The following is a 576,716-nucleotide window of genomic DNA, read 5'->3' on the forward strand; positions in this document are numbered from 1 at the left end:
TCAAAGTCATTGCCTCTCAAAATGTCAATTTCACTTCTATAGATTACCTTTTAGGTACTCTATTAGACTAGAACAGTAAGCTCCCTCCCTATTCTGCCATCTTTATCACCCAAGATTGATTTATTTATTTGAAATGCAGAGTTACAGAGAGGCAGAGGCAGAGGCAGATACAGAGAGAGAGGGGTCTTCCATCTGCTGGTTCACTCTCCAAATGGCTGCAGTGGCCAGAACTGGGTTGATCCAAAGCTAGGAGCAAGGAGCCAGGAGCTCCTTCTGAGTCTCCCATGTGAGTGGAGGGGCCTAAGAACTTGGACCATCTTCCACTGCTTTCTCAGGCCATCACAGAGAGCTGGATCGGAAGTGGAGCAGCCAGGGCTTGAACGGGCACCCATATGGGATGCCGGCACTGTAGGAGGTGGCTTTACCCACTATGCCACAGTGCTGGCTCTGTAATTAACCCATATGTGTTATCTACCAACCGTCACTAAGTTTACTTCAACTGTTGTTAGTCTTCAGTTTTAGTTCTACTTTATGTATTTTCTGTAGTGTGTTTTCTTAAAAAATAATCTGTATAGATTTTAATATTTTAAAATTATGCAAATAATACAAGAAAATATTGTCACTGCAAAGAAATGGGATAGGGCCTGAAGCATGAAGCATGAAATAAGCTTTTGTATCTTAATCTGCACGGATTCCCACTCCCTTCCCAAGGGAAACATCACTGTCAGGAGTCTGGAGTGGGGGCCGGTGCTGTGGCATAGCAGGTAAAGCTGCCGCCTGCAGTGCCAGCATCCCATATGGGTGCCTGTTTGAGAGCCGGCTGCTCCACTTCCGATCCAGCTCTCTGCTGTGGCCTGGGAAGGCAGTAGAGGATGGCCCAAGTCCTTGGGCCCCTGCACCCACATGGGAGACCTGGAAGAAGCTCCTGGCTCCTGCCTTTGGATTGGTGCAACTCTGGCTGTTGCAGCCAATTGGGGAGTGAGCCAGTGGATGAAAGACCTCTCTCTCTCTCTCTGCCTCTCCTTCTCTCTCTGTGTAACTCTGACTTTCAAATAATAAATAAATCTTTTAAAAAAGTCTGGAATGTATTTCTTCTCCTCTTTTCTACACATTTTTAATATGTTTCTATATGTAGCTGTGCCTACATATATAAAATCTTTAACAAATAGATGATGTATTCTATATACTCTTATGTGATACTCTTTTTTTTTTTTTAAAGAAAAGATTTATTTATTTGAAAGGCCGAGTTACAGAGAGGCAAAGGCAGAGGCAGAGAGGAGAGAGGTCTTCTATCTGCTGGTTCATTCCCCAAATGGTCACCATAGCCAAAACTGTGCCGATCTGAAACCAGGAGCCAGGAGCTTCCTCCAGGTCTCCCATGCAGGTGCAGGGACCCAGAGACTTGAACCATCTTCTACTGCTTTCTCAGGCTATAACAGAGAGCTGGATCAGAAGTGGAGAGTCAGGACTCAAACTGACACCCATATGAGACGCAGGCACTGCAGGTGGCGGCTTTACCTGCTACGCCACAGCGCCGGCCCTCTATGATACTCTTAAAAATACTTAAAATGATATGTTGCATATAGCTCATTCTCATTAGAAGATGTGCAGTGTTTCATAATAGACATGTTCAAAAATTCATTTTGCTTGGAAGGGAAGAAGATTAAGGAATTGGTTGAATTCAGGCACTGCCTACTGGAATAGCTTAAGAGAAAATTTTTCTGTGTGTTTATTAGGTCTCAATGAAATGTCTTTAATATTATCCTGAACCATGTCATGTGCTGAGAACCTCAGATTCCTGGAAATGAGCTAATTGCCAGGGTGTTGAGTACTTAGAATATGCCAGCTATAGTACTAAAAACCTGGACATAGTCTCAATATCTCTGTGAGGTCGGTATTATCATTATTCTGATTTGAGAGATGAGAAGAGGGAGGGCCTTGCAGAGGGTGCCATGGTACTCAGTAGCAGGCCAGGGTCCAACCCTGAAGTCTGACACCAGATCTACACTCTGCTGCACTGACAGGCCTTGATAAAGCAACAGGAACCAAACACTCTTTGAAAACAATGCATGACCTCAACATTGGCACAAAAGCATGGAGCTCTATTTATTATTCCCCTGGATGCTGGCAGTTCCTTCTATGTAGTTCTTGGAAGCCTTTTAAAATAACAACTTAATAATTTGTGTTCATTCCACACACTGAACAATACTCCCTGCAGTCCCTGAAATGGTCCCTTTCTGCACCAGTGTTGTTGGGAATCTTGTTCTGACACTCAAAATACACAGTCCCTTGGCTGTGGTGTGTAACTGTTGCAGGTGACAGGGTCACCTCTGTGGTTTTCAAGCCACATGTGGGTGAGTTTTTGAATGGGATGCTCTCGTCGGGGGATGATTCTTCTTTATCATCATCTTCTAAAAATTTATTTATTTATTGAAAGAGTTGCAGACAGAGACACACACACACACACACACACACACACACAGAGAGAGAGGTTAATATGTTGATTACTCACAGAGAGGAGTGCCAGTGGAGGCGGCAAGCAGTAACTGACAGTAATTGGTCAGGTTTCTTCTGGTAGACATTTTGGTTTCTATTTCTCATCTCATTGTCGATGCCCAACGCCATTGTTCAGGCCTCCAGCTATATTCCCTCTTCGTTCTGCCTGTTTGGACCTGTCCTCACTGCACAGCGTCTCTACTGTGCTCAACCCTTGCACCTGGTTTACTCTCCATTTTGCGCTGCCCCACTTATCAGCCCTTTGGTCTCCTTTGATAAATGGGAGAGGATGTTTGACAATGAGAACCAAGTAGTTGCTGTGAAAATGTGTGGAAGAAGTGAATAAACGGACAGAAGAGGGGGTGATTTTTCTTGGGCAATAGCCTTGATCCATGGTTCTTGTCCGGGGGACATACAGGAGTCACCTCTGGATGTTTTCAAGTAATTTTCCAATTCAGGACTCTGCCCCGGACCAGCTGATTCAGGAACCACCGTAAGACTAGGACCTCTGTAATACTCCAACATTTCCCGGGCGACTCACATGTTCATCTCTGGTGGGTAACAACTGCCCTAGATCAGTGATTCTCCAAACATGATACTGCATTAGAATCACTTGGAAAATATACTGAACCGCAGATACGTGGGCCCCACCACCAGGGTTTTGATTCGTGGTCCAGGGTGGGGCCCAGGGTTTTGACCAATTCCCAGGGGTTGCTGATGCGCTGGGCTGGGGCCCATGCTGTGAGAACTGTTGTCTAAGACTTGTCTGTTGCTATGATAATAAGCTCTGAATTAGTGGTACTCAGTGGTTAGCTGCACACTGAAATCATGGTGGGAGCTTTGAAAAAATACTTTTGGTTTGGTCTTAACTGTGGTTAATGACAACTCTATGGGAGAAGCCCAGGCCTTTTGCTTGTGAGATATTTACCAGTGATTCTTCAGCACAGTGAGATTTGAGAAATATTGCTCTAGGTCTTTGCTACTCAAAGTGCGGACCTTGGACGGGCAGCGCTGGCATCACCGTTACTTGGGGTGTTGGAAATGCCGAGTTCCAGGCCTCACCCTGGATCTACTAAGTCTGCATTTTAACCAGAGTCACGTTAGGCACATGAAGGCTTGGGAAGCATTGCTCTAGAGCACTCCTATTTATACTCATTTGTTTCTTATCTGTAATACGAGAGGATAAATTCCTGAAGGGTGCACTTCTTGGTTAGTTAGTCCTCAAATCCAGCGCATCTAGCGTAGCATCGTGTTTTTCATATGTAGGCACTTGATTAATATTTTTGAATAAGTGGATTTTCCAGTGGGTGTTACCTTGGAGGTGCCTGCCTGCTTTTCCTATTCCCACCTCATGCAGTACCTCCTTCTACCTCCCAGGCAACAGAGACCTCGCTTTGCCTTCTCAACTCTGATTACCTCCCAACTCCATTTCATTACAAAGTATCCCGTGGGTAGGAATCATTTCAGACGTTTCTGGTGTTTCACGGAAAAGCAATCTGGACACTTCAGGCTCCATTCTTCAGAACATGTTGCTACCCAGAGGTCTGCTGTGCGGGCCAAGGCTTTGGTTCATAAAAGAAGTTCACAGTCTTCTCGAAATTTCCATCACCATGGTTACTGGTGCTGAAAGGCTTCCTTTAGAATCTCAAGTGCATTCCTTTAATTATTTTTTTGTGTAGTGTGTAGAAATTAGAACAAAGATTACAGATGCACAAATCACTTGGCATCAGTTAGTCTCTTCACTAAGGTAGAAGAATTTGAACATTTCTGTGCATGGTCAAGCTCAACAACCTTGAGAGTGAACACAGCTCAGGAAGCTTCTAGAAGTAGAATGTGGTTGGCAGAATAATGCCTCTCCCCTCTCAAGTCCCAGTCAGTCCTAACTATTCTATATCTGGCTCATCCCCTCCTCCCAACATGTGAATATGTAGTCTTGTCTGGCAGAGGGTCTCTGCAGATGTGGGCAGGGTTAAGGACCTTGAGATGGGGGTTATCCTGTGTGATCCCAGTAGGCTGTTGAAAGCAGAGAAGTTTCCCTGGCTCCAGAGAAGCAGAGAGATGGCAACATGAGGAGAACTTGACCTGCCAGGAATAGGGGAAGGGGGCTGGGAGCCAGGACCTGTGCATGGTCTCTAGAAGCAGGAAATGGCCAGGAAACAGACGCTGCCCCGGAGCCCTCCCGAGAGGCACCAGTGCTGCTGCCACTTAGATTTGACCCTGATGAGACCTGTGTTGGACTTTTGACCTGCAGAACCGCAAGACAACAAATTTGTATTGCTCAAGCCGCCAAATTCGTGTCAAGTTATTACAGCAATAGGAAACGAACACAGAGAGCCAGATAGTCTTGTTTCTAGGTAGTGCTGGAGGTCAACACCAGGTTGCAAACATCAAGGAAGGCGTCTGTTCTGTTGCATGCTTTTGCATTGTGTAAATCCTCCCAGTTATCAAATAACACTTTCGTTTTTGGCATAAACCCTGCATCTAAAATTTGCTTCCTTCCCAGCTCCTGATGTGAATGCACTCAGAGTATTCAGCGTCTGGATGGAAGGATCATGATGGCCATGGCGCAGCGTTTTGGGGGTTTGAAGAGTTACAGACACCATCTCACCATCTTCTGCCCCAAATAGCTACTCTACCCATTGTCTGAAATTCCAGTGATTTGTGTCTTCTTCAGTTGCCATAAGTTTCCTCTTATCACCAGCACTTACACCTCCAGAGAGGCAGCGACTATAGGCCCCTCTCAGAGAATTTGATTACCTCACCCCTGCAGGTGGCGCAGACATCTACAGGGTAGAGTATGTGGGAAAAGTGAGGGGAGGAGCAACCTGTTGTCTTCGTATTTTCCAGACTTATTTACCTAAAAATAATCAAGAATATTTGATAAGATGCCAAAGGGACAGTTTTCTTGGTGTTTATTTAGTGCCTACTCTGTGCCAGCTGCTTTATGTAGGCTGCCTCATTTGATATTTCAGTAACTCTGTGAAGTGTCAGGTACGGGATTTTATTTGACCCTACTCGTAAGCTAATAAGTTAAACTGTTGATGTTTGCAATGGATTTTCCAGTGAGTATTTGTGTCTTATTTCTGATGCTGGCAGGAGACAGGAGACTCTTTAGCCAGAGGTAAAAGACTTTACTACTCAGTGTCTCAAGTTTTCGCATTAGCATCACTTCACTTCATTGCCATGAGTCAGCACGGGTGACCCAGGTCCGGATGGATACCAGGTTACAGTGGGTTTGTGTTGTAGCAGGGCACCTGTGAGCTTGGGGAGTCTGCCACTTTCCGAGCAAGTAGTATGCTGTTCCTTATTCAAGAGTGAGGAGACACGTCTTCATTCCTGAAGGTTGCTCACTGCAAGAGTAAATAGCCAGGGCTTTGCACTCTTGGCAAAAAACCCACAGCACATATGTGTTCAGGAGATCCACGGGAAGAATGGTTCCTCCCAATACAAAATAGTACTACTACTGCCTTATCACAAGAAAATTGAGACAGAAGAATGTTAAAAAACTTGTCCAAGGGCACAAGAGGTAATGAAGCCAGGACTGGAATCCATATCTATATTCTGAAGCCCAGGATCTTTCCATCATATGCTGTTGTCCACTGGGAGAGTGTTGGAAAAATAATTATACCACATTGGTCTTCTATTATAAATCAGTAAGGTAATAAATGAAAACTTAATATTGAAAAAATTACTCATGGCTTCCATTAAAGCATCTGAGAACATTCCCATCCTCTGAGCTGTAGCTGGAGAGGATGCTAGAATCAGTGGCTGGTATTGAAAGCGCAAGTTGACCAATTTGGTATTGGGTGATTGCCCAGTCATCTCTGGGAACACCTGTCCATCGGGTCCTGGATGCATTCCGCTGCTAGAAGGCTATAGAGAATGCTTACGTCATGGGGAAATCTCTGCCCTCTAAGCTCCCATCCCAGTGCAAAGCCCTCACTCAATGTTTCCGTTGACGTCTGTATTCCACTGTACTTGAGATGTTTCTTTTGAGATGTCACCAGGGGGAGTTGCTCCACCTGTACTCACTTCTAGTTGGCATTGGAATTTCTGTTGGGTGTACAAAAAAAATTTTTCCCCCAATTCTTCTAGATATTATTATTATTTTTTTGACAGGCAGAGTGGACAGTGAGAGAGACAGAGAGAAAGGTCTTCCTTTGCCATTGGTTCACCCTCCAATGGCCGCCGCAGCCGGCGCATCACGCTGATCCGAAGGCAGGAGCCAGGTGCTTCTGGTCTCCCATGGGGTGCAGGGCCCAAGCACTTGGGCCATCCTCCACTGCACTCCCTGGCCACAGCAGAGAGCTGGCCTGGAAGAGGGGCAACCGGGACAGAATCTGGCGCCCCGACCGGGACTAGAACCCGGTGTGCTGGTGCTGCAAGGCGGAGGATTAGCCTATTGAGCCACGGCGCCGGCCCCTTCTAGATATTGTTAAAAGTCTTCTGTGTGTATGGCTCTGGGGTGGGCGTGGATGGAAAACACAGAGAGGCGGAGAAGATTGGAGAATCTGCTGGTACGTGGAAAGTCTCAGTGCCACTTAGCACACGGTGTTTTCCACATGTTCGAACTCATGACGAGAGAGTCTGGCACTTTGACATTCAGAAAGGTTGCAGTCACATCAGTCTCTTCTGTGGCTTCTCTGGGTTTTGGTTTCGTTGATGTGTAGCCTGGGCAGCTTTGGTGGATTTTATCAATGCATTAAGGAAGAGGATACATTTTGTCTCAGAAAAAACTCAAACTCTGTTTTTAAGGTCCAACTGCTAAAAGACACTTGGAATAATTTTAATGTGATTCATTAGAAGAATTCTTACAGTTTGAACACTCTGCTCGTATGAAAGGGCAAACTCATTTTGTTCTCAAAAGTCTCCAAGGAAAATGATGGTAATTGAGAGCTAAATTGGGGGCACTTCCACGTTTCCGATAAAAGCTGAGAATGAAGAGAAATTTTGGACCCCTTTGGCCTGACTTATCTAAACACATTGCTATCAGAAACAGTTAGGTTTGTAGACCAGGGGACAGAGAAATCCTCCACACCAAGAAAGCCCAGGGGAAAATAGTGTTTCAGTGTAATCTCTTTGACTTGTCCCATTCCCAGTTCTTCAATCCAGCTAGTCATGTGATTTTAATATCCCTTTGGATTAACCCCCAGAGGTCTTTGTCAGGAATCAAGTCCACATTAAAATTTGAAAATATGATTAACAGGCTTATGTTCTATTCATGTAAAAATGTCTGGAAGGATGTTTATCTGCCCAAATGTTAACTGTGCTTGTCTGTGGTCAAGAGATCAGACACAGGTCTCCTACATTCTCACCTAGGGGTGGAGAAGAAATTCCCTCCTTGCCCTTGGCTTTCCAAGTTGCAGTGGCCTCACCCTTGGGTTGTTGTCTGCAATTTTTTTTAATATTGCAACCAGCACATGCATTTTTAAAAAAGATTTATTTATTCACTTGAGAGACATAGTTACAGACACAGAGAGGGAGAGACACAGAGAGGTCATTTGCTTGTTCACTTCCCAAATGGCTACAATAGTTTAGCATGGCCGATCCAAATCCAGGAGCCAGGAGTTTATTTTGGGTCTCCCACATGGGTGCAGGGGCCCGAGGACTTGGGCCATCTTCTACTGCTTTCCCAGGCCACAGCAGAGAGCTGGATGGGAAATAGAGCAGTCGGGACTCGAACTGGCACCCATAAAGGATGCAGGCACTGCAGGTGGATGCTTAACCTACTGTGCCACAGTGCTAGCCCCACTGTGGTGCTTCTCTAATGCTGGTGGGTGGATGGATGTCAGATGGTGAGTGAGGAATAGGAAGGGTGTGTGTAAAAGCAATGGGGGGGTGCAATGGGGGGGTCATATAATTTTCCCTTGCATTCTTTTGGGTGATTGTAGGATTACAGTTGTTGGTTTCTTTGGCTTGCTGGGCCCTTTTTCTGTTAATTCATTTGACAGCTATTTACTGAGTGATGTTGGATGTCAGGTTCTTCCTGAGAACCCAGGATGGAGTAGTAACAAAGCAAATTTCAGGATAGGCGTTTGGCATAGCAGGCTAAGTACTACTTGGGGTATCTGCTTGTGTGTGGGCTTGAGTCCCAGCTGTGCCTGTTCCCACCTTCCTGCTAACGTGCACCTTGGGAGGCAGCAAGTGCTAGCTCAAGTGCTTGGTTCCCTGATACCCATATGGGAGCCCAAATTGAGTTCCAGGCACTTGGGTTCAACCTATCCTAGCCCTGACTGTTGTGGGCATTTGGAAAGTGAACCAGAAGTTGGGAGAGAATTCTTTGTCTCTCTGCCTGCCTTTCAAATAGAATAAATACAAAATTAAAAAAATTTTCTGCATTTATGGAGTTTATATTCTATTAGGCAGTTAAGGAACAAAACTGAATTATGACAGATTGGCATGAAGCACGTGAGTGGAATGGAGGAAGAGGGGAAGGAGCTGCTTTCTATCTGTAAGGCAGGAGTTCCTCTCTGATCAGGTGACACGTGGGCAGAGACCCCAGCAAAGAGAGGGGAAGAGCTGCTATTCCAGGCAGAGGGAACAGCACACAAGGTGCTGAGAGGGCCTGAGAAGGGAGTGGACTTGGACTTGCACTCCTCAAGGAATAACAGGTAGGTCAGGAGAGCCAGGGCAGAGGGAGTGAGCTGGGAGTGTGGGAGAAGACAGAGGGGCAGCTGGGCCCCAGGCCATGAGTGGCTGTAGATTTTCCCAGCCTAAGCTGAGATGCTCCTGGGGAATTTTGAGCAGATATGTGGCTTGATAGGATGTAGTGTAGACGAATTGTTGTTATCCTATCTGATTTATTTAAGGCACTGTACAATTGATGGTAGGATTCAGCACACAATGAACTGTTTTCATTAGTGTTAAAGAAACATAGCAGTAATTATTACTGGGGGTATGTAAGAGTCCCTTTCCACATTGCACTGGAGTAGGAGTGATGCTTTCTGGAAGTGAAAATAACCAAGTAGAGATTTAGGAAGCCATTTACCCATATCTCCAGGGTGAGTACAACCTTTGTCCTCATGCGCAGGTGTATGTAAAGAGTAAATCCTTGTTTTCCCATGCATGTACTCCCAGCTGAGCGCCATCCAGCTGGCTGTTCCATTTTATATTAGGGTTTCACACAGGCCAGAGGGTTAGGATGCAGCAAAACAGTGAATCTCCAGGAGTGGTCCCCGTGTTAGAAATGCGGTGTAGATATGCACAGTGTTAAGCTGCCACTTACGGCGCTGGCATCCATACTGGAGGGCTGGTTCGAGTCTTCATTGTTCCACTTCTGATGCAGCTCCACAGGGTGGCCCAAGTACGTGGAAGACTAGTATGGCGTTGTAGGCTCCTGGTTCTGGCCTACCCAGCACTGGCTGCTGTAGGCATTTGGGGAGGGAACCAGTGGATGGAAGATCTCTCAGTCTCTCTCCTTCCATCTTTACAAAATATAGAAATCTTTACATAAGTTGAATGCAGACTTTCAATCCCCACCCCGGGCCTCCTGAGGCAGCAGGACTCAGGGAGCTGTGAAAGCGAGCTCTCGCGGTCATTCTGATGCACATGAAATGGTGTCAAGTTCTGGGTGGGCACTGGCTTGTGCTGTTGTCAGCCTGTGACACCCAGAGGCAGCAGCTGAGACCTCTCGACTTTGTTGGTCCACGTAGGGCCCGGCTTCGTCCCTCATTCCTGACCACATGCTCTTTCCAGTCGACTTCTCTCCCTCGGCTAAGTGCCTTTCTTGGGCCACCACACAGATTCTACCGCTCCCATGTCCCCTTGAGCTAGAGGAAATTTTGTGCATTTGCTAACCTCAGACCAGGCTGGAGTTCTCTCAGCCTCATAGGATCCTGCTACTGTTTCTTGTTACTTTGAGGCCTGGGGAACTTGTATCTCCTGTGTCCATTTCTCTCATGGGGTTTTCCTGTCTTAGCCTCAGCCTAAGAATGGGAGCCCAAGTCCTCCCTTTTCTCAGATTGCCCTAAATTTAAAACCGCTTAATATTAAGATTTATTTATGTATTTGAAAGGTGGAATTACAGAGAGAGGGGGAGAGACAGGCTCAGAGAGAGATTTTGCAGCTGCTGCTTTCACTCCCTAAATGGCTGCCATGTTCAAGGCTGGGCCAGGCTGAAGTCAGGAGCTGGGAGCTTCATCCAGGTCTCCCATCATCCACTGCTTTCCCAGGTGCATTAGCAGGGAGCTGGATCAGAAGTGGAGCATCAGGGACACCAACCGTAGCTCATAAGGGATGCCGGCATTGCAGGTGGCGTCTTAGCCCTCTGTGCCACAATGCCAGCCCCAGAGAGCCCTGAATTTACCTGCAGTTTTATTCCCACATTGGACTCCTGGGTGGGGCAGATTGAATACAGTTTTCTCTCTCTCTCTTTTTTAAAGATGTATTTCTTTATTTGAAAGTCAGAGTTACACAGAGACAGGAGAGGCAAAGAGAAAGAGAGAGAGGTCTTCCATCCACTGGTTCACTCCCTAGTTGGCTGCAATGGCCAGAGCTGCGCTGATCCAAAGCCAAGAGCCAGGAGCTTCTTCCAGGTCTCCCACATGGGTGCAGGGGTCCAAGGACTTGGGCCATCTCCTACTGCTTTCCCAGGCCATAGCAGAGAGCTGGATCAGAAGTGGAGCAGCCAGGTCTTGAACTGGTGTCCATATGGGATGCTGGCACTGCAGGCGGCAGCTTTACCCACCACACCACAGTTCTGGCCCCGAAGACAGTTTTCTCAGGACTCACGAGAGCCAGAGCTCATTTTACTTTCCCTCAACAGCTAAGGGGATGTTTCCTGGTCTCAGGCAAGAAGATTTGCCTTTTTCTGGAAGACCCTAGCCTACAGCACAAGATAGGCAGCAGGCGGGGGAGATGAAGACACTATGGGGAAAGATTGCAAATGATACCTGGTATCCTGGCACTGACAAAACTACTGTGCTGTTTTAAATTATTAATAGAAAATATTGTTATGGCTGTAGTACACCTTTTAAGGGATGTACAGTTTGGGACATCCTGAGCTATATTCTCAACTGGAACAAGGCAGGCTGCCTGGCGCTTTGTTTCATTGACGACCGCAAAGCATCTCCTGGGCCCAGAAAGCCAGACACCATGGGTTTGGGTGTGACCTGCCTTATTTACGTATTAACGCCGATTTTTTTTTTTTTTTGGTATTTGTTAATAGTGGTAATTAAAAGGTACTATCAGACATGAAAGACATTATAAACACAAATGCAAATGAATGACTGAAATTCTGTCTTTGGTCTTGAGGATGATCCGGATGACTGAAGCGTACTTTATGGCAAATTTTAAAAGATATGTAGCGGCTGGCGCCATGGCTCACTAGGCTAATCCTCTGCCTTGCGGCGCCGGCACACCAGGTTCTAGTCCCGGTCGGGGCGCCGGACTCTGTCCCGGTTGCCCCTCTTCCAGGCCAGCTCTCTGCTGTGGCCAGCGAGTGCAGTGGAGGATGGCCCAAGTGCTTGGGCCCTGCACCCCATGGGAGACCAGGAGAAGCACCTGGCTCCTGCCATCGGATCAGCGCAGTGCACCGGCTGTGGCAGCCATTGGAGGGTGAACCAATGGCAAAAGGAAGACCTTTCTCTGTCTCTCTCTCCTCTCTCTCTCTCTCACTGTCCACTCTGCCTGGAAAAAAAAAAAAAAAAGCTATGTAGCACCTTTGACATGAAACCAGATATTGAAAAAAAAAATGAATAAAAACTTTGTTGAGAAAAAGTGTCCTCAGAACCCCAGGGATATATTTGGGTTCAAGTCAATAATCTACTTTTTTTTGAATCTCAGAGGTCAGTAGTTTTGTTTTGTGCGCCACAGACTTTGCTTTGCAGCATTGTGGTGGTCCCTGCCATCTCTGCCTCAGTTTCCCTGTGTGAATGCCAAGTATTTGCTTTTTTTTTTTTTTTCCAGGGAGAGCACAGGGTCTCATTTTGGGAGAAAAAGAAGCCTGCATGTGGGTGTGAAATGAAGGGGTTCCTGGAGATGATGAGATCGATTGCACTTGCGATGTTTTTGTAACTAGCTGGATGGCATCACCCCTCGTAAACAGGTGACACGTAATCACTGTTTTGGAGGAAAACGTTGCGCCAGCACATTTTTAGTCTCGCTTGTAATCCACTCTAATTCAGAGTGGTCAGGATCCAATCATGCCTGCCTTTGAAAGACATTCAAAATAAGCCATCTCCTTGGCTCTGAGGCCTCCCGAGCGCCCGCGCAGAAGCAGCTGAACTCTTAGAGCAGAACGTCAAAATGCGAACACCCTGTCCCATTTCAAGGCAGCCGCCTGTCCCTGGTGCCCTCCTAACTCCCCTGTTAGCTTTCTGTAGTGAACGACCATGGCACTGAATAACCGTGCTCTGAAACAGGGGAGAAGGATTAATTCCTTGCAGAACATTTGGGAAAAAAAAAAAAAAAAAAAAAAAAAAGCTCTGTTCTCTAACCCATCAGTTGTTGGAGAAGCTCCTCAAGCAGCCCGCTGGCTGTGTTTTTTGGCTACATCATTTCTCAGTCGAGCTGATTAAGACTCATTTTGGACAAAATAAATTCGTGCCTGGGCAAACAACCAACGTGCAGAGTCTCAACCAGCGGTAATGAAATCAAGATTCACTGAATGCTGCGGACTCTTGACAACCGTGGTGTCCAGCGTCACTCTCATGAACCAGTGGCACCAGTGCGTCCCCAGTGTGGCAGATTATCCTGGAATTTAGTTGCGGTATTTTTTCCTCACTTTAGAGTTGCTCTTTGATTCTGGCACATGATTCTCTCTGGTAATGGTTTTAAATCAGCCTGGCTGATTTATGGCCGCACAGAGAAATTTTCTCAGGAGTCAGTAGGATGATTGTTAAAAAATAACACAGAGGGACAGATGGTAGACTTTATTTTACTGGCTCCACTGCTGTTGTAGGGGATGATTACGCATTCAAAGCAAGTGGTACCAGAAGTCCAATCTGAGATCCTTCTCACGTGTTTCCTTGTAGACAACCGAAGATGCAGCTTCAGGGACAGCCCTGAACCCAAGCACGTGTTGGGAGCAGAACTTGGGACCCGGTCATGATGTGACCCGGGACACGGTCATGATGTGACCCTGGACCTGGTCATGATGTGACCTGGGACACGGTCATGATGTGACCCCAGACCTGGTCATGATGTGACCCGGGACACGGTCATGATGTGACCTGGGACACGGTCATGATGTGACCCGGGACACGGCCATGATGTGACCGGGACACGGTCATGATGTGACCCTGGACCTGGTCATGATGTGACCTGGGACACGGTCATGATGTGACCCCAGACCTGGTCATGATGTGACCCGGGACATGGTCATGATGTGACCCGGGACCCGGTCATGATGTGACCCGGGACACGGCCATGATGTGACCCGGGACACGGTCATGATGTGACCCTGGACATGGTCATGATGTGACCCTGGACATGGTCATGATGTGACCCGGGACATGGTCATGATATGACCCGGGACATGTTGTGACCCGGGATCCGGCCATGATGTGACCCGGGACCCGGTCATGATGTGATCCCGGACCCGGTCATGATGTGACCCAGGACATGGTCATGATGTGACCCCAGACCTGGTCATGATGTGACCCGGGACCCGGTCATGATGTGACCCGGGACACGGTCATGATGTGACCCCGGACCTGGTCATGATGTGACCCTGGACCTGGTCATGATGTGACCCCGGACCTGGTCATGATGTGACCCGGGACATGGTCATGATGTGACCCCGGACCTGGTCATGATGTGACCCGGGACGCGGTCATGATGTGACCCGGGGCTGAAGCAGGTTGGAGAGCTTCTTGAGCTCCTTAGCTCTCCCACCTTCCTATCCCTTCTCCAGCAGGGAGCAGCGGAGTCTTCTGGACGCCCTGAGATGGGGGAACGCTCTCCTTGCATTGCAGCTGGCAGACAGCTCACGTGGACATAGTTCTTGCTTTTTTTGAGCTCATGTTTTGACCTCTGAGACTTCCATTTCTTTTCTGTCTTACGTATTAGACTTTCACAGGTGATGTTGTTGGTTGGGAAATGGGTCCTGCAGCTGGAAGACCATTTACCAACTGGGACTGTCACCCCTTTCTTTTTGTTGTTCCCATAGTCAACGCCAGGTCACCCTTGACTTCATCTCTCTGGTTCTGAGGCTGTAGATTGTGTGCTCCGACACAGTTCTGTTATCCAGACATCTGATGCCCAACATCACGCAGCAAATGCTGTAACTTGTGTGATTCGGGAAAGAGAAAGCAGAGAGACAGTTAAAATTGTACATGTTGTTTATTTTTTCTTTCTTTCTTTTCTTTTTTGTTTTTTGAGGAGCGGGGGAGGGGAAGCCGCAGGTGCAAGGACTTGAGATAATCATGTTTCTCTTTGCAGAGTTGCTAAAATCGTCAGCCTATCAAGGACCTTCTGTTTTATTTCATTTCTCTTCCTCTCTTTTATGTAGACACCCGGTCTAAGATTCTTGATTATATATAGTTCTTTGTAAAATGTGTTTGTATTTTTCACAAAGAAAATTGTTTTCTAGATCTTGATTTGTTTCTTCCATGTCTCTCTTTTTAAAAGAAAGATTTGTTTATTTGATTATTCTGAAAGTCAGAGTTACAGAGGGAGAGGGAGAGACAGAGAGAGGTCTCCTGTCCACAGGTGCATTCCCCAGATTGCTGCAATGGCCAGCACTGAGCCAGACTGAAGCCAGAAGCCAGGAGCTTCTTCTGGGTCTCCCACATGGATTGCAGGGGCCCAGGTACTTGGGCCATCTTCTACTGCTTTTCTCAGGCCATTAGCAGGGAGCTAGATTGGAAGTAGAACAGCCAGGACATGAACCGGTGCTCCTATGGGATGCTGGTGTTGCAGTTGGCGGCTTAAGCCGCTGTGGCACAATATGGCCCCATTTCTTTCGTGTTTCTGTATATAGATTTATTTCTCTGTTTGGATGCTGCAGTGATGTCCATGGGAGTAGCCCTCCAGCCAGTATTTGTCTCCTCTTCCCTAGCCTGAACTCAATGCCATGCTGTTGTATAGGTTGTGAGGCTCATGGGCTAGGCTTGTGGATCTGGGTGAGGATGTGGGGTGTGTTCCCCCAGTGTGAATCCTGGTTGCAGGGTCATTGGCCATAGGAAATATGGGCTGAAGCAGTTCACACTCGTTGTGGTAAGAGATGGGGGCTCCATCCTAGGTTCCTGTTATCATCACTTGGTATTTTCTGTCTGCGTAAATTGTGGGTGTAAAGTGGTGTCAGTTCTGTATTTCTGATTACTCATGAGGTAAAGAATCTCTTCAAGAAGCCATTTGGGCTTCTTGTTCTATGAATATTTCATTTTATTATGGCATTTTAGGTCTTTCACATGTTGAGTTGCAAGACTTATCTATATCCTGGTATCAGTCACATAACATTTCAGATATTGCATATAACTAATCATAGACTTTTGGTTTGGCTTGTTAATATTTTGTTAAAGACTTTAGTTATCTTCCATTAACTGCAAGTGAGAGTGAAGGTTGGGTAAGGGAGGCCTTTACTATCACCTGTGGAAAATTCCACAGGACATTTAACTTACTAATTTATCCCTGGGTCTATGTGTAGTCTGCAGGAAACGTGTCTACCAGTGTCAGCTAGGGCCCTCCCTCCAGAGCTGGGTTAGGCTGCTTTGTAAAATTTGTCTTCAAATTCTTTGAAATGAGGTGGTCTTAGAGTCGTGTGAATTCTGGGATCATTATATGATCAAGATCCCATAGGCCGGCGCCGTGGCTCAATAGGCTAATCCTCCACCTAGCGGCGCCGGCACCCCAGGTTCTAGTCCCGGTCGGGGCGCTGGATTCTGTTCCGGTTGCCCCTCTTCCAGGCCAGCCCTCTGCTGTGGCCAGGGAGTGCAGTGGAGGATGGCCCAGGTGCTTGGGCCCTGCATCCCAGGGGAGACCAGAAGAAGCACCAGGCTCCTGGCTTCAGATTAGCATGGTGCGGCGGCAGCGGCAGCCATTGGAGGGTGAACCAACAGCAAAGGAAGACCTTTCTCTCTGTCTCTCTCTCTCACTGTCCACTCTGCCTGTCAAAAAAAAATCCCATTGCTTCAGGGTGCTCCTGTGGCAGATCACCCCCCTACCTCAATGCCCCTTCTCAGTTGTTTCCACGAGGAATTGGTCAGCTCCACACATTTGCCAATAAGCTGATCATCTGAAGTTTGAGCAAGTTATAGCATGGTGCCACACCCTGCAAGTGCTTCTGCTGTCTGATTTGCTTGTTCTCCCCTTTCCTGCCTACTCCTCACATGGGTGCAAATTCCTCTCCTTCCATGGTGCAGAGCAATGTGGCTCTCTCTAGACATGATAGCTCAGGCCCCCCAGTGCTTGGCAAAACGAACAGGTCCCCTTTCGGACTGACATCTCCAGAAGCCAGCTGGGTTACCAGCAGGTCCTGCCCAGAGAACTTACTCTTCATGTGCAGCCTCCACAGGTGGTTTTGCGATGGACACAACCTAAGGAGAGGCGAGGCAGCCTTTCTTCAGGATGTAGTGTGTTTTGCATCAGGGTAGGTGAGCCTTCTAGGAAGGGGAGTGGCAAGCATTTCCAGGGCAAAATTGTCTTTTGCATTAGGGGCCGAGACTTTCCCTTGGTCTTCTTTGTGCAGGTTGTAAAAAAGAAAAATACAGATCTTGGAACCTCATGGACTCGGACACTTGGCAGCTGTGTGGTATTGGATAAGTTGTTTGTTCCAACTGAGAATCCACAGACCTATTGTCAAATGACAAAAACTAACACCTTCAGTTGTATTCGGAGGGTTAGAGATAACATTCCTGGCATAGTTTAGCTGAACAGGACATGGTGGCCATTATTCCATACCCCAGCATGAGAGTGGAGGGCTTGGGAGGCAGCACAAACCCACGTACGTCCTGTTGGGTAGGGGGTGCTGCTGAGTCTCTCTGGTGGTAAGCAGCTGATGAGTGGTGTTTTTGTCAAAGTGCTGAGGAAAATGGAGGTGGATTTTCTGAAATATTCAACCAGATTCTTAGAAGGAATTCATCTACCAATGGATGATTCTTGGTGATCTCAAGCTCTTCCTCTTTGGATACAGTTTATTTTTTTTCAAAGACTCTACCTGATTTTGAGTTGAGTAAATGGAAAGAAATCCTAAAAGATCTCTTTAGGAAGAGGAGCTGTTCTGCTCCAAACATAGAGAAAAGATAACGAAATGGAAAGGCGTCTTCCTGGTATGACTGGTTGTCTTGTGTAGATGTGCTAAGATATTGCCTTCTACCCCATCACGTATTAAAAGTTAATCAAAACGAAAATAAAAAAGGACGGAGTCTTATAAGACGATTAAAGATGATTACAGTCTCTTGAGGGCTAAAAACATTCATTGAAAAAAATCATAAATCCCTTAGTGCACGAATGCATCTGCAAACAGGATTGTTTCTCGTAACTCTGTATCTACTGGGATTTGTGGGCACCAGAATTTTCTAATGGGTTAGCCTGAAGGTGGTTAACTCCATATGCATCTGCCTGCATCGCAGTGAGTGTTGCCTGCACAGAAGTTAAAAGGAAATAAGGGCCGGCGCCGCGGCTCACTAGGCTAATCCTCCGCCTAGCGGCGCCGGCACACCGGGTTCTAGTCCCGGTCGGGGCGCCGGATTCTGTCCCGGTTGCCCCTCTTCCAGGCCAGCCCTCTGCTGTGGCCCGGGAGTGCAGTGGAGGATGGCCCAGGTGCTTGGGCCCTGCACCCCATGGGAGACCAGGAAAAGCACCTGGCTCCTGGCTCCTGCCATCGGATCAGCGCGGTGCGCCGGCCGCAGCGCGCTGGCCGCGGCGGCCATTGGAGGGTGAACCAACAGCAAAAGGAAGACCTTTCTCTCTGTCTCTCTCTCTCACTGTCCACTCTGCCTGTCAAAAAAAAAAAAAAAAAAAAAAAAAAAAAGGAAATAAGGAAGATGTTCTCCATCTGCCCTGAGAGGAGTGCTCATCGCCATTCCATCTGACTTCATTTTCATAGGCATTGTTTCCAAAAGGGTATTTTTTTAAAAGATATATTTATTTATTTGGAAGGCAGAATTACAGAGAGAGAGGGGGTGACAGACAGAAAGGGATCTTCCCTCTACTGGTTCACTTCCCAAATGGCTGCACCAGCTTCACCCAGGACTTCCACATGGGTGGCAGGGGCCCAAGGACTTGGGCCATGCTCTGCTGCTTTCCCAGGTGCACTAGCAGGGAGCTGGACCAGCAGTGGAGCAACCAACACTCAGACTGGCACCCATTTGGGATGCCAACATTGCAGGCATCAGTTTAACCCACTATGCCATAGTGCTAGTCCTTCAAACCCTTTCTTTCTTTTTTTTTTTCCAAAAGAGTTTTAACCAAAGGAAGTTTGGTATGGAAAAAAATTTCCCATGTACTTCTACAGAATTTTCAGTACATATCTACACAGAAAATTTCCCTTTGAAAGAAACCATCCATAACAAAAACTAATGTGGCATAATTCACTGATTTGCTTATGTGTATTTAATTTTTCAGCCAGTACAGGGAAGTCAATTTTCATGACCTGTTTGTGTTCAAAGCCCCTGGGGTGGGCATTTGGTACAGCAGTTAAGACTCTGTTTTGGTTGCCCACAGCCTGTATCTGAGTGCTTGGCTCTGCCCCTGATTCCAGCTTCCTACTAGTGTGCACGCTGGGAGGCAGCACATGATGGTTCAGGTGTTGGGGTCTCTGCTACCCACATGGTAGACCTGGATTGAGTTCCTGGTCCTGGCTTCACCCTGGCCCAGTCCTGGATATTGTTGGCATTTGGGCAGTGAACCAGAGGATGGGAGATCACTTTCTGTCTGTCTGTTTGTCTGTCTGTCGGGGAACTTGCCCTGGGGCCAGGAGTGTACACCCCAGTTTTGATCATGGGAGATGAGAGCCACTAGATAACTCGCTCCCAGGTGAACCTCACAGAGACGTGCCAGTTCACGTGGCTCCTTATGAGATGATTGTCTTGCACACTTGAATGTTCAGTTGTGCTTGATACTAAGTGTGGCCAACTCAGCAACGCACCCTGGTGTTCACTCTTTTCTTCCATGTCTTGTTCCGTGAGGCCTCGATTCCTGTTTCCTTGGGGCTACCAAGCGTAACCCAACTGTGGCATGTGAGCTCAGCTTTTTGGGGAGCTCAGGACAACTTTCTTCTCATTTGAATATAAACCCCAGGTGATCCCTTCTGATGGCCCAGTCTGTACACGGTGTAAGTGGATTCTGTCTTCAAAGAGTAGAGCATGGTATATTTTCAACAAGTAGCCCATGGGTTCTCCTGAGACACATGCTCAAAGAGTGCCTGCGAACACTCCTCTACATCTCAGGAGTTCCACCAAGTTCTGCTTTGGTTTGAAAAACAGTGTTGTGTTTTTTTTTTTTTTTTTAAGAAAAGCATGATTTATTCAATTTGGAAACCTCCTGCCGAAGCGGCAAGGAGGAGGGTTCCACGAGGAAGACCCAAAGGGCTGGTCATAGGAGGGTTTTTAAGCACAATCTCAGGGAAGAAACTGTCAATCAACCTCAGGTGGGGACAAACCCACCAGAAGACCTGATTTATATTAGATTTATTTTACCCTGTCCAGCTGAACAACACTTAATGTGTCAGAATTTATGTACCTGAACTTATTGGCAGTTCTACTTATTTACAAAACTGAAGTGCTCTGAGTAGCTAAATGTGAAACGAGGTAGAACTGTCATCTTGAGGGTGAGGCTGAAAACCAACTTCATTCTCTGATTCCTTTTAACTTCCTTCCCCAACCCCCGCCTTTGTTTGAGAGGTAGATAGACATACACACACACACATACACACACACACACACACAGAGAGAGAGAGGGAGAGAGAGAGGCAGGCAGAGAGGCAGATTCTACTGGTTCACTCCTGAAAGGCTGGGGCTGGGCCAAGGCCAGAGCAGGAAATAGAAACTCAATCCAGGTTTCCCCACATGGATGGCAGGGGCCCAGTTCAAGGAGCCATCGCCACCTGCTGCCTCCCAGGGTCTGCATCAGCGGGAAGCTGAGGTCAGGAACTGGAGCTGGCATGGCAACCAGGCATTCTAATGTGGGACACAGGCCAGATGCCCATCCTTCCCCTCCACCTTAGACAACTAGAACTGTCCAGGGTTGTCACATGACCTTGGCTCCATGACCTAAACTAGGTCACTAGATATTACATAGGTTTGGGATTGGCTTTGTTGGTACAAAGAGGTTAAGCAGTTTATGTAATTGGAACGTATATGTGAAAAACTCTCCAGAACAAAATGAAAAAATGTTATTTCTTGGGGTAGGGAAATATGTCCAGTAGGATGGAGTTGGGAAGCACATATAATATACTAAAGGCAGAAATAGAAAATTGCATTCAGTTCTTTGAAAACAGAATAGAACTGAGACACTAGTGCTCTGAACTGATGTAGCCCAGGGGAGCTGTAAATTCTTGTTCCACCTTAGCTGGACTGGCCTCTTCCAGAAGCCAGGGAAGATGTGACCAAAACTGTTGTTTTGTTGGTTCAAGTCCTGGCCTAATTGGTCAGAGTCTCCTGTGTATACAAGAGGGCCAGTTGCTTTCAGAGTAAAGTTTGCCGTGAGCACGTGTGGCTTTGACTTGCCCAGCATTCTCCCCCACTTCCTAGGGAAACAGGACTTAGACTTTTCTTTGAGGAATCACCCCTCCCCCAACTCTCAGCCCCGAGTGTAGGTGTGACTGATTGTCCCTCTTTCCTCTCCCAGTTCTGGGATTTCAGAAGATCCGGCTCATTAGCATATCTTGCCTCCTCACTACAGTGATTGGCTTGGGAATGGACACATGGCTGAATCTGAACCAATGAGAATTAGACCCATAATTTTCACTGACATTGTTAGAGAAAAGAAACTCTCTTTTCACTATACTTGGAGCTGCAGGGCTAAATTCTGGGGCTATGGGGGGCCTCTGTAAGATGGAAAGTTACGTGAATATGAAATCTACACGCAGAGAGGAGCTTCCCTGACAATTCAGGGGGCATCCAGATCTAGCCATGCCTGAAGCTGTCGTACCCACATACCTTCCAGACATTAAAATCAGTAACTTCCATTATGCTCATCTTAGTCATGTCATCTTAGCGTCTCGCCACTAGTCACAGAAAGATTCTTAACAGTTCAGGGCGGTGAGGATTGTGAGTGGCGGTTAGCGTTTGAATATACGTCCCCTCAAACCCAAATGTTTGTTCCCCAGACTCTTGTGTAATTGGCACCCAGAGGGCGGAACCGCGATCCAGTTTTGGTGTGCAGGGGTGAGGGCTTGAGGAGGCGCCCGGATTAGATCGGGTTGTTTGGGTGGAGCTCCGACGACTGAATCCTGGTGGCTTTGTAAGCAACCATACAGACGGACAGACGGACGGACGGACATGAGCGTGCCCTGCCTCTCGCCCTGTGGTGCTCTGCACAGCCTCAGCACTCTGCCAGCAGGATGCCATCACAAGAGGCCAGACCAGTGGACCCACCAGATCGTGGGAGAGTGGACCACGACGCCAAATAAACCCATTTCCTTTAAAGGTTAGGGTGCCTCCGGCATCTCATTGCAGTGATGAAAAGCTGACTAATACGGTAGCAGATGTGTCATCCTAGTGAAAATTCTAGAACATTCTGATAGGAAGATGAATGAGTCCAGGCGCTGCAAAAACTCTGCCCCTTTTCCCCTTCCTCCTCTGTGGCCTCTTCCAAAGTGGTTGACCCCCCATCGACATTTCTCTTTCTCTGCTCTCCATTCTCCCTACCCACCCGACTACATGTTTATTCCAGTGGGTGTTGAGGAAGTAAATGCGCTCCATCCCATGGCCCGCCCACTGGCAGCAGCTGAAGGGAGAGGGCCTGCAGCTCCACACCTATTAAGAAGATTAAGATATTTCAAGAAAGAGACAGGAAAGTACATTCATTATAAGCTTTTTCTTTTTTTTCCTTTTTTAGAATTTAAGCTTATGAGTTTGTCTACGCCCACTATATTCATAATTACAATTTAATATCTGCATACAAAAGCTATGTAAAAATCCATTTTTCCCAAATATACAAATTTTCTTTTTTGGATAGTTTAAAACATTTTGATCACAGATGTCAACAGAGTTTTAGGCTGAAAAAAAATATTACCAATCTAGCAATATCACTTAACACTGTTTGCAAACCAGAAGTCTTCTGATGACTGTAGATCTTTTTCTAGTCTGTAGCATTTTTCTGATTCTCAGGGCATAAACACATTACGGAAAAAACAATGTTTTCTCAGAAGGAAGGATGGAGAACTGATTTGGCTCTAGGATCACACTAAAAATGCCAAATGAAAGGAAAACCGAAAGAAAGCAATGACATACCGTCAGTCAGCTCCTCTATGCCCTGACAGTTTCTGCTCAACAATACATGTGTCAAGTGTCTTCTTTTGTCTTACATTGTGCTCCAAAAATTACATGAGTAGTATCTGCACCCTGCGCAGGGCAGATTCATATTTGATTGTCTTGTGCATACGGTGGGTCAGCTTTAACTGTGCAACGGAAAGCCACAAATAGCATTTTACCTGCACGATATTGCTCTTGAAGGCGGCATTAATTAATGTGGAAACACACTAGAAATGCACTTTTTGCATTTGCAAACATTTATACAACACAGTAAAAATTCTGTCATAAGGCCAAACCTTTTTTTTTTCTCCCTATCTTTTTATTTTATTGTTGTGTGTGTGTGTGTGTGTGTGTGTGTGTTTAAAGATTAAATTGTTTTCAATTGTAAAAAATACACACCGGGCAAATCCTTACCTGGATAATAAATATCTACATCACAGTACAATAAAATTTCTTCTCTATAAAATTTAAATATGGATTATAATCTATCACTATCAAAAGAAACACTATGCTACTATTTCCATATTATTAAAATAACAGGAAAAATTACGAGCTTATTTTAGAACCCGATGCCATCACCATTGGAAAGGGTGATGAGATCCAAATGTCTGTCATCATTCCCCTTGGGAAGAGGGACTGCGGCTGGGTTATTCTTCAACTCAGTTCATGAAAAAGGTTTAGCCTTACAAACGCTGGCTACATTTCAAAAACCATAAGACTGATTTCCTAATTGATGACTCATGCAGCAGGGTTGGTGTGACACCCACAGGTGACAGTTCCGGAGAGTAGAGCTGGGTTACTGACAACGACATGCTCTGAGGGTGCTCAGCGGTGCACGGAAGGGGAGTCTGGGGGCTTAGTGTTGTGGAGGGGCCAAGGCTTGTGCACCTGTTCACAGAGAAGCAACGCCAGGGCTGGCAGTCCACCCCGGCGGCTGCACCGCAGATGGAGGAGGTGTCACTTGGGGCACGAGTGAGGGGCATCGCTGGGCTGAGGCATCAACACGCCAAGCGCGCCATTGAGGACGGAGGCTCCTTTGACTAGAAAAAGCTCTGAGGTGGCACGTGGTGTTAGGAACAGCATCGTAAAGAAGGAAAGATCTTACTTGTTTGCATTATTTCAGGAAATACTGCACATTTAGATCGGAGAGCAAAGTACACTTGTGGGTTACAAACACATGCGCACACGCACACACACACACACAGCCCCACACCACACACCCATAAAAGTGATTTCTAAGTAAGAATCCCAGCAGGACTGTGTTCTCCTCTACTGGAATGTCTCCCCAGTTGGAGTTGGGGGGAGAGGGGCAGGACAGGTGCCAAGGTTGCTGCAATGTCAGGTCCACATCTGGTTTGAAAGCCCCAGCAAAGTCAGAAAATTTTTTTTTTTTTTTAAATTCAGAGCAAATCCCACACAATCAGGTTTTATGGGATGGGGACTTGAGATGCACTCGGGGCCTCAGTCTGTTCAGGAGGAACGAGGTCATTTTCACCATCAGAGTCGTGATTCTTTCAGTCCTTATAGCTTTTCCTTTCAACCTGAGGTACTCTAAGGCCCGTCCTACTCAGCATAAAGTGGCCAACCTTCGACAATACTTCCAGATCAGCAGTTTGCCTGTTGAAGGCATTCCAGGAGCTGAGATCCACCTGGGGCTGGCTGGATGACTGTCGCTTTAGGGCACCCTCTTAGCAGTTCCAGTCCTGGTGAGTCCCACAGCATTCTAATTCAGCGAGAGATCAGCTCCGAGCCGACGCTGGAGTCCAGGTCTGATGTACTGGGCCATCTCGGTCAGACAGGATGAGGAACCTTGCCTCAGAAAGCCTGTTGCCTCAGGAGTGGCTGAACCTGTCCAGGATGCCACCTGCTGTCCTTCCTCTCGTTCCCCAGGGAAGGAAGCTTTGCCCCACCCAGTGTTACCCCAGGCCTAGAGGCAGCTGGGTGTTTATCTCTGCAAGAGAGTTTGTTCTCCAAGTAGAGTCAACAGATGGAACTGAGATGGTAACAAAGCAAGGACTTGGGGGGACTGGCTAGAGGCTGCCTAGAAAAAACAAAACCCCCAAAGCTTGTCTTGTAGCTAAGGTCAAAGCAGGTCATCTGCCCATGAACTTCATGCTTGGAATTTTAATCTCTTCACTTATTTCCTTCCTCTGACGTGCAAGCTCCATAGCAATGTTCGGGTTTCCTTTTTCCCAGAAGCCAGTATCATTGTCTGCAGGCCGTAAACATGTCCGTCCCCTCCAGGTTACCTGCAACCGTACTTGGGATTCTTAATGGTGCTCCTCACCTTCCCCCAAGAGCATCTGCTTCCCTCCACATGGGGGAGCAGTTTTGTGTCAAGTTCGTGTTTTGAATCAATGCCAAATATATGTTCTTTAACTGTGAAGTGGGTCATACTTTTTTTCCTAATGAAGCTAGAAATTTGAATGTAAAAGAAATCATTAAAAGAGTCAGATTTCTCCCCCCCACCCCAAAATCCATACAATATTAACGGCAGGAAGGACTTCAGGACTCATGACTTAGTCCTTATTCCCCAGGTGAGAAAACCAAGATTTAAGGTCACAAATCTCCCATTTGGCAGGGCATGAACTAGAACCCTGATTTCTGGGCCAGTTATGCTCCACCAAACCTAGAAAAAGTCCACTTGGCTTTCCCAGTGACTTTCATTCCTTTGTTTTTAGGTCAATCACACCCATATGGCTTATTTTCCCCAATATTTCCAGGATAAGGCAGTAAAAGGCAGGCAGAGGAACCGTTTATCTCTACTGTGCCGGTGAAGAATGAGATACATTCAGTTGCATGGGTACATTTTTTGCCCTTTTTCTGACATTGAAGCAACGGTGTCACCACTCGGGGTCTGGGCACAAGCCACTCCAGCGTCAGTCACTGGGGAGGCAGGTGGGGCAGGGAAGGGGAGTGTGGGCGCGCCAGGTGTTCTCTGCAGGTGTTTCCTGTTGAATATCTGTCAGGGTGAGGCTGTGAGAGGGACGAGGGGAGGGGTCTGCAGCAGGACCGTCCTTGTTTAGAATTAGCTAGTCAGTGCCTCAGAATGGAGGGAAGAGGGGACTAGAAAACATTGATAAATAAGCAAAGAGCACGAGGATCTAAGGCCAGAAGGCAGCATCCTCAAGCTGTCGGGACCGGCAGGGGCTCTCGGAACACTGTTTTTCCACGGACTCAATGTAACAGCGCTAAGCTCTCCTCAGAATTCCTCCAGCTTGAAACTCAAACGGCAGCTTGCAACGTTCCTTGATTTGATCCATAAGGAAGTCCGTGGTCAGCTCAGCAAGGATGCAGGCAGGATAGACAGCTCTGGAGCTCGGGAGACAACAGATCGGATGCCACTGGAGTGGTGACCCCGGAGAATAGACTGGATTTCTGTGGACATGTTCTCTGATCCTAACCTGTGACTAAGCCTTCCTCCTGGGAGGCAGTGCTACGTGCATTTTGGGGGACCGTTGAGTCATGGATGTTGGTGAAGATTTCTAATTTCTTTGGGCTCGCTGAAGACAAATGTCTTCCCTGTTGGCCTCAATCAGTCAAATAAATGAAATCCTAAGTTATAAAAATGATACTAAAAAGGCAGCTGATTTCCTGTACATTCCAAGTGATGCTTCCAGAGGAGAACAAAAGAGTGCTGGAAACAGGCATGCTCTCGGATGGATGGAGATCGGTTGTTTGAGTCTTTCCCTAGGAAGCTGAAAGCCACCCCTAACCAAAGGTGATCTGTGCTCGGCTAACTTAAGCCTTGCAAAATTCAGGATCGGATCACCACTGCCGTTCTCCTGGCTTTAAGGCTTCTGTAGTCTTTTGCAGTGCCATTTCGCTTGCCGGAGTCTCCGGCCAGGGACAGGTGGGAGCTGGTGATGGCTTGGTGCTGGTGAATTAATGATGGTCCCCACCCCACCTCCACAACTGTAATACCTTCAAAGCATTCACATCAAAGCACTGGAGAACAAAATGCCAATAGTTACAAGTACCCGCATTCAAGGGGCAATTTCATCCATGTCTATGCCAAGGACTACCTCCCTTTACCCCCCCAAATCCTTCCCAACACAAAGAAACAAAGAAACAAACAGAAAAGAGCTAGGCATTGGAATGAAATGACACCCAGTAGTGCTGTGGGAATTATGAGAATAAATCCAGTCCTTAATCCTCGAACACTTCCAAGAACAAAGGGGGGAAGAGCTCCGTGGGGCATTCCACCTTCATGTGCAGGAAGCGGCTGGCATGGCAGGCGCCAATCATCCGCAGGTCTGTCACCTTCATCAGGAGTTTTGGCCAAAAGTGTGTCACATGGTGCTTTCGGTAATTGATATAGTGTTCAAAGGCCAACAGGAAGCTATCTTGGTATTTTTCTATTCTCTCAACACAGGCGAGCCCTGGGCGATCTGGGGGAAGAAAGAAGATGGATATTCATTCAGAGTGAAAGGAGGAGGCTTGCTTTGTCCAGTTCACGTCCTGTGGTGGCAGGTGGGCAGCTCTGGGACTCGTCAACTTCCAGGACGGGTGCGGATGGCAGTACGTGTGGACTTTGGGGTGCCAGGGTAGAGGGAATTATTTCTATGAAGGGTGTCAGTGCTCTGCTCAGCTAAATGTCTCTGGTTTAGAGCAATGGCCCCCTTGGGTGCAGAGGAGGTGGCTGCCATTGCTGCCCAGAAGACAGCAGAGGCCAAGGACAAGCATGCAGAGAAAGGGGGATGTGGGAAGCGACTGGGTCTCTGTTGGGGCTGGGGGCAAAGGAGTGACACTGGACTATGAGACACTCCCTGGAAGGCCAAGGAGCACAATAACCAACTGTGGGGAGCAACTCAGACTAGACTAAGTTACTGGAATTAAGACTTATTCTATGCATCTGCTCTCCCACAATATGGGCTGGGAGAGGAGGAAACAGCTTCTACACAGCTGCCTCCAGTTCAACCAATAAACAGCAGGACCTGCTCCTGATTGGAGGAGAGCAGCGTACTCGGCATGTGGGTAGCAGAGTTGGGATTGGTGGAAGAGGACTATAAAGGAGGAGAGAGACAACATGCACCAGGAACATCTAAGGGGAACATCTATCTGAAGGAACACCTGTGCAGCCCCCGAGAGAGCCAGCCGGCGGTGTGCCATTCCCCCGCGGAAGTGGGGAAAGTGGCTAGGGGGAACCGCCCTTCCACAGAGGTGGAAGGGATGGTAGCCAACCCGAGAAGAACCAGCAGCAAACCCGGGGAGGGCCGAGCAGACGAAAGAACAACTCAGGGTCCTGTGTCGTTCCTCCATGAAGAGGGGGAGCGACAACCAACGGTGAGTTGTTTGCCAGGCCCCAGGGGTCCCTCCCTCCCTTCCTCTTGTGCTCGCAGTAAATTCTGCCCGCAGTGGCCATGTGTTGTTGGGGAATTAAAAGGAAAAAAAAAAAAAGGGACATGAGCTGTGTTTGAGGCACCCTGTATAGAGAAGGAGGGGCTGCCATGGGAAGACCACACAACACTGCAGAATCCTCCCAAGTGGCGGGAGGACCGCTGGCTTCCCACAATATGTGGGGAGGAACACAAGTAATTAAAAAAAAAAAAGATAAGTAAAGGGATGGCAGAAAAAGGCTGGATGCGTTCTCTTTGGTTTTTGCTCTTCGCAGCTCACATCAATGAGTGCACTGTTCGTGGGTGCTGTTGTTGGGAAGCTAAATGGGGCTCTTCTTCAACTCCAAGGGCAAAGCAAACTATGTGAGTTTCGGGAACACTCTCTAGGGCTCAAATGGTAACTTGTGTTTTCTTTCCTATTTGATGCTGCGACTCTGTGGATCTCCTCACCCCCCTTCCCTCTCTCCTCTCTCCCTTTGGGTGTGTGAGAAGAGTTCTCCCCAGGATTCTTTCACTCTCCACCCATGTAGGAAGTCAACATAATAATGCATTGCCTGTATTCCTTCAATGGGATCGTAACAGCCGGGGATTTGCGCATCAGAACTCTGTCCTTTGATGAGAGATAAAGACAAGATGGTCACATAGATGACACAGAAAGAACTGACATTGTGATGAAGCTTACAACATGCTAAGCAGGTCTATGAAGACAGTCACATTTTAAAGACCAAAGACTGCTTTTAACTCCTTAAGACAAATTTCATCAAAGAAATGACTTTCAGGTCATTTCCACCTTCACTCTCTGCTCACCCCTTTAGGACTTAGCAGTAGTAGTGCTTGAAAAAGGCTTTGTAGGGAAGGATGATGCTATCGTGTCATTAAAGATGCCAAGTAAAGCATGGGGCTTAGAGGACGAGGCTGAGGAGGAACGAGGGACTCGGGTCTCTGAGCCTCAGTATCATTTGCCAAGCGAACACTACCTCGTAAGTGCACTCTGGTTCTGGCTGCATTAATGAAAAGGGTCTACATTACCTGGCTGGAAAAGATTTTAGAGTTGTTAAGCACGCCACATGGCTTTCAGGCAGTGGCAACCTTGTATAAGTTCCCAGAGAACTGGGAAGAATGGTTCAGCTGGGTGTTTGGCACTGCATTCACAATCCCACCATCTCCACATGCTTGCTTAGCTACCTGACTTAGAGTATTTATTTAATAATCTGTTAAATGGACTCACGACAGAGGAGATGGCATTTTGTTCAGTTATAAAAATCCATTAGCCATAACCAAAGAGGACTACACAAATGGATACATGGGAAACCTTAATTCAATTTCTGTTAAAGCTGCTTGCTGAAAATTCTATGCTTGAGACTGCTGTTTGTTCAACAGGGAGGTTAGCAGGTGTTAAAGACAGACTAGAACCATGCTGAATCTCTCCCACTGCCTTATTTAGGAGAAACCACTAGAAGGGAAATTGTAAAAGAAATGGCTTTCTCACTATGTCACTCAACCTTATTTAAATTTGTCTTTGAACCATTAAAATCTCAGCAGAAAAGTTACTTTGAGTCACCCAGGAATACAATTCCCATGGATGGAGCTCAATTTATTTTAAAGGTCACTGAAGCCCAAGGCAGTTGGGTCACACAGGGAGTCCTTGGACAAGCTGCAAGCTGTTTCTACAGAAGCCTGAGGCCTGGGCTTCTTGCTGGCTGTGGGACCAGCCTTGGGCTCGGGAGGCCTCTGCTGCGTCCCATCCTGTGAACTTTCCTAACACTACTGCCTCCCTCATGAAGCCAGAGGAAGTCTGGTGGCAGGAGGGACTCTTACATTGTTGTATGGAATCACAGGGCAACATTGACTTTGCAGTATTCTAGATGTGAGAAGAAAACCACAGTTTCTATGCACAAGGAAGAAAAGGGATTACAGGAGCTACCCTAGAGTCTATAAGCCAGTGTACAGGGTGTTCATGATACTGTTCAATCAACTTGCATTTGAATTTCTCCATAGGTGCTGGCATTGTGGCATAGCAGGTAAAGCTGCCACCTGTAATGCTGGCATCCCATATAGGCACTGGTTCATGTCCCTGCTGATCCATTTCTGATCCAGCTCCCTGCTAACGGCCTGAGAAAAGCAGAAGATGGCCGAAGTGTAAGGGCCCCTGCCACCCATGTGAGAGACCCGGATGAAACTCCTGGCTTCGGCCTAGTCCAGCCCTCGCTGTTGTAGCCATCTGCAGAGTGAGCCAGTAGAGAGAAGCTCTCTCTCCATGTCTCGCCTCCTCTCTCTGCAACTCTGACTTTCAAATAAATAAATGTCTTTACAAAAAAGAGAAATTTTCCATAATAAAAAGAACATTTTCTGTTAAAAGGTCTATCATATCTAAATTTTCTGTTGCAAATAAATTTGCAAATTATGCTTAATTAGTAACAATAATTATATAAATTATTTAGTTTCTTAAACAAAATTTGTCTAACTAGGAAGCATTGATTCTATAAAGGATTCTCAATGTACTTGACTGATATTTTGCTTAGCTATTCAGCCATTTATTCAATAAACATTTCTTGAATTCTAAACACTGGCCAGGTGCTAGGGGTACAATCAGACACACCCGTGTCCTCCAACTGCTGGGAGGGAGGTCTAAATAAGTGAAGCAGATAGCTACACTGCAGGTGACAAGTGCTACAGGACAGCTAGCTACACTCGGGTTGCTCTGCAAACTCAAAGTGATTCTGAAACTACCGTCTGGTTAAAGACCGGCATCCCTCGCGCGATGCAATGTTTTATGTTTTGTTTGTTATGATGTAACCCCTGAGGAAAAATACGCCAGCAACACTGTCTGCCTTTCACAGGTGGGAGCTAGAGAGTGTGACCGTGAGTGAGCTGGGTTACAGATGGCAGCCGGTCTTGCTGATTCTTCCCACCTCCAGGTGGACAGTCGAACGTGGGCCACACTAGGACTGCAGAATGTGGCTGAAGTTACGCTGTGTGCCTGGGCAACTCCTACTTTGCTCTGCTCAGAGACCTTCTTCTTGGCATCCGGCAGCCACAGCAGAAGTCTCCCTACCTTGCAGAAGGAAAAGTTGCATCGAGATGGCCTGATGCAGTGTTGGATGTACCAGCCCCAACTCCAGAGTCCTGATGTTTTAAGCTACTGTGTTTGTGGTTGGTGTGCCATACAGCCACAGATAATGAATCTGAAGTTGTAGCTGAGCCATGGGCAATTCTGGCTGCCACGTGTGGTTTCCACACACGGAACTTAACACCAAAAGGTGTGGTCATGCACATCTGTGTAGTCACAAAATGCTAACAGACGTGGAGGCCCACATACTACGGGGCAGCTTCAGTGGCATCTCAGGGAGAGGGGTCATTTTAGGATCTTTAGAGTGGCTCCTCCAGTTTCCGTCTACTATCCTAGGGTGCAGCGAAAGGCATCGGACACCCGCCACGCCCCTCCATTTCTCAGTCCTCTGGGAATGCCCCAGTTTCTGGAAACCTGGATGAAATGAATCAGCACCAGACAAGCCAAAGCTCCGATGCCCTGGCGTGGCACACGCGTGGGCACACTCACCTGAGGACATCAGCAGGACGGCTTGCAGGAGGGCTACTTCCGTGTCATCCAGGTTGAACGAAGACAGAGACATGCCCAGGTCAAAGATGGCGTCCGACACCACCCCGAGACCCCCGTTTTTCAGCTGGCCCCGCGTCACCGCCATTTCCCCGTTCAAGGTTAGAGTCTCGCTGTCCGGGTCGTAGCGCACAGCCGCGCGGAGGGACATGATCTCCATGCAGCAGCCCTTCAGGAGGATGATCTGGTCTTCGCATGGCAGCTGAAAAAAGCGGCGCGGTTAGCAGGAGCAGGAGCGGGCAGGTGCCCCGCGCAGCCCCGTCCGGGCGGTCACTCCCGCGAGCAGCACTGATCTCTGTTCTCGGAGCCTGCCATTTTCCCTCCCCTACATGGCTGCAGACCGCTTTTCATGTCCAAGAGGGTTGTAATCGTCACAGATCCTAATCTCAGTGGTTTGCATGTCTCTGTGCCAAATATAGACTCCAGCTTGCATTACAGGCATGTGGGAAACTGTGCTAATCACCCCTCGTCTGGAGGTTTGTGGTGCGACTCCCTGCGTGTTTTTGGTCTTGCAGCTCCAGGAGTTACCAGCTGACTCTACTGTTTTGCTGGCAACTGTGCATCTCTGATTTTGGAAGCTCCTTAAGTCAAAGAGCGCAGAACTAAAAGGTTGCTTACAGACGCACGCTACCTGGGAGGCCCAGAGACACAAGCTCTGCCCGAGGTCTCCCAGGGAGGGAAGGGCAGAGCTGGGATCAAATTCAGACCTTGGGCTCCTAAGGTTAGATTCTTCTCAGTACTTCAGACGCCAGACTACTCACACGCTGGAGTATGGCAATCTCAATATAAGCTTATTTGGTTATGCTGCCAATTAGTATTTGTGATAATCTGATAACATTAATCATGTACTTAAAAAAAAAACTTTGCTAAGTAAAATAATAAAAAATAGAAGTCTACTTTCTTGAAGGGAAGAGTGATTAAATGCCACTATCTGACTCATTTGAAAGGCTATTAGTGTGTGAGTATTTTTGATGAACTGGCGCCGTGCCAAAGTTTGCAGGCAATGCCTTGTTCAATCCTCACAAAGCAGCAAGATGGACATTCTAATTCCAATTTTATTTATAGATCTGAAGACCCAAATACTGAGGGGTGAATAACATCTGAGGGTCACAGGAATGCTTTGTGAATAAGGCTAGGATTTGAAACTAGAACTGTCAGAATCCAATACACGGAGAAGAAAAGAAACACTCTTTTGAAGTATCTCACATATCATTGTACCCATGAATAATGAACATATAAATTAGACCAAATATTTATCACCGCATTAAAGGAGTTACAGATTCTTTTTGGGAAATGCTCTTGATAACACCAAACTAGTTCAATTTATATTATTATGTAAAAGTACTACTACTGAAGTACATTAACATTATCCATCTATCTTATTTATTTAAAAGGCACAGAGAGGGAGAGAGGGAGATGGTTCCCATCTGCTAGTTCACTCCCCAAATGCTCACTACGGCTGGGATGGACCAGGAGCTCAGTCCAAGTCTCTCATGTGGGTGGCAGGGACCCAAGTATTTGAGCCATAACTGCTGACCTCTAGGGTCTGCATTAGCAGGAAGTTGGAATCAGAATCAGATCCGGGACTCGAACCCAGGCATTCGATATGGAACATGGGCGTGCAAAGCAGGGTCTTAACCACGGTGCAAATGCTCACCCCCGAATGGATGGCATTTCAAACACTGAGTGTTTCATATTTTTCACTAGCTCAGCGTCGTCACCTTACCATTTAATTTCAAACTGCTTAGCTTTTTCTACAGAGTACGAGTCATTTCATATTTGGTTCTAGAATCCATGCATATGAATGCTCTCCTTCCACCCATTTAAAAAGAAATCAGGGTGATTTGCTTTCCTTTAGGTTGATTCACATCCTCAATTACATCCTTGGATTCCTGGCCCAAGAGCATGATAGGAAAGAGCCAAGTCAAGCAGGGATAGTCTACAGGGAAAGTGGGGAACTGGCTGGAGAGGCCAAAGGCCAGCCCCCAGCCGAGGCCAGTGGTTCTGCATTTCAGTCCCACTTGGCTCACCGAGGGCTTGTCCGACAGCCTGCTGGCCTCTCCCTGGAGGTTCTGCACTTCTCCCAGTTCCCAGCAGCTCCTGCTACTGGTTTGTGGGCCCCATCTGACAACTACTGGCATAGAACAACAATGAGAGATAACTTACTGGATCAAATCTTTAAAAAAAATCTGTTACAGGGTAACAAGGCCTTAGGCCTAGTGGTTAAGACACTGCTTGGTTACCTGAATCCACTTCAGAGTGGCTCCAATCACTGCTCCTGACTCCAGTTTCCTGCTAATGCTCGCTGGGAGGCAGCAGTCATGGCTTAAGCAGTTGGGTGCCTGCCACCCACGTGCGAGACCTGTGTTGAGCCCCTGGCTTCCTGCTTTAGCCTGGTCCAGTCTAGGTTGTTGTGGGCATTTGGGGAAGTGAACTGGCAGGTGGGAGAGCTCTCTCTCTCTCTTTTTCTCTCTCTCTTTCTCTCTCTGTTTCTCAAATAAATAAACTAATTTTAAAAATCTGTCACAAATTATGGAAACCTGGGCAGGCCCCACTTTTGAAATCAAGTCTGGTTAGAGATAAAACAAAAGTTTTCTTCTTAAAACTGCTGATGATTAATTCAAATTTAAATAAAAGCTGAGTAAGTATTTGAAAAAAATCACCCAGGCTTTAAAAACTGGGCCAGAAGCCATTTCCTGTAAGTATGTAGGTTCCTGATGAGATCCGTTTCAACATGTGGGCAAGTCCCCTCTTAGGCATCTGCCCAAACGCTGTCACCGGGAGAACACGCCCGCAAAGGCCCGGCAGGCGGACGTGGGATCCTCCTACAGATAATCCCAGCGCCTTAGGAGAACATCACTCAAGCTGGTTGGCAAAGGTAACAGTACACCCCAGGAGCGGCTGTTGTGGGCTGTTTTGGCTGTGCTGCCAGCAATGACTTTGGGTCTTGGGAAGCCTCGGGTGTCACACTTACCTCATTGGGTGGGTTGGCACGGATCTTAGTGCAACAATGACCAGGAACGTAATTTGAGCAGCAAATGCAGCAGACTGCCTCTGGAAAGAGACTCTTGGGCTCTCCAGCCTGCTCCATAGGGAGCTCAGGGGCTACACCGTTCACTAGAGAGAGACCTTAGTAGTCCCCGGAGGCCACAGACACTGGAGAAGTATGCATCTCTGTTGTAAGAGTCACTGCCTCTCTCGCTCACTCTCTCTCTCTTTTTAATCAACTTGGAGACTACAGAAGAGCAGGACTGAAAGAGAGGTGGAGTCATGACAGTGAGGAAGGCTTAAATTTCTGGGGGAAACCTGAAGATTCGACAAATTTGCCACAACTCGTGCTTGCAGAGTTCCACTGTGACCCCTCCACGTTGCCCTGGGTGTTAGCAGACTCAGGGCGTTTGCTCCTAGGTGTGGAGATGGCTTCCTTTTCCTCTCCCTTTACTGGAAATCTCTCTTCAGTGGTTGGTTTATAGAAGGCTTACGTGTTACAGAAAAAAATCCTTATGGTGTTCACTCACAGAGCCATGTGACTGGTGGCTGGCTCAGGCTGCAGAGGGGGCAAGCTCAGTGGAACAGCTCTTCAGTCACCAAAGGCCAAGGGCTGGGGCCACAGCCAGGGAGGAGGACCAGAAAATGCCCAGGAACCCAATCACCCCACTGAACAAAAAGACAAGACTGTCACCCAGAGATGGCCCACATGAGAGCGTGCACACTCTCGGCCTCAAGGGCCATCTGAGCCTTAAGAGGGCCCTGCGTCTTGGTCCTTGTCTTCCATGTCTACCTGTGAGCGGTGGATCCACAAGAAACCAGGAACACTGGTCATCTTGATGGAGAACGGCTGAGGCTGAGGACCGTGTTGGGGAGAAACAAACCTTTCATGTTGCTAAATGTAGTATTTTCGTTCTGTTTGAATTGCTTTTTTTCATGTGTACATCTTAAAATATATGCAAACATAAAAGGGGGAAAATCCTGTATCTAGAATTTGTCCTTAAGCAGTAGTCATGTAAGTGGGGAATGTTACTGAAGCACTCACTGCAGCATATATATATTTTAAAGATTTATTTATCTGAAAGAGTGACAGGGAGAGACAGAGAGAAAAATCTTCTATTCTCTCATTCACTTCCAAAATGGCTGCAACAGGTCTGGGCCATGTGGCTAGCAGGTCTGGCCCATGCCGAAGCCAGGAGCCAGGAACCAGGAACTCTATCTAGTTCTCCTACACGGGTGGCAGGGCTCAAGCACTTGGGCCATCACCTGCTGCTTTCTCAGGTGCATCAGCAGGACGCTGGATTAGAAGCGGAGCAGCTGGGACTCGAACTAGCCCTCTGTATGGGGATGTTGAGATTCCAAACTGTAGCTTACCCCACTCCACCACAATGCTGCCATCCTGCGGCATATTATTAGGGAAAGACTGGAAATGAGATAGAGCTCCACGAAAAATAGATAACTTTAATTACAGTAGGTGCATTCTTTGGAATACTACGTGGTCATTGAGAATTTTGAGAAAGAATCCTTGAGTGATATGTCCTACCACTGAGGTAAAAAATGAAGCACAGGGGTGGTGTTTGGTACAGCAGTTCAGTCACTGCCTGAGATGTGTGCATCCCATGTCAGAGTCTCTGGATTCAAGGTTCAGTTCTGCCTCTACTCCAGCTTTCTGCTGAGATGCACTCCAGGAGGCAGCAGGTGATGGCTCAGGTCCTTGGGTGCCTGCCACACACGTGGGAGACCCGAATTTAAGTTTCAGGCTCCTGTCTTCGGCCTGGCTCAGCCCTGGCTCTTACGGGCATCTGGGGAGTGGACCAGTGGTGGAAGATCTTTTTCTCTCTCTCTCTGCCTTCCAGATAATTAATTAATTTTAAAGTGTCCATTTTGTATCTTGATCTCACTGCTGGGTAAATTCGCGAGTGGCACCCTTGTGGTATGTCTACCTGGCTCTTTAATAAAAAGCTAAAAAAGCAGTTCCATAGATAGGAGCACATTATGGTATAAAATGTATTTGTATCTATTTCACCTATCTGTGTGAGCGTCAGTGTGTCCATGTACACACAAATATTTGAAAATAGAAACAGGTTCCAAGATGTTAGCAGTATTATGGGCATTTTACCCTGAGCCATTGCCTGTATTAAGCTGTGTATATCTTGAACAAATAGGGACTCCGTATTGTCCTCCAAAATGTTAGTAAATGTTATTTTTTTAAAAACGGGTGTCAAAGGCAGGGAGGTTCCATGCCAGATGGAGATATAAGCAGAAATTCCTTCCCCGGGACAGGGTGAGTCCCGCAGAGACAGGGCGTGAGTGGTTCTCCTGTGGGGCTGTGGGTGCTAGCACATCCGGCACCCAAGGGGGAAAATCCCGTATCTAGAATCAAGGGGGAGGTGAGGAGGTCTTGAGAGCAAGGCCCTCATAGAACAGACCTGGAGGGCTCCCTTGTCCCGTCCACCACGTGAAGACACAGTGAGAAGACAGCTATCTATGACCCCGGAAGCTGGCCCTCCTGAGTCTGCTGGCTCCCTGATCTTGGCCATCAGCTTCCACAACTGTGAGAAGGACATTTCTGTGGCTTAGAAGCCACCCAGTCCATGGTATTTTTAGAAGCCTGAACAGACTGAGGCACTTGGGCGCCACAATGGCATAAGAGGGAGACGGTGCTGTCTCTCTTGCTCCATCCAAGGATCGGACACCGTGTCTGGAAGCCCGTTTTCCTGTCCTGACTGTGGCTGGCTATAGGCAAGGAGAAGCATCCCCACCAGTGTCTGATGTCTCTTAGCTGGGCTCCTGTGATTGCAAACCCAAAGGCACAAGGAGCCAGAAGCCAAGGCAGCGTGGAGTCATCCCAGGCAAGGAAATTCAACTCCTTTCTAAGTGAGACCAGGATCACTTATCAGGTGGCTGATCTAAGAGGCTCACAGCAGTGTGTGGCCCTGTTCTTCTGGGGCTCCTTGGAGGTGTGAACAACAATGGATTGGCACCTGATGCAGTGTTCAAATGGAAACATTCTCCAGAAAACATAACCAACCCATTTGATTCACCAAAGTTAGAGACGGAGGGGAAACACAACAGACAATATAACAGCAGTACCAGCAGCTAAAATTTATGGAACCCTTACTACAACCCAGGCACTGCCCAACCACTTGACCTGTGTTACCCCACTACGTGGTTCCAGCAGCAGCAAGGGGCAGGCAGTATTGTGATTCCCCCCACTCCTTTTTTTTTTTTTTTTTTCGCAGGCAGAGTAGACAGTGAGAGAGAGAGAGAGAGAGAGAGAAAGGTCTTCCTTTGCTGTTGGTTCACCCTCAAATGGCCATCGCGGCCGGCGCACCGCACCTATCCGAAGGCAGGAGCCAGGGGCCAGGTGCTTCTCCTGGTCTCCCATGGGATGCAGATCTGAAGGTAGGAGCCAGGAGCCAGGTGCTTCTCCTGGTCTCCCATGGGGTGCAGGGCCCGAGCACTTGGGCCATCCTCCACTGCACTCCCGGGCCACAGCAGAGAGCTGGCCTGGAAGAGGGGCAACCGGGACAGAATTTGGTGCCCCGACCGGGACTAGAACCCTGGGTGCTAGCGCCGCAGATGGAGGATTAGCCTATTGAGCTGCGGCGCCGACCCGTGATTCCCCTTTAACAGAGGAGATAACTGAGGTTTGAAGATGCGATGACTTGTTTAAGATTCCTGCTCACGCAGCTGCCTGCAGAGCCCATGCCCTGAGCCAGTGCATAGCAGGGATGCTAAAGGTAGGGGTGAAGTGTCCCAGGGGGAGGTCTGGGGGGCCTAGAGGGTGAGCTCTTTGTGGTGCCCTGCAGCTGGGACAAGGAAGACTGGGCTTCTAGGGGAGAGGGAAGATGTAAGGCGATACTAGGAGCCTTGCTCTGGGAGGGCCATTTCACTTATTCTTGAGGTTTAAGAAGCCACCACACAGTCATCTTGAAAGAATACAGATGCAGGTTCAAGGCATGGCACGGCCCAGGATACATTCCGTTCTCTGATCTTAATTTCCCATACCTGGGGGAGGGGGTTAATACGCGCTGTGCCACAGATCTGTAAGGACTGGATCCAATGTGGGCAAATTTGAACAGTGACTAGGATGCCCCTGGAACTGCACAACGGAAGCTGCTGCACTGATCACTTCCCGATGGGCCTCACGCGGATAAGGTAAGGAATGCAGCAGGAACAGAGAAGGCAGGGGAGGGTGAATGAAAGAGAATGCATTTGCATTTTTTACTGACGCTGCGTTCCCGTGACTAAGTCTCTGCTAATGAATAATACATCATAAATGATACCCAGCATTCCTGGAAATGAGCAGAGCCACAATGGGAAATAAAGCAGAAAGAAAAACTGTGTCCTTACCTCGCAAAACATAGGCAACTTTTTGGCAAAATCCACCACTCTGGTGATTGCTGGTGTGATGATTTTTGTAAAATGGCTGAAGGCTTCCAAGTCGACCTTTCCACCTTCCGGGGCGTTTACGATTGGTGCTTGTCCAATATCTTCCGGCTGAGGAGGAGAAACAAGGAGGCTCTGAATGGAGAAGCTGAAGGGTGCTTGATGCATTATGGATCTCATATGGCAGAAAATCTCTTCTGAATGGACGCCCAATTTTCACAGTGTTTGTTAGCAAACTGCACACTTTTCATGTTATTTTTTAAATTTTTTAAAAAATTTTTTGCCAGGCAGAGTTAGACAGTGAGAGAGAGAGAGACAGAGTAATAGCCAGTGAGAGACAGAGAGAAAGGTCTTCCTTCTGTTGGTTCACTCCCCTAATGGCCACTACGGCTGGTGCTGCGCCGATCCAAAGCCAGGAGCTGGGTACTTCCTCCCTGTCTCCCATGCAGGTGCAGGGCCCAAGCACTTGGGCCATCCTCCACTACAGCAGAGAGCTGGACTGGAAGAGGAGCAACCGGGACTAGTACCCGGCGCCCCAACCAGGACTAGAGCCCGGGGTGCCGGTGCCGCAGGTGGAGGATTAGTCAAGTGAGCTACGGCGCCGGCCTCATGTTGTTTATTTCTTTAAGCAAAGATACCTATCTTGGTCATGGCTTTAATAGGCTCCCAATGATACTGTTCACAAAATTGTTGGGGGGAGGGAGGGAGGGGAAAAAGGAAGGGGAGAAGGAGAGAGAGAGGAAGAGAGGGAGAGAGAGAGACAGAGAGAGAGAAGGAGGACAGGGATTTGAGGTCTGCCTCTGAAGACACCCATGCTGTACACTTAGGTCAGATGACATAAGTTCCAGGGCCTCTGGGTTGGCAATGGCAGAGCACTGTGCACTCTGGCATGTGTAGGAGGTGCTGTGGGTAGTGATGGGAGCATGCAATGGGTGAGACCTAGCAAACAGTGACCAATGAATTCATTCTTGCTTCAGACCCAGATTCTGGGGCTCAGAGTTCCTCTTTGCCCTACGGACTCAGTTTGGGGTGGTCTCAACTGAGGGCTGAGGAAAAAGATGTCCAGGAGCCTGAGGTGTGCAAACGTGGCAGCTCAATCTAGGGTGGCAGAGGGGCTAGTGCCCAATGTCCCCAGGGCATATCTCTGCCATTCACTTGCTCAGAAATGCCCCACGGTCTTGCCGCTCAACACTTGGTGCAATGGCTTGAGTATCACCTGGGGACACTCACAGGCCCTCCACCAGGTCTCCTGGTGCAGAATCAGCATTTTAGCCAGACACCCAGGCACCTGTGCAAATGAAAGTCTTGCCCATGTCCTCTGGAGCCAAATCAACCTTTTCTTGGCATAAAGTTAGTTTCATGGTGTTTCTTTGTAGTAGAAAGCTGCATTTCTAACACGCTCCTACAGATGCTGATGCTGCTGACCTGGCCCACGCTGCGAAGTCATGGCACTAGTGGGAACCAAAGCCCCCTGACAGCATCGGCCTTTTTTGGATTATCTAGCAGGTTCTTTTGCTTTTATTTTAGGTTATTGTTTGTTTTGGTGGCAATGAGTGGGTGAAACTTGGTTTCTGTCAGGTTTTCATAAAAAATGACAATGTTTTGGGGCAACTGTTGGCGTGCCAAGCCCAAGGAAGGTTCTGCTGGCTTTCTGGATGCAGATGGAGGAGGGAACAGTCCCATGTACAGCTTCCTCCTGCTGCCCTCCTTCTCATGGGGACTGAGCTGAGGGCAAATGTCTACCAGGTCCATCAGGGCCTCCTGGGAGCACTGCTGCTCCCCATATCCCGAATCCTTCAGCTCCTCCTGGCTGGTCTTCGTGACTGCTTCTCCCCTAAAGACGGGGCTCATCTCATCTACCTCGTCCACTTTGTAAGTCTGTTAGCAGGGTCCATCAATAAAAGGAATGTGTGTGCACATTCACAGAGGTAGGGAGTTTTACCTAAAGATTACATAAATATATAACATGTCAACCAGTCAATCTATATACATACGCTCTTCAACTTACAATGAGTTAACGTAAGTTGAAAATACTGCACATTAAACTCATGCAACACATCCAGTGTACATCACAGCCCAGCCCCACTGACCTTAAGTGCACTCAGAACACTGACAGTAGCCTACAGTTGGGCAAAATCATCTAACAATGTATTGGTTTATAATACAGCAATGAACAGCCCATGTAACTTATTGGACTTTATACTGAAAGTTTAAAAAACAGAATGGTTATGTGGGTACATTTTCACATCATCATAAAGATGAAAAATCACTGGAAGCTGGGGACTCTGTGTGTGTGTATATAAGGTTTTTTTCAAGAAATCAAAATGAAATAAAAAAATTATACTGACATGGTTTCAGCCTCATTGATTCCAACCACCTCATTAAATGTTGATAGCTCTAGTCTAATTATATTTAAAAGGCATCCAGAGTCCTTTGACATGGTGATGGCTAATGCTGATGTTCATAATTTCTGTTCCATCTATGTGTGCACAGAGTGTCTGAATGTCACCTGCCACCCCTTGAAAGATTTGAAAAAAGGAGGCAAATAACACAAGGGCACACAGCAATTCTAATTAAAATTATCCCACCAGAATGTAACTGCACGAGCTTTTCCTTTGAAAAATATATGTATACAAATGTTTCAAAAAGTCTGTAAGAAATGGAGTTGTGTAACTGGCACAAACATTTTGAAATCTATGCATAGTTTTTTTCATAATAGGTATTTTCATGAACTCTTTGAAGACCCCTTGCATGCACAGATTTCAAAACTTTTTGCAGCAAAATGAACTTATCTTTTAATTCCATTTTCCAAGGGTACTTTTTGAAGTACCCTTGGTATATCAGGGTGGAACAAACTTATTTTTAAGCCTTTGGGTATTTAATGACAAATACAATTGCTCAAAAAAAAAAAAACTATATACAAAGTAAAAGCAAATAATATACAAAATAAAAGCCTTATAGTATGTGTTAAGGTTTATCTCCATAATGGATCTTGGATACTAGGAAAACATGAGTATCTATCTATCTATCTATCTATCTATAATATAAAAACTGTGCATTGACCTGAGTTAACATCAGGTGTGGGAAATCAAGGTTGAGTAATGCAACTATGCCCATGACTTTCCTGAAGATTCTTCACCTATAAGGACAACACATAATTTGACATCAGTTGAATCTGTTTGATGTCTTATTGCTCATAGCCTTGTAAACCACTACATGGAATACATTTGCTCATACCCACACATATGTATTTATGCACCTGAGACTAAGCTCAGATACTGAAGAAAAGGCTCTGGCATGCAGATTCACCAGTGTAGACATGTTGTGGAAAGGCTGTGGATCCAACAGCCTTAGCTTAATCACGAGTGAACGTCCAGCACTCATTCTGACTTCCTGCCTTTTTGCCTCATGGACCTACTGAGCCAGTCCAGCCACCTCTCCACGTCTCCCCCACAACTTGCCTTGAACTTTTCTATTTCAGTGTGGCCTTCTCTCTGGACTTGCCACTTTCTCCGAAGCAATCCCTTTATGTCCCTCATCTCTGCCCATTCCAAATCCCACCCATTCTTCAGGATCTAACTCAATGTCTATCTTCTCCCAGAGGTCTTTGTAGATGACCTCAGTTTGATATGCGGTCTACTTCACTTGAACACACATGCTCAATCATGTGTATTGCTCATATGGCCTTCAGGCATGTCTGACTATAACATCATTGTAGTTAGGCAGATAGACATCCAAGAAGTGAAAGGGTATGGAACAGGCCTTATGTGCCTTTGTTTCCCGCATACAAAGCCACATGGTGGAGAACAGAATGTTAGTTGGTTGAGTGAATGAATACATGTGTGTTGATACATTTACTCAACCAATGTCCACTGAGCAATTACTGTGGGCTAGACCTAGTTCTAGAAACTGAAGTTATGGCCATGAGCAAAGCATCCTCAAGGAACTTGCATTGTAGTGAGGAAGGACACACCGCTCATAAAAGAACTACATGCATGGAAGAGTTTCTTTTTGCGATAGGACTGGAGGTGACATGATAGGACGTGGGGGTCAGGAGATGGGGTGGGTAGCATAGAGTGGAGGAAGAACATTCAAGGGAGCAGGAAAAGACAGTGCAATTCCTCAGGGACAGAAGGAGGCCGATGTGGTTATAGCCACGCAACGGCGTGAGAAGAGGGAGGGAGGAGAGCAGGGTCCCTTCGTGCTGGGCTTTGTGGACCAGGGAGAGATGGAATGCTTCTAAATGCAATGTGGCACCAACTTAGGGGTTGCACACAGGAAAGGGGCATGGTGAGGTTCATGGTTATTGCATGAAGCAGGGATGTGGGGAGCCAGGGAGTGGGACTGTCAGGCAACAGTAGGCTGAAGTGGGCTGGGCGCAGGTGTGCAGTTATGATGGAAGAAGAAGGATTCAAAACATATTTTGAAGGCTGGAGATGGCCTGGATGTGGGATAAGTAAATCCTTTGGCATAGAGGAGACAGAGGGTACCGACAGAGACATTCTGGTGTGTGCAGGTGTGGGTGTCAGCCCTTGCTTAGCACTGGAGGTGGCTGGAGTTTTCACAAGTCTCAGCTAAGTGGCTTTCTGCTTTGACTGCTTCATCAGTATTACTCAGCGTGAGTAGGAAATGCTGCCAGTTGACGCCTCTCCAGAGGCTGGCTCAGAGCCAGGGACTTCTAATGCAGCGCTTGGGCACACGCAGCGGGGTGGGGTCAGACAGGACACTTCCCTTCTGCTTGTTCACAAAGTGTCTCCTTGCACCTGTGCAAAGCTGGGCAGGAGGCTCCAGGCTGATGGTGATTTAAGAGCCCAGAGACTTGGGACAAGACTACAGGTTCACTGTTTTCCAGGGAGGAGGAGGGATGAGATGGTGAAGGCGGTGATGGTAGGAAAGATGCATGTAGCATTGTTGTTAATGATATGCCAAAAAATGTTAGATTTCTGGTATCTGTTGCTTTTATGCCACCTGGGAACCACAAAGAACTGAATCTTCGAGGGGTGAATTAACTTGCCCCACGTCACATAATTAAAAAGGAACAGAGGCAAGCCTTGAACCCAGGCTGTCTAGTTCCAATCTCCATCACATAACTACTCCACTACTCTGTCTTCTTCAGATGCCGCTGTAATAATTTGGGGGTGTCAGATGCATTGCTGACTTGATGGCCTTTGTCTTATGGCCTGTCCACATGGACCACACATTGCCAACTCACCTACCCTGCCTGAACCTTCTGTTATGCCCCTTCTTTGAGACTACCCAACCGTGAGTGTGTGAAATCAGAGAGTGGGGCTCTGCTGGGGAAAAGCAAGGTTGCATTTTAGCCTCGGGTAGAAAGTCCATCCAAAGCCATACCTTTGCGTGGAACCAAGGAAGAAAAATAATGCTACAGTGCCAACAGACAAAACCATTGCTAGTATGGGGTTTATGTTAAAGCGATCCCATGCTGCCCTGGCGGTATGGAAACAAGTTACCCTGGGTGGGGGAAATTTGGCATCAGGTGCTACTTGTTCCCTTCATCACCATGTCATTGTTGCTGGTGAAACTGGGCATTTTTGAAGCCACAGAGATTTGAGTGGATTAGAGAAAATTATACGATTTCAATGCTTTTGGAAGATGTCTTAAAGAGTGGCTTTAGATTTACATGAAAATCTACACAGCTTTTGCAGGAGTTCCTCATTTGCCACAGACTCTAATTTTCTCAAAACCCAAACACAGATTTGAAACGCAAGTCAACCCACCAGTCTCTGTTTCTAACTTGAGTCCTGGTGTTGGGGTGAGAGACGAAATACTTCCTCTGGGGAGTAAGCCACCTACCCATTCCTGATAAATGTTTTCACGACAAGATGCCATTGCAAAGACATTTTTGTTTTTAAATTTGAGAGGGAGAGAGAGAGAGAATGAACGAGTTACCACTTACTGGCTCACTGCCCAAATACCCACCATGGCAAGAACTTGCCAGGCTGAAGGTAGTAACCAGGAACTTAATCCACATCTCCCACTTGGGTGGCAGGAACCCTATTACTTGAGCCATCATTGTTGCTTACCAGGGTCTGCAATAGCAGGAAGTTGAAATCAGGAGCAAGAGCCTGGTATCAAACCCACGTACTCAATATGGGACACTTGCATCTTAACTGCTAGGCTAAATGCTCACCCCTAATTTTTAATTCCATATTACTTTAATTTTAATACCATACTATTATTAACATAATACACCTTCTCAAGTTATTTTCAGAACAAAGTGGGACATTGACACATAAAAAAATAAATGAAATAATATACACAACACTGTTGCAAACACAACGAAAGGGTACCAGCCACACACAGGAGATGCAAATCCTAGGACATAACAGATTGTTCAGCCATGGCTACCTTCCAGACATGAATATCATTTCGTAAGTCTGTCTTCAAGCAAGGGTTCTCAATGTTCTTGCGGGAGTAATTCACTACTCAGAAGAGTGACATTTTCACTCCGAGCATAAATACTCAGTGGGAGTCTCATGTGTAAATATGGAAACTGGCAGGCACACAGGGCTTAACTGTACTTTCCCCAAGGATGGGCCTGTGGAACTGCATGCTCAGTTTAACAAGGACTGCGTTCTCTTCTGCTTCCCTATTGCTTTGTAACAAACTGCCCTCAAACTGTGGCTTAAAGCAACAACTTTGACCTCCCACAGTCCTGGGGACCGACACACAGCTGGGGAGTTCCTTCTTGGGGTCTCTCCCACAGGGGCTGTCCCAGGGCCTAGAGGGCTGGTGTTGTAGGAAGACTTCTGCACGCACACTTCTGGGGCTGGGGCTGGTTGGGACTCTCTTTCCTCGTGGTCTCCACTGGCCTGCTTGGGCTTCCTCACAGCATGGTGGTCTCGGAGGAGTTTGACTTTTTACATAGCAGATACAGCAGGTGAATTTCCTCTCTAAAAGAACCAAGTGGGAGCTGCCAGGTTTCTAAAGACACAGGCTTGGAAGGCACTCAGGCATCCCTCCTGCCCCAATCCCAGCCAGTCCAGACCCAGAGGGAAAGAGAAATCGATTCCACCCCTCGATGGACGGAATGCATCCAGTAGGGGAGAGAATGGGACAGCTGCTGTCTCAGAGAAGCCATGGCCTGTCTCAGTCACACACAGGAGAGATCATGAAGTGTCAGTTTTCGGTGAAATACGGTCCTTACCCTTGGGAGAGGCAGGGGTGATCCCAGGCACAGAGGGGGTTGGCTGGTGGGAATAAAGCTCACTGTAGACACAGAAGGAGTAGTGGAGTGCTCTGATCTCCTCACCCTTCTAAACAGGACTTGGAGAAGGAGTCATTTCTATCTGGACCAAGAGGGATGGTGTTTATACGCTGACCAGACCAAGAATGTCAAAAGACACAGGTCAGCTCCACAGGGGAGGGCAGATTGGCGGGTCAAACAATTGTTCTGGACGTGTCAGCTTCCTGAAGCACACCTCTGTGCGTGGACAGTCTCATGGACCTCACAGAGAAAGGAACGGTTGGCCACTCTGTGCCAGACCTCCTGGGTTGTTCCTCTAGGTGATCAGAATGATGCAAACGAGTAGGAGCCTTTAAGTTAAAAGACAGACCTTCAGGCTCATTCTAGTGCCTAGGTGTGCTGCTATCTTTGCCAAAGAGACTGCAATCATGAGGAGATTCGATTACATTTGCCGCATAGTGTTGGTTTCTCTGCTCAGAGGCCTCTCCTGACCACCCTGCTCAGAGATATGAGGTCTCTCCCAACTTCTGTTCACCTTGCAGCTGGCCAGGGTGGTGGGCAGGTGCATGTACCCCGGAGCTGGCTGCACTCAGCACCACCACGTCCTCGCTGTGGGAGCTCAGCCAGGTCTCCTTAACTTCGCTGCCTCAGTTCTCTCTTCTGTAAAATGGAGCCATTAACTCCCATCTGCCTACAGAGTTGTAGAGGGAGTCAGTGTGTACAAAGCTCTTGGAAGGGTACCTGGCATGTGAGGCCATCTGAGTTTGCTAACTTTGCTCTGGGTCGGAGCCATCAATAAAGTGCTGGCATTTTTAGTTTTTTTAGGACAATGAAGGTAACTGTTTCAGAGCCGGTTGAATACAAGGAAGCTCATCCTTTTCAAAACTCTCCTTTAAAGTTGTTATTATACTATCTTAACAACAATACAAAAAGACTGATTTATCACGTGGATGTTGTGGTGCGAGGATGCCTGTGTTGCTGTACCTTCTTGTTCAGAAGGGGTGCTACTCTAACGTGCCCTGGGGATACAGACAGATCTGGACCACTTGATGCCCATGGTCAGTGGGGGGACTCAGAAAGGGCTTCATATCACCAACTAAGAGTAGGTCAGTGTTTCAGATGTCAGACCCCAGTGGGTGAGCAGTCCTTCTAACGAGGAGGGTGCCCAGCCTGGACTTGCAGCAAGAAGACCTGAGCTGGCCTTTGGCTAAGCCATTTTTTATCATTGTGATCTTGGGCAAGGAACTTTAGGCCTTTGGCTTGGTTTGTGTACCAGTGAAATGGGGATAACAATTCTAGCCTCACTCAAGATGCTAGGAAGCCCAAATGAGGAATGGGAAAGCTGATGGCTTTCATTAAATGTTGATATTCCAAGGGTCAGAAAGGGCCTGTTGGGGCTGGCGCTGTGACGTAGAGGGTAAAGCCGATGCCTGAAGTGCCGGTATCCCATGTGGGTGTTGGTTCTGGTCCCGGCTGCTCCTCTTCCAATGCAGCTCTCTGCTATGGCCTGGGAAAGCGGTAGAAAATGGCCCAAGTCCTTGGGCCCCTGCACCCACATGGAAGACCCAGAAGAAGCTCCTGGCTCCTGGCTTCGGATTGGCACAGCTTCAGCCGTTGCAGCCAGCTGTGGAGTGAACTGGTGGATGGAAGATTTCTCTCTCTCTCTCTCTCTCTCTCTCTCTCTCTCTCTCTTTTTCTTTTTCTTTGTCTCTCTCTGCCTCTCCTTCTCTGTGTAACTCTGACTTTCAAGTAAACAAATAAATCTTAAAAAAAAAAAAAAAAGGAAGGGCCTGTTTTCTGTGTACACCATCCTCTGCCCATTCTGCTTCCAATTCCCATTGTCTTTCTAGACTTAAGCTCATTTAAGTTAAATGCTTTGACTTCTACTGATAGAAAAATACATTTGAGCATTTTTGGGATGCTGTATTCTAGAGGTTGTTTTAAGTGGGATATTGTGGAATCCGCCTGGGGACAGCCTCTTACTGTCATCCAGCACCACTGGGAGGGGAGACAGCACCCACAGCTGGCACAGGGCTTACCAGAAATTTCCGTTTCTGCTTCCAGTGGCTGCCTTGGGCATTGGTGGCCACGTGGGCTTCGGTGACAGTTTTGATGAGGTCCCATTCCTCATCGGTGGGCTCCGGCTTGTGCCCGATGGACTTCTGCAGCTCCTCCCGCCGCCTCTTCTCCCGGTTCTCCTCTATCAGCTTCCTCTTGGCCAGCCTCTTACTGTCATCCAGTACCACTGGGCGGGGAAGACAAGATGAGACCCAGGGCTGACTGTGTGTCCCGAGAGCCCCAGGGGAGGGCCACCCACCCTCAGAGGGGGTGGATCCTAGGGGCCATTTTCTTCCCTTGGTAGCAAACTGCCATTGGCTAGCCACTATCCCACGTGAGACTCTATCAACCTCCCACTGCTCAGCCAGTTTTCAGAACAAAGCCTCAAGGGCTTTGGACACTGGGCATCCCAGCTCCATGGAGGGTGGTCCTAAAAAGGAGGGGAGCAGAGGGGGTAAAACCTGTGTCCCCACAGGATGCCAGCTACACCTGTCTAGCCCATCCTCTGGGTTCACTCTCAGGGTTAATGTCCCCACCCCTCCTCCAACATGGCTTTCAGTAGGGGGCACTTCAGGAAAGTTCTAGAGTGATAAGTGGGAAGGAAGCTCAAGACCCCTCCCCAGAGGGGAGCCAACTCTGCATGGCTCCCTTAAGTGATAATCAGAATGTGACTGGGCCGATCTTCTATCACTTTCTACGTCAACCCTCTAAGGTGGCAAAAGAGCCCAGGCTTTGGAATCTAGAGAGACTTGGGTTTGAATCCTGACACTACCACATTCTAGCTGTGTGACCTCTGGCAAGTTACTCAGGCTCTCTGGGCTTTCATTTCTTCCTGCATGAAATGGGGTGTTTATACCCATTTCACAGGGTGTTCAGTGCAAGAAGGCACTATTGGTGCTCAGGAAATGCAGTCACAACCTTTACGATTTATGCAAAAGGGACTTAGGGGCAGTCGCCAGACACCTGTGATTCTGTGGAGAATTTGTGAAGCTCAACAGTTGCACTGGACTCCTAGTGCCTCCCAGTGAAATGGCAAGGCTCAGTTCTCCACTGAAGAATCACGGTATTTAGGAACTGGAAGGGACCTTAGATTCAATCTGGTGCAACTTCCTCCATTCGCGGAGGAGGAAAGTGATCCAGAGAGGTCGTGACTTGCCTAACGTCACACAGCAAGTTCGTGGCAGAGCCAAGGCAAGGCCCAGGACTCCTGACTCCAGTTCTACATCATTGTCCTAGGGCCATTTCTTGACGACCTGGTAGGAAAAGAAAAAAAGCAGATGTAGCAGGAGGAAGAGAGCCAAGGTACCCAGCTAGACTGCAACCAGAATCGCTACAGAACCCATGATGATCACGTAGCTATGACTGGATGGTCAAAGTGACACGAGCATTTACAGAAGTGGAAATGGTGCAAGCGGCCCATGACGTCATACTTGGGTCCCTTACTACAGGGACAGGAAGGACGGGAACAGTCCCTAGAGCCGTGCTCACCAACGCCAGGGGTCGTTGCATTTGACAGGTATTACCTAATTTAATCCCGCAACTAACTGACGTCACAGAAGGGGAACTTGAGACTTCATTCTGGAGGTCACAAAGCTAGCAAGTGGCATCTGTGGGACTCAAACCGAAGCTTCTCTGATGAGCCTGAGCTCTCTCAATGCCTCCCAAGCGGGGAAGGGGCCCTCCGCCTAGATTAACTGAGTTTTAGCCTCATAAACGCTCCTATCTGAAACCTCTCGCTAGGACCATGAAATGGATGCTTCCGGGTAACTGCTCATCGCAAGCATCACTCTCAGCGCTTGGTTCTCGGTCCATCACACCTGCTGTCCTGACCAGACACACTGTTGGCAGCCCTCCGCCTTTCTGAAGATTCCTGACTTCATCTTCTTTCATGGGAAAACCAGCACATTCCACAGATTTTTTTTCTTCCCTGCTACTGGTATTTCTCACATAAAAGTAAGCAAGGACAATTTCCTCTTGCATCTGGAAAAGTCCTATTTGCATTTTCTTTTTTGTTATTGTTGTTTTTCCTCTCTTTTTTTTCCTTCTCTTTCTTTGTCCTTTTCTTCTTCATTTGTAACTACCAGTTGAAATCCCTCCCTGAGAGGTTAAAAGTGTCTGAAGTAGAAACCATTAACATGAGTGCCCGCCAAAGGGAGGCTCAGGATTCTGAATGACGTGCTCCTTAGTTTTGTGATTAATTAAAGTGACTGGGGAAAATCCCTCGCACAGAGTGGGCAGCGGAGACCCCGAGGGCTAATCTCAGCACCATATGCCGTGGCACTCTGAAAATGACGTGGGACCACTTCATAGAATGGCTCTATGGCTAAAAATAGGGCAGAGAGCAGAAGGTGGGCTGACTCATGCCATAGCATTCGACTTCGGACTCTTTACACATTTGGATACTCTCTGTTTTCTGCCAGTGCCTCATCGCCCCAAATGTCCAGAAAATAAATTCCTGCTTTTGAAAAATTCTGGAGACTAGTCCTTAAGACTTCCAGCAGGTGAATAGGGGCAATTTAGCCACGCCCACTGCCCACTGCCCACCATCTGGCTACTTGGGGAGTGAGGAGTTGACCAGAGAGGGGTAGGATGGAAGCCTCCTGCAGCAGCCCGGGTGTCGGGGGATAAGGGGTGTGCAGGAAAGCAAGGCGTTCCCCTCTCTTTCCTTTCTGCCTGGTTGATTTCCTGGAAGCAAACCCTTTCCCAATCAACACTCCTTGAGTATGAAGCAAATGAAGTTCTACTTACAATCTGTTGCCATGCCAACATATATGCATTTCTTAAAGCGACATTCCTGGCACTGATTTCGCGTGACTTTGTCTATGACACATTTTCCTTCATATTTACAGGAATAGGATGGATGGAGATTTTTCTGAATGGTTCTTCTAAAGAAACCCTACACAAAAAAGAAAGACCCAAGACAACAATTTCATATTTTCTAAGAAGAAGTGATTTTGGCATTTAGTGTCCACATAGCTGAGCTGCATTGTTTTAAATCTTAACCTTTTTGGAGCACTTGTCTACAGACTCAGAGACAGCACAATGGGCCCCAAAGACATCCAAAGAAATCTACATCTGGGCAGAAGGAGAGGCCATAGCCCCCAGAGTCAACATCGTTTGGCTTTTATTCAAGGGAAAGAAGCCAACAGGAGAGGTTAATGCTTGCTTTTAGCTTTTCTGAACACTGACTAATACAAATAAGTGACTTTATCTCATTGGGTGTCATCTACATCAGTCTATGAAGAGCTTTGCTACTTTATCTTGGGAGATAAAAGAAGTGGATACATGTGATATTTAGTAATTTGATCCTTTAGTAATTAGAGGCAAGAATGACCTTTATTATTATTATTTTTTGAAGGCTGATTTATTTGAAAGTCAGAGTAATAGACAGAGAAAAGGACAGGGTGGTGGGGAGTGGGGAAGCTCTTCTATCTGCTGGTTCACTCCCCAAATAGCAGCAACAGCCAGGGCTGGGCTAGGCCAAAGCAAGAGCCAGGAACTCCACCCAGGTCTCCCAATAATGGCCCTTAGAGCCTTAGTTTAATTATTTTTTAAAATAAAATGCTTATTAATATTTATTTGTTTGAAAGGTGCAGCAACAGAAGGAGGGAGAGAGGGAGAGCAAGGGAGATACAAGAGTGATCTTTCATCTACTGGTTCATTCCCCAAATGTCTTCAACAGCCAGAGCTGGCCTAGGCTGGAGGCAGGAGCCAGGAACTCCATCCAGGTCTCCTGCATGGTGGCAGGAACCTAAGCACTTGGGCCATCATCGGCTGCCTCCCAGGTACGTTAGCTGGAAGCTGAATCAGAAGTAGAGGCTGGACTCAACTCCAAGCATTCGGATACGGGATGCAGGTGGTTCATTCTGTGCTACAACGCCCGCCCCTAATTCTTGCTTTCTGTCTCTTGAGAGTCAGCTCACATATCCATTCAAACAATACTTAGGGAGTGGAAAGTTTCAGGTTTTCTATCATATCCCCCCCAACCCCGACTCAAGGACAATAGGTTTTTTCCTTTCATAACACTCATTTTCTACAGTATCTGCAGGCACACAGCCATAATTTCAGTGTATCTCTTCCTTTCTCAAGAGACTGGAGAGTGGCACGGTCACAGTTTGTGTCTAGGTCTCTCAAGAGTGTGCTACGCTAGAACCTGTCTGGATATGAGCCTCACATCTTGGCAGCTGGACTTTGTGGTGAGAATTCATTGCAAAGTGCTGAATGCAAAGGTGCATTCCACATGGTTCTGTCTTCCCCACAACCCTATGCGGGAGCTACTCTTACTGTCTAAATTGCAGGGAATTAAAAAACAGAGCCTCAGCCAGGTTAAATCTCAGGGCCCAAGTCACATGGATGCTGGAACCTGGCCTGCAACTCAGGAGTTGTACTCCTAATCCTACTGGTTCAACTGTTTCTGTGCTGTAAGGTAAGCAAATTTTATTATACTACATAAACGTTTAAATGAAGGGATTATGTCAAGAATCCCTTCCCATCCCCACTTCAAAAACACTAGGTTTTATTTGTTTTGGTAGAACAGTGAAGCAAAACAGGTTTTGAAAGATGTTCTCTGTTGAAGCTGAAGGGGGGCCTCTCTGTTAGACAAATGGTAGGACTGAAATGCTGTAGACCTGGATTCACAGCCTACATTTTTATTACTATTTATTGTTATAAATATTTTTATTTATTTATTTGACAGATAGAGTTACAGACAGTGAGAGAGAGAGACAGAGAGAAAGGTCTTCCTTCCGTTGGTTCACCCCCAGAAGGCTGCTAAGGCCAGCGTGCTGTGCCGATCCAAAACCAGGAGCCAGGTGCTTCCTCCTGGTCTCCCATGCAGGTGCAGGGCCCAAGCACTTGGACCATCCTCCACTGCCTTCCTGGGCCACAGCAGAGAGCTGGACTGGAAGAGGAGCAACTGGGACTAGAACCTGGTGTCCATGTGGGATGCTGGCACCGCAGGCAGAGGATTAACCTAGTGTGCCACCGCGCCGGCCCCTACAGCCTACATTTTTAATCATCCGGTTTCATTTTCCTTTGGTTTGACTATGTGCATATACCCACTGGCATAGTCCTTGCTCAGACACAAAAGCTCTTTCTTATAATGAAAAGGTCCAAGGTAGGATTTCATACTTTGCAAAGCAGAACAACATGGACAGATACCAGGAATAACTGAGAATCACGGGCTTCATTTTGGGGCATAGATGCAAACCCCTTATCGTTTCCGTTGTTCAAGTTCTAACAGGAAAACTATCATGTTATATTTGGGTTTTTCGTCCTTGAACACTTGAGTCGATTGCTTTGAGTGATGGGGATGCACTGGGCGGGACTCACGCACTTGCACCCAGGGCAGCCGTCTGGGGTGCTAGCAGTGACCCCCTGGGTGTTGGACGGCACATTCTGCCATAGCCTGACTGCCACAGAGTGAAAAACAAGTTCTCCTGCGAACCTGCCTCCTCTACTTCTGTTACCTTATCCCAAAGATAGGGAGAGAAACTGAGAGACTGCTGGCGAGGGGATGGACGTCACAGTGGGGAGAGGACCCAGGCAGCAAACCTCCTTCTGGGGAGACACCAATCCCCAGAGGTGGAGAGGCTGAAGTCCAAGGCATCTGGTGAGAGTGGCCACTGTACTGTAGGGGCGGGGAACCGTGCTCTTTCTGATGCAGGAGCGACCCCTTTCTTCCTGGGTCCCTGAGGCTGACTTGGGCTCCAGCATTGGCGGCCGTGGTGGTGGTGGTGGGTGGGAAGGGGGATCGCAGGACGTGTTGAAGAGCAGACAGCATAAGGAGAGGATGGGGTGTGATATGCCGGACACAAAGGCTACTCTGTGTACCTTTTAATGGCATGAATGAAATAATTAATGTTTGGCTTATTTTGCAGAAAGAGTTGATGTGGCTCACTCAACTGTTCATTGCATCACCTTTCCCAAGTCCTATGATGCTCCTTGGACACTTCAGGGACAAATCCCTTGTGAGATGCTGGCCACTCTTGAGCTATAATAAAGAATATTTTTGACGTTTGATGAAGGACTCTTCAATTTGAATAAAGGTCCTTTAGTTTTGAAAGGTGACAAAAATGAACTCCTGGAAGTGAACTTGATTGGAAGGTGTTTGAAACAGTCTACTTTAGGGTGGGTGTCCAGCTTAGCGGGTAAGAGGACTACATGCTATACTGCAGGGCCTGGTAATACATTGGCTCTGGCTCCTGACTCCAGCTTCCTGCTAATGCACAGCCTGGGAGGCAGTAGGTGATGGCTCAAGTAACTGGGTCCCTGCCACCCACATGGGAGACCTGGAATTCCTGGGTCCCGGGTTCATCCTCAAAGTGTGGGCATGTGGGGAGTGAAGTTGCAGATGGGTTATCTCTCTGTCTCTCAAAAAATCAAAATAGTCTGCTAAGAAAAACCCTTTTAGAAGTGAGTTGACAAGAGGAAGGTAGCAGGGAATAAACAAGGCTGTATGTTTCATCAATGAGTTGATGAGTGGGGGTCTTGACATCAACATCAGACTCGCTTTTCAGCCTTCTGAGAACACAGGATCTGGTCCTTTGTGGTTCAAGGTGAGGCACTACAGTGGGACAAATGTCACTTCCCAGTCCTGTGTTTGGGCCGCTGTTACAGAGATTGTCTATCGTGGGGCAGTGGCAACGCTCTTCCTATAAAAGATGCACAAAAGCTGGTGCATCACAACGGAGAAGACATTTCCGGAAGATTCTGCCCCAGCACACTGTAAGGATGGGGTAGAAGATTTCCAAGTTACAAGTCCATAAACAGAACTAGGAAGCATATCCTTTTTCATCTTTTGCCGCTAATGGTTTCACTTGGGAGACTCCTTCGTCTTTATCCAAAATGTTCTGCTGTTCTCTTCAGAGCTCCACACAGCCAGCCGCCGAAGGGTGAGTCCTGGTTCTATTATGGAGGCAATTTCAGGAACAGGGTTCCCATCTGAGACCCAGGCACTGTGGTGAGAAGTCTCGCTTTTTCCTATGCAGCTGCTTCCTTTAAAAAAGTCTCAACTGGAGCTGCACCCAGACATCCTGTGATCTTGGGAAAAGATGCTGTTTGGTTTCTTCATCGTCACAGAGAGCTAAATGAGGCAGGGCCATGAGGGCAGCAGGCTTGAAGCTCCCTTTGTTTAACTGAGTCACTAATAATACTTGAAGCCCTCTGCAGGGCACAGCCTGTCTCTACAGACCCTTTGGGTCTTTAAGTGTTAAATGGAATCTTTATTACAGTCTCTCCCAGAATCCAAAATTTACCATTAGAAAGAATTTTAAAAGAATCTCAACACTGCATAATCAGATAAATAAAGTCTTATGAATTGGTCATAATTTAGAGCAAAAGGGGGCCAGTTTCAATTATTTTTGGAATGAGAGAATGAATTGAGAATTATATGGTTTTCTTACTTTCAAATCAAGCCAATGAAACTGTGCTTTCAAGAGACAGTCTGCAAGCCTTCTAATTCATAGACTGGCTAGGACTTGCTTGTGTCACCTCCATCCCATATTTTCACAGACACAAAGGCAGCCTTGAGCCCACTCTTTGCTAAAAGACTCCACAATCCAGATGAGCTGGGTCTGGATGAATGAGAACATGTTATATCACATTCCAAAACACAATCTCGTGAATATAAGGCCTCAGGACCTTAGAAACAACCTCTTTCCAATAGCTGTATTGTCTCAGCACTTCTGGCAAACTTCTCCTAATTTGATATACAGAAAGCAGGGAATCTTCAGGGAAAATCTTCTGGAAGGCGAATGGGGGATACATGGGCTGGAAACATGTTGAGTTTTGGGGATTAGAGGCAAGTGCAGGAGGAAAGGGTGTGGATGAGGGGGAGGAGAGAGAAGAGGAGGGAGATAATGTGGGTGGAGGAGTAGAGAAGATGGACTTGTTTGATACATTTTAGCATGATTGCTTTAGAGTTTCCATCTCGTGATAACGTAGTTTGAATATAAGAGGCCAATGAACCATTTAATAGAAACATTCAATAAGTCTTTTCCTGATTTAAATATGTCCTCATTTATCAAATATTGGCAGAATACTGGATAGAGCACTGGGTTAAGCTTTATTTACACTCATGGTAGACTTGACTTTCCAGGCAAAGTTGTCAGATTGAAAGATATTTTGCATAAAGTTTATTTTAATTTGGGAGATGAAGATTGTAAGTAGGCAAATTTAGGCTCCTGTGGAAGTGAACGGGCCTGTGGTCACTGCTGTTACCAAGTATCTCCTGAGGAGGAATCTGCTGGCCCAACATTAGCTGCTGGAGGGACGGAATCTGCTCACGGCAGGCTTTGCAGAAAGCCGACTTGGATGCCTTTCAGAGCATAAGGGAATCCAAGCTGCCTCAAAGATGCTTCATAATGAAACGCTTCAAATGAGCATATCCACGCGGATTAACAGGGGAGGACAGCCAGGGAGGACCAGCCCTGCCTCCTCACACGCTGGAGATCAAATAGCAGGTTCTGTGCTTCTTGACATGACAACACATGAAAGAATATCTATGCTTCTCTAAACCCACAGTAAGTGTTCATAATTTCTTTTCATTTTAGTAATTCTCTCCCCATTTAGAAAATGCAAAGAAACCAGATAGCACACTCTGGCAATACTTCTTAGGCTATTTAGAATTTGGGGGGCAAAGTTCAGTTGTGAAAATGATGAGCACTGTGTGGGCAGTTAGCCTAGTGGTTAAGATGCCTGGGTTCCATTCCTGACTCTGGCTCCTGATTCAAGCTTCCTGCTGATTCAGACCCTGGATCCCGCATTAAGTGAGTAGCCATAAGTAACTGGGTTCCTGGCAGCCACATGGGAGACCTGCATTGTGTTCCTGGCTCCTGGCTTTGGCCTGCTCCAGCCCAGGCGGAAGGGTGTATTTGGACAAGTGAACCAGCAGATGGCAGCACCCTCTCTGTCTGTCTATTTTCTCGCTCACTGCGTCTCAAATAAATAAAAACTAATAAAAATGGAAAGCATAACTAGACGCCCGGATGACCACAGGCCATGGACGTGGGAATTGGGTTTTAAGCTGAAGTTGAACTTAATGTTCAGAGCAGACCCGGGACAGTTACCTTGCAGCCTTCACACGTGATACAGCGGTAGTGATACCCAGTGGCTTTGTCACCACACACCACACAGAGCTCGTCCTTGTCCAGGTAACTGGGGATGTACCCTGCGAGGGAGACAAAAGGAGGAATGTGAAAAAAATGGTAGATCGTCCAAGTCAAAGATAGATCACAGCTAAGGTCGCCAGGCCATCACCAAAACTGGTTTTCCAAGAGGAGGTGGTGACGACGGAAAAGATGCAAGTGTGTTACAGCTGCAGAGTTAACCTCGTGCCCAGGATTTCAGAACGCCTCAGCCGAGGGGGTGCTCCTGCTGCTGTGTGGGTGGGACCAGGAAGGCTGCGAGAGGCTGAGTCCAGCAGAGGCCAGGAGTGGAGGCACCTGGAGCACTCCGAGCGCTGCACTTTTTCACGAAGCTTACGATTTCAGAACTTGCTCTCAAAGGAGACCGGATCCGCTTGGGAATCATGTTCCACGCAAAAGACTGAGAAAACTGCACAGCTGGACAGGCCCTGGTGATCCTTGGGTACTTTTACAGTGAAGAAAGAGGCCTTCCGAGGCTTGGTCTTCCTCAGGGCCTCACTGGAAGCTACCAGCAGAGACAAAACCCCAGATCCAGCCCACCAGTGTAAGCAAGGCGGGCCTTTTTCTAAAAATAGAGCATTTAAGCAGCGTGAATAAGGCCATCTAAGAAAACTCTGGTAGATGTGACAGCAATGATGCACCGTCCCATAATGCTGGGCGGCTTGAAATCATACAGGTGCTTCTATATGTTAAGGAAAAACCCAACCATGGTGCTTCTCTTTATTTATGTACTCCAAGCTGTGAGCTTTACTTTCTTGACCCAGGAAGCTGCCCATTCCCCACAAGGCTTGGCCGCTTCCCTTTTTCTTGGGGACAATGCCCTCCCAGCAGGCTTGGATTCAGCAGGGCAAGGCAGTTCACACAGATCAACGCTTTGCCACAGATGCACAGATGAGGCCAACAAATCAAGGCGTGAGTGGTTGGGATGTGAAGCAGGGAGGGGCTGAGAAATTGCAGATTCTTCTTTCTCCTGATCATAGCTTTCATGAAGTTCGTTGACTCGGCACGTTTTCCTGGGTTTCAGAAAAGATTAGCTAGGTTGGAATGACACATGACTTATTGTATATTTTACCATGACATTTTCATAGGCCTTTTCTTAAATGAGGTCACCGAGGGCTTACTTTTCTGAAAAGAAGCCGTCTTGAAAACAGAGGAAAATGAATCCTTTGCATAATTTCTTAGAAATTACTTTACTCAGACTTTAATTTAGAAAAACGCTCCATCTCGGGAGGCAGATAAATGACTTCAAAGTGAGATCTGTACTGTACAGGATTATATTTTTAAAACATCACAGCTTTTCTTAGTTTACTTCTGCATCATGCAAACCATGATTCATCTGTTGAGTTCACTGCTAGGGTTTCAAAATGCTCATCAGACATTTTTAAAAAGAGAATTCGGGGAGGGATCTAGGAAAGAAAATGGAGAACTGGAATGGGCTGTGTGTTCATTCAATCATTCATCTATTCATGAATTCAGCATACATTTATCTAGCATCTACTAGGGCTTAGTGCTGTGCCAGGTGCTGAGAATATAAAAAATCAATAAGACGAGCTTGCTTTCTTTGGGAGGCATTTGTGCAAGCAACTGAATTGTTTCTCCAGGCCTGGTTATTCCTCAGTGAAAGAGAAAGAAGTGAAAATAAAGCAAGAACATGAACGCACGCTCCAGATCACTAGAAAACAATGCACATTAAACCCATAGTGAGATATCGCCTCCCACGCACTAGGAAGGTTCTAGCAGACCAGACAGATAATAACAAGTGTTGACAAAGACTTGTGCTCCTGTGCCTGTGCGTGCATGGGGACAACTACTTCACAAACACAAAGTAACCCAACTCTTCAAACGAGAAACTTGTTCTGAGGAAAGCTCCATCTTGACCTCTCACACCTGGAAGCTATGCACAGTTGATCCAACACAGTGAATTCTCCGGAGTCTTGCACATCAAATGAAGCTCGCAGAGCTAAGGGACGAAGAGGCTCCTGTCATGTGCAGGAGCCCACTGCAATCCAGCTGGACACTACGTCCTTGTGTCTCCTGTCTGAGGAGGGACTGCCACATGGTGTCTGAGAACATGAACCACAGTCAGGAAGCTGCAGATGAGTCATCCTATCACCACCCTCACCCTGCTTCATTCCTGCTTGCTTTACCTTGTGGCATTAGCAAAAGGACATCGGAGATTTCCCTCTCTCAGCAGCTCAACAGTTTAGGTAGGACAAACTGTGTGACATTACGGTTCCTGTGAACCTTGGAACTGGTGTGTGGAACAGGCTCTTTCCATTTTTCTGATTGCTCAGTGGATCACTGGTTTGCTTTATTCCCTTATTTCTCCTGGATTATCTTCTTAGTGGGTGGAGGTGAATAAAAGTCTTTAGTCAAACTATCAAGCCTTCCACAGAAACATCTGCTTAAGTCTCCGGCAGCTGCTTGCATGATCATACTAGCACACCACACCCCTCGCTTTCTTCTCTCTAACATATTAACTCCAAACCATCTTATTTATCTAAAACAGTCATCACAAGTAATGATATGTCAATCCCTATGCCTAAGCCCATTATTCATCGTTAAATAACTTCCATCAGGGAATACTAGCCTGCTTCTAGTGCGAGGTAGGTAGGGGATCTCTTCAGATCATTGGGTCTGGGATTCTTGAAATCACGTGCTAATCCAGTCTCCTGCAGAACTTAACCACTTCTTGCTGTTCTATTTCAGTATCTTTTTCATTTTTCCTGCTCGCTGAATGAATCCCTTACTGGCTGATATGCCCAGCTAAAGTAAACACACATGCAACACTAGTTACTGGGAGTGGGAACTGATGGACATCAAAATGTCAGCGTTGGGTTCTACCCAGAAACAAATACGAGAGACACAGTCATAGAAGCTACACCGTTCATCTGAGGAAGTGTCCCAGGTGACTGCTAAAGGCACTGGCTAATAACTCCCCAGTAAACAACTGAAACCGTGACAATGTGCAATTATTTCAGGGTGGTAGGCTTTCCCTAGCTTTTATTTGCATTGTTTTTCAGACTAATCAGTGATGCTGCCACTTGATCAAGCATATTTTCATGAAAGCAAACTCCATCTGCTTGTTCAACACAGGACTTGGCGGTTTTTCTTTTTAGTTGACATTTGGCAGTGTCTGATGAGTTGCTTAAGTATTACCTCACATATGAAATAGGTTGACATGGTAAAATATTACTTTTTAAAACCTTTTTGGGTAAGAACTTTATGAAGCTATAATTCACATACCATATAACTCAATGGCTTTAAATATATTCAGAGTTGTGAAACTATCACACTATCAATCTTAGAATATTTTCATCACCCCTCAAAGAAATCCCATTCCTTTGGAAGTCATCCCTCCCTGTGCTCTAGGCAACCACACATCTACTTTCTGTTTTTACAAATCGTCTATTCTGGACATTTTATATAAATGGAATCATACAACATATGGTCTTTTGTGAGTGGCTTAATATTTTGAAGGTTCAGCTATGCTGTACCGAACACTGAGTTAAAAAAGTTGATCCTCAGAAGTTCGTGCCTTTGCCCTCCAAATTGTGCAACAGGCAGTGAACTTGACTTCTTGGTTTGTGCTAGCTTCAGTGTTTTTCCCTGTAAGGGGAAAATCAGAAGGCTGCCTAGTTTGAATCTTTAAAAGTTTTTTCTTAGTTGAGAGGCAGAGAGGGGGAGGGAGGGAGGGAGAAAGAGGAAGAGAGAGAGGAGAGAGAGCCCACTTCCATCTGCTTGTTCACTTCCCAAATCCCCAGATGCCTGCAGTGACTGGGGCTAGTGGATCCAAAGCCAGGAGTCAGGAGCCCAATCCAGGTTTCTCACCACTTGGTGTTAGAGACCCAATTATTTGAGACATCAGTGCTGCCTCCCAGGGTCAGCATTGCCAGGAGGCCAGAGGCAGGGTCAAACGCAGGCGTCTGATGTGGGACACATACAGCTTTATCACTGGGCCACACGCCCACCCTAGCGCAATTCTCGAGTGAATTTTTACAGCATGTAACATAGCCTGGGAGGAGAACCACTGGTGATCATTTGGTCACCGTGAAAAACACGTAGCCCTTAGGGAACAGAGTACAAAGCAGATTGATCTTGGTAGATCTAAAGGAGAAGGTGCCGCTTAGGGAGGCAGAGGTGGCAGAATGGAGAGGAGCTGGGTTTAGAGATGTTTCCAATCTGGCTAATCCACATAAGACCCTTGCCCAGCCGAGCCAGCCCTGGCACCCTCAGGGAGCACTCGTTATTTGTGGTAGTAGAATCTACACAGTTCTTGTGGGCAACTGCACCTGCTGAAGATGCCAAGTAATAACAGCAACAGTGAAAAATAATAAACAGGCACGGCTTGGTTCATCTTGTCCAACTACCAACTCAGAGCCAGCAAGAATGCTGAGTGGCTTGGGATAGGATACAGGATGCGATTATACAGGGTATTCAAAAAGTTTGTGGAAAATGGAATGAAAAGATAAGTTTATGGGGCTGGCAGTGTGGTTCAATGGGTTACGCTGTCACTTGCAACAGCTGGTTTGCATCCCAGCTGCTCTGCTTCTGAGCCAACTCCCTGCCAATGCATATGGGAAGGCAGCGGAAGATGGCCCATGTACCTGGGCCCCTGACACACATGTGGAAGGCCTGGAAGAAGCTCCTGGCTCCTGGCTTTGGCCTGGGCTAGTTCTGGCCATTGCAGCCACTTGGGGAATGAACCAGAAGATATAAGATTTCTCTCTGAATCTCCTTCTGTCACTCTGTCTTCAAACAAAGAAAAGAAATCTCTAAACAAAAGGTAAGTTTGCTTTAGTGCAAAATTTGGAATCTATGCTTTTTTCATAACAAGCACTTTACACAAACTTTTTGAAGACCGGTTGTATTTTAACACCCTGAAGTAAGCTTTATTACTCTTTCAACTTTATTGTGAACGCCTTCAATTCAGCCTGCAGCTCAGACCTCTCTGATTTAAGCTTCTTTTCTGCCGGTACCTTCTTCCCTAAGCCATTTCTTTACATACTTAAAAACCTCGAATGGCTTATCCTTTAGCCTTTTCCCAACATACTAATCCTGATTCCTTTTACATTTAATTCTTGGCATTAGGAACCAAGCTTTGCATCATGTTAATCTTTAACCCTGATGAACACTATATTAATTCATTAGAACTGCCCATGCACTTCTTTATTTAATAAAACATGTACGGGCCTACTGTGTGTACGACCCTCAGCCCACTTGAAGCAGTATTCACTGTAGAGAGCTTCTCTCACTGCTGTTTGCGAACTTCCTACAGAACTGCTCTTAGAAGCTTTTCCTCAGTGCAGCACCGTCTCTGTCCTCATAGATCACGGAACATCTTTCCTTCACCCTCCACCCTCTGGCTGGCCGGGCCTGGTGCTGGGGGACAGCAGAAACCAGAGGCCCAGGGTTTGAATGCATAAGGAATGTGGGTGGAGGGAGGAGAGGAAGTAGGAGAAGGACCTGGTCAGAGATTCATCTAGAATGTGGGATGACGACACAATGACAACAACTTTGGTTGTCCACCTGAGATCTTAAGGCTGAAAAGGGGCAAAGCAATTTTGGATGATTTCTCCTGGCTCAAGAACTCCTAAAACTAAAACATATACACTTACTAATTTTAAAGACTGGGCTTGGGCATACTAACATTTCACATAGAGGAAGTCCCTTACTCAACTTCCCTGTCTTTGTCCTGGAGTTGCTGACATACTCTTTGCACCCACAGTTCAAGTTCAAATACTTGATGATGCAAATTACAAAGAAAGGAAACAGGCAGGTGTAATGAGTTTCACTCAGAATTCTAATCAGGAGAGCGTGTACACTGGTGAGCTACAGGGCTTGGCTAATGGAGTGCTTAAAAAAATAGCTGATTTTTAAAACTAGGAGCTTTCTTGTTTTACATGAAGAGCTAGAAATACAGAGCCCAGATTCTCAGAAGGCAGCTATCCACTGAGAAAGCAGCCCCATGTCCCCAGAAAGAGACGTCTTTTCCAGGGCTCCCAGGCAGCACTCAAATCCTGAGGCTTACTGTTCACCACCCTTTATCTGAGTGATTGCGTTATGTCATTCAGAAGTAAAGAAATATATATATATTTTTTTGACAGGCAGAGTGGACAGTGAGAGAGAGAGACAGAGAGAAAGGTCTTCCTTTTGCCGTTGGTTCACCCTCCAATGGCCGCCGCGGCCGGCGCGCTGCGGCCGGCGCACCGCCCTGATCCGATGGCAGGAGCCAGGAGCCAGGTGCTTTTCCTGGTCTCCCATGGGGTGCAGGGCCCAAACACCTGGGCCATCCTCCACTGCACTCCTGGGCCACAGCAGAGAGCTGGCCTGGAAGAGGGGCAACCGGGACAGAATCCGGCGCCCCAACCGGGACTAGAACCTGGTGTGCCGGCGCCGCTAGGCGGAGGATTAGCCTAGTGAGCCACGGCGCCAGCCAGTAAAGAAATATTTTACAGAATTTTTATGCTGATCAAAAGTGGGGAGACAAAAGGAGTCTACAAAAGGGAACATATTTATTTACAGAAGAGAAAATATTCTCATCCTACAGCATAGAAATATTGTGTGTCTTGGATGAAAAATGTCATTAAGCAGTCTTTAGGAAAGAACCCTCCTTTCTGTCTCTCTCATTGGTATTAGCGCTCAGGTACTTGTAAACATTGGAGTTTTAGAATCTTGGTACTAATGAAATGATTTCCTGTGTCAAAATGGAGTACATGGGGGTGGGCATTGTGGTGCAGTCAGTTAACCCACCTGTTGGCATTCCCAGTTACTCTGTTTCTGATCCAGTTTCCTTCTAATGCATCTTGGGAGATGGCAGGTGATGGTCTGGTGTCCTGCCCTCTACATGGGAGATTCGGATGCAGTTCCTGGTTCCTGGATTTGGACTGGACTTGCCCTGGTTGTTGTGAGTATTTGGGGAGTGAACCGGTGTATAGAAGATTCATTCTCTCTCTCTCCCTCTCCCTCTCCCTCTCTCTGTGTGTGTCACTGTCTCTGTCTCTCTTCTCTATCACTCTGCCTTTCAAATAGATGAAAATAAATAAACACAAAAAATGTAGCATGCGTTGGAAAGCAGTGAGGCAAAGCTTATTATAAGAGTAGGAAAGCAAAAAGAAGCAGAACGCATCACAGCAAGTGAGTGAGAGTTGCCAGGGATTTTACTTTGAGAATCTGTCTATGGCTCTGAACTCATAGAGAGGCACCACCCATAGTTATTTCATGTCCTGCATCCTTTAGAAAAATGAGTCCTTTAAGAAAACCTGAAAATCTCAGAATGGAATTCAAGGTTAAAGCTGTAAAACTGTGGGTTAGTAACTCTTCAGGTGTCTGTTATGGGAAGGGGAAGGGGCTAGTGCCTTTGTCACCAGGGTCTCCTCATGGCTGGTATCGGCTATGTGTTCTCCTTGTTGATATGTCCTGCAACTGTGGAAGACATGCACCCTGCAGAGTGTGAAGTAAGAGAAGTTGCTGCTGATGACAGACCCAGGTTGGACACAGACCAGCACACATGACAAAGAGAACCAAATCTGGACAACAGATATGCTCTATAACACATGGCGGCAAGGATGGAGCTGTATGAGTGTGTCTGTGTGTTCAGCTGTACTCCACTTGGAGACCGCTCAAGAGACCAAGAGCTAAGGCATCTGCAAAGCAGAAGAGGGATTTTCACATTATAAAAAGATGTTACTTCAGATATTCTCTCAATATTAAGCTCTTCACCACTAATGCAGTGGCTCTCGGCTGGGGATGATTTTGCCTTCCCTGCCAGGGGACATTTGGCAATGTCTGGAGACATTTTTGGCTGTGGCAATTGGGAACTGGGCGGTTTGCTAGTGGCATCCAGGGGATACAGGCCAAGGTTGTTGCTAAACACCCTACAGTGCACAGGACAGCCTCACAGCAAAACATGGTCTGGTTCCAAATGTTGACAGTGCCAGATTGAGAAACTGTAGTCTTATACACTTTATGTATATAATTTATTGTCTTTTCATTCAATGAAAATACTTATTTCAGAAAGAGAGGTAGAGAGAGAGAGAGAGAGAGAGAGAGAGAGAAATTTCATATCTACTGGCTCATTCCCAAAATGCCTACAACAGCTGGGGCTGGGCTGGGTTGGGGCTTGAAGCCATGAGCCAGGGACTCCATCCATATGGGTGGCAGGGACCCAAGTACTTGAGGCATCACTGATGCCTCCCAAGGTCTGCATTAGTTGGAAGCTAGAATTGGGAGCTGGAGCCAGGAAGTGCACCCAGGTACTTGAATGTGAAACATGGGTGTCTTAACCAGAATCTTAATCACTAGACCAACAGCCTGCCCCCATTTTTTAAAAAGGTTGCTTACATAAATGATTGAAAACTGCTGTATAAAACAAGGGATATCTGCTTTAGAAGGCAGGGCTGGTTGGAAGCAAGGGTGATGGAGAGAGTGTGGTGCTGGCTAAACAGAAGAGGTTGGTGGGAATGAGCTGTCTGGGAGTTCAAGCGATGTAAGTGGAGCAGGGCAGGACAGCACTCAGGGTGTGGCTGGCAGCGGTGGTAGCTGGGAGACAGCAGCACGGTTCAGCGTTGGGGATGGTGCAGAGAGGAACCCACGGAGACACTGGCTTTGATGTCTGGAACAGAGGGTGTAAGCAGAAGCGTGAAGCCAACCGAGAAGCGCTGGTGTTTGACCTAACAGGTCACGGCCAAGGGCTGATGCCTTGAGAAGGATCCCTATGGTGGGTGCAAAGGGTGGAGAACTGTCACGAAGCTGCTGGGAGCAGAAGGGCTGGAGGGGGTGGGTGTGGAGAGGAAGAGGGCAGGGCAACATGGCAGGAGGGAACACCAGGTAAGAAAGGTGGTGTGTGTGTGTGTGCGTGTGTGTGTGTGTGTGTACACGTGCATGTGGTGGAGGGATGGCTGGAAAGCACCCTCTGTGGGTTCCCAGGAGAACCAAGAAGATTCCCCAAGGGCAGTTGGCAGTTGGCTCTAGGGGAGCCGAGAAGAGTGTGATACCAAGGACAGCTCATGGAACCTCAGCAGTCCCAAGGCTCTGGAAAGTGGAAGAATGGTGACCAGTTGGGCAGTGAGGAAACAGGAAGAAGACCAGTAAGGGCATGGGGTCATAAAAGCCGGACCAGCAGGGATGGTGGGAAGGGCAGCAGCTTGCCTTGAACCCAAATGCACTTGAGTGCTGGGAGCTGAGAAGAAAGCTCTGAGCCCACCTGTGGGAGGTGCCCAGGCAGGGATGCCAGATGGTGGACGTGAGTCCCGAGGACAGGACATTAGGCGTGCCACCACGTCTCCCCAGGCCCGCCACATGTCTGCTTTCATTTGCTCACGTAGCCACGGACCCTACCATTCATGTTCACCATAAAGATCAAAGGCACATGCTTTAGGATGAGGTTGGGGCGTCTGGTGAAGTCCCTGACAGCTGTGCCTTTGTCTGCATCTGTGCCTGATTTGGAGACTAGTACAGCTCTTTGCGTCCACGTCTGGGTGTGTCAAGAAGCCCTTTCATTTAACTTTTCGAAAATCAAATGTGTTCTGCTTGTTTAAAAAATGAGTAAAGTGGCATGTTTTCCAGAGCGCTATTGTCTCTTAATAGTATATGGTGGCAGTGCCTAATTTAAAATGCTAACCTTACATCCTCACAATTACATACACATTGTAGAAAAGTATACAACTGCAGGGGCACTTCAGTATTACATTTTACGGAGAAAATGTCTGCAATGCTCAACAGTTCCCTGGGTAGTCTGATTACCTCTGTGTTTAAATTAAACAGATGCAGCTAGAGAGGAAGAGTGAGGACCAGAGCAGGGGACAAACTGGCAGGGCGAGAGACTCTGGGGAAATTGGGGAAACAGAGAGGGCGGAAGCAGGGAACGAGGGAAAGGCTGAGAAAGAGAATCGAACTGTTCAGGTTTGTGGTTGTGAGTGACTGTGCCATGGCGTCAATAAGCCTTCCCTGGCTTGGTGTCTTTTCCTGCTACTTTCGATAGACTGCCTACAATCCTAGGGTTTAATGGAACCCGTCTTTTGCCGGAAAGATTTCGGAGCCTCCCCACTCCCCACTCTATGAAACAGCAATCCCAATCTTTCCCTGATTTTCAAAGAGGCCAAAGGAATTCTAACTAGAGGTAGTATTTCTTTGGGGCTTAACCCTGCTTTTCAATCCAGTCCTCTTGGTGTGAGTCACTTCGAACACCCCCAACTTATCATCGAATTTCCATTTTCCAACGTCACATGGAATCAACAGTTACAGAACACACACAGAAAAGCACAAATCCCGCCGTAGACACAAAAGCAGATTCAGGAAACAGGTGTATGCGGAGCTTCCACTCCCATGACTGATTTTTCTTCCTGTCGCACTAAAGCCAGAGCATGTGCAATCAAAAATGAACTGCAACAGGACAAACACACCCATCTCCTTGATTCTGGCTCCAATCCAGGACATGCCGGTTTGAGCGAGTGGATATGATATCCAGATCTGCACGAACGCTCTAGAACTTTCTGAACATGTATTTGCTCTGAAGAGAGCTGGCACCTGGAAGCCAAGCAAAGAATGGCATAAGGAGAGCTGCACAGGACGGACTCCGGGAAGGATTCCTTTGAAATATGACAGGCAACATGTTTCCAGAGCAGCCAGAGGCAGGCTGTTTGGCACTTGGGATGCAATTGGAATTTCTGGTGGAAACAGCCAGCCAAAACCGTTTTACAAAAAAGAAACAGAAAGAGAGCGCAGCACGCCAGCTGTCACTTGTCCTCTGACTTCCAAACTGACTCTCTCCTTCCTCCTGAACCTGTGGGCGACTGGAAGTGGGCAGGTGGAACTGGGTGTGCCGACTGATTTGAACACAACCAATCCTAACTACCTTACTTGAAAGACAAGGAATAAGGAGCACAAGTCTTCTGAGTTGGTGGGATTTTTTTGGTTTGCCCCTTTCAGCATTTTGTTTTTGCATATTCCTTCTGAGATATGACAGACACTATATGCTGCATGTTAGCTCTGCTCATTGTGGCAATTACATTGTCCCCCCTCCCTCAGTTCTTGATATTTTATTTCAGATGTGATCCCATGAACTGAACTCTGACTCCTCCTTCCTCCCTTCCTTCTGAACGCTTTAGGAGCTTGTTAACTTTTTCCTCTCTTGGCTACACATGAGAAAACAGAGAAACAGCAAAAACAAAAGACAAAATCATTCTAAAACCAACCAAGAGAGAGAACCAAGCTCAATAGCAAGGTGTGTAGCCTTCCTTTATTTCAGCAATGTGCACCTGTAATACCTTCCCTGGTTTTTCTTTTGTTTCTTTTTTTCAGGGCCATGTTCCTTCATTTTTTAAAAAAAATTATGACCATCCTCTGTATACTAGAAAACTCCAATTAAAAGCTAGAGAATAAGCCATTCTAGAAAAATTAAGACAGCTGCATTATTGAAGTTACAACACTGTAGTGACAGCAACAAACTCAGTAGCAATTATGAATTTCATGAAAACAGATAAGAACTCAATTGGAAAATGAGGACTGTCCTACTGAGCACCTGTTTATAATCTTAATTTTGCCTTAATGAGACACTACTGATGTCCTTCAGCAACAACAAAAATCAATAGTGGATCAATAGGGATAAATGTGTTGGGTATGACCTTCTGTCCTCAGAGACAGTTAACAGCTGGGTTTAGTTTGACTGGGATTTGCTGGAAGACTTGTAACAGTAAATAACAGTGCATTTAAGAATATTTGCCTGCTCTGGTTTAGTGTGTTTGGCAGGTGGCAGTAGCTTTCCAGTGGCATATGGGTTTGAGAAATTAAATCAATATATGCATATAATGTGTCTTTTCCTCTAGCTCATGCATCAAAGTAATTAGTAAAGAACCCCTGGTTTCACATTTTATAAGCAAATATTTCCCTGTGCTGGCTGAAGAAAATATCACGAAAAGACAAAAGGGGAAAGACCCTGAAGAGAGATGCAGGAATGTTTAAGAATGACAGGACACATAGATGGAGACAGAAGCCAGTATTTCCCTGTGATCCTACACCACGAAAGGCATTTTCAGGTATGTTTAATGAGGCAATGCTAATTTCTCCTTTTCAAAGGAACATTATCTATAATAGTAAGTGAGACAGAGAGTACACTCAACCTATCTCAAATTCCTCATTAGGGTGTTGACACGGTGGGACCCTTATTATAAATGAGAGACTCTGATGCCTTTCAAGAGGATGCAAAACTAAGTGAAAATACAGATGAACAACTGTGAATGAATTTAATACTCTCATCCTCTTCATATTGCATACTTAGGAGTTAAAGAATAGTGTTGAATATATGGTAAATGTTACATAGAGAATTTAGTTTTAATAAGTTCTGAATTTGTTTTCATTACAGGCTACTTTTAGAGTCACATTGAGGAAAGCTAATGGTAATTTTTATAGGAAGCACAATCAAACAAGTCATATTAGGTATCGACATTAATGTCACAGAGAAATTTTCCTTCTAAGATCGAAGGTCATCATATTTTGGCAGTTATGGAAATCCATAAAGTTGGTTCCCTATGCAATAACCTGTAGGGCATACACAGAAAAATCAAGTTCCTGGAACACCTGCAGTAGAATTTAAGATATTTCAAAAGCATTTCTGTCTAGCAGTTGCCACCAAGTCCCTGAACACTACCTGTTGACTTCTATTTTAATTTTGGTAACACACAAAATACTCTATTGATAGAACACGGAAACACTGAATAGTACTAGATAGTCACAGTGTCTAAGAAGGTAAATGGATTCTGTACTTTGTTTTAATATTGGATTATCTGAAGGGCATTTCGTTTGTTATCATATAAAGAGTTCATTCGACACAATTCCAGGCATGTTATACTTGGGGACACAGTAGCAAGGTAAAGCATATTGACTCCTGTTTGAATTTTACATTCTCACAAGTTTATATAGCTGCCAATAGATTCTTTTTGTTTGCCTGGATTAGCAAATCTATGGCAATGAACATTTACAAATCATAACGTATCATTATAGACCTGTCAAAGAGATCACTGAAATATTTTAGTCATTAACTAAAACAGACTTTCATTGAAACATCAAGGAAGAGTCAAGTGAAATTTTAATCTGGACCCGAACAGGGGAGACTTATCCCACTGCCAATGCCACAACACCTCTCCAGCAAGGGGAAGCCACTTACGTATTTTCTTCAGCAAAGAAGGCGGCAATACTCACTATGGAATAGATGTACACACACACACACACACACACACAGTCCCAAACCCATGCAAAATACAGCCTAGAAACCAACTCAATCCTGCTTTCATATATAAAGAAAACAGTGCTTGAGAATTTCTGTGTTCGCAGAGTCCTTCAATCACCTAGCAACCTCCCTCAGTGCGGATTTATTTTAGTTTCGAATATTCAGTGTTCAAATTCAAAGATCCGACGAAGCAGATGCAAACCGCAACTTTCAGACAAAACGGGAAACAGACACTGAAACTTTGACCCAATGGAAGCAACGTGGTCCCTACCTTTTTTTTGAGAGTACGACGGTGACTGCCCTTGAGAAAAAGTAGGCTTTTCTTCAGTGAAATAGTCAGGATGGCTGTATTGATTCAGGGCCATGTCCAAGTCAGAGTCCTTGCTTTTAAACATGTTTCCAGGGTAACTACAGGTGTAAGGCTGATTCAGTGCCCAGGCCTGTTCCATATATATGTTGTGGCTGGGCACAGCCTGAGCACCACAGCCACTGGAACCTGGACTGTCTTCCAGACACGCGTAGGAACCAGAGGGCTGCATGGAGCGATTGCTGCCGGCAGCTGGGTGCACTTCATATATTTCTTGCATACAGTAGTTCATTTTGGTATCCTGGTTCAGTTTCTACTTTACATATACACACCCTCTACACATGCATGCAGCAGCTCCAGGCCCCCTGGGAGCCAGGCATATACGCCCAGAAGCATACATCCATACACATGAAACAGAGGCGAGGACACATAAACACCACCCCCACACTGCAGCCCAGCCGGCTTTCCTGTGCAATAGCACCTGATGTGCTAAAATCCTATTTCCACGGAGGTGTCTTTTGAGCTCTCCTGCCATTCAAACGTATTGGAAAGCAGATTTATGACTAAAGGTCTTAAGCTGTACATGCAGCTAATTCCTGGGGAAGATGGTAGGCAGGTGGGAATGACCTCCACCCAGACAGGGGGCTGACAGGCGGGCAGGTTCCTGGTACTCCGATGCTATGAAGATTCAACTTACATGCTGCCTTTAACCCCTTTCAACATGATTAGAAGATGATTACTCATTGTTATGTCAGTTTGGTTGACAACTTAAGCATGAAACATGATAAAGACATCTTAGAGAATACCCGTGGCGCACAGACAATCCAAAAATCAATAATCTAGTTTATTAGCATGAACCGGAGAAAATCCAGGAGTAATGAGCTGATTCCAAAACATTAATCCAGTTGTACAAATGTTAGTGGCTGAATCTGTTGTTGAGTGTTTATGGGTTGGCTTTTAATAGCAGTATCCAACCATCTTCCCCTATAACAATGAGCCTGCCGGCTTGGCAACCGCGCCAAGGAAAGCCACACTGGGAAAATGTTGCAGGTGTCCCTATTCCGCTCCTCAAACCGGATGATTTTCTACTTCGGTAGCACTAAACTACACAAGCCCTAAAGCTTAAATGAACTTTGCCCAATTCTGGATTCATGCTTTGTTTACAAGAGCCTGAGACAGTGTGTGCCAATACCCCTGGATGGGGAATATCCCTAAATTACGGAGATTTTCCTGTTCTGCTTATGCTTAATAGTTGCCCGGTTATCAGGATGGGAACACTGTGTATACTCGGATAGTTGTCATTGTATTCCCATTCAAATCTGACTGTAAGATCATCGTCAAGCTGTAATGCTGTTTCAGTAGTATTTACACACGTGGCATTTAAAGACAGTGATCCAAAAGGGACAAAGATTTTCTGTAAGAGAAAGAAGAAGGTAAAAAACACAAAGTCAGTGCTTGCTAAGATGATGCTAACGGCATTTCTCCCTGTGGATGGTGGCCAGTGTGTGTGTCCACATAGAGGCATGTGGTCCAGTTCATAATACTAGTAGGGGCGGGCTGCTTGCTTTTAAGCCAAGAGTTCCTTCTCTTCCAGAAACTGTTTGCAGGGCTGGGCTTCCAACCTCCAACCATGATGTTCACATCAGGGTTACTGCTGTTCCACAAATGTGTGACCTTGTTGGTATGTCCCTACTAAGGGACCACAGACAGAACAACACTGTGACATTCCAGACCGAGCCCTTTGCTTTGGCTGTACAGCTCTCATCACCATTGCACTATGGAGTACCAGGGCAGGCGCATATGGCAGAAGGGCATAAAAATCACTCAACAAAGTATGAAGTGTCTGTAGGGGACAGAGCAAAGAGGTAGGAGCCACAGGGACGTCTGTTAAAAAAGAAAAAACCCAACTCTGGTTTCTTTCCCTAAGTGGCTTACTCGCACATGTATTAAGTGTACAAGGTCAGGTGGATCAGTGCTGTGCAGTTTTTATGTGCTGATGTTTTTGTAAATGCAGTAAAGGGGCCATTGCCTCCAGGGAAGATGGTGAAGAATTAAAGAACAGGCAAAGGATGAGATAAAATATGAGAGGAACCCCAGGCGAGCCTGGGTGGATGGTTAGCCACAGGACTCTTCACAAAACTGCAAGTGAGCTACAAAACAAGGAAAGGAAACTTCCCAGTTTGTACACTTGAACCCAGGAAATGAGCTATAACAGCCTAGAAAGCATGAAAGGTACCCTAAAGAATAAAGAACACAGCTGACATCTTAGTAATGTTTTTCCTCTCTGATTACTCCTAAAACAAATGAATGATTTGTTTGCAAATGTTTTTAGGAACACATATATGTAACATTACAATTAACATTTCCTCCCCACTGAAAATGTCAAAACATTTTATTGGAAGCAGTCACTATTTTCTGCAAACCCTAGGAAAAAGGATCCAGGCCTTATGTTTTTTTGGTCTGATCTCATTTATTTATCTCAAATTTCCAAAAACTAATCTGAAAATTAACCTTTCAATAAAGCGGTTTTCTTTCCTGGCAAGCGCGCATGTTCCAAGGCCTCTTTTCTGGTTGGGAGCTGTGTGTTGAATCCATCCCGTTTTGTAGTTCTGCCCAGTGCACTTCCTGGCTCCCTCTCTGCTTCACAGAAGGCACAAATCCAGGCAATCTCTTGCTTTTCACCAGTTGCAAAATCAACTAAACTCATAGCCTCAATTTTCATTCCAAAGGAACACTTAAAAACAATTTCCAGAAATCTCTAACTGTGCTTAAAAATTAGTGTTCACCCCCGGCACTAGACATACATCCTTGCAACGACACAGGGAAGACCAATTCCTGAAAACCTTTCCCTTAATTTTTACTAAACATTTGGAAAATCTCTGAGCGTCAACATTTTTATTGACTCTAACCAACTCTGAATTCCTTCAGAAATAACTTGAATAGAAAAATAAAACCTTTCAAACCATATTTAAGAGAATCCACTTCCTCAGTAATTTCATCTTTCGTAGCAACCAGAACAACATTTTCTGGAATGCCAAAACTTTCCCTCTCATCCCAAGTGGGAATGCTGTTTACTTGGCATGAACGCGTGTTACTCTTATTACTGTTGGCTGAGACTGGAGCTCGGCACTGACACTGAAGTTGAAACATGGCCGCCCGCATCCTGATCGATGCAGTCACATCTGTTGCCTGTGACCAGTTGTGCGGCTTCCTTGGCGAGTCGATAGAGCAATCTGAACATCCTGTGGGTCACAAATGAGGTGAGCCTCAGCAAGGTTATGTTCTCATTCCCTTGACTGACAGCTCCAATTCAGTTACTTAAAGAAAAGCTTAAGAGTTATTGGACCCACAGTGCATCAAAGTGCCTTAAATAAACTTGGGAGGGCTTTAATAGTTCTCATCAGAGGTGTTTCAATCAATACTGATTCATTATGTAAATACACCTTTGTGTATGGCTCGCAGGAAAGAACCCCAAAGGACGAGACTAACTTCCTGTGTTCAGAAAGCCAAGGAGGTAAACAGCAAGCATTCAAAGTCCTTCAAAGAGGAGAATCGTTTCTCTCTTTCCCTCTACTTTTCACTGTGTTGGTTCTCAAATATGGCTGCACATCAAAATCACCTGAGAAACTTTAAAAACTACTGATGCTAAGGCTCCCCCTCAGAGAGTCTGATTTAATTAATGTGGGGTGAAACTTTAGCATGAAGGTTTTTAAAACTTCTCCAGGTTATTTGCATTAGCAGCAGAACGTGAGAACCACTGTTCTACTGAGTGCCTGACTCCAGCCCCTTCACCGTGGACTGGGGCATCCCGAGTACTCCTCCCATTTGCAGTTTCACTGCACACTTCCCTCTGTGCTTTTAAAACAATTTTTAGATGAACAAAAATCGTACATATTTGTGGAGTGCAGAGTGACACTTCAATAGACATATACACTGTGCACTGATCAAATCTGGGTAATCAAACATTTCTTCTTTGATGTTACTTTGTGATCCGAGGCTTGGAGCTTCTTTCTTCCATTTGTGCTTACAATATATATCAGGATTACAATGTTGTATATACTGTGCTTACAATATGTACTAGGGGATTGTGAACTTCAGCCTCCCTCTATGCGCTGTAACAGTCGGAACTTATTCCTTTGCTCTAACCTAATTTAGTGCCCATTATCCAAACTCCCTCCACCCCTCCCACCACTCTCAGCCACCAGTGATCACCATTCTGTGTTCACAATGAGTTGTTAAAGCTTCCACATATGAGGCAGAAATAGGCCATTTGTCTGTGCCTGACTTATTTCACATGAAGTGATATCTTTCCGTTCCAGCCATTTTACTGCAAATAACATCTTTCATTTTTTATGGCTGAATGGTGTTCCATCGTCTTTTCTGTATCCATTCGTCTGAAGTTGGATTCCTTGGTGGGTTCCGTATCTTCACTATTGTGAACAGTGCTACTATATATATATGGTGGAGAAAGTGTCTCTTGGACACATTGATTCCATGTCTTTTGGGTCTATACTCGGTAGGGGGATTATTGGATCATATGGCGGTTCTACTTCTAGTTTTTTAAGAAATCTCCATATTGCTTCCCATGGTGGTTGTACTAAATTACATTCCCATCAACAGTGTTTAAGAGTTTCCCTTCCCATCGAAAGCTAACACACTCAGGCAAAAGATGACCTAAATGAGATCTCTGTGAGTAAGATCCCAATGGAAAGAACGGGCCATCAAAGAAGGAGGCACCTTTCTCTGAAGGGAGGAGGGAGCTTCCACTTTGCTTATGGCCCTGTCTAAAAACAGACAGTGTCTGTGGACTCCAAAGGCTTCCATAGCCTTGGCAGCTCATGACAAGAGCCTCGGGTGATCACAGACATCATAAACAAGAGTGTCAATTGTTAAATCAACAACAGGAGTCACTGTGCACTTACTCCTCATGTGGGACCTTTGTCCTTAATGAGTTGTACTATGGGAATTAATGGTAAAACTAGTCTTCAAACAGTACTTTATACTTTGTGTGTCTGTGTGGGTGCAAACTGTTGAAATCTGTACTTAATGTAGAGTTGGTCTTCAGTGTAAAAGATAGTTAAAAATGAATCTTAATGAAGAATGGGATGGGAGAGGGAGTAGGAAGTGGGACAGGAGTAGGGGTGGGAGGGCGGGTATGGAGGGAAGTATGCTATATTCCAAAAGCTGTACCTATGAAATTTATTTATTAAATAAAATCTTTCTAAAAAAAAAAAAGAGTTGCCCTCCTCCTCTGCATTTGCTCCTGGCTTTTTGATAACAGCAACTGTAATAGGGACAGGATGATATCTCAGCATAGTTTTGACTTGCATGTGCCTGATGGTCAGTAATATGGAGCACGTTTGCTTTTGTTTGTCCTGTTTTGAACAACTGACCTTTCACATCTCAACCTGGTTTCCCTGGCCCTTGGGTTACCCAATCAAGTAGGGGAGAAAGTTGAAGGAGACAAACCAGGAAAGAACAAAGTACTAGGAAGTCTGATATACTTGGTATGGGGCCACAGGAAGAATCTGCCTAGGCAGCCAGAGATGCCTTCATAGAAGTGACCTGTGAGCTGGGTTTGAAGAGTATGTAGGCCTACAACAGTAGGCGGCTGAGATACGAGACAGCTGAGTAGAAATGTCTTCGGGAGAGCACCAACTTTATGAGAAGCCCTCAACAAGTTGATAGAAAATGCACGTTGTGAAAAAGTTATGCATGGATTTCAAATGTTTTTGCACCTACATACACTTAACTTTTAATTCCACTTTTCCATGACCTTTTTGACATACTTTCGTATTTGCAAAAAACTGCATAAAGAAAGATAATGAATAAACTTAAAGGTGCTCAGAGACTTCTGGCTTCTCCTCTATTGTTCTTACTTTCTGTTTGGGTAACAGAATTTCTATTTTTTGGGGAATATGTCCTATATGTATATATAGTCTTCCTTGCACCTAGATGTGTGCTGACTTCTGCCCAATGAGAGGTAACAGAAGGAGTGGTAGAAGTCGGTATCTAGGACACTTGAAAGCCTGTTAAAAGACAACCAGCATATGCCATTTGTTTCTTCTCCTTTGTTCTGTTTTCCTGCTGCCTGTAATGTGAATACAATGGCTGGAGTTCCAGACACCATTTTGGGCCACGAGGATGAGGGCCAAACTCTAGGGATGGTGAATGATCGAGCTGGGAGGGCTCTAGGTTGCTTACAGCCACAGAACTGCCATCCTAGCCCTGGACTGCCAACTTCTGGACTCTTTGCAAAAGAAAGAAATAAATTTACTTAGGTCACAGTTACTTTGTTTGTAAAATAGGGATAACAGCACCCATTTTATTGATAAACTATTCATCATGTTTGAAAAATATGGACAAGAGCCTCGGGTGATTACTGACATCATAAATAAGAGTGTAAATTGTTAAATCAACAACAGGAGTCACTGTGCACCTGCTCACAATATAGGACCTCTGTCTTTAATGTCTTGTACGATGCGAATTATCAGTAAAACTACTACTTGAACAGCACTCTATACTTTGTGTGTCTGTGTGGGTGCAGTCTGTTGATATCTTTACTTAGTATAGATTAAGTTGACCTTCTGTATATAAAGATAATTGAAAATGAGTCGTGATGAAGAACGGGGTGGGAGAGGGAGTGGGAGATGGGATGGTTGTGGGTGGGAGGGAGGTTATGGGGGGAAAAGCTGCTATAATTCAATAGTTGCACTTTGGAAATTTATATTTATTAAATAAAAGTTGAAAAGAAAAACAAGAAAAATATGGATAACAGAACGTATCTTACCGCATAGATGAAGTTAGGATACAGAAGTCAAGCACTTACAATGAACTGGTCTTGTAGGTGATATACTCACATATGCATAATAACAATGATTACTGAGTTGCCATAGCCCTGTCTTGGGCTACTTTCTCTTTCAGTCCACATGTTCACATTAGTTCAGGGTCAGTATATGGCCCGTCTCCTGCTTTATCAATAAAGCTTTAGTGGAACTCAGCCATGCTCATTTGTTTACAATTGTCTCCAGTTGCTATCGTGCTACAACACTTGAGTAGGTGCAACAGACCATATGGCCTGTGGAAAATATTTACTATCTGGCACTCCAAAGAAAAAGTTGGCCAGCCCCTGCTCTCCGGTGATCTAGTCCTGTCTCAGAGCTTTCTAGAACAGTCGCATGCTGATGACATCCAATGTGTCTCCATCCCAGATGTCACCTCTGAAATGAGAATCTCATATCCCACCAGCTGACAGCTGCATCTGCACAGCCATCACATCCAACTTAAGTCTTCCTAAGACCTGTTTCTCCCATCATCTTCCCATCTCAGTGCCACCTGCGGGCTTAAACAAACATCCTCGGAACCTTGCTTGAGTCCTCTCCTCCCCACTACCACCTACATCCAATCCATTAGCCAGTCCTTGAGATCTCCAGAAGATCCGATCACTCTGCTGCCCCCACTGCCATTATCCTCGCCCAAACGATCATCCCTCGTTGGGACACCCCAAATGCCCTCTACACTGGCCTTGTACCACTTCTGTTCTTCCTACAGCAAACAAGGAGTGATGTTTTTAACTGCCAATCAGATCATGGCCTTTCCCTGTTTGAAGCCTTCAGTGGCTTCTCACTGCAGTTGCAACAAAATCAAAATTGTTCAGCAAAAGGTAGCCCATCCTTACTTCACACCGACCCCCAGCTTCCACACACGCACTTGACTCCCCTGGAGCAGTGTCCTTGTTGTTCCTTGAACACTTGAAATTCTTGCTGCCTCAAGGACTCTTCCCGCACTCTTCCCTGCATTTTAAAGGTCCCTCCCTCCCACTCTTCACAGAATAGAGCCCTTGTCATCCTTCAGGACTGAACTGAAACGTCGCTTTCTCTGAATCTCAGGAGCCTCTCGATTCCATTGTTGGCCGGAAAGTCCCTGACACCCAGCGCAGCAGAAGCCCAACGGGCTCTCAGTACATCACGATCTTTGCGCACTTTTTTAAGAGAAAAATTTATATATTGCAACAAGTGGCTTCTTTTAGGCTTGAAATGTTCTGGAGAGACATTGATGTGCCCAAGACCAATCCATCCAGTTTTCTCTTTTATGTCTTAGCCACAAGAGCACAGAGACGGCTCAGTGGATATAACCTACCTGAAATGAAGTCATGGGACTGTGAACAGGCATCACCTCTGCTGATCACCTCCACCCCAAGAGAGGTTGTCAAAGGGGCTGAGACATTCCAGGTCCACGGAAGGAGCTACGCACGTGGAGGAAAGTCCTCATCATAAACGTCAAAGGGTGGGGATCCAGCTGTTATTGTGGAAGTGCCAGAAGTCTAGCTAAATGTCAGGCAGTGTGTGTGTGTGTGTGTGTGTGTGTGTATATATATATATACACACATAGAATATAATATATATATTAGAAACTTGAGGGGTGCACAGCAACTTCTGAGCATGCTTTTGATGGATAGAATCTTTTCTCTCATTGCTTTTATTGTTTTTATTTATTTATTTTTATTTTTATTTATTTATTTATTTTTATTTATTTTTTGACAGGCAGAGTGGACAGTGAGAGAGAGAGAGAAAGGTCTTCCTTTTGGCCGTTGGTTCACCCTCCAATGGCTGCCGCGGCTGATCCGATGGCAGGAGCCAGGTGCTTCTCCTGGTCTCCCATGGGGTGCAGGGCCCAAGCACTTGGGCCATCCTCCACTGCACTCCCAGGCCACAGCAGAGAGCTGGCCTGGAAGAGGGGCAACCGGGATAGAATCCGGCGCCCCGACCGGGACTAGAACCCGGTGTGCCGGCGCCGCCAGGCAGAGGATTAGCCTAGTGAGCCGTGGCGCCGGCCCTCTCTCATTGCTTTTAAAAAATGAGGACTCCCAACTACTACAACTGCAGAGATGGGAGCTGGGGCTCCACACCCACAACAGCCCTCTTCACACCCCAGCACATACGGGGACCCACGGAGGCCAAGGCCACTCCTTGGCTTCCCCACGGTCCCAGCATGTGACACCCAGAACTTGCAGGCTGTGAGTTTCAGGCTTATTGTAGTTGACTTGTGAGGAAGTTCAGTCCCACAGTGATGACGTGACTTGTCACCAAACAGGTGGTGGCTCTGGGACCAGGCCCCTTTCCTGCTGTGACGGTATCAGTGCTTGTAGGCTAGATGAGGTCTCCAGCTGCTCAGTTGGGCTGAGTGCTTTCGAGTTAGAACCTGCTATGGAAGGAGGGGATTCAGGGGCTTGTCCCGGGCCTGGGGCTGCTCCCCCCATCCTCAGGATTCCCATCAAATTATACAGAGACTGAAACCGCAAGGACCATACCGAACTCCAACCACTTCAGAGGATTTTATTCCCTCGGCCCCAGGTGGGTTAGTGAGCATGAGTCACCCTCTCAATGACTGTAGCTGTATAATCCTCATTAACTGAACATTGTGTCTACCGTATTAATAGTCAAACAGTATTCCTAAAGTGGTCCAATAAAACCTGCCCCAAGAGATGCTTTGAAGAAAAAAACAATACAGAGAGGTTCTATGGCCAGATGAGTTCTGAAAGCAATGTGTTGTGTACCTTCGCCTGGGAGAGTTGCACACAGACAGAATTACTGCTCTTTATACACTGAATTGTTTGATTTTGTATAGCAACATTTCCCAAACACACCTGATTACAGAGCCCTGTGTGTTCTGTAACATCTGTCAACAAGTGCTCCTTGAACCAGACTTGGAGAAACCCAGTATTGTGCTCTGTTGGATGTGTAGGCTGGCGCTAAGGCTGTTTGCAAGGATTTGCCACCTGGACGGAAGGTGTGTTTCTGACAATGCACCAGGAGCAGACAGGAGGAGCCCTGGACGCTGCAGAAGGGGAGTGCCCTGTTTTTGGTCTTTCCTTTGAAGAAAGACACTGGCCAGGAATGGCACCTGGACACGTGGAAGTGGGACTCCCTGATTGGCCACAGAACAAGACCAGGGCCTTTCTGTGTCATTAGGAATAGAAGTGCAAAGTTTTCCTCTTTTAAAATTTAAAATTTTTTCCTAACTTCTTCTCTTTTGGTATTTAATAAAAAGCTTTTGGGCCGGCGCTGTGACTCACTAGGCTAATCCTCCACCTTGTGGCGCTGGCACACCGGGTTCTAGTCCCGGTCGGGGTGCCGGATTCTGTCCCGGTTGCCCCTCTTCCAGGCCAGCTCTCTGCTGTGGCCAGGGAGTGCAGTGGAGGATGGCCCAGGTCCTTGGGCCCTGCACCCCATGGGAGACCAGGAGAAGTACCTGGCTCCTGCCATCGGATCAGCGCGGTGTGCCGGCCGCAGCGTGCTGGCCGCGGCAGCCATTGGAGGGTGAACCAACGGTAAAGGAAGACCTTTCTCTCTCTCTCTCTCTCACTGACCACTCTGCCTGTCAAAAAAAAAAAAAAAAAAAAAAAAAAAAAGCTTTTGGATAGTTCTGGACTGCTACAGCTCTACAAAAGGGTACCACGGGGAAAACTTGCCCATAATCTATCACCAAGCAGAATGTGTTTTTACAAACATGTGCTTGAAAAAGCAGCAGTGTGGTTTATTAGTATAAAAGGACTGGCTTCTGATCTGGGGCAGTGGAACAGGGCTGGCTATGACGAGAACAGTGCAGTGGGAACAAGACACCCCTAGGCTCACGTGGTAGAGCCAGACCCAGTTACAGAGAAGTTTCTAGAAGAAAGTCCTGGTGGCCTCCTCCACGTGGACCCTGTGTTTCTGGCAGTCAGTCCTGCAAGTTGTCTGTTTTGTTTCATTGCAGTGCAATGGCTGCCCGAGCACAGACACACAGAAGGCACCTCAAGCCTGGTTACGGCAGCCTTTCACGAGAGGGACTGTGTCAGTTCAGAGGGTGAGTGAGGTAAAGAACTCAGCCACAAAGATCACAGAGCAGACTCCAAAGTCTGGAGGTTAGGGAACCTCGCTCAACAGCAGCAGCAGCAGCAGCATCCCCCGACTGCTGAGAAATGCAATTCAGAGTGGACAGTGAGAGAGAGAGAGACAGAGAGACAGAGAGAAAGGTCTTCCTTTGCCATTGGTTCACCCTCCAACGGCCGCCGCGGCTGGCACACCACGCTGATCCGAAGGCAGGAGCCAGGTGCTTCTCCTGGTCTCCCATGGGGTGCAGGGCCCAAGCACTTGGGCCATCCTCCACTGCACTCCCTGGCCACAGCAGAGAGCTGGCCTGGAAGAGGGGCAACCGGGACAGAATCCGGCGCCCTGACTGGGACTAGAACCCGGTGTGCTGGCGCCGCAAGGTGGAGGATTAGCCTAGTGAGCCACAGTGCTGGCCAGAGAAATGCAGTTCTTCAGCCCACCGCACACCTGGCAGGCCCAGGGCAGGATGGAGCTTCCCAGCCCTGCAGAGAGTCTGGTGTCAGCTAAAGTTCAAGAACCATGGCGTCTGAGGAGGGCTGAAGTTGTGCCATGAGCTGATCTCCACCAGCTTTTCCAGCCTTGAGTCCTGGAAACTCAAGCTCCTTTCTATCTCCTTTTGTGTCTGTTCCACCTGGTCTTGGCAGGTGTATTGGCTTTGGCCTTCATCTGAACCATTTTAGGCCTAATTAGCAAAGAAGAAGTGGCGTGTTCCCTGTGCCCAGCTCAGCTCACCTTTCCTGGCCTTTACTTTGGGTTTTGGTGACCAAGCACTATCAGTATTTAGAGTTTATGAGTATGTAGCAAACTTTGTTATTGTCACTGAAGACTCTCACAGGGGGTGGTAACTTCTGTATCTCTGTTCTCTGGGCAGGATGCTATCCTGGAGCACAAGCACTCACCTTCCACCCGACCCCCGCAGCACAGCCTACTGAGGGCACAGCAGGAGCCCTGTACTGTGGAAACTTTGCTCACTGCCTCCTCTCTCGTGGAATAGCTCTTTCAATCTTCTTCAAGGATAATGTCCTCTGCCTGTTTTTTTTTCTTTTCTTTGTTTCTCTTTCCTTCTTTCCTTCTTTCTCTCTTTCTTTCTTGAGAAAGAGAGATAGAATCTTTCATCCACTGGTTCAGTTCCCAAATGGCTGAAACAGCTTTGGCCAGGCCAAAGCCAGGAGCCAAGAACTCCATCTGGGTCTCCCACATGGGTGGCAGGGACCCAAGCACCTGACCAGTCTTCTGCTGCTTTCCCAGGCATATTAGCAGGGAGCTGGATCAGAAGTGGAACAGCCAGGACTTGAACCGACGCTGTGATGTGGGATGCCGGCACCCAGTGCTGGCTGCTTCCCTTTGGTTCCATCCTTTGCTTCATCGACCCTCTTTTATCCATACACACGAGGGGACTTCAGGACATTCAGGGAAGTTGAAATGAAAAGATTAGCTTAGTTTAGAGCCCAAATGTTGAAAGCCAGGCCAGGCTTTTGCATATATGCATGTTGAAGCCCTATCGTGACCAGGTGATCTCATCAGCATCTGCAGATTCAGCCACTGCCCTTCTGTGCTGAGGGTGCTTAGTCCTCCTGCGCCCTCCAGACCTGCACATACAGGCACCCAGTAAACAAGGATGTCTCCAAGGGACCTTGGACCCTGGGACTAAACATATCTACGTGTCAGAGTCTGTGCTGGGTGTTGATACGCATCGCTTCATTTAATCTTCACCACTGTCCTTCAAGGGAGCCAGGACCTGTTCCACTGAAATTTTCCACAGTGGGTCACAGGGCCTGAAATTCGCAGGCCCATATGTGCTATTTCAAGGGCTGTCTGGCTGAGCATTTCTGGTGACGGAAGAGTTCCAGCACAGTGTCTTGCATATGAGAGCCCCAGCATGAAGATCAAATAATGATTCCTATGACAAAGGCAAAGCATCAAGTTCCCTGTGATTTGAGAGAAGGATACTATTCAAAAAGAGCTCCAATCTAAGACCCAAGGAGAAGGCTACCTTCACAGAAGTGGATAGAGAGAATAATGTCATTAAGGCTAGGGATTGAAAGAAGAAAAGGATGTTTGAAGGAGATTTCAGGGGGCTGGCACTGTGGTACAGTGGGTTAAGCCACCACCTACAACTCCAGCATCCCACATGAATGCTGATTTGAGTCCCGGTTGCTCTACTTCTGATCCACCTCTCTAACCATGTGTCTAGGAAAGCAGCAGATAAGATGGTCCAAGTGCTTGGGCCCCCACCCACCAATGTGGGAGACCCAGAAGAAGCTCCTAGCTCCTGGCTTCAGATCAGCCCAGCTCCAGCAGTTGTGGCCATTTAGGGAGTGAACCAGCAGATGGAAGACCTTTCTCTCTCTCTGTCTCCTGTCCCTTTGCATTTCAAATACATAAATCTTTTTAAAAAGGGATTTCAGATTGCTGTTATTAATATTGATTTCTTTTCTAAGCCAACAGTGTTTTTCATGAATCAGCAAACTTTTAACGACTCTGATGTAGGCTGATGGGGCGTGGGCATCACAGTACATGACAGATGACAGCATGTTAGTTTTGGTGGCCCTTTAATTAGAACATGGAGTAGGTGATCATGATGATGTCTACCGCATGGAACTCACTTGTCCTACTTCCTTAATGTTTTGAAAGTTTGGGGGCAACTTATTCTGTGTATCAGCACAAATCGCCAGCTCACTTTAATTATTTATCTCTTTTTTCAAAGATGTTCCTCATTAATTAATATATTTATTATGGTCAATCTGTTTGCTTCCCTTTAACTTTAGAAAACATATATGCTTTCAAATATTTTATGTTTTTTATGAATATCATTTATGCTTTGCATGAATATTGCATAGTCACTCATTCTATGGATTGTTAATCAACTATAGTAAGTAGATATGTTTTCCCTGGATTCAAAGTGTTAAGATAATTATTTCATTGTCATTCATTGAATGCTTTGATTTGAAAGTTGAGTGGCTATTGGAGTACAATGGTTTTGACATTTAATAGGCATCCTATACGGGCCGGCGCCGCGGCTCACTAGGCTAATCCTCCGCCTAGCGGCGCCGGCACACCGGGTTCTAGTCCCGGTCGGGGCGCCGGATTCTGTCCCGGTTGCCCCTCTTCCAGGCCAGCCCTCTGCTGTGGCCAGGGAGTGCAGTGGAGGATGGCCCAGGTGCTTGGGCCCTGCACCCCATGGGAGACCAGGAAAAGCACCTGGCTCCTGGCTCCTGCCATCGGATCAGCGCGGTGCGCTGGCCGCAGCGCGCCGGCCGCGGCGGCCATTGGAGGGTAAACCAACGGCAAAGGAAGATCTTTCTCTCTGTCTCTCTCTCTCACTGTCCACTCTGCCTTTCAAAAAAAAAAAAAAAATAAGACCTACTTCATGTTGACACCCCTGACATCCAAATCTAGAAATAGGGACATGAAATTCTTTATTTAACTTCAACTGCCTAAATGTTCTAGAAAGGTACACAGTGCATATCGCTTAACCTAAGATACACTCCAGTCTCAGCTGTGTACATTAAGGTGACTGGATTGTGGAAAGCAAAGAATGTCCGGACTAAGCACGAGAAGAGAAGGAAGTGCAGTGTCCGCTTGACCTCAGAAGAGCCTGCAGGGAGTGAAGGGTCTGCTCCAGACCCTGCTGCAAGAAAACCTGTTCTCCAGGTGGGGGTCACCCTGTCATCCAACCCTAAAAATGTCGGGGGTGACAGAGGAACAAGTAACTTTCCTCTTGAGGGGCTTACCCTCAGGGCACTGGAATGGTACTTGTAGGGATGACACTTTCTTCTAACCCAGTGGGAGAGCAGACCAGCTCACCACCAAGGATCCTGCCTTCTCACACACAGCACAGGTGGTTTGTGAGGTGGGGACCGATTTCTGACTTACACAGCAACATTCACATTTTTACAGGAGCAAACATCGCATGATGTGACAGTTTTTCAGCACGTCTGCCCCAAATGCATAATCTGATTCTAATCATGAGGAAACATCAATCAAACCTAAACTGAGAGACACTCTACAATACAGTTGGTCTGCAGTGTTTCAAATATGTCCATGCTATGGAAGACCAAGAAAGGCTGTGAGTCTGTTCCAGACTAGAGGAGATTAGCATGAACCTGGAGGACTTTATGCAGAGTGAAACAAACCAGGCATGGAGAGGTGGCATTACACGATCATTGTGTGTGGAGTCTCAAAAAGCCAGAGTCATAGACTCTGAGACCAGCATGGGGTTACCAGTGGCTGGGTGAGGGCTGGCAATAGGAGGGGCACATGTTGGTGAAAGGGTACAAAAAGTTTTACGTAGAGGGCAGGAGCAAGACTTGGAGATGTTGTACAGCTTGGTGACTCCAGTTAATCATGATGTATAGTACAGCTAAACAGCAAGAGATAGCGCCTTAAATGTTCTTTTCACACATACAAAAAAGGACATGGATGTGAGGTGATGGAAATGTTATTTTTCTTGGTCAACAATTTCAAAATATATACATTTATAAAACCTCACCTGGTACACCATGAGCATATACCAAATATACCTAAATAAAGCAGGGGTAGGGCTGGGAGACAGCAGACCACAGAGACAGGAAAGAACAGAGAGCATGCATGATCCCAGAGCCTGGACCAGAAAAGCAAGACTGGTAGAAGGACTACTGGTGGTGGTCTGGCCCCGCCCCTTCCAGGAGACTGACGTCACAGGAAATGGCTTAGATACAGCCCTGGTCCTTGCCCCGACTCCCTCTCCAAGGGTGGGAGATGAAGGTTTGCAGGATTTAAATGAAATCTGTAGATTAGGTAATAGCATACATAAATGTCAGGTTTCCTGATTGTGATATTGTACCAGGGTTGTCTAAGACAACTTCTATAATTTTAGGAGACAAATGGAAGTATTTAGAGTGAAAAGGGCAAGGTGCTGGCTTACTCTCAAATGGTTCTGAAAAAAATATATATACACACACAAGGTGATAAAGCCAAGCCAGTGGTGGACAAAATGACCATTACCGGTGAGTCCAGGTGAAGGGGATATGGGAGTTCTTTGCACTAGGGTGGCTTTTTGGTAAAACTGAGTTTACCTTAAAATAAAATATATAAAAAGGAATTTTTAAGTCTGCCCTAGAAGGAATTCCAAGAAAACCTACAGCTTACTCAAATTTGAAGACTTGGTCCTTGGCCAAGCCTTTCCAGCTCAATTCTCAGAAACAGACACAACTGACAAAGTGAGTCAATCTGTAATAAAACAAGTGCGATCAAAGTTGCCTTCAATTCATTCAGGAAAGTGAGTCAGATGGATTAGTGTCATTTTCTCACTTTTTAGTGGTGGTCACCAGGTTTCTATCCTTTACATTGCAAAGTCTGAAAAAGAATTCAGAGAATAGACATTGCTTTCCCTTTTGGGGGAAGAAATGGGACTCAAGAATAGAGCAATCAATCCAAAGGAAAGTTAGGAATGAGCATATCATATGTGACCAAGAAGGCATAACAAGAAAGCACCATTCTGGCTGTCTGCTCATAAATATTAAGTGGGTTGAACCCATTGCAGATACCTGTTTCCTTGGAAACACATTCAGCTGAGACTCCTGCAAAGATTAACATGTATTTTTTCCTCTTACAGGGCAGGAGCTTCTTTTACTTACACAGTTCTGACCTTTAGCTTTAAATCTTAGGCTTATTATAAGAAGTTCTTTCCACAAGCTAGGCAAACAAAGAGCCCAATAAGTATCTTTTCATTAGTTCTGAGGCTTGACTTAAAATAGTATGGCCTTTACAACTGCTCATTATGGGGCAACTATAGGGAGCAGAGGTAAAATCTACCACTCATAGACTATTGCCATCTAGACTAATACACCATCAACCAAAGCACACTCAAATGCCAAGTGGCTTTATAATATAGATCACTGAGTTAAACGGTCCTATTTGCAGCATTATTCTCTATTTTAAAAAGATGTGGTAAAGCTTAATAATGTCAAGTCTCCTGTATAAGCCACTAATGACAAATGTCATGGGAAAAGAGGTTCATCAAAGGTTATAATCCTGGGTCAGGCCAATGCCTTGGAGAATGGCCCTGGAGCATAGAGAATTTCCAACTCCCATCTCATTCCCGTAACTTGGCTGGTTCTGGATTTCTGGCTGCTTCTAGTTCTGCACATATCCTATCAATTCTGGTTCAGTCAAGGAGTCTGACTTGGTCCAGACCTGAAAGACGAATCTGGAAAGACAGCTTACTGTTAGAGTCAGGAATAGGACAGAATGACTGGAGAGACACGAGCTCTGTGCCAGGGCAGGTCCTGCGCCCGGGAGCAGCAGTTGCCCGGCACGGAGAACTCGCCTGCTCGCTCTGCAAGGCCACTACGAGAGGCTGTGTCTGCATCTCCAGGCTGCTCAGAAGCCCAAAGCCTCGCTGTCCCGGAGGACTAAGGATAGAAGCCACTTCCGGCCACCAGCGCCTTCAGGGGACTATGTCAGTTTTCAGAAACGGAGGGGGAGAAGAAGCCTACACTGTCTGGGGAACTGAAAATGGAGTCTGGACGCCCACGTCCCCAGGAGCTAGGACATGGAACGTGATGGTGTAGGGCCGCTCAGCCCGTAGTCTGTTCTGGAGTTTATACTATGCTCTCATGGTAATCACTAGCTTAGGTTTCTGTGCCTAAGTACTGAGTATTTTTGCCTTGTTTTCTTCCTAAGGGGAAATACGGTCATCATATTGGAGAGCTACTTTATTTAAAAATATTTTTATTTATTTGTGTGTGTGAGAGAGAGAGGTGGGAGGAAACATGCTCCCATCTGTTGGTTCATTCACCCAAATGCTTACAACAGCTGACGCTGGGTTGGGCTGAAGCTGGGAGCTGGAATCTCAACGCAGGTCTCCCACGTGGGTGGCAGGAAACCAGCCACTGCAGCTGTCACTGCCGCCTTCCAGGGTCTGCATTAGCAGGAAGCTGGAGTCAGGACCAGGGCTGGGCTTCTGACCCAGGCACTCCAATGCGGGACCTGGGAGTCTTAAGGGGTGTCTTCCCTGCTAGGTCCAAAGGCTGTCCCTGGAGAGTGACTTTTAAAATGGAATGTAGATTTATGTCCTTTTTTTAATTTAAAGATTTATTTTATTTATTTGAAAGACAGAGTTACAGAGAGAGGCAGAGACAGAGAGCGGTCTTCCATCTGCTGGTTCACTCCCCAGATGGCCGCAATGGCCGGAGCTGCGCCGATCCGAAGCCAGGAGCCAGGAGCCAGGAGCCAGGAGCCAGGAGCCAGGAGCCAGGAGCCAGGAGCTTCTTCTCGGTCTCCTACGTGGGTGCAGGGTCCCAAGGACTTGGGCCATCTTCTACTGCTCTCCCAGGCCATAGCAGAGAGCTGGATGGGAAGCAGAGCAGCCGGGACTAGAACCAGCACCCATATGGGATGCCGGTGCTTCAGGCCAGGGCTTTAACCTGCTGTACCACAGCGCCAGCCCCTGTCCTTTCTACCTTTGCGGTCAGTTAATCTCTGACTATGTCCTTGGTTGGAGAGAATCAGCGATTCACCCATGGTTAAATAACTGGTAAGTGTCAAAGGCAAGAATCAAACCGCAGTGGTCTGTTCTGAACATTCTCTATGTACCTGCTGGGTGCTGGGCAGCACCCCTAAGGCTCTGTGCAGGAGGCCAGCTGTGGAACCTGAGGATTCTCGAGATGTTGTGACGGCCATTCACACCTTTACTTAAATTTGTGTAGCTTCTTTGTGGTTTCAATCTGTGTTCAGCATCAGCCCTTGATGAGAAATGAGATAGGTGGCGTTTGTCTTCAGGATGTTGTGTCATAATCTTGACCAGGGGGTTAATGGCACTCTTACTTACAGCAGACAACCTGAGGACTTGTACAGTGGTACCTGGCAGTCTTGCTCCTCATCTTCTTTTTCTTTCAACTGCTAACTTCACCCTTGACCTCTTTCTTTCCATACCCACCTGGAGATGCTAACGACTTGACAAGATATCCATCCAGGAGGTTTGCATTTTGAAAGATCAGAGAGAAAGGGCAGCGATGCAATTACAGGCCCCAGGGCACCTCGCAGGAGATACTCCGGGGAAGGGAAGACTATGAATGACAGTGGTCACCCACAGCAACTTTCCCAACAAGAACTTTTCAACTTCCATGCAAAGTCAATAAATTAACCGTTCGCCTGTACGTGATCTTGTATGAAGACTACCTGTTAGAAGTATCAAGTGCAGGGCAGGCCTTTGGCCTACCAGTTAAGGTGACAGTATCCTACATCGGAGTACCAGGGTTCAATTCCCAGCTCCTGATCCTGACTCCAGCTTCCTGATAATGCAGACCCCGAGAAGCAGTGGGGATGGCTCAAGTTAACTGGGTTCCTGCCATGCACGTGGGAGACCTGGATTGGGTTCCTGCCTCCTGGCTGTAGCCTCCATCCAGCCTTGGCCATTGTGGGAATTTCGGGAATGAACCAACTGATGGGAGCTCTTTCTCTCTCTGTGATTCTCAAATAAATTATTATTAGTAATAATACACAAAGAAGAAGGGATTTTTTTAAAAATTGAAAGAGAGGCCAGCGCTGTGATGTAGCAGGTAAAGCCACTGCCTACAGTGCTGGCATCCCATACGGACGCCGGTTCAATTCCTGGCTGCTCCACTTCCAATCTCGCTCTCTGCTGTGGCCTGGGAAAGTAGTAGAAGATGGCCCAAGTGCTTGGGCCCCTGCACCCACGTGGGAGACCTAGAAGAAGCTCCTGGGTCCTGGCTTTGGATCAGCCCAGCTCCGGCCATTGTGGCTATCTGGGGAGTGAACCAGTGGATGGAAGAACTCCTCCCACCCTCTCTCTCTCTGCCTCTCCTTCTCTCTGTGTAATTCTGATTTTCAAATAAAAACACTTTAAAAAAATTGGAAGAAAGAGAAGTATGACAGGATCTGCGTCCTCTGCAGTCAGAATGTTCTTGGCTTTAGAAACGTCAGCCCTGTTGGTGCTGAGCAGTTAGCTATCCACACCCACAGGTGATCTGTAGCTCTAAGACCCAATCTGCTACTTGTAGTCTTTGCAGACGTCGGTAGGAGAATAGTACCTCCCACCGCGTGCCACGTGAGCATTCAAGAGTGCCTTCGTTTTCCCCATTCATCTTACAGACAAGAAAGCTGAGGCTCGGACAGAGTGATCTAAGCAGTGGCTGAGAGTGGCAGGACCGGAATCCGACCCCTGACTCTGAAGGTACACGTGTGCTGAGCCCACTGTCCCCATCCCGGAGGTCCGCTGTTCTGCAGCTTCGCCCAGACCAGCATTTTCCCTGTGTTTCCGGATTCCTCCCGCAGGGACACAGGGGAGACTGCAACCAAACTTCCCCAGCTCAAGTTTCAGTTGAGTTACTTCGTATTTTTCTTGGTTTCTTATTTAAGTTTTTATTTTTAAAAAGAGTCTGGAAACCTCCTTTGGTTGTTGCTGTGGACTTCTCTTTCTGGTGTTTAAGCCTCTACCAACGTTGTGTCGATGATGTTTTGTTTTGCTTCTCTGCATTTATGTTTCCGTAGTTCTCCAAGGTATTTCCAGGTCAGAAAGTATGGAAAAACAGCAGTGGGTATAGGCTCAGGGGACAATTATCATCTAAGGACAATTCAGCCTAAGGACAATTACCATCTATTTAGTGCCAATGAAGTTTCAGGCACCATGTTGGGTGCTTAAGGCTACCTTTGATTTGACAACAAATTTGAAAGCCATCTAGTATTACTTCATGGAAAACTAGGTGAATTAAGGGCCAGAGAGCTTAAAGTCTTGCCCTGATTCTTAAATCTGTATATATGAGATGCACAAAATTTGTTCACTTTATAAAAATTAAAAACAGAAAAAAATATTTCTTCACAGAAGAAAACAAAAATCCTGCCCTGAGCTGGTGAACTGAAGAGCAAGAAGCAAACTTAAGAATGTCTGATTGTAAAGTGCATGATCTTAACATTTCACAAAAATTACACATGTTGTTCATTAATGCACTCCTGCGAAAACTTTAGAATGAAGCTGCATATGGAGTTAATATCAGCATCCTCCCTACTCCAGCCTCTCCTTAAGGATCTACCAGAACAAACTGGATGTGTATATGAGCACTTTCTTCCATGCACATTCATGCATATTCAACTATATAGGATTTTTAAAAATTTACAAGACTTTTATTTTTAAAATATTTATTTATTTGAAAGGTGGTGTGATGGGGGGTGGTTCTTCCATCTGCTGGTTCATTCCCTAGGTGGCCATAATGGCCAGAGCTGGGCCAGGCCGAAGTCAGGGGTCCAAAGTTCCATCTGGATCTCCCACATGGCTGGCAGGGGCTCAAGTACTTGGGCCGCCTTCTGCTGCTTTCCCAGGTGCATTAGCAGGGAGCTGGACTGGAAGCAGAGCAGCCAGGACGTGAACCAGTGCTCTGATATGGGATGCTGGCATTGCAGGTGGTGGTTTAACCTGCTAAAGCTGGCCTCATAAATAGACTTTAAAAGCTATCATTGTGAACACAATATTCTTAATGCATGCTTGCTTTCATTAAGTATTTTTAAAATCACCTCTTTTTAGAAGCTTAACTTTTTTTTCTAGGTTACTTTAGATAGGATGTTATTTATTTGAATAATTTATTTGTATGGGTGGACATCTGGATAACTTCTAATGTATCAGTCACAAAAACAAAGGTGAAAAAAACCATGTCTGAACACAGATCTTCCTGTCCTGTGTGGCTGTGTAACTGCTTCTAGGGACACAGTATTGTAAGAGGGACCCCAGGGTCACAGGCACGGCTAAATTGTATCTCAATGAAAACAGAACTTGGACAGAACAGATTCTTGACTTTGGCATGACCTGGTTTCTGGCTTTTTCTCCTTTCCACCCTCGCTGATAGTTTTTCTTTCTTTTCTTGCTCCTCTGTTTCTGCTTGGCCTCCTTCTGGGGTGCTCTTCCCTGTCTTTGAAGAGTTAAATCACGCAGCTCTCTAACTCTGCCAGAAGTTGGTAGACAACCCGTATGCTCACGTTGATCACAGTCTATGAATCACTGCTGCTCTCAGCTGGGACGGCGGATCCTGATGCATGGTGAGGAGGGCAGCGTGGAGAGCAGAGATGGATGGGCCAGATGCTGGTGTGAGTGCGAGGGCTCAGGCTTCGTCATTTTCTACCTTCTGAAAGTCTCATTCGCCTGAAGATGTCCTTGTCCTTGACTTAAGGACAAAGATAGTGATCACCTCCTGCAAATGTGAGTGTCTCACTTGAAGGATGATCGTGCACACAATGGCTTGCATTTGTGCCTCGAGTTTTTAGAACGCTTTGTTATTTTGGTAAATGAGAACTGTACATCATTTAAAATTGCCATCACTGATTTGATTCATTTTTTTTCTCTTTATGAAGGTATGAGTTAGTAGTCTGTCCCTTTGCTGACACAAGATGCTGTTTTAAAAATTACTTTAACTTGTCTAAATCTTGAGTAGCGGTTTAATAAATTATGGTACATCTATAAGCAAGGATAATCTATAGCCAATAAAAGTCAGGATTCAGGAGAATATTTAATGACATGGGGAAATGTTCATGATATATTGTTAAGCATTAAAAGCTGGTTCAAAATCATTTGCCCAGTAGATCACATTTGTAACAAAAAAAGAAAAAAAAAAAAAGATGTGCCCAGAAGAAAGACTGAAATATAGTGAAAATTAGAGTGGAGCTTGTCCTTAGGGGATAGAATAATGTATGATTTTTAAAAATGATTTGTAATTGGGAAAAATTATGGAAAATTTTATTTTTTCTACAATGACAATATAGGGCTTTTTTTTTTTTTAAATCAGGAGATACAGTAACTTCTCACTAAAGTGACTTTGACTGTTGTCTCTTGCCTCCCTACATATCTGAGACTTGGGATTTTGATATTCAGAATCGAGCAGACCTGTGGGGAAGTCCCAGCGAGGTCACCAGATTGTTGCCATCTTTCTTCAGATACAGGCAGCGAGATGGGTCAGTCCCTGCCCTGTGTCTGCCACCAGGAAGGGCCTGAGTGACAGCACAGGCAAACGTCAAAGGATGGAGACCTCCGCCGGCTCTGTGGCTCACTAGGCTAATCCTCCGGCACACCGGGTTCTAGTCCCGGTCGGGGCTCCGGCACACCAGGTTCTAGTCTGGGTTGGGGCACCTGATTCTTTCCCGGTTGCCCCTCTTCCAGGCCAGCTCTCAGCTGTGGCCTGGGAGGGCAGTGGAGGATGGCCCAGGTCCTTGGGCCCTGCACCCCATGGGAGACCAGGAGAAGCACCTGGCTCCTGGCTTTGGATCAGCGTGATGCGACGGCCATTGGAGGGTGAACCAACGGCAAAGGAAGACCTTTCTCTCTGTCTCTTTCTCTCTCACTGTCTACTCTGCCTGTCAAAAAATAAATAAATAAATAAATAAATAAAAATAAAATAAATAAATAAAAAACCCACAAAGGATGGAGACCTGACTGGGTTCCTCAGGACTGGTGAGGTCCAGCTCCAGGCCTCCAGGCCTCTGTCCAGAAGCATCCCTGTGGGACTGGTGGGAGAGGACATGAGATGGCAGAGGGGACAGGCCTTGCAAAAACTCAGGAGAGGATCAGAGCTCCAGGCTAACAGTGTGGCACTTTCAGAAAGCCACAAGTCTCAGGGTTGAGTGTTCCCAGGTGGCGTGATTAGCAGCTGACCCTGCAACTGGCCATTAAGGTAGGCCAGGCCCAATCAAGAAATAAGCAACTCAAAGTCTTCCTGAGTACAATCAAGGAGGGAAAGAAAAGATGTACATTCCCCGAGTGCCCACTAGGTGGCACACCCTTTCCTAGACTAAGCACTTTCTGGAGGGCTGGTTCAACGCAGATTTCTGGGCTCCACTCCCCAGCTTGCAGTTCAGTAGTGCGGGTGGGGCCCGAGATACTCATTTCTAACAACGCCCAGGTGCTGCTGGTGCCACTGGTTGGCCGACAAGACTCTGAGCAGCGTTGAGTACGCATGTCAGACCCTGGGAAGGGAGGAGATGGACAAGGAACAGGATGTGGTCCACATGGCTGAGCAATCGGCTCACATTAGCACAGCAACTTCAAGGGCATGGAGATGGGGGATAGGTGTGGGTGGAGCCGGGTGTGTGGGGAAGTGAAGCGTCACTTGTTCCCACCGGACAGACTCTGATACTTGCGCACACTCCAGCTGTGGGCTCTGTAGTAGAATGTGAGGGCTCCAGCTTCCATTCTGGCTAAATGTGTTACAATTAATTTAGTTAAAATGCTTGCAGCAGACAGGGGCACAGGAGCCAATGAATAGAGAACCAGTATTCAGAGCAGGATGAAAAACATAACGCGAGATACAAACCAAAGATAATCCTAAAGAAAAAAAAAAAAACACCTAAGATTACTAGAAACATAAATCAATGGTTCCATAGCTATTTGAAGTGAAAAAGCATTAAAAACAAATCTGGTCCATTCTGGACCAACGCCTGGTTCAGCGCAGGGCTGTGTTGTGTAGTAGTACTACTGCACAGTAGAACCATGGTTCTGAGCACATGTGACTGACCGGGCGAGGCTGACAACACTCAACACCCTGCTTGGAGGGATGGTTCCGCTGATCATGTATTTGCATGTCAGCTGCAATGCTCAGCCTCTCTCAGAGCTCCTGCAGTTTATCCTCAATTTCTGTACTCACATCAGTAGAGAGTGGTAATAGACAGACGGCAGAAGAGTCCTACCCACAAACCACAGAGCTGTACTGGCTTAGCCTGGCCACTTGGGGAGATGGGTTTATTTCACAACTTCAAGCAGCACCCTGCACTGTAGACTTTAATCTTTCTGTATCCTTCCAGGACACTTGGTTCTTATTGATTCATTTGGGGTCCTTCTGGAGCCACTGCTATGACTCTGTACTTGGACAAAAGGACAATGTAGTGCATGTAGTAGCCACTGGTGGATGAATGAATGGAACTGCCGCCCAGGATTGAGGTATTAGGTATAACAGCCAGCCAGGAAATGAGCATACAGCGTGAAGGGCATCAAAAAAGAACTCCCCTGACAGCGACTGCGCTTGTGTATGAGGTCCTTCAAAAATTAAAGGGGAACTTGATCTTGGAGCAAAAAATTTTGAGGAGCCCGTGCTGTGGCATAGTAGGTTAAGCCTCCGCCTGTGGCGCTGGCATCCCTTATGGGTGCCAGCTCTCTGCGAATGGTTTGGAAAAGCAATGGAGGATAGCCCCAGTGTTTAGGCCCTCGTATCCACATGGGAGACCTGGAGGAGGCTCCTGGCTCTGTGGATCAGCCCAGCTCTGGCTATTGTGGCCATGTGCGGAGTGAACCAGCAGATGGAGGACCTGTCCACAGTCTATCCCTCTTTCTGTCTGTAACTCTACCTCAAATAAACAAATCTTAAAAAAATTTTTTGAAACCTGTTCATATCAGGGATCTTTGAAAAGTTCATGTGAAATGTGTATTATGGAAAAAGTATGCATGGATATAAAAATTTTTGTAACAAAATTAATTTATTTTTAATTTCCATTATTCCACAAACTTTTTTGGAGTACTCTCATGGAGGTAACAGCCAAGCATAGTAGATGGAGAAGAACCAACTCCAGAAAGGAAAAAAAAAAAAAAGCCAATGAACCACAGTGTTTTCCTGGCCTCACTGGTGCCTCACTAAATCAAGGGTTCATTTGAGGGAGAGAAATTCAATTTATAAGATTCTGGGGCCATGAGGAGTAGATTTCCTAGTGGCATTTTCACGTTGAGTAAAGGCATTGCTTCATGCCCACATCATGCAGCTTCTGGGGTTCCTGTGGGAACCACAGGACAGTTTGCCTTAGTGGTTTCTCCTGGAATACTAGAATCTTGAGAAATGACTTTAATAATTTACTTCTACTTTCATATTAAACCATTTTCTGACTTTCAGTGAAAGAGAGCTGAGTGAATACAAAATGGATCATCAACTCTAACCACCTGGAAATGGTCTGCTCCACCCTACAGCTGTCTGTCATGCTCCTTGCTCCATTCCTTGCCAGCCACACAGCGCCAGGCAAAGAATTTATTTGATGTAATGTCGCATCCCTAATCATAATGGTGATAGCAATAATGAGAGCTGCTCTTCAGAGAGCACCAAGTGTCAGGTACTATGCTAAATGCATGCATATGTGATCTTGTTGAATTATTTCAACAATCAGATAAGTTTGCCAATGGACAGAAAGTGGAAGGGCTGGGATTCTAGCCAAAATATGTCAGTCTCAAAAATGTGTGGTCTTAACCAGTGTACCATACTTAGAGTCTTGGATTTCGACACAGACCCTTTCTTCTTGCTTTTAATGTGCACCAACAAAGTGAAAGGTGTAGGTTGGGGACTAAGTTACTGAAAAGTGATAAACATAGACGGATTCTGTGAATGAATGAATGAGCGGCTATGGGTACCACTGTGATGAATCCATCTTAGTTCACAGGGCCCCTAAGTCATGAGGACACTAGCGTTTCCTCTTACTATTTCACTGTCAACCAAAGACTGGCCCTGTTTAAATGTTAACCCATAAAATCTGAAGATACGATCTAGTCACAAGTGCTAAGACGGTCTCGATTGTATTTTGAGCAAATGTGCATGCGTGGGCGTGCTCACACAGGTATACCTCACCTACATCCTGACTCCTTTGAAAAAAACCTGGTTTAGCTCTTTTTCTAAATATTCCTTTTAACTTCTCCACTTTCCTACTAATAAATTTGAGAGACAGCTCAAACACCAATCTTTCCAAATGGGACACTGATCGCTCTCCTATCAGAGCTCATAACCAGATCTCACCATTCTATTTGAATATTTTCAACTGGGACAATCTGCACACTCAGTTTCCCAAGTAACCTGGTGCTTCCCATGTATTTCAGAAAAGTTAAAAGATCAGCTCTTTGGCAAGAATGATGAAAATGATTATGTGTTCACATTCCTTGGAACAGCTTGTAAAAGAACTTCATGGCTCATATATAGGATGCTTTATACACTGACATTCTTATACATTGGCATATGATTGCAAAATTTTTCAACACACCAAATTTTACCATGAGTTCCAACCCTTAACGAAAACACCAAAGATCTTTTTTTTTGTTTCTTTAAGCTTGAAAATTGAAAAATACAATGGGAAGGTACATGAACTTGGACGTTTAAAGACACAAATCGATTTAAGAAGCCAAGATTTTGGGAGCCCTAAGACAATAAAGTGATCAGCATGAAGACATCTGTCAGGGTGGAGGGCACTTGAGGCAAAGACGGTTTAATCTCATGCAAGTGGGAACTTAGGCTGCTGTAACAGTTTTTTTTTTTCTCCCTTATGAGGTGACAACCTGTTAACACCATAATCTCTCCTTTCAGGATGACACAAGGATTTCCTACGTAAAAGACAACAACTTAAAACCTCTCTTTTGAGCATGAATTGTCTATTTGGGTTAAAGGTAGGCTTTAAAATCCCTTTAGCTACTGGTACCCTTGGGAAGACACACATACGCACACGCACACGCACACACCCAAAGCTGGAAGTTATATAACTATAGCCATGTCTGTTTTTACTCGGATCCAAAAACAGAATGAAAGCCAAAACCAACCATGCTTCTGCTAATTAGAGAAATAAAAACGTCTTCTCCCCAGATGTCCCAACGCAACACGAAACCGAAGCACACTGCTCTCTTTGGATCCCACTTATTGATGTTTAAAAAGAAGGTTTGGGGATCAAGAATGCTCATCACAGAACAGTTGGGGAAAACACCCAGACAGGACCCCTCGAAGAAATGGCGACTGAGCGCACAGGTGCAACAGAGTGGTTTTCCTTGCTAAAACACACGATCATGTTCTTAAAGAGAAAAAGCTTAGTTACCTTTGCATCTCTTCTCTTCCGTCTGGAAGGGCTGGGCACTCGAGACGCTCTGATCGCTCACGTCCTCGGGGTCCAGGTGGAGGATGGAGCTCGTCCAAGTGGCCTGGATGAGATGTGGTGATGACTGTTCGTTTTTCAACGCGCTGCGCCTGTCCGGATGGCTCTTCCTGTGCAGGCAGGTTTCAGACATCCCTCCTAGCTTCCAGTCGCGGTCGCCGTCTGGACAGGGCTTCGGTTTGTCCCAGGCTGGAAGGCCATTTTCTGCAGGGTTGAAAAACAGGAGATGATGAGCTGTTGGCATTGTCAAGATTTTGCTGAAATGCAGAGTTTTGCAAGGCAAGTTGTTTCTCAATTCTTTTGGGCTGACAGAACTCACAGGTACCTCGGCTGGATGGCAGTGATAAGATGCAGAGGTTGTCAGCCTTGGGCATTTAGCCACGTCCTCTAGTTTGTCTGTTGCAGTAATCAACACCTTCCCCCTTATTTTTAGTGGCTGGGCAGACAGTAGCTGCTCCATGGCAAGGCTGTACTTTCGCCAGTCCCACTCCACATCAGTGGTCCTTGAGCGAGTTTCCACCCATTCATGTTACTGCTTAGATGACCATGTGAGGTCTGGAGAGTCAGGGCTGGCCGAGACCTGAGGTCAGAATCTTAGACCATAAAACAGCCAGGATTCAGCCTTGTTTGACTTGGGTTTTATCACAGGCTGACCTGAGGGACACCCTGAGCCTTACCTGGGACAGGCTCACGTGGCCACAGAGAGTGACAACTCTGTTCTCACACCCCTGATGCATTGAAAACACAACAGAACAAAACAAAACACAGAAAACCCTGGCTCTTTCAAATAGAAGTGCTGTAAATGGTTTCGGTGTAGCCCAGGAGAGGCAAGGAGATCAGTGGAAGGGAGTAGATAGGGCTTCAGTGTGGAGCAAATTAAGGGTCCCAAGGACAGAAGGATGAGCCCTACATGTTTCCTGCTGGGGTACCAGGTGGTTAATTATTTATGTAGATTATGTTGCTGTTTTCTTCATTCATCAGGACTTGAAGGTCTGCCTTCTAGAAAGTGGGGGGAAAAAGGAATAATACAATGAGAGTTGTCACACTAACTTCCAAGTGGCAAATTTTACCTCCTTGAATAGCTTTACTGTTCAAGGATAAAAACTAGAAAGCAAAAACGAGACAGCTAATAGACAGCCTGAGACATACATTTGTATGCATGCTGTCATACTAAAAAACCAGAATCCATCTGGTCATCCATATTTCCAGAAATTTGTTTTTCAAAATTAGGAAAAAATGTAGAGTCCTCCTCTTAAAGTAAAGAGTAATCTAAAGACTAGAAATTATATGTGGATTTTCTTTTATGCTGAAATAACTAATGACCACGGTGCCTAGAGAGACAATAGGAAATTTTAAGCTGCCTCTCAGACATTTAAAATGAATTTGGAGTTATACAACCCAGGGATAAGAACGCTTCAGGTTTTCATGAACACCTTCTGTGAGGCTCCCAGACATGTTCATTTGACGAGGGTTTGCATTTCCCCTTCCAGGTCTTCGCTCTACTAGGAGAAAGTGCCCAAGCACACTTCTATCCTGGGAGAAGACCATGAACAGCAGCGGCAGTAACAAAGTCATAACCAGCATCTGATTTCCTTGTTATAGGACATGAAAACGCCGTGGCTCGAACTAGCTTACATTTGGTAGTGAGCAAAGCCTTCTTTTAAAAACTGTGCTGGCTTTTTCTTGCAACATTTGATCTTATTCAGAAGAGAGCTTTGAAAGTTCCCTCTATGCAGAGAGCTGTGTGAGGCGATGCAAGAGGTAAGTTAAAGAAACACGGGTTCTTCCTTCTCAGAGTTTACCTCATTCACTGCGTGGTGACTAAAAAAGGCCTGGACTTTTCAACCATGGCAGTTACTGGTGCAATTACAGGCACTTATGCTCACTATCCATAAAAAAGGCACAGCGGATTGAGATCTTGGGAGACTGTGTTTCACGTCCAGCTAGCCATATCTATGTAGAGTTCATTCAGGTACCTCTTATCCGTGAGGGCTGGAGATTTTCCTGAGCTAGATATAAAGCTGCTGAGTGCAAGGGTTAATTCTGGGCCTGATTCCACACACATGAAAAGCCTTGTCTCCCATGCGAATGTCTCCCAGCCTTGTCTTCCATGTGAATGTCTCCCGTATCTACTTCATTTTCAGGAACTCCAAATCCTGAGCAAACTGCATCCTCTAAAGCTCAACTGAAACAAAGTGAAAGTTCTCCAGCCATTTTGTAAAGCCTCCAACTTTGGGTTTTTCTACAGAAATTCTTGAAATGTGGCGTTAATTCCCCTGCCCCAACAGAAACAAGGAAATAGAGCCCAACTGGGTAGTCACCACTGTCTAGAGAAACAATGCTTGCATGAGAAATGCTAAAAGCAACACCCCTCCAAGGGGATCTCTCTGCTTCAGGCACAGCCTGCAAAGCTGGCTCAGCACATCCCTGGGGCCGGCAGGAGGGGGTTTCTTCTCAGTCAGGGAGGCCAGGGGTGAGGCAGGAGTAGGACTGCCTTCCACTTTCCTAAGAGAAGCAGCTGAGGTGGTTCGGGAAAAGGGCTCCATTCACGAGAGGCATTTACAAGCTCATAATTACAGTCTGTAATTGCATTCACAATAATGACACTCAGTTGCTTAACTGGCAGGTTTATTGGTTGAGGCATTGCTGGGAAACCTAGAGGCTGAGAGTCCTGGTTGGGTCATGGGAAAATTCAATAGGGATTTATTAAATGAAGATTCTTGATTCTTATCCTCTCAGGAGCGGGGGTGGGTGGGAGGCGGTACATGTCATGTCCATTCCATTCCCAAAGAGCAATGAGACACCCACCACACCAGGCTTCTTGAATTCCGTCTACTGGGTGTTTTGTGAGTGGTGAGAACCACAAGGTACCTCTGTATGCATATGGTAGGAAACAAAGGTTTCAGGACTTGTCTGCTTTTACTACGTCTGATGCCCGTATCCTTTGGTTCCACCCAGAACTCACACTGATGAGATATTTCTTTATAGAGGGAGTAATATCTCAAAGTGGTAAGCCAGGGATTCTCACACTTTGGTTTGTATCAGAGTTCCCCGAGGTGCTGCTATAAAGTAACATTGAAACTCAGACTCCTGGAAGAAGCATGGGGCCTGCACAGGTAGAGGTCCAGTGGGTTTTCCAGGTGTTTCTTATACTCAGGGGGGTTTGAGATGCACAGGATGAAGGCACATTTGAGGTAAGACAATAAATTTTTGGCAGGTTTTGGATAAGTGTGATGTCTTGGAGGAAATTTGCATTGTCATCGAAAACATTCAGCAAGGTTTTGTATTTCCTGAGTGAAAAATTAGAAGTCAGATGATAATTGGATGTTATAGATTGCAGGTAGCGTTGCAAATAAGGGTTGTCATTTTTTTTATTAATTTTTAAAATTTTTTTGACAGGCAGAGTGGACAGTGAGAGAGAGACAGAGAGAAAGGTCTTCCTTTGCCATTGGTTCACCCTCCAACGGCCGCCGCGGCCGGTGCGCTGCGGCCGGCGCACCGCGCCAATCCGATGGCAGGAGCCAGGTACTTCTCCTGGTCTCCCATAGGGTGCAGGGCCCAAGGACATGGGCCATCCTCCACTGCACTCCCTGGCCACAGCAGAGAGCTGGCCTGGAAGAGGGGCAACCAGGACAGAATCCGGCACCCCGACCAGGTCTAGAACCCGGTGTGCCGGCGCCGCAAGGCGGAGGATTAGCCTAGTGAGCTGCAGTGCCGGCCAGGGTTGTCATTTTGAGCATTTCTGGGATATAGTGTACATACTGGTAGAAATTTTTTTTAAAAGGGAGATCCTATAGGGCCAGCGTTGTGGTGTAGTGGGTAAAGCTGCTGCCTGCTTTGCTGGCATCCCATATGGGCGCTGGTTGAAATCCTGACTGCTCCACTCCCTATCCAGCTCCTTGCTAATGTGCCTGGGAGAGCAGGGGAAGATGACCCCAAGGCTTGAGACCCTGTGCCTTCATGAGAGACCTGGAAGAAGTTCCTGGCTCCTGGTTTCCGCCTGGCCTAATCCCAGCTGTTTGTGGCCATTTGAGAGAACTAGCGAACTGAAGACCTTTCTCTCTCTCTCTCTCTCTCATCTCTCCCCCTCTCTCTAACTCTGCCTTTTAAATAAATAAAGAAATCTTTTACAAAATAAATAAAAAGGGAGATTCTTGAAATGATCACATCTTGTTATTCACATGAAGTATGAACCCTTTGCTTTTTTAGTGGATCCCAGCTAACACCTGGCTTTTTTTTTTTTTTTTTTTTACAGGCAGAGTGGAGTGGACAGTGAGAGAGAGAGAGAGAGACAGAGAGAAAGGTCTTCCTTTGCCATTGGTTCACTCTCCAGTTTCGCACTGATCTGAAGGCAGGAGCCAGGTGCTTCTCCTGGTCTCCCATGGGGTGCAGGGCCCAAGCACTTGGGCCATCCTCCACTGCACTCCCTGGCCACAGCAGAGAGTTGGCCTGGAAGAGGGGCAACCGGGACAGAATCCGGCACCCTGACTGGGACTAGAACCCGGTGTGCCGGCGCCGCAAGGCAGCGGATTAGCCTAGTGAGCCGCGGCACTGGCTCACCTGGCTTTTAAAACTTCACATTTTAGACACCAAGACAACTAACTAATTTGTCAGTTATGATGCAAAGTAATAAACAAATAGAAATTTAAAAAACAACTAGATAGTGATATGTGAACTGTAACTACAGTGACTAGATACACATTGAGCTGTGTGTCTTGAGGGAGGTGAATGACTGAGTTTGCCTTTCATGAGTGTCATTCTCACAGCTTTGAATACACAGCATTGACCTAAAGGGTTCTTTTGCAACACAGAAACATAAATCTCATTAGCATGGCTGCCTACATCCTATTTCTGCAGACTTCGCTGAAGATGACAGAAAGTCAGTTTGTCCACCGAAAAAAGGGAAATGATATTAAAATATTCAAGTATTTCAGGATATAAAAGCGAGGTGGCACCCTGGGAAAGAGCTAAGGCAAAGGAAATAGGATTATGACCGAGTGGTCACAGAGGGCCAGCTGAGTAGGCTGGGGCTGTCATGGTCCTCACAGGGACAGCATTTTTTAGCTTGGACTAAAGGCCATTAGCATTAGGTACAAGATGCCAAAGTGTATTCTGTGTTGGGGGGAGATGTATAGAATGCACTTTACAAATCCAAGGATTATGTTGAATTATCACTTCAGGGTACCAGATATTAGGCAAGAGGTCTCTACCTTCCATGTATACTTCTTACTATAACTCCTAAGTTTGAGCTTTGCTGAATTCATCGGCTATGTAAATTTCAACTCATTATTATTGTCTAGAGTCCTGGGTCACAGAAAGAGACTACTACTTGGCTGAGTACGGACAGTGGGCCAGGTGTGCAGCTACACATTTCCCCTCATCTCCACAAACACCCTGGGGAGTACACAGGGATTTGCTTTTGATTGACAAGAAGCCTAAAATTTAGGCAAGTGCTGTTGGTTGCTGCTTCTCTTTGGTGCTGTAAACAGATATGTTCCCATTATTGGCCTTATTTGATGAAGAGTAATTCATTTATTAGTAACTATGATTTGATTAGTGCTCTGAACGTTCCTTAGAAACTCTACTTACTGCTTCATTCAATTTTTCATTCATATTTGGAATTTGCTCTTGCTCTCAGCCACCTATAAACTATCGTCCACAGAGCAGCCAGAGTGACGGTTTTTGTTGGTTTAATTAGACAGACGGAAACAGCCTGACAGAGAGAGCTCCCTCCACTAGTTCACTCCCCAAATACCTGCAGCTGCCAGCGCAGAGCCACGTCAAAGCCAGGAGCCATGAACTCAACTCAAGTCTCCCATGTGGGTGGCAGAAACAAACCACCTGCTGCTGGAATAGGAGCAGAGCCAGGAACTGAACCCAGACACGACAACAGGGGATATGGAAAGCTTAACCAGTTTTTTGACTGCTAGCTCAAATGCTGCCCCTGAAGGAGTTCCTCAAAATATAAATCGGAGTATACAAGGGGTCTTCAAAAACTCCTCATGTGGACTGTGTATTATGAGAAAACTATGCATGGGTTTCAAAACAGTTTTTGCTCCTAAATTAACTTATCTTTCAATTTCACTTTCCATGAACTTTTTGAAGTACACTACTATTTCTCTCCTGCTTAAAATCTTCTGGTGGCTCCTCTCAGTATTGAGTAAGGTCCCCAGGTCTTCCTGGTCTTCCTGTGGTCCTTACGACAACCAGAGCGCACCCCTGCCTCTCCCTACGGGCCCCTCTCAGGTTCAGCTCCTCTCCTGCAGCTCTGCACCTTGCTCCTTGTCCTGCAGTCATGGCTTCTTTGAAACTCATTCCCACCAGAGAGTGCTGGCAGAAGCTCTTTCCTGTGCCTGAAGCACCCCTTTCCACATCTTTATATAACGCTGTCCCTGACATTTCAGAGAGCTTCCCTGACTGCTTCCCCAACCATTTTGTTACTTGATGCTCTTCCTAGTACTTACCACTCACTGGAACTTTCCTGTGTGTCCTCACTGGAAATGAAAGCACTGTGGGACCAGGGACTGGCACTGTCATGGTTATTACTACTTTTCTAGCACTTGGAGAAGAATCTTAGCATAGCAGGTGCTTGATAAATTGGCATGGGGGTGGGGTGTGGATATAATTATTATCCCCATTTTGCATATGGTGTTGAAGTTTAGTGAGGGACACGGATGTATATGATGCACCTGAACGCAAACCCAGGTCTTCGATCTGCTCTGGAAGACTTTTGAAGGAACGGCTCAGCTACATGTCTTGGTAGCCTTCTAAGAGCTGGTCATGAAAGAAGCAAGAAAAGAAGTTTGATTCTGGAAGTTTGGAGATGTGGGTTTTCGAAAATATACCATCGGTTTGATGGTTAAATGAGCAAATACAGTAAAAGGTCTTAGAATAGTGTCTGACAGAGAAACTCTAAGATCTTCTTTTATGCACCTGGATTACCATTCTTTTCCTTATTCCACCCTCCAAACCCAGGTCTCCCCTCCACACGATTTTTAGAGAATCCCCAAAGGAGTTTGATAAACGACTTCACATCACTGCGTTAACGGCTGAGACCCTGGGATGAGGCACTTAGCAGAAGCAGTTGTGTTTTCAAGAGGATTCTGGGAAAGTGTCAGACCATGGTTCAAGGAATGAATCACTAAAATTGGACTCTTGTTTGCTTGCAAGTAGGTAGGAGAGACATTTCGGTGGAGGGGGCATTTCCTTTAAGGTTGGCCTGACATCATCATTCCAGGCTTCATTAACTTGGTGGCTTAAATAACAATAATGAAGTAAGTGTACAGTAATAAGGTGCAGGTTTGATCCTTACTCAGTGTTCAAGGTCTGGCTCATCATCTAAGCTTCCTTGGAGCAAGCCAACCACCCTCCAACTATCCATATCACTTCCCATGCACCTCCCTCCCTCCCTGTGTTACCGTCCACCTGTGATAGAACCACTTACACATATGTACCTAATTTCCTTATTTGTTTCTTGTTGCTGTAACACGCATGGTCCCTAGCACAATATCCCAATGAATATCTGTTGTTCTCTAATCATCTGGTAACTTTGCAGAGAGAATACTGCCTTGGTGCAGAATCATTGGCAGGATTATTTTCCAAAAGCCACTGGTCTGAAAGAACGATTCATAATCACTGTGAGAAATGCAATGCCATTTTTCTACTTCTAATAGAAATGTTGTGAAAATTGAAACTGGTTTAGAGGCAGGATGCCATATACAGGCTCTGGTAGTCAGGGCTCAAATTCTGGCTACGATTTTGGACCAATTACATCTGTGGATTCCTTTCCTAAATATCATTAGCATTTGTCTATGTCTCTTTTGTCAGGCAAGACCTTAATATGTCCTCCTTGTAGTAGGTCATGGGTACACACATCCTTTCCCCTTACTACCCTGTGATCAAATTATCCATCTCTCAATCTGCGCAGCTCTAAGTACAATGTCTTAACAGGACAGGACTTCAATAGATATTTGGAAATAATTGAACATAATAAAGTCAGATCCAAATACCCTTGCAGCAGAACAGGGCACGGACAATCTTTTATTTATCCTGGATTTTCCCATTTCAGTTCTGGTCCCTCTCCCATGGCCACCTGTTATCCAGTCTACCTATGAGCTGTTTCCTTTGGAACACAGTCATTTTTGTCCTAGTAACATGCAATTGTGTGCTGTTTCTAAGATCTTATTAGAATATGTGCTAGCACTCCCAGTATGAAGTCTCAGGCCTCAAGTGACCTGAGTATTTTAGTGACTAGATACTATTTTAGTATTTTCCATAATTTAAACCTGCAAGGAGTGGATGTTCTGACCATTGAAAGACGCAGAGAGCATGGGTCACAGCCGGGAAGGAGGACCTTGCAGGCCACTGGCTTCGAAGGGAATTTGGGGTAGGGATGATGAGAAAAGCAGGAAACCATAATTATTGTTATGTGTAAGGTACTTGATATACATAATAACAACACAAGTGTACTTCAAAAGGTTTGTGGCAAAAAGAATTAAAGGATAAGTTTACTTTGGTGCAAAAATTTTTTTTAAAACCCATGTATACAAGGGATCTTCAAAAAGTTCATGAACATGAATTTTATGAAGAAACTATGCCTGGGCTTAATTTCTTTCACCAAAATAAACTTATATTTTAACTGCATTTTGCCACACACCCTTGGGAGTACCTTCCTACTACGAAGGTTAATGAAAGCCAGTGTTTACTGACTACTTACTACTTGCCAGATTCCTACATTAGGCACCATAAATGAAAATTACTGTTAGCTGAACACCTACTACCACTAAACACTTCTCATCTATGACCTCATCTAACTCATGCAGCTATAACAAGAAGCAAATGTGATTTCTGTCATTCCTGTCACCCAGTGAGGGAATGAGAGAGCAGCAGTTAACGGATGGCTGTTTCTGCTTAGCCTGTGTCCCACCCAACGCGCTTCAGTTACTGATTCGCCTGTTCGGTCGGGAGCTCCTGAAGAGCTGAGCTCTTGACTTGTTCACCCTCGCGCTCTGGTGTCTGACATGGAGCCGAGCGCATGGTTAGCGAACGCTCACTTCTTTGAGAGGAATGGAATTCAACTTAGCAGCTCTCCGCGTCTCTCTCCTTCCCTCCTCTCCCTGTTCTGCACCGCCCAGTGGGAAACAGGGGGCAATGAGACCCTCCCCCGGCTCATGCTGATCTTCCGCTGCCTACCAAGTGCTGCTCTCATGATCTGCCCTTGGTCCTCATGCTGTCTTCCCCAAACTTCGTTTCCTTCACCTGTGTCCCTTTCCTTGTGCGAAGTGTCTATGGCTATGTCAAGATCTAGAGCCGAGATCCCTAAAGAAACATGGCCCTGAGGTTTGGGAAAAAATGATGAACTTCTACTTACTTTTTTACTGGAAATTTAAAAGGAAATTACGCTTATTAATTTTACACGTACGCATGAACAGAATGAGTGAATGAGTGAGTAAAATCCTGGAGGGGGCAGTAATGTTGTCAAACAGTCCCATCAGGGCGCCCTCCTCTGGAGACCAAGTGTACTGCTTCACACCTGCGACTGTCAGCAAGGATTGCTGGGCTCCTTGTTCAGCCTCTGTCCAGCGACAGGACATGTGCTCTTAAAAATGTCTTTTTTGTTGGCAAAGACTTGTAAAATTAGCCTCTTTGTTCAGGTAGGCTGCCTTGCATTGCTATAGGGTTTTGTCTTTCTTTTGCCTGTTCATTTTCCTTGTGGGTGAGACTGGACCCCTCTGTCCCTGTGCACAGGTGACTCAAAGTGAGCTATCGCAGAGGGTTCTCCCATTTCACTGGCAGTCCATTAGGTGGGTAAGATTTGGGAGCTGCTAAGAGACAAACAAATCTTTTCCTTATCTGGCTGCTCTCACTTCTTTGGTTTTTCTGTGTATTCCATTAGGCAATCGCTACCCTAATGAAAAACAATCGTCACAGCTTCAGAAATCTCAAATAATTACTCTGAAACCAGAAACTACAGGATAATCTTTTGATAATAAGGGAAAACCATTAGCATTCTTAAAATGTGTGTGTTTAGGCCATTTAAATGGAATGCACATTAATCTATTTTAAAGTGTAGCCTGAAACAAAAAACAAAACAACAGTTCAATGGGTGTTCCAAGCCATGGTGGAAACTCCTCTTGGCTGTGTGGAAACATGGGGATGATGAGGCAGTGACTTACAACCATCTAACCACATAAGAGCAAACTAGCTACAGGGACATTGACCAAGAGGCCTCAAAGAGTGGGGCACAGCGGAATCTTCCCCTAGGAACCGTCATTTGGTTTTCCATATTCATTCTGGATTTAATCAGAGAATCCTCAGGTTGGATGACTCAAACTTTGAGGTAATTACCCTAAAGGCCACAGAGATTCCATTTAGGATATTAGAAAAACTACAGCTGTTCCAGAAACATCCCTATTAAAGAGCACAAATGCACATACAAGGGAACAGATGTTTACTGCTAGGATTAGATTTCTCCTGTGTGAAAGGTCAGAGTACAATGTTTATTCTTGTCGCCCATCTGAGTCTACATTTTTACAAACACAGAAGGTAGCATTAGGACTAGTCCCATTGTCTGTGCCCCTTCCCAGAGGAGGAAATCCTTGTGGCACTTCCAACTGAGGAAATTAGGATTGTGGTACGATTGGTGGATAGAGAACAAGCTTTGAGATTGACAGTTTCTCAAATTAAAAGGTAAAATGTGACCCCTGGAAAATCAGACCAATTTTATCCATCACACTGTAAAAGGAGTCTCATTTTACTTGGTTTATTCTTTCAACAGATTTTATTTAAGTCTACAAGTTGTTCTTCATGTAGTTTCATGGCATCTACTAGGAGTTTCCTTTTTTTGGTGAACAATGATTAGGATCAAGATCAATGCAGATACGGTCCTAGTTTAGGGGGGAAATATTTCAATTTGGAGAAGTGAGAGAGCAGGTGAGGCTCTCTGACAGGTGAAGATGCTGTGAGATTAGGTGCTTTGCACAGAATGCTGTCAAACCCTTCATAACCACACTCACTGAGTGGGCCCTAGAGGACCGGCACGGTTACCAGTAGGGAGTGTGATGTCCCCTAGGAGGCTCCAGTTTAACATCTACATCTTTCAGGTCCTGCCCAAAGGCAGAACTAGAGAGGGGAATCAGACAGTTTCCTACCTGCCTGTGTTGTGGAGGATAACTTAGCACCGCACGTGGGCAGACTGCTTGTTTCAAGCCGTTCTACAGTGTGTTAACCTTTCAGGAGAATCACGAGAAGTAGGTGGGATTTCTACCGTATTTTCCATATCTTTCTGTCTTATGTTTTTCTTAAACATTTCCATGACTTTAAATAGAGTCAGCAAGGTTGGGGCTGGAGAGAGGGCCAGGCAATGAGTTCCTGAGGCCAGTCCCCTCCCACCTGCCAGGTGAGCCTTATGTCCCCTCCACCCTCAGATGGCTTGAGAACACCTGTGGCCTTGTTACTTGGGTGTAATCTGAGGACCCAAAGCATCAAGATCACCTGGGAGCTTGTTAGATACGTGGTTTCCGGCCCCAGGCCTGCAGGGTCAGAATCTGCATTTTAACAAGATCCCCACCTAACTCACAAGCACATGGATGTCTGAGAATCTGTTTTAGGGGCACAGTCTCTATATAAAGCAAATAGAATTAGTCAAAATCACGGTTACCCAATTTAAACTTTGGTGGGGTTTAATGGTTACCATAGAGAGATCAGATCTGTGATTTTCCTATTCAGGAATCAGAGGGGAAGGTAGTATTTGATGGATTGCAGGCTGTGGAAACTCTATGCCAGAGATGAAAAAGGAGTGCTTTTTAAATGTCCATCTTTTCTCTCTCTCTCTCTCTCTCTCTCCCTCCCTCCCTCCCTCCTTCCCTCCCTTCCTTCCTTCCTTCGTTCCTTCCTTCCTTCCTTCCTTCCTTCCTTCCTCTCTTTATTTATTCATTTATTTGAAAGCCAGAATTATAGAGAGAGGAGGAGAAACAGAGAGAGAGAGAGAGAGAGTTCTCCCATCCCTGGTTCACTCCCCAAATGTCTGAAATGACCAGGACAGGTCTGGCCAGGCTGAAGCCAGGTTGAAGCCAGGAGCTAGGAACTTCCTCTGGGTCTCCTATGTGGGTGCAGGGGCCCAAGGACCTGGGCCATGCCCTTTGCTCTCCCAGGCCCATCAGCAGGGAGCTGAACTGGAAGTGGAACAGTCAGGACTCAAACCAGCACCCACATATGCCAGCACTGCAGGCCATGGCTTAACCTGCTGTTCTTATTTCTTACATGTTTAGTTGGTAGATTTAGTTCATGAAATGGAAAAATCCAACTCCAACATTTCCGATTATAATTTCATCTTATTTCTGTAGGTTCCCCCCCTCTAGAGACATCCAGCAAAATAATGACCGCAAGAGCTCACATGTTATGTTTGCTAACTGCATGTCAGCTACCCTTTCCGGAGTCCTTTTCATTCATTTCACAACAACTCCATGAGATAGAAATATTCTCCTTTCTCAGAAGAGGATGCTGGGGCACAGAGAAGTTAAACATGTTGCCCAGTGACAAAGTCAGGATCCAAACCCAGGTAGGTCCGGCTGACCATGCTGTATCCCGTCATCTTGATAGGACGTCAGCACCGAACGGCTTCTATGATTGCTACAGGGAGAAGATGTAAGTTCCATGGATTAAAATACATAGTTAGGAGTTTCAGGCAAAGACAGTCGGGCTCAGGTCACCCAGAAGGAGAAGAGCTGGGAGGGTCTTCTGCTTCTCTTCTGCGTCTTCCTCCCATGAGCTTTTAGTTGAAAGCATACCCGCTTTGGGATACAAGAAGGATGAATTGCTCAATCTCCATGCTGTTTCACATTCTGACATTTCCAGTCTATACCTCAAACACTGAGAGCTGCTCTTCTAATTAAACTCTGCCCTCGCCTTTTTTTTTTCTTCCAGTAAATTTACCAAACGCGAGACAGCTGTGCATCAAGGGATTCTATTTCCCACACTGGCTGCCCATGATGATTTTTTTAAAAGGTTAGGTTAACAATCGGCTCTGTCCCTGGGGCTCTAAAAACTTAGAAAAAAAAAAGGGCAAAACCAAAACAACCAAGGTGGAAACAACTTGTTTCTTTGCTGCCCATTTGGGAGGTTGAAAAGGCTGCCAGATATCTTAGAACTGACCAGTCATTCTGCGGACGATGCTTACGGAAGCCTATTCCAGGTCAGACTGGAGCATGCTGTATTCCACTACTCACTACAACAGTGCAGACAAGTCACAGATAGGAACACCTAGGCTGAGAGAGCTGAAAGTGTTACCCAAAGTTATAGACAGTGGGTGGGAAGCGGCGTCCACGCCACGGCGTCCCCGTGGCAAACACAGCACACGGAAGTAAAGCATCTGCCCCAGTCACAAAGCCAGGTAAGGGCAGTGGCGAGCCTGGCAGCTTCTTTAAAATGAGCCACCTGGCCTGACAGCTAGTGCAAACTTCTACAAAGATGATAGCAAACAAAGATGATAGCAACATGAACACCGCTTAGAGAGGGTCGTCTCTTCCTTAGGAAATGTCTCTGTGGGAACCAACCTCTCTCCTCGTGGAAGAATGGCATCCAAGAGTGTGTGTCTGTCTTTCTTTCTTTCTCCCTTTCTTTCTTTCTTTTTGACAGGCAGAGTTAGACAGTGAGAGAGAGAGACAGAGAGAAAGGTCTTCCTTCCATTGGTTCACCCCTCAAATGGCTGCTACAGCAGGTGCGCTGTGCCCATCCGAAGCCAGGAGCCAGGGGCCTCCCCCCAGTCTCCCATGTGGGTGCAGGGCCCAAGCACCTGGGCCATCCTCCACTGCCTTCCCGGGCCACAGCAGAGAGCTGGACTGGAAGAGGAGCAACCGGGACAGAATCTGGTGCCCCAACCAGGACTAGAACCCGGTGTGCCGGTGCCGCAGTCGGAGGATTAGCCTAGTGAGCCGTGGCGCCGGCCAGGTATATTTCTTTAGAACTGTTTTTAAGGACATTATGTCTGAATCACCAGGCTTGTCTCATGTCACCCACAGAGCAACAGAACATTGATGCTGAGCAACTTGAAGGCATAAAAACAAAGTCGCAGCCTAAAACGCAAACCTTTCCATCTTCATGCATTACGGCCTGAGATCGCTTCTGACCGAATCGTAATCAAAACAAAAAAACCACACTGTGCTGTTAGCAATGCTCCAGACAGTAGCTTCTGCAGCAAAAGCAGCGTTCCCAGAATGGTGGTGCCCAAGCACCCTCCCGGTTGGCCTGCTTTTCTTGTGTATTTTCATTGTTATGTCTCTTTAGGACCACGTGGCAACTTAGGTGGCGGTGAGAAAAGGGGGAAGAAGGCAGGAAGCTGCGGGAGTGAGGAGCCTGCTCTGGGAGAGACCCCATTCCTGCTCTTACTTCCCAGAGAGCACTTGGTGGGTCCATCGATTGGCTCAGAAAGAGATACCAAGACCCAAGATACCACGAGAGCCCATGGGGTTGCCCTGGGGCTGATGGTCTTCAGGTAGATTTTTAATTAATGTATTTTTGCCTCCCTAGGGCCACTCAGCAATGTCTGGAGACACGTTTGGTGGTCAGAACTTGGGGTATGTGTGTGTGCTACTGGCACCTGGAAGGTACAGCCCAGAGATTTTGCGAAACAACTTGTGATGCAGAGAGCAGCCACTCACAACAGAGAGTTATCTGTCTCCAATGTCAAAAATGCTGAGGTTGAGGAACGCTGCCTTAGAGAAAACTGTGAGGTGAGCAAGTGTCTCCTGCATCCTCCTGAAACTGCTCTTCCTCTGGCCCTGCGCTCTGGAGTTCCCAGTTTAGACCTGCTGTCATTGTGGAGTTCCTCACGGACACCTGCCAATCAGTGTGACCGATTCTGGGACGGAGAAGTCTGACGGACTCTCTACACTGTGAGGTGTGGATGACTGATGGAGTCAGTGCAAGCTTTAAATGACTACTCTGACCCAATGTGAGCTCCAGTGAATGCAAGCTTTACTGAGGGTGCCATGAGAGGGGTCTTCAAACTGGTAATGACTTTCAAGATTGTTTTGTACCAAAATGAACTTATCTTTTAAATCAATTTCTTACAAAATGATTTATTTATTTGAAAGGCAGAATGATAGAGAGAGGGAGAGAGAGGCAGAAAGAGAGAGGGGAGAGAATTCTTCCATTCACTGGTTCATGCCCCAAATGACTAAAATGGCCAGAGCTGGACCAGGCGGAAGCCAGGAGCCAGGAACTTCTTCTAGGTCTCTCACACGCGTACAGGGGCCCAAGAACTTGGACCATCCTCGACTGCTTTCCCAGGCACATGAGGAGTGAGTTGGATCGAATTCCATTTTCTCACAGCCTTTTGGAAGTATGGTTGTCATAATACGGACATGTATTTTTGGTAGGTGGGAAAGATGGTGGAATGTGTAGCACACTGTCGCTTCTGTAAGTCATAACCACCTGTGCACACCAGCGATGTGGCTGCCAGTGCAAAGCAGCCATGGGTGCCTCTTGTTACCAGCAGTGATGTGCACTTGGTATTCATCACGACCTCTCCCAGGGAGGGAGGAAGCGCTGTAGGAAGCTTCCCTGGGCCCTACCCAAACGTTCTTTTATTTCCCTTCTGGTTTGGATTGATACGTGTAGGTTTTGACCTGCCAGGTTTCTGTTAGGGATTTGAAATGTCCTGTCTCCATAAATCCCAGGGTGTCTTCTCTCCAGACGGAAGGAGACTTCTAGGTGGAGGACATGCACTATTTGCTTTTATCTAAAGCAATGAAGCGGATGCAGCTTGAACAACAACAATGATATGAGCAGCAGGGATAAGCTGCCTAGAAACGGAAGGTTTCACTCTTTATGCTGGCTCCCAGTGGTGCCAAGCTGAAGTGATCCTACCTTGGCTGACCCGAGCTCGGGGGAGTTCATGAATCATTCTCCCTCATCGTGCGGACTCTTTGCTCTCCGGATCATCATGGGAGGTCATGAGTGGTAATGGGCTGCAGTCATATTCATGCCCGTTTCAGAGGCAAATGAACCAGCTCAACTGTCCTAAGCCAGAAGGCTCCTAGTAAAATTCAGAGAAGAAGGGGGACTTACAGGGACCTTAGGGCCACTAATGGAACCGCCTCATCTGAGGTCCAGGAAGGTGATGCGATTTGGTCAAGGCCTCTTGGACAATTACAAGCAAAACCAAACCTTGACCCGTTGACAAGTGTGTTGACTCCCAAGACAACATTCCATCAGCCCACAGGAGGCTGCAGCACCATCTGGGCGAAACTGAGGGGAGGCAGGTGTCTGTCCTGTGGACAGAGCGACCACCTTGTCTCTGGATCTCTAACATGCCCTTGGGATTAAGGCAGAGGTTGACAATCCAGGATCAAATGAGACTGGACTGCAATATTCAGATGATTCCTTGTGCTGAGACAACTGGCAGACTTTCTGCATCCGTGTGTCCCTAGGGAGTGGCAAACAATGACATTCCATAAGGGGATGGCCAACTCTGGTGGTGTGGTGTGACGCGCACAGTGGGAGTGGCGACAGTGGTGAGAAGCTGCTGGGGTGCCAAGCACGGGAGACCCTCAGGTGACAAGTGTTCTCGCACACACAGGTAGGGCAGGGAACACTGATGTGGAAGCATTTTTGGTGAGATGACCACTGGACTGGCCCAAATGGTTCAGAAGCCCCATGCTCTGGCCAATTTAAGTTTTGTCCTGTTGGCCAGTGTATGTGAAGATCAAAGGCCTTTATTCAAGTGATTTGCGACACATGGAAAATTCTTGTGAAGGGTTAGGGCTTGACAGGATAAGGAAACGAAGAGCATATTCTTAGTCTTGGAAATTTGGACTCTTACCCCAGCCTCTGTTAGTTCTCCTAAGAAAAGGAGCTGGATAAAAACCACACACAACAAGGTCTTTAGGAATTCCTTGTCTGGAAAGGAGGGGACAATAAAATCAGATGTTTGGTGGAGGCAAGCCTGCAACAAAGGACCCCAGGTAACCATCTGCTCTTGGTACCTTCTGCACAAACATTCTAATGGGGTATTTCAAATTAATGGGTAATACTCAAGGCTCAGGCCTAGAAGATATTTCCGAGTCAGACCTATGATTCTACTTCTTGGACCATGAAATGGGTTGTTTAGGAAACTTGCAGGCATTTGTTTAATGGAGTGGATTGAATTCATTCTCTGGTGGTTTGGAAGCAAGATAACAAGACAGCTGCATTTGTTTCCTTAAGTCTTCCTGGCAGGTGCGTTTGATCAGTGGATATCGTGGTGGTAGTCATGGGTCATGATAATGGAATAAGTCATTTATTATTTGATGCTCACTACATTCCAGCCATAGTGCTAAGCACATCCATTATTTCTTTTGACTCTTACATTCCGCCACCCACATGGGACACCCGGTTCCTACCTCCTGGTCTCAGCCTGGCCTAGTCCTGACTGTTGCTACCATTTGGGGAGAGAACCAATGGATGGAAGCTCACTCTCTCTCTTAAAGTCTTTCCTTCTCTCTGTAATTCCGCCTTTCAAATAGGTAAAATAAATCCTAAAAAAGGAAAGAAAAAGTACCACTGGCCTTGAAGAAGGTCCTCTTCACTGATATTTCTCTCTTTATAAACTGTCGAGATGAAACTAGCATTGGTTTGTAGCTCCCATCACCATGTGTTAAACACTTGCAAATTAAACCTACTTCATAGAAACAAACATTCTCACCTTGTCAACTGAATCTCAAATGACAGGAACAACGTGAACCTTTCCCACTTGACCTATTCATCTCACAGATGTATCAGGATTCATCTGTTTATTCTATCTGGAATTTCTAGGAAAAACTCTATCTTCACAGCTTAGCATAGAGCTGAAAAGAAAAGGAACAGAAACGGAGGAATCCTATCTGATTTTCAGTGCAGACAATGGAGAGTAGCACAGGGAGGCAAGAGTGCTACATTCATTGAGTGTCTGCCCGTGACAATGACCGTGCATACCATTTACAGATCCGAGTCCCTTAACCTTTTGCTGTTGTTGTTGATGGCTATTTCTCCAGGTACACCACAGGGCTTGAGAAGTAGAAGGCTCTCAATAGATGCTGGCTGCTCTCATGATTAAAAGTTTCACTGCAACTCCAGGATGCTTTCTGTTCCTTTTACAATTTAACTGAAGACTCCAAGAGCTTAAGCAACCTGCTCGAAGTTACAAGGCTAATAAGTGACAAGCTGAGGATTTGAACCCATGGACACGATTCCAAAGTCTGCATTCTTTTTCCTACACTAATCCCAAGTCCAGAGGTAACTAGAAAAGGTGAGCATAGTAGACCATCCTAGGTCAGTCAAGAGACACTGATACTTCCAGGAGGAGGGTCAGGTGACCGGAACGAACACTGCAATATAAAGACCAAGCCAATCCTGAACTCATCTCCACACACTATCATGCACTTGTAAACCCTCTGTGGTACACGTCTGTGCACTCCCTGCTTCCTAGGCACACAGCTAGCCTGCATTTTTCAGCCTCCTTGGCAGTGAGATATGGCCATGTGCCTGAGTTCTAGCCAATAGAATAAACGAAAGTATGGGGCCCGTGGGGCCCATTATAGCCTCTGCCTATAATGCCAGCATCCCATGTGGGCACTGGTACAAGGTCTGGCTGTTTTACACTTGATCTCAGCCAAAAGGCCGAGAAACAATTTTCTGGCTGTTTTACTTCCAATCCATCTCCCTGAAAATGGCCTGGAAAAAAAAAGGCAGAAGATGGCCCAAGGGTTTGCATCCCTGAAACCCACAGGGGAGACCTGGAAGAAGCTCTTCACTCCTGACTTTAGTCTGGCCCAGCCCTGGTCATTGTGGTCATCTTGAGGATGAACCAGTGGATGGAAGATCTCTCTCTCTCTCTTGCTCTGTAACTATTTCTTTTTTTTTTTTTTAAAGATTTATTAATTTTACTTGAAAGTCAGAGTTACAGAGAAAGAGAAGGAGAGACAGAGAGAGAGAGAGTCTCCATCCACTGGTTCACTCCCCAAATGGCCACAAGGGCTGGAGCTGGGGAAGTCCGAAGCCAAGAGCTTCTTTCGGGTCTCCCACGTGGGAACAGGGGCCCAAGCACTTGGGCCATCTTCCACTGCTTTCCCAGGTGCATTAGCAGGCAGCTGGATCAGAAGTGGAGCAACCAGGAGTCAGACCAGTGCCCATACAGGATGTTGGTGCTGCAGGTGGTGGCTTTTTCCACTATGCCATAGTGCCAGCCCCTCTGTAGCTCTTTCAAATAAATAAATAAATCTTAAAAAAAGAAAATAGAGAGCCCCACCTCCAGCCTGGGCTGTAAACCACCTTTCATGGGTGGTGTCCTTTCTTGGGAGAAGAGGAAACTCTGAAGTTCGAGATGGGAAGGATCCTGGATGATGTTGACAAGTGTCACCTGCCAGCCAAGACCATATGGCACTAGATTGAACATGAGTTAGCATTACAATTCTATTCTATGAAGTCACTGTGATTTTGGAGTGTACCTATTATGGCAGAGTGCCTTATTTTACTAACAGATGCTCTATAATTCCAGTTTTATTATCTATGATATCATTAGCTATTTCACAACTCCCATCTGAGTCAATGCAAGCTAAAGGAGTCATAAGTGTGAAGAATCATCTATGAGAAAAACAAAGACATCTGCGTGGTGCTTTGCTGTGTGGTCACAACCATGTTACTGCAAGTTCACGGGCTTAGTTTCTCTTCCTGTAGCTCTAAGGCATTAAGTGAGACGGCTTCTAACAAACAGTCCCTCTGATTCTAAGCTACTGTGAACTGACTTCAAAAAGCTCATGGTAAAAAAAACTGTAAGTATGAGTTTATTTTCATGCCAAAAATATTTTGAAATCTATGTATGGTTTTTTCATAATATGCATTTTCTCTATATTATGAAAAAATTCTGATGCAGAAGTTCTTTTTGCATCAAACTAAACTCATGCTTTAAATTCCATTCTCAATGAACTTTTTAAAAAAAGGAGATTTATTTAAAAGGATGACAGAGAGGGAGAGAGACGGAGACAGAGACAGAGACAGAGAGACAGGGAGAGATCCACCATTCACTGGTTCACTCCCCAAGTGCCTCACCAGTTGATGCTGGGCCAGCCAAATCTAAGAGCCAGGAACTGCATCCCAGGTCTCCTGGCTGGCAGGAACCCAGACACTTGAGCCATCATCCACTGCTTTCCAGGTGCATTAGCCCGAAGTGAAGGTAGGACTGGATCCTTAGCCTCGTGATTTGCAAGGCAGGTGTCCAAGAGGTGGCTCAACCCACTTTGCCACAGTGCCTGCCCCTTGGTGGACCTTCTGAGGTACCTGGCTGTCTTCTCAGTCATTAAAAAGTATGTATTGATGTGTTCAGAAGCTCATCATTTGATATGAGGTCCTCAAAGGTAAGGACCATTTCTCAGCCATGTTTATATGCTTAGTATTCAATATCTTAAATGCTTAAAAAAATGCAAAATTTAATTAGAATTTTCTGTTGAAAACTCAAATTTAATTAGAATTTTCTGCTGAAAAACTCATTTACGAGTGCTCTGATTTATGCCAACAATTTCTTGATCTAATTTGGAGCATGGATTCCAATGACTGAAACCCCCATGAATATTTCATTATGCATTACTGAGTATGATAGGCTATTTATATTCATTTGCATAGGCTTAATCTTTGAAGAATGAGTTTATAATAATAATAATGAAAGACTTTTTTGATTAAAGGTAATGCCAGCAGTAATTGGTATTCTGATGGCTCCATTTATAGTTCTATTTAGCTAAATAATATAGGAGTATAATTTCTATTTTGAGTTGAGAAGTTTGCAGTATATGAACATTCAGAATTTTCTCATTCAAATGGCTTTGAAACTTGAGGTCCATAAAAACAGGATAGGGTTTTGTAATGAGCAGTTTAAAAACTGAGGGAAATGATACATTTACAGTGATATGATAATTTATGCTACTTTCATTAAAAAAAGTGAAAGAATTATTTTTCTTCTGTAGTGTTGGGAACATTGGCCATTACATCTTACTCATCAAAAATATCAAATTAGTAATTAAATGTATTTTTAAAAAGATTTATTTATTTATTTAAAAGAGTTACAGTTCACTCTCCAAAGGGCCACAATGGCCAGAGTTGGGCCAGGCTGAAAACAGGAGCCAGGAGCTCCTTCCCACCAGGGTGCAGGGGCCCAAACACTTGAACCATCTTCTACTGCTTTCCCAGGCACATTAGCAAGCAGCTGGGTTGGAAGCGGAGCAGACGGGACTTAGATGGCACCAGTGTGGGATGTCAGTGTCCCCAGAGGCAGCTCAACCTGCTGCACCCACTATTCCATCCCTAAATATGCCTTTGATTACTAAACACAGGTCAAGAAATTCTACAGTTTATTTTGGCAGCAAAAAGCACAGAGTTCAAGGGGGTGGGTCTGGTGAGGTCTTGGTAGAAGAATGTTGGGAGCCACCATCTGGTACTGTGCAAGTATAATAAAATGGAATTCTGAGAAGCTAGACTTCTTTTTAGTAGGAAGAATGGGAAGCTGTGTGCTCCTGCCCCTTTCGGGCTGTGGCCATGCCACTGTAAGTCCTATCCTCTGGGGAGGACTGAGCTCCCAGGAAAACCCTCCTGGGTGGGATGTCCCTTTGCTTTGGCTGGCATAGGCAATGATGCCTAGGAACCAATGAAATAATAATAATGATTCTAGTAAATGTCTTAAGGTGCTTGTTTGATCAGGGATTGCAGAAAGATAGAAACTTTTATTAAAAGTGACCTACTTCCTTTTGCATGAATGATTTGCTTCAAGTCTTATGTTTAATTCCTAGTTTATTAATGGGATGGGATACCTCAAAAAGTTCATGGAAAACACAAATTATGAGAGAACTTAATGGATTTAGAAAATAAACTTATTTTTAATTCCATTTTGGATACCCACACATCTTTCCTTAAAATAATAAAGAATAACAAAGGCATCTCTCTTTTCTCTTTCTTAGAAAAAGAAAAGGCCTCACAGTTACAGAAAATTCTATTAGGAAATCCTAAATAGGGTGCTAACTTTCAATATGACATGAATTAGTATGGGAATGGGCTAAACAAAGCTAGAAAAATTCAAGCTCATCTGCAAACAAACTTCCTAGAAAAAGTTACAGGGCAGGCACTGGGCCTTCCCGGTAAGAAGTTCCCAGCAGCCATCAGAGTACCCGGATTCCAGTCCTGGCTCTGCTGCTGATCCCTGCCTGCTTCCTGCTAAGGCAGATCCTGGAGCCAGCAGCTGAAGTCTCAAGTATGTGGGGCCTCGCCATGCACAGGGGGACCTGGATGGAGTTCCTGGCTCCCGGCTTCACCTATCTCTACTAGTTGCAGGCATTTAGGGAGCGAACCAATAGATAGGAGCTCCGTCTGTATGTCTTCTGTCTGTCCCTTTCTAACTGCCTGCCTTTCAAATAATAAATAAAATTTAAAAAACCTATCAAGATAAAAAATACACACACACACACACACACACAATTTCCTTTGTAGTACAGTAGTTCTATGGGCTGCCTCCCCATAGTTACATTAGTATTTGGTGAGGCTCTCCCTAAATGACTCTGTTGTGCCCCAATGCTCCAGACTCCATGTGAAGTGATTATTTATTTTTTAAAATATTTTATTTATTTGAGAGGCGGAGTTACAGACAGAGAGAGGGAGAGACAGAGAGAGAGAGAGGTCTTCCCGCTATTGGTTCACTCCCCAAATGGCCGCAACAGCCAGAGCTGGGGCTGGGGTGATCAAAGCCAGGAGACAGGAGCTTCTTCCAGGTCTCCCTGGTGGGTGGAGGGGCCTAAGGACTTGGTCCATCTTCCACTGCTTTCCCAGGCCACAGAAGAGAGCTGGTTCGGAAGAGGTGCAGCTGGGAGTAGAACTGGCACCGCAGGCGGAGGCTTAGCCCACTACGCCACAGCGCCAGCCCCTGAAGTGACTTATACAAACCTCATACCTCACTACAGCTCTTCTAGGAAGCCCAGCATTATTCATCAGGATTTTCAAAAGCTCCCACGTGCATCACAAGGTAGTGCAGGCTGAGCACCATGGCCCTGAGGCTACTGCTCACCAGGGAGCTAGCGCCATTCTCACGAGGCCCCAGATGGAAGGCATTTCATTTACTAAAAAGTGAAGTAAAGACAAATTACCGAAGTGCCACCCGCTAAATGCTGTCCACTCGAGAAGCATGGAATAGCATTGTAAACTCCATGTGGGATCATTCACAAAGAATCTGGGAGACAGAGAAACTGGTTTCCTCACGACTGTTCTATTTCTTCAGCAAAAAGTGCTGCCCTTGCAGACAATCCTAAAGGACTCTGACCATCTGAACTGGGGAGGGCGCTCCTCTATATAGGGCATTTAGAAAAGTGGAGATGCTGGTATGTGCTCTAAGGCGCAGTTTCATTCATGCGGGAAAGTTAGAAATAGTCCCATTCTGCGGGATGCAAGCATCAGTTACATTTCAATGTATTACCTTGGCCAGGGCGGGAGTGCTAAAGAACGATCATTCAGGGCTGTTGTTGTGGCTTAGTGTGTTTAGCCACTGCCTGTGATGCTGACATCCCACAGGGATACTGATTCGAGTCCCACCTGCTCCACTTCTGATCCAGCTGCCTGCTAATAGCCTGGGAAAAACAGCGGAGGACGGCCCAAGTGTCTAGGCCCCTCCACCCACCTGGGAGACCTGGATGAAGCACCTGGTCATTGTGGCCACCTGGGGAGTGAGCCAGCGGATGGAGGATCTCTCGCTCTGTCCTTCTTTCTCTGTAACTCTGATTTTCCAATAAATAAATAAATCTTTTTTAAAATGATCATTTAGATGTTTTTGGCATGTACTCAAATGCCCAAATGAACACCTTCCTAAGCATGTCCCATGGAGGGTTAAACCCCTCCAGATCAGTGGCTGTCAACCGGCTGTGAACCAGTCCCTGGACAACTAATCAGGCTGCGAAAGCCCAGGCACTTTGCACTTGTCATTGGGTAAGATGGTAGCACAGCGCTTTTGTTTTTCGCCTGATTTCCTATAGTTTCCAATACCTGCATCACCACATTTGAGAACACTCTTTCTTAAGAGAGGAATCACCACATTTGAGAACACTCTTTCCTTAAGAGAGGATGCACATTAGAATCCCCTGAGGAATTAAACACAGGTGCCAGAGATTCTAGACCAAGTCAGCTGGAGTGTCCAGGGGTGTGGCACAGACATCTATAAGTTTGAATGTCTCCCTGGGTGACCATAATGGACAGTCAGGGTAGCAAACCACTGTGTCCAGACTGTGGGTCTCAGACTAGGTTCGAACGACCCAGGGAGTTTTAAAAGAATATTGTCTTGGGTCTCCACCAAGAGATTCTGATTCTACTGGGCTGGGACGGCATGGACATCAGGATTTTTTTTTTTTTTTTTGACAGGCAGAGTTAGGCAGTGAGAGAGAGAGACAGAGAGAAAGGTCTTCCTTCTGTTGGTTCACCCCCAAAATGGCTGCTACAGCCGGCGCGCTGTGCCCATCCGAAGCCAGGAGCCAGGCGCCTCCCCCGAGTCTCCCATGCAGGTGCAGGGCCCAAATACTTGGGCCATCCTCCACTGCCCTCCCGGGCCACAGCAGAGAGCTGGACTGGAAGAGGGGCAACCGGAACAGAATCCGGCACCCCAACCGGGACTAGAACCCGGAGTACCAGCCAAGTGAGCCGCGGCGCCAGTGGACATCAGGATTTTTGAAAATTCCCAGGATGAGTCTAACATGCAGGAAAGTTTGAGCAGGCAAAGTTAGATCTTCTGCGAATAGGGGGACCTGGGAAGACTGCTTAATGCACTTTTGTTGGAGATCCAGCATAAAGACCAAGAATTTCAGCTAAGCTCAGAAAATAAAATGAACCATCATTGCTACTTGAAACAATTTCACCTACCCACAGTTTCCCAGCCTTTGAAAACTGATGACCCAGAAGCACAGCAGTCCATGGGTGTGATCTTGGGCGAATCACTTCACCACACTGGTCTTAGCCTATCAGTGTGTCAACTCCAAGGCTTAGCGAAAAGGATTCTCACTTTGGCTCCAGCACGAGACAAGAATGTGCTGAACTTTGTGGATGGGGAGCTGCATTGCCACACTATTTCCTTTTTACAACCCAGCCAAATTCCAGAGTGAGAATGTCATGAAAGCCAGGACTTGAAAGGAAAGTGAAGATGGATACAACAGGAGCTTGAGTTGGGCTTTTCAGCTGGGGATGGTGGCAGGTGGCAGCCACATAAAAACAGCTCCTTGCTTGGGGCTTGCATTGTGGTACAGTGAGTTGAGCTGCTGCCAGTGATGCTGGCTCTCATATGAGTGGGAGACCCAGATGGAGTTCCTGGCTCCTGGCCCTGTCTTTAGCTTGGCTCAGGCTGGTCTTTGTGGTCATCTGGGGAGTGAACTAGCAGATGGAAGATTCATTCTATCTCTCCTCCCTCTCTCTCTCTCTCCTCCCTCTCTTCTTTTATCCCTCTTTCTCTGTAATTCTGCCTAATTAAATAATTAAATCTTAAAAAAAAAAAACCCTCTTGGCTCACTGTAAACCTAAACATGCCACATTTTCACTGTGAACTAAATTCATGTTGGGAAAAATTAATTTCAATTCCTTTGGGGAACTTGAATATACATATACACAATTGCTCCAGACTTCAGTGACCTGTGGGAGAAAGGAGAGGAACCCAGTTGTGTGACAGGTGTCATTTGTGAAGATTGTCATTCGTGACTGGTAGTGGATGCTGAGGGCAGATCCGGATTACAGCGTGAAGGAGGTGGAGATGAATTTGTCAATGATGGAGAGGATGGTGATGGTGATGATGGTGGTAGGGCAGAGTGTGAGGACAATGGCTGGGCAGGGGAAGGAGATAAAGCCAGCCATTGGAAAGGTGGCTCCCCGGAAGAATCCAGTGGTTGAGAGAGGAATAAATATTTCTCTTCAATCTTTGGCTCCCACCTCTTCCTCTCGATAAAGCCTTGTCCTCTGGACATTTTTAACTTCCTGTTCACCTGACTACAGCCCAAACCTGGAAACTGAAACTGCTCTAGAAGCAATTGTGTGAGAGTCCCCAGGAGTTCTCAGAGAACTTTCTTGTGAATGGGACTGGATTGGATGAGATTTCATTAACTCGCTGTCTCTCAGAAAGACGCCTGCTCTTCTGTAGCAAGTTTCTCCCCCAGGAGAAGTTCAGGAAGTTGAAGAGGGGCAGGATGGGGGTGGGACAGTGGCGGTCTGCACATGGGAGGGCCAGGCTTCTATAGCTGCCCCGCACCCTTCACCCACTCAGGTGGACAAAGGCCACTGTGCCTTCTGTGTGCTAAGGAGAAGGAAGCATTTGCTTCTGTTTTAAAGCGAAAGGTGATGTGACAGCTGCACAGAAATGCTCTTTTATTCTGGCTTCTTGATTTTTCCCCTTGCTATGGTGGAAATTGGATTTTCCCTTGTTGCAGTGGGAACTCATGAACTGAAGTGCTGGTCTCCTCTCCGCCCAGACACACACCAGTGTGTGTGTGTGTGTGTGTGTGTGTGACAGGAAAAGCATGTGAAAGTAAACATTTATGGTTTCCCCTTCCCTTGCTTTCAACCTGAGTGGGTTCCCCAGGAAGATGGTGAACTGAATTACTGAGTAACTTAGTAGCTGAAGATGTTACTGAGTGTTTTATCTTTAAAAATGAGTTGAGTGAGTTTGTTTCTTTTCCTTTAAAAAAACATTTTTTTTTGATGGAGAGAGAGAGAGAGGGAGAGAGGGAGAGTGAGCTCCCATCCATTGGTTCACTTCCCAAATGCCTGTAACAGCTGGGGCAGGGCTGGGGTTGAAGCCAGGAGCTGGGAACTCAACCCAGGTCTCCCGTGGTACCAGGGAATCCAACGACTTGAGCCATCACTGCTGCCCCCTAGCGTCTGTGTTAGCAGGAAGCCAGAGTCAGGAGCCAGACAGGGGTTTCTGAACCCAGGTACTCGGATGCACCTGGCCTGGTATCTGAACTGCTACGGTCACCCTCCTGCTGCTGAGTGGGGTTTTAAAAGGAGATGCACCTGGAGGAGGTGGAGAAAAGAGGCCAGGTGGAGTTGTGGGTTCTGGGGTGGAGGAGTGGGGCAGAGGGGAATAGGGAGAGAGAGGATTCCAGTTCCCGGCAGCAGGGGAGGGAGACTGCGCCCTCCACACAGGTTTTTGGCCGCTGAGGAGAGACAGAAGAGGACGGGGGAGGCGTGGCCGAGGGAGGGAGAGGAGGCTGAGGGGGAATTTTGAGAGGTCCTGCAGGATGCCTTTCCCGGAGGGCTGAAGCTTCGTTTCTAGTCCACCTGCCATGAGATTTTTATCTCTTTTAGAAGAGGGAGCAAAAGTACGCCGGCTGCATCTTGGCGCGTCCAAACACCCAAGAAATAAAATCAACGGTCTTTTTTTTTTTTTCTTCTGTAATTGGTCCCACGGGTGGCGGAGCTTCCTATTTGGGCAAGCCTCTATTTTTCTTTCTGCAGAACGACTCGTGGCAACATTTCTGATGTGTACAGTCAGCTCTATAGCAGCCAAGGCCATGTTTTATTTTTGGTCCCAACTGAGGAAACAGGAATTCGGAGAGAGGGAAAACCTCCTCCAGAGGCCCTTTAGGGCACAGGCGTCTCTGGGGCAGGCTGGGGCTAGAGGGGTGGGAGCTGCTGGTTTCCTGGTCTGCTTGGTTCCCATCCCCTCCTTTGCAGGGGAGCCAGTCCTAGTGCTGGGGGCTCCGCTGTCCTGACTCTGGGAGGAGGGGCAGAAGGCACCCCCAGCACTGTCAGGTTTTGCCCCCTTTCTCTCAAAGGCCACGTCAAGAGTGCTTTGAGCGTTTGGTGGGGTACAAAGGAGAGGGTGTGGTTGAGAAAATCTTCAACATTAACTGGATCACGCCTGTGTCTAATTAACAAGAACTACATGTCCAAATAGATGAGCTAACTTTTCCCGAGGAGCCCATTGCTTTCAGTCGCTCAGGGCTCACCAGCTGTCAACGCCAAGCTTGACAATAAAGAAATGCATCAGAAACTGACACAACAGAACTCACTTCATAGAAACTACACACTTGTGTGTATGCAAAAATGCCACAGCATCATGTCTACAAGTTATTTGTAAAGCATTTAAAATTAAAAAGCAGATGGATTTAGAGGAAACACAGCAAAGCAAATGTAATGAAACCTGAACCTTTGAGGATTTAGGGTAAGGGACACCTGAGAGTCCTTTGTATCAATCCTACAGCTTCTGAAATTGTTTAAAAAGGTAAAAGTTTTTAAGGCCGGCGCCGCAGCTCACTAGCTAATCCTCCGCCTTTGGCGCTGGTACTCTGGGTTCTAGTCCTGGTTGGGGCGCCGGATTCTAGTCCCGGTTGTTCCTCTTCCAGTCCAGTTCTCTGCTGTGGCCCGAGAAGGCAGTGGAAGATGGCCCAAGTGCTTGGGCCCTGCACCCGCATGGGAGACCAGGAGGAAGGACCTGGCTCCTGGCTTCAGATCAGCACAGCACGCTGGCCGTAGCAGCCATTTGGGGGGTGAACCAACAGAAGGAAGACCTTTCTCTCTCTGTCTCTTTCTCTCACTGTCTAACTCTGCCTGTCCAAAAAAAAAAAGTTTTTAAAAAGTAAAATACTGTCTGGGGCCAGCGCTGAGGCATAGTGGGTTGGGCCGCCACCTGCAGTGCCAGCATCCCATAAGGGTGCCAGTTCATGTCCTGGTTGTTCTACTTCCAATCCAGCTCTCTGCTATGACCTGGGAAAGCACTCTCTCTCTCTCTCTCTCTCTCTCTCTTTCTCCTTCTCTCTCTGTGTAACTCTTTCAAATAAATAAATAAATCTTAAAAAAAAGTAAAATACTGTCACAAACAAGAGACATATACTAAATCAGGAAAACTTCTTGTAACATTTATGATTGACAATGAGTTAATTCCTCAATAGACAAATCATAAGATAAAGACAAATGCCACAATAGAAAAGTTAAACAAATTCTAAAGATGAAGTTTATGTGGCCAATCAACATGTGTGCATGTGTCTAATTAAATTTATTATCAATAAGAAAAGTGTAAAGTTTTGATAAAATTTTGGCTTATAATGGCCTCCTAACATGCAAATAAGCTACCAGCAACTCCATGGTTGGAAAGTATACGGTTACAAATGGGGGTTGCAGTGCTGGTGGCTGTCTCAATTGGTCCAATAATCTGGTTACAGTTTGGTAATAGAAAAAGTTTTAAAAGCTGTTCAGTTCCTTTAATCTGTCACTTCCTTTACTTAGTAGGCTTTATCCCAAGGAAATAATCAGAGATATGCAAAATTATAGGCAAGAGAGTTCATTATAATATATATTCATCATATTAATATACACTCAGTCATTGTATACTCATCAGATATTATTTATACTAATATTACGTTGACAGCCTAACCATCCCATCAGGCACTGTATTCTGGATGCTGGGTTACTAAGTAGCTGAGAGCAAGACCCTTTCAGAGAAGGGTGATTATTGACTGTGGAAACGGTTAGCATTTTAAAATGCTACCTTTGAGTGGTGTCCCCATTTTGCTGTCAATAACCTTCTGACACCGTTGCAAGCTATTTTACGTAGGCTGTAGGACATTCACACCACTTAATTCTATTTCTGAAGCAATGGAGTAGCCATTAAAGAGTGGTTGAAAGCCTTAGGGAACAGCTGCCACTGCACATTTGAAAAATGACTTGGGTTTTTCATGAAAATACGGAGCTTTCCTGACTTAAACGTTTTGTTTGACTCTGAAAAACTGGTGCAGAAGGGAAGTCTCAAAACACACAGTGCATTTCTCCAAGGTTCACTGTCTCTTTGTACCCGACTATCCACGTATGCATGCTTTACTTTATGAAAATGTGATTTGTAAATGTTCAATTTTGAAATAAAGTGGAAGGAGAGCTAGAGATGAACTGACTCACATTCTCGTTTAGTTGATGAGGAATCAGATCTGGAGAGATCTGATTCAGATCTGACTTGCTTAGCTGATGTCCTTTAACAGTTAGAGGTGGGCATTGGGCCAGGTGGAAACCCTTAGGATGCATACATTCCAGAGTGCCCGGGTGCCAGTCCTGATTCTGCTCCTGATTTAAGCTTGTGACTGTGCACCCTGGTCGGCAGCAGGTTAGGGGTCATATGGCTGAGTCCCTGCCACCCATGTGGGAAACCTGCATTGAGTTCCGGGTTCTTGGCTTTGGCCTGATCCAGCCCCAGCTGTTGCGGGCAGTTGGGGGAGTGAACCAGTGGATAGGAGCTGTTCCTGTCTCTCAAATAAAATAAATAAATAAATAAATATTTATAATACCCTTAATACAAATATGTAAACAGCTTCTGTAAATAAGGACAAAAAAAGATAAAGACTACCATGGACAAATGGAAAATAAATATGAACAAGAGAGTTACAGATGAAGAAATGCAAATGGCCAACAAGTGTAAAAAGTACTAAATCTCAGGAGTAATAAGGGAAATTTAGATTTTTATAGACCAAAGTTACTCTTCATTTTGCTTAACAAATGAATATCTTTCAAAGCAAGCAAGCACAAGTCGATGTAAGATCACACAGTGGAAAATTCTGGAAAACAAAAACTGGACTGGCATCTGTCCATCCCTGCACCCATCACTCCCCTGGGACCCAGGACATACTCAATAATAATGATGCCTTATAGAGAAAAAAGACCCCCACACAACAGGGGAGTCAATGAACAAGGAAGTCCTGAGACAGCGCAAGGTGAAACACAGAATGAGGGCTATACTGTGCAGATGAAAGAGTTCATCGCAGTGTGGCTTTGAATTACTGGGGGCCCTGTCTCAATGAAAACGTCAAACCCTGTGCTTAGTTTATGCTGTACTCTAATTCATAAAGGCAAGTTCAGAGTAAACCTAACAGATCGTTCGTGTTGTCTCTTTGGGCACAATTAGGAGAGTTTGAGTTTTTTTTTTCTTTTTCAACCAAGGCCCAAAGCCTCTAACTTTGGTATTTAAAATCCTAGATATTCACATCTTAGAACAAATTCCTCGTTGCTACGAATCATGGTTTTATTCAAAATGGAGCTCATTATCATGTCATGAATGTCAGCAAATTCCCCTCAGATTACCTAGGAAGTGGTGCTTAATTCCACACCAATAAAATAGCACATTAAGGCACTTTCTTGCTTTCCTCTTTAAGAATCAGTCTTTTTCAATGACTGATTTACAGTTCTTAACTGCTCGAAATTAACTAGCGGGGGTAAAGCAGTGAGAGAATTTTGGCAAGACCTGACTTCATTGCAGCTGACATTAAATAACCCCAGAAATTAAACATTTTTTCCAATTGAGTAAATGCAAAATGCATAAATTCGATAAACACTGTGGCTGGAAGAGCCCACATCCCAAACATGCGCGTCTTCTATCGGAAAACGCTGGCTTGTGCACGTGCAGGAAGATGGAGTTGTTGTTCCTGACTGCTGCTCACTTAGAAAGCAGTTTTCTTTCCCTTAAGGGTTGGTTCATTTCCTGTGTTGCATAATGGGATTGTTACCTATCATGCTTTTCACCGAAAAAGAGGCATTAATTATGCTTTTAGACCAAGCACTTAGTTCCAAGGAATTACAACTCTATTATGGCCTCCCTTTAGATTTCTTTTTTTTTTTTTTATTTTTTGACAGGCAGAGTGGACAGTGAGAGAGAGACAGAGAGAAAGGTCTTCCTTTGCCGTTGGTTCACCCTCCAATGGCCGCTGCGGCTGGCGCACCGCGCTGATCCGATGGCAGGAGCCAGGTACCTATCCTGGTCTCCCATGGGGTGCAGGCCCAAGTACTTGGGCCATCCTCCACTGCACTCCCAGGCCACAGCAGAGAGCTGGCCTGGAAGAGGGGCAACCGGGACAGAATCCAGCGCCCCAACCGGGACTAGAACCCAGTGTGCCGGTGCCGCAAGGTGGAGGATTAGCCTAGTGAGCCGCGGCGCCGGCCTCCCTTTAGATTTCTTAAACATGTAGACCAAGCCTATAGCAAAGGAGAGAGGGGGAAAAGACACTTTAATTTCACACACAAACAAGGTGCTGAAGCAATGATGTCCTTACCTGAGCCCGTTGACACACTGAATACATATGTCCATGGAGCAGGCTTCTTTGAAAACAGAACTGAATTCAGTGTCTACACTTTGTGCAGATTCTGGAAGTGAAAACTCCCTGGTCCACGAGGGGGTGGTGGGGTCCCCACCTCAGCCTGCTGGCTAAAGCAGCCAAGTTTCCACAGGGTGGGGTAGAAAGCTGGCTTAGTCTGGAACTGTCCAGGAGGGAGCCTAGATTCCCACCTCAGCCTTTGAGCTGACTCAGCCTCCTGGGTCCTGCTGGGTGCTAGCATGGACTACAGCTAGAAGGGAACCTTTGGGGCCACCCTCTGCTGAGCACCAGGAAATGACAGTCCGTGGGCCAAAGCTGGCCTAGGAACTGTTTTGCAAATAAAGTTTTATTAAGACACAGTCAACTCCATTTATTTATATAAAATCGGTGGCTTTTCATGCTACAGTGGTGGAACTGAGTAGTTGGACCAGACAGCATATGGGCGGCAAAGCCTAAAATACCAACTCATTGGTCTTAATAAATAAATGCTTGCTAATCCTTGACCTGGGGGGCCTGGAGAGGGTGTTACTATTATACTCCATCTAGAACTAACCTCAGTCATCGTATGAGATGCTTTTATGCCAGGTTTTGCCATTTGCTTCTGTCTCAGAAGGATGTGTTCTTCAAGCTTAATCTTGGAAGCGAGTTCAGGTGGGCAAATTATGGAGTCTGGAGCCACCTGGTGTAGCAGTCGCTCTCACACTGTCCTTTTCAGAGGGGCCGCTTTCCCTGTTTTTGTTGTAGCATGGCTCCCTGCTGCCTAGTATCTGTGTTCATGTGGATTTGTGCCTGCAAAGGATTCAGCACCATCCCTCTGGCTGGAGATTCCCATTCGCACCAGCACGAACATGGGGGCTGCAGCTAAGGCTGCTCTGTAGCCATCCTCCACTGGATGAACAGGTTGATGAGCTAAAGGGGTGAGATTTAAGAGGTGAACAGTATGACCCAGGGGACAGTGCGACAGAATTGGGAGTGAGCAGGCTTTGGTAATGTTAATGGGAAGCAAGATGAAATGTGATTTTGTGATCCTCACAGCTCACAGGTGTGAATCATACTGGTATTCTCAGGTTCTCTTTTTGCTGCTTCAGGCCGGTACAGAGAAAGGGGACGACGCTGGGAGAGGTAATGTCTATGGCCATTTGGGGGGCTTCCAAACTTTCAGAAGGCTGCGTGGCAACGTGCAGTGGCTTCCGCTTCTCAGACTGGTTAAAGAAGGGGTTCTTGGAGGAATGGTCCTGCGTGTAGAGCAAGGGGACCTGGAAGACGCTCCAGGCTCCTGGGTTCATATCGGCCAGCTCTGGTCATTGTGGCCATTTTGGGGGGTGAACCAGCAGATGGAAGACTTTTCTCTCTCTGCCTCTGCCTCTCTGTAACTTTGCCTTTCAAATAAATAAATAAATCTTTAAAAAAGCATAAACATACTGAGTGTGCAAGGATGACTACAGATGGCTAAAGCTAACCTTCTACTGCGAGCTATCACCTCCTGCCTAACATCTTTCTGGCCAATGACGCATCTCGTGTCATTTCTGAAGGAAGTGCGTTTGTAGGGACACATTCATAGGGTTTGGAAATAATCATTGCTAAGAGCCTCAGGTTTGTCTTTTGGAACCTGTTTCCCTTTAGGTAGAATAAAAATGGAGACATATGAGAAAAGTTTAAAAAAACAGATACCTGTCATACTGTTGGGAGTCATGGGTTAGTTGTCATTCTGGGTCCGTTTCTTCACTGACATCTCCTACGGGGGAGAAAAAAAGGAAAAACATCATAAATTATAATCTCCATTTTTCCCCATAATGTTACAGACACTGGTATACACATTATTAGCTTGAGGCAGGATTTGCTGCCCTCCACTCTGAACCTGGGAAATTGAAGTACAGGTAGGCTAGGTGAATGTGTACATTTATAAGACATCTTAATTTCAACTCGGGGTTCCTACCACAAACACGATTTTTAAAATAACATTTTTAAAACTTTTATTTAATAAATATAAATTTCCAAAGCACAGCTTATGGATTACAATAGCTCCCCCCCCATAACTTCACTCCCATCCGCAACCCTCCCCTCTCCCACTCCTTCTCCCTTTCCATTCACATCAAGATTCATAAAATAACATTTTTTCAAAGTCACATTTTTCCATCTCAAGTTTTTAAGAAAGCTGCTGGCCCACTGATTGGCTGTTTTTCTTTAGTAGCTGAGATGTTTTAGCTTCTTGACTCTAGACATTTGCTTCTCAAAGGGTGGTCTGTAGACCAGCTTGTTAGAATATTTGGGTTCTGTGCCAAACCAACTCAACCAAGCTCTGCATTTGGGTAAGAACCCAGGTGATTGACATGCGACTGAATGCCTGAGACACACTGCTCTGTAGACGGAATTCGGATTTTTGTCTTTCCTTTTCTGACTTCACCTCAGTCCGACCTGAGCTCCCTCCCCCACTACCTGGATGAGATCCAACCACAGCACAGCCTGGGAAGGGGACCTGGAGGTGCCACAGGTGCACTGACTGCAGAGCACAGTACGCAGGTGGGTGACCCAGGTGGGCACCGGTGGCTGACGAACACAGGTCAGAGTTCTTCAGCTTACTGCTGATGGACCAGGGTTAGCTTTCCTTTCCTGGAGGGTGTTCTGTGTTCAGTGGTGGGCGGTGGCACCAGGTTGGCTCAGGGATAGCACTGAAGCCCAAGGCATGGGCTTGAGGGTCAATGTTGTCACTACAAGTAACCATTGCAAGTAATTTCAACGCATTGAACTTTATGATTCTTCAGTATAAAATGAGAAAATTAAATTCCTTCTCTATTTATTTCACAAGGCTGGAGTTTCTGAAGTTCAATGCTGATGTGAATGAAAGTGCTGGGTAGTCTACCATGTATGAGGGGACTTCAAAAAGTTCAGAGAAATGGAATGAAAATAAGTTGATTATGGTGTAAAAAATTTTAAAATCTGTGCATGGGGAGAGCTTCAAAAAGTTCAAAGGAAATGCATGTTATGAAAAAAAAAACTATGCATGGCTTTCAAAAACTTTTGTCTCAAAATTAATTTTCTTTCAATTGCATGTTCTGTGCACTTAGTGCAGTTCCCTTGTACTAAGTGCGTGGCCACCACTGGATGAGGAACCACCTTGATGGGAAGTAACAGACTAGAGAAGCACACGGAAGAGGAAGCATGTGGACTATGTTTTCAGCACACATGTAAACGTGGCCCTTCATTCTCTGTGTGCGTCTAAGACTGCAGCAACGCATTCATGCCTTGGACTCTAGGAAGTGTTGTATGGGAATCACAAAGTGTCCTAGGAGAGGGAAAAATATCTTAGTAAGGCTTCAAGGGTAGTGTTATTGCTACACCACTTAGTACTATTAGTTATTATATATAATACACATGTTATATATTATATAACATATTAGAGTACTATTAGTACTATTCCTATTTAGTACTATTTTCCTTCAACTATAGTAACAGTTGATACTTTAGTACTACAGTGTTACTTGTTACTATTTTATGGCAATAGTCTTAAAAATACTATGGGAAAATGGAATCAAAAGACATGTTTATTCTGCCACTAATATTTTTGAAATCAACATATACTTTTCATGATATGAATGTTTCATTAGCTTTTTGAAGATTCCTCTATGCATGGCTTTCAAAGTTTTTTGCACCCAAACACATTCATCTTTTAATTCCATTTGCCATGAACTTTTGTGAAGTCCTCTTGTATTACTATTCCCATATTACTTTAGAATCAGCTATTATTTAGCATCTAGTACAGTTTCCCTTCAGTGAGCTCCAGAATTGCAATTCCCACGAAGCCTCTGCCAGCCCCCTGGGATAGGCAGGTGTCCCAGAGCCGCAGTCCCTGGTCATTCTGTAATATGTCAGTGGAACGTTCTGTACCGGCTGGAGAAGCCCAGAGATGGTTCTCTCTTGAGCCACAGCTCAGCACCAGTGGAGGGAGATGTGCCACTTTGTGTGGTCTCTAATCCTTTTACACAGCTCATTCATGTGTGTGGTCAAGAGGCTTTGTTTGAGGCCAACTCTGCTCAAGCAAGGCCCTGGTTTTTGTTCTAGGACGATACTGCAGCCTGCCCATGAGGGGTGTATAATCTAACACAGAGAATCACAGCAAAGTAGAAAAATGGCCCAAGGATTCACCTTCAGTTGTAGACTCATGTAGACTGGGGCACAAGGGAGGCAGTGTTTCCTGCTGGGCTTATCTGGGAACGCTTCTGCCTGGAGGTGATTCCAGACCCTAAGGTGCTCTTCCTTATTTAAACATGTTTGTTTGTTTGAAAGGCAGACACACACATACACAGAGACAGAGACAGAGAGACAGAGACAGAGACAGAGAGAGAGACAGAGAGATCGTCCATACACTGGTTCAATCCTCCAATGTCTGTGACAGTTGGGATATGGCCAGGCCCAAACCAGGAGCCTGTAACTCCATTTGGATCTTCCACATGGGTGGCAGGGACCTGAGTTCTTGAGCCATCACCCACTGCCTCCCAGGAAGTTGGATCCTAAGTGGAGTAACAGACTCGAACCAGACCCTCCAATACTGGATGTGGGTGTCACAAGCAGAGGCTTACCCCATTGTACCACAACACTTGACCACTTTCTTTGAAATAGGCATGTTCCAGGTTATGGTTCACTCCTTTGTTCTCATTTATGAGCTCCTACGGCACAGGGACTACTCAGCAAGAAAGGAGCGTGGTGCAGAACTGGGGAACTCCAGTGCTCCTGTGAGTTTTGGGCAGGGGAAGTGATGAGATCCAGCTTGAGGTGTTGAAGCTTCATGGTGGCTGGTGCTTGGGCAGCAGGAGCAGTTGGGCATTTCCAGCTGGTATGGGAGCGAGCCAGAGGTGGCAGAGCTTGGGCACGCAGCAGAGGCAGCGAGAAGGCGAGGGGCGCATGGAACAGCCAGGAGGCAGAAATAAGAAGACATGATGATGACTGTGAGATGAGCCTTTAATACTGGGATAAACACTGGGGGTACAGATGGTTAAGATGTGACGTTCTCTGCCCTCGAGGAATTTACAGCCCATTTTACAAGCTGGCTAGGAGGCAGCAGCTAAGAATACAAGTCCCAGATGCCGTGACCTACGGGGTGGTGCTGAGACGGACTCAAAGCTGAACCTCCCTTTGCCTGGATCATCCACTCCCAGTCCACAGCCATATCCCTTAGATTGGTCTCGTGCCGTGGGGAAGAGTGGAAAGTGGACATTCACTTCTCACACACAACAACGCATTTCTATTTTAAAAATGCAAACTATGAGCAAATTGTTACTGAGTACTCTGAAATGGAAAAGTGAATGGCATTATTCACATCACTGAGAAAATAAGTCCAGGAACTTTGGAAGATGACAGGCTCCATGTACCCCACCCTGGGCTATGATGCCACTGACAACTCAAAGACCACCATAGACTGTATTTGTATATTCTGCATAGACAGAAATGCAGCCTGTAGGACAAGGGCCATGAGGGCTGCTACATCCTAAGAGAGATGTCTCATGCCAAATATCCTGGATGATGGAAGACAGCGTAAGCAAGTGCTGAAGGAAGTCTAGACAAGTGAAGAGCCGCAGGCAGGTGAGATAGTGGTCTTCAAATATCTGAGAAGCTGCCATGTGGGAGAGTCCAAGCGTGTTTAGTGGGCTGAAGGTGAGCAGAGATGCTGCTGACACTGCCAAGGGAGACTTTCTCTGCTCCCCCTTAGGCTCAACACCCAGGCAGTGGCAACTGCACAGATGAACGTGTCCTGCCCTCTTAAGGTTGTTTATTGTTCTCGGGGTTAATAAGCCCCTCCCAAGAGCCTCAGTGTTTTCATGCTGCAAAGCACAGGTACCGGGTGTGATAGGGTTCTAGTGGGAAAGTGAAAGTCTACTCCCTGCTCTCCGTTCAGTTTCTCCTCCAAAGCTCAGTGACTGTGGGTGTGTGTGACCTGCTCAGGGGTTGTAATGAAAGTTACAAGTTCCCTCTTGGTAAACAGGCAAGCCTTCTGGCTCATGCTTCCAGGGGGGTTCAAAGATACCACATGCATGTAAAATGCACTTTCAGATGCCACCTTAAGATTTTAATGGTCACTAAACTGCTAAGAGCTAATGGAAAAGATAAAAATTGATGTCCATAGAAGCGAGGAAATGGGATGGAAAGGAGATGTGGAAGCTCTTTGTGGTCTGGGGCAAAGAGGCAAGGACCTACCCACGAGCAGCTTGCTGGTCCCTTTGGAGAGGAAGAATGATGGGTTTCTAAGAAGCAAGGCTGGAGACTGAAGAGGAACCCTCCAACACAAGGCTATGGCTTAGGGCTGTCTCATTCATTCCATCAGACACCAGCTAGGGCTCTGGGTCATTCAAGATGAAATACAGAGCCTTTCCCCTGGGTGGGGGTGGGGCGCTTGGGTGACCAGCAGCATGTAGCTCAGGGACAGACGAGGTGAACAAGAGGGGTAAAAGATATTGCTTGAAAGGCACCAAGGAGAGTGGGATTGATTTTACTTCTATGAGGGGGCTCAATGGACATCTGAGCTTGGCTCTGAAAAAAAAAAAAAAAGAGAATAAGCTGGTATTTTCTGGGAGTGAGAAGTATCACTTGGGAACAACACAAGAGCACAGGGTACATGATTTTAGAGGGAGGGGCAAGTGGCCAAGAATGTTGTCTCTTGAATCCCTTCAGTGCTGTAGCTTTCCTTGGGCACAAGGAAACACAAGGGCTAACAGGTGTGTGGTCCCAGCAAGTACACGGTTTTCCAAGGAGGGTGTTTGTAGCTTTTTCGATCCACCTTCCTTGGTTTTCGTTGCCTGGCCTTGCTTAGGAGGAAAGGTAGCGGAGGTTCTGCAGGCTGACGTGTCTGCACGGTGAGACTAACAGAGCGTATCTAGTCACCTGCAAGTGTTTCACAGGCCCAGAGAGCTGTGGCTGTGGGGGGTTGAAGGCAGGAGGACCCTTCACAAACACTTCTCTTGATTAACTTGGAAAGGTTAGATGCCCATGTGTTAGGTTATTCCAGACTCTAGCCTGACACTGGTACCCCGGGAAGGCTCTCGGAGAAGGACTGATCCTTCTCACCTGGAGGGCAGCAAATGTAGAGGCAGCATCAGTGGCCACTCTGAACTTCCTAAATGGAAGGATTTTAGAGGCCACCTTGCTTAGGTGAGGGCATAGATTGGGGCTGTACCTTGAAGTTGTGTTTATGCAGCAGGCAACTGGTATCATGGGGTGTTGGGCACTGCTGAGAATTTTGGGTGGGACCAGAGCTCCTTATCCCTCCTGCTGGGGAAGGCAGGGGCTCCCCTCAGAGTGGGCTGCCCCCCATGCCAGGAAGTAGGAAGCCTGTGGGTTCTGGGTGCCTTTGCCCTCACTTTGGGAAGTGGAGTTTCCCCTTCTCTACCGCTGTCTCTCATAGAGAATGACCTAATTGCAGCGAGCCTTGACCCTGACATTTGGGAAGCATTTATAAGGGCAAGGTCCATCCCAGGTGTGGAGGAGACCTTGGGACCGGGGTCACTCCAGAGGGTTCATATTCCCAAGTCTCAGTTCTGGAGTGTGGGGATCTTAGAGAGGTTCCTTCATGGGGCTTCATTTGTAAAGTGGAACCATAATCGCTGCCCTCCCAGGGTTAACCTGGGGGTGGGGAGGAGGCAAGGGAGTTGGAAAGTGCTGTGTGAATGCTAAAGCCGGGCACCGACATGAGGTGCTAGAAGAGTTTTTCATTATCATGGTCACTCTCACTATGATCTGCTCATCTCCTAGCCAGACTCATCACCCCCAATCAGAGCACAAGTAACTGGAACTGTTATCCGGCCTCTACTTTAAGGTGCCCAGAGGTGGGCTAAGGACTCGTGCACGGCACAGAAGACCATGGCCTGGGACACCATCAACACCAAGATAAACTGGAGGTGAACTTGCTTCTCCCTCACCTGCCACTCTTCTCCTTCAAGGCCCTTTTTGATGTTTTGGGTTTTTTTCCTTTCCAGGTTATCTTTCATGTGCATTTAACCTTGTTAAGGGCAGGCAGGAAGGCTGGACATGGAAACAAATTTGTCTGCAACAATAAAGCATCCTAAATGCAGCTCCAATTGTCTTTCCTCCGGGTCTTTGCACCTTAAGAGTAAATCTAGGCCTCAGTGAGGTGAAAAAATGCAGTTGAATTTCTGATGGTAGGAATGAGTTAAGAACTCAGAAGGAAACAGAAGCAAAATGTACTTCAGTCTTACCAGGCTATGATCCACCTTTTATACTCGGTAACACTAACCCTATTTGAGAATGTAGAATCACAAATCGGTAACACGAGGGGCCCATGTTGCGGTGCAGCAGGTCAGCATCCCATATTCGAGTGTTAGTTTGAGTCCTGGCTGCTCTGCTTCTTATCTAGTTCCCTGCTAATGTGCCTGGACGACAGCTGAAAATGGCTCAAGTACTTGGTCCCTTGCCACCATGTGGGAGACCAGGATGGAGCTCCTGGCTCCTGGCTTCAGACTGGCCCACACCTGACTGTTGTGGCCATCTGGGGAGCACACCAGCAGGTGGAAAATCTCTCTCTCTCTCTCTCTCTCTCTCTCTGGCTCTGCCTTTCAAATAAATACAAGAATCTTAAAAAAAAACTCAATTAGAGGGACTCAATGCTCTCTCTGGTACCCTATGTGCACGTCCTGTCGCTGTCTCTCTCCTTCCCTTCCTCTGTTTCTGTGTCTCCCCAGGCAGAGGCACCATGGCATGTTGGAAGGAGTGAGGGCCCTGCTACTCACCAAGAGACTGGGGGTATTGAGAGTCAAGAGCTGCCTTCCTGACGTGGGCATCTGGTGCCCAGCTCAAGGGCCTGTGGGCGTTAGTGGGAGCAATGCACTTGCTTCCTCCTTCAGTGCCAGCCTCTGTGGCCATAGCCCAAGAGAACCTATTTCTGTTTGAGCACTAAGTCAGTAGGGGTTGAAGTGGGGCTCTTGGAGCCAGAACAAACCAAACAAAGAATCATCTGCCACATCGAATTCATTGTCACGCTCAGTGAAACAAGCAGCGGTTTTTAGCCAAATTATGGGATGACAGAAAAGTCAAGAAGAAACGAGCTGGGACAAGCCTTAATGAGGCCGGGCATGAAAGGATCCATTTGTCCACCTGCCATGGGCACAGTGCGTTTTCCCCATGGTCAGCTTTCTCCAGAGATGGCCACTCAGCTCAGAATGCTCCTGATAAACGCAGGCCAGTCTTAGCGGGAGAAAGCAGATGGATGGTTCTAGAGAAAAATTTCAACCCATGTCCTGCCGGCCAAAGCCCACCCTTACAATTGCTTCTACTGCCACCTGGTGGACAGAAGGATCGCTGCTTTGTGCCAAAGCAAAGCGAGGGAAAGTGTGTGTTTGTTGTGTGTGTGTGTGTGTGTGTGTGTGAGAGAGAGAGAGAGAGAGAGAGAGAGAGAGAGAGAGAGAGAGAGAGAGACACCAGGGAATTAAATAATTCCTGAGGAATGAGGATAGCATGCAGAACCAACCGCCAGATGCCTGCATATGTAATTGTGGTTAGGTGACTCATTGAGACACAAGCAAGAAAAACAACAAACAAGAACATGAAAATAAATCATTAGCACTGAAGCAAGTGATTTATTATTGATTTAAAATAGTGTCGTTTGATGATGAATAAGATAACAACAAACAACCCACTCCCTCCCTGGCCCTGGACGACTTCATAAAAAAGGCTACAGCACCTGCCCACTGGGTAGAGGCCCCACCTACAGTCATAACATAAAAGAAAACTCGATTTTGTGCCACGGAGACACTATCTCCCAGTCTGAGTTGGGGCTCTGCTGCCTCTGGAGTCGGCAGTGAGCTCCTAGTGGATTTTTTAGCCTGGGTGAGGAAGAATCGTTTTCCTAAGGAAGTGGTACAAAGACTGCTTGGCTCCTAAAATTCCTTGTAGATGAAAATAAGATTATCCTAATAAATATGGCTACAATTCATCACTACTTCGTCAAACATTGAGCCGAGGAGGAGGCTACATTGCAAAATTCCTACAGAAATAGGAACTAGATATTGTTCCCTCTCCTTCCTTTGGTTTCTGTTTGCTACTGCTTGGTTGAAGCCTCTTCATGCAACTTTATCAGCAAATTCAGCGGCTTCCTGTGGGGTGTCATGTGCCCGGCACAGTCACACTGAGTTTTGTTTAGAACGACTTGTTCCAAGGGTGATTTTCAGGAATGCCCTTGTGCGATGATTTCTTCAGATGTGCAAGAATGAACCTAGTAAGTGTAAGTTATGCAGAACGGGTTGGGAGAGTTTAGGCTCTTCTGATTTTTTTTTTTTTAGAAAGTGAAAGGAACCTGGGATAAGGATTGAGTCACAGAATGGGAATGGGAAGAGGTGGGTAGGAAGGCTGGAGAGGAGAGAAGCCCCTCAAAGACACACGTTTTTATCATTTTCTTTTAGGGTTTTCACCCTGATATTTAAGCCAGACTTAGAGTGTACATTTCCTTATGTGTGCCGGCTTGAATGCAAAATTCTGTCAGGAAGAATGAAGTCAAAATACACTGCTCCTGGGACAGCAATACTGTAACATGGAAATACCCACCTTTTCGGGTGCGTGGTACTCCTTATGTTTAATATTTTCTTCACCATGACCCTGGTTCAGAGGAAATACTTAGATGCTGTGTTGGTAAGTAACTAAGCCCAAACAGCCTAACCAACCTATATTTGCATGGTTTCTGGCATTTGTTGCTGTGTTTTCTTCAAAAGTTAAAAGTGCCCCCGCCCCCCCCCCCCCCCGCATTGGTGTGGCACTCCCAGGGTGCCTTGGGACAGAGTTTGGGAACCACAGCTATAGCAGCTTTGGGAATCTCCACAAAGCCCAAAGATCTCCTTTCACGCCTCACTCTTTGTGTCCACCATTTAGGAACATGGCGGGGACTCTGGGAGCATCCTGGCAGGCTACAGGTGGCTCAGGACGGGCACCCAGCTTCTCCACCCTGGCCAGCACAGAGCCTTCCCTAGACCACAGCCAGGGAAGAGGTGCTCACTCTCGGAAGGTCGGACCTCTTTGAAGGTGGCTTGCGTTTTTGATGGGCACCCCTGAATTTGGGACACTCCCCAATTCACTCCAGTCCTACAGTAATAAGATGATGCGAGACACGAAGTGTCAGAGAGTGACCTTGCAGTCTGCTTGTGTGTACACAAAGGCTCAGCATGGGAGCCACAGGGAGAACGGTTCTTGGTTCGCAAGGAGGAGGTTCGTGACAGAATCGCCTGAGAGACTCTGCTCTCCATCTCCAGGCCAGGCTCAGGCCTGTGTGCTGAAAATTCCTCGTGCATGATTCTTTTGAGAACTTCTGCTCCTGAGAGAAGCAGCTGAGTTTGAACATGAGTGTGGGGACAGTTGTCACCCTCTTAAAGTCATTTGCTGAGCTGCTGTGAGCCCACCTGAGTGCCTGCTGTTTGGGACCACTGGAGCTGACCCTACCGTGTCACGTTCTGTTCAGCATCCTCAGGCCTACAGAGAACTCCTCCCTGCCTCTTGACGCCTTTCCTGGGGCAGTAGCAACGTCATGGCCAGGCTGCTTTATCCGAAGCACATTGCTAATGAAAGGCTGTTCACTGTGTGCCGGAGACCTGCTACAGGACCAACAAAGCCGCGGCAGCTTTCTGGTGCACTTGGGGACTCAGATCACCCCCTTTTCACCTGCCCCAGGTTCTCAAGTGCGGCCCCTGGATCAGCAGAATCCGCATCACTTGGGGATATGTTGAAATGCTGAGTCTGGGCCAGCGCTGTGGCACAGTAGCTAGGCTAAGCCTCTGCCCGCGGCACCGGTATCTCACATGGGTGCTGGTTCATGTCCTGGCTGCTCCTCTTCTGATCCAGCATCCTGGCTGATGGCCTGCTTGGGCCCCTGCACCTGCATGGGAGACCCAGAAGAAGCTCCAGATCAGCCCAGTTGTAGTCATTTCGAGACCATTTTGGGAGCAAACCAGTGGCTGGAAGATCTGTCTCTCCCTCTGTTTGTAACTCTACCTCTCAAATAAATAAATATCAACTCATAAAAAGAAATGCAGATGCTGAGTCGAATGAGGTGGGGGTCCAGCAGCGTGCATTGTCATAAGCCCTCCAGGCAATGCTTCTGATACATGCATGGCTCTGAGAGTGACCGCTTTATAGCATTTCTGTCTTCCTCTGCCCACTGACAACTGAGAAAGTCTTCAAAAGGCAGGGCCCACTCTCCTTCCTCTCCCCACAAACTAGCACAATGGTCTGCACATAGTAGGACTTCAGGAAGCGCTTGTTATTTATTATAGCCAGGCAGCTCTGGCTCGGGTTCCTGAACGTAAATAAGCAGTGCCTTGGGTGCCACCTCCGAGGGGCTGCCCACGGTGGGTGGAAGTCGTCTCCCATGTCTTAGGGGTCCTATTATCCATATTTACAAATCAGCTCTTGCTAAATCCTCTCCAACGTTTTGACATTCCTTTCAGCTCAGGAAGCCAAAAAACAAGATGCCATGGTTTAGCCAGAGTCTGTTTCCTGCTGGGGGAGGGGCCTTTCTGCATGATTCTTAAATTCCATACTCCCAGCGTGGTGATTATTTTCCAAACAATGGGAGGAGATTGCTGATTCATGTTTGGCTCTCGGCTCCAAGCATCTTTTTCCCCTCCCGCTGTACTTGTGCCGATGCACACAATAATGTTCTATTCATCCCTCGGAATTAGAAATGCCAACAGCTCAGCTATGCGACGGAAGGTTCCCCCTCTTTCCCGGGCTTATTTAAAGCCTTCTCACAATTAACACACTCTGAAATATTACACGGTCTTTACTTCGAGCCATTTGGCTTGGGCAAGGATGGTGAGACTTTATCTTTGTATCAGCACCCCCTTGCACAATGCCTGGCACACCACCACGATTTTTCTTATAAACTGTCGAGTGAATCTCATATTCACTTCCTGAGGTTCAAGTCTTAACCTTCTATTCTGTCTTGACAAATCACAAGCCCCTCTTCAGTACAAAGAGAAAGCCTGCCTCTCACACTCAGGGGCTCACCTTTGGATCCAGCTAAAGACGGGGCTTGACTCAAGGTCAGCCGAGCCAGGTGGGTTCCAGCCAGCCCCAGCCTGCTCTGCGCACGGTCTGCAGTGCCAGCCCTGCCACCGCTGTAGCAGGGAAACCTCTGGCTGCCACTTGGCACAGCCTCACCAATCGGCCACAGACCTCATCTTGGGGGGTGGCGGCAGGGGTGGGGGTGGGTTGTTTCCTAGCAGCAAAGTCAAACCAGCATGGACACTTAGTGGTCCAAATGCTCCCCTGGGCATCCAAGTCACCTGGGCAGCTTGGAGGGAGCCCAGCGCTCCGGCTGTGCCCCAGACCACTGAGTGTTTTGGAGTTCACGGCTGCCTTGAAGCGGCCTCTACAGTAGTACCCGTGAGTTCCACTGTGTCTGCTCGTCTCCTTCTCTCTCTTCACGATGACGGTCGGGGTGGTCCCAGTGCAGTGCAGTTCAGCTGCTGCCTCCCCTCTGTTCCCTCCCTCCTCTCTCTGGTTCCTCTCCCTCTTTCAGCCTCACCATCCTGCAGGCTATTCCTTGAACACGTCATCTATGCCTCTCACCAGAGGGGTTTTGTGGCAGAAATTTTCCTCTGTCCCGAATCCTGAAAAATCTCCAGACCCCTGCTCAGGTAGCTCCTTCAACTCTGTTAAGTCTTGCACACCCCAACTCCCCAGTCCGTGCTATATCATGGCCCTGCCTGTCTAGACCCCTCACCCTGCTCTACTCCCCACAGTCATTGGCATCTTTCAACTTGCTCCCTGCTTCACTTCTGTACTTGACCACTGTTGTCCTGTTGTTTTGTCACCCCTGCTAGGAAGTCGCTTCCAGGGGGACAGGAATCTTTATTTGGTTCACTGATGACCCCCAGTGCTAGCACTGCGTGTGGCACACAGTAGGCCCTTAGTAAACACAAGCACCTGTTACGTAAGAGCAGTGCACACCTTTGTAGGTGACAGCAAAAGGCTGGTGCTGAGTGGAGGAGGGGAGGCTCAGTGAAACATGAAGAAAAGGAATTTTCTAAAAAAAATGACTGATATTAAGTTCACATTTTGGCCAGTGCCACGGCTCACTAGGCTAATCCTCCGCCTGCAGCGCTGGCACCCTGGGTTCTAGTCCCGGTTGGGGCGCAGGATTCTGTCCTGGTTGCTCCTCTTCCAGTCCATCTCTCTGCTGTGGCCCGGGAAGGCAGTGGAGGATGGCCCAAGTGCTTGGGCCCTGCACCTGCATGGGAGACCAGGAGAAGCACCTGGTTCCTGGCTTAGGATTGGTGCAGCGCGCTGGATGCAGCATGCTGGCCATAGAGGCCATTTTGGGGTGAACCAACAGAAGGAAGACCTTTCTCTCTCTCTCTCTCTCACTGTCCGATTCTATCTGTAAAAAAAAGGACACATTTTGTCATTTGCCTCTAATTACTAGGGACTGAACTGTGCACTTTCAGAGCAGAAAGTGGGTGAGCACTCGAGGGCTGGGTGGTGAGAGTGAGACTGGGGGTTGGTCTAGGGATGGGGATTCACCACTCATGGGTGCAAGGGTTCCTTTTAGGGGAATGAAAATATCCTAAAATGGGATTGTGATGATGGCTGCACAGCTCTGTGCATATGCTACAATCCATTAAATTGTCCACGTTTGATAGGTGAACATTGTAATGTAATATGTCTCAACACAACCACTAAAAATGCACTGTAAGTGACAGACACAAGCTAGAAAAGAAACACAGGCCACTGTTATTCCATAACTGGCATAAGGGTTGTCTCTGGCTTGGGTTTTAAGTGGCGGATGGGAGAGACTTCCTTAGCCTATTTGCTGCCAGGGACATTGATTTGTTGATAAAGAAATGTAACTTAAACTTCTTGATCAAGGCTTAACTCAAGAGTAATTTATTTGGACTAAACAGCTCTCCTTAACAACTCCCACATCTCCCAAAAGTCTTTTTTTTTTTCAGGACTTCAGGGCTGTTTGGGAAAATAAGCAGCCACTCTGCATGAAATGAGCTTTGTATAGATTTTCCACTTTCAAATTTATCATGCCAAGACAAACTCTAAGTACGGTGCCATTTTTACTAAGATGGCCAACTGTCTTCCACATCTCCAAGGTTACCGTGTCTGTAGCTGTAGACTGAGATGCTGCCGGCTCATAGCCCTGGGACCTGATGATCTGATAGCCTATATGGAGTACTAACAGCACATTGCGATATGGATACTAAGAACTCAAAGAAGACCATTTTTCCTCCTCTGGGAGTTCAGCAGCACTCACCGTTGAGCTCCAAAGGGGGACAGCCTTCTTTCTGCTCCTCTATGCAGGTCTCTGCTCAAAACCTTGCCAGAGCCCTGCCAGAGCACAGAGGTTCTGGGTGAACTAAGGTCAGGAGGCTGCCAAAGGCCTGGCTTCAGTGTTCTCACTAGGGACTCTCTAAGGGTGAGCAATGGGACGCTGTAAGGGGGTTCTTAGGGACAGCTGCTACGGCTCCAGAGAATTCCAGGAGGACACAGCTGCTATGTCATCAATAACCAGGACATCTGAAGGAACGGATCTTCAGAGTAGTTTCCTTCACCACGATGAAACAGGTCTAGAGGGACAGAGAACCTTGCTTTGTCTGGTGGCTGGAGAAAGGACGAGTTGGAATGCCAACCCAGGACGGTGCTCTGAACTGCTGAGTCGCACTGCTCCCCACTGCCATGTCCACACTACTCATTTGGGTGAAGGACACAAAGATGACTGACACCTACCTCTTCCTTTATGGCAAGTACAGCCTTGTAGAGATGACAACACACACACACACACACACACACACACACACACAAGATTCCAACAGAGGAGGTTGTACCTGGTCTACCGTGAGTGCAGAGTGCCATCGGAGTGTGTGGAAGACAAGAGTAACTTAAAAAAGAAACACATGCTATGCAGATCCTCATGGCTCCCTGCCCTGCCCATGGGGCATGCCAGTCTTCTTGGTAAAGATCTAATTTCAACTGAGCACCTTTCAGAATGTGGGCTAGGTGACGTGTAGGTGACAAAGCAGAAATAGTTCTGACCGTATAGCCTGCATCACTGGATACAATATCTATACCAACTTGTTTGAATATTTGTACATTTGCTCTCAAAGAAGAATAGTATGTCCCTTATGGACATATTATAAGGATTAGATGAGTTCATATGAGAAAAGTAATTAGGACACTGCCTTGCAGATAGTGAGTCCTCAGTGTGCTTGAGTTGTTGTTAACACATGGTTGATCACGGGTTCTGCAGAACTGAGTACTGGTGGTAGAGGCCTAAATCCACCCAGTCCTGGTATTTTGCCTGCATGGCCAGAGAAGAGCTGGCACTTGACGCAGTATTTTTGTCCTAGGAAGGGCATTGGGGGAAGGGAGAAGAGTGTTCACTAAGTGCTGTTGCCACCTGTTGAAAGCTTGGTTTCCTTCATGCATAGGCTGCAGAGTTGTAGTTTTGGTAAATAGCACCACATCAGATATGACATTTGTCAGAGCAAAATGATTTCTTACAAAATAGTTGCTAACATTTGGAAAGAGTGGGATTTCCAGGCCATGGTAGCTACTGTGTAAGACTGGATGAGGAGACAACTCAGTCCCCTGGGGACAGCAGGATTTGTAAAACTGACTCTTTTAAGCAGTGCTACGATAATTAATGGGTCCCATCTGAAATCTGTGTGGACCGCAGCTGCTATTTCCCCAGCGAGAGAACACCTAAATCAATATTTTTCACAGCTTCAACTTTCCCTCATAGAACACAGCTTTTATGGATGTGATCTGGGATTCTCCACTTGTCCCATCTCTAGAGAAAAGGGCAAGTTTATTGTAAACAAGACCCACTTACTAACTTATTTGCTTGTATGAAAAGGAAAGACAGTGGCCTTGGGCATCGACTTGAATTGCTGATCCTACCTATCACAGAAACATGAGTCATTTGATTCTCCAGGAAACAATTCCTGCAGCTTGAAGACAAAGATTTCCAGAGAAAGGGGAATAGTACAGTTTCTAAAACACCATAAAAATAACGTATATCCCACAGGAAATGCACAAATGTATATCTGGGACTATCTCTCAGCTCCAAGGCCAAAGCCAAGTAGATAAAGCGTGGCTCTGGGTTTTTTAATCAAAATTTGCAACAAATCTAAGGAGTTTCTATTTGTGTGTTCAGGGAAGCTGAGCAGAGAGGGAAGAAGATGACACTTTAAATATATTAATCACCACCCAGTTTGCACATCCCGTGTACAATATGGTTCCCTAAAAAGCAAGGATAATAATAATGAAAATAATAGACAACAAAAGCTATAACAGCATTTACTGAGTACTTACTATGTGCTCGGGATTCTGCCACTTGTCCTACATATGCTAGTTCCTTCCTTACTCTCAACAGCCTTTGAAGATGATACTGGCTCAGTTTTATAGGTGGGTGAACTAAAGTTACGAGAAGTGACATCCTTGTCTGAGACTGCAAAGATTTTTAAAGTGGGAGAGCCAGGTCTCAAGGACCCAGATTTTATGCTCCAAATCTACATGCATTTCTGCTTTCTCTTTATATGAGTTATTTCATCGGATGCTCACGATCTCCCCTTGTTACCTCTTTTGCAGGTAAGATTTTGAGGCTCAGATGCTGAACGTCTAAAGAGCAACACTGGCACACGGGACAGCGAGGACTTAACACTGTGCCTCCTCTAACCCAAACTCCCGCCTGAAGAATGAGGGCTTAAATCTGTTCCTAACAGAATGTTGAATAATTTTGATGTCACTACCTACGAAGACAACAATTGAACAACTGATTAACAATCACACCTACAGGATACTTTTTTTTTTTTTTAAATTAAACTTCCAGCTCAGAATATGAAGCAACTAAAATTGCGCTGCCTAAGAGACGGGATTTGGTCAGGCTGACACAAACCATTTTTAAAGTTCATTCTTTTGAGTCTGAAACTTTCACACACAGCCAACCTTGTATCAGCGAGACACTTATTACTTATGCGTCAGGGAGACATTCTTTGTTAGCCAGATGTTTTTGAGTTCAGTAGAGGTTACATGGCTGTTCAGAAAATTAGATGTTCTATTAATAATTACTGTTCCTTCTGATTGAGAATATTATTCCTATTATCTCAGGGTCCGGTTCATGAGAATAATACACCTTACGAATGTACTAATGGGGTGGGAGTTTGTATGAACTGTCCTTAAGTCTCCACCCCTCACAAATTGTCAGGCTCAATCCTGTTACGGATGCTGCTGGAGACATTTCTAGAAGGATTACCAATGAACACTCTCCTAAAAGGAAGCTTCTTTTTATGAAAAGCCAAGGGGGATTTGGAAGTGTAGGACAGTTGCCCAGAGGAAAGATTTAGGAGAGTACATGGGGTAAAGCTGGCTGTCACTTAACAGAACCATTGAACTTCCAACCCCAAAGCTGGCTGCCGGTTTGCACCTGCTGCCCTTGAGCTCCTCCAAGTCCACCCTTCTGTTTTCTGCTCCGTGATGCTGGGGCTGGGACTTTGCAAGCTGCTTCTGAGAGTTCTTGCTAGAGGGTGTTCTATGCAATTCTTCTGGTAGGACCCAAGGCAGAGTGGAGGTGAGAAGTGAGAAGAGACTTCCTTCCCTTACCGTCTCATGCCCCTCCTCAGAATCCTCCTGCAGCGGTTGCTAGCTGGGGCACCTGTCTCAGCATTTTCAGAAGCAGTCGGTTTTTTTTTTTTTTTTTTTTTTTCATCTCTCAGCAGTTGGCTGGCCCCTTTTCCTGAGGCTCTGAGCACCAGCTCACAGGACAGCTGCTCTGTTAATAGGGCCTGGAGTTCGCGTCTTTGCCTTCTGTCTCAGCTCAAGAAAGGAGATAGCTGCTTCCTGCAACTGGGCTACCTAGCACTCTTTTTTCCTCTTGTTCACTGCTCCAATATCTATGTGAGGGGTCTTCAGGAAGTTCATGGAAAACGTATATGATGAAAAACTATGCGTGCATTTCAAAACCATTTTTGAGTGGAAGTAAACTTAACTCTTAATTCCATTTTCCCATGAACTTTTGGGAACGCTCTCATATAACAAGCAATTCTCTGAACTAAATCCTTTTGAATGTGACTTTGCTTTTCTGCTTGGACCCTGACTGTTGCTTGTGGGTGGCAGGCTTGCAGCAGACAGCAGCTCCCAAGCAGTGCAGCGGCAGAAGCGATGCACTCAAACTCGTCCTGCTCAGTCTAAGAAATGATTATTTCCAGCCACAAACCGAGCCTGCTTAACAGGCTTTGTGTTCCTTGAACGGTTAGGTAGATAGCTTTCAGAAATGATATTGGAATAATATTATTAATACTGTTAATCTAGGTTTTCACACATAAAAAAAGAGAATAACAGAAAAAACAACTATAAAATGGAACCAATATTAGATGATTAAAAAAAAAAAACTTTCCCAGGAGGGACCGGTAACCAATCTTCCCACGATACAATCAACTTAGAAGCAAGTGAACAAACAAAAAGAATAGCAGATACATACAAAAAGAAAAATTACAATTAGCAGCAAACCCAAAAATTCTCTCTCTTTGTCTGAAAGGTAAATAAAACTAAAACAATAATACTTATAGTTAAATATATAAAGAATAATTGTGATCTATGTATGATCCTCAATGCAGTACTTAAAGGAAATGTCATAGTACATTAAGGCATAGTATTTGTTTTTTATGACTTAAAAATAAGTGAGTTAAGCATTTTTAGGAAAAGGACTATAAAGTAAAAGAAAGCTAGAAAAAATTAATAAAGACAAGGCCAAAAAGTGTCTAGAATTAGAAAACATGAGCGTTGTAACAGAACTGATAAGTAAATATATCCAAAAGTGGATTCCCTGGAAAAAATAAAAACAAAAGAATGAATAGATTTACTATCAGATAATCTAATTAATAAAAGTAAAAGAGAAATAAGGAATAAGAAAGGGGAATTAGTTACAGATGCTGAGAATTAAAACAATAATAAGAAATGATTTTGAGCAATTTTGTGCAAAAACATTGGATAACCTTGATCAATTTGATTTTCTTGAAAAAATATAAAGTGGAAACAAAAAGACAAATTTGTACAGATTAATAACTTTGAACAAATTAAACATGGTCAAGGAATTGACAGTGACTACGCCTTCCTGGAAAATGCCAAATCCAGATAGCTTTACGTCTGACTTAAAAAATTTGAAACTTTTTAAAAATATAAAGAAAGAAGAAACTTTCCCAGTGATTTTTTTGTGAAACCAGCATAATTCTGATACTAAAGCTATAAAAAAATCAGAAAACAGAAATCCGTCTAGATCAATTACTTGTATGATGCAAAGATCTTAAGTATCAGCAAATAGCTCTTAAGGATTCAGAGAACAACACAACAAGCAAAATGGGATAGTTCCACAACAGCAGGGATGATCAGCATGAGGAGTGAGGTGAAGCCTGCTCCAGACCTGAAGGATGCAGGTGTGGTGGGGCCATTCGGAGCTGGGGAAGTGCCCAGGGGCGCTGGATGGCAACGCACACTCATGTCAGCCCAGCCCTCCTCTATGAGATGCCAAACGCAGAAGACCCAGGGTCATCAAAATGACAGAAACAAAACCTGAATATCTTAGAAAAGACCTTAGATATACATGGAACAGTGTCCCTTGGAACAACAGCTGGTTTCTCTGACATATTGGCAAGCTTAATTTTCAGGTAAAACATGGTGCTTTGAAGACATATGCGTCATTGACTACACTTCCATTTTTGTCTACTATAGTTGCTTACAAGCTCCTTGTAAGTGCTGTTTTGTACTCAGGTAATAGAAGCAAGGGAAATTGTGTCCTTAGAAGTTCACTGATTGGCATAGTATGAGGTGTTTTATATCCCCATGGTTTGGCTTTTTCTAAAAATGGACATCTGGCAGTCAGGTATCATACAGTTCTAAGGGCCATCCAAAGGAAGGGTTTTACTTCATTGTGCTGCTGTGTCAAACAGAGATGGAAGCAATGGTAAATTCTCTAGTCTCCCAGACAGTGTGTGGAATACTTACTGGTCTACAGCATTATCCAGTATTCAAAGACACTTGAGAAAACTGTACATGAAAGTTAACCGAAGACTGAATAGATACTGACTCAGCACAATGTTTGTGTTTTTTATTATATTTCTTATGATGAGCACTTGCATATTGTTAAAATAATTAAAAGTCACTCTGGACAGATGATTTGTTTCTGTCTCTTTTACCAGCTATATAGCAGATACTTAATACTTATTCAGAAATTCAATAAATATAAATAAAAATAAATGTGAAAAATATGAGGAATGCTAAAATCATAGTAGTAAATCTACTAAGTGTAAAAGTATTTGATCTCCTTGCAATGTACTAAAATGGCATGTGATAACATTTACTGCTTGTTCTTGCTGACTGGAAAACCCATAGGAGGTTAAGACTATACAAATATTACCCTGATATAACTGAAAGTAGATGAACAATTTTGAAAAAGATGAGTAATGAGGGAAAATCAAGTCTATCAGATATTAATAAAGAGATGCAAGACTATCATATCACAGTGCCTTAACAACTAAAACAGTGCAGCATTGATGCAGGAAACGGTAGCAGATGAATGGGGCAGGACATGAATTCAGAAACAGACCTCAGAATACGTACAGAGACGTACAGTATGATAAAGGGTAGCTTATTCAATTTGCTTATTAATTACTTATTAAATTAAAATGGGATAAATAGTCAAGAAAACAATCAAAGTTGAATCCAAAACTCATATCCCATACCTGATTAAATATCAAGTGGCTACAAAATTTAAATGTAACAAAAGAAAACCCTAGAAAACAACAACACTAGAATCTTTTCATAGCTTTAAAATGGTGAAGATTTTCCAACTATGGTTCAAAATCTAGAAACCACTCATGATGGCATTTGTTATACACCTGTAGCACCCTTATCGTGAACCTCTATATGGCAATACATAAAATATAAATGTCCATCAAAGGACTTAGGTAAATAATACATATGATAGTCACCCAATGAATGCTATATGAACGTTTAAAGAGTGAGAAAACTCTTCATGAGATGATATAGAAAAATCTTTAAGAAATATTATGAGCAAAGTGAAGTGCATGGCATTATATTTGAATTCATGGCTATGTATTCAAAGAGAAAGAACCACATGACCAAGGATTATCTCTGGATTGACACATGAGAAACTAACAATTGCCTGCAAGGAGGGAACCTGAGTGGTTAGCAGATGGGGTTACTGCATTCATTTTAACACTTGGTGGGTTCTGAACCATGCATAGAGTTTGTTTTCTATTTGAAAGTATAAAACAAATACAATACAATGAAGTGGATGCAAATATGGTAGGTAAATTTGTGGGAAACTCAGGGGTAATGCACACTTTATGAAACTGTGAAGACTAAATACAATATTGCAAGTGGCATAAAAATAAATGCTAGAAAAGAAATAAAAGGTACATATGGTATAAATTTTTATACCTATAAAGGTAAATATTTGGGCTTTTTTTTTTGTCTATTGAGTATGACTCTATATGAAGGGCTGCAAACTCAGCTGCCTTCAGGGGCTGAGCATTCTTTCATTCAACAGACGTCAAAGTACCAGCAGTGAGTCAGGCACCGGGAATATAGCACTAAACAACTACAGGGAGAATAAATCTCTGCTCTCATGGAGTTGTTAGTCTCGAGGGAGATGGCCCTGGCAATGCCAGCAATCAATACCACATGGAACTACAAACAGTGACGGGGGTGAGCATGGGGTTTGAAACAGTGAGGTCACAGCGGCCAGTGGGGGCAGTGTGGGGTGCTGGTGTTGTTGCCTCCTTTGGGAGGAAGGCAGCAGGCACCCTGCTCTAGGAGAACACGGTCATGTGGAGCTGTGGGAATAGACTTTTCCAGAGGGGACCAGAAATCCAAATTTGTACTTGAAATTGCCTGATTTTTAAATCATGACTCAATTTTAAAATAAAACCACCATGTTGGCCAAACAAAACACATCTTGCTGGCCAAGGCTGGCTCAGTGGATGGCCAGTTCAAATCTCTAAAAAAAAGTGAGATTTAGTTTTAAAGCAAACATGCAAGTCTTGTAAGCCTTGTCATCTTACGAAGCTGTGTGCATTTTCCATTTCTTCCAATGTTTCTGGAATGCCTCACCAGGAACTGATCGCTCCCCAAGCATCACAGGAGAAAACCCGTGTCACTTTGGACTTACATCCCGTTTGGACCCGGATTATATTTACTAGATATGATACTTCATCACATTCGGGTTTCCTAAAAACAAGATCTACCCTCAAATGTCTGAGGATATTTAATGGTATACTCTTTTTTTTTTTATTATTTATTTTTTTGACAGGCAGAGTTAGACAGTGAGAGAGAGAGACAGAGTTATAGACAGTGAGAGACAGACAGAGAGAAGGGTCTTCCTTCTGTTGGTTCACTCCCTTAATGGCCTCTACAGCCGGCGCTGCGCTGATCAGAAGCCAGGAACCGGGTGCTTCCTCCTGGTCTCCCATGCGGGTGCAGGGCCCAATCACTTGGGCCATCCTCCCCTGCCCTCCCAGGCCACAGCAGAGAGCTTGACTGGAAGAGGAGCAACCGGGACAGAATCCGGTGCCCCAACCGGGACTAGAACCTGGGGTGCCGGCGCCACAGGTGCAGGATTAGCCAAGTGAGCCACGGCACCACCTAATGGTATACTCTTGACCTTGAAGGCAACCCCAAACAAGAAGCTGCAAATATTTGGAATAAGGGTAATGCCACTAAAATTAATACATATTCTTCTAAAGTATCTATTGAAGAGGATTGCACGTCAACATATAGGAGTCAACACACTACTCCCAGCTTTCTAGGCATTGAGTAAGAGAATCAATACTTTGGTTTCATTTCATTGCTCTCAAGTTGTTTTTCTGTTCTTTGTACCTGAGTGGATGCTATAAGGCTGTTCAGTCCAGGGATCTCAGCATGCACATCTGCCCAAACAAAGGCTTTATTCCAGACACAACCAGGACGTACACCCTTTTTATTTTCCTATGACCAACGGCTCAGTTTCTGTGGTCAGCTAACGACATTAGTCATGTAGAATCACGGTGAGGAAGAATGCAGAACTTTTAATGAGCTTGTGACAGCTTAGGTTTTCCTCCCTAACAAGATGTATGAATCAGAAGCCACAAGTTGGAGCTTTGGAAATATTTGTTCTTCAGAAAACACACACTGCACTTATTATTATTTGGTACATTCCCATGGAAATAGAGTGTCCTTGGGAAGGGGTCCACCAAGATACTGACTTTGATGCTGTCAAATGCTCATCTGTCCCTTGTTCTTGGTTAATGACAAATCTGCACAATATTTATCTAATCAGTCAGTATCTACACTAAAGTTCATTATCTTAGATCACATACATTGTAGCTATCTGTTTATCCATTCACCTGTCCCTCCCTTCCTCTATCCATTCTTTCATGAAACACTGTTTGAGCACCTACTATTGATCTACTACAGTGCTAGGTGCCAGGCACACAGTACAAAATGAATGTAATGCCTTATACCTTCTCATAAGGAGCTTGTTGTCCTTTGGGAGACAACACTAGATTAGGCACGTTAACTATGTAAAAAAAAGTCAGTGTAAAATTACAGGCATGGTGAGTGTCACACGGGCAAGACAAACACGCGGAATTTGACTTGGGGAAGGAAACCCCCCTAGAAGAAGTAAAGAGAGGGAAAAGATCCCCAGAAGGGCCTGCTAGGAGGAGCTTCAAGGACAAACAGGAGGAAAAGGACAAACAGCTGGAAAGAGACAAGAGCAATCTCAGATGTAGGTTCCAGGCACATGGGAGGGAGCCTGGCCTTGCACAAGGGGTGAGAGGAGGCAGGTGCAGGAGAGGGAGTGGGGCTGGGAGCACACGGGAGGAGGCGGGCGAGGCAGGCAAGAGCCTGGCCATTCAGGGGGGATTAATATTTGTCCTAAGTTAGAACAGGTTGAAAGGTCCTAAATGAAGGAAATGGAAATAATTGGATTTGCCTTTCAAAAATCGCCAAAGTCATTGCATTGCAAGGGTTGGGGAGGCCTGCATTAGCAGATAGGTGAGTGATGACTGAAGTGCCTGCGAGGGTGACACAGATTTCCAGCTGCAGGTGGGGTAAGAAGGTCCTGCACTACTGAAAAGTCAGGAGGCAAAGGCGAGTTAGGCAGGCGGTCTCAGGATCAAGTGCACAGGCGTGGGCATGGGAGAGGTACAAAGCACGCAGTTACACCATGGAATCCAAGGAAGGGTGCAGTGTGCAGAAGCAGAGAGCGGCTGGGGTACCGAATGCTGCTGAGGGGGTGGAGAAGATGATGGCTGGGAGATGGCCACTGACTTGGCAGCGCGGGATCCATCAATGACATCAGCAGGGTTGCCCAGTTGGCGGGAGCAGCTGAAGCCACAGAGATTGGTTGAAGAGTAAATGGGAGATGAGGACACAGAGACCCTGGTCTCTGGTGACACTGTGAGGAGCTTGGCTGTGAGTGGAAGGAGAAATGACTGGGAGTTAGATGCAGGGAATGTGTGGATGCTGGGCCTATGTGTCCATAGATTTATACATGTTTAGTTTAGAGGAGGTGTGGGAGAAAGGCAGAGAGAGAGGAGAGAAGAGAGAGAAGGAGAGAGAGAGAGAGAGAGAGAGAAAGAGAGAGGGGGGAGGAGAGAAGAAGAGAGAGAGGTAGAGAGAGAAAAGGAAAGGAAGGGAAGGGGTATAAGATAAGAGAACTGAAGAGAAGAGATTGCGGGGTGGGTGTTAAACACTTGCCTAGGTGTGTTCCAGAAGGGATCGCTCTTCTATTGTCATGGGAGGAAGGCAGGAAGGCCACATACTGCAGGGGGGTTCAAGTGTTTGGTGTCAGGACAACTAGAGTTTTATGAGATAGGTTGCATTTTCTCAAAAATAGGAGATAAGGTTATCTGAGGAGGGCATGGGGGGACGGGGTAGTTAAAGGTTCAAGGAAGACAATGGAATCTAAACCAAGATTTTTTTTTTTTGACAGGCAGAGTGGACAGTGAGAGAAAGAGAGACAGAGAGAAAGGTTTTCCTTTGCAGTTGGTTCACCCTCCAATGGCTGCTGCAGCCGGCGCACCGCGCTGATCCGAAGCCAGGAGCCAGGTACTTCTGGTCTCCCATGGGGTGCAGGACCCAAGCACTTGGGCCATCTTCCACTGCACTCCCTGGCCACAGCAGAGAGCTGGCCTGGAAGAGGGGCAACTGGGACAGAATCCGGTGCCCCGACTGGGACTAGAACCCCGTGTGCCGGCGCCGCAAGGCAGAGAATTAGCCTAGTGAGCCGCGGCGCCGGCTCAAAACCAAGGCTGTGAACAGAGACGTTTGGTAGGACCTCAGGGCAATGCTGGTGGTTATCTGGATTCACAGCAGTACCATTCAGCTCTGTTCAGTGACACTGTGTTTTTTTTTTTTTTTTTTTTTTTTTTTTTTAAGATTTTATTTGAGAGGTAGAGTTACAGACAGTGAGAGGGAAAGACAGAGAGAAAGGTCTTCTTTCCATTGGTTCACCTCCCAAATGGCTGCAAAGGCCGGAGCTGTGCTAATCTGGAGCCAGGCGCCAGGAGCTTCTTTCTGGTCTCCCATGTGGGTGCAGGGTCCCAAGCACTTGGGCCATCTTCTACTGTTTTCCCAGGCCATAGCAGAGAGCTGGACTGGAAGTGGAGCAGCTGGGACTAGAACCAGCGCCCATGTGGGACGCCGATGCCACAGGCGTAGGATTAACCTACTGTGCCCTGGCGCTGGTCCCTGACACTCTCTTTTTAATAGCTGGGCTGGCTGAACTCTGGGCAGGAGGTTAGGAGGACCTGGCTGAAGGGCTGAGACAGCCACAACTTATCATGGGACCTCACACTGGGCTGGTTCCCAGTTTCCTCAACTTATCAGATGATGACATCAGAGTTGATGAGACTTAAAGTCTCATACCAGCCCCAAAGAACCACAAATGTCCCCCACATTCATGGAGAGGCCCTTATAGCTCACCCAGAGTTTTCTGCTGATATATTTAGTTTAAACTTCAAGATGAAACAGATCTTCTAAAGATCTGTAGAAAAACACATTTCATAGGAAAGAAAAGAAAATTGCATCACTTCTATGGCTATCCTCAATAGGATATAATATTTGCAATCTCTACAATTGAATCACAGGATGGCAAACTTTTTTAACAGAACCAGGTAATAAATAGGCTTCTTAGACAGTCTTTTCTGCAACTACTCCACCAGGCCATATAAGGCAAAAGCCACCACGGATAATGCTAAGTGATGAGCACAGCCCAATAATACTTTATTTACAAACACAGGCAGCGGGCAACTTTGCACAACTTACACTTGGTGGATTATAGAATGCACCAAATACTCTAAGCAAGCAAGTGGAAGTGCGCTGTAAACACACTTGGGACATCTTCCACGGGCACTTTGAGGCCTTGTGAGTTACATGAAGGTATTTCCAAAAGTTTGTCCAAAACGAAACTGAAAGAGAAGCTTATTTTGAAAGCTTATGTTTGGCAGCCTGGACTAGTCTTTCTATGCTGTGTATTCCCCATGAGCTTTGTGAAGATCCTCACTTGCTTTGCTGGAAAGACTGGGGGGCTCAGGGAGGTGGCCGGGCCTCTCAGGCACAAAGCAACACTTCCAAAACAGCAAAGGCTTCAGCAAGAAACTGCTTGGCTTTTTGAGATCAAATGGGTGTAAAGCACTCTCTTTGTCTTCAGCTCTTTATCCTGAGTGCCTTTGAACAGATCTGAGCAGGGCAGGAAGAGAAGGTAGGAGGAAGCACGCCAGGAAGCAGGGTCAGGCTGAGCGGTTGGGGCCCAGCAATCTTGTAGGGGAAGAGGGGAAACCTACAAAGGGCACCCAGCGATGCAAACGACGCCTGAGAGCCCGCAGGCTGGGAGGGCCCTGCCAGTCTGAGGCATGGAGACAGGAAAAGTCTGAAGGGTCTGTGCTCGGGTAGCTCCCCTGGGTGGGCTTGGTTTCAAAAAGCAAAATAAACTTGGGAGACTTAGAGGAGGAAGGAAAGAAACAAACAAACATGCAGAGCTGCAGGGTAAGTTCTCTCCCAACCGGCGGTCAGGGCCTGAGCCAGGCCGCCTGATGCTGCCGGCCGTCTGTGTCTTGTCCACTGCTCTTCCTGAGGCCCTGGCTGCACCGACGCTGGCTTTGCACCCCCAGCCAGTAATAGAAGGATAAAGAGGCTACAGACCTAGAATGAGGTTACTCATAAGTAGCAAAACTGGGGCCGGTGCTGTGGCACAGTGGGTTAACGCCCTGGCCTGAAGTGGTGGCATCCCATTTGGGTGCCGGTTCGAGACCTGGCTGCTTCACTTCCGATCCAGCTCTCTGCTGTGGCCTGGGATAGCAGTGGAAGATGGCCCAAGTCCTTGGGCCTCTGTACCTTCGTGGGAGACATGGAAGCTCCTGGCTTCGGATCGGCGCAGCTCCAGCCGTTGTGGCCAACTGGGGAGTGAACCATCGAATGAAGACCTCTCTCTATCTGCTTCTCTTCTCTCTGTGTAACTCTGACTTTGGAATAAATAAATAAATCTTTCAAAACAAAACAAAACCAGCTTTCAAACCAGGTCACGTTGAATCTGGGGCGCTGCCTCCTCACCTCTCAGAAGTACCCTGCCCTTCCCAGGGATCAGAGTTGGATAGAACCCCAGAGATGCTTTGATTCAGCTCCTTATTTTTGGATGTGGAAGTGGAAAAGTGAGTGGCTTGCCCAAGGTCACACAGCCAATGGCTGAGAAGCTAACTTGGCCTTGGAACGCTTCCTTTATGTGTCTCCACGAGTACCCAACAACTCTTCTGCAAATATCTATCGAAAAGTCGAGGGTGAATGATTAGCCTGAACAGGATGTTTTTCAAGTGCTGCAAGGCGAGACATGGCATGCCACTAGGGCTCTTCCCGCACAAAGGCACACCGGCCAAGAGGAATGATTCAGGAGTTGCCTTAAATCATCAGCAACAGGAGATAAGTTTCCAACAGGGACAAGGGCACATTTCAACCACGGCACAAAAACGACTGTGCTTCTCGAAGCTTAGAACAAAGAAGCCAACGCGGAAGAGAAACGGAGGCCACGGTGAGTGCTCAGCCACGCAGCCGACTGACATGAGGATGTCCCTAACAGCACATGGCACTGTGACAGAAGAGGACCTCAAGATTCTGGGGGGAGAAAGAACCCAGCTTTGAACAGTGGAATTAACAGCAGCTTTCACCCAAGTTTTTCACAACAAAGCACTACGGAGTGGGAACTGGCTCTTCTTTTTTCTTTCCTTTTCTTTTTTTTTTAACTCTTAAAAGCAATTTTCCATATCAGAGACCAGAAAGTATGTTTTGTTTGTTTGTTTTTAATAGCTCTCAGCATGGATAGGCTCTCAGCATTTAAAGGGAGCTCTTTTTAAAATGAGGTGCAGGGGTCCTTGCCATGACACAATAGGTTAATCCTCCACCTGCGGTGCCCGCATCCCACATGGGTGCCAGTTCCAGTCCCAGCTGCTCCTCTTTCAATCCAGCTCTCAGCTATGGCTTGGGAAAGCAGAAGATGGCTCAAGTCCTTGGGCCCCTGCACCCGCATGGGAGACCCGGAGGAAGCTCCTGGATCCTGGTTTTGGATTGGTGCCGCTCCGGCCGTTTAGGCCATTTGGGGATTGAACCAGCGGATGGAAGACCTTTCTCTGTCTCTTTGTCTCTCCCTCTCACTGTCTGTAACTCTACCTCTCAAATAAATAAATCTTTTTTTTTTTTTTTTTTTAAAGTGAGGTGCAAAAGAAATCAGAGGTTTAAGCGACTTGGTTTTGCTTTCATGAGCAAGTCTTTGATTGTCATCTCTACAAATCAGTTGTATGGGTGTGTAAGTTTCCTGAATAGCTTTATTGAGATATAATTCCCATATCATGCAATTCACCCATACAAAATGTACAAGTCAATGGATCATGGTGTCTTCATTTTCGTCCCCACAGTCAATGTTACAACCTCAGAGAGAAACCCTGTGCCCTACAGCATCCCTGCCTCTCACCCAGCCCCCCAGCCTCCAGCCCTAATCAAGCACTTTCTGTCTACAGATTTACCCATTTTATATGAATGCAATCATACGGCATTGCAGTCTTTTGTGACTGGCAAGTTTAAGTTATGGTAATAATTTTGGTCAAATAGGGAAAGACGGTTAAGAGAAGTAGTTATTTTTCAATGAGTGCATGCTTTGTCTTACTGATTAGTTTGCCATTGGACTAGCCAGGCAGCCCCACTGTCTGTAGCTCCTGGGAGCCATGAACTGTGCTGGAGGCAAGATTCTAGGCCTGACTCTCTTACCAAGAGGCAAACAGCCTCAGCCTCCAGGCTGGATTTTGGACTCCCAAGAATCAGAGGTAGGCTGGTCTTCAGAGGATGGTACAATTTCCAGACTGGAAAGCAATATTTTCAAAAGAGAGAGAGGGTTAGACAAAGAGAGAGAAAAGGATACAGATAGATCTTCTACCCGCTGGTTCCCTCGTCAAACAGCCGCAATAGCACAGGCTCACCCAGGCCTACGCCAGGAGCCAGAAACTACATCCTGGTCTCTGATATACAATGCCGGCATTGCAAGCAGTGGATTAACACAAAGCGCCACAATGCCGGCCCCTGGAAAGCAATGTTTACCCATAAAGTTCAAATTTATAAGACATTAGTCATTTTTATTCATTTCCTCTGTTTTCCTCATTTGTCATGTCAACCCCAGCTGGACATAGCTGGAGAAAGACAGGCTCACTGGTAATCTCAGTGTAGACACGCGACCATGAACCTTGGGCAGGCACTGAGTGTCCTGGGTGCTCACACTTGATTCCCGCACTCACTCCTCTCCCATTTTCCTAGGTCACGATTTCAGATGGCTCCTGTTACCTCCATCCAGCCACTTTCTGATCTCCCTCTCAGCTGATCCCTTCCCTACATTTCACTGGGAAAACACAAGCCACCCAAAGAGAATTCCCCGCCCTCCCAGGACATCTATACGGGTTCAAGGGTACTTCGAGTACTTTGTCAAAACTGGAATTAAAAGATAAGGTTATTTTGGTGTGAAAGCTTTTGAAATCCATACATCCAAGGGATCTTCAATAAGTTCATGGAAAAAAATGTATTATGGAAAAAATCTATGCATGAATTTCAAAGTATTTTTTGCATCAAAATACACTTGTTTTAATTCCATTCCCATGAACTTTTTGTAGTATCCGGTGTAGTCTGTGGCTCTACGGCAGTGGCCTTTAGCAGGAAAATCATCAGCAGGGCTTGTTAAAGCTGACAATGGGACCCACCCCCAGAGCTTCTGAGGCAGTGGTTCTAGGAAGGACGTGAATATGTGCATTTCTAACAATTCCCAGGCCCTTCTGATGCTGTTGGTCTGAAGCCACGCCCTTGGAGCTTCTGCCAAGGACGGTGTGGCTCCAGCCCTAGCTAAGGTCAATTTCTCTGCTTGTATGCCTTCTCCCAAGCCCTCCCAGTCAAGGACATGGTACCAGCAATTCTCCCCTTTCTCGTTAACCTGTTCACTCACCCTTCTTCCCTGGGCTGTCCTTCCCGCAGTCTGAGTGATCCAATCAGCCTTGACACCCGAACTGTCTTAGTGAGGGTGACCCATGATGCTCATCTTGCTATATCTGACAGCCAATTTGTGGATTTCGTTCCATTGACCCATCCACAGCATTTGATGTGGCCACCTTATCCAAACCTCCCTCCTTGGCTCTCCACAAGATGCTTTGTCGATTTTCTTCCCCATCACTGGGCACTCGTTTTTGGATCTTGCTGGTTCTTTTGCATCCACCCATCAGCACACGCCAAGACCCACTCCTTGGATACCTTTTATTCTTGTCTATCTGTGTGCACTCTCTTGGTGTTCTCATTCTGTCTCATAGTTTTGAATACCATCCATAAGCTGAGATTTTCCAAATGTTAATCTGCAGCCTAGACCTCTCTTTGAACTCTAGATTTGTGTATCTAATTGTCTGCTTTAATGGACATATAAATAGGACATGTCCAAAACTAGATTACAAACCTTCCCCTGTCCCTCTTAAAAACTCCAACATACTTGTTCCATTCTGTTTTCCTTAATGATTATAAATGACAATTCTAGATAATTCACAATCAAAACATTCTTCCTTCTGTCTCATCCCTCGCCTGGGTTATTGTGTGTTTTTATCCTTGTCCCCCAACATTTATTTTTAATGCAGTAGCTAGAGATGAATTTTCAAAATGTGAATGATAGGGGCTGGCATCATCTCACTGCGGGTTAAACCATAGCTTGAACACTGACATCCCATACTGGAGTGCCAATTTGAGTCCAGGCTGCTCTGCTTCTGGCTAATGTGCCTGGGAAGGCAATAGAGGATCCCCAAGTACTTGGGTCTCTGTCACCCATATGGAAGACCCAGATGGGATTCCAGGTTCCTGGCTTGGATCTGGCCCATCTGTGGTTGTTGTTGCCATTCGGGGAGTGAACCAGCAGAAGGAAGATCTCTCCCTCTCTCTCTCTGTCTCTCTGTTGCTTTACTTTCAAGTTATATATACATATATATATTTAAAAAATAAATATATTTTTAAAAAAACGTGAACTACATCCCATGGCTCCACTGTTCATATTATATGTCAGTTCATTTCAACCCTCTGTGTCAACTCTGTAATGGCTTCCCATCACTCTCAGAGTAAAAATCAAATCCCCATTCCTTCGAGTCCATCTGTGGCTCTTCCTCTTCACTCGCTCCCCTCGTGGCTCACTGACCTCCTGGCTGTTCCTCAAACACACTGGTGTTGCTCCTGCCTCAGGACCTTTGAGCATGCTGTCCTAAAGCTGCCCTACCATCTACTATCGATCTTACCACCACCTTCTTCAGGTCTTTGCTCAAATGTTACTTTTTTTTTTTTTTTTTTTTTTTTTTCCGATGGCAGGAGCCAGGTACTTATCCTGGTCTCCCATGGGGTGCAGGACCCAAGCACTTGGGCCATCCTCACTGCACTCCCTGGCCACAGCAGAGAGCTGGCCTGGAAGAGGGGCAACCGGGACAGAATCTGGCGCCCCAACCAGGACTAGAACCCGGTGTGCCGGTGCTGCAAGGTGGAGGATTAGCCTAGTGAGCTGCAGCGCTGGCCAAATGTTACTTTTTTAAAAAGATTTTTACCGAATCATGTTTAAAATTACACGCCCCCTTCCTAATAATTTTCCAATTTTATTTCCAGAGGACTTTTCACCTTCTAGTGTACAGTATGGATTTCTGCTTTATATTATTTATTACCATGGTCTCCCCCTACATTAGACTGTAAGCATCATGAGGACAGGCCATACTCCCACTCCCATTTTATTAGTTACTGTATCTCTAGTAGCTACAATAGTCCTGGGCACATAACAGGCATCAGATAGATTTATTTGTTCAATTTTGTTCTGATAAATATCCTTTCAGCCAAAACTAAAACTGCCCATGTTTCTGGAGTACCTGGGCCCTGTACCGAAAGACCACGGATACCAGTACGCGACAGAGAGTGAAACTGTTCCCTCTTTGGTCTCAAAGGTAATAGAGGAAGATAACACTCATCAGCTTTTCTGTGCCTTCCTGCCAGGTACCTTTAACAGTAAGAAGTGTTGGTACTTTCAACTCTCTGCCAAGCCCAACTTGCCTGCGGGTCTGCTTCCAATGTTCTTTTCTCCTACCCTGTTCTTTTCCACCCAGCAGCTGCTGAGTACTGAGTGTGGATGCCAGGCCCTTTATTTTAGTTAATCCTTACAAAGCCTCTGCGAATTAGGGAGCATTATCTCTGTTTCTCAAGTGAGCAGACAGGCGCACAGAGAGGTAAGTGGCTTGCGCAAGATCACACCGCTAGCAAGAGGTAGAGAGAGAAGTTGCCAGGTTTTAAAACCCATGCTTTTAGAACCATAGTATGATGCTGCCTATGTGCATAATACATTCAGTTTCCTAGCATTTAAATGTTGGCCTTTTACCTTCCCAGTGATTTTTGAAGATGATACTGGGAATGATTTTATAATGCAGTAGATTGCAAACCGCATGTGGGTTGTGGTTCCAGTTACTATTTTTATTATTATCATTATTATTACTTAGGCTGACGATTCTTCCATGCCAGTACCAGGTCCTTGACAGCGTGGGAACTCAGTAAATGTTTATAAAATAGACGTCTGTTGAGTTAAACATAGACATAATTATATTGATGTCATTTATATTCAGAACATGTTTATCACTTATAAATTAGGGATTACCTCCAGAAGCTTTAAAGAAGTAAACTGGTTGAAAGCAAAGGTTTTTCAGGTGTTAAAACAACAGGCAGCTAAGCATACGAGTCTTAAATCCTCATCCAAAGTGATGTCTTAGTTCTTAGGATTTTGGAACCACTCCACCTGGGAAGGATGAAGAAATGATGTTTTTGCCTCCACTTGGCATTGGCTGAATCTATTTACTGGTTGCCAGATCTTACAGAAATCGTTTCATATCTGAACAAGCTCTCAGCCTTATTATATATTCAAAGAGACAAATAAATCTCTATGCTTAGGCCTCTTAGTTGCTTAAAAAAAAAACTATGTTATTGCATCTTTTCAATTATTTATTTCTCCTGAGAAGGTGCACACAATGCTGGGGTCGAGAGGACCAGTGTTACTCCGAGGTTTGGGAAAGGTTTTATTAACATTTCTCAAATCATCACCTTTTATAATTCTAAGTTAAATGAGATAATATATGAAAATCCCTTAGCACAATGGTTGTTACTGAGAAAGCACTCATTAAAGAGTATTATTTCACCAAAGTTATTTCACATTCTAAGTCATTCCTCTTCCAGATGGATTAGACTTCAATTAATCTGCTATCTGAAAATCAGTAACTCTCAAGTATTTGACACTTGGAGAATCTCCAAACCAGCAAGCCTGCAAAAAAATGAAATGAGACTGTTTTTTAAGCAGCAATATCCTAAAAGTCCACAAGAGGGCAGTGCCTCTCACAGCAGAAGATATCAGAGAGGTAGGTGGGTGGCAGGGAACTTTTGATTCTGATCTAAGTCAATAATGCCATCAATAAGACCCATTTTTAAGATTCTTCAAGTAATACGCTGCATTGTGAAGAAAATAAAACAAGGTAATGCAACAGATAACGACTCAAGGAGAAATTCATTAATGGGAACCTTAACTGTGTAGAGGACCAACCCAAAGAGGAGAAAGGGTTAGTGCCACTTCTCAAGGAGTAGCAGGGGCCAAGCTGGACATGTCTTGATCTACCTAGAGAGAGACAGAATGCCTGCATGGCTGGGGCATAGTAAGGAATGAGAAGTACACAGGGAGCATTGTATCTTCCAAATGACACAATAGGGATTAGCTCACAGGTCTTTCTGACCCCAGATTTGTGCACTGAATCACTATGCGATTCCAAACTGCAGAAAAAGCCAAACGGCACTGATCAAGACAACAAAATGGAAAGACTGAAACTAACTTAGGGAATGTGTCTTGGTACTTTTCATTAAATAAGATGTCACATGATTTTAGACCTTGAATTTATGAGGAAAAAGCACTGAAATACATCTAAAGTTATTCAAAATGAGTTATTCAAAATGTGTGTTCCAAGACTTCATCTGGAGCAAAGCAGATAAGATAAACAGTCTTCTTGATCTATAGCTCTCTATAATAATCACAATTTATTATAACATTCATTATATTATTTTGCTGACCCAAAGATTATTTATCTTAGAAATATTTTCATCAAAAAGCATTACTGGGACAGGGAATTTAGTCTACTGGTCAAGATGTTGTTTACTGCTCCCTAATTCCATACCAAAATGCTTGGGTTTGATACTTGATGCTGGCTCTGGACTCCAGCTTTCTGCTAATGCAGATGCTGGGAGGCAGTGGTGAAGACTCAAGTGATGGTCCCAGCTGCCAACGTGGGAGACCAGGATTGCGCTCCTGGATCCTGGTTTTAGCCTGGCCCAGCCCCAGCCATTGTGGTCATTTGGAGAGTGAGCCAGGGGATAAGAGATCTCTCTATCTTTCTCTCTGTTTCTCTCTGTCTCTTAAGTAAATAAATAATTTACAGAAGTATTACTGGGGCTGGTGCTGTGGTAGTGAGTAAAGCCACTGCCTGCCATTCCAGCATCCCACATGGGCACCGATTCAAGTCCTGGCCACTCTAGTTTCAATTCAGCTCTCTGCAATGGCCTGGGAAAGCAGCAGAAGATGGCGCAAGTCCTTGGGCCCCTGCACCCATGTGGGAGACCTGGAAGAAACTCCTCGCTCCTGGCTTTGTTTCAGCCCCGCTCTGACTGTTACAGACATTTGGGGAGTGAACCAGCAGATGGAAGACAGTTCTCTCTCTCCATCTCTGCCTCTGCCTCTCAGTAACTCTGCCTTTCAAATAATAAATAAATAAATCTTTAAAAAATACACACATTTTAAAAAATATTAAAAAATAAGTATTATTACATTTTAAGGGAAATATACCCTAATATTTATATGGTAGGATTTCAACCCATAATTCATATTAATAAAAATTATAAATAGCATAAATGTCCAACAATAAAGAATTATTTGAATATATTATCATGCTTCTAAGTTAGTAAAATGTTTCTTCCAAAGAATTTTTTTTATTTTATTTTTTTTTTATTTTTTTGACAGGCAGAGTGGACAGTGAGAGAGAGAGACAGAGAGAGAAAGGTCTTCCTTTGCCGTTGGTTCACTCTCCAATGGCCGCCGCTGCAGCCGGCGCACCGCGCTGATCCTATGGCAGGAGCCAGGATCCAGGTGCTTTTCCTGGTCTCCCATGGGGTGCAGGGCCCAAGCACTTGGGCCATCCTCCACTGCACTCCCTGGCCATAGCAGAGAGCTGGCCTGGAAGAGGGGCAACCGGGACAGAATCCGGCGCCCCGACCGGGACTAGAACCCGGTGTGCCGGCGCCGCAAGGTGGAGGATTAGCCTATTGAGCCACGGCGCCGGCCTATCTTCCAAAGAATATTAAAGGCTCTATTACATGCTAATATGTACACAACAAGCAACAACATAAAACTCATATTTAAGGGTTGGTGTTTGGTGGAGCAGTTGAGATGCTGCTTGCGATGCTTACATTCTGAGTTTGAGATTGGGCTCCAGTTCTAAGTCCAGCTGCCTGCTAGTGTGCACCCTGGGAGACAGCGGATGATGGCTCAAGTGCTTGGGTTCCTGCTACCTATGTGGGAGACCCAGTATGTGATGTGGGCTCCTGGCTTCAGCCTGGCCCAACACCAGCTTATTGCAGGATTTGGGTATTGAACCAGTGGATGGAACATCTCTCTTTCTCTCTCTCTCTCTCTCTCCCTCTCCCTTTCCCTCTCTCTCCCTGTCTATTCTTGCCTTTCTCTACTTTTCAAATAAAATGAAAATAAATTCAAAAAATCATATATAAAAGGGAGCCCACTTTCTAAAAACTATACACATATAAGCAAAATATTAAAAGAAACAGCCAACTGATTTGAGAATGAATGGATTTTCTTCACAATGCTTTTTAAAGTTATACCTTTTTTTTTTTTTCAAAATTTGCACTTATTTTATAATCACAAAAGCATTAACAAAAGTAAATTTTGGGCATGGTGGTTGGGATACCTGCATTGTATAATGGAGTGCCTGGTTTGAGTCCTGGTTGAGTTCTAGATTCCGGCTTCCTGCTAATGTGGACTAAGAGTTGGAGCATTTAACTGGGAGCAATATGGCTCCAACCCTCCATGGTTGAGAGGAGACAGAGGAAAGAGGAGAGTGGGCAGAATCCTGAGAGCCTCTGATGATAACTTCAGACCCAGAAAGGAGAGAATTGTGGGAAGTGAAGAGGTGACTTTGGAGAAAGTCAAGAAAAACACCTTAGAAAATAGTAGCTATTGTGCATGGCCACAAGACCTTGCCAATGCCACGGGTCTGATGCAAACTGGGGAAAGAGCTGAAGCCCACAGCCACAGAAACTACTGCAGTGGGGGTGGGGACCTGGGCTTGGACACCTAATGGGATTTAGTACAAGGCGCCAAGCCCAGGTCTCCAGCAAATGCAACAGCTGCCCTGGTTGTACTGATGCTAGCCCATTTGCATGTACTTGCCTTAGGAAAGAACACGGAAGCCAACACCCAGCCCACAGAATGTCTTTAGAGAGGAAGATAAGGGGCTTAGAGATGACTTTGAGGACCAGATCCAGCAAAATTCATTTATACTCCCCAGAGTATGAGGAAGGCCTGGACTTGCCCAGAGGGGACTTCCCCCTGGACAACATTAAAGGCTGCACCTCCGCAGAGAGGCAGGAGAGGGGATAGAGAAGAAAATGAAGTTTCCTCTGAGTGCTTCATTTAATAAAACAAGAGAGTAAACAAGATTATGAAAGAATAGAATGAAATAAAAAGGGAGTGGGCAAAAATAAGGAAACTAATTGAGAATCTAAATGCCACAATGATGGGAATAAAGATATCGCAGCAGTAAGGAACATAACACTAAAACAATGAGGAGAAGGAAGCCTCACGTCCCAGCCAAGGGAGGGAAGAAGTGGCCTAGATGACAGTCTGATCAGTGGGCAGAGAACAAAGACACCAGAACAGAGGGTAACTGGTCTTCCAGAGATGAGAAATAAAATAGAAATGGGATGTAAAGGCAGGAACATTGGACATTTTTTCTCCCCTGAAATAAAAGACGACTTGAAGCTACAGATCAAAGGGACATACAATGCTCTGGGAAAAAAGCTGACAAGGTATGCACAGGCTCCCCAATCTCTTCTTGGGTCCATCTGTGGCCTCCCTGTTGAAATTTAGCTTCCGAAAAGAGCTCTGCTAAGTCAGGTCAGCCCGAACCCTTCATCCTGCACACCTGATCACCCCCAGAGTCGGGTCAGGCTTCTGCACCACCTCGGGTGATGTCCAGCCATCCTGGGCTGCCTACAGCAAGAATCCCGGTAGGTGGGCTGGGCCACAATCTCCCCGTCCCCGATGCTTCCTCTTAGCTATTTTCCATCCATGACCCCCTCTCAGCGCCTTGGCTGGATCTGCCACCTGCCTGTGCTGTGTTGGAAGCCGAGTCAATCGGTTCCCTTCAGTGTTAAGTCCCACTGTTGTGGGCCCCTTACCTGTTGCAGTGGTCCTGAATCAAGTCTGCCTCCCTGTGCTTTCCCAAGCAACACTGAATAAGGTTTTCCTTGACATTGCTAGCCACATCCTAGGTACTTTATCAGCGTCAGTGATAAGGAAGTCCTTTCTTGGGCAACTAGGCAGAAAGTCCCCTCTAAGGACAATAGTTTTGGCCAGCATAAGACTTTTCCTGAATTGGCAACCAACCCCCAAAGTAATGAGGCAATCATCTACAAAGTCCTGAAGAAGAGCGAGTGGACCCAGCCAGCACCACTGAGATATCAAGGAAGCACGTTCTCAAAAATGACGCACTCCGCAAGTTAAAGCCGCCCAGAGTGACTCGTGCCAAAACCAACAAACGCCACTGGCGAATGAAATGCAGTCCGGCCTGGGACGAGAACAGAGAGGTCGTGGGGCAAGGGCTGCTGGTGAGCCCTGGGTGTTTACCTGCAGATGATGACTAAGCAGCGGGTCCAATGTCAATGTCAATGTTACAGACCTTGACAAAGTAATAGCAATAAAAGTAACAGAAGCTGGATGATGGTGTGGGTGAGGGGGCACGAACGAGGTCCTTTAGAAACTGTGGTGGTCAGTTAACACTGCTTCAGGGTGAAATACCGGATAAGAAAGTATGACCTCATCTAGAGTAAATTTTTGATTTTATAGGAATCTTTTGAAATCCAACATCCCTTGGGTTAAAAAAAACCATTTAACCAATATTCAGTAATTTCTTCAATTGTTCTTCAGTGCTTCTCCAATAAGTTTAAATAAAATTAAATTTAACCGTTATTTTAAAAGTAGTATTTATAGTGTAATCCCATATTTATAAAATTATTTCTATTTACCCATCCTTCATTTCTTTGTTTTTTTTTCTTCCTATTTTGTACATATACATGGAGAAATAATCTAGAAAGAATATCCCTCAAGTTTGATTGCTTATTATTTCTGGAGTATAGATGTTTGGGTTATTTTTGCTTTATTTCTTATATTTTTCCATTTTACTTTAACAGCAAATGCTACATTTTAGCACATATACTATTCTTTTTTGACAGGCAGAGTGGACAGTGAGAGAGAGAGAGAGAGAGAGAGAGAGAGAAAGGTCTTCCTTTACCGTTGGTTCACCCTCCAATGGCCGCTGCGGCTGGCACACTGTGGCCGGCGCACCATGCTGATCTGAAGGCAGGAGCCAGGTGCTTCTCCTGGTCTCCCATGCGGGTGCAGAGCCCAAGCACTTGGGCCATCCTCCACTGCAGTCCCAGGCCATAGCAGAGAGCTGGCCTGGAAGAGGGGCAACAGGGACAGAATCCGGTGCCCCGACTGGGACTAGAACCCCGGTGTGCCGGCTCCGGTAGGCAGAGGATTAGCCTATTGAGCTGCAGCGCCGGCCAACATAAACTATTAAATAATATGATTTATTATTTATATTTTATAAAAGGAACAGTGTAAAAATAAGAAGAGGAAATAATTTCTTAACACGGTAGCACTGGTGTTGCTGTGTAGACTGCACTGGTGAACAGGTGTCCTTGGCCATGCAGGCACAGTGCATGGCAGTGACCTCGTCCCATGAAAGGACGTGGAAGCATCACAGTATTGCCACATTGCTCCGTGTACAATGTGCTGATCCAAGTACCTCTCCAGAAGTACAAGATGTCACCTTTTTGCCAAGGAATGTGGTCAAAGTAGCAGAAATATATAACACGAATTGGGGAGGAATTAAAGTTTTAATGATTTACTAAAGCGACTTCTGGACAACAGGGCAGAAGTTCCCACCAGCTTACTGAATTGGAGATATATAATTTAAATGATTTCTGAGTAAGGGTAAGGACATCAGCTTCTGTGTCTTATTACTATTTTATCCTCTTTGACAAGTACTGTGGGCAAACAGACACTTTAGCAGACAGCAATGAAGTGTAAAAACTTTGATTTTTGATGTGTGTATTTATGATTTATACAAGAGTAATTTTGTTTCTTGTTTGGCTTTTCCTGAATGGTTTTCTCCTTAAACTCTTTCTTTTTTTTGTTACAACTAATGAGTTTGAGGATCAAAAAATGAAACAATACTATTTAACTTCTTATAAATAGGTTAGCATTTTCCCTCTTTTGGTGAAACATTTAATATATTTGAGCATCCAAAAATTAAACAATGGTATTTAACTTCTCACAAATGGGTAGGATTTACTCAGATTGGGAAGTTAAATGAAAAAAAAAATGTAACCCTGAAGATCAGAACTTTATATTTTGGAAACACAGAAAGTAATAGATGGTTCTATTAAAAATAGCAAATTTGTACAACTGTACTTCTAAGGCAAGATTGTACGTTTCCTTTTTATGATTTGCCTTGCGTCATGTCTTTGAAAAGCAAACAGGCCATTAAAAGCATGCTAAATTCTTAACCAGCTGTATTACTGGATGGGGTACAGTTTTATTAAACTTTAAACACATCTTAATGAGCTTCAGGTATAGTTTGTGCTGCAAAACGACCATGGATTTCTCACTCCCTGACTCACTTTACAAATGAAATACCAGTGTCAGATCAGAGAAGAGCTGGAAATCCCATTTAATTATTGAAATATTAAGACTGTAAAGGGATCTATGCTGCCATTTAATCAAGGCAGGCTGCAATCTTGGGTGCTAACATTATGAGCACTATCTATATGCTGTTACTCAGGCTGCCTCGAAATCAGATACTGGCCAGCCCTTCCAGCTGGGGCTTACTGGGAGCATTGCTAGCATCCATGCAATTCTTGTAAGGGTCTGAGAAGGTGCTCAAAGTAGCAGCGAATGAGGGTCAGTTCCCCAGGATGTAGAGAATGAAGTCAGACGGCATGCTGGGAACTGCACAGCACTGGGCATTAGCAGTCGTGAATTCTGGCCTCACTTCTGTCCCCTGTCGGCCACAGGCTCTGGGGCAAGTCCCTTTACCCTTAGGATCTCTCGTAAAACAGAGAGGCTTCACTCATTTATATTTCTTTCTTCCCCAAACATGCTTTGGTGATGAAAAGCGTGAGTTTTCACAGAATCATGTGCAGACATAGATAGGATGCTCCCTGTCCAGTGATCTCTGACAGGTTCATGTATGATATGTATGATTCAAGAGTGTAGGCAGGTTCGCCCCTTTCCATAATACCGTCCTCCTTGCGAGCTCCAGCCTAAGAGATTTGTCTTGGAGAGAGACACCCATGCCCGCTCTAGGCATCCGAAGACAACCTGTCCCTGTATCCTCAGAGTACATTTCATACTGGATGCTTTAGTTGTTGACCTTGTAGGGGTATGATCTGTGGCAGTGAAAATAGTCTGACTACCAAGAGGATATTCAGTGCTGGGTCCCAAAGGCCATTCCTTCTTGGTTTTATTCTTACAAAAATAAAGTCATCGTTTTTACAGAACTAGGCATTTTATACCTGAACTTATAAGAGTGTGGCTGAAGATAACACCAAACAAATCAGAACCCATTCTTTCTTCCCTAACCCACCTCCCAGAATGCACTGCTCTGGAAAAGGCCTGGTGGGAAAGAGCTTGCTGAAACTGGTTCCTTCCCCGAACGTCCATTCCTGAGCGGGGCGAAGTGTGAAAAGCAGTGGGTGCGGGAACACATGCTGTGGTGCAAGGCCACCCTGCTGCCCACGTGGGAGCCCTGGATGGAGTTTCTCCCGGCCTGTCCTGCGCTGCTGCGGCCACGAGGGGAGTGAACCAGTGGAAGGAAGATCCCTTTCTCCACCTCTGTAATTCTGCCTTTCAAACAAATAAACAGATAGGTAAACACATAAGTCTTTTTTTTTTTTTTAAACAGCATTATGCATTTGGGCAGAACAGAGGTTCTCATCATAGGAGCCCTGTTTGAATTCCTAGAAACTCCTAACATCATCACAATTACTAAGAATGTAATAGTTTTCCTAGCCTCCAAGTATGCCTGGGATATTAGGTACAGCCCGATTTCTCAACCAAAGGGTTGTGTGTCTCAGCATATAACATGGGTGCTGTGACAACACTACATTTTCCTTGAGAAACATCAGGGTATTTCAAAAGGTTATTGAAAAATTGAGTTGAAAAATAAATTTATCTTGGTGCAAAAAATTTGACATCCAGGAATATGAAAGATCATCAAAAAGTTCATGAAAATGCATATTATGAAAAATCTATGTGTGGATTTCAAAAATTTTTGCACAAAATGAACCTACCTTTTAATTCCATTTTTCATGAACTCTTTGGTGTACCCTCATACTTGTAAGCTAATTTGGTGGACAGGGTGTAGGGAACTTTGTTTTGCAATGTTAAAGTTAGATGGGAAAATATTTATCATGTATTAAATGGTGTGGAGAAAAGAATAAGGATCCTAAAATTGTATTTTAGCTCAAGATACCAGAGTGAAGATATATATTCAAACACATCTAAAAGATTATAGGGTACCAAGGTTCAAAGCATAGCTAATAAAAATAAGGGGTTGGCTTAGCAGGTAAGACACCAGTTGGATGCCCATGTCTCACATCAGATTGCCTGGGTTCATGTCCCAGTTCCCCTCTGACTCTAACTTCCTGCTAATGCACACCCTGGGAAGCAATGGTCATGGCTCAAGTGAGCTGCTTCTGGCCACCCACATAAGAGACCAGAATTGAGCTCATGGTCCCAGCTTCTGCACCAGCCCTGTCACTGCTGTTGCAGGCACTGAGAAGTGAAGTAGAGAATGGGATCTCTGTCTGTCTAGTTTTCTCTCTCTAGTAAAATAGATAATTAAAAATTTTAAGAAGGGGCTGGTGCTGTGATGTAGTAGGCTAAGCCTCTGACTGTGAAACTGCCTGCATCCCAAATGGGTGTCGGTTCATGTCCCGGCTGCTCCTCTTCTGATCCAGCTCTTTGTTAATGGCTTGGGAAACCAGTGGAAGATGGCCCAAGTCCTTGGGCTCCTGCACTCCATGGGAGACCTAGAAGAAGCTCTTGGTTACTGGCTTCGGATTGGCCCAACTCTGGCCATTGCAGCCACTTGAAGAGTGAACCAGTGGATGGAAGATATTCATTCTGTCTCTCCCCCTCTCTCTGTAGCTCTACCTCTCAAATAAATAAATAATCTTTTAAAAATCTTTAAAAAAAAACCACATCTACATTTATATTTGCAATGCTTGCAGAAAATTTTCTCCCAGTGACATCTTGTTCACAGACATCAGGTGAGTGAAGTACTTGAATTGGAAGCATTTGATATTAGCACCTCCCAGCCAGGCTCAAAGTCAGTGAGGACTGCAGACTTTTCCCTCTGCTAGAATCTCTGGATCATGTGTTCACACAAGAGCCACTGGCCCAATGTTGCTCTCCCCCGCCACTGCCGCCGGTACTGCCGAGAAGATGCGTCCTGTCTCAGCCAGTTGCTGTGCCCATGCACAAGGGCTTCTGCGGCTCCTGCCCAAACCCCAGGTGGCGCCTGCCCATTCTCAGCCAGACAGCGGGCACTGTTGTAAGGAAGTTAGGGCGAGATAAATGTGCCTCCTCTACTTGCACTGGGTCCACGGCAACCGCTAGCAATCACCAGTCTCCAGGGCTCCAGTTCAGACTCACGCCATGCTCTCCCTCAGGCTACATCCAGGGGTTGCTGCAGTCTCGTCTTGTGTCTGTCTCCAAGCTGCCACCCTTTTGGCTCTTGGCTGCTGAAAATTGTGTGTTTTGTCCATGTTTGTGCTGCATGTCTGCACCCTCCACACAGGTCCATGGCATTTCTCTTCCTCTTGTAGGATTTCCAGTGCGGGTTTCTCTCCAATTCTCCCGAGAGTGCACTTCCTACTCTTCCCTCCTTCCTTCCCTCCTTCCTTCCCTCCTTCCTTCCCCCCTTCCTTCCCTCCTTCCTTCCCCCCTTCCTTCCTTCCTTCCTTCCTTCCTTCCTTCCTTCCTTCCTTCCTTCCTTCCTTCCTTCCTTCCTTCCTTCCTTCCTTCCTTCCTTCCCTCCCTCCTTCCTTCCTTCCCTCCCACCCTCCCTCTGTTCCTCCTCTTTCTCTCTCTTTCTTTTTCTCTCTCTCTCCACTATTTATCCCTAGCCTAGTGCAGTATGTCGTTCCCCAATCCGCCATCTGGGGATCCTGCTACAATGTGCCTGTTTAACCACATCCCCAGGTGATCTGCATTCCCCTTGATGTTTGCAGGCACTGCCTTGGAAGGGTGAGAGAGCAGATGGGAGACATGAAGGCTATAGCGGTGACTCTCACTGACTGTGATTTTTGCTGGCTCTTTTCTGTTTCCTTCTTTGGACTTTGATGAACTGACAGGGGGAAAACCAACAAAATACAGTAGCTTGGTGTATAGCTAAGTCGCCTGAGGATTTACAAACATGATGTGGAACACCGGGCATGTCCTTCAAGATTCCAATTCAACCAGCCAAGAGCAACTCCCCATAGCCCTCTTTCTGCATTTTGAAAATGTTTGCCAGGTGAGAACCACTGGTCCATATAACCTCCATATTCCTTCTCACATCTAAAATCTACAAGTTAGGCAAATTTGTTTCATTTATACAAAAATTTTGACTGGAATGTTATGAGTTATGTTCATGTCACTTACCAACAAAGGCCATTCCACTAGTTGTAAAAATGTGTTGAATTAAGCTACTTAGAAAACTTAAAAAGTAAGTCTTCAATGTGCTGCTCTCAATTCAGCTGCTGCCTGTTGGATGGCCTCCCTTAATGGCTTTCTTGGCCAAAAGGAACATCACATAGAAGTCTGAGGTATGAAGAACTACTGATACTCTCTCGAAAACTCAAGTTTGTTAGAGTAAGTCAGCCCCTGGGCCTTTTTCCAAATAATCAAACATTTCTCATTTAAGGGGTGGCATCATTAATACACTCATGTACCACTAATAATCCAATGTTATTTGCACTCTGCATGGATATATTTTCATTAAGCTTGATTTTCCTTCCAAATAGGCAGGAGTCTAGTTTGTTTTTATCATCATAAGAGGGGTATGTGTGTTAAAGGTGGGCTAACAGAATCTATAATGATGGAGCATGGAAGAAATGTAGAAAAATCAAGGTGACCAGAATTATAGAGCACAGTATAGAAAAGATTGCAAGTACACATATTCATCCTCTCACTAATTCACACTTTCTTTGATAAAATATATAAAGTATATAAAAGATATTATGGCATTTGACTAATTTCCTTCTCCAGAATGGACAGAAACAGGCATAAAACATATTACATAGGAACTGGAAAACAAATGGGAAATAATGGAGAATTGTTAAAATTGGTAGATTTGCCAAGAGAGCTTGTGTAATGTATAAAGAATCAGGCAGATTTCAGTATATTTGTGAAGTCTGAGACTCTCTTGCCTAAAGACAGGAGGATAAAATAGTTGGCCTTGAAATCTTTGTCAGCATGTCCCATTTTTTCTTCTTGAATAGACAGCATGATATTGTAATTTTACAAAAGGACGACTTTTTTATTTAAAAAGAACCCCGGAGTTATGAAAAAGGGAGACATATTATATCAAAACCCTCTATTTAAGTTGCAACATTTGAGAAAACACGCTTAAAGAATCAGTAATCTCTTGTATGGAGATTGTCTTTTTTCTCGTCTGCAACTGCCTCCAGATTTTCAACTTCCTGTGGGTTGGAACCTCGTCTCCAGCTGCCTGAATTCCAGCAAGCAGCGCAGCACCCGAGGTAGCAGGTGCTCAGCAATGAATAGGCACCACCCATCCCTTATGTTTACATTTAATTTTCAGCTGTCACAGAACATAGCTCTATTGGTGTCTTGATTCCATTCACGGAGAAGTACAAATAGTCATAATTGGAAAAATGAACATGTGCACTCACCCAAGAGAAAACCAAAAGCATCTCATATTGCAAACCATCTGGAAAGTTCCTAAGGGAGAAGGGAATCCCTGTGGACCCAGGATGGCCATTCTCAGGAGTTTGCCCATCACGTACCAGCAAGAGCTCTTCTGATTGTTTAAATCAACTCAGAACTTCGTAGTTCACGCCCGTGTTGCCTTGTGGGTCAGGCTGTAACCACAGTGTACTGAGGACGCTGCTGCTTCCCACCTATGACTCTCCCTTACTCACCTTGGGGGATTCTGGTACTTGAGGTTCTTAATCTGTGGTCCACAGGCCGTGATCCCCCAGGGTCCAAGGTTAAAGTTCTGTTTCAGTTTGATTAGTATCCTTTGTCTTCCTGTGAGCTGCATTTCATACACTGAAAAGCATTACACTGAGTAGTTCACAGATTCACTGGGTGACCAGAGGGGTCCACGGCACAAAAATGCTTTACAAGCACCATGCTGTCTTGGCTGCAAGATGATTATTTATTATCTCCCTCTCCCAAACCACTGGACTACTTTCTACTGCCCCACAAATCTTGTTTTCTTCCTGGAAGACTGACCATTTAAGCCAGATTTCCTGGTCTTGACCAGGTCTCAACTGCCTCCATGACCAGTGTTTCTGTGATCATATTGCTGAGTTATCTTACATCCTTAGAGGGAAAATGATTTTGCATTACACTGACCATTGAAGTCAGAAGGTCTTCACACTCTCTAACTCACACGTCAAAGCCCTAATGCCAGTAAGGTCTCTGGGAGGTAGTTAGGTGTCCATCAGGTCATAAGAGTGGGATCTTTCAGATGGGGTTAGTGCTCATGTAAGAAGAGTGAGATGGAGAGATTTCGTCCCTCCCCACCCATATGTACGCACAAGGACAGGCCAGTGAGGACGTATGGTGTCTGCATACCACAGAGTGAATCCTCATCTAACAGTGACTCTGCCAGCACACTGCTTTTGGACATTTCAGCCTCCAAAACTGAAGAAATAAATGCCTGTTGTTTAAGCCACCCAGTCTACGGTATTTTGTCGCAGCAGGCAAAACAGACCAAGACATGCCTCTTCCCAGTCCTAAGCTTTCATCAACAACACAGAAAGCAATAATGCCATATTGCTGTTATTACAGAAATAATAGCTTTCTAAAGAAAGCATTTTTTTTGTTTTGTTTTTTGTTTTTTTTTGTTTGTTTGTTTGTTTTTGTTTTTTTTTTTTGACAGGAAGAGTGGACAGTGAGAGAAAGAGAAAGGTCTTCCTTTTCTGTTGGTTCACCCTCCAATGGCCGCTGTGGCTGGCGCACCGCGCTGATCCAAAGCCAGGAGCCAGGTGCTTCCTCCTGGTCTCCCATGTGGGTGTAGGGCCCAAGGACCTGGGCCATCCTCCACTGCACTCCCGGGCCACAGCAGAGAGCAGGACTGGAAGAGGGGCAACTGGGACAGAATCTGGCGCCCCAACTGGGACTAGAACCTGGTGTGCTGGTGCCACAGGCAGAGGATTAGCCTATTGAGCCGCGGCGCTGGCCGAAAGCATTGTATTTTTAGTACTATTTTTCAGTTTGGTTCAAGAAGACACCCACAGATACAAAGAAAGAAATTCCACCTATGTCCATCTTTTCAACCTGTCACCCTCATGAGCAAAGAGGTCAGGGAGAAATCTTGTGCACACAGCTGACTTGATGCTTTTTTAAAAAACATGTGTGAGGCATACACACACACACACACGCACACACAGAGAGAAAGCTAGTTCCCACCCACTGGTCCACTCCTCAAATGCCCACAATGGCTGGGGGCTGATGTTGGGAGCTAGGAACTCAATCCAGGTCTCCCATGTGGGTGGCGGGAACACACCCCTGCCTCCTAGGGGCTGCGCCTGCAGAAAGCTGGAGGGGGGAGCCAGTGTCAGGAACTGGACCCAGGTGTCCTGATGTGGGATCTGGATGTCTTAGTGGGCATCATAACAAAGTCTTAACCCCTACGCTACTTTTTAAAATGCTATGGTTTAATATTTCAGCCTCAACTACCAGACTCCTTTTTTTCCAAACATCTCAAAAATCTGCATTTGCATGAACAGTTAGAGCACTTGTAGATATGACTGAAGAATATTGATCCATTCTAAAACAGGGTGCTTGATTCAAATTCAATCCATTTCAACAGAAGCTCTGTATATTCATATAGAAATTTGGTTTCAAAGCCTAATACATGGCGTGACTAGAAGAAACAGAAATACTATGCTGAAACAAAATTTTCTCATCACAACATCTCTCTCTCTCTGTGAAAACCATTCTTTACCTTTATTTCACTGGTGGGCAAGCATGTTGCAGTGTGAGAGAGTACATTCTACATTTTCATACCATTAGATTGGGTGGGGTTCCAGGAGGAACATACACACGGGGTTTAAAATTACTCTTCTCAATTCCAATTTCAATGTGCCTTTTAAATCAAGAAGTTGAAGATCAAAGGTGACAGAAATTGAGGTTGGGTAAATTCCAATGAGTAGAATCCGACATTCCTAAGAGGCAGGTACTGAAGCAACCCTTTCGAGGCCTTATATCTTGTAGAAATTCAGGCTCTCGAGAGCTTCCGGAAAGTCCAGTAGAAGCTGTAGACAACACAGTGGGCACTGCACAGCCACATTATACAAGTTTCCTCCTCATGGTCTTTCCTTTGCCACTGAATAACTCTGCATGGCTCCCCCTAGGTGGTGCCCTGGGTTTTACACGCATTTCCTTTATTCAGATCTAAGCCTTGCACACTTGCCGTAAAAGTCAGACTTTCAGGGCTGTGGGGACTTAATGAGATTCTCTTCTGCATTAGATCTGGACTGACTGGAAGCAGAAGAACCTAGCAGTTGGACTTTATGTTCGTCAGTGCTTTCATGAGTATTTATTTAATGCTCTCATCCATTCTATGAGTAGCAAAGGCCAAGAGTGGTTTTCTCCAGGGAAAACAAAAATCAGTCATAGGGCAGGGAAATTGCCACTGTTTTCTAGTTTGTAAGTGAAATGACGGTTGGCCTCAAAGGTGCTGATACCCTGGGAATGCTCTTCCAGTCCTCTCCGTTCCATTTGAGAGAGAGAGAGAGACGGAAACTAACCAACCTTCGATGGGAGAAATGTCCCAGCTTTCTTTTGCAATCCTCAAAATGTCCAAGAATCTTTATGAGGAAGCTCTTTTGATTGCCTTTTTAACATTTTCTGGATGGCATGGGGAGTAGGACAATCTGAAGGCAGGACCTGATACCGTGTGGGAGTGAAATAATTCAAATTTAGGCTCCTGGACTAATTAGATCCGGTGTACTTTCTGTTCATCTGATGAATTCCCATCCTACTTTGGTATGTGTTTAAAAGAAAACACCAGTAGTTAAAGGCCAAGAGGAGAAAGGAACAACATTTGCTCACATAAATTATGAAAACTGCCAAGGATGGAATTTACTGTGTCCTTATCTTGAATTTTCTCTGCATTTACAGTGTCACACAAGCTCCAGCTCTGAAATTGTATGGAACAGTGTTGTCGTTTGGTAGATAAACACATCAGGGTTCAGGAGCCCTGACCATGAGCCACTGTGGGTTTTAAGAGCATCTTCTAGTCTTTGAAGAACTTCTGACAGTTTAGAAGTCAAGTTTTCACTCAAGTGGCCAGAGCAGAACACGCTGCATCCCACGGGAGTGAAAGGAATGCTGGGTGAAGGCCATGATGTGGAAGAAAAAGGGCAGTGATTGACAGCTCGGTTCCTGATCCCCCCAGAAGAAGTGTGACTGGCAGCTGCAGAGTTTTGACACCAACACTGTGGGCTCTCTTTTCCACAGCCTGCTTCTAAAACATCAATGCCTTGCTTACCACCTGGGAAAAGGCTAACCTTCTTGCATTACCAGCTGAGAGCTGAACTTGGTTGCAAGTTCCCAAACTAGGTTCTAGGGGATTCCATCCACCTTCTGAGAGCATGTGGCAGTTGCTTTCTTCTTCTTCTTTTTTTTTTTTTTTAAGATTTTTATTTATTTAGTTAAGAGGCATAGTAACAGAGAGAGAGGTAGAAACAGAGAGAGAGGTCTTCCACCTGCTGGTTCACTCCCCAAATGACCGCCGTGGCCAGCGTTGGGCCGATCCGAAGTCAGGGGCCAGGAGCTTTCTTCAGGTTTTCCATGCCGGTACAGGGGCCCAAGCACTTGGGCCATCCTCAGGCCATCAGCAGGGAGCTGGATGTGAAGTGGATCAGCCAGACTCTGGCGTCCATGTGGGATGCAGGCACACCAGCCCCAGCAGGGGACTTAACCTAGTTTGTCACATTGCAGGCCCCCTGCAGTTCTTTTTTTTTTCTTTTCTTTCTTTCTTTTTTTTTTTTTTTTTTTTTTTTTTTTTGACAGGCAGAGTGGACAGTGAGAGAGAGAGACAGAGAGAAAGGTCTTCCTTTGCTGTTGGTTCACCCTCCAATGGCCGCTGCGGCTGGTGCACCGCGCTGATCCAATGGCAGGAGCCAGGTGCTTCTCCTGGTCTCCCATGGGGTGTAGAGCCCAAGCACTTGGGCCATCCTCCACTGCACTCCCTGGCCACAGCAGAGAGCTGGCCTGGAAGAGGGGCAACCAGGACAGAATCCGGCGCCCAGACCAGGACTAGAACCCGGTGTGCTGGTGCTGCAAGGTGGAGGATTAGCCTAGTGAGCCTCGGAGCCAGCCCCCCTGCAGTTCTTTTCTTTAACCCTTTATATTCTGTCTGAGTCAGTCCTCCATTAATGTACTTAATACCTGTTTATTCCTACTGCTATTTAAAGAGACTTCTGATAGCTACCCAAGGATGTCTTCACTGGGTTCGTAGCAATGAACAATCCTGCCAAGATGTAAAATTCCCAGGTTGAATCAACTACACTAAAGCAGTGTTTTCCAAACTATAGGACCCGACCCATCAGTGGGTCGTGAAATCAATTTGATGGGTAGCAAGCGGTACCTTTAAAATGTGAAACAGAGTAGACTGGAAAGCATCAGAATCCATGGCCTTTATGGAGAGTAAGGATTGTTTGTGAAACTTTTGAGTTGCAGACACACACCTCTCAGTTGTTATGTAAAATATACATCTTATTGTGGGCTGTGGTCACCAGTCTGAAAGCCAGGGCACAAGGCAATGCTAGAAATGCTGAAAGCAGTGACTTGCTGAAGGAAATCAAGCCCTTGTGATTTCTGACTGTCGTCCAGAATGCTGGCTACAAAAAGGGAGGGGATGCGGAGACCCACGAAAAATGGACACGAGCCCAGTGTGGGGTTTCAAGCCAGAGCTTGCTGGCTAAATGGGAAGACTGGCAACTGGACAAACGAGGGCTTTATTACTGCCGCTTATTAGCTGCATGAAGACTAAGGAATTTTTAAAGAAATCAAGCACACAGGATTCAAAGCACAAACGAGACCTTCAGGTATGCAACTTCATACCTGAGAACCATGTCCCATACGCTGTGTGGTTGACGACTCACACAAAAGGCTAACCGCTTGGTAAAGGCAAATGAAAGTTCAAGTGAGTTTGAGATACATATTCTACTAGATCAAAACACAAAAAATTGCCAAGGCCTGGTTATTCTAGCCTACAAAACTGGCATTTTTAAATGAAGGTTCTGCCTTCAAGGAAACAGTACCCTTATTTTTCTTCTGGCAAACAGTCAAGTGTGTCAGTGTATATCTAGCAGTCTTTTCTTTTTGAGGGAGGAGACCTAGGATTACAATACAAGTTGCCTTTCAGAAATGAAGTGAAAGTTAAAATATCACTTGGCTTTTTATTACAGCTGCTCCTTAAAGAAAACCTAATTATCTTGAGGAATTTGTTTCTTGGTTAGTGGGTAGTAATTGCAGCCTAGGCTAAAACATCTGAAAAGGCTGCCACCTTTTTTTCTTTCATGAAATCCCTCTAAATTATTTTAAATACTCTGAGACTGAAGTCAATTTCCCTACTTACTGACAGGACAAAAATTCATTTTTTTCTCTAAAAAACAACATATATATGTATGTGTGTGTGTGTGTGTGTGTGTGAAAGAGAGTATACATATACATGGGCACACATATGAATGCTTCAAAAAGTCTGTGGAAAAGTAGAATTAAAAAGAAGTTTGTTTTGGAGTGAAAAGTTTTGATGTCCATGCAGCTCTTTCATGCAAAGCACTTTGCATGAATGTTTGAAGATCCAATGTATGTATGATTTCAAGGTATTTTTTGGGAGGGAACCAAAATAAACATATCTTTTAATTCCAGTTTTTCATGAACTTCCTGAAGTCCCCTCATAGATCAAAAACCCGGCGTATTGGGCTGTTCCCTATCAAGCCGACAAATCCAAAATCTCCTGATTCCTGTAGATTCCCTACCCACAGCAAAGACCTCCAGCATCTTTCATAAACGAGGTTCTGATTGCCAAGGGGATGCCTCACTTGTGCCTTCCGGCTTTCACCCGTGGCAGACACCGTGGCTCTCTGGCTGCCACGACCCAGGCGGAAGACATGAGCTACTCTGAGCTATATTTTTGTTCCCTCAGCCACCCAGAAGCATTTCTGCCCGACAATAAAGTTTTCCATAGTGTCTGAACTGAAAAAATAATGAGCCAAGAAAAACCCCAAGACACTGGCAAGAAAGGAAACTACTTGGTGCTTAGAGTTCTTTCTAGATACGCAGGGGGAGAATCTTCTAGAAGGTTTCCAGAGTTACTTTGGTTCAATGCAGCACACATGTTTCTCCTGGGCCAGGTAAGTCAGGGGTCTGTTTGCCAAGTTCTGCCAGCAACTGTATGAGGCCGAGCCTCTGTGGGCCCCTCGGAAGCGTCTGAATTTGACGTAAGAAGCATCTTGTCACTAAACGTTCTTTCAAATCAGCGCCTCATACTTGGCTGCATCCCTGCAAGCTTCAAACACGCTTCTCAGGGTTTGGAAACAAAAAGATAACACATCTCAGTCCCTCCTTAGATACATAAGAACTTTAGTCATGAAAGTTCTGATTTTCTGACAATGCAATTCAGTTTCTGCTCCAAGAGGCACAATGAAGTGACTGAAATCCTCCAGTTAATTAGCAGTTGGGAAAACAGTCTTTCTGAGAGGAGGAGCCTGTTCTTCCCGGCATGTGTTGATCCCAAGCTGACAGAGCTGCAGTCATGACGAACCAGAAAGCTTTTTACTCCGAGACCCAAAGCGGCCGGCTAGTCCCACAGGCCACTATGATGCTGTGCTCTGCCAGGCATGGCATAAAAGACCCCAAAACGATTCTTGAAGTTTCCATGACTAACCTGACTGTAGGGAGGTGACATGAATTCCCACAAATCTCCACACCAGAGGGCAGTGGTTGAAGCAGACCAGCTATAGACAGCGTGATCTTGGCCGGCGCCACGGCTAACTAGGCTAATCCTCCGCCTTGCGGTGCCAGCACACCGGGTTCTAGTCCCGGTCGGGGTGCCGGATTCTGTCCCGGTTGCCCCTCTTCCAGGCCAGCTCTCTGCTGTGGCCAGGGAGTGCAGTGGAGGATGGCCCAAGTGCTTGGGCCCTGCACCCCATGGGAGACCAGGAAAAGTACCTGGCTCCTGCCATCTGATCAGCGCGGTGCGCCGGCTGCAGCACCCCGGCCGCGGCGGCCATTGGAGGGTGAACCAACGGTAAAGGAAGGCCTTTCTCTCTGTCTCTCTGTCTCTCTCACTGTCCACTCTGCCTGTCAAAAAAAAAAAAAAAAAAAAAAAAAAAAAAGCCTGATCTTGAGTCTTGAGGCCCCAACAGGACTATGTTGAATTAAAATCAAGGACACCAGTTGGACCTCCTCCCCTTATTTTCCACACCTAATGGTAATGGAATGAAACCTTTACCTAAGACAGACCCACAAAATAGGTGTCTGGGACCACACTTCTCCTAGACAGGAGATTAGAAACCAAGTTGCACATGAACTCAAAGCTCAGGTAAGCTTTGAAAATAAATCCCTATGATGCAGCAGTTAAAGACTCCCGGAAAACCAGAGGCCTTTTGAATATTGAGCTCTGCCATTACCTTTTTTTTTTTTTTTTTTTAACAGGCGGAGTGGACAGTGAGAGAGAGACAGAGAGAAAGGTCTTCCTTTTACCATTGGTTCACCCTCCAATGGCCGGCGCGGCCGGCGCACCGCGCTGATCTGAAGCCAGGAGCCAGGTGCTTCTCCTGGTCTCCCATGCAGGTGCAGGGCCCAAGCACTTGGGCCATCCTCCACTGCACTCCCTGGCCACAGCAGAGAGTTTGCCTGGAAGAGGGGCAACCAGGACAGAATCCGGCGCCCTGACCGTGACTAGAACCCGGTGTGCTGGCGCCGCAAGGCAGCAGATTAGCCTAGTGAGCCGTGGTGCCGGCCACCATTTCTTTTTATTAGTGCAAATGACACAGGGCTCTGCACAGACCTATCTCAAACAGATCTCCTTGCTTCCAAAACTCCAGCAGCTGCCCACTGGACACACAGGTTACTCTCAAGGACTTCTTGCACACAAGAACTTTAGCTGTCTTCAATATTGTCAATAAGAGTGCAAATTTGTTCGACAGTTTGATAATACAAGATCAACATTTCTCATCTGAAACCAAGAAAAGCTTCAAAATCGGAAAATTTTTGGTGCTGACATAACACATGTGGAAAACCTTACACCTGACCTTATGGGACAGGTCAGGATCAAAAGGCATGTGCACTAATAGTAATGTGTAACAATACCTTCAAGCTATATGTACAAGGTCTATGTGAAACAAATGGATTTTTACAAAGGCTTAGTTATTTAAAAGGGAGAGGGAGTGAGGGAGAGAGGGAGGTAGGGGAGAGAGAGAGAGAGGGGGGGAGAGAGAGAGAGAGAGAGAGAGAGAGAGAGAGAGAGAGAAAATCTTCCTTTTTCTAGTTCACTCTCAAATGCCTGAATCAGCTGGGGCTGGACCAGGCTGAAGCCAGGAGGCTGGACCTCCATTTGGGTCTCCCATATGGGTGGCAGAGACCCAAATACTTGACCAGTCATTCTCTCTTTCCAGGTACAGTAGCAGGATCTTGGTCTGAAGTGGAATAGCCAGGATTCAAGCCAGGCACTCTGATACGGGATGCGCATGTCCCAAGCTGTGGCATACCCTGCTGTGTCACAATGCCTACCCCATAAACAAATCTTGTGTGTAGACTTGGGTCCCATCTCCAAGATATCTCATGTATACACAAATATTCCAAAATCTGAAAAAGTCCAAAATATGGAATAATTCTGGTTTCAAGCATTTTGGATGAAGGATATTCAGCTTATATCTGCCCAGATTCCAAGTTTACAAGGCCTTTGTCCCTGTAGTTCTACTTCTTTGTCCCTGTAGTTCTACCTCTTGGAATTTATTCCACAGATGCAATTCATTCTTGTAACACACACACACACACACACACTCACTTATCACACTCTCACTTCTTTGCTCACTGTGGCTTGTGAGACATTACAACCTTCTGGAACTAACTGAAATGTCCATTAACAGAAGACTTAGAGGATCAATTTTGGAACATCTAATCATTCCGTGGAATACATGTAGCTATTACAGGGAATTAGAGAGAAATGCAGAGTAGAATAAAATTATATGGAGAAGTATAGGAAGATGTCAAAATATTACTTAGAGGAAAAGTGATATCTGTAAAAATATATGTGTATATACAAACGTGTGTATACACATAGTATATATATATGGGTATGTATACACACACGCACACATTACACAGTTTCTAAAAGGGAGAAGGGAGAAGAGAAGGGAGGAAATATTGCTAGTGGTCACCTGCAGGAAACGAGGCCTGGGAGCTAGGGAGGGGACTTTCATGTTTCATTTTACATCCTCCTGAACTAGTCAATGTTATTTTTTACTATAAGCATACATCGCTTTTTATTTAAACACTCTTTTAAGAGCTCTGTGGTCATAGTAACTCCACAAATTTTGTCTTCCAGCCCCTAAGGGGCAGCAGGGACATACTTAATTCTGACACTTGTCTTTTTGGATGACAGTGAGGCTCTCAGCTGGGAGGTAGACACTGACCCTCCCCTAAGCTGGTTCCCTCCCCTAAGCTCTCTGTTTACTGCATCATGGGCACCACCTTACTCCATGCTTGGGGTCATGAACTATCTTTACTCATGAATGAATGAATCTCTGTTCCTCAGGGCTGTGTTTGGCAAATGTTAGACAACCAACAAAAAAAATTTTTTTTTTGACAGGCAGAGTGGACAGTGAGAAAGAGAGACAGAGAAAGGTCTTCCTTTACCATTGGTTCACCCTCCAATGGCCGCTGCGGCCGGCGCACCGTGCTGATCTGATGGCAGGAGCCAGGTGCTTCTCCTGGTCACCCATGGGGTGCAGGGCCCAAGCACTTGGGCCATCCTCCACTGCACTCCCAGGCCACAGCAGAGAGCTGGCCTGGAAGAGGGGCAACTGGGACAGAATCCGGTGCCCCAACCGGGACTAGAACCCGGTGTGCCGGCGCTGCAGGTGGAGGATTAGCCTAGTGAGCTGCAGCGCTGGCCAGACAACCAACAAATCTTGTAAGTCAAGGACTCAATGGCTTCAAATCAGCTAGAGTGCTAACAGATTATATTAAAGATTATGGTTAAAACGTCAATAGGGAGGGAGGCATCTTGCTCTGAGGCTTTTAGTAAAGTCAGCCATAAACTGCAAATTCAGAGTTTAAAGATGAGGCTCCGAACAGCTGGAGGTCCTTGAACCTGCACTCTGGAAGCCATTTTATTTAGTCTTTGGCTTTCATTTCCCTAATTCTTGCTAAAAGCCTTCTCCCTCTCTCCTGTTAAAGGACAGCTACTCCCACAACATGCATTTCAGTGGGATTTGAAACTGTGCTTTCTGGAGTCCAACTGTGCCTTCAGAAAATCTGGAAGAAGGATTTTGGCAAAATGCTCATTCAGATTGATTAAATTATTCCCTTTGCAGGATTTGTCGGGTGGGAGGGGAGAAGGAGGACTCAAGAACACACGGTTATAAAGAACTCCCTCGTTCTCTGTCCTTGAAAACCAGTAGGATGCAGTAGCTCAGCCTCTCTAGCAGTTCTGAGCCTTCTAAGTTCTAAGCCAAGCCCAGGGGCTCTCTTTGACCTTTCCTTGAGAGCCAACAACTTCCAGTCCCTTTGAAGTCAAGGTGTCCTGCCTTGAAATCCAGCTCCAGCACTTACCAGGTGTGAAACCTGACAATGCACCTAACCTTTCTCAATCCATTTCCTTAGCAGTGGAATTTGGATGATTGTCCTCCCACCCATGTAGGGGCTTTTTAGAGTTAAGGAGCAGATGCCTGTAAGGAGTTTTGCACAGTATACCATTAATGGTAACAGATGCTATGAATAATTCTGTGTTTGTAAGTAATACTTTAAGTATACTTTCACAAAAACAATATCATAATGCTCTACCCAGGGGATTTTTAGCTGTAAACTCGGTCATATCCCTCTGCTTTCGGGTTCTCTTGTTGCTCTATGTCAGAGGTTCTCAGACCACGTAGAACATTGCTATGTACGTGGAGACATTTGCATTTCAGTACAAAACCAGAACAACTTTCACTTTAAAATTTAGTGAACCTTACCAGTTTCCAAAAATGCCATTTGATATAATTTCTCAGCTGCAAAGTTTTTGTTTCTTATCTTGTTTTGCACCTGCCACCACTCACTGGTCAGTCCCAGAATCAAGTGTAAAGTACTCGCTGATTTCACCCCAAATGCGGTATGCTACTTTTCAAAGTTCCCCACAGCATTCTCTGCGGTGCTCTGAGGCAGTGCCCAGCTACTCTGACACCTGAAGGCTGAAAGGTTGAGAGGTGTTGTTAATTAAGCTATTGAGCTTGCCCTAGAGTGTGGAGTCACCCAGCCCAGTGTCATAATTACTCTGAAGTGTCCCTGCTTCCTGGGCTAGCTCTTGAGAAAGAAGCGTAGAAAGAACTGAAAATCAACTAGAAATGTTGTTATTCTAAGAAAACTCCAGCTCCCTATGGCACTCTACCATTCATTTGTAATGTTACGTATGAGTACCATGGAACATGCATAAAAGTACAGAGGACAGAATAACAAAAGCAAGGACATGCCACTTCAGTTGATCAAACCTTGTCATTTTGACATATTGCTAAATTCAGTGTTTATCAATCCTACATACATTTTTATTCTGTTTACTGTAAATGTATGGTAATCTGTTCCTACCAATTAAACTTTCAAGAAAATAAGGCCAGCTTAATTCAGTTCTCTCAAATGAGATTCAGATTCAGCGTATAATTTCCTGAGCCTGGCATGCAGGAACAAGTAAGCCTCAGCCCATCTATGGAGGATATTTTCCAAGACTCGCAGGATTTGCCTGAAACTGTAAAGACTGAGCCCTATAGCCACTATTTTTCTTCCTACCCACATATATACAATTTTAATGCCTTTTTCATTTTAAACAAGCACTTTCACATGGCAGTAACTTTGACAGTGTGAAGCTGGACAGCAAAACCAGTGCAAATTTCTTTTTTCTTCACAATTTCACGGAGAGAAAAATCATTCCTACTGTATATCTTAGCAACTAAGGTATATGATTGTTTCTTATATCAAGAACTTTCACCTGTTTTACTGGCACCCTTTACAGATTCTTTGGTTTACCTGGATTCTCAGCATCATCCTCTTACACTTTGTTCACATTATTAACTAAAATAAAGCTTCCTTGAACACAAGCACTGCAATACCACAACAGGTGATCCAGTAAGCAAGGCAGACACGAAGTGACTGATGGGTGGGGTGTGTAAACAGTGTGGACCCGGTGGGCCAGAGAGTGTCTCAGGCAGGACAGAGGGGAATGGAATTTCATCACATTACTTAGAATGCAGCACACTTTGAAACTTATGTTTATTTATGGAATTTTCCATTGAAACGTTCAGACTGGCTTTGAAATGAATCCACGGAGAGAGAAACTGCAGACAAGGGAGACTGCTGTATTCCCAAAGGCTTAACTAAAGTTGCCCGTGTCCAGGTTATGGGCAGGGCAGCCAGGCAGATGCTACTGTGATGGCTGCAGCACCAAGGTTAGTTTAGACTCACTGTTCATGACCCTTCCTACTCGGATTCCTTCCCGCCAGGCACTCAGACTCTCTCACATATGCTTTCTCAGTGTGGCGCATCATTTCCACAAATGCCTGCAATAATTCCTCCCATCCTGCATGTTTTTGGCAACGTGACTTTGCTACTCCGTAGTGGACTCCCTCTGAATGGTGCTGACCCTGTGCCTTGCTTAGATCAAGAGTGCGTTAACTGACACTGTGTGACTTCTGAAAGTACTTGAAGAGGTCTTGTAGCTCCTGCTTCCACACTGTACTGGAGCAGTCAGACTAGCCCTGAGGCGACCACGCTTCGAAGAAGCCCAAGCCAGCCACGTGGAGAGACCATGTGAACACAGACAGGTGCCGGAGTGGTCCCTCAGGGAGGCCTGGGTGTTGCAGTTCCAGCAAACACCACCTGAAGCAGAAATACCACCTACGTGAGTCAAGTTCACACTGCAGAAGCAAGAGAATTGAGAAATTGGTGTTAAAAGCCACCAAGTTTTGGGGTGATTTGCTTCACATTATTGGGTAACTTCATGAGCCGTATGGACACATGGGTCAGCTCCGGCCAGTGTGATGTAACATGGAGAGGATTTCTGGATGAGATGTTTTTATGCTGTAACAAAGACACATGTAGGGAGGAGAAAGTGCTTCTCACTTGAACAGCCCTTGTCTTGACTGTTGAGGAACAGTTTTATTATTATTATTGTTGTTTTATTATTTTCTTTTTCTACTTAATACCATTGGTTGAACTCTTTACTTAACACAGAATTATTCATAAGTGTTTAAATCCAATTGAAAATTCATTCCAGTAAAAAAATAAGAGTGGGAATAAGAAAGGGAGGAGCTGTACAGTTCGGCACACATTTCCAAAGATCTACCCCTAAGGGTAAAGCTAAAAACTTGCCATAGGACTCCAAATACCATTAAGCTGAGTGGTATTAATGTCATCTTACATGTTAAAGTGGTCATATTAAGTGTGTAATTAATCATATAGATAGGATTAAGTGTCAAAGGGGTCATGTAAATAAGACCAAGTGTCTTATTAACAATAGATAGAATTAAAAAGGAGAGAATGATCCAACATGGGAAGCAGGCCACACAGCAAACTCATAGAATGACAAACGCCCTAAACAGCACTCTGGCCTCAGAATCAGCCCTTAAGGCATTTGGATCTGGCTGAAAAGCCCATGAGAGCATTTCAGGCATGGAGAACCAAGACATTGGCAAAAAATGATCTACATGAAGGATCTCTGTGAGTGAGATCCCAGTGGAAAGAAGTGGCCATCAAAGAAGGAGGTACTTTCCTCTGAAGAGAAGAGGGAACTTCTACTTCGCTTATGGCCCTGTCTAAATATGGACAGAGTTCGTGGATTCAAAAGTCTTCCATAGCCTTGGCAGCTCATGACAAGAGCCTCGGTGATCACTGACATCACAAGAGTGTCAATTGTCAAGTCAACAACAGGAGTCACTGTGTACTTATTTCTCATGTAAGACCTCTGTCCCTAATGAGTTGTACTTTGAGAATTAACAGTAAAACTAGTCTTCAAATAGTACTTTATACTTTGTGTGTCTGTGTGGGTGCAAACTGTTGAAATCTTTACTTAGTATAGAATTGGTCTTCTGCATATAAAGATAATTAAAAATGAATCTTAATGAAGAATGGGATGGGAGAGAAAAATAGGAGGTGGGGTAGGAGTGGGAGTGGGAAGGCAGGTATGGGGGAAGAACTACTCTATTCCTAAAGCTGTACCCATGAAATTTGTATTCATTAAATAAAGGCTTTCTTAAAAAAAAAAAAAGAAAAGAAAAAGAAAAAGAAAGTGCTTCTCTTCAGGGCTTTGTATGCCGTACCTATGAGTCCTAGGGTTGTGACACTAAGGGCACTGCCTGGGAAAAATGGCAATATGAGGACAACATGCAGGGCACCTGCTGACCCTGTCATGACACTAGGTTAATGGACTCTGCAACTAACCTCCTGCAGAATTCTCGCTTTGTGTGACAGCACAGCAACTCACTCTGGGTCTAGAATTCTGCCATTTTCAGTAAAATAACACAAACACTGTTGATTTGACTCAAGGGAGGAGAGGAAACTTCCCTTTAACACTAGCTGCACATTGCTTTCGAATAACACACTGGCTCACAGCCCAGTCATCCAAGGTGCTAAAAGAAACAGGAGAGCGATGTCTTCACTCCAAAGTAAGAAGATAAATTACCTGTGAATGCAGTGAAATCTCTCATGGCTTTCTGAAATACCATGTCCAAAAAATTGTCCCTATGACTCCAGCTCAAATTCTTCATATAATCTCAAAAGCTGTCCTACTTTTGAAATCCCACTGCCTTAGTTTTTGAAAACTCAATCCAAATATATAATGGAATTGGTATTTTTCTATAGGAGGTAAAAAAATGGGCATGGTATTGTATGAGGGTTCTCTGAAAGCTTGTGGAAAATGAAATTAAAAGCTAAGTTCATTTTGGTACAAAAGAAAATCCTTACACACAAAAGCTCTTGAACAAATTCACAGAAAATACATACTATGAAAAACTGCGCATGGGTTCTTAAATTTTTTGCACTCAAATAAACTTATCTTTTGATTCCATTTTCCCATGAGCTTTTTGCACTATCTGCCTTTTATGGAAAGAAGCTGGAGATGTAAGTATTAGAAAGAAATCTGAACATCTATAAGCAAAAAAAGGTTGTAAAGCCTGGTAATTCACATGCATGGATGATAAGTGATACCTCTAACCACAAGCACTGGAACTTGGAAGAAGCAGATGTCCACGCTTCTTTTGGGGACATTTTACTGTACAATAATGGAAAACGACTCTATGACAGCAGCCACTTGAATTTAAGTGTGTGCATATGGGGATATTAGCATGCAACTGTCTTACCCGATGTTAAATTGGGTAATTGGATGGTGCACTTTTTAGAGACATGGTTTAGTATTTTGATTTAGGAATAAAGATATGTTCTGTTCAGAAGTTGTTTTCCATTTAATATAAACACCACACCATGGATTTTTAACTACAAATTATATTTCTGTAAGTTTGCTTAGCATGCCAGCACTGAACAACTATTTTGCACTTTTGAATTCAACTGAAACTTGCTAGCCTTCTTCATTTTCTTTGGCTCACACAAATTATATGGTGAAAATGGGCAAACCCAACCCCAGTAGTGCTATGAGGCTAGCCCAGAGTTCCTGTGGGCTGGATCCAGACCTAGGCCAATGGTGCTTCCCTGGATCAGCTACTGAACATCTCTAGCCGTCCGCTTCCTTATCTGGAGATGGATGGGAATCACTCAGCACTGCTCAGTAGATTTTTCTTGTTAACGCAATGTTCTATATCTTCGTTGTCCAGTGTGGTAGCCATTAGCCCCAAGTGGCTATTGAACACTTGACATATGGCTACCAAGACACTGAATAGTTACCACTGCTTAATTTGATCATCTATAAATACCTGTGGCTAGAGGCTCTGGTATGGGTCAGCATAGACGGATGATCTCAGCCCTTTGTTCCTCCTACTCCCTCAGCATTCACTAAGTTTTGTCTTTCCTACATTCACCCACACAACAACTCTCCTTTGCCTTTTTATTTAATTAGAATTAAAGGTCAGATACACCCCCCATTATCACTGCAGCTTAGATTCAAGAGCTTAGAATGAACCATCGGCATGAACCCATTTCTTGAAACACAGAAAAGAACCAGGTCTTAAGAAGCTCTTTGATCTTCCATTAGAGCCCAGTTGGGAAGTCAGGAGTTAGAGGGAATGAGATCCGATATTTACTGAGTCAAAAGGTAGCATTGTTGTGGCTTCCTATTTAGGATAATGTCAGCTTCAGTTAGAAGCTTTGCCCTTCAAAGCTTCTGATAGTAAACACAGAAGCACTGTCAAGACAGACAACTTGTTCCCAAACATCATCTATTGCAATTAGATGGCATGAGCCCTATTAAGTGCCAAGGCATTTGAGTAGGACTTAGGTCTCGGTCTGGACAGAGGAGTTTCTTTCCACTTCTATGAAGAACCCAGGTTTAACAGACAAGCCAGACCAGAAGGTAAACATTTACAACACACTGGGACACATCCTAAGATCAACATGGGTGCATGGAATAGGCATTTGACACAGAGGTTGAAACGATCCTTGCAGCACCGGCATCCCAAACTGGAGCACCTGGCTTTTAGTCTCAGTTCCACTTCTGATGCCAGCTTCTTGCTAATGAGCACCTAAGGATCCATGCCGTCCATGTAGTAGACCTGGAGTGAATCCTGGGCTCCTGGCTTCAGCCTGACCCAACCCTGGCTCTTCTGGGCATTTGGGGAGTGAACAGTGGGTACAGGGTCTATCTCTGTCTCTCTGCCTTTGAAATTAAAAATATATGAGCAATATGTCTAAGGATACTGAAGAACAGGCACATCTTCAGCTTCCTTCGTGGAGAGTTGGGGACGCTTTCAGGAAGCATGGATTCCATGAAGGACTCTCAGGGGTTCACCTCAGTGTCAAGGCAGAGGACCTGTCTCCTCCAGCAATGTGATGTAGAATAGGGCCATCCACACACTCTGTGATTCAGAGAACAAAGCAAGCAACGAGTGCTGATTTTTACCACCTCTCACTAACAAGCCCTTTCCATAGTTAAGCAATTTCTCAAATAGGTAAACCGATGCCAACCCAGGGTTCTGCATCTTTGTCAAGGAGAAACTTCTACTTCTGTATAAATGATGAGAAGCCCTTCCCCGCCCCAACCCCTTGAACGCCATCTCTTGTACATAGTACAGGAAATTACAAGGCATATTTGAGAGCAGACATCTCTTGCAGGTACAGATTGCCAGAAATGATCCATTAGAAGTGAGGCAAAGACTAAAGAAGTGAGCCTGGTGATCTGAAGCATTGACTTTGCAATCAAAAACCAGAGTGACTGCACCTTGAATACACACTTCACGCAGGAGAGCCTCACGTGAACCTCGGTGAAACAGGCATTTAGTCTTCAAGTGAACTTTATTTTCCTGCCTCTCCTCTTGCTACAGTGAAGTTACTGGGAGCAGATGCGACCCACCGTGCCGGCAAGGTGCAGAAGCAATTGCTGTTGCACTGTTAGCATCGCCTGTTTAATTGCGGCACTTAGCTTCCCTCACCCCTGCCATTTAGACATTTACACGCTAAAGAGAGGATGATGATGCAGACGGGATATTACGGTCCTATAAACAAACACGTATTCATTATAGAAACATATAATAAATATTTGCCTTACATGAAAGCCCCAGGCCAGAATAAATGGTAGGGTGCTAGCGAATTTGCCTTGAGGTCTCTCCCTGTTCTCAGCAGCTGTTGATAAACATATAGAGGTGAGTTCCCAGCTCTTTTCCTCTGCCTGAGACACTTGCTCCTGGGCGAAACTGCATATTAGACTTACCTGGGAGCTTTTAAAACCCCGATGCCCAGGTTGGTGCTGCACCAGACCAGCGAAGCCAGAAGCTCTGAGGGTGGGACCCCACCTGCGTAGGAGTTCTAAACTCCTTGGATGATCCCAACATCTAGCAAGTTTAAGAAGACATGGTTTAGATTTTGGAGCTAGTGGTTCAAGGAGACCCAACAGGCCAGCCCACTGCAAATGGCATTGATCGTTGATGTGGACAGCCAGGGCTTCAGCAGAAGTCAGCTTATGAAGAGCCCTGGCAGCTCTGCCAGCCAAGAGCTGGATCCCTGGAAACCGAACTGCCCTAACTAAGGGGTTGAAGGACTCCTGGGTCAGAGCCACAGACCCTGCTGTCTCTAAGCTGAGCAAAGCCCTCACTCAGCCCAGCTTCCAAAGTAACCAGCGCTGTTGAGGGGATGGCCAAGTAGGGTCAGCAACATTGCAAACAGAACTGTAAATTTCCTTTTAGAGATGATGCCACCTACCTTTTATTCAGCCCAGCTCTCCTCCCAGGCCAGCTAGGTAATGGAAGTCAACAGGGAGGCTTCCCTAAGGAAGTTCACACCTTATGATGTCTCTTCCAGTACCCCATATGAAGAGACAGATAGACTTGGGCCTCGCACCTGGCCAGGCCTCAAAGCCCCCCTGATTATTATCAGGCCCCTTCTGTCTGGGAAAACTTGCTTGTGGTTTAGACAGCACTTTTCGTGTAAGTCCTTTTTTTTTTTTTTTTTTTTTTTGGACAGGCAGAGTGGACAGTGAGAGAGAGAGAGAGAGAGAGAGAGAAAGGTCTTCCTTTGCTGTTGGTTCACCCTCCAATGGCCGCTGCGGCCGGGGTGCTGCGGCCGGCACACCGCGCTGATCCGATGGCAGGAGCCAGGTACTTATCCTGGTCTCCCATGGGGTACAGGGCCCAAGGACTTGGGCCATCCTCCACTGCACTCCCTGGCCACAGCAGAGAGCTGGCCTGGAAGAGGGGCAACCGGGACAGAATCTGTTGCCCCGACTGGGATTAGAACCCCGTGTGCCGGCGCGGCAAGGCGGAGGATTAGCCTAGTGAGCCGTGGCGCTGGCCATATGAGTACATTTTTTAAAGGTTTAAAAGTGAGATTTATTAGAGTCAGACACCTCCAGCCAGAGGAGGTGGCTGATTTATTAGATTTAGATTTATTAGAGTCAGACACCTCCAGGCATGGAGGAGGGTGCTCCAAAAGAGGCAAAACCCCATGGGGCTAGTGGTAGTGTTTTTTGTTTTGTTTTGTTTTGTTTTTGAGGAAAAAAACTTGACAATCAGATTGACATTCAGTTACAAGGTGGGAATAAAACCCATCAAACGATGTGATTTGCAATCCTTTATCCTGTCTGGCTTGCTCAGGATAAAACAGAAGGAGCCATCAGAAGGGTGGGATGCCTAATTTGTTTTATAGTAAACTGGAAGCTCAGAAGGAATCTCCACTCTCCTGCTGTTCTCATGGTAAGATTGGAAGCTTTCAGGGAGTGGGCAGGCAGGCACTTTTGAACTTGGCTAAAGATTTTTGCACCCTCAATTTCCACTGGAACCACTCTGACTCCTCACCCCCCCCAAGAAGAATGGACCCTAACTTCTGTTAGGGGAACTGGGTGATGACTGCTCTGGCTGCTTCATGCTGAAAGGGGGCGTCCTTGGGAACAGCAGTCTAGGCAGGGTCCCAGCAGGAGGTGGCCTCTCCAGGGGGAAGAGGTGCCAGCTTGCAGAAACTGCTTCCATCCGAGGTTTCATGTGCATGGCCACCTCGAATTTCACTGTTTCAAGTCTGGAGAAAACGAATCTAACAAGCAGATTAAACTCACAGGGTCTAAAACAAAGGACTTAGGCCGGCACCGCGGCTCACTAGGCTAATCCTCCACCTTGCAGCACCAGCACACTGGGTTCTAGTCCTGGTCGGGGCGCTGGATTCTGTCCCGGTTGCCCCTCTTCCAGGCAAACTCTCTGCTGTGGCCAGGGAGTGCAGTGGAGGATGGCCCAAGTCCTTGGGCCCTGTACCCCATGGGAGACCAGGAGAAGCACCTGGCTCCTGGCTTCAGATCAGTGCAGCACTGGCCGTAGTGGCCATTTGGGGGATGAACCAATGGAAAGGAAGACCTTTCTTTCTGTCTCTCTCTTTCTCTCACTGTCTAAATCTGCCTGTCAAAAAAAAAAAAAAATAAATTAAAGTTTCATTTGTTCCAATTTGGTACAATTGTGGTATAGCTGGCCTAGTTAAATGCTAATGATTATTGAGAGCTAATTAAGAAGCCGATAGTTTTTGGAGGACAAATGACCTAACATATCTTGTATTGCTCTTGTTTATGGTTATTGGAAACAAGAAAGAAGAAAATGAGGCCAGAAGACGGACTGTCCTAGATGTTCATGTATTATTAGTTACAGGGTGCAATTTCCAAACACTTTGTAACATTAAGTTTAAGCCTTGGAACTATTAGGGAAAATAAAAGTTATCATGTACTTAACAGATGAAAAACGGAGGCACGGGGTGTTTGGCATCACAGTTAAGAGAGTGTTTGGGACAGCTGCATCCCGTATTGCAGTGCCTGGGTTCCAGTCCCGGCTTCCTCCTGATGCACACCCTGGCAGGCACAGTGATGGCTCAAGTGGTTGGGTCTTACCCACTCATGTGGGAAAGCTGGACTGAGAACAGGCTCCTGGCTTCAGTCTGGCCCCGCCCTAGTTGGTAGCTAGTCGGTACTCCTAAAGGGAGCGAACCAGCGGATTAGAAATTTGTCTTTCTCCTCCTCTCCCCTCTGGCTCTCTGCCTTTAGAAGAAATAAAGATTAAAAAAGCAAAGCAAAACGGAGCTTTGAGAGGAAGTTAATTGCCACGATTTGGCCCAGGGACCTCTTGTGTGGAAGTGCTTTGCCTTCACACAGCAGGCACATCACTACCAGCTGAGAATTTAATCTATGGAAATCAGCCTGAAAAAAGGTCTCTAAGCAGGCTTATGGGTTGTAAGTAATTTGGTTGTTTCTTTAAATAGTGATTTCAAAAATACTTTGGGGACTGTGATTCTCAAATCATACAGATAAGTTTTTTTAGATAATATGCTGCCATTTCTGATTAAAAATAATTCATTTTATGGTAGAATAAGACAAACACACACTGAAGAAGAAATTAAGACTCATGAATTATATGTAAGTGTTCTTTAAAAAAGGAAGGGCCTTAGAGAGCCCGGGCTGGGTAGGGCCCCAGCCTTGCCTGGAGCAAAGAGAATGAATTACTAGATCTTTGGATGCTTTTCAAAAAACTTGCTGTGACTAACTTATTTCTAAGTCTTCTAGAGTTGGTCCAGACCTTATGTTCCATGCCATACTGAGTGTGAACAATTTGAAAGAGCCAATAAAGTCTGCCTTTATTTTGTATTTCTCCCATAATATTAAAAAAAAGTTTTTATGATCAAAATAATCAAAGAAACTTTCTTGCCTTTTTTTCCTATTAGTTAATAGTATTCTGAAATGATGGTATTTAGAGATTTATCATCAGTACATATGACTTCTTAACAAAAATTCCAGAAAGACTTGAGGTTTCTGGGCAAGTGTGCCTTTTTTTTTTTTTTTTTAAAGCAAACATACCAGAGTTTATACCTTTAAACACATGTGGTTTTCTCCAGAGGAGGAAGCTGTATGCACTTTTCAGTGTTCCCATTGCTGGGGGAATTACAGGAAGCAGGAGCAAGGTGGCTTTGAGCTGCACATACCCAATACCAACTCAGTTCCTGGACTAAATGGCACAAGGATTCCTCACTTGTTCCATGATGCCACCATCAGAAGCCACTGATACAGCTCTACATCTATCCAGTCTAATCACAAAACCAGGTTCTCAGTGTGCCTCAGGGAGAGTCAAGCCCCTGGAGGAGACTCCCAGAAGGGAGTAGATGCTCCCAGGCAACGAACTGGAGAGATCTACAATGCCACCTCCTTGCCTGAGGTTGAGCTACCAGAGTGCCGGCTGCATGTGACTGTGCTCAGCTATACCAAGGAGGAAGGACACAGTTGATGCATTATCCCAGGCTTGTGACTCATAACAAAGCAATCTTTTTCACTTAAATCCTCCAACATAAATTCTGGCACCTACTACCAGTCATTTTTTCCATCAGAAAGTCTGCACCTTGTCCTCCCACATAGTTCTCAAATACCTTGTGTCTACATATCGATAATGCTGGTGTACCACAGTTACTTTTCCTTCCAATCATTCTGCTATTGTTGGGCATTCCATTTGTTTCCAGATTCTTCTTTGCCTTACCATAACAATGATGCAATAAAATTCTTGCATATGGATTGCTGCATATTAGTGTTTTATTTTTATGGGCAACTTTCCAGAAGCTGAGCCATATAATACATGATGCGCGCGCGTGTGTGTGTGTGTGTGTGTGTGTTTTATTAATAGAGTTTGCTAGATTGCTTTTAAAAAATTCACAAGACCACAGAAATATTTGAGGGTACTTCAAAAAATCTGTAGAAAAATGAAACTAAAAGATAATGGTTTTTTGAAGACCCCTCGTATAAGCTCCCCCTCCCCCACCATGTCTTCATGGGTATTGTCATTGTTGGACGTTTTTACTAACTTTGTGGGAAGGATAGTACCTCATTTCAGTGGCTGAATGTAGCTCCCCAAGGTGTTCTTGCAACGTGATCCCTGGAATCTGTGACTATGATTATTTGGGGAAAAGTCTTTGCACATACAACTCAGGTTCTCTAGAAGAGATCATTCTGCCTTGTCTGGCAGGTCCTAAACCCAGTGACCAGTGTCTGCATAACAGAGCCACACTGGGGTAGGGGGGCCACATGAGGATGGAGGCAGAGCTGGGAGGAGCACTGGCAGCCACCAGATGCTGGAACAGACAGGCAAATCTCACTCCTAAAACCTTCAGAGGCGGTGTGGCCTTGTCAATACCTTGATTCCAAACTTCTCATCTCTGGAACAGTGAGAGAGTGAATTCCTGTGGTTTTAAGCTGAGGTGTTTGTGGTCCTTAGTCATGGCAGCCCTAAGAAACTGATACATTGTTACATACATAAACTTGTGTGTTTCTCTGAAAATAACTGAGGTTGAACCATTGATCATTTGGGTTTATTTTTCTATGAATTCATATCCTTTCCCCAATTTTCAAAGGTTGCTTTATCCCTTATTAATTTTTTAAAAAGATTTATTTATTTGAAAGGTAGAGTTACAGAGAGAGGGGATGGAGGAGAGAGGAGAGAGAGAGGGAGAGATCCATCCATCTACTGGTTCACTCCCCAAACGGCTGCAGTGACGGGGGCTGGGCCACGTAGAAGCCAGGTGCCAGGAACTTCGGGGTCTCCCGTGTGAGTGGCAGGGGCCCAGGGACCAGGGCCATCTTCTGCTGCCTTCACAGGCCATTAATAGGGAGCCAATCAGAAGAGCAGCAGCTGGGACACAAAAAGGTGCCCATATGGGATCCCGGCCCCACAGGCGGTGGCTTTACCAGCTATGCCACAACACTGACCCCCTACCCTCCCTTATTAATTTTTATGAATGCTGTGAAAATACTGACATTAAAACTTTGCTACATGTCATAATATATCTAGCCTGCATTTTTTGAGTTGTTGATGTCATTTTTGGTCATAATTGTACCATGAAAAAATTACATGCTGTAATATGCTTTATCTTTTCATTTATCCTTTATAAGTCAGTTCCCTGTTCATTATCAATGTTTTCCTAACAGGTTATAAAAACATTATGGTAAATTCTAAGACATTTGTGCTGGACACAGAGATGGTCGCCACAGGTGTCCATGCCCTTGCTGTGGAACCTGTGAGGATACTTGCTTATATGGCAGAAGGGACATTGCAGGTGCGATTAAGGGGAGAAGCTGACATGGGGGATTACCCAGGGGTTCTGACCTCGCTCCTGGTGTCCTCAAGAGGGAAACCCTTTCCCCATTGTGGTCAGAGGGACCTGTGGCTATGGAAGAAGGCCAGAGAGATACGATTTTGTTGACTGTGAAGGTGAGCGAAGGGAGCCTCAGCCAAGGAGAGTGGGTGCGGTCTGGGACTGGCAAGACATGGGTTCTCTCCCTGACTCTGCAGAAGGGGAGGCAGCTCTGTGCACACTGCAGCCCTGCAAGGCCTAGGTCAGACCTTCCCTGCAGGACCACAAGTGCACATTTGCATTGTCTCACGGCTACGCTGAAAATGCCTTGTTATGGCAGGAGCAAAGAATCAACCCGTGTTTACTGCTTAATTGAGAAAGGGGCATCTTTATGTGTCCACCCATTTTTCTTGGGTCTTGGGCCTTTATAGTCCTTGTTTTATGACCTTCAAATTATGATTTCTTATTATGTTTTTTTTTTTTGTTATGGAATATTTCACAATTTGTGTGGTAATGGAGACAATTCCATCTGTATTTTTAATTCAGTTATTTAAAAAATTAGAACTTTGAGAGGGAGAGGCAGAGAAAGAGAGAGAGAGAGAGAGAATGAATGAGATACAGCAAGCTCCCATGTGCTGGTCCACTCCCCAAATACCCACAGTGGCTGGGCTGGAACGGGGAACTCAATCCAGTCCCACTTGATGGCGGGAACTCAATTACTTGAGCTGTCACCACTGCCTCCCAGGAACCACAATGGCAGGAAGCTGGATTCAGGAGCCGGAGCCTAGAATTAAACCCAGGGACCCTGATGTGGGATGCAGGTGTCTCAACTGCTAGGCTAAATGCTGCTCTTTGCGATTCTTACAGCACACACCACATCCCATCCTGTCTCCAGGCCTTTGAACTTGCTGTTCCCTCTGCCTGGAGTGGAATGTGCTTGTCAACAATTATCTTCCTGCTACATTCCTTCTTGTGGGCCTGGAGTCTGCTCAGAAGCTAACTGACTCCCATTGATGCCCTACTGATTAGACCGGAGAAATACAGCACAGCCGCCCGGCCGACCACCCTACCTGCTAAGCACTCACTGGTCTCCTTCTCTGCCTTTCTGTTTTTCTCTGCAGCACTTGCCGCCGTGTGGCTTATTTACTCATCTGTGAATTATTTTCCATTGCTCCCAACTAAAACACCAGCCCCATGAAGAAAAAGACATCATTCCCTTTGTTCACTGCTATTTCTCTAGGAACCAGAGGAGTGTTTGGTATTCAGACGTGTTCAGTAAATATTTGTTGAATGAATGACTGTAAAGAAGACTATTGATTTTTCTGCATTTATTTTTAAATCAATCCGCTTTGTCAGGTATCCTTATTGATTGTCGCAGCTTTTTTTTTAGACTGAAGTCCTTTGACATTTCTGTGTATCCAATCATACCATCAATAAGAAAAGATAATATTATTCTTATGGTTGCATTAACTATGCTAATTATGCTGAGTTCACTGCATCAGTGATGAACGATACGGGTGGAGGCAAGGTTCCGTAGAGGACTGCATACAGAGTCTCACTTTTTCACTCCTCTGTGTAGCAGTGTCCTTGCATGAATCTTGGCAATGCTCTCATACTTGGAGTCTAAGCTTAGCCATGTGAGTGCTTTGGACAAAGGATTGCTAGCAAACACGATGTAAGCAGGGGCCAAAAAAGTGACTCTGACAGTGGGTTTGCTCTTGCTCTTGCTCCTCTACCACTGCAGGAGAACACGCCTGTGCTAGTCTGCTGAGTGAGAACACACTGTGGAGAGGACAATGTTCCCATTGTTCTAGTGCAGGCCATAGCCAGCCAGTGCCAGAGACCCGAGCAGGCCCAAGCAGCATCTCAGACCCACCTAGATGATCTACAGTCAATCATGGAGAAGGTCCCGCCCACAGCTCCTGAGCCCCATCGACTGGAAGCCACACACCTATTTATTATTATGTGCCACTGAGGTTTGGAAGTTGTTACACAGCATTATTATAATAAAAGATAATTGATACTCTCTCTTATGCCTGACATTACTGCAAAGAACTTGAGCTTCACCATTAAAAATTTTGTTAGTTCTTAATGGATAGACTTTTTCACATCTGAGTAAAACAGTTATTATAATTAGATTTTTAAAATTTATTTGAGAAAGAGAGAGAAAGCAGGGGTGGGGGAGGGTATACAGACCAGACAGAAAGACAGAAAGAGCTTCCATCTACTGGTTCAAGTGCCTGCAATGGCTGGGGCTGGGTCAGGGCAAAGCTGGGAGTCAGAACTCAGTCTGAGTTCCCCAGCTGCTTGAGTTATCATTGCTGCCTCCCAGGATCTGCCTTAGCAGGAAGCTGGAATCAGGACCTGGAGCTGTGAGTGGCACCTGGCCCCTCCGATAAGGAAAAGGAATGTGGGTGTCAACCTCTGTACTAACTGCTTGGCTAACTGTCTGCCTCTTAAGATTTAACAATGAAAATGGCTGCTGAAATTTACAAGTAACTTCACTTGTACTGCTAAAACCTTTTTTCCCTCCTTTAAGTTACCAATGAGACAAATTACTTGAAAGAGCTCCCAATTTTTAACCACATTTATATTCTTGGTCATAGTGTAGTATTCTTTTGAGGTGTGTTTACATCTTACTTAGAGAGGGAGGAGGAGGGTGGGAGTGTGGGTGGGAGTGGGAGCATGGTGGGAAGAATCACCATGTTCCTAAAGTTGTAATTAGGAAGTGTATGACGCTTGTAACTGTAAAGCTGTATAGTTCTGCATACATTCCTAGAGAATTACTTCTAAGGGTACAGTTTTAAAAACTTGCATGGAATGCCAAATCCCCTTAAGTGAGGTGGTAAAAATAGCATTTTAAGTGTTAAAGTGATCATAGGGATAGCACTAAGCATTAAAGAGATCATATAGATAGGATTAAGTGTTAAAGTGTGATCATATAAATAGGATTAAGTGTTTTATAATATCAATAAGTGGAATTAAAAAGGTGTAATGCTCCAACATGGGAAGAGGTCCACACAGCAGATTCAGAGAATGATAATCGCTTACAGTAGCACTCTGACTTCAGAATCAACACTTAAGGAATTCTGGTCTGGATGAAAAGACCACAAGAACATTTCAAGCATGGAAAGTCAAGACACTGTGGTAAAAAGTGTCCTACATGAAGGACCTCTGTGGGTGAGACCCCAGTGGAAAGAAGTGGTCATCAAACAAGGAGGTACTTCTCTCTGAAGAAAGTAGAGAACTTTGCTTATGGCCTTGTATAAATACTGAAGGAGTTCAAAAGGCTTCCATAGCCTAGGCAGCTCATGTCAAGAGCCTCAGGTGATCACTGATGACATATATAAGAGCGTTAGTTGTTAAATTAACAACAGGGGTCACTGTGCACTAACTCCCCATGCAGGACCACTGTCCTCAAAAAGTTGTATTTTGAGAGTTAACAGTAAAGCTTGTTCTCACAGATTTACTTCATTTTAGTGTATTAAGTGGAGGATGTTCTTATGTCTCATAAGTTTTACACAAGCCCAAGTGCCCAATTCCATTGCTTCTTTCCTTAGGTGCTTCTTTAATTAATGATAAAACTGTTCTCAAAGAAAAAAAAAGAAAGCATATTATCACAAAAATTAAAAGAAAAATAAGAAAAGAAGTAGGAGGAAGGGTGTGAGTGAGGAGGGAGGGAGGGAGGAAGGGGTGGGAAGTGTCATTATGTTCTTAAAACTGTATGTATGAAATACATGAAATTTGTTCCATTTGTATAAATAAAAAAGGTGTCATAAAAGTCTTAGTAATATTTCATCTCAAAATGTTCCCCTAATTATTTATGTGGATGCCCCCTTCTCCCTTTCCTCAGTATTTTCCTTGTCTGATTTTGGAATAAAAGTTCTCATGATTCAGGGAAGCAGTTTTGGAACTTTCAGAATTGATCATAGAGTCCAAATACAAGGAAGGACATAAGGGTCTGAGTGACATAATCTAAGGTTTGAATGACAGCCAACTTAGTAGATTTGTATGCAGAACTCACATCATATGAATTAATATTCGGTTATTCTGTGAACATCAGTAAAATATAAATTATAAGGCTAAGGAGAAGACTTTATTTTTAAAAAGTAGATATTTTCAAAGGCCATAATCTTAGATCACAAGCAAATAAAATTGACAGTAAATAACAATGCAATAGTAGTGAATTTTAACTACTTGCAAAATAAGAAGCATTCTTAAGAATAATTTTAGGATTAGTGAGAAAAGCAAAACAGACTGTCTGGTTTCAATGAGAAAGATAATATTTCCTATGAAAACTGCATGGAATACAGCTAAAACTATGCTGAGAGGAAAATGTACCACTTGTAGCTGCAATAGCTTCATTATTGAAAGATTAATAAAAAACACGGTACTCAGTTTAAGACACTTCATAAAGAACAAAAGAATAAATGTAAATACAGTCTGAAGGAATTAAAGACAAATATTGAAGTAGAGTAGGAAGAAAGAACAAAGAAAATTCAATAACTGATTCTTTTATAAAATACATAACCTTCTCACAAGTGTTATTAAAGAAGGGAAGAACACACTCAGGATTGAGAAAAGAGAATACAAAGACGTAAAACAACTTTAAGAAAGTACTACATTTAACCCTTTTGCAGTAGATGTAAAGATCTAGAAAATATGGATGCATTCTTAGCAAAATAGCAATTAAGTGACCCAAGAAGAAGTACAAAAATTCAATGCAAAAATTGAAAGTGATTAAATGTTTATCACTTAAAAGGAGGAAAAAGTATCAGGACTAAATAACTTCACAGCTAGGTTTCCTCTAACTTTTAAGGGACAGATGATTCCGTGCTATTTAAAGTACTTCAGGTGATCAAAAAAGATACAAAGCTCATAAGCTCATTTGATAAGTTAGATAGATCAGAGGTTCTCATAGCATTTCCTGGACCAGCAGTACCAGTATCCTCTGGGACCTTACTACGATGCACTTAACTGGTCTCACCCAGATCTCTGGGTAGGGGGTGGGGAGGTTCCAGGAATTTAAGACCCTCAGGTGATTCAAGTGCATGCTAAAGTTTGAGCACCATTGCTATAAGATGGAGCTGACATACATTTTTTTTAAAAGGCTATAAACTGCTTCACGTTCAGGAATATGTTTCCTACATTGTTTTCTTTTCTCTCACCCTTACATTCTATTTTCCAGATATGGTACCTTGAGCCTGTCCACAGAATTTTTTCCTCTTTCATTTTGCAGAACAGTTCTCTTTCACGTCTGGATGTACACCTGAGCATTTACTTGGATTACCTGGAAAATCCCTTCTGTGGAGTGCAAGGTAGAAGAAGCAGGTGGGGTGGGGTGGGGGATGTAGCATCTGCATCCTGGGCTGGGGCTTCTGGATGTAACAGAAGCTGCATGTGGGGGTGAGGTCAAGGGCTTTGGTTCAGGTATCAATATTAGGATCTGTTTATATAAGAGTGTACTTCAATAACACCCTGGGAAATGGAATTAAAAATAAGCTTATTTTAGCACAAGAATCTTTTGTAATCCATGCATATAGGGGTCTTCAAAAAGTTCACGCCTATTATGAAAAACCTATGTGTGGATTTCAAAAAATTTTTGCACCGAGGTAAACTTACTTTTTCAAAAAATATATTTATTTGAAAGGCAGAAAGTGAGGCAAGTGGTATAGATAGATAGATAGATAGATAGATAGATAGATAATAGGTAGATATACAGCATGAGCTTTCATCTACTGGTTAACTCCCCAAATGGCAACAACAGCCCAAGTCAGGAGTCCAGAACTCCATCCTGGTCTCCCACGTGGGTGGCATGACCCAAGTACCTGGGCTATCCATTCGCTGCTTCCCATTAGTAGGAAGCTGGATCGAAAGTGGAGCAGCTGGGCCAGTGCTGTGGCTCAGTAGGTTAATCTTCTGTCTGAGGCGCTGCCATCCCATATAGGTGCCAGTTCTAGTCCCAGCTGCTCCTCTTCCAATTCAGCTCTCTGCTACAGCCTGGGAACGCAGTAGAAGATGGCCCAAGTCCTTGGGCCCCTGCACCTGTGTTGGAGACCGGAGGAAGCTCCTGGTTCCTGGCTTTGGATTGGTGCAGCTCTGGCCGTTGCAGCCATCTGGGGAGTGAACCAGCAGATGGAAGACCTTTCTCTCCATCTCTCCTTCTCACTGTCTGTAACTCCAACTCTCAAATAAATAAATAAAATCTTAAGAAATGGAGCAGCCAGGACCATTGTTCTCATGGCATGCTGGTGTTGCGAGTGGTAGCTTAACCCATTGAACCACCACACAGGCCCCAAACTTACATTCTAAATCCACTTTTCCATGAATTTTTTCAAGTCCCCTCATATTGGTAGAAGTAATAGGTGGCAACTGAACCAAAACTAACCTAGACATGGCCATTTGCATCTTGCTTTCGAATTGATTTCTAAAGGCAAATTAATATATTTTAAGAATGCGGCAAAGGCATATGTGAACTGCATGCCACAGAAACCAGGCATTTTATCTCCCTTCTTTATTTTCTTCTCTATCTACTATAAAACTAGTTATGACTACCTTTATTTTTTGGATGAGGAAAGAAACAAGAGAAGTTCAGGAACGTGCCCAAGGACACCCAGGTCTATGCAAGATTCAAAATCAGGTTTGCTTTTCTGGAATCCTGCCTGGGCTCCTCCCCGTAAGCCTCTTAGCACTTTTTTCTGAGACTGAGTTGACTCCCAAGAAATCCGAGTCTGCCTCCTCCCCCAGCGGACTCCAGTGTCCTGCGCCCCAGATAACATACTTCCTCCCTTGTGAACGAGGATCGCTTCAAAGTTTAAGTCCTTCAGTCATGTTTTCACTGCTTTGGCTCAGAGACTAACAAATAGTTACACAGGCTACATAAAAGAAACCATTTTAATATTAATAGCGCAGTCATCTGGGAATTAAGGGTTTGGGGTTTACTTTGGCAAGCGGAAGGAATATTAGTTACCTATAATTCTGGTTTCCAGGAGGCTCATAACAGTGATAGATAACAGCTTCCCAAATCGCAAGTTCCTGGCGCAGGGCAGGCCTGTGTTGGGAAGCTCTGATTTCCTGGCTGTGGACCACCCACGGGAGGAGCAGGAGACTGTCAACAGTGTGGTCTCAGCCACAAAGCCGCCTTCCACCGAGAGCTCTTGTCCTCACACTGAGACACAGTGCACACGCCAAGATGATTGGGCTGTCATAAATATAGACTCCCCAAGAGCAGAAATTATAAACAGGGCTAAGGAACGGGGAGGGAAATTCTCCCCAAGAGGAGCATAGATTTTATTTGCATTTGCCTGTGTGTAGCTAACTAACTTGGCCCCTAGGAATGGAGGCGAATGCATCAGCCCATTTTTAAGGTGATCAGGACAAGGAGTCGCTTTCCCCCTGAGGCTCAGCACAGTTTGACAACTGAGTGAGGAAAAAAGTGTGGGGCCTGACATGTTGCACAGTGGCTAAGATTTTGCTTTGGCCCCCATGGACTCCAACTCAGAGTGACTGGTTCAAGTCCTGGCTCTGCTAATGTTCAGCAGGCGCTGGCCCAAGTACTTGGATCCTTCCTGCCCAAATAGAAGACCCTGATTGAATCTTAGGCTCCTAGCTCAGGCTTGGTCCAGCCCCAGCTGTTGTAGGCATTTAGGGAGTGAACCGCAGATGGACGATCTCTCTCCCTCTGTCTCTCTCTCTCTGGCTTTCACACAGAAAGAGAGAAAGGAAGGAGGGAAGAAAGGAAGGAAGGAAGGAAAAGAAAAGAAAGAGTGAAGTTCACATCTTCTCCTTCCGGTCTGTTGCTCAGTCCTTGAATGAATGTAATTCTCTACCATATAGAAAATAATATGAAACATTGTAATCTTGTTGGGTTTTGCTGGTTGACAGAACTTCTAAAGAGTACTAAAAATCTATCTGCATGAAAACAGATTTTTCTCTGTTTTCCTACAATTAACTGATAAAATTTAATTGAATAGAGAGGCACATTATATATTATGATCCAGTTAACTAGCCTATCATATCTGTTCTAACAAAAGTCACATTTCAAAAGCAAACCGAGATTATCAATCGTTCTCTTTTTCCTTATAATAAAGAATGCAGTCTCCTATGAGAGCTCTGCGTGGTTTGTATAAATACTTCTGCTATAAATTATAAAATGCTAATATTGCTTTATTACTTAGCAATATGTTGTGATGAAATGAACTAAGTATGTACTCATTGATACTGGCAAGTAAATGCCTTATTACACTGAACACTGTCCCAAAGCAAGAATTACTTTTAAATTCACTGAAGAGAAATCACATGGCAATAGTGAAACATAACAGAAACACAAGCTAATTGTCAAAAAATAAAAAAATATTGTCAAATAGACATTAGTAATGCAAATATCCAATCTCTGAGCTCTTGTTTCCTGTTGTTTTCCTATGAATCTGTTTTATCTGTAGTTGAAATTGTATCATAAATTCCCATTTTTATCCTTTCTAATATTATTATAATTTAAAGGTTTTGCCATAAACAGCACTTTTAATGACTTCAATGAGACTACAATACAGCTATACCATTATATATTTAAAATTATCCCATTGAAAGATATTTGGGTGACTCCCAAACACAAATAATGCCACAAACAACAATTCTGTGCCAACATTTGTTTCTGAACTCTAGATTTTTTTTTATCTTTTTTTTAACTTTTATTTAATGAATATAAATTTCCAAAGCACAACTTATGGATTACAATGGCTTCCCCCCCCCATAATGTCCCTCCCACCTGCAACCCTCCCCTTTCCCACTCCCTCTCCCCTTCCATTCACATCAAGATTCATTTTTTATTCTCTTTATAAATAGAAGATCAGTTTAGCATACATTAAGTAAAGATTTCAACATTTGCTCCCACACAGAAACATAAAGTGAAAAATACTGTTTGAGTACTAGTTATAGCATTAAATCTCAATGTACAGCACACTAAGGACAAAGATCCTACATGAGGAGTAAGTGCACAGTGACTCCTGTTGTTGACTTAACAAATTGACACTCTTGTTTATGGCATCAGTAATCACCCTAGGCTCTTGTCATGAGTCGCCAAGGCTATGGAAGCCCCCTGAGTTCACCGACTCTGATCATATTTAGACAAGGCCATGGTCAAAGTGGAAGTTCTCTCCTCCCTTCAGAGAAAGGTACCTCCTTCTTTGATGACCCGTTCTTTCCACTGGGATCTCACTCATGGAGATCTTTCATTTAGTTTTTTTTTTTTCCCCCCAGAGTGTCTTGGCTTTCCATGCCTGAAATACTCTCATGGGCTTTTCAGCCAGATCGGCATGCCTTAAGGTCTGATTCTGAGGCCAGAGTGCTGTTTAGGACATCTGCCATTCTATGGGTCTGCTGTGTATCTCACTTCCCATGCTGGATCATTCTCTCCCTTTTTTATTCTATCAGCTAGTATTTGCAATACTATTCTTGTTTATGTGATCCCTTTGGTTCTTAGTCCTAGCATTATGATCAATTGTGAACAGAAATTGATCACTGGGACTAGTGAGATGGCATTGGTACATGCCACCTCGATGGGATTGAATTGGAATCCTCTGGTATGTTTCTAACTCTACCATTTGAGGTAAGTTAGCTTGAGCATGTCCCGAATTGCACATCTCTTCCCTCCCTTATTCCCACTCTTATATTTAACAGCGATTACTTTTCAGTTAAGTTTCAGCACTTAAGAATAACTGTGTGTTGATTACAGTATTCAACCAAAAGTATTAAGTAGAACAAACAAAAAAAATACTAAGAGGGATAACATATTAAGTTGCTCATCAACAGTCAGGGTGAGGGCTGATCAAGTCACCGTTTCTCATAGTGTTCATTTCACTTTAACGGGTTTCCTTTTTGGTGCTCAGTTAGTTGTCACCTTATAGGGAGAACAAGTGGTATTTGTCCCTTTGGGATTGGCTTATTTCACTCAGCATAATGTTTTCCAGATTATTTCTTTAGGGAAAAAAATTCAGAAATGTTCCAAAAGATTCCAAAATCTTTTATTCATCTGATATAATTGATTGCAAATTGATACCCCAAATCATTTGCTTAAAGGGTACAACATCAAGAATTTCCCTGTGACTTTGCTTTGTCCACATTTACAAGATTTTTACTGGATTCCAACTGCCTTGAGCTAAAGCATAAAATGTCATGGACAGGTTTTTCAGACCATCCGCCATGGCCTGAGGACACACTGTCCAGTGTAGTCAGGCCTATGAGGGAACAGGGCAACCACGAGAAGTGCTTTCACTGCTCCCTCTGCAGCTTCTGTGAATTCTACTTACCTGGTGAAGAAAGTGGGAGGTCCAGCTTTGAAGAGGCTGTGGGCTATAAGTTGGTCAGAAGACAGGGGAAGAGATACTAGACAGGACTGTAAAAGGAGTTCTATCAAGTCCTGGCTGCTCCGTTTCTGATCCAGCTTCCTGCTAATGTGCCTGGGAAAGCAGTGAAGGATGGCTCAATCCACAGGGCCCTGGCACCCACGTTGGAGATGTGGGTGAAGCTCCTGGCTCCTGGCTTCAGACTAGCCCAGACTCACCATTGCAGCTGTCTGGGGAGTGAACCAGCAGATAGAAGATCTCTGTCTCTCTCAAGTCTGCCTTTCAAATAAATAAATATATCTTTAAAAATAAATACATTAAAAAATGGGCCCCAGACCAGATGGTCTTCCTGATATAGCAAGGAGATAGAGGACATTAAAATACTAATGCTGTATCAACAATAATGTTAGGTTTGTTACAAACACAGACATACCTCCTACCAAAGGGCTGCTGGCTTTAGAACTTGGAATTCAATGGAAGAATTAGGGAGACTCAAAGTGCAGAATTGGAGTGTTATAGAAGTTTTAAGTCTCTTTGTAGAGCTTTATTTAAAATCCCTACTATGAAAAATTACCGACGGATATAGAACATGCCTCTCTTTTGAAATATAGAACAAAGCAGGTAGATAAATAGTCAGAAACTGCTCTGAAGTGAATAAATTCTTTATTATAATACCAGAGGAAAAATGAATTTGAGGTATGTGGAACAGGCCTTGTAAAAATGAGAATAGGTGACTGTTTTATTAAATAGTGCAAACTATACTTTCATATTGTATTATGCTATTTAAATTTTATTAAATGAAGAAAATTATAAGTAAATTATAATCTGGTCTTTTGTGTATATATATACTTGCATGTTAAAACTCTTGTTCATCTTTGAACCCACCATAGTTAATGCTTTGCCCACGGTAAACACTCAAATACTTGCCTGGATTTTAATTACATACGTTTCTATTGTTATTTGAATTGGGGATTTGCCCTATTTTTGGAGTGAAACTATTGTGTTTATGGAATCAGTTCATGCCTCCCTTTAGTTTTTGTGCCTCTATCAGCCGAAAGTTCCAGAATCTCCCTTCCTGAGGAAGAAGGAGACCAACCGTCCAGTTTCTTTGCCATTTAGGTTGCCATACGCCAGCAAGTCAGGCCCCAGGCAGAACCTTCCCCCTTGCTTCTCCATTTCTCTGGAAGACCCCTCCCCCTCTAGTCTTCTTGTAGACTGCTCTCCTGGGACAGGTGCAGCTAGAAGGCCACTTCATGAGAAAGGCCAGCCCCCACCACGCAGTGGAAGTGGCTCCCACCTCCCTGGACTTGCTATTTTCTGTCTCAGTCCCTTGGCCTTTTCCTAGCATGCCTTACAACTTGCAATCTTCTCATTTATTTCAGTATTTGCAAAGTTTCAGTACTTCTCGAACTTTTTAAGTGCAGAGAGTTTGATGAAATGACACTTAAGTGTGGTAGAATGAAGTCTGGTTTCTTCACTTCATTTTGGTTTGTTTGTTAAAGAAACAATCCCAAATTCTGTTGTGACTCACTAAATGATCTCATAGCCTACTAATAGGATACAACCCAAAATTTGAAATATTGGGTTGTTTTCTCTCCATTTCTGCCCACACCCTGCACTTGGCCTACAAAAGACAAAATATGAGCTCCATGAGGTCTAAGAATATATATTGCTTTTTCACTGCTACACAGTTGGCATTTAATACTTTTTTCTAATTAATATAGGATAATAATAATTAAATTAATGAAGTCTTGCTAAATTTATCTTCTTTCTTTTGGCATACTTGTGTTTTTATGTAAAAATTATTATTTAACTGGCACATCATTTCCATTTCTGATAAAATGATTTTTTGGAACCTAATTTAACACTCAGGGAACCATTACAGCATTTCAGGGAAGATAATGACATTTCACACAATTTGAAAATATACTTTGCCACAGACTGAACAGGACTTGGCTCCCGAACTCATGCAGATGCTTAAATCTTAAAGTTTTATGTTAACAGTGACTGGATTAATGCTAATGGTTGATGGATAAAGGGGGGAGACTTGATCCAATTATGGCACCCGAGAGGCAGGCCAGGTGGGAGATCTTTATGTCACTGGGGGCTTATCCTCAGAAAGTCCTTCTCTCAACAGAGTTTTTCGCTTTTAAAGATTTACTTGATTATTTACTTGAGAGACAAAATGACGCAAGTGGTGAGGAGACAGATAAAAGATCAGTCTTATATTTGCCGGTTCACTCCCTAAATACCCTCAACAGCCAGGGCTTAGCCAGGTTGAAGTCAGGAGCCTGGGACTCCATCTGGGTGCCTCACGTGGGTGGTAGGGAGCCACGGACTTGTGTCATCATCTGCTGCCTTCTAGATGTATTTGGAAAAAGCCAAATTGGAAGTGGAGGGGCCAACGCTGTGGCTCAGTGGGTTAAAGCCCTGGCCTGAAGCGCCAGCATCCTATATGGGCACAGGTTCTAGTCCCGGCTGGTCCTCTTCTGATCCAGCTCTCTGCTGTGACCTGGGAAAGCAGTAGAAGATGGCCCAAGTCCTTGGCCCCTGCACCCATGTGGGAGATCTGGAGGAAGCTCCTGGCTCCTGGCTTCCGATTGGTGCAGCTCCAGCTGTTGCAGTCATCTGGGGAGTGAACCAGCAGATGGAAGACCTCTCCTCTCTCTCCCCTTCTCTGTAACTCTGTCTTTCAAATAAATAAAATAAATCTTAAAAAAAAAAAAGAAATTGGGAAGTGGAGTTGTGAGGATTCAAGCCAGCAGTGTGATCTGGGATTTGGGCATCCCAAGTGATGGCTTAACACGCTGTGCTGCAACTCTGGCCTCAAGAAGACGGATTCTTGCAGCCATGTTCTGCCTCTTGTCTCTCTCTTGTCTACCAGTTCTCCTGCGATCAATCCTCCACATGCTCTCCACCATTCCCAGCCTCCACCAACTACCACTCCAGTCAGCCTCCCAATTCCGAACTCCAACTTGCAAACTGTAAATCAAAATAAGCCTTTCCACCCCAAGAAGCGCCTCTCACGTGTTTTAGTTAAAGTAATGAAAAGTAGCTACTACATACTTGAAAAGTAGAACTTTGAACTTTTATAATTTATACTCACAGAATGCATTATAAAACTGCTGCTTAAACAAATCAGAGAACTCAATTCTCCTATTTAGTGCTGTTTTGGTAGAAAAGGAGAGAGTGAACAAAGGAATAGAAAAGTAATAGAAGGAAGTTAACAGAGAAACTTTCTCTTGAACAGGTGTCTACTTCGCTTCCCCAAAACAACAGTGTACTGGGTCAGGCAACTGACCCGCTAACCTGAATGGAAGCCACATATAACATCGGAAGCTGCATATCACAATCCTGTTCTACTGGCAAAATGTATTCCCTGTGCTTATTGAAGACTCTCTTTGTCTGGGACGGCCCAGAGGAGGGAACTAATGAGTAATGGGTACACAGGTAGGGTGCAGGAATAGAAGGAGTAACTTCTAAGTTCTAGAGTACAGTGGGATAATTGTGGTTGACAATAATTGATGGCATATTTCAAAATAGCCAGTAGAGAGGATTTTTACTGTCCCTAGTAGAAAGAAATGATGACTGGAGGATGGATACGCCAGTCACCCTGATCTAATCATCACACAATGCATACCTTGTATTGAAATGTCATCCTGTACCCCAGAAATACACACAGTTACTATGTGCCAGTTAAAGTTTAAAATATATAAAAAGCAAAATAAAATCTCTCTCTGTCAATCTGATACCCGTACTATCATTGTTTGATATTTGTAAAGTAAGGAAAAAGAGTACAAACTTTTCATGTGATTAAAAATTATCTATCTGTGAGAATTTTCATGATAGGAAACAATTTATCAATAAGCTTTGCCTTTCAAAAAATAGCCTGGGGGTGGGCATTTGGCCTAGCAATTAAGATGCTGGTTAAGATGCCCTTGTCCCACATCAGAGTGCCTGGGTTTGATTCCTGGCTCCAGCTCCTGGCTCCAGCTTCCTGTTAATGCAGGTTATAGGAGACAGCAGGTGATGACTCAAGTAATTGGGTTCCCTGTCGCCATGTGGGAGACCTGGATTGAATTCCTGGCTCCTGTCTTTGATCCCTGGCCATTGCCGACATTTGGAAAGTGAACCAGTAGATGAGAACTCTGTGTTTCCCCATCTGCCTCACTGCCACTCAAATAAAAATAAACATGAGATGAAGACAAGGAGGATATTTCCTTTATTCAAAATCTTTTTTTTACACAAATAGCTATTTCTCATGAAATTTCAGTGACTTTTCATTTGCACTGGAGCAGTGGTCTTCAAGCTCTCGTGTGCACCAAAACCCCTGGTGGCCTTCATGAACACTGAGCACTGAGCAGGTCTAGGTGGTGCCAAAGAAGTTGTGGTTCTGACAGATGTTCAGGTGTTGCTGATGGTCATTCTGAGAACCACTGCTTTAAAGCAATTATGCCAATTCGGGGGCGATTGTGTCCTCCAGTGGACACTGGGCAGTCCAGGGCCACATTTTAGTATCACAACTGGGTGTGGGGTTTTTCTACTGAGATCTAGGGGGTAGAGGCCAGCGATGCTGCTGACCACCCCACAATGCACAAGACAGTTCCCCACAACAAAGGATGATCCTGTCCCAAATGCCAATAGCGCTGCTGTTGAGAAACCTGGCTCTGAAGGAAGTCTCTTTCTCATGGAAGCACATTGTTTAACAAGAGTTTAAATAACAGGTAAAACAAGAGGTACTCATTTCAGAAGCCTTCAAGTAAAGTGGGATGATGTCACAGACATTAAATTAATTGGGTGGTGTCTCAAGCGGATATCTACTGTCATCTTTTTCTGTGTCTGTCTCTCCCACATTCACATGTCCATTAAGCTTATAAAAGACCACGGAGCCCAGACATTTCCTCATCCGAAATGTAAATGAGGGCCTATGTTTGGCTGAAAAGGGACTTGGAGCCAGTTGGGATGAGAAAACATCTTTACACATTCCCCAGGGGCTGCCATTACCTTGTCCAAAGCAGATAGGATTCTGGAATACCTTGACCATGGAAAATGTAAACACCAGGCATCACAGCATAATGGACTTGGAAAGGCCTTGCTATCACCCAGCAAACTCAACATTTCTTCTTAATACTGTTTATTCAGGATGGTAGAGCTCGCTTGGCTTTGTGGCTAGGGCTTAAGCAAACTTAGGAGGGACTCCCTGATTCTCATCTCTGCTCTCTTTCTTTCATGGACTCTTTCCTCCATCTGTTTTCAGAATTTCCAGAGCCCATGCCACAAAGAAAATCTGCTCTATAATAAAGCAAAAATGCATTTTGCAATCAGATGTGACTTCTCTCTGTCTTCCTCATGGCTCTTCTCGTGCCCGAGTGCCTGTCTCAGCAAGTGCTCCACGGTGGGGCCTCAGCAACCATTCGTACTGCTGTTCTCTCCTCATCCCGAACCATGCAGGCCAAGTCCAAGTTCTGTGGACTCTCCTTTTGAAATATCCCTTCTGGATTCTCCAGCCTTTGTACTTGCACATTGGTTCACACCAACAGTATTTCTCGTCTGCATTGCAGAGCAGCGGCTTGAGTGGCCTGCCGGCTTCTGGAGCCTTCCCTCTGCTCCCCTCACCTTCCCATTGTGTCCCAACTAACCCACACTTTTCTGGGTTCCAGGAAGGTGCATGTTCTCCCTTAAGTCTGCCCCTTGCATGTGCTGTTTCCCTTGCCAAGAACACCTGAAGATACTTGGTCCTGCATAGCTGTGTGTTCTGCTCCTACAAATTCAACCATCTGCAGATCAGAAATATTGAGAACAAAAATTGCATCTGTAATGAACAGACACAGACTTTTGGGGGGGGTCATTATTCCATAAACAATGCAGTACAACAATTATTTACACAGTGCTTATGCTGTATTAGGTATTGTAAGTAGTCTGGAGATGATTTGAGTCATACTAGGAGGATGTGCATGGGATACACCCAACTACCATATCATTTTCCTTATTGATGTATGTATTTTGTTTATTTGAGAGGCAGAAAAAAAACAACAACAAAAAAGAAAGGCAGAGAGGTAGAGACAGAGAGATTTTCCTTCTGCTGATTCACTCCCTAAAAGTCCTTGAGGTCTGGGTGGGTGGGTGGGTAGGGGTGGAATCTAAGCAAGGAGCCCAGAACTCAGTCTGGGTCTCCAGTGTTGGTAGCAGAGTCTCAACTTCTTAAGCCATCACCGCTGCCTCCAAGGATACATATTTGCAGGACACTGGGGGCAGGAGCAGAGTGGAACTTGAACACAGGCACTCTGGGTATGGGATACAGTCATTCCAAGCGGCCTCTCAACCTCTGTCCCTCCTGTACCATTTTAGATAAGGGACTTGAGCATTTGTGGGTTTTGATATTTCCTCATGGGGTCCTGGGAACCAACTCTGCCCCACATAAATCCAGAGGAATGACTGCACTTGCCCCCCCCCTTTCCCCTTTCCCTAATTCTATTTGAGATTTCAACAAGAATGGCACTTCCGTTGAAAAGTCGGGATTAGATGCCCTACCCACTTGTTCTTGTGGTACTTTGTAAAAATCCTCATTGCAATTATCTTCTGTTCTAATTGTCAGGTTCTTCCATTTGTTTGAAAAATGCCAAGAAGATAGGATTCCTGTGTCTCTTTTTTATAAATCCTCATAGCTCCTGTACCTAGCACCATACCCGACACAGTAAGTGTTGATGGTATATCTTGGTATAGCCCTGGAAAAAGAATTTAATGAAACTGGTGGAGAGATAAATTTTGAGATACCAAAGGACCCTTCCCAGGGGTCCCTGAAAGCAAATGCTGCTTCCTGCATTTTCTACCAACTGGCCCACATTTGCGTGGCAGAATCATTCTAGAACCAAGCCTTGTTGCTCATTTGGAGACCTGATCTCTTTCTATAGCCTTTGATCTTTGCACACCCTTTGTTCTCTATTGTGCATCTGAGTAGATCACAGAACCACAGGAAAACCAGAGTGGCTCAGCCATGGGAGCAAGTGGAGAGGAGGAAGGGTGAGATCAGTGGGGCTGGCCACAACAGGCAGGGTCTGGTAGGCCATGGGGAGGAGCTAAAGATCGTATTTTCAGCTGATCAAAAACCTTTGAAGAGTTTAAATAAAGGCAGTGAGTTCATCTCTCTGGCTACTTTGTGGCAGATGGATTGGAAGATGTGCCAAAAGTGGAAGGACAGTGACTGGTTAATAGACCACGGGACCAAACATTTCAAAGGAGTGAGGGCGGCTTGATCCAGGAAGACAAAAATGGCGGCAGTGGGGATGTGCAGACTGAAGAAATACGTTGGAGTAGACTGTGTAGCTGAGAGTTTGGCTCAGGAGGTGAGGGAAAGAGGAAAGAAGGGTGATTTCTAGGTTTTTAGATGAAACACCTGGACACATGACCTGCCATTTTCGGCGACTCCTGCCCAGGACAGGTCTCACCTCCTCCGTAAATGCTGTCATCATCTCCAACCTCCAACTCTCTCTCTCTCTCTCTCTCTCTCTCTCTCTCTCTCTCTCTCCTCTCAATACCTGGGGTGGAAAACCACTGCCTGCATCACCTGTCTCTTCAGAAGTGTGTGCTAAACTCCCCAGCCTGGCTTATGTTTCTTGAAGGTGAGGAGGAAGTGAGGGACGCCCCCTAAACCCAGCAATACCTGGGACGGAGCCTTGGACGTAGTAGGAGCTGCATATAATTTTGCTGCCTGGTGAATTAACTACCATTCACCAGGCAGCAAATACTCTGAAAGCTGCTAAGAATATTCTACCACCTGCTAACTGTTCACATCCTACAGATCTTATCCCAATTGGACAGCTCAAAAAGCCCATTACCAAAAGCCGTTGGAAATTCTGTTTTTCTCTAGACTCTTAAAGACAGGCATTCAACTTCTATTATGTACTCTGTTATTACTTAGTATTACCTCTTTCACTTGATATGAAGTTACTTCTCTTTCCCATGATTAAGTATTACCTTAAAGTGCAGCCTCATTTCCTTTTCTATTAAATAGAAATTGAGAGTAAGTTTCTCCTCATTGAAAACACTCGGAATTATTTCAAGTATATTTCATTTTCTACAATGTTCATTCACATTTTGGTTAAAATGCTTTAAAAAAACACCTTCCAGATATCATAATATCACCTTTCATTCATTTTAAAAGTTTTCAAAAAATATAAATCTGATGCCTATTTGGAGTTAGACATTTACTGTACCTTCCCACATAGAGCTGCAGTGCTGTGTATAATATTCGTAACAGTAAAGACCTTATGCTGAAGCAGGAATTAAACTTTTCCTTATTCTTCCTATCAATGTACAACCTTAGAGAATTACTTAGAAAAGTTTATTTCTGTTCATAATCCACTCTGGTGCTGGGGTAAGTATAACAGAATTTGCCTCCATTTCACAGTGCGTGGACGCTGAGTGTGATTAAATAATTTCTGTGTGCACACAGCTAGAACCAACTCCATCCAGATCGTGCTGAGTCCCAGCTTTGGGCTCTCTCCTCTACACAAACCATTCACTCAGCTTCTAGTGACTGGGAGCGGATCCCTAGGGAAACTCCAGTCCACTGTAGCACTTCCCAGGTGGTTTGGGAATCCTTCCTTAAATCAAGCCAAATGCGTAAGTTTCCATTCACTCTCAGCCCAAGCATCTAGAGCAAGAGTTCTTGACATGGACTTCACAGGGTTGCATGCAATCCCTGTAGTACGTACCAAACTGCTGATAACAAATGCGTGTTGTCAGGAGTAGGCCTGTGTTGTTTTCTAAATATCAGGTTTTCAAAGGGGCCTGTTAGCCCCACTCCCCCAGAACCAAACCCTTCTCCCTAGGGAAACACAAGACAAGTGTTCTCCTCACTTCTCCCCCAGGCCTGCTCCAGCGGAGAAGAGCGTTATTCCCACCTGCACTGTCTTCATCCGCAGGTCGAACACTTTCAGTGTTCTTCCCTGTCTGCAACACTGCCGTCCCCAGCCTCAGCTGCTGTAGAATCGTTCTTGGGGACATTTCCAGTTCCCTTAGGGAACTGAATGACTTTCAACATATGGCACTAGGGACAGATGACAACTTCACATTCATGTATTCGTTCAACATCTTATTTCAAAAGAGAAAGGTAAGTGATTTTCATTTTAACAGTCCTCAAAGAGCTCAAAGTTCAGAAACCCCAGCCATAGAATCTATGTCTTTTTGTTATCCTTGTTTCTCTCCCATCCCCCAGCAAAAATGGTTCAGATCCAGGAGTTATATTTCCTTTCCCTTTAAATTCCGAGTCAAGACATATGAAAATTACTGGACACGTTTGTGTAATCTTGCCCTTAGCAAGGGTAATATTGGAACTTTAAGAGAAGCTGATCATTGGAAACCCATGCCTGGGATATGGACGGATCCTGACCCACCCACTGCTTGTGACCCAGAGAGCATCGCAGAGGTGGTTCGACACTTACCCTGCTGTCCTCCGCGCTTTCGGGAGCTGCTGACATTTCCACACCCTCAGCACGAGCTTCCGTTGCTCTGCTTTCAAATCAGATGGAGTGAAGGCTTCCTAAATTCAACACACTGCTCGCAACCCAAAGCCATGTCCTGCACTTCAGCGGCTGAGCTGTCCAATTATACGCTGTTGAGATGCATCTGGGATGCCTGTCTTGGCTGACGCTGGTCTGGCGTCATGCGTGTGTATGGATTTTGCCACATAATGCACCCCCCAGACAAACAGCTCACCACATCAGGCTGTCCAGTCTCACTGGGGGCTCCTCACCATGCCTCCCGGCTGGCGACCAGAAGCCAATCCTGCAGCAGGAAGATGAGTGAAACTCGTGGTAACCTAAACCCGGAGTGAAATGAGACTCCTCCAGCTTCGGAGGCTGCCTTGACAGCTAACACCTGACATGCTACCTTATCCATGTCCACAGGCCCTCTGATGATTAGAACTTCTACGCCCCTCCTGACTCCAATTCATGTCCACCCCTCCCGACCACAATAAGAATTGCAGAGAGAAATAATTCGCTAATTATGCTGCTTATAACCAGCAGAGAGGGCAGCAACAGGATGGCTTGACATAAGATTTTTTTTTTTTAATCTCAATGTATTTGAAGTTGCCATGGGTTGGAAACCACCAAGACTTGGGGCTCACAATTGTGGGGATGAATGAGACATGCCTGTGTTTGTGTCTGCCTTTTGAGAAAAATGATTATTCTGAGAATGCCCATGTAGCAGAACTTGTCTGCTGTGAGGGTGCCTAGGAGAGAATCCAATTTGCTCACTGCAGTCTTTGGGGAACATGTCTCTGCGGGCGTGGAAGGCCTGGAAGCTGTCTGCATGCCAAGGCAATGCCCCCGAAATGAAGTCTTACATAAACCTGACAAATTATCTTCAGATAGAAGCAATCTCCACGGGCTATTACGGAGCCATGAAAATAACTGCTAGTGGATTACCAAAACAAAAATCTGGCTGAGCAAATGCTGCAAAAATTCTGTCTCTTAGATAGCACCAGTAATATTTCGCTGGGGATTTTTAAGGTACAGGTGTGCTTTCTTCTCTCTTGTCTTCCCATCCTCTCTTGCCTTCATCTTGTCTTTTCCTGCTCTCTTCCGTTCTTTCCTCCCTTCCTTGTATTGTTTGATATGCATGGGTCTCTCTGTCCCCCTCTCTTTCTCCTCCTCTCCCTTTTGCTCTCATCTGCCTCCCTCACGTAACTTATATCCTCTACACCTGCGATCAGCCCGGCACCAAATTTTACAGTCAACCCACCTGATGCTCCCAGAGCCCAAATACCCCGTGCTGCTAATTTTCACCCTCTCCTGGATCATTGCCTTGTCATCCAGGCCAAGACCTTCCCGAAGGTGGTTTAACGCCTCTCCCCTTGGCCTAACAACCTTCACTGGCTTCCCACTGGGTACAAGATAAAGTCCTACTCCTTGGCACGCACACAAGACTCCAATCCAACCCCGACGGCCAAGTGCCACCCTCCCACCAGTCCCGTCCCTGCCTTCACTCTATACTGCACACCCCAAACGCCTTCCACCCGCAAGCACCCCACACACCTCCCAAACAAGCCTCGGCTCATCACAGCCCTGGCAAGTGCTGCCTGTATTCAATCCTGCGCATGGCAGATCCAGCCTGCCTTCCAGGCCCAAGCCCTCCCCTGCCTTCCTCAGGCAAAGTCAGTTACCTTCCAGACAGCCTTGCATTGCAAATGGTTACTCCCATCTGTCTCCCCAAGTAGGTGGAGAGTTCCTGGGCCAAAGGTGTTGCTGACTCACCCACCAGGCAGTTGCTCAAGAAGTGTTTGCTGAATGAACTCTGTTTCTTTGAGTTTCTGCTGGATGTCTTACAAGTGTGAAGAACGCATCATGGGGCAGTGTTTACAAGTGTGAATGTGTGGCTTCAAATTCCACCTGTGACTTCACCAAGTTACTTAACCTCTCGGTGCCTCAGCGTTTCCATCTGCAAAATGGAAATAATGATATCGTCCAGCCCTAGGGTGACCGTGAGAATCAAACGAGTTGCTCTGTGTCATGTAATTAGAATGCAGCCCAGGTAATGGAAAGCGATCCAGGCTGCCTGCGTGTTTGTTTGAGAGAGTGGAGCTGATTCTGCTAGTCTACGGCTATCCCAGTTGTGCTTGAGGGAGATGGTTCCAGACACCATCGGGGCTGGTGTGATTTAGATGAGTAGATTTTATTAGGAATACATGTCTGCCTTCCTCCTCCAATCAAAAGGACAGATGCCGATACCATGAATAAAATTCCATTCCACAAGAAAGCTAGCAGTGGGTTTTTGCCACACCCAAGGTTACAGAACAGGCTGGAGTGTTGGGTCTGGAAAGCAGACAAGAAGAAACCTAGTTATAACGCCACAGTTCTTTTCTATTATTTATTTGAGAGACAGAGAAAGATAGATAGATAGTCAGATATATAAAATGAGAAATATATTTTCCATTTGTTGGTTTACTCCCCAAATGCCTACAACATCCAGGGATGGGTCAGGCCAAATTCAGGAGCCTGGAACTCAGTCTAAGTTTCCTACATGAGTGTCAGGGACCCAGTACTTGAGCCATTACCTACTGCCTCCCAGGGTGTGCATAAGGAAGCTGGAATTGGGAGAGGAGGTAGGACTCTAACTCAGGCACTGTCATATGGGATATGGGTATTCCTAGTGATCTTAACCTGTGTTCCAAATGACTGCCATCTGAAACTATGATTCTTAGGCTGCTATACTTAGGAAAATATATTGGTTTAAGCTGTTTACTAGAAAATGTGTTTTTATCCACAAGAGAAGCTAGAAGTCTAACATCAACAACAACCTCAACAATGAGAAGTTAAAAGTATTCAGACAACAGCCAAAAGGAAGTCTTGATTCATTTTCTTGCAGGTAAGCCAAAAAGGAGATTCTCTGGGCTGAATGTCTGTGAACTGTGGTTTCACCTCAGTAAATCCTTCCCAGTGGTGCCTGCCTGCACCTGGCCACATCTCTCGTGAGTGCCTCCTGCTCTATGCTCTAGCTGTCCCAACGACAATGGAGACACCCACACAGAGGCTTGCCCCCTGCCACTGCACCGGCAGCTACCATGCCTCCCCGCCCTCTCCCTGCTGAAACACTCATTTGGGTTCCCACTGTTCCTTGCTCATTCCAAGGCCCTCAAAGCCCACTGAGCACGTGGATTTCTCAAAGCCCTTATCACACTGCACGACAGCTGTGCAAGCACTTTGTCTCCTTTCTAGACTATGAGACTTTTGAGAGGGGAATTATGTCTAATTCCCTGCTGCTTCCTCAATGACTAGAACGGTGCATGAAACAAAGTAGGGGTTCAATAGATGCTTGCTGGCTTTTACTAAACAGCCAGGCTGTCCTATGTCTGCAGTGGAAAATTTATTTGTGAGGGGCTGTCCCTTGTGCACTGTATGTCAGCGCCACACCCCAGAGATATCACAGGATGGGTGTGGCTCAGGAATTTCCACATCAGACAAAGCTGGAATGATGGTACAACTAGGCAGCACGTCTCTCAAGGAGGGAAATAGTTAGAATTCCTTCACAGGGTTAGTAACTATTGCGTGTGTCACATTTGAGCCAAGAATTTGAAAGCTTCATGAACTTCAACAATATCGATGTCTCACTTATTTGAGGTGATGATGCACACTGTGGTCACAATGGGAAAACACTACACATCCATCAGAATGACTGGACAAACTGGCCTTCCCAAATGCTGGGAAGAATACGGAGCAACTGGAATTCTCATACACTGTTAGTGGCAATGGCAATTTGTACAACTGCCTTGGAAAACTATTTGACAGATTCTAATAAATTTAAGAGTATCTCTACCCTATGGCCTAGCAATTCTATACCCAGGGAGACAAATAGGGGGAATACATCAGAAAAACTGCCCCAAATTAGAAACAACAGGAGACTGAGTGACCAGTAGTGATGTATCATATGATTAATAACTACACAGCAATAAAAAAGAACAAAGTATTGATATGCAACAAGAAGTATGAATCTCACAGACATTATACTGAGAAAACATGTCAAACATGAGAGTTTGTATGATGTAAGAACTATATAAGAAGTTCAAGAACAGGTGGAAAGTCAGAGTAGAGGCACCTCCAGGGGTTAAGGGTAGGTCCTGACAGGGAGGGCGGGAAGGAACCTTATGGATACTGGAATTGGCTTACATCTTTTACTGAGAGTTCATTATGTGGGTACAGACCTCTATAAGAACTCATTGAGCTTTGAACACTCTCATATGCATGTCACACTTCACTAAACAGTGTTTATTAGATAGGTACATAGGTAGATAGATCCATCGATCACCAGAAGTCCATGTAAGTGCAAGGGACAAAACAACCCATAACTTAGAGAATGGATCATACACACCCCTTTTGGTTCAGGGGAAAAGAGACCATCAGTGAACAAAACATGACAAATAACTCAGTTGACCTGGTAGGCTAGTGGAATACAGCATTACAATAAACTCAATGTGTGCAAACATCAAAGGGCTAGTTTATCCCTCAGCCTGGCTCATCTACTGTGGCCATCTTGGGGAGTGACCCAGCAGGTGGAGGATCTTTCTCTCTGTTTCTCTCTCTCTCTATAGCTCTGACTTTCAAATAAATAAATAAATCTTTTTTAAAGTCAGAGTTACCCAGAGAAAGGAGAGGCAGAGAGAGAGAAAGAGAGAGAGAGGTCTTCCATCCGATGGTTCATTTCCCAGATGGCAGCAACGGCTGGAGCTCTGCCAATCCGAAGCCAGGAGCCAGGAGCTTCCTCTGGGTCTCCCACGTGGGTGCAGGGTCCCAAGGACTTGGGCCATCTTCCACTGCTTTCCCAGGCCATAGCAGAGAGCTGGATCAGAAGTGGAGCAGCCGGGTCTCAAACCGGCGCCCATATGGGATGCCAGCGCTTCAGGCCAGGGTGTTAACCCCCTGTACCACAGCGCCGGCCCCAGTCTTTGGAAAAATCCATCCAAGTTACCTGTCCAGCCTTTGCTGGCATTTGAGTCTGCAATCCTGGCCTTGAGGTGAGACCTACAGGAAGGTCAAGCATCCAGCTACTTGTTTCCTTTCTCTTTGGTCTTTGGGTCTCACCGATTGGATTATGGAACAAGGAAACAGGTAAAGAAGATGACAGAACACCGCCCCAGGTCTCTTCTTTTTACCTTTTTTCCCTGAAGAGGGAAGTGATTCAAGTGTATCTTTTGGCAAATAGAATAGGAAAGAAACATCAGTGGAAGAAAACAGAAAATCTTCAAGTCAGGAACCACATCAAAGTGAGTGACCTTCTCAGTTAGATATCTGAGTTTCCATCTCACCATACAGATTTCATGAAAGATGAGTTTGGGTGGTAGGTCTGTAGCTGAACAATTTTATTTATTATCTCTAAATATCAGGTTACAACAGCTTCATTCCTGGATTCAAGAAAGGCAGGTATTTCTAAATATTTTCCAATCCCTTCATGACTGTTTCACCCCACATACTATTTTTCCTTTCTCACAAAACTGTATTTATATGTCAAAATTACAGAGATTATTGTAAAAGAAGGCAAGATAGAAACTATTGGCCCAACTTTGGTCTGAAAATCTTTTATGGGTAGACAATTTTAAAAAGTTAATAGTAAAATATTCTTAAGTTATCTATTGCTTTTGGTAAATTAGAGTTATTTTTCATGTATGGAAATGATAAACTCTCCTTTAAAATAATTTATTGGGGGGGGGGCGGTGCTGTGACGTAGCAGGTAAAACCACTACCTGCAGTACCGGCATCCCATATGGGCGCTGATTCGAGTCCCAGCTGCTCCACTTCCCATCCAGCTCTCTGTTACAGCCTGGGAAAGCAGTAGAAGATGGTCCAAGTCCTTGGGACCCTGCACTTGCAAAGGAGACCCGGAAGAAGCTCTTGGTTCCTGGCTTCAGATTGGCACAGCTCCAGCCGTTTTGTGGCCACTTGGGGAGTGAACCAGAGGATGGAAGACATCTCTCTCTCTCTCTGCCTCTCCTTCTCTCTCTGTGTAACTCTGACTTTCAAATAAATAAATAAATCTTAAAAAAATAATTGATGGGGGCCAGCATAGTGGCATAGCAGTGAGGCCACTTCCTACAATGCTGGCATCCTATATGGGTGCCAGTTTGTATCCCACTTCCACTTCTGATCTAGCTCCCTACTAATGGCCTGGGAAAAGCACCAGAAGATGGCCCAAGTGATTGGGCCCCTGCCATCCAAGTGGGAGGCCTGGATGAAGCTTCTGGCTCCTGGCCTTAGCCTGTCTCAGCCTTAGTGTTGTTACCTCTTGGAGTGTAAACCAGCAGATGGAAGATCTCTGTCTCGCCCTCTCTCTCTGTAACTCTGACTCTCAAAAATGCATAAATAAATATTTTTAAAACAATTTATGTAAATCCAAAGGTCAAATTAAAATAATATAAGACTTGTGATGGGATTGTGGCAATTTGGGATGACCTGACCCATTGGGATGATCTTACCTCTGGGGCTCCAAGATGGACTTCTAGGACTTCATAAATCCCCTGACCATCTGTGTAGAATTGTGCACTTGAGCTTTTCTGGGGGGAAAGTTCACAGGTGTCATGAAGTTCCCTAAAGGACTCTGACTCCAAAATGCTAGGGACGGGTACCCTTGAACCTGGGCTGAGCTGCTCAATACAGTAGCCATGGCCCACTCTGCTGTGCAGCACTCGATTGGCAGCTGTGAAAAGTAAGATGGGCAGCAAGCTACAGTACACACCATATTTCAGAGACTTAGCATGAAAAAGAGAATGTAAAATAGCTTGTAAACAATTTTTGTTATGTTGGTTACTTATTAGGAAGATATTTTGGACATGTGAGTTATAGAAAATGTAGTATCAAAATAAATTTCACCTGTTCTTTTCTTTTTTAGTGGGGTTACTGCAAAATTACATTCATGACTTGAACTTGTGGCTCGCATTATATATTTGGTAGACAGTAGTACTGAGTTATGGTCTAAAGCCAAGAAAAATAAAATTATTTCAGAAGTCCATGAGAAATTACAGCTATGACTGTATTTTAAAGCATATGTATAAAGCTAGAAACTAGAGATAGATAGGGAGAAAAAATAAAGTTTTGTAACATAATGATTCTGAGAAAACTATATAATACAGGTATAAGTTTCACTTTGTCCCCTTAATTACTAAACCAAGTAATTAAGCCAATAGTAGGAATTTAAACTTTTTTTGGTCTTTCCAAACCCAAAGTTTAATTTCCATGTTTCCAAACACAGATAGAAAATAGTAATTTTTTAAAGGTTCCTGGGGAAAAATAGGTGAATGGGTTAAGTTTCTTTATTTTGTAACCTAATCTATATCCACCAAATAAGGAAGACTTTATTGTGTTTGCCTTGGGCCAGGCCTGGCTCCCCACCGCAGTTCATGGCCCACACAGGGTAACTGCACGGTGCAAAGTATTTAGAGGAGCTGGGAGCTCCAGGAAGGCAGCTTTCCTCTCTGGGTCTGCAGGTCTAGGGGCAGCCTGGTGTCCCCTCAGCTTTCCCTTTGGAGCTGAAAGCCCACTGCCTCAGAGCTGAGCCTCCAGGCTCCAGGGAGCAGCACGCTGCACTCTTAGGAGCAGTCCACTGAAACTCGCTTCTGGTCAAAGGTGCTTGTGTGGATGGTCGCGGACCAGCATGCGGGTGTAGTCTCACGTTCGCTTTATTACACACTCCTGCACGTCATCTTTACAGACAGGGTCACACCCTTCAGCGCCGTGGCCTCTCCCGACTATCCTGCCCCCTTTCCCAGCACAAAGATGGTTGCCTTGCTGGTGACTGGGGCAGTCCCAGGTTGGTACCCGACAGAACTCACGGACGAATTTAGCTGCAATGCTGCATGTTCCAAGGGGCTCTACACTCACTCTCACGCCCACTTGTCTCCCATTCACGCCACTCCTTACTCCTACCCCAAATTTAAAAGCACCACTTTGGACGTCCAGGGTTTCCATAAAATGACATCATTTAGAAGAGCTTTCAGTGGCACATTTTTCTCAATGAGCTGACTTGTTCAGACACACTCAGGCCTCACGCAACCACAGCTCCTAAGCTCGGGTTTTGGATCCCCGTCCTCTCTGCATTTCCTGGGAGCAGCACTTCTGCCCTTTAAGAGGACAGCAGCTCCACCAGCCGAGCAAGGCAGCAGCTGCGCTGGCTTGGCTCGGCTCTGTTTTTGAGCCCTCTTAGGGTGGCGAGGACAACACCCATGGCCGGCAGCCATGGTGGAGGTGCAAGAGCACAGCACACAGACTCAGGCTTCTACAGTTCCATTGGGCATGAGTCCCCCGGGGATCTTGTCGGAACTCCGATGCCGACTCTAAGCTGGCGTGGGCCCCATGAGTCTGGGTTCTCAGCAGGCTCCTTGTTGGGGCCTTTGCTCCTGGGCCACAAACCATGCTTCGAAAGGCAAAGAAGACCATCTCTAGAAACCCATCAACTCTGGATTTCTATAATTTTCTGTGACCAGACACACTGACAGCTGGTATAGATAGGGACAGATTCTCCTTAGGGACGTTCTGCTAGAAGACTCTGGAAGTCATAATGACTTGGCAGGACCAGCAGGAAGACTAGGTAGGACTAGCTGAGCCAGAGATGTTCCTAATACTTTCTGCCTCCAGCCCTGCATTGTCACTCCATCCTTCATGTGTCACTCCGGTACAGCCACTTTCCCATGAAGCACCTGTGTCTCATCCGGAACCAGGAAGGAGATGCCGTGAAGGCCACGTGGAAGCTAAGCACCACTTGGAGGTGCCTTGGAACTCCCGGAAACCCTCACACACACCAAACTATACCTTGTTCATCCAATGAGGGCACTACCCCCAGCCCCAGAAAAGTGGCTGTTACATGTGGGAATGCACCCTCTTTTGCTTTTGGCTTCTGGTCCTTACTTCTGGGTCCTTCTCTGGCCTCCCCCTGCTCCAAAGACAACTTTCTGGCCCACTCATGATGGGGAAACTCTCTGTGTGAAATTATATTCACTCTCTTAGCTGGCGCCACGGCTCAATAGGCTAATCCTCTGCCCGTGGCGCTGGCACTCCGGGTTCTAGTCCCGGTCGGGGCGCCGGATTCTGTCCCGGTTGCCCCTCTTCCAGGCCAGCTCTCTGCTGTGGCCCGGGAGTGCAGTGGAGGATGGCCCAAGTGCTTGGGCCCTGCACCCCATGGGAGACCAGGAGGAAGCACCTGGCTCCTGCCATCGGATCAGCGCGGTGCGCCGGCCACAGCGCGCTGGCTGCAGCGGCCATTGGGGTTTGAACCAACGGAAAAGGAAGACCTTTCTCTCTGTCTCTCTTTCTCACTGTCCACTCTGCCTGTCAAAAAAAAAAAAAAAAAAGAAATTATATTCACTCTCTCTCTTTTAAATAAATCCTGCTCTCTCTCCTGCAACTTACTTATGCCTCTACTCTGAATTCGTATCTCTGGTGGTAGGGCAAGAATGTGGATTAGTATTGAGATAATGACCCCCATAACAATAATGCTAGTTGTAGGTATTTCTCTAAATAAGAGAGTTCAGAAATAAAGTTTCTGAGTCTATCCTCAAAGCATTTCAGGATCTTGTAAAGAGTGGTGCATGGATCAAAGCCATTACCTGCCAGTCCTTTCAAATGCATATCTAGCTAATTTCTTCCCAGCATAGCTGTGCAAACAGACCCTCTTTATGCCCCAGCAAGGACTTCAATTATGGTAGGTGCAAAAATGTACCTTAAGTTTATTTAGTAACTTGTTACACGGATCAGTTATTTTGAATCCTTATGCAAAGATGGATTTTGCTAAATAAATATTTATTGCTCAATCTATCTGTTCTGTAACTGCTAATACTCCCATGGAAGGTGTGCTTAAGTTAGGACTTATCTCTTTCAATCCACAGCTGAGAAGTATGAAAAAATAATTTATATTCATGACAAACACAAAGAGCTGCAGATCCTTCTATCACACCAATTGTTTTTCAATCCAGAGTCAGGTCTGCTGCCCAGTGTTTGATGCTGAGATGCAATTTCTTGGTATACCTAAATTTAAAAAATGCAGTATGCTAAGTGGAAGTCAAAATGAAGTATAAATGTGATATTTTTTAAAAAATTGATTATTTTATTTGAAAGACACACACACACACACACAGAGAGAAGCAGAGAGACAGAGAGATCTCTCATCTGCTGGTTCACTCCCCAAATTCCTGGTACAGCTGATGTTGTGCCAGGTCAAATCCAGGAGCCAGGGCCTTAATCTGAGTCTTCCTTGTGGGTGGCATGGACTCAAGTCCGTGAGCCAGCACCTGCTGCCTCGCAGGTTAAGAAGCTGGAATTGCAAGCAGAGCTGAGGCTCAGACGCTGGCTCTCTGATACGGGATGTAGGCATATCAATTGGCTCGTTAAATACTGCATCAAATGCCTGCCCCAGTGATTTTTTTAAAAGATTTATTTAGGTATTTGAAAGGCAGAGTTACAGAGGTAGAGAGAGAGAGAGATAGAAAGTCTTCCATCCACTGGTTCACTCCCCAAATGGCTACAACGGTCAGAGCTGGGCCGATCTGAAGCCAGGAGGAGCCAGGGGTTTCCTCCAGGTCTCCCACATGGGTGCAGGGGCCCAAGGACTTGGGCCATCTTCTACTGCTCTCCCAGGCCATAGCAGAGAGCTGGATTAGAAGAGGTGCAGCCGGGACTTGAACCGTTGCCCATATGGGATATCAGTTCTGCAGGCAGTGGCTTTCGCTGCTGTACCACAGTGCCAGCCCCCACAATTATCTACGTGTGTGTGTATGTATGCGTGTATATATATCTGTGTATGTATACATACAAACACACACACACATATTATATACACTTCTCTTGGCTACTGGCAAATGATTTTGCCACAGGCATACTATGTGCCAAACATTGTGTCAGGTGTTGGCAGTTGGGAGTGAAGGGTGAGAGACTGGCTAATACCAGCCCCCCGACCCAGGTTCTCTTGAGTGGGGTTGAGGGAGATAGGAACCTGACTATATATTTCCAATAGAACATGACTGTGGAGACTCATCTATGAAACACAGAACAGAGATAGAACTGAATAATGACCTGGTGGTCATGTTGGCCTCTGAGACCTAATGCAGTTGGAAACCTAACAGAGTCTAAAGTTTTGAGGGAAACTACAGGCATGCATGCCTGGGTAACTTCTTAACACATTCATAATTCACATTAATTTGAAGCAAAGGCAGGAAGGGAATGAGCAGACTTCTGTTGCAGGCCTCATGCTTTGCATAACTGGTGCCATTTAATCCCAAGGTTCAGAAAGGTCAAGATCACGAGGGTGCATGCAGCTGGCTAAGCTGCTGCTTGGGACGCCTGCATCCCATATTGGAGCACCTGAGAGCTGGCCCTGCCTCTGGTCTGCATCCACTTAAGCTTCCTGCTAATGTGCCACAGAGACAGCACGGGACAGCTCAACCCCTGAATCCCTGACAAACACGTGGGAGACCCAGACTGAGTTCCTGGCTCCTGACTTCAGCTTGGCCCAGCAATTTGGAGACTGATGGAAGACTATAATGGATGGAAGACCTCTCTGTCTCTTTCTGTCTCTTTCACACTGGTTTCAAATAAATGAAAATGAATAAAAATTTTTTTAAAAAGCCAGGAAGGTCAAGGTCAGGAGATGGAATCTGAACCTGCCTTTGCTCATATCAGGTTTGTTAAGAAACTAACAAATTAAAAAATTCTCAGCTCTTTACAGGACTAGATTTCTTTCCCCAACCTCCCGCACCAAGTAACTACGTAAGCAATCATAGCAATAACAAACAGCAGCAGCTAACACTTAAATAGTTCATTTCTGTACCAGGCACACACCATTGTAGAGATTTTGTAGATATTTACTTTTTACAGCAACCCCATGAGATATTATCTCCATGTTATAGCTGAGAAAATAGGAGAAGGTAAGCTCAATCATTTCTTTGCAGGCACCCAGGTAACGTGGCAAATTGGGATCTGAAGCTGGGAGATCGAGCCCCAGAGCCCCTCTGCTGCTCCGAGTGGTGTGTGCACAGCACCACGGGCATGACCAGAAGCCCTGTTAGAAACACAGTCTCACATCCTGCCCTGGACCTCACGATTCAGAATCAGTGTTTATAACAAGCCTCTCTGGTGGTTTGATTGTTGAAACTCATGCAGCTGGTGCCACGGCTAATTAGGCTAACCCTCCGCCTGCAGCGCTGGTAACCCAGGTTCTAGTCCCAGTTGGGGCACTGGATTCTGTCCTGGTGGCTCCTCTTCCAGTCCAGCTCTCTGCTTTGGCCCAGGAGTGCTGTGGAGGATGGCCCAAGTGCTTGGGCCCTGCACCCCATGGGAGACCAGGAGAAGCACCTGGCTCCTGGCTTCGGATCGGCGCAGTGTGCCAGCCACAGTAGCCATTTGGGGGGTGAACCAACGGAAAAGGAAGACTTTTCTCTCTGTCTCTATCTGTCTTACTCTGCCTGTTAAAAACAAACAAACAAACAAAAATACCTCATGCAGCACAGGTCCAAGGCACCATCATATGCTACATCTGTTGAGGAAAGCCTCCTCTCTCCAAGCTTCCATCTACCCTGGCTCTACCCCCATTCTGAAAGATAGTTTTAAATTCCTCCAGCCTGTGTACACTGGCCCTGCCTCAGTTTTACCTCACGTTGACCTGAGCAAAAGCTGTCCTGCCTACAGCAGATCCACCGCTGTCACACATCAGAGTTTCTCCACTGTGGATCTGAAGGTTCCTAGAGAGGACTTGCTTTGTTAGTCTCTGTCTTCTCCCTGCTGTAGTGCACAGTATTGTTCATCCATCCATCCAATCCATCTCTCTCTCTTCCTCCTTCTCGCTAGAGATGGCCCAAACCTCCCCTTGTCTCCTACGGAACAAATCCACCATCACCCAGATCCTCTGATCCTGCTCCAAGCCTGCTGGTCAAGGCATTTGTTTCCAAACAGTGTCAATCCCTTCCTTAGAGGAAGAACTTCTGTTGCCAGTTGTTACTAGATACAATTTTGTTGTGCTACAGTTACTTCTGTGCTAGCTGCTTTTTAAATGGTGAAAAATAACACACTTACAGAAAGCTGCATACACACTCCTTTCTTAACCTTCTATTTCTGCTTTCTTTCAATTTAGTGGGGAAAACAGTTGGTTTTCATTAACAAGCTATTAAATAAAAATATGAGTCATGTCATTTAGTAAAATGGCCATCGTCCATGGACCACACTTAAACTAGAAAACTTGATGTCCATGCAATCTGTTGTTTGCTAATGGGATACAGTGGCCTGTCTACTTCTTATGCTTTTTTTTTTTTAAAGATTTTATTTATATATTTGAGAATTGGAGCTACACACAGAGAGAAAGAGAGGCAGAGAGAGAGGTCTTCCATCCTCTGGTTCCCTCCCCAAATGCCTGCAATGGCCAGACCAAGATCAGGCCGAAGCCAGGGGCCAGGAGCTTCTTCCAGTTCTCCCATGTGGATGCTGGGGCCCAAGCACTTGGGCCATCCTCCACTGCTTTCCCAGGCCATAAACAGAGAGCTGGATCAGAAAAGGAGCAGCTGGGATGCGAATCAGGGCCCACATGGGATGCCAGCATAACAGGTAGAGGCTTAGCCTAGTACGCTGGCCCCAATTTCTTATTCTTGATTGTTAGGAAACTAAATAGGCAAATGCTCTTGTATACAGTGAGCATATTCCAGTGCTAGGTTTTCCTCAATGCAAAATTCATTTTATATTATTTAATTGGAAGTGGGAAGTGTAGAGGATGTGTGATAGTATTTTGATTAAATGGGAACAGCTAGATAAGAAGAATAAAATGGATAGTTTTAGGCAGGCTCTTGGGTCATCAGGGTCTGTCTCTTCAGATTGTGGATTAAACTACTTTGGGCTTCTTGCTCTCTGCCTTTCATCCTTTGACAGATAATATTAAGAAGCAATAGAATCAGCCAAATGTGTAGTCTATCAGATGGAATTTGTTCTTTATGAATCATTTTCGCATAAGATTTGCTGGAAGAAAAGGTTAAACTCATTACCAAACGGTGGTCTCTAGATCCTGTGAGAGAGAGAGCCCACCAGAGCAGTCTCTGTCTCTGTCAACATTGATCTCTAGTGCCTGGCACAATACCTGCCACATTTAAAGGCTTTCTCTCAAAGGAAGACAAACAGTACTGAAAGAAAGTGATTTTGAATTGCAAATGGTTTGCAAAGAGCAGGGAGCACACTTGTTATCTTTTGATGATCAGTCTAAATATAACCATCCTTACTAGATTTTCCTCATTGATTAATTTTGACTTTAAAACCTTGTCAGTGTGTCAAATATCTAAAATAGAAAGAAAAAAAACCTTTCAGACGTCTATTCAAGATAATAAAACAATGGTCCAGAAATGAAATCACCCACTGCCTGTCGCTCCCCCTCTTCGTGGAGGAACGACACAGGACCCTGCACAGGACCCCCTCCGTGGAGGGGCGGGCCCCCCTGCCACTTTCCCCACTTCCACGGGGGAGTGGCACACCGCTGGTTGGCTCTCTCAGGGGCTGCTCAGGTGTTCCTTCAGGTGTTCCTTCAGATGTTCCTCAGGTGTTCCTGGTGCATGTTGTCTCTCTCCTCCTTTATACTCCTCTTCCACCAATCCCAACTCTGCTACCCACACGCCAAGCACGCTGCTCTCCTCCAATCAGGAGCAGCTCCTGCAGCTTGTCAAGTTGGTGAGAGGCAGCTGTGTAGAAGCTGTTTACTCCTCTCCCAGCACCATATTGTGGGAGAGCAGATGCATAGAATAAGTCTTAATTCCAGTAACTTAGTCTAGTCTGAGTTGCTCCCCACAACTGCCTATGATACCAGCAATGACAATATGGAAACAAAGTATCAGCATAATGTTGGAAATGGGATTTTACATGGATAACCCTGCCTCTCCCTTTTCCCTCTGCTGTAGAAGTTAAATTCCGCTTATTCTTCTAGGCATGATACAGATTCTATTCCCTTCAATAAAGGTTACATACATCACCACCATCCACCAGTACCTCTTCCTCTTCTTGGCATCTTGAATATATAATATCTGTTCCATTCATTTGGATTTGTCAAAAACACAGATAACAACAAATAACTAGAATTCTGTTGGCCTTTTTGTGTACATGTTTCTTGACTCTGTGAAGAAAGTAAAGGTTCTTCCTGGAAGTATAACTGGCTGTCCTTTTTGCATCTCTCATTGGCATAGTGTGGGGTTTCACATAGAAAAAACTTATAGATTCACTTGACAACACATTTTCCCAAAGGGAGGCAGCAACTAGCTGTACCATATGCTACTAACAGGAAGCACAACCCCAAACCAGACACTGCTGGGCCTCAGTACAGTCTCCTCACATTTCAAGAAAAAGTTGTCTAATCATTAATGTGGTGTCTCAAAGGTTTTCCCTTAAGGAGGTTTAGGAAAGGAATTGACACAACACAGGAGTCAACAATTGCAAAAACTTGTGTTTAAAATAAACTAGGTAATTAGATCATTTTGCTAACAAGATGAATGATTTTGATGAAATGTTTTGTTCATCCAAGTAAATGCATAGGGACCTCTGCTCATTTTCCCATTTCTAATGGGAATTAGGGATTAAGAAATTTGAACTTTGCTTCTAACTCAACCACAGACTTGCTGTAGGGATGCTGAAATAAAAGGGTTGAAAACACTCTTCAGTAGACAATGGCACACACTCACAGCTCTAATCAGACCTCTTATAGGAATTTAATACAGGATTTTCAAAGGTTACCTTATAAACTAATGACAAAGAACGGAGTACTTTAAATAATTAAAAGTTGATAACTTGCAGAAAATACCTAGTTCAATATTATCATCTCACACTATATACTTAAAATATAGGCTATATGATTTAAAGAGTAATTATTTTATTTTTAACACTTATTTCTATTTGTTTGAAAGGCAGAGAGAGAGAGAGAGAGAGCGCACTTCTGTATGATGGTTCACTCCCCAAATGGCTACAGTGACCTGGGCTGGGCTAGGCTGAAGCCAGGAGCCTGGAGCTCCATCTGGGTCTTCCACCTGAGTGGCAGGAGCCCAAGTACTTGGGCTGTCTTCTACTGCTTTCCCAGGTTTGTTAGCTGGATCAGAAGCGGAAAAGCCAGGACTTGAGCTGGTGCTCTTTATGGGATGCCAGCGTTGCAGGTGGTGGCTTAATCCACTGCATCATGACACTGGCCCCTGAGAGTAATTATTTTAATTTTAAGAAAGCTTAAAAAAAAGAAACAAGAAAATGCAGCCGAATATTTAATTGATCTTCCAACTGGGAAAATATTTATAAGGACACAATGGAAGAAATAATAAAGGAAATACTGATTAAATTTTGAAAGTCTAGGACAATAGATAAAACTATAAAAGCAGTCAGTATTTATTTAACAGAAATGTACCCAGGCATTATTCTGGGTGCTCAGGCACCCAGAAAACAGGAGTTTCCTGTGTCTTGCTACCAAGGAGCTTACATTTTAGTGGATAAAGACTGGAAATGAAAGAAATACATCATATGGGGAAAGCAAAAAGTGCATTGGGAAAAAGAAAGGTAGAACAAAGAAAGGGGTTTAAGACTACTGACAGCTGAGAATACTGGGAAGTCAAAGTATTAAGTAGGGTGTCAAGGTGGACTTTAATACAAGTATGAAATTTGAATCAAGACTTGCCAGAGGAGTGAGATATTTCAGAGAAGCCTGAGAGTATTCCAGGAGAGAACCATCCACTGCTATAGCAAAGGCAAATGAAAAACGGAAAAACATTGGCAGTTCACAAGATGGGCAAAGAGGCAATATCCTAAATAGGGAATAAAAGAGTCTTGAAAATCAGTTTTTTAAAAATCCAGTATTCTATGGAGAATGGGCCCACAACATGAACAGACGACCCCTAGAGAAAAGCCAACAGAAAGTGAAAGAAGTCAAATTGTACAATTAATGAGGCAAGTATCCTATCAGGATATCCAATTTATAAGATTAGGTGATGTTGGTGAGATGGTGGTGAGACAGACATTTTCCAAATTGTTAAGGAAACAGTGAAACGACACATCCTTTTGTAAAACAAATAATTTGGCTAAATTTCCCCATAGGTTTTATTTTTAAAATATTCCTTTTGGAATCAGAAACTAAGACAAATTTTGTGGAAAATGTAATCAAATGATAAGTTTATTTTGGTTCAAAGAATTTATTTTTGCATGTGAAGGCTTTTTTTTTAAATCATAAAAAGGTATTTTAGGAAACAAGTATGCACAGATTTCAAATTATTTTTCCATCAAAATAAACTTATCTTTTAAATTTATTTATTTATTTAATTGAAAAACAGAGAGACATACAGAGAGAAACAGAGACAGACTTAGAGAAAGATCTCCATTGCTGGTTCAGTCCCCAAAGGCCTGCAACACCCAGGGATGGGCCAGGCTGAAGCCGGGGGCCAGGAGCTCCATTCGGGTCTCTCGGGAACCAGTCACTTGAACTTCCCCTCTGGACTCCCAGGGTGCACATAAGAAAGAAGCTGGAGTGAGGAGCAGAGCTGGGACTGGAACTGAGGCACTTTGATATGAGATGCGGACCTCCATGCAATATTGTAACCACTATGCAAAACACCGGCTCCAACAAACTTATCCTTTAATTCCATTTTTCTGCAAACATCTGAAGTACCCTTGTATTTCCTGCATGATTATCTATAATAACACATAAACAATTAATACCTGAATATTGTCGAAGGTGAAATCTCCAGCTCAGGACATGTCTTTGAACACATGGTTCCGCTACAAGCCTGCTCCATAAATACCCCAAACTCCGTGGATCCAAACCCAAACTCACTTTCTGTAGCCCCTACTGCAGCCCTCAAATCTTCTCCTCTTGTCTCGTTCAGCAAACAGCACCAACATACACCAATTGCTTAAGACACAAACCTATGAGTCATCTTTAATAGCTTCTCTCTCATTTCCTGCCTTCTATTGGCCCTGGTGTTTTGCCAGTTCTGCTTTTGTAACATCTTGGATGCATCTCATTGAATCCATTCACACTGGAACTACCTTACTTCAACCCTCAGCATTTTGCACCTAGACTAATGAGTAGCTCATTACCTGGCTCACTGTGGCCAATCTTACCTCCAAGCCATCTGTTACATTCTTGCCATAGGATTTGTTCTATAATACAAAACTGGATCCAATCATTACTTCCTTCAAATGTTTTAAAGAGCTCCCCACTGCCGTCAGATTAAAATCAAAATACCTTGGAAACTTTCCTGATGTAGCCCCTGATGGTCAGCTCTTTTGTCCTGCCAACCTGAATTCCTTATCCACCCACAGTAGTCTTACTATGGATTACATATCATGTCTCTGTGTTTTGCACATGCTACTTCCTCTGCCTGCCTCCTGCCACGTTCACTGGTCCCTTAGTAACTTCTCTTCAGCTTTCCGGATTCTACAGAGGAATCCCATCCTTTAAGCTTCGTCTGATTCTCTAACCCTGATTCATGGGTTTGGAGGTCCTGTTTATTTCTGAAAGAACATTGTGCATGTTAATAGCAGTATGTCTTACAGTGTTGGCAAACATTGGCTTGCTTCTTCGGCTCCCGGGATTACTGCATTTGGCTGCACTGCAGTGTTAAAGTGGGTGCCATACACACAGTGTCCAACTTGCATAATTATACTGGGCCATTCTACTTCCTTTGTACTGGGGAGAAACCATTTTTAGGTCTCTTTGTGGAATGCTTGGCCCAGCTCAAGTGCTGCAATATACAGGTACAGGGGGCCTTCAAGAAGTTCATGGAAAATCCATATTTTGGAAAATGATAAATGGATTTCAAAAAATTTGTACAAAAATAAGCTTACCTTTGAACTACCTGCACTGTTTGAAGCACTCCTGCCTTTACACAGTAAGCATTTGTTTAAAGAATGAAACTGAGCAGTCCATCAACTCCAGTTTCCTAGAAAAATTCTCTGAGGCCAGTGTTTCTCAAAGCGTGGTCCCTGGGCCAGCAGCTTGAGCATTACTGGGGAACTGGTTAAAATACAGATGCTTGGGCCCCGCCCAGATCCACTGAGTATGAAACTCCAGGGGTGGGACACAGTAACCTCTTTCAACAAGCCCTCAAGGTGATTCCGTTGCATGCTTAACACTAGCTCCAGCTGCTTAGAACCAAAAGTAAATATTTCATTCAATTACTTTTCTGGTAAGGGAACATTTGCTTAATTTTGAAAACAATTTTAAATTTTGACACATTTTCCAAAAAGTATATAAAGTGTTATTAGCACCCACCATTCAGATTTACTGTACTGTCTTCATTTTCCCATGAGACATAAAGCAACACATCACCAATGGCCTATCTCCTTCCTCTCGCCCTTTTCTCACCCATGCTAACCTCTAATCTACAGTTGGTGTGTGTTTTGCTCATGTGTATCTTTATATTTTTGCTATGCAAATATATAGGCATTTTCTGGTTTTCTAATTTAAAAATTTTATTTATTCTTTACTTGAAAAGGAGAGAGAGAGCGAGAGAGCAAGAGAGCACTTCCATTTGCTGGTTCACTTCCCAAATGCCTGCAACCATTAGGATGGGGCCAGGCTGATGCTGGAAGCCAGAAACTCAATCTGGGTAACCCACATGGGTGGCAGGGACCAAGTACTTGAGCCATCAATGGTTGCTTCCCAGTGTGTGCATTGGCAGGAAGCTGGAATCAGGAGCGGAGACAGGACTTGAACTCAGCCACTTTGATATGGGATGTGGGTATCTCAAGCTGTGGCTTAAACACTGCACCAAATTCGTGCCTCTAGTTTCTTATGAAGGTTTCTTAGTTATCTTTACAATTCCTCTTCCTCCCATTCCCTTTAAATGCCTATAACATAGCCCCCCTTTTTAGCTTCCCTTTCTTTATCCAAGTGATTTTTAGTGATGCTCAAGTTTGAAAAATCACTGCTACTGGTGTTAGGGAGCCCTAGGTAAGTTCTATGTTGTGCTTTTTGTTGTATGTCTGCCTATACTTATTTAGTATTATTTATGTATTGCTGATACACTGCTCCAGTAAATCCTAAGTCAATTTTCTGTATAGAAAAACATAATGTAGTTTTTTGTTTATCCAGATGGTTTTTCCTAGAAATGCAAACGTCTATGCCTTTCTGAAGTTGCCATGTACACATTGTGCATAGGTACATGAATACACACAAACACATGAAATGTGTTCACCTTTATACACACAACCACACACATGTGTGTGCACATATGTGTATGTGTGTGTGTGTCTGAATTATGTGGCTAATTAATAATTGGTCACTTCATCCTTCCCAAATTCTATCACATATATCTATTATCTTCTGTCCTTTGATATCACCTCACTAATATAAAACTTTGTTCACCACAAACTGGCACCCTCACAGCTACCTTTTACTGCTTCCTGTTTTATCCATTGCACGCTTGGCTGCAGGGTGAGCCCCTAAAAGCACTGTCCTGATCATTTCCCTCCGTAACTCAAGAGCCTCCAGTGATCACGTACTTGTGACCAGGTCTGCTAGGTGCCTCCAGAATATTCCTTCACAACCAAATCCCACTTTCATTTTGGTGGCAAGGCACCAAGTGAAACTGTCCAGCTTTCTTTGCAACTAGGTGTTGCTAGATGAGGTTGTAGGTAGACGGTTTTGACTGGGAATGCTGGTAAGGTCCCTTAAAAAGGAAAAAGCGTATCTGGCAGTGGGTGCCTTTTAACATCCCTTCCCCCGTCTTTCCTGTTGTCTTAAATTTATATGTGAGAGCTAGAGCTGCAGCAGCTGCCATGAACCAGGAGGAAATCTTGAAAATAAAGTCATATACTAAGAATAACAACTCAGAAAGAAAGACGTTCCCTATATCCCTGATGATCAAAGAGCCATGCCCACCTGCTCTCGAGAGAAAAATAAACTTTGGATGTTTAAGTCACTTCTGTCATTGTTACTATGGGCAGGTCCCAAATAGTAATTTAATTTCTTCACAAATTTGGCTGTTTCTCCAGTTAAGCCAATGTTTTGTGCCATGTTTGTTTGGACCGATTGGCTCTCTCCTGTGAACTGGGGCTTGCAGATAGCAAGATCTGAGCTAAGGCTGAGCCCTTCAGCTCAGCTTTGGTAACTCCTCAGGCTCTGCTTCCAACTCTGTCAGCCTCAGTTTCCTTGTCTGAAAACTGAGCATGAAAAATACTACACACACGATACTACGTGTTACCTTTCTTTCAGCCTGCTTTTTGGTTGCTACTAGCCCAATAGCATGAATAGAGAAAAGAGCTGACGTAATGAAAGGAGACAAAACTCAAACCAGGATATTTTCTCCTTGGTTAACAACCTTACAGGCAGCTTGTTTGTTGGATACATTCATTTTGCTGCTTAAAAAAAAAAAAGAAGTCCATGAGGAAAAATGTCACCAAAGTACACTTCAGTTATTAACATTTACCCTTTTTCCATTCTCATGAGTAACTGAAATCTGACTATACATGTGTTGCACTACCCACACAACAGAGAGAGAGAGAGAGAGAGAGAGAGGAGTATGTGTATGGAGAGAGAAAGAGAGAGAGAAAGAAAACAAACTCAAGAACATTGGCTCCAAGAGGACCACTTGCCCAAAGTCACAGGCACAGACAAGACATACAATTTCTGCCTTGGTATTTTCCATCTGGCTAAATTGACTCTTCATGCCTTGAAACAAGCCCTTTCAAATGGAATTGCAAAAAAGCAAATTCTGCTCAAACTCATACATTATGTAATTTCATTTCTGCTCTGATGCACATTAAACCAAACTGGATGGAGAAAAATCTTTTGCTAAATTAAATTTGGTTTGATTAGGAAATTTGCGTCATGTGCAGGCAAAGCACGATGTGTGTGGGTTAAAAAATGTCCTGGTTATTTAAAATGTTTTTTTTAAACAGATGATTCAGTTTTACCATAGCTTCATTAGTGAACTAAATTTGTGTTCACGTGGAGCCCTGTTGTGCGTATAATGGGTTTTGGTCCTTCGTTGGGAAATCACTCAAGTAGCAGACAGTGGGTCCTTCCTGGAGGAAGGTAATACAGTTTGAAAGGCTGGAGCCCTTGGGTCCCTCGAGATCCTTCCTGCTCTGGCTGCACAAGACCTTTCCTTGCCATTTCCCACACTGCCATCATTTCCTTCTCAAGAACAGTGTCCTTGCTCTTTCCAGCCCCAGTTTTCTCAACAGGCTTCCAAAGGCAGAGCTCACCCCCAGGTCTCATCTGTCCTGGTCCCCGTCCTGAGCTGTATTTCAACCCAAATAAGAGGCTTCCGTGTACCGCCTGGCTTCCGAAACACACACATAGGAAAATTTAAATAGGGTTGCTTCAAAGTATTTCAAGGAAAAAAAAAGTGCTTTGTAGAGGGTCAAAATGCCTTATGGGAGGGATACAGGCCCAAGGTTGCCATTTGGTAATTCTTGACACCTGCTAAAAGCAAAAAGTCCCTTGTTCTCCAAGTGTCATCGGAGGGCTGTCTTTCAACCTCAATCACAGGTTCTACCATACAAAGGTAGTTGAGGAGGAACCGTGCATTTTCCAGGCCATTGTAAAAATTATTCAGATAAGTAGGAGAAAAGCTTAAAAAGTTATGAAGAATCTGCCAAGTATTAATAGTATACATTGAAGTAAAGCATAAAGAAAGTAAGGTTTAGATCTGTGAAACACAAAGTACTGAACAATACACAACACCAACTTAAATAGCATTTTGGGTCCCTTCAGGAAGGGTTCTCCCCAAAGCAACCTGATTCTCTAGATAACGACCAACACCACACCAGACAAAGAGTTGACAGTGACCACTTAGAGCCCAGTACTGCCATGGGGCTCCCAGCTTGTTTTGAATTTTCCTCTGTTTCAAAAATATTGCTGATTGGGTCAAAATTCTCAAAATGGGCACAGGAGAGAACTTTCTTTTGGTGGGTTGTTGAAGTCAGGGTTTCCCATAATGCTTGGTCTGAGACTGAGTCGATGAGGTTCTGTTGCACAGGCCTGGATGTGCTAGGTCTGGGCCAGGGTCTGTCTGCACAGCTTAGCATGTGAAAGCCCAGGGTGCTTCCTGGAGCAGTATCATGCATGCTATCTTGTCGCTCAAGAAAAAGAACAGACACCAGCGTGATATCTAGTGAATTGGCTGCACGTTTTCACTTGTGGACCTCTCTATGTACATAGAATCTGATCAAAAGCCCAGTAGAGACTTGGATGGAATTCTTGGACCCTGGCTTTAGTCTAACCCAGACCCATTAGTTGTGGCCATTTGGGAAGTGAAGTAGCAAATAAAATCTCTCTCTCTGTCATTTTGCTTTTCAAATAGATAAATATTTATTTAAAAAACAGGGGGGGTGTTGGCACTGTGGCATAGCAGGTTATGCCTCCAGCTATAGCATTAGCATCCTACATGGGTGCTGGCTGGAGTCCCAGCTGTTCCACTTCTCATCCAGCTCCCTGCTAGTGGGCCTGGGAAAGCTTTGGGAGATGGCCCAAGTGCTCGGGCCCCTGCATCCATGTGGGAGATGCAGGGGGAGATCCTGGCTCTGGCTTCTGCCTGGCTCAGCCCCAGCCATTGGGGTCGTTCAGGAGGTGAACTAGCCAGTGTGTGTGTGTGTGTGTGTGTGTGTACATGTGTGTATCTTTCTTTTTAACTCTACCTTTCAAATAAATAAATAAATCTTTAAAAAAAGAAAAAATAATAAAAATAAAGGAAGAGGCCCAACAGCCAATCAGTGAAAAGTCATGGTCAATCCACATCTTGGGTAGGTGACTTAGATTACTTTTTCCAAAGTGGCTTCTAAGGGGTTTCTCGGGGTCTGTAATGCTCAGAGGACCCGCACTTGGAAATGGATGGCTCTCTTGGGCTCCTGGCACTCTACCTGGCCCCAAGTGCGAAGGGCAATGATTCTGGCCTCCGGGGTCAGTGGAATCAAGTATTGTACTAGAGACTATGACCCAGGACTCCCAGGTGTCATACCTCCCTCGGGACTCCAAAGTAGTTCCATTGTCTGGAGTTCTCTGAGAATTTCTCCCCCTGATTTTGTGGGTCATTGAACAAAGAAAGTATTGGAAAAATCACATGGTCTCCAGCTTTCAGAAACTTCTCACAATGGTCTTAGACTCCATAAACAGCCCACATTGCTCTAAAGATGTTGACCGAGTTCAAATATTGGGCTACAGTATTTTCACTCACCAAATGCCTGATTTGTTTTTTGCTTTATTTCCCCCCTCTCTTTTTTTAACAGAAGGGTAATTTACAGAGAGTGAAATGCACAGAGGAGTTTTGACAAATGCCATGTAGTCCATACTTCTGTAAAGATAGACATCAGTTCAATCACTCCATCAAGCCCCCTCATACCTCTTGCCAGGCAATCTTCTCTTCTCCCTGGGGCAGTCACTGCTTGATTCCTATCACCACAGATTCCTACTGTCTTTTCCAGAGCTACATAAAAACCAACTGATGCAACGTGTGTGCACCCTTTTCTGTCTACTGCTTCATGTACTGAGCATCTGTTGCAATCTCCCCTTAATTTCTGGTATCAGTAAGTTGAGGAGACAGCCCTGGAAGGCTGCTGCAGGTGTACAGGGGTGTCCAAGTTCTCCTGGTGTGGCAGGAGACCCTCAGAGGCCTCTCATATTGGGTGGGATGAGGAAGAGGGGGAGAGTGGAGCTCCAAGTCACCCTTTTCATCTTCAAACATGACATCTGTCTTTCCCCATTTTTTTACAAAGTGGGGGTCTGGTGGAAGATTTCATCAGAGAAAAGAAGGGGGTATTTGCCAAAAAAAAAAAAAAAAAAAAAAATCCAAGTTGGAGAACCATTGGTTTCAAAGATTCCTAGTTCCCTTGTCTTTGAAAGTTCTATAAATGACAGCGTTTTTTGATATGAGAGCTGTGACGGGACCCCCTCCAGGGAGGGCTGCAGACAGAGGCAGCCAGACTGGGGGCCCCGAGGGAGGGCCTGAGCACCGACAGCTGTAATATTAGTACCAGTCACAATCAGATAGCACCGGCCCAACCGAGGCGCCCAGACAATAGGCCAGAGGCCACGGGCAAGGGGAGGCACAATGACCGCATTCAAACGACCGGACTCTGCAGCCAGCGAGCATTTCTGCAGAGTCCACCAGAGCCTGGCCAAGCCTGGACGTCGCCTTCCGCCAGAGAGCCGCTTTCTCCACGGTGAGCTTTTAAACCAGCAAAAAAAACAAACACGGAAAGGAAAGCGCTGACACCGCCTCCAATGCAGAGACAAACCGAAACTGTGTTGTTGTTATAATGTAAACAGACTCGGTTCCAAATTATAACCCCGCTTTCCAAACAGGCTGCCCGGGAGCCCAGCCCTGGGACCAGGGGGAGCCTCCCCAAGTCTCCCAGGGGGAGGACGCGGCCCTGCGCTGCACAGGTGTGTGCCATCTCCGACTTGCTCCCACCACGGGGTGAGCTCACGCGTTTGCTTGCCTTAGCACTCAAGGAAACACCCATGGGAGAGACTGGTGACTCCCCCTGGCTGGGTTTTCCCCTGTGACCAGTGGAAAATCGGCCTCTTTTCCCCACTACCCTGAGATCACTTTTTTTTTCTTCCCCCAGTAAGTCTGTAGCATGCCTTTTCTCTGTTACATCTTTTTTAGCCCGTTTAAAATTTTCTATTTTTCCCAAATACGTTCACAGTTTAAAAATGATGTTAAAGGACAACAGCAGCAATGGCACAAATGAGAAAATACTTCCTGTAAGGTTAAAACAGCAACAAGTAATAGCAAAAATCAGAAGTTTGCAAAAGTTGTCAAGCCTGACATCTAACCTTCTTATTCATTCAATCATGGGTGCGGCGCCGCCCATGCAGGCCAGCCAATGGGAGGGAAACCGCCAATCTGGAAGAAAGGAAACACAAGAAGAGAAATATTAGTTTTCTTGCTTAAATTCGTTAATCGACACCTACTCTTCTTTCTGTTTAAATAGGGTCTCCTTTCAGAGCCGATTTAGTCTCTGATTTTGAATAAATGCCGATTGAGTTAGATAAAAATCTCATTCTGGAGGGGAGATGGTCCCAGGGAGAGGGACTTGAACAGGAAAATTGTAACAGCACATTCCAGGCACCGGGCAGCTCCCATGGAGCCCACAGACCTACTTTACTGTGGCTTTTCAGGAATAGGATCCAAGAGTTCTGGACTCCCAGGCTTACTAAAAGGCACACATGAATCTCAGATGGGTGAGGTCTTTGTGCTACACACAATCCAGCTTCCCATCAGCAGATGGTTCCTGGGACAGGTCTTCACCTATGGAAGCCCTGGCTGTCCCTCATCCGGGCATTGGCAGCTGCTTACAGATCTGCACCAGAGCACGAACTACAGAGGCCCTAGACTGCGACGGGTGCACGCAAGCTGGGAACACGTCCCCCAGATACAAGCAAGAGAGAAGGGCCCTGCCACCAGTGAGTAGCATCTGCTCCACCACAGAGGGCACATCTGAATTTGTCCTTGAGGCTGGGAGGACCTACTTTCTGGGGCCCTGTGGTCCTACAATGTGTGTTGTCATCCTGCAGCTCAGAAGCAGAGAAAAACAACCGAGTTGAGTGCAACCAACGCCAGGGTTTCCACTACCCAGGGTGGACCATTGTTAACACATTGTCATTTCTGCTGTGCTGTTTTTCAAATTAAATATGTAAAGACCTATCCCAGGAACCATTTTTAATTACATTAAAAATTTTAAAAGAGCATAGGTATAACAGTTCACCCCAAGCCCAGATCATGGATTTGTTTCTATTTTTCCAGGCCACTTTGTTTATTTATTTGTTTTTACATTCACATACATATCTGTATCCAAGGCAATGAACAGTGTTTGTGTGTTGCTAATGAACCTAAGCGGTATGAATCTCTGCAAATGTACCTTTCATTCTCCACTAAAAAATTCTGTTCATCTTTATTTGAAAGGCAGAGAGAAAGAGAAAGAGAGAGAGAGAGAGAATCTTCCATCTGTAGCTACTCCTCAAATGCCCTCAACAGCTGGAGTTTGGGCGCTGAAGCAAGGAGCCCAGAACTCCATCTAGGTCTCCCATGTGGGTGGTAGGGAACCAAGTACTTGATCTACTACTACCTGCTGCCTCTCACAGTGTACATTAGTTGGAAGCTGGAATTGGGAGTGGAGCTGGCCCTCCAATGCAGGCCCTCCAGTTTGGGATGTAGCCCACCCTTCATTCTGTACTTCTGACTTAATATGAGAGCTCTAACTATGCTGCTAACAGCTCCCTTCCTTTAACTGCCACGCTGAATAAATAAACACTCGGTTATTGTCTCTTTACCCAGGAGCCAACGTCTATGGCACCATAAAACTGCTTGTTATATCATTAAAGTGATTGTTGGTTATGTGTGGGTGTGCGTATGTGTGCACGTGCAAATTTTCTCTGCTGCACTATCTGGGCTTCTGAAGATGCTGCCTGGCCTTGTTTTTATGGTGGCTCTTGCATACCACAGCTCCATGTAAAATGGACACTTCATGCGTTGAAAGGGAATTTGCTAATTATTAATTGTCTTCCTTTAAAACAGAGCATTAGGGAAGACTTGGGAATTGTATTTATCTATTTTCTTCAAAATATCTCTCTACGGCTCTTGTCCTGCACTTTCAACTCCAAGCCCTTCAGTGCTCTCTCACTGTTTTCTAAACAAGAAAATGACTGTGGCAGGCTGAAGAGCAAAGTATTTAAAAAGCATACCATAGTCCAAAAGCACTCTCAAAAGCTACATTAACAAATCCAGGGAGAACCTTGTGTTTTTTAACTGTTAGTGCCTTATGAATATTATGAATAAATATACACCATTACATCTGGCATTAGTAGCTAAAAATAAACAGTGCTTTTGTACCAAAACAGTATTGGACGTCACCATATTTTTCTGAGAATATAATTCTGATTCAGACTTTGAAGAGAATTGTTTGAACTTGACTCCAGGAAAACAACCTAAAAATTCTCACATGATAATAAACATTTTTACACATAATCTTTATTTGGCAAGCTTTAGGGGCTGGGTTGTGCTAACTATTTAAACTGATTTAATCCTCACACTGACATTTAGGGCAGATAGTATTAATAAATCCATCTTCCAGATGAGCAAGGAGGAGGCAGAGAAAAGTTAAACATTTTGCTCCAACAGTGAAGGGGAGGCTAGCCAGGAATCTCACCCAGGCACTCTGGGGTCATGGGCTTTGTTCTGAATGGCTGAGAACAGGCTAGGGTTTTAAAGAAACTGCTAAGAGGAGAACAAAATGGCATCACCGAGGTAGCTTCCAAATTGTGTGAAAACACAAACACTCGGCATCTTTTTCACGGTATGCCCCCAGTTGGGAACAAATCAGACTTCTTCCAGTGGACAAATTCAAAGTGAATTCCCTGTGATGGCTGGGGGTGGGGGGGTGGGGGGTGGGGAGTGGGGGGGGGGTAGTACAGGGATGTGAAACAGCAGGGTCAAGGCCCAGACCCTCTCCAGCAGGGTCAAGCCCCAAACCCTCTGCATAAACACACCCATTTTTAATGCCTCTCTTCTTGAGAAAACAGGGAGCTGTGACTTTACGCTTGACTCCAAGGAGACTGCCTGGGGTTTTGTTTACACAAGATTCAAAGCAAAAATGAGAATTGCTCCCTGGGACAACTTTAGCTCAGAATATGTGTTCTTTACACATTTTTAATTGGGCCACAAATATATTAGCAGTGCGGTTATTTTGTAGTTTCAAACGAATCTATTTTGTAACTGATTCATATTTATATTTGGGATGCATTTATTTGTGGGCATGAAGCAGTTCATTTTGCTAAGCCATCTGACCCAGGTGAGGTTGGCATTATTTCCATGACTGCTCCCAATGAATGCAAATTGAAGGTTAAAGGATAAATAAGCCCCTTTAACTTGGTTTACTAATATGTTATTTATAAATGGCTCTTTACTTGGCTTTTTTTTTCTTTTTGGGGCAACAACTTTGTCCAAATGAAAAAGCACAGGACAAATTAACAAATACATGATGTGTATTTTATTGTAAAGTTTCAAATGGGTTAGATTTAAATTTAATTTTAAGACAATTAATATGCCCAAAATTAATCCTATTTATCTTACTATCCCTCTTCAAATCTTAGCAGTCTGGGAAAGACTGTACTACATTAATAACTTATATTCTACTTTTTGGAAACAGCTTACTCAGTCCTTTTGATTTTTATTTTGACAGTTACATAGTATCCCATTTTATCATTAATCCAAACTCACACTAATTGAAGGCCAGTGAAGTCTTTCCTTCTGCTATTTCAAGTAGGGCTACAATGCATACCTTTGCATAACTGTAATTCTCACATATGTAAGTTAATTTATGACAAATTTTAAGACATGAAATTAGCCATTCAATGGGAATGGCCATTTTACATTTTGATTGATGTTTCCAAATTAGACTATAGAGAGGTTGCTTCAGTTTAAATTCCACGTCTGAAAGTCCTGTTTCTCCAGACTTTGCAACATGGTATGTTATTGACCATTATCTCCATAGGAAACACATGGAATCCTAGTTTGAATTCACTTATCTCTTGAGGGTGAGGGAAGCTGAGGATCTTTTGATAAGTTTTAAAGTTATTTGTATTTCTTACTCTATAAATTCTCCTCCCTCTCCTTCCTCCTTCCTTCTTCTTTGTGCTTTCTTCCTATTGGGTTGATAGTTATTTTCTTATTGATATGGTGATACTTTGTATCTTCTAAAGAACTAAATCCTTTCTCTTGGCTTTGCTTTTGGAAACTTTGTTAATGTGCCCCCCCCCCCCCAATTTGGTTTTTCTTTCTTTTCTTATTGGGGTAAAACATTTAGCATGAGCTCTACAATTTTTAACAAAACTTTTAAAGATTTATTTATTTATTTAAATTGAAAGGCAGAGAGAGAGAAAAAGAGAGGGAAGGAAAGGGAGAAGGAGAGAGGGAGAGGAGAAGGAGGAGGAAAAGGAGGAAGAGGAGCTAGATTTCCCATCTGCTTGGATTATACTCTAAATGGAATCAACAAATGGGGCTGGGTCAGGCTAAAACCTGGAGCCAGGAACTCAATTCAGGTCTCCCATATGGGCAGCAGGGACCCAACCACACCAGCCATCGCCTGCTGCCTTCCAAGGTGCGCATTAGCAGGAAGCTGGAATAGGCAGCAGAGCCAGGACTTGAACCCTAGGCACTCTGATGTGGATGTAGGTGTCTTAAGCAGTATTTTAACTGCTTCACCAATTGAGCACCCCTTAATCCATTTTTAAGTGCACTATATTGTATTGTTAACAGTAAGTGCAGGGCTTTACCTGTCCCTGCATCTACCTTTTTGTCATATAACTTCACATTTCTGCTCACCCAAGAGGTGGATTCTATTTTCCTGTATCCTTTGGTTCACAGGAGTGAACCAAATCACAGGAGTGCTTTGGCCAATGGAATACTACCAGCTAGGCTGAATATAGAAGTTTGGAAACATTCTTGTTGTGTTGAAGTATTTTCCTTGGCTCCTCTGAGACTGCCATGGGAACATGCCTAGCTAGACTGCAGGGTGACTGACACACAGTACAATTGACTAATATCAATTGTCTCCACCAAGGCCAACCTAGATCAGCCTAGACCAGCCCAGTCCCACACTTATGAGGGAGCCCTATTAAGAGGGACAGAGCCCACTGGCTGCCCACATAGCTGGCCACAGAAAAATGAGTGAGCCCAGCTAAGACTGCAACAAGCATCCAGTTAACCCCTAGATTCATGAACTTATTAAACCTTTGAGTTTTGAGGTAATCTGTTACCAACCCGGGATACCCCAAGCAATGTTATTGGTACTAAAAATGGTTATACAGGACTTACTCCTGTTTCACTCAAAAAAGAGATACCCACAAAGAAGACAGTTTAAAAGTAGGTAATGAAGTCTGCAGATATCCGCCAAATGCCAGGTGCATCAGTCAAGGCTGATACAGGCAAACATAAGTATAAAATGATCTACGAATCTCAACAGAAGGATTATCATACAGGGAACTGATTATACAAGTGAGGAAAAGATGTGAAGTCAAACAGGGGAGAATGAGGCACCCAGGAACTCAGCAACAGCAGGAAACTCCTACAATATCTGGACAAGAATGGAGGTTTTGATTTTGGAGATCTGGGACCAACACCACCCAACAGAAGCTGCAGGCAACAAAGGGCCTCTCCGGTAGCCAGTGCAAGGATAGAGAAGACACAGCTGTTAGACTGAAGCAGAGACAGAAGAAATACCCTGGCCACTGCCTGTCTTTGGTCTTCCAGTCTCTCTCCAAGGCTTTCTAGTGGCTGAACCCAGAGGATCTCCAAACCTCAAGGAGTGACCCCTCAGTAACACAGGGAAAGGGGAAGGCAAGGATGTGAGGGCAAACAGGCAGCGGCACCATCATGGTATTCAAGGAACTATGTAAGGTGCTGAGCTTCCGAGCTGCAGAAGACACGCTCAGTGCTGAGTGCTACATGGAAACGACTGAGAATCAGAACCAACACTGGGTTTGAAAGTTCAAAAGGGCTCTCTAGAGTGCAGTGAGGGGAAGGATGCCCAGCTCAGGCAGGCGGCAAAGTGCAGCAAATACTGGGGGGACAGCAAGGATTCTGGTTTGGCTTAGAAGATGGTGCATTTGGGAGGGGAAGCAAGGGTGGAGAGCGTGTGATGAGACCACAAAGGCAGAAATGGGGCCAATAATTGGAGAGTTTTGGATTTTTAATCCAAGCAGGTTGGATTTTTGTTTTAAAGCCAACAGGAAATTCAGTGGTTCTGAGCAGACGGTAACATGATCCAAACTGTGCATTAGGAATATTAATCTGATAGAAATTGAGGCATACATTGAGACAAACTAGACTAGGAGTTATTACTGAAGTGCAGACTTCAGGGATTCACAACCCTCTTTTACTCATTTGCAGAAGTTTGGGAAGCATTCAGTCTCCTGAGAGATGGTGCACAGCTTTCACAGGGAGCCCTAACCCTTGACCCCATCAAAGTGTCTCAGCACCAGAGTAAGGAAGCCATTTAAAAAGCTTCTGTTCCAAGTCTTTTAATGAGGACCAAACCTCTAACAGTGGCAACAACAACAGAAATGAGTAAACAGACACAAACACTTATGAGACAAAATCTCATCAAATAATCTAGATGGACTTGAACAGAAATAAAAGAAGAACAAGAGGTGCTGAAAGATTTAACTCTTGGTAACATCCATCTGCTACTTTTTTCCTTCCTTTTATGAAACGGGGGTAACAGCTCATGTTTCCAAGCTATCATCCGGATTTACTAATCTGGAAAGTTCCAAGATAACCACAGGCACATGTCTTGTCACCACTGTCTCTTTCCATAGTCACCACATGCAAACTTTTCTGACTGTGAGTCCAAATGAAACCTCCAAATATTTGTCAAATAGCACCTCATGCATCCATTGCCAACAGGTGGTGTCAATATTTGTCTACAGCCACTATTTTACTTTACTGTGCTGACTGTTCTTCGGTTTTTAAATATGAAATGAATGCATATATTTGGTAGAATGTATTACATGCAAATATGGTTTGCATATATGTACTTACATTCATACTTTCCACATGTGAGAATCTTCCTGGAACTAGCTAGGTCTTACCCAAGTTCATGAGTCCACTTACTGTTAACTCAAATATAAATTCGAGTTAAGCTGAATTAAGTGGAATGTTTTTGCTTGTATAAGCCCTTATTCTATTATCAAATACACATAAAAGTTTTAAAATTGGCCTGTTATCTCAGTCAACTAGGATTGACTTCATCATTAGGCAAATTTTAAAGGATCGTAGGTAAGTAGACATATGGTATCACTATAAGCTATCTACCTTTCAATGTTTGGTTGTTATTTGAATGTCACTGTGGTTATTTTCTTACTTGTGACATTTTTTAATATGACATTTGAAGGGAGATATAATAACCAGAGTTGCTTTCAATATAGAACCATAACAAAGACAGATTCAGATCAGTCAAATTTTTTCCGCTCGAGGTTGAACAGCAAGAAAATTATTATTACTCATGTCAACATGAAGACTTTCCTTGCTTACCTCAAACTCCAAAGTATGATCTATTTAATTTGAAACAAATAACATTTTGACAACTTTATATATACAAAATATTTCCACAAAATTGAAAAAAGTATAAAGTAATAAATTCCCGACAGTAATTATTTGACCATGATCTGCAAAAATAACTTGTTTCCATCTTCGTGTGTGTGTGTAATATAGATATACACACACAATATATATACATATACACAATATACACATACACACACACACACACACACATATATATATACAAGCACAGATGAGGGTATGTATATCGAACTAAAGTGCAGGTTCCACAAAATAATAAACCTACTCATTTGAGGCACTTGGAAGTTTTCCTTACCATCAAATTCTGCCCTCTTCTATTTTATACACAATTTCGTTTTAAAAGGTTAGTAATGACCTGCTAAACTGATTTCATTATCCACTAATAGGGCCAATCCACAGTTTGAAAAACACTACTGTAGCAAAATGACCAAAGCACTCTGACTTTATTCACCCATGTAAACATATCCACAAAGACCAATCCTGTACAACTTAGCAAGGGAAAAAAAATCTCTTGGCTTGTTCCCTAGTATCCTGGACGAAGCCAAGGTTTGCGGAGCCAACTTTTGTACTTGGTGGTTGACAATGACTGAAAACTGAAAGGCAGAGATCAAATCCTCACTCTCCCTCTCAACACACCTCTTCCGCTGGGTAATTCACACTGTGCAAGTATCAAGCTATTCAATTTTGCTGTCATTTACTGTTCTTTTTCCAACAGCAATGGAAACACAGCATCAGTTAACTGTCTTCTCTCTTAGGTAGAATTAGCTTATTCTCCCTCCTACCCTTGTGAACAAGGGCGGCATTCACGGCTCTGGAGGGCCACCCTTGAAGCTATCTACAAAGAAACCATGGCAGGAAAGTGCTACCCATGAAGGAGCAAGAGCAGAATCTGAGAACTGAGGCTGTCAGTCCAGATTATAAGCAAGAACAAGCTTGGTAACGACTTCTCGGATGAAGTCGGCACAATTAGAACTGGAGCAACGTAATTACCAGGAAAAACAAACAGACCAACCAACCATAAAAGCTGTGTGTTTCCATGCTGTCTACCACAACAAAGCTATTTATTGAAAACATTCCAATCTCTTTTCTCCTTTTACGAAGAAAAAAGTAAATAGATACTGTGCAATCATCACACCAGAGATTATCTAGGGTCTTTCTTGCCAATACTCTGGCCCTGGAATATCCTTTCTTCTATGTGGTTATTTTGACATTCATTCACTTTGGCATTCAACCATTTACTGTGCATCCTCCCCCACACCACAGTCAATAAACAGTGAGTGAGTGGACCAAAATGCTCCAATTTTTTTGCATTCTTTAATTTGGCATTCCTACTTTGCAAAACTTGTCTTAGATAAAGAAATGATCATGGCTATACTTATTTGCATGGATTTCAAACATTTTAGCTTAAATTTCCATGAGCTTTTCTGAAATCTCCTCATTTGCAAATTTGCAAAGGTTTAGTGACGTGGTGTCATTTATAATAGCAAAAGGCTAGGTGAATATACAGTTAATTGCTAAAACTGGTCATCTCTGGATGGCTGGATATTGGTGATTTCAGTTTTATTCTGTGTTCTTATTGCTATTTTCCAAAGTAAAAAATAAGACAAATGGATCAACATAACATGCCTGTGCTTGACTCTGGCAACTCTTCTGGTGGGAGATCTTCACAAATCTGATGTCATCCCTTCCAAGAGCACCAAGGCCCTGCCCCGCCCTGTGTAGGTATGCAGGACACAGGTGCTCCTGGGCTTCCACAGCAGGAAAACGGGGACAGCAACAATACCTAATGCATGGAGTTACGTTGAGGACTAAATCAAGTGTGTTACTATTACAGCGTTGAAAGTGCTGAGAAGAGTGTCTGGCACACAAAAGCATGCTATGTGTCCACTGTCATTGCTATTGTCATTTTTGCTAGCACAGGAAATGGATGGGTATTCAATTCTTTTCTGTATCAAATGCAAAGGCTCTGTCTGCACCCTACCCTGTCTTCCTTTCAAATTAATAAAACAAATAAATACTTTTAAAAATTAAGGAAAACAAAATAAAAATCCTAGATAAATGCTATTCAAATGATACAGACAGCGTAGTTTTTTGTCTTAGTGGTTAAGCTCTTGACGAGGGCACCTGCATCCCATGTGGGAATGCCTGGGTTCAACGCCTGGCTCCAGCTCCTGATTCCCAGCACTGCTAATGCAAACACTTGGAGGCAATGGGTGGTGGCTCAGGTAATTGGGTTCTTGCCACTCATGTGGGAGACCTGGATTGAATTCCTGATTACTGGCCTCAGTGCTGATCCAGCCCCAGCAATCATGGAAATTTGGAGAGTGAACTAGTGAAAAGTGAGGTGTCTCTCAAATTAATATATACTTCTTTTTTTAGAAAGAGATGCCTTTGGATAAGGATACACAAGGTGAAAAAAGAATTAAAATATATAGATTATACATTTTTATGACAGTTAACTTAAAAACAAAAGATACTACTATAAAGAAAAAATATTTCATGAATATGAAATAATCAAACATAGGAAGATGTAAGCACTCTAAATCTGAATGCACCTATTACCAACTCTCAAGATACATAAAGCCAGCCTGCTAAAATTAAAAAACGAAGCAAGCAAATTCACACACAGTGTGGAAGACTGTTAAAAAGGAGAAAGGATATAGATATGGACAACATGATTAATGCATTTAATCTAATTGACCTATTTAGAATATTGTGGCTAGGCCGGCGCCGCGGCTCACTAGGCTAATCCTCCGCCTAGCGGCATCGGCACACTGGGTTCTAGTCCCGGTTGGGCCGCCGGATTCTGTCCCGGTTGCCCCTCTTCCAGGCCAGCTCTCTGCTGTGGCCAGGGAGTGCAGTGGAGGATGGCCCAGGTGCTTGGGCCCTGCACCCCATGGGAGACCAGAAAAAGCACCTGGCTCCTGGCTCCTGCCATCGGATCAGCGCGGTGCGCTGGCCGCAGCGCGCCGGCCGCGGCGGCCATTGGAGGGTGAACCAACGGCAAAAGGAAGACCTTTCTCTCTGTCTCTCTCTCTCTCACTGTCCACTCTGCCTGTCAAAAAAAAAAAAAAAAAAAAAAAAAAAAAAAAGAATATTGTGGCTAATAATTACAGAACACACAGGATGCTAATTTAATATCTACCAAAATTCTCCATGTGCTGCACAATAAGTAAACTTAAACAGATTTCACAGATAAAAATTTATATAGAGTATGTTCTCCAATCACAAGGAAATTAAGTAGACATCAATAATAAAATAGCCAAAAATTACATGAATTAATGGGAATTAAACAATACACTTAAAAATTTTTAAAACTTATTTGAAAGGCAGAGTGACATAGAGAAATAGAGCAAGATCTTACATCTGTTGGTTCATGCCCCCAACACCCGCAACAGCTAGGAGCCCAGAATTCAATCTGGGTCTCCAACATGAGTGACTGGGACCCAAAAATTTAGCCATCACCTGCTGTCTCCCAGGCAAGTTGGCTCAGAAGGAGAGAGGGGACTCTAATCCAGGCACTGATATGCGATGTGTGCATTCCAAGAGGCAGCTTAGCCATGGCATCAACTCTCTGCTGCTGTAACACACTGGGGATTAACGCATAGGTCAAGTAGAAAATACAGTGGAAATTAGACAATACTGTTAAATGAATTCTGAAGAAAACACGACACATCAGCTATGTGACATGTAGCTAAAGGTGTGATTGGAGGAAAAATTTTATGCCTAAGTGTATGTACTAGTAAAGGAGAAAGTCTGAAAATCAATGATTTAACTACCAATGTCAAGAAGTCATAAAGAGAATACCAAATTCAAGTCAACAGAAGTGGGACGAAGAAAATAACAGGGAACAGTAACTAACAATACGGAAAACAGGGGAATAGTAGAGAAAAGTGGTCAGGTTAAAACTGGGAGATGCTAATAAAATTGACAACCCTGTAGCAAGATTAATCAAGAAAAAAGAAGATAAGGCAAAAAATTACAATTATAGAATGAAATTACTGTAAAGCCTACAAACATCAAAAAGATAATGCATGAATATTTTATGGAAATATTTGAAAATGTCAATGAAATGGACAACTCACTAAAAATATTTACCAAAACAGGGAAAAAATAAGAAAAATATGAATGGCTCTATATCCATGAAAGAAATGGAATTTGAACATAAAAATCTCCTCACAAAACATTGTCTATACCTCAGCTGCTTTATTGGTGAGTTCTATCAAACACTTAAAGGAAAATTAAGTTCATCTGGAATACAGAAGAGCAATCATGCCTCACCTCTTCCTATGAAACTATTTTAGGTCAGCAGAGCTTCAATCTCATAGTTAAATAAGGATGATACTAGAAAAGAAAATTACAAGCTAATGTACTTTATGAATCTAGACGAAAAACATTAAACAAAGTGATAACAAACTGAGTTCTGAGATATTTTTTAAAAATAATACATTATGAACAAGAAGGATTTATTCTAGAAATATATGGTTGATTTAATATTGCAAAATCAACCAATGTATAGTACCCTATTAATTGAAAGATGGAAAAAAGATTGAGATTAGATCATCTCAATGGATACAGAAAAAGCATTTTATCTCACTCAGATCTATTCACACTACAAAAAAAAAAAGTCAGTAAACTAGGTATATTGTAGATTTGTAAAACTTTGTTTTCCTGATGTCTTAATCCCCACCAGCAGGCTGTGAGCATCCTGCCGAGGCAACCAGGTATATCAGTTTGATAAGGTCCCTGCCACAAGCTCTCCTTGCTCTCCCCTGAGCTAGTGATATTCAAATATGCCAACAAGCCCTCCTATATCCACCTGTATACTCCATCCTGACCCCAACAATGTCACTGGTCCGTGGATCTCACTGTCTCTTGGCTGCCCTGATGCTCTACCCATGTGTGAGAATAATGAGTCCTTTCATTTCACACACCTCTCCCACTGTGTTTCCATGGCTGTGATGGAGTGATCCTGAATGGCCCAACAAGAGGGACTTCCGCTCCCATTTACAGCACACTGGGATTCAGAGAGAACGTTCTAGTGTGATAAAACCCTATAGCAAGCATCTTACAGCACACTGGGATTCAGAGAGAACTTTCTAGTGTGATAAAACCCTATAGCAAGCATCTTACTCTATGGTGAATACAGAAAGCTTCTCATGAGACTAGGACTGAATCCAGGGTGTCTTTACAACCAATGCTATACAGAACTAATACCAGATATTCTGTCTACTGCAAGAAGGAAAAATGTTTTAAAGAAGGAAGAAAGAAAACTGATTATTTTCTATAGCATAGTGATTATAAGGAACATCAAAATATTCTACAAAGAAATTACTGAAATACCAGTAAGTGAATTTTGTTGAATCAAGTGACTGGATTTAAGAATATACAAAATTCTACTGGAATTCTACATCCCAGCAACAAATACCAGAAAAACCTATATTGGCATAAAAAATGTAAAGTAAATAAATAAAATAAAAAATAAGCAAAATTTCTCCATAGAAACTTTAAAACCTTATTGAGAGAAGAGAAAGGGGGGAGGGAATACAAAATCATAAACTGGAAGACTCAATGTCAGTTCTCCTCATACCAGGATATAAGTCAGCATTATCCCTATTAAATCCCATGAGCATTTTTGGTGGAAGTTAGTAAACTAATTCTAAAACTTATATGGAAAAGCAACAAGCCAAATGTATTTAAGGCACCATCAAAGATAAGAATGTCAGAGAATTTTTACACTACTGGGTACAGAGGTCATGTTTATATTAGCTAAAAAAGTATGGTACTGACCCAAAGATAGAAAGTAGATCAAAAAGAGCCCTGGCATATGTACCTCCCCTCACATGATACAGAAAAACTACTTCCAGATGGACTTCTGGTGGAAAAGTAAAAGGCAAAACAGGGAAGCTTCGAGAAGTTCTATTGGTGAATATGTTTATGATTTTGAGATAAACAAAGTTTTTGTAAACAAGGCACAAATAGCACTAATAATAAAGGAAAAAAGAAAGGAAAGAAAAAAAATAAATTTTAAAAGGAAATAAACAACAAAGAAAAAATAATAAATTAGAGTCTATTAAAGTTAGGAACTTCTGTTCACCAAAATTCACCATTATGAGAGTGAAAAATTATTCACAATTTACATGACTGACAAAGGAATCAGATTCAGAATATAGAGCTCCAGATCAATGAGAAAAGACAGACAGCTAACCATAAAATGGCCGGAAACTGTTGATATTCTAACACAAGAAGATTCTCAAATGCAAAAAAGCACATGGAAAAATTTATCCATCCTTGTCTAACTCTGCCTGTCAAAAAGAGTTATCCATCTTATGTATCATGGGAGTGCAATTTAAAAACACAACGAGGTATCTACACACATCAAGAACAGCTAAAATTAAAAACTACTGCCAGTATCTGGTGATGGAAGAGGTGTGGAGAAGCTCCAACTCTCACACATAGAATGCTGGTGGAAGTGTAATCATTTGCACTGGGAGTGCAATCATTCGGACGGTTCTACAGTCTTCTCCAAAGCTGAGTATACAGATGTTATGGACTAGCAATTCCACTCCCAAACCCAAAAGAACGTGTATGCACGTTCACCAAACTACCCGTGATAGTCGCAAGCTAGAAACAATTCAAATGTTCATCAGCAGAATGGGGGAAAAGCTGTGACCTACAGACGCAGTGGGGAAAAGTCAGCAGCGGTAGTCTTCAAATGCAATATTGAGCACAGCCAGCCCGACATAAGAAAGTCCGTTCTATTTCAGTGCGTAATATAAAGTTCGGAACAAAGCATGGTTAAGCTCAGGTTTTAGAACTCCGAGACTCCAGGCTCCGTTTGGGGAGAGACTGAAGAGGGTATGAGGTATTTCTGCGTCTCATCAATGCTCCATTTCAGGGTCTATATCAGAGGTGGGGACTGTCTGGCCCTCGGGCCATACAGGGCCCAAGAAATCATTAGGTCTGGCCCTGCCAAGACAATGACAGGTGAGACTCGAAATTCAATAAATCTACAGCAGGTTAATGTTTAAGTTGATCATTCTGTATGGCCAGCGAATGATCTTATAAATATCCAAATGGCCCTCAGCAGGAAAAGTGTTCCCCACCCTGTTCTAAATGGGGGTCACAGAAAACATTTACTTTGTGAAAACCTCTACTGTGTGTTTCTGATTTCTTTACATCTCTGTCTCTGAACGAATGTACGGTTAACTTTAATAAATAAGTTTACTTGAAGAATATCATATGAGTGGTTCCTCCTTAGCACCGAAATAACGTAAGACATATGGGGTAACATAGGCATTGGGGTGCAGTGGATTCAGCTGCCGCCTGGGACACTGGCCTCCCGTGTCAGAGTGCTGGTTTGAATCCCAGCTGCTCCACTTCTGATCCAGCTCCCTGCAGACATACCTAGGAAACCAACAGATAGCAGCCAAGTGCTTGGGTTCCTGCCACCCGTGTGGAAGAACTGGATGAAGTTCCTAGCTCTGGGCTTTGGCCTGGTCCAGCCCCGGTTGTCGAAAACATTTGGAGAGTAAACCAGTCAATGGAAGATCTCTCTTTTTCTCTCCTTGTTACTCTGCCTTCCAAATAAACAAAATATATCTTTTTTTAAAAAAAAAAGATAAAAGCACACATCAGGGCAAAGTTCAGCCACCTTATAGGATGTCTGTCTGCCACCTCACATGGGGTTGGGGAGGGGAAGAAGCAAGCAGAAAGCCTTAGGCTATGAGAATTTTCAGCAGTGTGTCTTTCATTTTTCTCTTTTGAAGAACAGTAGATTTGCTTTCCTTGTGTGTCATCATGAAAGATTAGCACTAAAGATTGTGTAATGAGTCAGTTTCTCCCCTTCCCATTGGCTTCCAAAAAACTACCCTAAATTGGCATATACTCTTAGATCAGTCATTTCCAAACTTTCTTTACCACGGCCACAGATGGAAACCCAATACACAAACACACATATGAATCTGAAATATACATTTAAGGAAAAAACAGCCTACTTTGCTTAGTGCCCTCTGATATCTTCTATTCCGTTTCACGTTTTAATTCATTAGAAATGGAAGATGGTTTCATGGACTAAGAATGTGGCACAAATAAGTTTGAAAAACACTGTCTTCTAGAATTCCTGGAAAATATTAGGAACTCAATTTCAAGTTATTGAACCAGGAATGGTAGGCATTTTGCATATTTACCTGACCCCTAGCTTGGTGCCGGTGTGTAGTCTTGCCTTTCCTGGCCTGCTCACCTGCTTTTCTAATGTACATCCACTTACTATGGCACATGCATCTTTATAAGTTGTCTGATTGCTTCCAGAATAAGTTCTTAAACAACACTTTCACAGGCATACAGTAAACCACCCAAGGCAGAGCCGGTGTCTAGGAACAGGCAGCCCAGCACCTGTAAGCCAGACACATCTGGTCGCACCTCTGTAGCCAGGTCTACAGCACCAGGGCATCTGAGAGCAGAGGGCTCCTGGGACTAGGTGACAGGTGCTCCCTGCTGCCCTTCCAGGGAGCCACTGTCACTCTTGCTTTCCATAAGTTTTCTGGCATTTCCGACAGATGGGAGAGAGGGAGCCAGCTCATTTGGAGAAACACAAAGACACTTTTTGAAAAAGGAACAAAGCACTCTGCAACTAACAATGAAGAATGGTGTGAGCATCTACGTGCATCACTGAGATACAGGCACCCATGGTCTAGAATTTCCTTTATCTGTCTTTTCAGGGTGCAAAGTCTTTCTCAGGTCATTGAAACCGTGTGTCTACAGAGGCATTAGCTAACATGTTGGGAGGAGCTAGTTCAGGCATGTGAGAATAAAGCTTATCTTTCTAACACAGGGACAAATTTCACCTTAATAAAACTTTCATTTTAAAGTATTCTCTTTGGTCCTATTAAACAGAACTTTCCCTACAAAAGGTTCTTGGATCACTTTTGGGCAACTTGCCCGTCCTAGCTTATCTTCCACACTCTAAGAAAGGTAGACATGTTTTGGGCCAAGCCTCATGGCCCAAGGTATTGATGCTGTCGCTGTGAGGGAGGGCCATGGGCTAAAGAAGGGTTGTGAATGTCAGCTCCCAAGGGCCAGACTGAAGAAGAAAGTGACAGGGCTGCATGCATTAGCCGCCGCAAACGCAGAGAAAAATTTACAGGCGCAGATGTCTCTCAGGGGCCAAACTGGGGGTAGGAGTAGTCTTCAAAAGTGATTGTACAACTACTAAAACAAGTGCAAACTCACAATTCGAGAAATCACTATAATAAAATGCTGAATGAAAAACCATCCATATAAACTATCGGTTTGATTGTATTTTTAGAGCATATATGTGCAAGGGTACTTGATTAAATTTTGGGGGAAATGGAATTAGAAGATAACATTTATTTGTATGTAAAACATTTTCAAATCCTAGGGTAGATTTTCCACAATATACGTTTTCCTTGAATTTTTTGAAGACCACTTGTTATACATGATTTCAAATTTTTTTGCACTAAAATAAAGTTATCTTTCAATGCCAATATCCATGAACTTGTAGTGCCCTTGTATATTACATATTCACCCAAAAATTTTTGGAAGAAAAAAAATGCTGAGAGGAGCTATAAACATGGGCTAGTGAGATTAAAAGCAATAGTAAATTCCTCCTTTATTCTTTTTTAAAGATTTATTTATTTATTTGACAGAGTTACAGAGAGAGAGAAGGAGAGGCAGAGAGAGAGAGAGAGAGAGAGAGAGAGAGAGAGAGAGGTCTTCCATCCTATGGTTCATTCCCCAGATGGCAGCAATGGCCTGAGCTGGGCTGATCCAAAGCCAGGAGCCAGGAGCTTCCTCTGGGTCTCCCACGTGGGTGCAGGGGCCCAAGGCATGGGCCATGGCCATCCTCCACTGCTTTCTCAGGCCATAGCAGAGAGCTGGATTGGAAGTGGAGCAGCTGGGACTTGAACCCGCACCCATATGGGATGCTGGTGGCAGCTTTTACTAACTACGCCACAGTGCTGGCCCCTCTCCTTTATTCTTTACTTTTCAGAATTTCCTCTACAGTAAGGCTTGCTTTTACAGCCAGATTTTTAAAAATCAAAGCTATTTTTGGAAAATGTAACGATGCCTTTCTTTATGAACCCTAGCTTGTTCATTCCGTGACTCGTAAATATCTGGAAGAAATCTTATTCCCTTCTCTTTCATGACAACTTCAGGTATAACACTTCCAATTCAACAAGGAGAACAGGAAGAGTATATGCACAGTGAATCATCAGTTAAGTAAAAGCCACACATGGTTCTTACCCGCCTGGTATGCTTGCAAGAGGGAAGATCAACTGTGAAACAAAATTTCCAGAAGAGCTCCTTGTCTAATACACATATTTTTTTAATGTGGGATGTGTGGAACAATTTAAAACTACAGATTATAAATAATACTAAAGGCTTAGAAGGCCTAGCAGAAAGTGCACACAATCAGTGACGATGTCTCACAGCCGTGAATTCCCCAGTCCCTTGGCAACTCTGGTCACCCAGCTGGCTACCTGCGGAAACGCACAGCAGACCAATCTGCACAGCTGTTTGAAAAGGAAATGAAGGCAGTGCAAGGAGAGGCTGCATTCTGCAAGCTGGGAGCACAGCGCCCTCCCTGAGCCTCAGCCCGGGCACCAGCACAAGGGTGAAGTCAAGCATCTTCCTCTTGCCCGTCACCTTCCTGAACTGTGCTGCCCAGTGTGGCACCTCCCCCAGGGCTCCAGGTTTCCCTGGCCAAGTGCAGAGAGCAAAGAGACAAATTAGTCTACTTTATCATTTACTTCTCTGACTTTACCCATTTGAAAGAAAATTCCATCTGGTGAAAGAAAAACAAAGGAAAGGAAACTCCTACTAAGAAATCACGTTACTGTGAGTCAATCAAAAAAAAAAAAAAAAAGGTCTGGTTTTATCCCTTAATTTAAATAAAAGGAAATTCAGTAAGCAGGTCTGTGTAGCAAATTTTAAATGTTGAGATTCTGGCAAGCAACCCCCGCTAAGCCCTGCTAACATTTTAGAACAGTTTCTTAGTGAGGTGCATGAATACAACACCACCTACAAGGTAATCTTATGACCTGATCTCAATGAAAGGTTTCTACATAAAGGTTTTAGAGGTACTTCAACTTCTATCATAAATTGAATAGAAACATGTTTACTTTGGAAAAGTACTTGAGGCATACTGGAAGACCAGGATTTGGGTTTTCTTGTTTATATTGGTAAGGTAAACTTCTTTTTTTTTTTTTTTTAAAGACTTGTTTATTTGAAAGAGAGTTACAGAGAAAGGTAGAGACATAGAGAGGTCTTCCATCTGCTGGTTCACTCCCCCAAATGGCTACAGCATGGCCACAGCATCTGGAGCTGAGCCGATCCAAAGCCAGGAGCCAGAAGCTTTTTCCAGGTCTCCTATGTGGGTGCAGGGGCCAAGGACTTGGGCCATCCTCCAAAGCTTTCCCTGGGGCACCAGCAGGGATCTGGATCCGAAGTGAAGCAGCAAGGACTCAAACCTGCGTCCACATGGGATGCTGGTGCTGTAGGCTGAGGCTTCAGCCTGCTGTGCCTCAGCACCAGTTCCAGGAAGATAAACTTTTTTAGCGTCTTTGAGTATCTTCTAATTCTTAGGCTGAGACGTTTGCAACTGACTTGAGAACTGACACTGGAGCCATTGAGAGGCCTCTTTGGAGGGAAGAGGAAGGAGCCTGAATACATATAGGGATGGAAGCTGTGTTCTATCTGGACTACTTCTCAAAGAAGGGTCTGCAGTATTAACCCATGTGTGGAAGCGCAAAAGCTGAACTTCCAGTGAAATGAAGAACTTGGTTTGGAAACAAGATTCAGACTCCTATGGCTGTGAAGGCATTCTTGTGCATCCACCCTCCCACCATCCCATCCCAAGGCAGCCCCAAGGTCATGGCAAGTAAACTGCAGCCCATGCTCAGTGATCTTGAGGGAGGAAATCCGAGACGTCTCAACACCGTAGGGTGGAGGATTTCTCCATTCGGTGTACACTGATGAAAATAAATGTACAAATAAACGAGTAACTAGGAGAGAAGAGAACGCTCTTGCTCAGAGTGGAATGCCGACTAATAAATACAGACCGAAGGACGGTGCTGGAAAACCATCAGCGGATGCTGACACTAGTGGGTGCAAATGTGGGGAGGGAAAAGATGTTTGCAAAGGCCCAAGGTATTTCCTCTCAAGCAACGTATACTAATCACAAAGAGGAGAATAGTAACTTTACAGTGAGAAAAGCTGGCAGACAGCACTTTAACCAAGAGACTAAAATTATCAATAATGGAAGAAACTGACACTATGTCCTTTCTGATCTGACGCATTGAGAAGTAGGAAAGATCACTACTGTTAGCATAACCCAAGATTAAGGAAACAAAAAAATCCAAATGGGAGAAATTCTAGAAAATTAATTGGCCTCTGCCCCCCAAAAATGCCAAGGTCAAGGAATACACCCAAACACACGCACACACAAATTAAGGAATTATTTCCCAATAAAGCAGACTAATGAGACAGGACAATTAAATGCAACGTGATTTTCTGGACTGGATCTGCACTGGGAAAAAGAATTACAATTAAGAATATAATTGGACAATTGACAAAACTAGAATACAGAATGTCAGTTTGATAATAGTATATATTAATGTTGAATTTATTGGGTTTGAAAACTGCTGTGGCAATGCAAGAGAGTGTTCTTGTTCTTAGGAAATACATGCTGAAATATTTAGTAATGAGGGTAAAAAAGACAACAAGAAGAGTGACAGAAACTTAGTAGTACAGAAACCCTATTTTCCCCCACCTGGAATTATGCCCTGGCCATTCCAGAGAGTAAGGCCAACTGGGGTGAGGCCAACTAGGAAGTGAGGCTCCATACATTCTCTGAAGGGAACAAGGATATGCACACGTTGTGCAAACACCTGGTGACAGCTGGGGGTGGGGGCAATAATTCCAGCGACAGCAACGTGCACAGGAACCTGGCTTAGCATGGAAACTCCTAAACTTGGGCTTTATACAAAAATACAGGCACTCCACTCCAGCGGCCCCCGGAGTCTGAAATCATTCCAGTATCAGCCACGAAGTCCAAAGTCTTACCTGAAGGTGATCTAAATCAGAGATGAGTGAGACTTGAAGGTGACCCATCCTGAGCTACAATTCCTCTCAGCTGTGAACTTCTGTAATCGGACAATTTCTGTGCTTCCAAAATACAATGGTGGGACAGATGGAGGATAGACACAAAGTATGAACAGGAAAGAGGGGAAGGGTGAGGAGCCTCAGGCAAGTTCAGCCTCTGGCAAGGCGGATTTAATCAGATCTTAGACTTGAGAAAAATCCTCCTTGATGGGAGGATCTGCCTTTCAGTTCCACTGGAGTGGGAGCCCCATCCCCAAAGCCAAGGGCACTCAGGGTTTCCTGCCTCCAAGGCTTCAGTGGGAGATTGTCTGCCTTGTTGAATACAAAGTAGTGGCCCTGATGATCTCTGAATTGCCTTTGGGACTCTGCTTTTAGTAAATGTTTGCAGATATACAGTTCCATGGTCCGATCTTATGGACTCCAAGAAATTCAATGGCATATCTTCACTTTGCCGTATTCTTTCCACCTCCTTTTGTCCACACTGACAGTGTCTCTGCTAATATAATATATTCCTGGCTGTGCTGGGGATCCCACTAGAATCACCCTTCACATCTATATTTCCAGGAGGTGAGTCAAACTCTTTCAGCCTCTAACCATTACTCAAGTTCAAAGCCACATACACAGTTTTAGGCATCTGCTCCAGCAGCAGCCCAGTAACACAAAAGTCAGACAGGGCAGAGGGCACTGCGTGTACAGGCAGGAGGGAACAAGCTCGGGAGGATCCAGGGCTCTCCTTCTGCACACCTCTTACAGTGCTCTTACCAAAGGCCAGGTCTGCTGTGCTGGCCAGTACTAAGAACTTTCTTCTTGGGAATGGAGTATCTGCAAGTAAAACGATAAATTGTCCTTTGACAATATCCAGAGGCCTACACTGCCATTTTTTCAGCATCTTGCCATGATTCTCAATGACTTACTGCCAATAACTAACCAAAATGTACAGTTCTTATTTACTAGAGATCAAAATCAATGAAAACCTGGTGGCAGCCGTGAATGAATTTTGTTGTTGTTGCTTTTATGTATTGTTAATTAATATTATGTTTTTTACAAAAGGAACACAAATATTTCAGATCGTAGAGCTGTAAGGTGCATGTAGAAGTTACAACATTCAAGTTCCTCTCTGCACATCTTGGGAAGTGAGGAGAGGACAGATGAAGAATCTGTGTTGTGGACTTGCACCAAGACTGGAAGTCCCTCGTCTCTTTTGAAAAATATGATCAGAGTAGAAATAAAACACACTTGCAGTTGAAAGAATTTAAGAAGTTCAGAAAGGTATCCCACAGAAATTGAGCCCCTCTAGAGCTGACAACCCTTATTTTTTCCTCTCAGCAATGTTTCTTGCATGAAGATGTACCTGTACCCGCACATTCTTTTTGATTTCATTGAAGAGAGATCATTTCTGACTATATCTTGATAATTTTTTTGGCTCTTAACTTAGACATCCATATTTCAATTGAATGCCTTTTCTGAGTCGGTTGTATACTATTCCATTGTATTTAATCCTTTTATTTTATAAGACCATTCCCCTACTGACATACTTTATGGTTGTTTGCTGGTTTTGGTATCGAAAATGATGCTGTAGACTTTCAGGGTTGGGGAAACTTTCCTGCCAAGGGCCATTTGGATACTTATAATATCATTTGCAGGCTGTACAACACTATCAACTTAAAAATTAGCCTGCTATAGATGTATTGCATTTCGAGTCCAGTCTGCAGTTGCCTTGGCAGGGCCAGGCCACGGCTTTATAAAGCCCATGGGCTGCACCTTCCTCAACCCTCCTAGAGGTTGAATGTTATCTTTCAGCTGTGTCCATCTTGCACACTTGTTGCCATATCTGACAACTTCATTAGCAGATGCTCCCCATCGTTCTTTATTCCATTGCTTTGCATAAGTTTCCATTGCAACATTCACCACTGCCTGAAATAGAATGTAATTGACTTAACTTAATTTAATATTTTTTTGTGCACTGGAATGGAAGCGCCATGGGATCAGGAGCTTAGGTTTATTTATTGCTGTCTTCTCAGTCCAGAGAGCAATAACTGGCTCTTGGTAGGACTGTGATAAACACTTGATGGATAAGTGAATGAACAATTTAGTGTTGGATGATTGGTCTTTTTCTTATTGATTCCTAAGAATTTTAATACAGTCACTAACTAAAGATTGTTTAAAAATCATTTACCAATATATTTCCAATGTGGTGATTTGACTTTGTTGATATTATTCTTTGCCATAAATGTTTATTACATAATCAAACATAAAATATCTGTTCTTTATTTTATAGCCTTTGAGTTTTGTGTCTTGGTTAGGAAGGTCTTTTGCACTTCAAAGTTATTTTTAAAAATGTGTCTGGTACTTTAATGGTTTGTTTTTATTCTGGAATCTTTGATTCACTTGGAATTTATTTTGGCATAAGTAGGAGCTGTATATTCAACTCTGTTATTTTTCCCAAGTAGTCAGCAGACTTAACATTAATTAAAGAATAATCCATACTTTTCTAAAATTCCTATAAATATTTACACCCATATCTAATCCCTATTCTCCTCTGTTCACTTGCTGTCTAGTCTTGTTTTGGTACACGTTTATTTTAATTCCTTAGCTTTATCATAGATTTAACATCTGAGCAAGATGAGTTCCCTTGACCCTTTCCTGGTATAATTTTCTTGTTAATTCTCATATGGTTATTTTTCCTTAAGAGCATCAGAAGCCACTGAACCTGCTGATAATTCCAAAAAAAACTCTCTTATTATTCTATTAAGACCAGTTCATTGTGCAGATTAGCTCAGAAATAAACATCAATACAAAAACCCATCCAACTCCTGGATGTTCTTTTTCCTCTCTTAACTTCCTTGATTTACACAAATAAAATTCAACTTTTGTCAATGGGAAGAGTGAGTGTGATTTTTACAGCAAAAAAATTTGCTATGATGCAAACCAGCCCAAAAGTTAGTGGCTCAAAACAACTCTCTTCTATGACTTCTCATGATCTTGTGCATCAGGAATCCAAGCCATGCCCATGAGATGAGCTTCCCACCTTCACATGGTACTCACAGGGATACTCAGTGGTGTTCAGCTGGGGCTGGTCTGGTTGACAAGTGCAAGATGGCTTCATTCATTGTGACAGTTTATAGGGATGACAGGAAGGCTGAGCTCATCTGGACTGCCTCCCAGGGTACCCAGATGGAGCCCCAGCCCCAGTGCAGCTGGGACTCTTAGATGGTAGGCTCAGGCTCCAACAGCAAGCATTGTAGAGGACAAGGGAGAAGCCTTACAGCTGAATCTCAGAGGTAACAAGGCAGCTCTCCTATTGTCCTCTACTGGTCAACAAGGAAAAAAAAATGATCAAGTTCAAGGAGGGGAGACATAGATTGCCACCTCTCCATGGGACACTGCTAAAGAATTTGTGGCCATGCTTTTCTGTACATTAATAGCACTGATTTTTCTTTTTTTTAATGAGAGAGAGAGAGAGAAAGAGGAGAGAGATCCTATCTATAGGTTCATTCCCCAAATGCCTGCAATAGTTGGGGCTGTATGAAAGCTATGAGTTAGGAACTTAATCCAGGTCTCCCAAGTGGGCAGCAGGAACTCAACTACTTGAGCCATCACTGCTTCCTCCTAAGATCTGCATTAGTAGGAATCTGGAGTGAGGAGCTGAAACCAGGAATGAAATTCAGGCACTCTTACGTGAGACATGGGTATCTTAATTGCTAGGCCAAATGCCTGCCCTTAGACTATTTTTTATTAGTTTAATAATGCAAGATTTCTCTACAATCTTCCTTCCCACTCCATCACTCTTTTTTTTTTCTTTTTGACAGGCAGAGTGGACAGTGAGAGAGAGACAGAGAGAAAGGTCTTCCTTTGCCGTTGGTTCACCCTCCAATGGCCGCCACGGCCGGTGCGTACCGCGCTGATCCAATGGCAGGAGCCAGGTGCTTCTCCTGGTCTCCCATGGGGTTCAGGGCCCGAGTACTTGTGCCATTCTCCACTGCACTCCCTGGCCACAGCAGAGAGCTGGCCTGGAAGAGGGGCGACTGGGACAGAATCCAGTGCCCCAACTGGGACTAGAACCCGGTGTGCCGGCACCGCAAGGCGGAGGATTAGTCTAGTGAGCTGTGGCACCGGCCTCCACTCCATCACTTCTGACACTACAAACATTGACTTGATGCAGAACTGGAAAGTATTTAATTTTTAAAAACAAATGTTCAGATGCACTAATATTCTTTGCCTACATCCAAGGGAATGGCCCCAGGCCCCAGCAGGACTTTCTACTTCCTCCTAGCCACTCCAGAGCTTGCTGGTGTCTCCAGCAGAGAGAGGGAGTGGCAGGAGCAGAGGAACAGAATCTAAGTTGTCAATTTCTAACAAGGTATGACTTGGCAGCAATTTTTACATAAAGACAGAAAATTAAAATTAAAGTATATGTTTAGAGGATTAGCTGTGAAACTCAACCACACGTTGTAAAGAACACAAGAACTGCCTGTTCTTCCTACAATTCAAGGCCTTCTTTCAAAAACCCTTAAGGAAGGTATACTAAGCTGATCTTCTGTATATTAAGATAATCGAAAATGAATCTTGATGTGAATGGAAGGGGAGAGGGAGTGGGAAAGGGTAGGGTTGTTGGTGGGAGGGACGGTATGGGGGGGGAAGCCATTGTAACCCATGAGTCGTACTTTGGAAATTTATATTCATTAAATAAAAGATAAAAAAAAAAAAAAAAAAAAAAAAAAAACCCTTAAGGAAATATTCCAGGAATCCTACACACCTTCCTTGATCATGACTTCCTGTTCCAAATTCCAGAGATTAATTGATGATCCATGGTGTTAAGTACTTTATACATGCGAGTTATTGCATTCAGCACTAACAGTACTCCAAGGTGGGAACTGTTAATATGCACTTTGCAGTTGAGGATGCTACTGCTCAGAGATTCCCTCCCAGGGTTACAGAGCTAAATGGAACAGAGCCTGTTCCCCAACCTTTGACCTCCAAATGTGTTTAGTGGACCCGTAGCATCAGCATCTTCTGGGGTCTTGTTAGAAATCACAACGCTGGATCCAAACCCAGACCTGCCACACCAAGAGCTGCACCAGTCAAAGATCCCTTGGTGGTGCATATTCCTTTTTCCAGTTTTTTTTTTTTTAATTTTTATTTTTTGACAGGCAGAGTGGACAGTGAGAGAGAGACACACAGAGGAAGGTCTTCCTTTGCCGTTGGTTCACCCTCCAATGGCCGCCACGGCCGGCGCGCTGCAGCCAGCGCACCGCACTGATCTGAAGCCAGGAGCCAGGTGCTTCCTCCTGGTCTCCTATGTGGGTGCAGGGCCCAAGCACTTGCTCCATCCTCCACATTTCCAAAGTACAGCTTATGGATTACAGTGGCTTTTCCCCCCACATAACTTTCCTCCCACGTGCACCCCTCCCATCTCCCACTCCCTCTCCCATCCCATTCACATCAAGATTCATTTTCAATTATCTTTATATACAGAAGATCAATTTAGTATATATTAAGTAAAGATTTCAACAGTTTGCACCCACACACAGAACACAAAGTGTAAAATACTGTTTGAGTACTAGTTATAGCATTAATTCACATTGTACAACACATTAAGGACAGAGATCCTACATGAGGAGTAAGTGCACTCTTCCAGTTTTTAAGGTATTACTATGTATTCTTGACTGTTAAAAAGTCTGCTCACTAGAATCTCATGAAGGGCTTTTAAAAATCATTTATTGATCTGAGAGGCAGAGAAATAGAGCTCCAACCAACTGATTCACTGTCCAAGGCCAACAGCTAGGACTGAGCTAGGCCAAAACTTAAACCAGGTCTTCCACGTGAATGGAAGTGGCTCAATTACTTACCACCTGATGCCTCCCAGGATCTGCAGTAGCAGGAAGCTGGAATCAGTAGCTGGAGCTGGAAATAAAGCCCAGGTGCTCTGATGGGAGACAGAGGGGTCTTAACTGCCAGGTCAAACACCCTCTTGAGAAATTTTTAGAAGTTTTGATACCCAAGTTTCTCTTCTCCCTCTCAATTCCAATATCATTGGTCTGGGTGCAACCTGAACATTAAGAGTTTTCAAAGCTTGCAAGGTAGTTCTAATATGTAATAACATTTAAGAATCATTATTTATTCACAAGTATACTTCAAAATGTGGAAAATTATTTTGGAGCAAAAAAACATTGAACTCCATGTATAGCTTTTTAATATGCATTTCCCATGCATTTTTAAAAAACTCCCTCATGGCTCACTTGGTACTAATCTTATCTTATATCTGGTATGATTGGTTATCATCATTTTATACACATCCTATATCTATAAATTGGTATGCATGTATCAATTCTGTTTTCAGGATAGTTTCTTGCACAAAATATGTACTCTGTAAGCACTTGCTGCTATTGCTGTAGCTGAAATGGCACTTTAATTTGTTTCAAGCAGTAGCACTTTTGAAAAAGCTCTTCTTCTATTGTGTAGTCAGGGTTGTGAACCACTGGGTTGGCTCCTACAGCTCCGGGTGATGGTTGCTATGGAGAAAATTGGGTGGAAAAGTGCCAAATGCCAAATGTTCTGATTTTTGAAGAAGAACTTTAAAGTCTGTGTTTTTATAAGAAATGTTGACAACAAATTCCGATTATAAACCACACCTGCAGGCTGTGGGTGCCCACGTGTGCATGTGCATCTGTAGAGGTATGGGAGCCCTGAATAGGTGTAGGATCATGCACTTGGGGATCCATGACCTCGCTGGTGTCTGATGGTCATAAATCCCACCACTATTGCTGCCTTGAAAGAAACACATCAACATCATTGTGTAGCTACCCTAGCCTTAAAACAGTCAATATATTGTTTCTGTCACCAAATGAGATGAGATGAGCCCAGCAAATGAATACCAATACGCATACTTGAGATGGTGAAATCTTGGAGAAGTGTAATCTGTGCCTAATTTTTGTGTTCTAGGCAATGACTGGGTGTCCCAACAGAACCAGGGAATGTGTAACAAAAAGAGGAGGTAGGCAGCATCTGGAAGTTTTGTGAAGAAAGTGCAAGGTGCTATGGTCATGAATTCTTTCCACCGCCTAAGCTCCATTCAGTGACCAAGCCAAACCCAAGAAGAACCAGAAAGGGAAACACACGCAAGAAACCAGGGTGTGCAAGAGAAGCAACACAGCCAGAAACAAGTTTTCCACCTGGTTTCTGCACCACTGGTGGTTCCTCATGTCTGGGCTCGTTTGCCTGCACTGGTAAACAGTAAGGGCCTGTAATAAAGCGAGGGCAGTGGCCTTGAGCCATGCAGCCTATGATGCTTTGAGTGAAATGCCCCAGATACTGAGTTTGCTGGCTCTAGCACCTCCTGATGATCCAGCTTTGGTGCAGATGACAGAGGACCCCAAACCTGATCCTGATGGCCCTTATCCTTGCATTTGTCTTGTGTTGATAGGGGAGACAGAGAGGCAGGATCAGTATTAAAACAAACAATGGTGGTGTTGGTGTTGGTGCTGCTGCTGCTACTTCTACCACCATCAGTAGAGCTGTTATCAATGCCCAAAGGCTTACCATGGGCCATATCTGTTAGGCACCTTACATGTTGTTTCTCATTTATTCTCAACACAATGTCTAGACTGATCCTTTTAAAAGAGTAGCAAGATCTTGCTCTCCTCTCCTTAAAACTCATCAGTGGCCAACGCCGCGGCTCACTAGGCTAATCCTCCACCTGCGGCGCCAGTACCCTGGGTTCTAGTCCCAGTTAGGGCACCGGATTCTGTCCCGGTTGCTTCTCTTCCAGTCCAGCTCTCTGCTGTGGCCTGGAAGGGCAGTGGAGGATGGCCCAAGTGCTTGGGCCCTGCACCCGCATGGGAGACCAGGAGGAAGCACCTGGCTCTTGGATTCAGATCGGCCCAGTGCCGGCCATAGCGGCCATTTGGGGGGTGAACCAACGGAAGGAAGACCTTTCTCTCTGTCTCTCTCTCTCACTGTCTAACTCCGCCTGTCAAAAACAAAACAAAACAAAACAAAACAAAACAAAACAAAACTCATCAGCGGCTCCCATTTCACACACTGTACAAGGCAAGGTCCCTTCCTCGTTCCGCAAAGCTCTATGTTCACCAACTGCTCTTCTGCTTCCCTGCTCATCCTCTCTCTGATCTTCTACTCTTGTCCATCCCACTCAGTCCATCCCATTTAGCATCATGCAAGCTCTGCTGAGCCTCAGACAGAAGGTCCTTGCACTGTCTGTCCCCTTGGCAGGAAACTCTCTTCTTCCAGATATGCAAAGTATCATTTCTGTCATCTTCTCAAGGAGGATTTCTTATCCCAACTTTTAAAAACTGAATCTCCCCATTCCACATCCTGAATTCTTTTTCTATGTTCTCCATAGCACTTACTAACTTCTAATATCCAAAATCTTATTGACTTTCTAAATTGTGTCTTAATCCATTAGACTGTAAACTTCATGAAGGTACAGGTTTTCTTCTGTTTTGTTTGTTGCTGTACTCCCAGTGTCTAGAACAATGCCAGACAAATAGGTGGCACTTGCTAAGTATTTTTAGAATGCAAAAAATGAATGAATTTCATACTCAGAACCAGCATAAAAGAAAGATGCTATCACCATTCTGCTTTAACAAAGGCTGGACATAAAGTAGAGAGAGGTGGCCTTCATCCAAGATCACAAGTGAGAAATTGCTAGAGATGTGAGCCAAAGACCATCTGACATTAGTGTGTATGCAAGCAATTCATGACTCAACTCGTCATTTTAACAATCTGAGGATTATCTTTGAAAATGATAAGTGTAACAATTAGAAACTGGAAGGAGAGCTATATCTTGGGTGAATTGACACCAGGGCCGTTACTGTGAGTGCGTGAACAGATGCAGAGAAAACTCCAAAGTTGATTATTTTTATTTCCTCTGGTTAGATTAATTCTTAATTTTTAGAGCAATTAATACTATTTCTTGGGGGATGATCATTTGACAAGGGGATGGATCTTCTGAAGTATTATGGTGATGGGAAATAAATCAGGAGTTAACCAGTCATATTTCCTTGGAGAAAAATAAGTCAAGGGCCCATTTGGATCTCAAGTTGCTTAAGAATTTCATTCCAGTGAGAGCCAGCTACAGGGATTTAAGAGTCCAAAGACACTGAGGGAAATGGCGACAGCAAACAGGTCCCCGGACTCTTATGGGCTCTGCAGGGAGCTCATTAACTTAGATTTTAATGTTTCCAGCATTCCCTCCTCCAAGAATATATCAGATAGAGTTCAAGTCATGCCAAATGCAGGGTGGCTGAGTGGGTGGGTTGTGCCTAAAGCCTTGGGGGCATTTGGTAAATATCGTACAATCTACTTGAGTCTGAGCTTTCAGTGGGTCAAAGGACTTGGTCCATAAGGCATTCATTTTTATGGTGTTTGGCTAAATCTCAAGGAAGAGATGAAGAAAACATTTTTTTTTGGAGAAAAATAGTTTCACACATCTCTTGAAAGCTGTCTGAGAAAAAGGTATATAAGCAGGAGGTATCTATGGGATGAACTTGACAGAGGAGTTTCTTTCGTCCTTCGAACAACTTAAGGACAAGAAATAAACTAGGGATTTGTCATTTTAAGCTCATTAATTTTAATTAATAAATCTTATAATCTACATGAACATCATGTATGTCTATTTTGCAAGTAGCAAGGAACAAAGCAAATCTTAAAAAAATCAAGCAGCATTTTGTGTTCTAATATGCATAAACATATTAAGCAATTTATGGTTATTTTCCATTTCTTATATAAGGACCTAATTGTGTACTTTATCACTAGGGATGGATGGAGCCAGGAAAGTAATACAAGGTTCAAACCACATGTCTGGAATGGCTGTCTTGAATCACAAATATTATCATTCTACTCAAGCCTTCTTGAAATAAAACAGGTGCTAGGTTCAGTTATAAAAGGCCTTGCCACCTTTCATACAAATGTTTATTTATTTAGGGCTAGTTGGCAAATCAGTATTGAAAAATAAACCTGAGAGAGGGAGGGTTGTTTTGAAAATGGCAACAGAGGAGAATTTGTGAAATGTAAACAGATACGTAAGAGACGTCAGTTACAATAAGAGAGTTTCCATCAGTGTCCTCAACCTTCTGAGGGCCTGCGGGAGTGGAAACCTGCCGGTACCAGCCTGAGTGAGACAAGGCAGGGGTTCAGGGTGGAAGGAAGCGACACTCTGCAAATGTGTCCTCGATGTCAGACTTTTAATAATATTAGCTACTATTCACTAAAGGTGTACAATATAAAAAGAACTTCACACAAATGATTTCGAATCTTCACAAAAATGCAGTGAAGCGGACACTGTTGTCCTCATTTTACAGGTGAGAAGACTGAGCCTGAAAAGGTTAAAGTGCTTGTTCTGCATTGCCTAGGTAGTAAGGAGATCAGAATTCAGACCTAGGTCTGATTCCACGGCTTACCTGAAAATGAGCTGTGGCACTCTGATGTGACTTGTGCTGTTCCCTAGGGAAAGGGCCACTGAGTGTGTTCATACAAAAAATGCAAGAGTGAAAAAAAATTTAAAAAGTAGTTCTCTACACCTTTCAAAGAAATAACAGAACAACAGGCTTTGAAAAACTTTGTGTGTTTGTGCGGGTACAAACTGTTGAAATCTTCACTTAGTATAGAGTTGATCTTCTGTATATAAAGATAATTAAAATGGATCTTAGTGAGAGAAGGAGTACAAGGCGGGATGGGAGTGGAGGTGGGAGGGCAGGTAAGGGGGGAAGAACCGCTATATTCTTAAAGCTGTACCTAGTAAATTTGTACTTATTAAATAAATGCTTTCAAAAAAAGTAAACTGATTTATATGAAAAAATATCTCTAAATTCTGTGTTGATAAGAAAAATAATTTACCTGCCACTTTGATTTCACTGCCCCCTCTCCTTTTTATGCAGGAACACAATTCCCTTTCTTCTTTTCCAAAAGTCACTTGAAAGAGTGCACTAGACCAGCAAAGAGTCACTGCATCAAGTTCACCCCCTGTGAGCTTGCAGGCGTCAGGAGTGTGCAGGAATGGGCAGAGGGCAGCTTGGACACTCCCTCCGCCCCTGTTTGCCAGTTGACACACTGCGGAGAGGAAATGATTAATGCCACAGAGTCTCCAGCCAACTTCATGTCACTGGACTTCATGAAAACAAATAAACTAAAGCTTTCAACACTCTAGAACTGCTTAAACAACCTTAATATTGTAACAGCCTTATAATGTCCCTGGGCAGCTTAATCGTTGGGCATGTGGGCTGTCGATAAGATTCATTGTAAGAACACATGCATTAACAGCTCACTAGTGTCACTTTGACAATCCCAAAGATATACGGCAACAGCAAGCAAGATAGGCAATTATATGGATAGTCTTCATCTAGAACAAATAGATTCCCTAAAACACTCAGTTTTATTTTTAAGAATTTGAATTTTAAAAGTTAAAAAACTGCATGGTGTGTTATTTTCTGAAGTCTCATAAAATGACACATTATGCTTCCTGTGCTTTGCCTGTCCCTCCTTAATAACCACAGTGCTTACTTTATATGGCTTCCAGCAGCTCATGGAAAATACTAATTCATTTAGAGTTTATTTTTTTCCTCATTAATAATCTCCAGGTATCAGCAAACAAATAAAAAAGAAACTTCTAGTACCCTTTGTTACCTCTGGAAACCTTAAAAAGAAGAGAAGGAACCAAGATGTTCTAACCAGGAATATTTTGACCACAATCAAACTCATCAGCTAAAAATACATGTGATGCATTTGTAAGATTGGAATTATTTTCTTACTTGGCTACTTTCAATACGAATTAGTTGGGCTAGGCACATTATTTACATATTAAAACGTAGCATTGTCTTTTCCAAATGAAAAAGCAAAATGTTTCTGACAAATATATTTAAAATACAATGGGATGAATATTTTGAGAACCAGATCATGTAATTATCAGATCTACAGACATGCCAATCATTATACAGATGAGACCCTCAAGACCACCTTGCCCAGTTCTAGTTTTTGGCAGTAGGGAATTTATATGATATGCCCATGGTACTTGTAGCTGTCAATCATCGTTGTCAAAGGTGACTCAATCCCTATAGAACAAGCACTTTCCACTAGTTCTGACTGTAGTTGTTATTGTACCTGCTGGGGACTGGATGGAAGGGACAATTCTATAGACTAGCGTGAGATGAATCAGAGACCAACAAGAGTCCCTCTTCCACTTCACTTTCACCCCTGCGCTAGGGGAAAGTCATGAGCAGGTGGCAGCAATGGTGGGACTGTGAGGCCTTGGCCCAATCTCTCTTGTTTCCTTTCTCCCCCTCTTCTTTGGCCACCAACAAGTCAGCCCCTCTGCTCCCTGGAAGCATATGCACTCTGGTCACTTCAAAGACTGCCACATCGGGGCTTGTGTGATGGCTTAGTGTGTTAAGCTGCCACCCATGATTCCTGCATCCCATACGGGCCCCAGTTCGTGTCCTAGCTGCTCCACTTCTGGTCCAGCTCCCTGCTAATGGCCAGGAGAAAGCACTGGAAGCTGTCCCATGTGCTTGGGCCCCTGCAAACATGTGGGAGACCCAGAAGAAGCTCCTGGCTCCTGGATTCAGCTTGGCCCAGTGGTGGCCTTTGTGGCCATCTGGAGAAGGAACTAGCAGATGGAAGATCACTCTCTGTCTCTCTCTTTCCTTCTCTTTCTGTGACTCTGAATTTCAAAATAAATCAATAAATCTTTCAAAAAAAGACTGTGAAGTCAAGTTATCTATATGGTCATCCATTAGGTTTTTGGTTTCATCAAATCAATTTGGTGTGTATGTGTGATGGTGTGATCTGCTCCCTTTTAAATAAAGCTAAATAGTCTTACTTAATTTTATAAAATCAAGAGTGACTTGATCGGCCCTTGTCCTGACTGTTGATGTACAACTTAATACTTTATCCCTTTTAGTTTTTTTTTGTTCTACTTAATACTATTGGTACTCTGGCAAAAAAAAAAAAAAAAAAAAAAAACCCTACATGAAAGATCTCCACGAGTGAGATCCCAGTGAAAAGAACAGGTCATCAAAGAAGGAGGTACCTTTCTCTGAAGGGAGGAGAGAACTTCCAATTTGACTATGACCTTGTCTAAATATGATCAGAGTTGGTGAACTCAAAAGGCTTCCAAAGCCTTGGCGACTCATGATGACAAGAGCCTAGGGAGATTACTGATGCCATAAACAAGAGTGTCAATTTGTTAAGTCAACAACAGGAGTCACTGTGCACTTGCTCCTCATGTAGGATCTCTGTCCTTAATGCGCTGTACATTGTGATTTAATGCTATAACTAGTACTCAAACAGTATTTTACACTTTATGTTCTGTGTGTGGGTGCAAACTGTTGAAATCTTTACTTAATATATGCTAAACTGATCTTCTGTATATAAAGAGAATTGAAAATGAATCTTGATGTGAATGGAAGGGGGGAGGGAGAGGGAAAGGGGAGGGTTGCGGGTGGGAGGGAAGTTATGGGGGGGGGGAGCCATTGTAATCCATAAGCTCTACTTTGGAAATTTAATATTAAATAAAAGTTAAAAAAATACTATTGGTTGAACTCTGTAATTAACACACAATTATTCTTAGGTGTTTAAATTTAACTGAAAAGTGATTTCTGTTAAATATAAGAGTGGGAATAAGAGAGGGAGGAGATGTACAATTTGGGGCATGCTCAAGCTGATTTGCCCCAAATGGTAGAGTTACAAATGTACCAGGGGATTCCAATTCAATCCCATCAAGGTGGCATGTACCAATGCCATCTCACTAGTCCAACTGATCAATTTCAGTTCACAGTTGATCACACTGATAGGATTAAGAGTCAAAGGGATCACATAAACAAGACTAGTGTCTGCTAATACTAACTGATAGAATTAAAAAGGAGAGAATGATGCAACATGGGAAGTGGGATACATAGCAGACTCATAGAATGGCAGATGTCCTAAACAGCACTCTGGCCTCAGAATTAGCCCTTAAGGCATTCGGATCTGGCTGAAGAGCCCATGAGAGTATTTTAGGCATGGAAAGCCAAGACACTCTGGCAAAACAAAAACAAAAACAAAAACAAAAACAACCTAAATGAAAGATCTCTGCGAGTGAGATCCCAGTGAAAAGAACAGGCCATCCAAGAAGGAGGTACCTTTCTCTGAAGGGAGGAGTGAACCTCCACTTTGACTATGACCTTGTCTAAATAAGATCGGAGTTGGCAAACTCAAAAGGCTTCCATAGCCTTGGCAACTCATGACAAGAGCCTAGGGAGATTACTGACGCCATAAACAAGAGTGTCAATTTGTTAAGTCAACAACAGGAGTCACTATGCACTTACTCCTCATGTAGGAGCTCTGTCCTTAATGTGTTGTTCAATGTGAATTAATGCTATAACGTGTACTCAAACAGTATTTTACACTTTATGTTCTGTGTGTGGGTGCAAACTGTTGAAATCTTTACTTAATATATACTAAATTGATCTTCTGTATATAAAGAGATTGAAAATGAATCTTGATGTGAATGGAATGGGAGAGGGAGCGGGAACTGGGAGGGTTGTGGGCGGGAGGGAAGTTATGGGGGAAAAAGCCATTGTAATCCATAAGCTGTACTTTGGAAATTTATATTTACTAAGTAAAAGTTAAAAAAATAAATAACACTAAATAAATAATGCTAATAACCAACATTTGCAAAACTGTTGACATATGGACAAGTCCTTTAGCAAACACATGTACTGAGCGCCACTTGTGTGCCAGGGACTGGACTTGGGGCTGAGAAAATAGTTAGCTCACTTGGTGGAGTCCTCACCTTACAGAAGCTTCAAATGATTGGGAGGTTGGACATCGGATTAATCATAGCAACCGGCAGAGGTAAGGCTCAAGCTCAATGGAGACCCCTACGTGTGAGCTTGCATATGGAAAGAGATCACGGAAGCCTGCAAAGTCAGAGCAGTGGTTCACTATTTGGTCAGTTCCAGGGAGGACTGGCAAAGGACTCTTCTATATGAAGCAAAGATTAATTACTCTTAAGGTCAGAAACTGCAGCCAGGGGAGGAGTCCTGCCCTGGCATTCAACCACACTGGGATTAACAAGCACGTGAAATAACAATTCCTTGGGTTTATTTCTTCAAAGGGCACACGCCAACAATCGGGCTGCAAGTATCAGTTATGATGTAGTCTAGTAGGCTAGCTTTGGGTTCTGGGCTCTGTGTAATAGGTTCAAGCCCTATTCCGTCACCTAGAGCTGAGAGACAGTGGGCAAGCTGCCTAAGTCTCTGGTTTGTCCTCTGTCGTTTAAACAGAAGTCATGCAACATACCTTGAAGATTTCGACTTTTGCCAGGACTTCTTGCAGCAGCACAAATAGATTACAAAAAGCAAATGTTTAACATGCTGCTGGCCTTGCAGAAAATCTCTAAAAAGTACAGTGAACTTAAACAAGAAAGAGTGAGCACTGACCAAATGGGTGAACTGAGATTGCCATGGGGGGTCCGCGCCGTGGCTCACTAGGCTAATCCTTTACCTGCGGCGCTGGCACCCAGGGTTCTAGTCCCAGCTGGGGCGCCTGTTCTGTTTCAGTTGTTCCTCTTCCAGTCCAGCTCTCTGCTGTGGCCCAGAGAGGCAGTGGGGGATGGCCCAGGAAGGCAGTGGGCCCTATCTGCCATTTGGGGGGTGAACCAATGGAAGGAAGACCTTTCTCTCTGTCTCTCTCTCATTGTTTAACTCTGCCTGTTAAAAAAAAAAGATTGCCATGGGGTTCATGGGGTTCATGGGGTTCAATACTGAACAAGCTTTTCGGGGCTCAGTATGAGGAGGCAGAATTAACAGGAGACTGAGTTAAAAATTCTTAAGGGAACTAGATTTGGACTTCTTCCTATGCATCATTAGCAAAAAAAAAAAAAAAAAAAAAAAAAAAAAAAAAAAAAAAAAGGTGGGGCATAGTTCTTTGATTTCTGAAGGAAGACAGTAATAATCCTTAACCTAAGTAATTGCTTTATGATTGATAAAATCTTTTTAAGATCTTACCTAACTTGATCCTTGTACAACTCCTCGAAGTTAAGTACAAAGCAAAAGGCCGATCTTCTGTCTGATAGGGCATGTCATCAAAGTTAGGTATAAACCACATATAAGACAAAATGCTACAACTTCATAGAAAGGCTAAAGAAAAATCAAAATGCTCTTTTGAAAAGTCAAAAATACTTTTTTGGGGCCAGCGCTGTGGTGTAGCAGGTAAAGTCACCACCTGCAGTGCCGGCATCTCATATGGGTGCCGGTTCGAGACCCGGCAGCTCCACTTCCAATCCAGCTCTCTGCTATGGCCTGGGAAAGCAGTAGAAGATGGCCCAAGTCCTTGGGCCCCTGAACCCATGTGAGAGACCCAGAGGAGGCTCCTGGCTCCTGGCTCTGGATCGGCGCAGCTCCGGCCGTTGCGGCCATCTGGGGAGTGAACCAGCGGATGGAAGACCTCTCTCTCTCTCTCTCTCTCTCTCTCTCTCTCTCTCTCTCTCTTTCTCTCTCCCTCCATCTCTCTTTCTCCCTCTCTCTCTCCTGCCTCTCCTCTCTGTATAACTGTGACTTTCAAGTAAAATAAATAAATCTTTAAAAAAAATACTCTTTTTGTTGCTACTAATAGTGTCAATTATCCTGACCACAAAAATGAAATAAATTGCTTTGGCCTAGTTATGTCCTGCATCCTCTCTTTCATGTATGTTTGCCTTTTCCTCAGAAGCCAGTGAAATCGCATCAACACACCTCTGATGGCCACCTGAACTAAGCTGTTCCCCCAGCAAAGGCCAAGAAGAAAAGCCGATTCTTCCAGATTCACAAGGAACACATCACCTCACAATGCGCCACATTTCTTCTTCCCACTTTGTATGTGCAAGGTGATTTTATTCATGTAGGCAGGATTTACACAGCATTTTAGATTTAGGTTGTAGCTCAGAAATTCCCTCATTTGCATTTCCAGTTGGGGTCCAGAGTGTCAGAGTGGATAGGTCAGGTTATAAAGAGTGATCGTTAGTTCTGGAATTTTTACTAATTGCATAGGTAAAGTACTGTAAATATCATGCAGATACTACTTTCAACTCATGAGATCTATAAAAACATCCACTTGTTTGTACTGGAGACACAAGCAAATGTCAATGCACGAAAAACGATAAAGGTGGATTTAGAAGAGAAAATTAATGTTGTATCTATGATGTGAGACATATGGTACTTTGATAAGTTAACACCTTCTGTCCATTAGGAAATGGAGATTAAACGATGCAGCTCAGTCCTCCCACATATGAGCGACAGTGAGGTCTATATTGGCTTCAAAGAGACTTTTATTGCAGAAATTGCTTCCACAACAGAGAACTCTGTATTTTGGTAACAACTGCAGAAAGGAAGTAGTATAACCAATTCCCACTGTAAGATGTTATAAGGTAGAAATCTATGGAGCAATCCACACCTCACACTGGAACTTATCTTTACATTTTGTAACACTCTCCTCCTCTCTACATTTTTTTCAACAGTAATACCATGAAGCAAACAGATTTCACATTTAAATAAAATCTGTACTTACCAAAAGAAAATAGTTTACCTCCCAGTGCACACCCTGTTTCTCTGTGTTAAATTTAAATTACAAATGAAAATTCCAGGTTGTCAAGTATTATGAAAGAATGAAAATAACACAAGATGTACATGCATTGCTTTGATCATACAATCACTGAGCATCCATCATTTGTTTTGAGTCTGTTTAAATGCACAGTACCTAACAGCCCAAGGGTTGGAGAAACAAAATGTACCCAACACACTGAATGTCATTCCAAAGCCTTAGGTACTAACTCTGGAAACTAACACGTGTAGTCAAGTCCCATGTGCTGGGGCCAGCTGGAAAGCTGGGAACACTCCAAATTAATTTCATTTGAATTTATGTTTGTTAAAAGACAGGTAATAAAAGGTGCTAATTTGGATCAGAAATATAGATTGGTAAAACTCAATAGTAACTTCAGCAATTGTTTGGATCTTAGATCAACACAATGTAATTTTCAAGGTAAGTATTTTGTGACTGACATTGCTTACAATGGGTATGATAATAACAAAATGTCAGCTTTTTGTCAGTTTTATCATTGCTTTAACATTCTCTTCAGATAGTCTTTCTAATTGTCTGCAGTGCCTGGGAAGATTCCCTTGGGGTACCACTGCCTAGGAATCTTCATTTTGGAAAAAAAATACAAGGATGACTCTTCTTTCTGGCATACACTATGCACTCTTCACAGTGCTCTGCGCTCCTCTCTGTACTCCCCTGTGTATTCTGGTGTTGCCTCTGGGTGTGTGTCAGGTGTGCATAAAGGAGCCAGGTCAGAACACTGCAGCATGGGATGCAGCATTCAAGCTAATGAAGAATCCATCACATGCCTACCTGTGTGGAATAATGTTCCACTATTGCAGAATATTCTCTAATGACACCCATTACTCTAGGGAAAGTCCCCTAACCAGACGGACACTCTTCAAGCACCACATCACTACTTTCTGATCAATGTCAACTTTGTGTCTGATGTGTTCTGATGAGCCAAAGGCTTTCCACGCTGGGGGTTGTTGATGTGAGCTTTGGCCACTCTGGCTCCAGTTTCACCACAATGGCATTGCTGGTCAACATCCTTACTGAAGTCATCATTTGAATTCGGGCCAAGTTGCCAATCAACTCATCCTTTAAACAGGTTAATGACAACATTAATTGGGCTCTGTTTGCATGTAATTTTCAAAAGAGCCTTAGGAGAGAGAGACTATTTTTTTAGTCCCATTTTGTGGAGGAAGAAAAAGAGGCTTAGTAAGGGCAGGAAACTTTCACAAAGTCAGAGACCCATCAGCAGTGGAGCAGGAGTTGCAACAGTAATTCCCTAATCCATCCTCAATCGGTATGCTCTATTTCTAAACTGTAGGAAGATTAGAAATCCTATCTACAGCAGACAGACCTTCAAAGTGATAAATTTGGATTACAATTGAAGTACCGAAAAAAAGAGAGATGAAGGTTTGTCTCTTTGCAATGTTCATGAATATATTTTAACCCAAGGACCCTAACTATCCCAGGTAACATCATTTGCAGAAAAGAAAAAGGGTTATAGCTGAATACCTAACATAAGATTTCAGACATGATTTTTACCATGCCTTCAACCAATAGGTGAAGGATACTGTGTGCCTTGAAGTATACTTGGTGGAGATTTGCTATTACTATCTCTTCATAGTAATCATCTGACTGTAAACCACATTATCTGAGAACTTTGCTTTAAATTTCATTTGAAACCTCTTGCAAAAATTGCTGGCAGTACTAGGATTATTCATGATTACCTTTCCATCCATCCAAATCCTAGTGTGGATAAGTTATACGGTCAGAGTTGTCTAGCTCCCAGCTGAAAGGAGAAATCCAGTCCCATCTTGTCGCCTGTGCTGTGTCATGGGAACATTAACAGAAGCATCCCATGGCTGAACTCAGGACACTTCGGAAAGTGGTGTTCACAGAATCTCTTCAGTACTCAGGGTCCCCACACCTGGGACGTGCTGAAGGCATTTTCATGTATCAGCCTACAGCTCCACTTTAAAGAATGGCTCTAAGCACATTTCAGAGCAGTTCAACCTACATTTGATATTTACAGTTGTTTAAAAGCATATGCAATTTTGTGTTTAATAGATCCAGAATCAGTGACACTCTATGTGTTTCTTGAAAGCAAATAGGTTCATTGCATGCTCATCATGTTCTTTCTCTGTCCTCTCAATAAACCCCTGAAATGAGCATGCCACCATTTCCACTGCCATCGTTTTGGTTTTCAAAGCTCTTTAACATACACTTGAACTTCCACAACAAATGGGCGAGAAAAAAAAAAAAGAGCAGGTATTGTCTTCCATATTTAATAGATGACAAAATTGAGGCTTCAAGTGTTCAGTAGGAAGACTAGGTCTATAATTTTAGTCCTACACAATGGTTTGCTGGTAAAACACCCACTTCCTCACTAAAATATGCCCCATTTCATAGCACTTACTGATACTGTAAGCATCTATAATACGGAACTCCCTTTTAGGAACTCAGCTGCAGACATTCTTCTGCTTGCACAGATGTACTCGAGTTCTAGTGATCCGACCCTGGCTACAGCATGTTGGATCAGGGAAGTGTGCCCTTACGTGTTCAAGGTATGTTCCTTTATACGGACCTGAGTTAGAGATCAAGAAATCCTTTCAGGCCAATGCAACTGACATCACATCTTCTAACCAAAGACTTCTGGGTTTTTTCTACGTTTATCTGACCATCCCTATTTTACAGATATAGGATGCCAAAGTCTTGGAAATGAAATGACATGCTCCAAGTCAGCTAGTACATTAGTGTTGGGGTCATGAGTGGAGGTGGCTGGGCCATTTCTGGGGGCTTCTAAGCTGCACCAGGATTCTTTATTCATCGTTGTGAAAAACAAAGACTTCTGGAAACCATGGTGGAGAGCACAGGATACCCATGAAAGTAACAGACATCCTACGTGGTCTGCTTCTGGTGTGGTCTTCTGACTATGCTCTGTGGAACCGCAAGGCAGCCCAGGAGGAGCTCCGGACTAAAGAAGCAAGACTCTGGATCCCACACTGAAGGCGAATTAAGACACATCCTCTGCATTCGTCTGTTCCACACATTGGCTTTAGATTAAGATTTCTTTTGAAGAAAAGGTTCTATGACTTTAAAAGAAAGGTGGAAAACTCCAGCAAAGACCAAGGTCTAGATTGTTAATTTTCAATCAGCACTCCTTGATGTGAGATATTGGCTCTCATAAACCAAAGGCTGCTCTTTTCCCACGATCTGGAGAGATAATGTATGTGTAAACACACTGAGAAGAGAAGGTGTATGTAAACTGAAATCAACACAGGCCCTTCAACCCCAGTTTAAGTCTTTCTCAAAGAAGTGGATTTTTCATTGTCGTATGGCAACCTTACTGGTGATTCCTCTATCGTATGCTTTCTCAAACAACCCTCACTCTGCAGGTCTTAAGTTGACATATTGGAGGCCAGCCACGGCTCCTGGCTGTCTGAACAAGTGCACAAAAGTAACCACTCTTCCCATGTTTGTTGGGTGATGGTGTCATTGGCCACACAGACCTCTGACAAGTCCTCTATGAAAACAGACAAGGCAGCTAGGAATCATGTAAACAAGCACCAGGTTTCCAGACCTACAAACATGCAGTCATTTCATAATGCATCTCAGATGGAAAACCAGAGAAACAAAAGAGAAGTGTATTCTTAAGTAGGCAAGACAATTCAATCACTTTAAGCAGAAAAGGGAGACGCTGGTGATGCACCAAATAGTATTGATTTAATTTGCACTGACCTGCATTAACTAAAGTCTACTTAGAACAGATATTAAACACTATTTTCAGAGAAAGTATCATAAGCTTGTAGGCAAAAATAGACCTATACTCAAGTACATAGTGTTTTGTTTGTTTGTTTGTTTTTTGTTTTTTGTTTTTTTTTTGGACAGGTGGAGTGGACAGTGAGAGAGAGAGACAGCGAGAAAGGTCTTCCTTTGCCGTTGGTTCACCCTCCAATGGCCACCTAGGCCGGCGCGCTGCGGCCTGCGCACCGCGCTGATCCGATGGCAGGAGCCAGGTGCTTCTCCTGGTCTCCCATGCGGGTGCAGGGCCCAAGCACTTGGGCCATCCTCCACTGCACTCCCTGGCCACAGCAGAGAGCTGGCCTGGAAGAGGGGCAACCGGGACAGAATCCGGTGCCCCGACCGGGACTAGAACCCAGTGTGCCGGTGCCACAAGGCGGAGGATTAGCCTAGTAAGCCGTGGCGCCGGCCTCAAGTACATAGTTTTTAAAAAGTGACGCACAATAGAAAAGCACACAAGAAGAGAATATGAGGGTGCTTTAAAAAGTTCATGGAAAAATGAAATTAAAAGGTAAGTTTATTTTGGTGCAAAACGTTTTGAAATCCATGCACAGTATTTTTCTTAATACACATTTTTTTCATGAACTTTTTGAACATTCCTTATAGACCTGGGTTTCAAAACTTTTTTGTACCAAAATAATCTTATCTTCAATTTCCATGAATTTTTGAACTATCCTTGTATGTGTGTGTATATATATATATATATACACACATATATTTAAATATATATGAACTATTTAAATACATGCATGTGGGGAGCAACTTGGACTAGACTAAGTTACTGGAATTAAGACTTATTCTATGCATCTGCTCTCCAACAATATGGCGCTGGGGAGGAGTAAACTTCTACACAGCTGCCTCTCACCAACTTGACAAGCTGCAGGAGCTGCTCCTGATTGGAGGAGAGCAGCGTGCTCGGCGTGTGGGTAGCAGAGTTGGGATTGGTGGAAAAGGACTATAAAGGAGGAGAGAGACAACATGCACCAGGAACATCTAAGGGGAACATCCGGATAACACCTGAGCAGCCCCCGAGAGAGCCGGCCGGCGGTGTGCCGCTCCCCCGCGGAAGTGGGAAAGTGGCAGGGGGAACCGCCCTTCCATGGAGGTGGAAGGATCGGCAACCAACCCAGGAAGGACCAGCAGCAAACCCGGGAAGGGCCGAGCAGATGAAAGAACAGCGCAGGGCCCAGTGTCGTTCCTCCGCAAAGAGGGGGAGCGACACATGCATGTGTATGAAAGTGCTCACACATATGATTACATGTCTATTTTTATTTTTTATAGACTATTAAAGTATTTTATAGCTTCTTGTTGTAATGTAAATGTTAGGACTGGCAGTCTGATTAAAAAGGAATTAAATAGGGGCTGGCACTGTGGCGTAGTAGGTTAAGCCTCCCCCTCTGGCACCGGCATCCCCTATGGGTGCTGTTTTGTGTCCTGGCTGCTCCTCTTCAGATCTAGCTCTCTGCTATGGCCTGGAAAACCAATAAAAGATGGCCCAAGTGCTTGGGCCCTTGCACCCACATGGGAGACCAGAATGAAGCTCCTGACTTCTGGCTTTGCATTGGTCCAGTCCTGGCCATTGCAGCTATTTAGGGAATGAACCAGCGGATGGAAGACCTTTCTCTCTCTTTTCCCCTCTTTCTGTCTGTAACTCTAGCTCTCAGATAAATAAATAAAAGTCTTTAAAACGGAATTAAATAATTCTAAATATTTCAAAATATATGAATGAAAGCATTTGTAGAATCCAGGTTTGAATGCTAAAACCTATTAGGATAAGGATTTTTTTAAAGATTTATTTTATTTATTTGAAAGACAGAGTTACAGAGAGAGGTTCACTCCCCAGATGGCCGCAATGGCTGGAGCTGCACCAATCCGAAGCCAGGAGCCAGGAGCTTCTTCCGGGTCTCCCACATGTGTGCAGGGGCCCAAGGGCTTGGGCCATTCTCTACTGCTTTCCTAGGCCATAGCAGAGAGCTGGATCGGAAGTGGAGCAACCAGGACTAGAATCGGCGCCCATATGGGATGCCAGCGCTCCAGGCCAGGGCATTAACCTGCTGTTGCACAGCGCCAGCCCTCAGGATAAGGATTCTTAAATATTTTATATTGTCTGAGATTTTAGTGAGGATATGAAACAAATACAAACAGGAATGAAAAGGAAAATGAAGCTAAAATTAAATTTTAGCTTATCAGGTCTTGTTAGTTCACTTCCTTTGGGAAGGGTAGATAATGAGAAAAAGTGCCTGGATCAGCTTGGTTGTGTCATAAATGATTGTAACACACTATGAATAGTCATTGGTTTCTTACTAAAAATCCAGAACACAGGTGGAGATGGAAACTACTCCTCCCTAGTATACCCGAAGCTTAGATTTCAGCATACTTGCCAGGCCTGTGAAAAGTTAATCTTTAGCAAAGCTAAAGTGCTTAAAATAGTCTATTGTTCTGAAAAGTTATAAACCTGGATTGTAAAGCTGTTAAACACTAGAGATACAAAACTCAAATACATAAATTCTTCAGCATACTTTTTTCTTCAGTACTTTCTTTTATAGAGCTTCGAGTTTTATGACTGAAGGGTTCAAAATAAGAAGCCATGCAAGCTTCTGTAGGGAAAGCCAAGTGCTCACAGCTGTATTTTAAAGTAGCATACATTGTCTTTCCTTAATAATTTTGCATTTGGTTGCTTCATCATCATGAAGCACTTTGTGTTCAAACAATTTATTAATCTTCTATTTGGTTATGCAGAAATAAAGAAAAAAGCTGTTTCAATGCCATCTAAAGTTGGGTTTTCCTAGTTCTTGCAAGCTATTATTGATGAAAAATAACAACAGTCTGGAAAATATTCTCAACATTCTCATGACCCTGAAGATTGGTATTCCAACCCTGTTTTGTATCCAAGTGACCTCAAGCCTGAGATCTTGAAGTCTACTGGGATGTGAACTCCAGTTTTCAGATACCAAGACCATTTCTATGAAGGTGATTCAGCAGATGTCCATACACCTATTTAAAAGAAAGTAAGATGATAACTTGCAACAGTGTTGACAAATTAGGAAAGAATTACTCATTTTCCACAAAGGATTCACTCCAGATTAAGTCACCAGCTCCCATAGCTCATTTAAAGAGGCTTAAACTTGTCTTGAGTATTTTACCAAAACAGCCTGCGAATATGGAGCAGCTTTGTCCATAGAATCAAGTGTAGTGAGTGACCAAATCAATCTGGGCTTCAGCTGAGGCAGCATAGAAAAAGGTGTCTGTAAGGAAGAAAGGGCATAACCAGCTATTACCCTAGACAAACGCACAAGGAAACACCTTAGCAGGCTCTGGACAACAGGCAGCACATGGTGGGGGGCCCTGGGAAGAGTAAAATAACAGGGGATGACTCCACCGTTCCCTGGGCTTTCTCCCTTTGGGCACTTTTCAAATCACAGCTCAGGGAAGCAGAGCCCCATTCCAGAGCACCTGCGTGGAGGAGGAAACAGATCAGATTTCAGGGTGGCAGGCAGGACAGGAATTTGTGGGGCAGGGTACTGGAGAAGAAGATGCACAAAAAAAAGCTACATCAATACGCATAGTACATCTCCTGGACCTCAGCCAAATATTAAACAAAGCATGAGTAAGATCCCCCCAGCAGCTCTGGTGGGGGCAGAAAGGAGGGTATACAGGCTGCAGAATGTCAGGATCACCGGCGTTTCATCTAGATGGAGGAAAGAGACTGCTGGGCACGCTCGAGATCTGGGGGAGACTCCGGCATTGCACTATCTTTGAAAGGCCACTCTAGTCCTAGAGTAAGGACCACCCTAGATTTGTCCTAACAGAGTCTAAAACCAAGCTTTGACTAGTTCCAGCTGTTCTGCCAGAAATCTAAATGCTTGCCAGAACAAAATTCACCACTCTTTATAGTTAGACAATGACATCTGAAGTTTCAGCATTGTCCTATCCGCCATTAATTCAAAAATAATTGCCTGTGTGGTCTGGCAGACCTCTGAAGTGGAGAGTTGTTGTTTCTGCCTGCCCAATGTGTCTGCCTCCAAACTTGTAAGATCATGAATTCACAGCAAGAGAATCCCCTTTCATGTAGGGAACATATTGCACTGGGTTCAGCATGGCCAAGAGATCAGGAGAAAGAGAATGTTCTATCACTTGGACACAGCAGTGGGCACATACTGAAGTTGGATCAGCAAGTGTCCTCCTTGGCATCTGTCCCACGTACATGTTGCCATTCAAGATAGTGTGATATGACAGTGGGCGTGTTGATGCCACCACACGTGCTACAGAAAGGAGTCTGCTCAAGAGACAGAAATGCAGGAATGTGGCTGCTCTTAGATTTAGCCATTTCAAAAAGACGTCGTAAAGCTAGGGTGGTGTTCTTGTTCTAGGGAAGTGTTCTTGTTCTAGATTGTTAAGGACTAAGAGTTCTGACACGACTTAGATGCTCACGGTAGCATGTTTGCTGCACTGTGACCTAGGATTTAATTTCCTAGTGAGAGAATCAACACTGGATGGCTGAAAATCCCTTGAAAAAGCTGAATTTTTAGGGGATCAATCTCCCTCCCACCACCTGCGTTCTCTACACTGAGAAGAGCAGCTCCTAGGAATCTTTACAACTACAGCATTCCGTGGGACTTTTCAAAGTCAACCAGAGGGAAAGATAATGTTAATTTATAAAAGTGATGTATTCAGGCCAACACAGAAAGGATGTATGATGAAAGATAGAGAAATCCAGTGACAAAGCTAGGAATAAAATCTTACATACGCTCTCAGTGCCCCAATTTGCTGTTTCTTTGACTAATTTTTCTCCTCTTCCTTGCAAGGTTGAACAAAGCCAACTCTACCATGCAGTAACATGGGCTCCCGAGAAACTCGCTGTGAATTAGGCAGAAATCACATGAGGCAAGGATACTGTCCTCTCTCAGCCCAGCTGTTTCATACTCTTTCAAATTTTTAGCATAAAATTACTCACGCCCATTTAGAATGGATGCTATAAATAAAAGGGAGACAGGACACTGTGCAAATACTCTGGTAAATGTGGTGAAAGTTTGTTTGCCATCTCTACATTTGTTAGGGTGCTCAGGAAGTGCCACAGAGGATGAGCACTTGCTTTAGATCTAAAGGGAGCTCCTGGTTCCCGTTAATGAAAACACATGCTACGTGGGAATTTCTCACTGTTTCTGCACAGAGACTACACTACTCCTAGTTTAGCCTTGTGATCGTGGAAGGGTTGGTTCTTTAAAAAAAGGAAGAACAGAAATGTGAATGAAGATAAAGGGACTGTGAACTATATAAACACTGAGTGTTTGCTTTCTAACCTGATGGCCTTAAGGCTGGGTGTATTTGGGGCCACTGTGCTTGTTGTGCTCGTAGGATCACTGGAGTTTCAAGGAGACCACAGAGGGGTGCCCTCCATAAGAACCCAGGGAGTGGGGCCGGCGCTGTGGCATAGCAGGTAAAGCCATCATCTGTAGTGCTGGTATTATATGTGGTCATGGGTTCAAGTCCCAGCTACTCCACTTCTGATCCAGCTCTCTGCTATGGCCTGGGAAGGCAGTAGAAGATGGCCCAAGGCCTTGGGCCCCTGCACCCATGTGGGAGACCCAGAAGAAGCTCCTGGCTCCTGGCTTCAGATCGGCCCAGATGCGGCTGTTACAGCCATTTGGAGAGTGAATGAGCAGATGGAAGACCTCTCTCTCTCTCTTTCTGTCTCTGCCTCTCTATAACTCTGACTTTCAAATAAATAAATAAATCTTTAAAAAAAAATAAACACAGGTACTGAGAATGCTGCACTCAGAACCCCCTCAATAAACATGTATGAATTTTTAAATTCACAAATACTATTCTAAGAAGCACATTTTATGAATAAAGTGCTTTTACTATATCAATTTTGTCTTTTTATAAAGGATAACATTAGAAGAAAATTTAGGAAACAGGATATAAGGATAAAGAAGGCAAAATTTGGCCGGTGCCGTGGCTCGTTAGGCTAATCCTCTGCCGGCAGCGCCGGCACCTCGGGTTCTAGTCCCGGTCTGGGCGCCGGATTCTGTCCCGGTTGCTCCTCTTCCAGTCCAGCTCTCTGCTATGGCCCGGGAGGGCAGTGGAGGATGGCCCAAGTGCTTGGGCCCTGCACCCCATGGGAGACCAGGAGGAAGCACCTGGCTCCTGGCTTCGGATCAGCGCGGTGCGCCGGCTGCAGTGCGCCGGCCGCAGTGGCCATTCAGGGCTAAACCAACGGAAAAGGAAGACCTTTCTCTCTGTCTCTCTCTCTCTCTCACTGTCCACTCTGCCTGTCAAAAAAAAAAAAAAGGCAAAATTTTCCAAAATCTTATACATTTCCAGTTTATTTTAATGCCAGCACTATTTGAAAGTATTTTATAAGCATTATCTCATCTCACCAGTTGAGCAACTATATGAGGTGGGTATTATTCATATTTTGTAGATGAGGATCAGGTAGCTCTGCCTAATTCCAAAGTCTGTGCATTTAAGCACCATACTGACTTCGATGCATCTATATGAACATATAAATTGTGTGTGAATATGTGTGTGTATGCAAACATATGTGTTCAAAAATACCAGGAACTTCAAAAAGTTCATGGAATAATGGAACCAAAAGTTGTTTATTTTGGTATAAAATTTTTCTTTAATCCATACATAGTTTTTTTCATAATATGTGGTCCCCATGAACTTTTTCAAGACTCCTCAGATTATGCGTAGATTTCAAATATTTTACACCAAAAAATGTGTCTCTTAACGTACCCTTATACACATATATATTTACAAATGCATTTATGTGGCCACTTCTGCATTCTTGTGTCCACAAATACTCATAACCATAGCGTTAATATTCTAACTATACACAGAATTTTGTAATTTATACTTCTCACCACATATCAAACACAGGTTTCCAATTAGGTCACAGAAAGCAACAGACCGAGAGATAAGAAAGTTCAAGTGCTATTTGTCAGCTGCTGAACTCCCAGAAGGGAAGGCTAAGTGCACAAGATCTCAACAGAATGTTGTCTGGCATGACAAGGGATCCCTGTCTAGAGCCAGGGGAAACCCCACAGTCAGGACGCCTGGGGTGGAAAGGTTTTGAGCAATGGTAGGAGATGGGTGTTTGTTCAGTGCTTGCTTTGTCTGAGCCACTTTTACTCAGCCCGGAGTGTGAGGGACTGCTCAGCACGAGGACTCTGTGACAAGTCTCCACATTGCACGACAGAGAATCAGCAAGTAGACTTGACATCTCTGCACTCTGCCTCATCAGGGAATGTTTTAGCCTCCTGAGAGTCATCATACCACTACGTGATCAATCGGCTTTCCTCCTCCCCTACTCCTGGGACTCAATACACAGCAAACTCAGTCTTACTCTCCTTAAATTGTTTTATTTTCAGTCTCCCTTTACTCCTTTTTAAAACCACTGTCACCACCACTATCCTAGTGTCTCTAGCAGAAAAATTTGGACTCACTTTTTTTCACTCTTTCCTCTACTACTCCCTGGCAACCTAACACATTGGATTCTATCAGGTCTTCCTTTTTGATATCCTGCCCATTGCCTGGGCCTTGGTCAACATTTTTATGACATTCTCATGACTGTCCCCGTTATTTCACTATGAGCTACACTGAGAAAGGGATCATTGGTAATTACTCTGGGACAACAGGCTTAAGTCTGATTGTCCTGAGACACAAGGTATATGTTCACCTACTTATGGGGCTTCCTCATCCACTCCTCCTGCCTTCCAGTTCTTTGCCTGGCACTGTCACTCCTCTAAACATTGTTTTATGTACAATCAAATCCCAGATTCATTCTACATTCAGAATACATCCAGATTCCTCAGTCAGGTCCCTGCCTATCTGTATAAGTTTGTCTCCTGCTGCTCTTTCCCAGAGCCCTGCTTTTCCAATGCAATTGTGGTAGCTGGTTTTCTCCGAAGACACCAGGTATGTTCTGTCCACAGCTTCTTGGTTTATAGCCTCCCATCTCCTTTCCATCACGGAATTCTTCTTCCTTCCAAGACCGTTTCACTTTACACAATAGCTCTGCACGCTTAGCCTTCAAGTCCTTTGTAGGAATATGTATTTACCTTTCTAGTGCTCAGACTATAACAAGAGTTTTAGAGCTCACAAAGCACCTTTAATATCTTACCTGACCAGGTCTTACAAAAGCAGAAAGAGTAAAAATAATTTGCTGTCATTTTGAAAAGAAAATTAGACCCCCAAACACTGAACAACATAGCCAACATCACACTGTCAAAAATATTTTCCTCCAAATTTAGTAGAAAGGATACAAATTTCAAACATTCAACCAAATATATCAAGAACGTTCAAATAAAGGACTAGATAAAGTCTAGTAAGATAGTATTTGTGAGATGGTAGTTGGGGAAAGAGAGACATAACTGTGTAGGGATCCAAGAATAATTTTGCTCTGTCTCCAAGCAGTTCTAGAAGATAAAATCAATTCAAGTAGAGTGAGACAGAGTTTTGGGAAATCTTACAAATGCCCTATAATTCAGAGGCAGCTGTTCAGTTGACAGCATGGGTGGTAAATGTCTTTACAGAGTGAGCTTTTAGAGGAAAAGTCCTGACCCATCACCACCACACTGACACCTCAGGGTGCAGACGGCACCTTGCAAACTGCAGCTGCAGCAGGGGAAGTAAGTGCATTGGATTACATGTCTATCAACAACCAAAGTTCCAGAACTCTGTCCAAATGCAAAATAATAAGAATCAGGTTCCAATGATAGCACTGGATTATGGTCCTGGTTTTAGAAGAATAGATTCCAGTATGAAATGTTCAATGAAACCACAGAACATAGAGCAGAACTCAAACTATCCAACAAGAGCTACAAATGATCCTGGCTGAGTCCCCCTTCTTTCACAAGCAAAAAAAAAAAAAAAAGCTCCGTAATACCCAGCCCTTGAACTTCAGTGCTCAGAGAAGATAAACAGGTTTTAGAAACAGAGGAAACAGAAGGAAAGATTCATAACAAATATTTTGCAAATATTTTGCATCATACCAGAACACTAATGAGGGTGATTTTTGAGACAGAATTAGGTTAAAGGTGAGTCAAACAGATAGTAGAATGAAGAGAAAAAGGCGACTGTAAAACTTAGGATACAAAATAAAGATCAAAACACCAATGGAGAATAAATAAATTAGAAAAAAAATTAAAACTAAGTTGGTAAACTTTGTTGAATGCTTTTTTGGGACCCATGGCATCTATGGGAGTGATTTAGATTTTTCTCCTTTTGCTAGGTATAAGACTAATACTCTAAATAAATAAATATCTTCTACAAATCAAAGAGAAGTTCATTAGACAAATGGATGAAGATTAGGAACAAGTTAGTCATAATAAAAAGTGGCCAATAAACACACACACACACACACACACACACACACATTCTTAAAGGTAACCACAGTGTTAAAGTTATTTAAAGTTATTGATAGAAGAGGGAACAAGCTGTCTCATAAACTATTGGTGATGATGTGATATGCTGCAACCTTACGTGAGGACATTTTGACAGTGTCTATCAGAAGTGTATACATTTTTTAAACTTAGATATTACTCTGATGAGAATTTATCACAGATTTGTTTGCTCAAATCTATCAAGGCAAATATCTAGTATATTTATGTTAATTGTATTAGTTTGAAAAGGCAAGAGTAGCCACTCACCTTCCACCCCTTAAAATGAACAAACCAACAACAGAAACAAACTATATGTTCATAAATGAGGAACTGGATACAAAATCATAGCTCATTAAAGAGATATTTTTGGGATAAAGGGCAAATCTTCAAAAGATATTAAGAGAATAAATGCAAGTTCAGAAAAGGGAATCTAGAAAAATTCCATGTATATCAAGAAATAAACACAGATAAACAAAGTAGCTGGATACCTGTTTCTTTGTTCATTGCCATTTATATCCAGTTATTAAAACATATGGCCTTTGTTTTCTAAAAGAATGTGAATTTGCATCCATTTTCTTCCAATCACCTGCTAGTTCAAGCTGTCTTAATTTTTCCCTTACAGGACTGAAGTAGCCTCCTTACTGCGTTCTAACCTAGCACTTGCCCTCACTGCTGCTCAGTCTACACTCCAGTCATTCTGGGAACCTGCAGTTCCTTGAACGAGCTTTGGCACTCCTGGTAAAGAATCTTACACATGCATGTTGACTCTGGCTGCAACATTCCCCTCCAGTGCAGCTCACTTTTCCATTCTTCCTGCATATTTCAGAAAATCAGCCTTTCCTCAGAGAAACTCACAGATTCTTTTTTGTTGGTACTTAATTTATGACTATATGTAAAATTTACCTGTGTGCGATTCATATCTATTTCTCTCTGCTAGTCTATCAGCTCTAAGAAAGTTGGCAGTGTGTGTGTTTTTGCTTATCATAAAATCTCCAACAAAGCACTTGGCCCAGAAGTCAAATAAGCATTTCAGTCTTTTTCTCTTTCTCTCTCTTCCTCTCTGCCTCCCCATGGATCTACCTGAGTACTTGTTTGTCTATCCATCATCCATCCATCCACCCACCGTGTGACTACACTATAGGTATTTGAAAGAAATCATTAGCCATGATTCATACACAGCAGGAAGGAATGGGGTAAAGCTTGCTTTTCATTTTAAATGTTTGCATTTGCATATTTGTTACCTACACTGGATAATAAAAATAATTTATCTTAATAAAACTGTTACTTTCTTGTTGATGACATGATATCAAATGTGCCCTAAAAATTTCTTCAGCTGACAAAGATAATTAACAGTAACTCAACATCCTGTCACTAGGACTATAATCATGTCACCGAGAAACTTCATACTAACATAATTCTCTTTCCTCGTCAGTTCAGTTCAGATCTATGCAGAGTAGTAAACAGACTTTTTCACAAGCGCTCTTCTCTCTGTTTGTACACTCATGGAGAGACGCATCCTTTTCCTCATTAAAGGTGTTAGAAAATCCCCCAAAGAAATTCAGTCACATTGTCATAGTCTTTTCTCAGAAAGGAACTATGTGTAGGAAACACATTCTCTTGATTTTGATGAATGAACAAAGGAATCTCTTTCATCCAATTCACCTTAGATAACCTTCCCTTGATGGAACTACTGGCTCCTACAATAATCCAAAAAGGCAAATTCTAATAACTAGGGAATAATTCTTGGAGTTGATAGCTGAAGTGATTTTTCTTCTCTGTTTCTACTTGACTCACTGGTTAGTTCCCCTGAGCAGGTTTTTAGGTTTGGAGAATTATCTCAGTAGCAATAAGTCCCATACTTGATGTGACCATTTTTAAATGTGGCCATCAAAAACCCTTTAAGGTATCACATTTGTTGAAGACATGGGACTCAGACCTCTAATTATGGTGTCTAAACAGGAGCAATTCTGCACATAGACTGAAACCACACAATGACTCTGGAGAAGCCCTTTGGGTTAGAAGGAAAAAAAAAGCCTCTCTGGGGTTGTTTCCAGGATTCTTGATTTGTTACATAAGAGAGATGGTCTTGTCTTGCCATTTATCAAATTCTACATTCTAATATGTTCAGTATTGTCACAACTCTTAAGAAACCCTGGAGACAAGCCATGGTGTATTAAAAGTCATCACCCATACAAATCTCAAAGAAAACTCATCTAGATAGTACCCAGTTAAATACCTGAGCGTGGGGTAGTGGTAAAAGTGGGAGGAATTCAGTAGGTATTTGATTCAGTGAGAAATCTATGTCCTCTTTTAGAGGGCAGAAATCCATAAAATCATTCACCCTGAGCACAATTTCCACTACTGATATAATTTACCCTCAGTATAGTCTGGCTTTGCCATTTCTGGCAGGGATTAGTCACTTGAGCAGAAAGAGTTCCTCTTAAACAAATGACCTCTGGAAAGAAGTCAAGAGTACTTCCTAGTACTCCAACACTCTCCAATAAATACAGTTTAGACTTGATTGCCAGGGAAGTATTGCATTTCAAACTTAGGTATCCCTAACGAATGACATTGCAGTCAGAACACTGGTTTACCTTTGGGGAGATGTGAACTGTGAAAAGCCATGAAAGAATGAGAAGTCAGAAAATCTCCTAATAAAAGTACAAAGGAAGTCTAAAGCAAAAAATACAAATATATATGGAAAATGGTAAGACCAAATCATTACTTACCAATAATAACCTTGAATGTAAAGGACCTAAATTCTCCGATTAAAGATAAAGATTGGCTGGCTGGATTAAAAATAAGACCAATCTATTTGTTGTCTACAAGAAACACATCTCATCAACAAATATACATGCAGACTGAAAGGGAAAGGATGGAAAAAGATATTTCATGCTAACAGAAAGCAAAGATGAGCAGGTGTAGCCAACTTAATACCAGACAAAATAGACTTTAACACAAAAACTGTTAAACCAGACAAAGAAGGGCATTATGTAATGATTAAGGGATAAATTCAACAGGAGGTTGTGACTGTAATAAATATATATAGACACCCAATGCTAGGGTGCTTGACTATTTAAAATAAATCTTAACTGATTTAAAGGCATACATAAACACCAACACAGTGGTAATGGAACACTCCAACACCACACTGTCATGGAAGCATCAACTGGAAAGAAAATCAATAAAGAAACAACAGAGATAATCTACACTATGGAACAAATGGATCTAACTGATATCTACAGAACCTTTCATCCCACAGTTGAAGAACACATTCTTTTCATTAGTGTATGGAAATTTCTTTAGGATAGACAATATGCTAGGCCATAAAGAAAGTCTCAGCAAATTCCCAAACAACTGAAATCATACCATGTATCTTTCCTGATCACAATGCTTGAAAATGGAAATTAACTACTTAAGAATATCTAGAAAATATGCAGACATGGAAACTGAAGAATATTATCCTGAATGAATAGTAGATCATAAAAGAAATAAAAGGGAAATAAAAAAATTCCTGCAAATGCATGAAAATGACAAAACATACCAAAATTTATGGAATACAGCAAAAGCAGAATTTAGAGATGTTTATAGCAATTATGTCTACATAAAGAAATTAGAAAGGCATCAAATAAATGAGTTACCAATGCATATCTCAATGACCTACAAAAACAAGAACAAACCAAACCAAACATTAATAGAAGGAAAGAAATAATTAAAATTAGAGAAGAAATAAACAAAATTGAAACCAAAAATAATAATACAAAAGATCCATGAAATGAAGAGCTTTTTTTTTTTTTTTTTGGAAAAGTGCATAAAATCGATATACCATTGGTACAACTAACCCCCTTCCAAAAGTGAAAAGACCCAAATTAATAAACTTAGAGATGAAAAAGCGGATGTTACAACATGGGAAAAAAAGAACCATCAGGAATTACTACAAACAGCTATATGCAAACAAATTAGAAAACCTAGAAGAAATGGATAGATTCTGGGACACATGCAATCTACCAAAATTGAGTAATGAAGACACAGAAAACCTAAACAGACCAATAACCAAAATGGAGATTGAATCAATAATAACAATCCTCCCAACAAAGAAAAGTCCAGGACCATATGGCTTCACTGTTGAATTCTCCCAGAATTTTAAAGAATAAATAATTCCAATTCTTCTCAAACTATTAAAAATAATTGGAAGGAAGGGAATTCTCCCAAACTCCTTCTATGAAGCCAGCATCACCTTAGTTCCTAAACCACAAAAAGATCAATCAATAAAAGAGGACTATAGTCCAATATCACTGGTGAACACAGAATCAAAAATCTTCAACAAAATACTCGCTAATTGAATCCAATAACACATCAGAAAGATCATTCACCTAAACCAAATGGGATTTATCCCTAATATGCAGGGATGGTTCAACATACACAGATCAATAAATGTGGTACATCACATTAACAAACTAAGGAACAAAAACCATATGATTATCTCAATGGATGAGAGAAAGCATTTGATCAAATACAACATCCTTTCATGATAAAAACCTTAAGCAAATTGGGTATAGAAGGAGCTTCCCTCAGCACAATGAAGGCAATATATCACACACCCACAGCCAGCATCTTACTGATTGGGAAAAAGTTGGAAGCATTTCCACTAAGATCTGGAATCAGACAAGTGTGCCCACTCTCACCATTGCTATTCAATATAGTTCTGGAAGTTTTAGCCAGAGCCATTAGGCAGGGCAAAGAAATCGAAGGGACACAGATTGGAAAGGAGGAAGTCAAATTATCCCTGTTTGCAGATAATATGATTCTTTATATAGGGGAACCAGAAGACTTCAGAGACTATTGGAACTCTTTTATGAGTTTAGTAAAGTTGCAGTATATAAAATCAACATACAAAAATCCATAGCCTTTGCATATACAGACAATGTCACAGTTGAGAGACAACTTGTAAGATCAGTCTCATTCACAATAGCTACAAAAAATTAAAATACCATGGAATAAATTTAGCTAAACAGGTGAAAGAGCTCTACAATGAAAATTACAAAACATTAAAGAAATAAATAGAAGAAGATATCAAAAAATGGAAAAATCTTCCATGTTCATATTGAATCACAACATTTGGAAGTATGAAGCAAGACTTATACCTTATACAAAAGTAACTTACAATGGGTCAAGGATCCAATTCTATGACCTGAACACTGGGGAACTCTGCAAGACACTGGCTTAAGCAAAGACTTCTTGGACAAGACCCCAGAAGCACAGGAAATCAAAGCCAAAATAGACAAATGGAATTACATGAAGCTAAGAAGCTTCTGCACTGCAAAGGAAACACTCAACAAAGAAAAATTTGCAAACTATGCAACTGATAAAGGATTAGTATCCAGGATCAATAAGGAGCCTAAGAAACTCAACAACAACAAAACCAGCAATCCAGTTAAAAAATGGGCAAAAGTGGCTGGTGCTGTGGTGTAGTAGGCTAAACCTCTGCCTTTGGTGCCTGCATCCCATATGGGTGCCAGTTTGTGTCCTCACTGCCCCTCTTCCAATCCAGCTCTCTGCTTGTGGCCTGGGAAAGCAGTGAAAGATGAAGTGCTTGGGCCCCTATGCCCATGTGGGAGACCCGGATGAAGTTCCTGGCTCATGGCTTTGTATTGGCTCAGCACAGCTGTTGTGGCCATTTGGGGAGTGACCCAACAATGGAAGATATTTCTCTCTGTCTCTCCTTCTCTCTGTAACTCTACATCTCAATAAATAAAAATCTTTTAAAAATGGGCAAAGGACTTGAATAGGCATTTCTCAAAAGTGAAATTCAAATGGCCATCAGATACATGATAAAATGCTTAGGATCATCCATCATCATGGAAATATAAATAAAACCACAATAAGGTTTTACCTCACTCCCCTCTCCCTTAGAATGGCTTTCATAGAAAAATAGAAAAACGATAAATGATGGTGAGATGTGGGGGAAAAAGTATGCTAATCTATTGTCGGTAGGAATGTAAACTGGTACTGCCACTGTGGAAGACATTATGGAGATACCTCAGAAACTTGACTAAAGACCAAGCATATGACCCAGCCATCATACTTCTGGGAATTTACCCATATGAAATGAAATCAGCATTTGAAAAAGTTATCTGTATCCCCATGTTTGTTGCAGCTCAATTCAAGATAGCTATGATATAGAATCAAGTCAGATGTATATCAGCTGATGACTAGATAACGAACATGGTCATATTTTCACTGTGGAATACTACTCAGCTCTAAAAAAATAATAAAATCCTTTCTTTCTCAACAAAATGGATACAACAAACCATTATAGTTAGTGAAATAAGCCAGTCCCAAAAAGACAAATATCATATGTTTTCCTATCTTTGGTAACTAATATAGTATAAGAATGTAATATATATATGAGCAAAATTGACATTTGAGATTTGATTATTGTTACTGCCCTTGTCTCTTTGTTGAGGAACACTGTTTTTTTCTTGTTACTATTTGTGAGTTTTTCACTTAGTGGAGAGTTAAACTTGTGACTGTAAAGTGGGCTTGGATTATGTCATTGTGAAAATTAAAGGAAAGAATAAGAAAAGATGAGGAGGAAGGGTGGGGATCGGGTAGGGAGGGGTCAGGTGGGAAGTGTCACTGTGCTCCTAGGTCTGTGTATATGAAATGCATGATGCTTGTTCACCTTATATAAACAAAAAATTGAAATAAATAAATAAACAAAAGAAAAAACAGAGGGAGAGTGAGAGTGAGTGAGGGAGGGAGGGTTAGGTGGCAAGTATCATTATGCTTTTAAAACTGTATAAATGAAACACATGAAGTTTGTTCCCTTTTATTAATAAATAAATTTTAAAAAATATTTAGAAGATCTGCTTGTGCTTCGATGTTGAGCTACTCTTTTTCAGAAACGGAAATCACTCTTTGCTTTTCTGCCTTGTGTTGTGTTTTAGTGGTTGTCATAGAATTTTCTTCACTCCCGTTCTCACTCACTCATTGCTTTCTGAGTCTCCAGTGGTATCGCTAATTCAGCTTTTATGATTGTGGCCCTCCTCTTGTCTCACGTAGGTGAAAATACAGATTATCTCAGGAGGAATTTGCTGCCTTGTGCCTCAGTCTCTGCCTGAACACCTTTTGCAGGGCTTCTGGAGGGCCTTCTTCTCTGTACTCTGACTGGGGGCACTATCACAGCCAGCAGGTGGAGAGCGGCAAGATCCCTCATCTCTGACAAGACAATTATTCATTTTCAGTTTGTTTAATTATATTTGAGTTGTATGATTTAAGAAAATCTAAATAAATTCAGTAATGAATCTTAGAATGACAAAGAACATGTGCTATCTTTTGGACCAAATGCATTATAAGGAATAACACAATAATATAAAGGACTTGAGGAATAGCATTGCTTAAGAATGCTGATGGGGCTGGCACTGTGGCGCAGGGGGTTAAAGCCCCAGTCTACAGCACCGGCATCCCATATGGGCACCAATTTGAGTTCCCACTGCTCCACTTCTGATCCAGCTCTCTGTTGTGGCCTGGGAAAGCAGTAGGAGATGGCCTAAGTTCTTGGGCCCCTGCACCCACGTGAGAGACCCAGAAGAAGCTCCTGGCTCCTGGCTTTGGATCAGTGTAGCTCTGGCAGTTGCAGCCATCTGGGGAATGAACTAGCGGATGGAAGAACTTTCTCTCTGTCTCTCTGCCTCTACCTCTCTGTAACTATACTTTTCAAAAAATACATACATCTTTAAAAGAAAAAATAATGCTGATGAGCATTCAGTGAATACTTTGTGAAAATACCCAGGGAAAGTGTCTGTTTTAACATTTTAAAGAATGAATGTATTCAATGAGATAATGTATCATTTGAGGATAAAATAAAATATTTTCTAAAAAGAAGGCATGAGAGAGGGAGGCTGCTGGGTGCTGGAATGTTCTAGATTTGGTCCGGATTATTTGTGCTCTACATGAATATAATACTTTGATTAAAACAAAATTTAAGTAATGGTACACTTTTTTTCTGGAAGACTAAGTGACGCTGTATTGGGGAGTCTAATTTTTAATAAGAAAAACAGTACTGCCTGATTTGAGAATTTTAAGGTATAATAAAAACCTCTTAAAAAAGATGCTTTGTAGATGGTCTAAAATGGGACCCCAATAATAACTGTAGGAGAAAGAGACTGTAATTTGAAATGCTCCATTTTTATTAAAGATCAGAAAACAACTACTAGCCCCTGTATTTTTACTAGGGAGTATCAGCTATGTCGAAAATTTCTATAACACAATTTTTCCAATCTTAGTTTTGAGAATTCCCACTTACATCTAAAAAAGCACCCAAATTGTTGAAGCAATGCCAGAGAAAACTCAAATACACTACATTTCACACATGTGAGCGCGCGTGCACACACACACACACACACACAGCATTTTTGTGCGCCACAGGAGCAGGGGGGACCTGGATGTGTTGTCCCACCCTCCACATACTGGGGAATTGCTTCTTTTGCATCTAGCATAATCTACTGCTAAATCCTTCATTTTGGACTACGTATCATATACACGGCTCCTGCAGTTCCATTTTTATTACAATAAAGCTACACTTCTTCTAAACAAGTCAGAGCCAAACAACAGCAGAGGATGATTTAACATAAAATTGTATAAACCAAATAGCCAACAAGCAGATGAAGTAGCTGGAACTCCCTGAGGTTACTACCATGAATGGAAAGATAGGTCTGTGTACTCAAATGGAACTGACTAGGAATCCTGGCTTCTCCTAAAACACCTTACCTAATCCTAAATATCAGTCCTTACTCTGAAATCAAAGCCTATGTGCCTCTTTTTGCAGCCTGGCTGCAGTAGCAGCTCCTGTCATATGAAATGACATGACTTTTAAAAAAATCATTTTCCATTGCCCTCTGCATTTCCATACTTTTCAGCTTAGAAGTCCTTTCTTCAATAACTTCAATCATTTCATCCAAACCCCAGCATCTCCCTGAACTTCCAAGCAGGTGATTCTGTGGTCTTGTCTGGACAGTCTGAACCTGAGCTCAGGCTCTCTCTGCACCCCCACTTTATCAACCAAATACCCGCATGGATCATGTTATTCAAAGTGGGTAGCTCCACAAAAAGAATGTAAGGAAATTCTGTCATTTGCAACAACATGAATAGAACTGGAGGGCATATGTTAAGTGAAATCAGTCAGGCACTGGAAGACAAATCCTGCATGTCCTTGCTCATAAGTAGAAGCTAAAGTAAATATTAGAAAGGTAGGGAATAGATCAGTGGTTCTCAAAAGTGAGGAGGGCAAGGGTTGGTGACGGGGGTGGAGAGAGGACGGTTAGCGGGTAGAGAAACAGTTGGATAGGAGGAAAACATCTAATGTTCTATGGCACAGTGGGATGACTATGGTTGACAATAATTAATTGAATATTTCAAAATGGCTAATAGAATTTTGAATGTTCCTAAGATAAAGACATGATTTATGTCTGAGATGATAAGCATACCAGCTGACCTGATCTTATCATTACACATTATGTTGAAATGCCACGCTGTTTCCCACAACTGTGTAATATTACTATGCATCAATTATGAAATACATTTGAAAAAGTTAGAAACAATAAAGTGGTCTTGAAGCACATAGAAACTAACCCACTAATCAACTAATGCACTAGCTACCAAACCATAAAGTGTTTGGCATGTAACAGGCCATCTAAAAGCACATGTTATAAAAATGAGTACCGTGTCACATCCCAGGGCCCCTCTATATATTTAGATTAAAATTGGTCCTTACAAATGTGCCACACACGGTCTGTAGGTCAGATCAGTGGAGCTTCCAGGGAGGTTAGAGATGCTGTTCTAGTGGCTTCTGTGGGAGGCACACAGGCCAGCAAGATGCAAGGAAGGAGAGAGGCCCAGAGACAGGATGCGACTGGGGAAAACAGTGCATCTGTGGTCATCTTTCTTCTCTTGGGCATGATGTCAGAACAGTCCAAAGATGACTGCAACTTAGCTCTTTTCAAGGCCTGCCTACCACTCTGATAGGGACTGTAATGCCGTACCTGACTCCCCTTTGAGAGGGATGGGCTGACTTCCCAGCTTCTGGGAGTGTAGCTGTCACCAACGCATATTCCTTTGGCTAAAGAGAGCTCCTCACCCAAAGTTATACCCCATCCTGAGGCAACTCACGTTGAGCAACTGGTTCATACAATAGCATAAAGGCACAGCCCCCTTGCCCAACTTGGAGCTACTCTGAAGGGCCATCCCAGTTTCTGTACCTCTTGGAGGTTGGCAGACTTCCAGGGAGAATCCATCACAGCCCAGCTTCTCCATCTCCGTTTCCCTTTCCTACTGTAGCTCTTGTTCTCAAAAACACTTCCCAGTCAACCTCCTTCTGACTTAACTGACTCAGACTCCGCTTCTCAGAAAACCTAACCTGTAACAATAAACACACCAAAACCCAGAGGTGGCGAATGGGCCCACTTTGTGGGTCCCTAGAATTGCTTGCTATGGACCACACAGAGTTTAAAAATTGTGAACTGGCAATCAACACTTAAAAATAATTCTTTGGATAAAGGTTAAGCTCTAGCAACAATGGGTCAGTACAAGGGTACTTCAAAAGTTCATGCAAAAATTGAGTTAAAACATAAAGCTAATTTGGTTCAAAATATCTTTGAAATCCTTGCATCATTTTATAATATGCACTTTCCATGCAGTTTTTGAAGACCTCATATTTGCATATGGCTCTAGGCGTTAGAGGTGAGGGTTGGTGTTTCCTCTGAATGGTTCTCACATGTTCTGCTGCAGTCCAGTTCCTACCAGTATCCTTCATTCATTTCTTTTTATGCCCGGCTCTGAGGGCATTTGAGTTGATAGTCATGACTGATCCAAGATTCCAGTTTCTAACCTCGAGGCAGTTACTTCCTTGGTCAGCTTAAATCCCACAGCAACACACACCTGTCCTCTGACAGGTCACACAAAACATGCGAGTCTGTGTGGTGTGGTCCTGGGAAGCTGTCATCTTGGTAGCTTTCCCCTGCAGATGCCCTGGGCTGGTGAACAAACAATGGTTCAAATCGCACTTGCTAGCCTAATACATTTTGAATAGAAAACCTAGAGCACTCCGTGAGTCCCAGAGGCAGTGTCCACTATCTTAGAATATTCAGGAGACTCCATAACCTTCTGGATGCATGGGGACATTTTCCAGACACACAGAGAGAAGCCAGACTCTGCTCTCAAGCTTAAGAATGAGAACAGGTTGTTGGAGTGGATTAAAACCCAAAGGCATTTCACAGCCCATATCCCAGACTGTGTTTCACGTTGGCTGACGTCCCCCAGAGCAAATCTCTGGAGAACTCAGTGGTGCAGGGCCCATGTGCAGGTAAATGGCTTAAGTAATTGCTGCCCATGGGCAGCCAGTCATACCATAGCATTGAGACTATAAAAGGGTAAGTGTTCCCACGGAGGAAAAATGATCAAGTATTGTTAGAGCGAATAATATGTGACTGCTGACATTTCACCTTTTATGATTATAGCGATGCTTTAAGAAAGAAACGTAGTTAAGGTTGTCAGAATTTCATTTTAACCCCCTCTTTGAGGCTATTAAAAATTCACTCAAGCTGAAACTTGCCTTTCAGGTTCTCAGCCAGATTTGTGCTTTGTTTTCAAGCCTTGTTCTCTAATGGAATGCAAAGCCAATGCAGGGAGAAGTTTTTTCCAGGGAGCTTTCTGCGAAGGCTTCCTACTGCAGTTCCCTTTTCCTCCTCTGCCCACCCCGTGCTCTGCCAAAAGTTTGGCTGTAACAACAAACACAACCCCAAAGATACACTCGACTGCGAGAGGATGAAAGGCTGCTGGCAGTGTTTATAAAAATAGCTTCAGCAATAAGCAACCCTCCACAAGTAGGAATCCGTTCTGCTGTGTGCACCAAAGGTGATGGTCATCTTGGAAAGCTGTCAAGGTCCATAAGCAATGGAGTTGAACCAACAGGTATTTCTAGAGCTGTCGCTGAATAGAAGGCAACCAATGACAGTTTGAAAATGTCCTCAGAGGGGTGACCCGGAGGTGACACTCTGCTAGGAAGGAGGAACCAGAAAAACTGGCCCAGGTATACCTTTGCATAGAAAACCCACTGGTTTTATTTAGACCCTGTGCTCTTGGCATTCATATCTCCCCATGCCCTTCCCCCAAGCCACTTCCCTCTGATGACAATAGAAGGGAGAGGGAGCTGATGATTCACTGGAAAGCTACTATGTGCCAGGCAGGATGCCAGGCCCCTTATTTTCATAGGATACCCTGAAGCTATCAAGAAGCACAAGAACCAAACTCCCAATTCCTACTCTCCAGCCGAGATATATTTTAGGTACATCCACTTGTGCATAAATGGCTTAAAACACTCCCATGCTTGCTTTGCTTATCTTAAAATAAAGCAGCCGTCCAGTTAGGCTTATTATGATGATTGGTATATGAGATATCCCCATACATAATAGAATATTTACTTTCAGAGACATCCCGCCAGCTTTTGACAGACATGTTAGGTCTTGCATGTGCCATTCTTCTTATTACAGTAGTCCCAGAACCTGGGAAAATGCTATAATTAGTCTTTTATTATCACAAGCATTTCTGTAATACTTTCCATTTGAAAACTGCTGAACAACCAAGTCTATTCTGTATGTCTCACAAGAAATTGGGTAGGTCACCACTTGTTAGCTTTGTTTTATGGCCCTGAATCCTCAGGCCCAGGGTTCCAAGAAATCAAGGGTTATGCAGCCAGTTCAGGCTTCAGACTAACACACAGCTGCTTATGTTTAGTCGGCCACTCAGCCTGCTCCCCAGCTGCTTCCTAATCCTTTCCCTGAAGATATATACGGATTATTTCTAAACCTTTAGAATTAAGAAAATTATGGTAAGGATATTGGCCCCTATTCTTCATTTGTAGCAGGAAGAAGTCAGCCTGGGCCTGTGCCAAATATTGCTGGATTGATCCCGGCAGGTCTGAGACAGCCCTGCAGACAATTTCCCCAGCTGGTGGGAAAACAAAGATGAACCTCCTTAGGGGCCACTTCATCTGTCCTGGAGCTGAGGCCACAAGGAAGCAAGGTGCATCTCAGGCAGAGTTCAAGTGCGTTGTTCAGCTGCACGGAGGCAGCAGTGGAACTGATGGGACAGGTGAATGGGGAAAGCTGGTTCGTTTTGGGAAACTTTGGATGACAACAGAGCTACTCAGGGACACTTGTCACAGCCACAAAAAAGTGAGGCCTGGTAGTTCTGGCCTCTCAGCATGAGATATTTAGCCGTTGTCTTAGAAAATGGATGACAGACCAGCGCCGTGGCTTACTTGGTTAATCCTCTGTGGCACCGGCATCTCATATGGGTGCCGGGTTCTAGTCCCGGTTGCTCCTCTTCCTGTCCAGCTCTCTGCTGTTTCCCGGGAGTGCAGTGGAGGATGGCCCGAGTGCTTGGGCCATGCACCTGCATGGGAGACCAGGAGGAAGTATCTGGCTCCTGGCTTTGGATCGACACAGTGTGCCAGCCGTAGCAGCCATTTGGGGGGTGAACCAACAGAGGGAAGACCTTTCTCTCTGTCTCTCTCTCTGTCTCTCTCTCATTGTCTAACTCTGCCTGTCAAATAAAAAAAAAAAGAAAATGGATGGCAAAATATGGTCAGAGGCATGAATGGATGTGTGCAATTCAGCTTTGGAAAAGGTCTTGTAGACAGACGTCCCTTCTTTGGAATCAGGCTGTTTTGTCTACCATTCTTGAATAATGCCGTCATCCCATATTTGTGGCAATAAAAACATTTATTATCCCACATCATCACTTAATCTCTGTTAACACTTGCTATTAAATCTGGAGACACTGCTTCCTTGTTAAATTTGTTTGAAACAAGCATCTTCCTGGCTCCATATATATGAGCCATAATGCTCAACCTAGTTCATGTTTGAGCTATGCTAAGTTCTGCTTAATAGAATTTTTACCTGCATCAATGAAAACAACTGTCTCACCTTAGAACACATTTATACATTAGGTATCCCTTCATTCTAATTCTAAGCCAAGTTTGTTTCTAATATTCTCTCTACTACTCTTTAAGCTGATTGTGTCAGCTTGGCCATCTCCTGTTTTCAGAACAAGATCCTGCTTTCTCTTGTACTCTCCTTTCTTCTAATATATTTGTTGCATCCTCCACCTCCACCACCACCTCCACCTCCACCACCCTCGCTTGAGCATTTTCTGTGGGCTGGGCATTGTCCTGAGAAATGCACATATGCTAGCTGCTAGATTCTTCGCAGCAATAGTGGGAACTATTTGTATCCCTATTTCAGAGAGATGGATGCTGACTGGGACACAGAGAGGTTAAAGAATTCATACAAGAGAGCCATGCTGGAACTGGCACACACCAATTCCGGCTCCAAGTCCATGCTCTTCTGCTGCTCATGGCGGGACCCTGCTGAGTATGTTGCCATTTCCAAAGCACTTTTTTTGTACATCTTTTGGTTTGATTCTTACAACCACACATAAGGTTTTGTTTAAGCTGGAAACCTCCATTTTATTACATCGAAGTCTGGGGAAAATATTTAACATTTTATTATTGTTGACTTTATTAAGAATTTGACTATTTTTCCCAGATGAAAAGTATAGATTCAATCAGTAATTTATTCTAGACTTACTCTAAAGGAACACTGTGAACTTCACCTAAAAATATTAAGGTTGTAGTTAACCACAAATCACCCTCAAATTCTTACCAATGGCTTCCTTTTTCCCATTATAAAGCAGAGTCCTACATTTCTCAAAGGGATGTGCTAGACTCAGCAGAAACAGGGAGTATATTTAAATGTGTCTTAAGTTATAACTGACTACATTTCAAAAATCAAATATTTTAGTCTTTACATATTTATAGTTATATGAGTAACATTTGCACTTACATGTTTAGATTTATATATACCAGGACACATTCCAGAAAGGATTTTCATAGATTTAGAACATTTCCTGCCTGGAATTTATATACACCTTTCTTTTCTTCTGTGATATGGAGAATAAGTAATTTATTCTACCTCTTATTATGTCTACTTATAGCCACATAGTTTGAATAAAGGACAAATGTGATCATACTAATATAAATAAATGCAAATTCTTCATAAATTAACATTTCTTTTCATTCTTCTTTATTTGTCGTGCTCCACTTCATGGTTCACATTTTTTTTTTTCTTTTTGTGGTTCACATTTTTGACACATCATCATTAGGCACACTTCTGAGTGTTTTGGTAGAAACAACTGGTCTTAATTCCATGGGAGTACAGGCAATACAGATGTCACTAGTAGGACCCACACACAGTTCTGGAGTAGAATCTTTCCATGCCTGTTATCTTACTGACCTTCAACACATTTTAGGGAGACCCATCGATGAACAAATCAGTATTTCCACATCATGCAAAGGTAATGGAAGTCCTCAAGAAGGGAAAACACCACTGTCACTCAAAGAACCAAGCCAAATTCCATGACGCCTCATAGTAACTTCTGAGCAGGGCCTCACACGGTTGTCAGTGTAAACATCTCTCTCCTGACAGTCATGCAGTATTCCTGCTGAATCATCAACCATTCAGTAAAGCATCTCAGTGAAGTCTGGGCTCAAATCCAGTGCCGTGGTCCATAGGTGTCTGCATCAGCAGCTCTGTGGGCTTGTGGGAGAGGTTGGTGCACAGACCTAGGGCCTAATACATTCTACTGCTTAACCTAACCAAATGACATAGACTAAGAAAGTGTTTCCAAAAGCAGGCAGCTCCATTTCATCTTTGCATATACAGACCAAAGAAAATAAATGCCTGCTGTTTTGAACAGCTGGGTACTTTGCTGGAATGCTGATGGATCACCAAAGTCATGGACGGTAGTGGTGTTTTTCTTAGGGTGGCAGGAAGACCCCATGAAGAGAGTCTCTAGAGCTTGCCAAGGAATGAGGCTACAAGACCACTGAAGGAATGGAATGATACAGGAGACACATCCGATGTGTCCAGTTGTAAATCCAACCTCATTTTGGCCAAAGGCCCTTTTCATACTTTGGATTCAAGATACAACAAATAAACAAAGTTTAAGACTTGGAGTGAACTACATCTTTGGTAATGAAAGGGCCAGAGGGATAAAATGTATCTAACTCCAAACTTTGGTGAGAGATTTACATTAAGTCTCTCAATTTATCTAACAACGACCTTCACTGATATTTTTATATCATCACAACATGGAAGAAGATGATATTCAAAGAAATAACTCACTGAACGTTACCCTGGTGGGTGGTGTGTGGTAGAGCCCGCATTTGGACTCAGGTGTATACAATTCTGTGCCTATTTTCCTTGTTACCTTCTTGAGATAAGAGTATTTGGGGCATTTACGGGAAGTGATGGGAGTATCACGATGGCCCTCTGGCATGTGCTAGCACATCAATGAGCTCTCCTCCAGCTCAGCATGCAGAAAGACCTGTCTCAGAAGAGAAGCACAGAGGACATGAAAGACGAACGCAGCTGCATGAGAATCTTTACTTTCGAAGCTGAAGAGAGGGGAGAAACTTGACTTATTCCTAATCTTTGGCTCTCAGCCTAGTGGCCGGGCTGAAACGGCTTTTCTCTATTTGCTGGTGGAAATGCTTCTGATTCTCCCACCTGCTGCCCCCAACAGCACAGAGCCATGGCTGTGCATGATAGCAGCACAGCATTGGCCTTGCCTCATAGGCACACGTGATGGTTGAAGTGTATTGTGTGGGTCAGTGTAGTCTTCATTTGATTCCTAAGTGCCCTCCCCCCAGGAGGGAGACCTCCATTTGCCACACTGAGGCTGTGGCATGTATTCTTTGATGGTTCCAAGTGTGTGTGAATGGTCAAGCAGTTTACCAGGGTACAGGCTTCCTAGGAGGCAGCAGAAAGAAGCTGCAACTCTGACAGTTCATTATCTGTGGAGATGTTCCATGTGCCAAGCCCATGAAGTTCAGCACACAGCCAGTTTTCAACAAGATATTCAGTCACATCAGTGAGGTGGCTCTTTACAAAACTCATTCTAGATATTTATACGACCCAAAATGAAGGTGGAACCTTCCTCACACCATAGAGAAAAATGAACTAACCATAAGACTTAAACTATAAAACACTTAGAAGAAAATAGCGGAGAAATTTTGCATAACTTTGGGTTATGCAAAGCCTTTTTAGACACAACACCAAAAGTACAAACAACAATGAAAATACAAATAGATTTGAGTTCAAAATTAAAAACTTTTGTGCTTTAGGGAAGATCTTCAAGAAAGCAGAAAGACAGCTATCAGGTATATCTGCAAATTGTACATCTTACTAGGAACTTGCATCTAAAATACAAGGAATCCTTATAATTCAATAATGGTAAGATGGGAAAATGGGCAAATAACCTAAGGAGGCATTTCTCCAAAAGTGGTACACCAATGGACAATAAACCAGAACAAGATGCTCAACATCACTAGCCATGAGGGAAATGCAGATGAAAACCGTACTGAGGCATCACTTCACACCCACTTAGGATGGCTGTCATCAAAAAGATCAAAACATGTGTTGGCAAGGATCTGGAGAAATTGGAATCCTGATACACTGCTGATAGGAAAGTAATTGGTACAGCTGCTTTAGAGAACAGTCTAGAAGTTTCTTCAAAAGTTATGCATAAAGTCACTGTAAGACCCAGAAAAGTATTCTAATGCCTACCCAAGAGAAATGCACATATATGTCCACATAAAACTTGCAGCAGCATTATTATTTTTAAAAAAAAATTATTTGAGATGCAAGTAGGTTGTGAGGAAGACAGAGAGGGAGGGAAGGAGAGAGAGAGAGAGAGAGAGCGAGCAGACTGCGACATCAGCGCCTCTCTCTCCACCCAGGCGATGCCTATTGAGGCCAAAGGTGAAAACACGGAATTTTCCTCGACCATTGATTGACCTCCATCCCATGGGTGCTTATGTCTCCTGCTACTCTAGGTGACACCTGGGAAGTGACATGTCACCTCAGACCTGTGATGCCGGTTGGTGCTTTTAGGATCACTCTAGGGAGAGGCCAAAAGATATGAGAAGGCTTAAGTGCTCCCTCTCCTACAGGCCGCAGAGGACAGACCATGTACCAATGCCCATGGAAGCTCTAAACAGGTGTCTCTCTGAGTTCCTCTCTTTCACGGGGGAACTGTGATGCAGGTCCCTAGGCTCCTACTTTAGAAGCTTTGAAAGGCAGTGTTTGGAAAGGTGTTCTGTAGGCAAATGCACAGAACCAAAACTTCAGCCTAATTATTTGAGGAGTTTTGCTTTTGTTCTTTTCATCTAAACCCCACAGTTTCAGAGCTATGCAGTTATGACTAGAATCACGTACAGGAAACCCACTAAAAGGGAGCTGTGCCTGCTGCCTTGCCGGTTATCCATACCAGATACACTACATTGTTGAGTAGCCAGATGCCTTCTCTTTTAAATTTTACCAATCCTTTCTTCAGTATTTTTCAGCACAAGTGTAAATCAAAACACAGGTTCATGTAACTTAAAAATAAAGATAATACACTTCCCAATGTAGAAGTTAGGAACCAGGGTAGCAATTAGAACTTGACATAGAGTATCACTTAGGTGAAGTTTTGTGGAGCAAAAAGATGACAATTTAGAAGTATACAGATATTAGCCGGCGCCGCGGCTCACTAGGCTAATCCTCTGCCTGCTGCGCCAGCACACCGGGTTCTAGTCCTGGTTGGGGTGCCGGATTCTGTCCCGGTTGCCCCTCTTCCAGGCCAGCTCTCTGCTGTGGCCAGGGAGTGCAGTGGAGGATGGTCCAAGTGCTTGGGCCCTGCACCCACATGGGAGACCAGGAGGAAGCACCTGGCTCCTGGCTTTGGATCAGCACAGCGCCGGCCGTATTGGCCATTTGGGGGGTGAACCAATAGAAAAGAAAGACCTTTCTCTCTGTCTCTCTCTCTCTAACTCTGCCTGTCCAAAAAATGTATACAGATACTAAAGGTCTGCTGCACTCAATTTTTTTTTATTTTTATTTTTTTTATTTTTACTTTTTACAGGCAGAGTGGACAGTGAGAGAGACAGAGAGAAAGGTCTTCCTTTGCCATTGGTTCACCCTCCAATGGCCGCGGCCGGCGCACCGTGCTGATCCGATGCCAGGAGCCAGGTGCTTCTCCTGGTCTCCCATGCGGGTGCAGGGCCCAAGCACTTGGGCCATCCTCCACTGCACTCCCTGGCCACAGCAGAGAGCTGGCCTGGAAGAGGGGCAACCGGGACAGAATCTGGCGCCCCAACCGGGACTAGAACCTGGTGTGCCAGTGCTGCTAGGTGGAGGATTAGCCGATTGAGCCACGGCACCGGCCTGCTGCACTCAATTTTTAATTAAGTGGAATAACTATTTATTAACTGAAGGCAAAAAGCATTTTGGAAGACTCTGAACACTAGAAGAGGCTTAGTTTGAAATAGACACTTTGAGTAGCCCATCAAAGAAATTTACAGTCATCGATGTTATACGTAACATGGCCATATGGCGGCTTAGAGATTTGCTCCAAGTTTCTGAAACCAGACTCATGACATAAAACCCCACCGGCCACCAGACCATAGAAACCCTTCCCTCTGTGTCTCGTTCTTTCATCGCCGTCACACAATACCGCAGGAGCCCAGAAAGCCGATGCTTCTTGCAGTCACACAGGCATTTTTATCAGGGTTAACATTCACAATCCAGCGGGCTCCTGCATGAATGCACACTTTAGCACCTTTAACAAGTCCCTTTTAATACTGCATTACCTTCTCACAGTCCATGGTGGCTTTCTATTTCAAAAGGAGAAAAGGAGCTCATCTGGTCTGAAAAACCAGCTGTTGATAGAAACAACCCACATTACACACAGAGAGAAATCCCTCTACTGGTGGCATCGGACCAAAGATTTATCCTCCTCCCTAGTTGTCAAGCTGTTGCAATTGTCGCCTCTCCAGAGACATTAAAATGTACAACATGGTGCTAATCCAAAGCCAAAAGCACCCTCTATATTGTACTGTGACTGCTTATGTGGCAATGGAGAGATGATGCTGAGTGAGACACTCAAAAGACAGGGTAAATACCTCATTTTTAAAAAATGAATTGAGGCAGGGCAAGGAAGCAAAGAAAGAAAATGTAGGCAATCAGAAATGCAGAAAACTGAAAGCAACCTCTCAAATTCACACACAAAAGTATAATGCTAACAAAAAAGCATTATACTTTTCAGTTCTCCCTCAAAGATACAATTGTAGAAAAAGTGCCCAATTTGAGGTCATCTCTGTTTTTTTTTTTTTTTTTTTTTTTTTTTTTCATCTAGTAAACACATTGGAAAACATACATCTCCAAAAGTCAGAACTGGCTGTATACTTTGCCTGGGTCAAAGAAAAAAGAAAATGCAGGGCCCTTGTTGGAAAATCATTAAGATCTGCAAGAGGGTGACAGCAAAGCATGGAATCAAGTTCAGAGCTCTCCCCAGCACAGGCTGCAGCCACGGAAGCAGGCCCTGTCCAGAGGTTAGACGGAAGGGACACAGGGTCAGCGCGAGCCACACACTGACCCATTGTCTTCCAGCTGGCTCAGCCCCTCTTGCCAGAATGCACACATTTGCAGCTTCTTCCGGCTGAAGACAGTTTCAGAATTTCCTTGTGTCACTTTCTCATTTATAGAAACCAACACCAGAGAAATGAAATGCCTTGTCTAAGGTTATGAGTCCAAGGACAGAGCCAGCCCTAAATCCCAGGTATCACCATTGCCACACTAACAACATGCCTCCCTCCAGTTTAAATGTCAACAACCAGAAGAGAACAACTACAAAAACAACTACAAAAAAAATTTAAAAAGGAGAGGAGAGAGTTACCTGTGCAGATCTTTCTTTGCAACTTTGCTGTCATAAAAAAACATGCAGTTTTAAAGATTCACAGGCATTTCCGTGCCATGCTTCCAAGTCCCAAGTAAAGAAGACGGCATGTGATAGCTTCAAACCGAGCGAATCACCTTTGCTGAGCGCTTGCTCCAGCCCCAGGAGCTAACAATCACAGGCAGGGTGGTTATTAGCAAATGGTTATGAGGTAACACGTTGGTAAACTAATCAGTGTTCCCGTACAAATATTTAAAATAATTCCAAGACCTTCAACACGGAGCGAGCCAAACACATTTGTAATCTGAACCCAAGGTCCTAATAAGTTACCGCCTTTTGGATGTCCTTCAACACAAGGGACATTTTTAGAAAGATTAACACTGGAGTGGAAACATAGACTGACATTTTCAATGTAAACATGAGGTCTGGGCTCCTTTTATACAAAACCAAATGCATCTCTCTTCCTGATTCAGCTACCGTCAACGTACCTGCTGTAAGGGCACAGTCATCGAAAGCTACTGTACCAATGAAATACAAATGAGACTTTGAAAACTGATGGAAAACACTCAAGCAGACCATGAAAGAGTTCAAGGTAGCTGACAATAGTTTGATGCAATTAAAAAAAAAAAAAAAAAAAAAAACGGGCAGGCAGACAAAAGCCAGTGCTAAACTCCTTCAAACAAGACTCCACACTCCCAGCTTTCATGTCAGACAGATCTCCAGTTGGAATCTTTGGTCCAAATACACAAAGGAACTTCAGAATATTCATGGAAAACAAGAGTTAAACATAAATTTATTTCGGTTCAAAAATGTTTGAAATCCATGTATTTTTTTTTTTACAATTTGCATTTTCCACAAACTTTTTGAAATAGCCTATTTCATGTTTGCAAGCTATGGTGAATTCATTTGCCAAATGGGTTTGACAATGAAGCCAAATGGCTGGATCCAATGCTTTCTACCTGTTTCTCAAAACTGAAATCCATGATTCATTCATATACTTTCAATTTCACCTTGGTGAGTTGTCCCCCCAAAAGTTTCACTGGGAAGTTAAAAATTAGTTTTGCAAGTCCAACACGTTCCACAATCTAATGCTCTGTAGGTAGCACTAAGGAAAAACAAAATACTCTGGCTCGGATGAATTTTGGCATAATTACAGGTCTGGTGTTTGGAAAATGAGGGCCAGATGAAAACGGTACAGAGACATGAATAACCCGAAGTGTCTCATTAACCGCCAATTACGGTATTCATAATTTAACACAAAAAGGAAAAACACAAACGGGCTTTTAAAAAAACATCCCTTTTATCTAGACTTCAGTTTATACTTTGCCTCTAAAGGCAGAATTAATGCAATAGGTTGAGAAAGGGAGTAGTTAGATTGAGCAATAAAAACACTTTTGATAACATGGGAGGCTGTAAAAATGGCTTGGCTGAAGCTATTAGCCAAAGACAAATAATACCCTGCAGGAGGAAAAGAAACAGCCTTTTCTGGATCATAAGGTCTGGTCTGTTTTTAAAGGTCCTGCTTTCGCTGGAAATGTAATATGCTTCTTTAAAGAGACATTTTCAAAATTCATGGTTTCATGATATTCTTGTATCCGAAATCTTATCTCTCCTTTGGCAAGACCATGTTTTATGAGTTCTGTCCAAATGTGGGAAGCAAAATGGTCCTGAGTTATTTAGGTGGTTATTTCATTATTAATCTTATTATGACTAATGTTTCTATATTACTATTGCTATTCTTATTATTGTTGCCCTTAGCACCACTACCAGTAACGCTGGCGCCTTGCATCCTAATGAGGATATAGTCTCAAGTTTAGTGTGTTGATTGCATTTCTGAAATCTGGTGAAAACATTTTATTACTCAGTCCCCTTGCACTGGCTGGCTCTCTCCGTGAGTCTGTTTCGCTCTCTGTCGGTGTGGTCCCTGGATTGGGAGCTTATTAGAAATGCAAATTCCTGGGCTCCATGCCAGTCCTGCAGAATCAGAAGGTCTAGAAGCTCACTCAAGATTCCAGTGCTCCAATTTGAGAAGCTTGCTCAACAGAGGAAGTGACTCAGGTGCTGGGGAGAAGAGGGAGGAGGGATGGTGGTGAATGGAGGATGAACACCTGAGCCGCCACCTGCAGGCTTCATCTTGTCTGCTGCGGGGCAGGCTGCCAGAGTCAAGGAGAAGAAAGCAAAATCTAGGGCAGGTTTTCAGGAAAGCGAACTCCCTCCTGACCTAGTCCGTGGCTCCGACGGCAGCTGCCCTCAGCGGTGAGGCTGCCATGAGGAGGCAGAACCAGAATCTTCCCCCAACGATGGTTTCTCTTTTGGCTGCCGAATACTGAAAATGACAAGACTCCTTATTTTTCATGGATGTTTGCATGTCAGCTCAAATTAGTTACTGTTTTGAAGTGGGTATGCCTCAAGATGTAAGTTCTGTGCACTTCAGGGCATTGCTCATCTTCCATCCACCCCCCCCCCCCCAAACCAAAATCTCTGGAAGCTGTTCTGTGCTCTCACTGGACTCCTGTGCGCTGCATATATATGTATATATATACATATATATATATTTGACAGGCAGAGTTAGACAGTGAGAGAGAGAGACAGAGAGAAAGGTCTTCCTTCCGTTGGTTCACCCCGCAAATGGCTGCTACAGCCAGCGCCGCACCAGGAGTCAGGTGCTTCCTCTTGGTCTCCCATGCAGGTGCAGGGGCCCAAACACTTTGGCCATACTCCACTGTACTCCTGGGCCACAGCAGAGAGCTGGACTGGAAGAAGAGCAACTGGGACAGAATCTGGCGCCCCAACCAGGACTAGAACCCAGGGTGCCGGCGCTGCAGGCAGAGGATCAGCCTAGTGAGCCGTGGCGCTGGCCGCACTGTCATATTTGAGAACTACTGTTCTACTTTTTTAGCCTAACCTGACAGTTATTTTGGAGTAAGGTTTTCAAAGAGATCCTTCAGCCCTTTCTTCTTAATTTGTAATAATGTTTCCTTGATAACAAAAGTAACTAATTAAAAAAAAACACAAAGAAGAAAATAAAAGTTATCTGTACTCCCATCACCTACTTTAATAAATATATAAGTTACAAGTATCAGTTACATAAAATAAGGACATAAAATGACTACACAGCCCATATTAAAATTTATTCAACTATTTACTGATAATTAAACATCTAGAAGCTGTTATCCAGGTTTTCAGCTTTATAAATAAACAGTTGCATACAATAAACAGCTTTGCACAAAAATCTTTATCCTCATGCCTGATGACCAAATGACCTTCATGGTCAACATTTAAAATTGGTGTTTCTGGATCAAAAATTATGCTTTCTATTGAAGTATTTGACACAGTTGCCCCAAGAGAATACCAGACTAGAAATAGCAAGATTGTAAAATAGGGAAAGCCATGTCGGAGAGAACTCGACAATATCCCTTGGAAAACTGACAACCCAGACTCAACATCATTTAATTAAATACTTGGAATAGTAAAACGCTGGAAACAATCTAAATATCTGTTAATTCCAAAATGATGAGGCAGATTTCACACAGCAATTAAAATATATGCACTGGATCTATGTATCCACATCAACCTCTCTATAAAACTTAACAGGAAATGTTGAAAGAAAAAAGCCAGCATACAGAATGCATTCATTTAAGGAAAATTTTAAAAAATATACTGGTGCAGTCCTCCTTCCAGTTTTCCCTGAGTCTGCAGGATGTAGTCTTAGCCACCTGCTCTCCCAGTCCCGGGTCTCCCCCCTGCTCCTTCCTGTCCTGCGAACATTGCCATCTTCTGCCCAAAGCAGAGGCCTAGGTGTGGATCCATGGATGATGAAGCCCTAATTTTGAAGACTCTGAATATGGTGAGCTATCATGCCTGTTGTTACATTGCATGGAAAAACGGAATTTGGACAGGTAATTCAGGTTACCAGTATATTGACCTTGAGTAATTAAAGGGGAGATTGTCCAAGAGAGCCTAAGCTATTCATACGGGGCTTTTAAAAGCAGCGAGTTTTGTCTGCCTGGGGGCAGCGGCAGAGGTCAGAGAGATTCAAAGAAGGAAGAAGGCTTGGTCTGCCATTGCTGCCTGGAAGATGTTTGGACTACGCAAGAAGGGCAGCCTACGGGAGTAGACAGGGATCTCACCTCCCTGCCAGCAAGAAAGGAGAGCCTCAGAACAACAGCCACAAGGAACTGGAGTCTGGAGAAATGTTTCTTCCAGGAAAGAACCGGCCTGACCTACACTTTCACGTTGACCTCTGAGAGCCCAGTCGAGTGCGTCTGCTGCTTATCTACTGGACTGGGAGCTGGTGAACGGATGCTGGTCCACGCAATCAGTAAAACAGTGTTGCGGGCACTATTTACTCACATACAAAATCATGGGCAGAAAGGATATCCTTACTTCAACACAGTAAAAGGAGACCAGGGGAGAAGTTGTAGGAATTTTAGCTGGATCCATTGTCTTTATTTCCTTAATAATTTTTGAAGGAAGCAAGGTACAATGTTAACTTCTGCCAAACCTAGGGGTCAGTTCTCAAAGTGTGGGTGAGGACCTCTGGGGAGCTTTAAGGCTCCTGTCAGGTATCCACGATGTCAAAATAATTGTCACGGGGACACTACGCCATGCTTTGCTGTTTCACTGTGCTGACACTCGCCATGTTGGTAAAAAGCAGTGGGAAGTTCTTGGTACAAGTCAAGGCAAGGAGAGCAGCCCTATGGGTACTCACACTCTTCTGCACAGCACACACTTGCAAACAAGGCAGTTCACACTTTCAATGTTCTTGACGAAGCAGGAAAAATTACTTCAGCTACATCCAACCCTTGAGCACTGCTTTTTTTTTTTTTTTTTTTTTCCGGACAGGTAGAGTTATAAACAGTGAGAGAGACAGACAGAGAGAAAAGTCTTCCTTCCGTTGGTTCACCCTCCAAATGTCCACCACAGCCGGCGTGCTGTGCCGATCTGAAGCCAGGAGCCAGATGCTCCCTCCTGGTCTCCCATGTGGATGCAGGGCCCAAGCACTTGGGTCATCCTCCACTGCCTTCCCAGGCCACAGCAGAGAGCTAGACTGAAAGAGGAGCAACTGGGACAGAATCCGGCGTCCCAACCGGGACTAGAACCCGGGGTGCCAGCGCCGCAGGCAGAGGATTAGCCTAGTGAGCCACAGCGCCAGCTGAGCACTGCTTTTAAAACAATCTGAGCAACAAAATGGCACGAAGGCCTTCAGCTCTGATACTGCTGAGTCAAGCACACTGCTCATCTTGTGGAAAAGCCCTTGTATGGCTGTTGCAATTGGGAGTCGAGCTGCCTGCTTTCTTCACTGAATATCATTTATTCTTTTAAAATATTTATTTATTTGAGAGGCAGAGTTACACACAGAGAGGAGAAGAGTTACATACACAGGGAGAGATCTTCTTTCAGCTGGTTCACTCCCCAAAATGGCTGCAATGACTGGGGGCTGGGCCAGGCCAGAGCCAGGAGCCAGGAGCTTCTTCTAAGTCTCCAATGTGGGTACAAGAGCCCAAGCACTTGGGCTACCTTCTGCTGCTTTCCCAGGTGCATTAGCAAGGAGCTGGATTGGAAATGGAGCCCTGGGACTTGAACCGTAGCACATATGGGATGCCAACACTGCAGGCTGTGGCTTTAAACTGCCAACCCCACGTCATCTGTTGTTGGTATTTCAGAGGAACAAACTAGTGATTCAGACTTGGATGTCTGGAAGACTTTTTCTCAAAAGTGAATGTAGAGCCTGTCACTTCCACAAAAACCATTGACGGTGTCTTAATGATAAAATTTGAGCATTCAGATGAAGATCAGACTTGTGGAAAACTTACTTCCACTTTTATGGGCTTGACAGATTCTCAATAACAGAAGACTTTTCTGAGATATAGTAGATGGAATCATGAATATCGTATAATGAGTCTGCACATGGAAGATCTACTCCGTGAACCAGTCTTTTCAAATCAATGCATGATATTATGAAATCATGCACAGATAAGAGCGCCACTGAAATAATTGTTCTTAACTTTTGGAGACAATTATTTTGATAATTCACTGGATATTTTGTATTTCATTTCTTCTCACATGAATTTTTAAACTATTTTGTCACACTGCTGCAAGAATCAGTGCTTCTCATCTCGGCTGCATTACATTGTTGGATTACTTTGGAGAGAACTTACATTTGTAAACTACTGATTCCACCTGTCAATGAGCTTAGAATGTTTCCCTGCTAAATCCTATCTTACTCCAAACTGTTTTATAGCTTTTACAGGGTAGTTTTATAAATTTATTTTTGTGTTTATTACTGGTTATTTTCTATTTTAGAGTTGCAAATGTGAGATGTGTTTTTTTCCAATTTAGTATAACTAATGAGCACATTCTACAGTTGTAAGTAGATGCCAGACTGAATTCTTGAAAGTTTTAATAGCTTTATTTCCCAGTTGGTTCTCGTAGATTTTCCCTACAGATGAAAAGGAGTTTGTTGGCATTCTCCTTCATGATCATTTTATCTAATTTTCCCTTTGTCATTATCTTGGGGAGACATTGAGAAAAATAATTATGAATTTATATTCATTTCATTGTTTCTCATTTTGAAATACATATAGAAATTTATGAATACATATTTCATTATAAATAGACTTCTATTTCTATTTCATTAGGAATTTTCATCAGCAACAAATATTAAATCAGGTATGCCTGTATATCTATGGGAATGATAGAAATTTTCTCATTCATCATTGATAAGGTGAATAGCAATTTTAATTAACAATAAAAGTCCTTTATTTTTAAGAACAATTTCTTCCAGTCATGGTTTGTTATTCCCTTTAATATTTGCTCAGTTGACTTTGCTGGCATTTTATTTGGGACTTTTCAACTGATGAGGTTTATTTTCTAGGGTTTTTTGTGACATCTTCATTAGGATTACCCTGTCTTATAAGAGAAAAAGAAACTGGGTCTGGTACTGCAGCCTGTGATGCCAGCATCTCATCTGGGTACTAGTTTGTGTCCCAGCTGCTCCATTTCTGATCCAGCTCCCTGAAGATGGCCTGGAAAAGTAGAAGAGGATGGTCCAAGTGTTTGGGCCCCTGCCACCCATGTGGGAGACCCACATGAAGCTCCTTGTTCCTGGATTTGGACTGGCCCAGCCCTGGCCATTGTGGCCATCTGGCAAGTTAAGCAGAGGATAGAAGACCTTTCTTTGTCCCTCTCTCTATATAACTCTGACTTTCGAATAAATAAATAATAAATGAATCTTTAAAAAAAAAGAAATTGAGGATGGTCACATCTTTTTTTTCTATCCCTGAGATAGATTATAGCTATTAAGACTATACTTATACAGATTGTAAGTCATAAATCAGGGTACAAAAATTTAAGATAATTAGAATAAAATATGGTATAATTTACCATACTAGATCATCATATTGAGATACCACAATCATGAGATTAAAATAGCAACAAAAACAAGAGTCAGACTTATAATTTAACTTCCTGATAAAGAGGGGCAATAGTGATATACCCCCACTCTTCCAAATAACAAATTGTAGATAAAGGAATAAATTTCTCTTGCAAGCCTTGAAATAATTAAGTTAACATGTCTAGTCCATGAGGATAGGCAACGGACTGAGACCAACTATAGAGTTAATCCATTATATTAAAACACCCACAAAAAGAAAAGGTCAACTATTGGAGCCTGGACATTTTAGATGAAATAAGCCAAAGCAACACACACACACACACACACACACACACACGCTCAAACATTGGCAATGGTTGTCAGGCACTATCCATAGGAAGGGATTAAATAGCCCAAGAGCTATAAGCATCCAGTGATGAAAAATATGTCCTCTAGTGGCGGCACAGGCATCTGCCCAGCTTCCCCACGCTCCGGAGAGATCTTCAGCAGGAATACACGCCTTTGCTGGCTCCATGCACACCACCAAACTGCTCATAAATTGGACACTTTCTGCTGATCCTGGGAAAGGTTGTAGGAGGGACCCAGATGCACAGATTGCAAAGATTTTCTGCGTGGAAACATCACCCCTGTGACTTAGGCAGGCTCATTGCCACACCCATCTCCAAGGTACATGCATGAAATATCAACCCTCCCAGCTGAAACTACACTGCGTTCTTTACCATGTGAAATACAATTGAGTTAACGAGATATTTTAGATGGATGCTTTCAAATACATTTCAGTTTATAAAAGAATGTAGTAACTAGCTATTTTCAAAATATTGAATACTAGAAACAAATCACATGCAACATCCCTCACTGCTCATGGCCGGCTGCCCTGGTCAGTCCAGACCCTCTCAGTGGGTAGTTGAGAGCTGCTGGGTGGATAATCCAGCGGGATTTCATTTCCACAAATCTATAGGCCATTTCATTTAGTTATAAGTTTCTAACATGGTGCAGGGGCGTTTCTTGGAAGAGTTACCATTTGACCACCATTTACTTTTCTCTGGGATTACTTTTTGTCTAAAGGGGTGGAGAACATGTGACCCACAAAATCATTACGTCTGGCCCTGCCACGGCAACCACAGGTGGGACCGAAATGCAATAAATCTATAGCAGGCTGATTTTTAGGTAGATAATGCTGTGTGGCCTGCGATCGTTGCTACAAAAAGCCAAATGGTCCTTAGGGGAAAAAAGGCTCTCCATCCCTGTAAGCCAAAGGTATCAAGATGCTTGAAAGAATTCTCATTGTAATTTTTGGTGAATTTGCTGTTAAGGAAGAACTACTCTATTCTTAGCGCTCCTTGTGGATGTCATGATTAAAAATGTACTGAAAATATTTGACTTGCAAGCCAGTTTTCATTTCAGTAAGTCCATTCTGGAAGTTATGCCTTTCCATACAATGAGAAAATGTGCCATCTTAAAAAACACAGCAAGAAATATTAAAAGGAGAAAAGTGAATATAGGAATTATTTTTCTGTTAGTCTGAACTCTATGAATTTGCTTATACCATTTTTGATGAACAATAGATCTATTTTGAACTTTAGGGCAGTAACAGTCAAATATCAGGAATTTCATCCCATATATCTCAACCAATAATGGTTTGTCAGCCTATCTTTTGTTATAGGTGAGCAGAAATATATCCAGCAGTTTACCAATGACGAGAAAGTTACACCGAAATAAATTGGTCCTATTTCTCACTCAATTATTCAGACATAACACTTCTGAGAGGGGAATGACATTTGTTTTATGATTTACTGTCATTTGGCTTCTCTTCCTGCATCGGAATGAATGAAACAATATTGTGCCATTCTGCTGTTGTGATCACACCGAGTTTTGACATATGCTTAGTGTCTGGTTCTAAGTGCCACTGTGTCACCAGGTTCACATTTAGATCCATATTGGAACACATGTGTGTGCATGTGTGTGAAAGTGCACGCAATCACATTTGGACGTTTGTTTCCTGCTAACAGAAAGCCAAGCATATGTTTGAGACCAAGCTTCCCTTCCTTTTTGACACATTTTCTGTGATTAGATGGATTAAGAAATACAACAATGACATTAAAAATGAGGGGGGGGGGTGAATCTGTAAACATCAACTGTGGCTATGGCAGAGACCTGTATGTCAACTAAAATGTGTCTGCTGGAGCCATAATCCAGCCAACCGGACACATTTTCATTTACTTTATAGCACAGTTCAAATTATTACAGAAGGAAAAAAATTTTTCCATAAAAAATAGAAGTGCTGAAATAACACAGGGCTTATTTGAACATTAAACTGTCCTCTATAAAAATGTCAGCCTAACAGGATAACTTCCATCAGCGCTGGGAAAATGGAATCGGCAAATGAGATTTTGATGGCAGCAGTGAAAAAAGAATTTTTTTTTCTGGTATTTCATTCTTGTGGTTTATGAGGTTACTAAAATCCTCAATGCAATTATGGTTTGACACTTTCTATCATTTTTTTATTTATAGTCTTCTAAAGGAAGTGGTGCAAATTGCATTCTTTAAAACATCACTGAACATGTTGTTAAGTACCCAAAATGTCACAGAGAGAGAAATACAATGACTCAAAATGTGAACCAGTCTCTAGCTGCAGATTTAAAATCCATGAAAATCAGAAATGAAGTCCAGCTCCTAGTTAAATTAGCACCCAACAGGCTACATTCTGTAGTAATCCAGGTTTGGGCCATATGAAAGATTCTTGGGTATCATTTTTTTGTTTTTAATCAAGTGTGCTATATAAAATCATATTATTCTTAGAAATTAAAAAATATTTCAAATTATTGTGATAATGACTATCTAGAGGCAGCAAAGTCTGGCAGTTAAGAAGATGGGCTCTGGATTCTTACAGACCTAACTCAGGTTTTGGTTTGGTCATGTGTGAGTGGCATTTCTAGTACCCTGCACCTCTATCCAGCTGTAATCCTCCATTTCTTTAGTTGTACAAGGGAGATATCAACAGCAGTTAGTGTATGCATTGGGTCACTGAAGAAATGAGATGGATTAATCCATTAAGACACTTTGCACAATGCCTGACATTGAAAAATGTTAGAACTCTTAGAAAGAAGGGAACATCAAGCATTCTGAGACAAGAGGTCCTGAGTACAACACTACTAATGGTAACAGACAGACATTTGAGGGGAAATGTGGTATCCGCGCAGCTGCAACCGTAGAAATCAGTTTAAAAAAAAAGAAAAAAACAAATACCAGGATTCCATATGCTTCTGAATTCATTGGTTAAGAAACAAGCCACAGAAACAACTGTGGATATTCTTGCATTCAAGGCCCAATCTGGCTGACTTGTCCACTGTTACTCTTGCGAGGCTCTGTGTGTTTAGGAGACCTTTGATGAGATGCAGTAAATACCAATTTCTAAAAGTTATTTTCTCTAGAAGCCACTAAAGCTTATTGCATTGTGATAAATGCATTTTAGTGGAAGAGCCTACAGTTGTTCATCACAAGAATACAGTACCAACATTGTTGGTAAAATTTCTATGGATTTCTTGATAAGCCAGAAGAAAAATTTTAGTAACAGTGAGAAAGGAAAATTATTGCATAAATGTTATTAGGTTCCAGGAGCTTGCCACTAGCAAAATGTGGCCTGTGATTGGATGAGTGTCATCAGAATTCAAAGACCAGAGAAAATTGGAAAGAAATAAATGTATGTTAATGCCGGGACTGAGACTATAAACAAACTGGTCTAGCTTCAAGGGCAATCATCCAATTTGACAGAGGCAGTTCAGCGGGAACAATGCAGACATTCCCAAAGCAGAATTGAGCACAATCTTTGAAATAAGGCCATGTTTCCAAGATGGTTACAATTTATATAACACATAAAATAATACTAGGGCAATCAGTCCTATGGTTCCGTTTTAATACTCTTTTGACAATGCAAAGCAAATATCAAATGCAAGTAAAACTCTACCTCATTTCAACACTTACAAAAGTCTTTCCATTTCAATGAAGTGATCACCTGATTGAACCATTACATTTATACAGCAGAAGGCAAATATATGCTCCTAATAACCCAGCTCTCTAAGTGAACCATTCTAAAATAACTTCATGTGTGGCAGAAGTATACTTAACTTCAAATATACAGTTAGTGTTGCAACTTCAAAAACAAAAATCAAACCTGCTTAAATATTTTATAAAACTACTTCTATTTAAAAAAAAAGCGAGCGTCGGAGGGGTAACACAAGTTTTGCCTTAATGATCTACATTGGTAAACAGGCAACTCTGAGTTGTGTTTCTGTGGTGAATTGGTGTAGGAGTATAATAAGGACAGCCCGTCATCATCAAAGAGACACGACCTCTGCTTGTCCAGGCTAAATGGTCTAGGGAGTGCTGAGTTGGCAACATTCTCTGGTCTCATCTTTCTTCTGGCCATTGGCTGAGCACGGTGGCCAGGGTTAGCGGTTCAGTCTGCCACTGTGAAGCTAATTGAAACTGCAACATTGGCCTCATTATCATCTTGTAAACCCCCTCTGAGCTAACTAACTCAGACAGCCATGGTGATATGCTAAAATTGAAGGCAAGATGATTCAAAGAATCGTGGACTTAGAATTTGGGCCACTTTCTACATATCAAATGTTGTAAGACTAAAATTCAGAGCATAATTCCTTTATATATATCAATATGGTTATCAAATTGACAGCTTTCCAATATTATCATCAACATCAAATAAGTAGGGATGAGAAGTCAGAAGAGATCTCTGAGATGTTTTACTTTTAGCAATCATAATACTATTCTTCCTATGGTGGTCTTGTTAAAATCACATGGCCTTGCGCTGAGGTTGATTTTTTCAAACCCAGTGACAGTAGACCATTGTGTGATTAATTGGATTGCTCTAGGTTCAACCTGATTATATTACTGAGATTACAAAAATAATAATAAATGAATAAAAGTTAAATAATTTTATTACGATGCATGCTGGCTACTTTGATCAAATCAATAGTTCTCAACAAGGGCAATTTTGTTCCACAGGGGATACTTGGCAATATCTGGAAATTTTTTTTTGATTGGAACAATGAGGCTGGGTGGGGGAGGGAATAGGGCTACTGGAAACTAATGGAAGATGCTGCTAAATATTATCCAATGTCATGACACAATTGAGAATTATTTAATCCAAGATATCAGCATTGCTGAGGCTGAGAAACACGGATAAGCAAAGCAGAATGTAGGGATCTGACAAGTTGGAAAGCATTTGGCCATTACTATGGCTAAGGGAAAATCAGCATGCTGAGCAATTTATATGTCCCAGGACACTTCTAAACACAATGCATCATTTAGGGTTTGGGGAGAGAGAAGGAGAGGAGAGGGGAAAAATAAAACATTCTATGTACAGAGTACTCCACTATAAGGAATCATTAAAAAGATTAGTGCTAATTTATAGCAATGAAAGCTAATATAAATTGTTGGAAAGATCATCTATATGCTAGCCAGTTTGATTTTATTACACGGAATGACAACATTGCATTTGAGCAAAAGAGTAATTAGAGACATTTGATAACTTTATGATCTGATTTGCCTGTATATTAAAACATATTGTACAACATCAATCATTTCAGTCTCTCATATTTGCCAAAAATAGATTACTGGAACAGCATAAAGATCCTCCAAACAGACTTCAGTGTCTATGAGAACCTTACAAAATTACAAAGAAGCCATCACATCAAGAATACAGGGATGGGCCAGCGCCGCGGCTCACTAGGCTAATCCTCCGCCTTGCGGCGCCAGCACACCGGGTTCTAGTCCTGGTCGGGGCGCTGGATTCTGTCCCGGTTGCTCCTCTTCCAGGCCAGCTCTCTGCTGTGGCCAGGGAGTGCAGTGGAGGATGGCCCAAGTGCTTGGGCCCTGCACCCCATGGGAGACCAGGAGAAGTACCTGGCTCCTACCATCGGATCAGCGCGGTGCGCCGGCTGCAGCGCGCCGGCCGCGGCAGCCATTGGAGGGTGAACCAACGACAAAGGAAGACCTTTCTCTCTGTCTCTCTCTCTCACTGTCCACTCTGCCTGTCAAAAAAAAAAAAAAAAAAAAAAAAAAAGAATACAGGGATGGATCATATGGATCATCCACTAAAAATGATTTTGAGATAGCTGTTTAATCATACAGGTATTTAGTTATGACCTCAACTTCTCTCCACAGAACAAAATAAAAGTACAGATGCATTATCCAAAGAATCAGGATAAAATCAGATACATACATCTAGTCTCAGATGTGGGACAATTTTCTCAAATTCTCCTGTTTTTGCCATGGAAGAACACAAACAGAATGCAATGCCGCTTGATAAAACACCCCTGTATTAAAGAACTTAGACTTCTGTTTGTCAAAACCCAAAATCATCAAAAATCGTCAAAATTCAAAAGCAAATGACAGCCTCAGAAAACATTCACAGCACAAATTTAAAAGTGTCACTATTATCAACAATATGGATTTCATATGATTGTTAAAAAAAATTACCCAACAGATTAAGTGGTCAAAGGACACAGAGAATTTTACAAAGGAAAAAATCTGATTAAAAGATAAGGGAAAACATTTCCTTTCATTTGTGCTCAAAGAATACAACTTAAAACAAAATGCTACTTTCTATTCATCAATATACTAAAACCTTTTCCTCTGCATAGGAAGGAGCAGTTAAAGATATTTTTCTCAGTCAGGTAGATTCTAAGTTGGTACAACCACTCTGGCCCACTCAACTCACTTCTGAAAACTAAGGCAGGAGGGGCAGAGTTGTGGACAAACAGGCTAAACTGCAGCTTGCCACTCAGAATCCCATATCAGAGCACTGGTTTGAGTCCTGTCTGCTTCTAATCCAGCTTCCTATGAAGGCGCCTGGGAAAGCAGTGGAAGATGGGCCAAGTATCTGGGCCCCTGCCACCTACGTAGGAGGCCTGGATGGAGTTCTGGGTTCCTGGCTTTGGCTTGGCTCAGTTCTGGCCATTGTGGCCATTTGGGGAGTGACCCAGCAGATGGAAGATCAATCTCTCTCTGTCTCTTCCCCCATCTTTCTCTGTGCCACTCTGCCTTTCAAACAAATAAATAAATCTTTTTCTTTCAAAAAAATGAAAATTAACAGGAGAAAAAAATCTCAAATATGGAAAAAACAGCAATAGGAAAAAGATATACAATAAAGATGTTACTACAGTATTATTTTAAAGAGAGACTTATTCTGAATCATTTTAATATTCAGCCATCTTTTGAAGTGATGGTTAGTTAGGACACATTTGATGATGTGGCAAATATGATGTGACAATTCGAAAAGATGCAAAGAATTTGAATAAAATGGAAGCATTCTTACTTTCTAATATGAGGTTAAAAAGTTGCTAAAGGTAAGCATGGTGGATAAATTGTACCCTCACCATCCTCCCAAAAAAGAAATGTCCATATGCCAATCCTCTTCTAAGAGTGCCATATGGTAAACTCTTTGGGGATTAAAAACAGAGGGGAATATGCTGAAACATTTAGCCAATACTTTTAGTAAATTAAGTCTGGGGCAGGCACTGTGGCACAGCAGCTTGAGCTGCTACTTAGGATTCCCACGGCCCGTATTAGAGTGCTGATTCTAGTCCAGGCTACTCCACTTCCAGTCCTGCTTCCTGTTGGTGTGCATCTAGAAGGCAGTACATCATGGCTCAAGGACTTGGGTTCCTGTCACCCATGTGGGAGATCCAAATGGAGTTCCAGGCTCTTGGCATTAGCTTGGCCTAACCCCAGGCTGTTGTGGAAATTTGGGGAGTGAACCAGTGGGTGAAAGTTCTCGCTCTCTCTCTCTCTTTCAAATAATAAATATAAAATATAAATATAAAAGTCATAATATTTTTATATACACAATAAATATAAAATATAGACAGAAATACAACTACCATCAATAAGCTTTGACATTTTAAAATTGAAATAAAAATATTGATCTTTTATGTCATACAAGAAGAAAATCATGAATAAATAAAAACAAAGATCTCCATGAATATTATATTATTAATAACCTTTATAAATGATATCTATTTTAGCAGAAAAAACAATTTCCTAGAAAACTGAATTAACCAAGGTGCATGCTTAAAATGAAATGGCATCTACTGGAATACATCCCTAAAAGGCTAAAATAAATGTGTTCAAGAATACAGGCTTTTCCATCATGTTGCTGGAGAAGTCCCCAGGAAACTTTCAATGTTTTGCACATGTTGTGAGTAGAGGCACCTACTGCCTTTGTTCCAGGCTAGCTTTCAAGGAAATTTGTGCAATGAACAGACTTGGAGGATGGAGACAATCTTTCACTGCATCAAAGGCAAGGCAAGCTTATAGGTTACTATAAAAGATGTCACCTGCACCCCTTTGTAGTACCCTTTGCGGACTGGAACTCAGGGAACAGGCAGGAGAAAATGCTGATACTCTGCCGCCTACTACTGTGAGTAATAAACTCTCCTTCATGTCTGACCCAAGAATATCATGTTTGCTGCCATCATTTAGGAAACGGTGGCTGGCTTATTTGTTTGCTTGCAGGTAGTATGAAAATCTCAGTCTTCACAACTTTTCCCATGCAAGCATCATAAAAGGGACTGACTTCCTTTTGATCTTGAAGGAGTGCCTGCATGGTGAGTTTAGAGGTCTGGGATTAAGTTAACTATTTCTGCCTAATTTTGGATAACTACTTGCTCTTTCCTAAAAGGAAAAGACCTGAGTCTGGAGACTGTGGAAGCTAAATTATTACTGGTATTGTTACAGGAATGATTTTAGGGAATTTGATGACACCTACAGTTGAAAGGGAAAAACAAACTAAGTTTGATAAAACAAAACTATAAGATATTAGCAAACTGTTATTCTTACAGAACCATAAAATGCAGATTAAGGGATTAGAGAAACCCAGAACAATAGAGGTAGAATTATGAAGTTCATACATTTTTCACGTATCCTTGTGTTTTTTCTGTGGAAATGTTGGATGGGTAACATGTCTCTTCAACATAACCCTAACTTACTTACAAAAAATGAACCCCATTGTATTTCATAGGACAGACCCACTTGATACTTAATGACTCTAGTTTCTGAACCAATCCTCCAGACCCAAGTCCCAGCAAGTACCTCGGCATATACATGGTGATAATGGAATGGAATATGTGAAATCTATACTGTTTCAGAAAGTCTGTTACAAAATGTAATTGTGTTGGATATTCCAGGGTATAATTTTGAAACTCCAGGCCAATTACCTGGAGGCATATTTTAAAAGTATATTAATGATACTGCCTTATAAGAACACAGTTATTTACTTTCCGCCCTAAGTGCTTTCCTATGGACCTGCAAGGAGTAGACATCACAAAGATGGGAAATGAGTGTAGAAGACAAGACACTTAGACCCAGAGGTAGCACAGCCCACCCGAGGAAGGTGCATGAGATACATTATAACAGCTAGCAAAAACCTCCCAGGAAGTATTGCAGAAGAGAGAACCAAGTCTTGAAAAACTCCCAGTGCCTCCCAATTCTCACTGCAAGCTGTCTTTCTGTGTTTGGAAGATAAAGAGCTAATGAGCAGTGAAAATGATTATAAAGGGGGGAACAGAACAAGAACCTGTTAGCCTTCCTTGGAGCCTGTCCCACGTATCAAGCACTCTCTTCATCAAAGATCATTTCTATTGTTGAAGGGGGTGCTTCTTTGGGCTGAGCTAGGACTCTCCCTTCAGAAAAGTCTGTTCTGCTCTCATTCCATATTCATGAAGCACCCCATTAACCTCATCTGACCTTAAGCTAACCATGCAGGCTGCAAGGGAAAAATTCTAATAGACCACTTGGACCAGCTGGTTGTTGAATCAGTTTTGGGGTGTTAAAAATGCAGATTTCTGGGCCGGCGCCGCGGCTCAATAGGCTAATCCTCCGCCTTGGGGCGCCGGCACACCGGGTTCTAGTCCTGGTCAGGGTGCCGGATTCTGTCCCGGTTGCCCCTCTTCCAGGCCAGCTCTCTGCTGTGGCCAGGGAGTGCAGTGGAGGATGGCCCAAGTGCTTGGGCCCTGCACCCCATGGGAGACCAGGAGAAGCACCTGGCTCCTGGCTTCGGATCTGCGCGGTGCGCCGGCTGCAGCGCGCTGGCCGCAGTGAACCAACGGAAAAGTAAGACCTTTCTCTCTGTCTCTCTCTCACACTGTCCACTCTGCCTGTCAAAAATAAAAATAAATAAATAAATAAGATGCAGATTTCTAGGCCCCACTCCAGACATCCTGAGCCAATCTCCTTGGGTGAGTCCTACAGAGCTCTGCCTAGGGTTTATTTCTGTGAAGAGGTTTTTATACATTGAATGCTCCTTTGCTTTGGAACTTAATGTTTTTGAAAGTAGGCTCAAGTTAGCCAAAAATTCTTCTCCAGAAAGCAGATATTTCTTTTGTGTCAGGAAGGAAAGTCAGTCTCACCAGCTCCACAGTCATCTCTTGAATCTATTTTCATTTATGCAAAATTTTCTTCTACTGATTCACTACATTTTAAAAACCACACACACACACACACACACACACAGCACACTCTCTGTTAGGAATGATTATCTGACTGGATGTGCCCCAAACTGAAGTGTCTAACCAATAAAGCACATTTTCTACAGCTGTTTAAGAGTGAATTCATTAAATGAATATTGTGAGTTTACGCAAGTAGACTTGAGAGCACACGCTAATGATGTAAAATGAGGCAGAAAGGACAGAATGCCAGCACCGCAGTGCACCGCTCCTATCTGGCCCCTGATTCTCAGAGTCCTGGCAACCGTATTTAAATCTCTGACTACTTCACTCTAAAATACCCCTGGTGACAAGGAGCTTAGGGAACGTTTCCAGAAGTGTTGCGTTGGGTTGGGGTGTGTCAGGTATACGACCAGGAATTTAGCCATTCTGCCCTCTGAAATGAAGTTGTTCTCCATTTCCTTCCACGAGTCTGCTGTCATTAAACTGAAACCCTCAGGTCCTGGCTGCCAGACTCACCAAGCACCCAACGCCTACGGTCTGCATATGACCATGAAATGAAGACCAGGGGCGGAATCTCACCTATTTGTTCTTCCCAACCCCTGAGTTGTTCGCAGTTTACCCAAGTGAAAACACTCTGCTTTGCCTGACAAGGCTTCCCCATCAGGAATCTGGCTGGAAAACTCTTATCCTTCAAAGCCAAACTCAGATATCCTCCCTTCAATAAATGGGAGTGATCCCATCGTTGGAAACATGGTTGCTTGGCTCTGTCTCAGTGTCCCCATAGCTTTTGCTTCCCATTCAAGCTTGTGAGGACAAGGACCCTGGGATCACACATTGGAGAAGAACTTAAGTTCAAAATATTTTTGTTGAACCAATGAACTGATTAATTAAGGTACATTTTGGGGAAGTCTTGACTTTAGGGAAAAGTCTTTGGCCTCCAGTTCTAGAGGCTGGTGATGCCTGTTATTGAAACCCCCCCTTTTTTTCCTGGTTCTTTTTTTCAGTTTTTTTTTTTTTTTCAGGTATGGTAATGGTGCCTCAGCGATGCTCACACCTGCTCTCCCAGGCAAATGAGGCCACACTGAATAACATCCTCAATTAGCTACACTTTGAAAGAGAAAGTCATTCTAGTTTTGACCTCTCTCCAATGAACACCATCAATTGTGCTTACTGCATGCCTGCACTCTATGTGTTGTTTTCCCTGTTAACTCTCGCCATCCTTTGTGCCAACAGTTGTGTTGTTTCCATTATTATCTGTTTCCACAAATAAGGATACAGGGATCTAGAGGAATTAAGTAATTAACTAGTTATCAGAGACCTGGTTACATGGCAGTGTAACCTTTAGACTCAGGTTGCCTGGTCCAAAGTCCATGTCCTTTAACAAAATTGTCCTGTGCTCATGTGACTATTTGTTTTATTTGTTTTTAATTTATTTATTTGAAAAGGATAGGGGGAGGGGGAGGGAGGGAGAGGGAAAGAGCGAGAATCTTACATTTGTTGGTTCACTCCCCTAAATAGGCACCATGGCTGGGGCTGTGCCAGGTAGAAGCCAGGAGCCAAGAGCTTCTTCTGGGTTTCCCACATGGGTACAGGGGCCCAAGGACTTGGACCATCTGCTGCTGCTTTCCCAGGTGCATTAGCAGGGAGCTAGATCAGAAGTGGAGCAGCCAGGACTTGAACCAGCATCCATATGCTGGCACTGCAGGCAAAGGCTTATCCTTCTATGCTCCCTATTTGTTTTAATTGCAGGACCTTTTTTAGAGCCTTCTAAACATTTGTTCTCTTCTTCCTCTTGCCTTTCCTGCCCCTGCCCATTTAAACCTAGGGCTGCTTACCACCCAAGACGCTGGCCATTGTTTAAAGTAAATTGTGCCCTTAAGCTGTTACTGTGGTTTCCTCCAACCCTGTTCTCCTTTCCTGTCTGCACATTTATGTGTACACACACATGCATGCTCTCACCTCAAGGATACAAGAATGACAAAAGAAACATCTCTGTGACCTTTCTTAGTGTTGCCTGGTTGAGTAAGCTATGACTATGGGACTTTTTTAAAAAGGTCTTTTATTTGCTCCTAAGATTTTTTTTAAAATTCAGATCCCTCAGGCTTTATACAGAATAATTTATTGAATCAAACTCTTTGTATTTTATGAGCCTCTACTGAACTCTAGTAACATCTGCAAGTGCTACCCACTCTTAGTACAATGAAAATATTTCCAACTTAAAAAAGAAATTTTTTCTTAATTTTATAAAGAAGAGTTATCCAACCCACTTCAACACACACACATACACACATGTACATCAATCCCTGAGGAAATGTGAAACTGTAGACTCCTGAGCCTTTTCATCCAAAGGTTTTCTAAATAAGTTTAGGAGGGGGCACAAAAATCCCCATTTAAACAAGCTAACTACATGATTCTAATGCAAATATTCTGTGTCCCACACTCTGATAATCAGTACACATGTCATGTTTTCCATTTACATAGAGTAAATCCTCTAATAATGACTTGTCCAACTTTTGGGACTTTTTTATTATAGGAACCACAAATTTAACACTAACAGCAATAGATGCTCAGTCATCCAACAAATACTTCTTGGAAGTCTACCTTGAGCTCGGCATGGAAAATACTGATAGATGGGATGCAAGTTACATCTATCATCCCTCTTACATTTAGTGCCTACGACAGCCATAACTTATCAAACATGACATTCTCTTCAGCTGAGCCCGGACTCATGACTGTGAAACCATTCCCTGTTTAGCTTAGAGCAACAGCTGGGACATGGCCATTGGGTCTATGTCCATCCACAGGACACTGAAATAGAAAGCAAAAGAATTATGACTGAGAAATATTGGTATGAATGTAAAATAAAATGTAAAGATCAGTTGTATTTAGTGCTTTCTCCCATCTTCCCTCCTCCAACAAGCATCCTGTACTTTCTCCATAGCTGTGTGGCAGGCTCGATGTTATGCCAGGCCAGCCACTCTGGCTACTGGGGACAGAGAGTGAAATGTGCATTGACAAGTGAGGAAGCCAGCCCACCAAGGAAGCTTCAGTGCTCTGGGATGGGGGGGGGGGGTCCCTCCTCTCATCTCTTTCCTCTTCTTCTTGCTTAAAAACTTTTCTATATGGAAAGCCAATTTGAGCTGGCGCCGTGGCTCAATAGTCTAATCCTCTGCCTTGCGGCGCTGGCACACCAAGTTCTAGTCCCGGCCAGGGCGCCGGATTCTGTCCCGGTTGCCCCTCTTCCAGGCCAGCTCTCTGCTATGGCCCGGGAGTGCAGTGGAGGATGGCCCAAGTGCTTGGGCCCTGCACCCACATGGGAGACCAGAAGAAGCACCTGGCTCCTGCCATCGGATCAGCACGATGCGCTGGCCGCAGCACGCTGGCAGCAGCCATTGGAGGGTGAACCAATGGCAAAAGGAAGACCTTTCTCTGTCTCTCTCTCTCACACTATCCACTCTGCCTGTTAAAAAAAAAAAAAAAAGCCAATTTGGACTTCCTGCCTTTGGTATAAAAAAAATTCTACTTAGGGTTCTAACTATGATGAAACTTTTTTTTTTAACTGTGACTTCTTCACTGTAGATTCTCCACTTTCAATCCCTAGTTGAGACTCAGGGAAACCAAATTATTTACCTAAAGTTATTTGAAGTCAAAAGTAGAATTCAGGTCTCTGGACTCCTAATTTATTGCTACCCATATATTTAAGAACCTTGATGCAATTAGCTTATGAAAATAACACTGCATTGTCCTTTGTCCAGTATATCATGACTTGTGTATGTGAAGGTACTTTAAAAATTTTACAGAAAATTGACTTAAGAGATAATTTTATTTTGGTGTAAATGACTTGTGAAATCCAGGCATAGATTTTTCATAATATGCATTTTCTCAGGAGCCTTTTAAAAAGAATTTATTTGAGATGCAGAGAGAGTAAAAGAGAAGAGAGAAACAGAGGGCAGATAAAGAGTTCACTCCCAAAAGGCCCGCAATGGCCATGGGTGGACCAAGCTACAGTGAGGAGCTGGGAACTCAATCCAGGTCCACCACATGGATTTTGCAGGAACCCACTACTTGAGCCATCTCTGTTGCCTCTCAAGGTCTGCATTAGCGGGAGGCTTGAATACGGAGCTGGGCATGGGAATCAAACTCAGGCATCCTGATATGGTATGTGGGCATGTTACACATCTTAACAGGCTAAGCGTTTCTACGACACATTTGAAGACCTCTCCTACTTACATATCAGTGTTTCTCTGAGAACCTTTCATTCAGGTTCAGGTTCAGCTAGGAATAAGTTTGCAGATAGCAACTCTGCATTATTCTAAACTATATGTTTTAATAACAGTTTAATACGTTTCAGCAGAGATGGAAAAAATCACTTCACAATAATGCCCCCGCAAGGAGTAGGTATTTATTATCTCAACCATGGAGTAGACTGGAGTGGTTTAAAAAATAAGAGCATTGAAGTCAAGAGCCCCATATAAATTACTTAGTCTCTCTGAGAATCTGTCTCTTTAGCCATAAAGTGATAAACATATTTACCTCACAGAGTTGTTGTGGAGGTAGAATTAGTTAATGTATGAAAAAATGACATAAATATTTGCTTGGTATATGACAGGTACTCAACAAATGTTAACTCTCTCTCCCCCTTTTCTTTGCTGTACCAGAAATACCTTAGTCCTTAGTGTCTCTCAGGACTAGTACTGTGATTTGTGAAAATACATGGCTATTTGTTCAAAAATAGTTAAAAATTTCAAGATGGCACCGGCAGAGCAGTAAACCAAGTGTGGGGCCCTTTGAAAAGACTGTGCAGGTGACACGTCCTGGCAGGCTGCCTCATGTGTGGAAGTGTCTCTGGACAGACTTTCTCAAGTCTTCTCTCTGGCCTCGCTTGGCTGGTGCTGAAGTTCATGGTGAACAAACAGCTCAAGCTCAGAAGTCTGCTGGACTCAGACCCCAGCTCTACTACTTACTTCTCTATGAACCCTCCTCAAGTCAAAAATCTCTGAGTCTTGTTTCCGCTCCTGCAAATGGGTTGAATAATTACACTTTCCTTATAGGGTCCATGCACAGGCTAAATGAGATTAATCAGGACAACGCACTAATCCAGAGTCTACCACCAGGACCTGAATCTTGGCTGGTGTATAATGTATGTCTTCTCATACCTCTCCCAAATCTTCAGGCTTTGCTAATCCAACAGATTTGTAATTATGACTGTTTCCACAAGAAGTGGCACTTGGGGACCTGCCAAGGCACCCACACCACGCAGCAAAAAGTTGCAAAATGGGCCAAATCTGCATCCTCAATCATTTCAATGGGCAATTCAGATCTAAGCACAGTGGACTGCCCTGATTCAACATCAAATGATGATGAGGCTATTAATAGAATAAAGGAAAGAAACTATCTGGCGTTTATGGAGGGGATTTGTCTGCTAGCACTTTTGCTGCATTATCTCATTTGCTAGCCCCCTCCCCACAAGCATCTTATCCACAGAGTACATCACCATCTTCATTTTACAGGTGAAGAAACAAGGGTTCTAAAACATTTTGTGTTTTTTTCCCCAAGACCCACACTTACCCAATCCCTAGTTCAGTGCTCCTTCTACACCATGAGCAAAAATATTGCTCAATAAATGATAAATGAATGCCACATTTATCTGTCTCTCCATTATCATGTCAGCCAACAATGACTACACAAAGAATTTCATTAGTTTTATTAAGAAACAGGGTTTTTTTTTCTTCTTACTGCTTGTTGAACTCTTAGTGTAGTATTAATCTTGTGAGTATAAAGTAAACTAAAGTAGATCATTGTAAAAATTAAGAGAGTAAATAAGAGAGGAAGGAGGAGGGAGAGTGGGAACGTGGGTAGGAAAGAGGGTTGGGTGGGAAGTATCATGATGTTCCTAAATCTGTGTTTATGAAATACCTGAAATTTGCATACCTTAAATAAAATAAAATAAAAATTTTAAAACAAATTAAAGAGATACCAGGCAAGGTAGTAGGTAATTCATTTTACTTGTTTGTAAGTAGCTTGGTGGAACTTGGCAAAACATTTAAAGCTTGGAGTTCTGTCCACCTGCCATTGGCCACAGAGTCTACCTATTATGCTGTCAATTCCATAAAAATTGGACATTTAGGAAACTGAGTGGTGTGAAGAATGATCATCCCAAGCACAAGCCCACGATGAGGGCTTGTGATCCTCTGAACTTGGGACAGGATATGCATTTTATCTGTACAACACCTTGCAGAGGTTGGTATTTTCCAATCCTGCTTTGCAGGGATAACAGAGAGTGACAAGGGCCAGGCCAGGCCTGTACTGCTTGCCTCTGAAAGATGAATTCCTTGTTGCCTCCCTTTATTCTGGGTTTCAATACTTTGAGTTGAAAGTAATCCCAATCTGCTTCTCCCTTCAGTTTCCTCCCCGGATGAAAACTCATATTTCTGATTCCTTAATGACAAAATGGGAGTTGAAAGGGGTATGTGTGTGACTTCATCATTCTTTCAGCTGTGACTGATGATCTCTCACTTCTTTGGGCTCCACTAAACTTACCTTTGGGGACCTGGTGGGTCCTGCTTTGCAGAGTCTAGGCCTCACATCTCAACCTTCTCTAGACTCTCACAGAGAAGGGTGCTATGGAAGCCAGTCGCCAAAGACAGCTACCATCAATTTGCTCCTTCCCAGTGTGCACACACCATTCTTCCTTGGAGAAGTGGGGTTCAGGGGCCAGTGCTGTGGCATAGAAAGTCAAGCCTCTACCTGCAGCTCTGACATCCCATATGGGTGCCAGTTTGAGTCCTGGCTGTTCCACTTCTGATCCAGCTCCCTGATAACGTGCCTAGAAAAGTAGCAGAAGACGGCCCAAGTAGTTGGGCCCCAATGCCCATGTGTGTGACTCAGAAGACACTCCTGGCTCCTGGTTTCAGAAAGGCCCAGCCCTGGCCATTGTGGTCATTTGGGGAGTGAACCAGTGGATGGAAGATGGAAGATCTCTTTCTCTCTATGTCTGTATCTCAGCCTTTCAAATAAATAAATAAATCTTATTAGAGAAAATATGGTTTTTTTTTCTTTTAAAATCTAGAGTAGCTGTATAACTAGCTTTGACCAACAGATTTGAAGGAAGTGGTGTTCAGGTTCCTGGGACTTCATCCAAGACATGAGAGAAGTCTGGAAGCTTCTGCCGCTTCCCTCTGGGAAGCCAGCTTCCATGCCAGCTCTCAAATTATCCTAAAACAGCCACACTGGGAGGAAGCCACACAGCTATGTGGCAAGGCCACATGAGAAGCACCAGCTCACCAGCTAGTTGAGTAAATCCTTGTTGGGGATTCCAACAGCTACCAGCCCAATAAGGCCGAGTGAATGATCTCTAACCAATGCCAAGTGGAACAAGAACTGCTCAGCCAACCTTACCTGAAGTCCTGACCCAGGATTGTGAGAAACAGTCTATCATTGCTATCTGAGGCCACCAAGTTGTGGGGTGGTTTGTTATATGAACCAATAAATCACTGAAATAGCTGGGTGATCTATAGTGCAATGGAGAATATTTAGGAGAAAAAGAGAAGAAGGACTGATGAGAAAAAATACTTCACTATCAAATTCTAGTGGCTCCCAGTATCCCAGCACTGAGACTTTTTAAAAAGTGGAATTCACAACATAGGAAAATAAATTCTGCATTCCGAAAAATGAAGCTACAATGCACAATTTGGAATACAATTTTTTCAGGGGTTGGCAGTTTATTCAAAGCACTTCAGCTCTCATTCCTGAACTGGCATTAAGTTCTGATGTTCACTTATGTGTTAGACTAACGCTTTGAGTGTGAAGCACACTTGCAAGCCCAGTGCCAGGTTTGTCCTAAGCAATGCTAAGAAGGTGAGTAAAAATGCTGTACTATTGTCTCTACGCTGTAGCTGGTGCAGTGCAGTGTATCTAACATGATTATGGGTAATTTTATGTTAATCAATGCTTTTTATGGCAATCCGTTTATTGAATCTGGTTTCATTCTAAAAGAAAAATGAATACCTAAGTACATATGACCTACTCATAGCCTTTACTTACTTCACCACAAAAGGTTCTCAGATTAAATTTCTCTGCTCCAACGCAGCAGAGAAGATATTTAAATACAGACATTTTATAAAAGGGCTTTCTAGGGACATATCAACCATGTCAATGGAAAATCATTTTACTAAAACTACCTGCTTGGTTACTAAGGATCTTCAAAGTATTTATAGTTCAGTTAATTTAAGACAGAAGACTCCAGCTTCTTAATTTCTGAAATTAATATTAAAATAGTAGTTTAAAAGTGTGGTGGTAGGCAATGGTTCTCAACTCCAGTTGGCCCCAGAAGCACTAGGATCCCTTCCTCTCCCCCCCTCCCCACTCCTAAAGATTTGATTGTAATGTTTTGAGGTGGACACCTGGCAACAGGAATTTTTTAAAATATTTTTATTTTTCTATTTAGTTTTATTTCAAAGGCAGAGAGAGACAGACAGACAGAGAGTACAGAGGGTATTTCCCATTCACTGTTTCGCTCCCCAAATGCCTGCAACAGCTGGGGCTCCATTAGACCAAAGCCAGGACCCAGGAACTCCATCTGGGCTTCCCATGTGGGTGGCATGGGCCCAAGTACTTGAGCCATCACCTGCTGCCTCCCAGAGTGTGCACCAGCAGGAAGCTGGAAATGGAAACAGAGAGTGAACCTGAACCCAGGCACTGCAATATGGGATGCGGGCATCCCAGGCAGCATCTTAACTGCTGTGCCAAATGCCTGTCTCAACAGGAATTTTCTAATGCTCCCTAGGTGACTCCAGTGTCCTGCTAAATTTGAAGATAATGGTTGAAACAGTGTGGGCTTTGAAATCATCCCCGCGTTTGAATTCAAAACCCTGCTTCTATAACCTGGGGCAAATGGTTCTCAGAGTGGGTTCCCTCAGTGAGTAGCATCAGCAATATCTGGGAAACTCAGAAATAGACAGGAATCCCACCCAGGTCCACAGAACTGGAGTTATTCTCCAGCCTACAGATGAGTGTGCCACAGGCCACCGTTTAAGAAGCTGGAGAATCACTGTGCTATGTGATGAGAATCAAAATGATAACTGACTCTGTGTCCTTCCATTGTTCCTCCGCATCTTCCAGAATTTTTACAGATCTACAGCTCCTTTCCTGTTGTCAGATTATCTTCCTTTTTGTAGGACTGCGAAAGTCCAACAGCAGATTTTCAAACTATTAAATATATTGTTTTATTTCTGATTGTTTAGTTCACTTTTCTGTGTTATAATAAAAAAGAAGACATAAAGAATAAAAATAACTTTAATACTTCTTTGTAATAGTATGATCTCGGATTTTTACAAAAAGTGTTTGGTCCTCTACCACCCACATGGGAGTCTGGGATGAAGCTCCGGGCTCCTAGCTTCGGCCTTGTCCAGCCCTGGCCATTGCAGATATACAGGGAGTGAATCAATGGATGGAAGATCTCTCTCTCTCTCTCCCTCCCTCTCTCTACTTCCCTCTCTCTTTCTGTCTCTCCCTCTCTAACTCTTACCTTTAAATAAAAAATAAAACTTCTTTTAAAAAAAACTCCACTGAGTAACATTAGAATGCGTTAACATTAATTTCTTGTTAATAAAAATTAGCTGTCAATATTTGGGGTGGATTGTACTATTGCAAACCTGTAGCGAGTCTGTGCATTTCCCTTTCCTGAGACCGTACTAGACTGAACAAAATGCAGTCCTTCTCTGATGACTGGACATCTTGCCTGCCTCAAGCTGATTAGTCTGCATTTCCCATTGTGCAAAGGGACAGGGATTCAATCAGCCTGAGTCCTGGCTGCACTGGCAACCAGCTGGATGGTCCCGACTGCGGCAAGCGATTCAACCTCACTCACAGCGTTCTGGTTTCCTCATATCTAAAACAGAAATACCAAACACCCCCACCCAGTACGCTACCATGGGACCCAGTGTATGTAATGAGTAAGCACACAGAATTCAGAGCCTCACTACTGGGATTCGAATCCCAGCTCTTCTATTTCATATCTATGTGACGTGGGCCAGTCCATGATCCCTCTGGCCCTTAATTTCTTTATGTGCAAAATGAGAATAGTAATAGATGTTATCCACCAGGGTGGTTGTAAAGATTACATGAGCGAAGATTTCGTATATGATGATCTGTCTGTCTATCTACCTATCTGGCAGGCAGTAAGCACTATGTTTTAGCACAGTAATAATTATCATGAAAACAGAACTTGCCTATGATGTGCTGTCTTAACTGCAGTCCCCCAAAAAACACCAGTGAGGGCTATACCTGCTGGAGAGGCCACCAGTCTTGGTAGTTGTGCAAAACTGTGCTGAATCTCCACCAACGAAAGGCTGTATTCTGGAAATGAGTTTCTGAATAAAGTGTTGGCATCAATTTGCTTCTTGGTAATTCTCCTCTTTCTACTACATGCAGAGTGCTGGAAAACCAATCTGGTTTTTGGTGGCTGGATACTGACTGCAAAGCTAACCCTGTGAATTGATTGCATGCCTCCAACCCAGGAACGCCTCTTCAGCAGACAACCCACAAAAGGATGGTATCCAAGGTGCCCGGGGCAGGGCTGCACCAGGTTTGCTCTCATGAAACAGAACATCAAACTGATTTTGAGATTCACTGTCTACAGTTAGGTCAACTCAATTCTGTGTTCTCTCATCTATGCCCTGTGTCAGCTAACTGGGACATCTTTGGTGTGAACTCCTAATATGAATCATAACTAATAGAGAAGATGATTAAAAGAATCTCTCAGCATTTTGGTCATTTGATCAGATAAAACTCCCACTTTTGTCCCTGTGATTTAGGCTGCAAAAAAGAAAACACACCCATACGGAATACGCTTATGAATCAGAAACCAAACCAGTGCCCAAAATACAAATCAAAAACACTGTCTAGAACAACAGGCCTCAACTAATGAATTAAAATGATTGCTGGTTTCTTTAAAATATTAAGCCCATCGATGCTTGCCAAAAACCCCTTGGCTAGCTGAGGGATTCAAACTGCATTGTTCAGCTGGAGTTTGAAATCCTTCCATTCATCACTGACATGTGAGAGACAAGACAAGGTTTTTGACAAAAAGGGGATGAGGCGCCAGATGGTTTCCATCTGTATCTCCATTGATTGTACAATGAAAACCCACCTTCCCTAATCAGAAGGCTGTGCAATACATGGAAAATGAATACCCAGTGTTTTTAAAGAAGCATAATCGCCCCTTCCCAACCATAGATGTATAAATATTAATGAACACAATCTGGTTCTAAGCAAATTTAGCATGAACTTTTAGCAACCCTCCCCTGACAACTTCCTCCCTTTTTAACTGAATTAAGCTTCTCAATTCTGTGATTAAAAATAGCAAACCCTGCACTGAAATTGGATCTGCGATGGAGGAAAACCTCTCCCTTCCAGCTAGTAACCAGTTAACACAGTTCACACCATTGTGCATTTTTATCACCATATAAGGATCATAGTTTGAGTGATGGTTCGCAAACGCGAATAGTGAGAGATGGAGTCAATACAAATAGGCAGGGAATTGATTACTAACCTATCAGTTATGCCAAGCCTAGTTCCAAAGAACTTGAGCAAATATAGAGATCATTATAAGCAATCCTTGGAGAGAGTTAAGCAACTTAATTTCTGCAAATTCCTAAACTGCATCATATGGTGACCCTTAATTTTAACTTTCCTGCAAACTAATAGTATTGTGATAGTTTTGATTACTAATATTCAAAAGAAAACATCGGATGCTTTTCTGGAATAGTTGAACCTGAACCATTACTACAACAATATCTCTAACCAAGAAGACTTTATTAACCCTCTTCTTTCTTGGCTCACTCACTGGTTTTCCTCAGAAATATAAGGGACTTCGATGCGAACATTTCCATTAATTCCTTCCTTTGCTTGCTTTTCTTTTAGTTCAAACAAGGAAGGTTTGCATACTTGCTCTGGCTTATGTCTTTAATCTGTTGAAGCAATTCCATGTTTTCACCACTAAGAGCTCCCTGTGGACCAAAGTGGTCAGAATCTTAAACTGAAAAATGTCAAATGGGTCCAAAGATAATATGAGAAATTAAATCCATACACTCGGCTTTAGTCTTCATGTGACTGGAAGAAATGAATCTCTTTTTTCCTTCTTACTCAAAGGTCTTGTTCTCATTCTGTCATAAACAGATGTTTATTGAGTACCTACTGTGTGTGTGGTATTGGGGAAGGCACTAAAGATGAAAATGACAGAGTGCTGCTATTCTCAGGCACAGATGTTATTTCAGAGCTGTCCTTTGGTATGGGGTAAAGAATGTTCTTTGCCATATGATAGCAGTTGTGGACAGAGTTCCTAGGTGTCCCCATTTGAGGTGACCAAAACCTCTCTAAGCCCCAGATTCCCTTTTGGGGAAATGCTTAGTGGGATCCTTTGGCAGGGTCACCTGTTTAAGGTTCAGCTTTTTTTTTTTTTTTTTTTTTTTTTGACAGGCAGAGTGGACAGTGAGAGAGAGAGACAGAGAGAAAGGTCTTCCTTTGCCGTTGGTTCACCCTCCAATGGCTGCCGCGGCCGGCGCACCGCGCTGATCTGATGGCAGGAGCCAGGTACTTCTCCTGGTCTCCCATGGGGTGCAGGGCCCAAGCACTTGGGCCATCCTCCACTGCACTCCCTGGCCACAGCAGAGAGCTGGCCTGGAAGAGGGGCAATCGGGATAGAATCCGGCGCCCCGACCGGGACTAGAACCCGGTGTGCTGGTGCCGCAAGGCAGAGGATTAGCCTACTGAGCCGTGGCACTGGCCATGGTTCAGCTTTACCATGTCTTGACAAGTTTCTTTTCCTCTCTCTCTCTCTCTCTCTCTCTCTTTTTTTTTTTTTGTGACATTTCCTAGCCCAATCTGGTGGTCAGCAGCATGAACAGATGCCAGAATAACATCTAAAAGGCTGGAGCAAAGGATGAGCTAACGCTTCCAAAGCAAATGCTGAGCTTATCAAAATGCATTTTTGGTGGTGTTCAGGGCAAGGACAGGAAGGGCAGGACATGGGGCTTGAGACGGATGGTGCAACGTTAGCACTTGACAAAGGGGAAGGAAACCAACATCTTCTCTGCATTCTTTTGTAATTATCACCAACTAGAATGATCTTCAAACTGCAGAGAGGAGATCTGAAATGGTTAATTTTAGTAGTAGACTGAAAAAAAAAGTGAAGATTGAAAGTGGGAACTGAAATATGGCTGAGACTCTAGGCTTAGGCACATTGGATGATCGGAAGTAACAGAGGAAAAACAAACAAGCAGTAATAAAATCAGCTTTTTTGTTTCATATATGAAAAAAGTAAATTTTCTCCTGATTATCAAAAATGGGATCTGGGACAGTGTGTGTGTGTGTGTGTGGGGGGGGTGATGGGGGGGCAGCTATGGAAATCAATACCATATCCTTAGAAACAGAAATTTTAGAAGTCATTTAAAATATGAGGTTTATGAGTAACATTAAAAGACAGTGCTAAAGTAGTCAACAAGGGGTTGGGGAGGAGACACAAATAAATGTGTAATATATAATACATGAGAAGTGATATTTGAAATATGATATATTATGTGATACATTATACACATACACACACACACACATCTCAAGGTGTACAAATGGCATACATTTATTTCAGCAAGATGCCTGACCATGTCTTGCAAGATATCCTTAGGGTAAGATGGCAGAATATGACCTGAATGACATACAAGGAATGGATGAGTTGAACATTGTTAATTAATCAATTTTAGTTGGAAGATGGAATGTAGAAATGGGCCTCTGAGTTCACTCCTATCAAGAACTTCATTGCAGTTGGAGAGAAGATTATTGTCACAGTAGATTGACTGTGGGTAGTTGATATGATACAATCATGCTTCAAAATTAATGTGAATGCATTTAGAGAATAAATATAATGCATTGCATTTAAGATAAAAATTTAAATCAGCAAGTGCAGGGTTCAGGGTTGGGGGAGACTCGGATGATAGCTGTTAAGAGGAAAAAAATGAGTCAACAGAGTAATATGGTGGCAAACATGGGAAAAAAGTGCAGTGAGATCTTAAAGAAAGAGTAACAGGACATAGTCTTTATCCTTTTCACTCTCATATCCATTGTCATCCTGGGGATGATGGAGGTTACACATACTCACAAGTGCTATGAGAAGAAGTTAGCATGAAAAAAAGGATAGTCCTCCTTGACCACACCTTGGATATGGTGTGGCTGGGGAGAGAAAGCATCTCCTTAAAGTAGCTCCGTGTCAGGTGTGAGCTTTTTCAGGAGAGAGCACACTTTGCTTTGTTACTGATCCAGGATGGAGACGATCAGGTTATTCCTAAGGAACTGGCTGGTCTGGGACATAAATGCTCCAAGGATGATAAATCTAGGATCCTTACAGGAAACCTGAAGAGTAGAAAAGGAAAGAGGGAAAGAAAGGCACACATGAGGTATTAACAGAGAAACAGACAGATTTGCCAATGAAATAGAACAGGAAGAACATCTCATTTATGTGAACCTTAGCATTGAAGATCAAAGGGGCAATCATGGACCATTCAACAAGTTATACTATTCCGACTGTTCTTCATATGGGAAAGGTGAAATCAGATCCATACCTCATGCCATATAACAAAAATCCAGGTGAACTGTATACTTAAATATAAAGAAAATAAGTAAAAACTCATAAAAGAAAATATAGAATGGGAAGGAGAGGATTTCATAAAAATTTTAAGGAGCTCCTAACCATTAAAGAAAAGACCGATAACTTTGACTACATTGCAGATGAGTCCTGACAGAACGGCTCCCACAGAGAAGGGGGTGAGAAGCACTGTTCTATCATCAGAGAGGCAGTGACCTGAGAACACACTGCTAAAATTCACAAGGGCATCCAACGAACGGCCTTCAAGAACTCAAAATGATTTGTAAGTTTGAAATCAAGGATATGGAAACTGCAAATGCGTACATCAACACCAGTCTCAATAAAGAGACTTGATCTTGCCTTGATCCAAGGAATGACAAATGCCCCACACTCTGTGTGCAATTGGCAAGAAAACAAAAGGAGGATGAAGACTCACCAAGCAAGCTGTATATATTGATTACCTACATACATGTCACCACCTTCAGAACCATGAAGGTGGATGAGATCCAACCACTGATTGTAGAATAAAGCTACAAGCTAACACATGTGTTCATTAAAAAAAAATGCAACGGAAACCCAGAAATTTGCAGAATATTTACAAAGGGTTAGCATTTCTCTCTCACTCTTCCTCCATACACACTCAACACACATGTGCACACATGTGCATATATATACACACACACACAGGAAATAACCTAATTTCACACAGAGAAGAACAAAAGTGGGATATAACAGAATATTATACGGTAATGGAAAATGGACCAAAAATAGCTTTCTATACCAGATGAATAAATCTTAGAACTACAATTATGAATTTAAAAGGCAGACTGTAGCAAAGTATATATGGAATCCTACCACTTGTAAAGTCGACAGAGTAGTCAAATTCTGGAACAAATTGTTAAGGGAAACATACACATGCATGCAATAAAACTAAAAAAATTCAAATGATGAATGAAAAATTCATAATACTGGTTATCTCAATGGAGTAAGGTACAAGATGGTGTCAATGATGAACACCATTTGTTCAATATCAACATTATTGCTGAGGTCATATTTCCTAAAATTGGTGTTGGCATCAGAAATTTAGTTCATTATTAAGTTTCATGACATGCCAGTGTGTTTTTTTAAAGATTTATTTATTTATTTGAAAGCTGGAGTTACACAGAGAGGAGTGGCAGAGAGAGAGTGAGATCCTCCATCCGCTGGTCCACTCCCCAATTGGCCACAACGGCCGAAGCTGCGCCGATCCAAAGCCAGGAGCCAGGAGCTTCCTCCGGGTCTCCCACATGGGTTCAGGGGCCCATGGACTTGGGCCATACTCCACTGCCTTTCCAGGCCACAGCAGAGAGCTGGATTAGAAACGAAGCAGCCAGTTCTTGAACCAGCACCCACAGGGGATGCTGGCACCGCAGGCGGCAGCCCTACCTGCTATGCCACAGTGCCAGCCCATCAGTGTGTTTTAACTTGTAAATTTATTTACAAATAAAATGAATTAATGGAAGAGAAGCAAACAGACAGGGGAGAGACAGTCCAAGAAACACAGAGCTTCATAACCTTTCAAGGCTGATCATGTAGACACTGACAGCAACAAAGGTGGAAAGGAATGCTTTCTTTCTTTCTCTGTACTCAGAGTGGGTTATCAGTCAAGCCACAGCTCAAGATAGGGCTCTTCCTGTGTTTGTCCAATTTTCCATTAATTCCATGTCAACTGGCCCAGGTTATAGAGGTACACCTTTCAGGTGAGGAAGGAGAGCCTCTGTGCGTTTTCAGCACTATTTAAATTATATCTGTAATATCATGTTTATCTCTTGGAAATGTATTTTATGTGAAGTATTTGACAAACTAGAGAACTTCCTGGGAAAGTTGATGCAGACACTGAGGTGTTGAAAATCGATTTTCACATGAATGGCTAACTGAACATGAATTTGAGATATTCAGCTGAGAGAAATGCCTAAAGAACTTAGGAGAAATGTGATAGATGACTTCAAACATTAAGAGAAAAAAATGCTGTGAAGTTTAAAAACTTTTAGCTTTATTCTGCATATAGAGTGGCCTCCTACTGCCAATGAATAGAAATGTACTGAGACCGACTTGGGCTTTGAAAATTAAAATATCAGTTCACAGTAAGTAGCAGGATGACTAACTCTGGATGGTGGCCTATTATAGTACAGTACTCCCTACAGCTGTGAAAGAAGCTGAATGGTAAACATCCAGAACCTCCATTTTCATTGTAATGGACTATATTTTATAATTCAGGTGATAGGCTTATTATATTTTTAACCTTAAAATATAATGATACCATATGATATTTATTATCTTAAGTTATATCATGTATTAACTATTCCTTCTAACTCAATTTCAGAGAGAATGGTTAAGCAATGAATGACTCTGTTTTTCAATAACTACCTAACAGTATGGAAGTTACTCAACCTGTCCAAGCCTCAGTTTCTTCCACCCTTATTGTCCAATAAAAGTCTTTATCTGTATCAGGCTGAATAATGGCCCCGTAAACAGGTCCACATCCTAAACCCCAGAATCTGTGAATATGTAGCCTTACATATCAAGAGGGACTTTGTAAATGTGATTAAGGGTTTATGATGTGGAGATCAGGCTACAACTATGGTGAGCCCAGTATAGCCACAAAGAAGAATGATGCATGAGGGTCAGAATCAGAGGAAGAGGTTATATGATGACAAAAGCAGAGATAGCAACAACAGCCTTTTTAAATGGAGGAAGGAGGTGAGCAGTTAGCCTAGTGGTTAGGATGCCCACATCCTACACTGAAGTACTCAGGTTCAGCACCCAGCTCTGGCTCCTGACTTCAACTTCCTGCCACTGCAGATTTTGGGAGGCAGCAAGTGATGGCTCAAGTGGTGTGTTCCTACCACCTATTTGGGAGAACTGGGTTGAGCTCCTTCTCCAGCCCAGCCCAGCCCTGGCATTATAGGCATTTAATGGAATCTCTCTCTCTCTCTCTCCCTCTCTCCCTCTCTCCCTCTCTCAAATAACTATTTTTTTTTTTAACAAAGGAAGTCGCAAGTCAAAGAAACAGGCAGCCACTAAAACTGAAAAAGGCAAGGAGATGGATTCTGCCCTTAGAGCCCCCAGAAGAATCTAGGTTTGTAGGCCATGGACTTGAGCTCCACAAAATCCATACATGAATTATGACCAACAGAATTGTTAAGACGATGCATTTTGTTGCTCAAAGCTACTCAGCTTTTGGTAATTCGTAACAGCAGCAATAAGAAATGAATAAGCTCTCTATCTCAGGGGTTTTTGTGTGGATCAGATGAGCTCAATCAGGAAAGACTTCTTCATTTCTATTACTATTTTTTTTTGACAGGTAGAGTGGACAGTGAGAGACAGAGAGAAAGGTCTCCCTTTTCTGTTGGTTCACCCCCAAATGGCCGCTACGGCCAGCGTGCTGCGCTGATCTGAAGCCAAGAGCCAGGTGTTTCTCCTGGTCTCCCATGCAGGTGCAGGGCCCAACCACTTGGGCCATCCTCCACTGCCTTTCTGGGCTACAGCAGAGAGCTGGACTGGAAGAGGAGCAATCAGGACTGAATCTGGTGCCCCAACCGGAACTAGAACCCGGGGTGCCGGCGTCACAAGTGGAGGAGTAGCCTATTGAGCCGTGGCGCTGGCTGATTTCTATTACTATTATGACCCACTTGCTCACAATGAACCATATCATTGTGCCTTCAGCTATTCTCCCTCGGAAGGCATTTTTTTTTTGACAGGCAGAGTTAGACAGTGAGAGAGAGAAAGAGAGAGAGAGACAGAGACAGAGAGAAAGGTCTTCTTTCCATTGGTTCATCCCCCAAATGGCCGCCACGGCTGGCGCGCTGTGCCGATCCAAAGCCAGGAGCCAGGTGCTTCTTCCTGGTCTCCCATATGGGTGTAGGGGCCCAAGCACTTGGGCCATCCTCCACTGCCTTCCTGGGCCACAGCAGAGAGCTGGACTGGAAGAGGGGTAACCGGGACAGCATCTGGCGCCCCAACCGGGACTAGAACCCGGGGTGCCGGCGCCGATTAGCCAAGTGAGCCGCGGCACCAGCCTCGGAAGGCATTTTTCTAGCTCTGTTACATTAACGAGGTGGGGAGAGGACGCTGGACAGGAGGCAGGAGTTCACAGCCACCCACGGTGAAGGTCCTGACAGCTGCTTGACTTCCTCAGGCTTTCATTCCTCAGCTATAATTAGAGGCGGATAATTTAAGCGCTAAAATTCAATGGTTATATGCTTATGCAGGTAGCTCAGTAAGTGCCTTCGGAATCCGTACTCTGTTCCCCTCTCACGGATGAATCTGTAGCTAGTGTTTGAATTCTTGAGTGCCAGCTCCTACTAGATTATCTGCATTTTGAGCACTGAGGCCTAATTCCATGATTAAAACCTAAAGGAGGGGCCAAGCGCTGTGGCACAGTGGGTGAAAGCCCCAGCCTGAAGTGCCGGCATTCCACATGGGCATCAGTTCTAGTCCCAGCTGCTCCACTTCCGATCCAGCTCTCTGCTATGGCCTGGGAAAGCAGCAGAAGATGGCCCAAAGTGCTTGGACCCCTGCACCCAGAAGAAGCTCCTGGCTCCTGACTTTGGGTCAGCTCAGCTCTGGCCATTGTGGCCATTAGAAGTGTGAACCAGTGGATGGAAGATACCTCTCTCTCTCTCTCTCTCTCTCTCTCTCTCCTTCTCTGTAACTCTGTATTGCAAATAAATAAAAAATAAAAAAAATAAATGGAAAAGAAAGGAGTGAGCATTTAGCCTAGTGGTTAGGATGCCCACATACCACAAGAGGGCCTGGGTTCAATTCTTGGCTCTGACTCCTGCCTCTAGCTTCCTGCCAATGCAGACAGACCCTGGGAGGTAGTGCTGTTGGCTCAAGTAGTTGGGTTGCTGCCACCCATGTAGCAGACCTGGACTGAATTCCTGGTTCTTAGCTGTTGTGGATCTTCAGGATGATAACCAGCAGATGGGAACTCTCCTTCTCTATCTCTCTCTTTCTCTCAAAAAATTTTAAAAAATTAATGCTTCAAAAAAGGAAGATGACAAGAGGAGTAGTGGCTCTTACTTTAACTTTATGCTTTAAAAAAGAGCTACTTGGTGTTTTACAGAGTTTTTTCTTAGCATAAAATCCTAGCTTTCAGAGTCCATATGGATTTCCCCTGACTCCTTCTGTCTTCAATTCCAAGCAGGCGCTGGCCAGCCACCCTCACCAAGGGTTCAGCCCAGGTCCTGCTCCTTCTAAGTGGCAGGATGCTTGACACACTTTCCTTGTTGCTAAAACTGCAGATAATAGTAAGTGGGGGATCAAACGTGACTAAAGTAGAACAGACACCACAGTGCTGTTGAACACAAGCTTCCTTTCACATCTCCACTTTCTCCAGCTCCCCGTGGAGGAAAAGTCTGTGAAAAAGCTTTGCCATCCATAAATTATTCTGCAAGTGCAAAACAGTCCTGTTTCTTTTAGCTCAGCATGGGGTTGGACGTTGGTGATGGGGACCAGGATGACATTCAGCCACATGCAGGGGACGAGGGACTTCAACATGCAGGAGCCCTGGGAGCTACACAGGGGACCCTGGAGCTCTGCCAGCTGGAGAAGGCAGGAGGCACATTTTTGGGGGAAAGGAGGGAGATGTGCAAAGGCTGAGAGGCATCCCTTCAGACAGGAAGGAGTTAGCCTGCGTGGCATGGAGGGAGGAGAGTGTGGACGGGAGACAGAGAGGAGGCTAAGTTCAGTGGCTACGGGTCCGTGCTTGCCGTACTGGGTGCCTGAGCTTTATCATGGAGAATTTAGCAACCGAAAAAACATCTGAGGGGGTGGGCATTTAGACTAAGGGGTAAGATGCCTGCGTCCCACATCACAGACCTTGAGTTCAGCTCCCTGTTCTGGCTCCCAAGTCCAGCTTCCTGCTAAATGTGCACCCTGGGAGGCAGGCAGGTGCTGCCTCAAGGATTTGGGTTCCTGCCACCCACATGGAAGACCTAGACTGAGTTCACAGTTCCTGGCTTCCGTCCTGGCCCAGCTCCAGTTGTTGTGGGTATTTGGTGCATTCACAGCAGATATGAGCCTTCTCTCGTTGCCTCTCAAATACATAAATAAAAACCGAGCAAAAGCCAAAAAGTTAAGTAACTGTCATCATGGCTGAGGCATTCTAAGATTGTGTTGCTGTTGTTGTTTGTTGTGGTGCAGGGGGTTAAACTGCCACTTAGAACACCACATCTCATACCAGAGTGCCTGGTTTGAGCCCCGGCTAGTCTGAGCTTCCAATCCGGCTTCCTGGCAATGTTCCTGGGAGGCAGCAGGTGATGGCTCAAGTACTTGGGCCCCTTTCACCCATGCAGGAGACCCAGATGGAGTTTCTGGCTCCTGGATTTAGTCTGACGTGGCCCTCGCTGTTGTGGGCATTTGGGGGGTGAAGCAGGGGATGGAAGGTCTCTGTCTTTCACTCTGCTTTCAAATAAATAAATCTTTAAAAAAAGGAAAACCTGGCAGAGGAACCCAAGAAGCAGCAGTAGTAGGGTCTGTGGGAGGGTCAGGGAGGACCAACTGGATGTCATGGACGGGGGCAAGGTCTTCAATGACCAGGAGTCTCCAGCTTGGCTGATTCTGTGCATGGTGGCCTCTCCAGCCAATCTATTGAAAACCAGGGCACAGGCAGAGAAAACAAAGCATGGAAATGCAGGTACTAAACAGAATAACAGGGAGATAGGAAGCACAGGGAAAAGCAGAACCCGGACATTGGAGCCACTTGGGCCAACTGAGGCAAAGAAGTAGGCAGGAAATGCATGGATGGGGCAATGCAGGGGGCAACAAGAGAAGGCTGGCAGAGAACCTGAGTGGGAAAGGATGGACGTGGAGGGTGCTGGTCTGCTGGGCCACAGGCAGCAACATGGTCTCCTGGTCAATGACAGAAATAGCACCCCAGGGCCATATGTACAGTCCCAGAGCCCTGAGCAGCTCCACGTGGAGATGCACATCTCTCACCCTGCCTCCATGAGAGAAGTCTCGGGGCACTTGGCCTTGTACGAGGTTCGGGTTGTGTTTGCTCCGTGCAGCCAAGGACAATGAGGCTATTCCCTATTTCCTAGATGTCAGAAGGTGGAGCTGGCTCCAGCCACATTCTTTGAGCACTGAAAATCATGAGACAATGTGTAATGTGGGCCCGGGAACGAAACCGAAGCACAGGGCCACACACTCAATCAGTGGCAACGCCAGCTGCCTCCCTGGCCCTTCAGGTTGTTCCGGGAGAAGACACTACGTGGTCTCACTGTAATCGATCCTCTTTCACAGAAGTAGAAGTTAATTGCAGCTTAAGTGACTAGAGAAATCACAGAACTACATAAATGCTTATCCACACAATCATTCGATGTGCCCTTGAGAGCAGTGGCAGGGGAAAGGGGCTTGGAAGAGAATAAAAATGGACGGTTGGAGCTGAGAAAGGAATTACACAGACCACAGGGTGAGTCAGGAAACAGCATAATTCCCATCCAAGGAAAAAGAGGGGACAGAAATACTATTGGGAGGGCCTACCGGTGTCCCATAGTGCAGTGCTCGTTTGAGTCCCAGCTGCTCTGCTTCCAATCCAGCTCCCTGCTGATGCACTTGGAAAAGCAGCAGAAATGGCCCAAGTATTTGCCCCCGGAGTTTTTGGATCCTGGCTTCAGCCTACCTCAGCCTTGGAGATTGTGGCCATTTAGGGAGTGAACCAGTGGATGAAAGATATCTCTCTCTCTGTTTCTCTTTCCCTCTCTCTCTCTCTTCTCTCTCTCTGTCACCCTAACTTTCAAATAAATAAATCTTTAAAAACTATTGTGGGAACAATTGGTATATACCTGCAGTTAGGTGCAGGGCACTGTGCCTTTCTTATAATAAGGAATGTGTAAAAGAGATCACAAGAAATGCTGTCTTCCAAAAGGGAACAAACAGAAGCAATGCTAACACAAGAGGCTGAATCACAGACAGGAAAGCCCAGCACCACGAGGGGAGATAGGAACTGTGTGCACCCTTCTGGTGCTGCGCAGCCTTTGGGAAGGTCAGCATACTTTATAAACAGAGCAGGAGACAGGGCAAGCACTGGCCCATGGCAACTAAGTAAGAGTCAAAACTCCAAGTTTGCGTTTTCTTATAGAAAAAAAATAAATAATACATACACACAAGTACTTTCAAAAGTTCATAGATGTAATTAAAAGATAAATATATTTTCAGCCGGTGCTGTGGCTCACTAGGTTAATCCTCTGCCTGCAGTGCCGGTACCCCATATGGGCGCCGAGTTCTAGTACCAGTTGCTCCTCTTCCAGTCCAAATCTCTGCTGTGGCCCGGGAAGGCAGTGGAGGATGGCCCGAGTGCTTGGGCCCTGCACCCACATGGGAGATCAGGAGGAAGCACCTGGCTCCCGGTTTTGGATCGGCCATTTAGGGGTGAACCAACGGAAGGAAGACCTTTCTCTCTGTCTCTCTCACTGTCTAACTCTATCTTTCAAATAAATAATAAAAAAAATTTAAAAAGATAAATATAATTTGGGACATGCTCAACTGGACTTGCCCCAAATGGTGGAGTTAGAAATGTGCCAGGGGATTCCAATATAATCCCATCAAGGTGGCATGTACCAATGCCATCTCACTAGTCAAAGTGATAAATTTCAATTCACAATTGATCACACTGATAGGTCTAAGAGTCAAAGGGATCACACAAACAAGACTAGTGTCTGCAAATACTAACTGATAGAGTAAAAAAGGGAGAGAACGATCCAACATGGGAAGTGGGATACACAGTAGACTCGTAGAATGGCAGATGTCCTAAACAGCACTCTGGCCTCAGAATCAGCCCTTAAGGCACTCGGATCTGACTGAAGAGCCCATGAGAGTATTTTAGGCATAGAAAGCCAAGACACTCTGGCAAAACAAACAAACAAAACAAAACAAAAACAACCTAAATGAAAGGTCTCTGCGAGTGAGATCCCAGTACAAAGAACGGGCCATCAAAGAAGGAGGTACCTTTCTCTGAAGGGAGGAGAGAACTTCCACTTTGACTATGACCTTGTTTAAATAAGATCGAAGTCAGTGAACTCAAGAGGCTTCCATAGCCTTGGAAACTCATGACTAGAGCCTAGAGAGATTTCTGACGCCATAAACAAGAGTGTCAAATTGTTAAGTCAACAACAGGAGTCACTGTGTACTTACTCCTCATGTGGGATCTCTGTCCTTAATGTGTTGTCCAATGTGAATTAATGTTATAACTAGTACTCAAACAGTATTTTACACTTTATGTTCTGTGTGGGTGCAAACTGATGAAATCTTTACTTAATATATACTAAATCGATCTTCTGTATATAAAGATAATTGAAAATGAATCTTGATGTGAATGGAATGGGAGAGGGAGTGGGAGATGGGAGAGGTGCAGGTGGGAGGGAAGTTATGGGTGGGGGGGAAGACATTGTAATCCATAAACTGTACTTTGGAAAATTATATTTACTAAATAAAAACAGATAAATATATTTTGGTGTAAAAAAGTTTTGAAATCCATGCATAGTTTTCTAATAATTTGCATTTTTCCATGAACTTTTAAAAAAATTATTTATATATTTGAAAGGCAGAAAGAGAGAGAGAGAGAGAGAAAGAGAGAGAGGTCCTCATTGCTTCGTGCCCTAAATGGTCCCAACAACCAGGAGATGGGAGACTGGGCCAGAAAAAAGCCAGGAGCCAGGAACTCCACCTGGGTCTCCCAAGTGGATGGCAGGGGCCCAAGTACTTGGGCCATTCTCCACTGACTTCACGGGAGCATTAGCAGGGAGCTGGATTATAAGTGGAAGCAGGCAGGACTTGAACCTGTGCTCTGATATGGCTGCTGGTGCCTCAAGCGGTTGCTTAACTGGCTGTACCACAAGGCTGACCTCTCCATATGCCTAGATGTAAAAAGGTTTTTATTCCAAAGTAAACTTATTTTTAATTCAATTTTCATGAAAGTTTGAAGTATCCTAAAATATATACCATTAGGAATAATGACAACTCAACTCATCAGAGAGCATCCTGGCTTTCAGACATTCTGGCACTGCCCTGGAGCCCTGATTGTTACTCCTGAGTTGGGTGGTCTAGAGGATCATGGTCATTGAATTACCTGGATTCATCTTCTTTGAAATGCTCTGAGCGCATTTCATTTTCCAGGAAAGATTCACCTATCTGTTTAAACACACGACAATAAAGTGAAGCTCTTTGCATTATGACCAAAAATCCAGGAAATCAAGAGACATACTATAGAAGCATTTTCAATTCTTAGGTCTGGATGGTGCCATAAAGTTCTTTCAGACAAAGTATATCTTTGGGGTCCAGCTTTGTGGCATGGCAGGTTAAGCTACCACCTGTGACACTGGCATTACATATGAGTGCCAATTCAAGTCCTCGTTGCTTTGCTTCTGTTTCAGCTCCCTGCTAATATGTCTGTGAAAGCAGCAGATGTTGGCCCAAGTGCCTGGAGACACAGTTCCAGGTTTCTGAATTCAGCCTGGTCCAACCCTGGTCATTATAGACAATTGGGAACTGAACTAGCATATGAAGATGGCAGATCTCTCTCTCTCTCTCTCTCTCTCTCTCTCTCTCTCTCCCTTTCAAATAAATAAGTAAATATTTTAAAGAACAGAACACAAAAGAGAAAAGAAAAGGAAAAGGATACCCTTGAGTCTCATTGCAAAACGTTGATTCAGAAGAGACCTCTCAGTCCTTACACCAACAAATGTGTATGGACCAGACCCACTTTTCCACTAAGCACATAAAGGGGAGACAGAACTTTGCAATTTCTCTGGATTTACTCAAGGATCCTACTGCCTACTGGTCCTGAGTCAGAGAGCAGACAGAAGCAAGAAAATGAACACCTTCTGGGTCCAAGGAATAAATTGACCCAGCAGGAAATGGGTTTGCCCTCCTCTGGGCTCCTACAGAACTCTGTACCTCCTTGATAACACAGGTCAGCCCCCAGCTTAAATCGATATGATTTGAGTTCACATGTTGGCTCTCCTGCTATTTTGCAAGCTCTTCGCAAGCGGGACTGTGTCTTAATATCCTAGCAGATTAACAAACAGCTCCTGTTTGTCCAGGGCTCTACACTTTCCTAACACGCCCTCGGATGCACTACCTCCCTCGGCTTCATGAGCCTGTCAAGTTAGGTGGGGCAGGCACATGACACTCATTTCACACGTAGCCTACCGAGATTAGGAAAGGTGAAATGACTTGAAGGTCGCATGACTGCCCTGCTGATCCCAAGTCAGGAATGAAGCACAACCCAGGCTCCCAAACCTGGACTCTTGCCCCCTACCCAAGCTTCTCCTCCTCCTTTCTCTCTGCCACTAATACGGCTGGTGGTCAGCCAGATGCCCGTTAAGAGCAGGATGTCTGAAAAGCAGAACAAAGGAACAGATATGTAAGGTGGTTAAAAAAGAGAAAAGTAGAGGCTGAGCTTGGCCCAGCAGTTAGTACGCTGTTGGGATGCCTGCAGCCTGTAACACAGCACATCTTGAGTTAGAGTCCTTGCTCTGCCTCTGACTCCAGCTTCCTGCTGATCAGACCCTGGGAGACAGTGGTCAAGTACTCAGGGCTCCCTGCCACCCACATGGGAGACCCAGATTGAGTTCCTGACTTCTGGCTTGGACCAGGCCCAGTGCTGGTCACTGTGGGCATTTGGAGAGTGAATCAGTGGACGGAAGATCTCTCTGCCTCTCTCTTTCTGCCTTTCAAGTACATTTTTTTAAATAAAGAAATTGAAAGAGGAAAGGAGTTGGACACCACTGGCCTTCAGGGCTCTCTAATCTGACAAGTCCCTGAACGCTGCTGCCAAACACGCAGTGACTCCAGTCCTTCATTTCCATGGCAGAGTCAGCACTATTGCCATGGTAGATGGACCAGAAAGAAGGTTGCAAGTGTGTGTGCATGTTTATGTACATCCTTTATTTGCAGAATGAAGGGGCGTTGGGAGACTTACAGATCACTGATGTTGGGGTGGGAGGGCCCTGGTGGATGTCTGTTTCAGTATTGTTGAAGGGTCCTCAGCCAGAACAGAAAACAAGGCTGCTGGAGAATGCTCTGAAAAATGAGCTTCGCTGTCCTCAGGCCCAGAACACAAAGGGCTGGTGTCTTGGCCCAGTTATTGGCATCAAACAAGAAGGCAGAAGCTCCTACAAGTACAGGCACAGGCAGTTATACACTCCCAAAAGAATGGCAAAGGCAGTGCCATGGGTCCAGGATCCCCAGAAGCGAAGCTTGAGAAGACGCTTCCTGGGCAAGTCAGGCTCTGAGGCGAAACTTCCGAGGGAGTGAGGAAAGCATGACTGGGCAGAGGAAAAGGCAAAGAGCTGCTGTGAGTAGAGCTGTCAAGTGTGAATTACTCAGAGGTCATACTACACAGAGGCAAGGAGTCAGTGTCCCTGCCCATCAGCCGGTCTCAGGCCAAGGGCTGCCCTTGAGATAGGACTGTAATCTCCCAGGCACCTCTGGCTGAGCCAGATGTCATGCTCACGGGCAGCTCTCTGGAGGGAGTGCAGCTGTGAAGACCTGGCAGCCAAACCTCGCAGCAGCTGGAGGACAGGTGCACGTTCCCAGCGAAGGCACTAGTAGCAGGTGCTTCTCAGGGAGCTTCTCACCCCTCGAGGAGCAGCATTCCTGTGAATTAGCTCTGGTCTAAGTCAGAGCTGGGTGCCCTCACATGGGCAACTGTGGTAAACCTGGGGAGCCAGTTCTCTGCCTGGATTCTACCTGTACAGTTTAAGAAACCATATCCATACTTTCTGCATGTTTTGGAGTCTCTACATTTGTTGGTATCTTTCATTCAATCACCATCTCCTTGTGGCAATGCTCATAAAAGACTTCTTTCTAGGTCTGTTTTCCTCCACCCAGATTTTTCAAGGACAATGGGATCTGTAGCTTCCAAAGGAAACCATTGTATTTTGCTAGTAACAACATGTTAGTACCTTCCTTAATAAACCAAAAATCCATTTCCTTATCATTTCCATTCACTGAAGTCATCAGAAAGAGGTCTAGTCCTTAGATACCTTCTCCTCTACAGGTGAAAGACCTGCACTGCAGATTATTCCACAATATAGGACATGATTTCAAATCTGCCTGCCCATCTGGTTCCTACCCAATGGAGAAATTCCAGTGAGTACGTGACCCCATTTAGGGAGGTACCCAGAACAACCCAACCCTCCAGGAGTGCTGTGACCCACATGGATCAACACAGGACTTTTCCACTTGTTTGGACACAGCAGTTCAATTAATGCAGACTAAAATTAACTTCAGGATTCGAATAAACTCTACTACAAGACTCATTATGCCACTGATTTACACTGACTTGTAAACAACTCATCTGCATATTTTTGCATGCACATTCAGGCTCACCCCATCTTTAGTTTCCAGATTGATTTCTTTTTTAACTTAAGTACAGTCGGCCTTCAACATCCTTGTGTCTAAAACATTCAGGGAAAAGGATTACATTTGTATTGGACATGCACAGGCTCTTCTTGTCTTTATTCCCTAGACAATCCAGTATAAGAACTATTTACATAGCATGCACGCTGTATTAGGGATTATAAGCAACCTGGAGGTGATTTAAAGTGTATGGGAGGATTGGGCAGGTTGCATGCAAATTCTTTGCATGTTTATAGAAGGAATTTGAGCATCTGAGGATTTTCGTATCTGTGGGGGTCCTGAAACCAGTTCCCTGTGACACACAATGAAGAATGACCATAGAGGCTTTTATAGCTGTTCAATTCAAGCTACTCTTGGCCAACCATTGTTACTTGGATCCTAATTCTGTTACTAAAAGTGTTTGCAGTGCCTGCATGTTTTATGGCAATCATAACTTTGATACATACACTATCTATATGCTCATTAAAATTACTGATCAAAACGATACCTTGGTAGTTCTGAAAGTGGATTGTCATAGCTCACCAATAGAGGTCATGCTCCCAGAAGCCACTGCAGCTCTCCTCCAGTTGAATTCATGCTTTTCCAAAACCCAGCCTAAAGCTGGGTAAATATCTCTTCAGATATTTACACTGATATAACAATTCCAAAGAATGCAAAATCATTTACAAAATATTTAGTTACATTAGTTTACTAGAATATAAAAGTAACATGAAACTGGTATTAATTTTCTGAGTAAAAAGAATCCAAGGAGGGGCAGGTACTTAGCATAGTAGTTAAGATGCATATTAAGACGGACTCCTATGTTTCACACTGATTCTTGGCTGTGACTCCTGGCTCCAGCTTCCTGCTAGTGGTCCCTGGGAAGTACTGGTGATGTCCCAACAAATTGGGATCCTGCCGCCCACATGGGAGACCTGGTTTGAGTTCCCCTGGTTTCATTCCTGGCTTAGTCCTGGAAACTGGGGACATTTGAGCAGTGAACCAGTAGATACGAGCTCTCTTTTTCTCCTCTTTCTCTCTCTCTCTTCCTTCCTCCCCCCCTCTCAAATAAACAAATTTTTTAAAATCCAAGGAGACAAAAGCCAACTATAAAATATGATTTCTTTTCTTTTTCTTCCCTGTGAAAGAGGATGACAAGTCTGAGAGGGCAAAAGGGGGACAACTGAGCCCGGGATAGGGACACCTGGATGCAAATTGTAGCATGGAAAACAAGTGATCCAGGACAAGAGACACCAGAGACTGACTGTATTGCTTATCCACTGATGCATAACCAATTCCCACCAACTTAGCCACTGAAAACAAAATTCATGCATCTCAGTTTCCGTGGGTCAGGAGCCCAGGCTCAGGGTAGCACAGCCCTCTGCTCACATCTCACCAGGCTGAAATTCAGGTGTTAGCTGGGGCTGCAAACTCACCTGAGGCTATGGGTCCCCTTCTGAGCTCACTGGTTGCTGGCAGAATTCAGATCTTTGCAGTTGCAGAACTGTGGCCTCTACTTTCTTGCTGGCTACCAGCTGGGGGCTGCTGTGAGCTCCTAGAGGCCACTGGCCATTCCCTCCCTCCACGTGCCCTCACCAACGTATGGCAATTTGCTCTTCAAGGCCAGCAGTGAAAACTCTCTTTTCTGCTAGGAAGGGGGCCTTAGATTATGTAAAGTAGTCTAGGGACTGTCATGTCACCATATTGACAGGTCCCATCTACAACAAAGAGAGGGGGCCATGTGGGAGTGTGTACACGGGGAATGGTGGGGATCTACAGGGTTCATCCTTGAATTCCACCTGCACAATGACTGCCTGAGACACAGGGAGGACCCTCAATAGGAGAAAGACTTGGACAGGCGTCTGCTAGGATCATGAACTTCATCGTGAAAGCAATGGAGGTGCATTAACAGATGCCTCTGCCCTTGGGGAGGTACAGGAAAAGGTTAGTGACAGAGGTTAATATCCCAGAAAGCATGCACTCTGAAAGAGTGTCACAGAATGAACTGAGACAACAGAGGCAAACACGGAGTAACCCAGCCATGCAACTTACTTGCCTGTTTATGATCTATCATCTCATGAGCCTCAGGACAGCTGCAAGAAGCCAAGACCACACGGGCTCTGTTGCCATCATGATTAAGTGTGTCCTTCACACACCAATGACAAAAGAACATGTGCCACAGCATCAGAGAGCCTGTCGCAAACAGACACTCTACCTTCTAACACCAATCCCCGAAGTAGAATTAAAAAAAAAAAACAAAAAAACAAAAAAAAAACAACCACAAGACTTCGAACCCTTTCCTGGAAGTTGCTGGCTCCCTCAAAAAACATCTTTATCTCTGTCTTTTCGATACAGACATCTGTGGATATGAGAGGAACACACAGATAGGACAACATGTGAGGAGCTGATGTTTGTTCCACAATGAGGAGGCTGAACGGATTAACTGTAACTTTGTGGGTTATTTATTTTTCTTTAAATTCTTGCTTCACCCTTTACTAAAAGAATCCAGTTTTTCTAAAGGCTAGATTGCCCTCTAAACATTACAAATAGACACACTGCAAGGTCCAATTTGTCTTTGAGTTTTCTGTTCACCATTGTGTCTACAAACGGCAACCTCAAGAACAACCGCAGTGTTTAGTCTCGCAAACAATAATGATGATGTCTACAAGCTACTTATTATAGGCCAACCACTATCCTCAGAGCCTCACATCTTCACAGTCAGACGAGGAGTGAGGAAACGGGGGCACTGACTTCTTGGAGTTCTCTGGCTTGTCCAGGGTGGAGCTGGGGTGTGAGTCCAGGCAGACTGGTTCACGAGAGCTCAGGCTCAGAAAGAAAATGGGCGCCCGTTGCTTCCTTCAAGGAACCTGTGAGGCACTCGGAAAACAACAGCTGACTAGCAGGGACCACTGTGGAGGTGGGACAGTCAACAGCATCAAAATTCAGCTGTAGGCGCCACAGAAGTGAGGGGCAAAAATTCGGTAGGATAAATAAATACAAGAGGTAGCACGTAAAAATAAGTCAAGTAAACCTCAGAAGTATACATTAAACCATGAAAGAGAGAAGAATAGATTTTAAAACTGTAGGAATTATAAGAGAATATTGTGTTCAACTCCATGCTTCCTACTTTAAAATATTAATAAAAGGCTATTTTTTAGATATAAAATGAATTACTAAAATTTATCCAAGGAGAAATGAAAGCACTTAACAGACCAACTAATTAGAGAGAACAAACAGCAAACATAAATCACCACAAAATCTTAAAATGTTATAAAAATTTTATCTGATTCAAAATGTAATTCTGCACAGATAATTTTAGTGGAAGCTTCTATCAAATTCTCAAAAATATAATTCTTCTAGGCCTCAGGAATAGAAAGAGATAAATTATCATATGAAGTTAGCATCATTCTTATATCAAACCTTTGAAGTAAAAATAAAAATGTAACCAAAGACAAGCCAACATAAAAATTGATTGAATATTCTGAAACAAATACTGAATATAGCAGTGAGTTAACAAAATATTTCAGCATGATTAAGCAGACTTTACTCCAAGAATAAAATGATGATTAAAGAATTTAATAAATCTGTGATTATCACACACTATTTAAATAGATAAAAAAATTTACGCAAAAATGTAAAAGAAAATATAACCGTATCAAGTGTGTTATTAAATGTATTATGAACAATGCTCACTTAATATTCACAAGACAGTTATATGATTATCCCAATACTACAGTGTAAGAAACTAAGATTGGAAGAGGATGAAAATCTCAGTCAATGATACATAATTCTAAAAGGAAGAGGTGTGACCCGAGCCTAAGTCGGTCTGGACATAAGTGTTATACTCAGGCAAGAAATTTTTCAACATCTCAAAACCCATTTCTGATTTTAAAGTTAGCAGCATACTAGGAATGCAATAAAATTGCTTTCATATAGTTAAGGAAAACTATCATGCAATACAGAGAGAGCTATTAAAATCAGAAACAAGATAGAGTGTCAGTATTTGTAGCATTTCTGTGGAAATTCTAGCTAATAAAAGAAAGTTGTTTGGAAAGGTTATAGTCATTATTTGTTAATTATATGATTGTTTACTAATGAAAACAGGAGAATTAAATGAAAATATGACTACCATTGATAAATAAATAGAGGCGAAATAAATTGCTTTCATAGAACAGTAAACAGTAATTAGAAAACAAGAGAAAAAAATTCCAAATACAATTAAATAAAAAGTATCTAATACCTACAAATAAACATTAAAAATGCACAGGATGTCTGCATGGAAACAATTTTTTCTATCAAGTCATATAAGACTTGAAGAAACACAGAGAGAGGTTGTGATATGATTGAAAATTGTGAAGATGCAAACCCCTTAGGAATAATGCATAGTGCATACATAATTCACTAGAAAGTACATCGATTTTTAAATTTGAAAATTAGTTCCAACATTGCCCTTGAAGAATTCTCTGACTATTATTGTTCATATACATTTGAAATACAGAATAGTGAAAGGGTTAGAGGCAGCCATATCAGAAACAGAAACGTGCCATACAAATTTTCATGGGCCACACAAGATGGTAATAGGTTCTGCTACAGAAATCAATATATAGTTAAAGAAACAGAATAGGCAGCCCCAATGCAGAAATAGATAGATTTAACCACAATACAATAAGAAGACAGGGATTGTTTAATAAATGGCAGTGGATTAGCTATTTGAATAGATTGCAAATAATATTCCTGTCTTATACAGCAAGTATACATCAAGACAAAGTATAGATGGATTATTTGTTAGGTGTAAGAATAAAATGATAAAGGACTGTATAAAATATAGGTAACTATTGGGTCAAGCAAAACTTCTAAACATGAAAGCAGTGGAATGTATCAGAAAGTAATGGTAAATCCAACTATAATAATAAACATGAAAAGTTCATATAACAAAACACTCATAATCAAAAGGCAGATGCCAAATCACAGAATTAATTTCCAGAGATACCACCAAAAAAAGACAGTTTATAAACAGAATACTAATATTCCAATGGATAAATGAACAAAGAACATAGTCAACAAGTCACCAAAAAACTATAAATAGTCGGCAAGCATCCAAAAAGTGTTTAAACGTGCAATGCTTCTGCGAATTCCGAGAATACACAGTCTCATACAGTGTCTGTGGGAGTGTAAACTGATTTCTTTGGCCATGTCTAAGAAGAATCAGAAGTATCCATGCCCTTCGTAGGAACTGTCCAGCAGAAGCAACTAAAAATGTGGCAGAAGTAGTAATGTGAGGCTATTCAAGGCTGCATCATTCATCCTAGAACAAGCAATAACATTCTGGTATAGATGTACCTCTGAATATGCAGTTTTATACAGTCTTTGAATAATCATCTTTTGAAGACCTGTGAGTGGAAGACTAGGTAATTTTTACTTTCTATGATGAACATCAGAATAAAGACGGAATGATTGTTGACAAGAAACCAAACACATGGACATGATCTTCTGAGAAAATAAGGAAACCATTGCTCTTCATGTCTTTCTAATTTTACTGCACTACCTCACAGGGACGTGAGCCACGCAGGTGTGCCCTCAGCCATGTCAGCCTTTGGGAGGAACAGAGACAATCAGATCAGGCTGATGTACTCTGCTCCTTCCACTCTGGCCTCTGCCTGCTCAACTCAGCCAGTCTCCACCTTCTTCCTACTTGGTGTCTGACCACAGCCAAACCACCCCCAACTGAGGAAGTAGCTCTGGAGGGAGGGCAGTGTACTGGGAGATTCTCAAGGGACTGGTATCTGTTTCTGCACAAATGCGTCCCTGCTAAGTTCTCACTGCATAACACTGTGCACATAAGACTCCTCAAAAACATCTATACCCTCGAAAATTCTTGCTAGGCCTACAGTGATGTCCATTTCTCCTTCACCAGTATAACTCCGGGAGTTTTATCCTAGCCATTGCATTCAGTGTCTCAACATCATTCATCAAATACTGACCAGGTGCCCTCTATGGTTCTGGGAAATACTATGTGAGAAAGGATGGCTGAATGATGATCCCCAGAGACATTTACAACTTACACTGGATCCTGTAAGTTGCAGTTACCTCCCAAGACAAAAGGGATTTACATACGTGATTGAGGTAAGGATCTTTTTTAAAAAACATTTATTTATTTATTTGAGAGGTAGAGTTACAGACAGAGAGATGGAGAGACAGAGAGAAGTCTTCCATCCATTGGTTCACTCTCCAAATGGCTGCGATGGCCAGAGCTGAGCTGATCTGAAGCCAGGAGCCAAGAGTTTCCTCTGGGTCTCCCACATGGGTGCAGGGGCCCAAGGACTTGGGCCATCTTCCACTGCTTTCCCAGGCCATAACAGAGAGCTGGATTGGAGGAGGAGCATCAGGGACATGAACCAGGGCCCATATGGGATGCTGGCACTGCAGGCGGAGGCTTGGCCTACTATGCCACAGCGCTGGCCCCCTATGGTAAGGATCTTGAGACACTAATTGGGCATTAAGTGGACCTAAAACAATCACAGGGATCTTTATAGGGGAAAGAGGTGAGAGAGTCAAGAGAAAGAGGTGTGAAGGCAGAGGCAGAAGTCAGAAGTTAGAGTGACATGGAGCCACAAGCCAAGGGATGCAGGCAGCCTTGCATGACAGCAAATTCTTCCCTTGCATCCTCCAGAGAGAACAGAGCCTGCTGCATTGACTGTGAACTTCTGACTTCAAGAGCTCCCACATAATCAACATGTGTTGCACTAAGCTACTAAATTGGTGGTAATTCGTTATAGCAAGTCATTGCACTGAAATCTGGAGCCACCTCCTTGTAGCCTTTTTACCAATAAAGCAACTCCTGCTTTTGCCAGAATTTCCCAATGTGTTATAGTCAGTGTAAGATATTATATATAGAAGCTGGTTTCAGGGGTGGGCACTGTTGCATAACAGGGGAAGTTACCATTTGGGACACTCACATCTCATATTGGAGTGCCAATTCAAGTCCTACCTATTCTGCTTCCAATCCAGCTTCTTGCTAATGTGCCCAGGAAAGCAGAGGATGAGGGCTCAAGTGGTTGGGTGTCTGCCAGCCATGCTGAAGATCTGGATGGAGTTCCTGGCTCTTGGTTTTGGCCTGGCTCAGCCTTGGCTGTTGTGGCTATTTGAGAGTAAACCAGTGGATGGAAGGTCTCTCTTTCGCGGTCTCTCCATCTCTCTCTGTCACTCTGCCTTTCAAATAAATAAATCTTTTTTACAAAGAAGTTGGTTTCACTTATTTTTAATCAAAAATTTTCCAAATGTTTTTGACCACAAAAGCTTTTAAATATTTGTTGGCACTAATATCACGAACAGTATCAAATATCTGTTGCTTTGGATGTGGGCTATGTGTCAAGCACTGGGTTCAGTCCTGAGATACAGGGGTGAATCCTTTCTTTAAACTACTTGCAGTTTACACAAACACTTTGATCAACCCTTTCCAGCCTGACAGCACTTGAAACACAGCAGGGTTTTCGTGTCTCACTTTATTTTACCAACAGGAAGTGGTTTTTTGTTTGTTTGTTCGTTTTGACAGGCAGAGTGGACAGTGAGAGAGAGAGACAGAGAGAAAGGTCTTCCTGTGCCATTGGTTCACCCTCCAATGGCTGCCGCGCTGATCCGATGGCAGGAGCCAGGTGCTTCTCCTGGTCTCCCATGGGGTACAGGGCCCAAGCACTTGGGCCATCCTCCACTGCACTCCCGGGCCACAGCAGAGAGCTGGCCTGGAAGAGGGGCAACCGGGACAGAATCTGGTGCCCCGACCGGGACTAGAACCCGGTGTGCCGGTGCCGCAAGGTGGAGGATTAGCCTAGTGAGCCGAGGCACTGGCCAACAGGAAGTTATGTTCCTGCAAGGCAAGACTACTTCTTCACCTTAAACCTCTCAAATCCACAATCTATAGCACGGCCTTCGGGGAGCTCATGTTCCCGGGATAGGACATACACACAGGTAGGAGAAGTAAGATCTTTTATGGAAGAAAGGGAAGGGAGTTTTGCTCTCTAATTAGACAGGTAAACACTGTTTCTAGGAGATTAAGCCAATTGTTCCAGAGTGCTTTACTTGTAACATCCAAAAAAGCTTCCTGTATGGTATGAACTTTTACAGCCCTGAAGAGACCATCACCCTTAGGGTGACCCGGCATACACATCTGGAGTCTCCTCTTTCAACACCATGTTCCTCTCAGTGCCCCTCCACTCCCTCTACTTCCAATCTTAATCAAAGTCCGGGCTCTTGATCATAGAATTTATTTGACTTAGAAGGGTGTAGTGGTACAGCTGGGTATTCACTGTATCAATAACACTATTATAGAAAATTAATTACACCCCTATTTTTTTCAAAGGAAATAAACCACAGTTCAACACACATTAATTCTAGACCAGCTGCACACCATTTGTTATCTTTGCAAAGTATTTTTTGCAACTTCCAATCTCCCATTCTCACAGGGGACATAGTCACACACATAGCACCTCTGTTTTTAAGAAATCAGTAATTTAAAAATAAAGCCAGATGCAATTTTTTAGCAACATATATTTTAATTACAAAATTAGTAAGCACAGCCTCCACACTTTAAAGTTACTTTTCAACTCAAATTAATCGAATTTCAAAGAATGGCTACGCACATATTTTTTAAATTCAATTAAGAAAAAATCTGAAGCACTAATGAATGTTATTAACTATAATAAATTACTGTGAAAAAACTCCATCAACCTTTTTTACCCACTATTGAATATTCTATACAATCCTCCATTCTGAACCAATTAACTAAGGTTAGCCACAAAAGAACACACACAAAAAAAGAAGCTTCTGAACTTAAAATGATCTTAACAAGTCAAACAGGTCTAAGTGAACCTGCAGTAAACGAACCATGAGAGCTTTCTTTTTAGTAAGGAGAGAATGCCTTTTGTCTCATCTTGTCCTGTTAATATATTAATTCTACCAAGTTCGATTGCCAGGTATCAGTTTGCAGTTGGCAACCCTTATGACACAGAGATGTCAGTACTTGCACTCCCCTCCTACTTAGCCTGGGTGTAATCGGAGGCTCGCTTTCCTTCTTCCTGGGGATGAATGGTGGTAGTCACGCCTAATGGTCATTTAAAGTACTCTACATCAAAACTCTACTCTGAGCACGGAGTCCTGGCAGGGCAAAGATGAGCAGGAACGCTGATAAATCACCAATGAGGGCCTTGAGAACTCGTGAGTGGCCATGTCTGTGCTCACAATGTGTCAGAGGTGAGCACGCTGCAAGTGGGAGGGAGGACCACTAAGGCAGTGGGCACCCTCTGGGTCTCATGGGGTCGGAACTGTGAAGAGGCAGAAATCGCTGCTTGCGGCCAGCAGGATGGCCATGGGCTTGACAGAAACAGAGAAGTGGTCATGATGACCACTTCGTTCTGTGAGCATTTATGAAGTGCCTTCCACCCTCGATGACAGACACTCTCTCTCCTCGAAACCATCATGTTGATCTGCAAGGAGCAGCTACTTGTCTCTTCACAGGACTTTAAACTGTGACAGCGTTGGGTGTCCCCCTACACCCCACAGAGCTTTCTTTCTGCACCTCTCATTTGCAAAGGGCTGACCCCTAACACATTATAAGCACAGAAGTGGTCAGGCTCTCTGATGGTCGCTTGTCTCTCATTGGTAATTTGTCATTAAAGAAAGGAGTAGGAATTGGTGCTGTGGTTAAGTCATCATTTGGGATAGCCACATCCCATATCACGTGCCAGGGTTCGAGTCCTCCCTCTGCTCTCCATTTCAGCTTTCTTCTAATGTGTACCCTGGGAAATAGCAGGTGATGGTTCAAGTAGTTGGGTCTCTGCTACCCATGGAAGAGACCTGAATTGAATTATGGGCTCCTGACTTTGACCTGGCCCAGGTCAATGTTGTGAGCATTTGATGAGTGAATCAGCAAATGGGAACTCTCTTTGTATCTGTCTCTCTATCTCTTTTTCTCCTTTTGCCTATCTCTCTGCCTTTCAAATAAAATGAGTAAATAAATAATAGTTTAGAATAACAATAAGAAAGATGAACATAACTAGTATAAAAATTGCATGCATGAAATAATCAGCATGATCATATAGAAACACAAATCAGGGATCAAAAGACTATTCAAAAAAAGAATCTTTTAAAAGTCTCCATTAGAAAAACTCTTACTGCTTAACTTTGAGAAAGAAGATGCTCCCACAAGAGGTTAAAAGAATGAAATAGACAATGTTGGTAACATTATTGATCGCTTTACATAACTATACAAATGATTTTCCAAAGACAATTGCTATCGATTGGGAAAGCCAAAATACAAAGTAGGCCTTGCCCTGATTTGTTCCATTATATAAGGAAGCAGCCTTACAATGTGGTCTTTATTACGATAGACTGACAACTATAGATCTCCCATCTTGCTAGGGCTGCAGCCTAAAAATTTATTTTCTGAACTGAGATATACCCCATTGCAGAACTTGTCATGAGATTACAAAATCATATAAAAAGTAGAAACTTTGGTCTTTGAACGTTTACCACAGATTCAGGTTGTTTGACTAAACACAGATTAAAATGGCCAAGGGTTAGCAAGTTCTGGGTGTGAAAACTAGCATCTGGACATGGGAAGGTCCTTGCTGTGGCCAATGTTGGAGAGGAAGGAGAATGCAATCCAGCAGATGACAGTAAAGGACCGTGTGCCTCCAGTTAAAAATAAATAACAGGGGAGCCCACACAGAGGCAGACCAGGGAGGTGTGAGCTCAGAGCACAAAGCAGCCAAAACAAAGTCAAAGACAAAGCGAAGTCAAAAGGAAGCAGGAGTGTGACGACAAAAGCAGAATTCTGAATCTGATGGAGGGGAGTGATGGAAACCGTGAGGCTATCTAGTGCGGCACAGAGCACTGGTTCAAAAGTTGGTCCATGAACAACACAGAGAGGACAGCAGAGAATCAGGTCTTCGGAAGCCATGATCACAAATTCTTGAATGCAAGCTACTTGCACTCAGATCGCCATCTAAGCATGGTGACCAGGGTATTTCAGGATAATGAATGGTTCACATACACATGACCCATTTCTGAAATCAGAGCAGGGCACTTTCATATTAAAATGCAGTTTGTCACACCACTGTCACATTAACCGTTCCCAGGAACGTCTGAAGTTGGTTGACGGAAATGGGCATTTTGACAAGAAAGCCCCAGGACCAAGGAGCCCATGCAGGAGAACAGCACTGGAGGGAGGACAGGAGGACTGTACTTTAAGGGAAAGAGGCTAACTTGTTCTCCGTGCTCATTAATAGGCCAACATTTCCTCCAAAAGCTGCAGTGGAACTTTCGACTTTCTGCCCCAAAAACTCAAAGTCAAGTTAATGATTTTCTGCATAATGCTTGTCTACAAATTCTGTGACTATATGCGTATGATTTAGGGAGGTAAGAAAAGAATGTTTAAAATAAGTAAGTTATTCTAATGAATATTAGCCTTTCAATGACACTGTGTGGGTGAGGATATCTTAAAGGACACAACATACTGATAAGATTTCCTGCACAAATTCCACTTTTAGCAATTGCTTGTAATAATGGGAGAAAAGAAGATTGAGTTGGGATGAATAACTGAAAGCAAAAAAATAAAAAGTATACCATCTCAACTTTAAGTTCCTAGTGCAACTCACTGTTCTGATTTAAAAATAATAATCGAAGAAGTAAGGCAATCTAACACCCAAGCACTTAAATGAACATTCTAAGAGTAACTGAGGAAAGAAAGGAGGAAGGAGGGAGGAAACTAGATCCTATAAGTATTACCACTTCATTTTTAACATTCTTACTTTATACAGTGGGAGATCTTGTTTAATTTTACAGAATCGTAGCTCACAAAGCAGGTGACATTTATTCTTAGTCTGAGAAGTCTTCATGTTAAGTCTTAGGAAATGGAGGCTGAATACTCAAAAGAGATACGTGCAGAGGGACTGGTTCCTGGACAGCATGTTTTACGGCAGACCCCGGAGCTACATGACAGCAGATTTCACACAAGCTGATTTGTCCTGGCATTTACTCTGCTTTCAAGCTCCCAGTTACCAGTTTCAAAGTTTGAAAGATACCTCATTACTCTCTTCCCCTGTGTGCATTTAAATACATAGTCTACGATTTTTCTGAAAAAGTGACTATTTGATTTATCTGCAAGGATGGACTTTCAGGCTCAATTCACAACAACCCTTGTACTTATTTTTTCTAAACACTCAAAGATGAGTTTCTGAGTTATGTAATAATGAGCGTCATCCTTCAATACAAATTAAGCCAGGCGTTATAAAGCATCAGTAAATGAAAAACTGAGTTTAAAACACACACATAGACACACACACACACACACACAAACAACTGGCCAATCTGTAGTAGGCTCAGCTGTTTTTGCGCGAGATTAAGGTGCATACAGTCAACTGGTATGAAGGTCACCGAACATGATGTTGCAATCTTAAAGTGCCATTGACATGGAGCTGGCACTGAGTCAGTGGCAGCGGTTTAGGATTAATCCAGGTCATCATTTTACTCTTTATCTTTTTGCCCAAAGTCATTCAGAAACATACATTACCATGGATATTTGAAGCAAAATGTTCTGAAAATCAGGATGCTTATTTCTTGAAATTGAAACAAAAATACTTAAATAATGTAAGTTTTTAAAATGCAGCTTCCCACACTGGTTTTGTTTAAAGGAAAAGTGACCCACAGGCTCAAAATTCCACGCCTGACTTCCTCCAGAGAGATAGGAGTTACAACAAAGCTGTCCTTTAATTATTCCTTATGCACCTGCTGTCAGTGTTGTAATTAACAAATTGCCACAGTAGGGAATTTGCCAATTGTGCTAGGAAACAGCTGAAAGCCCCAAGCCAGCACATGTACCTTTAGCTTTCTAAGTCCGAGTCAGATGTCCGCAGTCCTGGTCCCGTGGCCCTCCTTTCATGAGTTCTGCCTGCTCCTGAGCGGCAGTTTTCCTGTTGGCAATGACAGCTCCTTGCAAAGCAGATAGCTCGCACTCAGAGTGGAAATGCTCATCTTCTCAGTCCATGTTGCAAGCACAAACTTTCCTGGGAGTCATTTTGGGAGTGAATACAACCAGCAGCCGATAAGCACGTAGCTGACCTTTAAACTCCAGCCTTTAATAGAGCATTGGCTTATTTCATGTTGTGTTTGCTCAACAGTCCAGGGGTCACAAGGTCTGAGGTTATGGAGGTGGGGCGGACTGGGGACATTGCTCCAACTCCCATGTTGCAACTGATAGACGAGGGTTGGGGGCTGGGCCAGTAGGGGACCTCAAGCCCCGATCTCCAGTGTACCCCATATCTCTAGGCTGTTAGAACTCTTCAGCATCTCCACATAACTGGCTCACCCAAGTCCCCTGATGACAGCTACCAACTAGGGAGAAATGAGAATCTTGTCCATCACTTTCACAGTGTCCCAGCGCTAGGCCAAGCAAGAGAGCTTGAAACTAAAAAAGAACTACTAATCATGATCCTGTATTTATTCAAAAATTAATATTTGGTTTGTTATGAATATGTTGGCATTGATTTGTACATTAAAATAATATTTATCTTGATTACTTAGATTTGGCATGCCCCCTTAAATTCTGTGACCCGAGAGAGTGTCTCACTGTCCTCATCTTAGTCCTGGCCCTGCTCTGTCACCTCACTGTCCCCAGCTTGCACTGTCTGTCTAAGAATGGAAGCAGATCTAGGCAGATTGGTAGACATGCTAACAGCTGAGAGAGAAGAGTTCAAAGTCACACAGGAGAGGTATCACTGGGGCATGGATTGTGTACCAGGCATCTTCTCTACACCCTTTCTGCTCCTCACCTTCGAGAAAGAACTACTAACTTCCAGCTGAGACTGCAAGGAGCATGCTTCTAACTGCTTTCCTCCATCCCAGAAACTGGCTGCAAAAACCACTTGGTGCTCAAGCAGAGACCTTGGAGTTGGCCGTGATTCCTCCTCTGCATTTCAGGAGTTCTGTCGCCAGCCTCTCTAAGTGTTCATGATCACCCACGTGGTAAACGCAGGATGTCATTCAAAGTCAGTCTCTTTGATGACAATACCTTTACTCCTTTTTTCCTCATCTGCCACCCCTCCAGAGCAAACAGGACTCACTGAATTGTTTTGCTCTCCTATTGATCCATCCAGAGCAAGGCTGAATTATTTCCAAGTGCTAAGATATACCCAGTATATCTTAGTTGCATCTGGAACACAAACTGTGACCCAGGATGGTTCTCTGAGCACCGGATTCCAGCTGCTGGACATCTCCCCTACACTAGTGCACATCTGAACCCCATGTCCAAGACCAGACTCCTGATCTTCACCCCTCCCCACACCCCACCCTACACTCTCCACGCCTGACTTCTCTCCAGTTTCCTCCATCTTGGGAACTGGCACTATCAACCACCTGTACTCAAGCCAGAAACCTGGCAACTGTCTTTGACACCTCTCTCTTCTTCCCCATCCAAACCATCACCAACACTTGTCTATTTAAGCAGTAAACACAATGAGTAACAGTAATATTTCTCAAAGCATTCTCTATATGCCAGGCACACAGAGCATTATTAACTCATTCGATTTTCCTAACAACTCCAACAGATGGGCCCTGTTATTATTTGCATTTTACTACAAGGGACACAGTGCCAAAAGGATGCTAATTTTCCCAGCATCACACAAGTAGTAAGAGAGGGAATTTGTATGATATCCCATTCAACCTGTCCTCAGAATACACACTCTGAATCGTTACACTATATTCCCCAAGTAATACTAAATCCATTCTTTTATTGATTTTCTCACTGCCCCACCTTAGCCTAAACCACCATCATTACTGATGCTAGGTACTGCAAGCACCTCCTTCCTAGTTATCTCTGTTCTATTTCTACCTTACTTCTACACATCAATCTTCACGAAGCAAGCAGTATGATCTTTTTCTTTTTAAAACTGTATTTATTTGAGAAGCAGAGAGACAGAGACAGATAAGGAGTAAGAGCAGGCGGTAGATCCCATCCACTGGTTCACTTCCAAATGCTTGCCCTCATTAGACACCAGGAACTCATTGAGGGCAGAAACTCAATTACTTGGGCCACCACTAGAGGCAAAGGCAATCAAAGCCAAAATTGACAAATGAGATTATATCAAATTGAGAAGCTTCTGCACTGCAAAACAAACACTCAGCAAAGTGAAGAAGCAAACAACAGAATGGGAAAAATTATTTGCAAACTATGCAACTGATAAAGGATTAATATCCTGAATATATAGAGTCCTTGGGTCCTTGCACCCACAAGGGAGATCTGGAAGAAGCTCCTGGCTCCCAGCTTCGGATCAGCTCAGCTCTGGCCATTGCAGCCATTAGGGTGTGAACCATCAGTTGGAAGACCTCTCTCTCTCTCTCTCTCTCTCTCTGTGCCTCTGCTTCTCTGTAACTCTGCCTTTCAAATAAATAAATAATTTTTTTTAATCAACAAACAACAAATGCGGGTGAGGATTTAGGCAAAAAGGTACCCTAATCCACTGTTGGTGCAAATGTAAACTGATACAGCCACTGTTTAAGACAGTATATGGATACCTCAGAAATATGAATATAGACCTACCATATGAACCAGCTATCCCACTCCTGGGAATTTACCCAAACCAAAAGAAATCAGCTTCTGAAAGAGTTCTCTGTACCCCCATATTCATTGCAGCACAATTCACAATATCTAAGATATGAAATCAATCTAAATGTCCATCAACTGTTGACTAGATAAAGAAATTATGGCATACATACACTATGGAGTACTACTCAGCTGTTAAAAAAATGAAATCTTGTCTTTTGCAACAAAATGGACACAACTGAAAATCATTACACTTGGTAAAATATGCCAGTCACCAAAAGAGAAATACCATAATTTTTCCACGATCCAAGGTAACTAATAGAGTACCTGAAATGTAATGTATTGGAGTGAAATTGACATTTTGAGATTCAATTATTGTCTCGTTTGTTGAGGAACAGTGCTTTTTTTCTCCATACTATTTATTGAACTCTTTTATTTAGTGTAAGGATAACTTTACAATCATTAATTTAACAGAGAGTAAATCTTTGTAAAAATTAAGAATGGGAATGGGAGAGGGAGCATGAAGAAGGGTTGGAGCATGGGTGGGAGGGAGGGTAGGGGGGAAAATATCACTATGTACCTAACCCTGTATATACGAAATACATGAAACTTGTATAACAAATAAAATTTAAAAAATAAAACAAAATAAAAAGGTAAAAAAAAGAACTCAATAATAAAATGACTACTACATTTAAAAATAAGCAGTGCATCAAAGGAGACTTTTAAAAAAGATATTAAAATGATCAATAAACATGAAAAGATGTCAAACAACATTAGTCATTAAGGAAAACACAAACCAAACCAAAACCACAACAAATACCATGTCACACACACTAGAATAGTTGTCTTAAAAGCAATTGTTGGCTAGGATGTAGAGAAACCAGAATAATACTGCAGATCAGAATGACAAGTGATCAACACTGTTTAAAATTCATCAATATTGTTTAGCAATTCATCAAAAGATCAAAGTTACTATGTCACCCAGCAATTCTACTCTCAGGTATACCCAAAAGCAATGAAAACATATGCCCATGCAAAAACTTGTACACAAATGTTCAGAGCAGCATAATTTATATTAGCCAAAAGACGGGGCAACCCAAACGCCCAACTGATGGATGAATAACTAAAACATGATATTTTATATAATGGAATATTCTATGCAAAGGAAAGAAGTAGATTCTGTAACATGCCATGATGTCCACTCTAGCCAAATTTATACACAGAGAAGGTAGAGTAGTGGTTGCCTGGGGCTGGGACTGGGATGGGGATCAAGTACTAACATGTGCGCGTTTTCTTTTGGGAGTGATAAAAATGATCTAAAATTAGATGGTGATGTTGGTTGCAAAAAGTAAATATATTAAAACCACTGAACTGTATATACTTTAGAAGGACGAATTGCATGCTGTGTAGATTATGTCTCAATAAAAATGTTATAAAAATGAATGGCTGACAGTTTTTACTACATGTTAAAACTGAACCTGTGTTTGGCATTTACAACTGTGTGGCTTAACTATAAAGTATCTATCATTCACTTCTGAGCAGAGAAGATGGGTCTCAGATGAAATTTTCTCATAAAGAATTTATTATTTCCCCTTCTTCTCAGAGCCGAATGGACATAAGAGATCACCTAATGTTCTATTTTAGAGATGAGGAAATGGAGACTTGGAGAGGATAAACCTTTCCAAGATCACAAATGTAAGGAGAATCAGAATCAGAACTTTCTACATTGAAGCATATTTCTTTTCTTCTGCTTTTTTTATTTGAGAGGCAGAGTTAAGACAGTGGGAGAGAGAGACAGAGAGAAAGGTCCTCCCTCCGTTGGTTCACCCCCCAAATGGCTGCTAAGGCCAGCATGTTGCTCCAATCTGAAGCCAGGAGCTCAGTGCCTCCTCCTGGCCTCCCATGTGGGTGCAGGACCCAAGCACCTGGGCCATCCTCCACTGCCCTCCCGGGCCACAGCAGAGAGCTGGCCTGGATGAGGAGCAACCGGGACTAGAACCCAGTTCCCATATAGGATGCCGGCGCTGCACATGGAGGATTAACCAAGTGAGCCATGGCACCGGCCCCACATCTTTATTTTCTAATAGCAAACGTAAGGTAGTGAATGATATTTTCCAAAAACAAAAACAAACAAACAAATTCCAGCCCTGAGTTCTTCACCATTAGGTTGCATGTTTGGGAAAGAAATCCTGTTTGAACTGTGAAAAGAGCAAGGACAAAATGCACACAGCGATGGCCTCTTCTTGGGCTCATTGCTTCAATAAGCCTTGATGGTGTGCTTGGCTTGGTATTAGAATAAAGGCATTCTCTGTAAAGCAGCATAGAGTAGAGAGCCGAGATTGGAGTCCCTGACCCCAAGAGTGAGGTCTGCACAGGCGATGAATACCTACACTTGCTACCTCCATTACTCAGGTTTAAGTTGACACAGAAGGCATCTGACACACATGTTACGTTTGACTTTGAATTCTCTTTTCAAGTTTTCCACCCAAAAAAACTCTCTTCTACTCCTAGATAACATGCCTTTCCCTTCTTTCCCTTCTCTGTCAAACAACTGGTTTTAAGATCCTGATAGATCTCACCCAATCTGGGGGCTTCTATTATCCCATATTTTCTTCTGTTGGCATCGGTGAGAAATGTGAACTATAAGATTGGTTTGATTCTTAGTGTTGCTGTGAGTTAATGATGCAAGCTAACTTCAGTTAAATCCTTATTAGGATTCAAATTAAAACAGTGGTGTCAATACATTTCTTAAAAACATAATCAGACTCATCACTCCGTTCAGATAAGACTTTTGAACCCAAAAGTTCATTTTTTATTTTTAGTTTTCCTTTGTCTACAGCGCTCCTTTCCAACTTTCCTCTGTTTCAGAAAATCTAACGGGCCTAATAAAGAATTCTGTCCCAAAGCGTTTGATTAATAAGCAGAAAGAGAAAACTGTATTATGAGAGTCAGTGGCATATAGGATTCATGTTGACTGGTCCATTTTAGCTGGTTGCTAATGAGAAATGAATGTGCTAGGACCAATGCCCGTCTAGTGGACTGGAACAGTTGGAGGTGCTACTGTAACATCATCATCATCATCTGTACTCAACTCTCTGAAAGGTAGTCTTAAGAATTTTACCAGCGGCATCCTTGAATTTCTCTGTAAACCATTATCCACTCAGACAATTCAGTAACAAAGAAAGCATACAGTATTTTCTTGATTGTCAGAGCAAAGCATTTAAAAATAAGTTGATCATGTTTATGCAGCTTATAGAAATGCATTCATTCAATCTCTTTTAGTTGTCACCAGATAGAAACTGCCTTTAAGGTAAGCCAGGTTCCTGTCTATTTTATGGAGCCAGGAAATAGAGTGCTGTACATGATCATGATAAAAATATGTAACTATCTTCCTGTCACTCAGCAACCTGCGTGGATACGACTTGGCATGTCAATAATTCCCTTGCAGAGACTTCTTTCATTGGATTCGTTAGTTTCACATCTGTCCTAGGTCGACAGTAAAGGGACAAAGATGGTAAACAGTGATGTCACCTAATTTTTAATTTGTCATTTTAGAAACAGTTTAGGACTTGTGACAGAGGCACGCCATGTTGGAGTGCAAGTTCAAGTCTATGCTGCTCTGCCTCCATTATGGCTTCTTGCTAGAGCAGCTGGAAAGCAGCAGAGTATGGCCGAAGTACAGGCGCCTCTGCCACCCATGTGATTAGCAGGCAGCTGGACTGGAAGTGGAGCAGTTAGGACTCGCGCTGGTGCTGACATGGGATGCTGATGTTCTAGGAGCAGCTTAACCCACCTGTACTACAATGCCGCCTCCCTATCTTTACTTTTTTATGATGTAGCAATGTTTTAACATCCATATGTCATTAGCAACTCACTGAAACAACAGATTACCAGGGAGAATGTGTAAGTCCCAACAGACAGGAGTCTAAGACACTTCTAGTCCTGAGAAACAGCAGGTCAGACTTCCCGAGAGAGCCTGGCCTCGCTGATGAGGCACCTTTGAAAGCTACATGAATTCTTCAGGGTCATGAGAGAGGTGATCATTCAGTAATTGCTTCGGGGTTTCACAGCAGTGCCTCTCAAACACGGATGAGTCACATGGGCCTCTTGTTAAGAACAGATTCTGGTCCAGCAAGTCTGAGGTGGGGCTGGGGATTCTGCATTTCTAACACATGTCCAGGGGATGTCCATGGGGCTGGCCCATGGCCCACACTACCAATAGCCAGCTTCTAACAAAATGAAGCGAGGTAAAGGAAAAGGAGAACACTTGGCTGATAACACCGGCCACGCCCATGGTCTCCATGTCCTGTCTTGTTCCTAATGGGTAAAGCCGCTGAATTTGGTTCTCTGCAGCCACACTCTCTTCAGAGATGCTTAGCCAGCTCAAGACCCTATAGGAGGGACTCAAGTGCTGTAGTGTAGTGAGCTAAGCCTCCACCTGCAGCCCTGCATCCCATATGGACATGGGTTCTTGTACCAACTGCTGCTCTTCCAATCCAGCTCTCTACTATGCTATGGCCTGGGAAAGCAGTAGAAGATGGCCCAAGCCCTTGGGCCCCTGCACCCGTGTGGAAGACCCAGAAGAAGCTTCCAGCTCCTGGCTTTGGATTGCTCCAGCTCAGGCCTCAAGGTTTGCAGGGGGAAGGTGAATCAGCAAATGGAAGACCTTTCTCTCTGTAACTCTGCCTCTCAAATAAATAAATAAAATCTTTAAAAAAAAAAAGACTCAACTGGATAGCAGAATCCTGGAGAAAGCAAGACCACAGAGAGTGTTTTAATCAAAGAAGCTGTTAATAAAAACTGATTTGGGGACCTGTAGTTTATGTTCAGAACTGTCTTTTGAATATATTCTTAAAAAAGGCTTTCTTCCCCACCACTGGAACTCCTCTCGGTGAGTTCAGCATTTGCAACCATTTCAGGCCACTCCGTGGGGTACTGGTTAATGCACTGGCTGCTAATCATTTAGCTATTGGTTTTCATTTCCTCCACCAAACCTTTTATAAATGGTAAAATTACCTGAGTCAAGCGTCCTCTCCCTCCCCCAGAGTGCAATAAATGTGGGATCAGTAGCTTGAAAAAATGAGTGTTCCTCTGTGAACAGCCAGCTTACTACCGAGGAATGAGTTAAGCCCTGGGAGAATTAGAGTCCAACTACTCCCAAAGAGAAGCCAAACTGCCAGTCAGCAGTAACGCCACAGGAAAGATGACAGTTCGCAGAGTGCACACATCCATGAAGGGTGGCCATGCACTCTCCAGGATGCTCTGCACTACGAATGTCTGAGAAGAAAAGGCCATCAGGATGCCTGGCTTTGATTCAAATATCTTTCCTGTAAATATTTCTAATTGAGGATGTACTTACTTGTATTTCGGGGACCCAATGCCTTTTTACTTTCACATGGCATTTCAGTAAATAGAGCAATGAAATTTTAGCTGTTCAACTAATTGTTTTAATTTCTTATTTTACTTTTCATGTTTAAAGGCAGAGGAACTGAGAGAGAAAAAGAGGGAGACAGAAAACGCTCCCATCCACTGGTTTATTCCCCAAATGCCCACAATGGTTAGGTCAAAGGCAGGGGCTAGGATTCAACCCAGTTCCTCCATTTGGGTGGCAGGAACCCAGCCACATGAAGCATCCCTGATGCCTCCCTGAGTGGCATTAGCAGAAAGCTGGAGTGGGGACCGGAGCCAGGAACTGACCCCAGGCACCCAAATGGGAGGCATTCGTAACTGCTCGGCCAAACACCTGCTCCTTAGCTGTTCAACTCTAAGAAATCCCTTCAGACCTCAGAGCCAGACAGTACGTCCATCTTACCTGCAAGGCCCATTCCTTGGCTCCTACTTCCTCTAAAGAGAACCTTATTCTTTTTACTCTAAGGTGAACGAGTCACTTTAAGTTGATTCTAACTAGCACATGTCCTCAATGGCATTGCATTATCTGGTAAGCTCTGTCATTTCAACAGTGAAAGCAAAAACTAAAGAGATAAGCTTAGTTGCAATTTATCTTTCCAAAGTCATGTAGAAGTTATTATTTATTTTCTTGCTTTATGCCACATTGGGAAGATAAATCCACTGGTTTGAATTAAGAAGCTAACATCATTGGGGGAATCACAGAGTTCAGAAATGATCAGATAAATTGTGATGAAAAACAGTTTACTCCCAATTGTGTGCCTTGGTAATGAGAGAAGTTACACAGAAAACGTTCAAACCACTGCCTTGGTTTTGTAATGTTTATGATTTTTTGAAGCAACAGTAACAGCTTTCTTTTTATCTTAACACATTGCACAGACTAATATTTACATAATTACCTTTCATTTCTTTAGCCTCCCTTACTCTAAGGGGGGGAGGGGACATGAAGGATTCACTTCATACCTGATTAAGTGGCCACTGACCATCCTGAGAATGAATTATTTGGCCTGATATCACATGCTGGGACTTAAGTGTCAGGTACTAAAATTGTTAGGGGTCTCATCAAGAACATGGAAAAAATGAGGAACAAGTAAAGTCTGCATTTATTAACAGTCTACCCCCTCCCCCAAAAGTCACCATTTTAACTGAAAAACACTTCATGGGTTCCTATTATGGGGTAATTATATTTTAGCAGAAGATTCCCAAGCACTGAAAACGTGGGAAGACCCAACAAAAGCCTTTAAGTGAAGAGGTTTTCAAGCTAGAGGTTGAGTAGTTCTGAAATGTGATTCAAAGCTGTGCATGTTTCTATATACCATTTTCTAGGCAAAAAGAGAATCTCAAATGGATCTGCAGTCCTCAAAAGGTTAACAGCCACTGCTGCTACACGAAGTCTCAATAAGAAAACAGACTATCAGAATGATTTTGGAGACATTGGTCTCTGTCTTGGATTTTCAAGCAAGGCAGGCCTGGGTTCAAGTTTGAATTCAGCCACTTACTGTGCAACAGCAGAGTAGTCACCTAACCTCTCTGAGCTACAGTTGTTTCTATGGTGAAGTGATGATAAAGTCATGCCTACCTTACTGGGTGTTTTGAGGTTTATGTGTAATGTTTATAAAGAACTTGGCACATGACTTTGTACACTCTCAATAAATAGCAGGTGCTGTGTTTATTATGATTGCCATTATTTGCTTTGTCAGCATTGTATATCACAGTGTGAAGGTGGAGGCTTTATTTACCACGTTTAGGTAAATTATTCTACCACTTTTTGCAGCTGGCTAATAAAAGAGGGATTAAGCCATCCTTGACCAAGTCAAACCCATTTGTTCCCAGAGGTGATCTGATTCCATTTACTTCTACTATAGGAAATCTAAGCTGCTGAAATCTAGCGAATGAAATAACTTTGGGTTTCAAAGACACCCTGGCCTTCCAAGAATTTCCTAAATTATGGAACCATTATGATACGTGTACTGCGGAGTTTTCATGTAGCATGTGCAAGATGCGAGGATTTATATCCAGTCATGTTCAAGACAATATCTCTGTTAACACACTGGAGCCTTCCCAGATGGCCATGAATGACACCTAATAGGTATCAGAGTTTACCTCTAACACTGGTTGCCATCTAGCCATTAGAAACAATCTTGAGGAATGGTGTGCAATGACACATGATCATGTTCATCATACATTAAGTAAAAACAGCAGTCCACAAAACTTTATGAAGTCTGATCCTGCTCTTGAACCAGAATGAGCACAGAAATTGCTGGAAGAAAACACATCAATATTTCAACAATGGGTGTCAAGATTATGAGTGGATTTCTACAATGGTCATTTATTGCCTTTGTGATCAGAATAATAACAAAAAGGCATTAAAAACAAATGGTAAATAATTAAAAACTTATCATCAATTGGGTTCAAGGCCAAGACACAGGCATATAATTTTTTAAAGATTTATTTATTTATCCATAGAGAGGCATACTGATGGGGTAGGAGCAGGAGACATACACACAGAGACAGAGAGAGAAAAAGAGAGAGAGAATCATTCATCTGTTGGCTCACTCCCAAATGGCCACAACAGCATAACAGCTGGCTGGGCCAGGCTGAAGCCAGGAGACAGGAACTCCATCCACGTCTTCCACATGGGTGGTGAAAGGCCCAGTCCTTGGGCCATCTTCTGCTGCTTTCCTTTAACAGGGAGCTGGATCAGAAGTGGAGCAGATGAGACTCTGAAATGGGCTGCTGGTGTTGCAAGCTGCAGCTTTAACCCACCGCGCCACAGTGCCGGCCTGACGGGAGTATTTCAATAATATCCTCAGACAAGTTCCTGTCCCTCGTCAGAGCCAGATGCTGATCCTAGGAACTGAGAAGTTGCAATTAGATGATCTCTATGTCCAGCCTTGTACTCTAGAATATTAACCTGATAATCATCTTCTAAAGTCCCTGCTGACACTATGTTTGTCAAGGCACAGATAATTACGTTACAGTTACATGAAGTGAGTTTCTGTCATGTGTTTCAGGGTATTTTTTTTTTTTTACACTGGCCCACCCAATGGTAAGTGGTACCACAAGAGGGTTGTTGGGGGTAGGTCCTTTTATTTTCAATAATTCCTGTATTGTTGTTTTTTTTTAAATAAGAATGTTATTCCTTTTAATTAAGAACAAAATGAAACAAATCATTCAAAACAGGTAAGGGGTTCAACATCAAAATGAGCTCACAAATAAGCTACACCATGCCACATAGTACATAGTGCACCTTTCAGTGGATTAATACTTCATTTGATCTAAGCACATCAATCAAACACACACACACACACACACACACACACACAACTGACAGCTACAGTCCTGGAATGGAAGACCCAAGTTGAACAAAACAGACCCTTGTTATGAAAAAATGGTGGTTTTCCAAGGAAATTCTCAGAAGTGAAGAAAAACTGCTTGATTAAATTGGAACTATCATTCACTGTGTTTGAAGAGCAAGGCTTTGTTGAGATCATAGTCCTGGTCCAAACTATTCAATATTAGGAAAATATTTATGCAATTAAAGTTAGTTGACAGTAACTAGTAGCAAGGAAATCCATTGACTTGAAGCCTCAAAATCCAAACAGTACAAAACATGCTTTAAACTGCTACCTGTGGGCTCTGTGTTTAAAATGCATGTGCAAAATCCCGCTCTCCATGAATCCTGAAAGATAGAAAGGGCAGAACATTCTTTTGTGCCTGCCTGGATGGGTTCTTCCCCTGGAACCAGTGGGCTCTCCCACTGCTAATGAGACCTTTTCCTCGAGCTGCTCCTCAAATGGCACCGGAAGCCAGAAGCAGTGACCCAGAAGCCTGGGGAAATACCCTGGTTCTCAGGCTACAGCCCCACCCTCTTCTGGGCACGGCACCCAGGTGAGTGGAGCTGGTACCCAAAAGCTGAGCAGCTTCCATGCATGGGGGAAGAAGGATTTTCCACCCACGCCATGCACCTCGCGCCCGTTGCAGCTGTAGGGTTACACAACTTGGCTTCCCTCCTGGACTCTGGGGAAGACGCAGCCCACAGGATCTACTTGAGACCTACTATTGAACAAAGAGATCCGATTGGCCTGATTAGTAGGAACATGGTGCTGCTGCTTGTAGCCAAGGCCAGTGAAGAGGAGAGCGGGGGGAGTATCTGGAACCTAACAGTATTATTCCCGTGAAGATTTCTCCGTAACTTTGTTCCTCGAAAAAGTTAAAATGACTATCTTCACAGCATCTCAAACTTGATAATTATGTCTTAGAGCCCCGCTGATACTATATTTGTAAAGGCATGGGTCACGATGTTACTGTTACATGAAGCCAGTTTGAAAATAAAACAAGCAGCAGGTGTTTAGCATTGTAGGTAAGATGCCATTTGGGACGCCTTCATCCCATATCAGAGGACTTGGAGTCAAGTCTCAGCCCTGCTCCCGATTTCAACTTCCTCCGTATGCACATCCCCTAAGGAAGTAGTGACGGCTCAAGTAGTTGGGATCCTGCCACCTGTGTGGGTGACCTGCATTGAGTTCAGAGCTCCTGACTTCTGCTTGGCTGAGCTCCTGCCTGTTGTAGGCATTTAGGGAGTGAAACAAATGGATGGGATCTCTCTCTCTCTCTCTCTCTCTCTCTCTCTCTTCCCCCTCTGTCTCTGCCTCTCAAATAGACTAAAAAAATGAAATAAGTTGCTTAGGGAATTTTGACCATAACTAGAAATCACATCAAGCAGTATACTTGATTGGGACCTAGAGTTTCATTGCAAAGAAACTACTTCCCAGGAATCAGGAATTAGGGAGGCGACTGGGAAGCTGTCAACAAGCACTGCCAACAGTTCTCTGAGTATTAGCGAACACTCATCAGTGCAGAGTTACTCATTTAGGTCATAAGGCCACCACTTAGGACACATACAGTAATCTGTTAAGTGCTATCCTCTTTGAGAGAGCTACTGACACTTGAAAAATGCGTAAGAACATCCTTAAGAAATCACTGCATTAGCTTGGTAAATAGGGCGTCTTTCAACACAAATGCATGGATAAAGATAATTGCTATTAAACTGTGGTCAAATTATCCTTAGTGATATTATACTCTTTTTACGTCTTGTGCTAATATCTCTTTTTATCTAATATGAATATTGCCATTTTGGCTTCGTTTTAATTAGTATTTCCTTGACAAATCTAGTTCCAGCCCATTACTTTCAAATATTTTGAGTCACCATATTTTAGGTCTGATGCTTATAAATAGTACATAGCTGGATTTTACATATTTATGAAATCGGTAGTCTTTGTCTTCAGATCAAAGAGTTTGATTCATTTATCCTTATTATCATTAAATCTATACTTGCACTTATTTCAATGATCTTATTTTGTTGTAGTTTTTGACTGGTCATATCTTTCCTCTGGTATTTTTTTTTTCTCTTTCCTGTTATCTATTGAATTGCTTTATTGAGTTTTCTTTATTCTCTTCCACTGGCTTGTGAGTTAAACATTCTATTTCTATGAGGATTATCTCTAAATGTGTAAAAAACTCTTAAAAAATCATTATCTCTAACCTTCCCTAAAATAAATCAAAGATTGTGAAAGATATTACTTCCATTTCTTCCCATCCATATTATTCTAGTAGTTCTTCATTATTATTTTTAAGAAACACTTATCAAAAAATAGTTTGTTGGGGCTGGCACCATGGCTCACTTGGTTAATCCTCCACCTGTGGTGCCGGCATCCCATATGGGCACCGGGTTCTAGTCCTGGTTGCTCCTCTTCCAGTCCAGATCTCTACTGTGGCCCGGGAGGGCAGTGGAGGATGGCCCAAGTGCTTGGGCCCCTGCACCCGCATGGGAGACCGGGAAGAAGCACCTGCCTCCTGGCTTTGGATTGGCGCGGCGCTGGCCATAGCGGCCATTTTGGGGGTGAACCAATGGAAGGAAGACCTCTCTCTCTCTCGCTGTGTAACTCTATCTGTCAAATTAAAAAATAGTTTGTTGTTGTTTTACCAACAGTGCTTGTGTAGATTTCCCTTTCTGGTGGGCAGTGCTTGGGTTTACTTTCTTGTCCTGCATTGTATCCCTCCTGTCTTGGTTAATTCTCTGCTCTCACATGTGTCTCTTAGTAGTTCCCCCAGCAAGGGTGTGTGAGGGGTTAATTAGTTCAGTGTCATTTATCTGAAGACTTTTAATACATTCTCAGTTTTGAATCATACTTTAGTCAGTACAGTACGTGGGGTTCATGATTTAGCCCAGCAGTTTGAAAAACACATTCCACTGCTATCTAGGTTCTTCTGTTGCTGATGAGAACGTAGCTAGCTGTTTAATTGTGAGTTGCTTGTATCCCCTCCTCACAGCCTTTACATCTGCTTGGTTGCTTTTCTATATCCTGCCTAGGACTTAAAGTGTCCCTTCCACTTGAACTGCTGTGTCTGACCTCCAGGTTACATGATTTCATCTCCACTTCAGGATTGTTTTGCTTATCTAAATCTAAACTATTCTTTAACAAGACTTCACAAATTTTTTTTTGGTTCTTATTCTAACCAAATTTATTCTGGCAATCAAGTGTTGGATAAATGTTATAGGATTTGTTACGAAAAACTACTACCTCGTTTCCCCCTCCTACTTCCCCCTCCCTGGGGGAGATAACCACTCCAAGTTCTTTCATTTATTTATGGAAAGCGCCCTTTACTTCCAAGTCCATAATAACATGGACCATATTACATGACATTTCTGTTTCAGCCATCATTTATTTACTCCCTTCTGCGGAGAATGAGGAAACATCTCGGTTCTTTCCCTGCCCACCACGCACAACGACCTTTCTCAAGTAGTTAATTAGCTGTTATTGAGCTCCTTCACCCGTACCTGATACTTCTCTTATTAAGATGTTGAAGGGCAGGCGTTTGGCCTAGTGCTTAAGACACCAGTTAAAGTGCCCACATCCCACATCAGAATACGTAGGTTTGGTTTCCACCTGTGTTTCCTGACTTCAAGTTCAGCCTAATGCAGACCCTGCGAGGCAGCAGATGATGGCTCAAATATTTGGGTTCCTGCCAGGACACCTGTATTGATTTCCCAGTTCCCAGCTGCAGTACAGCCCCACCCCTAACCATTACAGGCATTTGGAGAGTGAAACAGGGGGTGGTAACTCTTTCTCTCTCTCTCTCTGCTTCTCAAATAAAACTTCACAAAAATGTTATTGATCTGCCTAACCTGATCCTTCGATTTTCTGGGTTTTCTCCTATTTACTGTTTCCATCTATTCCCTCTCCTTTCTGGATGATTGTCTCCACTTTCCCGTTCATCTCATCAATTGATATTGTTGGGCAAAGTCTAGGGTACCTCAATCAGTATCTTTACATCTTTCTACTTGAGTTTCTCAGATTTCTCTTAGAAGACTTGTTTGACTACTGCCTAGACCCTAAAGGCTTGGCTGGTGGAGTTCTGAAACCGAGCGGTAGAAGAGGCCGGCAGGTTTCTCAGCCACATCTGGAGGTCCTCAATCTAGCAACACACACACACACACACACACACATCCCAGTGCCTTTGCCAGGCTGACTATGCTAATCATTCAAAACAGATAAGCATCCCTTCCTCCGTGCTGTCTGCTCCCTTCTCTTAGGTAGACACCCCTCTCAGCCATCTCAGAACTCCCTCTTTCTTAGCAGAAGACAAGCCCGCGGCTCTGCAATTGCTTCATGAACCATCTATACTCCTCCAGAACCAGCTAAACTCATCTTGGATTCCTGAGCCCACAGCACAGTTACTAACACAGAATAAGCTCAATAGATGCATGCACTATTAATTAGTATCTACAGCAGCCTAATTGAGAGCTGCTCCTACATGCAGGAGCCACAGAGAAGCCAAGAAAGCAACTCAAGTGAACTCCACGGTCATGGGCCTTGGGCATCAACATCAGCCTCATTGTGCAACCAACCAAGGAGCCCGGCACAAGCCTGTCCTTCAGATGTCTCAGACGTTTACATGTGTAAACCAGAGAAAGCATCCAACTTAACCTTTTGAGAGCATACTGAAACATCTAAGAAAATGATTACCATCGCTTTAAAATAGGACAGTGTCAGATAAAGGCAAAATTCAAGATACATAGTTACAAAGGAAAACTGAGGTGCAAGAAAATCAAGTAATACATAGCCAGAGAACACAATTTATTAACTTGTGTGGAGGGAACTTCTGAAGAGCAACAAACTATGCACAGGTGTCTGTGCCTGTGACAAGTGAGGGATGAGGAAAGAATGGAAAAGCGGTTTGGGTAGCTTATTTTTATAGCTGCCTTTGCTGTGACAGGCAGAACTGCTCAGAATCCACATAAAGCTTCAAGCAAGAAAAGGCAGACGGTAGATCAATCTGATGAGGACTGACACCTGCAGTGAAGGAAGCCAGCACTTTCTAGAGCTGTAGAACTTCAGTCACTGTGTTCACCAGTCCAGCCTCCTCCTGCAGCCCAGCAGGCAATCCATGACTGTCCTTAGAAAGGGTTGTGTCCATGACCGTCCCTTCTAGAAGCCCATTTGGACTCCAAGACAGCCCCAGGCTGGCACATTCCTGGATCCCATCCCTGAGAGGTAGGTCTGGCTGCTCTTGAGTCGTATGAGAGGCACACCAACTTTACCCAGGCTGTCACAGAAGCCTAATGCCCTGTTTTAACAATGAAGTGACTGAGTCACAGAGACGTTGGTGATGTTAGTAAGAACTCACAGCCAAGCATCAGAGAGGAGCCCACAGTGTAGAAGCAGTGCTGTGCAGTATCTAAGAATGTGGACTCCAGGTGACAACCTGGATTTGGATCCCAGTTCCACGGGGTGCTGGCTATGTGACCTTAGGAAGGTGGTTCAACCTCTCTGATCTACCCTAGGGTCGTTATAGGAGTTAACAGATGTAAAATATTTGGAACAGTGCCTGGTACTTAGTAAGCACCAAAGCACTGTTTATTAAATATATAAAAGGGGGCCAGAACTATGAATCAAAGCCAGGTTGATCAGCATCCAACGTAGATGCTCTTAACTAAGACTCTTCAACATGTTGATCTCACACGTGTCTGAAGGCAGCAACTTTCTCTCCTCCATCTGCTCCTCTTTCCTCAATGGCCCTGAAATTCCCAGAATTCTTCCCAAACTTTCTGCATCATGTCCTGACTGAAAGAGCGGGACTGAAAAATTACTACAATTCTTCAGCACAGGACAGTAAAACGATTGCCTCCCTAGATATGAGCAACATTGCTCCTCCCGCACAGTCGTTTCCAAGGCAACAGTTCCGGGAGCCTCAGTGGCATCTGTAAACTTGCTTGAGAAGTAAATTCTGCGTCTGCACCCCAGACCTTCCAAGGCACCAACTCTGGGGGTGCAGCCCAGGGCTCTGCAGCCCAGTTTTCACAAACTTTCTAGATCACAATGCAGCTCAAGGCTGAGACATATGGTGGAGGCACTCACATCGATCTTCAGTTTATGTTAACAGGATCATGGGGTAGTCTCTCAGAATCTGGGCCTCCAAGATGTAAAGTGGTGGTTTCAAATCCTCCTGCTGACCTTCTCGATTTAGACTCACTGTTCCAAACCGGCAAACTCTGAACGCACACTCTGAACGTGGTCTTTGGGTTCACCCCTCTAGCTTTGTGCCCCTGAACTTTTGATAAGCCTGCCATTCGTGTCTTCATGATGTCCCTCACAACATCCACAGAGAAGGCTGGGCAGAAAGCCAGAGGTCCTTGGCAGATCATGCCTCCTCCAGCCGGCTGCTAATCCATGGAAACGCCCCAGACATATGGTTGTTGAACTTGTGAAATTTCCTATCAGCAGCCTGCGCATCTCCATCTTGTTCAAGGGGACACCATGCGAGATTTGGAATGCTCTAAGAATAAAACTGAGACAAAAATCCTTATGTGCAGAGAAGTTATGGATATTTATCTTAAACTCCCCTTTGTTTCTTCCCTTATCCAAATCCTCCCTCTCCCACAGCCAGGAGAAAACAGCATGGAAGCCTCTGAAAACCTTCCAATCACAGGCATAGCTCTGTGAAGACCAGTTTCTTTTTCAGGTAGTCCTACTCTTCATAATTCTACATGGTAAGCAATATTTTTAAACAAACATTGTTATAGAATTGGAAATTGAAACTCAAAGAAGTTAGGCAACTTTTCCCAAGATTACATCGGCTAATTAGTAGGGGCACCTATTTTTATATTCCTGTCTGTCCACTTAGGTTCACACTGCCCGCTATGTTATATTAACATAAGCGAGACTGTACTGGATGTGGAGGGATAGATAAAGATGTTCAGAAGATATTTCAGACCCTCACAGCCTACCCTTCATTCCAGACAATGCTAAAACTCAATTACTGACTGTCCAAATAACACAGATCCCAGCTATCTGAATGGTATGCATCATCTTGAAGCATCTAATGAGATCTGGCCCTCAGTCTCTTCTGCAGGAATCTCTAAGGTGTGCAGGTACCACTGGCCACAACTCATGGTGTCCTGGAGATGACCAGTCTCTAAGTAAGAATGTCAACTCTGCAACAGGCAGTAACACAAAGCCAATTGTCTCCTCCTACTCTCTCTGCCAGTCTTGGCAAAGTCAAGTCCTGGGCTTGCTGAAGGAGGTGATTCATCTCTGTATGGAAAGAATGCCAAAACCAACTGTACAAAAGATTTCTTTCTTCACATCCTTACGTTCTGAGGTCTTGATAGTCACCTACTGTATTGTAAGTTACAATCAGCTTCCAGGTTTGATGGGCAGTTTAGGTAATAATGAAAGTAAACGCCATTCAGGCCTTTTCATGGGTAGATTTCAAGACAGTCCAATCAAATTGACTGGCAGAAGACTCAATTCTTCTTGGTGAAATAAACACAGGTACTGGAGACCACCAAGAGCAGTTTTATACTTTTGTACACTCTGTCAATTCTTCTGTCTTCTGAGGTTTGCAGAGCCATGGAGTTTGCCTGTGATTCCCCACCTGCCTTATCCTCTCATTGACAATCTATTTGCTCTCTGTTCTTCATGCAAAGGGAATGGCCAGAGCTTCCCAATAGGGTGAGTATTGAGATTGAGAACTAGAATAGACCATGAACGTGATAAATCACACAAACACAATTTCAACACATTAAAATATAACTGAAAATGTTGTCTGCCATTTTATTTTGAGAACTGGGCATGCTTTGGAAAGAGTTCCAACCATTGTTGACACTTCACTGCTTAAAGTACTATGATTATACATTTATACATAGTCTCGAGACACAGAAAACCAAAAGAGACAACCTAAAAGTTCACGATATGCTTTGTTTTACATGCTACTACTCCCAATCTGTCAGGAAACGCTTACATAGTTGCCTTGATCCACAGAGGAATTTTCCAATTCCCTGTTGAAAGAATTCTTCAGAACAAGTACAATATCCATTTAAAAAGTACAACACATAAAGCTATAGGTAAGATAATGGTGTGGGCCCAGTGTTGTGGTACAGGGGGTTAAGTGGCTGCCTACATCACCAGCATCCCACATGGGCCCCGGTTCATGTTCTGACTACTCCACTTCTTGTCCAGCTTCCTGCAAATGCACCGGGAAGGCAGTGGAGGATGCCCTAAGTGCTAGGCTCTTCTACCCATGTGGGAGACCTGGAAGAAGCTCCCAATTTCTGCCTGGCCCTGCCTCATCCATTGTAGTCATTTGGGAAGTGAACCTCTCTCTCACACTCTCCCTCCCTCTCTACAGTGGCTCTGCCTTTCAAGTAAATAAATAAAAGGAAAGAAAAGATAATGGTGCAATATCTTGAAAATGTAATCTTCATCAGGTATGGAGATAGGGTAAGAAAACACATTCACACAGCCCATCCCTCTCCCATTTCTCTTCTGTAGCAGGCATTACTAATCAATCACAACACTCTTTATTGCTAACCCCAGAAGTCTGGCCTTATACTTTTTAAACACATTAGCCCTAATAACCGCAAAACCTACTGGAGTTGACAAAAAACTACTTGCTACCCTAAGCTTTGGAACAGTTCGACCAGAATTTGTATGATTAATGGTTACTTTTTTAGTTCAAGTTTCTTATGCAAGGGAAAAAATAACCAGTATAATAATTTAAATACATATTACTTTCATCAAGGATGCTGCCTTTAGTACTTTTTTAAAAATCTATAATTTTTGATGGATCTGAAGATAGCTGCAGACCGTGCATGCTACATGTAGCTAACCATGGAGGAAGTATGGAGGAAGTTCAAACTTCGAACATTTACAGACTGGGAGAGTTCATCCAACTGTGTGGACTTGTTTCAGATGGGTGCATGCAGACACACTTGCTTTTCTTATTAATTTGAAAAGTATATATGAAATCTGTCCAACATACTGTAGACAGAATGACTTACTACAATCAACTGCACTTTTTTAATCAAAAGAACATTATATCTATGATAAATCACAAGAGGAAATCACTACACTAATGTGTGGTTTTCTATAGCCAATGTTCTAAAAACATCATGTTCTCTTTGGCACAGACCTCTTAATTGGTAATGTTCTCATTAATCTTGACAGCAACAGCACTACTTTATATTACTTTAACCATTGTACCATCATGCTACAAGAAACCAGAGCTTGAAATATGATTTTAGGGACTTTGTCTTCAAATTAGCAAAAACCTGCTACAAATACATTATGACCGATATGAACAGCTACAATCCAATATTATTTGAATTAATGTTTTATTTTGTAAAATAGAAATGCAATTTGTGAACAAGTATAAAATGATCAAACACAATGTGGAGGAATTTTAAACTAATTCAATTAGAAATAAATGTAAACAGTTATTCCTTTATAATGTCTCCTACATTCTAATATTGATTTTCAAATTATATGTTTAATCCATATGTATCAGAATGGTATATATTCCATTAATATAATTTATAATTTATATTACATCCTATCTCACTTTTATATATTTGAAGGGTCTTCAAAAAGTTTGTGGGAAATGCATATTTTGCAAAAACTATGAATAGATTTATATTCTTTGTTTTTTTTTTTTTATTTCAAAGAGTTACACAGAGAGAGGGGAGGGAGAGAGAAAGAGAGAGAGAGAGAGGTCTTTCATCCGATGGTTCACTCCCCAGCTGGCCACAATGGCCAGAGCTGTGCTGATCCAAAACCAGGAGTCAGGAGCTTCTTCCAGGACTCCCACGTGGGTGCCGGGGCCCAAGGACTTGGGCCATCTTCCACTGCTTTCCCAGGCCATAGTAGAGAGCTGGATCAGAAGTGGAGCAGCCGGGTCTCAAATTGGTGCCCATATGGGATGCTGGCGCTTCAGGCCAGGGCATTAACCTGCTGCGCCACAGTGCCGGCCCCTTAAATTTTTTTGAACCAAAGTAAAATTATCTTTCAATTTTTTAAGGTGAACTCTTTGAAACCCCAACATAGATAGATAGATGATAGATAGACAGAAAGAAACACAGACACACAAAGGTCAGGTCTGGCATTTGTTTCCACGTCTCTTCCACATTATTTGTATACATAATCCGAACAGGCCATTCCCTGGCAAAAACATGGTACTATCAATGATTAGTTTTGTAGCCAAGAAACTTTTATTTTTCCGAATGAGCAAAACCATACTTTAACACTCACACATGATAGAGAACACTAGCTGTCTCATCTTTTATACCACGTAAATTTTTAAAGATTTATTTATTTATTTATTTGAAAAGCAGAGACGGGGGAGGGGAGAGAGATATCTTCCATCCACAACGGCCAGAACTGGGCTGATCTGAAGCCAGGAACCAGGTGTTTCCTCCAGGTCTCTCATGTGGGTGCAGGGAGCCAAGCACTTGGGCCATCCTACACTGCCATCCCAGGCTCATTAGCAGGGGGCTGAATTGTAAGTGGAGCAGCCGGGACTGGCACTGGAGCCCATAAGGGATGCCAACACTGTAGGTGGTGGCTTTACAGGCTATGCCACAGTGCAGGACCCACATAAAAATATTTTTAAATTCTCTCCAAAACACAGCATTTTTCAAGAATGCAGACAGCCTCATTTTTTTAAATTTTGATAAAGCAAAGACTCTACCTAACCGATTTACTAATTATAGAAGAAAATGAATGAAACATATGCACAGTTTCTTAAAAGCATAATTAAAATCATGTTTATGAAAATACAACAGGGCCAGCACTGTGGTGCAGCAAGTTAAAAAGCCTTGGCCTGAAGCACGGTCATCCCATATGGGCGTTGGTTCTAGTCCCAACTGCTCCTTTTCCTATCCAGCTCTCTATTGTGGCCCAGGAGGGCAGTGGAAGATGACCCAAGTCCTTGGGCCCCTGAACCCATGTGGGAGACCTGGAAGAAGCTCCTGGCTCCTGGCTTCTGATCGGCGCAGCTCCGGCCGTTGCAGCCATCTGGGGAGTGAACCAGTGGAAGGAAGACCTCTCTCTCTGACTCTACCTCTCTCTGAAACTCTTTCAAATATATCAAATAAATCTTAAAAAAAAAAAAATACAGCTTTACATAACTGCTGTGCTTCTTTCTAAGGAATTTCATGAACATCAGAGACCCTGAGGTCTGTGGGCAAGTTCAGAAAGGGGAAGAGCCAGTGGGGAGGCTCCAGGGAGCTGCTGCAGTCCTGGGGCAAAGGCACTTTCAAAGACAATTCAGGCGCTGGCACCGTTCCCGCCTGCGAGGTTGAAAGGCCTTCCCTGGAACCATGTCTCGGGCTGGCATTAGCACCTCCCGCACAGAGCCTCTCGATTTCAGCCCGAGGACTGGCTCTTCCCACACGTGGTGAAACCTGAGTCTGCAAGGGTGCTGGGAGGTACGGCGTCACTCAGGTTGGCACCAAGCAGTGACTTGGTCTCTGCCCCTTCCACGGGGTCTTTCCGTGTCCTCAAGGGTGACTGCTACAGACTCACAAAGGACAGGTTTGGTTGTTTGCTTACTAAATTTCTTTTGCACTCATTCAGGTGTGTGAATTTCACATCACAAAGAATCGGCCATTTCAGTGGCTGCCATCTTCGATCAGAGGCACTGAAACAGAAAATGAATATGAAAAATTTACTTTTGAAAATCTGCCACACTAAGTGAGTGCTGAAGAAATGTAAGTGATGAAGTTTCCAAATAATTTGTTGTAGCTGTGTAACATTTATGCTTCTGAAAACACTGAAACCTAAAACTGCACCGAAACCACGTTGGAACATCCTGTATATCTCAGAACCTAGGGAATTTCTTTTGGGTTCAAAATATTTATTCTCCTCAATTTACTGTGGTCAGCCTACACTTGTTTTCTTGGTGTTTTTCTTTGAAGATATCCTTTTTTTTTTTTTTTTTTTGAAATATTCTTTGATCAAGCATTGTTTTCTTTTTTTTTTTTTTTTTTTTTTTTTGACAGGCAGAGTGGACAGTGAGAGAGAGAGACAGAGAGAAAGGTCTTCCTTTGCCGTTGGTTCACCCTCCAATGGCCGCCGCGGCTGGCGCGCTACAGCCAGCGCACCGCACTGATCCAATGGCAGGAGCCAGGTGCTTCTCCTGGTCTCCCATAGGGTGCAGGGCCCAAGGACCTGGGCCATCCTCCACTGCACTCCCTGGCCATAGCAGAGAGCTGGCTTGGAAGAGGGGCAACCGGGACAGAATCCGGCACCCCGACCGGGACTAGAACCCGGTGTGCCTGCGCCACAAGGCGGAGGATTAGCCTAGTGAGCCGCAGCGCCGGCCAAGCGTTGTTTTCTGATACCGAATGAAAATTGAAATTCTTGTTGTAATTACCTTGCAATTGATATAATTTTAACTTTCCTATCTGCTATTTAGAATTATCATTCAGGAACGTGAGCTGGAGATTATAATCTTATTATGTCAAGTGACTATGGAATGCATGCATTTGAACACAGAGGTACTTCAAAAAGCTCATAGAAAACAGAATTAGAAGATGTTTATTTTGGTGCAAAAAAAATTGGAAATCCATGTAGGGATTTCCCATGAGCTTTTTAAAGACTCCTTGTGTGGATGGACTCGAAAGGGTTTCGCACCAAAATAAACTCACCTTTTAATTCTACTTTCCAGGAAATTTTTGAAGTACCCTGTACTCTAAAGAGAGATATTAAGTCTTTGTGACAGTGGTTGTCAAGATTACCTCTTTTTTCAAACTGTAATCCCATCAGAATTTCCCTTGAAGTCATTAGGCAGGACATATACATAAAGGCATGTGTGTGTGTGTGTGTGTGTGTGTGTTCACATTGTTTTAATGAAACAAACATTCAAAAAACATGCAGGGATGAACAGCTGGCACAACAGTTAATATACCATTTGAGACACCTGCATCTTATATCAACACACCTATGTACAAGTCCCAGCTCTACTCCCAAGTCCAGCTTTCTGTTAACGCACACCCAGGGAGGCACAGGGACTCAAGTGCTTGGGTTCCTGTCATTCACCTGGTTTTGAAATCTGGATTGAGTTCCCAGCCCTAGATTTTGGTTTGGTTCAGCCCAAACTATTGAGGGCATTTGAGAAGTGAACCAAAAGATGGAAGCTCTGTCATCCATCAGTCTCTGTCTGTCCATCTGTGCCTCTCAGCCTCTCAAATAAACAAACAAAAATGTGATATACCCTAATACTTATTATTTTAGTCCTTGCTACTTGAACTTGTTTTTGATCTTGACTCCTTATGCTAACTCCAGGCGCATTAATGTGTAACCAAGTTTGAAAAATAATAAACAGGGCTGGCACTGTGGCGCAGTAGGTTAAAGCCCCAGCCTGAAATGCCAGCATCCCATATGGGCACTGGTTAGGGTCCTGGCTGCTCTGTTTCCCATGTAGCTCTCTGCTATGGCCTGGGAAAGCAGCAAAAGATGGCCCAAGTCCTTGAGTCCCTGCATCCATGTGGGAGACCCTAAAAAAGCTCCTGGCTCCTGGCTTCAGATTGGTCCAGCTCTGGTCTTTGTGGCCATCTGGAGAGTGAACCAGCAGATAGAAGACCCTTCTCTCTCTCTCTCTCTTTTTCTCTGCCTCTGCTCTCTGTAACTCTGCCTTTCAAACAAGTAAGTCAATCTAAAACAAACAAACAAACAAAAAACAATAAACAAGGACAGGCTTACCCCAATTACTCATTTTGGATTCTGCTTTTTGTTTTGGTTTTTTTTTTTTTTTTTTTTTTTTTTCTGTTCACTTAAAAATAGAGCAGGGCCCTTCTCAAACCCTCAGATGCAGATGAATTCCCCTGGTGATCTTGTTATATTCAGATTCCTGTTCAGCTTCTGAGCTGAGCCCTATAATCTGCATTTCCAACTAGTTCTCAGTGGCATGGAGAAAGTCAGACAGAGAGAAAACAGAGAAAGGCAAAGAGGGGGGGAGGAATGGGGAGGGGTAGAGAGTGAGAAAGAGAAAGAGAAGGAGTATGATTTCTGATGTCTGGGTAGAATGGAGTATGGGAAGATGGGACAGAAGGTGTATCAGAATCAAGTGGCGAGCCGGCGCCGTGGCTCAATAGGCTAATCCTCCACCTTGCGGCGCCGGCACACCGGGTTCTAGTCCCGGTTGGGGCGCCGGATTCTGTCCCGGTTGCCCCTCTTCCAGGCCAGCTCTCTGCTATGGCCAGGGAGTGCAGTGGAGGATGGCCCAGGTGCTTGGGCCCTGCACCCTATGGGAGACCAGGAAAAGCACCTGGCTCCTGGCTCCTGCCAGGATCAGCGCGGTGCGCCGGCTGCAGCGGCGGCCATTGGAGGGTGAACCAACGGCAAAGGAAGACCTTTCTCTCTCTGTCTCTCTCTCTCACTGTCCACTCTGCCTGTCAAAAAAAAAAAAAAAAAAAAAAAAAAAAAAAAAAAAAAAGAATCAAGTGGCAAAAATGTTCCAGATGCAGTGAAATAGAAACAGCTTTGGGGCTGCTGCGGAGGTGTAGAGACAAGCCTCTGCCTGCAGTGCCAGCATCCCATATGGACGATGGTTCAAGTCCTGGCAGTTCCTTTTCTGATCCAGCTCTCTGCTATGGCCTGGGAAAGCAGTGGAAGATGGCAAAAGCCCTTGGGCCTCTGCACCCATGTGGAAGACCCAGAGGAAGCTCCTGGCTCCTTGCTTCGGATTGGCGCAGCTCCGACCATTGCAGCCAATTGGAGAGTGAACCAGTGGATGGAGGACCTCACTCTGCCTCTCTTTCTCTCTGTGTGTAACTCTGACTTTCAAATAAATAAATAAATCTTAAAAAAAAAAAAAAGAAATAGCTGCAAAGGGACATGCCACCATCTTACAACTCATGCCACTGAACCTAGGAGCCTCGCCCTCTTAGCATTTCCACAGGACACGTACAGCACACACCCTCAGCCAAAGCACGCAATCCCAATTCCCTTCAACGAAACATCCGTGCTTTCCTACCCCTCTCCTCTTTGGCCTTTGCTGGACTTCCTTCCTCCAAAACATACCCCAGCCAAAACAACACAAGCAACACAGCCTATTTCTGAGGGCTCTCAGACTAGGAGCAAATTACCTAAAAACGTGGAGGATGGCTAGATCAGGCGAAGCAGGAACGGGTCAGCAAAAACTATGTTAAAAAAAAAAAAAAAAAAACAGCCAGCGCCACAGCTCACTAGGCTAATCCTCCGCCTGCGGCACTGGCACCCGAGGTTCTAGTCCCGGTCGGGGCGCCTGTTTCTGTCCCAGTTGCTCCTCTTCCAGTCCAGCTTTCTGCTGTGGCCCGGGAGGGCAGTGGAGGATAGCCCAAGTGCTTGGGCCCTGCACCCCATGGGAGACCAGGAGAAGCACCTGGATCTTGGCTTTGGATCAGTGCAGCACGCTGGCTGTAGCGGCCATTGGAGGGTGAACCAACCGAAGGAACACCTTTCTCTCTGTCTCTCTCTCTCACTGTCTAACTCTGCTTGTCAAAAAAAAAACAAAAAAACAAAAAAAACAAAAAAAAAAAACACTATGCAATATTCATTTACGCTTCATTTAAGAAATTTAAACCCTGAAACTGGCTTGCTGAGGTGCACTGTCTGTGTGACAGGAATAAATTCTATCATTCAAAGCACAAGTCCATAATTCTCAACCTTGACGCTAGAATTCTCCAACTAGAAATGCCCAGCCAGTCACTGCACCTGTTCCTGGTTGAAAATCAGGCTCTATACTTTCACCTCCAGGACTGGGGGTATGCCCACATTGACAAAGCAAACATCGTCTTAGCCGCGGTAAGTTATCCTTTCCATTGTCACTTTATGTACATACCTGGAGGGACAGAGACTATGTTGCTCACCACTGCACCCTAGCATGTACCTGGTGTGGGGAGCAACTGGGAGCAACTCGGACTAGACTAAGTTACTGGAATTAAGACTTATTCTATGCATCTGCTCTCCCACAATATGGCGCTGAGAAGGGAAACAGCTTCTACACAGCTGCCTCCAGTTCAACCAATAAACTGTGGGACCTGCTCCTGATTGGAGGAGAGCAGCGTACTCGGCGTGTGGGTAGCAGAGTTGGGATTGGCGGAGGAGGACTATAAAGGAGGAGAGAGACAACATGCACCAGGAACATCTAAGGGGAACATCCGAAGGAACACCTGTGCAGCCCCCGAGAGAGCTGGCTGGCGGTGTGCCGCTCCCCCGCGAAAGTGGGGAATGTGGCAGGGGGAACCGCCCTTCCACAGAGGTGGAAGGGACAGTAGCCAACCCGGGAAGAACCAGCAGCAAACCCGGGGAGGGCCGAGCAGACATAAGAACAACGCAGGGTCCTGTGTCGTTCCCCCACGAAGACGGGGAGCGACACCTGGCACATATCTGGTGCAGACAAATGTTTGATAACAGAAGAATGAATGGATGGACATAATTTTTAAACACAGTCTGTTCCCTCTTACTATATAATTTACCAGCTGATTTGCTGAGACAGTATTTGCTGCCCTGAATTGAGTAAGACCTTTGAAAAGGAAGCAAGATGGGACCGGCATTGTGGTTTACTCCATGCAACCAATTTTACAACTTTTCTAATAATAAAATGGGGCCAGTGTTGTGGCGCAGTCGTGATGCCCACATCCCATATCAGAGCAGCAGCTTGAGTCCCAGCTGCTCTGCTTCCCAGCCAGTTCCTTGCTAATGTGCTTGGGAAAGCAACAGAAGGAGGATCAAGCTCTTGGGTCCCCGTCACCCATGGGGGAGACCTGGATGGAGTTTGTGGCTAGCTCTGGCCTGGACTAACCAGGGCTGTTGCAGTCATTTGGGGAGTGAACCAGCAGATGGAAGATCTCAATCTCTCTCCTTCTCTCTCGCTCTCTTTCTGTCCTTCACATAAATAAATCTTTTAAAAATAAAAAGATTATGGGAAGTAGAATTAAAAGCTCAGTTTATTTAAAAAGGAAAAGGAAAGAAGGTGAGAATAAGTGCATTACAGGGACTCACAATGCAGATGGAGAAGAAACAGGAGGAGAAGGGGGAGGGGAGAGGAAGAGAAACTGGGTCCTGGTTTCTGGGTAGCGTAGGGTATGGGAAGATGGGGCAGGAGATGCATCAGAGTTAAGTGAGGAACACATTCCAAGTTCCTAGATTTTGGAATGCCTCCTCCTATCCCATGAGAACTAGGATCATAAAAAATGGGTCACTATAACTTATGAGAAGCTTAGGGGAGAGAGGGATTAATATTTGGAAGTAGGGGCTGGGCATTTAGCCCAGCAGTTAAGATGCTGTTTAAGACACCTGCATATAAGAGTTTCTGGGTTCAAGTCCTAACTCTGGCTCCTGACTCCAGCTCCTGCCTAATGCAGAGCCTTGGAGGCGGCAAGTGATAACTCAAGTACTTAGATCCCAACCGTCCATGTGGGAGACCTGGATTGAGTTTCCAGCTCCTGGATTTAGCCCAGGCAAGCCAGGCATCATTCATCATTTGGGGAATGAAACAGTAGATGGTAGATTTCTCTCTCTCTCTCTCCCTCTCTCCCTCTCTCCCTCTCTCCCAAATAAATAACTTTTCAAAAGCTATTTGGAACAGAAGCTTAAAGCAGTGCTTTCCAATGGAGATGGTTTTTCCCTTTAAGGGACATTTGGCAACACATGTAGACATTTTTGGTTGTCACAGCTGAAGGTGGAGGGGAGTGCTAATGGCGCTTGTCAGGTAGCATGCCAATGACAAGAAAATCTAAAGCATTGTGGATGCTGCCAGTGCCCTGACCACACCTGTGCACACCACTTCCATGTCCACTGTATTGACTTCCTTTTTTAAAGATTTTATTTCTTTGCAAAACAGAGCAAGAGAGAGAGAGAGAGAGAGAGAGATTCCATCTGTTGGTTCATTTCTCAAATGGTTGCCTTCACCAGGGGTGCCAGGGCAAATCCAGGAGCCAGAAACTCTAACCAGGTGACCCACATGGGTGGCAGCAACCCAAGCACTTGAGCCATCATCTGCTGCCTCCCAGGCAGATTAGCAGGGAGGGGGAACAGCCGAGACTTGGACCAGCACTCCAATATGGGATACTGGTGACCGAAGAGGCAGCTTAACCGGCTGCACCACAATGTCAGCCCCTGCTTTGTCTTCTGATTGCTAACATCTGCCTTTCTTTGCCTGGTGGCTTGCTCTTGGCTACCCAACTGGAAGTCCGGAAATACCAGGACATCAGTCACCTCCAGAGGCAGCTCACCTAATGCTTGCAGGTTTTCTGAATGTGTACCCACTCCCTTGCCTCTTGGGTGGGACAACCACTGGGCTCTCTCCAAGGGCTCCCCATCGCTCCCCCAGCGGCAACTGGCTTGATAGTGCTTCCTTTATTGGCGCTGCTCCTTCCTTGGCTTACTCCATCTCCCTCCTATCGGTGTTTTCTTCACCTCCTAAAATATAACTCCTCCTAAAAATAACTTCCACGTGAATGTTCAGAGTTTGCCTCTGGGGAGCCCAAACAGATGGCAAATGTGTTAAAGGAATAGTAGGCTGAGGGTTACTGGATGATCACGTGATTCTGATGTACGTGCTCCCTGGGTCCACCGCCTGCCTCCCATGGGAAGGGTCCAGGAGTACTAGAGACTGGTCAGTGTTTGCATATTGGGGTCCCGAATCATCAGAGTCCTTTGAACCCCAGGCTCTGGCCCCACTTCTTTCATTTGCTGAGAAACACAATTCCAGGCACATCCCATGCTCTCCCATGGAGTGAATAAGCAAACCATATCTTTAGCTCATGAACTGTAGGGATTCACTGACTTGGGAGCACAAACCTAGCCTCGGTTGGTCTCCAACAGCCCTGAAGTCACAGTTGCACAGGAAGTTTCCTTAGTATCATCACTGACTCAGAGAGGAGGGTCTCACTGCAGAGCTGGGAGGAGGCAAAGATGAATAGGAACGATGGCCCCGGTTCAAATGAAACTTGAATGAATTACCAGTGGGCATTGAAAACCACAAAACAGCAAAAATGAAACAGTTATTTCAAAACACTGCTAGACAATGAAGAGAAATGAACCATAAAACTCCCTCGGGGCGATGCCCAATCATTCAACCTACATGTAATGGAAATTCTACCAGGCTAAACATCTTAGGGAAAAAGATGGCCACAGAAACAGCTAGGAGTTGTGAAAGCTGTCACAGGAGCTCTACACCCAAGGGGCTCTTCACAAAAAGGAAACGTAAAGAGAGAAGTCGCCTGACACTTGCCAAACAATCTCAGAAAGTTGTTCCTGCAGAAACCTGAACCCATCTCCAAGGGAGGCCCTCACCGACCCCCTAGGGTCCGGCCACCAAGGCTGGGGTCTGTTCACAGTAAGTCCATCTCCTTGCACATCCTCTGCTTCTGGACTTTTCACTGGGTTCTGTCTCTGCAGAGAACATCCCCTCCAGGGTCTTGAATCCTTGCTAACTTAGCTGATGAGAACAAGAGTCCTTCTATCTCATTTCTTACATGTGTGGATGGCTTTCTGAAAGCATCAGTTTTTTGAAGGGAAAAGAGCAGCAGAGCTTTTCTACAGGACAACCTATTCCCTTATTTATAATGCAGGACAGCAGGGCCTTGTAAGTGTATATTCTGGTTCAGCTGAGGACACAGCATGGTTCGCTTTAAAATTAGATTCATCCTAATTATATGAAAACAGCCCGCGTGGGGTTGGCCGAAACATCAGAAAAGCATTACTCAGCACCTACCTACTGGTCCTGCCTTCCAGGCAGCACCAAACTTGATGAACACACAGTCCCTGCCCTCTTGGAACTTAAAATCTAGCAAAGAAATATCTCATTGACAAATATGCAGTCTGGACACTGAACAGTGGAGAAATAAATATAGTCAATGACAGCGCCTGTGCACACAGGGGTGAGGGGAACGTCCCTGAACTGGCATGTGACCGCAGGCACACAGACAGGAGCTGGGTCTCGACACTAATTGCCCAGGGCAGGGTTTCAGGAACTACTTGAATAAAGGATATTGGGAAGTGGGACTGACACATGGGCAGGGGAAAAGGCAGACTGGATGTCAGGGAGCAGAAACGTGAATGTGGCCAACAGACAGAGCAAGAACACAGGAGGGGAGGGGTGGCTGTGGACAAAGGAAGGGCAGTGCTTGGCTAAGGCACCACATTCAGCACGAATGGGACAGCCAAGTGGCGTTCCTGGGACTGGGATTCTGTGCTGGTAACTTAACATCTCGTACTCTGCAAACCCTGAATGTCCACCACGAATCTCAACAACAACCACGGAACACGCTTCTTGGAGGCTGAGAAGTGCTAGGGCATCCAAAAATTAGACAGCTACCAATAAACATATCATCAAAATTTAAAAGCAAATAAAAAAACAAATGCCACAAAATGGTCAAGGAGATTTAGAGGCTGACTTTTGGATCTCTCTCTTTGATTGCTTGCCTTTTGGAAAGTATCACCCTGTATTTTCAGGGTGCAAATATACTCCATGCCGCCAATTTTACAAATTTTATAATAATAAAAGGAGGGCTGGCTTTGTGGCACAGTGGGTTAAACTGCTGCTTCCAATGCCCGTATTCCATATTGGAAGAATGCTTTGAGTGACTCCCAGCTGTTTGGCTTCTGATCCAGCTCCCTGCTAATGTGCCTGGGAAAGCAGGAGAAGATGGCCCAAGTCCTTGCACCCCTGCCGCGCACATAAGAACCTGGATGGAGTTCCAGGATCCTGGCTTTGGCAAGGCTCAATCCCAGAGATTGTGAGCATTTGGGGGATGAACCAGCTCTTGAAAGATCTCTGTCTCTCCTTCTATCTCTGTCACTCTGTTTTTCAAACATATAAATTTAATAATAATAACAAAATGATCATCAAATTTGTTCCCATGTATTGTGTACTCACCAGGCAATAATAAATCCTGGCTATGCAGTTTAAAGCCAATATCTCATTTACTCTATCCCACAGGGTTGTGATGTAAGTATACTAGATCCTCTGTATCTGTGGGGATCCATATCCATGGATTTAAGTGACTGTGAATCAAAAATAGTCAGAAAAAATGCGCCTGCACTGGATATGCACAGACTTTCTTGTTGTGTCATGATTCCCCAAACAGTCCACTCTAGCAATAATTTCCAAGGCATGCACATTGTATTGGGTATTGTAAGTAACCTAGAGAGGATTGAAAGGATACAGAGGGGTGTGTGGGGCTCATAGGTAAATACGATCCACTTTGCATGAGCGCTTGAGCATCTGTGGATTTGGGTATCTGCAGGCCTTCCTGAAACCTAACAAGGGACGAGTCCATCCACACTCATGCGTGCACTGCCAGAGTGAGTGTCTCCTTTGGTAGGAGTTATTTCAAGTCCCAAGTGTTTCTGAGGTTGCAATTAAAAAAAAAAAAAGAAGATGTATTTATTTTTTGAAAGGCAGAGTTACAGAGAGAGAGAGAGACAGAGAGAGAGAGAGAGAGAGAGATCCTCCATCCACTGATTTACTCTCGAAATGATCACAACAGCCAGGACAGGGCCAGGTTGAAATCATCAGGAGCCAGGAGCTTCCTCCAGGTCTCTCACGTGGATGCAGGGGCCCAAGCACTTGGGCCATCTTCCACTGCTTTTCCAGGTGCATCAGCATGGAGCTGGACTGGACCTGGAGCAGCTGGGACTTGAACCTGAGCCTGTATGGGATACTGGCACTGTGGGCAGTGACTTCACCTGCTGAGCCACAGCGCCAGTCCCATGAGGCTGCAACCTTAGAGTGTTTTCTTCACCCAGCCACTGAGAGTTCCACAATTTGTACACCATATCAGTATTATTTCCATTGTACAGATGGCATGACTGAGGCACAAAGCAGTTCAGTAACTTGCCAGGGAGATCATGGCTGGGAGGTGGCAATGTCAAGCACACATTCCATCCTCCTTCCAATACTTGTGTGGATTTCCATTGCCTAGTCTACCATTTCACCTCCACCTACCTCTCTAGTGCCCAGGCTCTCAACTAATCCAGGACCCAGGACACCCAGCCTCATACCCCCCTGCAATCACTAGGCCAATATGGGGATGGGTTTTTTATTCTGCTTGCTCTGTGATAGGAAATTAACACAGGACATCCCAGGAGCCCACGCTGTGGGATTCCTTGAGCCCCAGACACTCCAATTGTGGACCAGAAACAAATTGGGAATTGAGAACACTGCTTGTTCCTTATTGAACAATACCAATAATTACCCGAATTTTGTGTCTAAGTGCCATGTCAGGATTAACTTCCTAATACTGCAAGTTTAAATGTTCTCCAAAACATTTCAAAACATTTTATAAATATAGACTTGTAGCGTAGAACATAGTCTTATCCAGGCCCATGTAAAGGCAAGGAACTTCTCATTTTTTCTTGTCCCAGGCACGATACTTCTTTTCCTTGGACAGTCTGACTTCTTAGTAACCCGGATTGCAAGTGCACTTTGTGTCCCCTTACTTCTCAGAATAAGGCATTTTAGTAAAAGTTAAGTGATAAGGTTTCAGAGAGGTAAAATGTGCAGTTAGAAGGTGAGGGCCTGTTCTTTGCAGCACCCTCTATTACCCATGCCTCTCTCAGGTTTCCTTTCAGAGGAAACCTTTCTATAGACTTGGCTAAATATTTGATAAAGCACATTTATAATTTGGGAACAAAACACGTGAACATCCTTTTTGACTAAAAGACAAGGTGCTCCATGGTAGTAAACTATTATAGGATAAACACTAGAATAAATACTAGGAAAATTCTTTAGTCAAGATATTATGTAATGAGTCATTTAAATAGTCTAAAGCTCTTAAAACTATTCCAGGAAAATAGCTGCAATACCTCTGTCAACATACCAAGAACTAGCTCGGGCCTCTGCTCTCGGCATCTCAATTAAGGCATTTACTTTTTTTTTTAAAGGGGAACAAACATTGTATTAATAACTAATGATTAATATACTACTATTATTCTATACTGATCCAATGCAGTAATATTTTGAAGATATCAAGTAAAATAAAATATGGTGTTGAAACTTACTGGCTGCCTTTTACTTATTTATAATGTGGTTGCTAGAAGACTTTAGACTGTATGTTTGGTTGACATATTTCTGTTGAACAGCGCTGGCCTGGTGGGGATGAGCAAACTACAGTCTACCACCTGCTTTCATAAATAAAGTTTTATTGGTACACAGCTATGCCCATTTGTTTACAGATTGTCTACACTGCCTTCATACTACAATAGCACACTTGAGTGGTTTCAACAAAGACAGTTGTGTCCTGAAAAGCTGAAAATATTTACTACATGATCTATTACAGAAAGTGTTTGGCATTCTTTGGCTAAAGATAACTTTGAGATTATCTAATTCATTTATAATTACCACTGTATGACTAAGGAAGTTAAAGCTCAGATGAGCAATGAAATTTGTTCAAAATACTTTCATTTCGGTGGTATTTCCATATACCATTGTCTCATTCATTCTCTTCACTTATCTCTCCTCTTAATCACTATAGAAGTAAAATCTCCATCAGGTAGAAAATCAATATGTAATCCTAAATGATGAAACACAACAATGTCAAAGTTATTTTAATGCAGGCATGCAGAATTATGTTTCTGTTGGGCAGGGGAACTGTAGGGATGTAAGTTGAATGTCGGACATACCCTTGGAGTTATATTTAACCATGGAAAGGCTGTGAGGTGGTCTTTAAGTTAAACTAACTCTGAAAACACTTTTAAGAGAATCTATCGTGTAATCTATTTGCAAATGAAACTTGAAATTCCCTCAAATGTAGAGCTAACCTGCTAAAAATATTCATTATTAGAATGAAATTAGAGAACTTTTGCCACATGTTGGAGGAAGTAAAATCTTTTCCCACAGACAGACCTGGAACTGTCTCAGCCCCAGCAGCTCACATCTCTCAGGCAAGTTTTCCCAGGGTCCCTAACTTGGCTTGGCACCTCCAGTCTCCGTCTCACTCAAGACCTTCCCCCAAAGACTCCTCTAAGATACAAATCTGATTTTCTGAACATGCTTCAGCCTCCTCACGCTGTCAGGACAAAGTCCATCTTCCTGATTGTAGTCAGAACAATCCTCACCATCTGGTTCCAATAGCCTCATTTACTGTCCTTTGCATACCAGTCAGACCGAGCTCTGTGCGAGGCCCCTTCCCTTCCCCCAACCCACACACCATTTTCTGTTTGTGCATCATGTTCCTTCTGCCTAGAACCCTCCCCACCTGTGATGATGTCCCCAGTGGACACTCTGCTTCCCACATCACTGAACTCATCAATCAAATTGCAATTTCCTGTTGAACTATTGGTACTGTCACCACTACGAAGAGCTAATATTTAGGAACACTTAACTGTGGGTCAAGCACTACATTATTCCATTTGATCTTCACTTATAATGGATAAGGGATCTAACCACACTCAAGGAAGCCAGGTGACGCCAGGATGTGAATGCACACATTCTGACTACGTAGCCCTGGTTCTTAACATCTGCATCAGTGGTTCGCAATGAGGCGATTTTGCCTCCCAGCAAACATTTGATAATCCCTGGAGACATCGTTGGGTGAGTGAAAGCTACTGGATCTAGCAGCATCCAGTGGGCAGAAGCCAGCGGTGTTGCTAAACATCCTATGATACACAGGATAGTCCTCTTGCCGCAAAGAGTTATCTGGCTCAAAAGGCTGATGACTCAGAGGTGCGGAAGAAATTGTCCCAAATGCTACTAGTACCTCTTGCTGAGAATCACTGCTGTACACTGAATCACTCCCCGCAGATCACCCCAGGAGACTACGAGCATCTCTACGGCAAGGAGTTTTAAATGTTCACATGATGTCTTGTACATACCATCGTTCCTGGCACCTGTTAGGTGTCCAGTGCATTTAGGATGAATGGAAGGATGGACTTCGGGAGAAAAACAAAGTTTATTTATTTTAAGGCTCATTTTTGTGTGTGTATGTGTGTGGCAACTCCAATACAGAAATCTGAACACCTATATAAAATGAATAGAAAACATGCATGTGGAGTCCACTCAAGATCGTATTTCCACCTTCTCAACATCTTGTGTTTATTGGTGCACAAAGTCTGAGGTTACATTAATAAGCCAGGTGCCCAAGGCCACAAGGAGACATTTTTCAAATTTTGTCTAACTACTGTGCCACAGAATAAATTGATAGATTCACCATCTACCTAGGCTATTAACTTAAATTAACCTTAAGAAAAGATATTCTGAAGCCAGAGTTGTGACATAGGGCATTAGGCTGCAGCCTGTGACACAGTCATCCCATATGGGCGCTGGTTGGAGACCCAGCTGCTCCACTTCTGAACCAAATACCTGCTGGTGTGCCTGGGAGACTGCAGAAAATGGCCAAAGTTCCTGAACCCACGTGGGAGACCCAGAAGAAGCTCCTGGCTCCTGGCTTTGGTCTGGCCCAGCCTCAGCCAGTGCGGCCATTAGGGGAATCAACCAGCAGATGGAAGATCTCTCTCTGACTCTGTCTCTCCCTCTCGCTCTGTGTAACTCTGCCTTTCAAATAAGTAAAAATAAAACCTTTTTTTTTTTTTAAAGAAAGATATTCTGTAGAAAGTTCCCCTGGTTTCTTCTTCTTCCTTATTTTTTGAAGTAAATAATGTAAGAGTAAACAATATTATATGTCCCCTATTGCTGCTGGAAGTTAGAACTAAACCCATTTTCTCTATCTTCAGTTAGTGGGATCAGAAATCACACTTCGGAGAAACCGAAAAAAGGCAAACACCTCCACAGCACAAATAAGCTAGTCTCCAGCTCATGTAACTCAACCAAGATGGTCCCTGACTTAGAATGGTTCACTCATGCTTTCTCCGGGAAGGAGATGCGTATTCAGTGGAAACTAGACTTCAGATGCGGGATTTTGATCTTTTCCAGGACTTCTGACGGGCGTGTGATCCTCTGCGGCCAGGTGGGCGGGAGCGGAGAGCAGCTCGCCGTCAGCCCGGCGGTCAGGACGGGGAACCCCCGGCGCTCTGCAGCGCCCCGCGCGGCCAAGCGGTGCTGTGCAGCAAGCACTTTACACTCACATTTTCAACTTACGATGGGTTTGATCGGGCATGACCCCATCGTAAGTCGAGGCACATCAGTACACAAAAACATCAGACATGAGGAAAGATATAGATCATGCTTTCAATATTTTTAAAGCAACCGGAATTGTAGCAAGATTTTTTACATCATCCCAGAACTCTTCAACAATGTATTGACCTGTGTTGTACACAACTGCTGGATTTTTTTTTTCTGTGAAAAAAAGCAAAACACTTCTGCTGTGGAGCACGATGCTGTTCCTTTGATTTGTCACTTGGTATAAAATGTAGTAAGAGGTCAAAATGGAGGAGGCTAACTTGCAAGTGTAATAGAGTGAACTGTTCCTAAAGATCTCTTGTACTGAACTTCAGCCCCTGGAGGTTTAACACACTCACACATTGCACGCACAGACACACACACACACACAGATACACACACACACTCAAAAATAGGCAATCAAACAAGCTTTTCTACCTCCTCCCTCACCACTGCCTTGGACAACACACACTAGTATAAAAAACAGCTCTGAAAATTTCTGCATTATGTTGTTCAACTCAAGGTTTCCCAAAAGTAATTGATCATAAAGTAAAAAAGAAAGTAGTAAATAAAAACAAAGTCGATTAAATGAGGATCTGCCCACGTATTCAGGAGTAAGTAGAAGGGACTGGAAACGAGACTAGAGGCTTGGGACACCAGCTCACCTGTGCCATGTTTCATCACCATCTGGAAGCTGGGAATGGAAGCACAGCAGAAGGCAGAGGCCTGTGTGCCTTTCTCACTGTATGTGCGAACCTGACACACATTTGTCACAGAGACAGACTCCGCATGCACAGACATGCACGCTGGTGACACATTTACGTATATGGGAGAAAAACATGAGAAAGAGGACCAAGCCGGGGAAATGTCACGATCGTAATCACAGAACATCATTTTCTAGCCGCTTGCTCTGTGTAGGCCTCACTGACATCTGGGAAAAGCCAGGGTCAGGGAGAAAGTCTACCCCACAAAGTCAGGGAGAAGCACCATATGCCGAGAGCAGCAGAATCCTCAAGAAGTTCCAAATGTCACAAATACTATGACAGAACCACGACTGCCATCTCAACTCTCCCCAGCACTAACATTCCTGGGTCCCCCAGGAGTCAAATAAGCACAGGACATTCATGGAGAAAGAAGACACATGCGCTGTCAATGTGCGTGCCTTTGGTTGGTCATGCTTTTGCATCAATCAACTCATCATACATGACTTTCTGATAAATCCCTAAATTCTTGATCACAGAAGGGAAGCCAAAATTCCCTGAAGGCCTTCTTTTGGAACTAGCAAGTTGACTGAGTAACTGCAGATCTATCCTTTCCTAATTACTACAGGTGCCTCATCTATTGTCTACTCTTAGAGCACACACACATATAATACCTATATACTTATACATGCGTGCACAATGATAAAGAGTAAAATATGAATTTCTTTTAAAAGCAGGATTAGGAAACATCAAAATACACAGACAAGGAAAAATAAATAAAGCAGAGCTCAAACATGTTAGCCAGAACCCTCCTCATCCTGACAAGCTGGGCCATGAATTTGTCTTTTGATTTCCTGTTCTTCAAACACTTTCATGCAAATGTCATTTAATTTTTGGTAATTGTCGCCCAGCAGACAGTTCAAGGTTATATTTTCTGGCAGAAGCCTCAAACCAGATATTCTGGCTTGTTAAGAGCAGATCCACAGAGTGTGCAAGAGGGTGAACACCGTGATGAAGCACCTTCTGGGAGCTGCATGTTGGGAGGTCTGACCGTCATGATGGGAAGGCTCCAGCGTGACTTCCTGGACCAGCAGTCAAGGTTCCTGGGTTCTAATTCCAGGCTCCCCGGAATTGCTACTTGGAAGAGATACCTAAGTTCACAGCAGAGCTCCGTTTCTCACTCAATAAAAATAGTACTGCACAAGAAGAGCTGCCAGTACAGAAAGTCTCCGAAGTCCCCAGAAATTAGGACAGGAGAGACCAGAGAACATTAGCATTGAACGTGGATCACTATTCCAGCTGTCAGTTGGCCAGACTCCTGAGAGGAGGCTATGGAAATGCATTACTTGTGACTCAGTGATTTGGAGCCTGCCCGCCACTTGCTTAAGTGACATAATTGACTAACAAGTTTGGGAACTTAAAGGGCAGAGTGAGCATCCTCCTGCAGAAACTTACCGGCCTAATACATTCAGCCCACGCCACTTTGACACAAGAGAATCCTGGGTGAATCCCGCTGGAATTGCACTAATACACACAGGCTGCAGAAACCACAAAACAGCTCCCTCCTCAGGGATAAAACAACTTTTATTTCATTTGGGGTCATATGAGAAATTCTAATGGGCTATACATTTCATCACAATGGATGATTATTTATTATAACACATGCACATCCTCTCATGGGTCACTGGGCTGCACGCTGAACTGTCAGACGCCTAGCAGGACCAGGCACACAGTAGGTGCACAGACATATGAAGGCTGAAAGAGGAGTGACAAGCAAAGAGTCAACAACTTTAAATAAAGCAAGGGGTTAACTTGCCATGCATTGCTCAACCAGCTCTGACACCAGAACAAGCCCTTCTAGCAAAACAGTCAGCTGTGATCTGGACATATGATGCAATCCAGGCAGCAAACATTCACTTTGGACAAAACCAAGTCAGAAGATGACACTTAATACCCTCACAGAAGGGAAAGAGGAGCACCGGCCCTCCCCACACCACCTTCCATCCATTCCTCCAAGTGTTTGATCTATGCTCCAGCGCTCAGCTCTTAACTGGGCCCTGGGGAATCAAGGATAGACAAACCCACACACAGCCCCTCACCACACCATAGAGGTGGCAGCAGAAATTGAAACTGACTGCTCTGTAGGAGGAGAAGGGCCACACAGACAGAAGCGCAAAGCATCAGGGCGGCTCGTTCTGAAAGGTTTATGGTCATCGAGCCATCTTCAAGCGCTGGGATGCCCTGTCTTCTCAGATTGCTCTCAGACACTGGATATTCGAGAAAGTTAGCTTAAAAAGGAATTGCTGCCCATTCATTCCTCTAGGTTTTCTGAGCTCTGTTTCTGCACTGGGGACTATGGCCAGCACCTCCACCACTGAACCATCCCAGGTTGGGCCCCCAGAGCCTAACTTGCATGCTGGGTTCCCTTTTACCGTTATGCCTTCTGGACACGTTTTCCTCTTGAAAACTGGTGAAAGACGTGACCATACAAATGGCTTTACCGCACTTTCTGTAGAAGTGAAGCTCACGTGTTGTCTATGGTACCTGAGTGTATACTAGTTGCAGGTGCCATGGTAAGCACTCTATTGTTATCTGGTCTGTCTTTGCAACTTTCATCTCCAGTCTCCCCTCTTTTTTTCCTGTTAACTTGCCTACCAAGAAGCTCAGAGCCAAATTAAATATTCTAAAGCAGCAAACACTTAGGATTTTAGATCATCTTCCAGCTTCTGCAAGACTTTGTTCTTTCTCTCTCTCATTTTGTGAGATTCTTATTATGCATTTACTCAGACACATTTCTGAAAGTTGATACTCAATAAATAAAAACAAATGATCATAATCATCACGGTCATTTCCTTTATTCCCAATTGGCAAGAATTTCCATTAATAATTAATTTGAAGATGACCCCTTGAGTATCATGTCCTGGCCACTTGAAAACTCAGATAATGCAATATTTCCCACAACCACCTGGTTCAGAATATTTTTATGAAAATGTGAAAGCGACAAGGGGAAAAGTTGGCTGATCTAACTACAGCATGTAGTAATTACCAGGCTATCTCCAGATCTATCGCCAAGGGCTACTTCTCTTCTGCAGGGTCCTGACTGTCCCTTTGTGCCCCTTCCCCATCAACCACTACTGCAGATCAAACCATGCCACCACACACTCATGGTCCCCGTAGGGCTGCCAAGGCCAGAGACACTGCCAAGGCCTGCTGAGTGAGAAGATAATGCTATCACCCAGTGATGTTTGGTCCCTGGAATCACTCTTAGCCTTGACAGTGCCTCTGGAACTCATGATTCTGCTGAAATTCAGGGAGCTGGAGGATGGTGCCGTCAGAGACTCTAGGTAACAAGCAAGGCACACTCTGCTCCTGAGGATTTCCGAGTGCTGAAGGCACGAGCTCTCGGGAGAAACTCACAGAAATGACTGCATTGTCACGGCACAGAATGGAGGGCCAGCTTTTGTCTCAAAGAAAAAGAGAGAAAAATAAGCAAAGAGTGAACTCTATGCACATACAGCACAGATCTTGGCTGCCCAGTTGGCGCCCACTTGGGAAGCTTCGTCAGACATTTGGGGGAACACAATGATACTTGGGTGCAACAATTAATTTATTCAACAAGGATTTACCCAGCACCTACTCTGTGCCAACTACTATTCTATATGCTGGAAAATCAAGCATGAGGCACCATGACCTCTATTCTCCTGGGTTCTATATTCTAGGGAAGGCAGACAGGTAATCAACAAGTATCAGTGGAAACGAACAATTCAGATCCCAAATAAGATCCAAGCAGGAAAAAGAAGGAAGCAACCAAATAGCTGAAAGGGAGTAAGCGCCTCCCTTTGCTCAGGTGGTCATGAAAGAGCTTTCTAAGAAGGTGACATATTGTTTTACACTAAAATGAGAAAGAGCGAAAGAAACCAATCACCTTGACTCTGATTTCCATCAAAAGGATGAGCTTACTATAAAAAGAAACATGCAACCCATTGGTAGTTCCACACACCCCATGCTGCAAAGGATTGCAAAAATCCCAGAAAGGAAATGGAATCCACAGCCTTCTCTCATCTTAAGGAGGTTTTAGAAAATCATCCTCACTCAAATAGACTGAACTAAAAGGAACGTCTTAACCCATCACCAAATTACAGCAGAATTCACTACAAAGCAGTTAAAGGGGAAAATGAAATATTTATTTCCCTTTGTAGCCTAAGTTTATGAAAGAATGTTCCAATGTCATTGGGATTATGGGTTTGCATTGTAATGCCAACAGAAATTGCTTCCTTAAAAAAATCAAAAGCAGTTCTGTAGTTATATTCATCTACTTTGGCTCCTTATGAAACAAGGACAAATTGTATTTACTAGCAGATGGTTCCACTTCCAATATATAGTAAGCCCTTGAAATTAAATGAAAATAAGATCCTGACAGTATCTGTTTAACACGCACAAATAATAAATGGGGGTTTGTTCACCAATGCCTTCACAGAGAATACCCCACACACATCAATTAGTACTGATTTTCTGTTAGAGTCCATCAAAACGGCACGAAAACATGCACTGTTCAAAATACTTTGCACTGAACCACCTTTCTCATGAATGCTTTCTAGCGTCTGACTTCTTTCAAAATTAGAAATAATTAAGCAGCAGTGAACTGGGGAGCAAATCAGTCACCACGAATACTCAGAATGAATCACAGAACATTTTGACCGAAATGCGATTTTTATCCTTTTGCAGTGCAATGCATGTAACATACTGTTACAGCGTACATAAGCATACTCAACTAAGGCCAAATCATGAATGAAAATATGGCCCAACAGGTGTACGCGACCTAATAATATATTTGCCATGATAAAAACTGCTGTTCTCTGATACCAACACACTGCAAGGTATGCCTCACTTCTTCAACTACAGAACAGGTCTTTAAAAAGTGAATCTCACGCCTACCTCAGACCAAAGACCTGCTAAGTGGAAGAATTGATTTCCAATGTGTTTACTGATGGATCTAGACGTGCGTGGAGAGGGCAGGATGGCAGTCTGAACCTGGCTTTTCAGGTAACCGCTCTCTTCCTCCTCCGACTCACTTTACCAGTTGTTATGCTTCTAGACTCTTCTTTTAAAAATCTCGCGTTTGGCGGAAATCGCATGCTTTTTTAACCTTTCATTAATAATAACAACAACCACCCTTCGCGTTTCCTCCTCCGTGGAACAAATCAGAAGGCTTAAAATTAGCACTACGAATAATCTCACAATGGTCATTGGGAAGTCCTCCAACAAAAATGACAGCGGCAGCTCGCGAGGACGAAACGCAAGCTCCCCCGTGGCGAGCCCGTCCCTGAAGGCTGGGGGGCGCACAGCCGGCACGACCACCCGGAGGCCACCCGGAGGAAGAGGCGCCCGCCCCGGGTGGCTGCCCAAGCCGCCGCCGCTGTGTGTGCGTGAGGGGGCGGAGGGAGTGGAGTCGCCAGGCACCCGCGGCAGCGCACGCCAGCCTTCGGGATCCTTCTGCTTCCAAACCCCGAATGCCCGGCCAGGAGGGAAGGGTCGGGCGCACGAGGGTAGCTGCAGACTCACAGTCCCTTTAAACTGCCCCCCCACCCCACCCCCGAGCCTGCCAACCTTTTCCGAAGCCCCGCGTCCTACAACTTCCTCCTCATGGAAACTTCCACTGCGCTCGGCGCTGAGGATGCCAAACTCCATTTCACAAGGAGCCTGTCAACAACTGGGCTTGGGTCGCAGGCACAGAGCGGCTGCTATCCTAGGGGGCTCCGGCCACCCCGGCCCGCCGCTGCCCACGCCGCGGCTTCCCTGGCCGCCCCCGCCACCGCGAGCTGCCCGACGCGAGCCCGGGGGGCGCCTTCTCCAGACCCGGGCGCCGCAGCCCCGCGGAGCAGGTAGCGAGGGCGGCTGACACCCCGCCGCCCGCCCGCCCGCCCGTGCGCGCGCCCGCCCTTCAGGCTCCCGCAACGCCCGTCACCACCCCCGCCGGCCCTCCGGACAGCTGCAACTGTCGCCCCTCAGCCGCCGCCCCGACCCCTGCCGCCGCCTCCGCGCGCTCCTCTCGCCCAATTACCGGTGCCGTGGAGCCGGTGGGGTCGAGCGCCCCTGCCCGGGGAGGCAGCCTGCGGGCGTTTGCCCGAGCCCGGGAGCAGAAGGTCTCCTCTCCCAGCGCACTCACATTATTCATGCAAAGTTAATCCCCGCCGCGTCACGGCCGCCCGCCCGAGGATGTGCGCCTTCCTTGGCCAAGCCCCGCAGTCTCCACCCTCCTCCGCCCCCTCCTCCCGGCGGCGGGGTCCCGGGCAGCGCCGGCGACGGGGCGTCGCGCGACTCCTACAAAATGTCAACTCCCCGGGCGACGAGAGGCGGCCGCAGCCAGGGCCGCGCCGGCCCTCCCCGGCCACTCCACTTTTATAGGCGTAGCGAGCGAGTGCGGCCGGGATGCCCGAGTCTCCGCCTCTCCGAGCCCCCCGCGCGCGCGCCCGGCCCGCCCCGGCCCGCTTCGCGGCGGCGGCGCTGCCTTACTCCGGGCCCGGGGCGGCTGCTCCGCGCCGGATCTGCGAACCGGTGACCTGGATTCCCCTCCCGTCCTCCCGGCTGTCCGGTTCACGCGGCGGCGGCGGCGGCCAAGAGCAGGCAAACCGGGCTCCACCAGGGGCGCAGTGAGGAAATGGCCTCCTGGCCGCGCACCCCGCCGCTGCCGCCGCCGCCCCGGGCCACCGGGCCAGGACCGATGCTCCCCGCCCCCCCACTCCCCTCGCCTTTCCGAGGCCAGAGCTGCCCCATGCTCACCGCGCCTGTTTTGCGCACCCGGACCCCGGGCCCTGCGCCCCCGCCACCCCAGGGTCTGCCGCCTCCGCACCTGCTTTCCCAGGTGCGGCGCCCCCCCCCGCACCCCCGCCTCCGGCGTGCCCTCCCAGGGGTAGTGACGTCGCCATGGGTTGGGTGGCCTCGCGTCCACCCACCCGACTGCGTGCGCGCGGAGGTGCGCATTTGGGCGTCATTCCTCCAGTTGGAGACGTGGAGGGAACGGGGAGCGGGTGGCACGGGCTCGCGGGGGGCGACCTTCCGGGGCACGGCTGACAGCGCGGCCCGTGCCGCCGCACCGCTGCCTCCCGCGCCCCCGAACCACTTGTGGCGCGCGCGTGTCAGGACAGCGCGGCGCTCTGGCTCCTCCTGGGGCCGCCCGCCCGCCCGCCCGGCAGGCCGTCTGGCGGTTCTCTTTGCACCACCACCCGGAGAATGGAAGTTTGGAACGTGTCCGGCCGGCCCGGACAGGGGACGCCCTTCGTCCCTGCTGCGCACACGCTGGGGAGAGGTGTGTTCGGGGCCGGGTCCCTCCGCAGGTCCCTGGCGGGACGGCCCGGGAATTCGGCTCTGCCCTGTCAACGTACGCAGCAAACCCGGAAGACAAAACCGAGTGAGGCTTCTGGGCGAGTTCTGTCCCCGGAGAACGGGGGCCACCCACCTCCAGTCCTGAGGGCCCGAGTGGGCGGGGGGCGGCTTGGGAGGACGCAGGCGGCTCGCGACGTGAACGGCCAGACCTGGAGCCGTACTGCGCACCCAGGCTCCTGAAATGGGGGCGGTGGGAAGCTGCGGCGGCGACAGCCCCTTTGGGCGGCTGAGCACGTTTGTTTTCTTAGACAATATTGACACAACCCCGACCTCGTAACTCCGTATACACGCTTATTCGTGTGGCACAGTGTCATAGAGCCACGGCGGTTTGTAGCTTCCACCGTCCGGGGAGCGTTCTAGATCTCCGGCCGGGGACACGTGTTGTTTGGGTCCAGCGTCCCCTGAGCATCCCAGGGAAAGGGGCCGGAGGCTGCCGCCGACCCTGCAGACCGCAGGGCACAACCACAGCGGTGAACTCTCGCCGCCTCCTGCACGCGCAGGAGCTGGGAAGCAGGCTGCAACCCCCCCAGGCTCTCCCGCTACGGAAAGCAGCCTTTCTTATCGGGCTCCCCGGATCCAGTGCTCCTTGGGTTCTTCCAGAGAGCCCAGAATAAGGCGGCACCCCAGGACTGGCGAGCGCCACGATTCTCCTAGGCAGAGAAGTTTGCTGGGCTTTGCTCCAAAGCTGCCCCGGGGTGTTTTCGGTTGATTAGGAGGGAAGCTGTGCAGGCTACACCACTTCTTCCAAAAAGGCGGCCCCCTGGTGGCTAACGGTGGGTGGAAAAGCTGTGGCCGAGGAGGAAGAGGCCCGGGGCAGGTGGGCCGTGACCGTGAACCAGCAGGATCTTCCTGCCTTGCAGGGACCACGGTGCTTTGTGGTCTTCTGCAAACCTTGAAAGGAGGGAGAGAAGTGGTCACGCAAGGCCTCCTTGGAGACAGGCCCTAAAGTCTGCTGGTTCTCTTCCTGGGTTTAACTTGGAGCTTTTTTTTTTTTTTTCTTTTGCTAAAAAAACTGTTGCTTCCCTTCGTTGGAAACAGAATTGTTCTTTTCATCTCATTTTCCTGGAAACTTCTGAGTCGATTCAGGCATTAACGAAACAACCCGGCATTCAAACAATCTATGAGACTGTGGCTGTAAAATATTATTTAACAATATTATTTAATGCACTGTCATTGAAGCAACAGGAACTGCTAGGATTCCATTGGAACTGACCCTCAGATTGGCCTGTTGGTAAAGGGTTAACAACAAAACAGGACACTCATTTTCATAAGCCAGGACCCTGCAGGAGGATGCCATGAGGACCTGAATGAAAGCAGAATTTATTATCCAAATTTCGGAGCATGTGGGTCTGTGTCGCCAGGCAGCTCCCTGAGAGGGCACGCCATGGCTGTTTTCAGGACTCGTGATCACATTTCACCAGGTTCTATAAATTTCAAGCTGATGATTCAGTTCAAGGAAGCAGTTCATTCATAGATTCATTCATTCAGCAGCCACTGGTGTAGGAAAATGAACCACAGGATCCAAAGGGCTGAAATTAGTCCATGGTGAGTGTGGCTGGAGGTACAAGGTCTGAGCCCTATTTAAATTTTCAGATATTGTATATTATAGGTGATTATTGCATTATTTTTGATTTTTAAAAAACTTTCCATTACTTACTGAATTTTTTGGCATGTCCTTCTATTTTGTACCTAGGTCAGCTAAGCCTAGATCATGCCCTGCTGTGCCCTCGGTGTTACCAGAGTTTAATCAGAGAAGTAAAATTCAAGTTAGAATTTAGCCTGTGTGAAAGATAATTGTTAGATGGCAAGGGACTTGAAGACAGAGGGAGAGAGATGGAGGTGGGAGAGAAAGAAAAATCAAGGAAGGGTTCCCTGAAAGAGATGTCATTTGAAGCCGTCCATCAAGGGTGGACCAGATTTGTGAAAGCGTGTGTGGACTCTCGGGGGTACCATTCTGAGACAGAACCATGGGTATTCTTTCATGCATTAGATGGCTGCATCCCTCTGCAGCTGGCTGTGCAGCCAAATGGCTTAGCCCTGGAGATTCTGATTCTGTCTCTTTATTGTTGGTTCCTAGAACTTAATTTTTCTCTGAGGGCCCCAGGGATTGTGGTCCATAAGAGCTGGATGGGAAGATATGATCTTCACAGCCCTTTAGAAATGACAGACTCTTAGGGAAGATGACAGGTTCAAAGGGAGTTCAAGGGTAAGGGTTCAGTGAGAAAGGTATGAATACAGTCACCTCTCAGTATCAGAAGGGATTGGTTCCAGGACTCCTTCCCCCAACAGTATCCGTATCCGCAGGTGCTCAAGTCCCTCCTACAAAATGGCTTGGCATTTGCATATAACCCAAACACATCCTTCCCTATATATCAAGTCATCTTTTTCTGGATTCCTTAGAACACCTAATGTACTGTAAATGCTATGAAAATCATTATTATACTGTATTTTGGGGGAAATTATGATGAGAAAATTTTCTGTACATGTTCAGTACAGATGCAAGTTTTGTTCCCAATCTTTTTGTCTTGTGGTTGGTTGACTCTAAGGATGGGACATCTGCAAATCTAGAGGGTCAACAGTATATACCTCTACGTGAGAGCTATCAAGGAGGCCAAGATAGAGCTGGAAGAATGAGAGGCTTCCAGGGAGGATTTTCTACATAAGGTCACTAGGTGGAAATTTTGATAGAAGCCAGTGAGAGGGAAAGGCAGAGCTGGCTGTGTTATTTGCAGGACCGATACAAAATGAAAATTGAGAGCTCTTTACTGAAGAAGCTGGGAAAAATGGCACCAAAGGTACAAAATGTAAAGCTGTCTCCTTTTTCCATGTTCTGTCTTTGGAATTGTCAGGATTTTTTTTATTTGTTGTTAAATGTCCTTCTAAGTAAGGGGAAACAAACCTGAAATTTTAGGTCATCTTAGTATTTTGCAGTGTCAATTTTCAGTGCAAATATAAGAGCATTGGACTCACATGTGAAATTAACGAAATTATATTATCTGTATTTTGTAGCTCACATATACATATGTGTTTTGTTCTACCAGAGCAGTGGAAACATGACATGAAACTGCCCTTCTTCATACCTGCCCATTCTACCACCACTCATTGGCTTACTGACGAGTGAGGACGAATTGCAAGGAAAAGGAATTACATGTAGGTTACTCCATTTTTCCTTTTCCTTCTATGTCATCATTTTCATAGTAAGTGATTAGTTAACACAGGGAGGTAATGTGAATAAGAAAGGACATGGTTGTTGCCTTCTTCGTTCAAACAAAGTTCCGTTTGGAGCAGAAGGCATGTGTTGTAACCTGCTTACTTCGTAGCCCCCCATGAGTTTCCTGAAGTCCTGCAGTTTGTGGGTCCAATGGAATTCAGTGCTTGTGAGTGCTGTCTGTGAGTGTAGCAGTGAAAAATTGCTGTGGACATGCATGTGATATGTACATCCCATGTTCAAATACATGTGCCACTGCCCCATCAGACTTCACTTACAAGGTAGAAGTTCAAACATAAAATTATTAGGAATTTCAATCTGATGATAATAGGATATTGAACTCAGTGCCAGTCCCCTAGCCAGGCTCCATGTGCACAGCTTTAGTGACCATGAACCTGGCCTTGGGGAACAAACTTGATCCTTTGCTGTAGTAGAAGCCTAGAGTATGTTGAAGTGCAGTAGACATTTTGGCATGATCAGGCCTAGCAACTCATGGCTCCTACCTGTATAACATGGCTAAACAGGATTTGGGTACTGTCCTGAATCCTCCACATAGTTTTCAAAGAACTCAAAGTATTGTTTTGCACTCCATTCCCTAGATGGGCAAGCTGACACACAGGATGACACAAGAACCTGCTCAGGCTCGGGCCCAGGTGCTGTGGCAGAGGGTGTACCCTCAACCATCCCATCATCATCATCACATCACCTGTGTGCACTAAAAGAGATCGCAGGGCAAGTGCATGAGGCTGGAAAAATGGGAGCATGTTCTGGGAGTCATGAGTCATCTTCATAGCTCCTTGCTGAAGGGACTGCTGTGCCCCAGGCCAATCAGAAGAGGGCCAGGCAGGCATTTGGTGTTAAGAGTTAAGATGCTGCTTGGGACACTTGCTTCCCATATAGGAGTGTCTGGTTTGAGTGCCAATTAACCCCCCAATTCCAGCTCACTGCTAATGTGCACCCTGGGATGATTGGGTGATAGCTCAGGTGGTTGGTCCCTGCCTCCCACATGGGAGACCTGGATTGAGTATCTGGCTCCTGTATTCCACCTGATCCAGCACCAGCTGTTGTAGGCATTCGGGTAATATACAAACCAATGGAAGCACACGCTCTCTCTCTCGCTCTCTCTCTCTCCCTCTCTCTCTCCTTTCTCTCTCTGAAGAAAAGGAGTGGTGGGGTGAGCAGGGGGGAGAAGAAGGGAGAAAGAAAAGGCCTTTTTAAAAAGTCATGCATGTAGGTAAGGCTGCAGTCTGTGATGCCAGCATCCCATATGTGAGGTGGTTCAAGTCCTGGCTGCTCTGCTTCCAATCCAGCTTCCTGTTAATGGCCTGGGAGAGCAATAGAAGAAGGCCCAGGTACTTGGGCCCCTGAACCTGTGTGGGAGACCCAGAAGAAGCTCCTGGCTCCTGGCTTAGGATCAGTGCAGCTCTGGCTATTGTGGCCATTTGAGGAGTGAACCAGCGGATGGAAGACTCTCTCTGTGCCTGTGCCTCTGCCTCTCTGTAACTCTGCTTTTCAAATAAATAAATAAATAAATATTAAAAAAGGAATCATTTTTTTTCTTTAACTAGACACAGCTAAAATAATGAGATAGGTATGAGCTTATTAAACATGAATATGAATATAGGTCCTAAACAGAAGATTGGGCTAAAAAAAAAGTTCAGGGTGATAATATTTTAGGTATGTCTTATTTACATATAGTAAGAGAGACAAATTCTAAGTGTTTGGTTTGATGAATTTTTATATTTGTATATCCCCAGAACAAGACAGAAAATATTCCCAGAATGTAAAACATTTGTACTTTTTCTTTGTCGATTATTACCCCCTTCTGCACGTAACCACTGTTTTGAATTCTGTCACCATTGATGAGCTTTCCGAGAGCTTGAACTTTAAATAATTGGAATCATACAACGTATTCTCTCTTACACCTGGCTGCTTTCACTCAGTGTAATGTTTTTAGATAACTGTACACTATTGTGTGGATCAGAAAGTGGTTCTATTTTTAATTTCTGTTTGACATTTCATATATAAATATAACATAATTTGTTTATTCATTTTCCAGTTGATAGACATGTAAGTGGTTTCTGGTTTGAACTAGTTTGAGAATATCACAAACAAAGCATTATGAACATGCTTGAACAATGCTTTTTGTGGATATGTGCTCTCGGTTGTCTTGCGTATGTGCTTAGGAGAGGAATTGCTGGTCATAAATCATCTCTGAATGACTCTGCAAGTTCTCTGGGGTGTTAGCGCAGTCCTGAGCAACTCAAAGATGATCAATTAGCATCTTCTGACTTTGGTTCATTTTTACAGTGATCACAAACAGAATAGTGAAAGTCTGGTAGAACCTAACTTGAGTCAATATTATACAGTATCACAACATGAAAGTGCAAAAAATAATTAGAATTGAAAATCAATATTGCCTATATACCAATTATCTAATTGCTGCTGCAAAACATTTCTTAAGAACTAAGATACAGACTAAAAACCTGTGTAAAAATGAAGATACTCATGTATTACAGTGCATCAAGAAAAATGTAATGGGGGAAAGGAATGTAGGAACGCCATAGCATTTACTAATGAAGACTTAACTTCCTCCTGTTTCAGAGATAGTTTTTTTTTAATTTTTTTATTTTTTTTTATTTATTGACAGGCAGAGTGGACAGTGAGAGAAAGAGACAGAGAGAAAGGTCTTCCTTTGCCGTTGGTTCACCCTCCAATGGCCGCCGCGGCAGGCGCACTGCGCTGATCCGATGGCAGGAGCCAGGTGCTTCTCCTGGTCTCCCATGGGGTGCAGGGCCCAAGCACTTGGGCCATGCTCCACTGCACTCCCTGGCCACAGCAGAGAGCTGGCTTGGAAGAGGGACAACCGGGACAGAATCCGGCGCCCCGACCGGGACTAGAACCCAGTGTGCCGGCGCCACAAGGCGCAGGATTGGCCTAGTGAGCCGCGGCGCCAGCCTCAGAGATAGGTTTTTTTTTTTTTTTTTTTTTTTTTTTTTTTTGGACAGGCAGAGTGGACAGTGAGAGAGAGAGACAGAGAGAAAGGTCTTCCTTTGCCGTTGGTTCACCCTCCAGTGGCCGCCGCGGCCGGCGCGCTGCGGCCGGCGCACCGCGCTGGTCCGATGGCAGGAGCCAGGAGCCAGGAGCCAGGTGCTTTTCCTGGTCTCCCATGGGGTGCAGGGCCCAAGCACCTGGGCCATCCTCCACCGCACTCCCTGGCCACAGCAGAGAGCTGGCCTGGAAGAGGGGCAACCGGGACAGAATCCGGCGCCCCAACCGGGACTAGAACCCGGTGTGCCGGCGCCGCTAGGCGGAGGATTAGCCTAGTGAGCCGCGGCGCCGGCCCAGAGATAGTTTTAAGATGACCTCAGTCATTGCTACTGGACTGTAATGACCTATGCTCATGATGAGTGCACAAAAAATTCAATACTTCGTTAATTATTTGTCAGTCACTGAAGAAATCTAATGAATCAAGACACATACATTTTCCCAACACATGTCAATTAAGTTAACTTCTACTTCTCTTTTGTAATGTTTATATAAATAAAAATCAAAATGTAATTTTAAAAATTTAGTTAAAATACTCTTTCTGCTTAGGAATGGAATAAAGTGAATCTTATTTATTTTCATGGAGAAGATGGATGTGTTTAGATCTGATACCACATATAACATGATGATCATGATTATGGACGATTTTGAGATCTTTAAAATTCCTGAATGGGGGCCAATGCTGTGGCGTGGAAGGTTAAGCCTCTGCCTGCAGTGCCAGCATCCTATATGGGTAGTCCCAACTGCTCCACTTTGACCCGGCTTCCTGCTAATGTGTCTGGGAAAGCAGCAGAACATGACCCAAGTGCTTGGGTCTCTGCACCTATGTGGGAGACCAGAAAGAAATTTCTGGCTACTGGCTTTGGCCTGGCACAGCTTCTGCCATTGCAGCCATTTGGGCAGTGAAGCAGCAGCAGAAGATCTCTCTATTTACCTCCCTCCTTCTCTCTCTGTATTTCAGCCTTTCAAATAAATAAATAAATCTTTTTTAAAAAAAATTCCTGAATGATTCAGATGTGCAGAAACAGTCATAAGTTTGAATTTACTTGTTCTGTCAGCTTAAGTGAGCTTCTCAATTTGAGGGCAACACAGGTCTTAGCAACAGCTCCTATTTTCACTCAGTGTTGCTCTTTTAGGATAAAACTCCCCTCATCCTTGGCTTACAAAGCAAGACACAAAATATTCATAGGGAGCGCCTACAAACACAACTGCAAAATCACATTCTGAGTGCCTGTAACTGCAACGCTAGGAAAAACAATCAAATCCAGAGCTGGTGCAAGAAAGCCCCGGGTTTTCAGTTATGCAGGCTGAGAGCAAAGCCATCCCCGCTGGGTAGCACAGGTAAGGTGCTGACGCAGGATATGAGTTTCGGCTTTGCGTCCTTTCTGTTCCTGTGATCTGGGGACATAACTTCTAAGCCTCAGTTTCCTCATCTGGAAAAAAAAAATGGACACAACTATCATACCCATCTCACAGGGAAGTCTGTAATCCTAGATGGCCAATGCTATGCAGAGGCCACGGGCGCATACTACTTGGCTTATCAATGTGATCTCTCGTTATTTTGGAAATAAGGAATGCATAGGATTTGAAAAATTAGAAAAATGACAAAAGCCCAACTTTTATCCTGAAAGGGAAAGGACCTTTTTTTATTTTCAAGTTAACTACTCAACAAATACTTACAAATACTCCCAACAGCACACTGCCTGCTACCCAGGCAGGCTATTCTGGGTGCTAAAGACAGAACAGTAAGCAAGACAGCCAAACTCTTTCCCTCTGTGAGCCTTCAACGTCATTGAGTGGGATGTCAGTTCTCTGAAGGAGGGGCTTGTCTATCTTTGGCAAAGATGAGCCCAAACCTAAATACATGGCTGAATTCAGACTTGCAGAAGCGATGTCTTCTGGAGACAGATTCCTTTTGCTGATAAACAAGGACTAGCTTCTAGCAGTGGCCTTTTGGAGGAAATGACTCAATTCTTAGGGCTTTTTGTGAGTAGTTTCCCTGTGACATAAGCTAACTGCTGCAAAATTCTTAAGTTTCTCTAACATGAAGCATCTAGAATGCTGGTAACTTTTTTTTTTTTCCTCCAACACAGGACAAAATAGAATCATCCGGAAATCTCCAAGTATTGAATTTGTAGCTAACGTGGTCTGAACCAGGCTCATAGTTACTAGAGTGCCCTTGGCCTAGTCATTTCTTTCCTGGTCGTCCCACGCATATGAATAAACACAAGGGATCACTCTAAGTGAACCCCTCCTCACTCTTGTGTTCTAAGAGTCCATGCAATTGTATTTCCATTCAACAATCAGAGAAAGGTCTTCATTTTGAGGAGTGCTCTCTATGCTTTCTAATAATATCTTTGTATTCATTGACTAAATGAAGGAACTTAAGAATTTAATGATTTCAAAGCAAGATCTGGTCCCCTGAATGGGGTAAAAATGAAATGGACTTAAGTTCCATTCACAATGGAAGGCTCTCTGGGGAAGACATGAAAGTGCTTTCCTTTTTTTCCTGATGATTTGTAGGCATTTTTTCCCATTAGATGCATATATCTACTAGCTGGACGCTTTTATTTGCTTGTCTGGGTGAACTACAGATTGAATTTCCCATCACTTTTGCTTTTAATTAGTTGATGGTTGGAGAAGCTGAGAAGCTGTACATTCAGATCATGAAATGTTCTTTTCTGGTATTCCTTTCAATGATTGCCGCTCCATCTTCCACTCATTCATGACATTTAAAAAATGACAGTGAAGTGTGGGACTCTGCATGAGAGCATTCAAGATTTCTAAGTGGAGAACATTTCATCTAGGTTCAGATTTTAAACCTCTTTATCTCTGGCCATAAAAAGTGTTATTGATTCAAGCTGTTGGGTTGATTGACTCGAGAGTATCCCTACCAGGAAGTGTCTCGCTCCCATCAAGTGTGTGCCTACTCCTTCCTTCTTCCTCCAAGCTTCAGTGCAGTATTTGAAAGAAGGCTTTGTGGCTCCTGAGGTTAGAGGAAACACCAGCAACAAGAAAGAATGTTGAGTCATTCACATTATTGTCTCTAGTTCATTTCCCTGAGCCCTATGTTTCTTTCTATCTGCAAAATGGAGAAAAAAAATCTTAATTTCTAAGGAGACTATCAAAAATCTCATTTAAAAAATGTTCAACAATGCCTTGATCAGTAAAGTTTAATTTTCCTATTCTTTTCACAAATGATCTTTCTCAGGAGTGAAGCCACATCATTTCACGATTCATGGCCAGAATAAAATGCACAAAAATACCTAAAAGGCAGGCAGGGAGCAGAGACCATGTCTCCTGAAGGGAGGCAGTGTTGGGATGCCTATCGGCTGGGTCTCAATCCCCTGTCACTGTTGACAATGTAATTTCTAGAGCCTGCATACTCAGTTTGCCTAACAGAAGAATGGTCATGTGGAGAACAAGTCTCGGTTTTCTTTACTGTAACATGGACATGTGATTTCTGTATTTCCGGCTTCATGAAATTAAATTATGAAGAACTAATCAGATAATACAGAAGGTATAGTACAGAGGGAGTGTGCCCTGACCTGCGAAATCACCAGCTCTTCTGTAAGCCAGAGGCAAGGACTTGGAGCCTGCATTTACTTCTAAGTTCAGAACTGAAACTAGCAGACCTCAACAAGCAACCATGATAGGTGAACAGCTTCCTCTTCTTGACTTTTGGCCCCTAATTTTAATTCAAACTTCTTGATTCTTCAAGTTCCTGTTTTTCTACTGTTTCTAATGTTTATTTAATCAGAAAAACAATTCAGTCTAAAGCTGAGCCCCAGTGGACCCTTAAGGCCATAACCTATGAAAGACAGCCACCCGTAATTCATGTTGTGATGGGTGACAGAGACCATGGCTTGCTATGACAGCAAAGACCCTTAGAAAAATTAATTTTTGCTACACTATCAATGTAGCAAGTTCAATTCTGCCTCAGGGCCTTTGTACATATTGTGATCTCCCTCTAAAACTCTCCTCCTTGATCATTGCATAGCTGAGATTTCTGATGATCAGAATCCTTTCATCGCCATGTCATCCAATAGAGCAGCCTCTGATCACTCTCTAGCCCCTTGGTTCTCTAAATGCAACCTTCCCATCCTTGGGATCAGAAAGTCCCTTTTTGCACCTTAAACAAGTTCAAGGGATGGATGAGTTCCACAAACACTGCCTAACTCACCACTTGTAGCCATCCTGAGCAGTCAGATAGGAATGTGCTGTCTGTGATTGTATCAGTTAGGTTTAATTGCTTAACAAGCCACCCAAACATTAGCAGTGCAAAACAGAAATCATGAATTGCATTTAATAGATCTGTGGGCTAGCCAGGCAATCCCTTAACTTGGGTTTGGGTAGTCTATGATCATGTCCCTTACATGTCTGCTGGTTGGCACACTGGTGTGTCTGGGGCCCCTCAGCCGGCAAGGATTAGCCTTGCTCTTATTATAGCCTTTGTCTTCCAGCAGAGTAGCCAAAGATTCTCCACATGGTGGTACCCAAGTCCAGAGACCAGCAAGAGAGTAAGCCCCCAAGGCACAAGCACTTTTCCAGTCTCTGCTTATGTCACATTGCTAAACTTCTATTGGCCAAAGCAAGTCACATGTTCAATCCAGATTTAAGGGCAGGAAAGCATAGGCTGTTTCTCTTGAAGGGAGGATCTGCAGTGTCATGCTGCTGGGATATACTTAGAGGCACACACCAAACTTCTGGCTGGAGAAGTTTAAATGAAAACAATCACAGGTTCCATTCACTCTCCTCTTGGAATTGAGCAAAATCTTCAAGGGGCCCCTTGTGATCTCTGGTGCCTTGATCTGTGTAAGGGACTCATCACACACCAGGAATTTTTTTTAAAGATTTATTTTATTTATTTGCAAGGCAGAATTACAGAGCAAGAGGGAGAGAGGGAGAGAGAGGGAGAGAGGGAGAGAGAGGGGGAGAGAGAGAGAGAGAGAGAGAGAGGTCTTCTATTTGTTGATTCACTCCCCAGATGGCTGCAAAGCCAGAAGCCAGAATCTTCTCCCTGGTCTCCCAGGTGGGAGCCCAAGCACTTGGGTTTCTTTTGCTGCTTTCCCAGGCACATTAGCAGGGAGCTGGATATAAAGGGGAGCGACCAGAACTAGTGCTCACATGGGATGCCGGCACTGCAGGCAGTGGCTTAACCCACTACACCACAACTCCTGCACCCACATACCAGGAATTTTAGCCAAAGTGTTCCCACAGTGCTTCAGAGATGGGGCCCAGAGCCAAACACAAAGGCTGTTGTGTACTTGAGTTGTAAATTGGTCTTGACCAAACTATGACCCATAGTGACAGGCGTGGGCTCACTCCCATTTTATGCACATGCACAGGGAAAATTAGGCCGAGATCAGATAATAGAGGGTGTTTGTACCTGGAGCAACCATGGCAGGGTGCACTCACCTTATCACAGAGAAGGGAAAGATCCACGCTTCAGGGATCTCAGTAGTGCTGACAGGCAACGTACCTTGAGTAGGTAGCTTTTATTTCACCCATCCAACATTCCTTGAGGGCAAGGTGCCAGGCTCTGGAAAGATCATGGCTGACGAAGTAAATTGAGCTCATCCTTTCTGAAATTTTGAAACAAGTGAGATAGAAAGACATTTAAAAGTATATCCCCCCCCCCAAAAAGAAATAAGTATATTCCAATAGAGAGATAGACTTTGAATGCTCTCATCACAGAGAAATGACCAATATTTGAGGTGGCACCTATGTTAATGACCCTGATCTTATCACCGCATAATGCATACATGTATCAAAACACATTGTGCCCCACACATGTTCTTATGGTCTGCTAGTGTGTGTCAATTAAAAATAAAACAAAGAAACAAAATAGTTCCACCCAAGGCATGATGACTTTGAAAACTGATCTTAAGGGAAAAGCAACATAGTTAGAGAAGGGATTTTAAGGGTGGTTTGGTTATACCATTTGGAGAGATTGAAGAAAAGGCCAAGGCAGGTGATGAGGAGTGGGCTTTGGAATGTAAGACATGAAATGACAAAAGAGATTTAACTGTGGAAAAGTAATAAGCACTAGAAATGTATAACTGATTTTCCAAAGGAAAGCTGTTCAATGTGTCTTAGTGTAAAGAATTTTGGGAGTGCAATGGAGGATGGCCCAGGTCCTTGGGCCCTGCACCTGCATGGGAGACCAGGAGGGGGCACCTGGCTCCTGGCTTCGGATCGGTGCAGCACGCGGGCCGCCACGCGCTGGCCATAGCGGCCACTTGGGGGGTGAACCAACGGAAAAAGGAGGACCTTTCTCTCTGTCTCTCTCTCTCTCACTGTCTAACTCTGCCTGTCCAAAAAAAAATTTTTGCAATATGGTCTTTTACATACAACAAACACATCCTTACTAATATACCAGGGAACACTTTGATATTTTTGCTCATTTGTTAATAAACCTATTGTGTGTTTGGGGAAAAAGTATAGCCAGGTAAATAGATAGCTAGATGAATGCATGGATACAGAAATGGAGTTCGAGAAAAAGAAAGAGAGACTGTCCAAGCCAGGCTGGTGGGTGAAGGACTTGACTGAGATTGGATAGCCATGGAGACTTTCTAACAAAGTGGCATTTCCACCAAGAACTGAGGGCTGAGCAGAAAAGACCACAGGATACACAGCAGAAAGCAAAACCAGGGAAATCAGAAAGGACAAATGAAAGACACAGAAAGAATTAAGTGGCAAAAGGGCACCCGAGAATGTACCCTAAAAAGGAGAGATCTGGGGCAGGTGTTGTGGTGCAGTAGGGTAAGCCATCCCCTGGGACCTTCGCTTCCCTGAGATCACGTCTCACCTTCACTTCAGATCCAACTTCCTGCTAATGTGCCTTGGAGGCAGCAGATGATGGCCCAAGTACCTGAGCCCCTGCCACCCCCATGGGAGCCCTGGAGGGAGCTGCTGGTTCCTGGCTTCAGCCAGGCCCAGCTCAGGCTGTTGAAGGCATCAGCATATGGGAGCTCCCTGTTTATCCATCAGTCTGTCTCTCTGTCACTCTGCCTTTCAAGCAAATAAACAAGCAAATCATTTTTAAAGGGGAGAACTAACACTCCTTGTGAAAAATATAAAACTCTTTATCCTGAAGTCTCACCAGTGTTTCCCAGGATTTTTTTTTCCATTTTATTATATTGCTGGATTTGAGCAAAAATTAGTTTAGAAGAACATCTGCTTTAAATTATCATCCTGTTTGAAAGACTGTGTTCTATAAGCAGAACAAAAAACACAAGGATAAAATAAACTTCACAAGTTAAAGACCACACTTAACCCTCACTTAGAAAAAGGAAAAAAAATTTCATGGTGACTGGGCCTGCTGTATGCTGATTTTACAGTATATTAAATTAAAAATTACAGTGTATTAAAATTAAAAATAACTAGCCGGCGCTGCGGCTCAATAGGCTAACGCCGGCACACCGGGTTCTAGTCCCGGTCAGGGCGCTGGATTCTGTCCCGGTTGCCTCTCTTCCAGGCCAGCTCTCTGCTGTGGCCAGGGAGTGCAGTGGAGGATGGCCCAGGTGCTTGGGCCCTGCACCCCATGGGAGACCAGGAGAAGCACCTGGCTCCTGGCTTCGGATGGGCGCGGTGCGCTGGCCGCAGCACACTGGCCGCGGCGGCCATTGGAGGGTGAACCAGTGGCAAAAGAAGACCTTTCTCTCTGTCTCTCTCTCTCACTGTCCACTCTGCCTGTCAGAAAAAAAAAATTAAAAATAGCTAAACTATCTGAGGGAACCAACAATGGCCAGGATTCACTGTGAGGGTTCATGGAAGTGTGTTCCTTATCGCTCTTCAGACACGCAGAAACCTGTGTCTCCTCATTTCCTAGGCTGAGCTCCTTCTTTAGGGCTGCTGTAGTCTCACCTTTGAAAAGGACCATGACTCAGTACGCAAAGTGCACACTGCCTCAATTGTTGTCATTGGTATTGGTACCCAACGCAAGCTTGCAGGCCCATGTCTCACAGTCTTAGCACTACAGAAATTCTGCACTGGGCAGGTCCTTGCAGGAGGCTGTGTGTTGCCCAGTAGAAGGCTGGCAGTAGGCCTGGCCTCTACCCACTTGGTGCCAGAAGAACACACATGCAACCCTCCCCCCACATCCCTCAGGTTATGACTACCAAAAATGTTGCCAGACTTTGCCAAATGTCCCTGAGGGGACAAGGTAAGCACTTCTGTTCTACCTGACCTTGTCAGAAAATCTGAGTGTTGCTGTTACAGCTTAATGATTTTCTTAGATTAAGACATGGTTGGGGCTGATGTTGTGGCATGGCTGGTTTAGTTGCTGTCTATGACACAAGCATCCCATATTAGAGCGCCACTTCTAATAGGGAGGAACCTGGGCTGTTCCACTTCCAGTCCAACTCCCTGGTCTTGCATCTGAGAAGCAGCAGAAGGCCCAAGTGCTTGGGTCCCCGCCACCCATGTGGGAGACCCAGTGGAGTTTTAGGCTCCTGGCTTTGGCTTAGACCAGCCCAGCCGTTGTGTCCATTTGGCCGGTGAACCAGCAGACAAAGATCCCTCTTTCTCCCTCTTTCTGTCTCTGTCTCTTCCTCTCTAGCTCTCTGCCTTTCAAATAAACAAATAAATCTTTCTTTTTAAAAAGATCTTGCTGATGGGCATGCTTTAGTATCTTAAAGAAAATAAGAGAAAAATGTGGATTGATTAGCAATATGCTATTTTATCCATTACTACCTTAAATCAACCAAATTAAATAAGAATTTTAATGTTTTCCTCGGAATAGAGGGCAAATAAACATTCTGAAGCCTAACACTCTAAGTAATACACTTGTCACAAAATGCCCAATAAGCAAATAAAAATGCGCCAAAAAGAAGATGATTTTTACAAACATTGCTGCAGAGGAAAAAAAAATCCATTAACTAATTATGAATCACCTGCAATTCTCTGGTTTGGCAATTAGTTCCCCGAAATGTAGCCAAGGGAACTAATTGCATTAGAAATACACAGGGGCCAACAGTGTAGTGTGCTGGGTAAATCCTTCCAATACAGTGCCGGCATCCCCTCTGGGTGCTGGTTCAAGTCCCAGCTGCTCCACCTATGATCCAGCTCTCTGCTACTGTGCCTGGGGAAGTGGCAGAAGATGGCCTAAGTGCTTGGGACTCTGTACCCTTGATGGAGATCCAGAAGAAGCTCCTGGCTCCTGGCTTTGGATCAGCCCAGCTCCAGCCATTGTGACCATTTGGGGAGTGAACCAGCAGATGGAAGATCTTTCTCTCTGTCTCTCCATCTCTCTTTTTAAAAAAAGAAATATTGTGTCATAAAACAATTCATCTTTTTAAAATACATCAGCAGCAAACTAATCTAATCATGTTGAATGGACCCTAAAAAGGTTAATTTTTCCCAGGCCGTTGATGAGACAAAGTAATGTGCATTAACTGCTACTGCCAACATCATAAAATCACAAGAGCCAAAAGGACCTGGTTTACCCAATGGAGATTAGCTGTCCAGCGATGATAAATTAGCAGGGAGTTGTTAATATGCCTGCCTGACCCATGACTAGTTAGCAAAATGTTTACTTCCGAAATAAAAGCTCAGTCAGGGGAAAATTCACAGGTCATTAGGAAAGATGAATGGAAGGGCTGTCTGACCACAGCCCATCCTTGACTGAAAACATTCACTGACCATGGGACAGAAGTGGAAATCGGAGTGCCCATCACATAAAAATGACATTTTCTTAAGTGGGGCCTTACTAACATGCTGCCACCCAGGGGAAGAAGATGTGGAACAACGTGGGGAAGTAAAATGAGATTTGCTCCAGTTTTCTCTGAATTCCTTTGTATTTAAAACACTTCCCCATCCACCATCAACTGTTATACCCCAGAGCCATAAGAAATGAGAAATTAGCACTTACAAGAACTTAAAAAAATTGGTGGAATTTGCAAAACATTTTGAAATCCACACATATAAGGGGTCTTCAAAGAATTTATGAAAATGTGGGGCCAGTGCTGTGGCGCAGCTGGTTAACACCCTGGCTGGCCTGAAGCACCGGCATTCCATATGGGTGCCAGTTAAGACCCAGCTGCTCTCTGCTGTGGCCTAGGAAAGCAATAGATGGCCCAACTCCTTGGGTCCCTGCACCCACATGGGAGACCTGGAAGAGGCTCCTGGCTCCTGGCTTCAGATCGGCGCAGCTCTGTCTGTTGCGGCCACTTGGGGAGTGAACTATCAGATGGAAGACCTCTCTCTCTCTCTGCCTCTCTTCTTTCTGTGTAATTCTGACTTTCAAATAAATAAATAAATGTTTTAAAAAAAGAATTTATGAAAATGCGTATTTATGAAGAAACTATTCCTGGATTTGAAATCCATACAAGGATACAGGGCAATTGGCTTAGCATTAAGTTTGCAACCTTATTTAATGAACAACAAATATATCCAAACAGAACATACAGCAGTATTATTTTATACATTTATAGCAATCTTTTGTAAATTGCCTTTTAGTGAAACACAATATGTCTGCGATCTGAATAGGTGGTCGAGTCTCACCATAATACACAACTGCTCTAGAGACCAAAGTTTTAACAGTTTCATTCTTCTGGAACATAAACATAAGAAATGAGAAAGCAATTTCTAAATAGCCAAACCCCACAAGCAGTCTCTGTAGTCCTCCACCCGTCTGCTGACTCAGGCATTCATACTCCTTGTCAAGTTAGTCTCTCTGGTTCTACACACCTTAGCAATGTTGAAACAGCAACCTACACACAGCTTGGGAGATGAAAACCTGTGACAGGGTAAACCCTAGGAGGGCAGAGGAGTATTGTTGAGAATTAGAATTAATTTGTTATCCTCCGGGCAGCATGGACTAGAATGCTTAAAGCTATCACCTACATGTGTTGGCTGGTATGCCACGGGGTGCTATCAGGCAGCTCTCTGAGGGTCAGAGTTCCAGGGTGAATGAAGCCTCTAAATGGACAGGAACTTTCCCTCCTGGCTTCAGGCATTTTCTTTATGCTGCCTGTCAAGAGAACTGAGCCTATGTTTTCACACTCACGTGGAATGGTAATACACTATATTCTGGTTCGTTCAGTAAGTGAGAAAGAATAAGGACCGAGGACAGGACTTCCTAGCTTACTTAAGAAACATATACCCAAGATGGCAGTCATCCATTAATCAATTCATTAATCAATCAATTCATCTATTAATTAAATGTACTTCTCGATAGTGCTTTATGCTTGCATAATTTCTCCCACTCGACAATCCAGCAATCAGAACAATAAAGGATACAAAGTCAGCCTTCCATATCCAGGCTGGCTCAGAAATTTTATCACCATCTTTTTAAAGAGATCTAGACTTTTACCAACACATTTTTGCAATGTTGTTCAGATTAATTTTAAGTCAAAAGACTACACTTTTTTTTAATCACTTATGAAATTAAGAACTACTTGATGACTTCAGTGAGATAGAAAAGTTCAATCATATTTAAAGTCCCCTTCTAGGAGAGAGAATTTTAAAAATGATTCATTTCGGAAAACCTTAGTCAAAAAATGGATAAAAATGAGAAAGTGTCCAATGGGAGATCAGTTTTGCTTTTGTGGAAAATCATTTCCAGGGATCCCTCTTGTCAGATATAGGGAGCAATTCTGTGGAGTGGTTCTCCAAAAGGGGTCCCCACTCATCATGGCATCACCTGAGAATCCACAGAAAGGTAGGGTCTGAGCTCCACCCAAGAACTACTACCAGAATCAATCTGTGTCCTAAGAAGCTGTCCAGCTGACTCTGCTGTACCCTGGAGTTTGAGCATCACTGATACAGAAGTTAAAGTAGAATTTCCAGTGTGATATTCAGCCTTCAAGCACTCCAGACTTGCTAATGGTGATGAATAATTTTAACAGATAGCCTTATCTGAACGTTTAATTAGGTACTTAAGTCTTGTGCTAAAAACCCAAGGCACTCTGTATTTAATTGTCATTAAGGTCCAGTAAGGCACTGTGGTTATCCCCATCTTCTAGAGGAGATAATGAAGTTGAGGAAGATTAAGCAACTTGCCCAAGGTCGGCCATTAAGTCTCAGATATGGGCTAACTGCCCAGGTCTAGTTCACACACACACACACACACACACACTTTCACAATCTAGTTTCTTCACAAACATGTCATGCTGCCTTCCAGAATCAAGAAAATAGTAATCTTTCAACTTAAACTCTCTCTGTACCCACGTGGGAGACCTGGAAGAAGCTCCTGGCTTCGGTCTGGTCCAGCCCTTGTCTTTGTGGCCATTTGGGGAGTGAACCAACAGATGGAGGATCTCTCTCTCTCTCTCTCTCTCTCTCTCAACTCTGCCTTTCTCGCTAGCAGTGCAGAGTCTCAGGCCCCCTCCCAGACCTGATGGATCAGGATCTTCATCCTTAGATGATCCTCCAGTGGCTCCGTGCACACTGAAATTGGAGAAGTAGTGGCTTATCTAGATCTAGCCCCTCATTTTAGCTGGGGAAAGCCAGATCCAAGGAAATTAAATGACCCAATCAAGGTTACAAATCTAGCTAAATTGGGACGGATCTCCAGTTGAACGTGCTTTTTTCTACATCTGTTCAGGCTTGAACTTTATGCTATATAAGCAATGCTGCTGCTGCTGCTGCTAGCTACAATTGCTGATTTTTCCTGTGTTCTGGAAAACAGAGTGATAATCACTGTACACTGACTATCTCGTTTACTGCTTCACCACATTATGTGAATTCTGTACTATTACTGTATCCACTTTTTTTCTTTCTGATAGAGAATCCGAATCCCAGAGAGGTCGAAGGACTTGGCTGCAAATCATGTAACTTTTAAGTGGAAACCAGGGATCAGAAATCATGGAGCCTATCTGAAATCAGTAACTACTGGCCTGCATGGGTAGCTTTAAACTTTTCTATGACTCTGAAGGCTCCTGTCTGTCAGTCTGTCTGTCCCAATATTCACCTGCCCATCCATCTCTCTCTCTTCCACTCTATTTTCATTTATTTATCTGGTTATCAGGAGAGTAAAGAGTGTATAAGCTGCAGTCATTGTGTTTGAAATCTCTGTTTTTTATTTATTTTTTTCATTTTATTTGAAAGGCAGAGAAACAAAGAGAGAGACAGACAGACAGACAGAGACAGAGAGAGAGAGAATCTTGAGATCTTCTATCATCTGTTTTACTCCCCACATGCCTGCCACAGCTAAGGCTAGGCCCAGGACTCCATCCAAGTCTCCCACATGGGTGGCAGGGACCCAAGTACTTGAGTCACCATTTGCTGACTCCCAAGATGTGCATTAGCAGGAAGTCAAATTAGAAGTGAAGGAACCAAAACTCAAACTAGACAGTCTGCTGCCCCTCTCTATTTTAATAATAGCAGTTCTTTCCTATGGCTGCTTGCAAGGGAAAGCAACAGGTCCTGTAACATCCAGCCCAGCCTCTCACCCTTATGGTTTAGTTGTTCATTCAGGTCTTCCTTCTTAACCCCTCTCCTGGTTTAACCATCACTTAGGACTTGGAGGTTGTGGAGTCCACCGTTTTGTAAGGACTGGAGGGCTGTTGGTCACCCTTCCAAGAAGCACTCAGAAGGCATAGGGAAAAAAAGTGTTTAGAAGCAGTTATGATAGAGCCATGCTTTAGGTAAATTAATTACTTGTGTGTGCTTTCTTGAAATGAAGCTTACAAGAGGTTATTTCCAGTAAAAACTTTGGCATTCCATTCAACTTCATAGATGAAATGCAACCCAACAGCAAATTGGAAAGAGTCTATGTTATATTCTGATATAATTACAAAACTTCTGGTTCTCTGTAGCACCTTTAAAAAAGTGTTTGAATGTTTCAGGTAAAATGATTTTCCTTAATAGCCCCTTACCATTATGCATACATATTTGATAAGCAAAAACAGTATAGGAAAAACCCTGATCTATGGAAATGCTTAAATTTAGAATATAGCTTTTAAAGTTAAATTTGGATTAATTTTTTAAGCATTAAGAAAATAGTAGTGCATTGGCACAAAAGTCAACTTCTAAGAGACTGACTGGTAAATATAAACAGCTGAACTGCATATACTTTTGCTGGGGTCATTACGGATCTAGACAGTAAACAGATACTTTGGGAATTGTTGCTATGTGAATCACAAATAATCTTACTGCATGATTCTGCAACATGTCCAAAGGAAAATACTCCATATCTGAAAGAAATCTCTCTCTCTCTCTCTCTCTCTCTCTCTCACACACACACACACACACACATCATGTCTGATTCTATTAGACTCCAGCATCCTCAAGGTATAATCCTTGCCTTATTTGAGTTTTAATTTCTCTTATTATGGTAACATGTTTTCTTGCCTTAATAAATGTTTGCTCATCTGAATACTGTACCTTAACTACATATAGCTGGCATTTTTGTTGTGAACTTTATTTAATGGGAAATGGAAAAGATTTGTGGGTTTTGTGAGACTGTAATTTTCAATCTCCTGATTTTGTGATTTTGAAGGGCTGGCCATAATGCTATATGGTTCTCTGATTTTATTTTTTTGGTACAAAAAAAGCAAAATGAATGAATTGTGATTGAGCCTTGGAACCCAGTTGCTTGCATATGTAATAGGGATTCTAAATTACTGCATAAACACAGCTGCAGTTTTTCAGTCTGAAGGCCTTGAGAAGCACGCCGACTGGTGAGTGGGGGTATTTGGAACTCTAAATTTAAGTGCATTATTATGAGCTGCGATAGACAATCATCCCGCCTTATTTAAATCTCTGGGCAACTATAAAACTAGAGTTAGTCAAGTTTCTTATCTATGCCCAAAACTGAACAAGCAAGTTTAGCTCCTATCTTAGAAGTTGAGAAATTGTGCTTTATGCTATGTCATTGGCTGCTGCACTTAGGAAGTTAGCAGAAGGTTAATGGTTTAAGGACAATATACATTTAAATTATCTCATTGTAAAAGTTATTTCAGAAGTCATACAAATTGATATTGCAGTGCAAATAGCCCCATGCAGGAAAGCAGATCAGAAGATTTACTTCTCTGTATTTTTCTGTAAACACACACACACAAGCTAAAAGTTCTATGCCTGAATTTTAGCTTGCAAAGCAATGAGAAAACATATTTAAAAATATTTTTTCACACTATTTGCCTAATCACTCTTATTTAAGGAGAAACAATAGCTTGAATAGGCCTTGTTTACTAAATTCATTTTTCAGGAAATGTGTTTCATGATTAAAACAGTGCTCTTGTAAAATTTATATATTAAATGCCTTCATTTAGATATACTTAATAATATTTAAGAGCCTTTTTAACTTAAATTAACTAATCATTGATGGAAAACAGAATCCTATTTCATGCCTGCGGGGTTCTGAACTATTCAATTTTAGTAAGTCAAATCAGGAAGGTTTTACATACTAAATGAAAAGACAAATATCGCCTTTTCCTGATACTAATTCACTAGTACTAATTTGGGATCAGAGTGAAAGGTATCATTTGGCCATTTTTTTTCTAAGGTAAGCTAGATGTAGAAGGGTCTATTGACAAAGGTCAAAACCGGGTGACCTGCATTATAAATTACCCACTTTGTGATGTGACCCAGGACATTACAAAACCAAGTCCAATTCTGTTGTGGGTAAACTTCCTCCATCTCCACTTCAGGAAATTCAACCTAAACATTACCGTTAACCCAAATAGTGTTGAACAATAAACACTATCACAACAAACAGGCAAATAAAACCAGAATAGGTAACCTACCCCTTCACCCCTAACTATCTCAAATCATAGAGATTTGGGGTGCTGATCATAAAGCTGAATATTTCCTGCTCATTCTACTCACCATTAAAAATGTTTGCCATTGGGAATTCTTTTAAAAAATTTTATCTCTTTGAAACAGTCAGGAAAGATCTTCCACCTGCTGGTTCAGTCCTCTAAGCTCCTCAAGAGCCTGGGTTAGAACAGGTGGAAGCCATGAGCTCCATCAAGGTCTCCCATGTCAGTGACAGGGACCCATGTACTTGAGCCATCACCTGCTGTCTCCCAGACACACATTAGCCGGAAGCTGGAATAGGAAACAGAGCCAGGACTGCAACTCAGGTTTGTTTTATTTATTTATTTATTTATTTATTTATTTGAAAGACAGAGTTGCAGAGAGAGAGAGGGAGAGTCAGAGAGAGAGAGAGAGATCTTCCTTACAATGCTTCACTCTTCAAATGGCTGAGGCTGGGCTGGACTAAAGCTAGGAGCCAGGAGCTTCTTCTGGGTCTCCCATGTGGGTGCAGGGGCCCAAGTACCTGGACCATCTTCTGATACTTTTCCAGGCCATTAGCAGAGAGTTGGATTGGAAGTAGAGCAGCGGGGACTAGAACCGGCACCCATAAGGGTGCCAGCATCACAGGCAGCAGCTTAACAAGCTACACCGCAATGCCAGCCCCAAGCCAAGTCTTTGATGTGAGATGCAGGTGTCCCAAGTGGCGTCTTAACCACTGTATCAAATGCCTGCCCCTTAACTATTTTTTTAGATTTATTTTATTTGAAAGGCAAAGTTACAGAGAGAGGGAGAGAGAGAAATTTCCATCCACTGGCTCACTCCCCAAAATCTCTTAACTATTATTAACTGACGAAGTGTTTTTAATGTTTTTTTTTTTTAAGATTTATTTTTTATTTACTTGAGAGGCAGAATTATAGACAGAGAAAGGAAGAGAGGAAGAGAGAAAAAAGAGAGAGGTCTTCCATCTGCTGATTCACTCCCCAATGGCCCCAATGGCCAGAGCTGGGCAGATCCAAAGCCAGGAGCCAGGAGCTTCTTCAGGTCTCCCACACAGGTGCAGGGGACTAAGGACTTGGGTCTACTTTTATTGCTTTCCCAGGCTATTAACAGGGAGCTGGATAGGACGTAGAATGGCAGGAACTTAAACTGGTGCCCATATGGGATGCTGGCACTGCAGGCGGATGCTTAACCTACTATGCCACAGCGCCAGCCCCTTTTTATGTTTTCTTAACAGAAGTAGCATTTCTATCATTTTTCAAGACACATGACTAATTCAAACAGCCATAAAAGACTTACATTTCCCCACCACATTAATATTTGATTTTCCGCAAAACAAATGCATTAACTACATAAAGAGCCAGCAAAAGGATTACTTTCTAGTGATTCCAGTTAATCCAACATTAACAAAGCCAGTACACACAGTACTCTATGTCTTCATCAAAATGTATATTCATGGGTAACACATCAAATATCATCAAACATTTGAGAAAGAACACTTAGGAAGTCCACATTTTAGAATCATACTACTAGAGAGTGGGAAGGAAGTTTGCTCCTGGAGATCACCTGGCAGGAACCCTCTTGCTGACCAAGAAAATTGAAAATGCCAAGTGGAAAGCAGTGACCTCAAACTGTTGTAAACCTTCAAATATGCAACACCTGTGTCTAATTCCGGGTTTCTGGAAACTGGATTATCTCAGGATCATCACCCCTTCTTCTGCAGTGAATGCCTAGCCGTCCATCTGTGCAGAATGAAGGCTGGGAGGCCACGCTGCCTAGCGCTCCCTGCATCTTCTCTGGGTCAGAGGAATACGTTCTGGACAACAGACACGAACACTAGTGCTGTGTGGTTGCATCCGAGTAGTCCTCTTGGGCGCTGTCACTTACTTTCCACATTTTACTTCTTCCTGCTGGTTGGATCATTTGAACAAGGAGCAGAGAGAGAGAGAGAGAGAGAGCCATCTTGGGAGACCTTGGCAAGGGGGTTCACCCTGGAGAAGCAGCAAGGGGGAAGGATTCCAAATTTCTCAGGGGGAGTCCTGGATCCTTGATGTCTACACCTTTCAAAGAGAGAAGATAAAAAAAGAAAGAAAGAAAAGAAAAAAGGCTATTTCATTGAAGCAATGGCTCTTATTTTTTTTTCTATCAGTCCCAGTCAGATCCAAGCTAATTCCACTCTGCTGTGACATCTGAGTCCAGCACAGTGACTGACACATGGGGATTGTTCAATAAATGTCTGCAGCAACCCGAGGCACCCTGGCCCCTTCACCTTTCCCTATATTCAACCCAGCTCTGAGTCCTGTCAGTTTTATCCCTTGACATCTCTCAGATCTGTGTACTTGTCCTCACATCCCTCTGCCCATGGGAGCTGCAGCTCTTGCCCTGCCCTGCCAAGCCTCTGCATGATCTTGCCACATCATACCCTTTTCATTTGAAACTTGCTCTTTGCTCCTTATGGAAGAAATGGCCAACCCTTCAACATAGCTTCTAGGCCTCACTGCACGCCATTTCAACCTTGCTATCTGACTCTCCACCCTTGGCGAATTCACTTTGATGAACCCTTCAGGCTGCCCCTCAACACCTCCCCGGAAAGAGTTCCCTCTCTTCAGAAAATCTCCCATTGTCTCCATACAGCACCACCTAGGTCTTGATTCCCGTGCTCAGCACAGTGTGTCTTTCCCGCTACATTCTGAGCCCTAAGAAGGCAATCACTGGGAGTGCTTCGCATTATGTCCCTAGTATCTAGCAGGCTGCCTGGCACACAGCAGTTGTCTAATAAATGCCTCCTGAATGAGTAAGTGGTATTGCAAAAGCCATGTTGAGGATTGGAAATCACTGGGATGGCAATGACTGAGTTTTAAAAGAAAAAGAGGAACGGAAAGAGACAATATGCTTCAATGCCACAACATATATTTTATGTCTTCCTTACAGAATAGCCATTTACTCACTGGATTAATCAAACACTAAGCTACTCTTACTGTAGGACTGGAGGAGCTAATAGTTCGAAATCCACTGCTTCCCCATTGCTGTTCTGAGCCTGGGATTCATTAGATCAGCAGTCCTCCTAGTGATTCAAAGAACTCCTGGGGGTCACCAAGACCATTTCTGGGGTTCATGGGACCCTCTATTTTCCAATCTGGGTGAGGCCAGGTCTTCTTCAAATCCTTTTTTTTTTTTTTTTTTTTTGACAGGCAGAGTGGACAGTGAGAGAGAGAGACAGAGAGAAAGGTCTTCCTTTACCGTTGGTTCACCCTCCAATGGCCACTGTGGCCAGCGCACTGCAGCCGGCGCACTGCGCTGATCCGAAGGCAGGAGCCAGGTGCTTCTCCTGGTCTCCCATGTGGGTGCAGGACCCAAGCACTTGGGCCATCCTCCACTGCACTCCCGGGCCACAGCAGAGAGCTGGCCTGGAAGAGGGGCAACCGGGACAGAATCTGGCGCCCCGACCAGGACTAGAACCAGGGTGCCGGTGCCACAGGTGGAGGATTAGCCTATTGAGCCGTGGCGCCGGCCCTTCACATCCTCAAACCGAACAATGTCCAGTAGCAGACTGAGTGCAGAAACAGCTATGGGCCCCAGCTGGTTCCAGCTGTCTTACCATTAAACTATACAGGAAAAAAATTTGCAAAAAAACTAAAACAATGTCATTCTTTTCACTAAATACTTTCTTATTTTGGAATGTATAGTTATATAAAAATGTGTTATTTTTATTATTTATTGTTATTTTAATGTATTTATTTTCATTGTTATTTGAAAGGCACTAAGAGAGGAACTAATGGAAAGAGATCTTCCATTGCCTGTTTTACTCTCCAAACGCTTGCAATGGCTAGGGTGGGGCCAGGTTGAAGTGACAGGTACAGAACTCAGGGTAAGTTTCCCACATGCGTGTCAGGGATACATGTATTTGAGCCATCATTTGCTGCCTCCCATGGTGTTCATTAGCAGGATGCTGGGTTGGAAGCACAGTAACCAGGACTCAAAATCAGGCACTCTGATACGGCACATGACTGACCGAAGAGGCAACTTGATCACTGCACCAAACGCCCCTCTAATCGTTGGTGCTTTTAAATGAATTACTAAAAATTTCCTAAGTATTTCTCATATTCTATTCTAATGCTAGTGATGGACACAATCTTTGAGTTCTTCAGTAGGTTCTGAGAGTGTGGAAAGGTCCCAAGAACAAAACGTTTGTGAACTGCCGCATTGAAGGTCATTTCTCTCATTGAAGACTTGATTTTCTCTCAGAGTGCAAACATGTATGACAGCAGAAGAGAGAACCCAGACCTTGGAGGTCAGTAGATGTGGCCTGGAAAGCTGATGCTGTGGCCAGCGCCACAGCTCACTAGGCTAATCCTCTGCCTTGTGGCCCCAGCACACTGGGTTCTAGTCCTAGTCAGGGCGCCGGATTCTGTCCCGGTTGCCCCTCTTCCAGGCCAGCTCTCTGCTGTGGCCAGGGAGTGCAGTGGAGGATGGCCCAAGTGCTTGGGCCCTGCACCCCATGGGAGACCAGGATAAGTACCTGGCTCCTGCCTTCGGATCAGCACAGTGGGCCAGCTGTAGTGCGCCGGCTGCGGCAGCCATTGGAGGGTGAACCAACGGCAAAGGAAGACCTTTCTCTCTGTCTCTCTCACTGTCCACTCTGCCTGTCAAAAAAAAAAAAAATTTTTAAAGAAAAAAAAAAAAACTGCCAGGGCTGGTTCAGGCCAAACCAGGAGTCCAGAACTCCTTCTGGGTCCCCCACATGGGTGGCAGGGATTGAAGTACCTGAGCCGTTTGCTGTAGCCTCCCAAGATGTGTAATTCCAAGAAGCTGGATTGGAAGAAAAGGCAGAACTGAAACTCAGGCACTCTGATATGGGATGCGGGTGACTTAAGCACAGTACCAAACACTTGCCCCCAAACTTATCTTTCACTTACTTTCTCCCACTTACTTTCTGAAATACCCCTAGATGTGTTTGGTATCACAAAATATTAAATTCTGTCATTAACTATACATTGGTATGAATTTGTTAAGCTTTTTTTCCCCCAAATATCTGTTAAAGGTGGGAGGTGAGTTGCTGTGGTATGTATTCAAAGTTTAACCACTAGCTCTCTGGACACAATGAAGTCTGCTTTTCAGCATTTTTTGATTGCCATGGTGTAAATAAACCCCCACCTTGGTCAATGTAAATGCCAGTTGGGAAGAGATGGGCTCAAATCAGCTGTTGTGGACAGGTATAAGCCAGTGTCAGCATTAACTGTTCTGGTGCCTGCCTGAGAACTAGGCAGAGGAGTTGTAGAGTGGGAGTCTGAGTCCTGAAAGCAAAATGTAAGCTCATTCAATAGTTTGCTTCAAGTATGGCCTTCAACAGAGTTCCAGCTTCCGTTTTGGGGGAACTGTGCCCTTGGGAGGACCCCTGGAGAGTGCTGCAAAGACTCATGTACCCAAACTCTCTGTCATAGGCTCTTACAGTACACAGTAGAGTGGTTAGGGAGATAGCTTGCCTGGAGAAGCTGGTTAAAATGAGGCATCAGTGACATCCGGGCCAGCTTAGGTGTCAGCTGGGAGCAGTCATCCTATCCCGCCTCCTGAAAGCACTCTGCACACAAACTCTTCCAACGTGACTCTTGGTCACTGGCTCCACGTCTAGAAAACCTGACCGAGACCCTGCGTGTCTTCGTTAGGCAACTCTGCACTGGCATCTGACTTCCCTAATTATTAACCGTGTGACCGGGGGTGAGTTAGGCAATCTCCCCAGGCCTTTGTTTCTTTCTTCGTTAAGTGGGGTTAATGAAGCTAATGATGACACCCACCTTTAGGGTTTGCTCGGGAATGAAAGGAACAGGGTGCAAAAGTCCCTCCCCCCCCCCCCCCCCCCCCCCCCCCCCCGCACAGGGCCTGGAGGGCGGCGCCCAGGGCCTCCTTTCATCTTCCACTGACCTGCCCTTTGGCCTTGGGCACGCTCCTCTGTTTTCTTGTTTCCTTCGCCGGGGACTCCCCGTGCATTTAACACCCGGCTACCTCATCAATGACTGGAAGTCAGAAATATGTTTTCAAGTGGTGAGCTACTTGGCAAATCCAGAGCGCATAAAACATAATGAGCACTAATTATACAACCGAGAGTGGGAATATCCTGAGAGAGGTGTGGCTCAGAGTTCACAGGCCAGGTGGGACCTCCGCTCCAGCCAGGGGCTTTCCCAGGGCTAGCCCACCCAAGCAGGAGTGCAGGGGACTTAAAAGACCTTGGAGGCTGCAACCTGGCTCTGCCCAAGTCTGGCAAGCGTAGTAGAGGTGGAGGCAAATAAGCGCAGGGGAGAAACCCAACAACTCCAGGTGCACGGCCGGTCCCGGTCCAGGGTTCCTTCTTTGAAGGCTGGACTCACCACCAGGCAGTAACTCGTCGAAGTGTTTGTGGATTGTCTCTCCTGCCAGCACTTAGCCTGCTCCATCCCGAGCATATAGTGGATCCTTAACAAATTGTTGGCCTTGCAGCCTTTGGAAATCTCATAGGTGGATGTTAAAGAGGCCAAGATTCGCTGCACTTCCGAAATCTCTCTGGCCCAGCCAAAATTCCGTTCCTAAGCATCTGTCTATGCCTGTCTGTCCACCAAAAGCCAGGTACTTACTAGAATGCACACGCTATGAGAACCACAAAACCTAGAAGCCACTCAGCTTCTCATCAAAATAGGACAGATAAGCAAATTGTGGTTTATTCGTAAAAAAAGAAACACTATATAGCAATGAGAACCCATTGTCGTCAACCACAGGCCAAACTATGGCTGAATCTCCCTCCCACGATGTGGAGTGAAAAGGAACCAGACATCAAACAGTACATCGTGATCGCACTTATATAAAGTGCAAAAACAATATTGGTGTTAGAAGTCAGGATAGGAGCTACAGGTGGCTGGGGGCGGGGGAGCTGGAAAGACCTGAGCGAGGCGTTGAAGACGCTGCTGGTCAAGTTCAGTTTCTTTTTACCTCAAAACCAACAAAAACGTGCCGAGCCCGACCAGCGAGGGCGCCCGGGCGCCGGGCCCGACTTGGGAGCCTCAGGGAGGCCAGCACCCGCGCGGTCCCGGGTCCGGAAGCCCCAACGCCGCCCCCAGCACGGCCGGACGTTCGCGGCGCCCGCGGCAGCCCGGGCGCAGGAGCAGGGTCCGCGGGGTCCGCGGGGTCCGCGGGGTCCGCGGGGCCCGCGCGCGTCCCAGGCCCGGCACTGGCACGGGACTGCGCCGCCGCCGCCGCCACCCGAGGCTGGGGCTCCGGCCGCGGCGAGGGCGGGGGACGGCGCCTGTCCCGGAGTGACCCGGCGGCGGAGGCAGGGCGGCCCGCGGCGGCGGCGGCCGCGGGCCCGGGGGACGGAGAGGGGGCAGTGCGTGCGGGCCCCTGAGCCCGGCGCCCGGCGCGGGCAGAGCGTGCGAGCAGCCCTGGGGTCCGGGGCGGGGTGTGGGGGGATCCCCGGAGAGCCCGAGCCAGGGGGACAAGGGAAGACGAGGAGGAAAGACAGCTTCCCTTCCTCCACCGCGTACTAAGGGAAGGAGGGAATGGGGGCCCCGCGAGCCCAGCTCCCGGGGCTGGAGAGGCCGGGGCGGCCCCTGCAGGCTCTGGGCCGGGGGCGGCGGGGAGCTGGGGGAGGGGCACGCGACCACCACGCGTGAATGCGCCCGTCCCGGTGCGGGCGACTTGGTGTTTTCGCTGGCGGCCCCCGGCCCCGAGAACCCCGCGGAGCCCACCGTCAGCCGCGCGAGCTTGCCCGCCTCTGCGCCGCCCCGCGGTGGAGGCGGCCGCCGGGGCCCGCCGGGCTCTGCCCTCAGGTACCGTCCATCCCGCGTCCGCACTGCTGAGGTGGGGCTGAGGCCGGGCCAGGCGGGAGGCGGGTGTGCGGCCGCAGCGCAACTCCGGCTTCTTCCCGGAAAAGTCCTCACCCCCAACCCCAGGGTCAGAGGGCCCCTTCCCTGTCCCAGGAGACTCGGCCCTGCTCGGAACTGCAATTCTGAAGCCAGTCCCAGGCGGCCACGCAGTTTCTTCGTGGTCGCCGATTTCGAGTTTCCTGAAGTGATGTTGATTTTCATCTTGGGCAGCCAGTGATACCTTCTGAAAACACCGAAGACAGAAAAATGTGCCGGCGCTCCGACTCACTAGGCTAATCCTCCGCCTGCGGCGCCGGCACCCCAGGTTCTAGTCCCGGTTGGGGCGCCGGATTCTGTCCTGGTTGCCCCTTTCAGGCCAGCTCTCTGCTGTGGCCCGGGAGTGCAGTGGAGGATGGCCCAGGTGCTTGGGCCCTGCACCTGCATGGGAGACCAGGAGAAGCACCTGGCTCCTGGCTTCGGATTGGCGCAGCCGGAGGTTAGGGTTAGGGTTAGGGTTAGGGTTAGGGTTAGGGTTAGGGTTAGGGTTAGGGCCAGCCATAGCGGCCACTTAGGGGGTGAACCAACGGAAAAAGGAAGACCCCCCCCCCCACTGTCTAACTCTGCCTGTCAAAAAAAAAAAAAAAAAAAAGTGCAGGAGAAAGGACGAGGGGCCCAGGAGAACAGCTCCAGGAGGCTTCTCAGAGCCCCAAATCTCAGCTGGTTTGCAAAGACCAGTGCCCTGGTGCATTGCTTGCCTTGGTGTGTGGGGGAGATTTTACGAATACATCTTTTCCGTTTTTACCCATATCCTTTTTTGGTGCTATTTTACTTGGTCGAAGAAACACCTGTATCATATACTCAGAATTTCCCCTTAATTATAAGTTTCAAAAAAGAAAAAAAGAAAAAAAGAGGAGGAGGAGGAGGGGGAGAGGGAAGGGGAAGAGAGAAGAGGAAAAGAGACCAAATGGAAAGTGCTGGAGACGTGCGTAGAAGCCATCAGAGCACTATGAAAAGAAGGGTACTGAAGTGACCCTTGGGTGAACTGGGACCTTGCTCTGCCTGTAATTTCTGTCAGGTGACCTGATTTTTCTGCCTTTGTTTCTTCAGCCAAATGAGTGTGTTATCATAGGTGACCCGGGATCTCAAAGTCAGTTTGGGAGGAGATTTTAAAAAACGGATCCCAGTCAGTTTCCATTGGCTGTAGGGCTCCATATCCACTCCCCTCCTGTTTTAACCTGAGCAGTAGATGTCTGAACCCCTGTTACCTCGCCCTAAATCCCTTTGATCCTCTTGCGATGTTCAAAGTGCACTGCCGATGTCTGCCAGGCTTTTAGATCAGCCTGTACGGCTTGCAAATGTAGTGAGGATTACGGAGGAATGGAGGCAAGTGTGGCTGCAGGGTTTCTTGGACCTAAGACTCTCACACTTCTCTTTCCATTTTCACTCTCATTACCACACAACTTTTAAAAGTTGGCCTGGGCACAGCAACACTTTCACACATCCCTAGCTAAGATCCATGCTAATCTTTCCCACGGGACGCAATTCAATTGAATTGACAGTCTAATAAAATACTGGCGAAGACGCAATCACAGTTTCCCGGTGGTGTGTAATTAAAATAGCACATGCAGTTGCTTACGCTTCTGATAATGGCTTCCTCCATATTGTTGCTTATGAAATTCCGGGCTCTGCATTCCTGGATGTTAATAGAACATTTTAAAGCTATTCTTTCTTTTCTTTTTTTTTTTTTTAACATAGCTCATTGCAATCTTAGTTTGTCATCGTTAGGAATGCACTGAATAATTCTGTTTTCAGATTGGTTTCCTCTGGCAGCTCCATGCAAAACGGCCTTTTCATCCAACTTTTTGCTTTCTGGTGGTGGCTGAGTGAGGCCTCTCCACCACCTTCAAATCTTGGATATAGATTTGTAGCAGTTTGGGGGCTGCTTGAATTTCCCAAGTATGGCATTTGGAAAATCTTCATTTTTCTAGAAGACTAATGACAGGAAGATTTGCCTAGGGTAATGAAACTCAGATTTTACTATTGCTTTTGTTTCCAAACTGTTTTGTACTGACAAATCTGCCCTGCTTTAGCACTGTCCTTGCCAACCCTCTACAGAAATACTGTGTACTTTGCATCCATCTCACTTAAAGCTGTAGTTACAGCATGATTGATAACCTTTAGGTTATAAATTAACCTATAGATAAACTTAACTGAACAACTGTACCCTTGATAGTTTTTGTTTTATGGCCAAGAAACAAGGAATTTTATGAAGGAGATGGTGAGAAAGAGGCACGTTTCAGGAGAAGGTTGAGTAGTTTTGCCCCACCTGTATTATGAAGCCGTTTGAATTAGTTTTTTCATTCCCATAATGAAATACTTGAGATAGGCTGCTTCTGAAGTGAAGATGCTTATTTCTCGTAGAGTTTTGTTTTGGAGTTTAAGTCCACACAGCATGGCAGGCTTTGGCTCTGGTGAGGGGCCCATTGTGGATGATGGATAGTGGAACAAGTGCATCGGAAGGGTTATAGGAAGAGCCAGGAAGCAGAGGGAGAGAGAGGCTGCAGCCAAATTCAGGCTTTGATCACAATCCTTCTGAGGACATGCCTCCAATGACCTAAGCACCTCCTGCTAGGCCTTCTTAAAAGTTACCCCAGTAGTGCCACCCTGGGGAGCAGCCCTTCAATGCATGGGCCTTTGGGGGGCATTTCAACATCCAAGTCATGGTGCCAGTTTTTAAATTGTGTTTGTGTATATATATATATATATATATGTATTTGGCAGAGCATCTGAGTTGGGGTGGCAGGTGTGGGGGTGGAGAGAGAAATCTTCCATCTGGTGGTTCACTCTCTAAATGGCTACAACAGCCAGGGCTGGGCTAGGTCAAAGCCAGAAACTTCATCTTGTTCTCTTATGTGGGTAGCAGAAACCCAGGTACTTGGGCCATCTCCTGCTACTTTCCTAGGCATATTTGCAGGAAACTGGATTGGAAACACATAGGACTCAAACTGGTGCCCTGATATGGGACTACGAGTATTGTGAGCAGCAACTCAACTCACCGTGCCACAGCACTAACCTTCTACCATTTTTGGCAGTGTTCTTAGCTAGATGTACACAGTCCTATAGCATAACTTTATGGATACTGTATATTTGTGACATTCATGATATCTGATTTGGCAATGAACCTGAGTTCTGGAACACCTTAGGTAGAGGGTAAAGGTTATGTTGGAGCTGGGAAAGCCCACATCTTTTATTGGGGATCAAGGTATTTAATCACTGTTGACTCACAGATGAACTCTAAACTACTTCTACCCTTTGGAGATAGATGCTGAATGCCCAGGCCTGTGAGGAGGGGCGGGACTGAAAAGGAAACATTCCTCTGCACAGGGGAAGCTGGTGTTTGTGTTTGGATGGAGTTGAAAGAGTGAAATAAGATAGTATTCACCCGCAAGTCCAGAACCAAACAGGAGCAAATCCAAGTTCAATGCCTTCAGAACCTTCTAGTTTAGTGCAACCCAGAAATTCTTAGAAAACTATACTCCTTATTTTTGCATCCCTTTTCCTCTGGAATTTCAATAATGCATTGACCCCTTTCCATGTGCCCAGTTTGGACCTTATTGACAGCTACTTCTAGGAAAAAGGAGGGGCTCATGTATATCTTAGATTTGTGCAGCACGAACGCTATTGGAAAAAGCTCAGAAAGAAACCTACAGTGTGGAGATACACAGAGCAAGGCCCAGCAAGAAACTGAACATTTCTGCTTGGGTTCCTGAAGACACTGCTGACCTCCTGGATCAAGAGTATTGTAAATGGGATTCCTGGCTTCTTACCAGCTGCTTTAATTAAGTGAGATAGACTGATGTAACAAATACACTTCAAAAATAAATAGTGGCATGAAGAATAGCCCATGAATATTGTTCTTGGCTGGGGTACCCTGGTGACCATACTCATTCATGTAGTTTTCTGGGACACTGGCTGCTTCTGTCTATGGCTCCTTCATCTCCCAGGGGTGGGGTGTGAGTTTTTGCTTCTAGGTGGGGTAGAAAGGGCACCAACTTTTTAAGATCTTTAAGCTGGAAGTGACAGAAAGTTCTCTGGGCTAGACCTCAGGCAAATAACCCTTCTTCTCTGTGAGAAAGCTTGGTCTGTACAACTTGACTGGTCAGTAGGGACAGTAGGGAGGAAGAAGAAAAGGAGCTGCAGTGGACAGCTGGAGCCTGGGCCATACCATCCTGTGGTCCCAAGAGTTGTGGTCACAATGACTACTACTTATTAGTATTTATTATGTGCTAAGAGCTTCATAGACCCCCCCCCCACCTGCCCCACACCACACACACACTTAATCCACTCAACAATCCTATGAGACAAAGAAACATTCCAATTTCACAAATGATGATACTGAGGTTTGGAGAAATTAAAAAAAAAAAGTGTGCAACGCTGAACAGCAAAGGGAGAGCCAGGATCCCCACTTAAAATGCTGAAGGGTCAGTGTTCTTAGTGCTGGGGAAGTGACATGGACAGGGAAGCAGAGGAGACAGCTTGCAAGTATCTTCCCCATTTTTTGCAAGGGATTTAAGACCTGCTGCACCTTCCCTCTGTGCTTACAGATGCTGGGAGGCGAGAGGCTAGTGGGAGAATTGAAGGAGGGAGGTGATTCAATCACCTTCACTCTGGTTGAAAATCTCCATTTTCAAAAGCTTTCTGTTTTCACAGTGCCGAGTCTGTGAGACACTGGCCCCATTTAGAGCCAGCAGAAGAACAGCAGGCAACTTCTGACAGACTGCTTGGTGATCCAAGGTACCAATTGTATTTAAATTTCAGTATCAGTAACGCTGGCTGGCTGGAACCACATGCAACAAAAGGAAGGAAGGGTATCAGCATACATTTTCCCTCCTTTGACTGCCCTAGGGGCTAGACATGGAAAGTTTTCTATGATCAAGTTAATTTTTTGCAACTTGAAATTTTCCTCTTCTTCAAAATTAAGGCAGCCTAAGAGAGCCATATATTTGGGCCAATATAGCAGCAAATTTATGAAGTGAAAAAGTGGAGGTTTTCATGGTGTCATAAGCTCACCCACACTGTACATAAATTTATTACTTAGAATGCTCCAGATTTTAGTTTTATTATAGAGCAAACGTGCTATGAACAAATTAACTTTGGATTATAGAGTTTTTGAAATTAAATAGCAGCTCTTAGTGTTTAAGTATTGACTTTCTTATCTCGTGTGTGTGTGTGTGTGTGTGTGTGTGTGTTTTATAGCACTGTTATGTCTTGAAAACAAACAACAAACCAGGGTCTTAAAAGCTTCCACATTTGTACCTAGATATGGAAAGTCAGAAACCATTCATTTTTAATTAGGCCAATGTTTGGAACTGAGAATTTAGAAATTCCTTTAAACAAAGTATTTTAGATGATCATGTTTAATGCATAATGATACTTATGTATCCAGAAGATTTGAAATCAATTAATGAAGGCATAGAAGTGGGACTAAAGGTATTTTTTTAAAGGCAGTTTTCTAAACTTCCCCGCGGAGCTCTGTTTATCCTGACCTGGCAGAGCTGCTGTATTTCAATGCAGGGCTTCTTTTGCATACAGAAGTACAGACTTGCTGAGCTGAGCCAAATCTGTCTATCCAATTACTGGGTAAGAGAGCTGACTGTAGCTTTAGGCAAAACCTGTAATCTGTAAAACACATAGTATCTGTGGCAGCCTGATGAAAGGGAAGGACCAATAGTATATATACGAAGCTAGAGGGATACACAGGTGGAGTTCCCTCTACAAAGAGCACACTTCAACACTTACACCAAAAAGCAATGAAACTTACACAGCCTGGATCAAAATATCATTTGTGTGTCTATAGCAATTTTGGTATAGAATGGTTTACAAATGGACAAATTTTCAGCCTTGTGCTGTGGATCACTTAACTGAGGATTGGTTTAAATGCATTTATGACATTTAATAAACATTTGATTTAAAAGTCTTACTTGCAGCATCTCCTTTGGCTACTTTGTAACATATGGTAAAATTATGTTTTGCTAAAATGTATGTTATTGGTAAAGAAAAGAAACTCAAGGGTAGGGTTTGATTACCTGTGGTCATATGAAATTCAATAATGATTTTAGTTTAAAATATAATATTAATCTGTATTAAAACATAATGTCAAGTAAAAAAAACTGTGTGCAAAAGTTTACATTTTGAAATATAGCAGTTATATAAAATTCAAAGGCAGACAAAAATCTCAATCTGTCACGTTAGAGGTCAAGAGAAGGCATATCTTTAAGGAGGGAAGAAAGCAGAAATGTTTGAGGGTGGAGAACAAATGCAATTTTAGGGTGTGGATAATGTTCTATTTCCTGACCTAGGTCCTGGTTACTCTAGCAAGTTCATTTTATGATAGTTAAGTGAACTATAGGATTATGATTTGTACACTTTACAGTATTTGTATAATAAGTCAATTAAAAAGGTAAAGATGTTAATCTCTACAGTGTAACATTCATGTTTTCAGAAAGAAGGAATTAGTGAACAAGAGTATAGATTGGGTATTTTTGAGTCAGATATTAGCTTTGGAACCGCAGAAGAGCTAGTCAAAGACTTTTTTAAAAGAAAATTCAGATTACTTGACACATTTGTTTATAAAAATGATATCTTTTTCTATGGGAAAACAGAATTGATTCACTCTATATTGGATTGCAAAGGGAAAGTGAATTCTTTTTTCTCATGCATAGCAATACTGGCAAGAATAAAATCAGGGCAGGTTCTACTTGAGAAGATATTTTAATTCATGTTATCAGTATATCTTGTAAGAAATCCAAAACCTCTGTAAGCAAGGTTTTGCTGTGGCCAGCATTTCTAGTGGTAATGAAGTTTCATGGCCATTATCACAATCATCTGGTAATCAATACCTGGGATATCTACTTTAGTAGAAATAAAAACCCTGGTAAAATGTTTCCATTTATAGCTCTTTTAAAAAAAATTGAAGTGGAGCCGATAATAGATAACTTAGTAAATGTATGCTTCCATGTTGAGCAGTTACACAATTTTTAATAAATGATGGTTTAATTTTGATTTAATTTTTGTTTTAATTTCTTTCATGTGAATTTAGCTTCATTTCATAACAGCAAGACAAATGACTCGAGGCTTTTCTTCATTCCGCCAGAGTTTGTTGAAGAAGGCTTTGTGTTTGCTAGGTCACTGGGGAACAATGGTGCAGGAGACATGGGCGATGTTCTACAGGAGCTTACAGTCTAACAGGAGTATTCAATCACTCATTCAATAATGATTTATAAAAACATTTACTGCGTGCCAACCTCTGTTCTAGGTTCTACAGAGCTGGAGAAAGAGACACATTGAAAAAAAATCCTTGTCTTCATGGGATCTACATTCTACCAAAGGGGACAATGAACGTTGTATTTGAAGAACTGGCTACACTTTTTTATAACTTGCGTGTTTCTGGCAAACAGAATGTGGCTGGGTCTTGCTTTCCTGTCTGTTCTGACAATCTCTGCTTTTTGATTGAACTATTTCTTTCAATTATGCTTTCCAGTGGTGCATGTTTCCTGCCAACCAAGACACTCTCTTGCACATGCATAATACCAGCATCAGAATCAGGGAATTTCTTTCTTTTTTCTTTTCTTTTTTTTTTTTTTTGACAGGCAGAGTGGACAGTGAGAGAAACAGAGAGAAAGGACTTCCTTTGCCGTTGGTTCACCCTCCATTGGCCGCTGCAGCCTGCGCGCTGCGGCTGGCGCACCACACTGATCCGATGGCAAGAGCCAGGTGCTTCTCCTGGTCTCCATGGGGTGCAGGGCCCAAGCACTTGGGCCATCCTCCACTGCACTCCCTGGCCACAGCAGAGAGCTGCCCTGGAAGAGGGGCAACCGAGACAGAATCCAGAACCTGGTGTGCCGGCGCCACAAGGTGGAGGATTAGCCTACTAAGCCACGGCGCCGGCCCAGAATCAGGGAATTTCAACGCTAGTTTGTTACTGCCACCTGATCTCCAAGCTCAATCACATTTTGTAAATTGCCTCAATAACATCTGTTATGTAAAGCAAAATGGCCCACTTTAATGTCATATATTACATTAAAATTTTTTTTTTATTTTTTTGAAATGCAGAGTGTCACAGAGAGAGGGAGGAAGGGAAGGCGGGAGGGAGAGAGAGAGAAATAGAGAGAGATACTGTGGCATTGTGGGTATAGCCACTGCCTGCAGTGCCACATCCTATGCGGGAGCTGGTTCAAGTCCTGACTGCTCCACTTCCGATCTAGCTTTCTACTATGGTTTGGAAAAGCAGTAGAAGATGGCCCAAGTTCTTGGGCCCCTGCACCCATGTTGGAGACCCAGAAGAAGCTCCTGGCTTCAGATCTGAACAGCTCTGGCCATTGTGGCCATCTGGGGAGTGAACCAGCAGATGGAAGACCTCTCTCTCTCTCTCTCTCCCTCCCTCTGTCTCTCTGTAACTCTGCCTTTCAAATAAATAAATAAATCTTAAATAAAGAAGGAGGGGGTAGGGAGGGGAGGGGTAGAGAGGAGAGGAGAGGAATCTTCAATCTACTAGTTTATTGCCTTACTCCAGCTAGGTCTCCTACGTGGTGGTAGAGACTCAAGGTCTTGAGTCATCATCTGCTGCTTCCCAAGCACGTTAGCAGGAAGCTGAAGCAGGAGTGCAGTAGCCAGGACTCCAACCAACACTCTGCTAAGAGATGTGGATGTACCAAGCGGCTGTTTAACCCACCACACCACAATGCTGCCTTGGCCCATGTTGCTTTTAGTTTTCAGGTCTCTTTAGTCTGGAACTATTCTTCTGGCCTTTCTTGATTACTGTGATCTGAACACTTTGGAAGGCTCAAGATGCCTTAATTTTGTAGTCTTGCCCTTCAACTTTTTTTTTTAATGGTTTTCATATGTGTCAATCATGTGTCTTTGACAAGGGTAGGAGAGGTTATGCTGTGTTCTTCCTGTTGTATTACATAAGGTAGCACACAGTTCTGTCTCTTTACGGATGCCATTCACCTTGTGTATTTGATTAAGGTGATGTGTGCCTGGCATCTGTACAATAAACTTAGTGTTTTTAGCTTTATTATCAAACCTATTTTATGGAGATGTACTTTGGAAGCAAATATCCAGTTCTTTATAAGCTTTGAATTTATTCATACACACACACACACACACACACACACATGACTCAGTGATTCCAGTTTTGGACAATAGATTATAATCAATGACTTTCGTTGTTTATCTTGTGGCTTAAATTTATTTGCTTATTTATTTAATTTATTTGAGGAGGAGGAGGAGAGAGAGAACACTCCCATCCACTGGTTTACTCCCCAGATGTCAGGGTTGGGCTGGGGCCACGGCAGAGGTTCAAGAACCCTGCCAGAGCCGCCTCCTGCATGGAGCCCTCCTCATCCTGCTTTCATTGTTCTTCACGTGTTTTCCATTTCCAGTGCTCCTCAATCCTTTGTGTAGATCTGGGTTTCCGCCCAGTATCATTTTCCCACAGCATGAAGTTCTTCTTTTAACATTTCTCATAGAGCAAATCTGATGGCGGTACATTCTCTCGGCATCTGTTCATCTTGAAATATTTTTAGTTTGCCTTCATTTTTGAAGGATATTTTTGCTAGATATATAATTCATGGCTGACAGCTTTCCCTTCTAGCACTTTACAGATGTCATAGCATTGTCTTCTGACTCGCTCTGGTTCTTGGGAGAAACCAGTGCCACTGCTCACCATTGTTCCCCTAGAAGGAATAATATGTCATGTGTCTTCTCCCCTCTCCTTTCAGGTCTCTTTTACATTTTTTCTTTGCCTCGATTTTAACATCACATTACAAAGTATCTATATGTAGTCTTCTTTTTTTCTTATCTAAAAATTTTTGCTTGCAGAGATTTGAGATTTTTGGATTAGTAGTTTTGCTTTTCTCTCAAAATTGGGAAAAAATTCTCACCTGTTTTTTAAAAAAACTTGCCTTTTTTTTAAAAAAAGATTTATTTTATTTATTTGAAAGGCAGAGTTACACATAGAGGGAGAGAGAAAGAGAGGTCTTCCATCTGCTGGTTCATTCCCTAAATGGCTGCAACAGCTATGGCTGGGCCAGGCTCTAACCAGGAGCCAGGAGCCCCATCTGGATCTCCCATGTGGGTGGCAGGGGCCCAAGGACTTGGGCCATCTTCCTCTGCTTTTTAGGTGCATTAGCAGGGAGCTGGATTGGAGGTGGAGAAGCCAGGACTCTGGCACCCATGTGGATCGCAGGCATTGCAGGCAAGTGAAACTCCTTATGGCACAGTGCCAGCTCCTGAGAACATTCTTTCCTGAACCCTTCCTGCCCCATTTGCATGCACAGATGTCTGCTTGACATCTTCCCACAAGTCACTTGTGGGTTAGAACGCCAGTGGCCACCAGTCCTGTGCCACTCTGGGCTCTCTGTCCAGCTTATTGTTTTTGTGGAGTCATCTCCACGTGCACAGGTTAGTGTTCAGGTAATGCCAAAAGGGAACCTTTGAGAACTTTTCCGGAGCTTCTTGTCTGTGCAGCTGCCTTCTCTCCAGTGCCCTGTCTGTCACCCCAGCAGCGCCCAAGTCTAATCTCTCTCCTTGTTCAGCAAGATCAGCAGCTCTGCTCAGGTTCCGCCCCCTGCATTGTGGCTGGGACAGTGCCTCTGGGCAGAATGCCAGGGCTTTTGTGGGGCTCACCTAGAAATTTCCCTTCTCCCAGGGACTGTGACCCTGTGCTGCCTATTGATCAGTATATAAAATATTTGTTTCATGTATTTTTTCTAGTAGATATGAGTAGTGCCAATTTAATGCCAGTTACTGTCTCATCACTGGGAATGAATAGTTAATATGTTAGAAAGTGACAAAAACAATAGAATCAGTTATAGAACATGGGTAAGGTGGAAGGAGGAGCTAGAATTTTAAATGGCAGATTAGGGAACTGGCATTACAATTCAGCCCGGCAGGTGTAAATGCGTCAAGCACCTGCATGAAGGAGTAACAAGCATCTATCTCAGTGATCTACAGGTGTCTGGGACCTAGACATGAACAGTGAATAGGAATTACCTGGGCAATGGGATAGGTAATGAGAATGCTGGCAAGTCTTCCAAAATATTGGAAACTGAGTATTCTTTTTCAATGATTTATTTTATTTTATTTATTTGAAAGTCAGAGTTACAGAGAGAGGTAGAGACAGAGAGAGAGGTCTTCCATCCACTGGTTCACCCCCAGATGGCCCAACGGCTGGAGCTGTGCCGATCTGAAGCCAGGAGCCTCTTCCAGGTCTCCCACGCGGGTGTAGGGGCCCAACGACTTGGGCCATCTTCCACTGCTATCCCAGGCCATAGCAGAGAGCTGGATCAGAAGAGGAGCAACTGGGACTAGAACCGGTGGGATGCCGGTGCTTTAGGTCAGGGCTTTAACTTGCTGCGCTACAGCGCCGGCCCTGGAAACTGAGTGTTTTAAGGACTCAATGAGAGGCATGAGAAGAGCACAGCCATTTAGCTGTATGTAGTTTCCTGTGGCTGGGGTAATGAGAAACAGACCAAATCATGGAGGGCTTGCACAACCCCCTGAGAAGGTTGCATTTTGATTTAGGGGCCTTGAAAAGCATCACAAGATGTAAAGAACCTCTGAAGTTCCATATCCCTATCTGTAGAATGAGCATGTTGGAACCATTGCATCAACATTTTCCTTTTTTATTTTTACTTTTTAGGTATTTTATTTATTTATTTATTTGCAAATCAGAGTTACACAGAGAGAGAAAGAGAGGCAGAGAGAGAGAGAGAAAGAGAGGTCTTCCATTCACCGGTTCACTCCTCAATAGGCCACAATGGCCGGAGCTGCACAGATCTAAGCCAGGAGCCAGGGGCTTCCTCCAGATCTTCTCATGTGAGTGCAGGGGCCCAAGGACTTGGACCATCCTCTACTGCCTTTCCCAGACCATAGCAGAGAGCTGGATTGGAAGTGGAGCAGCCGGGACTCAAACTGGTGCCCATATGGGAGGCTGACACTGCAGGCAGTGGCTTTATCTGCTACGCCACAGAGCTGGCCCCAATATTTTCCTTTTATAAATCAATATATGTTTTAAATAGAGTCTTATGTTTACATGAAAAGCCAATGTTAGACTGTCTAATATAAGAAGTCCTTGAAAAGACAATGCTTTTTTTTTTTATTTGACAGATAGAATTAGACAGTGAGAGAGAGACAGACAGAGAGAAAGGTCCTCCTTCTGTTGGTTCACCCCCCAAATGGCTGCTATTGCCGGCACGCTGCGCCGATCCGAAGCCAGGAGCCAGGTGCCTCCTCTCAGTCTCCCATGGGGTCCAGGGCCCAAGCACTTGGGCCATCCTCCATTGCCTTCCTGGGCCACAGCAGAGAGCTGGACTGGAAAAGGAGCAACCAGGACTGGAACCTGGCGCCCATATGGGATGCCGGTACTACAGGCGGATGATTAGCCAAAATGAGCCACAGTGCCAGCCAAGACAATGCTTTTCAAACTTGTGTACCACATATAGAGTAATCTCAATATAATAAATGGATGGTGAAACTAAGAACATAAAACATTTGATTCCTCAATCATCACCATTAAAAGATGTGAAAGATTGAATTATAATAGAGGATAATCAATTGAATTATGACATTTGTGAATACATAAAAAAATCTAGACAGAGTGAATGAAATGTTTATACTGAAGGGTTGGTAGAATCACAAAAGATAAGGAGACTAGAAAAAGCAAGCTAGCAAACAAGAAATCAGTGTCTTTATTTCCATGCCAGATGGGCTAGATTAAAAAAAAAGTTTCTTTTTCTATTTTTTTTTTTGATATGATACTTGATTCAACAAACATTTATTGGCTTTCATGCTAGGTACTAAGGGAATGAATAAAAGATGACTAAGAACATTTTCACACCAAAGGCTTTTATAAACTTTTGGGGAAGCAGATGCTTCGTGTTATTTGTTACAAGTGGCAGAATAAAATGAATGACTTCTCTCACAAGGAGGAAAATAGTGAGCACTAAGGAGTACTTAAGAACATGCACAATAGATGCTACAAGAGAGATACAAATAGATTCCCATGGGAAACATGGAGTTAATAACTCTGAGTTAGGTAGCCAGTGCTTTCCCAGAAGACAGAGGTTTGGATTGCATGGAGGCGGAGTAAGTCCTCCACAGTTGCAGGAGGTAGAATGGTTATGGGATGATGGATGGACAGGCATGTTGAGAGAATAGCAAGTATTCATGAGGGACAGGAGCTGAGGGCAACAAATCAAGATGTTTGGCGATGGTAGGAGAGGCTGGTGCCCTGCCCCATCCCTTTTAAGAAGCGGGGAAACCTTTCTCTGCCACAGACCATCAAAATGATCAACTTAAAAATGAGTCTGCTATAGATTTATTCAAATTTGAGACCACTCTGTGGTTGTCTTGGTAGGACCAGACCACATGCCGTCTCAGGCCTTAGATGGCCTGCCTGTGATAGGCTCCCCACACCTGCTGTTGTCCCTCCAGCAAACTGCGGTGAGTGTGGGCTGCTAACAGGGTCTGAGCCCTGCACCTTCTCAAGGAAGTGCTTTTGGCTCCATGGAAGCCAGTTCGACAGAGGGCTTAACCAGCTCCTTCCTGTTTCTTGTGCCCAACCTGCAGCCAATGAGTGACAAGGAGTTGGGAGGGAGCAGCCCTTGGGGCTCCAGGTGGGTGGTTCAAGCTCCAGAGCTCCCCAGGAATCGGAGCGAAGAAGGAGTGCACCAGAAGGCTGGATGGGACCAGACTGGGAGAGTCTTGATTGCCATGGTAAGTCTATATTTTTGTTCTTGGGGCAGTAGAACAGAACTGAAGGGCTTTGAATGGGAGGAGGGCTTGCTCTTGGGAGGTAACTTTGACAGAAATTTAAATACAAATGAGATGAAAACACTGCAGACTTTTTGTGTAGGACTTGCTCAATGAGTGGATGTCAGAGAAGAGGGAAAAAGAGAAGAAAAGAGGTACTAGTGGAAAGCCAATGTGGAAATGTCCATCTAAAAGTTGGAGACTAAACCTGTGGCTCGTGGACATAATTGCAATGTTGGTTCAGGAATCAGCACTCCTTCAATTAACACGTAATTGTTTATCAACACAACCACAGATTAGACATTGTCTGAGGCAGACCCAGAAATGTCACAAGTATTTCAATAGGAAGGGCTAATTATGTAATACATTTACATTCAAGATCATGGTAGAGTAATTTATTTAAAGTAACAGATAATTCACCAAAGAGGCACACGCTAAATATCTGAAATCCATTGTTTCCTTTGATTCCTGTTGTAAGCACTTAGTGAAACTTATCCCATTTACATTGATCTAAGAATAATTTAATTAGAAAAGTACAAGACTTTTTTTTTTTTTTTTTTTTTTTTTTTTTTTTTTTTTTTGACAGGCAGAGTCAGAGAGAGAGAGAGAGAGAGAAAGGTCTTCCTTCCGCTGGTTCACCCTCCAATGGTTGCTATGGCCAGTGCGCTACGCCGATCTGAAGCCAGGAGCCAGGTGCTTCCTCCTGGTCTCCCATGCGGGTGCAGGACCCAAGCATTTGGGCCATCCTCCACTGCCCTCCTGGGCCACAGCAGAGAGCTAGACTGGAAGAGGAGCAACCGGAACTAGAACCTAGTGCCCATATGGGATGCCGGCGCTGCAGGTGGAGGATTAACCAAGTGAGCCACAGTGCTGGCCCCAAGACATTTTTAAAAAAAGAAAGGAAAAAAAAAAACAAAACCTATGCAACATTATAGAGAGGTGTAAAAGAGGCTCTTATTAGGTGTAAAAGAAACTCTTGAGAGACAAACCATGCTCCTAAACAGAAAGTTCATATTAGGACAATGTCTATCTTTTCCAACTATATGTCATTGTAATTTTCTTAATAAAATTCCAGTGAGAATTCCAATGGAATTTGAGGAAAACTTGTCAGTTTGATAGAAACAATCACCTTTTTAAAAAAGCCCTGGGGCTGGCATTGTGAGGCAGCAAGTTAAGCCACGATTTGTGACACCTGTATCCCATATCTAATCACCAGTTTGAGTCTCAGCTGCTCTGCATCCAATCCAGCTCCCTACTAATGCACCTGGGAAAGCAGCAGAAGATGGCTCAAGTAGTTGGGCTCCTGCCAAGCATATGGGAGACCATGATGGAGCTCTTGGCCCCTGGCTTTGGTCTGACTCAACCCTGGCTGTTGTGGGCACATGGGGAGTGAACCAGTGGATGAAGATCTCTCTCTCTCTCTCTCTCTCTCTCTCTCTCTCTCTCTTTCTCTCTGCCTTTCAAATAAAAAAAAAGTGAATGAATAAATAAATATTTTTTAAAAGTCTGTGTGAAAACAGACACTGTTTTGAAAATGAAGGATGAGCATGGCACTTGTCTTCCTGATAGTATAGGAATCAAGAAGTCCTATAATGTTTATGATGCTGGCATGAAAATGTAAGCGCTTTCAAGCAACAGTAATGCAAGCTTACACAGATCCAAGAATGTATAGCAATTGAATACACCACACATTTCCCTCAACTGATAGATTATTCAATAAAGTATGTAAGGATATTTTTCTTTTTGGAAAGAAAAGAAACATAGGTCTCCATCTATAAGACATACACATATGTGCATGTATGTGATGTATCAGCTGTAATATATTAACTTGGATAAGGGAAAAATGCCTTCTTAAAAAAAACATGAAATCTAGAATCCATAGAACAAGAAGTGTGACCACATACAATTTAAAATGTCTGTGCTGTTATAAACTGGTACAGAAAGACAAGCAACAAATTGGAGAAAGATGTATAATACCTCTAGCAGACCAATGGTTAATGTAATTCATATTCAAGGAGCTTCTACACAGCAATAAAAATAAACAGCATAAAAATGGGAAGATTATAAGAACAAGCCAAAAATACAAATGGCCAATTAACACATAGAAGCTCAACTTCATTCATAATTGCAGAACTGAAAATTAAAAGAAAGATACCATGTTTTCTACTCAATTGGCATTTGATCAAAATATGTTTAGAATTAGCAGTTTGTCAAATGTATTCTACACACCCCCTTGCTTTTACCCTTTTATTGTTTGCCATTTGACTTTATTTACTGTATGTTTGCTTGTAAAAATGACAAACTTCTGGATATCTACCTGTTTTTTTTTCCTAGCCATTTTAAAATTTTACTTAAAAAGATGTAAATCTTTTATTGTTCTGGAATTAATTTTGCTGTAAAGAAGTAAGTAGCAATCTTGCTAAGTTTTCCAATTAGTATTCTGCTTTCAAATACCTTTGATGAAATGTCTTTTATGTATTGACTCACAATGGCATCTTTTTTAAGATTTATTTATTTGCAATTCAGAGTTACAGAGATAGAGAGAGGGAGAAAAAGAGAGAGAAGGCAGAAAGATCTTCCATCGGCTGATTCACTCCCTGAAATGGCCAGGGCTGGGTCAGGCCAAAGCCAGGAGCTTCCTCTGGGTCTCCTATGTGGGTAGCTGTGGCTCAAGCACTTGGATCATCTTCTGCTTTCCCAGGCCATTAGCAGGGAGCTGGATTGGAAGTGGAGTGGCCAGGACTTGAACTGGAGTTATTATGGGATACCAGCATTGCAGGCGGCGGCTTAACCTGCTGTGCCATAACGCTGGCTGTCACAATGCCGTCTTTATCACAGACTAAGTCCTTATTTCTATCAATGTCTGGGTTCTGTTTCATTGCTTCATTCACCCCCCTACAAGCATAATACTACTATGATTTTAAAATTTTAAAAATGCAGATCTTTTTTCATTCCTGGTTTCTCTTAGCTATTTTTACATACTTATTTTTCCAGTGGATTTTCAGAGTCATCCAGTTTTTCTCAAGTCTTGCTCCTCTCAGCTACAAACCCTTGAGTGGTTTTTTTAAAAAACTGGGTTTCTATTAATTTTGGCAATCATTGAGATTACTTTGCGTTTTTGATGTTTCCTACCTAATATCAAGACATATATTCCCGTATTCATTATTTTTATGGCTCTCTGTAGAACTTTAAAGTTTTCTTTAATGGGGTTTGTATATATCTTATATAAGTGTTTTGAAATTTATTTATAGATTTTATTAGCTACCCAGTTCTTGTTTGTATAAAAATGTTATTGATTTTTGTGGAATTATTTTGTAACTCTTTAGAGTTTATACCTGAGATCTTTTTAGCCATAGGCTTTTGTTTTTATTACTGTTTTTTCAACTTGTAAATTTTTTAACCTCCAAAGATCAGATAAATCTTGTCTATTTATATAGTTTTTAAGCAAAAGAAGAAATACTTTCCTAATTCCGTTTGTGAAGCCAGCAAGCACTCTTGCATAGATAGTCCCTCCAAAGGAAACAGATGAATCATGTCTTTTACCATTTTGCAAGACACTGAAGAATATCTTATTGCTTCTTAATTTATTCCTTCAGTTCCTTATCTTAAATTTTTAGTGCACACTGGTACATCATCTTCAAATGGCTACAAGTTTACCTTCTCTCTCATATTAATACCTTGTATTTCTTTTGTCTAAATTCATTATTTGGTATGTTGTTTTTACAAATCTAGCTATTTCTTTTTTTTTTTTTAAAGGCAGAGGGATAAGGACAGACAAAAACCCTCCGTTTGCTGGTAGGACACCCCCCCCCCCCCAAATGCCCACAAGTGCTGAGGTGGACAAGCTGAAGCCAGGAGCCGGGAACTCCATCTGGATCTCCCACATGGGTGTCAGAGACCTAACAACTTGAGCTATCACTTGCTAGATCCTAGGGTGCACATTAACAGGAAGCTTAAAATGGAAGCCAAGCCATTCCTGGAACCCAAACACTTTGATATGTGCTGTAGGCATCCTGGGCTGTGTCTTAACCACTGTGCTGCTCATACCCACCTGTTTGGTACTCTCTGAGCAGTGAGAAGGGAGTTTTATCTCTTCCTGACATCAAGGCCCCCCACCCCCCATTTTTCACTATTAAGCTCACTGAGATGACTATCAGTATCATGTCAAGAAAGTACCACCTGCAGTGCCAGCAATCCCATATGGGTACTAGTTCGAGTCCTGGCTGCTCTACTTTGATCCAGCTCCCTGCTAATGTGCCTGGGAAAGCAGCAGAAGGTGGCTGAAGTCCTTGGGCCCCTCAACCTATGTGGGATACCCAGAAGAAGCTCCAGGCACCTGGCTTCAGATCGGCCCAGATCCGGCCATTTGGGGAGTGAATCAATGGATGAAAGACCTCGCTCTCTCTGCCTCTGCCTTTCTATAACTGTGTTTCAAATAAATAAATCTTTTTTTAAGGAAAATATCATTCAGTCCTATTTTTCTCATTTCTCTCTCTCTCTCTTTTTTTTTTAAGATTTATTTTAGGGCCGGCGCCATGGCTCACTGGATTAATCCTCTGCCTGTGGCGCCAGCATCCCATATGGGCACTGGTTCTAGTCCCGGTTGTTCCTCTTCCAGTCCAGCTCTCTGCTGTGGCCTGGGAGGGCACTGGAGGATGGCCCAAGTGCTTGGGCCCCTGCACCCGCATGGGAGACCAGGAAGAAGCACCTGGCTCCTGGCTTTGGATTGGCACAGCGCTGGCTGTAGCAGCCATTTGGGGAGTGAACCAATGGAAGGAAGACCTTTCTCTGTCTCTCTCACTGTCTATAACTCTATCTGTCAAATAAGTAAAAAAAATTTAATAAAAGATTTGTTTTATTTATGTGAAAGACAGAGTTACAAAGACATGTAGAGACAGAGAGAGAGGTCTTCCTTCCACTGGCTCACCCCCCAGATGGCAGCAAAGGCAAGAGCTGTGCCGATCCGAAGCCAGGAGCCAGGAGCTTATTCTGGGTCTCCCCCATGGGTGCAGGAGCCCAAGGACTTGGGCCATCTTCTGCTGCTATCCCAGGCCATAGCAGAGAGCAGGATTGGAAGAGGCACAGCCGGGACTAGAACCGGCACCCATGTGGGATGCCGGCGCTTCAGGCCAAGACTTTATCCCGCTGCACTACAGGGCCAACCCCTCTCATTTCTTTTTAGGAAGAAATGTAATTTGAATTTTACCAAAGGTATCATTTGGCCTCAGTTGAAGCGACTGTTAACATTTTCTCTGAGTAGTGTGCTATTTTAAATTACTAAATTTCTTGAACTCTGCCCCCCTCCACTTTTTCTAAAATATGAGGGGTTTCCAAAAAGTTCACAGAAAATGTACATTACAAAATACTGTGCATGAATTTAAAAATGTTTTTATACCATCTAAACTCATCTCCTAGTTCCATTTTCCAAACTTTTTGAAGTACTCTTGTGTTCTATTTGCACATAATTTATTTAATATAGTTTTCATAAAGAGATCTAATGTTTCTTTTTAATGGGCTGTCTCTGTCAGATTTCTCATCAATATTTTGCTGGATTTACAAAAAATATTGAGAGTTCCTTTGTTTTGGAGCAGTTCAAATAGACTGGATGTATCTGAAACTTGAAAATGCTCCCTTTTTGAAACTTACAACTAGAAAAATTTTGATAGAAAGTCCACTGTATACTCGACTTTGGTTGTGAGCTTATCTGTGAGTTATTTCTGCTTCTTTGGGGAATTTCTGAAACACAAATATTTTATATTAAGTATAATAAAAAGAAAGGGCTGAGAAAGGGGGAAGATACTTTAGATAGGATGAATACTAGTGAAAGTGACAACAGGTTGATTATTGACACACATATTATAAGATTAAGGAAAGAAAGATAAATATATGAAAGGCAGTAGCCAGAATGGAAGGGGCCACATAGAGTTGGTTGTTAAAGGCTGAAGGCTGCCTGCAACATGTGGGGAGCAAACCGGACTAGACTGAGTTACTGGAATTAAGACTTATTCTATGCATCTGCTCTCCCACAATATGGCGATGGGAGAGAAGTAAACAGCTTCCGCACAGCTGCCTCCAGTTCAACCAATTAACTGTAGGACTTGCTCCTGATTGGAGAGCAGCGTACTCGGCGTGTGGGCAGCCGAGTTGGGATTGGCGGAGGAGGACTATAAAGGAGGAGAGAGACGGCATGCACCAGGAACATCTATGGGGAACATCTATGGGGAACATCTAGCTGAAGGAACACCCGTGCAGCCCCCGAGAAAGCCGGCCGGCGGTGTGCCGCTCCCCTGCGGAAGTGGGGAATGTGGCCAGGGGGAACTGCCCTTCCACGGAGGTGGAAGGGATAGTAGCCAACCCGGGAAGAACCAGCAGCAAACCCGGGGAGGGCCGAGCAGACGAAAGAACAGCGCAGGGTCCTGTGTCGTTCCTCCATGAAGAGGGGGAGCGACAGCAACATTACAAGGATACATTGATGACGTAAGAGAAAGTGGAGCTGATGTCAAAATCTTAAGACACAGCCAAGCAGATACTCATAAAAGGCACTTGGTAGTTTTATGTGAGTAAATTAACCTAAAATGGGACTAGCCCTAGCCCAAGTCTCAGCCAAGGACACAGAAGGGATAAGGTTGGAGAAGTTGGAAGAGAGTCAGATGACACACTGACCTGAGACAAGAAAGCAGGGAGCTTCCAGGAAGAGGAGATGGTCTTCCGGGGGCAACATGGAGTGGAGATCTCCTGGGATTAGCAGATGATTTGCAAGGTTGAGAGCGCAATCTTCAGAGTAGGTGGAGAAACCAAACAGTGAGTGAATGGATGAGGAGTGAGAAGTTTTTTTTTTTTTTTTTTTTTTTTAAAGTAAAACAAAAAGACTTAAGTGTAACTTAAACAGTATTTGGTGGAGGGAAGGTTTTTTTTTCCATATGGGGAATGAATTGTAGCCAAGTTCTTGGCTAAGTAGACCAAATTGTAGTTTGCTTTGGATTTTTTGTTTGATTGCAGCCATAACAGCCGAGAGAATAATTTATTTCTTTGCTACACTGGATCCAGTCGAATCATAAAATGACTAGAATAACTCAGGAATACCCTTTTCATCCCATGATCTAATGCCTCCACATTGTTCTGAAATACGGTTATTTCTGGTCTTTGTAGAATTCTGATTATAGGCAGTTTCTTTGTAGCCTCTATTTCCATTCTGCGCAGTACCAATGAAGCAGAGTTAAAATTCACTCTTCCCAGATAAGTGGAACAGAATCTACAAGAATTCAGGTTGAATATCCACCCCCCTTATTGATGAGGGAAAGCAGAGTGGGAGCTTGGGAGTATTGTGTTTTGGGAGCCACGTTTTCTCTCAACTGTTGCAAGGTTCATTTTGCCAATTCCTTATCTTGGTGTTTCGTTCTGAAGGTGCCCTGTCTTTGGAAGTTGGCATGGATGTCACTTGGGGAAGTGCCACCTTGCTCACAGACCTTGATAGGGCCAGGAAGCCCTTGGCATGATTTGATAGCAAATGGGGAAAGGCCAACCTTGCACTCAGTGTTGTCAAAGCTTCACACACTCCAACAGTTATTTTCTGGATGATACTAAATGTATTGTAGGTAATGGTATCCTATTTGTTTCAATTACTCAATTGCTGTTTTTTTTTTCAGAGAGATGAAGTTATTCTGTAGTCCTTATAATCACCGTGCAAATATTGTATTATTCCTCTACTGCATCTTAGCTTGTTTCTAGGAAGCATGAAATATGTATGGTAATTGCAACATTTTTCTGTTTCAAAATAACAGAATCACTTCCATAGACTAGTACTTGAATGAAAAAAAAAAAAACCTGTGTGTGTACCAAAGTATTAGCTATAGTATCTTCAGTGATGATGTTGAATGACCCTGTGCTCACCTTACCTTCACCAGGGTCAATGGGAAGCTCCGTTCCAGGATTAGACAGTCCCGTGTGCAGGCTTCTCAGCTTTTGAAAGCACATACTTTCCCATCACTGCAACCTACGTAATGACTTTGTAAAGATTTAGATTTTTTTAAGGAAACATCCGATTAACAGTACATGGATAAGCTTCCTTTGAGGAACAAAAATGGATAATAAGAAGTTTGTTAAAATGTTAAGGAAGGCCAGGGGATTTACAGTTCTCCACTGGGATTTTTATTATAGACAGTTTTGTAAACAGATGTGTCCTGGGATCACTGTTGACTGCCAGAAACATGGCTTGACAGGTACAGATGTTGACAGGAGCCTTGGAGATGGATTCCAGGAGTGTGCTTGGCGTTCCCCTGAATGTTCCTCCCCTGTGCTCTTCAGTGTAGTGGGAGCTGTGGCTTAGTCAGGAGGGTCCTGGTCTCCCACAGGCCTCCTGCACAGCTAACAAATGGCAAAATACTGAGATCACCCCCAAGTCCTAAGTAACGGCCAAGCAAAGGCCTGGGGGCATGGCCTGCTCCTTTTTTTTTAAGGCTTTTATTTAATGAACACAAATTTCATCTGTACAGCTTTTAGGAATATAGTGTTTCTTCTCCCTGTTCCCGCCCTCCCACCCCCACTCCCATCCCACATCCTACTCCCTCTCCCATTCCTTTTTTCATTAACACTCATTTTTAATTGACTTTGTATACAGAAGACCAACTCAATACTAAAAAGATATTTCAACTGTTTGCACCCACACAGACACACAAAGTATAAAGTACAGTTTGAAGACAGTTTTACTGTTAATTCTCGTAGTATACCTAATTAAGGACAGAGCCAGGCTAAGGGAGCCAGAGCCAGGCTGTCTAATATGGTACATGAGCATCTTAACTGCTAGGCCAAAAATGCTTTGTTTCTGATGATACTTCTGTACTTACCAGCCAAGCGGAATGCAAGGGTCAATCTTGAGAGGGTCCCTCAAGAACCAAGGCCTTGTCCTATAAAAGTAGTGGAGCATTTGTTTGGCATTTCTCAACGAGTGCCTTCTGTGAATAAGGACAGGTGTGGTGGTGAGCTCTCAGAGGCATTCACACAAAGACGGGGAGAACTGTGCTTTCCAGATCTGTGGAGTTTCAGGAACTTTGTCTTTATAGTCGACATAATTGATCCTCTTTGCAACAATATGAAACAAGCATATTCATCTTTTCACACAGGAGAAACGCAGGAATCATAAGGTTAAGATTTAAGATAGAGTCAGGGGTGGGCATTGTGGCACAGTGAGTTAAGTTGCTGCCTGTGGTGCCAGTATCCCACATGAGTACTGGTGCCCCATTACCCACATGGAAGACCAGGATGGGGAACCTGGCTCCTGGCATCTGCCAAGGCTGGGCCAACCTGTTGTGGCCATCTGGGGAGTGAACCCATGGATGGAAGTCTCTCTCCCCAACCCCCAACTCTATCTTTCAAATAAAAAATAAATCTTTTTAAAAAATAACAGTAGAGTCACCATTTTTCTTCACTTTGACCCACTATGGGCCTCACAATTCAATGGATTACTCCATATCTCTGCCTGAGCCACCTCTATGGAGGTTGGCAGCCTTGTACTCACTCTTCCAGTCACCTGTGCATCCAGGTTGGCCATGGGACCAGACCTAGTTATGTAAGAGGATGTCTCTTCTTGGGGCTTCTGGAAAAGCTTTTGAAATACTTTCGTGAAGAACCAGATAGTATTTTTGGCTTTTTGGGCCATATGGTCTCCAAAAACTACTTGACCTCTGCCCTTGTAGAGTGACAACAGCCATCGACATGACAAAAAATGGGTCTGATGATTTTCTAATAAAGCTTTATTTACAAAGAGCAGGCAAGGGCTCCTGCTTAGCAGAATAGCAAGATGTTGTTGAATGAAATAATCTGATTTTTTTCTTCATATCTGTCTATTCTTTACTACCTTGCTTAACAGTTAAAAAAGTTAGTAAGACACTTGCCACATAAAAACCAAAATGATCATTTAGGAATACAAGTTTCCTGTGTCACCTTTTCCATTGAAACATTTCTTGCCTTCCAGGCTTCCATTCTTATACAAAGACTTGATGTAAGCCTTTGGCACGCAAGGTGGGTGTGCCTAGACCTCATTATTCTCTGTCACAGATTCCTCATGTGTTTTCCTCCCAAAACCTACTACAATGGATGGTTGTATGTTCAATTATGCACATATTTATTGAATATCTGACCCATCAGGGCTGGGACAGTGTTTTCTGATGTTCACATATGGGACACTTGAAAAAGTGGAAAAATGGAATTAAAAGATATGTTTGTTTTGGCACAAAAACATTTTGAACTCCATGTATAGCTTTCTCATAATGTGGATTTCCATGAACTTTTGAAGACCTGTCATATTACACAGCCCATAGAAGATAGGTAATATTTGTAAGATAAGGTGCTTCTATGGCATTCTTCACTTATCATTTTATAGACTTAGAATATTAAGATAATTTTTAAGCTACTTACATGATGCATTTTATTGGTGATCAGTTAGAAAACCAAGACTTTGTGAAGAAACAGAATTAAGAAAAACAAGACTGCAAAGCTGCTATGAGGCAAGCTAAGGACAGGAAGTCAAAATACGGCTGCCTTGAACATGGGTCAGTTATGGCTGCCTCACCATGAAAAGGGGTGGGGGTGCACAGAAACTATGATAACATGGGATTGTTAACATGCATTCCAAGTGAGCAGTGGAGCCTCGTCTAGTCTTGTTCCCTTCAGCTTGGGAGAAGTTATGGTGAAGAATCTGGGAGGGGTTGGGGCCAAACAGACAAAAGGGGGACACAAGGAAAGATGATGAGTTATGTATGAGTGAGACTGGGAGCTGGATTGAGACAGACTCACTTCTCGCTCTGATCTTCACCTGCCCAAGGGCATAATAGAACAAGCAGTGTCCCAGCCATGGTGTCTTACCTGTGGAACCAGGTGAACAGTGAAGCTAACAATATATTGAAGATTTCAGAGACTTTACTTTTTTGGACACTGGGTGGGATTATCAAGTTTCTATTTTTTGTAGTTCTTAGAGGCCCACAAATTGCATAAGCTTTAGGTTTTACAGAATTGAGATGTTTTGTTTATTTGTGGTAAAAATATGTACAGTAGCTTGGAATTAGAGACATTGGGACAGCCTGATTCTCAGATTGTATTTCTTCTTCCAGAAGGAAAGAAAGAAGAGAGGCAGAGAGGAAGGAAGAAGAAAATTATCCATTATTCATATACCCAGTGATAACACTGTTAACATTTTGGTATACATACTTTCATTTCTTTCCAACTCACAGATGTATTGGATATATTAGAGATGGAAATTTGTATTAGAGATGAAAATTAGCTTTGATGTTGAATTATGTTTAACAAGTAGTGCCAATAATTCTGGATTTTCTTTATCAAAGAGCTACTTAGCATTCCTATAAAAGGAAGGTTTTGGACTGGATAGAGGAATAGCAGAGTTCTTCCCACAATTGTGTAGATGGAGCTTGGAGCCCTGCTTAAGCTTGCATACCGTGTGCCTTGTGGAGCAGACTGGAATTCAGAGCCACCTCCCATCTTCCTGCCTGTTGTGATCTGCAAAGTGTCACAGAACAAAGTGGTTCTCAGCTTGTCTACCTACACACCGGAATCACTTGAGGAGTTTTTAAAGGTACTGATGCCCCAGAAATCGTTGTTCAATTAATTTGGAGGTAGCCTGGGCTTTAAGTTTGTTGTCAACATTGAGCCGGGCTGTTCAGCTCTGACAAGTAAGGGTAGAGAGTGACAGTCAGCTTAGGTTGGAAAGCGTTACTGTGGAGATGGGCGAGCGCAAGGGAAGGTAAGTCTGCAGGTTCACATTCATCTCCCACCCACCGGTGTGCCTACCTTTTTCTCAGGAGCTTTGAAGACACTAAATGTGGTTCTCCACCATCTCTCATTTCTGGATGCCCTAGTGTTGATACCTATGCCACTATCGTAGTGTTTTGGCTGAATTCTTACCTTTAAAGATTCCAGAACATTTTTCAAAAATCGCTCTAATCATTCCATCAGAGATTTTGATCTTCAGAATACATATGGCATTGCTCTTCCTTTCTCACTCAAGACCATTGAAACCATTCTGAAGCATTGATGGTCGATGCGCTGATGTGAACAGTTGAGGGTGCTCGTGAGATGCCCCCTTTAAAGAGGTGTTGGGGCGAAATCTCTGTGCAGGTCCCTTTCTCACCTGCTGTGTGAAAGCTGATGCTCCTTGGAATTTGGCTCTCCTGACTTTGATGGATGGCCACTTCTTGCCCTTAGCATGTCCACCTTTCAGTCAAGGGTGTGTTGGGGTTTCCTAAAGCTCTGTAAATATTTACTGAATGCTGAATGATGGTGAAGGATGAGCTACAGGTGCTGTTCTGTGTATAAGCTGTCCTTGTCTCTTGGGATGTGGGGTCTCCTCTATAGATCTGGAGGGAGAGAAAGCTCCTTATTCCATTGCAAGCTCTGTGGGAGAAATTTGTAGTCTTTGGGAAGAAAAGGATTAGAAGACAAGATCACTGGAAAACATGTTTATTCCTTCAAATATATTTTAATCCTTTCAAATATAAAGTAGGTAGCAGATTTTATGTCTGGGAAAGTCATGATTTTTAAAATAATAAATGCTGAATTACTTTTCTCACAGAAATTAGATTAGAGGGAGAAAACAAAATATATGTCTATTTTTGGAAATGATGTATTTTGAAAACATGCAAGTACTTGATTATTTTGTCCCATGGAAAATGAGAAGTTAGCTAGCATATCTATAAATGATGGTTCAGGATATGTGTTCTAGGTTGAATAGTGTCCCTTCAAATGTCATGTCCTTCTTGGAACCTCAGAATGTAACCATATTTGGAAATAAAGTTTTTGTAGATAGTTAAGTTGGAGTCACACTGGAGTTGGGTGGACCCTTAATTCATATGATTGGCATCTATATAAAAAGAGAAGAGACAAAAGGACAGCACCCACATGAGGCAGAGGTGGGAGTGATTCTGACGCAAACCAAGGAATGCTGGGGCTATGAGCATCTACCTGGAAAAGGCAAGGACCCCCCCCCCCTTTTGCATAGAGCACAGCCTGGGTATACCTTTATTCCAAACCATGAGAAGATATACACATTTCTATTGTCTTAAGTCATCACAGTCTGTGGTACTTTGTTATACGTCAGGAAATGAACACCAGATATAATCATAGTGTGAATGTTTGAGAGGTCATGGAAAAGGTCTGAATATTGGGAAACAAGTTATATATCAATAAAATACTACTGCCTATAAATCTGACAAATTGTAGGCTATAGAGATACACCGTCACATTACATATGAACAGTGATGACGATCATGTAAGAACTGCATATATATAACACTAGAGGTTTAGAAAATACCTATATTCTTTTAAGTAGCTGTTAGCATATGGTAAACAATTCTTGTTACTATTTTTTTACTATTTAGGCATGAAAACTTAATATTTGACATCAAAACCTAACAACTGGGAGTTGACATTGAGCCTAGCAGTTAAGATGCTCATGCCTCACATCAGAGTACCTGGCTCCAATTCCCAGCTCCAGCCTCTGGTCCCAGTTTTGTGCTAATGCAAACCTTCAGAGGCAGCCAAGATGGCTCAAGTAATTGGGTTCCTGTTTCTTGCATGGGAGACCTGGATTGAGGTCCCAGCTCCTGGCTGTGGTCTGGCCCAGCTGTAGTTGTTGCAGGTATTTGAGGAGTTTCCAGCAGATAGGATCTCTCTGTGTGTCTTTCAATCTTTTTCTCTCCTTTTCAAAAACAAAGGAATATAACAATAAGTCACAAAGCCAATTTGACATAAAAATCCTATTTAACTGACTTTAACTGAGATTTAAACTAAATTTGTTTCATGCATATGGCTTAATGAATTTTTCCCTCTTTTGTTGCTTTTAACCCATTTAAGCAGTATATATTTTAAAATGAAATATGTGGCCTTTTAAAGAATTATAGTTTATAAAAGACTTTAATATCTACAGGTTATATCAGTTCTCTAAAATGCTGAACTTTCTGCTAACTAGAACTGAAATATAGTGAACAACAACAAAAATAGTTACAGCCAAGAAACTTAGGGTCTAACAGGCATAGATGTTTTCTGCTCTGTTTTTGTAGAATTTAAACTATAATTAATACTTCAAACCCACAAAATGAGCAGGATTGGAGGATTTGGCTTCTGGAGAAATATTTGCAGTGAAAGTTAAGAAGCTGGCAAAACAGCTTATTAAACTAGCCCATCCCATGTAAATACCATAGTCCATGTAGTGATGAAATCTTGCTGGAAGCCTCCAAGAGATTTCAGAGCCAGGGTCAATTTTCGTTATACAACTGGAGTTGGCCTTTTTGCAGGCCGGCTGGCTTCTTTGTGCAAAGTATGGTCTTTTTGGCTCCTGTAAAAATAAATAATTGCCCCTTCTCTCTCTACCAGGCCATTTTTGGACATCAGTTTGTCATTTTGGTAAGTTACAGGGATATCCATGAATATCAAGTGTGGAAAAATCATAATACAATGCAATAAGATAAGGAATCCTTGCATTGCTGACCACACCCATGTGAAATTCAGTTGCATTTTTATTTGTGGAGCATAACAGGAAATCATTCTAGAAGTGAATCATTTAGTAGGAATCAATTTACAGGGTGATTTGCATCCCTTCACCAAACCAACAGTATTTAAAGCACCAAAGGCTTTCTGAGTTTTCTAAGATTTTTTCTAACTGACAACTAGAAGAACATGAATGTTGATGAGTCATAGTCCCCATCACAAAACAATTCATTCAGTAATTTCCTGAGAAAAATGTATCACTGAGAGACGTAAAGGCTATTGTTGTTGTTGTGAATTTGGGTTTCTTTCCCTACCTGGGAAGGAATAGGAAAGGTGGTCTTGTAATCATCAGCAGATTAATCTTGGTAAAAATCTCGCTCAGTGGTAATCACAGGAAATAAAAGTGCACACAAAAATAAGGCACTAAGAGAACATGCACACATGGGCACACATTCAGCTTCATTTTCTGATATATGGTTGAACAGTATGGTATGCAATTGAACAGCATGTAGGTCCCAGTGGGATGCTTCTTGTCTTTTGGGAATATATATATGCACACACATACCTGTACATAGTACATACATACATTCATTGATTCTGGAAGCCATGCTGGTGCTGTCTGACCCACAGTTCTTGCAGGGGAATCTGAAAGAGGCCCATGAATAGGCTGTTTTGGATGTAAAGGGTAACAAGCCTTCCTCCATACAGAGAGGGATCTAAGTGTCATCTGAAACATTTCCTAGGTTGAAATACAATCTCCAAATTGGCATTGTGGATGTGAGAATATGCAGTTGTATCTTTCAATCAAATAATCATAAAAAGAAATCACGTCAGGCCTGTCCCCTAACGTTAAGATGATTGCCACATTGCTGGTGTTATTTCTCCTTTTTCTAAATAGGCTCCATGTTCCCAAGCATACAGAGATGAAAACAAGATTGCCTGCTCTTGCCTGGGTGCTTCCTATGCAATTCCCCCACTGGTGGCTCTTTTTCCATCTGAAGATGCCTTAGTGCTTGAGTGGTGCTACCTTCTGCAAATGACACCAGGAGTTTGCATATGTCTTTTTATGAGGGGTGATTTTGTTTGATTGCCCATAGAGAGACTTGGAATAGACATTTCTAGACTTTACGTATCCTCCAGGTCATAGTTGGAGCATGAAAAGTGAACTATTTCCTGTGAGTATTCTGCAGCCTGAGGAATTTTAATGTTTTCCTTTATTGGCACTTTCTGGAAAGGATGAGTCTGAAACACATTTTTTTTTTTTTTTACATCTAAGCACTGTTAATTTCAGGGTTGAAAATTCCAAATACAGTTTACTGAAAGCCAAAAAGCTTATAATTTTTAGGCTGTTTCTGAGCTTTATGGAGCTTTATTGATGTCTATCTTGTCTGCCAGCCCCAAAAGGGACAAAATGCAATCATTTCATGGACTTCTGGCAAGAAAGCAGATTTTAAGGGATATGACGTTACTGACGGGGCTTGTTCCCATCAGTGCCATTCATAGTGATGTCATTCTCCTTACCTCCCCTGTGCAGTGATAAAAATTACCCAAGGAAGGGCGTCTTGTTATTTAAGTCAAATTCAGGAATCCTCTGTTCTTTTACTTTAAATAATTATTGAACAATAAACTATTTTCACATTTTTGGCTGTAGCTACAAAGCAAAACATGGTGAGTACTGAGTGTGGATTGGCCGGATGACTCTGTGCCAGAACACTGCGTATCTGCAGTACTGATGAGTGCCACAAATACACTACAGACAGACTAGATCGGAGAATGTCAGATCCCAAGGAACTATTTGAGGTGGATCTTTGAGGTGAGGGGACATAGGGCTGGCCCAGATTGACATTCTCACACTGTACGAGAGCAGTTTCAAGTTGAGCATTTGGTGATTCTACTCTAAGTGGTGATGGTGGTGGTGGTGGTGATGATGATGATGGTGCCCATTAACATTTACTGAGGGTACCTACCAAATAACATGTTTTCCAGGTATTATTGTATTTAATTCTACCTCTAGCCTTGAGAGGACAGTCTTATATTCACAAGAGGTAAAGAATTGCAGATTACATTGTTACTTATTTACTCTAAAAGGTAAATGTTCCTGAATTAGGGAACACTGCAAATGGAACTAAAGTTCTAGAAATCCTACGCTCCACGATCATCCAGAGAGCCATTCTTCAGGAATGTTCTATGGTTTATGGCACAGATGTTGTTGGGTGGGCAAAGTGCTGTGGCCAATTTGAACTTGTGCTAAATGCCAAGGAGATGTGAGCAAGCCACTTCAAAGCTAATCTTTGTAAACAAGGGTAAGGTTTGGAAGTGAATGACCAGCACTTTAAACCAATTTCAGTTTGTTCCTTTACCCTCACGCCATCCCCTTCACCACCAGCAATTCATTGTTTGCCTCTTAGGTTTGGATAGCGATTGTGCTGTATAGCTTATTTAAGACTGCTGGGGGCATTATTGCTACTGGACTCAAGTAGCAATTAAATAGCAGTTTCAACTAGAGTCACTGTTATATTGTATCCATTCCTATGCCCCCTAACTACCTAGTATTTTTATCAACCCCATGAGGTGAATGCTGATATTGCTGCTGTTTTATAGGTGAGGAAACAGTTTCAAAGAAATAGGGAATCAGGCCAAGATCACAAAGCCAGCAAAGTGTAGAGACCCAGTACTTGAAATACGTTCTATTTAACTTCTGAGTCTGACCTAATCTTCTTGATATGTGTTCCTAGCTTTGAAAACTATACAGGTATGTAGTTCCTGATGTGCTCCAAGATTCCTGGATCAGAGCATTTTGTTCTTCAGTTATTATCTCAGGATCTTACTTCTGTCTATTATGATGTCAGTGATACTTCAGAAAAATTATTTGCAAGGCAGAGAGAAAGACAGAAAGATGGAGGCAGGCAGCAGATGGAGAGGGTTCTCATTTGCTGGTTTACTCCCAGCAGCTCTCAATAGCCAGGGCTGGGCCAGGTCAAAGTCAGAAGCCAGGAACTCAATCCAGTTCTCCCTCCTGGGTACAGAGACCCAGCTGCTTCAGTCATCACCTGCTGCCTCCCAGGGTGCACATGAACAGGAAGCTGTAATTGGAAGCCAGAGTCTGGACCCAAACCCAGGCACTCTGATATTGGAATGCAAGTGTCCTAACCAGTGGCTTAATGGCTACTCCAAAAACCTACCCAGTAATAACTTCTTTAGAGCTATTTTTAATTGTGTACTATCTTTCTCCCCATTTACTCTTTTCTGGTTGTCTGGCTGTAATCAGAATCACCCAGGGAGTATGGAAAAAATACTCAGACTGCTCATCTGGTCATGCACAATCAAATCCTATCAGAACAAGTTTTTTCAAAAGCTTATCACCTGTTTCTTTTTTTTTTGTTGTTGTATAAGATTTATTTATTTACTTGAAAGGCAGAGCCTGGTTTTAATGTATAAACTAGGAGCAATTCTTTAATGTCTATATGTCTGTTTCTGAGAGTGGAAGTGAAAAAGGTAATTGGAAAATTTGTGCCCAGATGGTTTAGTTGATAAATTCTATTGAATGTTTAAAGAATAAATAATACTAGTATTACATGAAATATTTCAGAAAGTATCAGATAATATACTAATTCAACTCATTTTAGGAGGTCAATATCACACTGATACCAATGCTATATAGACGCATCGAAGAGGCACATAGAAAGATACATGTGTCCTCACGAATCAGTATTCCCTCATGGTAAATATTTTATCAAATTAGAAAAGGGAAATTCCTTACTCTTCTAAAGGCCAAAAATGGAAGAATCTACTCTGAAGCTCATATTGAGTGAAGTATTAACTACTAACTGGCTAAGATCAAAGCGATGACACCTACTCTTAAAATTTGCATTCAGCATTCTTTGGGAGAGCCTGGCCTTTGCAATCAGACAAGAAAGGGAATAAAAGGCTTTAAAAACTCTCTTTCTCCAGAAATAGCAATGTTTGCTTACATGGAGTATCCTAAAGAATCTATTAACAACTACTACATAACATTGTTAAGCTAATTTAGAAGGATCACAGGCTAGAAGATCAACATGCAAAATAGGTTGCTTTTTATATACTAAAAGTCAACTATAATTCTCAGCATGAGTGGGGACAGTTGCTATTTTAGACAGTCTGTGTGGTTGTTTCTTGAGGCAATGCTGGTGATATTCTATATCCTTATTCTTGAGCAGATTGGATCCCCTCCAGAGCAGTTTTCCAGTTTTCTGATATGAGGGTAAATGCATGACTGCCGACATTCTGAGGTTGGGATTTTTAGTTCTCAATAAGCAGATGTTCACTTAATCTCTGGTTTTTGTCCAAAGAATATACTCTCAGCTCTCCTTGGCATTCCAAGTAAGTACAAAGGCCTCCACTGTACCCTCTCCGGAGAATGAATCTGTAGTTTTGGGTGAAGGAAGAGATTTCTCTCATTGTTATGGAGTCAGAGAAAGGTTCAAGGGTCTTTGAAGTCTTTGAAATCTCTCCTCCTTCAGCCTAGTCCACAAGTGCCTGTTGCTGCCAGTCCTGTAGGCGTTCTGTTGTAGATCACATTGGTTCTCAGCATTCTCACTGCTTGTACAGAATCCAGGCCTGCAAAACGGGACTGCCTGTGCACCTGCTTTCTAGCTTCATGTCTTCATTGCTGTGTTCTCTTCTTCTGTTCCCAATCTTTGTATGTGTTTTTTAAGCAGCTCTATTACCATATTTTCCATAAGATACCACATGGCTACTTCTCATGTGAAATTGAAATGTGATCATTGGCTGATTTCAAGGAATGACATGTTATAAAATATTCAGCCATTTGTTACTTTGTAGTAATATGTTATATAAATGAAGAATAATTGGGCATCTCACTTATAGAATTTAGAATAGCAGGTGTTTTACTTGGAACAGTCTTAAAACTGGAAAGTTTTGAGATTAGAACATTTTATTTCCATTTTAAAAAGTTCCATTAAAATAAGATTATTTTAATTTCCCAATATCAATAAGGTACTTTTTATTTCATCCTGCCTCTTAAAAAAGCAGAAATATATACCTTACATTTTCACAGTAGTTTGAAAAATTTGGAGTATAATTATACTTATGGCCCTAAAGAAATGAAAAATTCTATTTTGAATGCAATGTCAGTCAATTCTATGAAATACTTAGCATGAGACAGGCAGTGTTCCTGCTTGCTAGAGTAGGAGAAGTAAACAAAGCAAACACAAATTTCTATTTTTCTGAGGATTCCATTCCAGTCAGTAGTTTTCTGGCATTAAAGTGAGCATAATGGGGTGTGGGGTGTGGTGCTTGGACAGTGCTGTGGCATAGTGGGCTAAGCCTTCGTCTGTGGCACCAGCATCCTATATGGGTGCCGGTTCTAGTCCAGGCTGTTCCTCTTCTGATCCAGCTCTCTGCTATGGCCTGGGAAGGCAGTGGAAGATGGCCTAAGTGCTTGCGCCACTCCACCGATACAGGAGACTGAGAAGAAGCTCCTGGCTCCAGGCTTCAGATTGGCCCAGCTCTGGCTGTTGCAGCCATTTGAAGTATGAACCAGTGAATAAAAGACCTTTATCTCTATCTTTCCCTCTCTCTGTCTATAACTCTACCTCTCAAATAAATTAATCTTTAAAAAAATGAGCATAAAGGGGCAGATGTTGTAGGACTTCAGGTTAAGCCATTGCTTAGGATACAGTATCCCACATCAGAGTCCCCCTGCTTCTGATCCAGCTTCCTGCTAATGTGCACCCTGGGATGTAGCAGATGATGGCTCCCATGACACCCACAGGAGAGGCCAGGATTGAGTTTTTAGTTCCTCGATTTGGCGTGGCCCAGCCCTGGCTGTTGTGGGCATTTAGAGAATTAACCAGGAGATGAAAGATATGTTCTGTCTGTCTGTCTGTCTGTCTATCTGCCTGTCTATCTATCTATCTATCTATCTATTGCTCTTTCAAATAATAAAAAGAGAGAGAGAACATACAGTTCTCCCCAAAATCTCCATCAGTGAATTTCATGGAATAGGATGAACATTTCTTTTGGTACCGTTGTATATGTTGTTGACTTGTATAGTAGATATGGTTAGGAAATTGGATTTTGACTTAACCACATTTTTGTTGCTTGTTGATTATTATATCTCTTGATAATTTATGACATATTTCCAAGATACCCAATGTGATAAGTCAAAGTAGGTCTGAAAACTGAAGCAGAGTGAGAATATAAGTAGGAAAATAGGATAAAGCTAAGAATAACCTCAACATAAAAAAATGCATATCGTGAAGTCCTATTTCTTGCTAAGCACTGGCTAAGCACATATTTTCTTCTATGTTTTTGCAGGTATCTTAAAGATAGAAACATGATTAGTTTTCATAAATAAAAAAATTCAGTGATCTAGATAATGTGAAAGTATAGAAAATTCTCCCATATATCTTCATATCTTTGTTGGAAAATATAGTAAAGTTAATTCAAAAAACACAATTATAAGTTCCACTAATTGTTTTTTCATATCTTCCAACCATATTAGCCTAATGTGTGAACTCTTTACTTAAGAGAGAGTTAAACATCTGTGTATAGAGCCAACTGAAAATATGTATGAACTAAAGTCTAAATTAAGAAAATTCTAGAAAATATATTTTATAATTTGAATAAATGTGAATTTTGCTTTGTCCATGAACTTATAATAAATTTTCTATCATTTTTAGTTTACAAAATACTTATATATGCAGGATCCTCCAAGACAACTTTCAGGCAGATAGCTTCATACTCATCATTTTAACAATGAATCATACTTCCTGTATCTGGATGACCAACAGAGTGCTAAAATATGTCATTTTAAGAAACACTTAAATCAAGTTACAACATACAAATTGTAAAGGAGATAAAATGTACTAGGTGTGGGAAATTGAAAATTTCATGTGTAAATGCTTATGCCGTAACCACGCAAGAGGCAGAATATTTATTTTTTTATTCATTCATTAATTTTTTTCCAAACTAAACCTTTTATTTAAGGAATAAAAACTTCATGTACTTCATACATACAACTTTAGGAATAGTGATTCTTCCCACCATTTCCACCCATGCTCCCACCCCTCTTCCTAGCCCCTCTCCCATTCCCTCTCCCAGCCCCTTTCTCCATTAAGATCCATTTTTGATTAACTGTATACACAGAAGACCAACTCTATATTGAGTAATGTGTTCAATAATTTGCATAAAAAGCTTCATCAAGACAAGGGCTGTTTCATGTCATTGCATTTAAATTAATTTCACTTAAAAAAAACTTAATTAACTTCAAAGAAGCACCCAAGAATGATAAATCTTTTGGGAGCATTTAGACATAATTATACACAGCTCTTTGAGGACAGAGGTCCTGCATGGGAAGTTAGTGCACAGTGACTCCTGTTGTTAATTTAACAATTAACACTGTTATGTATGACATCAGTGATCACCTGAGGCTCTTGACAAGAGCTGCCTAGGCTATGGAAGCCTTTTGAATCAAAAAACTCCATCAGTATTTAGATAAGCCCATAAACAAAATGGAAGTTCTCTACTTCCTTCAGAGAAAAGTTCCTTCTTCTTCAATGACCACTCTTTTCCCCTGAGGTCTCACCCACTGAGGTCCTTCATGTAGGATATTTTTTGCTACAGATTCTTGGCTTTCCATGCCTGAAATGCTCTCAAGGGCTTTTCAGCAAGACCAAAATGCCTTAAAGGCTGATTCTGAGGTCAGAGTGCTATTTAAATTGATGTCATTCCATGAATCTGCTGTGTGGGCTGCTTCCCATGTTGGAGCATTCACTCCTTTTTAATTCTATCTAATGTTATTACTAGACCCTTAATCCTATCCATATGATCACTTTAAAATGTAAGATGGTATTTTTACAACCCAGCTTAAGGGGATTTGGGGTCCCATTGGCAAGTTTTTAAACTGTACCCTGAGAAGTAAGTCCATTGGAATATATGCAGAACTATGCAGCTTTACAGTTATAAACTTCATACATTTCATAACTGCAACTTTAAGAACATGGTAGTTCTTCCCACTGTTCCCATCTTCCCACTCATCCTCTCACCCCTCTTCATTTTCCCTCTCTTATTCCTGCTCTTATTTTTTACTGAAATCTATTTTCAATTGGCTTTATACACATATGCTTAACTTTCTGTTAAGTAGAGTTCAACAAATTATATGTTAAAAAAAAACAAAAAACAAAAAACAAAAAAACTGTTCCTCAACAGTCAAGACAAGGACAGTTCAAGTCATTGCAACAGATGAGCTGTTGCAGCTGTTAAGTATGTCCAAAATGGTGCCCGTTCTCTATTGACTTGTTACAGGATGTCATTTCCCACTGATCAGGGAGAGAGAAGCATGCCCCCACCCTTTATTCTCCTCTAGTTTGGCAGGTACACTATACCCCACAGGGCTCCAAGCCAGATTACCTCCAGGCTCTTCCTACAGCTTTATCACCAGTGGCTTCAGCTGCTACAGTCTGGTCTCACCTACCTCTCCAAAGATGGTGCAAAGGCTCCCGGTGGCTGGGGTCTTGAGTCGCGCGTGTCCGTGCCCTCCATATAGGTCCAATGTGCCCTTCTATTTTTGAGGAGTTTCCTCTGCCATTTTCTCCCTAACTCTTTGAGCCAGAATATTAGTAACACCCCAGAAGTTTCCCTGTGCTCCTTCATCAGCCTTCATCCTCCTGGAGGTAATCAACAACTGGACCTCCATGCCATGAGTCACACTGTATATGTGTGTGTGTGTGCTTTTTAAAGATTTATTTATTTGAGAGGTAGAGTTACAGAGAGAGAGAGAGAGAGAGATGGAGAGGGAGAGAGAGGTCTTCCTTCTGCTAGTTTACTCCCCAAATGGCCACCATGGCTGGAGTTGGGCTGATCCAAAGCCAGGAGTCAGGAGCTTCCTCTGAGTCTCTCATGTGAATGCAAGGACTCAAGCTCTTGGGTCATCTTCCATTGCTTTCCCAGGCCACTAGCAGGGAGCTGGTTTGGAAGTGAAGCAGCTGTGACTCAAAATGACACCAATATGAGGTGCTGGGTCTACTGGCAGAGGCCTCGCCTACTACATCACAACACAGCCCTACATTATATGTTTTTGTGTTGTTCTTCTGCTCAGTATAATGTCTGCAAGTTTCATCTGTGATGTATATGTCATCTTTGTACCAGTAGTTGGTTCTTGCTCTTTTTTTTAAAAAACAACTTTACTGACATTTATTTCACATAGTATAAAATCCATTCGCTTAAAGTACATAGTTCAGCAGTTTCTATTATATTAGAAGAGTTGTGCAATTATCATCTAAATCTAATTTTAAAACATCTTAACACTCCTCATAATTCCATACAAAGTATCAGTTTTTCCCCATTCCTTCTTCCCCATCCTCCCTGCCTCACTCTGCCTCAAACCTGCCCCATACTAGGGGTAACCACCAATCTGCTTTTTCTCTGAATGGAATGGCCCATCGAGCTATTTCACATAATTAAAACTGCAGTTTGTGGTCCTTTGTAACTGGCTTCATTTACTTTTCATAGTGCTTTCATGGTTCATCCTTATTGAGCATGTATGCTTATTTCATTGTTGTTTGCTGTAGTATTTCTTTTATGAATACACTGCATTTTGTTTATGCATTCATCAGCTGATGGGCATTTGGGTAGTTTCCTCTTCTATTAACATAAAGTTGTACTGAATGCTTTTACACAAGTTTGTGTTGGGGTGTATGTTCTCATCCCTCTAGGATTGATTCCCAGGAATGTAACTGATGACTTGTTACCTATATTGCACATTTCGAGGAACCACCAAACTGTTTATGCAGTCGCTGCACCACTGTACACTTCCACCTGTGATGTGTGAGGGGTTAGCTTCTCCACATGCTCATCAACACTAGCTGTTGTCCATCTTTTTTTATTATTAAAATCATCCTAGTGTGTGTGAAGTGAATCTCATTGTGCTTTTCATTATGTTTCCCTGATGGCAAGTGATGCTTAGCATTTTCCTGTGTTTATTGCCCATTCGTATGTCTTCTTTGGAGAAATACATGTTTAAATCATTTCCCTATTTTAAAAATTGAGTTGATTATTGTTGAGTTGTAAATTTATTCATATATTCTGGATATGAAACTCTCTGGGGTACAGGTTGAGTATTCATTATCTGAAATGTTTGGGACCAGAAGTATTTCAGATTTCAGATGCTTTGGATTTTGGAATGTTTGTATCTATTTAATGAGATAGCTTAGGTGTAGGACCCAAATCTAAACACAGGATTCATTTATATTTCATGCACATTGTATACATGTTAAATGTAGATGGAAGATAGTTTTATATATTTTTTCAGTGTGTTTGCATTTCAATCAAACCTGTACATGAGGTCAAGTGTGAACTTTTCCACTTGTGATATAATACTGTTGTTCACAAGGTTTGGAATTTTGGAGTGTTTCAGATTAGAGATACTCAACTTTACAGAACAGTCTTCAAAAATTTCATGGAAAATGTATATTATGGAAAAACCATGCATGGATTTCAAATTTTTTGTGCTAAAACATCGTTTAATTCCATTTCTTCACAACTTTTTGGAGTAAACTCATATGCTTTGCAAAGATTTTTTTCCCATTCTAGAGGGGGTTTTTACACTTTCTTGATAGTGTCTTTGAACAATGAAATATTGTAATCTTAATTAATTCCAGCTTTTCTTTTTTTGGTGTAATATCTAAGAATACATTGCTTTACCCGAAGATTTACTTTTATATGTTCTGCTAGGAGTTTTACAATTCTAGCTATTCTCTTTAGGTATATGACCCATTTTGGGCTAAATTTGGTGTAAGGTATGAAGTAGAGGTACAAATTTCCTTTTGCATGTAAATATTAAGACTTCCAGTTTGGGGCTGGTGCTGTGGTGGCAGTGGGTTAAAGCCCTGGCCTGAAGTGCTGGTATCCCATATGGGCACCAGTTCTAGTCCTAGCTGCTCCTCTTCTGATCCAGCTCTCTGCTGTGGCCTGGGAAAGCAGTGGAGGATGGCCCAAGTCCTTGAGCCCCTGCACCCATGTGGGAGACCAGGAAGTAGCTCCTGGCTCCTGCCTTTGGATCAGCGCAGCTCCAGCCATTGTGGCCATCTAGGGAGTGAACCAGTGGATGGAAGACCTCTCTCTCTGTCTCTACCTCTCTCTGTAACTGTCTTTCAAATAAAGTAAATCTCGGATGTAAGGGCGATCTTACTGCAACATCTGTCACCCCATTGATTGCCAGGGTTGATTCAGCTAATCTGGCTGGCTAGGTGAGTGTCCCCTTCCTCCCTCACCACTCCATGTGCATCCCTCCCGAAGCTGCGCGCTCCGTTGAAGAGGACGACCTTCTGCTCTAGAGGAGGACCAGTCTTCGGTCAAGGGTATACGAGTAGCTGCGCTCCCCTGCTAGAACCTCCAAACAAGCTCTCAAATAAAGTAAATCTTAAAAAAAATAAGACTTCCAGTTAACATTTTCTGGAAATACAATTCTTTTCCAACTGAATTGGTTTAGGACACTCATAGCAAGTCAGTTAACCATACATGTGAAGATTTATCTCTGAATTATTAATTCTGTTCTACTTATCTTTATGGTTTATTTTTTGGGCCAGTACCCGACAGGCTTGATTACTACAGCTTTGAAATAAATTTGAAAATCAGAAAGTGTGCATCTCTCAACTTTGTTGTTTTTCAAATTTGGTTTTAGCTATTCTTGGTCCCTTCTATTTCTATATGAATTATCAGATCAGATTGTCATTTTCACTGAAAAAAGGCATCTGGGTTTTTGATAAGGTTTTTATTGAATGTTAGATAAAGCTGGAGAGTATTTCCATGCTAAAAATATTAAGTATTGTGATTTTTGAACATGATATCTTTCGATTTATTTGATCATTTGTTATTTTCTTTGGCAATATTTCATAGTTTTCACTGAAGGATTTTTTTTTAGGTTTTAGCTGTTACTTTTAATATTTATTTTTAAAGAACATTGTTTTGCAGAAACAATAAAGAGAAATACTGTACATAGTATGCACCATGGCAGTGTTAGCTAATATTATTATTGTCATTAGGTAGACTCCATTTTTTTTAAAAAAGAACAAATTTCATACACTTCATATATACAGATTTAGGGACATAGTGATACTTCCCACTCTACCCTCCCTTCTGCTCATGCTCCCACCCTCCTTCACCTTTCTCTGTTACAACTTTTTTAATTTTACAATGATCTATTTCAATTTACTTTATACTCATAAGATTAACCCTACACTAAGTAGAGTTAAAAAAATCATAAGAAAAAAATACTGTTCCTCAACACTAGAGACAAGGACTGTAATCAGTCTTCAGATCTCAAAATGTCCATTTTACTCCTATACATTAATTTTTTGGTACTCTAATAGTTATCACAGATCAGGGAAACCACATGGTATTTGTCGTTTTGGGACTGGCTTATTTTGCTAAGTATAATGGCTTCTGGTTGCATCCATTTTGATGTAAAAGACAGGGTTTCATTCTTTTTTATGACTAATATTCAGTCATGTATATGTGTGTATACATATGTATATTGTTTTGGATTGTTATATATATTGTTATTATATTATTCATTTATAATCCTTCCTTTTTGTTTCAGTATAACATTTTATATTTTTCTGTTATTGAGGAATATTTTATTCTTCCAAGTTTTAGGATATTTTGAAAATTGCTCTTTATGAATAATTTTTAACTGGCTTTTTTGTGAACATAGATAATTTCTTGAATGTATACATTTAAGTTAAAATTTCTGAGCCATACCATAGACATAGTTTAGCTTTTACAAACGTTACAAGTCAATTTAGATGGTTTACTTTTGTTTATGTACTTTGGTTCTATCAAGAGCCAGATTAATTAATTCACCATGATTTTTATTTGTGGTAGACTGGTATTTATCAAAACTGAAGAAATGGAGAAACTCCTGAAAGAGTAGATTAATGTGGTGAAACTTAAGTTGTGAAATGGATAGGAGGGTAAGAGGAAGCATCTGAAGAAGGACAGGAGAATATGTAACTTAAAGCATCTTGAATAGGTTTTATTTTTCTAATAGAAACTATACAAGGTAAATATTGAAAACATTTTTTTCCCATTTGGAATGCTTTAGTGATCACATGTGGAGTTTAATTTAATATATATATTGTTATTGGATTGCTGGTTCATATGGTATGCCTATTTTCAGTTTTGTGAGGTATCTCCATTCTGTCTTCCACAATGGCTGTACTAGTTCACATTACAACAACAGTGGATTAAGGTACCTTTTCCCTCACATCCTCACCAGCATTTATTGTTATTGTGTATTACAGCCGTTCTAACTGAGGTGAGGTGAAACCTCATTGTGGTTGATTTGGATTTACCTGAGAGCTAGTGATCCTGAGCATTTTTTCATGTGTCAGTTGGCCATTTGAATTTCCTCTTTTGAAAAATGCCTGTTCAAGAACTTTGCCCATTTCTTTCTTTCTTTTTTTTTTTTTTTTTTTTTTTTTTTTTTTTTTTTTTTTGACAGGCAGAGTGGACAGTGAGAGAAAGAGAGAGAGAGAAAGGTCTTCCTTTGCTGTTGGTTCACCCTCCAATGGCCGCCACAGCTGGTGCGCTGTGGCCGGTGCACCGCGCTGATCTGAAGGAAGGAGCCAGGTACTTATCCTGGTCTCCCATGGAGTGCAGGGCCCAAGTACTTGGGCCATCTTCCACTGCACTCCCGGGCCACAGAAGAGAGCTGGCCTGGAAGAGGGGCAACTGGGACAGAATCCGGTGCCCTGATCGGGACTAGAACCCGGTGTGCCGGCGCTGCAAGGCGGAGGATTACCCTAGTGAGCCACGGCACTGGCCCTTTGCCCATTTCTTAATTGGCTTGTTTGTTTTGTTGTTGTTGAGTTTCTTGAGCTCTTTATAGACTCTGGATATTAATGCTTTATCACTTGTATAGTTTACAAATGTTTTCTCCCATTATGTTGATTGCCTCTTCACTTTGTTGAGGTTTCCTTAGCAGTGCAGAAGCTTCTCAGTTTGATGTAATCCCATTTGTGTATATTGAATTTGATTGAGTGTGGTTCTGGGGTTTTTCCAAGATGTCTTTGCCTATGCCAATGTCTTGCAGAGTTTCCAGATGTTCTTCTGTAATAATTTGATGGTATCAAATCACAGATTTAGATCCTTGATCCATTTTGAGTTGATTTTTGTATTAGGTGTAAGGTAGGGGTCTTGTTTCATACTTCTGCACATGGAGATCCTATTTTCCCAGCACAATTTGTTGAAGAGACTGTTCTATCTCCAGGGATTGTTTTTAGCTTCTTTGTCAAATATTACTTGGTTGTAGATGCATGGATTGATTTCTGGGGTTTTTATTCTGTTCCCTTGGTGTATGTGTCTATTTTTGTGCCAGTACCAGACTGTTTTGATTATAGCTGCCCTGTAGTATGTCTTGAAATCTGCTACTGTGATGCCTCTGGCTTTGTTTTTGTCATTTAAAATTGATTTAGATACTCATGGTCTGTTATGTTTCCATATGAATTTTAGCATCTTTTTTTCTAGATCTGAGAAGAATGACATTATTATTTTGATTGGGATCACACTGAATCTATAAATTTCTGTCAGTAGTATGGACATTTTGATGATATTAATTGCTTTAGTCCACAAAAATGGATTTTCCATTTTTTTGTATCTTATTTTACTTCTTTTGTTAATGTTTTTTTTTTTTTTAATTTTCATTGTAGATCTCTTTCAGCCCTTTGGTTAAATGTATCCCAAGGTGTTTAAATTACTGATCTTACAAGTTGTTTCTCAGCCATGACATTTTCTGTGTATACAAAGGCTATGGATTTTTGTTTTATTCCTTGCAACTTTACCAAACTCTTATATGAGTTCTAATATTTTCTTAGTGGAGGCTTTTGATTCTCCCATATATAGAATCATGTCATCTATATATAGGAATAGTTTTACTTCCTCTTTCTCAATTTATATCCCTTTGATATCTTTTTCTTGCCTACTGGCTCTGGATAAAATTTCCAGAACTATATTGAATAGCAGTGGGGAAATTGGGCATCCTGTTTGATTTTAGATCTTAGTGGAAATGCTTCCAACTAATATACTACTGTAGTTTTAATTACCTGTGATTATTTTAAAATTTACTGTATATGTGTGAAGTGGGCATTTTTTCATGCTGAACTAGGGTCTTTTTCTTTTTACTTGTTGTCTTTGTTTGGTGTAACATTATTAAGCCTTTGACTATAATGTGAATTACAAATGTTACATTGAGCATGGCACTATCACGCAGTGGGTTAAAGCCTAGGCCTGCAGTACCAGCATCCCATATGGGCACCAGGTCGAGACCTGGCTGCTCTGCTTCTGATCCAGCTCCCTGATAATGTGCCTAGGAAAGCAGTGGAGGGTGGCCCAAGTCCTTGGGCTTCTGTACCGATGTGGGAAACCCAGAGTAAGCCCCTGGCTCCTGGCTTCAGGTTATCTTGGCTCTGGCCATTGAGGTCATTTGGGGAGTGGGCCAACAGATGGAAGATCTCTGTTTCTGTCTCTCTCTGTAACTCTATATTTCAATTAAATAAAAATAAATCTTTAAAATATATGTTACATCAAAATTAAGGAAGGCAGAAGATGGAGGAAGGGAAATAATATTATATTTTTAGAATTGTACCTATGAGCAACATTGAATGTGTTCTTTTTGTATTACTATCATATTCACATGAGAGTTGGTGAGAAATGTATTGTATTGATTATCATGCATTCGCTGTGACCATGAGACCTAATGTATTAATACATTTCTTAAAAAAAGAAAAGTAAATATTGCATGAAAAGTAATTAAAATAAAATGTTAGTTAAACATAAAGAAGATGCTTATAAGTAATTTAAAGATTGTTGTTCCCATCTTGTAATTCTTATCGGATGAAAGTGATATTTTCTAGCCTAATTAAAAATTTTCAATATTAATAATCCCGTGGGTTCTTGCCACTTATTCAGAGAAGAATTCTGCATACTGGCTTAAGTAGACCAGGCAACATGGTAAGTTTTTAACAATTTTATTCAGTGAGAGAAATGCACAGGAAAGTGAGGGCTTTAATTAGGGGAGAAAGAAGCTAAGTTGGGACCCTGCCAGGCAGAGAGCAGGCCAGGAGCGAGCCACATGGAGCAAGCATATAGTTAGGAGCAACTGCCCGTAGATTAGTGTGGGTAACAAAGAGAAGGCAGAAAGTGACTTTTGGGCACTCCTCACCTTTTATATGCTTTCCAAAGGGAAGTGGTTACATGGCCTGATGGGCATGAGATCATGCAGGGTGTGGTGAGTGTGTGGTCTCTAGCTTACAAATCTAATAGATTTTATCCTATCTGCTTGCCTATATCAAAAGGAATCTGAAAAATACGTCTAATAAACAGTATTCTCATTAACCAAAGAATAGTGGTGAAGTTCGCTGTTTTCCTTTGAACAAAACCAGTGCCCACTTGTAGAATCCTTGAATAGATTGTCCCAAAGTTTCACGTGGAAAGATAGAGAAAAAATCATGAAAATGTGTTTAAACTTTAACTAAAAATAGTAAAGTGATACATTTCAACATTGGCAAGATTTTGGATCTTAATGAGAAATGAAGAGGAAGCCAAATTTGAAGGAAAAATTTTAAGCGTATTTAAAGTTTAAGGAATTTATTTTGTGGGCACTTTCTAGAACATTTTGATTGAGTATTTTTGGATACAGCTGATGGATTATAAAGTTCTCTCTCTTAGAAATCAACTTACTAGTGATCTGAAAGTTCAGAAGATTCTTATTTAAATTTTTTTGAAAAAATGATTTGACAAGCAAATTGTACAACTTTATGGAGTACTATGTGATGTTTTGGTACACGAGTATATTGTATAATGTTCATCCAGGGCAAATATATTTATCTACTCAAACATTTAGCATTTCTTTATAGTGAAAACATCCAAAATCCTACCTTCTAGTATTTCTTAAAATAGAGAAATATACAGTACTTAACAATGCCACTGTTTTTATTTATATCATCTATATTCCTGCTTTCTTGCTGTATTTTTCTCCTCTTTTTTCTGTTTTCTGTTATTGATTATGTTAGTATATGTGTTTATAACTTTTCCAATGTGTTGACTCAATGGTTTTGTCAGCCTCTTCACTTTCCAATAACTTCTCTGGGTTGTTCAGTTTGTCTGAGACTGGTAAACATTCCTGGCTTTGAAATTTTTCTATTGAATCACAGCTTCACCTCACTCATTATTTTCTTATAGAATCTGTTCTCTATCACTGAAAAATTTTACCTCCCTTTATTTCCCATTCCATTGTTACTTATCAGCACCTTGCTACTTTTTGGTAAGTCATAATTAATGCTATTTTTTAAAAAATACTTATATGAATGTTAGAGTTACAGAGATAGAGGCAGAGATAGAGGGAAAGGCAGAGGGAGAGGAAAACAAAGAGGAAGAGGAAGAGAGAGAAAGAGAGAGGGAGAGAAATGATCTTCCATCCACTGACTCACTCCCCAAATGGCTGCAACACTTGGAGGTGGGCCAGGCCAAAGCCAGGAGCCAGGAGCTTCATCCAGGTCACCCATATGGGTTCAGGGGCCCAAGTACATCTTCTACCATGTCCCAGGCCATCAGCAGGGAGCTGGATTGCAAGTAAAGTAGCCAGGACGCAAATCAGTGCCCACAAGGGATGCTGGTGCTGCAGGTGGCAGCTTAACTCGCTACGCCACCATACCAGCCCCTAATTAATGTTCTTGTAGCAGCACAGAAAATTAGCTCTTTTTTTAAAAACTTTTATTTAGTAAATATAATTTTCCAAAGTACAGTTTATGGATTACTATGGCTTTCCCCCCCCATAACTTCCCTCCCATCCGCACCCCTCCCATCTCCTGCTCCCTCTCCCATTCCATTCACATCAAGCTTCATTTTCAATTCTCTTTATATACAGAAGATTGATTTAGTATATATTAAGTAAAGATTTCACCAGTTTGCACCCACATAGATCATAAAGTGTAAAATACTGTTTGAGTACTAGTTATAGCATTAAATCTCAATGTACAGCACATTAAGGACAGAGATCCCACATAAGGAGTAAGTACACAATGACTCCTGTTGTTGACTTAACAATTTGACACTCTTGTTTATGGTGTCAGTAATCTCCCTAGGCTCTTGTCATGAGTTGCCAAGGCTATGGAAGCCTCTTGAGTTCATTGATTTTGATCTTATTTAGACAAGGTCATAGTCAAAGTGGAAGTTCTCTCCTCCCTTCAGAGAAAGGTACCTCCTTCTTTGATGGCCTGTTCTTTCTACTGAGATCTTGCTCGCAGAGATCTTTCATTTAGGTGTGTGTGTGTTTTTTTTTTTTTTTTTTTTTTTTTTTTCCAGAGTATCTTGGCTTTCCATGCCTAAAATACTCTCATGGGCTCTTCAGCCAGATCTGAGTGCCTTAAGGGCTGATTCTGAGGCCAGAGTGCTGTTCAGGACATCTGCCATTCTACGAGTCTGCTGTGTATCCCACTTCCCATGTTGGATCGTTCTCTCCCTTTTTTATTCTATCAGCTAGTATTTGCAGACACTAGTCTTGTTTGTGTGATCCCTTTGACTCTTAGACCTATCAGTGTGGTCAATTGTGAACTGAAATTGATCACTTGGACTAGTGAGATGGCATTGGTACATAATCTTGATGGGATTGTATTGGAATCCCCTGGCACATTTCTAACTCCACCATTTGGGGAAAGTCCGATTGAGCATGTCCCAAATTGTACATCTCCTCTCTCTCTTATTCCCACTGTTATATTTAACAGGGATCACTTTTCAGTTGAATGTAAACACCGAAGAATAATTGTGTGTTAATTACAGCGTTCAACCAATAGTATTAACTAGAACAAAAAAAATACTAAAAGGGATAAAGTATTAAATTGTACATCAACAGTCAGGACAAGGGCTGATCAAGTTACTGTTTTTCATAGTGTCCCTTTCACTTTGACATATTATCTTGTGGGCTTTCCCAATTCTCAACTTTTGGAGAATATCAAAATCAGATTCTTTGAGCTGTCATTCCTGGAAGTTGAGTTTTCCTGGAGGAACCCACGTCGCAATTTTGTATTCCTCATCAAAAATTTTTTATCTGTGTTCCTTCTTTCCTTTCTTTCACTACCCTTCTTCACCTCAAATATAAATTCCCATACAGGTGCCCTTTAAAAAAAGTATTCCTTTATTTGAGAGGGAGGGAGGCAGGGGGAGAGAGAGAAAAAGGGAGAGAGAGAGAGAGAGAGAGGCTTTGCTCCATCCACTGGCTCACTCTCTTAAAGCCCACAATGTCTGAGACTGGGCCAGGCTGAGATTGGGAGCTAGGAACTCATTCCAGGTCTCCCCTATGAATGGGAAGAACTGATCAGTTGAGTCCTCACCACTTCCTCACAAGATCTGCATTAGCAGGAAGCTGGAGTCAGGAGCAGGAACTGCGAATTGAACCCAGGTACTTTGATGTGGGATGCAGGGAGCTTGTGTCTTTACCTCAAGGCAAAATGCCCACTCCATAAAGGTACTCTTTTATCACATCATCTGACTGATTTGTACCCTACTACATCACTTACTTTTCTCCCCATGGTTTGTCTTCTGGAACTTATCTAACCCTTTGTCTAAATCAGCAGCATTTAGATAGGGGTGAATTTACCCCAGGTGATACTTGGCAATATTTAGAGATACATTTGCTTGTCAGGACCAGTGAGGGTGGGTGTTACTACAGACCCTGGTAACACAGAACTATCAAATGTCAGTAGTGCCATGGTGGAAAAACTGCCCTGAGCTTAAATAGAGCCCTAATTTTGCTTCTGTAAGAAACTTACCTGATATTTTTATAATTCTGTTTGCCTCTTTGACCTCTTCTGTCCTCTGCCTCACTTTGTTACCACAGAATCTCAGAATGGAAATGAACATGTACTGACATAATTTCCTTACATTCTACTCATATCACTGAAAAGTACATCATGGTGATGAAAGTTGCTACTCATAAGAAATTATTAAGGTTTTTTGAAAGATGAATTTTGGCCTGGCACGGTGGCGTAGTGGGTAAAGCCGTTGACTGCTGTGCCAGCATCCCAAATGTGTGCCGCTTTGAGTCCCGGGTACTCCATTTCCAATCCAGCTCTCTGCTATGGCCTAGGAAGGCACTAGAAGATGGCCCAAGTCCTTGAGTCCCTGCACCCAAGTGGGAGACCCGGAAGAAGCTCCTTGCTCCTGGTTTTGGCCTAGCCCAGCTTTGGCCATTGTGGCTGTTCGGGGAATCAACAAGCAGATGGAAGACCTCTCTCTCCCCTCCTCTCTCTGTGTATCTGCCTCTGTAAATCTGCCTTTCAAATAAATAAATCAATCTTAAAAAATACATCTTTTCCCCTGGAGCTTTTTACAGTGAGCTTGCAAGTGAATAAAGCAGTGGGAACACTTCTCCGATCCCAGTCTGTGAATTGATTCTTAGCAACAGCAGCCTATGAACCTGAACCAAAATAGTTCTTTAAATGCTTGCCTTATTACAGTGAATGAAAAATTATCCTCACTGATTTTTGTGCTGAGAATTTCTTGACAATAAGTTCCTGAAACTTAGCATTCTCAAAGATAGTTAAAACCCAACCAAGAAAATTATTTTCTGCAAAATGTGAATACTTTTGAAGCAATAATAGAATCAATTAAAAAATAGGTTGCTTATCCAGATGGGACCAAATTTGTAAGGCTCTGTTGTGGGTGTGGCTGCTCACAGGGAAGCTCCTGTTCTCAGAAACCTCAGCAGATGCCGCACTATTTATGGATGCAACTTGCCCCAGACATTTGCTTCCCGGCCTTCTCAGGGTTTTTCATAGGATATTTCTAACACGTCAAAAATAGCAAATTTCTAGTAAAATAGGAACTAACCCTAAGTTCTTCCTTTATCTTGTAACTAGCAAAAACAGTTGGAGGAGTTGCTTGGAGTCTCTAAACTTGGAAGTGATTTCTTATTTTCCTTCTTGGAGGAAAAATGCTAAAACATCCTAGGGCAAAAACCACAGATAAAGTCTTTGATTCCCATGATACAGAGTAGCTTCTATGGTTGTATTTTTCTTTGACAGAATTTTTTTTTTTTTTTTAATTTCTGACTCTTTCAGGTAACTACTGTCATGCAAATCAAAACCTGCTGTGAACAGGAAACCTGTACAGAGGCCAGCATTATGGCTCAGTGGGATAAGCTGCCTCATTAGCATCTCATAGCAGAGGTTCAAAAGCTCTGCTACTCTGCTTCTTATTCTACTTCCTGCTGATGTGCCTGGGAAATCAGTGGCTGATGCCCTAAGTACTGGTCTTTGCCACCCACATGGTAGACCTGGATGGAGTTCCTGACTCCTGACTTCAGCCTGGCCCAGCCCTGGCTGTTGCAGTCATTTGGGGAGTGAACCAGCAGATGGAAGATCTCTCTGTTTCTCTCTCTCTGTCTCTCCCCTTCCTGGTCAAATAAACAAATGAAAAAATCTTCTAAAAAATGAAGATAAAGCTGGTGATGAGGATAGTACCTCTGAGGTTAGACATTTTGATACATACATGCAAAAAGTGTACATACATGCTGCAGTAGTTTTAGAAACTAACCACCCGCTTACTGCTTCCAGTGAGTCTCTTGAGAGTATTTCCTTAAGGATTGCCAGTGATTCAGAGACTTTTTCTGTCCATGTTGTGACCCAAGAGCAGACACAGTGAATTTCTACCAAATATGTCATGAATATAGACCATCAAACTCCATTACATTCTTTTATATTTTTCTAAGTTGTCAGGCCACACTATAAAATATTATTTATTAGGCAATGATATAGGTAGGAACTTTTTTTTTTTGGGAAAGCAGTCTGGCTAGCTGGGTGGAAGTGTTCTGAGAGCAAAGGTATGAGCTTGGAAGTGTATCAGGAATAAGTCAAAGCCTAATCCTAAGTATGACACATGCCATTAAGGTGGTAGATTTGGATGATTTTCATGCTCATAGAAAATGACTTATTTCACAATCTTCTAGAAAATTGGCACATAATTCTTTGTATTTTTCTCAAGAATTTGTTCAGAAATTAAGAATATCTAGTATGAATGCCTTTAAGTCATCTGTATAACATACCTTCCCAAAAAGGAATGATAAAATTTATAGGTGACAACTTCAGCTCTCTCTAAATCATTCATCTGAATTTTTAAAAATTCAAAATGAAGAACATAAAACAGGAAAATAGCTAAAGGAATTCAACAGAGTTCTTGCTTGACAGTAACTGGAAACCAGTGATTGCAAGCACTTGGTGCAATATGTTCTGCACAGCGCTCTTTGCATTTTATTCTTTACCCTTTCAGTGCTGCTTAAGGGAAACAAATGTTGAAATGAAATACTTGCTTGACTGCAGGAAGAAGTTCTGAAAAGAGAACTGCATTTCTGATGGACAAATTTGTATCTTATTTCATGTTTTAGAAAAAAATTCTCTTTCTTTTTTTTTTTATTTGACAGGTAGAGTTATAGACAGAGAGAGAAACAGAGAGAAAGGTCTTCCTTCCGTTGGTTCTCCCCAAATGGCCGCTATGGCCCGCACTGTGCCCATCTGAAGCCAGGAGCCAGGAGCTTCTTCCTGGTCTCCCATGCGGGTGCAGGACGCAAGGACTTGGGCCATCCTCCACTGCCTTCCCGGGCCACAGCAGAGAGCTGGACTGAAAAAGAGCAACCAGGACTAGCATCCAGTGCCCATATAGGATGCTGGTGCCACAGGCAGAGGATTAATTAACTGAGCCTTGGCGCCAGCCCACAATTCTCTTTCTTAATTAAAGTTCTAAATCACCAACCTGAACATCAGAAGATGACAAAAAGAAAATACCAGTTTTGGGGTGCTGGCATTGTGGTGCAGTGAATTTAGCTGCTGTTTGTGAAGCCAGCATCCATATGGGAGTGCAGGTTGGCTCCGCTTCCTACCCAGCTCCTTGCTAATGCTCCCAGGAAGGGAGCAGATGATGGTTCAAGTGCTTGGTCCCTGTCATCCATGTGGAAGACCAGGATGGAGGTCTTGGCTCAGACCTGGCTGTGGTTGCAGTCATTTGGGGAGTGAACCAGCAGATGGAAGATATCCTCTCTCTCTGTATATGTGTGACTCTGCCTTTTAAATAAATACTTTTTTTTAAAAAAGAAGAAAATACAATTTGTGAACTCAGTTCAAGGACTTGTATGTATTAGATAACATTTCTTACTTATGATTTATTAGTTAGAATCCTGACAGGAAGCAAATGGCACCCTCAGTGGATTCAGTTGAAGAGTTTAATGAAGGGACTATTTGTAGACTTGGACAGGCTAAAGGAAAACAAGCAGGAGTGTGCAGCAACCAGATATCAGCCCCAGCAGGAAGCTTCCTATAGTCCCCAGGCCAAAGGACCCACCTAAGGTGTTAGTTGGATCTCAGGGATCTGCCCAATACTGTAATCGTAGATAGGCACAGGCACAGCAGGTGTCAACACATGGTCTTCAATAAGGGAGTGGGGAAAAAATGGCCCAACCATGCTCTCTCTCCGCTCTTGCCTTTCCCCTGCCCTGCTCTGTGTGGCAGAGGCTGACCCCTGCAGGCTGTGCTTCCCAGAACTGCTATGTGGCTTGGCCTCCTGCTTGGCTGGGTGGATTCAATGCGCTGCTGGTGACTGGGGGACAAGTGGAAGGGAGAACCCCCAGTGCTGCCTCCCTGTCTCACACAGTGCTGGCTCCTGCTGGTCAGGAGCACCACGGTTCCAGTCACTGCCTTGAGACCTGGCCCCCGGCTCCCTAGTGCCACCATTTCCCACCTCGATGTTGGAACTGATCCTTCTGCCGCTCATCTCTGGCTTGGCTCTTGTCCTACTTTCCTCCTTAGCTTTTCTGTCATCTGAAATCAACTCACAGGTCAAAGTCTCTCAACTTAAAAATGAAAAACAGTTACAAATCCTGATGATATTTTATATTTTTAATTGTGAATCCAAGTAGCATGGTAGTTTTCTTTATCTTACCTAAAATCTGTATCTTACTATACATCACTGACATAGATTTTATATATACACCAACCTGGCTGTATTTAACATAATTTAAATGTTTTATTAATTAAAATGTGTAATGATTGTGTTATATTTTCAATTTTAAAAAATGCTTGCATATCTTATTTATTTTGCTTTGGAAAAGATTTTAAATCTTATGTTCAATGGTAGTAGATATATTAGCATTCTTTTGACCATAATCTTAATTATAATTTATAATTAGTTGTAGTTTTTTAGATATATAGATGTTTTCAAATTAAGAATGTTTCTATTTCTAATTTTGAGTGATTTTAATAAAAAATTTAGCAATTTACTTTACCATTACTTTTTTATTTTTATTTTTATTTTTATTTATTTGACAGATAGAGTTAGACAGTTAGAGAGAGAGACAGAGAAAGGTCTTCCTTCTGTGGTTCATCCCTGAAATGGCCGCCACTGCTGAAGCTATGCCAATCCAAATCAGGAGCCAGGTGCTTACTCCCTGTCTCCCATACGGGTGCAGGGCCCAAGCACTTGGGCCATCCTCCACTGCCTTCCCGGGCCACAGCAGAGAGCTGGATCGGAAGAGGAGCTGGGACTAGAATCTGGCACCCATATGGGATGCTGGCACTGTAGGGGGAGGACTAACCAAGTGAGCCATGGCGCCGGCCCCCACCATTATTTTTTAAGTATGTGTTTAAATAATCATACACTTTTCTCTTTTAATTCTTTAATATGATGTACTTTGTAGATAGAATTCTTGATATCAAAATTTCCTTTCATTACTGGAATAAATCTAGGTTATTTATTTTTTCTTTTATAGCTTTATTTGTATTTAATAAAGGGGAAACATTTCATTTTTTCAAATAAACAGTTTCAAGAGCATAATGGTATTTCCTAACCTACCCTTCCTCCTCCTTCTCTTCTCATTTTTATATTCTTTACAATGACATACTTTCAATTTACTTTTCAATCACAAGTTTAAACCTCCACTAAATAAAGAACTCAACAAGTAGTAAGTAGAAAAACCACTGTTCCTCAAGAGTATAGACAAGAATTATAAACAATAATCAAATCTCAAAATGTCAACTTCATTCACATATATTACATATTTTTGTATTCTGTATATGTTTCCAGAAATCAAGGAAAACATTTGATATTTGAGTTTTCTAAAATTACATTGGCTAGAAGGTTTTTGTTCTATCATCTAACATCTTTTTAAATAACTGTAGATTGGATCCATATCCACATACAAATAAGGTATTTTGCCTATGTTCTATCTTGAGGTCTTTGAAATTTCAGCTTTTGTTTTGTTCAATTTTTTTTGTTTTTGCCTTTTTTTTTTTTTTTAGTGTTCTGGTTCTTTAATGACTTCAGTTTATCTTAATTATTGCTTTCATTATAGTTTCTTTGGATTTTCTCTGCTGTTCTTTTCTCAACCTCTTTCATTATTTTTTTCAATATTGTAAACTTTCTGTTGTATGTTTTCAGAGCTATAAACAATATCACCTTAGTTGTGGCTTAAACTTTTTAATGAAATGGTTTCGCCATTTCTGTCCGGTTAGTATCTTAGGTATTTCCCTTATGATTTGTTTCCCTTGGCAGAGGGGCTACTTAGCATTAAGTTTCTTGGTTTCTGTACACACATAGTTTCTAAACTTATTTTATTGCTGACTCCCTCCCAGCTGTTCCTGGTGGTTCTTTGCTCCTCTGTATATATTTTGGAGAAAGCATGTCAAATTGCAGAAAGCTTGCTTTTACTTCTTCCTTTTTTGGAATGAATGATAATTTTGGGGCTTTTATTCATGAACATTGCCATTCTTCCTATTTTTCATAATCCTTGTTAAATTGTCGTACTTTTTAATGTAACAGATGGGTTTAGAGCACTAGGAGGAATCTATTCTTGCTACCACTGCCTGGTTCTCTGTGAGGCTAAAGTGATCAACACCACAAGCAAAAGGCAACCTCCTATATGAAGTGCTGCCAGCCTCAGTCCTCTGGGGTCTGCAGGCAAAAGGTATCACCTTGAGGCCAGTTCAAGTCTACCAGACCCAGCAGCTCTCTATCCTCCATGCTATTAAGTTCTGGCAGTTATGGTTTCAATAAGATTTACAATCATATTGATAGAGAGGGTCATCCCTTTGAAAACCCAGAAAGGCAGAACTATGCAGGAGACTGTCACTCAATTTTTTTGTTGACTCAGGTCCCTGGGGGAGAATGGAAAAAGAATAAAGTATACTACTCACTTCTCCCATCATCTAAACAAGAAGAAAAGCAATGCATCGCAGTGTATCGGTGGGCTGCCATCTGGGTTTTCTCCACGCAGTTCCATCAGCTTGATAGAGATTTCTTCCAAATGCTGCTCTTGGATAAGTTATACTAATTTTCAGAATTTTTATAAGCTTTTGTGGATCTCAGGGACTTCAAAGATACTTTGGTTGGAAAGTGAAGAGGTTATCTCAACACCCCTTTAGGTGGAAACACCCAACTTTACCAGTGTTCACATGAAATAAATTTATGTCTTTTGGCTACACACACAAGCACACACCCAATACATACTTGTTACTGAAATTATGATTTTCATAAATGTTTAAATAAAATCCATATTTTCAACCATGACTATTTTCCCCCTTTTATGGGCATGTCATCAATACTGTGAAAACCCTAGAGGCAAAATAAATGAAGAGAAGCACGCCAGAATCACAGATGATAGTGAAATGAGTGCGGATGTCTTTCAAGATTTTACTATTTCTGTTTCTCATATTTATTCCAAGAATATAATAGTTCAGTTAAATGCTTTCCAGAGGGCCAACTATTTTGTGTGTTTGATCAACAGCCATTCCTTAGAACTAATTATGTATGATATAATATGGCAATCTAATGCCAAAATAGTATTTGCATAGTTTTCTGGTATTGATAAAAAACAATCCTTACAAATATGTTTGATCTTTTATATTCTGAATATTTAGTTCTAAAATGAAAAAAATCACCTTCTTAAAGATCAAACTTATTTTTACAAATTCTTGTAGCCAGGTCTTGTCCTGTTACAACCACCAATTGCATAGAGTTTTATCAAGTCCCAGATAGCTAATACAAAAATGTAAGTTATAATAATACCTACTTTATAGATTCATATGACATTTACTTCTGTAGCAAAGTGCTGACCATAAATGAGCATTCTTGAAAAATTGGCTGTTGCCAAATATGGTTATCCCTGTGAATTTTACAAAGACTAATTAAAGTCTTCTTCTGGTTGTGTGTCTTTTAGAATAGTGGTTTCTAAAACCAATACTAGAATCTAATAAGCTATTTATAGACTGTATCTCAAAGTGAGGAAAAATCTAAACTGTCCTCATTTGCTGAACTTGGAGCATCTTGAAGGAGACTTAGAAAAATCATAAAATATGCCTGCCCTTGAAATCTTTGGTAACATTGGCCAAATCACGTCGGGATACTTCTGTTAGTCCTGTATTGAGTATGGAAGGACATACAGCTTTTAGAAACACGGCAATTCAATTGCTGTGTCTTAGTATGTTCCATCCCAAACCAATTAGAACCATATAGGATAGGCTCTTTTTGAAATGCAGTTGGGATTTTGTCCTTTCAGGAATTCAAACATCTGGTTTCCATCTCAAATATCTAATTTCTGTCTCAAATATAAAATGGAGAGTTATTCCAATAAAGACATCTGCTTTCTGTGTGTTAATCTGATATGCACACAGAAAAATTCTGATTGTGGTGTTTTTACTCAAAATGGGTCTCCTGACCAGAGAAATGGTAATGGATGCTCCAAGTTAGATCCACACCCATGAGCACCCTGTACTGGGGAGAGAGATAGAGGAAACTCACTCATGGCAATGTCTCCAATCTTCCATTGCCCTAAACAATCGAAAGGATTGGCTGCAAACACACACTCAAACACACTCCACCTGTATGTAATCGCATCTAGTCCTTTCTGTTGTAAGGTAGTTTAGTGATCCTTAGTGATCATATGAGTATTCCTTACAGATTTCTTAACATCTACTCTAAGTGGTTTATTAAATTAGTCCTACAAATCACACACACTATTGTTCTGGTTAGCTAATGCTGCATCAAAAATTTCCTGAAAACTGAGTGGCTTAGGGACAGGTGTTTGGTACAGCAGTTAAGAAACTCCTTGGGATACTCCCATCTCTTAGCCAAGTGTCTAGGAGTCCTGGCTCCACCTCTGATTCCAGTTTCCTGCTAATGCACACTCTGAAAGTTAACAGGTGATAACACAGGTAGTTGGGTCCCTGCCACCCATGTGAGAAATCTGAATTGAGTTTCCAGATCTTAGCTTTGACTCAACCAAGTCCTAACCATGGTGGGCATCTGGGGAATGAACCGGCAGATTGGAGTTCTCTCTGTCTCCTTCTTAAGTAAAACAAATATTTTTAAGTTAATTGATTTAGAGTGATTATAATTTTATTTTTTCCATGATTATAAAGATCAGAAATTTATTCAAGATTTGATAGGGGCAACTCTTTACTAGAAACACTTGGAAATATTCAGCTGATAGTCTAAAGGGTTCAAGATATGCCCATTACCTTACAGTATAGTGCCTACTGCCTTCTCTTTCTCCTGATGGTTTCAGGGGCTCTCCATGTGGTCTCTAAGCAGGCACAATGGACTTTTTCATAGCCAGAGTAAAATTCAGAGTGAGTGCTCCAAGAGAACAAGGTAGAAGCTATAAAGCTTTTTCTGACTTAGCTTTTGAAGTCACGAAGAATCATTTCTACCTGACGCTGATGGTAAGAAGTGTCATCCTTGGCCCAGATTCAAGGAGAGGGAGTATGAAGACACTAGAAGACACAGCCAGGGTTCATTGGAGGCCTATCTTTAGTGTGCAGTCTTGGAGGAGCTTAGATAGACATAGTACTTTTTTTTTTTTGACAGGCAGAGTGGACAGTGAGAGAGAGAGACAGAGAGAAAGGTCTTCCTTTGCTGTTGGTTCACCCTCCAATGGCCGCCACAGCTGGCGCGCTGCGGCCGGCGCACCACGCTGATCCAATGGCAGGAGCCAGGTACTTATCCTGGTCTCCCATAGGGTGCAGGGCCCAAGGACCTGGGCCATCCTCCACTGCACTCCCTGGCCACAACAGAGAGCTGGCCTGGAAGAGGGGCAACCGGGACAGAATCCGAAGCCCTGACCAGAACTAGAACCCGGTGTGCCTGCGCCTCAAGGTGGAGGATTAGCCTAGTGAGCCGCGGCACCGGCTGACGTAGTACTTTCAACTTGATATTATTCCAGTGTTACCTCTCTGGCCCATACAGTTTGGAAACGTGAGTACTAGCTGGATAGCCTACCCTTTACTCAGCCTTTGTTTCTGCCATTGACTGTATTAACTGTTCTGTGGGGTACGCCTACATCTTTGTGGGCATTTGGTTAACCTGAGTTCATTTCAAGAGCTTGATTATTCTGTGTGAATTGATATAGAATCTAAGTTAGTAGAACATAGGCTCTGGTGATTGGATTTACCCCTCACCCATGGTAAACTAGCTGGGGTACTAAGTTTGTGCCATTTCATTACCATTTAGCTTATTCTGATGTATGCTTAATATACAACATTCCCTCGGTTTGATAAGTCACAGTTATTCTGATATTGATGATTTTTTTTTTGGCAGGCAGAGTGGACAGTGAGAGAGAGAGAGAGAGAGAGACAGAGAAAGGTCTTTCTTCTGTTGGTTCACCCCCAAATAGCCAAGGCCGGTGCTGCACCAATCTGAAGCCAGGAGCCAAGTGCTTCCTCCTGGTCTCCCATGCAGGTGCAGGGCCCAAGGACTTGGGCCATCCTCCACTGCCCTCCTGGGCCACAGCAGAGAGCTGGACTGGAAGAGAAGCAGCTGGGACAGAACCAGCGCCCCAACCGGGACTAGAATCCGGGGTGCCAGCGCCGCAGGTGGAAGATTAGCTTAGTGAGCCATGGTGCCGGCCTTGATATTGATGATTTAACTGATAACAAGATTTGCTATTTATACAGTGTGGGATTGTTTATTATTGAAATAGGTGTCTTCATGTTTTTTTTTCTTTAGTACTTCCTCCCTAATAATTGAATATCTAAGGATATGTCAAAAATATACTATAAATCATGATCAAAACCCTTCAATGGCTACTATTGTTATTCATTAAATCCAAGATCTTACAGTGACTTGTGAGGCCCCATGTGATCTACATCCCCTTCTTTCATCTGTTCCCTTACATTCATTCTTTCTGTAGGTATTTATTTAGTTCTTACTATATGCTGAACACTGTGTATAGGATAAAGCCATGAATGAAGTAAAGAAAAACATCTGTTTTTATGAAGTCACACCTCACTAACTCTTCACCTGCGTTGGCCTCCTTGCTGTTTCTGGAACATCTTAAGGAAGTTTCTGTTACTCGCCTTTGCACTTGCTGCTTTCTCTGGGTAGATATCCATATGACTTTCTCCCTTATTTCATTTAGTTCTTTATGTTCAAACACACCTTCACAGTGTCTACCACCATATGTAAAATAGCAGCATCCTCATGATCAGAGAAATATCATGATTTATCATATGTTTTGGATGTACTTCTATTGTTTAGAGATATGTTAGAAATATTTGTCACCTTTTGACAAACTATGTATGCAATTTGCTTATTCCTTATCTGAGTCTTTCTACTAGAATGGAAGTTCTCTGATGTCAGAGTTTATCTATGTTCTTTAGTGCTATAGCCTGGTCTTAATCATAGTGTGCCTTCAATAAGTGTTTGTTGAATGAGTTTTTGGATCAAGAAATTGAAATTCTGTTAACAAAAGCCAGACAGATCCTTACTGATTATAAGTCCCATACTTATTTATCTGGATTGTTCAACCATGCAGACTAGATTGTAGATTAGAAATTTATTCAGGATTTGGTGACTTGATTCCGTTCTCTCAAGGTTAAATATATTATAATATATGTTTACATATAGTAGTATGTGGTGGTATATTATGGTAGCTGATTTGACTGGACCAACAGATGTCTACAGAATTGGTTAAGTGTTACTTCTGGATGTATCTGTGAGGTTGTATCCAGACAAAAAGAGGTGTGTGGATCATCTGGGTGAGGAAGACCTGTTCTCAGTGTGCTAGGGTGCCCATCCATTGGAATAGGGACTGAATGGAACAGAAAAGCATAAGATGGGTGAAAGTCGTTGGTTCTCCCTTCTGAAGTGGGCATGTTTCCACCTGCTGCTGCCCTTGTACGTGAAATGCTCGGTTCTCTGGACATTGGTCTCTGGAACTTGGGCCAGCAATCCTCTGCATGCTTTAGACCTTTGGCTTTGCACTTGGGGCTGTACCATCAGTCTCCATGGCCCTGTGGTTTCTATCTTCTTGGAGTGAGACATACTACTCTCCTCTCTGACTCTCTCATTTGCAGACATCCATTGTAGAACTTCACATCACCTCAGTGATTGCATAAGCCAATCTCTTAAAAGAGTCTCTCTTTTATATGTACAAATATATATCCTTTATTGCTTTGATTCCTCCAGAGAGCCCTGACTAATACAGTAGCATAAGGAGAAAGGCAGCAGAAACCCTACTCTGTGATTCTACACAACAATTAAAAGCTTCTTTTCAACTTCACTTAGAGAAAAACATATTTGGGAGAAAGATCTTGAGTCATCATCTTTAAATTATTCATATTTTCATATTCAAACACTACTCTCACTCCCAATTTATTCTGCTAGGCAATGAAGCAGCAAATGTTGTTTTTTTTTTAATTAAAAAGCTATTCAGATTAAACCAACATTATTTAACGTTATATTACATTAAGCAAGACCTTCATACATCATTTAGTAATTAAAACTACACTAATATAATGGAGAAATGGATAGAATATAAAAAATGTCATCAATAATGCCCAAATCAATCAATTTAGTCACAAAATGTTACTTATGTGTCATTCATAAATTTTGATAATGCTTTGCTGTGTCATGCTGATTATGTAGACAGTTTAATTTCAGTCTTTCCTGTCTTCCATTTTCAAGTTACATAAAATTTTCCTGATATATGGTAACTAATAGAGTACCTAAAATGTAATGTACTGGAGTGAAATGGACATTTTGAGATTTGATGATTTTTTATAGCTCTTGTCTCTTCCACTGAGGAACGGTGGGTTTTTTGTTTTCATACTATTTGTTGAACTCATTTACTTAGTGTAGGGTTAACTATATGAAAATTATGTAAGCTGAAAATAGATTTTTATAAATTTAAGAGTGGGGATGTGAGACAGAGGAGGAAGAAGGGTTGGCGCATGGGCAGGAGGGAGGCTGGAGCAGGGAGTATCACTATGTTCCCAAATCTGTTTATAGGAAATACATGAAACTTGTATACCTTAAATAAAATTTAAAAAATTAACACAAATTATAAATTCTAAAAAGTTTGGTTATTTAAACAATTTTTAACTCAAAAAAGGGAAAAAGTAATAATTTGTGTTGATTTCTTCTGTTAAGTATAAAAATATGAAATAAATTGTGATCATTAACCAAAAAGGAATTCTGAGTGGACTTCATAGTTCAACAGAGAGGCAGCAAACTGAGGCTTACAGGACTCATCCTGGTCACCACGTACTTTTATTCAGCCCAAGAGCTAGGAGTGGTGACTAAATTTTTAAATGGTTGAAAAAATCAAGCAAAGACTATTTCAGCAGGTGTAAAAGTTTTATGAAATACCTGTTGCAGTGTCTAGAAGTTAAATCTGTCTTGGGAAACTCTAAAGCTCTGCAGGCAGTCCATGGTTTCAGTAGGTTTGGGACTCATACACTCACTGCACCAGGAGAACTTTAATGTGTCCTCCTGGTCAGTCCCATTAGGAATTTCCTTGTCCATTATATCCCGTCTATTTTGTATACAAAGGAAAATTTTATCTCCAGCAAGCTAATGCTTTTGTTAGTTAAAAAAAGAATACTTTAGAAAATAGGTTTATTTTGCTCATATCCTTAGAACATTTTTGTTACATTTTCTGGAAATGTGGTAATTTAAATAGGTTCACATAATTTAAAATGACAAGATCTATAAAGTGATTTTACAGATATGCTACTTACCATGGAGAACAGATTAACTGCCAGTGTTCCTAAGCAAACTATTCCTAGTTTCTCATTGATTTAAATTGGGAGTGAAGGTGGTGCTCAGTTATGAATCATGCCAGGAAAAAAAAATAGACTGGGCTCATTTATTGAATAAGATGTGGAAACTTGCATTCCAGTGGCTCACACATGAGCTGAGATACTAATCCACATGATCTGCATGCATTACTCTATGTCAAATGTTGGTGAGGATTTTTACCTAATTTGGAGGTAAAAATTTTTGCTTAAGTTGGAGGTACTCATTGAAACTTGAGAAATCCTCGATTTGTCTTTGATCTCTTTTTTAAAATTCTTTTTAAAAATTGCTGTGACTTATTTATCACATGAAAATATTTTTATTGTGTAATATTGTTATTTTCTTCAGGGATTACCTATCAAAAAAAGGTCAATTTTAAAATGTTTTCTTTGGGACCATATAGACAAGAAATAAAGGGTAAAGAGCTAAATATGATTTGTATGACTTTTAGCTTAAAGGTGGGAAAATGAATACTTGCTCTCTTATTCGGAAGTCAAACTAGAAGAATAGTCATCTCAGTTTTGTAGATTTGTTTTCTCTAGTTTTGATGCAAAATATATTTCTAATGGAATCTCATTGTGATATCTGTAGATTCACATGCAGTTGTAAGAAATAATAGTGACCCCGTGCACCATTTACTAAGTTTCTCCTGAAGGAAATACTTTACACGATTATAGTAGAGTATCACAATCAGAATACTGACACTGATAAAATCTACCTATTTTATATATGTTTCCTCAGTTGTAATCTTCCTTGTGTGTTTAATTCCATACAATTTTATCACACACACACACATACACATACACGTATATATTTATATTCTTTTGTTTTGTTTTTTTTTTTTTAAATTAATGTTTGCCTGGCAGATGTTTCTCTTTTATTTTTTTTAACCTATGTTAAAATTGAGATGAGTTTCTTCTCTGTTGGGTCATTTTTTGAAACCGTTTCTGCAATCTGTGTTTGGCTGGAATATTTAAATCATTTGCATTTCTGGCAATTATTGATTTGTCACTAATTAAATCTGCCAATGTATTAACTGACTTTTTGTGACTTCTAGTTTCCATTCCCATGTTCTATTTTCTTGCCTTCTGTGTGTTACTCAAACATTTTTAGAGTTCCATCATTGATTATTTATGGCATTTTTGAACATCACTCTATAATTTTTAGGGGGTTGTTCTGGTCATTACCATATACACACATGGCTCATCACAGACTGCTGGTCTTAGCATGCAGTTGTATCACTGCATGAGAAGTAAGGAAGCCACACTTCCATTTAAGTTCCTTTTCTTCTTCATTTCTCAGTGTTACCATAATGAGTATCAGATGGGTTATAGATTGCATTTCAGTCATCAAACACAATTCATAAAATCATAAGGAAAATGATCGTCTGTTGGATGTACCTATATGTCTCTTTGTTCTTTTTCTCTGAAACTCCAGTCTTTATTTAGTCATTTTATTTCTGTTTGAAGACCATCCTTTAGTCAATATGTAAGGGTAGGTCTGCCAAGGACAACATTTTCTAACTTTTCCTTCATTTGAAACCAAAGCACTTCTGCTGGTGTGGTGACACTTGGCTGGTGGTCCCTGCAAAAGACATGGTCATCTCAGAATCAGCCAAGGCATTCAGATCTGGCTAAAAAGCCCATGAAAGTATTTCAGGCATGGGAAGCCAAGACACTCTGGAAAAAAATGACCTATATGAAAGATCTCTGTGAGTGAGATCCCGGTGGAAAGGAGGGGCTATCAAAGAAGAGGTACCTTTCTCTGAAGGGAGGAGAGAACTTCCACTTTGACTATGGCCTTGTCTAAGTAAGGTCAGAGTTAGCGAACTCAAGAGGCTTCCATAGCCTTGGCAGCTCATGACAAGAGCCTCAGGTGATCACTGACATCATAAATAAGAATGTCAATTGTTAAATCAACAACGACAGTCACTGTGCACTTGTTCCCCATGTAGGACCTCTGTCTTTAATGAGTTGTACTATGAGAATTAACAGTAAAACTAGTCTTTAAATAGTACTTTATACTTTGTGCATCTGTGTGGGTACAAACTGTTGAAATCTTTACTTAGTAAAGAGTTTATCATCTGTATATAAAGATAATTAAAAATGAATCTTAATGAAGAATGGGGTGGGAGAGGGTGTAGGGGATCGGATGGTTTGCAGGTGGGAGGGTGGTTATGGGGAGAAGAACCACTATAATCCAAAAGTTGTACTTTTGAAATTTATATTTTTTAAATAAAAGTTTTCTTTCTTTCTTTCTTTTTTTTTTTTTTTTTTGACAGGTGGATTTAGACAGTGAGACAGAGAGAGAGAGAAGGGTCTTCCTTCCGTTGGTTCACCCCCCTAAATAGCTGATATGGCCGGCGCACTGTGCCGATCCGAATCCAGGAGCCAGGTGCTTCCTCCTGGTCTCCCATGCGGGTGCAGGGCCCAAGCACCTGGGCCATCCTCCACTGCCCTCCCGGGCCACAGCAGAGAGCTGGCCTGGAAGAGGAGCAACCCGGACAGAATCCGGCACCCTGACTGGGACTAGAACCCGGGGTGCTGGCGCCGCAGGTGGAGGATTAGCCAAGTGAGCTGTGGCGCTGGCCTAAATAAAAGTTTTCTATAAAAGAAAAATCTCATGGCCATGTCCTCAGTGTGGGAACCTGTGAATGTGACCTCATTTGAAAAAAAGGCTTTCACAGATGTAATTAAGAGTTTGGAGATCATTCTGGCTATTCAAGAGGGCCTACATCCGCTGACAATTATCCTTGAAAGACAGAATAAAGGAGGTAGAGAGAGGGAGCAGAGAAGGGCGTGCGGATGTGGAGCAGGATTGGAATTGTGTAGCCCTCTGGCAAGGAATGCCCGGAACTCCAGAAATGGGAAGAGGCAGAGAACAGGTTCTTTCTTGAAGCCCTGAAGGAACTCTAGTCCTACGGACATCTTGATCTGGGCTCGGGTCCTCCAGAACTGTGAACGACCACATCTCTGTCATAAGCCACCCAGTGTGTGGTAACTCACTGCAGCCGTCCCGGGAAAAAACCCAGCTGAATATAGAACGTGTGGCTGACAATACTTGAAAATCGTGTCACTTTCTTCTGTCTCCTTGGGTTCCAAGGAAAGAACCTGCTGTCATTCAAGCTGGTGTTTCCTTAAAGGTGTCGCTGTTTCCCTCTGGCTTTTTTTGAAGCCTCTTTTCTTTCTGTTTAGTTTCTAAAACTTTAATTATAATCTGCCTGATTATGTATTTCTTTGAGTTTATTATATATGGGGCTCAGTCAATCTCTGGAATATATAAATTTATGTCTTTCCTCCAATTTGCAAAAGTTTCAGGATTATTTCTTTGGATATTCTTTTAGCCTCATTGTCTGTGCACCTGTAACTCGGATGGCGTAAATGTTGCATCTTTTCTCATGGCCCCATGTGTTCCTGAGGTTCTGGGTATTTTCTGCTCCACTTTTCTCTGTGTTGTCTGAGTGTATAATTTCATTTTTCAGTCCTCAAATTCACTGATTATGTCTTCTGTCATCTCCACCTTGTTAAATCCATTCAGCTAGTGATTTTCTTAACTGTGCTATTGTATTTTTCAGTTCTATAATTTTCACTTGCTACATTTTAAATAACTTTTATTTGCTTTTATTTTATTTTCAGTCTTTTCAAGGAAACGTGTTCTTGATCATGAAAGCATTTTTATGGCAGCTGATTTTAAATCCTTATCAGTTAATTCCAATGTCAAGTTCATCTCAGTATTGGCCTCAGTTGATTTTCATTCCTCAGTCAAAGTGTAATTTTCTTGGTTCTTGGTATGACAGGTAATTTTCATTGTATCATGGACATTTTGTCTATTATATTAAGAGATTCTGGGTTCTGTTTAAATCTTTTTATGTTAGCATGTAGCCATTCTTAGATGCAGAGCTTGGTGTATGTTTGTGGGTTGGGGCTCCAGTGATAGTTTAACTTGTAAAGTTTGTGTGGTGTTATTTTGGTCTGATTGGGTCTGTCTGGTGCCACTGGGACTCTCAGTGGTCCCTTCCAGTGCTGTCTTTAGGGAGGGAGAAGTTTCTCCTTACCTGGCCACTTGGTGTTTCTGGGTGGCAGAGGGGACTCCCAGGCTTGTAAGACAAAGAGTCTTCCCTGGGCAGGCTCTTGTGGTGGGAGCATTCCTACCTGTGGGAACAGAGAAATTTCTCAGGCCAGCAGCACAGGGATGGGATATCCCATGGACACTTCTGGTCCTGCGTCCCAGGATGCAGAGATGAGGGCCTTCCAGCCAGGCTTGTTGTGGAAGGAGGCCTCTTGCTGGTCCTATGGGATCCCTCTGTGTTTTCTGGGAAGGAGGGGCATCTCGGGCCTGGTGAGAAAGGAGAATGATTTTCTTGGCCATTCATTGCTGGTGGGGATCCTGACCAATCCCCTTTCCCAGAGGGGCCAGAGGCTTAGCTGGTGTTCTCAGGGCGTCTGCTTTATCTTCATAAGAATGAGCCCGCTAAGACAGCCTTCTGTTGCTAATTTAGGGTCAGAAAATGGTGGGTTTGGATCTCCTTTTTTTTCCTGGGTGGAGAGTATAAGACTCCTTGCTGATAGTCCCCAAGCAGTTTCTCTTCTTCTTGCCGCATTTTAGGGTTTTCCTTTCATTGACTCTTGTTTGCTATTTCCAGGATTGGCGATTTTACTAGGCAGGGAGGAGCAGAGAGAAGTGGTTTATTTTATCTAGTCTGCACCCAAAGTCTTAGGTTAATTTGCTACTCAACTATCAGCTCTGTGTAGAGAAGGAATACCCTATGTTATGGTTAAATTGTATCTCCCAGAGAGATGTTCAAGTCCTTACCCCTGGTGCCTTAGCATATCACTTTATCTGGAAATAGAGTTGTTACAGTTATAGTTAGTTAGCCTGAGATATTACTGCAGTAGGATGGACTCTCAGTCAAATATGATAGATGCCCCTGGAAGACGAGAAGGTACAGACACATGACGGTGGAGCGCCGGGTGATGATAAAGGCAGAAACTGAAGTGTTGCAGCTGCAAACCAGGACATGCTAAGGTTCTCCAGCAAACCACCAAAGCTAGGAAGAGGCACAGGAGGTGTGTCCTCTCCAGGTTTTGGAGAGAACTTGGCCTCACCAATGCCTGGACTTCAGAATTCGGCCTCAGGAACAGGGAGACAATGTATTTTTGTTGTTTCAAGCCCTTCAGTTGTGGGAAGTTTGTGACAGCAGTGTAGGCAACTCATATGCCCTAGAGTTTGAAAACCTCTTTTAGCCAAAGGAAATAAGACGTGATGAAGATATTCAACAGCTAAGGCATCGCAGAAGTGTCACCTATTTTCCTTGTTCCTGATCTTATTAAGGCTACTGGCTGCTATGAGCAGCTTTAGTATTCAGATTTTTTTTAAAAGATTTATTTATTTACTTGAAAGGCAGAGTTAGAGAGAGGCAGAGGCGGGGAGAGATGGGCCTTCCATCTGCCGCTTCACTCCCCAGATGGCTACAATGGCCAGAGCTGCGCCGATTCGAAGCCAGGAGCCAGGAGCTTCCTCTGGGTCTCTGACATGGGTGCAGGGCCCAAGGGCTTGGGCCATCCTCCACTGCTTTCCTAGGCTACTGCAGAGAACCGAATCAGAAGTGGGGCTGTCAGGACTTGAATCAGCATCCACAATGGATGCCAGCACTGCAGACGGCAACTTTACCTGCTACACCACAGCACCGGCCCTGTAGTACTCAGATATTTCTAAGGGAGGGAGCCCAAAGTTCCTGCGTGCTTCATTCTCTACCACTTTCTATTTGAACACCTACTCGCTGTGATGCACTCGGAGCCAGGGGCTTCACTGCTGCGTGGGCGACTTTTATTCAATGTCTCCTGTTGACTCCCTGTCCGTTTTCCCACATTTCCCCCTAAATATCTCCTACACTCTGAATTGTCAGTTTCCCTCTTCCAAGCACACTGTCTCCAGAAGACCTTTCCTCCTACTCATTTTATGAAATGCAGGCTTCATGAAATGAGTCCTCTCCCCTTCTCTCCCAGCATCTCTAAAGCAGTGTTCAAATCAGCCTTCTGTCTCTTCCCACACCTTTGTGCAAATGTTCGTCTTTGAAAATAAAACAGCTTCAGGTCAACTAAACCCATCTGGAGAGGAAGTGTTGGGTAGCAGAGAAAATAGAGTTTAGGTGTGCTGCTTGGTTTTCTTTTTTTTTTTTTTAAGATTCATTTTATTTATTTGAAAGTCAGAGTTACACAGAGAAGGAGAGGGAGAGAGAGAGAGGGAGAGAGAGAGAGAGGTCCTCCATCCACTGGTTCACTCCCCAGTTGGCCGCAATAACCAGAGAGCTGCACTGATCTGAAGCCAGGAGCCAGGAGCTTCCTCTGGGTCTTCCCACGTGGGTACAGGGGCCCAAGGACTTGGACCATCTTCTGCTGCTCTCCCATGCCATAGCAGAGAGTTGGATCAGAAGTGGAGCTGCCAGGATTTGAACCTGTGCCCATATGGGATGCTGGCACTGCAGGTAGTGGCTTTATCTGCCACACTACAGCGTAGACCCCATTGCTCGGTTTTCCAGAACCTGCATAAAAAGGAGGATGTGTGGTTAGAGTATCTTTAAGGTTCCTTCCAACTTTAACCAACTGGACCCGATTTCACAAAATCATTTCAGGTGACTGACAAACCAAAGCATGGGCTATGCTATAGTAAGGCATAAGGTGTGCCCAGGAGAACTTGGCAAGTCATAGGCTAACTCCTTGTATTACCTACACTTCACTTCCTGATAGTGAGCAGTAGGCCAAGAGGGAATCCAGATGAGACTGGAAAAATCGGAGGAGTCAGTTCACACAATACAGGGGCAGACAAGTGTCCAGCATGGTGTAAAAACCCAACGGACTTACTAAGTCAGTTTCCTAGTCACAAGGTATTGTAGCACTGTCATAAAAATGCCATATGAGGCAAAAGCGCAAGCCTCACACATGAGAAGCAGGAGATGAAATCAACATATTAATATATTTTATTTCACCCACCATACTGAAAATATTATTTGGAGCCAATATAAAAAGTAATGAGGCACACTATGTTCCTTGTTTTGTACTAAGTCTTTGGAAGCCTGTGTGTGTTATTTCACTTACATTACATCTCTGTTTGACAGTTTAATTGCTGTGCTCAGTAGGCCCATGTGGCAAGTTGCTACCATACTCCACAGTGAATGCCTTCACTACTTAATATTGATGACTTCTAGGAGTGTACACACTTCTTGTTTCAATCACCACCATTTATAATTTATCCCCTAGCTTTTAGGCTTTTCTTTCCTGATCTCATCACTGTTTTTTTTTCAGTTTCCATTTTTTGTATTTAATTCTTCAAATTAGGATTTGCAAGGACAGTAGTGATGCTTGCTCACCGTTCCTTACCTTGCCTACATGAGAATATGAAAGAAAACGCAGGAGGAAAAACTCTGCAAGTTGTTTAAGACAATAGTTCATGTATTTGTGGCATTTGGCGATTCACCACGTCTCGTAGCTACAGCATCTTGTTTAATTCTCACAATAATACTGTGTTCCCACCTGCTTTCTAGACATACCTGAGGTGTCATATGTCCAGTGCTAAGAGGATAATTCTTCTGTTCTATGTGTATTTTTGTTTCTCTATTCTTTTAAAAAAGATTTAGTAATTTAAAATGTAGAGTTATGGGGTGGAGGATAAAGAGTGAAAAAGAGATCAATGTTCCTTTTTACAAATTTTATTAAGGAATATAAATGTCATGCATTTCATATATACAAATTTAGCAACATAGTGATCCCCCCTCCCATTCTCCCACCCTTCTTCCTGTTCCCTATCCCGTTCCCATTCTTATTTTTACAAAGATCTACTTTCAGTTACCTTTATACTTAGAAGATTAATGCTATACTAAGTAGAGAGATCAACATGATGAAAAATGCTAAACAACAAACAAACAAAAGCCTTGTTCCTCAGCAGTCAAGACAAGGGCTGTTCAAAATCATCACATCATAAAGCGTCGATTTCACTCCTAGGGATTACCTTTTATATACTCTATTTTTCACCCCAGATCAGAGAGAACATATGATATTTGTCATTTTGGGACTGGCTTATATCACTAAATATAATGATTTCTAATTGCATCCGTTTTGTTGCAAATTACAGAATTTCATTTTTTTAACCACTCTGTAGTATTCCAGTGCTTATATATGCCATCAATCTTTATCCAGCCATCAGTTGATGGACATCTGGGTTGATTCCATATCTTAGCTATTATTGATTGAGCTGCAGTGAACATGGGGGTATAGGTAACTATTTCAGATGCTTATTTCACTCCCTTTGGGTAAATTCCCAGGACTGGGATAGCTGATTCATATGGTAGGTCTATATTCAGCTTTCTGAGGTTTCTCCATGCTATCTTCCACAGTGGCTGCACTAGTTTACATTCCCACCAGCAGTGGATTAGGGCACCTTTTTCTCCACATCCTCACCAGCATTTGTTGTTTGTTGATTTCTGTATGAGAGCCATTCTAGTGGGGGTGAGGTGAAAGCTCATTGTGGTTTTGATTTGCATCTCCCTGATGGCTAGTGATCCTGAACATTTTTTCATGTGTCTGTTGGCCCTTTGAATTTCCTCTTTTGAAAAGTGCCTGTTCATGTCCTTTGCACATTTCTTAACTGGATTGTTTGTTTTGTTGTTGTTGAGTTTTTTGAGTTCTTTATAGATTTTGGAAATTAATCCTTTATCAGTTACACAGTTTGCAGAAATTTTCTCTCATTCTTTCAGTTGCCTCTTCACTTTGCTGAGTGTTTGTTTTGCAGTGCAAAATCTTCTCAGTTTGATGCAATCCCATTTGTCAATTTTGGCTTTGATTGCCTGTGCTGCTGGGGTTTTTTCAAGAAGTCTTTGCCTATGCCAATGTCTTGTAGGGTTTCCCCAGTGTTATCTAGTAATTTGATGGTATTGAGTCATATATTTTGGTCTTTGATACATTTTGAGTGTATTTTTGTATAAGGTGTAAGGTAAGGGTCTTGTTTCATACTTCTGCATGTAGAGATCCAATTTTCCCAGCACCATTTGTTGAAGAGACTGTGTTTGCTCCAGGGATTGATTTTAGCTCCTTTGTCAAAGATAAGTTGGTTGTAGATGTGTGCATTGATTTCTGGAGTTTTTATTCTGTTCCATTGGTCTACACATCTATTTTTATTCCTGTACCAGGCTGTTTTGATTATAACTGTCCTGTCATATGTCTTAAGATCTGGTATTGTAATGTCTCCAGCTTTGCTTTTGTTGTTTAAGATTGCTTTAGTTATTGAGGTTCTCTTGTGTTTCCACATGAATTTTAGAATTATTTTTCTAGATCTGAGAAGAATGTTGTTAGTATTTTGATTGGGATTGCATTGAATCTATAAATTGCTTCCAGTACTATGGACATTTTGAAGATATTGATTCTTTGCTGGTTCACTGCCCAGATGACTGCAATAGGGGTTGGGCCAGGCTGAACCCAGGAGCCTGGAACCTTGTCGGTGTCTCCCATGTGGGTGCAGGGGCTAAAGTACTCAGGCCATTGTCCATTGCCTTCCAGGTGCTTTATCAGGGAGCTGGATTAGAAGTGGGGCAGCTGAGACTCCAACTGGCACCCCTATAGGATGTTGGGGCCATAGGTAGTGGCTTAGCCTGCTGTGCCACAATGCTCACCTGTCTTCTTGATTCTAAAGAGGCTTTATCATTTGCCACATCAGCCTACCTGGCATACAACCTAGACACCTACTTTACCTTCACTCTCCTTTTCTTAAGCTCCATAGCTAATTAATTACCAAATCCTGCTGATTGTCTTTTAAATAGGTCTTAATTCTAGATGTTGCTGCAACTTTCCAGATGACATATATTTTTTTTTAAAATTCATCTTTTTTCCAGATTTATTTATTTATCTGAAAGGCAGGATGAAATATAGAAAGTCACACACACACACACACACACACACAGAACAAGAGAGAGAGAGAGAGAGAGAGAGAGAGAGAGAGAGAGATCCTTTATCCCTAAGTGATTGCACTGACCAGGGCTTGGTTACGCCAAAGCCAGGAGCCAGAAACTACACCTGGGTCTCCCATTTGAGTGGTAGGGGCCCAAGCCCTTGTGGCATCTTCTACCCCCTTCCATGGTACATTAGCAAGAAGCTGGATTAGAGGCAATGTAACTGGGACTGGAACTGGTACTTTGATATGGGAAGCCAGCATTGCAAGCCATGGCTTAGCCCATTGCACCACAATACCAGCCCCCCACAATTTCTTGATGTGTGAACCCACATCATTTCATGCCTAAACTATTGTCGTATCCTTTTAACTGGTCTCCACATCCATGCTTAGTTCCTACACTATCCTTTACAACCCTCTCTCTGTGTGTCATGACACTTGCCCATAGGAAAGTTAATGACCCTTCACAGCCTAGATCAGTTCTTCTCTAAGTTTGATATGAGCTCAGAGTCTCTTAGCATCTTGCTAAGTGCAGATTCTGATGCAATAGGTCTGTGGCCCTAGCTCCTGTGCCTTGAACAGGTGATGACAATGCTGTTGGGATGTAGTGATGGAGGTAAGAGTGAGACAGATACTTCACGAATAAACAAAATAATTAGTTGGTGAAAAATGAAGGGTGCTTTGGAAACTGTACCTCACCATGTGAATGTTTACTGTGATACAGTAAGTAATCAGAGATATTGGCATCATGGGATGGATTAAAGGATCATAACTCTAGGTTAACAGGGTGAAGTATGTGTCTCACTCATAGCCTTTAAGAAATGTTATGTCTCTTACCTACAAGTTTTGCTGTGAGGGAAAGTGGATTTTGGTAATCTTGGGGGTCCTGGAGCCAAGTGCCAACTCTGTTCTGAGCACCCCCTTGGAAGCAGATAGCTGCATGGTTCCCAGTGCCCCGTCTCAGAAGAATCTCATCACAATGCAGTAAAGTAAGGGGGCCTGTTATGCTTTGGAAATTACCTGGTTAACTTTGTCCACCTTGTATACTTTCTGTGGTTTTAGCATTGTTAGTCTTTAAGAGAAAAAAGAAGGCTGTTCCTCAGTCTGTTGCATAAGTGAAGAAAATGGGACTCCGTATCAGCACAGTCCCCCATTTCTGCACTAGCAGAGGGCAAGGAAGTGATAAAAAAAAAAAAAAATCCTGCCATGGAATCATGGGTCACCAGGGCTGACTGCTATCTCTGGACATCCAAAATGCTGCACATTTGAACGGAGAAGAGAATCGACTTCCAGAGGGCTTTTCTAACGGTAGTATGGGCAATATTTGGACTTAGGGAGATTTTCATGAGAACTACAGTTAAGGCAAAGTGATGAGTCACTGATACAGTGATAGTCCTAATAGTGCACTTGTGTGTCTACCAAACATACACATGAAAGGTATCCAAAAAGTTCATGGAACATGTGTTATGAAAAACTATGCATGGATTTCAGAAATGCGGTGTTTTTTTTTGTTTGTTTGTTTGTTTTTGTTTTTGTTTTTTTTTTTTTTCACCAAAACAAACTGATCTTTTAATTCCACCTTCACACGAACTTTCGGAAGCACCTTTCTATTGAGAGATCTCTCAGGGAGTAAACCGTGTAGCACAGGGAGGTAGGAAGTGAACGGAAGTCAGGCCCTGGCCATGCAGGCATTCAGCAGACAGCCGTCTCCTTGAATTGAAGTCAGTGCCTTGCCTTGAGGTTGCTTTCTGATATAATTGGATCAATGAACCCAAGCACAGTTGAAAAACTTTTAAAGTCACACCTAAGTAAATGTATAAAATTGGGTAGATGAACAGAGAGTGAACTTGCAACAGCAGACTCAGTCACGACCTTCTTGGTCACCACTTTTAATTATCCAGAATTTTAGAGAAAGAGCAAAAACATCAGAAAATAAGATGACAGCAGTGTTCAGAATCTAACATTCTATCAGCCTCAGAAGTAGCACAGGGTGAAAAATATGTTCTCAATTATATAGCTTAAAAACCGAAATGACTCAAATCACGATTATTATGTATCTATTCTTTAGACTTTTGAATAAGGCAAGAAAATGAAACAAAAATTCAAATTAGAATTGAAACAAAATCAAAGTTTTATAACTAGAAAAATGAGAGCAGGATAACCACACTTTTTTTACATTCTGGTTAATTGAGGCCACTTTATACCTGTTCCCTCCGGGGGATGTGGAGCGTGTAAGCCTTATTGATTTGAGGGAGTTATGGGGATCAGCACAGTCTGACTGTGGTAAGGTGGTGGACTATCGTCTAAAACCCAGCCTTCCAGCTGAGCCAGCCAAACCCTCTGGGCCTTAGGGAATTTTTCTGTGAATCAGGCAGTCAGGGGTAAATGGAGTGCTTTGAGAAATTTCCACTTGGGGGGATCTGCTATCTGATTTCTTCTCTCTGGTGCATCCTCTGGGGTACTCTCAAGTGTGCTTTAGAGTTATTTGAGCCTTTTCCTCCAACTTATCTCCCAGTTCTATCTGTCTCAGCCCAAAGCTGCCTTGGCAGACAGCTTGGTCCCACAAGCTTAACATTGCAGCAGCAGGGGCATAGCACATTCTGGAATCTCCATACGACTCTGTGCGGTCACCAAGAAAGAGGTGCAGCCTTGTTCTCCTTAAATCTGCACAGATCAGGGACATGACACAGGCAGCTGAGTCAGTAAGGAGCCTTTGGAACAATCTTTATTCCAAACCCAGACTGATTTCCAACCCACCATTTTTTTTTTAACTTAAAAACAAATAGATAAGTATGTACACATATTTCATTAAAAGCAATATAAACAAATCAAATAAAAATGGAAAGCTGGAAGGGAAAGAAAGAAGGCAAGGGGCAGGAAGGAGAGAGGGAAGGAGGAAGAAGAGAAAGAGAAAAGAAGAAAGAGAAAGGAAGTGTTACGGGGAGACAGGGATAAATCACTACACCCTGACCCCAGGGTTGCCGTAAACCCCCCTCCCACAGCCAACAACCTGAAACCACTATTGTAGCAAAGCTACTGCCCAGAACCAGGGCTGGCCGAAAATACCTAACATGGCTGCCGGCTACGTCTCTATGAAGATCTGCAGCTTATTGGAATAGCAGATCCCTAGCTGACACTTCTGTCATGCACCTGATGCCGTGACACTTCTGAGATGTCCTAGGAGAGCCAGAAGGTGGGCAGTCACCAAGTTCCTGGAAATCCCTCCCTTTCCTGGGAGACTCTGCCCACCACCCCCATGCCTCCAGAACACAGAAAGGATGACCCTGAACCTCACAGATTTCAGCTCACTCGAGAGCATTGCTTCTAACTGAGTCCTTTCACTTTGCTGAGGAAGCTCATTCCTTTGCTAACCTTTCTCTATATCTGGTCCTTGCTGAAGACAAGAACCTGAGCCCTCCCCACACCAAGAGAAGCAAGGTGGGTGGTGGTGAGAGGGGAAGGGATTTGCCAGGCTGTAAGTATAAAGCTAATTATGAAGATGTGGAAATGACAACTGAGAGAGAAATCAATGCCTCCTCCACCAGGAAACTGCCCAGAGGACATCCTTAGCTGTTTCTTAAAACTTGCTATTAAATAGTAAGAATATTGCTATCATCAACATCATTAAACAATTGGTGGTGGTAGGCAAACAACAGGAAAAATTTGCTTCCATTTTCCACTGTAGCTGCTGTTAATAATTACATCATCTCATCTTATATTTAGATAATACAGCTCAGTACAGGAAATTTTGTCCATAGGGGCATAATGTTCACAGAAGGGATCTTTGTTTTTGTTTTTTTTTTTTTGTTTTTGTTTTTTTGTTTTTTTTTTTTTTTTTTTTTTGACAGGCAGAGTGGACAGTGAGAGAGAGAGAGACAGAGAGAAAGGTCTTCCTTTTGCCGTTGGTTCACCTTCCAATGGCCGCCGCGGTTGGCGCGCTGCGGCCGGCGCACCGCGCTGATCCGATGGCAGGAGCCAGGAGCCAGGTGCTTTTCCTGGTCTCCCATGGGGTGCAGGGCCCAAGCACCTGGGCCATCCTCCACTGCACTCCCGGGCCACAGCAGAGAGCTGGCCTGGAAGAGGGGCAACCGGGACAGAATCCGGCGCCCCGACCGGGACTAGAACCCGGTGTGCTGGCACCGCTAGGCGGAGGATTAGCCTAGTGAGCCGCGGTGCCAGCTCTGTGTGGTTTTTTTTTTTTTTTAAGATTTATTTATTTATTTGAAATTTAGTGTTACACAGAGAAAGGAGAGGCAGAGAGAAAGAGAGAGTCTTCTATAAGCTGGTGGAGCAGCTGGGACTCGAACAGGTTCCCGTATGGGATGCTGGCACTGCAGGCAGCAGCTTTACCCTCTATGCCACAGTGTTGGCCCCAGGAATATTTCTTTAAAAAAGTTATTTACAGGGGCCGGCATTGTGGAGTAGCAGGTAAAACCACTGCCTGCGATGCCGGCATCTCATGTGGGTGCTGGTTCAAGTTCCAGTGTTCTGCTTCCAATCCAGCTTCCTGCTAATGGCCTAGGAAAAATAATAGAATATGGTCCAAATGTTTGGTCCCCTGCCATTGACATGAAACACCTGGATGAAGCTCCTGGCTTTGGCCTGCCTCAACCCTGGCCATTGTGGCTACTTGGGGAGTAAACCAGTGAGTGGAAGACCCCATCCTATCCCTCTCTCTGAGTTTCAAGTAAATAAGTAAAATCTTTTAAAATTTTTTATTTGCTTATTTGGAAGAGAGACAGAAACAGAGAGAGCTTCTACCCTCTGGTGTATTCCCCAAATGCCTACAACAGCCAAGTCTAGGATGCCCCCAGTGAAATTTAGGATGCAGGATTCTGATCTGAGTCTCCCTTGTGATTTGCGAGGATCCAACTACTTGAACTTGTCGCCTGCTGTCTCCCAGGATGTGCATTAGCAGGAAGCTTGAATTGGGAGTAGAGCTGGGACTAGAACCCAGACCCTCCAATATAGGTTATGGGTGGCATCCTAAGTGGTGTCTTGACTACTATGCCAGATACCTGCCCCAGAAGAAAGATTTCTGAAGTGGAAAAAAATTGGGACTGGCATTGTGGTGCAGCAAGTTAAGCCTCCCCCTATGATGCCAGCATCCCGTATGAGCTACCAGTTCAAGCTCTAACTGCTCCACCTCCAATCCAGCTCCTTGCTAATGTGCCTGAGAAGGCAGCAGATGATGGCTCAAGTACTTGAGTCCCTGCCACACATGTGGGTGACTTGGATGGAGTTTCAGGTTCCTGGCTTGTGGCCATTTGGGGAATGAACCAGCAGATGGAAGATCTCTCTGTGTCTCCATCTCTCTTTCTGTAGCTTTGACTTTCAAAGAAATAAATAGATCTTTAAGAACAATGAGAGGAAAAAAAAAGGAAAAAATGAAGTAGAATACCTGTTTTCTTTGAAGAAATTGTTTGCTCCTTTCCCTGTGAAAGGAGTTATCCTGTGTGGACTCTCCAGTGTATCACTCACACTCCGTGACTTGTCTCCCACTGTAGCAGTTACTATCAGAGCCCCCCCCCCCACTCAGAGCCCCCACTTCTGGGCACCCCTGCTGTGAGCTCCTGTGGCTTTCTCTGGCCACTGGAGTCCACCTGGTTCATGCATGAAGCAGACAAGAAATGCCACACCTCCTGGGAGCCACCCTCCATCCACACTGAGGACAATTGGTAGGAAAATAACCAGGCTGCTCACCCTCAGGTGGGACAACACTGAAGCCTGTTCTGTGCCGTTAAATGGAGTGGCCCAAGGAGCTGGTTTCCAGTTCTCTACCTGCTGGCATTACATGCCAAAAAGACTTCTATCACATCCTTGTCTTAGGGCAGGTTTGGGGAGTGGAATCCTGCCTGCGATATCCATCAGAGGCCAAATTTCCCCCACTTTCTCGCTTTTCTGTCCCTAACTCCCACCTGCAGTCACCTACAGAGCATCTACTGAAGCCCCCCACCCCCACCCCCGGAAACCCCATCCCCCCCCCCCACCCCTGACCCAACACACGTTCATCCTTGTAAGCTGCCATTCCTCCTGGAGAGGGTGACCATGGCTTGTTCTTGTTCTAAAAAATGAAGCTGTACTCACAAAATAACAGATGGAAAAGATAGGTGCTTATCAACTTCCTGCATGAAACCTTTATCAATTCATTAAGACTGGGATTTCTGAGGAACATCCGGAAATCCACACATTTCCTTTGATTGTTGCAGCTAAGATAAAAGTAAGCAGAGCAAATCTCTGATTCTACGTTCACCACCCACTCTTCCCACACTCCAGGATAATAAATTGTTTTAAATAGTTTGAAAGTACCATTGCTTTTGCTCTCATGATATATCGCTTCTGTTATTGCTTTCTATTTATACTTCTGGTCCAACAGCTCTTAGAACTGCTGATGCGTGAAGCTTAAGCCCACTGCAAGAATCTGAACAAAACTGACAGTTCTCTGTGGACTCTTACTAGGAAAGTCTTCAAGGCAGAGAACTGGTAAGAAAAGCAGCAGTTGTTTCAAAGCAGGTACTTTGTGATCTGGATCAGTGAGGGCCCTTCTTCTGCCCCCTGATTCGCAGTGTGTATTATTTGTATTCCATGGTATTCATTCTTTTATTTTTATTTTTTAAAAATTTATTTATTTATTTGAAAGAGTTACATAGAGAGAAGGAAAGAGAGAGAGAGAGAGAGAGAGAGAGAGAGAGAGGTCTTCCATCTGCTGGTTTACTCCCCAGTTGGCCACAATGGTTGGAGCTGAGCTGATCCAAAAACAGGAGCCAGGATCTTCTCCCAGGTCTCCCACGTGGGTGCAGGGGCCAAGGATTTGGATCATCCTCTACTGCTTTCCCAGGCCACAGCAGAGAGCTGGATTGGAAGTGGAGCAGCCAGGACTTGAACTGGCACCCATATGGGATGCTGGCACTGCAGGCAGTAGCTTTACCCGCTACACCACAACGCCGGCCCCTCATTCTTTCATTTTAAAAATATTTATTTGTTTATTTATTTTAGAGGCAGATAGAGAGAGAGAGAGAGAGAGAGAGAGAGAGAGAGAGAAGTCTTCCATCTACTGGTTCACTCTTCAAATGGCTGCAACAGCTGGAACCGGCTGATCCAAAAACAGGAGCTTGGAGCTTCTTTTAGGTCTCCCGTTCAGGTGCAGGGGCCCAAGCACTTGGGTCATCTTCTACTGCTTTCTCAGGCCATTAGTGCAGAGATGGGTCAGAAAAAGAGCAACCAGGACTTGAACTGGTGCCCATATGGGATTCATTCACCGTAGCTGGAGGCTTAACCTACTATACCACAGTGCTGGCCTGGTATTCATTCTTAAACATTTTGTTCAGTGGGCTGTGGCTTTGTTCTGACATGCATTTACTCTTTACCAGTCATGTAAGCCCCCAACATGTATAATTTTGGATGGACCAATGAGTTTGCAGAGTTTCCCACAGTGGGGTCCCAGGCTATCCACATCAGTACCACATGGGGCAGGGATTACAGCAGAAGATACACATGGTTTTCCTTGGCTTGTCTGACTCAGCACAACTTTGAGGAGACACCAAGTGATTCGTGTATACAGACATATTTGCAAAGCACTGATTCACGTGTTCAAACATGCCCACAGGGTTTAGACTGTAAAGCTCAAACCTAATCCTCCTTATATCTCCCAGGACAGAATTCATAGCATTGACCTCACTAGCTGGCTGTAGAAAACTAAGCTAATACAAGGTGCTCATTCCTAGGAGGGACAAACACTCATGCTGAAAGCAAAGAAAACAAAGTAAATAATTGTTTCCAATGAATAAAATATACCCACATTTTCTAATGGGAAAAAATATGACGTGCATAAGCATAGCAGTTTAGGGGGCAGGGACATGGCTCATATTTTTATCATTTAGTTGGCTTTCCCTTTGGGATCAAATCTTTCAGAAGAGAAGTTCCAGTTTCTTAGATGATAAAGAAAAATCAAGGAGATTGATTTGCATTTGTGTTGTGGAGAAACATGTTTTTGGTTTCCTTGTTTCTCTTGGAGATCAGCGATCCTGATTTTGGTGATATTTACAGTTGCAGTCCCCTGTGGTCTTGTATAAATGCTCGTGCTTTTTCATCTGTCAAGATGCTATTAAGTAAACTCACTCTCTCAGAAATAATCATTGTTTCCTGGCCCTGGGTGTGGAAGCATTTCCAAAGAGGATGACAGAAGCTTGGAACAGCCTCCCACTTGGCATTGTTGTGGCAGGAGTCGTTACAGGCAGGCAGTGCATAGCTCAGCTCCGAGGGGCGGGATTTTCCTCTGGAAGTCGCAGTGAGTGTGTTTGTGGAAGTCGACAACTCACTGTGAGAAGAGAGACGCGACTGTTGAGTGAACAGATACCTTCTTCCTGGGTAGAGGATGGGTTTCAGGGTTAGTTGATCCAGCAAAGACCAGAACAATCTGAATATCTCCTTAAAACTCGCCATTTTCAGAACGAGATGTGAAATGTGTGTCTTTTGATGAATTTCACATTTGCTACTGATAAGAGGTGGCAGCCTGTGACATTTCCCATAAAATGTTTGTGTTGCTCTTTAGATCCTGCAGCCTGTTCTTCCATCCATCTGCGCGAATGCTGTCGTTTGTGGCGTGTCATTCCTGACTCATCTGAGATCTTATGTCAGCCCAAGTTTCATAGGGAGGTGTTTACTGTAAGAGTTAGTTCATGGGAATGTGGCTGATGAAAGGATAATGGGTTCTGCCCTTGGAATGGATGTAGAGCTCCCCTGTCTCTCAAGCCTGATAAGTTATGCGTTCCCTATCCCATAGTTCCCTACTTCTTTACGACCAACCAGAGATTTTCCAAATCAGGATATCTGAAAGCTCATCTATATCACTGGAGATGTGAATGAACGAGACTTTGTACTGAGTTCCTCTTTATGAATCACTGGCCAAAGGAGCATAAAGCAGTTTTTTCAGTCTTTAAATTTTTGGAACTTTTGTTACTCTACTCCTAATTCGTGTCCATTGTCTTTCAGAGCCCATTTATATATATTTATTAAAAGCAACAGTACTAAATGAAACCAGAGAATCCTTTGGAAGAGACACTGTTCCATATCTTTTATAAACACACAAGTATCCCTCTTAACAGCTTTTCCAGACAAATCAAAAGTTCTAACAGTTAAAAATTACTATTTAGTAACTTTTCCTCCATATTTTTTTCTATCTGAATTTCTGTCTCTGCATATAGTTGGCCAACTCCTTGGACATAATTATTTGAACCAATCTAAGTACTTATTTATTTATTTTTGAGAGGCAGAGAGAGAGAGAGAGAGAGGCATAGACAGAGCTTACATATGTTGGTTCATTCTTTAAATGCCTGAGACAGCAAAGTCAGGATCTCGGAACTCAATCCAGATTTCCTACATAGGTGGCAGGGATCCAATTCCTTGAACCGTCACCTGCTGCCTCCCAGGGTCTGCTTTAGCAGGAAGTTGGAGTCAGAAGCCAGAACCAGGGCTTGAGACTATTTGCTCCAAGGTAGGATGCCTTAACTGATAGGCCAAGCACCCACCTCTCAAAGTACTTTTAAATAAATTTACAAATCATATAACTCTTTAAAATACTTTGCTTTAATCAATGGCTTTTCTTTTTGTACAAGTTTTTAAAAAGTGGACTTTTAGACTTTCTGTTTCAGTTTTCATCCTAAACTCAATTGACAAACCCCAGTTGAAGCTAATAATCTGCAAATCCTTGCCACTGATGATAATTGTTTGGTCCGTCTGTGGGACCAAGCACCTGGGAGCTTGTTAGAAATGCAGAATCTCGCCGGCGCCGCGGCTCACTAGGCTAATCCTCCGCCTAGCGGTGCCGGCACACCGGGTTCTAGTCCCGGTCGGGGCGCCGGATTCTGTCCCGGTTGCCCCTCTTCCAGGCCAGCTCTCTGCTGTGGCCAGGGAGTGCAGTGGAGGATGGCCCAGGTGCTTGGGCCCTGCACCCCATGGGAGACCAGGAAAAGCACCTGGCTCCTGGCTCCTGCCATCGGATCAGCGCGGTGCGCCGGCCGCAGCGCACCGGCCGCGGCGGCCATTGGAGGGTGAACCAACAGCAAAGGAAGACCTTTCTCTCTGTCTCTCTCTCTCTCACTGTCCACTCTGCCTGTCAAAAAAAAAAAAAAAATGCAGAATCTCAGGTCCCATCCCAGACGTGTTGAACAGAATCAGCATTTAGTAAGATTTCCTAAGTGATTCTTGCACATCTTAAACTTCAGAAGGTCTGTCCTAACCTAATACTCCACTTTACGGTAGATTTTCTGAATTAGAGGAACTCAGTGACTTGGTTTAGTGAATGTCTTAAAAAGATACTGTAATGACCTGAAGATAGTGCACCTTTGAGGTAGAAGGCATTTCGAGGAGGGGCATCCGTGCTGAGTGCTTTCTGGCAGCCCACTCTGCGTCTAGGGTTTCTAAGTGCTAAGAAGCCTACATGATGTACTCCGGGCACTACGTGGGAGCTGGGGATGTGGTTGGGATGTGCGGCGAGGAAGCTCATAGTCGAGAAGAGACTCACAGGTGAGTGTATAAATGCAACACACTGTTGAGAGAAGAGATACAGAAGTGGGACAGAGGGAGTGATTAATTCTGTGGGTGGAAGGTGGGGCAGAGGACAGATCAAGAAGGCTTCCCAGAGAGGATGACTCGATTTTAAGCATTTTACCCTGTGGGCAAGTTGGAGTATGTTCCAGGCAGATGGGCATAGAGAGAGATAAACGTCGCTAAGGAAGTTCACGTGCTTTGGTTTTGCTGAACACGAGGTATGTATGTGTAGGTGTGTGCCAGGGTAGTAGATGGGTGTAGACCCATGGAAGTGATGGGAAATGAGGTTAAATAACAGACACAAATGGGCAAGTGTCCTAATGAGGGTAACTTTTGTCATAGGGAACCTGAAGAATTTTAAATGGAGGAAGGCCATAGCCAGTTTAGTTTCTTTATAGGTCATTTTGGATGTAGTGTGGAGAAGGGACTGGAGGCAGGGTGATACAAGAACAGAGTCAGCGAGAGCAGAGTGGAGGGGCTGCAGTGGCCCAGGAGAGAGAGAGTGGTTACCTGGCATGAAGAGGTAGCTCCAGGAAGGGCAGCTCAGAGAGAATTGAAAAATAAAGAGAAGGAACTCATTTCCAGATGAAAAAGTTGACCTTTCTTCTACAAACCTTTCCTTCAAACCTTCCACGATGACAGTTCCTTGGTAAGTCTTTGCTTATTCAGAGCAAGTATCTCCAGGTCCTTGAGTCACTGCTCATGTGTTGTGATCTTGCATCCTTCTGCAAGTACTTCTCTTTATTTACATACCTTGCACATTGGAGTGTCAAGAGTTGGAGAAAAGTAAAGCTGAGTGATAATAGGGAATGAAAAATTACTGGGTATGTCAACATGCCGGCTGTACCACAGGCATGGGCTCACTTCAATTTCATAATCCTATAAAGTAAGGATTATTACCATTTTGCAGATTGAAAAAAGAATGAGGCCTTGGAAATTGAGGCTCTCACCTTACTGCTACTAGCTGTTAATGGCAGACCTGAGGTTGCCCACAGAGATCTGCGATTTACACATCAAATTATCTGCACTGCAAGGATGCTTAGAGCAGCTCAAACTACCATTCCCCAGTGGTCAGCTGAATATATAAGGTATGATAACACTGATTTCTTTTGATACCTACCTTGTCTTTTTGACACATTCTGCAGAACCGAGGGTAAATGGAGAAGCCCTCTGAGCAACCAAGTAGATGCTACAAAACCAGATTCTCTGGAAGAAAGCATATCACAGACAGAACTGGCTGGCCTTGTTTGGATAAAATTCACCAAGCTTGGTCATTTGTTTTTGCAGCCCACAGATGATTAGAAAGAGCACATTAAGAATGAGTGGGGAGGAAATGAGATGTAATGGTTGACAGGCTGACATGAAGTGAAGGGACAGAAAAATGTAGAGTCATAGATACGAAGGGTCAAGAAGCCCAGGTCAAAGTTTCAGACTCTAACAAAGAAGCAGAGAGTTCTACAGACTAATGATTCCCAGGGCATAATTGTTACAGCACAAACTATAGACCATTACAGTCTGTGCAAGCCTAACCTCCAACCCAAAAGATGAAGTCTTGATATAATGTTCCAGACCAGAAAGCCGTTTTTGCTTCTAGTTAGCCCTTACTGGAGTAAGAAATGCATCACTCTGCATGACAATACACATCTCTGTTCTCATTAAATATCATTAGCAATGACAGAAGAGTTTTCAGGTCTGCCAACCCAAATCTTTCTCTTTATAATATCACCAACTGACCAGTAGTTTGTGTTTTTTAATAAGATAATCATGCAAATGTGAGGAGCTCAGGGCTAACAGGAGAGGATGGTAATCAGAAACCCCAGGACTCATGAGTGGTTTTCCGGGGCATATTCTCCTGTGTCTCTCAGTTCAGTTCTGGCCTGTTCAGAGAGAGTACTCAGCTGCCTGCTATGGCAGGCCTGTGGCATTGCTACCCAATCCTAGGAAATGAAATGGTCTATAGTAACTTTGAGCTGTAAACATAGAAGTGATCCAGTGGTATTAAGTGTTTAATCACATCTATTAACTGATTCTTAAGTCTCCTGCCCCCCCCCCCCCACCCCACACACCATGCCTGGCCATTAGGAATGGGGTCCATTGTTCATATCCCCAGCTTCGTACTTGCTGCTGCAAACACAGTGAGCTCAATAGGAGAGGGAGCAGAGTTAGGAGGCAACAGGAATGGTCTTACTTGACTGATCCATTTTACAATGGCTCCAAGTCTCAAGGTAGAAGGTGCACATTAATCACGTGGACAGTCTATTTCAGTGAGGATTCTGAGGCATAGGCTTGGGTGATACCCGAGATTCTGCATTTCTAATGGGCTTCTGGGTGATGCAGATGATGCTGGTCCATGGACCATGCTTTGAGTAACAAGAACTTGGTGCACTGCTTTTAGGCCCACTCACTGCAGTTCCTGTAATGCAGACAAGACCCCTCATTTGGTGACTTGTCTTTCAATTATCCCCCTACTAGAACACAAGATTACTGTTTATGGCTGGGGAGTCTTCCCCTGGCAGGCCATTTCCTTTTCAGGGTAATGTTAGGTTCAGTTTCAAGTGGTGACACACTGGGTCTTTGGATTTCCTTGGTTTTATCTTTCATTTTAAGACAATAGCTGCTACTTCCCTAATAGTCACCAGCTGAGCAACCTCAGAACACTGTGAGTTTCAAAGAATGAGTCAGGCCACAGTGCCCCTGTCCCCAAGATGCAAAAATGCAAGCAAGCTCTCCTGCCACATTGAAGACCACCCACTGGGCTTGGAATTGGGAATGAGAGGATGGAAACCCACCATATAACTTTAATGTAAGAAATTGTGTCACATTTCTTCTCTCGTTATCCAAAAGTCTACCCTATTTTAAATTCTCAACATGGATGAAGACTCAGGTATCCCATAAGCAGGACTAATATCTTTGAGAATTTACTCCTTGGTGATTGCTCTCACAGCTAAGTTTGATAACTCAAAAACTACAATATATGTTTTCTCTTTGACAAACATCCCATTCAAACCAAATATGGTTTCAGAATATTCACCATTGTCTGGATGCCTATCTGTCAGTATATTCCTTAAAATGAAGGTATCTGGAACAAGATATAATACTCCACGTGGAGGCTGACTAGCCCAGAGTTACATTAAGGAGATGTGTTTATGTCTTCCACGTGTTTGATTTCTACTAATGCTCTGACAGTTGAGTGTTGAAGGAAGGCAAAGAGAAAAGAGGGAGAGGGCAATGATATTTGTAGTCTTGAGTTTATCTAGAAAATAAAACATCCTTAATAGAAGATAAAAATTCAGGTAAGGAGACTGAAGAGGGTGGTTGTCTCTTCTATACAAAGTTAATGCTACCCACGATCAGGAGAGGACAGGCTGTAATTTATCTTTTCCACCATTAATGATGGATTTGGATGCATTTGTCCGTCCAGAGTCCAGCCGTCTACTCTCAGAGACCTCTATGATGAATAAACATTATTTTAAAAAATATTTATTTATTTATTTGAAAGGCAGAGTTACAGCGAGAAAAAGAGGAGGAGAGACAGAGATAGAGAGAACTTCCCTCCACTAGTTCACTTCCCAGATGGCTGCAGCAGCTGGAACCGGGATGGGCTGAAGCCGGGTCTCCCATGTGGGTGGCAGGGGTCCAAGGACTTGGGCCGTCCTCCTCTACTTTCCCAGGCACACCAGCAAGGAGGTGGATTGGCATCACAGGCGGCAGCTTTACCCACTATGCCACAGTGCTTGCCCCATGAATAAACTTCTTTAGATGGAAGCTCACAGCTGATATTTGAGTAGATGACCCTGACTTTCAGCTAAATTAATTACCTGCTTCACACTCACACATGATTTAGGGTTTATATATAATATAGATTTGGGATATATTTAGGAAATAAGTTCAATAGAATCAAATATTTACCTCTAGTGATTCCATTTTCTAAATATGTGCTGAATCTTTCTTCTCTCTGTTTCCCCAGCTACCACCTTAGTCAAGTTCATCATCGTCTGCCTCTTGGATGGGTAGCATCCTCACTGGTCTTCCTTCTAGTCTTGTCCAAATCACCACCAGTCCTTTCTCCTCAGTATGACTAGAGTGTTCTTTATTTAAAAAAAAAAAAGATTTGTTAATTTGAAAGGAAGAATGGTAGAGACAGAGAGAGATCATTCATCTGCTGTTTCACTCCCCAAATGGCTGTGATAGCCAGGGCTGGTGCAGGCCCGTCAAGAGCCCAGAACTCCATTTGGCTCTGCTGTGTGAGTGGCAGGGGTCTATGTGCTTGGACTATCATCCACTGCTTCCCAGCCACACCAGCAGGGAACCGACTCTGAATCAGAATAGCAGGGACTTCAGCTGGCCCTGTGATGTGGAAGATAGACCCCAAACAGCGGCCTGACCACTGTGCTTCAATGCCCATCCCTCGAGTGTTCCTAAAATACACATCTTCTTGTTCCTGTGATCTCTCTAGTTTCCCTCATGTTAAGCTTTGCTTACCTTGATTTCTTTTTTTTAAAGATTTATTTATTTATTTGAAAGCCAGACAGTTGGCTGGCACCATGGCTCACTTGGCTAATCCTCTGCCTGCGGCGCTGGCACCCCGAGTTCTAGTCAGGGTTGGGGCGCCAGATTCTGTCCCAGTTGCTCCTCTTCCAGGCCAGCTCTCTGCTGTGGCCCGGGAATGCAGTGGAGGATGGTCCAAGTGCTTGGACCCTGCACCCACCTGGGAGACCAGGAGAAGCACCTGGCTCCTGGCTTCGGATTGGTGCAGTACGCTGGCTGTGGTGGCCATTTTGGGGGGTGAACTCCCTTTCTCTCCCCTTTCTCTCTGTCTCTCTCTCTCTCACTGTCTAACTCTGCCTCTCAAAAAAAAAAAAAAAAAAAAGTCAGTTACACAGAGAGAGAAGGAGAGGCAGAGATTGAGGTCTCCCATCTGATGGTTCACTCCCCAATTGGCTGCAATGGCTGGAGCTGTGCTGATCCGAAGCCAGGAGCCAGGAGCCTCCTCTGGGCCTCCCATGTGGGTGCAGGGGCCAAAGGACTTGGGTCATCTTCCACTGCCCTCCTGGGCCACAGCAGAGATCTGGACTGGAAGAGGAGCAGCCAGGGCTTGAACCGGCGACCACATGGGATCCCGGTGCTTCAGGACAGGGCTTTAACCTGCTGCATCACAGCGCCTTCCCCATACTTTGATTTCTTTAAGTCTCACTGGTTTTCTTATGATCTCTCTTAGTTCCTAAGGTCCACCTGGCTTCAGGACCTTGGGGTATGCTATTCCTTTATCTGAGACACTCCCTGGCTCCTCTTTTCCTGGAGAACAACTATGGATTTTTCAAACTTATCCTGAATGTCAATTTATTAGAGCAACTCTCCACTGTTCCCAGAGCAGACGGTGCCTGTAATGTCCTAAGTTGTAATGGCCCCAGCCTGTTTTGTACTGTTTCCCACCACTGTGGGATTAAGTCATAATTTGTCATTAATTCTGTCTTCTGCATGCAGTCGTTAGCTTCATGCAAGTGCAGTTTGGGTCTATCTGCTTCACCACTGTTTGTCCAGTACTTTGACGTAGTGTTTGATCTTTATGTGCACACAATACATTAAAAACAAGAAAACATTTGTCTGTATTTAAAATGTTGTTTTTATATAGATTTATATCTTTAATTACATAAGATAAAAGTTGGTCCGTGTCTTAGGGATGGCTGCAAGATGTTGTGGGACTAAATATTTTAAAGATTTATTTATTTGAAAGGCAAAGTTACAGAGAGAGAGAAGGAGAGACAGAGAGAAAGATTTCCCATCTGCTGGTTCACTCCCCAGAAGGCTCCAATGGCCAGGATTGGGCCAGGCTGAAGCCAGGAGCCAGGAGCCTCTCCCAGGGCTCCCACGTGGGTGTCACGGGCCCAAGCACTTGAGCTATCCTCCACTGCTTTCTCAGGTACATTAGTAGGGTTTGGAAGTGGAGCAGCCAAGACCTGAACTAGCACCTATGTTGTATGGCAGCCTTGCAGGCAGTGGCTTAACTTGCTATATCACAATGCTGGTCCATGGACTAAATATTTTAATATTGAGAATTTGGCCACATGAACTCAGGAGGTCATCACTAAGGCTGAAAGTGACATTGGACAGCTTATTAGTAATTTTCAATATTAATCTTGTGGGTTCTTGCCACGTATTCAGAGAATTCTGAATACTGGCTCAAATAGACCAGACAACATGGTAAGTTTTTAAGCTTTTATTTAGTGAGAGAAATGCGCAGGAGAGTGAGGGCTTTATTTAGGAGAGAAAGAGAGCTCTAGAAGCTAAGTTGGGTCCATACCACACAGAAAGCAGGCCAGGAGCCAGCCATGTGGAGCAAGGGTATGGTTATGAGCAGCCACAGGTAGCTTAGCATGGGTAGCAAAGCAAAAGCAGAGAGAGAGATTTTGGGGTGCTGCTCACCTTTTATATGCTTTCCAAAGGGGAGTGATTACATAGTCTGATGGGCAGGTGGGCATTCCGGTGGGATCAGGTAGGGACGTGAGATCACACAGAGGGTGTGGTGGAGGGCTCTGCCTCCAGCTTACAAATCTAATCAGTTTTATCCTATCTGCCTGCCTATAACAAAAGGGCACTGTCCACATGGCTTCCTTGAATTTGTGTATCATTGTCCATTGATAATGTCATTTATTGGGGGGCTGGCAATGTGGCACAGTGGGTTAAGCTGCTAGGTGTGATGCGGGTATCCTATATTCAAGTCTTGGCTGCTGTTTCTGCTGCAGTTTCCTGTTAATGTATCTAGGGGTGGAAGATGGCCCCGCCCTACTCATTTGGGAGAGCTGGATGGAGTTCCTGGCTTCTGGCTTTGGACTGGCTCTCCCTTTCTCCATCTGTCTGCCTTTCCCTCTCTCCTTATCACTCTTTTAAGTAATTTTTTTTAAAGTCACTTGTTGATAGTTAAATGATAGTCAAGAGGATTAGGAGTGGAAGATGTTGAATAAATAGCGTTCATGGCCATGACTATGAGAAGGAGGTAGTATGCACACTGAGAGGTATTAAGTAGGGACTAAGGAAATTATACAGATAGAGACAAAAGGAATAAAGATGTTTTCTGAAAAAGATCCATTGAATAGACTTTAAGGTTAGAGATAAGTCAGTAGTTTAGGCTGGACTAGGTTACTGAGAAAATTCAGTAATGTCTTCCTTTCATAATTAACATAGAATTGTTCTACGAACACTGAGACAAAGGTCAAGGCATGGGTAATGTTTAGAGAGAGAGATGGGGTTCCATTAGATAATTTGCTGGAAACACCTTTAGTAAACACATGTGAGAATAATGTGGAGTGTGTCTCATGACAATGAATTTGTAATCATCCATTCACCAAGAAAGCTGTAAAATAATTTGCAAAGTGTTCTGTGATAATGGAAGACTATATAAACAGTCTTACCCTAGCAACTAAAGTGATAAATTAATTTTTTAGAGGATCCAAACCCTGGTATTTTGTTTCCTTGAGTGATGAGAGTAAATTGGTTTATGATACTCACCACTTCTTCACTTTTATTAAATGATTCTATATTTGAGAGATCTTTAAAAAGTTCATGGAAAGTAGAATTAGATATTTATTTTGATGCGATACGTTTTGAAATCGAGGAGTCCTTAGAAATCTCAGGGAAATGTGTATTATGGAAAAACTTCTTGAATTTCAACTATTTGCACAAAGATAAACTTATCTCTTAATTCCATTTACACCAGCCTTTAAAAGTCCCTTCATATATATACTGATTAACTATTGGCAAGGGCTGAGAACTGCTGGTGACAGCTTCAGTTTTACTTTTGCATTTCATTAAAAAATTTCAAGATTCAAAAAATGGCATTTCGAGAAACACATCTGGCATGCAAGGCATCGGTGAGTTTTAAGCCTATGTGTTGTGCTTGGAATGAGGCCTCTGTAAAAGCACATGGAGAAACTCAGCATTCCTGCAGGCTGTAACTATACTGGCTTCCCCAAAGGTACTAAAAAGAGAGTTAGTGGTGTGGTTAAAAGAGAGGGAGGGAGGGAGAAACAGAGCGACAGAGACAGAAAAGTAGGGGGAGAGGGAGAAAGAGTAGTGGCAGGGAGAGGGAGAAAGGGAGGGATAGAACAAGAGAGAGGGGACAGAAGTCTCCAAATGCTGATACTCTAAATGCAGGTGTATTACCACAGAGAAGCAGAGATTTGTAACTGGCTGGATTCAGTTTTAGTTTCTTGGAGGAAGAGCTTCTTCATCAACAAATCCCAGTTCAGTTCCCTTTTGGCTAATTTGTTTTCCTTGCTCCCTGGAGCTTCTCAGGGTTCAGTGAACCTGTAAACCCAGGTTGGTATTCTGGCTGTTAGTTGCCACACTACAAACCCACCAATAACACTTTTTACGTCCATGATGGATTTCTCTGCAGGTTTATAATATGCAAAGACCACGTAGGCAAGGGCTGTCTAATGGGGGCACTCTGATAATATTCAGCAGAGTCCACAGAGCAGAAGTCCACGTACACTCAAGTTGCATGTGATTTTTAAATTGACCACCATGGTGTGTTAAGAGGGTCCCACACTTGGTAAAAGAAAATGTTGCATGGCCTCAGTGGGAGGGAAATGTTCGCAGAGGTTTAATTTATCTGTTGTCCTGTGATCAGGAACAGGTTGTACTGTCCAAATTTACTATTGTAGTTTCAGTAGAGTTAAACCTGAACAACTAGAAATTACATCACTAATTATATGTAGTGTCAACTGAAATTACTAGTCAATATAATCCCGGTAGGAGAACACATGTATGGGATTAACTACTCACAACTTCATTGGTTGCTAGGCCTGAGTAGGCTATAGGTTAGCTAATTAGGTAACATCTACTGCTTTTGCACACACAGGCACAGATTATTCTCTTCCTAAAAATCTCAGGTTAACAGTAGGATAAAGGACTGATGAGCCCTGGCTCTTGACCTGTGGTGCTGCTTAAATATTCTAAAACCTGAAGCATTTCAAAGAATATTGATGCCCAGTCTCCATGGTCACTGAGTCTGTAGATTGGATTAGAGCAGGCCTGAGAACTCCTATTTTTAAAAACATTTCCAGGTGATTATAATGAGAGTCCAAGTTTGCTAGCCACAGATAAATGCCATTTTCCTGAGTCTCCTGATACCCTTAGTAAGTAGGCTTTGCCATTATAGTCTTGTGCATCAAGATACTGGCAGTGTAGTGCTAAGGCTTGGACTTTCATTTTCCATATTTTTAATTCTATGACTTTCCCATCAATTTGAATGAGACCAGGAATTTTCATGGAAAGATACTTGCAGCTATTAAGAGAGAAAGGTCAAAGCAAATTCAATTACAGCGGATAGGCTAAAAATAAAAGATTTATTTAAACTTTTGAGCAACAATGTCTTAGGCAATTCATTGAAACTGTTAAGGTGTACCAGTATGGAGACACTCAGGAAACTTAGAAATCGGGAAATGCCCCTTTGGAAAACCTGGCTCTGAAGTTTCAAGCTCCTCCCATCCTCCCCATTAGACATGTGAATCTTGAAAACAGGCCCCCAGAAGATGATACCTCAGAGAGTTTTCTTCATATGCATTTTAACATTCTGGAAAACAAGATTTCAGTTTCCTTCATAAAAAGTGGAAAATAATCACTGTTACATATCTACCATTGTGTCATTGTTGGGTATTTTCTTGAAATCTCTCTGCTCCTGATATTGATGTGTGGGGAATAAGAGGAGGATATGAGATACACAAAATAGCATTGTGGCCATCTTATCCCTACTGCACCCTCAAAACACAAATCATGAACCAAGCGCAAAAGTATCAGTCTGAGCTCCAGGTAGGACAGGTTTTGTCTGCGATCATGTTCTGCTTGCCTTTCCTTCCTCCCATTTTCATTTGCTCCTTGGCACAGCATTTGCTAGCAGATGTAGTAAGAAAGTAAGGGGACGCCAAGATGCTTAATCAAATCCTTACGATTGTTGTGGCTGTCACCTCAAATGTCAGATGCAGAAACACAACTTAATCAACCCATCCGCAAATGATCAGGTTCTCCAGGGGAGCAATAATTTGCATTGACAGAATTTACAAGCAATCAGTTTGTAAATCACAATGCCAGCTTGTGAAATTACAGTGGAAAAGAATCTTGGCTCCAGAAGATTTTGCTCACAGGGGTCTTCATCTTGATTGTTACCTCTTTCAACTGCAGTTTATTGAATGCCTGTTTCTTATAAGATATTTTCACATTGGATGGTCTTCACAGTGCGACTGACTGTAAACCAGAACTGTTTTTGGTTGTTTATTGGTTGCGAAGGACAGAAACATACTTGGCTTGTTTGAGTTAAAGGAAGTTTGTAGAAAAATAATGGACACATTCTGAAATTGAAAATAGGGGTGGATATTAGGCTGAGCCGTTAAGATGCCAGTAAGGATGCTCATGTACCACATCAGAGTACCTGTAGATCCTGATTCCAGCTTCCTGCCAATGCGGATCCCGGGAGGCAGCAGTGGTGGCTCAAGTACCTTTGGTCCTATTACCCATATAAGAGACCTGGATTGAGTTCTTGGCTTCCAGCTTTGGCTTGGCCCATCCCCAGCCATTACAGGTATTTGGGGAGTAAATCAGAGGATTGGCACCTTCTCTCAGTCTTTCTGCCTCTCAAATACATTTTTTAAAAAGTAGAAATTAAATATAGCAAGTCCACTGGACTTACAGTGGTAAGTTACTATTCTCTCAGCTGCTCTTGTGCCTCCAGACCCAACATTCTTTCCTAACTACAGCTCTCTGCACACTGGCTCCTTTGCTCTCAAACTTCCATTGCTTGTCCACAGCCTAACGTGTCTCCAGACTGCCATGGGTCACTAATTTAGAATGCACAAGACCCCACAGCCAGCTGCAGTGTCCGCCCCTTCAATCTGATTAGCTTCTGGGCATCTTCGTTCATACCCCTTTGAATGGAGTCTTATTGGCTTGACCTAGACTATGGATATTTTCCAAGGTCACACATCAGATTCTGTCCCAATCATAGTATACACATTTACACCTGAGCCTATTCCCTCTTCTGAGGGGCAGGGAATTCAATTTCATGAGAAGGAGTGTGGATGAGAGAGACTTGGAGAACATTTAATGTGTTAGTGAACATGAAGCATTCTTTTCACACTCTCCTGGTGAGTGTGGCAGTAGACTTAGTGAGGGCTGTAGAACTGGGGCCAAGGGGCCATCATTGTGGTATAGTGGGTAAAGCTGCCACCTGCGATGTGAGCATCCCATACAGGCATCAATTTGAGACGTGCCTGTTCCACTTCTGATCCAGCTCCCTGCTAATGTGCTTGGGAAGACAGCAGAAGACAGCTCAAGTGCTTGGGCCCCTGCACCCACAGAGGAAACCTAGAAGAAGCTCCTGGCTCCTGGCTCCTGGCTTTGACCCGGCCTAGCTCTAGCCATTGTGGCCATTTGGGGGGTGAACCAACAGATAGAAGATCTCTCATTCTCCTCTCTTTCTCTGTGTGTGTCTCTCTGTGTGTAACTATGCCTTTCAAATAAATAAAACTTTAAAAAAAAAGCTAACAGACCTGGGGCCAAGCTGATGGGGCACTGGAAGGGAATGTCCTTTCTACACACCATTGTACCATAGAATAAAGGACAGGACTGGGAGGCAGGACCAGTAGGACAGGGGCAGCACCCCAGAAATTTCTATGCTCCTGAGTACAGTTAGAATGGCACGTTGTCTCCCACGTGTAGTGTTTTCGTTTTGTTTTCTTTTCAATTTGAGCTCTTCCTGTCCTGCCCCAGGAAGCAAGCTTTGTAGAGCCCCTGAAACATGTTTGAGGACAGACAGGCCAATACCAGAAGATAGAGGTTCAAGTCCACAGAAAGAGGCTAAAACCCACAAAAGGCACTCAATCTTTCTGGGAAAGATGCTGGACACTAGGTATAGTACCTTGACCAGTGGTCCCCAAAAGATGTGCCCGAGTCCTGAATGTAATTTCAGATGTAGTTAAGGTAAAGATCTAAAAATGAGATCATCCTGGATGAGGGTGGGCCCTAATTCCAATGACCACAGGTGTCTTTTAAGAAACAGAAAAGGAGAGGCACAGAGGCCTATAGGGAAGGTCGCATGAGAGAATGGTTTGATGCTGTCACAAGCCAAGGAATGCCGAGAGCCTCCAGAAGCTGGGAGAGGCAGACATCTCCCCCAGAACAGAAATCTTCCCCAGAGCCTTTGGAGGGAGGCTGACCCTATTGACCTGGCTTTCAGACTTCTGGCCACCAGCACTAGGAGAGAACGCATTTCTGTGGTTTTCACCCAACAAGCTTGGGGCTATAAACGACAGCACCTTTGGGAATGAGTATGTTGGGCTGATGACACTCAGGGCGCTTTAGGAACCAGGTTTGAGCTGGGGAAGTGACAGTGCCTGCATGCATTCCTTGGCTTACTTCCGTAGCATCTCCAGACCGTGAACACAGTGAGCACAGTGCTGTGAGGTGCTCAGACCCCAAGGGTGAGGTGGGGTGGAGCGCACAGTCTCAGCTGAGTCCCAGACTGAGCTAGACTGGGCAGGAGGATCTTTGCCTGCTGTGTCCATGAGATTGTGAAAGATGACCTTGGTTCAGGGTTCACTTTGCCACTGACCCCTGCATACCCACGTGCAAGCTCCTCCCGCTCTGAAGATTTCAGTACCATTAACCATCTATTTAAGCAATTATACAAAGTGACCTTCACAGGTCCTTATGTTTGGGATCTTGTGGTTCCCAGGCCTACATGGTTAGAGGAAGGGGGGCAGTGAGGCCTGAGTCAGCAGGACTTGGCCTTGAGGGCTGGCTCTCTCTGTTGTTTGTGCTAGCAAGGCCAGGTATCATGGCCTTGCTCTCCTCCCCGCCCCCCGGCCCGACTCCCTGACCGCCTTCTTGGACCTGATCCTCCTCGTGTCATCACCCTTACATGGAGCCAATAGGTGCTTTGTGAGGATTTGGCTCCAGAGTTCCTGCTTATAGTCTGCGTCCCTTGGAAACTTGTTTACACAGAAGTCCTTGCTGGATGTCCCCTAAGGCAAATCCTCTTTAGGACTTAGCCAAGGCTGGAGTTTTTCAGGTGACTTGGAGGACTGTGAGTGAGCTACAGGTAGCCTACCTGAGATCCTTTTTGGGGGACACAGTTTCATTTTCTAAAAAACATTTAGTTATTTATCTGAGAGGTAGAATTACAGTGAGAGGGAAAGACAGAGAGAAAGGTCTTCCATCTACTGGTTCACTCCTCAGATGGCTGCAATGGACAGAGCTGGGCAGATCTAAGCCAGGAACCGGGAGCTTCTTCCAGGTCTCCCATGTAGGTGCCAGGGGACCAAGCACTTGGGCTATGTTCTGCCATAGCAGAGAGCTGGATCAGAAGAGGAGGAGCTGGGACTAAAACCGGTGTCCTTATGGGATGCCAGTGCCACAGGTGGAGGTTTAGACCAGTATGCCACAGCACTGGATCCCACAGTCATCTTTAATATGGAAGCCATCAGCTATCATATTGTGGCTTTTTAAACTTTAAATTAAAATTAAATTTAATTAAAAATTAAATTTAAAAATAGTTCAACTTCCCAGTTTCACACTTCAAGTGCTCAGTAGTCACAGATGGCTAATTGCTGCCATGTTGGAGTTGCAGAAACAAGCAGTTTCCGTCATCCCAGAAAGTTCTCTTTGGCAGTGCTCCTCTAGAACCGTGCTTTAGATTATCTGAACAACTTGCTAAACTACAGGTTCTGATTCAATGATCTGTGTTGGGACCTGAGATTCTGCTGTTCTAGAAATGTTCAAGGTGATGTTTATCATGGTGTTTAATGCCCGTACTTTGAGAGGGAAGACTATAGGGAACATTACTGCAGGTTAAATAGAGTTCCTGTGTGAGCTGTTGTGTTGGATGGTTTGGGGGGTAGGAAGGGACTGGGGTAGCTTGGTTGGAATAGATATTTCAGAGAAGAGAGAAATGAAAGTCACTGGACTTTGTAAATGAGAACATAAATGTCAGACTTTTTCCTATGGAGCAAGGACTTCCGACCAATGTGGGAAACATCCTAGTCCAGGGACAGGCACACTTTCTTTGTGAAGGACAGTTAATTAGCATGTTAGACATTGTAGACCATGTGGTGACTCAAGTGTGCTACTGTGCATGAAAGCAGCCATAGACGATACGTGAACAAACAAATGTGTCTGTGTTCTAGTTCATCTTTACCTACGAGAACAAACAGCATGCTAGACTTGGCCCACTGGGTGCCCTTTGTTGAGCCTTGCACTAATTGTCACAGTAGAGAAGGGAGTGTGGGGTGGGGTTATAACTTGTCACTTACAAAGTCCATATAGCCCAGAGTCTGTCTTAGCTGCACTCTGTATACTTATTGCTAATAAAAGAACAGCTAAATATCTTCCATTAGTATAATGGGTTCAATTTCAGACTCAGAGCAACAATGATTCAATTCATATTTACGTTTTTGATAATATTGAGGTTGAACTATGGTATGCAGAAATTACAGGCTGCCCCAGAAACATACAATGAAACAAAGTCTAGATAATCAATTTAAATAGAGAATCCCCTAGCTGACACCTTTTATTATTGTGTAAAAACAGAAAATAATTGTCTAAATCACAAGTTGTAGAATTGCCTTGTTTATCTTGAGTGGAAGCAAAGCCCTAGGGAGAGTCACTGGTCAATGTCCACAGTTTAATGGTTGGCCAAGATAGGATAAAACCAGGGCTCTTATTTCTTGAACACCATTTAACCCTTGCACAACATGGCATTAGTCAAGTACTATCCAAGTTATGCAAGACCCTTGTACAGACAATGCTCACTAAGCTCCAAGAAATGATACTGTGTGTGGCCGTGAACACAGCCACAGGTATAATGTTCATTGAACATGCCATAAATCATTTTCTTGTATTCTTAGTCTTTTGGAAGAAGGATCTAGATGATAAACATCTAAGTAGCTACCCAAGAAATTTTAAATGAAGCCTCTAGACATTCAGCAAGAAATTCATTGTGACCAGCAAGAAAATAAAATTATTTCATTTATATCTTTTTTTTTCTTTTTAAGAAATAGACCATTCTGTGCCACAGTTCTATTGGAGGCAGAACTGACCCAAGTGGTATGATCTCTTAGGTCCAGGGAAGGTCTTTAGAGGCTCCTGATGGTTTTGTGGAGTGAGATTCGAATTCCAGCTTGCCTTGGTCTCGCCTGATCCTCTGGTATCTTTTCATTGTAGACATGTTATCCCCCCAAAGACTTAGCTTTCTTCATATTGCTAGTTGCCGGTCATTCAAGTCCTAGATCACCATGTACAGAAGAGCAGGCCATTTCAGGGAACCTCAGGACTCTGAGGCGGGAGTTAGTCTGCAATCCCATGCCACCTCTGAGACGTGCAGGATGAGAGAGAGTGATCCCTTCTTATGGACGAGGAAACTAAGGCTTCCCACCACTTGGAAAGTGTCATACCAGCCTCCACCCGCAGCTCTGTCTCCAAAGCCAGGTCTCTTCCTTACACTGAGTTTCACTTCTGGCAGTCTTGTCATTTTTTATATGTCTGGTGGTACCTTGGGTAGCAACTGGGCCCAATCACAGTAGAGATAGAATATCCCAAGAGCCACAGGTGATAGGAGAACTTGGGTTCCAAATTATTTTTGTTGAACGAGATGAAGGCAGTATTTCTTGAACCTTAGTTTGTGGACTGATATTTATAAGGTGTGCCAATGAACAAGAAGCTACTCATGTGAGAACATTGTTTGTTGCCTGTGATAAGTCTTGATCTCCATGAGCAGCATTGGCAAACCAGCATCTGGGTCTAAGTTTTGTCCTAATTCATCACAGTGATCAGTGACCAGTTTTGTGGGGAGCAACTCGGACTAGACTAAGTTACTGGAATTAAGACTTATTCTATGCATCTGCTCTCCCACAATATGGCGCTGGGAGAGGAGAAAACAGCTTCTACGCAGCTGCCTCTTGCCAACTTGAGTGATGACCTCCAGGAGCTGATCCTGCTCCTGATTGGAGGAGAGCAGCGTACTCGGCATGTGGGCAGCCGAGTTGGGATTGGCGGAAGAGGACTATAAAGGAGGAGAGAGACAACATGCACCAGGAACATCTAAGGGGAACACCTGTGCAGCCCCCGAGAGAGCCGGCCGGCGGTGTGCCGCTCCCCTGCGGAAGTGGGGAATGTGGCCAGGGGGAACCGCCCTTCCACGGAGGTGGAAGGGACGGTAGCCAACCCGGGAAGAACCAGCAGCAAACCCGGGGATGGCCGAGCAGACGAAAGAACAGCGCAGGGTCCTGTGTCGTTCCTCCACGAAGACGGGGAGCGACAAGTTTAATTTTAAAACAGTGACTTATTATTGGATTTTTAAAAATCATAAAATTAATAAATCCTCATTACGACAAGTAAAGTTTTACAAAGACACATGAAGACAAAACTCAGTTTCTGCTCTTTGGTCTCGGTTTTTCCTCCAGACCCTGACGTAATTAGTATTTTGGTGTGTAGCCACTAAAACATGAGAGTCTTCAAAAAGTTCATTGAAAAGATGAAAAAAACTATGTGTAGATTTCAGATTTTTTTCACTAAAAAAATTTATCTTTAATTTTATTTGACTTTCTGTGAACTTTTTCAAGTCTCCCCTCATATATCGATAGATAGGGGCCAACTTTCTTTTCTTTCCTTCCACTCTCCATGTCTCCCTTTCTTCCTTCTGTATTTCTAAACTAAGACCACACTATAAATACAGTAAAAACTTTATAACTTGTTTTCTTTGCTTTGTGAAAAATTGCATCTTTTTGTTGTCTCAATTTCCTAAGCTAGAGTGAGATTGAGCGTATTTTCATATACTTAGTCATGATTGGTATTGCCTATCTTCTGCTTATTTTTGTATTTCACTTGCTGACATGCTGCAGATTTTAATATGTCAGGAACACTGACCATATGACTTCTAAATAACTTGCCTCTGTATACCATTTGCTTTAGTTTTTGATTATGGCATCTTTACTGCACTATTTTTTATTCTGGTGTATCTAAATCCACTTTTTCTTTTGTGATGTCTGATAAACTTATCTTACTTAAGACATTCCTCATCCATCCTTAAATTATACACAGCCACCTAGCCTATCATATTTTTATGTATAAAAATTAGATCTTTAATCCATTCATTTTTGGTTATATATGGTGTGAGAAAAGGGTCAAATTTTATTTATTCCAGGTTGATAGGCAGTTGGCTGAACTGAATTAAATAAATTACCCATCCATTTCCAGTGGATTGGAATGGGGGCTTTATCACTTATTAAATTCCTGTATATTGTAGGATATGTCTTTGAAGTCTCCTTATATTCTACTTATCACTTTGTTAGTTCATTTGGCCTCTTTTTAGAAGTTTCCAGAGCAGAAGCTTCTACCTGCTCCCAGCTCCTATTCCATGGATGAATTGTTCAGCAAACATGTATGCTCATTTCTGTGTAGAGCCTGACATATTCCACATATTTTTGTAGAACAGAAGAGGGGCTTTTGATGTGCTAAGCACAGCCTCCTATCTCCCTGTGATATCTACTGAACCCTGGCATCCCACCCCAATAATATGAGAAAGGAGAGGGGAAGATTCTAAGGAAAATGTACACCAAGGTGTGCGACACTCCTCAGATGTCTAAAATTGCTGTCTGTCAGCTTTTCTTCCAGATGCAACGTGGTCCTTCCTTAATCTCATCAGTCCTGTGACATGGTTGCATCGAAGCCAGGTCCATCCTTCAGCTGCCCATTTAGCTCTTTCTGATTCGACCATCCTCATAAATCAGACACCATAGAATATAAGGAATCCACAACAAATGAAATATTTTTTCTTTAAATACTTTGAAAATTAGAACAGTGAAGAAGAAAATTATCTCCTGGGTCTGAAGCCCTATTAAGAAAAACTGGAAATGGTAGGTTCTAGTCCAAGCTTTGATCTCCATTTCAGTTTCCTGCTACTGTGTATCCAGGAAGGCAGTAAGTGATGGCTGGATTGGTTGGCTCCCTGTCACTCATGTGGGAGACCTAGACTGAATTCCTGGCTCCTGGCTTTGGCCTGACCCAGCCTTGACTGTTGTGGGCATTTGGGGAGTGAACCAATGAATGGGAAATCTCTTTTTCTCTGTGTCTAAAATAAATGAATTAAAATTTAAGAAAAACTTGGACTGATGATAACCTCAGAGCTATTTTCTAAGGTAAGATAGAAATAACAACAATAATGATGATAATAATATACCAAAAAGTGAAAAAATTGCTTTAAATTGTTTTATGTAAGAAAATAATTCCCAACAGCTTTCTCTCTCTCTTCCCCCTGCCCTTTTTTCCTCACACTCACCAGAGACTTCAAGTTCCTAGGTAAAAATAGTTTTAAATGTGCGGGATGGCATCCTTTGGGGCTCAAGGTCTCAGTGTAGAAAGGAAATGTCTTAAATTACTCACCGGAATGGAAGACGGGGAGCCTGTCTTTTGCACCATTAAATCCTTCTCCAATGCATTAGAAATTTTTCAAGATAGCATCAAGCCATTAATTAAGATAGCATCTCAATTCTTTAGGATAGCATCATAGTTTGGGAGGGAGGGGCACAGCTGCTAGCCATAATCTGGCCTCCATTCGAGCCTGTGACCATTTTTGACTAGAGCTCACCTAGAGACTTCAGAGCTTTGAACTCATCTGTGAAGGTGGGTTTTCAACACCTTGAGGCACCTGTGTGCCAGCCACTTTCCCCAGAGGACAGAATTGGACAATTTTGGTTACTAAATTCCTTCCAAGGGATCTAGGAAATGGCAAAAAAAAAAAAAAAAAAAAAAAAAAAAAAACCACAAATTCAGAGAAAGACCCTACCTCTGCCTCTTCGAAATCTAGAGAACTTTGTGAAATTTATTGCCCACAAGGGACAAAAGAGCAAAACAGATGGTGGAATTTCATGCTTTTTCTGGAGAGTTAAAAATATCATCAATCACGTACTTAGAAATTGGCAGGAACTGAATTCTTGTCATTCCGTAGGTTATACCAGACAGAAAGTTTTATAAGCAAAAGAGCATAGGTGAACCACCAGAAGTAGGCATTCGCCAGTGCCTGTCTGCCCAGTGCATTGGTAGAACCCAGAAAACCCATTCTCGGCTTCAGTAGATCGTGTGACTGTGGTTCCACCTGTCAGGCACACTCGCATCCTCAGTTTGGGAGTGAGCAGCTTGAGAAGGAAGGCCACATGGACTCTGCTGTGATGGCAGTAGGGGGCTCCAGATTTGGGGGCACCCACAATTGCAAGCCGTAGTTTCTATTCCAGTAGTGGCCTTGATGAGAGGCAAGGGCCATTTTCCTTCACTTGTCATCAGGCCATTTCTGCTGTAGGGTTGTGGATGCTGTTCCTGGAAACCCAGCTTGGATATGGTTCTCTTTTCTCCCAACAGTTCTGTGAAATGCCCGATATTGTTTTCATGAACTCCCTTTCTGATTTATAAACCCAAGTCTTCTGTTGCTGGCAATCAGAAGTCCCAAGTGAGGGCTGGGCATCTGGCCTAGTGATTGGGAAGTCAGAGAAGATGCCACGTTTCCCATCAGAGTGCCTGGGCTGGATTCCCAGCTTGATCTACTTCTGGCTTCTGCTAATGCAGAATGACTCAAGCAGTTGGGTCCCTGCACCCCAAGTGGGAGACCTGAATTGAGTTCCCATCTCCCAGATTTGGCCTTTGCCTAGTCGTGGCTATTGCATGCATTTGGGGAATGAACCAGCAGATGGGAAATCTCTTTTCTGTTTCTTTCTTTCTTTCTTTCTTTTTTTTTTTTTTTTTTTTTTGACAGGCAGAGTTAGACAGTGAGATAGAGAGACAGAGAGAAAGGTCTTCCTTCTGTTGGTTCACCCCCAAAATGGCCGCTACTGCCGGCGCTGCGCCGATCCGAAGCCAGGAGCCAGGTGCTTCCTTCTGGTCTCCCAGGCGGGTGCAGGGCCCAAGCACTTGGGCCATCCTCCACTGCCCTCCCGGGCCACAGCAGAGAGCTGGACTGGAAGAGGAGCAACCAGGACAGAATCCCGTGCCCCAACCAGGACTAGAACCCGGGGTCCCGGCGCCGCAGGCGGAGGATTAGCCTAGTGAGCAGCAGCGCTGGCCTCTTTTCTGTTTCTGTCTCTCTACCCCTTAAACAAACAAACAAATGCAAAAAATAAATTTTAGAAAGAATCCCTTAAGAAAATACTTGTCACTTTTACTTGTATATTGTAAGTGAATATGCATCCTATCTGATTTACGCCATGAATAAATTGAACTGGACAAAAGAGCTCTAAGGTGCCAAAACCTTAGGGGAGGCAGGTCTTGGAACACCCAGACATCTTTCCGGGCCTTTGAAGAAATTCACAGGACCAAAGAAAGCAGCAACTGACTGATGTGGGTCCAAAGCCCTCAACACCTTAGCACTTAGGAGTGATCATGCTCAAATCATCTTGTGTGCTCCAAATCTGCAGAGTTGATGAGCTGAGGAGTTAATCTCTTAGCGCATATGAACAATTTCCTGTTATCTTTCTTTGAACTATACATGCCCTACTCAAAAACTCATGCATGAATTATGTGTGATGTCTTTTCTCATTCTGTTCTAGATTGAAAAGTCTGTTTGTCAGCAAGATGGCTGGAACGGATGTCCCAGGTCTGGATGAGACCCTTGAGGAAGACTGGTGAGTTAGAGACATAGTATTTTCTCAGTAAGAATTGTGAAGCATAGCACACATGCACAAACATGACTTTTAAAAACTAACAATAATGTGAACACATATATTATCATCATTTAAATGAGACTAAAGAGTGTTGCCAATAATCCACAGTCCCCCATATTTTCCCCAATAGCATTTTCCCTTCCTGCCCTTTCAGAAGTAATGATTTTCCTAACTTTCTGAGGCAGCATTCTATTGCCTTCCTTCATATTTTATCTCCCGCATTTAAATCCCCAAAATCTTGTTTAATTTTTCCTGTTTCTAAATTTTACATCAATTTACTATATGTATGCACTTGTGTCTTTTGCATAATTCTTTGCTAATGGAATTTGTCCATATTGTTGCATGTGGATGTACTTCATTCATTTTTCATTGCTGTGCAGTATTCTTTTGTAAGAACAGAATATTCTACCACTATCCACTTATCCATTCTACTTTTGATGAAAGTGTGGGTGGTTTCCAGTGGTGAGCCATGACAATTACTGCTGTGTGAGTGCATCTTAAGGTGTGCACATGCACATATATACATGTAAGCCCAGCAGTGGGCTTACAGGGCTGTGGCATATAGATGTTCTTCACTCTTCTGAGTAATGCTACACTGTTTTCTCAAGTGGTTGCTTCACTTCAAGTGTCAGCAGCCATGTGTGAGTTCCACCCTCCTAGGCAAGCGTGGTGCTCGTCATCGGGCAGCTGTGTAATGAAACCTCAGGGTAGTAATAGGATGCACTCCCCGAGTGAGCCTTAGTATGTGTTCTTGCTTATTAATCTACTGATAACTAATTAATTGATTCAAAATTTCAGATTTCCATGAATGGCACTTTCAAATCCTCTACCCACTTCCATGTTGGGTTTTTTTGGTTGTTTCAGATTGGGTTTCTCAGAAAACAGAGCTTACAACAAGTGAACATGTGCTAATATTTTGTAGTGGGGCATGCTGGGAGTTGTGAGTGTGGAAGAGGAGAGGGAGGCCTGGGAAGAGGGAAGGCACAGTAAACACATTTTAGGACTTTTGGCCACCACAGGATACTATTTCTGATTAAACAAGATGTACTTTAGTGTTACAATGACTTGTTAATAACTGTTTATAATATTTAAGTGGAAGCATATATTTTCCCAAGATAACTCAGTACTATAAAGATACCCAGTTTTCTAGTAAACTTAACAAAATTTGAACTTTCAAGAGAAAGCAAACATCTTTTGCATGAAATATGGTTGGGAAAAACAATATAATAAAATAACAAAAACTAAGACAAATGAAAAGATTGATAGATCTGTCCACAAAATATTTAAACTCTCTACTGAAAAACACACTATAAGATGAAGTCTAAAAATAATCTAGGAAAAATAACTGCAAGATATGTATTTATAGAAAAGAAAAAATAGAAGTCTTGCAAGTTTCAAAAAAATGATAAGCCACCAATTCAGAAAAAATAGCAAACTTCACAAAAATGCAAATGATAACATGGAAATTACTTACATTTGCAGTAGAAATCAAATAATTTTTTCTCTTAATATATTTGCAAATATTTAAAAGATCAACAAATCAGTGTATGAGACAATGTGGATAAGCAGGAACTTCCGTACAAGTGTGGTGTGTTTATGAATTGTTAGAGTTCTACTTCGATGTGGGCATTCCATTTGAATCATAATATCACTTGAGAAATTTGTAGCATGGAAATAAACACATATACACAAAGATGTTAAAGTGTTGTTTATAAAAGTGAGAAATATAACTTTCAGTGTATTTACTAAGAGACAGTTTAAATTATATTCCACTCATATAATGAAATTTTATATTGCCATTAAACTTGGTCAAAAGTAGAATGAAATAAAATCTCAGACGTATAGTCAGTCAGAAGTAAATAATCTCAAATAAGTAAAGAATGAATCTTGCATTTAACAGAGAGAGAGAGAGAATCACTTGACCCCAACAGTTCCTATAAGATATAATAAAAAGGAAACCTGTAGTTCTTTGAAAAGTGGGGGTCTCACAAGTGTAATATGTCTAACACAATTGAAAGAAAATCACATGCCCTTAAGACTGTCAGCCAGAAAGGACAGCACAGGGTCCAAGCCTGTGTTGTAGGATAGCAAACCTTGTCAGTGTGCATGCTGGTTCAAGGAGATGTAGTGGCACATTTAGTTTGGGCTCCAAAACTGATTGCATGGTGGGTGGTGCAGACAGAAAGACTGGATAGAATCCCGAGTGGAGTCCAAGAGGAGGACAGTAACAGAAGGATTTGGCATCAGCTATATTTGACAACTTCCCTGAGGTTGCACACCTGTGGTTCACCCCGGAATCCAGGCACTAGTCAGCTAAGAAAATGTGTGCTAGGGGATTGGCGGGAATTTGCTGCTTTCTCCCATCGGTATCTGGAAAACTGGGCTTCGAGATTGGAAAAATGGGGTTGTGGTGGGGTGAATTAGTATTTTAGGGGTCCTGACAGCTTACCTCAACTCATAAAGGTTATCTTTATCCTTTATACTTGAAGAAAAGGGGAACAGTGTAGTGTTTATCAGCCTTAAAGGCCATTGGCGTTTTGGGTGGCTATAACTTTGTGCGATGACACCTGCTCTGTGCCTAGCAGGATGGTTAGCAGCATCCCTGGCCTCTACCAGCAGGATCGGTGGTTCTTTGTGTCTAGTTGTGATAATCCAGGAACTCTTCAAATAAGACCCAATGCCCCTGGGCAGAATGGCTTCTGAGGGAGCGCTATGGAGATTACTGCCAGGGGATATCTGGTGGGGGATGATATTGTCACGTGGGGAAGGCACGTTACAAAGCAGAACATGCATCTGCATCCCACATTGATTTGAGAAATGCATACTAGCACACAGAAGTGCATTAGGAGCTTGATTATGAGTGATGTCTATTTAATTCTGTGGGAGTTTTGGTATTTTCCAATATTTTGAAAATAGACATATAATTGTTACACTGAAAGAAAAACATAGATATTTAAAATTTTTAGAATATTTGCATACATACATAGAAAAAAACTCTGAAAAGCTCACAAAGGCATACCGTTCTTGGGTTCTTCTTCAAAGTTAATTAAGTTTCTCAAAAAATATAAATTAATCCTTATTTCTTAAGAAGATCTTGTTTTCATCTAGTATATGGTTATTTTTTCCCAATCCAGGACATATTATAGTTTAGTATGTTTTGTAGCTGAACTGTCATTTCTTTATTAGCTTATTTTTCTATTGGTAACTGGTTCTGTGACATTGTGATGTGCATATTTCCTATTATTAAATTCTATTAGTACAAATCAATCTTACAAAAAAAAAAGAAGTATAGAGAGTGGGAAACTGAAGGTCAAGCGAGGGTTGAAACCTCTCACTTTATGGATGAGGTAACAAGTCTTGAGAGATTAAGCTGCGTGCGGTTGCACAGCGTCCTTAGCATCAGATCCACACTTAGCATGTGTCCAGTTCCTGGCCTCCAGTCCAGGTGGTTTCCTCTGTGCCCCATTCCCCCTTTTCCCCAAACCTGTTAAAATGGATTAAAGCACAGTGTGCCCAAGGCTGCTTTCCCTTAATGCAATGCTGGGTTTGTGGAAGGCATGGGAACGCTGTGCATGATCCCTGGTGGATGAGTCTGCTCTTGGTGGATAGTTCCCAAACCTTTTGTATGTAGAAGGGAAAATTGGTGAAAGTTGCTATTGAATCCCAATCCCAAAAGACAAGTTGTCAGCCCCAATTAGCAATAGCAAGGTGTTAAAAATGATGTGTGCTTGGTGTGGGCAGTGGAATGCAGCAGGTTAGACCCACGCTTGGGACACCCTCATCCCATGCTGGAGTGCTGGTTTGAGCCTTGGCAATTCTATTTTCTGTCTGGCCTCCTGCTAGTGCGCCTGGGAGGCAGCAGATGATGGCCTGAGTACGTGGGTTCCTCCATGTGGAAGACTCCAGTGAAGTTCCTGTCTCCTGGCTTTGGCCTGGCCCACCCCTGGCTGTTGCAGGCATTTGAAGTGTGAGCCAATTTATGGAGTCTCTCTTTCTTCCTGTTCTGTTCCTTTCTCACTCTGTCACTCTGCCTTTCAAATAAATAAATAAACCTTTAAAAGTTGTGTTCTCTCTCACAGCATGTCTGAAACTCCAGCATTTCATAATCAATCGAAGGGCTTGTTAAAAATCAGGATGCTGGTGTTTTGGGCATTTGGTCTAGTGGTTAAGAGTCCCACCTCTCATATCAGAATACCTGGGTTCAATTCCTTTCTCTAGCTCCTGACACCAGCTTCCTGCTAATGCAGACCCTGGGAGGCAGTGGTAATGGTTCAAATAATAGGTTCGGGCTGTCCATGTGGGAGACCTAAATTGATGTTCTCAGCTCCTAACTTGGGCCACTGTGGAAATTTGGGAACTGAACTAGTGGGTGGGAGTTCTATATGTTTGTACTGCTCATCTTTCTGCCTCTTAAATTCAAAAACAACAGGAAAACATATTGCTGGGCCACCTTCAAAAAGTTTTTTTAATATATTTTTTTGTTTTAAAAAGCTCAACAGACGTATAAAAATTGCACATAGTTATGGGGTACTGTGTGATACTTTGTTGCATGTATATATTGCATAATGTCCAGTCGGAGTAAATGCATTTATCCCTTCAAGCATTTAACACTTCTCCACAGGGAAAACATCCAAAAGCTTGTCTTCTTATTTTTATAGAGGAAAATGCAGTAAATTAACATTACTTGTTTTCTCCCTACTGGGTAGTAACAGAACCTCAGAATTTCTTGCTGGTATCCAGCTACTGCCTAGTACCCATCAATCATCCTCTCCCCATCCCTCCCTCCCACTGTCCCTCCCAGCCTTTGGTAAACACCATTGTATTTTTAGCTTCTCTGAGATCATCTACTTTTTTAGACTCCATATATGAGTGAGATCATGTGAAATTTGTATTTCTGGTGGTTGGCTTATTTCACTTCACATAATGACCTCTAGTTGCAGCCATGTTACTGAAATTCACAAGATTTCATGCTTTTTATAGCTGAGTAATAGTTTGTTATGCATAAGTACCAGTTTTTTTAGACATTCATTAGTGAATGGATACGTAAGTTGTTTCCATTTTTTGGTTATTGTAAGTTCAGTATGTTTTTTGGGGGTGAGGTTTACATTTTCGGCATAGTCCAAGGTGAAGCTAAGGGCGCTGGTGTGGGCTATGCTTTGACAGGCACTGATATGTTTCAGCATCACATGCTCATACACAGACATGCACACACACATGCATACGCACAGACATGCTCATCCATACATAGATACATATGTGGACACATGCACATATACACACAGACACACACACACACACACCATACATGTAAGGCAGGATTTTCACATTAGAGAATTGGTATGTCAGGCATCTATGAGTATACTTTAAAAAAGCTCATGGAACTAAGCAATGCATTTATTTTTGATACAAAAATTGAAATCTATGCATGATTTTGCAAAACTATGCATTCGCATGAACTTCCTGAGGACCTCCCACATTTGGACAAAAACACCATCACCTAATGTGAAAAAATGCTAAGGTTTATAAATCACAGAAGACAGTGTTTTCACATGTGGTTTTCAGTGTCTTCGTCTGCTGGTCTCCGCTTGGTGGAAAGGCGACTGTAGAAACTGCCTGTGGAAGACATGTGTGCCGCAGGTGAGAGAGGGAGTTCTTTTCCTGACATATTTACAGATTGTATTCTATTGCCTTTGGGAATTCTACATGTTTAGGAGAAGCTTAGTAAGCTTCCTTGTGAATCATTTACAACATTTAGAGCTGTTAACCCATCATTAATTCTCACAATAGCTGTTGTTTTATGACTTAAGTAATGAACTAAACAAGGTTTCACAAGCATTTTAAACAACCTTTTACTTGAAGGGCTTTAATGTATGGACAGGAAAACAACTGAACAGATTCACTGGCTCTGGGAAAATGCTTACCTTGTCCTTGGGTTTCAGGGGCTGTAGCTGCTTTGCGATTGATCTGTCAGCCTTCAAGTGCAGCTCCCAAGCTCTTTGCTTTTCGGAGACAGACTTCTATTCCGAATGGAAAAACACATTTCTAGTCCCACATTTTTCTAAAGAGAAGCACATATGCTTTCCTTCTACATTTAATTTCAAGTCTTGCTTCTACACCATCTGTCCTCAAATGAAACCCCCGTGTTGCCTTCACCCAGCAGCTCCTCTCCATCCTGGAGGACTGCATTGACATGGCACCTCCTCAGGGATTCCATGACTGTGTGCAGACTGTATGCCCGGCACTACGGGCTTGTTCTTCCAGACAAGTTTCCTAATTGTGGAGTCTGAGCGTTTGACCAGAAGTTAAGATACCACTCGGGAAACTCACACCCCATATCGCAGGGCCTGGGTTCAAGTCCTGGTTCCACTTCTCATTAAAGCTTCCTGCTAATGTGAACCCTGGGAAATACAACAGGTGATGGCTCAACTTGTTGAGTTCCTGAACTCACGGCAGAGCTCCACTGAGGTTCTAGCTCCTGGCTTTGGCCTGGCCTAGTCCTGGCTATTGTGGGCGTTTGGGGGAGTGAATCAGTGGGTGAGTCTCTCTCTTCCTTCCTTCCTTGTTTCCTTCCTTCCTTCCTTCCTTCCTTCCTTCCTTCCTTCCTTCCTTCCTTCCTTCCTTCCTCTCTCTCTCTCTCTCTCTCACTCTCTCTCTGTCTTTGAAATAAATACATTTTTAAAAAGTGACAACTTTGTTGGTTTAAGGTCAGGTTTGTTCTTAGACTGGAAAACTCGTGCAAGATCTCCTGTGTTTTTCCGCCTGGTGCCCAGGGCCGTTGCTTAGCCAATGGAGGGCACTGTGGCGGTCATCTTCTAGGACAGCCCCCTGATGCCCACTTCCTGGTGTCACACCCAGGTCAGCCGCCTCCTGCACAGAGCAGAGCTGGTCTGTGTAACCAATAGAGGACGGCAGAGTGATGGCACATGGCTTCAGAGACGGGGTCCCGGCAGCAAGGAGGGGCAGTCTTCCTCAGGGCTGTTCTCCTGCTTGATGGCTTTTCTGGCGAGGGCTAACTGCTCTGGTGTGGGAAGCTCCAAGGCTTCTGGTCAAGAGCAGACAGGGACCCGAGCCTGCCCCCAACCCTGTGAGATGACCACAGGCCAGCAGCTTTCTATGATTGCTGAGACCTGAGTCAGAACCAAGCAGCGAAGACGTGCGGACATCCAAATCCCAGGAAACTGTGCCATCTTTGGTATTTGTCATTTTCAGCTGCTGTGTTTGGGGTAACTGATTATGCAGCAGCAGATACCTAATAAAGTGCTGGATACATATATGATAACTAAGTGAATAAAAGGCCTAGGGAGGAATAGGATTCACATAATAACAATTCATTACAAGTAATTTATTTTAACTGCTGGGACATTGTCTTACTTGTATCAGAACAAAGAATGATACAGATCAGGAATCAAAAGGACACGGTGTTCTTTCATTATCTTAAACTTCTGTTTTAAAGATGGCATTTTTATATGTAGGTTGCTTACAGATTGGCAGGAAAAATGGGTTTGCCCTCATCTGTTTTTTTTTTTTTTTTTTTTTTTAATTTTTTTTTTTAAACTTTTATTTAATGAATATAAATTTCCAAAGTACGACTTATGGATTACAATGGCTTTCCCCCCATACCGTCCCTCCCACCCACAACCCTCCCATCTGTTTTTCACTAGTATTTTTTACAGTGGAGAAATTGTTGTCTGTGTCAAGAGGTAGCAATTTATTTGCATGTGCTGTAGGCTGGTTCCTTGGAAAGTAGCCTTGAGATACATATTAGCATGCAAGGGATTTATTGGTGAATGCTTCTTTTTTTTTTTTTTTTTTTTTTTTTGAACAGTGAGAGAGAGAGAGACAGAGAGAAAGGTCTTGCTTCTGTTGGTTCACCCTCCAAATGGCCGCTACGGCTGGCGCGCTATGCCGATCCGAAGCCAGGAGCCAGGCACTTCCTCCTGGTCTCCCATGCGGGTGCAGGGCCCAAGGACTCGGGCCATCCTCCACTGCACTCCTGGGCCACAGCAGAGAGCTGGACTGGAAGAGGAGCAACCTGGACTAGAACCTGGGGTGCCGGTTCTGCAGGTGGAGGATTAGCCTAGTGAGCCGCGGTGCCGGCCTATGAATGCTTTTGAGATCAATACCTTTGGAAGGAAAAGGGAATAGAGAAGAGTAGGACTGGGTAGAGGGAATAGCTGGGCTCTGATATAGTCTCAACAAGGCATAAGCCAGCCACCTGGCAGATCTGGCACTGGGATGGCTCCTCACAGATGTTCAGAGTTGGAGCAAAGAGGACTGGCCATTTCACCCTGTATTGGTTACAGGTCAGAAGGCTGCTTGCCTCAGGAAGGAGATGTGTTCCTAACAAAGTGGGTCTCTTTAGCAATGACAATCCAAGACATGAGCTGCCCACGCGGTACCCTAGAGCCAGTCCATCATCTGTAACATGTTTTATTAAGATAGCTTTATTTTTCTTGGGGTAATTTCCTGACTTTTTGTTGTGTTCAACATGATTAAGTATACTGGATTGTTGTGTCATTTTGCTTATAATATACTGTAATTATGCCACATTAGTTAAGGACAAATGCATTTAAAAGGGAATGTTTTCTTAAGTATGCATTCTACTGTCACACTTTTGAAACAGCATCTATAATTGGTAAAAATTGCACCACTTATTGTCTTTAATTGAAGTTTTAGTCACAGAATAGCATTGCCTCTACTATCCCACTATGTTTTTGGTAACATTTTCAAATTTATGTTTGGTAAATGTGCTTCAAATCAACATTCCATTCACTATACTCCAATAATTCATTGAAGGCCACACTTCATTGTGTAGTTGTTGGAAACTAAGTTTAAAAATTGAGTGGCATTGAGATTTTTATTTTATAGTTCACTAATCAAATTTTAAAGTATGCAGAAAGGGGCAGTGGTTAATATGCTACTGGGTGGGGGCAGTGCTGTGGCCTATGGGTAAAGCTGCAGCCTGTAGTGCCACCATCTGATATGGGCACCAGTTCAAGTCCCAGCTGCTCCACTTCTGATCCAGCTCCCTGCTAATGCACCTGGGGAAGCAGCAGAGGATGGCCCAAGTGCTTGGGCCCCTGCATTCATGTGGAAGACCCTTTAAGAAGCTCCGGATTCCTGGCTTTGGTCTGGGCCCTAACTGTTGAACCAGAGGATGCAAGATCTCTCTCTGTCTCTCCACTCTTTCTTAGCAACTGTCTTTCAACTAACTAACTGAATCTTCATATCTATCTATCTATCTAAAAGATGCCAGTTGGGACACTCACATCTCATATTGGAGTACCTAGGTCTGAGTCCCAGCTCCGCTTCTAATTCCAGTTTCCTCCTAATGTGCACCCCGGAAGGCAGTGGCTACATGTCAAATACTTGGGTCTCTGCCACCCACATGGAGAGACTCAGATTAAGTCCTCGAGTCCTGGCTTCAGCCTGGCACAGCACTGGTTGGTACAGACATTTGAGGAGGGAGTGAATCAGTGGATGTGTGATCCCTCTCAACCTCTGCCTCTGTCTCTTGCCTTTCAAATAAAATAAAATTTAAAAAAGGAGTAAATAATTATGTAGAAAAAGAACAAAGTATTCCGCAGAACTTTTCTATTTTAGATTCTTTTGTTATAAGCTAGTTTGCTTTCCATATATATTTGTGGCATTGTTGTATCCCTAGAATTGCAAGTAATTTTTGTCTAGATTTGGTTATAGAAATTATTCATGTGTGTGTATAGTCATATTATACTGGAAAATTCCCCAAAATGTTCATAAAAGGAAACATTTATATTTAGGAGAAGCCATTAATCTATTAGTAATTGTTATCTATTTTACATTGTTTATGTCAGGAGTTGAGAGTGATTTAGGAATATTCAGAATTTCTTATTCTAAAAGATTTCATTCATTGAATATGCTATAATTACATTTACTTGATTTTGTATTATATGCCCTCAGCTATTGCAATATTTTGATTTCATCATTGGTATTCTTAATTAGTATTCTGACATGAAATTTTTTATATCTCTGCCAACTGAAGAAAATCACCATTATCATGCTTCTAAAATTTTATGGAAATAGTATAAAGTAACTATTTTACAGAAATAATAAATTCTTTACTAGAAATTGAATGTGGAAACAAGTAGAGTAAGTCCAATTTAAAGTTTATAAGGAATATTAAAGGGCCCTGAAGAGCCAAAACACTTTTCAAAGAAGAAGAATGTTGGAAGTCTCAAACTTGCTGATTGACAAATCAACTAGAATGCTCCAGGAATCAGCACAATGTACTTCTGTTATAAAGACAGCCCTGGGCCAGTGCTATAGAACTAAAAGTCTAAACATAAACCGTTGCATAATGGTCAAATAATTTCTGACAAGGATACCATGGCCATTGAATCAGGAAAGAATAGCCTTTTCCACAGGTGGTACTGGGAAAACTTAAGTATCTTCATGCAAAAGAACGAAGCTGGACTCTCACCTTAAGCCATATGCAAAAATTAACTAAAACCAATCAAAGACACAAATATTAAGAAGTAAACTAAAACTCTTGGAAGGAAACATAGAGGTAAAGCTTTATGTAACTGAATTTGACAGTGATTTCTTAGATAGGATACAAATGCACAAGGAGTAAAAAGAAAAACAAATATTTTAAAATCTATTTATTTTAATCCTCAGGGCTTATCATACAGAATTCTTAGAAGTAGATTTATTTTTCTATTTGAAGGGATTTGTGTTCAATAACTTTCTGAAAACTTCTTACTTAATCCATCTTTTGGAAAATTGAAATTTCATGCTTGAGGTGAGTAATATCTAATGAGAAAGACTGTTTATTATTTGAGTTATGCTGTTTTATAAATTCCTCTATGAGAAAGAGAGAGAAAGAGAGAGAGAATGAGAACACTGATTTTTGGGTAAATTTTTCTTCTTATCCAGTTTTCTTTGGGATCCATCCATTATAATTGAGAAGGAGTTGGATAATAAATTCCTACTCTGCCCCTTTGTGATTTAATTGTGAGCTATTAGCTCTAAAAATAGAAATTACTAAAAAATATCTAATTCAAATTATTAACTCTAAAATGTTTTTATTTCTTCCACCTATTTTCCCCAACTTTATGTAATTCTGCTTAATACCTCATCATTCTGTTTTCTCATCTTAACAAAATTTTCTGTTTATGTCAAGAGAAAATTTTTTTTTCATCAACTCGAAAGAGAGAGAGAGAGAGAGAGAGAGAGAGAGATCTTCTGTTTACTGTTTTACTCTCCAAATGCTGACAACAGCGAGGGCTGGGCCAGGTGGAAGGCAGGAGCCCAGAGCTCCACCTGTGTCTGCATTAGGGGTGGCAGGGGCCAAATTACCTGGGCCAACATGCACTGCCTTCCCAAGAACTGGGTTGGAAATGGAGCAACTGGGACCTGAACAGCACTCCGTTGTGGGGTGTGGGTGCCCTAGCTGGTGGTTTAACCTGCTGTGCTATAAAGTCTTTTACCTTGGAATTTATAACACTTTAACCTGATTTTTTAAACATTGGTTACTCTTTATATTAATATAATTTCTATAATACAATTACCACAATAAAATTAGTGTAATTTTGTTTAGTGTTTATAGGTCATTAAAGGTAACAGAATTCATTTGTTGCATACTGTTTAATGACATATTTAAACAACTTACAGATTTTGATTTTGGTACTCAGCAACTCCACTTTAAGTATATACATGGCAAGAACATGTAAATAGCAATGTGGAATCTCAAATTTCGCCAATGCACAGGTAGAAATATTGAAGTGCAGCAGCTCCTTATGTAGCACTAAAGATTACCTGGAGATGTTGTTAGATCGGTCACAGATTTTAATTGTCAAGCTTCTTCGTGAAGCTGGTGTTGTGGCATAACAGGTAAAGCAGCTGGAATGCCGGCATCCCATATGGGCGCTGGTTCATGTCCCAGCTGGTCCACTTCTTTTTTTATTTATTTTTAGACAGGCAGAGTGGACAGTGAGAGAGAGAGAGACAGAGAGAAAGGTCTTCCTTTGCTGTTGGTTCACCCCACAATGGCCGCTGCAGCCGGCGCACCGTGCTGATCCAAAGCCAGGAACCAGGTGCTTCCTCCCGGTCTCCCATGCGGGTGCAGGGCCCAAGCACTTAGGCCATCCTCCACTGCATTCCTGGGCCACAGCAGACAGCTGGACAGGAAGAAGAGCAACCGGGACAGAATTCTAGTCCTGACCGGGACTAGAACCCGGGGTGCCGGCATTGCAGGCAGAGGATTAGCCTAGTGAGCCGCGGCGCCGGCCTGCTCCACTTCTGATGCAGCTCTCTGCTAATGGCCTGTGAAAGCAACGGAAAAAGGCTCAAGTGTTTGGGCCCCTGCCACCCGCATGGGAAACCTGGAAGAAACTCCTGGCTCCTGGCTCCTGTCTTCAGCCTGGCCCAGCACTGGCCATGCGGCCATCTGGGGAATGAACTAGCAGATGGAAGATCTATATCTGTCTCTCTCTCTCTCTCTTCCTCCTTCTCTCTCTATAACAGTGACTTTTAAAATAAGTAAATAAATGTTTCAAAGAAATGAAACAAAAAGCTTCTTCCTACTTTGTAAGTTTTCATAAAATGTTTTAACCTAGTAAGAGTAAAGCATTTTATTTCTAGCTGTAAGAATACTGACAATATATACTTATTTGGCTAGAAGAAGAGAACTTACTGCCATCTGTCAGAAAGCTTAGAAAATTATGGAATAAAATTGGTCCATTATAAGAAAAACATGTCAAAATAATAAAGATATTTATGATACATATGACAGAAGTGGGGCACCTGTGTGCAGGGTACCACCCAACAACCAAAGGAGGGCACCCTTGGAAAGAGCTGGCAGAATGAATAATTCGAAGAAGTCTTGAAAAGATATCTATGAAGAATTACTGTGAATGTAAAACCTCTATTAAGTGTATAAAATTGGAAACCTTTTATTTTCTTTTTTTAGAGATGTATTTATTTAATCGAAAGTCAGCATTATACAGAGAGAGACACACAGACAGACATCTTCTGTCTGCCGGTGTGCTCCCCAGGTGGCTGTGATGGCTTGGGCTAAGCCATGCCTAAGCCAGGAGCGGGGAGCTTCTCCGGGTCTCCCGTGTGAGTGGCAGAGGTTTAGTAAGCATTGGGGCCGTCTTGCACTACTTTCCTAGGCTCATTGGCAGAGATCTAGATTGGAAGTGGAGCAGCCAGGACATGAACCAGAATGCGTATGTTGGTTTTGCAGGCCCTCTACTTTTTCTGGATAGGTTGGAAATACCTTGGTTCAATACTCATATAAAGTCTTCCCCTATAGTAAATAGTTGAAAAATGTTCATAGATTATTTCCTTTGCTCTGGAGTAAAATGATACATTTTTAAGACTTTTAAAAAACAATCAGGCTACATAGTAGACACTGAATAAAATATTTGCTAAATAAATAAATGAATCAAATGAGATTTTAGATATTCACAAATATAATTACAATTAGATAAAATCTAAACTTCATGTGGAATAAATTCACAAAACCGTACTACAGAATTATATATATATACATATATCATAGGATTAAATTGTTTATATACTAAGAAAAATAAACTAGTAACATATATTCTCAAAATCTCTTATTTTGTCCAAGTGGTATGTAACTTTTGATAATAAAATCAATCAAGGTGGAATGGGCATTTGGAGTAGTTGCTAGGGCACTGGTTGGGATGCCTACATCTCAAATTGGAGTGCCTGGGTTCAAAACTTGTCTCCACTTCTGGTGCTAGCTTCTTTCTAATGCACACCCTAGGACCCAGGAGGTGTTGGTTCAGGTATTTGGGTCCCTACTACCCACGTGGGAGACACAGAGTGAGTTCTGTGCTCCTGGCTTTGACCTGGCCCACTAGCTGTTGTAGGCATTTGGAGTGAACCAGTAGATGGAAGATCTTTGTCTCCATCTCTCTCTTGCAAATAAAATGGAAACAAATAAAGAAAAAAATCACAAAAACTAGTAAATACAAGAAATTGTTAGTATACTTCTGGCCCTGGGGAGTATTTCTGTGCTGGCTGAATATCATCATGGTTAAGTTTCACAATTATGTTTAACATTACTTCTAAAAGCACAACACATTTTAGTTATAAAACTATATATGTATATGTTTGTATATGGTTCAGATATTAATGCTATTAGAAGAAAACTCAAACAGCTTAAGAAACAGCTCAAGATTCTTATACAATTTTGATTTACTACTGAAAAGTTATGTGCAAATATTTCTCACATAGAGATAAAACAGTGTTTTATGCTTAAGGAGAAAGGTATACAAAATGATGCACTGAAAAAAATTAAAAAGATTTTTAACTTTCACAGTCAAAACTATCAGCTTAGGGACAGATAACTCTGAAAATATCTATTTTCTCTTCATCACTTCCAATAAACAAGCAGAGACTCAATAGATATTTATAGTACAAGTTTTGGGCACTTACTATGTGATCTACAAACACTTATAATGTGTCACCTAATTGATGGGTATATGGTACACCTGTTTCTTCTTTTCACATTACCCACTCTTGTAATTTTGAGAGAAAACTCTGATTTGTTCCTTTCTACACCTACTGGCCTTGTCTGCCATTGGCTGTTTCTGGAACTTCTGAAAGAGTTTGGAATTTTAAGATTCCATAGCACACATCCACCCGATTTAAAAAAAAATCTATTTCTTGATGATTGCTGTTTATTTCTTGCCACCAAAAACAAAACAAACAAAAAACAAAATCAAAACAAAATTACAGAGAGAAACAAAAAAGAAACAAAAAAGAAATGTCAATGAGATAACCATCCTTTCAGTTCGTCTTGATTAGAAACGCCCTATTTATGGTGTGTTTTATAGAAGAAGGCCTCTGTAGATTTACTTGAGTTCTTTGTCTGTTTATATGCTCTTTCTCTGATGGGCTTTTTCAGTCTGTTAGCTGGCTGTTACCTTTGTTTATAATGTATGTAACTGAACAGAAATTGTAAATGTTAATGTGATCAATTCATTTTTTTTGCCCTCCATGGTTTGTGCTTTTTTACAAAAAATTTATTTATTTATTTGAAAGGTAGAGTTACAAAGAGAGAGAAGAAGAGGCAGAGAGAGAGAGAGAGAGAAGGGGGGGTCTTCCATCAACTGGTTCAATCCCCAGATGGTCGCAATGGCTGGAGCTGTGCTGATCCTAAGCCAGGAGTCAACAGCGTCTTCCCGGTCTCCCATGAAGGTACAGGGGCCCAAGGACATGGGCCATCTTCTACTGCTTTCCCAGGCCATAGTAGAGAGCTGGATCGGAAGAGGAACAGCTGGGGCTTGAACTGGCACCCATATGGGATGCCGGCACCGCAAGTGGCAGCTTTACCCGCTACGCCACAGCGCGGGCCCCGATTTGTACTTTTTAAGTTTGTAACTATGAAGTTCCTTCTCTGAGTCTCACTTTAGGTCACAAAAGCATTCCTCCACATGGTCTTCACTTAACAGTATTGGTTTCCACCCTGAGGTTTTTAATCTATTATGAATCCATCTTTATGAGATGTTAACCAATTATCCAGTTTTATTTTTCACCATGGATGGACCAGTTTTCTCTGTGCTAGTAAAAGGTTATTTTCATATTGGTTTGTGGTTTTCTCTTAAGTTTTCTCCCAATACATGTTTTCCCCAGAGTCTCTATTTTGTTCTATTGGTTGATTTCTCTGTTCTTGAACCAATAGTATACTGTTTTATAATTTCAGCCATACATGTTTAACACCTGATGGGACAAGCCTACTTTATATTTCAGTCAACTTAGCTTTTCACATGCCTTCATTCTTTTCTTTATTTAGCTTATTGAATTCCTAAAAAAAATCCAGGAAATTTTCATTTTGATTGCATTGTATTTATATCTATTATGTTGACATTATTATGATACAGTAACTCAATCTAATAATATGAAATATAATATGTTTGTCTAGTATGTTTTTTCATCAGTTTCTAGAAATTTTCCCTGTGGAGTATTTGTGTGTGTTTGTGGTTTCTGGATACTCTATGATTTTTGATCACATCAGGGCTATTTTTAAATTTTTGTTCATAATTTCTATTTGGTTGTATATGGTGTTGAGAAATTCTTCTAAAGTGATCTTGAATCTACCAATTTTCTTAAATTTTGACACTGTATGAGGAATGTTTAAAGTTTATGAAAAGTATGTGCTATAAAAACTATGCATGTATATAATTTTTGTCCTAAAATGAATTTATCATTTTTTTACAAACTTTTTACAGGTATCCTTGTATTAGCTTCAATTTTTTTATTCAGTTTTCTCTTTTTTTCTTTCTTAGTTTGAGAGGCAGAAAGAGAGAAACAAAGACAGACATGTCCCATCCACTAGTTCCCTTCCCAGATGTCCTTGAAGACAGCTGGAAGTCAGGGGCTCAGTTCTGGTCTCCCAATGTGGTAGCAAGGTCTTAACTGCTCGAGTCATCACTGCTGTCTCCTAGGGGTGTGAATTAGCAAGAAGCTGGAATCACAACCAGAGCCAGGGTTGGAAATTGAGCCTCGGTACTCTGACATGGGATGCAGGCGTCCTAACACGACTTTCAACAACTAGGCCAAATGCCTGTATCATTGATATCATCTCTGAATGATGACAGTGTTATCTCTATTCCTCCATTCCTTTATTTTTAATTTGACAGGCAGAGTAGACAGTGAGAGAGAGAGAGAGAGAAAGGTCTTCCTTCCGTTGGTTCACTCCCCAAATGGCTGCCACGGCTGTTCCAATCCGAAGCCAGGAGCCAGGTGCTTCCTTATGGTCTCCCATGTGGGTGCAGGGACCCAAGCACTTGGGCCATCCTCCACTGCCCTCCCGGGCCACAGCAGAGAGCTGGACTGGAAGAGGAGCAGCCGGGACTAGAACCCGGCGCCCATATGGGATGCCGGCGCCTTAGGTGGAGGATTAACCAAGTGAGCCACGGCACCGGTCCCTCCTCCATTCCTTTTTTTAAAAATATTTATTTATTTGAAAGGCAGAGTTACAGAAAGGAGAAGGAAGAGATGGAGAGAGAGAGACAGACAGACAGAGACAGAGAGAGACAGAGAGAGACACACAGAGAGATACAGAGAGAGAGAGAGAGAGAAAGACAGAGAGAGAGAGAGAGAGAGAGAGAGAGAGAGAGAGAAATCTTCCCTCTGCTGGTTCACTCTCCAAAATGCCACAACTGTCGGGGTTGGGCCAGGCCCAAGCTGGGAGCCCAGAGCTTCTTCCAGGCCTCCCACACAGGTGCAGGGCCCCAAGCACTTGGGCCATCCTCTGCTGCCTTCCCAGGCTCATTAGCAGGGAGCTGGATCAGAAGTGGAGCAACCAGGACTCGAACCAGTGTCCATATTGGATGCTGGCATCACAGGCAGATGCTTATCAGCTAAGCCACAGCACTGGCCCTAAAGCCTCCATTTATTAAGCCTCTTCGTTTTTTAATGTATTTGCAGAGTTGGTCAGGATTTCAGCAGGAATGAACAAAAATTTGCAGAGCCTGCATTGTGGCATGGTGGGTTAAGCCACCACTTGCATCCCTGGTTTCACATATTAGAGCAGCAGTTTGGGTCCCAGATACTTTGCTTCTAATCTAGTTCCCTGCTAATGTACCTGGGAAAGCAGGGGAAGATGGTCCAAGTGTTTGAGCCCCTGCCACCCATGTGGGAGACCAGATTGGAATTTCTGGCTCCTGGCTTCTGCCTGGCCCAGGGCTGGCTGTTGTGGCCATTTGGAGATTGAACCAGTGGATGGAAGATTCTCTCCCCTCCAACCACTGTCTGTTTCTCTCTCCCTCCCTCCCTCCCTCTCTCTTTGTTGCTCTACCTTTCAAATAAATACATCTTTAGGAAAAAGAAAATTTTCATCCTTCTCTTGTTCTCCAGAACATAACAGGATACATCTGAAGCTTCAACATTAGGTGTTCTATTTGTTCTGTTTTATTCTTTTTGAAAAGGTTTATTTGTTGGTGGGTGGATGACACAGTGATTAAGCCATCATTTAGGTGCCTGCATTTTCAGTTTGAGTCCCAGCTTCTCCACTCTGGTTCAGCTTTCTGTTAGTGCATCCTGGGAGGCAGCAGAGGACGGCAGAAACCCAAATACTTGAACCACATTCTCCTGCCTCCCAGGCACATTAGCAGGAAGCTGGATCAGAAGCAGAGCCAGGACTTGGGCCCAGGCACTCTGGATATGGGATTCTGTACTTGCTACACCACAATGTCTGTCCTTAACTTCTTTCTTTTGTTTTATAAACATTAATAGGTAGATTAAAGTTTTGGTTTTGTTAATGATAAACACGTTAAACTTTATCAAATTATTTTCTCAGTGTTTTGAGATAGTAATTACTGTTTTGCCCTTTCATATATTAATGTGGAGAATGACATTGAAAGACATTCTGAAGTTGAATAATCCTCTTATTTCCAGAGCAAATTCTACTTGATCCTGATTAATTATTATCAGTACACTTTTGGAAATACCTAGCCCCATGTTATTTAGAACATGCTTACACCTATATTTATTGTATGAATGGAGTTTCTTGTATTTTTGTTGTTCTAGTTTTGACTTTTTAAAAACTTTATTCCATAAAAGTTTTCATATCTGTTAGCACGGACATTTCTATTGCCCCTGTAGTTTTTCCATTGCATTTTTATTTATCTTCATATACTCCCATACTTTTGACTAGTTCTTCCATGTCTTACTAATCTTTTAAAAGAAACATCTTTTAACTTATTGACCATTTCTATTGATTTAAAAAGTTATCCTTATTTCATTGTTTTTATCTTGATTTTTTTCCATCATGTTTCTTTGGTGCTATTTTTTCCAACTTCTTGAGTTAAACTTTTAGCTTGCGATTTTTAACTTTCCTTGTTGCCTGGTCAATGCACTCAAAGTCGTAAATCTCCATGTGTTGCTGTGCAGTGGCAAATGAATTTGGATGTGGAATGTTTTATTACCTTCACTTTTAAGCAGGTCATTACTCCTTTTTTAGTCCGGGAGTTCTGAACCAATATATTCGTTTCTACACATACAGGAATTTTAAAATACGACCTTTTATATTAATTTCTAACTTTATTGCATTATGACAAGAGAATATAGTCATTATGACAGTGAAACTGTGTAATTTATCAAAGTTACCCTTTTGGCTTAATCTGTGGCCAGCTTTTATGACTATTTCTCATCTGTTCAGAGAATGCATTTTCCATTTTTTGCTCTTGGGTTCAGGGTCCCATGTATAAATTTGCTAATTACATTTTGTTTCATCTATCTGCTTACTTTTTGCTTGTTTGAACTTAGTTTCTAAGACATAGCATAAAAATTCTCAGCTACAGGCTGGTGCCGCGGCTCACTAGGCTAATCCTCCGCCTTGCGGCGCCGGCACACCGGGTTCTAGTCCCAGTTGGGGCGCCGGATTCTGTCCCGGTTGCTCCTCTTCCAGGCCAGCTCTCTGCTGTGGCCAGGGAGTGCAGTGGAGGATGGCCCAAGTCCTTGGGCCCTGCACCCCATGGGAGACCAGGATAAGTACCTGGCTCCTGCCATCGGATCAGCGCGGTGCGCCGGCCGCAGCGCGCCAGCCGCGGCGGCTATTGGAGGGTGAACCAACGGCAAAGGAAGACCTTTCTCTCTGTCTCTCTCTCTCTCTCTCTCACTGTCCACTCTGCCTGTCAAAAAAATTAAAAAAATAAATAAATAAAAAATTTAAAAAAATTCTCAGCTACAATTATTGATAACTGTAACCTCACTAAAATTTTGTAAATATTCTCACACTGTATTGTCAGGAGAGTATAAGTTTATGGTGACTAAACTTCTTGTCTCTTATGTTTCTTAAACTGACTTTTGCTTTGAACTAAAACTTGTCAGATATTAAAGTTTCCAGGATTGTCTTCTCTGTTAATATTCTCCTTTTATACCATATTTTATCCTTTTATTTTTAGTCTCTCTGCTGTTTGCTTCCAGATGTAGCTCTTGTAAGCAAAGTGTTGTTAAATCTTTGATTTTTAAAAACCCATGGCTGTCATTGTTTTCCCTTTCTTTCTCTGCACTTTTACAAGTTTCCACAGATGTTCTCAGCAGGAGGGCTGGGTTGATACCAGCTACTCTGTCACACTGAAAATAGAAAAATGCATTTTAAATTTTCAAAAGTCGTCTTGGTTGTTTCAGCTAAATGAGATTAAGGCCATTGTTGGAGGAGGCAGGATACTTTCTGCTTAAGGGTTTCAGACACAGGGACGATAATGCACTAGTTAATTCAGAATTCTT

At 43.6% G+C, this 576,716-nt stretch overlaps 2 protein-coding genes and 1 pseudogene across 21 annotated transcripts; 2 read left to right on the forward strand and 1 right to left on the reverse strand.

The window, feature by feature from the left end:
- Window positions 1-22,401: 22,401 nt before the first annotated feature.
- On the reverse strand, window positions 22,402-424,220 carry THRB (thyroid hormone receptor beta). Of its 16 annotated transcripts, none has more exons than XM_070072869.1 (11): window positions 423,208-423,346; window positions 247,692-247,761; window positions 142,736-142,812; window positions 132,621-132,684; window positions 98,809-99,069; window positions 57,522-57,622; window positions 51,202-51,349; window positions 48,435-48,640; window positions 39,153-39,299; window positions 31,752-32,010; window positions 22,402-27,244 (listed from the first exon to the last, which is right to left on the reverse strand). In XM_070072869.1, the coding sequence occupies exons 4-11, from the start codon at window positions 132,640-132,642 to the stop codon at window positions 27,003-27,005; spliced, it is 1,386 nt and encodes a 461-aa protein (XP_069928970.1). In that variant the 5' UTR covers window positions 132,643-132,684; window positions 142,736-142,812; window positions 247,692-247,761; window positions 423,208-423,346; the 3' UTR covers window positions 22,402-27,002. The 16 variants fall into 16 exon arrangements, with proteins under 16 accessions (XP_069928970.1, XP_069928971.1, XP_069928969.1 ...); XM_070072870.1 differs by having other exon boundaries at window positions 142,380-142,812; XM_070072868.1 differs by having other exon boundaries at window positions 422,756-423,216.
- On the forward strand, window positions 151,373-152,005 carry LOC100350181 (complex I assembly factor TMEM126B, mitochondrial pseudogene; annotated as a pseudogene).
- On the forward strand, window positions 423,220-428,828 carry LOC138849401 (WAS/WASL-interacting protein family member 3-like). 5 transcript variants are annotated; one of them, XM_070072873.1, is made up of 3 exons: window positions 423,220-424,102; window positions 427,119-427,227; window positions 427,885-428,828. In XM_070072873.1, the coding sequence occupies exons 1-2, from the start codon at window positions 423,353-423,355 to the stop codon at window positions 427,137-427,139; spliced, it is 771 nt and encodes a 256-aa protein (XP_069928974.1). In that variant the 5' UTR covers window positions 423,220-423,352; the 3' UTR covers window positions 427,140-427,227; window positions 427,885-428,828. The 5 variants fall into 5 exon arrangements, 4 of the variants coding, with proteins under 4 accessions (XP_069928974.1, XP_069928975.1, XP_069928977.1 ...); XM_070072874.1 differs by having other exon boundaries at window positions 428,596-428,828; XM_070072876.1 differs by having other exon boundaries at window positions 423,220-424,000.
- Window positions 428,829-576,716: the final 147,888 nt, after the last annotated feature.

The sequence above is a fragment of the Oryctolagus cuniculus genome, chromosome 4 (assembly GCF_964237555.1).
Source record: "Oryctolagus cuniculus chromosome 4, mOryCun1.1, whole genome shotgun sequence".
Classification (NCBI taxonomy): domain Eukaryota; kingdom Metazoa; phylum Chordata; class Mammalia; order Lagomorpha; family Leporidae; genus Oryctolagus; species Oryctolagus cuniculus.

Excerpts from the sequence above, each read along its gene's own strand:
- THRB (XM_051858878.2), bottom strand. The coding sequence starts at position 71,423 with ATGAACTACTGTATGCAAGAAATATATGAAGTGCACCCAGCTGCCGGC. Across the intron at positions 57,623-71,095 it reads GTCGTACTCTCAAAAAAAAG|GGTACATCCCCAGTTACCTG; the intron begins GTAGGGACCACG and ends TCTCCCTCGCAG. Across the intron at positions 51,350-57,521 it reads TCACGTGTGAAGGCTGCAAG|GGTTTCTTTAGAAGAACCAT; the intron begins GTAACTGTCCCG and ends TTTTTTGTGTAG.
- LOC138849401 (XM_070072873.1), top strand. The coding sequence starts at position 423,353 with ATGGCCTCCTGGCCGCGCACCCCGCCGCTGCCGCCGCCGCCCCGGGCC. Across the intron at positions 424,103-427,118 it reads AACCCGGAAGACAAAACCGA|AGCAGTGGAAACATGACATG; the intron begins GTGAGGCTTCTG and ends TTGTTCTACCAG.